Raw genomic sequence first — 576,716 nt, 5'->3', positions numbered from 1 at the left:
AGTCTGTATCATGTTTATCTCATTAACGGCGAGTGGGTAGAAAAGAATCAAGAATAGAGCTACACTCAACCACAATTTGTTATTCAAAACAGCAAAAATGTTAGCTAAAACAGCAGTTTTTGTCTGCTGAAAATGGGATAGCAGACATTACTGATGTTTCAGCAAACATAGGTCTGCTGTACAAGCAAACATTTCCATCAGTTAAATCAGCGAACAAAATCTGCTGTTTTAAGTACAAAAATCTTGTTTTGATTACATGAGGAACTTTTTTTGGTTATATTTTTAGAAATTTAGATTGGAAGCAAAGAAGCAACCTGATCCATCCATTGATATACATTTCGAAATGTGGCTGAGCCCGCTCATATTTTTATACCCTCCACCATAGGATGGGGGTATACTAATTTCGCCATTCTGTTTGTAACTACTCGAAATATTCGTCTAAGTCTCCATAAAGTATATATATTCTTGATTGTCACGACATTTTAAGTCGAACTAGCCATGTCCGTCCGTCCGTCCGACAGTCTGTCTGTCGAAAGCACGCTTACTTTCGAAGGAGTAAAGCTAGCTGACATATAAACCTATCTGGGATCTTGACTTCTTGACCCGCTAGAGTGCGCAATTCCTATCCGATTTGGCTGAAATTTTGCATGACGTGTTTTATTATGACTTTCAACAACTTTGCTAAGAATAGTTCATATCGGTCCATAAACTGATATAGCTGCCATATAAACCGATCTGGGGTCTTGGCTTCTTGAGCCTCCACAGGGAGAAATTCTTATCCGATTTGGCTGAAATATTGCATGATGTGTTTTGGTATCTTTTCCAATAACTGTATTAAGAATGGTTGATATCGGTCCATAACCTGATCTAGGGTCTTGACTTCTTGACCCACTAAAGGGCGCAATTATTATCCGATTTTGCTGAAATTTTGCATGAGGTGCTTTGTTGTAACTTTCAACAACTGTGCTAAGAATAGTTTTAATCGGTCCATAACCTGATAAACCAATATGGGATCTTGACTTCTCGAGCCTGTAAAGGGCGCAAGTATTACCCGATTTGGTTAAAATTTTGTAGGCTTCTCTCATGACATTTAACATAGGTGTTGAATATGGCATGAATCGGTTTATAGCCTAATACAGCTCCCCTATAAACCGAACTCCCTATTTTATTTCTTCAGCCTCTAAATTGCGAAATTCTTACTAGATTTCGCTGAAAATTTACACAATGACTTCTACTATAGTCTCCAATATTCAGTTCAATTATTGTCCGAAATGAACCATTACTTGATGTTGTTCCAATAACATAGCAATCCTTTTCTTTCATACTTTTTTTTTCCTAAAAAGAGATACTGTGGCAAGAACTCGACAAATGCGATCCATGGTGGAGGGTATATAAGATTCGGCCCGGACGAACTTAGCACGCTTTTACTTGTTTGCTATTGATCTACTAATGTGTCCATGACTGATATGATATTTTTGTTCCTAAATTAAAAAAAAAAAAAACAAGTAAAAGCGTGCTAAGTTCGGCCGGGCCGAATCTTATATACCCTCCACCATGGATCGCATTTGTCGAGTTCTTTTCCCGGCATCTCTTCTTAGGCAAAAAAAGGATAGAAGAAAAGATTTGCTCTGCTATTAGAGCGATATCAAGATATGGTCCGGTTTGGACCACAATTAAATTATATGTTGGAGACCTGTGTAAAATGTCAGCCAATTCGAATAAGAATTGCGCCCTTTTTGGGCTCAAGAAGTAAAATAGAGAGATCGATTTATATGGGAGCTGTATCGGGCTATATACCGATTCAGACCATAATAAACACGTATGTTGATGGTCATGAGAGGATCCGTCGTACAAAATTTGAGGCAAATCGGATAATAATTGCGACCTCTAGAGGCTCAAGAAGTCAAGATCCCAGATCGGTTTATATGGCAGCTATATCAGGTTATGAACCGATTTGAACCATATTTGGCACAGTTGTTGGATATCATAACAAAACACGCCGTGCAAAATTTCATTACAATCGGATAAGAATTGCGCACTCTAGAGGCTCAAAAGTCAAGACCCAAGATCGGTTTATATGGCAGCTATATCAAAACATGGACCGATATGGCCCATTTACAATACCAACCGACCTACACTAATAAGAAGTATTTGTGCAAAATTTCAAGCGCGCTAACTTACTCCTTCGGAAGTTAGCGTGCTTTCGACAGACAGACGGACGGACGGACAGACGGATGGACATGGCTATATCGACATAAAATTTCACGACGATCAAGAATATATATACTTTATGGGGTCTCAGATGAATATTTCGAGTAGTAACAATCAGAATGACGAAATTAGTATACCCCCCATCTTATGGTGGAGGGTATAAAAAAAAAAGATCATAAGAAGTGTGCGCCCAGGAAAAATAGTCTGCTGATATCAGCAAACACTGTCTGCTGACATTTAATTAAACATTGTAAAAATTTTCGAGTTTTGAACAACAATTTGGGCAATTCCTACATATTAATAATAAAATTTGCCAACTTTAAGAGGAAATATTTATTTAAATGTATAGTAGCAGTTTTTTTGTCTACTGTTATTTTAATTCGATCAAAAACAAGATAATTGTAAAAAATTGGAATAATCTTACGCTATATGCTTGTAAAATTGAAGGATAAGATAGAATATATAGATTTTTTTTTAAATTTCCTGACCTTTTTAACCTTTTTGTAACTTTTCAAAATTTGAAAACAGCAGAAAATGTTTGCTTTCTTAGAAAAAATGTACTGCTGTCCCATTTTAAGCAGACTTTCTCTGGGTGTACAGCAAACGTTTTTGCTGTTTTTACTAAACAATTTCTCTGGGTGTACATTCAGTGGTGATTATGAACATCAACTAAGATGTTTGTAACACCTCGAAATATTGATCTGCGACCCCATAAAGTATATATATTCTGAATCCTCTAGACATTCTGAATCGATCTAGCCATGGCCGTCCGTCCATCTGCAGAAATCACGATAGCAAACGAAACGGATCTCCCGATTTGACTTCTTGAGCCCCTGCAAACCGCAATTTTTGTCCGATTTGGCTAAAATTTTGCAGATGAAGTTCCAATAAATGCGTTAAGTACGTTCCAAATCGATGTATAACCTCATATAGCTCCCATTTAAACTGATTTCCAGATTTAACTACTTGAGCCCCTGGAAGCCACAATTTTTTTCCGATTTGGCTTAATTTTTGTTCACAGTGCCAAGTTGAAATCGGTCGTTTAAAGGATATAGTTCCCATGTGAACCGATCTCCCGATTTGACTTCTTGAACCCCTGGAACCGCATTAGCTACATATTGTGTTCATTAATGATTTCCAACAACTGTACTAAGTAAAGTTCAAATCGGTCTATAACCTGGTATAGCTCTTATATAAAGCTATTTTCCGATTTGACTTTTTGAGTCCTTACAAGCCTCAATTTTTGTCTGATTTGGCTGAAATGTTGCATTTGGTGTTCTGTTTCGACTTCCAACAACTGTGCCAAGTACGGCTCAAATCAGTCTATAACCTGATATAGCTCCCATAAAAACCCGTCTCTCAATTATCCTTGTACGGTTCCTAGAAGCTTTAATTTTTGATAGTTGCAGAATCCATGGTGGTGGGTTCCTAAGATTCGGCCCGGCCGATCTTATTACGCTTTTACTTTTTTCTTTTAACTTCTCCTTCATAATTAAACAGCAGTTATTTTCAGCAAACAACAGACTTTGCAGCAGTCAGGCTGCTGCTCTGAAATTGCAGAACTACTGCTATAATAGTAGCAAAATTAACTACTGATATTCAGCAGTCTGTGTTTGATATTTTCAGCAAACTTTTTTCTATGAGTGTATAGCTAGGAAAGAGGTATCCTTATGAAATTTGAATAAACATAAAGTAGACAAATGAAACTTGTCAAAATATAGGTTTTCCCGTCGTATAAGGTCATATTTTGGAGGACAATCACACACACACATACATTTCTTTGAAATTCTTAGGAGTGAGATTTTTGGAAACCGTTTTAGTGTCTTGTTGCATTGGATGTTCTACATTAAACAAGTAAACGCGTCCTCGGCCGGGACGAATCTTATATAGCCTCCACCATGAATCGCATTCGTCATGTTCTTTAGCCGATATCTCTTTACAGGCAAACAAAGGATAATGGATAAGAATTTCTATGCTATTTGAGATATACCAAGTTATGAACCGATTGGGGCCATACTTGGTTTGGCTGTTGCGGGCCAAAGTAGAAGTCATTGAGTCAAATTTTATACAAATCGGATAAGAATTGCGCCCTATAGAGGCTTAAGAAGTAAAATCGGGAGATCTGTTAACATGGAAGCTATATGTAATGTACAAATGCAAATTTTGCTCATGAACATTCCATTAAGGAACAGGGGCAAACTTCTCACATATCAATGAGTGCAGTCCGATTCAAGTTTAAGCTCAATGATAAGGGGCCTCCTTTTTATAGCCGAGTCCGAACGGCGTAATGTATTCGTGCAAAATTTCAAGCGCCTTGCTTTATTCCATCGAATGTTAGGGTGCTTTCGACAGACGGATAGACGGACCGACTTAGCATGTCAAGAGGATCAAGAACATATTGTATATACCTAATTGGGTCTCAGATCAATATTTCGATGTGGTACAAACTAAATGACGAAACTGGTATACTCCTCATCCTATGGTGGAGGATATAAAAATATTTATTCAACCTGGTCACATTAGTCACAACAGGCAATCATTGGCGATAAGTTAAACCATTGCTACTATTTGTAACCAAGGGTTTGTAACAAAGTTTACAAATGGTTATTTAGACATTTGCCTCCTATTTGGATTTCATATTTGTATTATACTCCCATACATCTTACCTATAATTCTATATAGTGATGTAGTTTGGCCGACAGCTCTTCAAATATCCAACTACAGATCAATACTCAGCCGGATCTTAATGGATAAATTGTATCATATGAGGAGGGCTGCAATGTGTATCAAGCAGAGTTTCTTGCAATTAAAGAAGTGATCGAGTGTAAAAGATACAGCCAGCCCGCCATTTAATCTCTAAGTAACATATTTCTGAATTTAAATCCCGCCCTCGACTGTCGCAGAGAGCTTTTTCTGATTCGAAAACAAGCTAATAGATTAAAGGTAGCCAATAACCATTTCCGCAGAAAACGACATCGAGAAAAAGAAAACTATAGAAAATTGTGTGTGGAGGCCACCGTAGCCCAGAGGTTAGCATGTCCGCCTATGACGCTGAACGCCTGGGTTCGAATACTGGCGAGACCATCAGAAAAAATTTTAAGCGGTGGTTTTCCCCTCCTAATGCTGGCAACATTTATGAGGTACTCGGCTATAAAAAGGAGTTTAAAATTGAATCGGACTGCACTCATTGATATGTGAGAAGTTTGCCCCTGTTCCTTAGTGGAATGTTCATGCGCAAAATTTGTATTTGTATTTGTTGCACAGCAGATTGTGTGAGCATGATTATCTGCTTATTTTGCCCTCTTTTTTTCTGTATTTAAAACCCCACCAGATTGATCAATACATTAACATTTTTTCTAATTTTATTCTCTCTTAAAAACGCTAAGTATCACTGTGCTTAACCAACTGAATTAGCCACAGTGTTCTCAGCCTATCAAAATACTAAACGCCGTTCCGTCATGACTCAACATTTATCGCATTGTATTGCCCACTTCCTCTTCATTGTTCTGAGACACGTTTTACCAATTGTCAGCCGTCATATTTTCTTTTCAAATCCTTTCAATTATAATTCAAATGGAGCCAATCCACTCGCCCAATTACTTTACGACCCTTCTCACACAAGATTGCGTTTGAAATCTCTCACTCTGCCCATCAAGTGAGTTACCAAACGAATTCGAAAACGGAATTGTATCCGAATTACGTGTTGAAGTGGATTTTTATGATATTTTGATTAAGTATTCACTCTCACATTCATGACATTCTACTTGGAGAGTGTTGTGGTCTTTACGCTTCTTTAATTGTTTTTGTTTTCTCAATTACTATTGCTGTTTGTATTTCTTTAGCCATATGATCCAGCTTTTAAAGCCATGAGATAGACATCCATACAGCATTTATCATATCTTTGAATTGATCCATTCTATGAACATCCATTTAAACACTCATTCATTGGTGTTGGGATAGTGATGTTGGTATTTTGGGTAATGAAAGCAGTTGTTATTGTTAGAATTTTTTGTATTACATTTATTATTGACTAGCCGGCTGCGCCTTCATTAACTCTCTAATATCTTTTTAGCGTGGGGACACTTCGCCCTGAATGCGGATATCGAATTCGTGCCATTGTAGCCTTTGACGCTGTACGCGTTCGAATCCTGGCGAGCACATCGGACAAAGCGGTGTTTATCCCCTCTTAATGTTGGCAACATTTGCGAGGTACAATGCCATGCATGGTCATTTATAAAATTTTCTCAAAAGAGGTGTCGCACTGCGGGACGCTGTTCGGACTCGGCTATAAGAAAAGGTGCCTTATCATCGAGTTTAAACTTGAATCGAAAAGTACTCATTGATGTGTGAGAATTTGCCCCTTCTCCGTTCCTTGTTCTTCCTTAGGGTAATGTTCTCATTAGGGGATGGATGGCACCTCAGACATTTCGACTCCAATATGGATATCAAATTCGTGCTGCACTTCCAAATCCCTTTTATTTGACCCCCATATTGACCTGGCCGGTAAATATGAACCGTTTGGAGGGTGTTTTGGGGCTGGGGCGGCCAACGGCACATTGCACTGAAAATAGATATCAAATTCGTTCTTTATTCCCAACCGAAATGAAGTTCAGTTTAGGGAGTGCTTTAGGGCGTACCCCAAAATAGGATATCAAATTTGTTTTCTACTCACAAATACCTTTCATTTGAGTCCCATATTGTCGTAATGGGTCAAATTACCCATTTGACGTATTTTAGAAGGAAAAGTTCCACCTACACTTGAACGCAATTTTTAGTGCAATATTCGTTATCTACTCCCTAATAATTTTCATTTGAGTCCCATAAAGCCATGGTCGGCTAATATGCCCATTTGGGGGTATTTGGGGTTGGGCGACCTCCAATTACTTGGACCTAATGTTTTATGCCATATTTGTAATATACTGCCTAATACTTTTCATTTGAGTCCCATATTGACATGAACTGCGAATATATCTGTTTAGAGGAGATTTGGGGTTGGCGGGGCCGGTGGGTACGTGGACCCAAATTTTAATACCATATTCGTTTTTGATCTCCAATACCTTTTATTTAGTACCCTCATTGCGTTTTTGGGTAAGGGGAGGGTCCGCCTCTACCCGATATCTAAAAATTATATGTTTCCTTGCAGACAAACGTACACAATCTGTGAACAATTTAAGAAAATCGGTTCAGCCAAGTATCATATAGTGATAATGGGTTTAATACTTCGATCTGATTTTGTATGCCAGATTCGAAATCTACTCCCGAATAGCTTTCATTTGAGCCCTATATTGAAATGAACGTCCAATATGTCTGTTTGGGAGAGTTTTGGGGTTGGGGTGACCCGATGGGTACTTGACTCAAATTTTAATACCATATTCGTATTCTACCGCATTCCAGTACCTTTCATTTGATACCAATGTTGTCCCGATCGGCCCACTTTTGATTTTGGATTATGTTTTTGGGGAGGTTCCGTCCCTCTTCCGATACCGAAAAATTATATAGCCTATGTTTCCTTCCAGACCAACCTACACAACATGCGAGCATTTCGAGAAAATCGGCTCTGCCGTTTTTCAGTCTATACGGAACAAACAAACCAAGTCCCATATATCCGTGATTGGCTAATGTGCCCATTTTGGGCATTTTTGTGGGGGTGGGGTGACCCCCTATACTTCGACATGAATGTGTATGCCAGATTCGTTATACACTCCCGCATACTTTTCATTTGATGTCCATATTGCCCTCATAGTTCCACTTTTGATTTTGGGTGGTGTTTTTAAGTTTGGTACTATTTTCGTTTTTCACAGTTTTTCACCCACGTTTTCCGCGATTACTTTTTGAAGCACTTCACTAATATCAATGATAAATAACACTTTTATTAAAATTTTGCAATAAGTTATGAGGGAATGCCCTACACAATGAAATGAGCGATTTTTTTTTTGCTTTTAAATCTTTTATCTAAAAAACATAATTGACGAATAATATCGCAGAAAGCGAACGTAGTATCACCGTGTCATGAAAAGACGAGGCTATTACCAAAACGAAGCAAGCAGAAGGTCAATGTAGCTTTCGCAAAACGGGACACATTGGACTACGAACTGACTAATGTAAAATTAGTGCGACAAGTATTAGTAGTGTGTAGGGCATGCGGGGGTATGATTTAATACCCTTTCCCCAGGAAAAGGTTAGTTTTAATCCCCCTACACTTGGAAAAGACAAAATTTAATACCACTATCCTGGAAAAGGGTAGTTTCAATACCCTTTAGCTTTAATACTCTTTCCTCTGGGAGGGGTTGGTTTTGATACCCTATCCCCTGCGAAAGGCTAGTTTCAATAACATTTCCCCTGAAAAAGAGTAGTTTTAATAACCTTTTCCTTGGAAAAGGGTAATTTAAACACTCTCTCCCATGGGAAAGGGAAGTTCTCATACACTTTCTCCTGCGAAAGAGTAGTTTCCCTGGGGAAAGGGAATCAAAACACCTGAGAAATTATTATTTTAATATGTTACCCCTGGGAAGGGTGATTTTTATACTCTTTCCCCTGGGAAAATGTAGTTTAAATACCCTTTCGTCTGGGAAACGGTCGTTTTAAAACATTTTCCGTGGGAAATTGTAGTTTTAATATCCTCTCTCCTGGAAAAGGGTAGTTTTTATACCCTTTCTCCTGGAAAAGCGTAATTTTAATACCTGTTGCCATGGGGAAGGGCAAGTTTTAATACACTTTCCCTTGGGAAAAGGCTGTTTTTATACCCTTTCCCCTGCGAAAAGGTAGATTTAATACCATTTCTCCTAGCAAAGGGTATTTTTAATACCCTTTCCCTTGGGAGAGGGTAGTTTCATTTCCCTTTCCCTTGGGAAAAGGTTGTTTTAATATCCTTTCCTTGGGAAAGATTAGGAACACGTTCCCCTCGCAATGGGTAGATTAAATACCCTTTCCCCTGGGAAAGGGTAGTTTTAATACGGTTCCCTCTGGGAAAGGTTGGTTTTAATACGCTTTCCCTTGGGAAAGGGCAGTTTTAATACTCTTTCCCTGGGTAGGTAGAGTAGTTTTAATACACTTTCCCAAGGGAAAGGGTAGTTTAAATACCCTTTATCCTGGAAAAGTGTTGTTTAAATACATTTTCCCCTGGGAAAGGGTAGTTTAAATACCCTTTCTCCAGGGAAAGTGTAGTTTAAATACCCTTTCTCCTGGAAAAGGGTAGTTTTAATACCCTTTCTACTGGGAAAAGGCAGTTTTAATACCCTTACCTCTGTGAAAGGGTAGTCTTATACCCTTTCCTGTAAAAAAGGGAAAGTTCCTTGGGAAAGGGTAGTTTTGATACCCTGCGAAAGAGTAGTTTTCCAGGGGAAAGGGTATCAAAAAACCTGAGAAACTATTATTTTAATACCCTTACCCCTGGGAAGGATAATTTTGATACTCTTTCCTCTGGGAAAATGTAGTTTTAATACCCTTTTGCCTGAGAAAGGGTAGTTTTAAAACATTTTCCCCTACGAAAGGGTTGTTTAATATACTTTTCCCTGGGAAAAAAGTAGTTTATATACCCTTTCCAATGAGAAAGGGCAGTTTAAATACCCTTTCCGTTGGAAAAGCGAGTTTTAATACTCTTACTCCTGGGAAAGGTTGTTTTAATACCCTTTCATCTGGGAAGGTGAAGTTTTAATACCCTTTCCTCAGGGAAAAGGCATATTTAATACACTTTTCCATGGGAAAGGTTAGTTTTAATTCCCTTTTTCCTGAAAAAGCCCTTTTTCCTGAAAAAGGGTACTTTTAATACCCTGTTTTGAAATCAGACCATAATTGAAGATTTGGCAGCCCGAAAAATTTTTCGAAGTACGCAAGTGACCAATTTTGTGGCCTGCCACACACATAATCTCGTTAACACTTCAGCTCTTACTATTTCATTTCAAAGAGATATATCTACCCGTTCTCACACGGTATATTTTTTATTATTTTTTTTTTATTGTCTCCCACTGTGTACTTGTATAGGAAACAATAAACGATTTTGTAAGCAGCAAGGAATTCCTAACTTAAATTTTATTTTTCGTGGTTAATTTTTAATATTTAAAGCGAACAACAAGCCAATTACTGGCTTAGATGTTTGTCATGGCCGCACCCCCTTTTCAACCTAACCTAACCTTAACTGGTTTATAATATCCATTTTTTCCTGGTTTGGCAAAAATTTGGTATGTAGAAACTTTCGACGCAATCAATGGTGGTGGGTTCGCAAAATTTGGGCCAGTCGAACTTAGCATGTCTTTACTTGGTAAACTCTCTCTACTTCGTCATTCTGTTTGTAATACCCCAAAATATTGGTCTAAATTCCTATTGACTATATATTCTTGATTGCCCTGACTTTTAAGTTGATATAGCGATGTCCACCCGTCTGTAGGTCCATCAAGGGCACTTTAATCGTGTTTGTAAATAAATAGGCCAAGCCGCTTCATATTTAAATATAGCTCCTCTATAACCCTATCTCTCAATTTGAGGTCTTGATCCCTAGTAGTCGACTTGGCTAACATTTGGCAAATGACTTCTACAATAACTTCCAACATGTACGGTGCGATTCGATTTCAACCTAATTTTGCTTTCGTATAAACAAATCCCCCTTTTTAGACTTATTGAGCACTTGCAAGAAGCAATTAAAAGAACTGGACAAATGCGCTTTATGATGGACGGTATACAAGTTTTGACCTGGTCAAACTGAACACACATTTATTATACCCACCAATGTAGGATATACCCCCTATTCATTTAGTCATTCCGTTTGCAACACATATCAATCAATATCAATTTCCGACCCTACAAAGTACATATATTTCGGATCGTCGTAAAATTCTAAGACGATTTAACCATGTCAGTGTGTCTGTTGTAATCACTCTACAGCCTTCAAAAATTTAGATGTTGAGCTGAAATGTGGCACAGATACGTCTTTGTGATGCACACTGATTAAGTCCTTGAACGGGCCAAATCGGACCATATTTGGATATAGCTGCTATATAGACTAATTTTCCGATAAAAGGGTCTAATGCCCATAAAAACTTTATTTTTCATCCGATTTTGCTGAAATTTTAAACAGTGAGTAGTTTAAGGCTTCCCGACAACTGACCCAAATTACTGTTCAGATCGGACTGTATCTAGATATAGCTACCATATAGACCGATCTCCCGATAAAGGGTCTGAGGACCATAAAAGCTTTATTTATTACCCGATTTCGTGGAAATTAGAAACAGTGAGTTATTTAAAGCCTCCCGACATATGACCTAAATATGGATTAGATCGGTCTATATTTAAATATAGCTGTCATATGGACCGATCTTCCGATAAAGGGTCTAAAGTCCATAAAAGCTTTATTTATTACCCGATTTCGCTGAAATTTCGAATAGTGTGCAGTTTTAAGTCTCCCAACATTCGACCCAAATATGTTACAGATTTAGATATAGCTGCCATATAGACCGATCTGCCGATAAAGGATCTGAAACCCATAAAAGCTTTACGTTTTATCCGATTTCGCTGAAATTTTAAACCGTGGGTTATTTTAAGCCTCCCGACATCTGACGTAAATGTGGTTGAGGTCGAACTATATTTAGATATAGCTGCCATATAGACCGATCTCCCGATAAAAGGTCTGAAACCCATAAAAGCTTTATTTTTTATTCTAATTCGCTGAAATTTGGAGTAGTGTGCAGTTTTAGGTCTCCCAACATCCGACCCAAATATGTTATGAATCGGACTATATTAAGATATAGCTGTCATATAGACCGATCTGCCAATAAAGGGTCTGAAGCCCATAAAAGCTTAATTTTTTAACCGATTTCGCTAGAATTTTAAACAATAAGTTATTTTTAGCCTCCTGACACCCAGCTTAAATATGGTTCTGATCCGACTTTATTTAGATATAGCTGCCGATCAGCCGATAAGGGAACTAAAGCCCATAAAAGCTTTATTTATTACCCGATTTCGCCGAAATTTGAAACAGTGAGTTTTTTTGAGCCGATATCCGATATCAGACCTTAATATGGTTCAGATCGGTTTATAATTGGATATTTCTGCCAAAAAGACCAATATCTTGTTCTACAAAATTAAACACTGACTTATGCGTATTAGACCACTCAATGGCCGTGCCAAATTTAGGTGCTTAAGTTATCCAATTTTCACCGGATTGTGACGAAATGGGGTTTACATATATACCCGAGGTGGTGGGTATTCTAAGTTCCGCCCGGCCGAACTTAATGCATTTTTACTTTGTTTTACCCTCCACCATAGGGGGTATACTTATTTCGTCATTCTGTTTGTAACTACTTCGTCTGAGACCCCATAAAGTATATATATTCTTGATCGTCGCGCCATTTTATGTCGATCTAGCCATGTCCGTCCGTCCGTCCGTCCGTCTGTCTGTCGAAAGCACGCTAACTTCCGAAGGAGTAAAGCTAGCCGCTTGAAATTTTGCACAAATACTTCTTATTAGTATAGGTCGGTTGGAATTGTAAATGGGCCATATCGGTCCATGTTTTGATATAGCTGCCATATAAACCGATCTTGTTATGATGGTCGTTATGCACAACGTGTTTTGTTATGATATCCAACAACTGTGCCAAGTATGGTTCAAATCGGTTCCTAACCTGATATAGCTATCATATAAACCGATCTTGGGTTTTGACTTCTTGAGCCTCTGGAGCGCGCAAGTCTTATCCGATTTAAATGAATTTTCGCACGAAGTATTTTGTTATGATATCCAACAACAGTGCCAAGTATGGTTCAAATCGGTTCATAATCTGATATAGCTGTCATATAAACAGATCTGGGGACTTGACTCTTTGAGCTTCTAGAGAACGCAATTCCTATCCGATTTGGCTGAAATTTGGCATGACGTATTTTATTCTTACATTCAACAATTGTGTCAAATAAGGTTTAAATCGGTATATAACCTGATATAGCTGCCATATAAACCGATCTGGGATCTTGACTTTTTGAGCCTCTAGAGGTCGCAATTATTATCCGATTTGCCTGAAATTTTGTACGACGGATCCTCTCATGACCATCAACATAAAGGGTGATTTTTTTGAGGTTAGGATTTTCATGCATTAGTATTTGACAGATCACGTGGGATTTCAGACATGGTGTCAAAGAGAAAGATGCTCAGTATGCTTTGACATTTCATCATGAATAGACTTACTAACGAGCAACGCTTGCAAATCATTGAATTTTATTACCAAAATCAGTGTTCGGTTCGAAATGTGTTCAAATTTTGACAAATTTTGTTCAGCGATGAGGCTCATTTCTGGTTGAATGGCTACGTAAATAAGCAAAATTGCCGCATTTGGAGTGAAGAGCAACCAGAAGCCGTTCAAGAACTGCCCATGCATCCCGAAAAATGCACTGTTTGGTGTGGTTTGTACGCTGGTGGAATCATTGGACCGTATTTTTTCAAAGATGCTGTTGGACGCAACGTTACGGTGAATGAACACATTTCGAACCGAACACTGATTTTGGTAATAAAATTCAATGATTTGCAAGCGTTGCTCGTTAGTAAGTCTATTCATGATGAAATGTCAAAGCATACTGAGCATCTTTCTCTTTGACACCATGTCTGAAATCCCACGTGATCTGTCAAATACTAATGCATGAAATTTCTAACCTCAAAAAAATCACCCTTTACGTGCTTATTATGGTCTGAATCGGTCTATAGCCCGATACAGCTCCCATATAAATCGATCTCTCTATTTTACTTCTTGAGCCCCCAAAGGGCGCAATTCTTATTCGAATTGGCTGACATTTTACACAGGTCTCCAACATATAATTAAATTGTGGTTCAAACCGGACCATATCTTGATAACGGTCTAATAGCAGAGTAAATCTTTTCTTATATTATTTTTTGCCTAAAAAGAGATGCCGGGAAAAGAACTCGACAAATGCGATCCATGGTGGAGGGTATATAAGATTCGGCCCGGTCGAATTTGGCACGCTTTTACTTGTTCTTACTGCGTTTTTAGGACAATAAAACAATTTTAAATTATTTTCAATAATATTTTGTTTTATTTGTTTTCTTTTTTTATTTTCTGTTTTTGTTATTTTCTTTCTATTCAAAATTCAATAAATTGTACCTAGAACTTACATGTACGAGTACATTTTCACGGACGCACGTACGTACATACGCCACATAATACACAAATATTAATTAAATTTATTTTTACAATAAATATTTACAATGCACACGAGACAACGTAGAGAGTAAGGATTGCGTTTTGTGTCAGACTGCATAATCGTCAATCATATTTTTTCTATTCGATGCTGTTTGCATTTCGAGCGATTTCTGTTGTCTGTTGGTAATTACAAATTGTCGCTGAATTGCGAGTGTTGCATTTAGATTGATAGCAAAACGAAAAAAAAAAATTAGCAAAACAGGTAACGGCAACTTAGATTTAAACTAAAACTAAAAATAAATACTGTGTGGGTACATCTATGGGGTGGGTGGGTAGTAGGATGGGGCAAAGCAATTGGCATGAGGATAGGCGACGTGGCATGCAGTCCAATGGAATTGGACAAATTTGCACTAATTGAGCAAAAACTTGGCAAACAATATGGCAACACCATCACCTTGCGTGTCACCTCTCAACTGATGTTGATTCAGGTAAACCTCATTAGCTGAATAAACTGCACACGGGGCTTAGCACAATCAATAGGCTCCAAGTGACTACTGCATTCAGTCAGGTGTTGAACCAATAATGGTCTCCCTCACTAATTTGGCACCCCAAAGTTAGGCTGACACAAAAATCCTTTGGAAATGAATTGCATATGTCAGCCTGGGAGGATAGGTTTACACCGCTGCCAACAAATGTAGGATGGATAATGTGCTATGGACTATGGTACTGCCAATCTCCCAGGCTGTATTTGTGGTGTTGTTAGCTATACCAACTCTCTGACTAGCATCTGTAATAAGTCTCATTCGGTAACACATCCCACTGCACACAGTAGGCATATCGGCAGTCATCATACTCCTCCTCCGCCATCTAGAGGCACTGCCGTTCTGGGCCTTTGTAAGCTGGACGCTGATGACAACCCATGTCTCATTAGATTCGTATAGTGCGGGTGATACTAGTAAAAACCCATGGCCTCCTTGGCCAAAAACTAACTGACAGTGTTGGGTGTTGCATTCTGCGACTGTTGTTGTTGTTGTGATTGCTGCGATTGTTGTTGCTGCTGCTGCTGCTGCTGTTGCTTAATACGCTCTTTGGCCTCCTGTTGGGCCTTTTTGGAACGTTTCCATTTCATGCGACGATTTTGGAACCAAATTTTAACCTGCGTCTCTGACAGCATCAGGCCACTGGCAACCTCAAATCTCTTGGGGCGGGATAGATATTTGTTCTGTTTGAATTGTTTCTCCAGCTCGAGCAGCTGCTGTGATGTGAAGGCAGTTCGTGGACGTCGTGTTTTGCCCAAAATGGCATGATGCGGATAGGCAGCCAATTCGGGTATGCGATGATGCAGCATACCGGCACGAGCCAAAAATTCAAATTGTAAATGAGATGGCATAAAATGCTGACCCATGGGAATCTGAAAAAAGGGGGAGGAGAGAAAGAGAGAGATATGAGTAAAAGTTGAAATTAGTTAAAAAGTTTTTTTTTTTTTTTGCCAATAAAACGAATTAGGAAACTTTGGTTTTATAAGAGGCCATTTTTAGTTAAAAAGTTTACTCAAATAGATTGGATGGAAACTGCGGTAATATTTTTCAGGTTTTGTTGGGAAAATTCTCATTGATAAGAGAGTAAGATGGTGGTGAAAAAAGTTTGATGCACTACAATTAGAAGAATTAAAGCTTCTAGAGAAGAGCTTTTGCTGTGTTGCAAACAAATGTTGGGCACTATGTATGCTGGTCGTAGGCTCAAAATTAGAGCACTTACACCGATACTAACTTAGACCTTGGTGGTATGGTGGACGACGATAAAGAGGAAGTGCAAAATTACAACATTACAGGTTCAAAGAACATGTTGCGTCGGTATAGACGGGGTGATGAGAACCATGTCTACTATGACACTGAAGATACTTCAACAAAAATGTATGGCCTATATATGCTAGGTATGAGCCAGCCATTACAGCTTTGAAACCTAAGAATGGATAGAAGTTATAAAACGATGTCGGTAGGGCATGTTGAAGGGCATAATTTTATTCTACATACCAAACTTCTGTCAAACCAACAAAAATTAAAGCTTCTAGGAACCGAACAGGGATGACCGAGAGGCAGGTTTACATGGGAGCTATATCAGGTTATAGACTATATCAAGTTATAGACTGGTTAGATTGAAAAGAGGGTGCAGATATTAATCCGCCCCATGCCACTATGGACACACACCTAAGCCAGTAATCGGCTTGTTATGCGCTCTAAAAACTATAAAGTAACCTCTAAAAAGAAAATTTTAAGTTAGGAATTCCGTGCTACTTACAAAATCCTTAATTGTTTTCAATACCACTCCCCTAAGTTGATTCATGTCTGATATTGTGTCTCCACCTAAGTACCGATATCTGTTGGACGCAAATGCCGGGCAATGACAAAGGAAATGCTCCAACGTCTCATCATCTTCCCCACATGCATGGTCAGTATAGCTATTGGTATCATAACGGGACACATAGGACTACGGACTACACATGCTACTGATACTGATGCTAGCATGTGTAGTCCGTAGTCCTATGTGTCCCGTTATGATACCAATAGCTATACTGACCTCCTTCTTGCTTCCTTTCAGTAATAACCTCGCCTTCTCACGATCTGGATCCCTCTATTGGATTTTCGCCGTCCTACCGACCGTTCCACTGTTCCACAATGTTACATGCGCGTTCGTCGCCCACTGCCTTAACTCGAACTGCGTCGACCCGAAAGGCTTCGGGTTAACCATGTATATTGACGGCAGTCCTCTGGCCTTCACCGCCAAATCGTCTGCCTTTTCTTTCCTTTCATTTCCCTTACTCCGTTATGGACCGGCACTCAAACGATGCGGATTTTGCCATCCTCAGAGAAGGCGTTTAATTTCCTTCCTTCACTGCAAGACTGCTCGTGACGTTACCGCCCTGGTTGTTATTGCCTTTATGGCAATTTTACTGTCGGTAAAGATGTTCAGACTCGACGTCCTCGCGTTAACACCACACCACTTCACGCATTCCATGATCGCCCGGATCTCCGCCTGCAGGACCGTATTATGGCCAGATACTCTAAAACAGATCTCAGTCCCTGGGTCCTCAATGTAAACCCCCAGGCCCACTCTGTCCTCTAGCTTTGATCCATCCGTGTAACATGATCTTTCAGATGGCAGTACTAGGGTTCCGTCAATCCAAGACTTTGCCGATGGCAGCAGTGCCTCGCAGTCGACTTCAAGGTTCATCTCAGGTATCCGATCGGAAACCTCTTCCTTTTCTTCCAGGTTTCCTATCGTCGCCTCGATTATACCACGATGGTATGATCTGCTCCCATCCTCAATCCATTTTCCCATTGCCTTAAGTCTCATAGCCGTAGTGGCTGCTTCACACTTAATCTATATGTCAATGGGTCAAATATCTAGAATAGTCTCCAGTGCCCTAGTGGGCGTGGTCCTCATCGCTCCGCCTATGCCAAGACAACATGTTCTCTGAACCTGTTGTATAGTCCTTATGTTGCACTTTTTCTCCATTGCAGTCCACCAAACTACTATGGAGAAGGGCTCAAAAATTCAAATCGGGTGATCAGTTTATATGGGAGCTATATCAGATTATAGACCGATTGGGACCATGCTTGGAAAAGGTGTTGAACACCACATGCAGAATTTCAGCCAAATCGAACAAACATTGAGGCAAGTAAGGGCTCAAGAAATCAAATCGGGAGATCGTTTTATGTGAGAGCTATATCAGGTTATAGACCGATTGGGACCGTACTTAGAACAGTTGTTGGAATTCATAACAGAACACCACTCGCAAAATTTCAGCAAAATCGGACAAAAATTGCGGCTTGTAAGGGCTTAAGAAATCAAATCGGGAAATCGTTTTATATGGGAGCTATATCAGGTTATAGACCGATTCGAACCGTACTTTGCCCAGTTGTTGGAAATCATAACAAAACACCACATGCAGAATTTCAGCCAAATCGAACAAACATTGAGGCAAGTAAGGGCTCAAGAAATCAAATCGGGAGATCGTTTTATATGGGAGCTATATCAGGTTATAAACCGATTAGGACCGTACTTTGCCACAGTTGTTAGAAGTCATAATGGAACACTACGTGCAACATTTCAGCCAAATCGGATAAAAATTGCGGCTTCTAATGGCTCAAGAAGTCAAATCGGGAGATCGGTTTATATGGGACCTATATCAGGTTATACACCGATTTGGACCGTACTTTGCACAGTTGTTGGAAGTTATTACGAAACATCACATGCAAAATTTCAGCCAAATAGGACAAAAATTGCGGCTTCCAGAGGCTCAAGAAATCAAATCTTGAGATCTGTTTATATGGGAGCTATGTCTAAATCTGAACCGATATGGCCCATTTGCAATCCCCAACGACCTATATCAATATTTAGTGTGTGTGCAAAATTTAAGGTGCTAAGTTTACGCATTCGACTGCTATCGTGATTTCGACAGGCAAAGTTTCAACTCAATATCAGACAGACAGACGGACTGACAGGTCTAGACCTGTTTAGATTTTTACGACGACCAATAATATCAATATATGGTTGTAAACGAAATAACAAAATGAATTTATCCCCAAACTTCGGTGGTGGGTATAAGAACAGAATGATGAGTTTGGTATACATCTCCCACTTTATTAGATGGGTATATTTTTTTGCAAATGAAAATTTGGCCATAAACATTATCTTAAGGAACAGGGGAAAAATCCTCACATATCAAGGAGTGCTGTCCTTTACAAATTGAAGCTCCATGACAAGGGACCTCCTTTTTATAGCCGAGTCTAAACTGCGTACTGTAGAGTGAAACCTATATGAAAAAAAATGGTTTTACATGGCTTCCATGCATTCGCATAGTACCCCACAAATGTCGCCAGCATTAGGAGGGGATAACCAACGCTGAACACTTTTCATTCCGCTTTTGCCAGTTTTCGAAACCCGGCATTCAGCCTCGCAGGCGGACATGCCAATCCCAACGCTACGGTGGCCTCTAGGGCCTCTGTCACTGGTGTCAATAAAAAGTTCGTAAGTAGAATTGCCTGTCCGTGGTCGTATACCTTACCCCTTACCCAAAAATTCTATTTGAAACCCATATCCTCCATTTTACTTTTCGATCACAAAAAGCGAAATCCTAATGTTATGATTGAAGATAAACGATAACTCGTGACCACACGACGCACAGTGGGATAGAATTGAAAAAACAATAGTAAAAATTATGCCTATTAACGGATAGAGATAACTCTTAAAAATTGAAATAGCTGGAGCCGTATTGATTTCAAGGCCCCAGGTGGTCCTGACGCCATTTTGGCAGAACCCTTAAGTTGGTCACTTTGGCATTTCAAAAAACTGTTCGGGCAGCCAAATCTTCATTTGTAGAGTATAGCCAGAATGACTTCAACTATGGACCCCAACATTAAAAATAAGTATGACCCGAATCGGTCTAAAATTTGATATATCCATTATCTTGTTTGCTTATAAAGGGATACCGGGCAAAGAACTCGACAAATGCGATCAATGGTGAAGGGTATATAAGATACAGGCACGCTTTTACTTGTTGATATTTTAACTTTTATTCTCCAATAATACCTCAACGAAGATAATCTCAAGTTTCGATTCCCATAAAAATTTTAAGGTAAACTTACCGGTATTGGCTTTCCTGAGGGATCCAGTGGCCTGTGGAATGCTGAACCACCATGCGCAAGCAGATGATAGGGATGACCGCCGGCATAAAGGGGAAAATCTTGAGGTCTTATGGGACTATGAGGTGGCACAGGTTTTTTAAATTCATCACCCAACTCCATACCATGCATGCCCAAATGCTGTTGATCCTCACAGCCAGGACTAATTGGCGGGCTAGAGCGATGTGAAGAGGAAGGAGATTCAGATCTGCAAATAATAAGAGAATAGAAGAATTCAATGATACAAAATTTTGTGTTAACCTGTCATAATTATCTTAATTAACCCACCACAATAGGATTGGGAGTATACTTATCTAGTCATTCTATTTTTAAGACTTCAAAATATTTAGACCCTACAAAGAATATATATTCTTAATCGTTTGAAATTTTGGGTCGATATAGCCATGTCCGTCGGTCCATCTGTCCGTCCCTTCCTCTGTCGAAATCACAATAGCGTTCTAACGAATAAAGATATCCTCTTGAATTTGTGCACAAAGACTTCTTAAAGATGTAGGTCTATGGGGATTCCAAATGGGTCATATCAGTGCAGATTTCGATACAACCTTCATATAAACCGATGCCCAATTTTGACTTATTGAGCCTTTAGGGACCTCAATTTCCATTCGTTTTGGTTGAAATTTGGCACAAGGACTTGTGTTCCGACTTCCAATATCAGTGACGAGTATGAACCGGATCGGTCAATTAACTGGTATATCCCCCATATAAACCGGTTCCAGGATATGACTTCTTAATCCCCTAGCAGATTAAGTCCGATTTCTTTGAAAGTTGGTATAGCGAGTTGTCCCTTTTGAATACGGCCCAGATCGGTCCAGATTTGGATGTAGCTGCCATATATACCGATCTTCCGATTTAATGTTTTAGGCTCATAAAAGACGAACTTATTACTCAATTTCGCTGAAATCTTTCACAATGAGTTCTGTTAGTACCGAGTATGGTCAAGACCAGTTTGTATTTATGGTCTTGGACCCATAACAGGCATATTTATTGTCCGATTTCGTTGAAATTTGATATAGCTAGTTGTGTTATGGCCCTCGACATCCCCTTTCAAGATCGGTTCAGATTTGGATATACCTGCCATAAGTAACGATTTCCCAATAAAAGTTCTTGGATCAATAATAGCACGTTTATTACTCGACTTCACTGAAATTTGACACAGTATAAGGCTCTTCGGCATTTGTATTCAATATGGTTCAAATCGGTCTATATTTGGATAACGCTGGTATATACATATATCGGTCTCCAGATTTGAGTTCTTAGGCCCATAAAAGGTGAATTAACTGATAAATTTGGTACAATGAGCTGTATTAGACTCTTACATAGCCTTCCTGAATATGGTGGAGATCAGCCTATATTTCGATTTAACTGCTAGGCGTTCATCAACGATGCATTTTTCACCCTATTAAAATATGAGGAAAGATGGTTAATAAATATATATACCCGATGTGGTGGATATCCAAAGTTCGGCCGGGCCGATCTTAAAGCCTTTTCACTTGTTTTAGAATAATTTAAATACGAACAGAGCAAATAAAGGCAATTTTTAGCGAAATCCATGGAGGTGGGTAACCAAGAATCGGACCGGCCGAACTGAGCACATTTGGGATCTCCTGATGCTTAAGAATCCGTATCGGATGATTTTGTGTATAAAAGCTTTATCTGATTCGCGTCATCCATAGCCTGTTAGGTTAGATTAGATAAGTTGAAAAGAGGGTGCAGATATGAATCCACCCCATTGCACTATGGACATACACCTAAGCCAGTAATCGGCTTGATGTGCGCTCTTAAAACTATAAAGTTTTTTGTCTCCAGCTAAGTTCCGGTATCTGTTAGACGCGAAAGCCGGGCAATGACAAAGGAAATGCTCCAACGTCTCATAATCTTCCCCGAATGCCCTACATCCATAGCTTGCCTTACATCCATAGCTTGCCCTACAACGATAGCTATTGCATGCGACGTTCTGTTATGACTTCTAACAACTGTGTTAAGTACGGTCCAAATCGATCTATTACCTGATATAGCTCCCATATAAACCGATCTACCGATTTGACTTCTTGAGTCGTTTTAAGTCGAAATTTTTGTCCGATTTGGCTGACATTTTGCATGTGATGTTCTATTACGACTTTCATCAACTGAGACTCCATAAAGTATCTATATTCTTGATCGTCAAGTCATTTTAAGTCGATCTAGTCATGTCCGTCCGTCTGTCTGTCTGTCGAAAGCACGCTAACTTTCGAAGGAGTGAAGCTAGCAGCTTGAAATTTTGCACATTTACTTTTTATTAGTGTAGGTCAGTTGGGATACTAAATGGACCAAATCGGTCCATGTTTCTATATAGCTGTCATATAAACCGATCTTGGGTCTTGACTTCTTGAGCCTCTAGAGGGCGCAATTCTTGTCCGATTTGACTAAAATTTTGCACGTAGTGTTTTGGTATCACTTCCAACAAATGTGTTAAGTACGATTCAAATCGGTTCATAATCTGGTATAGCTGTCATATAAACCGATCTAGGATCTTGACTTCTTGAGCCTCTAGAGGGCGCAATTCTCATTCGATTTGGCTGAAATTTTAAATGAGATGTTTTGCTGTGACTTCCAATAACTGTGCTACGTATGGCGCAAATTTGTATATAACCTGATATAGGATCTTGACTTCTTGAGTCTCTAGAGGGCGCAATTCTCATTCGATTTGGCAGAAATTTTGTACAACGGCTTCTCTTATGACCTTCAACATACGTGTGTAATATGGTCTGAATCGATCAATAGCTTGATACTGCTGCCATATAATCCTATCTCCCGATTTTGCTTCTTGGGCCCCTAAGAGGCGCAATTCTTATCCGAATGAACTGAATTATTGCACAATGACATCTACAATGTTCAGCATTCATTTATGGTCCGAATCGGACTATAACTTGATATAGCTGCAATAGCATAACAGTTCTTTTTCAATATTCTTTGTTTGCCTAAAAAGAGAACTCGACAAATGCGATCCATGGTGGAGGGTATATAAGATTCGGCCCGGCCGAACTTAGCACGCTCTTGCTTGTTTTTTTTTTTTTTCAATTGTCTACAGAATCATAACTCTTTAACTCTTTTTCAAAACGAAAGACTTCTTTCACCCTTTTATCTTCTAACCCACTGTGTTGATGCAAACACCATTAGTTTAAGATTTCACTTCGACTTTTTTTTATTTTTTCAGTGCAAAAGAAAAATTTTCTTTCTTATTGTTGACTTATTTGAATCTTTTTTCAGTGTAAAAATGAATTTTAAACTCTTATGGCATATCTGAATATCATGAAATTGTACCCATATCTTAAAATGTTTCTCGAAGTGACAATGTCCTTAAGTACTTAAATTGGTTGATTTTTAAGTACAACTCATAATTTAATATCAATTATTGGCCACACATGGCACAGATAATTTGAGTCGTTTACATTTTTCTTCAAGTGTCATTTTGTATTTTATTTCATAACATTTTGTCCACATTGTTAGTTAATGAAAAAAGCCTTTGGCGAACAATAGCACCACACGCCCTTCCTGCACCCCACTCCCTAAGTTTTGGTAGGTGTGTCTTAACGAAACTCTGCTTCATGGCAAAGCGTGGGATTTTTTAAACGTTACACTTTTTTCTGCCACCATTTACTTCGATTGAATAATCTCACCGTTTACAAGTTATGACTCTTCTTGCGGGCATTTCGTTTGCCCGCCATTTATTTTCTCAAGCATTTTTTAATGGTGTAATTGTTGACCATCCATGCGATAACTGGGCTGGTCTTAACCTCATTTGTTAATGTTTGATTTGCTTTTGTGATATGATGAGGTACAAATTGTTATTAAATACAAAAATAGGGGCAATAAGTTGACAGGATGACAATACTGTAGGGCTGGTGAAAGAAAAACAACCACATCCAAACCAAGGTATAAACAATGGCGAAATGTTAGGCAATTTGGGCGCATAGAATAAAATATTTGATATACAAGTCATACATCTTTGAAAGGGTCAGTATGTATATTAAACCTAATCGGTTAAATCGATTTTTGGGCAACCAATGAGAACCATACTCGGAAAAAAACTCCAAATGTATCTTCTTTACCTCCTGGAGAATGCAATTCTTATCCGAATTGGCGGCTGAGGTTTGCTGAGTCCTGTTATAGTTTCTAACAGCTATGCCAAGTATGTGTTGTCCGAATCGGTCAAAAACTAGAAATAGCTCCCATATTAATCGAACTTCCGATTTTTTCCCCGACGGTTGTTAGTGTGCTAGGGTTGGCGGGGGCGGGGGTCGTGGGTCGTGGGTGCGATTTCCACCAGAGACCTTGGTCTGTCGCTACTGTGGTATCATAATAGACTTAAAATTATCTATGTGAGTCTGTTAAGGACTGCCAACTCTTACCTAATCTACCGGCCGTGGTTAGGTACAAGTTAGAGCTGGGTCTTGGGAAATTCATACAAAAGTGTTTGGAAAGTACCAAAAGGTAATAAATGCCAGTACGGAAGGGCAAGAACCAGTAAGGAAGAACAAAAGTCGGGCCGTGCCGATCATAGGCGCTAGGCCTACCATATAAGTACAATGTGGGCGCTATATCCAATTCTGAACCAATTTTGATGGACCTCGGCGAATGTTTTCAGATGGGTTATTAAACAATCCGTATCAAATTTGGAGCAAATATGTTCAAACTGTAATAACTACGATTGACAAACGAGAACATTATTGCAAATTACCCAAAGTCTGAAGAACATATATATGGGACCTTCATCTAAATCTGAACCGATTTTGATCCAACTTCTTAGATATTGTGGTAGGCTTTGAGGAAAGCGTTGTGCACAATTTTGACAAGATTGGTCAATAAATGAGCTTGCAGTGGCTGTAGAAGTGAAAATCGGGCTATATACCTATATGGCAGCTATATCTAAATCTGAACCGATTTCTATGATATTCACCAGTAATATTGAGAATCATAAGAAAATCCTTCCTCCTCCTCTCGAGAGAAGCGGTTAACAAATGAGCACTTTATTGCAATATTTCTCAAAATCGAAAGAATATTTATGTGAGAGCTATGTCTAAGCCTGAACCGATTTGAAACTTCTCAGATATTGCGGTAGTTGTCGAGGAAAGCGTTGTATTTCGGCAAAATTGGTCAATAAATGTTCTAGCAGTGGCTCTAGAGGTGAAATTTGGGCTACCGAAAGTGGTACCTAAAGTGGTCTAATTATAAATCCGTGCAGGACAGAAGTAGATATTTTCAACAGAAGATACAAGTTGACTACAGTGGCACCTGTCTCCTTGGGAGAAGAGAATGTTCCATTTACAGATAATGCAAAATACCCGGGTGTTTTGCTCGACAGGGCAATGAACTTCAAATCCAACATTTTGAAAAGGGCAACTTTTGCCCTATACACCTGCAAGAGAGCCATTGGCAAAAGTTGAGCGTTTAGACCTCAGTGTCATGCATTGGGTATATTCTGTAATTGTCAGACCTATAATGCTATATGGTGTTGTGGTCTGGTAGACGGCGCATCAAAAGACCACCTACTACTCAATACTTAACCGGATCCAAAGGATGGCTTGTTTGTTCATCACAGCCGCACGGAGGACGACACCATCTGATGCACTGAATGCATCAAGCAGAGATACTTGCAATGAGCAAAATGCAAATTTTGCACATGAACATTCCACTAAGGAACAAGGATAAACTTCTCACATATCAATGAGTGCAGTCCGATTCAAGTTTTAAGCTCAAAGATAAGGCACCTCCTTTTTATAGCCGAGTCCGAACAGCGTGCTGACACCTCTTTGGAGAGAAGTTTTTCCATGTCATAGTAACATTCAAATGTTGCCAGCATTAGGAGGGGAAAACCACAGCTGAAAATTTTTTCCGAAGGTCTCGCCAGGATTTCAACCCAGGCTTTCAGCGTCATAGGCGGACATGCTAACCTCTGCGTTACAGCGTGGGCTCTTCTGTCAAAAATATAATGCTATATGGTTTTGTGGTTTGGTGGACGGCGCTTCAAAAGTCCACCTTCTGTTCAATACTCAACCGGATCCAGAGGATAGCTGGTTTGTGCATCACAGCCGCACTGAAAACGATACCATTTGATGCACTGAATTTAATGCTACATCTAATGCCTCTGGACATTATAGCTACCCAAATTACAGCGACCATTTCCAAACTTAACGACCAGGTGGGTTTTGGGTGTACTCTAAAGATCTAGAACTGGTCATATCGAAAAGGTTACCCGACCACTGCAGCGTGTATCAAGTGGAGATTCTTGCAATTAAGGAAGTGGTGCAATGGCTAAGATATAATGTCATTACGTCGATTGACATAAACATCTTCTCAGACAGCCATTAAATCCCTGGAGAACGTATTTCTGAACACTGCCATCGATTGTCGCAGTTCTCTGAACAGTTCAAAATTCACCTATTCTGGGTGCCGGGCCACAGTTTCATCCCAGGGAATTCTAAAGCGGATGAGCTTGCGAGACTAGGAACTAGCCTACACATTCCAGGGACACTGGAATGTGTGGGTATGCCTCTAGCGACTTGTAAGCTAAGTTTTCAGGACCAGGCCCAAAGGACAACGAATGATAGATGGTCGCAAAGAGAGGGCTGTGAACATTCCAAAACTATGTGACCTAATCTAGACTCGAAGGGGTCTACCTCTTTGCTCTCATTGGCTAGAACAGATGTCTCAGTCGTTGTGCCCATCATGACAGGTCACTGTCTAATCGGAAAACATGCTAACAGACTAAAGGTTGGAGCAACGACTTTTACAGAAGCTGTGAGGACATCGAAGAAGAAGAGACTATAGAACACCTTCTGTGTGTGTGTCCCGCACTAGCAGTCAGAAGGAGTTCCGCTTTAGGTTCTCATTCCTTTGAGAACCTGCCGAATTTAGCGGATGTGAACATTCGCAAGTTATTAGGCTTTTTAAAACGAAATCACCATATTGACCGATTCGAACTTATGTTGTAAGTCACAAGATATGGGTTTAGGCCAAATTTCAGCATGAAATTTAGGCTTATAAGGGTTGAAGAAATCAAATCCGGTGATCGGTTTATATGGGATGGCATGGATGTTAAAAGTCGTAACTCAAGTTTTTGTTTCAAATTTCAGCTAAATCGGAGGAAAATTGAGGCTTCTAAGGTCTAAAGAAGTCAAATCCGAGGATCGCTTTATATGGGGGCTATATCAGTTTTTAGGCCGATTTGTATCATGCTTGGATGAGAATTGAGGCCTCTAGGAGCTCAAAAAGTAAACCATTTTTCCAAATCTGAACCACAATGGGGCATTTGAAAGTCTGCTGTTTGCGTCTTCCTCACATAGAACGTCTGCTGCTTACGTCTCCCGCGCATGCAATTGACATGAGTTTCACTGAGTGTGTTGGAGGAGCTCAAAGACCTCTTACTTACTTTGTCATTCCGTTTGTAACAATGCAAAATTCCCATTGTAAGCATTCTAAGTCGATCTAGCGGTGTCAAGTCGGTCTTCCGAAAAAATAAAGCTATTCGATACAAAATTTTCCCAATGATAAGGTCTCAATCAATCTATTATCCTCCATCTTCCGATTTTACTTCTTGAGAACTTACAACTGCGAATCAGAATACAAAAATATGTAAAATTTCCCTACCCAGAGGTGTGCCTAAGAGGTGACCCTAACTTTGGCTGTAAAAAGAAAAATCTATTTGACTTGTCCGTTTATTTAGCTTTCGCTGCACAACAATTCGCCTGTTCGCCCTGTTTCAAGTTTAGAATTCCTATTGCTTTATTTCTTGCTTGCTTAACTCACCTTGACATGCCGTCGGGTGACGGTGAATCATATTCACGTGATTCATGGATTCGTTGCAAGGCCTCCTGTTCCGTCATACCGCCAGCGGCCACCGCTGCAGCGGACATTTCGCGGGCATATTGCAGACCCACAGCTGTTAGACGATCATCTAAGGGTGAGGGTTTAATGCTTAGGCCTTCCGGGGATTGCGTCTCATGGGCACCTTGATTTTTCGCCAATAAGGCATCAATGCAAAATGACTTTTTCGGTTGAGTTTGGGTAACGGGGGGGGAAATTGAGGCCGTCGGTGAGGGGGCACCGGCAGGTAAGTGTGTGAGGCCATTGCCAGCTGAATGGGCGGAAGAGGAGTTATTGATCATAACAGTACCTAAGGGTAAACGGGGCATGGGATAGACACCATTAACCAAAGCGGAAGCAGCGGCAGAGGTATGACCCATGGGTGGAGGCGGTATGCTTTCATATAGCCGCTGTTGGGCATTTAGCGAGGCGGGAAATATACGCTGATCTCTCAAATTAGCCGCGGAGGGGGGTAACGGAGGCAAAGAATGCATGTTGCTGTTACCCGTAGCCAAGGGCAAAGGTTGCACCAGCAATGGCAAGGGACCGCTTTGCGTTACAGCTTGGCTGTGGTGGTGATGATTGGCGGCGTTGTGAAGCGAATCTTCTTGAGCGCCGTTGTGGTGTCTGGGTGAATTCGAATTGGAATGGGCTGGCGGTGAACCAACTAAAGATCGCTGGGGACTATGAGGCAACAGTTGAGGGGATCTTGGTGATCTGGGCGAAAGTGTGGAACGTGTATTGGAATCGTGTTGATAATCACTGTTAGGTGAGGAAGCTGATGTATGCTCGGAATGTTGCTGCTGCTGCTGATGGTGATGATGCTGAGCGGCGGCTATGTGATTAAGAAACTGTGATAAATTTTGTTGATGTTGCTGGGATTGTTGATGGTGCTGTTGTTGCTGCTGCTGATGTTGTTGCAATTGTTGCAACGTGGGTGGTTGGGACACCTGAGCACTAGACATATTTTTTGCAAGCAATTTTTTCTTAAAATTGTTTTATTTTTTGTTTAAGCACACAAAAATCAATTTCTTTTTATTTATTTATTTTCTTCTAATCACTCTCTTAATTTTCCTTTGATGTAGTTATTATTTTTCATTCAAAATTTCTAATTATCTTTGGTTTGTGTTGTTTTTTCAATTGGAATGGTCTTTTTGTTGTCACTTCTTTTTTTGTTTTGTTTTAAGCGGAAGCACATCCGTTCCACGTCGTTATCATTCAAACGCGTTTCAACGACTGTAAGAAACCAGTCAACAATTCTCAATCAAATACCTCGTCTAAACGATTTCATATCACTTACACGCAGAGATTACACACACACGCACACACCCATTGCCACTCATTTCCTCCACTAAAAGGTTTTTAAAGGCCAGCCACACACTTTATCGCCTTTATTAACAGCGCCACCTTTGCTAACGCAGCACTCTCTCACAAGTGTACGCTCGCTCTCTCTCTCTCTCTCTTTTAATCTAGCTCTCCTGTGTGCTAAGCACTCCATTATAGTGTTTGTTTTTTTTCTGTTATTTTGCTGCTCTACCAATCTCGCTTTTAGGTGTTTTGCCATCACTCACACTCATCATTTTTTCAAAAATGGAGTAACCGCAAACTATTGCCTTCTCTTTCTAGAGCATAACAGCCTTAGCAAGACTCATGTGTATGAGTGAAATCAGTACTAGCTGCAAGTTATCAACAAAAACAAGAAATGGGCGGGTTTAGCTCCGCATGTCTGATGACTGGCCAAACACAGGGTGATATTGCTTGCCCCTCGTTATGCTAGGAAGCAGAAGAACACTCTCGTTCTCCAGCATGGCCATGATTAGATTGGAATTGTTGGTAATTGGAAAGGTGTGGCATTTATTGGTGGTAAGCGGCAATTGCAAAAGGCCACCACACAACTCATCATCATTGGCGTTGAATTGCGCTTGTGAAACCTAGAGTTACCATGGAATAATTGTTTCTAGAGTACAAGCATCTTGGTGTGGCTATGAATTTATTGAACTAAGAAAACTTGGATAACGGATTGTTATTGGAATTAGAAAATTCCAACAATAACAAGTAAAAGCGCGCTAAGTTCGGTCGGGACGAATCTTATATAACTTTGAATGACTTCTCAAATATATAGGAAATAAGCTGACCCGGGCCCGCTCCGCTGCGCCTTCTTTTACTTTATATGGAACAAAAGTTTCCTTGGAATATTTATTTTCGACAATTAAAGAGCTTTTAGTGAAATACCATGCTACGAATATAGTATATCGCTTGACTAATTGTTTAACAATATAAGTGCCTTTGTCCGAATCCCATATGATCTTTATTGGTATACGAATTTTAGTTTGGATATAAGGTGTACTCCATTCTTAAAATACTTTATTTCAGCCCGCTACTCTCATGATATCTGATTTAGGGGTGTTTTCGGGGGTGAGGTGGTCCCCCAGGCACTTGGCCCTGAAAAAATATCAGTATCATGCTCTTCTTTCAAAAACCATTTATTTAAACCCCATATTGTCATTGGTTTAGGTGAGTTTACACGATGAGGCGTCCCCCAAACAAATGGCCCAAATTAGGTTATCAAATTCGTTTTCTAATCTTAAATACCACATATTGGCATGGTCGAAAAATGTTTACCCTTTGGGGGTTGTTTTGGGGATCAAATTCGTATTCTACTCCCAAATACCTTTATTTGAGTCCCATTTTGCGATGGTCACTTTGCTCCTCAAATCAATTAAACTCCTTATCGCAAATGTCAGCAAATATGTCCGGTTTAGGGTATTGGCCCTAAAAACTAAATATAAATATTTAGTTCAATCTCTTTACGACCCAAATTGTCTTGGTGAGCAATAGTGCCTATTTGGGGGTTGTTATGGTGGTGGGACGTCCCCTAGACAGTTGGTCCCTAATGTTGATATCAGATACGTGGTCTACTCCCAAATACCTTTAATTTGAGCCCCATATTTCCATAGTCGGCAAATATGACTGGCTTGGGGGTGTTTTGGGGATGGGAGGCCACTCAGTGAGTTGGCCTTGAAAATATATATCGGATTCGTGTTTCACTCTAAAAACCCTATTTGAGCCTCATATTGGAAAAGTCAGCAAATACTTACTATTTGGGTGGTGTTGTGGGGGTGGGGTGGCCCCATAGACACTTTTCCCGAATATTGATATCAGATTCGTGCTTTACTCACAAAGACCTTTCATTTCAGCCCCATATTGCTATGGTAGTAAATTTGTCCTCTTTGGGGAATGTTTTTGGGGAGATGCGGCCCCCCAAACACTTGGCCCCATATTTGGATATCGGATTCTAATTCTACACTCAAATACTTTTAATTTAAGCCCCATATTTCCATGGTCAGTAAAGAAGTCCTGTTTGGGGAAGGGGTGAACCCCCAGTAACGTGGTCCCACATTTGGATATACCCCATGTGGCTATGCTCGTAAATGTGTCTACTTTGGGGGAGGTTTTTGAGGAGAGGCGGCCCCCCAAACACTTGGTCCCATATTTGGATATCAGATTCTAATTCAACACTCAAATACCATTTATTTAAGCCGCATATTCCCATGGTCAGTACATAAGTCCTGTTTGGGGCGTGTTTTGGGGAAGGGTGGATCCCCAGAAACGTGGTCCCACATTTGGATAATAGATTCGTATTCTACTCGCAAATACCTTTCATTTGAATCCCATATTACCATGGTCGGTAAAGTTGTCCGATTTAGGGGTGTTTTGGGGCTTGGGGTGGTCCCCCTAGCACTTGGTTCGACAATTGGGTATCAGATACGTTTTCTTATCCTAAATACCTTTCATTTGAGTCCCATATTGTCGTGATTGGTCTAAATATATGTTTGGTAGGTTTAAGAGTGGGGCGGCCACTCTAGGTACCCCATTCGAAATTTGGATACCAAAATTTTATTTTTAGGGTACTATATGAGAGCAAACAAAATTTCGCTTAAATCGCACCACCCATCTCCGAGGTCTGGCGTTTCTGAAAATTAGGGTAAGGGGGAGGGTCCGCCCCCCCCCTTCAGATATCAAAAAATGTAGTACCCTATTTTCACCACGAGATCATTTTGCACCATCTGTGAAAATTTCAAGAAAGTCGGTTCATTTTAGTCTATAAGGAACACACAAACATACAAACAAACAAACACAAATTGATTTCTATATATAAGATAGTTCTACAGATACAGAGGAGTATTCGAATTCATAACCACGTTTAAAATATCAAATTGCGCCCTCTAGAGGCTTAAGAATTCAAAATTCGAGATCGATTTGTAGGGCAGCTGTATTAGGTTATGAACAGTTTTAGACTATTCTGAGCTCAGTTTTTGAAATTCGGAACAAAATACCTCATGCAAAATTTCAGCCAAATGGAAATTTTAGAATTGCGCCCTCTAGAGGCTCAAGAATTCAAGGTCCGCGATCGCTTTGTGCGGCAGTTGTATCAGGTTATGAACCGATTAAGACCATTCTCAGCTCGATTATTGAAAGTCGGAACAAAATACCTCATGCGAAATTTCAGCCAAATTGAAATTTCAGAATTGCGCCCTCTAGAGGCTTAAGAATTCAAGGTCCGCGATCGTTTTGTACGGCAGTTGTATCAGGCTATGAACCGTTTAAAACCATTCTCAGCTCGGTTATTGAAAGTCGGAACAGAATACCTCATGCGAAATTTCAGCCAAATGGGTTAAGAATTGCGCCCTCTACAGGCTCAAAAAGCCAAGATCCGATATAGGTTTATTTGGCAGCTATATCAAAACATGGACCGATATGGTCCATTTACAATCCCAACTGACCTACACTAGTAGGAAGTATTTCGAAAGTTTGCGTTCTTTCGATAGAGGGATAGACGGGCAGAATAGACGTATGGACATGACAAAATAGACTTAGAATATCGAAAGGATCAAGAACATATATACTTTGTTAGTTCTCAGATTAATATTTCGATGTGTTACAAACGGTATAACGAAATTAGTATACGCCCACCCTGTGGTGGAGGGTATACAAATGGAAAAGATATAACAGAGGCCACCGTGGCGCAGAGGATAGCATGCCCGCCTATGACGCCGAATGCGAGGGTTCAAAACCCGGCGCGAACATCTGAAAAATTTTCAGCGGTGGTTATCCCCTTACTAATGCTGGCTACATATATGAGGTATACTGCCATGTTAAAGCTTCTCTACCAAGTGGTGTCGCCATGCGGCACGCCGTTCGGACTCGGCATAAAAAGGGGGCCTTTTTTCATTGAGCTTAAGTATTAATCGGACTGGACTCAGTGATACGAGATGCAGATGTGAATAGATATGACACACTATTCACAAGAGAACATTTGATACTTGCCTATGCCGACGACATCGATATCATAGGTCGGTCACCGTAACTGCAACCTTTGGAAGAATCGAAACAGAGTCAGCGAAAATGGGTCTGGCAGTAAATGAAGATAAGAAGAAATCGATGGTTTCAACTCCCAAAACGCCTTGTACAACCGAGCAGACAAAGAAAATGGAGAATGTTGGGAACCACAACTTTGAGATAGTCAGTAACTTTATCTACCTCGGCACCGTCGTAAGCGAAGAATAATACTGGCAAACAGATGCTACTTTGGATTAATTAAGCAGTTTGAAAACAAGGCCACCTCTCGACAGACGAAGATTACACTATAAACACACTGATACTACCCGTGTTGTTATATAGTTCTGAGGCATGGGTACTTGTGAAAGCAGATGAGGCAGTGCTTGGAGTATTTGAGAGAAATATTCTTCGTAAATTACATGACCAGTTTACGTTAATGGAGAATATAGGCGACGTATGAACCACGAGTTGTATGATCTGTATGACGACGTTAGCATAGATCGTATCAAAATATAACGGCTGCGTTGGCTAGGTCATGTTGTCAGAATGGATAAAGCTCCACCAAAGAAGTCTTTTGAATGCAATCACGGTGGTACACGCAGACCGGGAAGACCCAAAGTCCGATGGAAAGGTCAAGTGGTGGGAGACACCTCGAAACTTGGTGTCAGAGATTTTAGAATGCGCGCAGAAGATCGAGACGCTTGGAATGCTGTTCGGCTAGTGGAGCAAATGTTCTGTTATATCCAGTTAAAGTAAAGTAAAGTAAGGACTCAGAGATATGAGAGAAGTATCCTTGTTCCTTTATGGAATGTTTATGGGGAAACTCACGAATGGGACAGGAGATTATGACATTCCTGTAAAAATTCTTCAAAAAAATCCTTCAACTGCGGCAGAAATTTCGGTTTCACACATAACAGACATTTGGATTGTCGATCAGTTGTCAAATACATAGACAAGCGGTCCAACTCGGTTTGTAACCTGATATAGCTCCCATATAAATCGATCTCCCGATTTGACTTCTTGAGTGATTACAGGCCGCAAGTTTTGTCCGATTTGGCTGAAATTTTGCATGTAGTGTTTTGTTACGACTTCCGACAACTGTACCAAATACGGTTCAAATCAGTTTATAACCTGATATAGCTCTCATATAAACCGGTCTCTCGATCGATCGACGCGGCTGAACTTAGCACGCTTTTGCTTGTTTCTGTTATCACCGGTGCAAGCAATGGCAACTCTGCTTATATTTCAGCTACTACCACCACCATTACCATTCAACCGGAATGGAGTTGAGATGTGTGTGTGTGTGTATGTGTCAGTGTCCGTTTCTCTGAGTTGAAATGCTGTCACCATTTTTAGCCTGAAATTGTTTGAAAAACGAGATATAATTACCATCATTATGGAGTGTTGCTACTACACTGCCATCATCTATCTCATCATCCTCAGCGGCAGCAGCAGCATCATCATGCACAACGGGGTAATTGGAGGCATAGACAGACAAGAAGAGAATCAAGCAGCAAGCACCAATGAGTGGGAGTATCATACATACAAGCGGAAGTGAGTAAGTGTGTTTGAGAGTGGGGTTGGGTTGGGTGCTTGATGAAGAGTAGTCGTACCACACACATCTAAATACTCACTCTCTCATTCATCTCAAATGTATGCTACAAAGTCAGTTTTGTAGTCATTAAGACTTTGGAGAAATTACTGTTTTGCTGTTGTTGTTGTTGTTGTTGTTGTTGCCCCTGATGACAATGATTAGTCAAAATGTTGCACAGAAGTTCGAGTGGTTTAAGAGTAGTTGCGGTAAGGTCATTAACTGGGCTAAGTCATTGCTAGTCGAATTAGGCAAAAGTTAATTTGACTTTATTAGGCATGCCGAGACGCCTTCACTTTGATCCTAATCATTAAGATTCATAATTATTATCAAACAAATATATTTTTTATTTCTTCATTAGCCAAGGTGTAAGGATTAATGATGGGTTTTAACACCTCTTAAGTTGGATTTACTTCGAAAGATATTCTGTATAGAGACAATAGAAGAGATGGTAAAGGCAGATCAAGTAATTAGGGAGGCTTAGATAAGGGTGAGGCTCATGTTGATCACCGGAGATGCATCGCAAATTTTTTGCTGGTTAATCAACATTTTTCAGTTTTCAGCAGTTTTCAAAAAATGCCATAAATCGATGTCGAAAATAAAAGTTTGGTCCACATACTGGTAAGTATAAAGTAATATGAAAACTGAGATGGAACTGAACTGAAAGGATGAAATTAAACAAAGGCCATACGAAGAGGCCAAGCAATCATTGAAACTTTCTCTATTAGACTATCCCACGCTATAAGGCAAATATTTTATTGGGCAAATTGGAAAATGCATGCCCTCTTTTTTACCTTTTGATTCAAATAAGCAAAAGCGGAAATATTATGGCGATCTGTAAACGATAACTCGCGCCAATGTCCAAAGTTGGATGTAGTTCCATCTAAGGAATCCAGCAGAGAATTTTAGGTCCTAGAATGAAATTCGTAAACAAAGTAAAAATGTATATGGCATTTATGGTTAAGACATGAACTTCACCCTGCGCCACTACTGTGGTTGCGATACAGTGACCGATTCGACTCAGAAATTTTCCTGATTCGGTTTAGCCGTGTCCGTCTGTCCGCGTATCGTTTCCGTACTGATTGTCGGTCTTTCGTTTTCTTTCTTTTTTTGTAATCAAGGAGGATACTGTGTTTGTTACTCAATCATGCTGAAATTTTTCACATATCACTTTTTTAGCTCAAAGACAAACAATATGAATTTCGGTAGAAATCGTCTAAGATTAATATATATTTCCCGGTAATATACAATGCTCCTTTTACACGTATAAGGAATAAAAGAAAGATGGACATTCCCCAGCTTACAATGGCGACCATCTTCTTCAAGGGTGAGGGAAGTCGTAAATACGCAAAAACCACGATTTGGTCATAGAGAAATGAGCGATTTTCCACAGAGAGGAGAAGAAAGAAGGAACTCTTGTTAAGATGGACATTTATCAAGTCTCCCTGACAAGTTTGGCTGGGACTGAAGGCATGGCGTACTACGGGGCCAAAGCCATCCCCATATTGAGCCATCAGGCAGTGCAGTGGCAGGACACTCAATACCGCCTAACAAACAGGGGGCCGACGACGAGACAATAACCGACTCTCTCAATATTGGGAAAACTACGAGAAGCAAAGATCCTTATGCAAAAACATCAGGCAGTGTAGGGACGAGAGACTCAACATAGTCTGACGAAAAGGGAGCCGGCGATGAAATCATCATCGACTTTCTCAAGATTCGGAAGACTAGGATAGTTAAAGATCCTAATGTTTAGACGAGAGGCAGTGCAATTACAGGAAACTCACTACTGCCTAATGAACAGGGATCCGACGACGAGACCATCACCCGACTTTATAAAGATTCGGAAGACTGGTGTAGGAAGAGAACCTAATACGAAAACATCAGGCAGTGCAGTGACAGAAAGGCCAATGCAGCCTTATGGGCAGGGAGCGGGCTATGAGATCAACACCTATTCCCAAGAAGCCCATTTACTTGAGGACCAATGATTGAGGTAATCCAGATAAACCTCCACCGGAGCGAGACAGCTAAACACGCTCTGATGGAGAAAATCTGCAAGGAAGTCTCATATTGCCTTGATTCAGAAGTCATGGACGATCTGGACGAACAAAGTTTCTCGACTGAACCATATCACCTACCAATTTTTTTATGCTAACACTGGTACTAGGACGAGGACCTGGGTTATTTGTCATAGAAATTAAATTATGTATTTTTCCCAGAGTTGTCAACGTCGGATGCAACAGTGATGAGACAGGGGAGCATACCTGGCATTACTTTATCTGCCTTTCGACTCTTCGACACCGCCGCCCACATCGTAGCTGCAGCGGTTGGTGAGGAAAGCAAAACAGACTGGAAATTAGGTACTAATGGAGTGCGATGCGAACTCGCACCACATTTTGTGGAGAATTATTAACATTAATAAGCGGAACCAAGCCCTGACAGAATTATTGAATACCAACGACCAAACTCTTAATATCGGTAACACCACTAACTTTGTTTATAGGATTAGGGAGTAGGTTTTAGATGTGACTATATGTTTGGAAAATCTAATCGACGAGGTTCAGGATTGGAGGGTCTCCATGGAGCATTCCTTCTCGGACCATCGCTACATTAGGATTAGAATAGCACGACCAGCGCTGACTCGGATAAGGTTCCATTACAAGTTGAAAACCAACTGGACAAAATTTGAAAGACTACTCAGAAGAAGACTTGGGCAAGATAATTTATATTTTCCAAGCATGGAAGACATTAAAGGCAATGTCAACAGGATTACGACCGCACTAGTGGGGTCTTTCGAAGATATATGTTCTCTTCGAGAAAGGACATCAGCCCAAGAAGAACCCTGGGCGACCGGGGAGATTCGCAACGTTCGGAAAGAGGTCCGCAGACGCTTTTACAGAGCTCGACGTAGAAAAGTAAAAGTTTAGTGAAATGTGTACACGGCTCAAGAAAAATTACAAGAGCGCCAAAACGTACTTGCTCGAAGCTTTTCTCGGAAAAGGTCGATAGTGTTCATGACGCTGCAAAAATTAAAAAGTTTTTCTCATAAACCCATGTCCAAACTGAAACGTTAGTAGACGATATGTGAGAGAGAGCAAGGACAACGAAGGACAAGTTGAGGCGTTTGATGAAAACCCATTTTCCACACGGTATGACGGGAATTATGGAGACACCAGGATTTTTAGCAAGTTATGCGGTACCAAAATCCTTCTACTACGGAGGCCACTGTGGCGCAGAGACTAGCATGTCCGCCTATGACCCCGAACGCCTGGGTTCAAATCCCGTCGTTAATATCAAAAAAAATTTCTAGCTGTGGTTATCCCCTCACTAATGCTGGCTACATTTGTGATGTATTCTGCCATTTTAGAACTTCTGTACCAAGTGGTGTGCGCGGTGCGGCACGCCGTTCGAACTCGGCATAAAAACGAGGCCACTTATCATTGAGTTTAAACCTGAATGGGACTGCACTCATTGATATGAGAGAAATATCCCCTATCCTTAGTGGAGTGTTCATGGGCAATTTACCTGTAAGCCTTACGTCCTTTCTACTCAAAACCATGCAACGTATTGTAGATAACATGATAAAGAGTAGGACATCCAGTAAACTGCTCAAACCCAAACAACATGCCTATGGCAAGGGAAGGTCGGTGGAAACTGCCCTGCATGAGGTTGTGCATAAAATAGAGGAATCCTTCGATGCCAAGATGTGAAGACCGACACACTGATTCAATCCTTAGACCAGTATCGGGTAGATCCGGTCCACTAGGGAACAGATGGATAAATTGTGGAGCCCATGCCATAAGTATAAGAGTGAAAGTGATGGTGAAAAAGTGCGACATATTATGGTTATGTTCAACAGATTATGCTTATGTTCAATAGGTTCAGATAACATGTTGTCTTGGCGTAGGCGGAGCGATGAGGACCACGCTGACTAGGTCACTGGAGACTATTCTACATATCCTATATCGATGACAGCATAAGTCATCTCATCTCTGTTGTGCTTCCTTGCCTCTCCGGCATATGAACGCGGCTTCTTACCTTTCTCAGCGACCATCTTCCCCTTCCGTGATGACAGGGGCATCCTTTTGGAAGTCATAGTCCTCCCTGAAGACTTATGGGCCACATGCGCTTCCTTCGTTCCTGTTCCGACTTTGTCTCCCTCCGCAGGACCCTGTCTGGTGTCTCCATTGCGGCGGGCCTGACTTGGTCTTTTCAGAGTACTTGAAAGCGGGGAGCTCTTTTTCTTCTTCAGCGTCTTAATAGTGTTATGTTCTCCGGGAGATCTGATTCTTTTTCCAGCTTCCGTAGAAGTGCTTGGAATGTCAGTTCTATCGCTTTCAGCATCTTGCGCTGCCTGTAAACACTCTTCTGTAGTGCACCGGATCGCTTTCTCGGTCCGTTTGTGAGCTTAACAACCCCATCGCTCACTTCTGCCGTCATCCCGCTGCCCTTATCTCTCGATTCTACTGCGATGACTGTTTCGTTGGCAATGTCGCTGTCTGAATCTGAAACCCTACCTTTACTCAAAGGCTGGGGGCGAACTATGCATCCTTCTGGTTTATCCATCTATTCCTCATTTATTAATCCGACGAATGGTTGAGTGCTTGAAGTATTACTCTCTACAAAAGGTGCCACGGCACCCACCCGTATAGGAGGCGAAGACATGCTCTGATGCCACCACCGCAGCTATGGGGTGGTGGCATCATGGGTCTTTGGAGTCCATTTTGAGCCTAGGTACCTATTAAAGCCTTTCAGGACTTTAATAGGTATCTTTTTCGACATACGGGTTTTTTTTTCGAGGAGCGAAATGAAACACGTCCGCTCCGCTCAACGGTTACTACTCCAAACGATCGGTAGGACGGGGAAAAGATTCTCCCCACATGTCACAGGAATTTGCGATAAGATCAAAAGTAGAAACAAGTTCCTCATGTCATTAGCCGGCAGGGTTGCTGACAAAGAAACCCTGATGACCACGTACAAATCAATTGGCCGGTCAGTAGTAAGTTATGCAGCACCAGTGTGGTCTCGCCAACTATGTGACATGCAGTGGAATAATATTCAGATCTGTCAGAATGCCGCTCTTTGAACTGCGACCAACTGTCTCCTCACGTGGACGACCTTCATCAGGAGACAAAGATCCTATCCGTGCGAAGACATAACTACATGCTGTCCAAGCAATACCTTCTGGGCTGTCATTGCAGATAACATCCAAGTCATCACCTTGTGGATAAATACACCGCCCGGTAGCCTTAAGGTGGATTAACATTACCTAGAACGAGAGGTTCAGCGCTACAATAGAGAACCTCTAAACCAAACGGCATATTAAGCGGGTCCGGACAACATTTATGCATTCAGTGCAGCTGATGTTATAAATAGCTGACGGGTGAATGTGATGCTTGGAGACCAACCGCCACACGTTGCACCTGATGAAAATGACCTCCCTCGGCAAACCAGAGTAGTCAATTAAGTTCCGGTAGTTGTAACCGTCTCAACTCCTACAGAGATGGGATTGATAACAACGTGCTGGATGTATGTCCCAATTGTGAGCAGGGACCACATGACACACTTTACCTGTTTAACTGCCCAGCCAGACCTACACAACTCAGACCCAGATCACCAATTGTGGCTTACTACATTTACAGGGGTGGAAGTAAATATAGATATAAGGTGTTTTAGACTCCGGATAAGTGTCTTCTCTACGCAGACGATGTTATAGTACTCCTAAGTGGTAAGGATCCGAACTAGCTATGCAGGAGGGCCGAAAGAGTGTTACATATGGTATATGACTGGGCTAGACCCAGAGGTCTCAATGTTAACCCCGAGAAGACTGGAATATGTCTGTTCACGAGGAAGACGAAGGTGGGCCAATTTAACGCACCACGTTTCATCAACGAAACGATTTCGTTATCTGACAAGGTCAAATGCTTAGGAGTAATCTTAGACAAGGAACTGAATTGGAAGTGTCACATTCAGGAGCGTACTGAGAAGGCTCACAGATGTTGGTCACTATGTAGACGGGCCGTTGGCTCGAAATGGGGCCTAAATCCGAGGATAGTCCACTGGCTCTGGCTGGCTCTACAGAAGCGTGATTAAGCCAATACTTACTTACGCCTCAGTAGTTTGGTGGACTGCAATGGAGAAAAAGTTCAACGTTAGGACCATACAACAGGTTCAGAGAACATGTTGTCTTGGCATAGGCGGAGCGATGAGGACCCCGCCCACTAGGCCACTGGAGACTCTTCTACACTCATTGAAAAAAGTTTGCTAAAAAAAAGCAAACACTGTTCGCTGAATATTAGTAGTTAATTTTCTGCTATTGTAGCAGTAGAGGATGGGAGCAACACATGACATCGCGTTATAACTGAGGCGACGATAGGAAACCTGGAAGGATGTCGAGTGCGAAGCACTGCTGCCAGCGGCACACACACCGAGTTAAGGGCGTGGGCGATGAATACGCATACAACCCTGTGGAACAGCGACACGGTCGGTAGGACGGCGAAAATCCTATGGGGAGATCCAGATCGTGAAAAGACAAGGCTGTTTCTGAAAGGAAGTAAGAAGGTATTCAGTATAGCTATTGGTATCATAACGGAACACATAGGACTAAGAGCCCGCTTATGTAAAATTGGAGCGCCAAATGATAGCATGAAACGTTTAAGTAATTCCTTTGTCATTGCCCGGTTTTCGCGTCAAACATATACCGGCACTTAGGTGGGGACACAATACCAGACATACACCAACCTAGGGGCGCAGCATGGAAATCTTTTAGGGATTTTCTAAGTAGCACGGAATTCTTAACTTAGATTTTCTTTTTCGAAAATTGCTCAAAATTTCCCCTACCTTTATCCTTGTATTATCCTTTTTATAACCACCACCATAGGATAGGGTATACTTATCTCGTCATTGCGTTTGTAACACCTTAAAATATTGATCTGCGACCCCATAGAGCATACATATTCTGGATTGTCTCGGTCGGTCCAGCCATACCCGTCCGTCCGTCCGTCTGTCGCAATTACGATAGCGGACGAACAAGTAAAGCTAGTCGCTTGAAATTGTACACAAATACTTCTCGTTGACGTAGCTCGTTGAACGATTGCAAAATGGGCCATGTTGGTTCAGATTTATATATAGCCCCCATATGAACCGATCCCCCGATTTGTCTTCTTAAGACCCTAGCAGCCCCAATATTCATCCGATTCGGCTTAAATTTCGAACAAAGACTTCAGTTATGACTTTCAATATACATGCCAAGTAGGATTCGAATCGGTCTATAAGCAGATATAGCCCCCATATAAACCGATCCCCGGATTTGACTTCTTGAGTCCTTAGAAGCCTCAATCTTCACCCGATTTGGCTGAAATTTGGAACAAAGACTTGAGGTATGACTTCTAACATCCATATCAAGTGTGATCTGAATCGGTCTATTAACAGATATAGCCCTAATATAAACCAATCCCTGAATTTGACTTTATGAGCACATAAAAGCCTAAATTTTGGAACATGAATTACGACTTTCAATATTCATGCCAAGTATGATTCGAATCGGTCTATAAACAGATATTGCCCCCATATAAACCGATCTCTTAGTTTTATTTCTTTAGCCCTTGGAAGCCACAATTGTCTCCTGATTTGGCTTAAATTTGGAACAAAGACTTGAGTTATGACTTCCAACATCAAAGCCAAGTTCGATCCGAATTGGTCTATAAACAGATGTAACCGATCAATTTTCACCCAATTTGGCTGAAATTTGCAACAACGACAATTGAGTTACAATTTGCAACATCCATGCCAAGTATGATCCGAATCGGTCTATAAACAGATATGGTCCCCATATAAACCGATCCCCGGATTTGACTTCTTGAGCCCTAAGAAGCCTCAATTTTCATCCGATTTGGCTGAAATTTGGAACAAAGACTTGAGTTATGACTTCCAAGATCCGTGTCAAGTATGATCCGAATCGGTCAATAAATAGAAGACTCAATTTTCACCTGATTTGGCTGAAATTTGGCCCAAAAACCTATCTTAAGACTTACAACATTAGTGCTAAGTTTCATCCGAATCGATCAATATGGTGATGTAGGCCCCCCTAAGTACCGATATGACTTCTTGGGACCAAAACTCAACCGAATCCATGGTGGTGGGTACCCAAGATTCAGCCTGGCCGAACTTTACACGCTTTTACTTGTTATCCTTGTTTTTGCCTGCTCCAATATGAAATGTGTCTTTAAATACAGCAATTTGTTGCTGTATCGGTATACACTGGAACATTATGATATAGCCTCTGCCAGCAAAATTTGTTTCCTTGAACTTCCAGGCAAACTACAATTCTACTGAAAGTTCCTGCGGCGGCAAGTGGGTGATGGGTGGTTGAGTGTGAGATGTGTGAGTGTGGTGCCAACAGATAGAAAAGTTTTTCATTAGCAACAAAACGTAACCAAATGGAAAAAATGGTTTTAAACAATCCGAATTGGTCTATAAACAGATATAGCCCCCATATTAACCGATCAATTTTCACCCGATTTGGCTGAAATTTGCAACAACGACTTGAGTTACAATTTGCAACATCCATGCCAAGTATTATCCGAATCGGTCTATAAACAGATATGGTCCCCATATGAACCGCTCCCCGGATTTGACTTCTTGAGCCCTAAGAAGCCTCAATTTCCATCCGGTTTGGCTGAAATTTGGAACAAAGACTTGAGTTATGACTTCCAAGATTCGTGTCAAATATGATCCGAATCGGTCAATAAATATAAGCCTCAATTTTCACCTGATCTGGCTGAAATTTGGCCCAAAAAACTATCTTGTGACTTACAGCATTAGTGCTAAGTTTCATCCGAATCGATCAATATGGTGATGTAGGCCCCCCTAAGTGCCGATATGACTTCTTGGGACCAAAATAATTCAAATAAAAACTCAACCGAATCCATGGTGGTGGGTAACCAAGATTCAGCCTGGCCGAACTTTACACGTTTTTACTTGTTATCCTTGTTTTTGCCTGCTCCAATATGAAATGTGTCTTTAAATACAGCAATTTGTTGCTGTATCGGTATACACTAGAACATTATGATATAGCCTCTGCCAGCAACATTTTTTTTTCTTGAACTTCCAAGCAAACTACAATTCTACTGAAAGTTCCTGCGGCGGCAAGTGGGTGATGGGTGGTTGAGTGTGAGATGTGTGAGTGTGGTGCCAACAGATAGAAAAGTTTTTCATTAGCAACAAAACGTAACCAAATGGAAAAATGGTTTTAAACAATGTTTCTGCCAGTTGTTATTGTTGTTGTTGCTGTTGTTACTGTTGATGTTGTTGTTATTAAGGTACAAGAGTTGGTAATTGTTTTTGGTTGCTGTCGATGTTGCTGCCGCTGCTGCTCCTATTTCTGGCTGCTGTTCTGATTTTTGCCATTCGCTTCCGTTTCAACCAACCAATCTCTACCTCCACAGCTTGCTGTTGTTGTTGTTGCTGTTGAACATTTTTGTTAATTAGTGTTTGCCATACTAATTACTTTTCAAATTACTAACATTTTTTTCTTTCGCTTTGCTCTGGGATTTGCATGTTTTCCATTTGCTCCACATCGCTTGCTGCTTCCACCTCGTATGGGAAATGAATGTCGGTTGTTGCCGAGCGCCTGTTTAGTATGCTCATGCGAATATTTGTCTATATGTGTATACTACACGTAGCAAAATGTGCTGGTACATGTGTGTGTGTGTGTGTGTGTGTATGTGTGTGTCTGTGCGCGCTTTGATTGTCCTGGCATGGATTCAGTTTATTTTGTGATGTTGTTATTTTGTTTGTTATTTTGCCAGATTATTTGTATCCGCATGTGTATTTGCGAGTGTGCGAGTCCGTAATTAAAAGATTTTTAAATGGGTTGTTAGATTTTAATTAAAACATTTGGGAATTGAGCATTTTTGGGAAATTATGCAAATTGCGGTAGTTACAATTTGTAGTTTTTCAAAGGTAAACCTTTTCACTTCCCTCCCCTTTGGGGCGGCAAGCAATGGCATTTTTGGGTACTCCAATTATCCCCATTTTGTAGCTGGGTTTAATTGCCTGAATTCAACTAAGGTGTGCTTTTTTTGGAATCACAGTGGACATTTTTTGTGAATACTGCCAAAGGGTGGATGAAGTTTAAATGTATGCCACCATTTGTCTAAGTTATTAAACGGCCTAAATCGGAAGTATATATATCGCCATAAAGACAGAACTTCCAATTTAACGTCTAGTCTGTTGTAATCACGCTGTAGTCTTTTGAAAATAGAAATATTGAGCTGTATTTTTACACACATTTTTTTGTTCATAGGCAGGGTGGGCCACATCGGATTATATCTTGATGTAGCCCCCTTATAGACCGATCTCCAGATAAATAGTCTTAGTCCCATAAAAGCTGCATTTATTGCCTGATTTTGTTTAAATTCGACGCAGAGAGTTTTGTCATGTCCCTCAACATTCATGCCGGATATGGTTCAGATCAGTACATTTTTGGATATAGCTGCTATATATACCTATTTCCCCATTTAGGCCTTGGGGCCATAAAAAAAACGCATTTATTGTATATTTGCGCTCAAATTCTCCACAGTGAGTTGTTTTAGTACCCTCAAAATCCGTATCGAATATGGTCCACATGGTAGGCCACCGTAGCGCAGAGGTTAGCATATCAAGCTGAACGCCTGGGTTTGAATCCCGGCGAGAACATTATAACCAAATTTCTAATTCTGGCGAAATTGTTGAGCTGGTATGTCTGCTATGTAAAAACGTCTTCCCAAATAAGTGTCGTTCGAATCGGCTATAAAAAGGAATCCCCTTATCATTGAGCTTAAAATTGAGCTTAAAATTGAATCGGACATCACTCAATGATATGTGAGAAGTTTGCAACCGTTCCTAAGTGGAACTTTCATGGGCAAATTTGCATATATTGGGTTGCCCAAAAAGTAATTGCGGATTTTTCATATAGTCGGCGTTGACAAATTTTTTCACAGTTTGTGACTTTGTAATTGCATTCTTTCTTCTGTCAGTTATCAGCTGTTACTTTTAGCTTGCTTTAGAAAAAAAGTGTAAAAAAGGTATATTTGATTAAAGTTCATTCTAAGTTTTATTAAAAATGCATTTACTTTCTTTTAAAAAATCCGCAATTACTTTTTGGGCAACCCAATATATAGTACATATCAGACAATATTTTGATATAGCCCCTATATAGAACGATCCCCAGATTTAAGGCCTAAGGACCAGAGAAGCCTCATTTTATGTCCGATTTTACTGAAATTGAGCACAGTGAGTTGTCTTAGGACCGTCGAAATCGGTGGGTCAAATCGCACAGAAGATGTCAGGTCTAAGGTCCTTAAAATCCACATTTTTTTATCCGATTTCGCTGAAATTTGGCACTGAAAGCTGTGATAGGCCTTTCGTTGTCGCTACAGAGTATGGTTCAGATCGGACGATATTTGGATATAGCTGCCATGTACCCCCATCTCCCAATTTATGGTCTTTCGCCCATAAATGGCTTATTTATTACCCGACTTCGCTAAATTTTGGAACAAAGAGTTGCGTAAGACCCTCGACGTTCGCGCTGGGTTTGGCTTAGATCAGACCATATATTGATATAGCTGCTACGGGTTTCCAAAGTTTGGCCAAGCAGAACTTAATACCTTTTTATACCCTCCACCATAGGATGGGGGTATACTAAGTTCGTCATTCTGTTTGTAACTTCTCGAAACAGAATGACGAACCTACATCAATATTAAGTAACTGTGCATAGTTTCGAGCGGCTAGCTTTACGCGTTCGACCGCTATCGTGATTTCAACAGACGGACGGACATGGCTAGATCGACTCAGAATGCCGAGACGATCCAGAATTGATATACTTTGTGGGATCTTAGACGCATATTTCGAGATGTTGCAAACGAAATGATGAAATTAGTATACTCCCATCCTATGGTGGAGGGTGTAATAAAAAGTTTAGTAGCTGCAAAAAATTACCAAAACACTAACGTGGTCACACAACGTCCAACCCCTCCGCTCGTAACAAGTCAATTTGGTGTTCCAATCCCACCCTATCTGTGGTCCATTCGTTGAAAATATTAAACTCGACACCTCTCAATTTCCTATTAAGTAAGATGCTAAGGGTGGAGTCAGCTTTTCTGGAGGACCCTGTGCGCTGAACAGAAAGATAGACGTGCAATATAGACAGCTGGACAAGCGTTTAACAGAGATGAGGGACTTTGAGTCAGGCATCCGACTCAGCCAAGTGGGTTTTCAAACAACCATGATGGGGGTTTTACGCTGTTCGATGGGAATTTAGGGATCCCTACGATCCTAGCTCACTATTCTTAAGGGTCGGGACCTGTGGTTCATACAAAGCGGGATTCATCTTCATTTGTCAAGATACATGATACCTGCTTGGTGAGTCCAGCATTTAAAAGGGAAGGAAGCTGTGTTCCTACAAGGCAAATACACTGGATCTTGCTTGGTAGAGTGGACTAATCAAACTCAACTTGCGAACATTGCCCCCATGATGAGAAGAAATCGAAGCTCTTTGGTCCAATTCCACTCCGTAGTCAATGAAGTCATATCTCCTTTACCAGCGGTGAAAATGAGAAATGTGGTGCACGATTCTCTGGAGTTAGTCCGGAATCTTCTCCTTCCAAGGCGAAACCGACCTCTGTCTCAGCCTGTAAGAGACCCCTGTCACACTTAAATGACCGTCTAGTTCGCGGAAAGGCTGCTTCCTTAGCGAAAACTACATAGCTGCCAAAAGGAAGAGATCAGCGAAGGAGACTCAGCCTGCGTAAAATAAGCGAGAAAATGGGGCCCTGGGTGTAGTTTCAGTGAGTTTCCCTAGTCCAGCGGAAGTCATTCTCTCTGAGAAAGGAACCCACGCTATAAGAACGGCGACGTGGCAACGGGCAGAGCCAGTATGACTGGGTCCTCCGAGCCAGATGTTGGCCCTTGGGGATAGTCCGTAAGTTGGTGGGAAAATCAACGCAGTCCACTGGATACTACTGCATACAATGTTGGTCAATTTGATGCTCTTGGACCGGTGGAGCAGCGCATAGTGGATAAATTGGTAGTAAAAATATGCTATTTGAGAACGGATAGAGATAAAACTTTGCAATTTAAAATGGTTAGAGCTGCGGTGTTATCATGTCTTAAAAAACCAAAAACTTTGCCCGATATTTTTACAAAAATCACCAAAATACCTATTTCGGTTAAAGATCGGCATTTTTTAGTACACTTGCTCTGGAGGCATGTGATTTGGGGACATAGAAAGTAAAAAAACATTAGCCCGAATGGGGGATTTGGGCTTTGATTTTTGAGAACCAGAGGGTTTTTTTTCCAATTTTTTAATAAAAAATTTTGAAATGCATATTGCAGCCGTTTAAGATTACATATCTGGTTAAAAGTTCGCTTAAAAAATGTCGACGTATACTGCAGCAAAGTCATTTTAAATTTTGTCACCAATCCAAATCATGCATCAAAATGAAAATCGGACCACAAATGTCTTCATAAATTACAAAATATGAAGCCAATCTCGGCCAAAATTTCAACAACAAAAAACAAAAAGACGGATATCCTCAAAACCAGTGGAGATATTGTGTACATCAATCAAACTTTTTTGTATGGATTTTCACTACCGATCAAAAAAAAAATAAAATCGGACCACAAATGAAGATTTGGCAGCTCGAACAATTTTTCGAAATGCAAAGACGACCAACATTAGGGGCCTGTCAAGAGGTGCCTAGACCACCTATGACCTTGAAATTTTGCACTTTATCTCAATAACACCTGAGCTTTAACCATTTCAAACTTCATAGAATTATCTCTATCCGTTCTCAAATGGCATGTTTTTACTAGCTTTTTTCGGTTCTATCCACTGTGCAGCGGCGACATAAGGCGGAAACAGTGTATCAATTACGTGAACGAAAGGTCTATGAAATGTTTACCAAATACGTTGAGTAGCCCTTGCCAGTGGTAAAACTCAGGGTTTTGTCGGTGGCTGAATTTCTTGTTCACATAGTAGTAACGGCATGGATCCGTACTCAATGAATTAAGTCGACCCTGCGGAAGCTGCCGTCGAAGTAGAACGTAAGGCTTTGTACAGAGCGGCGGCCTGATCCTGAAGGCATCGATAAACATGGAAATGGAATGCTATCAGAAGAGTATAGAGTGCAGGCTGAGGGTTAAATTTCGGTTTTGCCATGTCCTAATCTCGAAGTCAAGCGGAGGTTCGAGCGAAGAGGCTAGGAGTGGTGCAGATTAATCTGCATAACTTCTAGGCTCCTTCTAAAGAACTCTTGCTAGTATGCTGTAACTCCATTATCGAGATAGCCCAGCTTTAGAATCGTTAGTAATAGGTTCTCTGGCTTAAGTAATAGGAACTGCACCTTCTTTACAGGGTGATAAGTTAAGAACAAGTATTGTGAGGAGGAAAAGTGTGCGTTAAAGACCGTAAGGTTGGAAATCAGGAAATCTCGTCCCTTACTGATCTCATGGATCCGAACGAGCTATGCAGAAGGGCCGAAAGGTCTTGCATATGGCATATGACTGGGCTAGACCCAGAGGTCTCAATGTTAACCCACAGAAGATTGAAATATGCCTGTTCACGAGGAAGACGAAGGTGGGCCAATTTAACGCACCACGTTTCCTCAATAAGATGATTTTGATATCTGACAAGGTCAAATACTTATCTGTGATCTTAGACAGGAAACTGAATTGGAAGTGTCAGATTCAGGAGCGTACTGAGAAGGCTTAGATTCAGGAGCGTACTGAGAAGGTTCATAGATGTTGGGCACTATATAGACCAATAGACCAGTATAGACCAATACTTACTTACGCCTCAGTAGTTTGTTGGACTGCTATGGAGAAAAAGTGCAACATAAGGACCATACAACAGGTTCAGAAAACATGTTGTCTTGGCATAGGCGGAGCGATGAGGACCCTGCCCACTAAAGCACTGGAGACTCTTCTAGATATCCGACCCATTGACATACAGATTAAGTGTGAGGCAGCCACTGCGGCTATGAGACTTAAGGAGATGGGAGAATGGATTGAGGATGGGAGCAGCTCATACCATCGCGGTAGAATCGAGGCGACGATAGGAAACCTGGAAGGAAGGGAAGAGGTTTCCGATCGGATACCTGAGATGAACCTTGAAGTCGAGTTCGAGGCACTGCTGCCATCGACACAGTCTTGCATTGACGGAACTCTAGTATTGCCATCTGGAAGATCATGTTAGACGGATGAATCAAAGCTAGAGGAAAAAGTGGGCCTGGGGGTCTACGTCGAGTCGAGTCGGGTGGGACGTCGAGTCGAGTCGGCGGGGACGTCGAGTGTGAACATCTTTACCGACAATAAAATTGCCATAATGGCAATTACAACTAGGACGCTAAGGTCACGAACAGTATTGCAGTATAAGAAAGAGATTAACGCCTTTCCTAAGGATGGCAACATCCACATCGTTTGGGTGCCGGGCCATAACGGAGTAAGGGGAAATGAAAGGGCAGACGATTTGGCGGTGAAGGCAAGAGGACTGCCGTCAATAAACTTGGTTAACCCGAAGCCTTTCGGGTCGACGCAGTCCGAGGTAAAGGAGTGGGCGGCGAATGCGCATGCAAGGACGGCGAAAATTCTATGGGGGATTCCAGATTGTGAGAAGACGAGGCTATTACTGAAAGGATGCCAGAAGGAGGTCAGTATAGCTTTTGGTGTCATTACGGGACCCATAGGACTACGAGCTCACTTATGGAGAATCGGTGCGGCAAGTGATAGCATGTGTAGGGCATGCGGGGAAGATGATGAGACGTTTGAGCAATTCCTTTGTCATTACCCAGCTTTCGCGTCTAAAAGATACCTACACATAGGTGGAGACACAATACCAGACATGAACCAACTTAGGTGAGTGGTATTGAAAACAATTAAGGATTTTGTAAGTAGCACGGAATTACTAACTTAAAATATTCTTTTTAGAGGTTACTTTATAGTTACTTTATTTTGGCAACGGTGGTTTAAACAGCTCAAGCACATTTCGTGTTTTGTTTCACTGTCAAACATCTTCAGTTTGGTCTAATATGTAACCATAATTCGTCTTACAAACGAACAACGCTTGCAAGTTGTTGAATTTTATTATCGAAATGCTCTGTTAAGAAAGTTCAAAAAGTTTAAGAAAGTTCAAATTGTGTTCAGCGACGAAGCTAAGTTTTGGCTCAATGGGTTCGTGAATAAGCAGAATTGTCGATTTTGGAGTGAAGATCAGCCAGAAGCATTGCAAGAGCTACCAATGCATCCAGAAAAAGTCGCAGTTTGGTACGGTTTATGGGCTGGTGGCATCATTGGACCGTACTTCTTCAAAGATGATAAGAATCGTAAAGCAACTGTGAATGGTGAGCACTTCCGTGAGATGATATCCAACTTTTTTTGCCCAAAATACAAGAGCTTGAGGTGCATCACATGTGGTTTCCACAAGACGGTGTCACATGCCACACAGCACGCGTAACAATGGACTTATTGAGAGGCGAGTTCGGTGAACATTTTATTTCACATTCGGGACCGGCCAATTGGCCGTCTAGATCGTGCGATTTAACGCTTTCAGACTTATATTTGTGTTGCTATGTTAAGGCTCATGTCTATACAGACAAGCTCGTTTAAATTGGCGTATTGGAAGACAACAATGAAGCATTTGTTCGTGAGATACTGGCCGAAATGTTGAAAAGATTAGGTCAAAATTGGACTAAATGGATGGACCATTTGAGACGCAGTCTTGTTCAACATTTGCATGAAATTATCTTCAAACATCAAACATTAAATTATATGAGCCGTATTATCGATTTAAATAAAGATTTCATTAATTTTTCTGAACTTCATTTTTTAACTTTCCTATAGCTCTTAAAAAATCACCCTTTATAAACATGAACAAGAGAGGACATTTGAGCCACTGGGGCGTTTACAATTGTAGTTTTGATGTTTGTACCAAAACAGTTCACGTATTTCGTGATTAATCGGATATACAGCAGTGTTATGATCGAATACCCAGAACCAGTTCCTTTCCTGACAAACGCCCTCAACACTTGTGCCAGGTATTCGTTCTGAAGCATACGTCGTGTCATTGCATTCCACGATTTTCGCCTTGGATATTCGACAATGGTGCAGCATACTCCCAACTTCCACATCTCTTTCATCCTACTTTTCTTAGTGGCGAGTGCTGCCTCACACTTTACCTGTATGTCTAAGGGCCTGCTATCCAAAATCTTCATCGGCGCCCTCATTGGAGTTATCATCATGGCAAACTTATGAGAAGGCATCAGATCCAACTGCATTGTTTTAATGTTGTAACGATTCGTATGTTAGAATCGGCTTGCCTTGAAACTTTCATGGAGCCAGTAGGTCATATTGGGATTTAGTTCCCATTTCAAGTCCACTCTTCTGCTTACAAACCAACATTTATTGGACATCCACGTATTTTTCTGAATATGGTGGTATGGTCAATTCAAATCACTTTCAGGTATTTAATCTGTCTAAGCACACCTTTTCTTCCTACACTTACAAAATTAACGCTAACAAATCAAGAAAATCACTGCCTGCATATTAAGGGTTGTTCGGAAGGCAACAGCAATAAAACATTTCCCTTTATGACTTTAAAATTGAAAACATGCGAAATCGGCCTCAAGTCAATAATTGCCAAGGCAATTGGAAAGATATCAAACTTTTGAAATCTCAATCAGGCACTCACATCATAGCTACAGAGCTAAACCAAAACCACCCTTTTATTGTAGAGAAATTTTAGACTAATTTTTAAAATGCTATTGAAGTAATTACCCGTAAATACCCTTCACTTCATCATGACCATTCAGCTTTATTGCTCACCCATTTAGGGCATTCAATGAAATTGGGAAATGACTTCAATATTTGCTTAACTAATTATCTCATTGGGAAAATGCTGTACTATAGTGCTGTACTAGCTGGGTGTTTCTTGCTCTCATTCATTTATCCTTTGTCCATATGCACTGGAAGCGTTGAATTATAACAATGCTCTGGGGCGATTGTAGCGATTATAACACCAGCCACCACCCAAAGGGTGTTTCATTTGCTCATCGACCTGTGTTGTTTAGACAATCAAATTGCGAGGAAGCGGAAGGGACCTGTTTCCTGCTGGTATCCTGCATCATACTCATACTCGCACTTGTTTTGTTTAACCACATTTTGTGAATTTTTATGACAAATTGCCATAAGCCTTACAGTTTTGGGCTATGGCCTTAAGGGGGTTGCTTGAGTATCTATTAAACCTGAAACGCTTTACAACAAAGACTTGGTTAACGCAAGGGGCGTCAAATATTCCACCCTCCCATAAGAGTTAATTCATCCTTCGTCCTTTGTGCTGAGTGCGAGTGCGAGTGCCAGTGTTGTTGGTTGTTTTTCTTCATCTCCCTGTGGCTGGCACTTTGTTTGATACTCAAAGGGCTAATGAGAATTAATCCAAATTACTGTAACATATGTGACATTTTTTCAAGGCATTTAGAAAATCGCTGTTGCTGTTGTTGTTGTTATTGTGGAGTATAGTTTTATTATGGCTGTTGATATTTGATTGTTGAAAAATGTGTAATTTAACGCATGATTAGAGATTTTTCCTATACCAACCAACGACAATGGCTCAAATAAATTGCTGATGGTTTAGCAAGCATATTGTTGACATTAGGGATAATAAAATTATGGCAACATTTTTCTCCACTTTTGGCCCAATGGCAATGTCCAAATGGCTTTTGGAGGCCACATCATACGTTCTAATTTTAATGCACCGCCATAAATTTTCGCGAAATTGGTTATTGGTTTAACTGCTTTAAGGAAGCAAAGTATGATTCAGAACTTTAATGTTCAAATCTAGAAGCTTAAATCTTTTATTATAAAGCATTTAAAAATAATCATATATTCTATATGAAAATAATCATATATATATATGAAAAATGCGTCAATTTCATAGGCATATTGCGGGTGTGCGGTTTATCACAAGATATCACCACGTTCAAAGTTTAAGCCAATTTGACTAATAACAGCGCCATCTAGAGGCTAACGAATTCAAATCGGGAGATCGGTTTATATGGCGGTTAACTGAGATTAAAGACGGAATTGGGGGCTGTGTTGTTGTTGTTGTCGTAACAGGGTTACTGTTTTCTATTTTCGTTTGCTTGGTTCTATTCTGCAACCAAGCAACCGAAAAATAGATCGTTTCACATTCAAATAAAAATAATTCGTTTCACATAAAAGTTTAACATAAAGTTTTTTCTTACCCACCACGATGGGATGCGGGTACACTAATTTTGTCATTCTGTTTGTAACTCCTCGAAATATTCGTCAAAGACCCCATCAAATATATATATATATATATATATATATATATATATATATATATATTTGATGGGGTCTTTGACGAATATTTCGAGGAGTTACATATATATATATATATATATATATATATATATATATATATATATATATATATATATATATATATATATATATATATATTCTTGATCTTCATGACATTTTGAGTCGATCTAGCCATGTCCGTCCGTCTGTCCACCTTGGCTGAAATTTGGTACAACGGTACACAATGACATCTACTATGGTCTACAACATTCAAAAAATGCTATTCATAGTGGAGGATATATAAGATTCGGCCCGGCCGAACTTACTGCGCTTTTACTTGTTTTTGCTTGATTTGGCAGAAATTTGGTATGTAAAGTAAAATTATGCCCTTCAACTTAATTTTTTTGTGTAAATTTTTTGCAGAGTCCATAGTGGTGGGTTCCCAAGATTCGGCCCGGCTGAACACGTTTTTTCTTGCTTTTATATAAAAGACTTAACTTTGCAAAATTTCATTCAAACCGGATAAAAATTTCGCCCTCTATAGGTTCAAAAGGTAAAATCGAGAGATCGGGTTATGGGGGAGCTGTAGCAGGTTTTGAACCGATTCGAACCATACTTGGAAATGTCACTTGTCACAATGTAGAAGCTATGTCAGGTTATGGACCGTTTCGGACCATACTTGGCACGTACGTTGAAGGTTATAGGAAAAGGTGTTGTGCTTTCCACAGACGGACGGATGGGCAGACCGTCGGACATTAAGAAATCGACCTTAAGTTTCATGGCGATCAAGAATGTAAATACGTCATTGGTTCTTAAACCAATATTTCGATGTGTTAAAACAGGAGTGACGAAGTTAGTGTACAATACCTCCAATGTTGGAGGGTATAAAAACTAATAATTCAATATAAATTTAAAGAAGTAACAAGTTCTGCCGGACCGAATCTTATGGAGGGTACCATGAATGATTTTTCAAAGGCAGATCATGAAGTTTATCACAGCAAATTATTACATTAAGAATCTCAGCCAAATTGACTGATAATAGCACCATCTAGAGGCGTCAAATCGGTTTATATGGCAGTTATCTGAGGTTAAACACATATTTGGGTTATTTTGGCTGTTGTAGCATTGAGTTGTGTTCAGGAACTCTACGACTAAGGTGGGGTGTGCCCAAAGGGTTCTGGGTCTGAGTCGAATGGGGCTGGCTGGGCAGTTAAACAGGTAAAGTGTGTCATGCACCGCTGCGCAGAGGTAAGCATGTCCACCTATGACGCTGAACGCCTGGGTTCGAATCCTGTAGGGAAGATCAGAAAAAAAAATGTCAGCGGTGGCTATCCCCTCCTAATGCTGGCAACATTTGTGAGGAAAAATGCCATTTGAAAAAATGGTATGGCAGCCATGTAAAAACTTCTCCCCAAAGAGGTGTTGCTATGCGGCACGCCGTTCGAACTCGGCTATAAAAAAGAGAAGTTTGCCTCTGTTCCTTGTTTATTGTCATATTTGCAATGATGGTCGGAATAGTTACTCCATCGACTATCGCATTCAGCTCCTTAACCACCTCATGCGTGTATGCAGTGAACAATGTGGCTGAAGATTTGGTGGCAGACATCTTCAGATCTCTTGCATTGAAAAGGCGGCAAGTTCGATGAGGTGGACAATTAACCTATCGGAGATGTCAACAATGAGTGGGGGGTCTTATGCCATTAACCTGGACGCTTTTTGGCAGGCCCCCAAAATTTCGAATTTTTTTTTGATAAAAATTAAAAAATTCTCGAAACAACAAGTAAAAGCGTGCCGGGCCGAATCTTATATACCCTCCACCATGGATAGCATTTGTCGAGTTCTTTTCCCGGCATCTCTTCTTAGGCAAAAAAGGATATAAGAAAAGATTTGCTCTGCTATTAGACCGATATCAAGATATGGTCCGGTTTGAACCACAATTAAATTATATGTTGGAGACCTGTTTAAAATGTCAGCCAATTCGAATAAGAATTGCGCCCTTTGGGGCTCAAGAAGTAAAATAGGGAGATCAATTTATATGGAAGCTGTATCGGGCTATAGACCGATTCAGACCATAATAAACACTTATGTTGATGATCATGAGAGGATCTGTCGTACAAAATTTCAGACAAATCGGATAATTATTGCGACCTCTAGAGGCTCAAGAAATCAAGATCCCAGATCTGTTTATATGACAGCTATATCAGGTTATGAACCGAGTTGAACCATACTTAGCACAGTTGTTGGATATCATAACAAAATACTTCGTGCAAAAATTCTTTCAAATCGGATAAGAATTGCGCCCTTTAGTGGCTCAAGAAGTCAAAACCCAAGATCGGTTTATATGACAGCTGTATCAGGTTATGAACCATACTTGGCACAGTTGTTGGATATCATAACAAAACACGTCGTGCAAAATTTCATTCCAATAGGATAAGAATTGCGCACTCTAGAGGTTCACGAAGTCAATACCCAAGATCGGTTTATATGGCAGCTATATCAAAACATGGACCGATATGGCCCATTTACAATACCAACCGACCTACACTAATAAGAAGTATTTGTGCAAAATTTCAAGCGGCTAGCTTTACTCCTTTCAAAGTTAACGTGCTTTCGACAGACGGACGGACGGACAGACATAGCTGGATCGACATAAAATGTCACGACGATCAAGAATATATATACTTTATGGGGTCTCAGACGAATATTTCGAGTAGTTACAAACAGAATGACGAAATTAGTATACCCCCATCCTATGGTGGAGTGCATAAAAATTCTTAATAATTCTTTTTGAATTTCGCAGCTAAAATTGTCCATAAGAAACGATATTTTCTACGAAAATCCCCAAATACCTTTTGGGTACCTACCAAGTCGGTTATATATGTAAACCACGTTTTGTCATAATATGGTCCGATTTGGACCACATTCGGCACTGACATTGAGTGGTCTAAAAAGTACAAGTCATTGTTTAATTTTGTAAAACAAAATACGGGTCTTTTTTTGTAGCTATATATATATATATATATATATATATATATATATATATATATATATATATATATATATATATATATATATATATAATACATATATATATATATATATATATATATATATATATATATATATATGTATATATATATATATATATATATACATATATATATATATATATATATATATATGTATATATATATATATATATATATATAACATATATACATATATATATATATATATAATATAGACCGATCCAAGCAATGTACGACGCGGTTGTTGAAAAGCTTTAAATAAGCGACTGTGTCAAATTTCAGCCAAATCGGATTATGAATTCATCTTTATGGGGCCAACACTTTAAACCGAGAGATCGGTCTATATGGCAGCTGTATCCAAAGCTGAACAGATCTGGGCCAAATTGCAGAAAGATGACGAAGAGCCTAACACAACTCACTGTCCCAAATTTCAGCGATGTTCGACAATAAATGCATATTTTAGTAACCCAAGACTTTTAATCGAGAGATCGGTCTATATGGCAGCTATTTCCAAACATGAACTTTTTTCGGCCAAATTGAAATGGGATATCCAAGAGCCTAACACAACTCACTGTGTCAAATTTCAGCAAAATCGGATAATAAATGTGGCTTTTAGGGGCCTAAGACCTTAAATCGGCGGATCAGTCTAAATGAGGGCTATACCAAGATATATCTCGATATAGCCTATCTTCTAACTTAACCTGCCTAAAGACAAAAAAGTAATCTGTGCATAGTTTCAGCTCAATATCTTTATTTTCAAAGACTGTAGCGTGATTTAAACAGACGAACGAACAGACGGACATGACTAGATCGACTTAGATTTTTTCGACGATCAAGAATGTATACACTTTGTAGGGTTAAAAATGGTGTTGCGATGTGTTGCGAACGAAATGACAAAATGAATATACCCCTATCCTTCGGTGGTGGGTATAAAAATCGAACCACAAATGCCCTCGAAAATTGCAAAATACGAAACCTATCTTGGTAATATTTCAAAAAATACATATTAAAACTCGTATATCCCCGAAACCAGTGGAGTGCTACCAAGCAAAACAAAAAATTGCAATTCCACCACAAACAAAGATTTGGCCCACTTTAGGTTCTTAGTTCTTAAATGGATTGTCTGAGTAAACGCATATGAACGTTCTATTGTTATAAGGCTTTTCAAAAGCGATCTAGCAACAATGGGGGCTATAAGGCATCGTCCTTCTTCTAACCTAACCTAACCAAACCTAGCCTAAACTTGTCCTTAACCTAACCTATTTCGTTTATAATTCAAAAACTCGATTTTTAGCGCCAACTATGTAGGACATTTTTTATTTAGAAATTTTTCATGAAATACCCATGAACTTTCTAAATTTCTCTATTAGAGATTTGGGAAATTGTTTTGGGTTTAGCATTAATTGAACTTAAATGTAGAAAATCAATCAAATGAATGTCTACCACATTATTCCCCAGGGAAATGCACTGGGCTACTTTGTCACACCATTCATTCTGCTAACAATTGTGACCACCTTCTTTCTAATCATGTTCCAATAGTTCTGTTTATCCATTTCGTACATCGCCATCCTGTACGTGCTGAAGTATATTTTGATTTGGTTTTTGGTCTGTTTTGTGATTTTACATTCCGGACTATCATCCAAACAATGAAAGAAATTCGGTTCTGTATAGCATTTTAGTTTGTTATTCCTTTCCTTCTTGGCCAGCTCCATTTGTTGGCACTCACATTCTCACAATGTGACTCAATGATTATTTTCAATGAAAATTTCCCAAAAATTCTCTAAGCGAAGGAATCGATTTTATTTTTTCTATCGATATTTGTCTACTCATCAAAGGTGCATTTAACAAACATTTACTACTCTGATTGCTTGGCCAATGGCTGCAGTGATGTTGGTCTTCCGTTCTCACTCCAATCGCCTGGACAAATCACGTGTGCCCTTTGTTACTGGGAGTAGGGTTGCCGTCTTTGTGATCATTTATAAAAACTAAGGAAACTTTTACAACTTTGTGACCTTTTGAAAAACTAATTAAAGTTTTTCTCCTACCGTAATTGGGATGGTAAGTTGGAAAAAAGTAAAAGTAACAAGTAAAAGCGTGCTAAGTTCGGCCGGGCCGAATCTTATATACCCTCCACCATGGATCGCATTTGTCGAGTTCTTTTCCCGGCATCTCTTTTTAGGCAAAAAAAAAAAAGATATAAGAAAAGATTTGCTCCGGTCCGGTTTGGACCACAATTAAATTATATGTTGAGACCTGTGTAAAATGTCAGCCAATTCGAATAAGAATTGCGCTCTTTGTGAGCTCAAAAAGTAAAATAGAGAGATCGATTTATATGGGAGCTGTAAAGGGCTAAGGACCGATTCAGACCATAATAAACACGTATGTTGATGGTCATGAAAGAATCCGTCGTACAAAATTTCAGGCAAATCGGATAATAATTGCGACCTCTAGAGACTCAAGAAGTCAAGATCCCAGATCGGTTAATATGGCAGCTATATCAGGTTATGGACCAACTTGTGCTTTATTTGACATAGTTGTTGAAAGAAACAATAAAAAACACCTTGCGAAATTATAGCAAAATTGGATAAGAATTGCGCCCTCTAGAGGCTCGAGAAGTCAAGACCCAAGATCGGTTTATATGACAGCTATATGAGGTTATGAACCGATTTGAACTATACTTGGCACAGTTGTTGGATATCGTAACAAAACACGTCGTGCCAAAATTCAGTCAAATCGGATAAGAATTGCGCACTCTAGGGGCTCAAGAAGTCAAGACACCAGATCGGTTTATATGGCAGCTATATCAGGTTATAAGCCGATTTAAACCTTACTTGGCACATCATAGGAAAACACGTCGTGCAAAATTTCATCCCAATCGGATAAGAATTGCGCACTCTAGAGGCTCAAGAAGTCAAGACCCAAGATCGGTTTATATGGCAGCTATATCAAAACATGGACCGATATGGCCCATTTACAATACCAACCGACATACTCTAATAAGAAGTATTTGTGCAAAATTTCAAGCGGCTAGCTTTACTCCTTCGGAAGTTAGCGTGCTTTCGACAGACAGATGGACGGACGGACGGACAGACGGACGGACATGGCCAGATCGACATAAAATTTCACGACGATCAAGAATATATATACTTTATGGGATCTCAGATGAATATTTCGAGTAGTTACAATCAGAATGACGAAATTAGTATATCCCCCATCTTATGGTGGAGGGTATAAAAATTCACCATTTTCGAAAAATCTTTAAAATTTTGTAAGAAAATTTATTTTAAAAAGATTAAAATTTCGAAGAAATTTTCCATTTGTCAAATATAGGGCAATTTTTGGCCATTTTTGTTCTCTACTAAAAAAAAAAATAAAAAAAAAAAATCAAGTAAATCGTGCTAAGTTCGGCCGGGCCGAATCTTGGGAACCCACCACCATAGATTCTGCCAACATTTAGGAACTATATCTGGTTATAGACCGATTTGGACCGTACTTGGCACAATTATTGGAAGTCGTAACAGAACACTATGTGCAAAAATTCAGCCAAATCGGCGAAAAATTGCGACTGGTAAGGGCTCATAAAGTCAAATCGGGAGATTGGTTTATATGGGAGCTAAATCATATTATAGACCGATTTGGACCTTACTTGGCACAGTTATTGGAAGTCATAACAGAACACCATCCAATCAGCTAGATCGGACAAACATTGCGACTTGTAAGGGCTCAAGAGGTCAAATCGGGAGATCGGTTTATATGGAAGCTATATCTGGTTATAAACCGATTTGAACCGTACTTGGCACAGTTGTTGGAAGTCACAACAAAACACAATGTAGAAAATTTCCGTCAAATCGGACAAAAATGGCGGCTTCCGAAAGCTCAAGAAGTTAAATCGGGGGATCGGTTTATATGGAAGCTATATCAGGTTATAGACCGATTTCGACCGTACCTAGCGCAGTTGTTGGTAGTCACAACTGAACACAATGTGCTAAACTTCAGCCAATTCGAATGAAAATTGTGGCTTCCGAGGGCTCAGGAATCAAATCGGGAGATCGGTTTATGTGGGAGCTATGTCAGGTTCTTGAACGATTTGGATCGTACTTGGCACAGTTGTTGGAAGTCACAACAAAACACAATATGGAAAATTTTCGTCAAATCGGACAAAAATGGCGGCTGGTAAGAGCTCAAGAAGTCAAATCGGTAGATTGGTTTATATGGGAGCTACTATATCAGGTGATAGACCGATTTGGTTGGGAGCAATGTCCAAATCTGAACCAATATGACCCATTAGCAATCCCATACGATCTACATCAATATTAGGTACTCTACGCGTTCGACCTCTATCGTGATTTCGACAGACGGACGGACAGACATGGCTAGATCGACTCAGGATATCGAGACAATCAAGAATATATATACTTTATGGGGTCCTAGATCAATATTTCGAGGAGTTGCAAACGGAATGACTAGACTAGTACATCCCCATCCTATGGTGGTGGGTATAAAAATAGGGTTCGTACGTTAGGTTGATAAGAGGGGGCAGATATTGGTCCGCCCCATGCCTCTATGGACATACACCTAAGCCAATAATCAGCTTGTTGCGCACTCTCGGAAAAGAAAGTCTAAGTTAGGAGCTCCGTGCTAGTTGGTTCATGTCTGGTACAGTGTCCCCTTATAAGTGCCGCGAAAGCCGGGCAATGACATAGGAAATGCTCCAACATCTCATCATCTTTCCCGCATGCCCTACACATGCTATCACTTGCTGCAACGATTTTACATAAGTGAGCTCGAAGTCCTATGTGTCCCGTTATGATACCGAGAGCTATACTGACCTTCTTCTTACTTTCTTCAGTAATAGCCTCGTCTCCTCACGATCTGGATCCCCTCCATAGGATTTTCGCCGTCCTACCGACCGTTTCGCTTTTCCACAGGGTTGCATGCGCATTCGTCGCACACTCCCTTAGCTCGGACTCGGACGTTGATCTGAAAGGCTTCGGGTTAACCAAGTTTATTGACGGCAGTCCTCTGGCCTTCACCGCCAAATCATCCGCCCTTTCATTTCCACTTACTCCGTTATGGCCCGGCAGCCAAACGATGCGGATTTTGCCATCCTCAGAGAAGGCGTTAATTTCCTTCTTACTCAGCAAGACTGTTCGTGACCTTACCGTCCTGGTTGTTAATGCCCTTATGGCAATTTTACTATCCGTACAGATGTTCACACTCGACGGCCTCGCTTTGGCAACACACCACTTCACGCATTCTGTGATCGCCCGGATCTCCGCGTGCAGGACCATATTATGGTCAGGCAGTCTAAAAAAGATCTCAGTACCAGGGTTCTTAATGTAGATCCCCAGCCCACTCTCTCCTCTAGCCTTGATCCATCAGTGTAACATGATCTTCCAGATGACAATGCTAGAGTTCCGTCAATCCAAGACTGTTCCGCTGGCAGCACTGCCTCGTACTCGACCTGAAGCTTCATCTCAGTTATACGATCGGAGACCTCTTCCCTTCCTTCCAGGTTTCCAATCCTCGCCTAGATTATAACGCGATGGTAAGAGTTGCTCCCATCCTCAATCCATTCCCCCTTCGCCTTAAGTCTCATAGCCGCAGTGGCTGCCTCACACTTAATCTGTATATCAATGGGTCGGATATCTGGAATAGTCTGCAGTACCCTAGGGGGCGTGGTCCTTATCTCTCCGCTCATGCCAAAGACAACATGTTCTCCGAACTTGTAGTATGGTCCTAACATTGCACTTTTTTCCATGGCAGTCCACCAAACTAATGAGGCGTATGTAAGTACTGGTCTAATCACGCTCCTGTAGAGCCAGTGGACTTTCCTCGGATTCAGGCCCTATTTCGAGCCTATTATAACATCATCTGGTATAAAAATAACGAAAATTGTTTGAAAATAATTTTTTTGCTAATGGCAATCTTGTCTACCATTCTCCGATTTAAAGAATGTGGATTTTGTAAACGCAATGCATTTCTGATAATGATACTGACGATTCCCCTTTCGACCATTCAGACATTGTCAGCCTTTTTGTTTGAATCACACATTCGGTGCAACATTTGGTTCTAATGGCGTTGAAAGAATAACAAAAACAGATAAGGGTCTCTCACCAACTGTCCCCCGAAATGGAAAAAGAAAACGTCCGTGGAAGGGGACACCAAAACAAATACTCTCAAGTAATCTGGTTCATTAGTTAATTGGCCAACTTCCATTAGAGATGGGGTTGTTGGTATTGTAGTTGTTATTGTTGTTGTTGTCGTCTTCTATTTACTTTGGACTGTTGGTGTTTACAATTTGAAATATCCGCAGTATGCTGTAATCTGTCTATTTAGCACATTGGAAATCTATTTAAGTGGACAACAAATTGAAATGAAATAAATCCCTCTAAAAAGGGGATATGGTAGTAGGAGTTTTATTTCTGAAGTCTGTAGGTTGAGAGGTGCGTTTATTAAAGGCATCACGAAGTTGTGGCTGATTTTTACTTACTTTCTCACTATGTTGGCTGTCACAGACCTTTTGCTCCATTAGCGGAACTCAGAATAGTTTTCAAAGCGACTCTAACTTCAGAGCTTTTATACCCTCCACCATAGGATGGGGGTTTTGGCATTTTAAATCGATCTAGTCTCGTGGAAGATTATTAGGAAATTGTGTCTGAGCTGAAAATCCTTTGGGCTATAAGAAGTTTCGACTTCTTTAAGTCGCCAGGCCCTGATTATGTTGAATAGCAAACTGTGTCCGACAGACTGGCTCCTTGGCTTTGGGAGATATACCCTGCTTGTATCAGTTTGCCGTATATACCTTCGGGATGGAGGTACACGAAGGTCATTTTCATTCCGAAAGCAGGAAAACCTTTCTTCCTATTAGTCTGTCATTCTTTAAGCTGAAGACTCTTGAGAGGTTGTTAGAAACATATCATAGGGCAAAGATCCCTGAAGATCGCTTGTCTTTGCAGCAGCATGCATATAGTAAAGGCAAATCCACTGAAATAGCCCTTCACGACCTAGTCGGCTACATAGAGGGTTCTCTCGCTGTCAAGGAATATACAATGGTAGCATTTCTTGACATTAAAGTTGCTTTCAATAATGTAAAACCGACGTCAATCATGAAAGAGTTGGAGTTTCTAGGCATCAACTCTACCGTAAGAAATTTTATTAATAACTTACCAAAAGATGCATTACGGCAGGCTTGGAATCTGTGGATCTAAAAAGATGTTTCAGCAGAGGTACTCCTCAAGGAGGTGTACTGTCTCCTTTACTTTGGAATATAGCCATTAACAATATATTATTGTCTTTGGAAGAAAAAGGCGTAAAAGTGGTCGCGTATGCTGATGACGTGGCAGTTGCGGTTAGGGGAAAGTTTCCCAGCACTCTAGGAGATATGCTTCACGAATCTTTACGTGCAACAGCGAAGTGGGCTACCGAAAGAGGTTTAGGTGTAAATCCGTGCAAGACAGCAGTTGTTCTTTTCGGAAGGAGATACAAGTTGTCTATAGTGGCACCTGTCTCCTTGGGTGGAGAGAATGTTCCATTTACAAAAAGCGCAAAATACCTGGGTGTTTGGCTGCACAGGAAATTGAACTTCAAATCCAACAATTTGGAAAGGTCAAGAAAGGCAATTCTTATCCTATATACCTCCAAGAGAGTCATTGGTAAAAGTTGGGGTTTTAGAGCAAACGTGATGCGTTGGGTATATACTGCAGCTGTCAGACCTATAATGCTATATGGTATTGTGGTCTAGTGGACGGCGCTTCAAAAGTCCACCTACTGTTCAATACTCAACCGTATCCAGAGGATGGCTTGTTTGTGCGTCACAGCCGCACAAGAACCACACCATCTAATGCACTGAGTTTAATGCTACATCTAATGCCTCTGGACATTGTGGCTACCCAAATTACTGCGACCGCTGCCATGAGGCTAAGGAAGCTTTCTCTTTAGTCATGTAGCGGCTACGGACATCAGGCAGTGTGGATTACACCCTACCTGAGCCGCTTTTTGATAAAAAGTACTGTACTTCTATTCCTGATAGAACCGATTGAAACTACGATATTCCTGGTAATAGAAGTTACATAGACTTCTATACGGATATACACCGAAAAGGTTACCCGACCAAGGGGAGATCCTTGCAATTAAGGAAGTTGTGCAATGGCTAAGATATAATGTCATAACGACGATTGGCATAAATATCTTCTCAGACAGCCAGGCAGCCAATAAATCCCTGGAGAACGTACTTCTGAACACAAAAACCGCCCTCGACTGTGACAGATCTCTCAACGAGATGGCTGAATAGTTCAAAATTCACCTGTTCTGGGGGTCGGGCCACAGATATATCCCAGGGAATTGTAAAGCGAACGAGCTTGCGAGACTAGGAACTACCTTACACATTCCAGGGAAACTGGGATCTGTTGAGAATGCCTCTAGCGATATGTAAGCTAAGTTTTCAGGATCAGGCCCGAAGGACAACGAATGATAGATGGTCACAAAGAGGGGGCTGTGAGCATTCCAAAACTATGTGACCTAATCTAGACTTGAAGAGGTCTACCGCTTTGCTCTCACTGGCTAGAACAGACGTGTTCTTCATGATCGGTAAACATGCTGACAGAATGAAGGTTGCCAGCAACGAATTTTGCAGAAGCTGCGAAGACACCAAAGAAGAAGAGACTATAGAACACCTTCTGTGTGATTGCCCCCACTAGCAGTCAAAAGAAGTTCTTCTTTAGGCTTCCATTTCTTTCTGAGGGGTTTTTAAGGCGATCTGGATTATTCAATTGTAGGAACTAGAAGGCATCTTCCTTCTTCTTCTAAGTGAGTTTGATGGCAGGCTGCCACTTAAACATATCCTAACCTTACCTAGCCGTGTCCATCCGTCTGCCAGTCTATCTGTATGTCTGTGGAAAGCACGATAACTTTCGAAGGAGTATGGCTAGGCGCATTAAATTTTGCACCAATACATCTTATTAGTGTAGGTCAGTTTTTACTTCTTGAGCCCCTGGAAGCCATCATCTAGAGGGCTCAATTCTTATCCGATTTTACTGAAATGTCCACAGTGGCTTCCTTAATGGCATCCAATTTACGTTCCAAGTATGGTTGAAATCGGTCCAAAACCTGATATAGCTCCCATATAAACCGACAGGCAGTCAGCGGTTACGAGAGGAAAATTTTAGTAAAGGATCAGACGGCACTGACTCTTACTTAAAAACTGTGTGCTTATGTTACTGACAAGACGAGTTTTTGGCACCTTTAAATAACTAATGGCCAATATCAACGTTAGTTCACAGGTTAGGGGCGACTGGAAGCGAGCGTTGGATATTAAAGCAAGCTACTAGTTCGGGGGATACTTGTGGCATCCCGTATAATCCTTGCGGTTGATGCGCTGGGCCAGTAACCCGCAAAGAAAGGTAAGTGGGTAAGAATTGCTATGCTATTTGAGCTATACCAGATTATAAACCGATTCGGTCCATACTTGGTTTGGATGTTAAAGGCAATAGTAGATCCAATTGTGCAAACTTTCAACCAAATGGGATAAGAATTAAGCCCTAAAGGGACTTAAGAAGAAAAATGGGGAGATCGGTTTGCATGGAAGCTATATCAGGTTATATACCGATTCAGATTATAATTGGCACGCATATTAGAGGGCATAAAAGAAGTCACTGTGGAAGATTTCAGCTAAATCGGATTAGAATTACGCTCTCCTCAAGAAGTAAAATCGCGAGGTCGCTTTTTTTGGGAGATATGTCAGATTTTGGAATTTGGATTTGTGGTTAGTCGGAGACTGAAACACCTTATCTCCAGCTTTACTCTGATGGATGAGATGGTAACCACAATGTGCATGAAAGTCAAATTTTTCAACATCAGCTTTATCTGTGACGATGCCCCGACGCACAGTGGGACAAAATCGAAAAAAATAAAAAAAATTGCCGTGTGAAAATGGGAAGAAATTGGTTAGAGCTGAGGTGATGGCAAGATCGTGTGGAAAATTTGAAGACCTTAGGTTGTCCGGGCACCTTTTGACAGGCCCCCAAATTTGGTCACCTCAGTATTTCGAAAATTTATTGGGGCTGCCAAATCAAGATCATGTGCAAAATTTCCAGGCCTAAGGTGGTCCGAGCGCCACTTAAAAGGGCCCTAAATTTGGTAACCCCAGCATTTCGAAAATTTGTTCTGGCTGTCAAATCTTTATTTGCTATCGGATTGCCAAATTTAATTTTTTTTGCTGAATAATGCTCAAATAACCCTACAATCTCTCCAATAGTTTCGAGGATTTTCGACTTTCAATTTTTTTTTAGAACAGAGACATCTTAATAACTCTATGAATTCTGCAGATAAAAGTGTCTTTAAAAACTCAAAAATAAATTCTGCTGAAATTTTTTTACGAAAACCCCCAAAATACCAATTTCGGGCAAATATGATTTCAAAAATGGAATTTTTTTAGTAAAATTGCTGTGGAGGGTACAAATATTGTTTGGTGCCCATATTTGGAGGACATATGAGTTAAAAAACAAATAACAAGCCCTTAAGTTCGGCCGGGCAAAAATTTGGATACCCACTACCTCGTGTATATATGTTTGTTAACCGCTTTATTCAAATATAGACCGATAGGGAGATGGCAAAGGGCATAACACTGTGCCAAGTTTCAGCTTAATCAGGTAATAAACGCTGATTATATGGCCCAAGGCCTAAAATCGAGAGATCCATATATATGGCAGCTACATCCAAATATAAACCGATCGGAACCATATAAGGCATGGATCTTGATAAGCTTAAAATAGATCCCTGCTCAAAATTTTAGAGAAATCGGATAATAAATGCGCTTTTTATGGGCTCAAGACCCTAAATCGGGAGATCGATCTATATGGCAGCTATATCCAAATATAGCCTGATCTTAACCATACTCGTTACGAACGCAAAACATTGCGTCATATTTCAGTGAAGTCAAATAATATATACGCCTTTATGGGCCCAAGACCTTAAATCGGGAGTTAGTTCTATAAGGCAGCTATATCCAAATATGAAAAGGTCGACGCCATATTGAACAAAAATGTCTAGAAGACTAACACAACTCGCTATACTGAATTTCAGCGAAATCGGACAATAAATGCGCCTTTTATGGGCCCAAGACCTTAAATGGGAGATCGGTCTAAAAGGGAGGTAGATTCAAATCTAGACCGATCTGAGCCGTATTGAACAAGGATGTCGAGGGGCCTAACACAACTCACTCACTTGGCGAAATGCGCCTATTATGGGCCTAGAACCTTAAATCGGTATATATGGCAGCTATATACAAATCTGAACCTATCTGGATCATAATAAACGAGGATGTCGAGAGGACTAGCACAACTCATGCTACCACATTTCAGCGAAGTCGGATAAATATGGTTTTGATGAGTGGTTTAATGAGCACGTGGTTTTAAGAGTCAAGAGGAAGATTTTCACTGTCAAAAATTTCAGCAAAAACCGGACAACAAATGTGGCTATAATGAGCTTAAAACCTTACAACGGATGATCGGTCTATTGTGGGGCTATATCAAGATGTAGTCCGATATAGCCCACAACACAACTCACTGTCCCAAATTTCAGCAAAATCTGATCATAAATGTGGCTTTTATCGGCGCAAGACCCTAAATCGGAGGATCGGTCTATATGGCAGCTATATCCAAATCTGAACGAAGGATGTCGAAGGGCCTAACACAACTCACTGTCTCAGATTTCAACAAAATCGGATAATAAATGTGGCTTTTATTGGCCTAAGACCCTAAATCGGCGGGTCGGTCTATATGGAGGCTATATCAAGATATAGTCCGATATAGCCCATCGTCGAACTTAACCTTCTTATGGACACAAAAAGAATCTGTTGAAAGTTTCAGCTTTATATCTCTATTTTTAAAGACTGTAGCGTGATTTCAACGGACAGACGGGCACACGGACGGATATGTCTAGATCGTCTTAGATTTTTACGCTGATCAAGAATATATATCCTTTATAGGGTCGGAAATAGATACTTCGACTTGTTGCAAACGGAATGACAAAATGAATATACCCCCATCCTTCAGTGGTGGGCATAAACACTTAAGCACTAAATGCGGGATCTGGGCTTTGCGTTTTGAGAATTCGAGGGGTTTTAACAATGTTGTAATAAACAAATAAAAGTGTGCTAAATTCTGCCGGGCCGAGTCTTGGGATACCACCACCATTGATTTTGCTAAAAATTTATTCAAAATAAATTTAGTTGAAGGGCATAATTTTATTCTTCATACCAAACTTCTGTCAAATCAGTAAAAATTAAACCTTCTAGGAACCGAACAGGGAAGATCGAGAGACCGGTTTACATGGGAGCTATATCAGGTTATAGACTAATTTGGACCGTATATGACACATTTGTTGAAAGTCGTAAAGGATCACCACATGCAAAATCTTAGCTAAATCGGACAAAAAAATGCGTCTGCCAGGGGCTCAGGAAGTCAAATAGGGAGATCCGTTTATATGGGAGCTATATCAAACAGTCCATAGATCGATTTGATCCATACTTTCCACAGCTATTGGAAGTCATAACATAACACTACATGCTCAGCCAATTCGGAAAAAAATTGCGACTTTTGAGGGCTGAAGAATTCAAATTGGGAGATCGATTTATATGGGAGCTATATCAGGTTATAGACCGTACTAGGCACAATTGTTGGAAGTTATTACGGAACACCATATGCAAAAAAATTTCAGCCAAATCGGACGAACATTGCGGCTTCCAGGAGCTCAAGAAGTCAAATCGGGAGACCAGTTTATATGGGAGCTATATCTAAACCTGAACCGATATGGCGCATTTGCAACCCTCAACGACCTAGTGTCTGTGCAAAATTTCATGCAGCTAGCTTTACGCATTCGATCGCTATAGTGATTTCGATGGACGGGCGGACGGAAGGACAAGGCTAGATCGATTAGAAAGTCGAGCCGTTCAATAATTCATATACTTTATAGGATCTTAGACGAATATATCTAGGTGTTACTAACGGAATGACTAGATTAGTATACCCCCATACTATGGTGGTGGGTATAAAAAAAGAGATTGGACAAGAAACGCAGAAGATCGAGGCGCATGGAAATCTCAATCACAGTTAAGTAAGTAAAGTATTCTTTTCGCCGCAATTATCAGATAGCACTAGGTGGGATGTTCTTTTTGTATCCTAAGTTCACTATCAGTATCCTTCCTACTTTGTCTCTGGCTGTACCATAACCATCGATGTAAGATTTGATTATTGGGCAGAATTTCTATTCTGACTAGCAAAAATCTCGATTGACTTACATTCACGTCTTTCCATTATTCTCCTCTTTCAGCGGAATAAATGATTCATCTCTCTCCTATTCTACCGAAACTTATTTTTCGCCTGACTACTTAGTGCAGACTTCTTATGTATGCCGCATTATGGCTTTAGTATCATATTGACATTTCTCATCGTACCATGGACCTCTTAATTCTAAAATATAAATTTAAATTTTCTTTCATAAAACTGGAAGTTCGACAAAATTTTCTTTAGAAATAGAATTCCGGCAAAATTTTCTATAAATTTTGTGCAAAGATTATATTTGGTTCAAATGGTCGATTGTGTAATAATCTTCTTCCACAACTCTTTAATTGAGCTGCCCCGCCTCAGTAGTTATAGGACTTTAAGCACCGATTAAATGACATTGTATTTCTCATTAAGTGACCATTATGTCCATTCCATTGTTCATCATAATTGTTATATGCTTTCAAGGCCACATTATTAGGTACTATGTGGTCATTTAGAGCTTTAATAAAAATCAATGTTTATTGTTCTATCATACGACAATACGGTTAGCCAATGACAACATAAAAATTTCCAACTAAGGGCAAAATGTGTAAAAGAAATCCAGAAATGGTAGAAACTATGATGGCTATTGTGATAACAATCTGATGTTAATGCCCTTCCTTACAGTGACATCTTTTGCTGACACTTGCCTTTTTTATATGCCAATAAAACGTATTCTTTGATTGGAGTGAGGCATGCCAACAAAAAGTCTTATTGAACCATATGAGTATACCAAAAAAATATAGAAATTTCTTTAAATCCGTAAAGCAATCGAAATGTTTTTTTACTACCTTTTATACCCTCCAGCATGGGATGAGGGTATACTAATTTCGTCATTCTGTTTGTAACTCCTCGAAATATTCGTCTAAGACCCCATAAAGACCCTCCGAAAGTTATCGTTCTTTCGACAGACAGACGGACGGACATGGCTAGATCGACATAAAATGTCACGACGATCAAGATTATATACACTTTAGAGGGTCTCAGATGAATATTTCGGGTAGTTACAAACAGAATGATGAAATTTTTATACCCTCATCCAATGGTGGAGGATATAAAAACAATTTAAGAACTTGCTTTTCCTAAACAAAAAGCTCCTCTTTATATTAGAATAGTGTTATGATTGTAAGATTATATATATATATATATATAAACGTTTCCCATGTCCTTGATCTTATCTTTCGTTACTATTTGAGGTTTGTCATTTTATTATACCCTCCACCATAAGATGGGGGGTATACTAATTTCGTCATTCTGATTGTAACTACTCGAAATATTCGTCTGAGACCCCATAAAGTATATATATTCTTGATCGTCGTGAAATTTTATGCCGATCTAGCCATGTCCGTCCGTCTGTCCGTCCGTCCGTCCGTCCGTCCGTCCGTCCGTCCGTCTGTCTGTCGAAAGCACGCTAACTTCCGAAGGAGTAAAGCTAGCCGCTTGAAATTTTGCACAAATACTTTTTATTAGTGTAGGTCGGTTGGTATTGTAAATGGGCCATATCGGTCCATGTTTTGATATAGCTGCCATATAAACCGATCTTGGGTCTTGACTTCTAGAGCCTCTAGAGTGCGCAACTCTTATCCGATTGGGATAAAATTTTTGCACGACGTGTTTTGTTATGACATCCAACAACTGTGCCAAGTATGGTTCAAATCGGTCTATAACCTGATATAGCTGCCATATAAACCGATCTTGGGTCTTGACTTCTTGAGCCTCTAGAGTGCGCAATTCTTAACCGATTGGGATGAAATTTTGCACGACGTGTTTTGTTACGATATCCAACAACTGTGCCAAGTATGGTTCAAATCGGTCCATATCCTGATATAGTTGCCATACACACCGATCTGGGGTTTTGACTTCTTGAGCCTCTAGAGCGCGCAATTCTTATCCGATTGAAATGAAATTTTGCACCACGTGTTTTGTTACGATATTCAACAACTGTGCCAAGTATGGTTCAAATCGGTCCATAACCTTATATAGCTGTCATATAAACCGATCTTGGGTCTTGACTTCTTGAGCCTCTAGAGGGTGCAATTCTTATCCAATTTGAATGAATTTTGGCACGTAGTATTTTGTTATGATATCCAACAACTGTGCCAAATATGGTTCAAATCGGTTCATAACCTGATATAGCTCCCATGTAAACCGATCTGGGATCTTGACTTCTTGAGGCTCTAGAGGTCGCAATTATTATCCGATTTGCCTGAAATTTTGTACGACGGATTCTCTCATGACCACTAACATACGTGTTTATTATGGTCTGAATCGGTATATAGCCCGATACAGCTCCCATATAAATCGATCTCTCTATTTTACTTCTTGAGCCCACAAAGGGCGCAATTCTTATTCGAATTGGCTGACATTTTACACACGTCTCCAACATATAATTTAATTGTGGTCCAAACCGGACCATATCTTGATATCGCTCTAATAGCAGAGCAAATCTTTTCTTATATCCTTTTTTTGCCTAAGGAGAGATGCCGGGAAAAGAACTCGACAAATGCGATCCATGGTGGAGGGTATATAAGATTCGGCCCGGCCGAACTTAGCACGCTTTTACTTGTTTTTTTTCTGGTATCTTTGTGGTCATTATGCCATTATTATTTTTTTTTTTTGCATAGAGGCGAGCGACAACGTCACCCCAAACATTAAATCAGTAATCAATATCAATTTTCAAGTATTGACATTACTAATTAAAATATAATCAAATTCTAAAAAAATCACATATCACTAAGTTTGGACACGCAAAGTGTACTGTAAAGTCTTTGTTTCTAATTTTTTTTTCTTGTATATTTTCATCATATTATCAGATAATTAAAATATATTTATGTCATCAAAAATATGAACAATTCAAATAATATATGTCATAACTAATAGAATATTTGACAAGCGAGTTGCGATAATGTTTTAAAAATAGTAAATATATAGCAAAAAGGCGCTAAGTTTGGCCGGACATAACTTTACTTACCTGCAGCACGGAATATCTATTATTAAACGGCCAAGGGTTCTATTAAGGCAATTTTGTTACGACCAAATTGATGAAAGGAATGGAATTCCAGAGAAACGACGAATATATATGAACATTTATTTTACTTAAAGAAAACACGTAAAAATGAGGAATTAATTTTCATTTACATTAGAATTAGTTTTACACTAGATCTAATTTGTAAACATAGTTATTACTTGCAATACATATATAATAAGCTTTTATAAGCTTCCTTTGTAGTGATGTAAATAAATGAATGAAAAGAAGAAGCAAAAAACACAGCAAATTGTTGTTGGTTTTTTCCAAAGCATTCGTTATTGGCGTGAATGCAAAGCCATAGGTGGGAGTATTAGTGGTGAGAGTAAGAGAAACAACTGGTAGATATGCGAGAGAAAGAGTATCATTATTTATATTAGGTGAGGATGTAGTGGGGGTGTAATGTGCATGGCTCTACTCGGTATATTGGCCAGCCAATTTCTATAGACTCGGCTTTGTGTGGAATTTACAATGTTGTTGTTGTTTGTATGGATATCTATTGGGAACCTCCACAATAAGGCAAAACAATTCGTAACTACAGTACAGGTCGTATGCAGTAGGTGGATGGGTGTCACTTATTGTATTTAAATATAGAAGTGAATATTAACAAGTAAAGAAAGGCATTAAGTTCGGCTGGGCCGGATATTGGATACCTACCACCTCGGGTATATATGTAAACCCCATTTCGTCACAATCCGGTGAAAATTGGATAACATAAGCACCTAAATTCGGCATGGACATTGAGTGGTCTATTATATATATATGTCACTATTCAGATACCGGGAGGCTTAAATTAGCTAAATTTTAGCGAAATCGGATAATAAATAAAGCTTTTATGGTTTTCAGAGCCTTTATCGGGAGATCTGTCTATATGGTAGCTATATCTAAATATAGTCCGATCAGAACCATATTTAGGTTGGATGTTGGGAGGTTTTAACCTATTCACTGTTTCAAATTTCAGCGAAATCGGGATATAAATAAAGCTTTTATTGGCTTCAGACCCCTTATCGGCAGATCGATCTATATGGTAGCTATATCTAAATATAGTCCGAACTAAACCATATATAGGTCAGGTGTCAGGAGGCTAAAAATAACTCACAGTTTAAAATTTTAGCGAAATCGCTTAAAAAATAAAGCTTCCATGGGCTTCAGATCCTTTATGGGCAGATCGGTTTATTTGGCAGCTATATCTAAATATTGTCCGATCTGAACCACATTTAATTCAGGTGTCGGGAGGCTTAAAATCCACCCACTGTTTTATATTTCAGCGAAATCGGATAATAAATTAAGTTTTTATGGCCTTCAAGCCCTTTATTGGGAAATCGGTCTATATAGCAGCTATATCCAAATATGGTCCGATTTGGCCCGTTCAAGAACTCAATCAGCGTAGATCAAAAAGACGTATCTGTGCCAAATTTCAGCTCAATATCTCAATTTTTGAAGACTCTAGCGTGATTACAACAGACGGACGGACAGACACACGGACATCGTTAAATCGTCTTAGAATTTTACGACGATCCGAAATATATATACTTTGTAGGGTCGGAAATTGATATTTCGGTGTGTTGCAAACGGAATGACTAAATGACTGCACCCCCTATCCTACGGTGGTGGGTATAAAAAGATAGCGAGTTGTGAATAATTCTGCTCAGTCAAAGTAACTAATTGTATGGCTATACTTAAATAAAAAAAATTCTCTAATGTCTATTATGTCTCCCTGTTACCCAAAGAAAACTTCATTTGAGCTGCGTACCTATGAGCGAAATTTTCATTACCGGATATGTCAATGCGTTTCTTATGATAACGGAAATTTTGCCAAAGGTGCATACTGCCAAGCAAACCCATAGGCTTGCAAATAATTGCAAGTGAGTGTTCTTCCCTGGTATTTCTCAAACACAACATTTTCAAGTTTTTTGCTTGTTAGGGCAAAGATCATCAAATTTCAAAATTTTTGTTTGTTTCGCTTCGTTTGAGACCAGCTCATTGATTGGAGATTTTCTTTGCAAATGGAAAAGGAAAGCCTGAGAAAGCAACATACACCAAACACTATGGGACGCGTTTCGTCTTTGGTTAGAAGACCTTTCAACCATATTAGGTGTGATGGATTTATTTACTAATACGTTTTTTTTTTTTGTTTTCGTATGACTTCAAACAACTATGCCAAGTACGGTTTAAATCAATCTATAACCTGATATAGCTCCCATATAAGCCGGTCTCCCGATTTGACTTCTTGAGTCCTTATAAGCCGCAATTTTTGTCCGATTCGGCTGAAATTTTGCATATAATGTTTTATTATGACTTCCAACATCTGCGTCAATTGCGGTCCAAATCGGTCTATAACTTGATGTAGGTCCCATATAAACCAATCTCCCAATGTGACTTCTTGAGTCCTTACAAGCCTCAAATTTTGTCCGATTTGGCTGAAATTTTGCGTGCGATGTTCTTTTACTACTTTCAAAAACTGTGCCAATTACGATCCAAATCGGTCTATAACTTTATATAGCTTGAGACCCATATTTCCATAGTCGGCAAACATGACCGGTTTCAGGGGTGTTTTGGGGGATGGGTCGGCCGTTCAGTGACTTGACCCTAAAAATATATATCAGATTCGTGTTCTACTCTAAAATACTTCTTATTACATCCCCATATTGGAATGGTCAGAAAATACGTCCTATATGGCTGGTGTTATGGGTGTGAGGTGGCCCCATGCACACTTTTTCCCGAATATTTATATCAGATTCGTGCTTTACTCCCAAAGAACTTTCATTTGAGCCCCATAGTGCTATTGCAGTAAATTTGTCCTCTATGGGGGTTGTTGTTGGAAGGGGCACTTGAACACTTGGTCCCACATTTGGATATCAGATTCGTATTCTACACTTAAATAAACCACACTTTTTTGAGCCTCATATTGCCATGATCAATAAATAAGTCCTATTTGGGGGGTGTTTTGCGGAAGGGGTGCATCCCCAGAAACTTGGTCCTACATTTGGATATCAAATTCGTATTCTACTCGCAAATACCTCTCATTTGAGTCCCATATTGCCAAGGTCGGTAAATATATCCGACTTAGGGGTGTTTAGGGGGTTGGACTGGTCTCCCAAACATTTAGTCTGACAATTGGATAGCAGATACGTTTTCTACTCTTAAATACCTTTTATTTGAGTCCCATGTTGTTGTCATGATTGGTCTATATACATATTTGGTAGGTTTTGGGGGTGGGGCTGCCCCCCTAGGTACCTCATCCGAAATTTTGATACGAAATTTTTTTTTTGGTTACTCTAAGAGAGCACACAAAATTTCGCTTAAATCGACCACCCATCACCGAGATCTGGCGTTTCTGAAAATTAGGGTTAGGGGGAGGGTGCGAGCCCCCTTCAGATATCAAAAAATGAAGTACCCTATTTTCACCACGGGATCATTATGCACCATCTTTGAAAATTTCGAGAAAATCGATTCAGCCGTTTTTGAGTCTATAAGGAAAACACAAACAAACTGACAAACAACACACAAATCGATTTTTATATATAAGAAGATAGAGCCGTAGTTATTACGATTTTGAACACATTTGCTTGAAATTAGAGACGGATAATTTTATAACCCATTTGAAAACCTCCGCTTCATTCTATCAATTTCGTTTGAGAATTAGATATAGCTCCTCATTTCCACTTATTGGGTAGGTGTAGGGTATTATATAGTCGGCACTGCCCGACTTTTGTCTTTCCTTACTTGTCTCTTGCTGCGCTATAATAAAAGGTCGACTAACAAGGGCCAACGTTTCATTTTGGTGGCAAAGCAATCATATGAGGTCCCTGGTGGGGCTAAAGTCGCGATCATTGTAGCCCGTTCAATACATTTATGCACCCCACATTTTTCGAGCTCTTGGTTCGCGATTAAAGGCGTATTCGCCCATGGTTCCTTGATTTGAACAATATTAAATCTTACTGCCGTCAGGAGTAGCTTCAGAGTCCCCAAAACGGCTTTACAATAACGGTCAAGGTTCAAATTGTCATTGGCCTCATCGTCTGTGTTTGATAGGTATATACCAGCGCACTGTGTGAGTTCTTCCTCAACGGCGCCTGGATGCGTAAGACAGGAGCAAAAATGTTTGTTGAGGTGAAGACCGATCTTCCGATGTAAGGTCTTAGACCCAAAGAAGCCGCATCTAGTACCCGAACCTTCGATATCCGTATTGAACAGGGTCTAGATCGGATAATATTTTGATATAACCCCTATGCAGATCGAACTCTAACGCCCATAGAGACCGCATTCATTACCAGATTTCAACCAGTAAGTTGACTTACAACTCTCGACTTCGGTATCGACTTCGGTATGGTTCAGATCGGATATTATCTTCATATAGCGCCATATAGACCGATCCCCGATTTAAGGTCTACTATATTTGCCATGAACATTCCATTAAGGAACAGGGGATAGTTCTCCCATATCATTGAGTACAGTCCAATTAAAGTTTAAGCTCAATGATAAAACGCCTGCTATTTTATGCCCAGTCCGAACGGCAAGCCGCATAGTGACATCACTAGGTAAAGAAGTTTTAACATGGAAGAATACTTCACAAATGTAGCCAGCATTAGTAAGAGGTTCACCAGCCAGCATTTGTCAGAGATTTTTATGATGTTCACGCCTGCGATTTGAACCAAGGCGTTTGGCTTCATAGGCGGACATGCTACTCTGCGCTTCAAGCCCATAAAAGCCGTTCTTATTACCCGATTTCGCTTAAATGCGCTATGAGCTGTGTTAGCCTTTCGCCGCCCGTGCGCAGTATGCTTTAGATCGAATAATATTTAGTTATAGCTGCCATATATACCGAACTTCCATGTTGATTGAATGGTCCAGATCAGACAACATCTTGATATAGTCCCTTGATAAAGATCGATCAAGGTTTTCGGGCTATAGACTCTGCATATATTACCCGACTTTGCTGAAATTTAGTACGTTGAATCGTGTAGGGGTCTAACACGTCCTTGTCGAATATGGCGTTGACGGGATCATATTTTGATATAGCTGCCATATGCATCGATCTCCCGAATTTATGGCCTTTCACTCATAGATAAAGAATAGTGAGCTGCGTAAGACCCTCGACGTCAGTGCTGTGTTTGGATTTGATCGGACCATGTTTCGATATAGTTGCTACAGGATCAAAAATCGTGCATTTTCACCTAATTTTGCCAATTGTCTGAGGTGGTGAATATGCCAAGTTCAGCTCGATCAGATTTAAAGCCTTTTATAAATGGCTCTATTAAATATTTTCAAAGATTTTTATGCCCACCACCGAAGGATGGTGGGTATTTCGTTTTGTCATTCCGCTTGCAACACATCGAAATAGCCATTTCCGACCCTATAAAGTATATATATTCTTGATCAGCGTAAAAATCTAAGACGATCTAGACATGTCCGTCCATCTGTCCGTCAGTCTGTTGAAATCACGCTACAGTCTTTGAAAACAGAGATATTGAGGTGAAATTTTGCACAGATTCTCTCGGTTTTAGGTTTTGGGTCCTTAAAAGTCGCATTTATTGTCGCTGCATTTGAGATAGTGAATTGTGTTAGGCACATTGACGACCTTCTTCAATTTGGCCCAGATCAGTCCAGATCTGAATATAGCTGCCATGTAGACCAATCTCTCGATTTAAGGTTTTGGGTCCTTAAAAAGCGCATTTATAATCCGATTTCGCCGAAATTTGGGACATTTAGGCCCAAATCGGTCCAGATTTGGATATAGCCGCCATGTAGACCGATATCTCGATTTAAAGTCTTGGCCCCATAAAAAGGCGCATTTATAATCCGATTTCACTGAAATTTGACACAGTGACTTATGATAGACTTTTCGACATCCGTGTAGTATATGGTTCAGATAGGTTTATTTTTAGATATAGCTATTACAAAAAGACCAGTATTTTATTATACACAATTGAACAATGACTTGTACTTATTAGTATTTGGTCCAAATCGGAACATATGGGACATAAGGCATGCAATTTCACCGGATTTTTATGAAAAGTGGTTTACATATATACCCGAGGTGTTTGGTATCCAAAGTTCGGCCCGGCCGAACTTAATGCCTTTTTACTTGTTTCTAGATAGAAACCTCCAAGAAAATCGATCATAAATATTTAACTATGAATTGTCTGTTGTGATCGATTAGCATACATCCTCAACCAGTGATGTGTTTCAAAACAAATATGAGATAACCAGAGAGGCAACATGTTACACAAACATTATGTTATTATTTAAATAAATAATGTTTTGTAACGAAAAGTATTTCTTATTGCAAGAAGATCTTTGACAACGATAATGTCTGCAACGAAGAAGACAATCGAAATAAATTCCCAGGCGAGAAAACCCAATTGAGGACATTTCGTAACTTGCTCATTATGCCAAAGCGTCTTTTTCAAGTCTGAATGGTGTTGTCGTTTCCCAGTGTCATTGCGTTCTGTTGTCAACAATCGTCATTATCAACAATTGATTTTACAAAACAAATAATTACATTCACAAAGCAAACATTTAAACATTGAACACCCAACCAACAACAGCAACATGAACATCCTACACATTTGATTATTATTTCCTGCGTTGTGCCGTTGTTATCCTTGGCGCAGACATGCCTTGCTAGAGAGGTACTTTTAGCCACATATGCATGTCAGTCTGTATGTCTGCCTGTATGCATTGACATCTTCACGAAATCTGATCAAATATAAATCAAAAGACGATTTTCGCGTCACAAACATTAATGTGTAATCAAATGGGTAAACATAAAAGGAAAACGCAATACAATTTCAAATTTGTTTCTCAGCACAGTGTTGCATTTCACATATTGGGGAATTAGTAAAAAAAAGCAAAAAGGCATTAAGTTCAACCAGGCCGCACTTTGGATACATACCACCTCAGGTACCTATGTTAACCACCTTTCGTCAAAATGTGATGAAAAATGCATCACTTATGAACTCCTAGCAGTTACATATATCCGATTTCCACCAAATTCATCGGCTAAAAAATTCACCTTTTATGGGCTTAAAAATTTAAATCGGGACATCGGTATATGTATGTGGCAGCTATATCCAAATATAAACCGATCTAAACTTTTAAGGGCAAGGACAACGAAGAGCTTGACAGGGCTCACTGTGAAAACTTTAACGAAATTGGACAATAATTGCGCATTTTATGAGTCCAAGGCCTTAGATCAGGAGATCGGTCTATGGTTAGATTAGCTTTAAGTGGCAGTCTGCCATCAGACTGACTTACACGTTTTCGTCCATTGTGATACCACAGGAACAGAAGAAGGAAGGTGCCTTCTAGTTCGTACCATTGAACTATCCAGATCGCTTTAAAAAAAACCCAATAACATGCGAATGTGCACGTCCGCTAAATCAGACAGGTTCTCAAAGAAATGAGAACCTAAAGTGGAACTGCTTCTCACTGCTAGTACACACACAGAAGGTGTTCTATAGTCTCTTCTTCTTCAATGTCCTCACAGCTTCTGCAAAAGTCGTTGCTCAAACCTTCAGTCTGTCAGCATGTCTTGCAATTAGACAGTGACCTGTCATGACGGACACAATAACTGAGACGTCTGTTCTAGCCAATGACAGCAGAGCAGTAGACCTCTTCAAGTCTAGATTAGGCCACATAGTTTTGGAATGCTCACAGCCTCCTCTCTGTGACCATATATCATTCGTTGTTCTTCGGGCCTGGTCCTGAAATCTTAGCTTACATGTCGCTAGAGGCATACCCACAGATTCCAGTGTCCCTTGAATGTGTAGGGTAGTTCCTACTCTCGCAGGCTCATCCGCTTTACAATTCCCTGGGATATCTCTGGCATATCTCTCCCGGCACCCAGAACAGGTGAATTTTGAATTGTTCAGCGATTTTGTTGAGAGATCTGCCTCGGTTGAGGGCGGCTTTTGTGTTCAGAAATACCTTTTCCAGGAATTTAATGGCTGCCTGGCTGTCTGAGAGGATATTTATGCCAATCGTCGTTATAACATCATATCTTAGCCATTTTACCACTTCCTTAATTGCAAGGATCTCCGCTTGATACACACTGCAGTGGTCGGGTAATCTTTTTGATATGACCAGTTCTAGATCTTTAGAGTATACCCCAAAGCCCACCTGGTCGTTTAGTTTGGAACTATCCGAATAGAAGTCTTCTTCTTCTTCTTCTGTTACCAGGGATATCGTAGTTCCAATCGGTTCTATCAGGAATAGTGGTACACTTCTTTTTATCAAAAGTCGGTCTATATGACAGCTATATCTACATTGATCTGGGCCATATTAAATTTGAATGTCGAAGAGCCTAACCCAATCTACTGTTTCAAATTTTAGTGAAATCGTGTATGCTCCCAAGGACTTGAAATCGAAAAATCGGAATATATGACAGCTCGATCCAAATCTGGACCGATCTGAGCCAAATTAAACAAGTAAAAGCGTACCCAACATCATGAATTCGGCATAAAATTAAATGAGTTTGCATTTAATTTATATTGGTCTCAAGAAGTCATATCGGGAAATCGGTACTTAGGGGACCTATATCACCATATTGATTGATTCGGATAAATCTTGACACTGATGTTGTAAGTCATAAGATGGGTTTTTGGGCCGAATTTCAGCCAAATCGGATGAAAATTAAGGCTTGTATGGGCTGAAGAAATCAAATCCGGACATCGGTTTATATGGGGAGACCATCTGCTTAAAAACCTATTCGGATTTTTAGCATGGAATGAACACAAATCTTTGTTCTAAATTTCAGCCAAATCGGAAAAAAATTAGGCTTTTAAGGGCTCAAGAATTCAAATCCGGGCATCGGTTTATATGGGGGCTGCAACTGTATATAGACCGCTTCAGATGTTGCAAGTTATAACTCAAGCCTTTGTTCCAAATTTCAGCCAAATCGAATGAAAATTGAGGCTTCTAAGGGCTCAATAAGTCGATTTATAGGACCGATTCGGATCATACTAGGCATGGATGTTGGAAGTCATAACTCAAGTCTTTGTTCCAAATTTAGCCAAATCGGATGAAACTTAAGGCTTCTAAGAGCTCAAGAAGTCAAATCGGGGAATCTATTTAAATAGGGCTATATCTGTTTATAGACCGATTCGAATCATATTTGGCATGGATTACAGAATCGTAGCACAAGTCTTTGTTCCAAGTTTCAACAAAATCGGACAGTAAATACGCCCTTTATGGGCCCCAAGACCTTAAATCCGTCTATGTCTATCCGATCCAATCGGGGCCGTATTAAACAAAGATTTCGAGAGGTCTAACAGAACCTACTGCCCCATAAATCAGCCAATGTGGCTTTAATGGGCTTAAAACCTTAAATCTGCAAATCGGTTTATAAGGGGGCTACATCAAGATATAGTCTGATATAGCCCGTCTTCGAACTTAATTTGCCCATGGCCAAAAAAAAGAGTCTGTGCAGAGTTTCAGCTCAATACGTCTATTTTTGTACCCACCACCGAAGGATGGGGTTATATTCATTTTGTCATTCCGTTTGCAACACATCGAAATATCCATTTCCGACCCTATAAAATATATATATTCCTGATCAGCGTAAAAATCGAAGACTATCTAGCCATGTCCATCCGTCTGTCTGTTGAAATCACGCTACATTCTTTAAAAATAAAGATATTGAGCTGAAACTTTGCACAGATTCTTTTTTTTTGTTTGTCCATAAACAGATAAAGTTCGAAGATGGGCTATATCGGACTATATCTTGATATAGCCCCGGATCCGCCGATTTAGGGTCTTAGGCCCATAAAAGCCACATTTATTATCCGATTTTGCTGAAATTTGAGACAGTGAGTTATGTTAGGCGATTCGACATCCTTCTTCAATTTGGCCTAGATCAGTTCAGATTTGGATATAGCTGTCATATAGACCGATCTCTCTAGTTAAGGTATTGGGCCCATATCAGGCGCATTTATTATCCGATTTTGCCAAAATTTGGGACAGTGAGTTGTGTTAGACATCGTTCTTCAATTTGGGTTAGATCGGTCCAGATTTGGATATAGCTGCCACATAGACCGATCTCTTGTTTTGAGGTTTTGGGTCCATAAAAGGCGCATTTATTATCCGATGTCCTCGAAATTTGGAGCAGCGAGTTAAGTTAAGCCCTTATGCAATTTGTCCCCGATCGGTTCAGACTTGGATATAGCTGAAATTAGGGACAGTGGCAAAGATGAATCCAGATTTGAATATACCTGCCATATAGACCGATGTTTCGATATAAGGTCTTAGGCCCATAAAAGCCACATTTATTATCCGATTTTGCTGAAATGTGTTTTTTGACAGTGAGTTGTGTTAGGCCCCTTCGACATACCTCTGCAATATGTCACAGATCGGTCCAGATTTGGATATAGCTGCCATATATACCGAACTCTCAATTTAAGGGTTTGGGCCCATAAAATGCGCATTTATTGTCCGATGTCGCCGAAATTTGGGACAGTGAGTTGTGTTAGGCCCTTCGACATTCTTCATAAATTTGGCTAAGATGGGTCCAGATTTGAATATACCTGCCACCGACCGACCGATAAAAGCCACATTCATTATCCGATTTTGCTGAAATTTGGGACAGTGAGTTGTGTTAGGCCCTTCGACATACCTCTGCAATATGGCTCAGATCGGTCCAGATTTGAATGTAGCTGCTATATAGACCGATATCTCGATTTAAAGTCTTGGCCCCATTAAAGGCACATTTATGGTCCGATTTCACTGAAATTAGGTTTTTCGACATACGTGTCGTACCTCAGATCGGTTTATTTTTATATATGGCCACTAAAAAGACCAATATTTTGTTATACACAATTGAAAACTGACTTGTACTTATTTGTATTTGGTCCAAATCGGAACATATTTCGATATAGCTGCTATGAGGCATAAGGTATGCATTCTTCGTCGGATTTTAGCGAAAGGTGGTTTACATATATAACCGTGGTGGTGGGTATCCAAAGTTCGGCCCGGCCGAGCTTAATGCCTTTTTACTTGTTAAAGACTGAAGCGGGATTGAAGACAGACGGACGGACGGGCGGGGCTGAATCGTCTTAGACTTTTACGGCGCTCAATATTATATTGGGTTGCCCAAAAAGTAATGGCGGATTTTTCATATAGCCGGCGTTGACAAATTTTTTCACAGCTTGTGACTCTGTTATTGCATTCTTTCTTCTGTCAGTTATCAGCTGCCTTTATGAACAAAGTTTAAAAAAGTATATTTGATTGAAGTTCATTCTATGTTTTATTAAAAATGCATTTACTTTCTTTTAAAAAATCCGCAATTACTTTTTGGGCAACCCAATATATTCTTTATAGGGTCGGAAATGGATATTTCGATTGTTGCAAGGAATGACAAATGAATATACCTCCATCCTGCGGTGGTGGATAAAAAAAGCGGATCACCGTCAGGGTCCAAATTCTCTACCACTTTAGCCTCATCGTCTGTGCCCGATAGCGGTTTGATCCTCAACAGACCTCGTTTGTTTTTGCCATGATGTGATTTATTACGCATTCATGCGTCATTGAGAAAACAGTTGCACTTCTCTTCCTCAAGGCGCTGGGTACTAGCGGTGTGCACAAGTTTTCCTTGGATGCTTCTTCAGCTACTGCTTTCAAAGTCAATTCTGAGTGATGGTGCGTAAAGCACCACCAATAAGATGGGGGTATACTAATCTAGTCAATCCGTTTGTAGCACCTCGAAATATTGACCTGCGTCCGCATAAAGTATATATATTCTGGATCGTCTTAACTTTCTGAGTCGACCTAGCCTTGTCCGTCCATCCGTATGTCTGTCGAAATCATGATAGCGGTCGAACGCGTAAAGCTATCCGCTTGAAATTTTGCACAGATACTTCTTATTAATGTAGGTCGTTGGAGATTCGTGGGCCATCGGTTCAGATTTGGATATAGCCCCCCTATTAACCGACTCCCCGATTTGACTTATTGAGCCTTTAGAAGCCTCAACCAATCATCCGATGTGGCCAAAATTTAGAACAAAGTTATGAAAAAGCTTGAGTTATGACTTACAACATCCTTGCTAAGTATGATTCGAATCGGTCTATAGACAAATATAGCCCCCATGTAAACCGTTCCTTGAGCCCTTACAAGCCTCAATTTTCATCAGATTTGGCTGATATTTGGAATAAAAACTTGTGTTATGACTTCCAATGTCCATGCAAAGTATGATTGTGGTCGGTCTATAAACAGATATAGCCCCCATATTAAGCGATTCCCAAATTTGAATTCTTAGGCCCTAAGAAGCCTAAATTTTCACCTGATTTGGCTAAAATTTGGCCCAAAAACATATCTTATGACTGATAAGATCAATGCCAAGTTTAATTCGAATCAGTCAATCTGGTGATATAGCCCCCCCTAAGTACCGATATCCCGATATAACTTCTTGAGACCAAAAACTCAGTTAATAAGGGTAAATTTTTAACGGAATCCATGGTGGTAGGTACCTAAGATTCGGCCCTCCCGAACTTAGCATGCTTTTTCTTGTTAAAAGTTATTTGCTATGCCATTCTTCAAATAGAAGCATTTAACTTAATGGTAAATAACCAGACAAATATCTTGTATGGAATCACAGGGGGTATTTGCTATAAAACTATTCCTGTTTTAGGATTTTTTGGTTTCAAGTTACAGTGCTGTTTGCTTGGGTTATCGAACATGCAATACAGCCTTAGAACATTACGTCAACCAATGCAGACGAAATACGTTTAGGGAAGTGGGTGATGCGTAATGTTGGGCAAATAAGTAACAGGCTGCCGTACACCTCAATGCTTTTCGTCGTTTTTTTTTTTGCAGTTCAGGCCCCTTTGTCGATAGTCCGTCTCATATGTTTGTCTGAAAAAAGAAGCAGAATTTCAAATTGGAGATTGATTGCGAGACGTATGTATGTCGTGGAACCATGGCAAAATAATTCGTAATCTTTGACAAATAGAAGCATTTAGGAAGTCAAGTAAATAGGGGTAAGAACAACTCAATGCGTCTGTCAGCATATATGACTGTGTCTCAACACACGGAAGAAATGTTTGCCCCTTACTTTAAAAAATTGCTAAGTAAAACTTTTGAGTTGTCCAATTTTTTAACAATTGAATGATGTATTGACACTCGCCTGGATGCCAATTATTTCTTCAGATTCCAAATCCATACTTGGGAGACCAATGAACAACAATCTTCCAACCTCTGACTGAAAGGTTTGTAGATTCGATGAGGCTGATGGAAACCGAAGACATGCAGTATTCGTACTGAATTCCGAAGCCGTTGCCTCGAAGACCCCAACAAGCCCCAGGAAGTTGAAAGCTAAGGATTTAACAAGGTCAGGCTAAAGGTGTATGAAAGCGGTAGCTGTTGTTGCACCATTCTTGAATTAGGATCTATTGTGACATCACTGAAGCCTGGAGCATTGGTTAAGGCTCCCAGAATGATTGAATGAGAATAAGTTATTCGGTTGGATTAAAGTGTGGGCTATTGGTGAACAAGTAAAAACGTGCTAAGTTCGGTCGCGCCGAACATTAGCTACCCACCACCAAGGATTTCGCTAAAAATGTACCGTTATTTACTGAGTTTGTATTTGAATTATTTTACAGCAGTCAAATCGAGAATTGATTGAGGCTTCAATGGTCAGTTTATATGGGCGCTATATCAGGTTAAAAACCGATTTGGAGGTACTAGGCACAGTTGTTGGAACACTATGTTCAAAATATCAGCTAAATTGGATGAAAATTAGGTCTTTCTGGGGCTCAAGAAGTCAAATCGGGGGATCGGTTTATATGGGAGCTATATCTAAATCTGAACCTATATGACTCATTTCAAATCCCACATGACCTACAACAATATTAAGCATCTATGAGAAATTTCAAGCGACTAGCTTTACGCGTTCGACTGCTATCGTGATTTCGACATACTGACGATTTCAGCCAAATCGGACCCAAATTGTGGCTTCCATGGGCACAAGAAGTCAAATCGGGAGATAGGTTTATATGGGAGTTATATCAGGTTATAAACCATACTATGCACAGTTGTTAAAAGTCAACAGAACACTACATGCAAAATTTCAGCCAAATCTGACAAAAATTGTGGCTTTTAGGGGCTCAAGAAGTCCAATCGGGAGATCGGTTCATATGGGAGCTATATCAGGTTATAGACCGATTTCAACCGCACTAAGCACAGTTGTTGGAAGTCATAACAAAACCCAACGGACTAAAATTGCGCCTTGTAAGGGCTCAAGAAGCCAAATCGGGAGATAGGTTTATATGGAAGTTATATCAGGTTTAGACCGATTTAGACCGTACTAGGCACAGTTGTTGAAAGTCATAATAGAGCACTACATGCAAAATTTCATATATTAATATATAGCCCTTATATAGACAGATCTGCGGATTTAAGGGCCATAAAAGCAACATTTGTTATGCGATTTTGCTGAAATTTTGGTCAGTGAGTTGTGTTAGGCCACTCGATAGATATCCCTCTTCAATTTGACCCAGATTGGTTCAGACTTGGTTATAGTTGCCATATAGACCGATCTCTCGATTTAAGGTCTTGGACCCATAAAAGACGCATTTTTCGTTCGATGTCGCCGAAATTTGGGACAGAGAGTTGTGTAATTGCCTTCGACATTCTTCTTTAGCTTAGCGGAGATCGGTCCCGATTTGAATTTGGAACAAAGAGTTGTGTTAAGCCCTGCGACATCCCTATTTAATTTGGCCCAGATTGGTTTAGATTTGGATATAGCTGCCATATAACAGATCTCTCGATTTAAAGTCCTGGGCTCATGAAAGGCGTATTTATTGTCCGATTTCGCCGAAATTTGAGACAGTGAGTTATATTAGGCTCTTCGACATCCTTCTTTAATTTGGTCCAGATCGGTTCAGATTTGAATAAAACTGCCACATAGACAGATCTCTCGATTTAAGGTTTTGGGCCCATAAAAGGAGCATTTATTGTTCGATGTCGCCGAAATTTGGCACAGCGAGTTGTGTTGAGCCCTTCGACATATTTCTGCAATTTGGCCCATATCGGTCCAGATTTGGACATAGCTGCCATATAGACAGAGCTCTCGATATAGGCTTTTGGGTCCATAAAAGACGCATTTAATGTCTGATTTCGCCAAAATTTGGGACAGTGGGTTGTATTAGGCTCCTCGATATCTCTTTGCAATTTGGCTCATATCGGTCCAGATTTGGAAATACCTGCCATATATATAGACCGATCTCTCGATTTAAGGTCTTGGGCACATAAAAGACGCATTTGTCGTTCAATCTCGCCGAAATTTGGGACAGTGAGTTGTGTAAGCGCCTTCGACACCTTCGTCAATTTGACCCTGATCTGTTCAGATTTGAATATAGCTACCATATGGACCGATATCTCGTTTTAAGTTCTTGGGCCCATAAAAGACGCATTTATTGTCTGATTTCGCCGAAAATTTGGGACAGTGAGTTGTATTAGGCTCCTCAACATATATTTGCAATTTGGCTCAGATCGGTCCAGATTTGGATTTATTGGTTTTATTGTACGATTTCGCCGAAATTTGGGACAGTGAATTGTGTTAGGCCCTTCGACATCCCTCTTCAATTTGGCCCAGATTGGTTCAGATTTGGATATAGCTGCCATATAGACCGATCTCTCGATTTAAGGTTTTGAGTCCATAAAAGGCCCATTTATTGTCTGATGTCACCGAAATTTAGGACACTGAGTTGTGTTGCAACTCTCGACATCTTTCTGCAATTTGGCCCAGATCGGTCCAGATTTGGATATAACTGCCATATAGACCGATATCTCGATTTAAGATCTTGGGCCCATAAAAGACGTAGTTATTATCTGATTACGCCGAAATTTGGGACAGTGAATTGTGCTAGGCCCTTCGACAACCCTCTTCAATTTGGCCCCAATTGGTTCAGATTTGGATATAGCTGCCATCCAAAACTTTAAATCAAGAGATCAGTTTATATCTCTTGATTTAATGTTTTGGTCCCTTAAAATACGCATTTGTAATTCGACTTTGCTGAAATTTGACACAGTGACTTATGTTAGGCTTTTCGACATCCGCGTCGTATATGGCTCAGATCGGGGTATATTTGGATATGGCTACCAAAAAGACAAAAATTGAACAATCACTTGTTCTTATTAGACCACTCAATGTCCGCACCGAATTTGGTCCAAATCGGACCATATAGCTGCTATGGGGGCATAAATTATGCATTTTTCACCGGACTATGACGAAAGGTGGTTTACATATATACCCGAGGTGGTTGGTATCTAAAGTTCGGCCCGGCCGAACTTAACGCCTTTTTACTTGTTTATTAAACTCTTATTTTTTACCATTTTTCCATGAAAAGCCTGCTGCACACCTTATTCCGCCGATGGGAATATACAATAAATAATTCAGGACCCCCCAATACATATGTATGTTACATATGCTATATATTAAAATCTAACTCAGTTCCTATAGCAACTACAATATATGTGTGTAAACAATCATTGAAGCAATTAAATGTTTTATAACAATTAACAATTGATTAATGCGGTTGGTTGTGTTGAGTGTGTGTTTTATAATTTTTTTTTTTTTTTGTTTAATTGACAGTGTATAATGTATTTATTTATTTGCGTTGCCATTGCTGTTGTTTTTCTTGTTGTTGGTTAACTTACAATAGTTACAACAACCAGCAGTGAAGGCTGCAAAAAAAAAACGCAGCAGTACCCACTTGTCAACAATAATGAACTCACGCACTTAATTATAAAATTATGTTATTTTTTACTATGCCCACCAAACAGAGGACAACAGCAACAGTAGCTACGGTCGGAGCAGCAGATAATGCAATTTAATTACAGCTATTTGTTCATAAATGTTTGTTTATTTTGCATTGCCATCAACATCAGCTATCAGCCAACAGGCAATAGCGAGGCAATTGCAGAATAGGGACTTTGGGCAACTGCTGCTTTTGCCCCATGTGGCATAACAGTCCCATTAATGTCAATATTTTCATATTTGTTTGGAGTTGCATTTGCAACTACAACGTGTGGGTGCAACTGCTTGATAATTCGTTCATCATAGTTGACGGCAACTGTCGTAATTACTGAGATAACAACTGCGGATTTGTCGCAAATAAACTGTCGCGCCTCAAACAATAAAAAAAACACTGATTGTTATCATCAGCAGTAACAAGGTATTAATATTCAGCGAATCAATTCTTAACGGTAGTTACATAAAACGGGTTAATTATTGTCACATCAGATGCGGTTGTACAAAACATTATCAACAATTAATTAAATCATAACTAATTAATGGTCAGTTTAAAGTCTGCAGAACATTCGTTTTTGGCTTTGTGAGTTTCTAGTTCAATTTCTACCTCCAAGATTGAAGATGGTTTTCTTCAGATGAGCCTCAACCATTTTGTTATGAAATATCTCTCTAGCTGGGTCTAGGACATATAGTTTGCTTCCACTAAATTTCCCATGAACATTTCATTAAGGAACAGGAAATACCATAAAACATTACCCTGGAGAAGGTAGGAAATCTATACCGCCTAGTCTGTATGAGGTCTACCTTGGTGTGCATAAAATAGAAAAACCCTTTGATGCCAAGACGTACACATTGGCGGTATAAATTGGCATCGGGAAGGAATATGGTTTATCAATAATAAACCACATGCTAAGGATAAATTGTGGGTCTCATGAGAGAACGATAACAAGTAAACAGGCGTTAAGTTCGGCCGGGCCGAACTTTGGGTACAAACCACCTCGGGTATATATATAAAAAGCACCTTTCGTCAAAATCCTTATGCCCCATAGCAGCTATACCGAAATATATTCCGATTTGGAGCAAATACTAATAAGTAAAAGTCATTGTTCAATTGTGCATAACCAAATATTGATCTTTTTAGAAGCTATAACTAAAAGTAAACCAATATACGACTCGGATGTCGAAAAGCCTAACATAAGTCACTGTGTCAAATCTCAGTGAAATCGGATTGTAAATGCGCCTTTTATGGGCCCAAAACTTCAAATCGAGATATCGGTTTATGTGGCAGTTGCAGAAAAATGTCAAAGAGCCTAACACAACTCACTGTCCCAAATTTCGGCGAAATCGGACAATAAATGCACTTTTTACGGGCCCAAAACCTTAAACCGAGAGATCGGTCTATATGGCAGCTATATTCAAATCTGCACCGATATGGGCCAAATTGAAGAAATATGTCGAATGGCCTAACACAACTCACTGTCCCAAATTTCAGCATAATCAGATTATAAATATGGCTTTTATGGGCCTAAAACCCCAAATCGGCGGATCGGTCTATATGACAGCTATATCCAAATCTGGACCCATCTGAGCCAAATTAAACAAGGTTGTCAAAGGGCCTAACACTCACTCACTATCCCAAATTTCAGAAAAATCGGATAATAAATGTGGCTTTTATGGGCCTAAGACCCTGAATTGGCGGATCCGGGGCTATATCAAGATATAGTCCGATATAGCCCATCTTCGAACCTATCCTGCTTATGGACAAAAAACGAATCTTTCAGCTCAATATCTCTATTTTTAAAGAATGTAGCGTGATTTCAACAGACAGACGGATGGACATGGCTAGTCTTAGATTTTTACGCTGATCAAGAATATATACACTTTATAGGGTCGGAAATGGATATTTCGATGTGTTGCAAACGGAATGACGAAATGAATATACCCCCATCCTTCGGTGGTGGGTATAAAAAGAGAAAAGTATCACAAGGCACGCCACGGGGGGGGGGGGGGGCTATTTTCACCACCCCTATGGGTGACCACTATAAATAAGCTATTGCGCATGCTGACTGACGGTTTTGACAATACAACAGGTTCAGAGAATATGTTGTCTTGGCATAGGCAGAGCGATGAGGACCACGCCCACTAGAACACAGGAAGCTATTCTAGATATCCGACCCTTTGACATACAGATTAAGCGTGAGGCAGTCACTGCGGCTATGAGACATAAGCCGATGGGACAATGGATAAAGCATGGGAGCAGGCCAAACCATCGGGGTATAATCGAGGCGACGATAGAAACCTGGATGGAATAGAAGAGGTTTCCGATCTGATACCTAAGATGACACTCTGGTATTGCCATCTAGCAGAGTGGATCCACACTGAGAACACAGGGACTGAGATCAGTGGTCATAAAACGGTGCTGCAGGCCTGGTCATGTAACGGTCCTGCAGGCGGAGGTCCGGGCGATCGCGGAATGCCTGAGGTGGTGTGGGGATAACGCCAGGACATCTTTGCGGACAGTAAACTGGCTATTAGGGGAATAACAACAAGGACGGTAAGGTCACGAACAGTCTTGCAGTGTAAGAAGTGCATCAATGCCTTCTCTGACGATGGCACGTTCCGCATCGTTTGGATGGCGGGCCACAGCGAAGTAAGAAGGAATGAAAGAGCAGACGATTTGGCGGTGAAGGCCAGAGGCTTGCCGTCAATAAACTTGCTTAACCTGACACCTTTCGGGTCGACGCAGTCCGAGTTAAGGGCGTTGGCTACGAACGCCCTGTTCAACAGCGAAACAGTCGATAGGACGGCGAAAATCCTATGGTGTGATCCGGATCGTGAGAGGACGAGGCTATTACTGAAAGGAAGAAAGAAGGAGGTCAATATAGTTTTTGGTATCATAACGACACATAGGACTTTGAGCTCACTTATGCAAAATCGGTACTGCAGATGATAGCATGTGTAGGGCATGCGAGGAAAATGATGAAACGTTGCACAGTGGTAGAAAATCGAAAAAACCGGTAAAAAATATGCCGTGTATGAACTGGTAGGGATATCTCTTTGAAATTTGCAATGTTTAGAGCTGAGGTGTTAGCGAGATTGAGTGCATTTCAAGGCCCTAGGCTGTCTGGGCGCCTATTGGTAGGCCCCTAAAATTGCGGTATAGCGAAAATTTGTTGGGGCGCAATATCTCTATTTTTATAGACTGTAACACGATTTTAACTGACAGACGGACAAACGGACGGACATACATGGCTAGATCGTCTTAGATCTAGGGTTTTAGGGTCGAAAATCGATATTTCGATGTGTTGCAAACGGAATGACAAAATGAATATGCCCTTATCCTATGGTGGTGGATATAAAAAAAATTTTGAGTCACATCCTGTCACAAACGAAATGACAGTACGAGTATACTCCAAAAAAATGTTTATTATGTGTGCAAATTTTGCAAATTTTGCCCATGATCATTCCACTAAGCAACAGGGGCAAACTTTATTGTTACCACCACCGTAGGATAGGGGGGTATATTCATTTAGTCATTCTTCGTTTGCAGCACATCAAAATATTAATTTCCGACCCTATAAAGTATATATATTTCGCATCTTCGTAAAATTCTAAGACGATTTAACGATGTCCGTGTGTCTGGCCGTCTGTCCGCCCGTCTGTTGTAATCACTCTACAGCCTTCAAACATTGAGATATTGAGCTTAAATTTGGTACAGATACGTCTTTTTGATGCACGCTGGTTAAGTTTTTGAACGGGTAAAATCGGACTGTATTTGGATATAGCTGCTATATAGATCGATCTGCCGATAAAAGGTCTTATGCCCATAAATGCTTTATTGATTATCCGATTTCGATGAAATTTAAAACAGTGGATTATTTTAAGCCTCCCGACATCTGATTCAAATCGGGCTATATTTAGATATAGCTGCCATATAGACCGATCTCTCGATAAAGGGTCTGAAGCCCATAAAAGCTTTCAATTTCGATGAAAATTAAAACAGTGAGTAGTTTTATGCCTCTTAACATCCGACCTTAATATGGTTCAGATCGGATTATATTTAGATATAGCTGTCATATAGACCGATCTACCGATAGAGGATCCGAAGCCCATAAAAGCTTTACTTTTTATCCGATTTCACTGAAATTTGAAACATTGAGTAATTTTAGACCTCCCGACATCTGAACCAAATATGGTCCAAATCGGACTATATTTAGATAAAGCTGTCATATAGACCGATCTCCCGACAAAGGATCTGAAGCTGATAAAAGCTTTATTTTTAAACCGATATCGCTGAAATTTTTGAGTAGTTCGGACCTAAATGGTTTTGGTCGGACTATATTTAGATATAGCTGCCATATAGACCGATATGCCCATAAGGGGCCTAAAGCCCATAAAAGCTTTATTTGTTACCCGATTTCGATGAAATTTGAAACAGTGAGTTATTTTGAGCCTCCCGATATCCGATCTTAATATGGTTCAGATTGGTTTATATTTGGATAAAGCTGCCATAAAGACCAATATTTTGTTCCACAAAACTGAACAGTGACTCATTATTATTAGACCACTCAATGTTCGTGCCGAATTTGGGTGCATAAGTTCTTCAATTTTCACCGGATTCTGACGAAAGGGGGCTTACATATATACCCGAGGTGATGGGTATCCAAAGTTCGGCCCCGCCGAACTTAATAAATTTTGACTTGTTTTTATTATTGATTATAAAACTTTATTACACAACTTTTAAAAATGTTCAGTTAAACGCTTCCATTCGATACAACAACGAAATCGTTTCTTCTAGCGAAATCCCCTATATTCACCAAGATTGGTAAACTTTCTCATTACCCGTTATTTGGAAATTTGATAACGACTTTGCAATCGAAAAATTCACTCGAAACGAAATTCATTTTCAATCGATTGCAAAGTGGACAAAATGTATGACTTCGATTATGTCGTCAGATCCAATAATAAATCCTAAATTGTTTGTTATTAATTTATTGAGCAGAAAGTGTGTGTGTGTGTGTGTGACCACAATATCACATTCATTAATAAATAATCAATTGTTTCCCAAAATATACAAAAAAAAACCTAAAAATCAGCAATCAGATAGAAGAAGAAGAAGCAGTACACACTCGAGGCAACAAATAACAATGACAAGCAGTTTTGTGTTTTTTTTTTATTCTCAAGTGGCTCAAATTTCGTTATTCTTGAGCCACAGGCGAATAATTAAATAGATTAGAGGACACCAGCCGCAGCTACCAGATTTTATCTTAAAACAATGAAAATTAATATGAGTCCTATAGTGAATTAACATGCCTATTTTATGTTGAACATTTCGCCTTTTTAAAAATCTTGCCAAAACAAAGAAAAAAAGAAACTGACATCAGGGCCTACAATTTTGACTTTATCTAACATCGAACCTCTTCACCATTGACCACTATGGCGATAAGCGGGGAGTGTAATCAATTTTCAATTAACAAATTTTGGCCCATTTATTTTTGGTATATTTTGGAGTGGTTGTCGATGTGACAGGTTCTTATTTTAGCTAACGCTTTGATTGTCTATAGTTGTGATAATTGACAGTCATGCATTTTTAGAAACAATCTTATCTATTTTTATTTTCAGCCATATGGTGATTTGTATAATCATTGTTTATAACTTAAAAAACAAATAAAAAAAAACGTTTTAGAAATGAATCTTGATTTTATGTTTTTCAATTTCTAAATAAGCAAGGAATCAAAATGTTAGTAAACTGTTTAAAATTTCAAAAATCAATGCATATACAACCTGCCGAAAAAATTTTTAGCAACGCCAGTCTATCGGACCAGCTTCTAATTTAACTGATGATACATAATCAGGACCCTGAAATTTAAAGAGTCGAGACTTTTAATCAACCAAAAGATTCTTGGCTCAGACACAATTTCCCTTAAAGTTCGTTGACGAACCCATATCGGTGGCAACTTCTCCTGTGCTAGATTAGGTTGAAAAGAGGGTGCAGATATTAATCTGCCCATGCCACTATAGACACACATGTAAGCCAGTAATCGGCTTGTTGTGCGCTCTAGAAAGTAGCCTCGAAAAAGATAATTTCAAATTAGGAACTCCGTGCTACTTACAAAATACTTAATTGTTCTCCATACCACTCCCCTAAGTTGAATCATGTCTGGTATTGAGTCCCTACCGAAACACCGGTGTCTGTTACCCCGGCGAAAGCCGAGCAATGACAAAGGAAATGCTCCTACGTCTCATCACATGCTATCACTTGTCGCAGGGATTTTACATAAGTGAGCTCATAGTCCTATGTGTCCCGTTATAACACCAAAAGCTATACTGACCTCCTTCTTGCTTCCTTTCAGTAATAACCTCATCTTCTCACGATCTGGATCCCCCATAGGATTTTCTCCGCCCTACCGACCGTTTTGCTGTTCCACAATGTTGCATGCGCATTCGTCGCCTACACCCCTAAACCGGACTGCGTCGACCCGAGGGTTAACCAAGTTTATCGACGGCAGTTCTATGGCCTTCACCGCCAAATCGTCTGCCCTTTTTTTCCCCTTACTGCGTTATGGCCTTGCATCCAAACGATGCGAATTTTGCCATCTTCAGAGTAGGCGTTAATCTCCTTTTTACACTGCAAGACTGTTCGTGGCCTTTCCCTCCTGCTTGTTATTGTGCTTTATGGCTTTTTTACTGTTCGTAAAGATGTTCACACTCGACGTCCTCACGTTAGCACCACACCACTTCACGCATTCCGTGGCAGGACCGTATTATGGTCAGGCAGTCTAACACAGAGCTCAGTCTCTGGGTTTTCATTGTAAAACCCCCGGCCCACTCTGTCCTCTAGCTTTGATCCATCCGTGTAGCATGAGAAGGCAATACTAGGGTTCCGTCAGTCCATGACTTTGCCTCTAGCAGCAGTGCCTCGCACTCGACCTCAAGGTTCATCTTAGGTATCCGATCGAAAACCTCTTCCCGTCCTTCCAGGTTTCCTATCGTCGCCTCTATTATACTGTGATGGTATGAGCTGCTCCCAGGCTCAATCCATTCTCCCATCGCCTTGAGTCTCATAGCCACAGTTGCTGCCGATCGAAAACCTCTTCCCGTCCTTCCACGTTTCCTATCGTCGCCTCGATTATACCTCGATGGTATGAGCTGCTCCCATCCTCAATCCATTCTACAATCACGCTTCTGTAGAGCCAGTGGACTATCCTCGGATTCAGGCCTCTTTTCAAGCCTACGATGCGTCTATATAGTGCCCAACATCTGTGAGACTTCTCAGTACGCTCCTGAATGTGGCACTTCTTCCTCGTGAACAGGCACATTTCAATCTTCTGTGGGTTAACATTGAGACCCCTGGGTCTAGCCCAGTCATATGCCATATGCAAAGCACTTTCTGCCCTTTTGCATAGCTGGTTCGGATCCTTTCCCCCTTAGAAGTATTACAACGTCGTCTGCATAGCAGACGGGTTCAAAACCCTCCTCAGTCAGCATCCGTAATAGGTAATTTATGGTGGTCACCCATAGAAGTGGCAATAAAATGCCCTCCTGTGGCGTGCCCTGTGCACTTTCTTCATTATATTTATGTCATGGGAGCCGCAATGTATCCACCTTTTCCTTAGCATATGGTATATCTTGTATTTAAGGACCCGGTTCACCCGGTACTGACCCACTCGATATCAAAACGCAAATGTGTACGTCTTGGCATCGAAGGATTCTTCTATTTTATGTGCAGGGCACTCTCCACCGACCTTCCCTTGACATAGGCATGCTGTTTGTATTAAAGCAGTTCGCTGGATGTCCTACTCTTACTCTTGATATCCACTATGCGTTCCATGGTTTTGAGTAGTAAGCACGCAAGGCTTATGGGTCTGTAGGCCTTTGGTGTCGCATAACTTGCCTTTCTGGGCTTGGGTATAAACACCTCTCTTGCCTCCTGCCGAGCTTTCGGAGTATATGCGAATCCTATGCACGCTGTGAAAATAGTGGCCAGATGAGGCGCCAGGTAGTTGGCCTCCCTTTTATAGTATCGTCGGAAATATTCAATCAATCTTTGAATTTCATACATTGTGAAGGCTCATCCAAGTTGGACCTTATAATTTCACCTGTGAATTTAGTGCCACAGCAGCGCCGAGTGGTTTGAACTTTTCTTAAAAAGCTGCTGAAAAGTTAGCAAGTATTTTACTGGGGTTGACACTCAATGATCCATCTCTGGCCAGTTCGTCAGCCGCCTCATTCCCTGTTAACCCTTGATGGCCCGGGGCCCAGAAAGCCCCTAGTAACCCTTCTGATAGAGCGAAGATTGCATATGATTATCTTAACCAGTCTCATTCTAATATGGCCTATGGCCAGAACATTCAACGGCGCTTTAGTGCCCGAAAATTGCATCTCGTAGCAAGTACCGAACTCACATGACACAACGACAGAGCCTTCAGCGTTGCTTGACTTTGAACCCATATCGCGATATATCTATCACACAGCTGCTTATGCATTGAAACCTGGCCAAGAAGAGTACTACCTGTCCGAACCTTATATAACTCTCCAATTCCACAAAACTCAACGTCCCCATTAAATCTGGAGCTATACGTGTATACAGAAGGTCCAGGGAAAGGCAAGATATCTCCAGTCCAGTGCTGCCTCTGAGAAAAAAACTAAGTCCGTAAACAACTTAGAGCGTGCTAAGTTCGGCTGGGTCGAATCTTATATACCCTCCACCATGGATCGCCTTTATTTCGAGTCCTTTGCGCGGTATCTCTTTTTAGGAACATATTGCTTTAGGCAAACCATTGAATGCTGAACATTGTAGAAGTCATTGTGTAATATTTCAGTTCATTCGGATAAGAATTGCGCCTTGTAGGGGCTCAAGAAGCAAAATAGGGAGATCAGTTTATATGAGAGCTGTATCAAGCTATAGATCGATTCAGACCATATTGGACACATAGGTTGAAGGTCATGGAAGAAGCCGTTGTACAAAATTTCAGCCAAATCGAATGAGAATTGCGCCCTCTAAAGGCTCAAGAAGGCAAGATCCCAGATCCGTTTATATGGCAGCTATATCGGGTTATTCACCGATTTGCACCATACTTAACACATTTGTTGGAAGTCATAACGAAACACCTCATTCAAAATGTCAGCCAAATCGGATGAGAATAGCGCCCTCTAGCGGTTCAAGAAGTCAAGACCCAAGATCGGTTTATGTGGCAACTATACCAGGTTTTAGACCGATTTGATTTGGAAGTGATACCAAAATACCACGTGCAATATTACAGCCAAATCGGATAAGAAGTGCGCCCTCTAAAAGCTGTAGAAATCAAGACCCAAGGTCGGTTTATATGGCAGCTATATCAGGTTGTGAACCGATTTGAACCGTACTTAGAAAAGTTATTAGAAGTGATACTAAAACACCACGCGTAAACTGTCAGTCAACCTACACTAATAAAAAGTATTTGTGCAAAATTTCAAGCGCCTAGCTTTACTTCTTCGAAAGTTAGCGTGCTTTCTACAGACAGACGGACGGACATGGCTAGATCGACTTAAAATATCACGACGATCAAGAATATATATACCTTATGGGGTCTTAGACGCATATTGCGAGGTTTTACAAACAGAATGACGAAATAAGTATACCCCCATCATATGGTAGAGGTATAACAAGAAAGTTCCCCCCGATACAAATCTCTCGTTCTGCATATACCCTGCCACCATGCCGCATTAACAGCAGCCCAAAGTCCAGCGTTATCAGTCTCAGGGCGAATTTCGTTGCAAAGGAATTAGATCGGGCGGAATCTACACCCCCGCGATCCCCTGTACCTTCTAAATATTTTTCCAGAGAAATCCTATACATAATTTTCGAGGGAGACTCTACAAATAATTCTCCAGAGAAACCCAGAGCCCAAGCCGGAGTTGCCTGTGTCCTTAGAAAACAACTGTGAAAGCTAAAGAACTCGTGCACTCTTTATATCCTACACCACGACTGTGGTATTATAAGTTTGTGAATTTGTTTGCAACGCTAAGAAAGGGAAGTGCTAGACCCATTGATAAGTATACCGATCGACTCAGAATCACTTTCTGTGAGTCCATGTATTCTTGTAATTGAGGTATAGGTCGTATTTGTTGTCCAATTGTAACGACAAAATGCACATGCCATTTTTTTGGCTCAAGGACGATTTCGATATCTGACAAGGTCAAATTCTTAGGTGTGATATAGGACAAAAAACTGAATTGGAAGTGTCACATTCAGGAGCATAATGAGAAGGCTCAAAAATGTTGGGCATTATGCAGACGGGCCGTAGGCTCGAAATGGGGCCTGAATCCGAGGATAGTCCACTGGATCTACAGGAGCGTGATTAGACCAATACTTACCTACGCCTCAGTGGTTTGGTGGACTGCTTTGTAGAAAAAGTGCAACATTAGGACCATACAACAGGTTCAGAGAACATGTTGTCTTGACATAGGCGAAACGATGAGAACCACGCCGACTAGGGCACTGGAGCCTATTCTAGATATCCGACCCATTGACATACAGATTAAGTGTGAGACAGCCACTGCGGCTATGAGTCTTAAGGTGATGGGAGAATGGATTGAGGATGGGAGCAGCCCATACCATCGCGGTATAATCGAGGCGACCATAGGAAACCTGGAAGGAAGGGAAGAGGTTTCCGATCGGATGCCTGAGATAAACCTTGAAGTCGAGTGGGAGGCACTGCTACCAGAGGCACAGTCATGGATTGACGGAACCCTAGTATTGCCATCTGGAAGATCATGTTACACGGATGGATCAAAAAAGTGGGCCTGGGGGCCTACATTGAAAACCCAGGGACTGATATCTGTTTTAGACTGTCTGACCATAATACGGGCTTGCAAACGGATATACGGGCGATCACGGAATGCGTGAGAAGGTGTGGTACTTACGCGAGGACGTCGCGTGTAACCATCTTTACCGACAGTAAAATTGCCATAAGGGCAATAACAACAAGGACGGTAAGGTCACAAACAGTCTTGCAGTGTAAGAAGGAGATTAACGCCTTCTCTGAGGATGGCATAATCCGCATCGTTTGGGTGCCGAGCCATAATGGAGTAAGGGGAAATGAAAGAGCAGACGATTTGGCGGTGAAGGCCAGAGGGCTGCCGTCAATAAACTTGATTAACCCGAAGCCTTTCGTAGTCCGAGGTAAGGGAGTGGGCGACGAATGCGCATGCAACATTGTGGAACAGCGAAACGGTCGGTACGACGCCGAAAATCCTATGGGGGGATCCAGATCGTGAGAAGACGAGGCTATTACTGAAAGGAAGCAAGAAGGAGGTCGGTATAGCTATTGGTATCATAACGGGACACATAGGACTACGAGCTCACTTATGCAAAATCGGGGCAGCGAGTGATAGCATGTGTAGGGCATGCGGGGAAGATGATGAGACGTTGGAGCAATTCCTTTGTGATTGCCCGGCTTTCGCGTCTAACAGACACCGGTACTTAGGTGGAAACACAATATCAGACATGAATTAACTTAAGGGAGTGGTATTGAAAACAATTAAGGATTTTGTAAGTAGCACGGAATTCCTAACTTAAAATGTTCTTTTTAGAGGTTACTTTATAGTTTTTAAAGCGCACAACAAGCCGATTACTGGCTTAGGTGTATGTCCATAGTGGCATGGGGCGGATTAGTATCTAAACTTTTCAACCTAACATAACCTATTGATCTTAGCATATCTGCAAGATTTCATCAATATCGGATTTATTTTTATATTTGGATATAGCTCCATATATTTTTATTACCGGATTTGCACTTATGTGGCCGTAGTAACAACAATTTTCAAACAATCTGTTCGAGAAAAGTCGGTTCAGTTTACGATATAGTTTTCATAAACTGATATCTTTTGCCCGAATTTATAATTGTTGGGTATTATATAGTCGGCATCGCCCGACTTTTGCCTTTCCTTACTGGTTTTATAGCAAAAACAGATCCATTGTCCACTTGTTCACGAACTTCTTGTATTGGTCTAAGTTCGCCAAGTTAACCAAAAATCAAAGTTCTAACGTTTGACCATATTGAGATTCCATTGCAGTATATTTTCCGGCCTTAGATCATTGTTTAATGCTTTCTATTCAAAGTATAGCATAGCAAAAAACATTTAAAAGTCAGTAAAAATGTGTTGTTGCTAGAAGCATTTGACTGGCTATCCGTATCCGTTTGAACATATCCTTTTTATATTAAAATCAGTAAGAAAGGGCAAAAGTCGGGCGGTGCCGACTGTATAATACCCTACACCTACCCTTTAAGTTCAATGTGGGAGCTATATCCAATTCTGAATCATTTTTGATGGACCTCGGCGAGCAAAAATATGTTCAAACTGTAATAACTACGGTTGACAAATGACAACATTATTGCAAATTACCCAAAATCTGACGAACGTATATATGCAAATGCAAATTTTGCCTATGGACATGCCACTAAGAAACGGGGCAAACTTCTCATATATCAATGAGTGCAGTCCGATTCAAGTTTAAACTCAATGATAAGGGGCCTCCTTTTTATAGCCGAGTCCGAACGGCGTTCCGCTGTGCTACACCTCATTGGAGAGAAGTTTTACATGGCATAGAACCTCACAAATGTTGCCAGCATTAGGAGGGGAAAACCATCGCTGCAATTTTTTTCCGATGGTCCCGCCAGGATTCGAATCCAGGCGTTCAGCGTCATAGACGGACATGCTAACCTCAGCGCAACGGTGGCCTCACACACATATATATGGGAGCTGTAACTATTACTGAACCGATTTCCATAAAATTAACCAGTAATGTCAAGAGTCATTAGAAAATCCTTCTTTCGAGAGAATCGGGTAGCAAATGACCATTTTATTGCGTTATTACTGCAAATCGGACGAACATATAAATGGGAACTATATCCAAATCTGAACTGATTTTTATGAAATGTCGGGAGTCATAAGAAAATCGTTCCTGCCAAATTTCGAGAAAATCGGTTTACAAATGTCCATTTTATTGCAGTATTACTGCAAAGCGGACGAAAATATATATGGGCCGAAAGACAAGGAAAGACAGACCCATACCAAATTTGAAGCCGATCGGATGAAAATTGCGACCTGTAGTTTGTACACAAATTAACATGGACAGAAGGAAAGACAGACAGACAGACGCACAGATGGGTCCATCTCTCTTCCTTTTGGGCGTTGCAAACTAATTCGCTAAGTTATAATACCCTGTACCACAGTAGTGGTGTAGGGTATAAAGACAACCCCAAAATTGTAAAACTTGTAGGTCTAATGACCACATGACAAGGTAATTAATTGCTTAATATTTCTGCCTCTCAGCAATCATATGACTCTTCGTTCCAATTTCTTTGCCATAAATATTTTAATCGTTTCGTATTAATCAGCAAATCTCGGAGATTAAAAATGAATTATGTGTGTTTAAAGATTAATGACTTTATTCGTACTCGCACTCACACAGATAATATATGAAATTAATCTATCCATAAATTCAAGTATTTATTAAACTTCACAGCAAAATCGTTCGTTTCGTTGATTAAATTGGTAGCAAAGAAATTTGAGACCTTTATGGAAGACATTGTGCGATTAAACGTTGATTAAATATAGATTTGAAATTATTTTAAAATTTAAATCGCTTCAATGGCATGAAAAAAAGAAAAAAAACCTCATACGCTGGGGATTACCAATCCAAAGTTTGACGTCAAAATGTGCAGAAGGCTTTAGATTCATAAATCGGCAGAATCGGCAAAAAGTTAATTAAAGCTAATATTCGCTTTATTTATTGAACAGCAATAATACTTTTGTTTTTCTAGTTTTAATTTTGATTTAAAGTCGAAACAAAAGCAGAATAATCAATCGTGTCACATGTATTTTTAATAATCCATTCAAACGATTTGTGACAAAGTTCAACAGTCTTTAAGATATGGAGGACATTTTGCGCACGACTGCCTTGGCATTGTCTGTTAAGGCGTTGTATTTAAGATTAGGAGTAAGTGCACCTCAAGTATAGGTAATACAAAATATGATCCTTTAATGTTAAATCAACTAAAAACGCGCTAAGTTCGGCCGGGCCGAATCTTACGAACCCACCACCATGGATTCTGCAAAAAATTTATACAAAATAAATTTAGTTGAAGGGCATTATTTTACACTACACACCAAACTTCTGTCAAACCAGCAAAAGTTAAAGCTACTAGGAACCGAACAAGGATGTTCGAGAGACCGCTTTATATTGAAGCTATATCAGGTTCCAGACTGATTTGGAACGTATTTGGCAGAGTTGTTGGAAGTGTTATGACTTGTGTTATGAAACACTACATGCTTAATTTCAGCCAAATCGGACAAAAATTGCGGCTTGTAAGGGCTCAAGAAGTCAAATCGGAAGATCGGGTGATCGGTTTATATGGGAGCTATAACAGGTTATACACTTATTTGGACCGTACTTGGCACAGTTATTGAAAGTTGTAACAGAACACTACATGCAAAATTTCAGCAAAATCGGACGAAAATTGTGGCTTGTAGGAGATCAAAAAGTCAAATAGGGAGATTGGTTTATATGGGAGCTATATCAAGTTATTGACCAATTTTAACCGTACTTAGCACTGAGGTTGGAAGTCACAACAGAAAACTACACGCAAAATTTCAGCCAAATCGGACAAAAATTGCGGCTTGTAAGGTCTCAAGAAGTCAAATCTGGAGATGGGTTTATATGGGAGCTATATCAGGTTATAGACCGATATGGACCGTACTTGGCACAGTTGTTGAAAGTTGTAACAGAACACTACATGCTAAATTTCAGCTAAATCGGACAAAAATTGCGGCTTCTGAGGGCTCAAGAATTCAACAACATAGAAAATTTCCGTCAAAATTTCAGCCAAATCGAACAAAAATTGCGGCTTCTAAGGGCTCAATAATTCAACAACATACAAAATTTCAGCAAAATCGGACAAAAATTGCGGCTTGTAAGGGCTGAAGAAGTCAAATCAGGAGATCGGTGTATATGCGAAATTTCAGACAAATCGGACATAAATTGCGGCTTGTAAGGGCTCAAGAATTCAATTCGGGAGATCGGTTTTTATGGGTATGAGTGTTTTAGCCAACATTCCTTCTTATTTTAGAGCCTTCGTAAAGTTCGGATATAATATGCCACTATTCTTCAATAGATAAACTTTAAAGTTTTGCCATTCTTATACCCACACCATAGGATGGGGCTATATTCATTTTGTCATTCCGTTTGCAACACATCGAAATATCCATTTCCAACCCTATAAAGTATATATATTCTTGATCAGCGTAAAAGTCTAAGACGATCTAGACATGCCCGTTCGTCTGTCTGTTGAAATCACGCTAAAGTCTTTAAAAATAGAGATATTGAGCTGAAACTTTGCACAGATTCTTTTTTGGTCCTTAAGCAGGTTAAGTTCGAAGATAGGCTATATCGGACTATATCTTGATATAGCCCCCATATAGACCGATCCACCGATTTAGGGTCTTAGGCCCATAAAAGCCACATTTATTATCCGATTAAGCTGAAATTTAGGACAGTGAGTTGGGTCAGGCCCTTCGACATTCCAAGGCCAATTTAAGGCCTTGGGCATATAAAAGGCGCATTTATTGTTCGATTTTCCAAAAATTTGGGACAGTGAGTTGTATTAGGCCCTTCGACATCCCTCTTTCATTTTACCTATATCGCTTCGGATTTCAATATATCTGCCATATAGACCGATCTCTCGATTTGAGGTTTAGGGGCCATAAAATTCGCATTTATTGTCCTATTTCGCCGAAATTTGGGACAGTAAGTTGTGTTAAGCTTCGACATCCGTATCGTATATATTGGGTTGCCCTAAAAGTAGTTGCGGATTTTTTAAAAGAAAGTAAATGCATTTTTAATTAAACTTAGAATGAACCTTAACCAAATATACTTTTTTTACACTTTTTTCTAAAGCAAGCTAAAAATAACAGCTGATTACTGACAGAAGAAAGAATGCAATTACAGAGTCACAAGCTGTGAAAAAGTTGTCAACGCCGACTATATGAAAAATCCGCAATTACTTTTTGGGCAACCCAATAGTTCAGATCTTTATTTTTAGATATAGCTACTAAAAAGATCAATATTTTGTTATACACAATTGAACAATGACTTGTACTTATTAGTATATGGTCCAAATTGGAACATATTTCGATATAGCTGCTATGGTCCATAAGGTATGCATTTTTCACCGGATTTTGACAAAAGGTGGTGGGTATCCAAAGTTCGACCCGGCAGAACTTAACGCCTTTTTACTTGTTGGTATTTACTTTCGAATAGTTCTAAGCTCTTTTGACATATTTTGACTTCAATGTCAAAAGACAAGTCTATACATTGAAATACTTCATTTTTTGACTAAATTGGCGTTTAAAAAACTCTTGATTTACAAGAACATTTTTCGAGATCGACAAACAGACAAAATGTTACTGGATTGTTGTCCTTTGAAGAAAATTACACCAAAAATGTTGCCTCTTGGGAAAAGTTTCATTGAAATTTTGTCATTATATGAAAAATAAAATTTTTTCTTGTTTTTGTAGAAAACGTCATAGACGTCATGGAAAAATGTCATTTTAATGTTGGGCCTTTGATCATTACTTTACTTGGTTACATGTACATTAGGCGGTTCCTGTTAAGTTAGGTTAGGTTGAAAAGAGGGTGCAGATATTAATCTGCTCCATGCCATTATAGACATTCACCTAAGGCAGTAATCGGCTTTATGTGCGCTCTAAAAACTAAAAAGTATCCTCGAAAAGATAATTTTAAGTTATGAATTCCATACTACTTTCAAAATCCTTAATTGTTTTCCATACCAGGCCCACTATGTTGGTTCATGTCTGGTATCGTGTCCCCACCTAAGTACCGGTGTCTGTTAGCCGCGAAAGGCGGATATTGACATAGGAAATGCTCCAACGCCTCATCACCTTCCCCACATGCCTTTCACATAGTATCACTTGAAGCACCGATTTTGCATAAGTGAGCTCGTAGTCCTATGTGTCCTGTTATGATACCAATAACTATACTGACCCACTTCTTACTTCCTTTCAGTAATAGCCTCGTGCTCTCACGATCCGGATCACCCCATCGGATTTTCGCCGTCCTACCGACAGTTTCGCTGTTCCACTGTGGTACACGCGTTTGTTGCTCGAGCCCTTAAATCATACTACATCGACCCAAAAGGCTTCGGGTTAACCAAGTTTATCGACGGCAGTTCTCTGGCCTTCACCGCCAAATCGTCTGCCCTTTCATACCCCCTTACTCCGTTATGGCCCGGCACCCATACGATGCGGTTTGTGCCATCCTATGAGAAGGCGTTAATCTCCTTTTTACACTGCAAGACTGTTCGTGACCTCACCGCCCTGCTTGTTATTGACCTTATTGCTTGTTTACTGTCCGTCAAGATGTTCACAGGCAGGCAGTTTAAAACAGATCTTAGTCCCTGGGTTCTCAATGTAGAACCCCAGGCCCACTTTTTCCTCTAGCTTTGATCCATCCGTCTAACATGATCTTCCAGAAGGCAATACTAGGGTTCCGTCAATCCAAGACTGTGCCACTAGCAGCAGTGCCTCGCATTCGACCTTATGTGTCGTCTTAGGTATCCGATCGGAAACCTCTCCCCTTTCTTCCAGGTTTCCTATGGTCGCCTCGGTTATACCGCGATGATATGAGCTGCTCCCATCCTCAATCCATTCTCCCTTCGCCCTGAGTCTCATAGTCGCAGTGGGGCTGCCTCACATTTAATCTGCATGTCAATGGGTCGGATATCTAGAATAGTCGCCAGTGCCCTAGTGGGCGTGGTCCTCATCGCTCCGCCTATGCCAAGACAACATGTTCTCTGAACCTGTTGTTTGGTCGTAACGTTGCACTTTTTTCTCAATAGCAGTACACCAAACTACTGAGGCGTAAGTAAGTATTGGTCTAATCACATTTCTGTAGAGCCAGTGGACTTACCTCAGATTCAGGCTCCATTTCGAGCCTACGGCTCGTCTACATAGTGGCCAATATCCGTGAGCCATCTCAACACGCTTCTGAATGTGACACTTCCAATTAAGATTCCTATCAAAGATCACTCCTAAGTATTTGACCTTGTCAGATATCAAAATCGTTTCGTTAAATTGGCCCATTTCGTCTTCCTGTTCCTGTTAGCCCGAGTAAAAAAATTGATGTGGTCAGATCCAAATATAGCTGGAATAAGATACATTGTAGTTGGATCTAATAAGATCCACATAGATCTGCCATATCCCATTAGATATAATTATATCTGATGTTTATTTATAATTATATCTGGTAGTAGATATAATTGGATATGGGACTAGATATAAATATATCTGCTATACATAATTTCATTCAAAGAGATATGCTATATTTAACTATTTCTGGCCTTGGATATAATCATATATGGCCTTAGATATAAATATATCTTGGCCTATACATAGTTCCGATGATAAAATGGCGTAGTGGCAAACTATTGCTCACTCCATGGAAAATGCCGCGAAATCCGTGCTTGGGTACCGGAAGCCTCCTCCAAGAAAACCATGGTACGACCAAGAGTGTCAAGATGCTATTGAAGCCAAGAATGCGGCATATAGAGCAGCCCTGCAATCAGTGGCAACGCGCCAGATGAAGGAGAGGAATCGGGGAAAAGGAGAGAGGAGAAACGTCTATTCCGCAGAAAAAAAAGGAAATGGAAAGGCGTGAGTGTGAGCAATTTGAGATTTACAGGAGTCAAAATGTCCGGAAATTCTACCAAAGAATTAAACATCAAATCGATGGCTTTGGTGCAGGCACATCCTCCTGGGTGTGGGAAATCTGGTAGCAGATACAGATAGTGTGCTGAGGATATGGAAGGAACATTATACCCAACTGCTAGTGTCCGACGTTGGCGGCGAAGAGGATACCGCAGAACCAATCAATGATGGTGGTATAGATTGTTTACTTCCTAGTCAGAATGAGGTCCAGGTAGCAGTGACCCGACCAAAGAACAACAAGGCAGCAGGAGCTGATGGGTTACTCGCTGAACTTTTTAAGACCGGAGGCGACACGCTGATAAGGCGTATGCATCAGCTTATCTGCGCAATCTGGCTAGAAGAACTCATACCCGATGATTGGTACCTCAGCATACTATGTCCCGTACACAAGAAAGGAAACAAGAGGAAAAGTGCCAACTACAGAGGAATAAGTCTCCTCTCCATCGCATTCAAGATAATCTCGAGCGTACTGTGTGAAAGATTAAAACCTAAAATCAATGAAATAATTGGGCCCTTTTAATCCGGCTTTAGACCTGATAAATCCACCCTAGACCAGATATTCACACTACGCCAAATCCTGGAAAAGACCCGAGAAGGACAAAAAACACCTATCATCTATTTGTTGACTACAAAGCCGCCTTCGATACTCCTTTACGTTCAAAGGTATTTCAATCCATGTCTGAGTATGGTATCCCTGCAAAATTAATAATACTCTTGCAGGATGACCCTTGCTGATACGCGTTCCTCAGTAAGAATAGGAGAGAAGCTCTCCGCACCATTTAATACCAATCGAGGTTTCCGACAAGGAGACAGCCTATCGTGTGATCTCTTTAATATTCTGATGGAGAAGATTATACGAGATGCAGATGTGAATAGATATGACACATTAATCGACGACATCGACGTCATAGCTCTGTCACCGGAAGCAGCCTTTGAAAGAATTGAAATAGGGCCAGTGAAAATGGGTCTGGCAGTAAATGGAGATAAGACGAAATGAATGGTTTCAACTCCCAAAACGCCTTGTACAACCGAGCAGATAAAGAAAATGCAGAATGTTGGAAACCACAACTTTGGGACAGTCAGTAACTTTATCTACCTCGGCACCGCCGTATCCGAAACGAATGACACCAGTTTTGAGATACCCGACTACCCGTGCTGTTATATGGTTCTGAAGCATGGGTACTTGTGAAAGCAGATGATGCAGTGCATGGAGTATTTGAGAGAAAGATTCTTCGTAAAATATATGGACCAGTTTGCGTTAACGGAGAATGTAGGCGACGTATGAACCACGAACTGTATGACGACGATAGCATAGTTACACGCATCAAAATACAACGGCTGCGTTGACTAGGTCATGCTGTCAGAATGGATAAAGAAGCTCCAGCAAAGTAGTCTTTTAAAGGCAAACACGGTGAAAAGATCAAGTGGTGGGAGACACCTCGAAACTTGGTGTCAGAGATTTTAGAATGAGCGCAGAAGATCGAAAAGCTTGGAACGCTTTTCTACTTTCGGCTAGTGGAACGAATGTGCTGCCATATTCAATTAAAGTAAAGTAATACATTACATACATTACATTAGTACTCCTTAAATATTAGCCATTTGGCATCCTTCGATGCCAAAACGTACACATTGGCGGTATGTATTAACATCGAGGGGGCTTTTAGCAATGTGCGGAGCGACGCACTGATCCAATACTTAGACCGGTACCGGGTGGACCCGGTCCTTAAAGACTGGATAAACCATATGCTAACGAATAGGTGGATAAATTGTGTGTCCCATGGCATAAATATAAGGGCGAAAGTGGCACAGGGCACGCCACAGGGGGGCATTTTATCGCCACTCCTATGGGTGACCACCATAAATTACCTATTACGGATGCTGACGGAGGAGCAGATGATGTTATAATACTTCTAAGGAGTAAGGATCCGAACGAGCTATGCAGAAGGGCCGAAAGGGTCTTGCATATGGCATATGACTGGGCTAGACCCAGAGATCTCAATGTTAACCCAGAGAAGACTGATATATGCCTGCTCACGAGGAAGACGAAGGTGGGCCAATTTAACGCACCACGTTTCCTCAATAAGACGATTTCGATATCTGACAAGATCAAATACTTAGGTGTGATCATGGACATGAAACTGAATTGGAAGTTTCACATTCAGGAACGTACTGAGAAGGCTCTCAGATGTTGGGCACTATGAAGACGGGCCGTAGGCTCGAAATGGGGCCTAAATCCGGGAATAGCCCACTGGCTCTACAGGAGCGTGATAAGACCAATATTTACTTACGCCTCAGTAGTTTGGTGGACTGCTATGGAGAAAATGTGCAACATAAAGACCATACAACAGGTTCAGCGAACATGTTGTCTTGGCATAGGCGGAGCGATGAGGACCACGCCCACTAGGGCACTGGAGACAATTCTAGATATCCGACCCATTGACATACAGATTAAGTGTGAGGCAGCCACTATGAGACTTAAGGTGATGTGAGAATGAATTGAGGATGGGAGCAGCCCATTCCATCGCGGTATAATCGAGGCGACGATAGGAAACCAGGAAGGAAGGGAAGAGATTTCCGATCGAATATATGAGATGAACCTTGAAGTCGACAGCGAGGCACTGCTCCATCGGCACAGTCTTAGATTGACGAAACCCTAATATTGCCATCTGGAAAATCATGTTAAACGGATCGATCAAAGCAAGAGGACAAAGTGGGCCTGGGGGTTTACATTGAGAACTCAGGGACTGAGATCCATTTTAGACTGCCTGACCATAATACGGTCCTGCAGGCGGAGATCCGAGCCATCACGGAATGCGTGAAGTAGTGTCGTGTTAACGCAACGTTAACAAGGACGGTAAGGTCACAAACAGTCTTGCAGTGTAAGAAGGAGATTAACGCCTTCTCTGAGGATGGCAAAATCCGCATCGTTTGGGTGCCGAGCCATAATGGAGTAAGGGGAAATGAAAGGGCATATGATTTGGCGGTGAAGGCAAGAGGACTGCCGTCAATAAACTTGGTTAACCCGAAGCCATTCGGGTCGACGCAGTCCGAGTTAAGGGAGTGGGCAACGAATGCGCATGCAACATTGTGGAACAGCGAAACATTCGGTAGGACGGCGAAAATCCTATGGGGAGATCCAGATCGTGAGAATACCTGGCTATTACTGAAAGGAAGCAAGAAGGAGTTCAGTATAGCTATTGGTATTATAACGGGATACATCGGACTACGAGCTCACTTATGTAAAATCGGTGCGGCGAGTGATAGCATGTGTAGGGCATGCAGGGAAGATGATTAGACGTTGGAGCATTTACTTTGTCATTGCCCGGTTTTCGTTTCTAACAGATACCGTTACCGGTAGAGACACAATATCAGACATGAACCAACTTAAGGGAGTGGTATTAAAAACAATTAAAGATTATGTAAGTATCACGGAATTCCTAACTTAAAATGTTCTTTTTTGTAGTTTGTAGTTTTAAGAGCGCAAGCCAGTTACTGGCTTAGGTGTATGTCAATAGTGGCATGGGGCGGATTAATATCTGCACCCTTTTTTCAACCTAAACTAACCTAATTTACTGAAAAAAAACGAAATGATTACCGACAGAAGCAAGAAACGATGCTGTTTGTTCTTAAAATAGACCAATTGTATTTTTTTAACTTTAGCCGCGCATATTATAAACAAGCGATTGGCTGAGTTGATAGCTCATCTGGCTAGGACCCATGTTCAAACCCCATTGGCGGGAAAAATTTAATGTAGCACTTATATGGAAAAATGGAATAAATAAGAGTTTAATTTAAAACAACATTTAGATGTAAAATTAACAAATAAAAATCCACAGCATATTTTTCTTAATTGAAGATCCAATTAGATGTTATTATATATAATTGGATCTATTTATATCTGGGTCAAACTTGAGATCCAATTATATCTTATTGTATCGAATTGTATCCGATTGTATCCAATTAAATCTAATTTGAATCAATTAGATCCAATTATATATAACCATTTTTCGGATCCAATTATATGACAGATATAATTGGATCTGACCATATCAACTTTTTTTACTCGGGAGTACAAACACACATATGGTCACAATTTCAAAATAATCACTTAACATTTCTACTTCAGATTGAGGTGAGTAATAATGACTGTTCGTTCAAGTTCAGTGTCGTCAATATATGAATTGACAATCTTCCATTGTTTTAGGCACTAATTTTACGAGAATTGCTTGTACTTTCCCAAATGTGATCATATATAAATAAATAACACATTACTATTGTTGATATTTCCGGTTAATTTGTCAGCGGCAGACATTGTGTCACCACAACAACATTCTTGGTAGTTCCACATAGCGTTTCCGTTGTCCCTCCGGTCTGCCGGATTGGCAAACAATTTATAATGGATGGATGGCGATAAGATGGCGAACAATGAAAACATTAACTCTTATCATTTTTATTGAATCATAATTGGAATGAGACATTTAATTTTTCTAGAATTGTTTGAGCAGGAAGTCTATGAAAAAGTAATCACCAGACAAGAGGTGATTATAGGCTTTTTGTCATTACTAAATGTCAGGTGCAAAATGACACACCGTTGATTTGATGTCATACTATACATTATGGAGTGTTACACATTTCACATAAACAATATATTTTTTTTTTTTTGGTGAAAAAAAAAAATAAATTTTGACTGGCCAAATTGTGTGGAAGTTATCTAAATTTTTGAATCCATTCACTTTTTCTCGATTTGACCACCTTAAGCCTTGAGTCTGCCGGTATTCTCACCTATTCTCATACAATAGCCTTTTTCAGCACATCAAAACTTGCGGAATATGATTTTTTCGCTATTTTTTGTTCTTTATGTTAGGATGCCAAGTCTTGTGAGTTCTTCCATGAAACTTCCAAAGCAGCTTCCGAATTATTTTCCAGGTAATGAAAACGATTGGAGATGAAAATGATGGGAGAGCGGCCATCGACGATTGAGATGGAAAATTTCCTCGGATGGCCGTTCGTAGGCTCGGTTAAGAAAACCAAACCTTTCGGGAGTTTACTTTACTTTTTACTTTACTTTAATTGGCTATGACAGAATATTTCTTCCACTAGCCGAACGTAGAATAGCGTTCCAAGCGCCTCGATCTTCTGCGCTCATTCTAAAATCTCTGACACCAAGTTTCGAGGTGTCTCCCACAACTTGATCTTTCCATCGGGCTTTTGGTCTTCCTGGTTTGCGTGTACCACCATGTTTGCCTTCAAAAGACTTCTTTGCTGCAGCTTCTTCATCCATTCTGACAACATGACCTAGCCAACGCAGCCGTTGTATTTTGATGCGTGTAACTATGCTATCGTCGTCATACAGCTCATTCAGCTCGTGGTTCATACGTCGCCTATATTCTCTCAAATACTCCAAGCACTGCCTCATCTGCTTTCACAAGTACCCATGCTTCAGAACCATATAACAACACGGGGAGTATCAGTGTCTTGTAAAGTGTAGTCTTCGTCTGTCGATGGCCTTGTTTCTAAACTGCTTACTTAGTCCAAAGTAGCATCTGTTTGCCAGTATTATTCTTCGCTTTATCTCAAAACTGGTGTCATTCGTTTCGGTTACGGCGGTGCCGAGGTAGATAAAGTTACTGACTATCTCAAAGTTGTGATTCCTCAGGGAACACTAGTCCCAGATGTGAGCATGACCGCCTATGACTTCGAACGCTTGAGTTAAAATCGCGCCGTTAATATCAGAAAATGTTTCAGCGATGGCAACATTTGTGAAGCATACTAATGCTGGATACATTTGTTAGGTATCCTGCCATGTTAAAACTTCTCTACCAAGTGATGTCGCTACGCGTTACCACGTTGGAATTCGGCATAAAACGGAGGGCCCTTATTATAGAGCTTTAACTTTAAACGGACAGCACTCATTGATATAAGAGAAGTAATTTAGTAGTAGTAGAGAACACAATGTTCATAAATTCGCCATGTTCGACACTCGCTGAACCATTTCAGGTGTTATTCGCAGTTATTTTGGACCACCACCATGGCGTTTCGCAACGATTTATGATGCGATACACAAACATTTTTTTCACTTTGTGGTGTTTGAGTTCGCCAATAATAGCTGATTGTGATTTTCCAACCAAATATAACATAATTACACTATTACAAAATCCATCACTGATAACTTTCTTTTTTAAAAAACTCAGAAGCAAAAGCTATTGGTGACTTGTAAACAATATAATGAGCTGTCAGTATAACAAATATCATGTAGCTGTAATTTCAAGCATGACAGATATATCAGAGTGCAATTGGTAGCACTATGTGAAATAGCCAACACTTCGTGTCAGTACCGAAAACCGGATTCAAAATCGTTTCAGGCAAATTAAAAGTAATTTTCTATCTCGTGATTAACTTGATGAAGACGATGAACAACCGCCAGCTTACAAATGCGATGTAAAATTTAGGTTAGCTTAGGTAAGAGTGGCAGTCCTTTACAGACTCAGACAATTTTAAGTCCATTGTGGTATAGCGATAAACAGTAGACCTCAGAAGGGAATCGAACCCCCGACTCCCGCAAAGGCAATCTGAGCACGCTACCAACTCGGCTACAGGGACGCCTACAAAGGAGATGTTATATCTGGACACCTTCCACCATAGGATGGGGGTCATAATTTCGTCAATCTGTTTGTATCTCCTCGTCTTAGATGAACTAAGACCCCATAAAGTATATATATTCTTGCCCGTCCGTCTGTCTGTCGAAAGCATTTTCGAAGGAGAAAAGCTAGACGCTTGAAATTTTGCACAAAAACTTGTTATAAGTGTAGGTCAGTTGATGTTGTAAATGGTCCATATCGGTCAATGTTTTGATATAGCTGCCACAAAAACCGATCTTGGATCTTGACTTTTTGAGCCACTAGAGGGCACAATTCTTAACCGATTTGGCGGAAATTTCGCATAAGGTGTTTTGTTATGGCTTCCAACAACTGTGCTAAGTAAAGTTGAAATCGGTCTTTAACCTGATATAGCTGCCATATAAACCTATCTTGAATCTTGACTTCTGAGCCACTAGAGGGCGCAATTCTAATCCGATGGGAATTAAATTTTACACAACGTATTTTGTTATGATTTCTAACAATTGTATCAAGGATGGTTCAAATCGGTCAATAACCTGATATAGATGACATATAAACCGATCTTGGGTCTTGACTTCTTGAGCCTCTAGATGGCGCAATTCTAATCCGATTGGAATGAAATTTTGCAGGATGAATTTTGTTATTATATCTAACAACTGTGCCAAATAAGGTTCAAATCGGTTAATAACCGATCAGGGATCTTGACTTCTTGAGCCTCTAGAGGTCGCAATTATTATCCGATTTGGCTGAAAATTTGAACAATGTTTCAAATATGGTCTCAATCGGTCTATAGCCTGATACAACTCCATATAAACCGATCTCCCCATTTTTCTTCTTGATACCCTAAAGGACGAATAAGCTGAAATTTTACACAATGACTTCTACTAGGGTCTCCAACATCAAATTCGATTATGGTCCGATGCGGACCGTAACTTGATATAGCTCCAATAGCATAGCAATTATTTTCCTTTATCCTTTGTTGGCCTAAAAAGAGATACCGGGAAAAGAACTCGACAAATGCGATCCATGGTGGGGGATATATAAGGTTCGACCCGCTCAAACTTATCACGCTTTTACTTGTTTTTTGTTATGTTAAACACAAACCGTTTGAGAGATTTCAAAAAGTTTATTGTCGGCTTTAAGTACAATCAAATCGTATCGTTTATGAACGGAGCTCGACTTCATTCACATGGCAACCGCGGACACGTTTGCATCTGTCAATACGTTGATCGCAATCTTCGTTGACTCGGCCACACATTTCAGCCGAAATGGTCGCTTTTTCCCGATTAATGTTGGTTCTGAACTCTTCCAACGTCGCACAGTGGCAGAAAATCGGAAAAAACTAGTAAAAATATTCCGTGCGAGAACGGGTAGAGACTTCTCTTTGAAATTTGAAATGGTAAGAGCTGAGGTGTAATTGAGGTCGTGTGCAAACTTCCCGGGCGTATCTTGGCAGGACCCTAAAGTTGGTCACCTCGGCATTTCGAAAAATTGTTCGGGCTTCCAAATTATCATTTGTGGTCCGATATTCAAAAAAAAAAAAATTGAATGGTGCGTAAAAATCCCTACAAAATAGTCTACTTAAGGCATACAATATCTCCACTGGTTTCGGGAATATACGAGTTTTAGTTTTTATACCCACCGCCATAGAATGGAGGTATACTAATCTAATCATATGTAACACCTCAAAATATTTATCTGCGACTCCATAAAGTATATATATTTTGCATCGTCTCGACATTCTGATTCATTCTACCTTGGTGTTGGCCGTTGGGGATTGCAAATGGGCCATGTCGGTTCAGATTTGGATATAGCCCCCACATAAACCGATCCCCGGATTTGACATCTGGAGCGCTTAGAAGCTTAAATTTTCATCCGATTTGGCTGAAATTTGAAAAAAAGACTTGTGCTATAACTTTTAACATCCACGGCAATTATGATCCGAATCGGTCTATAAAAAGATATAACCCCCTATTAACCGATCCCCGGATTTGACTTCTTAAACCCTTAGAAGCCCCAATTTTATTCGGATTTGACTGAAATTTAGAACAAAGACTTGAGTTACGACTTTCGACATCCATGCCAAGTATGATCTGAAACGGTCTTTTAACAGATATAGCCCCTATATAAACCGATCCACGGATTTGGTTTCTTGAACTCTAAAGAGCCTCAAGTTTCATCCGATTTGGCTTTAATTTGGAACAAGGACTTGAGTTATGACTATTAACGTGCATACCAAGTATGATCCGAATCGGGAATCAGATAAGCCCCAATAAAAACTGATTCCCAGATTTGACTTCTTGAGCCCTTAGAAGCCTCAATTTTCATCCGATTTCGAACAAATACTTAAGTTATGACTAGAAGTCCATGCCAAGTATGATACGAACCGGTCTATGAATAAATATAGCCCCCCATAGCCCCGACTTGGCTGAAGTTTAGAACAAAGACTTAAATTATGATTTTCAAAAGGGTGCGCATATTAATTCGTCCCATGCCTGTAATCGGCTTGTTTTGTGCTGTAAATACAAAAAAGTAACTCCGAAAAAGAAAATCTAAGTTAGGAATTCCTTGCTACTTACAAAATCCTTAATTGTTTTAAATGACACGCCCCTTAGTTGGTTCATATCTGTGTCCCCACCTATGTGCCGGTATCCGTTAGACGCGAAAGCCGGGCAATCACATAGAAAATACTCCAACGTTCCATCATCTTCCCCGCATGCCCAACACATGCTATCACTTTGCCGAACCAATTTTACATAAGTGAGTTCGTAGTCGTGTCTCGTTACGATACCGAGAGCTATACTGACCTCCTTCTTACTTTCTTTCAGTAATAGCCTCGTTTTCTCACGATCTGGGTCTGCTCATAGGATTTTCGCCTTCCTACCGACCGTTTCGCTGTTCCACAAGGTTGCATGTGCATTAGTCGTCCACGCCCTTAACTAGGACTGCGTCGACCTGAAAGCCTTCGGATTAACCAAGTTTATTAAAGGCAGTTCTCTGGCCTTCAGTGCCAAATCGTCTACTTTCTCATTCCCAGTTACTCCGCTATGGTCCGGCACCCAAACGGTTCGAATTGTTCCATCCCCAGAGAAGGCGTTAATTTCCTTCTTACATTCCAAGACTGGTTGTTATAGCCCTTATTGCCTGTTTACTGTCCGTATGGATGGTCACCCTCGACATCCTCGCGTAACTACCACACCACCTCACGCATTCCGTGATCGGTTCCGAGGACCGTATTATGGTCAGGCAGTCTATAACAGATCTCTGTACCTGGGTTCTCAATGTAGACCCCAAGGCCCAATCTGTCCTCTAACTTTGATCCATCCGTGTTACATGATCTTCCAGATGGCAATACTATATGATGCCGCCGGCATCAGTGGCGCGCACTCGACCTCAAGTGTCGTCTCGGGTATTCGATCGGAAACCCCTTCCATTCCTGCCAGGTTTCCTATCGTCGCCTCGATTATACCGATAAGGGACCTCCTTTTTATAGCCGAGTCCAAATAGCGCAGTGGAGAGAAGTTTTATATGACATAGTAACTCACAAATATTGCCAGCATTAGGAGGGGAAAACCACCACTGAAAATTTGTTCTGATGGTCTCGCCAGGATTCGAATCCAGGAGTTCAGCGTCAAAGGCGGACATGCTAACCTCTGCGTTACAGTAGATGGCAAAACTAGGGTTCCGTACATCCAAGACTATGCCGCTGGCAGCAGTGCCTCGCACTCGACCTCAAGTGTCGCCTCAAGTATCCGATCGGAAACCTCTTCCATTCCTTCCAGGTATAGTTTCTTCTTTTCTTTCTTTCTTCTTTTCATGCGATTTGGTTTATATTTGGAAAAAAGACTTGAATTGCGACTGCCAACATCCATGGCAAGTATGATCCGAATCGGTCTATAAACAGATATGGCCCCCATATAAATAGATCTCCGGATTTGTCTTCTTCAACCCTTAGGAGCCTCAAGTTCCACCTGATTTCACTGAAATTTGACTTGACCCAAAACCCTATCTTATGACTTACAACATTTGTGCCAAATTTTATCCGACTCGGTCAAAATGGTAATATAGGTCCTCCTAAGTACTGACATTCCGATATGACTTCTTGAGACCAAAATAATTCAAATACAAACTCAGTTAAGAAGGGTACATTTTTAGCGGAATCCATGGTGGTGGGTACCCAAGATTCGGGCCGGTCGAACTTAGCAGACTTTACCTTCTTAACTAGTCATTTTGCGATTCTGTCCCACAGTGCATTTGTTATGTCATTAACCGGCTTTCGCGGATAACAGACAGCAGCACTTAAATGGGGACATAATACCAGACATGTGCCTACTTAGGGGCGTGGTATGGAAAACAATTAGGGATTTTGAAAGTACCATGAAATTCCTCACTTAGATTTTCTTTTTCGATGTTACTTGTTTTGTACTAGCCGAACCCGGCCCGGTCCGCTGCGCCTTCTTCAACTCTCTAATATCTTTTTAGGGTGGGGAAACTTCGCCCTGAATGCGGATATCGAATTAGTGCCATTGCAGCCTATGTCGCTGAACGCGTTCGAATCCTAGCGTGAACATCGGACAAAGCGGTGTTTATCCCTCTTAATGTTGGCGACATTTGCGATGTTTTATGCCATGCATGGTCATTTAAACAAATTTCCCCAAAGAGGTGTCGCACTGCGGGACGCCGTTCGGAAGGCTCTCATTGATGTGTGAGAATTTGCCCCTTCTCGATTCCTGGTGGTAATGTTCTTCCTTAGGGTAATGTTCTCATTAGGGAAGGGGTGACACCTTAGACATTTCGACTCAAATATAAATGTCAAATTCGTGCTGCACTTCCAAAACTTCCTTTATTTTGAGCCCCATATTGCCATGACCAGTAAATATAACCGTTTGGAGGGCATTTTGGGGCTGGGGCGACCGACGGCACATTGCACTGAAAATAGATATCAAATTCGTTCTTTATTCCCAACGAAAATGAAGTTCAGATTAGGGGGTGCTTAAGGGCGTACCCCAAAACACTTGGCTCCAAAATTGGGTTTCAAATTCGTTTTCTACTCACAAATACCTTTCATTTGAGTCCCATATTATCATAACGGGTCAAATAAGCCATATCTTTAGGAGGAAAAGAGCCACTTAAACTTGAACGCAAATTTTAATGTCATACTCGTAATCTACTCCCTAATACCTTTTATTTGAGTCCCATAAAGCCATGGTCGGCTAATATGCCCCTTTGGGGGTATTTGGGGTTGGGCGACCTCCAATTACTTGGACCTAATGTTTTATGATATATTTGTAATATACTGCCTAATACTTTTCATTTGAGTCCCATATTGACATGAACTTCGAATACATCTGTTTAGAGGAGATTTCGGGTTGGCGGGGCCCGTGGGTACGTGGACCCAAATTTTAATATCATATTCGTTTTTGATCTCCAATACCTTTCATTTGGTACCCTCATTGTGCCCATCGGACCACTTTCGGATATGGGTTGCGTTTTTGGGTAAGGGAAGGGTCCGCCTCTACCCGATATCTAAAAATTATATAGCCTATGTTTCCTTGCAGACAAACGTACACAATCTGTGAACAATTTAAGAATATGATAATAATGATAATGATAATACTTCGATCTGATTTTGTATGCCAGATTCGAAATCTACGACCGAATACCTTTCATTTCAGCCCCATATTGAAATGAACGTCCTATATGTCTATTTGGCGAAGTTTTGGGATAGGGGCGGCCCGATGGGTACTGAGACTCAAATTTTAATACCATATTCGTATTCTACCGCCTTCCAATACCTTTCAATTGATACCATTTGATTCAATTTTTGGTTGTATTTTCGTCATAAGGGGGAGGTTCCGTCCCCTTTCCGATACCGAAAAATTATACAGCCTATGGTTCCTTCCAGACCAACCTACACAATATGCGAAAATTTCGAGAAAATCGGTTCTGCCGTTTTACAGTCTATACGGAACAAACAAACGGAGTCCCATATATCCGTGATTGGCTAATGTGCACGTTTAGGACCCCCTATACTTCGACATGAATGTGTATGCCAGATTCGTTATCTACTCCCGCATACTTTTCATTTGATACCTATATTGTCCGCATCGGTCCACTTTTGATTTTGGGTGGTGTTTTTTGGGTAACGGTGGAGGGTCCGCCCCCTTCCGTTATCAATAAATTATAATGCCTATTCCTACTTCCAGACCATATTCGTAATCTACTCCCGAATACCTTTCATTTGAGTCCCATGTGGTCATGATCGTCAAATAAACCTATTTCAGGATTTTTGGGTCTTGGGCGGCCCCCCAGGTACTTGGACCCAACTTTAATAATGAAATTCGTACTCCTTTCATTTGAATCCCATATTGTCCCGATCGGTCCACTTTTATTTTTGTGTAGTACTATTGGGCTAAGGGGGAGGATCCGCCCCCTTCCGATATCAAAAAATTATATAGCCATGCTTCATTCCAGACCAACCTACACAATCTGTGAAAATTTCAAGGTTACCGGTTCAGGCGTTTTTGAGTCTATACGGAACAAACAAACACAAATTGAATTTTATATATAAGATTTACTGGCTTAGGTGTATGTCCACAGTGGAATGGGGCGGATAATATCCTCACCCTCTTTTCCTAACCTAACCTACTAAGTGTTTGCAAGATTGCTTATTACTCTACCCAATACATGGAACGATAACACACATTTTTCTGTTATTTATCAAGAATTCGTTATTAATTCCTGCAAAGTGCCACTAAGTAATCGATTAAACCCCTTTTCTTCCATTTCAGCTGATAATCTCTTAGAGCAACTACACACCCAAGTCCCACCAATACTGAGGCACTTCTAAAGAAACATAAATCATAAATTTCATATTTTCGATTATCGAAAAATAAACATTGAAATAAATATGGGCAAATTGAAAAGCAGAAAATAAACAAACGAAAAAAAACCGTTGACAAATTAAAGAGAAGAAGCTAAACAAATACCTGGGCGCGGACAAATCTAGGGGACGACCAACGATATTTCTTCAATTGGAATTTGAAAAGCAATCAGAAATTATAAATTCATCAAATCATATCGCAGTAAGTAGAGTAATAAAACAAAATTAAAAATAAATCATTTTATTTTTGGGGTAATAAAAAATCCCAAAAACAAATTTGGCCCTTTCTTACACGGCAGTCGCTCTGACGAGCGTCATATTGTCGCCACAACTGCCCCATCAATGTCTATCCACTTTTGAGTTGGCGTTTGGTTGTTTTAGTCGAAACTAAAGTAAGAAATTAAGATAAGCCCCCCGAAAATGATTTCGAAAAAGGGGGTTGATTACTGTACAACGAAATTGAAATCTTTTTTCTTCTTCTTCTTCTTCTCTCGTTTGAAGCACCTTAAGCTAACGACAAATACGAGTAGTAAAGGAAATAGATATGAAATTCTTATCGTTATCGCCCGCTAATGGAAGGAGCTATAAAACGACAAAACATAACAATTATATTCGACAGTTATTGTTGAAGCCAGTTCAACAAAATAAATATTACAATTGAATTAAATGAATTAAATTACACTGAATTGCATATTTATTAGGTATCTCTAAGTTTACTTCCCATGGATTCACTTATTTTGGTCAACTTGGCAACCCTTTATCCATTCTATGCAAAAGGGCCAAAAGCTTTCACTCAAATGGATAAAGGGCGGCCATGTTAACCAAATTTCCAATTCGCCCTTTTTATAAAACTATGCGCTTTTACCTTTCTCGCACCGTCATCAAATCACTTGTGCAGCAGCAACTTAAGAAAGCGGTGAGGATTTGCGGATTACCAATAAATAATATCAATTGAAGTCTGACCTGTGGTGTTTTACTTTATCTGCTTTTTTTCCATGTTTTACACTTTGGGAGCAATACTATAATATACAGTCCACTTGCAGCTACATACTTGTTACCCAACTTGTACATGGTCCTTCGAGCCGTCAACGGAATCAGAAGGAAGAAGTTCAACATTTGGGGATCACGTCCACATCAACTATTAACTTCAAATCTGCATCATATAAAATGGAAAAGAGGTATGTAAGATTGTTTCATATGTGAACGGGTTAGGCTTTTCAATCATTTGAAAAAAAAGGAAAATATATATTTGGCAACTCGGCATAATTTCTTAGATACTAAGCTCGTACAGAGAAAGTAGAATATTTATTTATTTTATGTCTGACTAAAGGTTTAATTCGCTTTTTCATTTGTTCGATTAAGATCGCATTGTTGCACATAGTCGTTTGTTCATATGCTTCTCACGAAAGCATCCCATATTGTTCCCTTATTTTTCAATTCTTATTAGTTGTTAGTTACTTGGGCTTCACGAGCACCACTTAACTTTCAAAAAACCAATAAGAATAACCGGGGCTTCACGAGCTCTACGTTTCTTTATATACAGGAATATGAAACCAAAATTAATTTGGCCTTCACGAGCGTCAAATTAGTACAACGAAAATCAGAAAAAAAATACCTCTTGTAAAATACAAGGCAAAAAGTTTAATATCATTTACCACTGATGTGCTTTTTAGATATAAAGAGTGTAACGCTTTAGTATTTTAAATAGCTAAACGTTCTTGACCAATAATTTTCTATTGAAGAGAAAAAGGGATCGGTGCGGAATTGATACACAGATCTCTTCATAGTAACTGGAAGGCACGTACATATATACTGGGCATCTTCTAGTTTGAGAAGAAAGGAACGAAAGAATTACAAAGTCTTTGTCGTGCTGCCTCTACCCGCACTACGTACGCAGAACATATAAATTGGCGCGAGACAATTGGCACAGTGCAAGAGCTGTGGCCGGCGCAGAAATATTATTTTCCAATTTGCTTCATACCATTGCCTATTCTCTTATTTGCTTGATTACCTTTCCCCTAACTGTCCTACCAGCATACCACCTTTGCCACCATCGCAACATCAGTACTATTTCGCTGTGCAAGTCATATAAATTGGTGCAGTGTAGTGGCTGCGGCCAGCGCAGAATTATTCTCTGCAGATTTACCATTGTATTAAACCCATTGCGTTTTCCTATTGCATAGCATAGGCAATTTCTGTTTTTCATTTTGTCATACCTCACCGCAACCCTCGCCACCAAACATACCAACATTGCCTGTACCACATCTCGGTTGTCTCATATATTGTCAACCACCATTGTGCACATTGTCAACGATCCACAGACTTAGAACGAGGATAGAAAGCAAGAAGTAAAGAGTAGCTTTCATTAGAAGGAAGAGAGAGAAGACACTCGAACAGTGCTTACATCCACCTGCCTTTATATTTTCGTAATTAAGAGCGCGTAATATTTGTTTCTCTTCGTTCTTGTGCTGCGTTGCTGCCTTAACAACACCAACCTGATAATTGCTTTCATCCACCAATCCACTTGCCTGCTTCTTTAATTAAGAGCACGCTGTGCTTATTTCTCTTAGCGTAACATACGCACCTGCGCTGCCCTTATTTGATTGTCTGTATGTTCTGCTTTGCAATTTCTGCCTGCCCGTGGTTTGGCTCTGTTTGCGTTCACAGCTTCTAATATCATCTTCTTTTTTCTCTGCTCTGCATTTTTGGCAAATTGGCTGCAGTGCAGGCAGTTATTAAGAAGACCTTTGCTATTCATAGTTACAAGTGAGGATTGAAAAGACAGACATGAGGCTCATAGTTAAAATTAAATGAAACTAGTAAACTTTGATTTAGTGGAAATACCAGAAAGAGAAGATAATGAAGAATTTTTTGGAACATTGTTGAAGGCAACAGAAAGTATTAGAAGTGTTGGTGGAAGAAATTTAAGAAGTTTGTGGCATTAATTGTGTTTGACTTTGGGCACTGTGAACGTGTATTTTTGTGCAATATTCAGTAAAAAAGGTGCGTTGAATTATTGAATATTTACATTTCCAACTATAACGACACAACGGTTTCAGTTTTTGTGACACAAAATCTCGACAGCAATCTGCAAATTCCATTACCATACAAACCAAGGCCCTTTTGCTTCACTTGAATACGGCAGGAGAAAAGGCCGACAGTTGATGTGATTAGAGTGTCAAATCCCGCCAGTGATTATTAAACCGTTGACAAGTGCTGCCCTCCACAGAGGTCTATTGTACAGGAGTGGTGTGAGGGGTGTTCGTTTCTTTTGGTTAACGGTCACGAAGAGGAATCCAATCGCTGACGGAAGACAAAGATCTTGTTTTTTGGTTGTCAAATGCTTTGGTGCCGAGGTAGGTGGTTTGTGTTTTTGTCCATTGCTCAGCATACTTACATACTTACCCTTTGATGTTTATGTCAATGCCTCTCACTCAACCCTCTCGCTCCATATATACGTCAGTGTCTTAAGCAATTACAACGGTGTTACCAGAAGGTTTCTAGAAAACCTGGAAATTTTTATTTGTCGAGAGAATACACGGGACAAATTAAAAACAATATTTTGAAGATATTTTGTTGAAAATGAATACCCAAATGTATTTAACCACATAGAACGAAAAAGATGTTAATTTGAAAGTGCGAATTACTTCCAAGGAAGCCTTTTAATTACATTGTTTGTTGGATCATAGTCAGATAACAAAAACAAAGCATTGTTTCCATTGCACCAGCGCCTGCATTTTGTGCTGGTATTCAAAGGCACTTAAGTTTTTTTCTCAATTCTTTATTTATATTGCTTTGTCAATATTTGGAGGCAAGAGGTTTGAGTGAGTTCTTAAGGAAAATTATTGGCATTAGCATTTGTGGAGGCTTGATAGAAACCAGGAGACTAAGACAAGATATAAACAACGATTGGATCATTTCGACACTGTGGATAGTGTTACCGTCAATTTTATCACATCAAGTCATACGTTCAAGAGCATCACTAACACCACCATCATAATTGTGAGGAAGATTACTGGCTTAGATAGAACGATAGCCATTTACATTACACATAGTGGCAGGAGGCTGGTGAGTCTTTTGTTTATTTGGGGAAACGTATACACTCTATCGTAAAAGCGATACCATTTATTGCAATAGTATCGTATGTTGTCATCGTATGTTGTTACTTGCAAATAATACAGTAGGACACATCTGTACAAACTACCTCGGACAAATTACGTCCGAATACATTGAAGTTTTGCATGATATTTTTAAATTCTTACAATAACAAGACAATGGAGCTCGACTAGAGAAGTTGTCGTAACTGGAAACCATTTTTTAATGAAAAAAGATAAATTTGTTAAGCTGTATGATGACATATTAAATTAATTAGTTATCAAATCGAATATATATATACATTGAATATACTTGAATAAATTGTGCCCAAAAAAAAAAAAAAAAAAAATTTCTTATAAATCCGAGTACACTGCCATGTATTCGATCGCATTAAGGCCTGAATACATGCTCTTCGGGTGTTTGGGGACATTTCTTTATCGCCTGTTAAACAATCCGCAAATCAATTGATTAATTTGGGATTTTCATCAACTATAGAATAGACTGAAATTTATGCTTGTCTGAATTAAATCGATGATTTACATTTTCATGTACATGCATTACACTTTCTGAAGCGTTACTTGAAATTTCTGATACAATTTATTGACGTCTATGCTAAAACCTCACAGCTTTTTCTTGTTTGCGATTTGAAATTTATTTTTATATAAAATTTCAAGTATACATTACATTTCCTTTATTGAATTATTGCCATTCAGTGATTCGCTTTCGTATTCGTAAAAGATTCGAAACGAATGAGATTTAGTTCTGGGAGCTACGAATTGCAAGGACAACTTTGTTGATTTCGGTTCTCTATTTGAAAACAATACTTAGATCTTGTTTCTTCTGCCCGAGTTCGAAGTTTTTTTTTTTTTTCTGTTTCTGCGGTTTTGGATTTCAATCTTGTGGGACTTTCCGTTTCTTGCTCTTTTCCACAATGAGTTCTCAAAAGTTCATTTTTTTCTCCGACCAAGTGGTCACCTTTTGCGCGAATTTTTCTGCTATTCCAATTGAAGACCACACATCTTCAAGTTTGCAAGTCGAACTTGATGATTTGGAACGCCGCTGGCGTCAACTTGTTCTGGTGTACGAAACTGATATGACTTCTGAGAAACCTGAGAGCACTAAAGAGGTGAGAGAGTCGATTCACTCTAAATTCACTGAGTCTTGTAGATCTTACAAGAATTGCAAAGCATCCATTTTGGATTTAATGCAGATTGAAAAACAGAAACATGAAACTTCAGTGCTGAGAGATGCGCCTGAGTCCAAGTGTCCCGAATCTGGTTTTTCTCTTAAAGTTCCACCCTGCGACACTGAACTGTTTAGCGGTGGGTACGATAAATGGCCTAGTTTTAGGGATATGTTTTCTGCCATTTATGGAAAACACCCTAAACTATCCCCCGCACAAAAGCTGTTTCACCTCAGGGCGAAGACCCGTGGTGAACCAAACCAAATTGTTAAACGTTTTTCTTTGACTGATGACAATTTTGATCTAGCATGGGAAGCGTTGCGGCAGCGATATGAGAACAAGCGGATTCTCATTAACCACCAACTGAGGAAAATATTCGAAATTGAACATGTGAGTTCAGAGAAAGGAAAGAATTTGCGAAATCTACAGTATACAATCAACAAGTGTCTATCAGTTTTGAAAACATACAATGTTTCCGTAATGTCATGGGACCCTATGTTGGTTTATTGGGTTTCGTCAAAGTTGCCTGAAGAAACTTTGACTGCTTGGGAGAGTTCACTCACTGATCATAAACGGATGCCTTCTTGGGACCAACTGGACGATTTCATCTCTAAGAGACTGGATATGCTCGAGTCTATTTCTGATATGAGGAATCATCCTCCTGTTTCAAACAAATCACAGAACTTTCATGCAAAATCTGAAGTAAATTTCCGACCCTGTAGAGTATGCAAGCAGAACCATGCGCTGCGTTCTTGTGCGAAATTTAAGTCCTGGTCGCTATCGCAAAAGCAAAAGTTCGTGAATGACAACAAAGTTTGTGGAAATTGCCTGTCCTACGGACATAATGCCCAGACTTGCCAAAGTGACAAGCTCTGTCTGAAATGTCAGCAACAGCATCACACTCTGTTGCATCCTGATACTGGTAATACTACGGATCGTGATGGATCTCAATATAACCCACAGACCCAAGTGACGTCTTTCCATATTGATGCGCAGTACGAAGAGCAACCGACCACGTCGGCTGGTGCTTTCTCCAATTCGACATCGTTTGTTCAATCTCATTTTGCTAATTCTAATGAAGCCACCGTTCTGCCAACGGCTCTTGTAGACTTAGAACACTTGGGAACAAATTTTACAGTGAGGGTATTTATTGACCAAGGTTCTCAAGAGTCTTTCGTTTCAAATCGAATTGTTAACAGATTTTCCATACCAACGAAGAAATCGTTCACAACGATCTCTGGTCTTGGAGGTACGATTTTGGAAAACTCCTCAAGGCTTTGTCATCTTGTTCTTAAATCTCGAAAGTCTGATTTTAGACTGAATATAACCGCTGTTGTAATTTCTAATATGAATCACTTAATGCCTGCGAATCCTACCCGTATTTCTGATTGGTCTGAATTAAGACGAATGGATCTAGCTGATCCAAATTTCTGTAAGCCTGCTCAGATAGATATGCTATTGGGAAGCGATGTTTTACCGTTTATTCTGAAACCTGGGGTGCAAAAGAATGTTTCTGGAACTCTTTTGGCACAGGAAACTGAATTCGGGTGGATATTGAGCGGCCCTCCAACCGTTCGTTCAGTTAATACGTTTGCGTCGTGGGTAACGTGTTCTGACCCCATAAATGAGCAAATTAAGAAATTTTGGGAACTAGAGGAAGTTCCAGTACTGAAATCTGTTTCTGAATATGACATGTGGTGTGAACAGTTTTACAAAGAGACGACAACTCGTCGATCTGATGGAAGATATGTTGTGAGGTTGCCCTTCCAACATGATCTCCCCCCGGAGTCTTTCCTTGGGTCGTCAAGACGAGCGGCTATGGGTCAGTTTATGAGGATGGAGAAAACTTTTGAGAAATCGGCCGAACTAGCTTCGGAATACTGTAATGTGCTATCGGAATATCTGGATCTTGACCACATGGAAATAACCACATCTACTGAAATTTGTGACAACTCTCGTTACGGTTCTTATTACTTACCACACCATGCTGTGGTAAAACCTGAAAGAGTCTCAACCAAAGTCAGAGTCGTTTTCAATGCTTCTAAGAAGACATCTTCGGGCTTTTCTCTGAACGACGTCCTACATACTGGGCCAATTTTACAAAATGATTTGATGAATGTCATTTTAAGGTGGCGTTTCTTTAAATATGTTTTTAATGGCGATATTCAGAAGATGTATCGCCAAATCTATGTTCATGACACTGACAGGGATTTTCAAAGAATTGTATTTAGAAAATCACCTACTGAAAAAATTCAAGATTACTGTTTAAAAACAGTAACATTTGGAGTAAACTGTGCTCCATATCTGGCCATTCGGACTCTGCTACAATTAAGTGAAGACGGAAAGTCCACGCATCCAGTGGCGGCATCTGTTCTGAAGGATCAAGTTTACGTTGACGATATCCTTTCGGGAGGACATTCTATAATTGAAGCAAAATCATTTCTCTTGGAGTTAATAGATTTGCTGTCTACCGCTGGATTTCCGTTAAAGAAACTTACGGCAAATCACCCACAAATACTGAAAAATTTGCCCCCCGAGGATCTTCTGTACGAAGATTTTCTAAAACTCGAAGATTCTAGCGAAACGAAAACTCTAGGCATTCGATGGAATGCCATGACTGATACATTTCTCTACAAAGTTGCCAATTTGGATTTTCCTTCTGCTCCATTTACTAAACGTAAAATTCTATCGATTGTGGCCAAACTTTTCGACCCTGCTGGTTGGTTGGCACCTATAATAGTGGTGGCCAAAATTCTTTTGCAACAATTATGGATGGATGGAACTGATTGGGACGAAGAGGTAAAACCACATTCACTTGAGAGATGGAAGGATTTCATTTCCGGATTTCCTGATATTGAGACCATAAAGATTCCTCGTTGGATTCAGTTTGCGCCAGAAAGCAAGGTACAAATTCATGGATTCTGTGACGCATCAGAGAAAGCGTACTGTGCCTGCTTGTATATTCGCTCTGTTTCTTCAGATAATACTGTTTCCTCTCATTTACTGGTATCTAAAAGCAAGGTTGCACCTTTAAAGACTGTTAGTCTACCAAGGCTTGAGTTATGTGGAGCAGCTTTGCTTTCAAAATTGATGAAATGCGTTGGTAGAAACCTACATTTTTCTGTTACTGATATATATCTGTGGTCTGATTCTACAATAACGTTAGCGTGGCTTAACAAACCACCATTTCACTGGAAAACTTTCGTAGCTAATAAGATATCAGAGATATTAGATAACGTGGGCAACGCCAACTGGAGACACGTTCCCACAAACGATAACCCTGCTGATCTGGGTACACGTGGCGCTGCTCCATCGGAATTGGCGACAAATGCACTTTGGTGGCATGGGCCTAACTGGCTGACGAAGAACCCAGATTACTGGCCAAAACAAATAGCGCTAAAGGAATCTGAAATGGAGAGAAAGATATGTTCTTATCAAACCCAAACTGAAATTGAAGACATCCTTGATCGATTTTCGTCTTTTAGCCGTGCATTGAGAGTAATTTGCTATTTGTTTAGATTCATAAGGAAATGCCAAAAACGAGCTAGTTCAGAAATGGAAAATCCGTACATAAGCGCTCAGGAAATTCAAACGGTAAAAAATCTCTTAATTAAATCTGCTCAGATTGTTCATTATCACTGTGAATATAAAGCTCTCGAAAGTAATCAGCGCATAAGTTCGAAAAGTAAATTACTTCCTCTCAACCCTTTTCTCGATGAACACAAACTGCTTCGCGTAAATGGACGCTTAGCAAATTCTGATTTGAGTTACAATGAGCGTCATCCAATTATATTGCCTGAAAAATCTCGATTTTGTAAACTCTTCATCGAATTCACGCATAAAATCCTGCTTCATTCTGAACATCAAATAATGTTGCGTGCAATTCGTCAAGAGTTTTACATCATACGACTGAAAAATGCCATAAAACATTGTGTGAGAAATTGCAAAACATGTACAATTTACAAGCATCGTATAAGAAGTCAACTCATGGCCGCACTTCCTACTGAGAGATGTACATTTTCGTTGCCATTTACCAACACTGGAGTTGACTTTGCTGGCCCTTTCGAGTTAAAAACTTCTAAACTGCGTAATGCGAAACTGCAGAAAGGATACGCTGCAATTTTTGTATGTCTATCTACTCGAGCCATTCATCTAGAGGCTTGTTCAGACCTTTCAACTGAGGCATTCTTATCTACGTTTAATCGATTTGTTGGACGACGAGGATTTCCCAACAAAATGTTTTCAGACAACGGCACGAATTTCGTTGGTGCCAGTAGATCCATAGCTCAAGAATTCAAGAATTTTCTTAAGACTGTTCATAAATCTGTCTCGGAGAAATATAACTTGCACGGATTTTCGTGGCACTTTATACCTCCGCATGCTCCACATATGGGTGGTTTGTGGGAGGCAGCTGTAAAGAGCATGAAGTCTCATTTACGAAAAGCTGCCTCCAATACGAAATTCACATTCGAAGAGTTTTCGACACTCCTTGTCAGAATAGAGAGTGTACTGAACTCTCGACCACTCTCTCCCATGACTGAGAACCCGTCCAATCTGCTACCATTGACTCCTGGTCATCTGCTGAGAGGAGCTGCGCTAATTTCTGTTCCCGAAGAATATTCTGATAATTTATCAATTATTAACCGCTGGCAAAGGCTCAAAGCCATCCAGATTCAATTCGCTAGGCGCTGGAAAACTGATTACATCTCCGAGTTACAACGTCGGTACAAATGGAAAGCAGCTCAACAAAATTTGAAGGAAAATGACTTTGTGGTCATCAAAGAAGACAACCTTCCGCCTAGTGAATGGTGTCTAGGTAGAGTCATTAAAGTTTTTCAAGGAAAAGATTCTAACGTAAGAGTTGCTGAGATACGTACCCAAAGTGGGGTACTTACTCGCCCTTTAGTCAAGCTTTGTATCTTGCCAAATGCCTAACTCATATTTTTTTTTTGTTCTTCCGTTCACATATTTAACACATCTTACATTTAGTTCTGCATCTAGCGTTCCAAAATGTCGCGTCTGTGACGACCGACATTTCCTCACGTCTTGTCCAAAGTTTCTTCGCATGCCAGTGGTTAAGAGAAGGGAAGTAGTGAAGGAGAAGGGCTTCTGCTTTAACTGCCTTTGCACGGCACACACGAGGCACTGGTGTCCGTCGAGAAAAACGTGCATGGTGTGCCAAAATCACCATCACACACTTATACACATGGATGCAGCTGCAAAAGGAACAGTTCACAACAGCAGACCTCAAACTCCATCACGATCCAAATCTGTAGACCAAAGACGTCCATCTTCATCTACACAACGGAAGAAATCATGCGTTGACGAGCGCCTCAGCCGACGGACAAAAACGCACGTTTTTCTGCCCACTGCCCTGGCACGATGTCTTACTCCGAGAGGTCCAGAGAAAACAAGGGTCCTATTGAACTCAGGCGGCATTCAAACAATAATTGTACGAGGCTTGGTTGAAAGACTACACCTCAACACAACAAGAAAAGATGGAAAAGAATACTGCACGCTCAATCTGCAGTCTTACCAAGACCCCACTGCCAAAATACAAGTGTCTGGTGTAGTAAAGCCGCAGCTGAATATGATGCTTCCAACAACGGTGTCAGATGAGAAATTAAAGAAGACCTATGACCAGATAACCGACTTAGCGGATCCACACTTCTTTGCACCAAAGAACATCGAGGTCGTAATTGCTAACGATCTGCTTCCCAAGATTTTAAAGGCCGGCATGATACAAACCTCCTCTACGATGCCCATCGCCCAAAGCACCATCTTTGGGTGGACAATTTCTGGTCCCTGTCAATATTAAATTGCACTAGTGCAAGGGGGCCGGCATGTTGAAGCCAGTTCAACAAAATAAATATTACAATTGAATTAAATGAATTAAATTACACTGAATTGCATATTTATTAGGTATCTCTAAGTTTACTTCCCATGGATTCACTTATTTTGGTCAACTTGGCAACCCTTTATCCATTCTATGCAAAAGGGCCAAAAGCTTTCACTCAAATGGATAAAGGGCGGCCATGTTAACCAAATTTCCAATTCGCCCTTTTTATAAAACTATGCGCTTTTACCTTTCTCGCACCGTCATCAAATCACTTGTGCAGCAGCAACTTAAGAAAGCGGTGAGGATTTGCGGATTACCAATAAATAATATCAATTGAAGTCTGACCTGTGGTGTTTTACTTTATCTGCTTTTTTTCCATGTTTTACACTTTGGGAGCAATACTATAATATACAGTCCACTTGCAGCTACATACTTGTTACCCAACTTGTACAGTTATTATGATGGATTATTTTCCAATTAATGCCCCAAGAAGAGCCTCGTTTCGTGATAAGGGCTGTTAAGCAAGCGATACATATGGCACACAGGCCACTCAGGTAGTCCCAGCTATTAATCACGTTCACATTTAAGGCGAAGTGTTGTTATGGAAATGGATTAACGACTTTATAAATAGTAGCCAAACTCTAGCCAATGGTTAGTACTACAAAGTTCGCGCGGACATTGACTACACTGGCGAAAATACACACGTACGCATATTTTTTAAAATTATTTTCAAACTCGCTCCCAAAGAATGCGAGCGTATATAATCTTGTCATTTCGTTTGCTATCGAAATCGAATTGTTTGTTTCCTGTTTAGTACAAAAGCAAATTTGTCCATGAGCATTCCATAAAGGAACAGGGGCTAACTTCTCACATATCAATAAATGTTCGATTAGAGTTTAAGCTCGACGAATTTTACCGACCCAATTCCTTAAGACGGGAGATCGACCAAATATGGTCCCATCTGAATTCCTTCTGCAACGATATGGGGGGGTCTAATACCATTCGCTGTTCCAAATTTAATCAAAAATTTTTAAAGACGTAGACATACTAGCACAAGAATCCAATCTGAAAAGACGATTTACATTAGAAATGTTACATATTATTGACACCCCTACAAACAAACGTATGAACTTTAAGAAAGACACAGACAATTGTGCTCAAATTTAGAGGAATTTGGTACAAAAACACAGATAACAAGTAAAAGCGTGCTAAGTTCGGCCTGACCGAATCTTATATACCCTACACCATGGATCACATTTGTCGAGTTCTTTTCCCGGCATCTCTTCTTAGGCAAAAAAAGAACAAAAAAAGATTTTCTTTGCTATTAATTATTATTATTATATTATTACAATTAAATTATATGTTGGATACCTGTGTAAAATGACAGCCAATTCGAATAAGAATTGCGCCCTTTAGAGGCTCAAGAAGTAAAATAGAGAGATCGATTTATATGGGAGCTGTATCAGGCAATAGACCGATTCAGACCATAATAAACACCTATGTTGATGGTCATAAGAGGATCCGTCAGGCAAATCGGATAATAATTGCGACCTCTAGAGGCTCAAGAAGTCAAGATCCCAGATCGGTTATTAACCGATTTGAACCTTATTTGGCACAGTTGTTAGATATCATAACAAAATACATCCTGCAAAATTTCATTCCAATCGGATTAGAATTGCGCCCTCTAGAGGCTCAAGAAGTCAAGACCCAAGATCGGTTTATATGTCATCTATATCAAGTTATGGACCCATTTGAACCATCCTTGATACAGTTGTTAGAAATCATAACAAAATACATCCTGCAAAATTTAATTCCAATCGGATTAGAATTGCGCCCTCTAGAGGCTCAATAAGTCCAGACCCAAGATCGGTTTATATGGCAGCCATATCAGGTTATGGACCGATTTGAACCATACTTGGCACAGTTGTTGGATATCATAACAAAACACGTCGTGCAAAATTTCATTCCAATCGGATAAGAATTGCGCCCTCTAGAGGCTCAAGAAGTGAAGAGCCAAGATCGGTTTATATGGCAGCTATATCAGGTTATGGGCCGATTTGAACCATACTTGGCACAGTTGTTGGATATCATAACAAAACACGATGTGCAAAATTTCATTCCAATCGGATAAGAATTGCGCCCTTCGGGCCTGGTCCTGAAAACTTAGCTTACATGTCGCTAGAGGCATACCCACAGATTCCTGTATCCCTGGAATGTGTAGGGTAGTTCCTAGTCTTGCAAGCTCATCCGCCTTACAATTTCCTCGGATATCCCTATGGCCAGGCTCTCACAACATATGAATTTTGAACTGTTCAGTCATCTCGTTGAGAGGTCTGCCACAGTTTAGGGCGGTTTATATATTCAGAAATGCGGGATTTAATGGCTGCCAATCGTCGTCATGACATTATATCTTAGCCATTCAACCACTTCCTTAATTGCTAGGATCTCTGCGTGATACACACTGCAGTTGTCGAGTAACCTCTTCGATATGACCAGTTCTAGATCTTTAGAGTACACCCCAAAGCCCACCTGGTCGTTTAGTTTGGAATCATCCATATAAAAGTCTACAAAACTTCTTAAACCAGGGATATCGTAGTTCCAATCGGTTCTATCAGGAATAGTGGTACAGTAATTTTTATCAAAAAACGGCTCAGGTAGGGTGTAATCCACACTGCCTGGAGGAACAGGCATTGCATAAAGAATAACACAGTGTCCGTAGCCGCCGCATGACCAAAGAGAAAGCTCCCTTAACCTCACGGCAGTGGTCGCAGCAATTTGTCTAGCCACAATGTCCAGAGGCATTAGATGTAGCATTAAATTCAGTGCATCAGATGGTGTCGTTCTCAGTGCGGCTATTATGCACAAACAAGCCATCCTTTGGATCCGGTTAAGTATTGAGCAGTAAGTGGACTTTTAAAGCACCGTCCACCAAACCACAACACCATATAACATTATAGGTCTGACAACTGCAGTTTATACTCACGCGGTCTAAACCCTCAACTTTTGCCAATGGCTTTTTGCAAGAATTGCCTTTCTTGCCCTTTCCAAAACCCAGGTAATTTGCGCTTTCTGTAAATGGAACATTCTCTCCTTCCAAGGAGACAGGTTTAACTGCCCATATCGAGCCCAGTCCAACTGGATGGCCCACACAGGGCTTGTCGGGTCCCGTTTCTATGCCTCCTGTCTTGATTGTGGCAGGGAGATTTTCAGTCTCCTGCAATCCCCCAAACTTTAGCATTGAGGTCGATAGTTCCTAAGGCAAGTGTTTGTCTCCTGATTCGCCAACCCCACCGCTTTTATAGACCTTCAGTTGCAACTTGTTGAATACGTAGGGTACAACCCCATCAGACTTGTTGAGATCTGCGAGACAGCCGGAGTTTAGTACGAATACTGCATGTCTCCAGTCACCATCAGCCTCATCCAATCTACCAATCTTCCAGTCGGTGGTTGAAAAATTGGGATTACATTCCCTTAGTCTTCCAAGTATCGATTCAGTATCTGAGGGAATCCATAGTATCCTAGCATGCGCCATTGGTCGAGACGGAATATCTTCCTTCTTGACTAAATCTAGTGCTACACCTGGCCAGATCTCACCAATCTTTTTTTAGCGCACAATGATACATTTCAATTGAGCGTTGATCCCCGTAGGCAATTAGTCTATATCGGCCCCGATACCAGCCTGCATCGTCACAAACTGGAGGAGACACAGGAAATTCCGCACGAAGATCGGAGAATACTGATGACAGTCCATTGACTATCCCACTCCAAATATTGCTAAGTATGCCGCCCCGTTCTTCTCCCTTGTCGACAACTGCCATCACCAAACTGACCCAGAGACATTAGCAAAAGTTTTTGGACCCATCTTACTATTGTTCGCCCTAGTTCTTTTAGGCATGGGATGCCCTCCAGGTGACCGCAGTCTTTTGGCTAACTGCGGTGCAGTTTCCGAATCTAGAGTGAAGTCTTTGGGGTAGCCTGTGCGGCGAATTCCCGAACCCAGTTTACGGACTCTCTCTCCATATTAGTGAGAGTCTTAGGATCATTCGCACCAAGCCTCTCAATAAACCTGAGAGCGATGCGTCTACTTTTAATCAACCCTCTTAAAGAACGTGTTGGTTTGCCGGGGAAGGCCGAAGGCCTTGGCAAATTAATTAATTAAAGAATAGGTTCGGCCTTGTCCTTAACACTCGAAAGCCCCTGCTGACCAGTCGTCTGTCGGCTAGTGGAGCCTGGAGCATCCGCTCAACCAGTTGAGGTTTCTTTGGAGTCCATTCTAAGCCTACTCCCGGGCTCAAGATGTGCCGCTCCACTGGAAACAGAGGCAGATCATCAAACGCCTAATGGATACTTCTATCGCAGCTATCCTAGAGTGACTTAAATTTTTCTTTCAAAAATAATGACCTATTACGAGTTATAGGAAAATTCTTGCAGAGCGAAATAACAAAACGTCCGCTCCACTCAACGGTTTAACCAAGAATCAATACATGTCCATATCGTCTCAGAATTTTATGACTGTCATTGTGTTACAGATAGAATGACAAAATGAACATACTCCCATTCTAAGGTGGTGGGTATATCAGAAGCATGGGTACGTAGAGAGCAAACAAAGAAAACAGATCAGTATTTTCAGTCAGACCAGAGGCTACAATCTTCTACCAAGGCAACGCTCGTGCCCATTTTGCAAGAGCAAGGATGGACCATCGGTCTATATAATTGATTAGTCGGTCTCTCGACCAACAATTCAATATTAAATTCGTAGTTAACATACGAGTCCGGCTCTAAGATTTCTGTAGCCAATTTTTACTCAGCAGCAAGTTTCTCTACTTTAATTGGCAATGAAAGCCAATAATCAAGGGTGATTTTTTAGTGGTTTAAACAGCTCACCCACGTTTCGAGTTTTGTTTCACTGTCAAACATCTTCCGATTGGTCTATAATTTAACCATGAATTGTCTTACAAACGAACAACGCTTGCAAATTATTGAATTTTATTATAAAAATGTGTTCTCTGTTAACAAAGTCCATTGCTCGATTCTTCCATTTTATGGACGAAGCTCTTTTTTGGCTCAATGGGTATGTAAATAAACACAATTGTCGATTTTGGAGCGAAGGTCAGCCAGAAGCATTGCAAGAGCTACCAATGCATCCAGAAAATGTCACAGTTTGGTGCTGTTTATGGGCTGGTAACATCATTGAACCATACTTCAGGAAGATGATGCGAATCGTAACGTACACTGATAGAAAAATGACGGTACTTTGCCCATACCGCTTGGTATTATTTTGTTCGCGTCATTGGCAAAAAATTTTAATACCATTTGGTATCAATTCAATACCAGATAAAGGAGGCTATTAATAATTGACGGCGTCACATTTGTATTCTTGTCATCGCGCCAAAAATTTTGTTGAGCTTTGTACTTAAAATAGTGAAGCCATTATAAAATATTTGTTAAGAAATTAAAAAAAATTGAGTTCGTAAAAACTATTTTAGTGCGTAAAAACCTGCTCAAATACTCGAAAGCGGTGTAAATGGAAATAGTATAAATTCTAAAGACATTCTACATCAAAAACATGATAGTCTCTTGGGTGGAAACCGATGTTGTATTGATGTTTTCATATGAAAATCACTTCTGGGAATCAATGGATATGGAATCAACTGCTGAGTACAAAGAATTGAGGTTGGTCACCATGTAACATTACTTTTTGCAATTATTTACATAAATAATCGAAATAAAATTGGATTAAAACTATTTAAATTGGTTTTATTTTTTTGGTTCATTTGGGGTGAAATAATCAATATAGATTTGGTACTAAAACGATTAACGGTCTTGTGCTAAAACCAATAACAGATTTGTACTAAAACCAATACCATTTCGGTAATAAGGGTTTCAACAAGACGGTGCCACATGCCACACAGCACGCGTAACAAAGGATTTATTGACAGACAAGTTCGGTGAACATTTTATTCCACGTTCGGGACCGGTCAATTAGCCGCCTAGATAATGCGATTTTACGCCTTTAGACTATTTTTTGTGGGGCTTTGTTAAAGCTCATCTCTATACAGACAAGCCAGCTTCAATTGACGCATTGGAAGGCAACATTGAACCATTTATACATGAGATACCGGTCGAAATGTTAGAAAAGTATGCCAATCCCCTGGCAGCTGGTTGTGCGTACCGGATTGATCAGATGGATTCCTTCATCGGCAAGCCGCCTTAGTGTATAACACTGCTACAACAACAACAAGCGGCTGGACCATTTGAATCTATGTCACGGTCAACATTTGCGTGAAATAATCTTTAAAAATTAAATAATATGAACCTACTACCGTTTTCAAGCATTTTTCTGAATTGTATTCGTTTTTTTTTTTTTTGAAAAACTTTCTTATAGCTCTTAAAAAATCACCCTTTATTTGCTTCCAGGAGCTAAAGAAGTCAAATCGAGAGATGGGTTTATATGGGAGCTTTATCAGTTTATAGAACGATTTGGACCGTACTCGACACAGTTTTTGGAAGTCATAAAAGAACACGTGGTGCAAAATCCCAGCCAATTCGGACAAGAACTTCGCCCTCTAGAGGTTCAAGGATTCAAGATCCCATTTCGGTTTATATGACAGATATATCCAAATCTAAATCGATTTGGCCCATTTGCAATACCCAACGACCTACATTATTAATAATCAGTATCTGTGCCAAATTTCAACCGGCTAGCTTTACGCGTTCGACAGACGGACGGAAGGTCGGTTAGATCGACTCAGAATGTCGAGACGATCAAGAAAATATATACTTTATGCGGTCCTAGATCAATATTTCGAGGTTTACAAACGGAATAACTAGATGAGTATACCCCCATTCTATGGTGGTGGGTATAAAAAAGACGAAGAGGCATGTGAGAAAAATTTCAGATTTTGGTATTATTTTTTTCGGCCCAGCCTTTTTTTTATACCCACCACCGAAGGATGAAGGTATATTCATTTTGTCATTCCGTTTGCAGCACATAGAAATATTCATTTCCGACCCTATACAATATATATATTCTTCATCATCGTAAAAATCTAAGACGATCTAGCGATGTACGTCGGTTTGTCCGTCTGTTGAAATCGCGCAACAGTCTTTAAAATCAGTAAGGAAAGGCATAGGTGGGCGGAACCGACTATATAATACCCTACACCACCTGGTGTACGTAGTCGTTTTTACCACGAAATATAGTCAGACTTTGATTTGGATATCTATTGAAATATCAAATAGAAACTTGTAACATTTTCCTACGATAAGACAACAAATTTGGATTTCAACATCCTTAAAAGACCATATCGGATTAAAGATTATATGGGAGTTAAATTAAAACCTGTGCCAATTGCGATGACACATACTTGGACCTCAAATAGAACATCTCACGCGCTATATTGTAGAGATGTGACCAAAATTGTGGCTTATCGGATAAAATATATACATTGGAACTATATCTAAATCAGGACTGATTTAAATGAAAATTTGCGCACGTATTGGAACGTCAAAAACGTTAAAACGCATCATGCAAAAGCGGTCGAAAATTGTGGTTTCTACAGGCTAAAGTCTATTTCGGATGAAAGATATATAGGGGACCAATATCTAAATCTAAACCAAATTCTATGAAATTTTGCACACTTATTAAGATGTCAAATAAAACATCTCGTACTACATCTTGTTAAGATCGGACTAAAATAGTGACTTCTACAGTCTTAAAAGACCATATCGGACAAAAGATAATTATGGGAGTTATGTCTCAATCTAGACCGATTTTTTGAAATTTTGCACTCGAATTTGGGACTTAAAATAAAACAACTCACGCCAAATTTTGTTGAAATCGGGCCAAAATTGTGCCTACTACAGCCCTTAAAGTCCAAAACGGATGAAAGATATATATGGGTGGTATGTCTAAATCTGAACCGATTTTTGAAATTGAAATTTTGCAGACCTATGAATAAACCACCCCGTGCCAAACTTAGTAAAGATCGGACCAAATTTGTGGCTGCTTTGGCCTTAAAACTCCATATCATATAAAAGATATATATGGGTGCTATATCTAAATTTGAACCGATTTTTACGAAATTTTGCAATCATATTGCAACTATAAAGATAATACTTCGTGCAAAATTTTGTCAAGATCCGACCAAAATTGTGGCTCCTATAACCATAAAATTTCATATCGGATGAAAGTTATATATGGGAGCTATATCTAAATCTGGACCGTTTTTGACGAAATTTTGCACACATATGAGGACGTTGAATAAAATACCCCACACCAAATTTTTTAAAGATCGGACTAAAATTGTGGCTTCTACAGCTTTAAAAGGCCAAATCGGATAAAAGATATATATGGGAGCTATATCTAAATCTAAACCGATTTTTAATTTTTAACACATATGAAGACGTCAAATAAAGTACTTCATGCCAAATTTTGTAAAGATCGGACCAAAATTGTGGCTTCTATAGCTTTAAAAGGCCATATCGGATGTAAGATATATATGGGAGCTATATTTAAATATCTCAATCTGAACCAATTTCGTTCAAAGTCAATAGCGTTCGTCCCTGGACCAAAAAGGTTACTTATACAAAATTTCATGACAATCGGACAATAAATGCGACCTGTAACTTGATCACAAGAATACATGGACAGACAGACGGACATAGCTTAAACGAATCAGGACGTGATTCCAAACCGATTGGTATACTTATCAATGGGTCCAGCCTTTCTTCTTCTAAGCGATACAAACAAATGCACAGAGTTATAAAACCCTGTACCACAGTGGTGGTGAAGGTATAAATAGACATATTGTGCTGGAATTTTGCACAGATTCTTTTTTGTCCACCTTGATATAGCCCCCATGTAGACCAATCTGCCGATTTATGGTCTTAGACCCAAAAACCACATTTATAGTCCGATTTTATTAAAATTTGAGACCGTGGGTTGTGTTAGGCCACTCGACATCGTGCTTTTATTTCGGTCAGATCGGTCTAGATTTGCATATAGCTGTCATATAGACCGATCTCCCAATTTAAGGTCTTGGACCCATCAAAGGCTCATTTATTTTTCGATTTCGCCGAAATTTGGGAGACTGAGTTGTGTTAGGCTTTTTGATATCCTTCTTCAATTTCGCCCAGATCGGTCCAATTTGGATATAGATGCCATATAGACCGATCTCTCGGTTTAAGGTCTTGGGCCGACAAAAAGCGTTTATTGTCAGATTTCGCTGAAATTTGGGACAGTGAGTTGTGTTAGGCCCTTCGACATCCTTTTTCAATTTGGCCCAGATCGGTACAGATTTGGATACAGCTGCCATATCCGATCTCTCGATTTTAAGTATTGGCCCCATAAATGGCGTATTTATAATCCGATTTGAATAAAATTTGACGCAGTGACTTATGTAAGGCTTTTCGACATCCGTGTCCTATATGGTTCAGATCGGTCTATTTTTGGCTATAGCTGCCAAAGAGAACAATTTTAAACCAAAATTGAACTGTTACTTGTGTTTATTAGACCACTCAATGTCCGTGTCGAGTTTGGTCCAAATCGGACCATATTTGGACATAGCTGCTATGGGATTATGAAGAAAGGTGGTTAACATATGTATATACCCGAGATGGTAGATACCCAAAGTTCCGCCCGGCCGAACTTAATGCCTGTTTGCTTGTTTTTCTTTCTTTTTTTTTGATTCATTGTAGCACAAAAGTTTTGAAATCATTGCCTTCACTATTGATAATCATCTTATAATAATTTTAAATTATTGATCAAATAAAAAAAAAAAAACAATAAACAATTTTTTCCATTTTGTTCTTGAAGTTATCACAGTAACGTGTATCGCACATTATAAGTGAATTAATTTTATTTCGTGTTATCAATTTGTTTATTGTCTGCGCCTACGGCTGCGGCTGCAAACTAAGTCGCCGGTGGCAGTTATTATTAATTATTTGATTTAATATCTCGATTGCTGATTTTATGACAAAAACAAATCAGTAACAAATTAAATTCGTTACTAGAAACACAGGGAAACAATCGTAAATCATTATTATTTCGCCCCTCTCCCCCTGACCAGAGCAGCAATGCAATTTCATCGATGAAATTGCGCACACCATTTAATAGGTGTCTTAACTAAACAACTAACTTGCGTTGTGGCAACAATCACGACAGACCCCAATGCTAGGTAATGGGGGAAAACTGTAGGTGGTGTAAAACTTCAATTAGAAATCATCGTTTATTTACAGCTAATTGTCATACAGGGTGGCTGATGAATATTGCTACAATGATGAATATTGCTACATTTTTTTTTCGGTGTATGGAATACATTTTTCTTTTATTCATGTTAAATTAAATTATTAAATTAATTATTAAATTATTATTAATTAAATTAATTAATTAATTAATTAAATTAATTATTAAATTATTATTATTAAATAGAAAAAAAGTTATTACATTTTTTTTTGGTAGCGGCTTTCATCAGCCACCCTGTATGACTGTTATTAAACAAATACATTTTACATTAATTTAACCATCATTTAGTTGAGAGTGGTGCTCAGGACAAATGTGCGAAGCGGGCAGGCTGGTGGTTAAACAACAATCATTGGGAATTGCCAGCGGCAATCAAGTTAGAAAATAGTGTAAGGAATTGTGGTTGAGCACCTATGATAACATGCAATCAGAGATATTCCCAAGGCATTTTGGATTTAATTTTCTAATTGATTGATGATTAGTTTTTATTGCAGCTTTATGTCGCCAAATGGCATTGTAAAAAGGTGTTATTTAATATTTAATGAGGTTTTGTTAGCAAAAAAAAAAAAAATTATTGATGCAATGCTGTAATTCTTAACAGAAGTCTTCTATTTTGAGGCGCGTGTTTGTTATCTTCCTTACTTTTGAACATTAAACCCTTAATGTGGTCGAGATCTGAAATCATATCACCAGCATTAATGAGGGGATAGGTTAGGTTAGCTTTAAATGGCAGTCTTCCACCACACTCACTTAGACGTTTTCTTCTCTTGTGATACCCCAGAAACATGAGAAGAAAAATGCATTCTAGTTTCTACCATTAAACCATTCATATCGCCGTAAAAACCCAAAAACTTCCAAATGTTCACACCCGCTACGACAACTTCTCAAAGAAATGAGAACTTAAAGTGAAACTCCTTCTGACTGCCAATGCGGTACACACACATATCGACGTCCTCACAGCTTCTGCAGAAGTTGTTACTTGTTCCGTTCCGACAATTGGATGTATCATCCGATAGCGGATACGCTATATTAACTTCTCTCCAAAGAGGTGTCGCACTGCGGTACGCCGTTCGGACTCGGCTATAAATAGAAGGTTTATATGAGAGCTACACCAAGTTGGAAGCTGTTGGAAGTCATAACAGAACACAATGTGCAAAATTTTAGCTAAATCGGACGAAAATTGCGGCTTGTAAGGGCTCAGGAAGTCAAATCGGGAAATCGGTTTATATGGATGCTACATCAGGTTCTTGACCAATTTGAATGGTACTTGGCACAGTTGTTCGAAGTCATGACAGACCACTATGTGAGCCACATAATTTTGGCTCAATCGTTGACCTTCGGGACTGATCCCAAAGACTTAGCTTACATGTCGCTAGAAGCACACCACCACCTCTGTATACCTTTAGCATCAACTCCCCAGCTAACAAAGTTTTCCGATTTTGGTCCGACAATCGGATGTATCATCCGATATCGGATACGCTCTATTACCGACATTGCAACTAAAAACGAGAAAAGTAGTTGTCATGTTGTCGGAACGACACGGCTAAGGGAAATCTGGTGTGTTTACCGCCATATCGTGCCGATGTCGGAGCAAATTTTCAAGGAAATTCAGATGGGAAATTTTACGTTGTACCGAATTGGAACCGCTTTCGGACAAATTCCTTAACGAATGACGTACAAAATGTGGACGATTTTGACGACGAATCAGTCCGATTTCTTGACGAATGTCGTATAACTGATCAAACAAAACAAAAATTCCAAGGCAACAGTTATCGGCACCACATGCAATTCCAAAACAACAAAAACAAAATATATACAAAGTAACGAAGTGTTACTATGCCAGAATAACAAGTAAAAGCGAGCCGGGCCGAATGTTGGGAACCCTTATGGTGGTGGGTTCCTAACATTCGGCCTGCTGAAAATTTATACAAAATAAATTTTGTTCAAGGGCATAACTTTATTCTAAAGGGTGATTTTTTTGAGGTTAGGATTTTCATGCATTAGTATTTGACAGATCACGTGGGATTTCAGACATGGTGTCAAAGAGAAAGATGCTCAGTATGCTTTGACATTTCATCATGAATAGACTTACTAACGAGCAACGCTTGCAAATCATTGAATTTTATTACCAAAATCAGTGTTCGGTTCGAAATGTGTTCATTCACCGTAACGTTGCGTCCAACAGCATCTTTGAAAAAATACGGTCCAATGATTCCACCAGCGTACAAACCACACCAAACAGTGCATTTTTCGGGATGCATGGGCAGTTCTTGAACGGCTTCTGGTTGCTCTTCACTCCAAATGCGGCAATTTTGTTTATTTACGTAGCCATTCAACCAGAAATGAGCCTCATCGCTGAACGGTGAATGAACACATTTCGAACCGAACACTGATTTTGGTAATAAAATTCAATGATTTGCAAGCGTTGCTCGTCAGTAAGTCTATTCATGATGAAATGTCAAAGCATACTGAGCATCTTTCTCTTTGACACCATGTCTGAAATCCCACGTGATCTGTCAAATACTAATGCATGAAAATCCTAACCTCAAAAAAATCACCCGTTACATACCAAAACTTCTGTCAAACCAGCAAAAATTAAAGCATCTAGGAACCGAACAAGGATAATCGAGAGATGAGAGGCCACCGCAGAGGTTAGCATGTCCGCCTATGACGCTAAACGCCTGGGTTCGAATCTTGGCGAGACTATCAGAAAAAAATTTTCAGCGGTGGTTTTGCCCTCCTAATTTTGGCAACATTTGTGAGGTACTAAGCCATGTGAAACTTCTTTCCAAAGAGGTGCCGCACCGCGGTACGCCGTTCGGACTCCGCTATAAAAAGGAGGCCCCTTATCATTTGAAATTTGTTTTATATGAGAGCTACACCAGGTTAAAGTCCGATTTGGACCGTACTTGACACAGTTGTTGGAAATCATAACAGAACACAATGTGCAAAATTTTAGCTAAATCGAACAAAAATTGCGGCTTGTAAGGGCTCAAGAAGTCAAATCGGGAAATCGGTTTATATGGGAGCTATATCAGGTTCTTGACCAATTTGAATGGTTCTTGGCACAGTTGTTGGAAGTCATGACTGACCACTATGTGCAAAATTTCAGCCAAATCGGACGAAAATTGCGGCTTGTAAGGGCTCAAGAAGTCAAATCGGGAAATCGGTTTATATGGGAGCCATATCAGGTTATAGACCGATTTCGACCCTACCTGGCACAGTTATTGGAAGTCAGAACACCATGTGAAACATTTCAGTCACATCGGACAACATTTTCAGCTGTCAGGGGCTCAAGAAGTCAAATTGGTAGATCGGTTTATATGGGAACTAAATATATCCAAATCTGAACCGATATGGCCCATTTGCAATCCCCAATGATGCACATCAATATTAAGAATCTGTGCAAAATATCAAGCGGCTAGCTTGACGCGTTCGACTGCTATCGTGATTTCGACAGACGAACGGACTCAGGATTTCGAAACAATCAAGAATATTTGTACTTTATGGGGTCCTAGATCAATATTTCGAAGTATTACAAACGGAAGTACTAGATTAGAACACCAGCATCCTATGGTAGACTTGTCGAACCGATTTCTTTCCGGTTTTGGTGAGAATTGTCGTATGTTTCGTTCGACTATGTGCAGATATGTCGTACGTCAGACAAAGTCTGATTTTATTGTTAGCTGGGTCGTTAATTGAGGTCTGCGAGACAGTCCGGATTTTTTTTTACGAATATGTGTTCGATCGCCATCAGCTTCATCCAATTTACCAATCTTCCAGTCAAATATTGAATGATTGGATTCAGGATCTTAAAAAAATTGTAAAAACATGCCTGTGAGAAATGGGAGAGATGTCACTTTAAAATGTGGAATGCTTAGAGCTGAGGTGCTAGCGAGATTGTATTCATGGCCCTAGGTTATTCGAGCGCTTTTTGGCAGGCCCTTATATTTGGTCACTTCGTTATTTCGAAAAATTGTCCCGGTGGGCCCGGTTGGGTATGGAAGACCTCCAAAAAATTTTCAGCGGTGTTTTCCCCTCACTAAATCTGGCTACATTTCTGAGGTATCCTGCCATGTTTAAACTTTTCTACCTAGTGGTGTTGCTATGCGGCACGCCGTTCGGGGTCGAAAATAAAAAAAGGAAGTATGGAACGAATCGGTCTATAACCTGATATAGCTGAAATAACAGCAATTCTTCGCCATTATCCTTTGTTTGTCCATAAAGAGCCAGGCAAAGATCTCGACAAATGCGATCCATGGTAGAGGGTATATAAGTTTCTTTAAGCTCTATTGTACAAACAGGGTGAGGCGTAGGCCTTACTTGCATGTAACCTCCGGTTTTAGATAGTTTTGCTGGCAAATCATCGGCTCATCTCACTTGTGAACAAAATGAAGTACGGAACTTGATTTTTGCCCATTCTTGGTTTACATGGTCCATGGTCCCAAAAGAGTTTCCAAAAATTTTTCCCCATAATGAGTTGCATATACTTTGACGACAGGCTCGATGAAATCAATTGGAAAGTGGTGAGCGGCGGTCACAGCTGTCCATACCATCACTTGAGATGGAAAATTACTTCGAGTGGCTATTCGTGGGCTTAAATTCTAGTACGTGTACACGGTTTAATAAACCCTATCACTGTTCAGTTGTAAAATTTTTATTTATGGTGTGATACACAAACATTTTGTTCACTTTGAGGTGTTTGAGTTCGTCAACTATAGCTGGCTAAGATTTTCCAGCCTTATATAGCGCAATCACACTATTACGCCTGAACTCCATCTCGAATAATAAATGCCTTCGTAAATTGCAAAATAAGGAGCAGGTCTCGATCAAAATTGCAAAACAAACAAATTTTAAGTTAAATTTCCCCGAAACAAGACGAGATATTTTTGGAAATCGGACCACAAACAGAGATTTGGCAGACCCAATAAATTTTCGAAATGCCGAAGTTACCAACTTTAGGAGCCTGCCAAAAGGCGTCCGGACAACCTAGGGCCTCGAAATTTCGCACACGATCTTGCTTTCACTTCAGCTCTAATCAAAATTCAAAGAGATATATCAACCCGTTCTCAAGCGGCATATTTTTATACCCTCCATCATAGGATGGGAGTATACTAATTTTGTCATCTCGTTTGTAACACCTCGAAATATTATTCTAAGACCCCACAAAGTATATATATTCTTAACCGTCATAATCGATTTGCCTGATATTTTGGATGTGTACGGCCCATATTGGTCAATAACTTGATATAGCCCATATATATTTGAAAAGATAATTCAAAGAACTTGAAAAATGCGATCCATGATGGAGGGTATATAAAATTCGGCCCTGCCGAACTTAGCACGTTTTTACTTGCTACAAGTTTTTTTCGGTTATAGACCACTGTGCAATCCTGGATCTTGACTTTGAGAGCGCAATTCTTATCCGATTTGTCCGAAATTTTGCATGACTTCCAACATCTGTGATGAGTATGATCAAAATCGGTTTATAACCTTATATAGTTCCCATTTAAACCGATCTTGTATGTTGACTTCTTGAGCTTCTAGTGAGCGCAATTTTTATTTGATTTGGTCGAAATTTCGCACATTGACTTATATAATGACCTTTAACACACGTGTTAAATATGGTCTGAATCGATCCATAACCTGATGTAGCTCCCATGTAATCCGATCTTGGACCTTGACTTTTTGAGCTTCTAGAGGGCGCAATTTTTATCTTATTTGGCAGAGAATTTGCACAGTTACTTTTCTTATGGCCTTCAGCATGCATGTCAATTATGGTTTGAATCGATTCATAACCTGATATAGCTCCCATATAAACCGATCTGGAGTTCTTTAGCCTATAGAGGGCTTAATTCTGATCCGAATTGACTGCAATTTTGTATAAGAAGTTTTGTTATGACTTACAATAATTGAACCAAGTATGGTCTAAATCGGTTCATAACCGGATATAGCTCCCATATAAACGCATCTCCCGACCGATTTTCATGAAATTTTCACAGATGGTAGAGTTTTGCTCCGGTGAAAATAGGGTACTCAATTTTTTGATATTCGAAGGGGGCGGACCCTCCCCCATGCCCCCATTTACAACAACGCCAGATCTCGGAGATGGATGCACCAATTCAAGGAATGGAACTCCAAAAACACGAACATTTTGGGGTCAAATAACCTGGGGGACGCATCCCAAAACCCACCCGAACGAACATGTTTACCGAATGACACATTATGGGTATCAAATGAAAGGTATTCAAGAGTAGAGTACGAAATTGGCGTTAAAATGCCACCCTAAGTGGTGGAGGTTCCCCACCCCAAGAACACCACCCAACAGGACACTTTAACTGCTTTGGGCAATATTGGTATCAAGTGAAAGGTTGTTTACAAAAAGTGTTCCGATCAAAAGTGGACCGATTGGGATAATATGAGATTCAAATGAAAAATATTTGGGATTAGAGCATGAAAATGATATTTAAAATTGGGTCCAAGTATCTAATCAGCCGTTCCAATCCCAAAATCGCCACAAAAGTACAGCGCAAAATCAAAGTGGACCGATCGGGACAATATGCAACTCAAATGAAAGGTATACGAGAGTAGAATACGAATATGACGTGAAAAATTTAATCCATGTACTTAGGGCGCCGCCTCAAGCCCAAAACCGCACCAAAAGTACCGTCCAAATTCAAAAGTGGGTCACGTTCTGCCGTTCAGCCGGACATGTAGAACGCGACAATAAAGGACTCAAATAAATAATCTTTGGGTCTTGGCATCGGGAGGACCGATCCTCTCCTCCCAACAACAACACCAAAGTGTCATGTAGGACGACCAAGAATACACTGTACTGAAATGAAAGGAAATGTCAGAGGACAATCCATCCTACCCAAAAAAAAATGGAATATAAAAGTAATATATGAAGGCCGATCAGGATAGAATAGGGCGGCAATAATAGGTCTTTGGTAGTAGAGAACAGGAGGACCTGCGGATCTTTAAAAATTGTATATCCCAAGTGGTAGCTCTGAAATATGATCAATGAAGACCGCCAATACAAAAAAAGTTAATAAGTGTGTGTTGATGGCCCAACTTTATGTTCAAGCTTTTCTTTCTCAAAGAGACGCGTAGCCCTGAATATCTTCCGTCACCTTAAAAATGCTTGACGTTATGAGGCAAACAAAATGTGCGATGTTGTTATATTTCTGGGTACGCCCCCCAATCATCTCCCCTTAAACCTACCATGTTTGCCTACTATGGCAATAGGGGGCTCAAATAATAGGTATTTTATAGTAGAAAAAGAATTTGATATCTAATTTTGAGGCCAAGTGTTTGGGGATCGTCTCACCCCATAAACTCCTCCTCAACCAATGGAAATTGGGACTCAAATAAAAGGAATTTGAGAGTAGAGCACGATGCTAATATTTTTTCAGGGCTAACTGCATGGGTAGCCGCCCCAGGCTATATACCCCACAAACTGGACATATTTGTGGACAATGGCAACAAGGGGCTCAAATCTGATATTTTTTATGGCAAAGTGTTTCGGGGACGACTCATCTTATAAACTCCCCCTTAACCACAAATATATACCGACTTTAGCAGTATGTAGCTCAAATGTGGTTTTTAGGAGTAGTGTAGGAATCTGATATCCACTTTCGGGGCAAAGGGTTTGACTACTTCAATCCACCACCTAAACCAAGAGAATGAAGTAGATCTAACATCCAAACTTTAATGGGAGGACTTTCCCCTGACCCTATTTTAAAAAACCCCAGATCTCGAAGTGGGGTGATCAAAGCGAATTGTAGTTTGTTTATAATAATTCAAAAACAGAAATTAAGGTTAGGTAAGGTTGAAAAGAGGGTGCAGATATTAATCCGCCCCATGCCACTATGGACATACACCAGGAGACAATGATCCTACCAGTGCGAAGACATAACTACATGATGTCTCAGCAATACCTTTTGCACTGTTATCGCAGAGACCATCCAAATCATCAACTTGTGGATAGATATCCACCGCCCAGAAGCCTTAAGGTAGATCTACATGATCTAGAGCATGAGTTTCAGCGCTACAAGAGAGAACCTCTTGATCAAGCGGCATATCAAGCAGGTCTAGACAACATTCATGCAGATGCGTAGAATGGCTACCGGGTGAATGTAGTCCTTGGAGAACGACCGCCTCCTATTGCACCTGAAGAGATTGACCTCCCCCGGCAAACCAGAGTGGTTCTGGCTCAAATACGTTCCGGCAGATGCAATCGCCTCAACTCCTACAGAGCAAGGATTGATGCCGACGTGCACAATGTATGTCGCGATTGTAATCAGGGACCGCACGATACACGTCATCTGCTTAACTGCCCAGCCAGACCCATCTTAGTTGCAGAGTTCCTCGGTCTTGACACTCAACAGAATCAAGCAGACGAAAGATAGAAGACAACAAACTGCTACAACAACAACAGCCACATGGACATACACCTAAGCCAGTAAGCGGCTTGTTGTGCGCTCTAAATACAAAATAAGTAACCTCGAAAAAGAAATTCTATGTTAGGAATTCCGTGCTACTTACATAGTCCTTAATTGTTTTCCATCCCACTCCCCTAAGTTGGTTCATGTCGGGTATAATGTCCCCACCTAAATACCGGTATCTGTTAGACACGAAAGCCGGGCAATGACAAAAGAAATGCTCCAAGGTCTCTTCGTCTTCCCCCGCATGCCCTACACATGTTATCACTTGCCGCACCGGTTTTACACAAGTTAAAATCGAAATTTGGTATCCTTATTTATGGTGGGTTACCTAGGGGGGTGCCCCACCTCCAAATTCCGCCAAATGGAAATATTGACCAATAATGACAATATGGGGCTCAAATGGAAGGTATTTGAGACTAGAGCACGAATCTGATTTATGGGGACATATAGTAATATAAGGCTCAAATAAAAGATATTTCTGAGTAGAGCACAAATAAAATATCTTCATTGTGGCGAAATATCTGAAAGGCCTTACCAGCACCCCCAAAGAGGTCTTATTTCCTGACCGTGCCAGTATAGAGCTCAGATAAAATAAGAGAGTGAAAGAAGGCGCAGCGGAGCGGGCCCTGCCCAAATAGTAAAGAGATATAAGGTAAAGATCCATGGTGCGATCCATGGTGGATGGTTCCCAAGATTCGGCTCGGACAAACTTAGTACGTTTTTACTTGTTAATGTATAAACAGTATGCTAAGGTTCCAATCATCGGATATGTATTCTTCTAGCCTGATAAGTGCGTCGCCACTAGTCCTAAAAAAACATGTTTTTATACCCACCACCGGAGGATGGGGGTATATTCTATCTTATCATTCCGTTTGCAACACATCGAAATATCCATTTCCGACGCTATAAAGTATATATATTCTTGATCAGCGTAAAAATCTAAGACGATCTAACCATGTCCGTCCGTCTGTCTGTTAAAATCACGCTACAGTCCTAAAAATAGAGATATTGAGCTGAAACTTTGCACAGATTCTTTTTTTGTCCAAGCAGGTAAAGTTCGAAGATGGGCCATATCAGACTATATACTGATATAGACCCCATAGGGTTTTAGGCCCATAAAAGCCACAATTATTATACGAATTGCTGAAATTTGGGACAGTGAGTTGTGTTAGCCCACTCGACATCCTTCTTCAATTTGGCTCAGATCGGTACAGATTTGGATATAGCTGCCATATAGACCGATCTCTCGATTTAAGGTTTTGGACTCATAAAAGGCGTATTTATAGTTCGATGTCGCCGAAATTTAAGAAAGTGAGTTATGTTAGGCCCTTCGACATCTTTCTGCAATTTGGCCCAGATCGGTCCAGATTTGGATATAGCTGCCATATTGACCGATCTCTCGATTTAAGCTCTTGGGCCCATAAAAGGCGCATATATTGTCCGATGTCTCCGCAATTCGGGACAGTGAGTTGCGTTCTGCTTTTCGACAACTTTCTGCAATTTGGCCCAGATCGGTCCAAATTTGGATATAGCTGCCATATAGACCGATCTCTCGATTTAAGGTTTTGGGCCTTCTTCAATTTGGCCCAAACCGATTCAGATTTGGATGTAGCTGCCATATGGACCGATCACTCAATTTTACATCTTGGCCCCATAAAACGCACAGTGACTTATGTTAGGTTTTTCAACATCCGTGTCGTATATGGTTCAGATCGGTCTATATTTGGATATGGCTACCAATATTTAGCTCTACAAATTTGAACAATGTGACTAGTACTTATTAGACCAGTCAATATCCGTGTCGAATTTGGCCCAAATCGGACCACATTTCGATAAAGCTGCTATGTGGCTTTATTCTGACTCCTGAACATCTCGATTCGCTTACACTCACGTCTTATTTGTACCCACCAATGGGGTTATACAAACCTAGTCATTTCGTTTGTAACACCTCGATATATTGATCTAGGACCCCACAAAGTATATATATTCTTGATCGTCTCGACATCCTGTATCGATCTAGCCATGTCCCTCCATCCGTCCGTCTGTCGAAATTACGATAGCTGTCGAACGCGTAGCCGCTTGAAATATTGCTCAGATACTTTATATCAATGTAGGTTGTTGGAGATTGTAAATGGGTAATATTGGTTCAGATTTAGATATAGCTCCCATATAAACCGATCTCCCGATTTGTCTTCTTGAGCCCCTGGAAGCCGCAATTTTTTCCGATTTGGCTGAAATTTTGCACGTAGTGTTCCATTATGACTTTCAATAAATGTGTCAAGTGCAGTCCAAATTGGTCGATAACCTGATATAGCTCCCACAAGAACCGATCTCCTGATTTGCCTTCTTGAGCTCCTGGAAGCCACAATTTTTATCCGATTTGGCTGAAACTTTTCACATAGTGTTCTATTATGATTTCCAACAACCGTGCCAAGTGTGGTTTAAATCGGTCTATAACTTGATATAGCTCCATATAAACAGATCTCCCGATTCGAATTCTTGAGCCCCTGGAAGCCACAATTTTTGTCCACTTCAGCTGAAATTTTCCACATCGTGTTCTGTTATGACTCTCAATAACTGTGCCAAGTACGGTCCGAATCGGTTTATAACCAGATATAGCTCCCATATTTTAGAAGAATCTATGGTGGTGGGTTCCCAATATTCGGTCCGCCCAAACTTCGCACGCTTTTAACTGTTCGTTTCTATCTTCTTCCTGCGAAAAAAGATGTTTTTTCTATCATAATTTCCCAATATCACTCCCGACGCTTCTGTTCGTGCCATAGGTGAGGCGTTTGGTACCCAAGGTCAGATTTCGCGCCATTTACCATGGAGTGTATAATGATTGATCACTGCACCGGTATGTCATCGCGACAAGGAGTGCTTTCATCAAGCAATTGGGAGATGTAAGCACACTATTTAAATTTTATCCAAAACGGGTAAAAACACGACACCCTGATGCCGGATAGTCTTTAACAGCCAATGTTATTTTACGTAAAATAAATATACGCTATAAATTATAACCCGGTACTGTGATAACAGCACCAGTGCTGTAATTGATATTGGATTTCTTTATCATTACAATGGCGCACAATCACTTTAATATGACTTTTATTGATTTAATTCCATTTTTTTGTGATGTAGTTGTTAATTGTTGATTATAGATTGGACAGCTGGATAGACGTTTTGGTTTGATTTCTTGGCTGCCTTGGCACTTTTAATCATCATAAAAAGCTACAAAATCAAACTGAAATCATTATGGCTGCGATAATGACAATAAAAGTCGCATAGTCAATTCAAACAGTAGCCAAATGTTTTATATTGCCTTATAATGTTTTACAACAGTACAGTGCATGCCATGGTGCAATGATTGGATTTCAAAGGGTGGAGAATTATGCATTCATACCAACAACTCCTATAAACATTCCTCTGTTCCTTAGTGGAATGTTCATGGGCGAAATTTGCATTTTTACCAACAACTTAGGGGAGCTTAGGGGAACAACTTAAGCCAGCCTAATATTTATATCCTTGGGATACCAATGTGAGTACGATATGTAAAATGGCTGAAATACCAAATAAAAACCTGGACAACAACAGTTAAAATGAAACAAGTCAAAGCGTGCTAAGCGGGCCAAATCCTACATAACCTCCACCATGGATCGCGTTTGTCAAGTTCTTTTCCCGATATCTATTTTTAAACAAACAAAGGATAAAAGAAAAGAATTGCTATGCTATCGAAGATATACCAAGTTATGGTCCGATTCGGATCATAAATGAGGTGAATGTTGGAAACCATAGTAGAAGTCATTGTGTAAAATTTCAGCCAATTCTAATAAGGATTCCAGCCTTTAGGGGCTCAAGAAGTATAATAGGATAATCGGTTTATATAGGAGCTATATCAGGCTATAGACCGCTTGAGACCGCTTGAGACCATATTTAACACGTGTTGAAGTTCATGGGAGAAGCTGTAGTACAAAATTTCAGCCAAATCGGATAATAATTACGCCCTCTAGAGGCTCGAGAAGTCAAGATCCCAGAACGGTTTGAATGACAGCTATATTAGGTTATGGACCGGTTTGAATTATATTTGGCACAATTGTTGGGAGTCATAACAAAATACGTCATGCAAAATTGCATCCTAATCGGATAAGTCAAATCGGTTTGTATGACAGTATAACAGTTATGAACCGATTTGAACCATACTTAACAAAGTTGTTTGAAGTCATAACAAAACACGTCGTGCAAAATTTCAGTTAAAGCCGATAAAAATTGTGCCCTCTAGAGGCTCAAGAAGTCAAAACCCCAGATCGGTTAATGTGACAGCTATATCAGGTTATGAACCGATTTCAACCATATTTAGCACAGTTGTTGAAAATCATAGCAAAACACGTCGTGCAAAATTTCAGCCAAAGTCGGATAAGAATTGTACCCTCTAGTGGCTCAAGAAGTCAAGATCCAAGATCAGTTTATAGCTATATCAAAACACGGACCGATATGGCCCATTAACAATCCCAACCGACGTACACTAATAAGAAGTATTTGTGCTACATTTCATGCGGCTAACTTACTCCTTAAAATTAAAGGGCGCCCCGGCAGCCGAGTTGGTAGCGTGCTTGGATTACCAATGCAGGGGTCGTGGGTTCGATTCCCGCCAGAAGCCTTGGTCAGTCGCTACTGCAGTGTCACAATGAACCAAAAATTGTCTAAATGAGTCTGTAAAGGACTGCCACTCTTACCTAACCTAACCTAACACTTTACTCCTTAGAAAGTTAGCGTGCTTTCGGCAGACAGACGGACGGACGGACAAATGTCATAACGATAAAGAATATATATACTTTATGGGGTCTGAGACGAATATTTCGAGGAGTTACAAATAGAATAACTAGTATACCCCCATCCTATGGTGGAGGGTATTTTATACCCACCATCATAGGACAGGGTATACTCATCTTCATCATTCCGTTTGTAACACCTCGAAATATTGATCTAGAACCCCATAAAGTATATATAAAGGGTGTTTTTTTTGAGGTTAGGATTTTCATGCATTAGTATTTGACAGATCACGTGGGATTTCAGACATGGTGTCAAAGAGAAAGATGCTCAGTATGCTTTGACATTTCATCATGAATAGACTTACTAACGAGCAACGCTTGCAAATCATTGAATTTTATTACCAAAATCAGTGTTCGGTTCGAAATGTGTTCAAATTTTGACAAATTTTGTTCAGCGATGAGGCTCATTTCTGGTTGAATGGCTACGTAAATAAGCAAAATTGCCGCATTTGGAGTGAAGAGCAACCAGAAGCCGTTCAAGAACTGCCCATGCATCCCGAAAAATGCACTGTTTGGTGTGGTTTGTACGCTGGTGGAATCATTGGACCGTATTTTTTCAAAGATGCTGTTGGACGCAACGTTATGGTGAATGAACACATTTCGAACCGAACACTGATTTTGGTAATAAAATTCAATGATTTGCAAGCGTTGCTCGTTAGTAAGTCTATTCATGATGAAATGTCAAAGCATACTGAGCATCTTTCTCTTTGACACCATGTCTGAAATCCCACGTGATCTGTCAAATACTAATGCATGAAAATCCTAACCTCAAAAAAATCACCCTTTATTATTGATCGTCTCAACATTCTGAGTCGAAATAAAACAGAACTAGCCATCTGTCGAAATCGCGATAGCGTTCGAACTCGTAAATTTGAAATTTTGCACAGATACTTAATATTATTGTAGGTCGTTGGGGATTGCAAATGGATCATATCGGTTCAGATTTGGATATAGCTCCGATATAAGCCTATCTCCGGATTTGACTTCTTGAGCCCCTGGAAGCCGCAATTTTTGACTGATTTGACTGAAATGTTGCACATAGTATTCTGTTATGACTTCCCGATCTCCCGATTTAACTTCTTGAGCCCCTGGAAGCCTAAATTTTCATCCGATTTAGCTGAAATTTTGCATGATGTGATCTGTTATGACTTCCCATAACTGTGCTAAGTACTGTTTGAATTGGTTAAGAACCTAATATAGCTCCCATATAAACCGATCTCTCGATTTGACTTCTTGAGCCCCTGGAAGCCGCAATTTTTGTCAGATTTGGCTGAAGCTTTTCACATAGTGTTCTATTATGATTTCCAACAACTGTGCCAAGTGTGGTTTAAATCGATCTTTAATCTGATATAGCTCCCACATAAACCGATCTCCTGATTTGACTTCTTGAGCCCCTGGAAGCCACAATTTTTGTCCACTTTGGCTGAAATTTTGCATTTAGTGTTCTGTTATGACTTCCCATAACTGTGCCAAGTACGGTCAAAATCGGTCCCAGGAACGAGATAAGAAGATATTGAGATAATATGAAAGAGTAAATAACAGGCATCACACCCCCATGTGGAGCACCGGTCCACACCAACCTAAATACTTTCTCGGAGCTTTTCAACTAATGGCTCCCCAGCTTCTACGCACACATGAGTGCGTGTATAATCAATTTGCGTCACCTGGCAGAACCATCCCATCTTATGTACGCATTTGAGCTAACAACCAACCGGAGGCCACCTTAGCGCAGAGGTTAGCATGTCCGCCTATGACGCTGAACGCCTGGGTTCGAATCCTGGCGAGACCATCAGAAAAAATGTTCCGCGGTGGTTTTCCCCTCCTAATGCTGGCAATATTTGTACTATGGTATACATTGTACTATGGTACTATGTCATGTAAAACTTCGCTCCAAAGAGGTGTCGCACTGCGGCACGCCGTTCGGACTCGGCTATAAAAAGGAGGCCCCTTATCATAAACTTGAATCGGACTGCGCTCAATGATATGTGAGAAGATTGTCCCTGTTCCTTTGTGGAATGGACAAAATTTGCATTTACTAACCAGATCGAAGAAAACCGGCCCCATACGGCAGTGAGTTAGTTACTCCCATTCTAATGGAGGATAATATTTGGAATATTTTGAATTCACCATTGTATACAATTCAATTTTCAAAATGAACATTTTTATACCCACCACCAAAGGATGGGGTTATATTCATTTTGTCATTCCGTTTGCAACACATCGAAATATCCATTTCCGACCCTATAAAGTATATGTATTCTTGATCAGCGTAAAAATCTAAGACGATCTAGACATATCCGTCCGTCTGTTAGGCCCACAAAAGCCACATTTATTATCTGATTTTGATGAAATTCGGGACAATGAATTGTGTAAGGCCCGTCGACATCCTTCGTTAATTTGGCTCAGATCGGTCCAGATTTGGATATAGCTGCCATATAGATCGATCCTCCGATTTGTGGTGTAAGGCCCATAAAAGCCACATTCATTATCCGATTTTGCTGAAATTTGGGACAGTGAGTTGTGTTTGACATATTTCTTCAATTTGGTCCAGATCGGTTCAGATTTAGATATAGCTGCCATTTAGACCGATTTCTTGATTTATGGTTTTGGGCCCATAAAATGCTCATTTATTGTCCAATGTCGCCGAAATTTGGAACAGTGAGTTAAGTTAAGCCCCTTGACATACTTCTGCAATATCGATCTGTGATCGGTCCAGATTTAGATATAGCTGCCATATAGACCGATATCTAGGTTTTAGGTTTTGGGGCCATAAAAGACACATTTATTGTCCGATGTCGCTGAAATTTGACACAGTGAGATTGGTTAGGCTCGTCGACGCCCTTCTTAAATTTTGCCCAGATCAGTCCAGATTTGCATATAGCTGCCATATAGACCGATCTCTCGATTTAAGGTTTAGGGCCCATAAAAGAGGCATTTATTGTCCGATTTTGCCGAAATTTGGGACAGTGCTTTGTGTTAGGCTTTTCGACATGTTTATGTAACTTGGCCCAAATCGGTTCAGATTTGGATATAGCCGCCATGTAGACCGATATCTCGATTTAAAGTCTTGGCCCATAAAAGGCGCATTTATAATCCGATTTCACTGAAATTTGACACAGCGACTTATGTTCGGCTTTTCGACATCCGTGTCGTATATAGTTCAGATCGGTATGAGGTATATGAGTATAAGGTATGAAATTTTTACCGAATTTTGATGAAATGTGGTTTACATATATACCCGAGGTGGTGGGTATCCAAAGTTCGGCCCGGCCGAACTGAACGCCTTTTTACTTGTTTTTAATATTTTTAAATAAATTTAAATTTACCCTTCAATCTCATTCACTGCTTTTGAGTATTGTTAGGATGTTTTGTTATTTTTTTACCTTTTAAATTTAGTTTTTTCGTACAGTAGCCAACATGATTTAAAGAAAAGTAGAATCCATTTACGATTTGTAATTAGCAAATAATGTACCATCGTCATCATCCACAGCAGCCAAAGTAGTTGAGATGCAAAGATCTGAGAACATTTAACGACTTGAGCCCACCACATTTAGTGAATGCCGTCACATGCTTCCAAAATATAAAATAAAATACGGCAGCCAAAATGCCACTTGTGGGTAAACAACAAAATTTGCCAAGAAAAATAAAAATAAAGCCAAAAATGAATGCCAGCAAACAAAAACCGAAAACGGAAAATCAGACGCAAGTTTATTTAAGTTACTTAGGGCGCGGAGAGTTACAGTCAATAATCAACGAATGGTGGAAGACACAGTGTTTGAAATCACCTGAAATTAAGAAAAATTTATTTAATTTACAAATTTTTATTTTTATTGCCACTAATATTGGTGGTGGTGCGGCTGCCATGGGATTGGCATTCGGTTGTACGCACCGGATTGACCCGATGGACTGCCGCCTCAGTGTACGTTTTCGTCCTTTTTTTTTCGTCATAGGAAAAGCAAATCTCGGAGTCACTTCTCCCCGGTCCCTGGTTCTGTTGGGGTTTCCAGAACCGCCGTCATCATCGGTCGGTATCGGTGAAGTGTAACCGGTGCATGGAGTGGGTCGAAGTCGAAGCACCGTAAAGTGAAACAGGAAATTTCCCGAGGCTAGGTGATATCTCCGGCACTGTTTAACATTTTCCTATCCTCCATTGCACCCCTCCAGACGGCATAGAGATCGTATCATATACGGACGATTGTACGATCATGGCATCAGGCCCCCCACCCATGGTTGACATCTGCGATAGGTTGAACATCTACCACAACGAACTTTCCTCATATTTCGCTGCAAGAAATCTGAAGATATCTGCCACCAAATCTTCAGCCACATTGATCACTACAAATACGCGTGAGGTGAATACTGAGCTGACTGTGATGGTCGATGGAGAAATGATTCCGACCATCAAGTGTCCCAAAATACTTGGCGTCACATTTGACAACTCTTACGCATTCTCCCCACATGCCACAGGAATTTGCGGAATAGGAATAGCACTTGGAGTGTAGACAAAGAAACCTTGTTGACTACGTACAAAGCAATTGGCCGGTCTGTGGTAAGATATGCAGCGCCAGTGTGGTCTCGTACGCTCTGTAACACGCAGTGGAATAATATTCAGATCTGTCAGTATGCCGCCCTCCGAACTGCGACGGGCTGTCTCCTCAGTTCCCATGAGCACCACCTCCATCAGGAGACAAAGATCCTACCAGTGCGAAGACATAACTACATGCTGTCTAAGCAATACCTTTTTGGGCTGTTATCGCAGAGATGATCCAAATCATCATCTTGTGGATAGATATCCACCGTCCAGAAGCCTTAAGGTAGATCTACATGATCTAGAGCGTGAAGTTCAGCGCTACCAGAGAGAAACTCTAGATCTAGCGGCATATCAAGCGGGTCTAGACAACATGCATGCAGACACGGTAGCAGATGCGGTGAATAGCTACCGGGTGAATGTAGTCCTTGGAGAAGGACGTCTCCCATTGCACCTAGAGAAATTGACCTCCCCCGGATAACCAGAGTAGTACTACAGGGCAAGTATTGATGGCGACGTGCAAGATGTATGTCCCGATTGTAACCAGGGACCACACGATTCATGTCACCTGTTAAACTGCCCTGCCAGAGCCACTCGACTCAAACCTAGATACCTCTGGAAGCGCCCCATCTTAGTCGCAGAGTTCCTGGATCTTGATACTCAACAGAATCAGGCAGACGAAAGATAGAACACAACAAACTGCTACAACAACAACCACCATAAATAACCTGTTATAATACTTCTTAGGGGCAAGGATCGGAATCAGCTATACAGAAGGGCCGAAAGGGTCCTATTGATGACACGGGCTAGACATAGGGGTCTAAGTGTTAACCCAGAGACCACTGAAATATGCCTGTACGCGAGGAAGACGAAGGTGGACCTCTATATAACGATTTCGATATCTTACAAAGGTCAAACACTTAGGTGTAATCTTGAACAGTAAACTGAAATAGAAGTGCCACATTAAAGAGCGTACCGAGATGGCCCACAGATGTTGGGCACTATGCAGACGGGGCGTAGGCTCAGAATAGGGCATGAATCCGAGAAGAGTATACTGGCTCTACAGGAGCGTGATTAGACCAATACTTACTTACGCCTCAGTAGTTTGCTGGACTGCTATGGGGAAAAGTAAAACGTAAGGATCATACAACAGGTTCAGAGAGCATGTTGTCATGGCATAGGCGGATCGATGAGGACCACGCCACTAGGGCACTGTAGACTATTCTTAAAATCCGACCCGCCCATAGACATACAGATTAAGTGTGAGGCAGAAACTGTGGCTATGAGACTTAAGGCGATGAAAGAATGGATTGAGGATAGCACCAGGTCATACCATCGCAGTATAATCGATACGACGATAGGAAACCTGGATGGAATGGGACATGTTTCCGATCGGATACCTGAGATGACACATGAGGTCGAGTGCGAGGCACTGCTGCCAGTGGCCCAGTCTTGAATTGAAGGAATCCTGGTATTGCCATCTGGAAGATTATACTACACAGATGGATCAAAGCCAGAGGTCATAGTGGGGCTGGGGTCTACATTGAGAACCCAAGGACTGAGATTTGTTTTAGACTGCCTGACCATAATACGGTCCTGCAGGTGGAGATCCGGGAGGTCATGGAATGTGTGAGGTGGTGTTAACGCGAGGGCGTCAAGTGTGAATATCTTTACGAACAGTAAGCTGGACATCAGGGCAATGACAACCAGGCCGGGCCAAAGCTGAGTAAGGAGAATGAAATTGCAGACGATTTGGCAGTGAAAGTCAGAGGACTGCCGTCAATAATCTTGGTTAAGTCCGTGGGCGCCGAACGTGTATGTGGTCGAACAGTGTGGAACAGCGATCGTTTTGACATTCTAAGTCTATTTAATCCTGTCCATCCGCCGAACGTGTATGTGGTCGAACAGTGTGGAACAGCGAAACGGTCAGTAGGATGACGAAAATCCTATGGGGAGATGCGCATCAGGAGAAGACAAGGCTATTCCTGAAAGGAAGTAAGAGGAGGTCAGTATAGCTATTGGTATCATAAAGGGACACATAGGACTACGAGCCCACTTATACAAAGTCGGTGCGGCAAGTGATAGCATATGTAGGTCATGTGGGGACGATGGTGAGACGTTGGAGTATTTCACATGACACCGGCACTTAGGTGGGGACACACTGTCAGACATGAACTAGCCTAACAGCGTGAAGACAGTTAGGGATTATGTAAGTACCACGGAATTCCCGACTTAGATTTTCTTTTTATACCCTTCACCAGAGAATGCGGTATACCAATTTCGTCGTTCCATTTGTAACAAATTTAAATTTTGATCTGAGACTCAACAAAGTATGTATATTCTTGATCGTTTTGACATTCTAAGTCTATTTAATCCTGTCCATCCGTTCGTCTATCGAAAGCACGCTAACTTTCGAAGAAGTTAGAAGTTAAATACTGAGTGACAATGATACTAGAGATGATAGCGAGTTATGTGCGCCTTCAAATAACCTATGGCCAACATCAGCGTCTATTCCCAGGTTAGGGACGGATGGAGGCAGGCGTCGGATCTTGAAGCTAGCGACAACGAGGGATACATGTACGATTCCACAAAAAATCTATGCGGTTGGGGCGCTGGGCCAGTAAACCTCCCCCGAAAAACTATGCGAATCACTCTGAAAAACAAAGGAACAGTAATAGTAACCTCTAACGTTGACGACCCACGCAAACAAAATAAATCGTTGTGAGAGATTTTAATGCACAGATATGGAAGAAAGACATCCTTGATCTAACAGTCGGAAAATTTAGTCTCCACGAGATAACGTCCGATAATGAGTTGAAGCTAATAATTTTCGCCGCGGCAAAAAGCATGGTAGTTAGCAGCACCAGATTTCAAAACAAAAAATTCCCAAAGCCACAGCCAATGAAAACACGAAAAACCAAATTTATCATCTTGTGATAGATGAATGGCATTCATCCAGCGTATTAGATGTACGATCGATGCCAGGGGCGTACATCTATTCGGATCATTACCTTGTTGCACAAAGGTTCGCACCCGTTTGAGTATGGCGAGAAAAGTACGATCTGAGACTGCACGGAAGCTGGACATTGAAACGATGCAAACACAACGGCATACTCTACTCGACTGACTATCGAAAATACCGCGAAATCCGTACATGGGTACCGGAATCCTCCCCCAAGAAACCCAAAAAACCCCAAGAATGCGGCATACAGTGAAATGCTGCAGTCAGTAGCATCGCACCAGATGAGGGAGAGGTATCGGGAGAATAGAAGGGAGGAGAAAAGTTTATACCGCAGAATGAAAAAGGAAATGGAAAGGCGTGAGTGTGAGTGAATTGATATGCACAGGAGTCAGAATGAAGTCCGAAGTCCTAAGAATCAACCATCAAATCGATGGCTATGGTACAGGCACATCCTTTTGCAGAGACAAAGAGGGAAATCTGGTAACGGATACAGATAGTGTGCTGGGGACATGGAAAGAACATCTTACCCAACTGCACGTGTTTGACGATGGCGGCGAAAAGGATACCGCAGAACCAAACCCTTATGATGGTATAGAATGTTTATATCCTAGTCAGAATGAGGTCCAAGTAGCAGTGACCCGTCTAAAGAACAAGAAGGCAGCAGGAGCTGATGAGTTATCCACTGAACTATTTAAGACCGGAGGCAACACGCTGGTAAGGCATACGCACCAGCTTGTCTGCGCGATCTGGCTAGAAGAACGCATACCCGATGATAGGAACCCCCGAATGCTATGAACGTACACAAGAAAGGAGACAAGACGGAATGTGCCAACTACAGAGGAATAAATCTCCCCACAAGGAGACAGCTTATCGTGTGATCTCTCTTATATCCTGCTGGAGAAGATTATACGAGATGCAGATGTGAATAAATATGCCACACTACTCACAAGACAACACATGCTACGCGCCTATTCCGATAATATCGATATCATGGGTCGGTCACCGGAAGTAGTAACTGCAGCCTTTAAAAGAATGGAAAGTGAATCAGTGAAAATGGGTCAGGCGGTAAATGGAAGCAAGACAAAATGGTTGGAATCAACTCCCTTTATGTCTTATACAACCGAACAGTAGTTTTGAAATAAACCAAAGAATGATACTGGCAAACAGATGCTACTTGGGATTGAGCAATCAGTTGAGAATCACGTCCACCTCTCGACAGACGAAGATTACACTATACAAGGCACTGTATAGTGCACTGTGTTGTTATATGGTTTTGAGGCATGGATACTTGTGAATGCAGATGGGGCAGTAATTGGAGTGTTTGAGAGAAAAATTATTCGTATATTGTTAGTTAAACGTATAAAAATACAACGTTTGCTAGGTCATGTTGTCCGAATGGATGAAGAAGCTCCAAAGAAAACTTTTGAAGGCGACTATAAACGAGAACGCAAAAGTGAAAGACCAAAACTCCGAAGGAATTAGCAAGTGCAGAGCGATTACTCGAAAATGGGTGTCAGAAATCGGAGAAGAAGCGCAGAAGACCGAGGCCCTTGGGCATCTATTCTACGCTGTTTTTGGTAGGTTTTTAGTCTCTTGATAGGTTGATAGGCTGACCTTAATTTTTTCCAGCATATAAATACCAAGTTAATTACTGGAAAAATCGCCGTGTATTCCTTAATAGTGCATAACAAAGCCATGATTTTGTGGGGCCAAATAGTGTTACAAAGGGAAATTGGGAGTAAGTTCTAATATTGACTGTTACAAGTTTTTAGAGCTTTATTCCAAAAAACTTCTGCGCCTTCAACTAAGGCTGTAGAGTGATTTCAACAAACAGACGGAAGGTCATGTCTTGATCCTATATGAATAACGACGTTCTAGTACATTGTAGCGTGGAACATGAATAATTTGATATGTTTCAAATGGAATAGTCAAAATTGCCAACTCTTTGGTCGGGTTTGGTAAGATTTTTCTTGAATTATGGTAGAGAATAATTTTTCTGAGTGGAAACACTGTATACGACATGTTAACACATTAGACGTACCATATCTCGCTATGTCGAGAAGCCAGATTGCAAATCACGATTTGGATTTTCTTTTAAGTATCCTTATAAATTTCCTAACACTGTTCTACAATCGACCGCAATCTCCATTTGCGGACGGACACAGATACTGTTTGAAGACTCTAAACCGCCAAAGTAGTATTTGTAAACAATTCCACAGAAATGTGAGCGAACACACAAACAGCCAGAATGTTTTGGCTCTTGCCCATCCTCCGTTTAAAATGTACAATGGTAGTACCATTACAACCATTTCATTTGACGCAGGAGCTGAAAGTGGCAATAGCAAAAGCAACATCGGCATACGCCAGACATTCATTCAATTTACTTGCTTAAGCAAAAAGCTAACAAATACTTAATAACCATGTTTATCCATTAGCGTTCTTCACCATTGCGGGTAACTGCAGTAGTAGGTACTACTGGTAATGGAACCTTAAATGCCTGAAAAATGTCAAATTGTGGTTAAGTACTACCTACACAGCTGCTGCGGCTGCCTGCTGCCACCGCTTCCACTAGGTAAATATGGCGGTAGCACATCTTTAGCAAAGTGTCCATGCTTTGGAAGTGCGAAGTAAAAATTCAACGTTAAATTGCCATACCGGAAGATGACAAAATTTCAAAGTATTTTAAAGGAATGCTTCAAAGGTGATGATGAATCGTAACGGATACTTTTCATGATAGATATATAACTGCCATATATGTATTTATAATATATAAAGCATTTGATTTTTTTTATAGAGAAGCTCAAATTCTTTATTAACAGAACTTCATGTTATGTTCATGATATTGGGTTGCCCAAAAAGTAATTGCGAATTTTTCATATAGTCGGCGTTGACAAATTTCACAGCGTGTGACTCTGTAATTGCATTCTTTCTTCTGTCAGTTATCAGCTGTTACTTTTAGCTTGCTTTAGAAAAAAAAGTGTAAAAAAAGTATATTTGATTAAAGTTCATTCTAAGTTTTATTAAAAATGCATTTATTTACTTTCTTTAAAAAAATCCGCAATTACTTTTTGGGCAACCCATAGTTGGAATATAAAAGAAAGTAGTGAGCCTCTTATTGGTTAACAAACAATAATCATGGGTTAATTTATTACCAGACGTATGTAGGAAATTTAATTAGTATGTTAGTAGTTAGTTCAGTAATATGATACAAAAGAAGCTAGGATAGCTTCTAATTCCTCCCCAACTAGATCACTTTAAAAACATTTATAAGAACGTGCACTGCATATCTTCCAAAAATTATACTTGAATTCACTAAAATATAAGTACAGCTCCCTCTGATTTCCTCTGGGAGTTATGCAGGCAACTGTGTTCTATGGAGTCATCTTTCTTGCATCGTAATGACAGCAAAGCCGTAGACCTCTTCTAGATGTCTAGATGAGGCCACATAGTTTTGGAATGCTCACAGCCCCCTCTTTGTGACCATCTATCATTCGTTGCCCTTCAGCATTTATCGCTAGAGGCATACCCACAGATTCCAGTATCCCTGGAGTGTGTAAGGTAGTTCCTAGTCTCGCAAGGTCGTCCGCTTTAGAATTCCCTGGGATATCTCTGTGGCCCGGCACCCAGAACAGGTGAATTTTGAACCGTTCAGCCATCTCATTGGAGATCTATGACAATCAAGGGCGGTTTTTTTGTTCAGAGATACGTTCTCCAGGGATTTAATAACTGCCTTGCTGTCTGAAAAGATATTTATGCCAATCGTCGTAATGACATTATATCTTAACCATTCCACCACTTCCTTAATTACAATCATCTCCTCTTGATACACATTGCAGTGGTCGGGTAACCCCTCCGATTTAACCGCCGTCCACCAGACCACAACATCATATAGCATAATAGGTCTAACATCTTCAGTATATACCCAATGCATGACGTGCGGTCTAAATCCCCAACTTTTGCCAATGGCTCTCTTGCAGGTGTATAGGGCAAGAGTGACCTTTCTTGCCCTTTCCAAAATGTTGGATTTAAAGATGAATTTCCTGTCCAGCACCCAGGTATTTTGCGCTTTCTGTAAATGGAACATTCTCCCCACACAAGGAGACAGGTTATACTGCAGGCAACTTGTATCTCCTGCTGAAAAGAACTACATCTGCCTTGCACGGATTTATACCCAGACCACTTTCGGTAGCCCACGTTGATGTTGCACATAGAGCTTCCTGAAGTATATCCCTCAGAGTGCTTGGAAACTTTCCCCTAACCGCAATTGCCACGTCATCAGAATACGCATACAACTTTTATACCTTTTTCTCCCATAGGCAATAATATATTGTTAATGGCTATATTCCAAAGTATTCCTCCTTGAGGAGTTCCTCTGATGAAACATCTTTTTAGATCTACAGATCCCAAGACTGACGTAATGCCTCTTTAAGTAAGTAAGTTCTTACGGTAGAGTTGATGCCTAGAAACTCCAACTCCTTCATGATTGACGTCGGTTTTACATTATTGAAAGCACCTTCAATGTCAAGAAATGCTACCATTATATATTCCTTGACAGCGAGTGAACCCTCTATGTAGCCGACTAGGTCATGAAGGGCTGTTTCAGTGGATTTGCCTTTTCCATATGCATGCTGCTGCCGCGACAGGCGATCTCCAGGGATCTTTGCCCTAAGATATGTTTCTATCAACCTCTCAAGAGTCTTCAGCATAAAGGATTACAGACTAATAGGACGAAAATCTTTCGCCTTCGTGTGGTAAGGTTTTCCTGCTTTCGTAATGAAAATGACTTTCGTGTCCCTCCATCCCACAGGTATATATGACATTCTGATACAAGCAGAGTATATCTCGCTAAGCCAGGGAACCAGTCTATCAGACACAGCTTGTAATTCAACCGGTGTTACATCATCAGGGCCTAGCGACTTAAAGAAGTCGAAACTTCTTATCGCCCATAGGATATTCGGCTCAGACACAATTTCCCTTATGGCCTCCGACGAATGCATATCAGTGACAACCTCTTCTGGTGCCACGTTGTCCGTTGGAGAATTTTCCGGGAAATGTGTATCAACGAGTAGTTCTAGTGTTTCCTCACTAGACATGGTCCATACATTCTTTGACTTCTGGATATACCCCACCGTAATAGGTCTCGAGGACAGAATATTCCTTAGCCTAGAGGGCTCAGATCTATCCTCCACGGAGCTGCAGAATTCTACCCAGGATTTGTTCTGAGCCTTTCTAAGCTCGCCCTTATATTTTCTTAGCTCAGCCTTATAGATGTCCCAATCCGCTTGACCACTATGTCCATATCCTCCGTAGTTTCCACTTCCTTTTCTAGTCTAGAAAGGATAGTGGTGCGTTTGTGCCGAAATGTATCCCAATCCGCCTTTCTTCTATTTAGCCAAGGGACCACTACTCGAGTATTTTCTACAAGGCTAAAACTAATATAACGATGATCCGAGAAGCTGTGGTCATCCAACACCTCCCAGTCGCATATTCTTCCACTTATAACTTCCGATACAAAGGTAATATCTAGTACCTCCTGCCTGTTCCTGGTAATAACGGCCGGTTTATCGCCTTTATTACAAATCGCCAGATTGAAACTTATAATATATTCAATAAACAGCTCACCCCTTTCGTTGACATCCGAACTTCACCATATCTGGTGATGTGCATTAGCATCACTTCCTACAATGAGGCTTTTCCTCCCTACAGAAGCAGCTTCAACCAGCGACTTAAGGTTTGAAGGCGGCATCTCTGAATCGTGTGCCGTAACCGAAGAACTTTAGGTTGGACTTTAACTTCTTTATATGTTATATTTAGAATGCGGATACCTGTTATTGGTCCCAATTTTGTAATCTAAAGAAAACAATAAGTTGTTGAGCAAAGTATCATATCATCTAACACTTGCATTAACTACATTAACGTGAACGTCTTTAAACATCTTCTTTTTATAACCACCACCATAGGATGGGCGTATACTAATCTAGTCATTCCGTTTGTAACACCTCGAAATATAGATCTGCGAGCCCAAAAAGTATAATAGAAGGGCAGTACACTGGTGGAATGATGCTATAGCTGAACAACGAAACAACTGCATTAAACTAAGACGAAGATATAGGAAAGCTCGCCGCAAAAGCCCGGCTAAGACAGAATACGCTCTTTACAAGGAGGCAAACAAGTTACTCTCTGCCGTTATAGAAAGGAGCAAAAAAGAAAAGTGGGTGGTATTAAGAGGAGATATAAACCGAAACCCCTGGGTCCTCGGATACAAAAACTTGGCCCGCGGTGGCCAACAGCGTGATGAACTCTTTCCTCGACACGACCGTAGAGAAAATGAAGTCTATAAAAATCCCACTTGCAACATAAACCCGTAAACGAGAGAGGAGCTAAGGAATGCAGCCCGCAGCCTTCAGAGCAGAAAATCCCCTGGTCCTGAGGGAATACCGGCCGAGGTGATCAGGCAGATAGCCGAAAACAAACCGGAATTTCTTCTGAAAATGTATAACCGGTGTCTATTGGAAGGTGTTTTCCCGGAGGTATGGAAGAGACAAAAGCTGGTGCTCATAAGCAAGGCGAAGGTGATCCAACATCCCCATCTTTATAGAGACCACTATGTATGGTGGATATGGCCGGCAAACTTTTGGAGCGACTTATAAAGCCACGGCTCCAGGACGCCATCATTGAGGGAGGTGGACTCTCAATGAGATAACATGGCTTCCGGGCAGGAATTTCCACTGTTGGAGCTCTTAGAAATGTGAGATGTGAAACACTAATCCAGGCCGATTATCCTCTTGACCACACTGAATGTGGAGAACGCATTGATTAGCCTCAGATAGTCTGATGTCTTTCGAGCGCTCAGAGAGGACGTTAATATCCCGGCGTATCTGATGAGTTGGTTGCCATCGTAGCGCAGAAATTAGCACGTCCGCTTATAACGATGGGATAACCACCGCTGAAAATTTTTCAGCTGTGGTTATCCCCTTACTAATGCTGGCTACATTTGTGAGGTACTTTGTCATGTAAAACCTTCTCCCAAAGAGGTGTCGCACTGCGGCACGCCTAATCATTGAGCTCTAATGGAATCGTACAGCAATCATTAACATATGTGAAGTTCGCCCCTGTTCCTTAGTGGAATGTTCATGGTGAAATTTGCGCTGCATTTGATGAGATGTTACTTGCGACAGAGTAAAATGCAAATTTTGTCCATCAACATTCCATTAAGGAACAGGGGCTAACTTCTCAAATATCAATGATTGCAGTCCGATTGAAGTTTAAGCTCAATGATAAGGGGCCTCCTTTTTATAGCCGAGTCCGAATGGCGTGCCGCAGTGCGACACTTCTATGGAGAGAAGTTTTTCATGGCATAATACCTCACAAATGTAGCCAGCATTAGGAGGGGAAAACCACCGCTGAACCACCGCCAGGATTCGAACCCAGTCGTTCAGCGTCATAGGCGGACATGCTAACCTCTGCGCTGCGTGACAGGGTACTTATCTATAACTCTCAGAATGGAATGAGTGAATAGGAGGTCACATCAGGTGCGATTGAGCTGAAAATTTACGCATAGTTGTTCTGTTACGACTTCCACTACAATCGTGCTCAGTATGGTCCAAATCGGTCTATAACCTGATATAGCTCCCATAAAAACCGATCTCCCAATTTTATTTCTTGAGCACATAGAAACCGCTCATTGAGCCGAAATTTTACACATTACGACTTTCAACAATCGTGCCAAGTATTATCTTAATCGGTTAATAATTTAAAATGTTTATCTGATTTGGTAGAAATTTGGTATGTAGGAATGTTTAACAGATTCCATGTTGGTGGATTTCCAACATTCGGCCCTGCCGAACTTAGCCCGCTTTTACTTGTTTTGGCTAATTGTCCGAGCATTTAGTAAATGTGGAGCCAAAAAATCACTTCCCAAAACATACCGTTGACTGATGGTAAAAACAACATCACCGGTTTGATTTGCAAATACCTCTTCAACTCCACTAGTGGTTGTTGTCTATAATTGCTAATCACAAATTTGATTTAAAGGCCTTTCCCACACTTAGCTGGCACAACTGTGTAAATATTTAAATTAATTAAATGTGTAAACAAAAGTGAAAACCCATAAAGTAAAAAAAAAAATTATCAAACGCATTTCCAAAACAATTTTTGGTTTACCAACTATTCGACGGGAGTGTGAGAATAGAGACATTGCCAACGATTAGAAATCGCACCAAAGTAAATGTCCCGAAGGCAAAGGCAGCACTATTAGAGTCACTGCTACAACAACGAGCAAATAGACATTATTAATCTCCATTAAAATGGAATTCCGACGAAATTTATTGCTGACGATTTTTTTTTTGTAAAGTCATTTTGGCGCCAATACTTTTAGCCAATCTAAAGTGGAAAACCATTTGAAGTCTTTTCTTCGCTAGAAAAAATGTATGTGGAGAGTTTTTTAGACGCTTTCATCTAAGAGTGATTTTTGCAGGCCATATTAAATCTTTAAAATTGTTTGTTTTTTTGTGATTAGTTGACATTTATGTGACAAATTTTATTAAACCAGCGGTTAAAAGCAAACTTTGTAGTTTTTAAAATTCGAATTTTTTGATGAAAACTACATTTTTAAAAAATGGTATACCCTTCACCATACCCTTCACAAATTTCGTCATTCTGTTTGTAACACATAGAAATATTGATCTGATATCCAACAACGTATATGTGTTCTCGATCGTCTATTCTAAGTCGATTTAACTCTGTCTGTCCGTCTGTCAAAATCACGCTAACTTTCGAAGGAATAAAGCTAGACGGTTGAAATTTTTGCATGAATACTTCCTAATAGTGTAGGTCAGTTATGGTTGTAAATGGACCATATCGGTCCATGTTTTGATATAGCTGCCATATAAACCCATCTCGGATCTTGACTCCTTGAGCCGCTAGAGGGCGCAATTCCGATTTGGCTGGAATTTTTGGATCCGGTTGAGTATTTAACAGTAGCTCGACTTTTGAATCGCCGTCCACCACACCACAATACCATATAGCATTTTAGGTCTGACATCTTCAGTATATACCCAATGCCTGACGTGCGGTCTAAACCCCCAACTTTTGCCAATGGCTCTCTTGCAGGTGTATGGGGCAAGAGTTGCCATTTTTGCTCTTTCCAAAATGTTGGATTTGAAGTTCAATTTCCTGTCCAGCAAAACACCCAGGTATTTTGCCCTTTCTGTAAATGGAACATTCCTCCCAAGAGCCACCGTAAACAGCTTGTATCTCCTACTAGAACTAGAACTACTTCTGTCTTGCATGGATTTATACCTAGACCACTTTCTATAGCCCACTTCGCTGTTACACGTAGAGCTTCCTGAAGTATACCTCTTACTGTCCCCTTACCGACCTCTTCATCAGAATACGCGACCAATTTTACGCCTTTTTCTTTCAGAGACAATAATATATTGTTAATGGCTATATTCCAAAGTAGACCTCCTTGAGTTGTTCCTCTGCTGCCTTACCTTTTTTTAAATCCACGATATGCCTTCCTCTGCCGCGACAGGCGATCTCCAGGGATCTTTGCCCTAAGTTATGTGTCTATCAAGCTCTCAAGAGTCTTCAGCATAAAGTATAACAGACTTAGAGGACAAAAATCGTTCGCTTTCCTGTGGTAAGTTTTTCCCGCTTTTAGAATGAGAATGACCTTCGTGTCCATCCATCCCACAGGCATATATGACAAGCTGATACAAGCAGAGTGTATCTACCTACGCCAAGTAACCCGTCTATCAGACACAGCTTGCAATTCAACCGGTTATACGTCATCAGGGCCTGACGACTTAAAGGAGTCGAAACTTCTTATCGCAAAAGGATTTTCGGCTCCGACACAATTTTCCTAGTAACCTCCAACGAAGGCCTACCAGTGACAACCTCTTCTGGCGCCACGTTGTCCTTCCTTAGACCATGAATGGCCCATGTCGGTCCATGTCTCGATAAAGCTGCCCCGGATATTTTCCGATTTGGCTGAAATTTCACACGAAGTCTTTTGTTTTGACTTTCAACAACTGTGCCAAGCATGGTCCAAATCGGTTCAAAACTTGATATAGCTTCATGTAAACCGATCTCCTGATTATATTTTTGAGCTTCCAGAAGGAACAATTCATATCCGATTGGGCTGAAATTTTGTATGACCTTCGAGAAGCTTGCCAAATATGGTCTGAATCGGTACATAACCTGATAAATGTACATCCATGTAAACATCTCTCCCGATTTTACTTCTTGAGCCAGTACAGGACGCAATTCTTATCCGATTTGGCTGAATTTCTCCTGAAGTGTTTTGTTATGACTTTCAACACTGTGCTATGTATGGTTCAAATCGGTACATAACCTGATATAGCTTCCATATGAACTGATCTGGGATCTTAACTTCTTAAGCCTCTAGAGAGCGCAATTCTTATCCGATTTGGCTGAAATATTGTTCAACGGCTTCTCCCATGACCTTCAACATACATGTCCAATGTGGTCTGAATCGACCTACAACCTGACACGGCTCCGTTATAAACCGATCTCCCGATTATGCTTCTTGAGCTCCTACAAGGCGCAATTCTTATCCGTATGGACTGAAATATTACACAATGACCTCTGCTATGGTCTTCAACATTCAATTCATTAATGTTCCAAATCGGACTATAACTTGATATAGATCCAATAACATAACAATTCTTATCCATTATTTTTTGTTTGCCTAAAAAGAGATACCGCGCAATGAACAATACAAACGCAATGGTGGAGGGTATAAAAGATTCGGCCCGGCCGAACTTAGCACACTCTTACTTGTTTCAAAACTGGTGTCGTTATTACTGACGATCTCAAAATTGCAGTTCCCAACTTTCTCCATTTTCAATATCTGATCGGTTGTACAAGGCGTTTTGGGAGTTGATACCATCCATTTCGTCTTATCTGCATTTACTGCCAGACCCATTTTCACTGGCTCTCTTTCGATTCTTTCAAAGACTGCAGTTACTACTGCCGGTGACCGAGCTATGATATTGATGTCGTCGGCATAGGCGAGTAGCATGTGTTCTCTTGTAGAGTGTGCCATATTTATTCACATCCACCTCTTGTATAATCTTCTCCAGCAGGATATATATAAAGAGATCACACCATAAGCTGTCTCCTTGTCTGAAACTTCGTTTGGTATTGAATGGTACGGAGAGATTCTTTGCTGATCAGCAAGTGTCATCCTGCAGAGTCTTATTAATTTTGAAGGGATACCAAACTCAGACTTGGCTTGAAACACTCTTCATCGCATAGGACTATCGAAAGCGGCTTTTTAGTCAACAAAGAGGTGGTGGGTGTTGATTTGTCTTTCTCGGGTCTTTTCCAGGATTTGGTGCATTATGAATATGTGGTCTATGGTGAATTTACCAGGTCTACAGCCGCATTGATAGGACCCAATTATCTCATTGGCTTCAGGCTTAAATCTTTCACACAGTACGCTCGGGTATATGCTATGGGGAGGAGACTTAGTTCCCTGTAGTTGGCACATTTCGTCTTGTCTCCTTTCTTTTGTACGGGACTTAGTATGCGGGTATGCGTTCTTCTAGCCAGATCCCGCAGACAAGCTGGTGCATACGCATTGTCAGTGTGTCGGCTCCGGTCTTAAATAGTTCAGCGGGTAACCCGTCGGCTCCTGCTGCCTTGTTGTTCTTCAGTCGGGTCGCAGTTACTTGGACCTTATTCTGACTAGGAGGTAAACATTCTATACCATCATCAGGGATTGGTTCTGCGGTATGCTCTTCGCCGCCATCGTCGGACACTAGCACGCTATCAGTTACCAGACTTTTTTCTTTGTCTCTGCAGGAGAAGGTGCCTGCACCAAAGCCATTGGTTTGATGTTTGATTTTTTGGTAAAATTTCCGGACTTCATTCTTACTACTAAACATCTCAATTCGCTCATACTCACGTCTTTCCATTTCCTTTTTCTTTCTGCGAAATAGACGTTTCTCCTCTCTCTTTTTCTCCCGGTACCTCTTCTCCATTTGGTGCGTTGCTACTGATTGCAGGGTTGCTATGTATGCTGCATTCTTGACTTCAAAGGCATCTCAACGCTCTTTGTCGAAGCATGGGTTTTTTGGGGGAGGCTTCCGGTAACCAAGTATGCATTTCGCGGAATTTTCCATGGAGTGGGCAGTGGTTTGCCACTGCACCATTATATCATCGTATCAAGGAGTGCTTTCATCAAGCAGTTGGGCCAACCGAGTGGAGTTGCCCCTGCCATCTGCTGTGTTTGCAGCTTTTCAATACCCAACTCCGTGCAGTGTCAGATGGTACTTTTCTCGCCATACTCAAACGGGTGCGAACCTTTGCTGCTACATGGTAATAAACCGCATCTATATTTGTTTCACGGATCGATCGTACATCCATCACGCTAGATGAATTCCTTCCATCTATTACAACCATCTTTTTCGCCTGAGCGAAATTTATAAAACTCAACCCATTATCGGACGTTTTTTCTTGCAAGCTACACTTCCCTCTGTTGGACCAAAGATGTTTCCTTCCCTATCTTCGCTTAAAAATCTCATAGAACGATTTTTATATCATGGGGGGGGGCGACGTTCGTCTTCTTTCTCTCTAGGAGAGAGAATACATATTGTAGATATTGTAGACAATATCCTTGGTCTGCTCGTCCATGTCTTCCATCAGAGCATGGGCACAAATAAGGCTGATGTTAAAAATTTTGACTTTTATGCGAAATGAGGCTAGGCTCTCATCCACCGGAGTAAAGCTGGAGACAAGGCCAAATTTATGCCTCATGTCATGGCAGCTATAGTATAGTTTGTCACCGTTTTGTGTTGTTATATCTGCCTTGTACTTCTCTAATACAGCACGTATACTGCACCTTCTCTATAGAGAGCGCGGACATTCCAGGTACAGATTTTTTCGTTTGCGTGGGTCGTCCACGTTAGAGGGGTCGGTTTTTATACCCTCCACCATAGAATGGGGTGTAGTAATTTCGTCATTCTGTTTGTAACTCCTAGAAATATTCGTCTAAGATCCCATAAAGTATATATATTCCTGATCGTCGTGACATTTTAAGTCGATCTAGCCATGTCTGTCCGTCCGACCGGCCCTCCGTCTTACTGCCGAAAGCACGCTAAGTTTCGATGCACTAAAGCTAGCCGCTTGAAATTTTGCACAAATACTTCTTATTAGTGTAGTTGGTTGGGATTGTAAATGGGCCATATCGGTCCATGTTTTGTTTTAGCTGTCATATAAACCGATTTTGCATGACGTGTTTTGTTATGGTTTTCAACAGCTGTCCTAAGTATGGTTAAAATCGGTCCATAACCTGATATAGCTGTCATATGAACCGATCTTGGGACTTGACTTCTTGAGCCTTTAGAGGGAGCAATTATTATCCGATTTGGCTGAAATTTTGCATAAAGTGTTTCGTTATGACTTCCAACTACTGTGCTAAGTATAGTTCAAATCGGTAGATAATCTGATATACCTGCCATATAAACCGAATTTGAATCTTGACTTTATGATCCACTAGATGGCGCAATTCTTATCCGATTTGGCTCAAATTTTGAATGACATGTTTTGTTATGACTTTCAACAACCGTGCTAAGTACGGTTCAAATCGGTAAATAACCTGATATAGCTGCCATATAAACCGATCCGGGATCTTGACTTTATGAGCCTCTGGAGGGCGCAATTATTATCCGGTTTGGCTGAAACTTTGTACAACTCCCTCTGCCATGACCTTCAACAAACGTATCAAATATGATCTGAATCGGTCTATAGCTCGATACAGCTCCCATATAAACCGATCTCCCTATTTTACTTCTTGAGCCTCTAAAGGACGCAATTCTAGTTGATTTGGCTGAAATTTTACACAATGACTCCTACTATGATCTCAAACATTCAATTCGGTTATGGTCCGAAACGGACCACAACTTGATATATCTCCAATAGCATAGCAATTAATTTTCATTTACCCTTTGCTGGCCTTAAAAGAGATACCGGGAAAAGAATACGGCAAATGCGATCCATGGTGGAGGGTATATAAATTCGGCCCGGCCGAACTTAGCATGTTTTTACTTGTTTCTATTCCTTTGTTTCTCAGAGTGATTCTTATAGTTTTCCGAGGGCGGGTTACTGGCCCAGTGCCCCAACCGCATGGGTTTTGTGGGATCCCACATATATCTCTCGTTGTCGCAAGCCGTTTACTCCAAGATCTTGAGCTCGCCTCCAGCCGCCCCTAACCTGGGAACAGACGATGATGTTGGTCGTTGGTTAGTTGAAGGCGCCAATAACTCGTCTTATCATCTTGAGTATCATTGGCATTTAGTATTTAATTAAGAGCCAGTGCCACCTGACCCCTCATTGAGACTCTCCTCTAGAAATCGCTGACTGCCCGCGGCCGCATTTGCAGCTACTCCGCATAAAAACGAAGCTTTTAATCCGCAACCTGTGGACTCGCCCGGTAGCTTTCAGCTAAGATGTCCGTGATAACGATGGAAACCACACAAGCCGGAGCTCAAAGTTCTGCTGTTCCAGCCTGTGTGGTGCTCATAGTTATCCCGTGTCGGCCGGGCCTTCAAGTGACCAGTCGTGATAAAACGGGAATCAAACAAAAGGTATTTGGGAGCAATCACGTTTTGTAAACGTTGGCGTATGTAAGCTGCGCGAGCTCAGCTAATAAAAAGTCTGTGTTTTAATTGGCTTATCACGCATAGACTCGAAGAGTAGGAGATGTAAATCGATCCGACAATGTGGGATTCAAATGTGAGGTCTTTAAGAGTAGAAATCAAAAATCCAAATTTGGGCCAAAGAGAGAAGAAGTCGACACAAGCCCAAAAAGTCACCAATCAGACATGTAGACCGATTGGCACAACATTGGGCTTAATTGAAAGGTCGTGGGGGTAGAGTACAAATCAAATATCCAAATTAGGAGCCCAAGTGGAGTCAAGAGTAGATAACCAAGAGGTTAAGCAAATAAAATAACGTAGTTACAAACTGGGCCAATGCCCAGAATGTCTTAAACTTCTGGGTATTACTTTCCAATTATTAACAACAAATCTCTTTTTTTTAAAAAGGAATTTTAGGCTATAGAAATGCTTGCCACACTGCAAAATTCTATAAAAATCAAAATTTTACAATGAAAAAATCAAAATTTCAATAATTTTCGATTTGAATCTATGAAAAACAAGTACGAGCGTGCTAAGTTCGGCCGGGCCGAATCTTATATACCCTTCACCATGGCTCGCATTTGTCGAGTTCTATGCGCGGTATCTCTTTTTAGGCAAACAAATAATATTGAATAAGAACTGTTTTGCTATTGGAGCTATATCAAGTTATGGTCCCATTCGGACCATAAATGAATGCTGAACATTGTAGAAGTCATTGTGTAATATTTCAGTTCATTCGGATAAGAATTGCGCCTGGTAGGGGCTCAAGAAGCAAAATCGGGAGATAGGATTATATGGCAGCAGTATCAAGGTATTGATCGATTCAGACCATATTAGACACGTATGTTGAAGGTCATGGGAAGAGCCATTGTACAAAATTTCTGCCAAATCGGATAAGAATTGCGCCCTCTAGAGGCTCAAGAAGTCAATATCCCAGATCGGTTTATATGGCAACTATATCAGTTTATGAACCGATTTGCGCCATACGTAGCACATTTATTGGAAGTCACAACAGAACACCTAATGCAAAATTTCAGCCAAATCGGATGAGAATTGCGCGCTCAAGAAATCAAGATCCTAGATCGGTTTATATGACAGCTATACCAGAGGCTCAAGAAGTCAAGACCCAAGATCGGTTTATTTGGCAGTTATATCAAAACATGGACCGATTTGGCCCATTTACAATCCCATCCGACCTACACTAATAAAAAGTATTTGTGCAAAGCTTCAAGCGGCTAGCTTTACTCCTTCGAAAGTTAGCATGCTTTCGACAGACAGACGCACGGACGGACTTGGCTAGATTGACTTAGAATGACATGTCGATCAAGAATATATATACTTTATGGGGTCTCAGACGCATATTTCGAGGTGTTACAAACAGAATGACGAAATTAGTATACCCCCATCCTATGGTGGAGGGTATAAAGATAAATTTGATGAAAAATTTCTTCTGGTAAGTTCATCAGTTGTTTATCATCAGGTGTGTTCTCATAAAAGTTTATTGCTCCACGTAGCGTCATAATTATCTAGCATTCAGACGCTTGATTTGGCCACAGCTCATCATGACGAAAAAAAGTGTTCCACTCAATGCAAGTGTAAATAAAAATATTAATTAAATAATGATCGATTAACTGAATGGTCAGTGCAAACAGTGTCACTAATCAGACTCTTTCTAGCTCATCGCCCTTAAATCTATGGTGGTAAAGCATTTTTTGGTCAGGCCTCTAAAGTGAATACCATGCTCACTATGTGCAACTTATGGCGGCTTCTTTAAGCCATATGAATGGTAATGGATGGACTATACCAACTTGAATAGGAATATTGAATCATCCGATTACTGAAGAAGCCGTTCGTTGCGTTTACCGCACCCACCCCCCCACCCCTTTTAAAAAAAAATTCTTCTTTCAGAGCGGTTCATATTCAAAGCGATTAAAGTCATGGATGAATTATAATTGGAGTTGGTAGCTCAATGATGGGAGTGTAAACAAACGATCTACTCGTATCTGATAGCCACTTACTCACTCCCTGTGTGAACTAGGCATGCGAACGATGTTTAATCACTGCTTGGGCAAGAGATTCTGTGGACACTTCGGATTAGGCATTAATAGAGGCATAAGTAAAGAAACAACAGCCGGTGAAATGATCAAAGTCTCCGATTGACAGGTCCGACCGCCTTTAGGGTGACAATGGCAAACATTTAAATGCATTATTTGCACTTGAAATCCCACAGTCATTATGATCACCATCATGCTTGTGTTAAGTAGCCACAAAACCAGCAGCTCGAGCAGTAGCCTCATCTCTTAATATTTTCAATGTAATTTTCCTCAAAAAAACAAACGCTCAAAGATGGACTTCCTCTGTTGGAAACATGAAATGTTTTTTTTTCGAAGTATTTATTTTCAGTTATTGATTTGGCTAAAAAGATTTGAACGGTGGTGGAGTGATGAGAAATAGAATAATGCCATTCAGCATCCACATATTGGGTGACGTAGGGGTTTGATTGGCTTTAATTTGGTACAGTCCAGATCACTATAGCTGCTTCTCTACATCAACTGTAGAAACCAACCTACCTCCCTGTGGGGTCAGGTATGAATTCGGCCGGGCCGAATCTTATATGCCCTCTACAATGGTTCGCTTTTGTCAAGTTCTTTGCCTGGTATTTCTTTATAGGCAAACAGGGGATAATGAATATGAACTGCTATGCTATTGGAGCTTTATCAGATTATGGGCGGTAATTCGTTTTGATGTTGAAGACAATAGCAGAAGTCATTGTGCAAAATTTGAGCCAAATCGGATACAAATTGCGTCCTAAAAAGGTTCAAGAAGTAAAATCGGGAGAACGGTTTGTATGGGAGCTATATCAGGTTATAAACCGATTTGGATAGTACTTGACACAGTTATTAGAAGTCATAAAGGAACACCACATGCAAAATTTCAGCCAAATCGGACAAATATTGCGGCTTGCAGGTGTTCAAGAAGTCAAATCGCGAGATCGGTTTCTATGGGAGCTATATTAGGTTATAGACCGATTTGAGCCTTACTTGACACTGTTGTTGGAAATTATAAGGGAACATCACATGCAAAATTTCAGCCAAATCGGACAAAAATTGCGGCTTCCAGGGGCTCAAAAAGTCAAATCGGGAGATCGGTTTATATGGGAGGTATATCAGGTTATAGACCGATTTGAACCTTACTTGACACTGATGTTGGAAGTTATAAAGGAACACCACACGGAAAATTTCAGCCAAATCGAAAAAAAAAAATTGCGGATTCCAGGGGCTCAAGAAGTCAATCGGGAGATTGGTTTATATGAGAGCTATATCAGGTTATGGACCGATTTGAACCGTACTTGGCACAGTTGTTGGAAGTCATAACAGAACATTACATGCAAAGTTCAGCCAAATCGGAAAATTGCGACTTCCAGGGGCTCAAGAAGTCTAATTAAGAGATCGGTTTATATGGGAGCTATATGTGAATCTGAACCGATATGGCGCATTTCCAATACTCAACAGCCTACATCGATGCTACGCATCTGTGCAAAATTTCAAGCGATTACCTTTGCGAGTTCGACCTTTATCGTGATTGACTCAGAACGTCGAGACGATCAAGAATATATAAACTTTATATTAAAGAAAATTTTAAGTAAGGAATTTCGTGCTACTTACAAAACTCTTTATTGTTTTCCATACCACTCCCCTGAGTTTGCTTTTGTCCGGTATTGTGTCCCCAACTAAGTACCAGTGCCTTTCAGACGCGGAAGCTGGTCAATGGCAAAGGAAATGCTCCAACGTCTCATCATCTTCCTCACATGCCCTACACATAGATTCTGCATAAGTAAGCTCGTAGTCCGATATGTCCCATTATAATACCAAAAGTTATACTGACCTCCTTCTTACTTGCTTTCAGCAATAGCCTCGTCCTCGCACGATCCGTATCAACCCATAGGATTTTCGCCGTCATGCCAACTATTTCGCTGGTTCATCGCCCACTCCCTTAAGTCAGACTGCGTCGACCCGAAAGGCCTCGGGTTAACCAAGTTTATCGACGGCAGTTCTCTGGCCTTCACTGCCAAATCGTCTGCCCTTTCATTTCCCCTTACTCCATTATGGCCCGGCACCCAAACGATGCGAATTGTGCCATCCTCAGAAAAGGCGTTAATCTCCTACTTACATTGCAAGACTGTTCGTGACCTTACTGTCCTTGTTGGTTTTGCCCTTATGGCCATTTTACTGTGCCTAAAGATGTTCACACTCGACGTCCTCGCATTACGTAATCGCCCGGCCTCCGCCTTCCGGACCGTATTATGGTCAGGCAGCCTAAAACAGCTCTCAGTCCCTGGGTTCCCGTATAACATGATCTTCCAGAGAGCAATACTAGGGTTCCGTCAGTCCAAGACTGGGCCGCCGGCAGCAGTGCCTCGCACTGGATCTCAAGTATCGTCTCAGGTATCCAATAAACCTCTCCCTTCCTACCAGGTTTCCTATCGTCGCCTCGATTATACCGTGATGGTATGAGCTGCTCCCATGCTCAATCCATTCTCCCATCGCCTTAAGTCTATAGCCGCAATGGCTGGGTCAATGTGTCGGATATCTAGAAAAGACTCCAAGGCTCTAGTAGGCGTGGTCCTCATCACTCCGCCTATGCCAAGGCAACATGTTCTCTGTCCACGCCGGGATTTGAACCCAGCTGTTCGCTATCATAAATGGACATGCCAACTGTCAACAAGAGGACTGTCGCCAATAAATTTGGTGTATCCGAAGCCATTCGACGAAGGTGCATGTAAAATTGTGGAACGAAAAGTCGAAGACGAAGAAGATTGTGGAAGACGAGGTTATTGTTGAAAAGAAGTAATAAGAAGGTCAGTAAAGCTTTTGGTATCATAACAGGACACAATTGACTACGAGCTCACAGATAGGTGCGGCAAGTGGTAGCATAGGATGGGGGTGTACTAATTTCGTCATTCTGTTTGTAACTACTCGAAATATTCGTCTGAGACCCCATAAAGTATATATATTCCTGATCGTCGTGACATTTTATGTCGATCCAGCTATGTCTGTCCGTCTGTCCGTTCGTCCGTCTGTCTGTCGAAAGCACGCAAACTTTCGAAGGAGTAAAGCTAGCCGCTTGAAATTTTGCACAAGTACTTCTTATTAGTGTAGGTCGGTTGGGATTGTAAATGGGCCATATCGGTCCATGTTTTGATATAGCTGCCATATAAACCGATCTTGGGTATTGACTTCTTGAGCCTCTAGAGGGCGCAATTCTTATCCGATTGGAATGAAAATTTTCACGACGTGTTTTGTTATGATATCCGACAACTGTGCAAAGGATGGTTCAAATCGGTTCATAACCTAATATAGCTGCCATATAAACCGATCTTGGGTCTTGACTTCTTGAGCCTCTAGAGGGCGCAATTCTTATCCGATTTGAATGAAATTTTGCACGACGCATTGTGTTATGATATCCAACAACTGTGCCAAGTATAGTTAAAATCGGTAAATAACCTGATATAGCTGTCATATAAAGCGATCTGGGGATTTGACTTCTTGAGCTTCTAGAGGGAGCAATTCCTATCCGATTTGGCTGAAATCTTGCATGATGTATTTTAATATGACTTTCAACAACTGTGCCAAAAATGGTTAATATCGGTGTATAACCTGATATAGCTGGCATATAAACCGATCAGGGATCTTGACTTGCCGGAAATTTTTTACGACGGATCAACTCATGACCATCAATAAACGTGTTTGTGATGGTCTGAATCGGTATATAGCCTGATACAGCTCCCATATAAATCGATCTCTCTATTTTACTTCTTGAGCCGCCAAAGAGCGCAATTCTTATTCGATTTGGCTGACATTTTACACAGGTCTCCAACATATAATTTAATTGTGGTTCGTACCGGACCATATCTTGATATCGCTCTAATAACAGAGCAAATCTTTTCTTTAATCCTTTTTTTGCCTTAGAAGAGATGCCACAAAAAGATTTCGACAAATGCGATCCATGGTGGAGGGTATATAAGATATAAGTTTCAAATATATATGAGCTATATCAAGTTATTGACTGATATGAACCATACTTGTCATGGCTATTAGAAGTCATTGGAAAATACAACCTCCAAAATTTCAGCCAGATTGGATAAGAAATACCCGCCCAGAGGCTCAGAAAGTCAAACTGGGAGATCGGCTTATATGAAAGCTATATCAGGTTATGGACTGATGTATACCATACTTGGCGCAGTTGTCGGAAGGCAAAATTTAAGCCAAAGTGGATAAGAATTTCGCCCTCCAGAGGCTCAAGAAGTCAAATCGGGAAATAGGTTTATATGACAGCTATATCATACTATACTGTGCACAGCCAAAACGACATGTGCAAAATTTCAGCCAAATTGGATAAGAATTGCGCCTTCTAGAGGCTCACGAAGTCAAGATCCGAAATCGGTTCATATGGCACCTACATTAGGTTATGGACCGATTTTAACCATACTTTGGTGACACAACATGCAATATATCAGCCAAATCGAATAATAATTGCGCCCTCTAGCAGTATTCGAAATCGGTTAATATGGAAGCTATATCAAGTTATGAACTGATTCCGACCATACTTATCACAATTGTTGGAAGGCAAAATAAAACACCTGTTGCAAAATTTCACCCAAATCGGATAATAATTGGGCCCTCCAGAGGCTCAAGAATTTAAGATCCAGGATCGGTTTATATAGCATCTATTTATATCAAAACACACTAATAGGAGGTATTTGTGCACAATTTCAAGCACCTAGTTTTATTCCTTCGAAGGTCAGCGTGCTTTCGACAGACGGGCGGACAGGGCTAAATTGACTTAGAACGTTCCATCCTATGGCGGAGGCTATAAAAATGATTGAAATTTTTTAAATTTTCAATGAACTTTTTATTTGATCCAATTAAAAAGTGATTGACATTTTTTGAAAATTCCAAATAATTTCTATATTTGATTTAAAGATATGTATCTGGAATGTCGGGTGTCGGGTTGTTGTTGTTGTCGCAGCGGTGTGTTGTGTACTAAAGCGGCAGCCCTTGGCCGATGAAAGAATCCATCGGGTTTATTCATCAGGTAGAACCGGCTGCCATGGTATTTGTATAGATTTGTCGAAATGTGGGACGTATGCGGCTTTAAAATCGTCTTCCATTTATATTGTAGCGGACACAATAGAATTTAATTGAATTTACTGAAGCACCTTACTTAAAATTTTTTATACCCACCACCATAGGATGAGGGCATACTAATCTAGTCATTCCGTTTGTAATACCTCGAAATATTCGTCAAAGACCCCATAAAGTATATATATTGGGTTGCCCAAAAAGTAATTGCGGATTTTTCATATAGTCGGCGTTGACAAATTTTTTCACAGTTTGTGACTCTGTAATAGCATTCTTTCTTCTGTCACTTATCAGCTGTTACTTTTAGCTTGCTTTAGAAAAAAAGTTTAAAAATGTATATTTGATTAAAGTTCATTCTAAGTTTTATTACAAATGCATTTACTTTCTTTTAAAAAATCCGCAACTACTTTTTGGGCAACCCAATATATTCTTGATCATCCCGACTAGGCGATCTAGTCATGGTCCGTCCGCCCGTCCGTCTGTCGAAATCACGATAGCGGCCGAACGGGCAAAGCTAGCCGCTTGAAATTTTGCATAGATACTTAATATTGAGGTAGGTCGTTGTTGATTAGAAATGGGCTATATCGGTTTAGATTTAGATATAGCTTCCATATAAATCCATCTCCCGATTTGACTTCTTGAGTCCCTGGAAGCCACAATGTTTTTCCAATTTGGCTAAAACTCTGCAGATGGTGTTCTGCTATGACTTCCAACAAACTAAATTCGGTCCAAATCGGTCTATAACCTGATATAGCTCCCATATAAACCGATCTCCGATTTGACTTCTTGAGTCCTTACAAACTTCCATATAAACAGATTTGCCGATTTGATTTCTTGAGCCCCTGGAAGCCACAAATTTTGTTGGATTTGGCTGAAATTTTGCAAATAGTGTTCTGTAATGTCTTCCAACAACAGTGCCAAGTACGGTCAAAATCGGTCTATAATCTGATATGGCTCCTATATAGCCCGATCTCCCGATTTGAATTCTTGAGTCCTTACAAGCCTCAATTTTTGTCCAATTTGGCTGAAATTTAGCATCCTATGTTCTGTTACGACTTCCAACAACTATGCTAAGTACGGTTCGAATTGGTGTATACCCTGATTTAGCCCATATAAACCGATCTCCTGATTTGATTTCTTCAGCCCCAGGAAGCCACAATTTTTGTCCGATTTGGCCTAAGTTTGCCATGCAGTGTTCTATTATGACTTCTAATAACTGTGCTAAGTACGATCCAAATCGGTCTATAATCTGATATAGCTCCGATATAAACCGATCTAACGATTTGACTTCTTGAGCGCTTACATGCCGCAATTTTTGTCCGGTTTGGCTTTAATGTGGTAGTCTGTCATGACTTCCAACAACTGTGTCCAGTACGGTCCGAATCGGTCCATAACCTCATACAGCTCCCATATAAACCGATCCCCCGATTTGAATTCTTAAGCCCTTACAAATAGCAAATTTTGTCCGATGTGATTGAAATCCAGCATGTAGTGTTCTGTTATGACTTTCAACATTTGTGCCAAGTACGGTTAAAATCGGTCTACAACCTGATATAGCTCCCATATAAACCGATCTAACGATTTGTCTTCTTGAGCCCTTACATGCCGCAATTTGTGTCCGATTTGGCTGGAATGTGGTGTTCCGTTATGATTTCCAACAACTATGTCAAATACGGTCCGAATCGGTCCATAACCTCATATAGCTCCCATATACACCGATCTCCCGATTTGACTTCTTGAGCTCTTACAAGCAGCAAATTTTTTCCGATTTGGTTGAAATTTTGCATGTACTGTTCTATTAGGACTTCCAACAGCTGTGCCAAGTGCGTTTTAAATCGGTCTATATCATGAAATAGCTCCCACAGAACCGATCTCCCGATTTGACTACTAGAGGCCCTGGAAGCCCCAATTATTGTCCGATTTGGCTGAAATTTTGCATGTGGTGTTCTGTTCTGACTTCCAACAACTGCGCCAAGACGGTCCAATTCAGGCTGTAACTTGATATGGCTTCCATATAAGCCGTTCTCCCGATTTGACTTCTAGAGCCCCAGCAAGCTGCAATTTTTGTCCGATTTGGCTAAAATTTTGCATATAGTGTTCTGTTATGACTCTCAACAACTGCGCCAAGTACGGTCCAATTCGGTCTAGAACTAGATATAGCTTCCATATTTTAGCAGAACTTTTACTCCCACATTTTAGCACGCTATTACTTGTGGTGGCCACACCTCCAACTAATCGTGGGTAAAGTAACTAACTTGTATTTTATCCCCTGCATAGTTTTCCTCATAAATTCCCTTTAGTCTACAACAAAGCTCAGTGCAAGTGAGTGCTCCGCATGAAGATCACTGAGCATTGATGATGACGTTTGTAAATAGAACTTTCAATGACTCATTTCAAGCCTTCAATCGTATTGGCAGAAGTAATCAATGGTCGTATTAAATATACCCTACACCATGAAGAACATTCATTTATCAAATAAAATCGGATATAGCAATTTTTACAAAATTTTCTATTGAAATAACAAACGTGTCACTAAAATAAAGATATCCCAAAATTTTTACCTAATCTATATATATAAAAATGAATTTGTGTTTGTTTGTATGTTTGTTTGTTTGTTTGTCTGTTTGTTTGTGGGTTTGTAAATGTGTTTGTTCCATATAGACTCAAAAACGGCTGAACCGATTTCTTTGAAATTTTCACAGATTGTGGGGACTGGTCCGGAAGGAGCAATAGGCTATATAATTTTTTGATATAACATTGGGTGCGGACCCTCCCCCTTACCCCAAAAGTACCAGCCAAAAATAAAAGTAGACCAATTGGGACAATATGGGACTTAAATGAAAGGTATTCAAAAGTAGAATACAAATTCCATATTAAAAATTGGGTCCAAGTAATTGGGGGGCCGCCGCGACCCCAAAAACGACGATAATGACAAAATGGGAATTGAATGAAAGATATTCGGGAGTAGATTACGAAAATGGTCAGGAAGGAGGAAAAGGCTCTTTAGTTTGTTAGTATTGGAAGGGGGCAGACCCTCCCCCGTTACCCCAAAAACAACACTTAAAATCAAAAGTGGACCGACAGGGACAATATAGGCATTAAATGAAAGGTATTGGGGAGTAGAATACGAATATGGTATTAAAAATTGGGATGAAGTATGCGAGGGGACGTCCAACTGCAAAAACTTTCCCAAACAAACATATTTGACGTAAAAATCAATATGGGACTCAAATGAAATGTATTGGGGACTAGACTACGATTCGACAAGTGGAGTGCGTTGTTCAAATATGTGCTCAAGTAGCAGATGGAGTGAGGCGCACAATTCTCCTACGCCCCCACCAAACGGCTATATACACCAATTATGACAATATGGGGTTAAATTCAAAGTATAAGTTTGTGGACTGCGAATATGAAATCTTTATTCTGCTCATATATCTAGCGGACCACCTCAGCACAAAACTGTTGATCAGTTCTAATGACCTAATAGGACACTGCCACCATACCTCCAAAGTTATGACGTTCAATGTGATAGGAGCAGTTGCAAACCTTAACGTCATGGTGGCCGCCACTTTTAGCTCATCGACAAGGAGCGTTATTAGACAAATCCAAATAACGTGCTGCTGGGCGATACTTTCATTATTAAAAGTTTTACATGGTTAAATTACTAAGATCTGTCGCCACCGCATCTAATATAAAGACTGCAAATTAGTTCTTTACCACTGAGAATCGTTTAATATGGCAATTTGATTTGATTTAAAAATACTAAATTATTACTATTCAACAGGTAGCCTATAGTCAGTTATAGACAACTACCACTTGACGATCAATATTATAGGCGTTAAGCCGCTCCAAGCGAGTAGCAGTATAGACAAAGGAAATCTATAGACTCATAACGATATGTTCAGAAAAGCTCTAACAGATGGGAGAAATGTCAAATTCTCAGTCGTTTATATGTGTTTGCGCAAGGATCGGGGACGACATGGAACGGATAACTTTTAAGTTATTTTATTAACATTTTTGGTATTAATATCTAAACCTTTCTCTTATAGATGGCAGCACTAACATTTAGAATGCGCCATCTGTTTGCAAATGGATCAACTGAATGAAGACGCCAACACGAACAGAGAGGGGGCAGAGTGGTAAAAATTGATCATGCAGCATTAATCTTTGTTAAGGCAAATGAAGAAAAATAATATATAGGAATTTCGTTGCGGTTGATTGCTGTATTATTTTTTAAATTTCCCACAGATTTCCCCATAGATACATATTTATTTAGTAGAGAGCGAAAATCCAAGTTTGGGCTTAACTGTTAGAGGGTAAGGCTCAATGAACGTACACAGAATCAGAGCTATTGGACAGTAGGTTATGTAACAGAGGTGGCATTTTTCTACGTTTTGAAAGCGAAAGCGTAGTGAAGCGGGTTTGATTGAAAATTAAGCTCAACGATAAGAAGTCTCCTTTTTATAGTCGAGCCCAAGTGACGAGCCGATAAGCACAATTTTTTTTTTTCGTTTTGTCATTCTATTCGTTCGATATGTCATTGTTAATTTTTAAAAGGGAAAATAGCTGTTCTCAATGACTTGGCAAACGAATCGAGTGACAACAAGTAAAAGCGTGAAAAGTTTGGCCGGGCCGAATCTTACATATCCATGGTAGAGGGCATGGATCTCAATTGTAATTTTTTTGCCCGATATTTCTTTATAGGCAAACAAAGGATAATGGATAAAAATTGCAAAGCTTTTGGAGCTATTTCAAGTTATCAACCGATTCAAACCATGCTTGGTTTTGCTGCTAGAGTAAAAGTAATTGTGTAAAATGTCAGCCAAAACTGAATAAGAATTGAGCCTTATAGTGCTTCAAGAATTAAAATCGGGAGATCGGTTCATATGGGAGCTATATCAGGTTAAGGACCCATTCAGACCATATTTGATACGTATGTGGAAGGTCGTAGGAGAAGTCGTTAAAATGATGTTTGGCCAAATCGCATAAGAATTGCGCCCTCTAGAGGCTCAAAGAGTCAAATTAGGAGATCGGTTTTTATGGGATCATATGCTTTTCACTACTGTTTTGACAAGTTATCTGTCCTTTAAATACAATAAATAAAATATAGGAACTAACCTTTGACTGTTTTCGGTATTATTTTTTTAACTCTCCTACCCTGGGACAAACTTCCATAATAGTCTAAAAGTTTTATAAAAACATGGCCGCAAAATATATACGTATTTTAGCGAATGCAAAGAAGGGTAATTGAAAAGAAAGTTATAATTTATATGGTGTAAAAGGTCACAGCGAAGCAGGCCGGGTTCAGCTAGTCTTATATATAAAAATCAATTAAAATTCGAAAACGAATTTGATAACCAATTTTGGGACCACGTGTTTGGGGAACGCCTCATCGTGTAAACTCCCCGAAACCAATGGCAATGTGGGGTTTAAAAGCTCTTTATTTGTCGAAAATAAATATTCCAAAGAAACTTTTGTTCCATATAAAGTAAAAGAAGGCGCAGCGGAGCGGGCCCGGGTCAGCTAGTTTAAAATAAATCCAAATTGGCAAAACGAATTTTTGTTTTATTTTTTATTTAAAATGAAGATTCAAAGAAATACGAAAAAAATTACAATCTAATTTGGACGAACATTTATATGAAAATCAATTTATTATTTAAAGTTTGTTTTTTATTTTGTACACAAACCGATTGTTAAAGAAATTAAAAAGTAAATTTTTTCCATTAAAAGGAAAAGAAAGGTAACCATCACTCTCAACGACCTGTTCTAATGCTACTGAAATCAGATTTCCAGGAAATGATTGTCTATCGTCTAAGTACAAACACAGTGTTTGGCTCAATGTGACTCTCTTATCTAAACTGAATTTATAAGTAAAACAAGTAAAAGCGTGCTAAGTTCGGCCGGGCCGAATCTTACATACCCTCCACCATGGATCGCATTTGCCGAGTTCTTCCCCGGCATCTCTTCTTAGGCAAAAAAGGATATAAGAAAAGATTTGCTCTGCTATTATTATATTATTACATGTTGGAGACCTGTGTAAAATGTCAGCCAATTCGAATAAGAATTGCGCCCTTTGGGGGCTCCAGAAGTAAAATAGAGAGATCGATTTATATGGGAGCTGTATCGGGCTATAGACCGATTCAGATCATAATAAACACGTATGTTATTGGTCATAAGAGGATCCGTAGTACATAAATTCAGACAAATCGGATAATAATTGCGACCTCTAGAGGCTCAAGAAGTCAAGATCCCAGATCGCTTTATATGGCAGCTATATCAGGTTATGAACCGATTTGAACCATACTTGGCACAGTTGTTGGACATCATAACAAAACACGTTGTGCAAAATTTCATTCCAATCGGATAAGAATTGCGCACTCTAGAGGCTCAAGAAGTCAAGACCCAAGATCGGTTGATATGGCAGCTATATTAGGTTATGGACCGATTTGAACTATACTTAGTAAAGTTGTTGGATATCATAACAAAACACGTCGTGCAAAATTTCATTCCAATCGGATAAGAATTGCGCCCTCTAGAGGCTCAAGAAGTCAAGACCCAAGATCGGTTTATATGACAGCTATATCAGGTTATGGACCGATTTGAACCATACTTGGCACAGTTGTTGGATATTGTAACAAAACACGTCGTGCCAAAATTCAGTCAAATCGGATAAAAATTGCGCACTCTAGAGGCTCGAGAAGTCAAGACCCAAGATCGGTTGATATGGCAGCTATATTAGGTTATAGACCGATTTGAACTATACTTGGCACAGTTGTTGGACATCATAACAAAACACGTCGTGCAAAATTTCATTCCAATCGGATAATAATTGCGCACTCTAGAGGCTCAAGAAGTCAAGACCCAAGATCGGTTTATATGACAGCTATATCAGGTTATGGACCGATTTGAACCATACTTGGCACAGTTGTTGGATATCGTAACAAAACACGTCGTGCCAAAATTCAGTCAAATCGGATAAGAATTGCGCACTCTAGAGGCTCGAGAAGTCAAGACCCAAGATCGGTTGATATGGCAGCTATATTAGGTTATAGACCGATTTGAACTATACTTGGCACAGTTGTTGGACATCATAACAAAACACGTCGTGCAAAATTTCATTCCAATCGGATAATAATTGCGCAATCTAGAGGCTCCAGAAGTCAAGACCCAAGATCGGTTTATATGGCAGCTATATCAAAACATGGACCGATATGGCCCATTTACAATACCAACCGACCTACACTAATAAGAAGTATTTGTGCAAAATTTCATGCGGCTAACTTTACTCCTTCGGAAGTGAGCGTGCTTTCGACAGACAGACTGACGGACGGACGGACAGACGGAAGGACATGGCTAGATCGACATAAAATGTCGCGACGATCAAGAGTATATATACTTTATGGGGTCTCAGACGAATATTTCGAGTAGTTACAAAGAGAATGACGATATTAGTATACCCCCATCTTATGGTGGAGGGTATAACAAAAGATTTTGCAAATCTCATGCAGTGCTATACAAGTGTTTGAGAAATCAGCATTGTTGCGGACAGCATTGATACAGTCGTTCAAATTCATTCCAAGATGAGATTGTTGTCATTCTTATTTTTAGTCATTGTGTGTGGTCTATACGTGGTTGCCTTCAAAGCTGAGGTATGTTGTGTGATAATTGTGAATTTGCGAATTTGTTTTTTTGTGTTAATTAAAATGTCCAACCATGCATTCATTAATTTAACCCAACAGGCAGCTGCGGTTCCAGACCAAAACACAGATCTACAACACCCAGACCCAAACTCAGACCAAAAGCCAGAACAACTGCCAGACATGGACCAAAATTTAGACACTGATTCCACTGTTAATCCCGATGATGCGAACAATGTCAAACGTAATTATTATAAATTATGTGATTGGTGACGGGTAGAGCGAGTGCGTTATTTTTAAATTCAATAAATTATTGTGTGAATCATCGCGCATCATGTATTCAAGCTAATCAAAGTGCGGTCAGCCACTGTTATGTTTTGTATTTAGAAGAGTTAAGGCATAACGTGTTACATGGTAGTTGAACTAGAGATTTTGGGTTATGTGAAATCAAATGCAAAACAATATTTATTTGTTTAGGTTAGGTTGAACAGAGAGTGCGGATATTTATCCGCCCCACGCCAGCCACTATGGGCATACACCTAAACCAGTATTCGGCTTGTTGTGCGCTCCAAATACTATAAAAGTAGTATTAACCTATGCCCACCACTATAGGATGGGGGTATACTAATCTAGTCACTCCATTTGTAACACCTCGAAATATTGATCTGGGACCCCATAAAGTACAAATATTCTGGATCGTCTCGACATTCTGATTCGATCTAGCCATGTCCGTCCGTCCGTCTGTCGAAATCACGATAGCGGTAGAACGCACAAAGCTAGCCACTTAAAATTTTGCAAATATGCTTATTACTAATGTAGGTCGTTGGGGATTGCAAATGGGCCATATCAGTTCAAATTTAGATATAGCTCCTATATAAACCGATTTCCCGATTTGACTTCTTGAACCTCTGAAAGCCGCAACTTTTGTCCGATTTGGCTGAAATTTTGCACATAGTGCTCTGTTAGGACTTCCAACAAATGTGCCAAGTATAGTCCAAATTGGTTTATAACCTGGTATAGCTCCCATATAAACCGATCTCTCAATTTGACTTCTTGAGCCCTTACAAGCCGCAATTTTTATCCGATTTTTATACCCACCACCGAAGGAAGGGCGAATATTAATTTTGTCATTCCGTTTGCAACATATCGAAAAATCCATTTCCGAACCTATAAAGTATATATATTCTGTCCGTCCGTCCATTTGTCCGTTGAAATCACGCTGGAGTCTTTAAAAATAGAGATATGGAACTGAAACTTTGCACAGATTCTTTTTTTGTCCATTAGCAGGTTAAGTTCGAAGATGGGCTATATCGGACTACATCTTGATATAGCCACCATATAGACCGATCCGCCGATTTTGGGTCTAAGGCCCATTAAAGCCACATTTACTATCTGATTTTGCTGAAATTTGGGACAGTGAGTTGTGTTAGGCCCTTCGACATCTTTCTTCAATTTGGCCCAGATCGGTCCAGATTTGGATATAGCTGCCATATAAACCGATCTCTCGATTTAAGATCTTGGACTCATAAAAGACGCATTTATTGTCCGATTTTACCAAAATTTGGGACAGTGAGTTGTGTTAGCTCTGTCGACTTTTCTTCTTCAATTTGGCCCAGATCGGTCCAGATTTGGATATAGCTGCCATATAGACCGATCCGCCGATTTTGGGTCTTATGCCCATCAAAGCCACATTTATTATCCGATTTTGCTGAAATTTGGGACAGTGAGTTATGTTAGGCCCTTCGACGTTCTTCTTCAATCTGGCCCAGATCGGTCCAGATTTGGATATAACTGCCATATAAACCGATCTCTCGATTTAAGGTTTTGGGCCCATAAAAAGCGCATTAATTGTGCGATGTCGCCGAAATTTTGGGACAGTGAGTTGTGTTAGGCCCTTCAACATTCTTCTTTAAGTTGGCTGTGATCGGTTAAGATATGGATATAGCTGTCATATAGACCGATCTCTCGATATAAGGTTTTTGGCCAACAAAAGGCGAATTTATTGTCCGCTTTCGCCGAAACTTGGGACAGTGACTTAAGTTAGGATCTTCGACAACTTACTGCAATTTGGCCCAGATCGATTCAGATTTCGATATAGCTATCATATAGACCGATCTCTCGATTTAAGGTTTTGGACCCATAAAAGGCGCATTTATTGTTCGATTTCACCGAAGTTTGGGACAGTGAGTTGTGTTAGACCCTTCGATATCCCTCTTCAATTTGGCCCTGATCGGTTCAGATTTCGATATAGCTGCCAATAGACCGATTTATAATCCGATTTCGCTGAACTTTGACACAGTGATTTATGTAAGGCTTTTCGACATCCGTGTCGCATATGGTTCAAATCGGTCTATATTTGTATATAGCTACCAAAAAGACCAATATTTTGTTCTACAATATTGAACAATGACTTGTACTTATTAGACCTCTCAATATCCGTGTCGAATTTGGTCCAAATCGGACCATATTTCGATAAAGCTGCTATGAGGGCATAAATTATGCATTTTTCACCGGATTACGACAAAAGGTGGTTTACATATATACCCGAGGTGGTGAGAACTTAATGCCTTTTTTACTTGTTTTTTTTTTTCAATCAACCAACACACAGGGGATGTCCCCTATATATGCTGTGCAGTTTGTTGGAGCGGATAGTTAAGGATACGACGGGGAAAGAGGGAGTAGTGTTGATTGGCTCTTGCTTTGAATTTCTGGATGCCGCAAGAAGCGGGAAAAACTTCCGCCGGAAGTCGATTCCACATACTAACCGTCTTTACGAAAAATGAATTCTCTCAGTAGTGCATGGTCCGATCAGCTGGCCAGTCGATTACAAACCGGTGCGCGCTTCGTCGAAATCAAACCACATTTCGACGATGTTCAAGGGAAACAATAGAGTTGGATACCCTACCATCTCCAATCAACACCAACTCCCGCCTCCGGACACGGTCAAGTAGCTCTAAGGATGATTTTGGAACTCCGGCCCATATGTGCGAGTTATATTCCATCTTCGGCCTAATATACGTAGTGTAGATATTAAGAAGATCAGCGGTAGTGAAATATTTCTTACACCGCTAAAGAAATCTCAAGCACTTGAATGCTTCTTTCGACGCTTCGAATACATGTTTTGACCAACCGACATCACATTGACCGAAATTTTGCACATATTGTTCTGTTATAACTTCTAACAACTGCGTCAAGTATGGTCCAAATCGATCTGTAACATGATATAGCTCCCATAAAAACCGATCTCCCGATTTGACTTCTGAAATTTTGCACTTAGTGTTTCGTTGTGACTTCCAACAACTGTGCCAAGTGCGGTTTAAATCGGTCAAAAACCTGATATAGCTCCCATATAAACCGACCTCCCGATTTGACTTCTTGAGCCCCTGGAAGCCTAAATTTTCATCCGATTGGGCTTAAAATTTTGCACATAGTGTTCCGTGTCAAGTACCGTCCAAATTGGTTTATAACCTGATATTGCTGCCATATAAACTGATCTTCTAATTTGATTTCTTGAGCCCCTGGAAGCGGCAATTCGCTCCCATATAAACCGACCTCTCGATTTGATTTCTGGAGCCCCTGGAACCCTAAATTTTCATCCGATTTGGCTGAAATTTTGCACACAGTGTTCTGTTATGCCTGTCAACAACTGTGCTAAGTACGGTCTAAATCGGTCTATAACCAGATATAGCTCCCATATTCCCAAAATTCGGCCCGGCCGAACTTAGCGGGTATATTTGTAAACCATCTTACATCATAAACCGGTGAAAAATGCAAAATTTATGCCCTTATAGCAGCTATTGGGTTGCCCAATTGCGGTAATATTGCGGATTTTTTAAAAGAAAGTAAATGCTTTTTTAATAAAACTTAGAATGAACTTTAATCAAATATACTTTTTTTGCACTTTTTTTTCTAAAGCAAGCTAAAAGTAACAGCTGATAACTAACAGAAGAAAGAATGCAATTACAGAGTCACAAGCTGTGAAAAAATTTGTCAACGCCGACTATATGAAAAATCCGCAATTACTTTGTGGGCAACCCAATATATCGAAATATGGTCCGATTTGGACCAACTTCATCACGAACATAAGTACAACTCATTGTTCAATTTTGTAGAACAAAATATTAGTCTTTTTGGTAGCTACAATATATCCCAATATAGACCGATCTAAAGCATATACAACATGGATGTCGAAAAGCATTACATAAGTCACTGTCCCAAATTTCGGCGAAATCGGACAATAAATGCGTCTTTTATGGGCCCAAGACCTTAAATCGAAAGATCGGTCTATATGACAGCTATATTAAAATCTGGATCGATTTGGGCCAAATTGAAAATGGATGCTGAAGGTTTTAACACAACTCATTGCCCCACATTTCGGCGACATCGGACAACAAATACGCCTTTTATGGGCCCAAGCCCTTAAATCGAGATATCGGTCTATATGGCAGCTATATTCAAATCTGGACCGATCTGGGCTAAATTGAAGAGGGATGTTGAAGGTTCTAATACAACTCATTGCCCCAAATTTCGGCGACATCGGACAATAAATGCGTATTTTATGGGCCCAAGACCTTAAACCGAGAGATCAGTCTATATGGCAGCTATATCCAAATCTGAATTGATGTTGAGTGACCTAACGCAACTCACTGTCCTAAATTTCAGCAAAAATGAATAATAAATGTGACTTTTATGGGCCTAAGACTCTAAATCGGCGGATCGGTCTATAAGGGGGGTATATCAACATACAGTCCGACATATCCCATCTTGGAGCCTTAACCAGCCTATAGACCAAAAAAGAATCTGTACAAAGTTTCAGCCCAATATCTCTATTTTTAAAGACTGTAGCCTGATTTTAACAGACAGACATGCCCACCACCATAGGATGGGGGTATACTAATCTAGTCGTTCCGTTTGTAACACCTCGAAATATTCGTCTAAGACCCCATAAAGTATATATATTCTTGATCGTCTTGACGATCTGAGTTGATCTTGCCATGTTCGTCCGTCCGTCCGTCTGTCGAAATCACAATAGCGGTCGAACGTGTAAAGCTAGCCACTTGAAATTTTGCACAGGTACTTACTATTGATGTAGGTCGTTGGGGATTGCAAATGAGCCATATCGGTTCAGATTTGGATATAGCTCCCATATAAACCGATCTCCCGATTTGACTTCTTGTCCTCTTGCAAACCGCAATTTGTGTCTGATTTGGCTGAAATTTTGCACGGAGTGGTTTGTTAATTCTTCCAATAACTGTGTCAAGTACGGTCCAAATCGGCCTATATGCTGAAATAGCCCCCATATAGGCCGAACTCGCGATTTAGCGCCTTAAGCTACCAAAAGCTTTATTTATTATCCGATTTGTTTGGAATTTGCTACAATGACGTGTTCAGATGCCCGACATCTGTGCCGTATATGGTCCAAATCGGACTATATCTTAATATAGGCCCCACATAGATTGATCTTCTGATTTAAGGTTTTAGACCAATAAAATCTGAATTCATTAACTGATTAGGCTAAAATTTAGACAATAATTTGTGTTAAGATCCCCGCTATCTGTGCCGAATATGATCCAAATCGGTATTTGTCTTAATGTAGCCCCCATATACATCGATCTCCTGATTTAAAAGGTCAGGCCCATAAAAGCCGCATTTATTGCCCGATTTCACTGAAACAGTGAGCTGTTTTAGGTATCCATGCCGAGCATGGTTTAGGTTGGACCAATTTTGGTATTGCCCCCATAAATATCGATCTCCCTTTCACCCATCAGTAGGGAATTTTTATCCGATTTTGCTGAAATTAAGTACATTGTGCTATGTTAAACCCCTCAATATTCTCCCCGAATATGATGCGGATCATATCATATATGGATACAGCTGCCAAACATGTCGATCTCCCGATTTACGGCATTGAACCCATATAAGACCATATTTGTGGCTATTTGGGTCCAATTCGGACCAAATGTCCGACAAATTCTGCTGGATCATAATGGTGTACTATCCGCAATTGAATGGGAAAATAGTGATGCTCGTCAAGCTCAAAAGCCCATTCCAGTAAGTAATTTTTTTTATCGCGAATTGTTTATCTACTATCCTTCTGTGGTGAAAGAGAAACTGTGTGAAAGTCGATGGGGTAACGATTCCGACCATTCCGAATCTGTGTTATTTTCCCTTTCGAGATAGACATCCACCGCCTAGAAGTCTTAAGGTGGATCTACATGATCTAGAGCGAGAGGTTCAGCACTTGAAGAACGAACCTCTCGATCAAGTGTCATATCAGTGAACCCTCCGAATGAGGCGGTGTCGAGACTTGTGCGCGGAATAGTCAAACGACTCGGCTAATCTTGGGTTGCAATGCGAACACGCACCACTCACAATGGTCCATTTATGATTTTATCCTAGATTTTGGCCTGTTAGCCGAGGACCCGAAACCCTCGGAAGTCGAACGTCTAGCCATAATGCATCTTCCTAGGTGCTCGGCTGTGGCCAGTGGACCAATGACTTCCAATGTTACGGATGTCTCTCGGAGGCGCTGTAGCTGTTGAGGGTATGATAACGGATGGGAGGATCTTTCTTCGATGGCGACCTGGAGTTTGTCTTCCTGGGGAACGAGCTTTGGTCATTTCTTGAATCCGTCTGTCTACACTGATGGGGTCGCCAACTGGCGTGGGGCGTGACATTGTCGCCGCAATGGATTGTGTGCCGCGTGGATCTTTCTTCGATAGCGACCTGGAGTTTGTCTTCCCGGTAACGAGCTTTGGCCTGGGCGCCATTCTTGGGTCCCTCTTTCTTCACGGATGGAGGCACCGAGGCTGGAGGTTTTTTTGAATTCCTAGGATTTTGAGAGTCACATAGACGTCTGGACGGGTGCAGTGTCTTTCAGGCAGAGGTTTTCGAGATCCTCAAGGCCTTAGATGCGATCCTGAGTCAAGAGCGGCGGCTCTCTCAGACTGTCACTTTTTACGTGGATAGTCAGATGACGCTGAAGGCGCTGTCGGCGGGTCGCGTGATGTCAAGGCGTTTGAGGCCTGCTGTCAGATTGTGCTGGGTTCCGGATCATCAAGGGATGGCGGGTAACGAAGCGGCTGACGAGCTGGCCAGGTTGGGGTCGCGGATGAACTCTGGAAGTGCGACGCCGATGGTAATCCCTCCTGAGTTGGCTGTTTGGGATGATGGATTCCTACTACAACGAACGTGCTGACTCGGTGTGGGCTGGCATTGTAGGCTGCAGGGTTGCCAAGGCCCTGTGGCCGAGATTCACCGGAACGAGGACATTGATTGTTCTCGAGCTAGAGAAGAGTGACCTTTTGGATTGTTGGTGGGAGTCATGACCGGCCACTGCAATGTCGGGTCGCTGACATGGCGATGGGCTCAGGGAGATGAGGATTTTTGTAGGGTCTGTGGGGATGAGGCGGAGTTAGTAGCGGTTAAGCATCTGCTGTGCCAGTGCCCCGCGATGACGGGGAGAAGGCGTAGGATCATGGGGCACACATCTTCGCTTCACTGAGATCTCTATAGTCTCTCGACCCCCAAGTCATTTTGGAATTCTGCAAGGTTCTGGGATGGCTGACGGGACAGCCCTTTAATCGGTGAGACTTCTTCGATCTCTATGCCGGCTTTTTAGTCTCTATTCATATTTTTCTAATGGCTTTCGTTTCTCTCTCCTCACCTATTTCTTTGCTTTCTAGGATGATCACTTTGGGCCAGTGATTGTTGTTGTAGCCACATTTGCATATGGAGGTAGCGATCCTTTTCAAGCTCCAAAGGTGAACAAGATCCTTTCGGTCCATAGGACTGATCGCCGCGGGAACGTTATGCCGATTGGCTATTTTAAGGCGCCAAAAACTCGAGCATCATAGGCACTAAGTATTTTAGCTAGAGCCGGTGCCGCCCGGCCTCTCACTAAGACTCTGCCCTCGATACCGCTGTGGTCCGCGACTGCTGTTGCAGCTACTCCATTTATGGAGCATCTCACTACCCGCAACCTGTGAACGCGCCCGAATGCTACCAGCTGAGCTTCTCATGATGAAGTTGAAAACCACACAAATCGGAGCTCAGAGTTACAACCCTTTTGGTGCTCATAGTCATCCCGTGCCAGGTGTACCAGAGGTCTCCGAGTGAAGTGGTTGGCAACTGCAGTTGCCAGGCACTTGTCCTTTAAGCTTACCTAACCTAAGCGGTATATTAAGCGGTTCTAGACAAAATGTATGCAGACACGGTAGCAGCTGCGGTGAATTACTACCGTGGGAATGTGGTCCTTGGGTCAAAGTCAACAACCGCCACCCATTGCACCTGAAGAAATTGACGTCCCCAGTAAACCAAGTAGCTGCAACTGCAGTCGCGGACAATCAGCGGTATCGAGCGGAGAGTATCAGTGAGAGGCCGGACGGCACCGGCCCTCGCCTATGATGCTCGATATGACAAGACGTGTTTTTGGCGCCTTTAAATAACCATTGGCCACCTTGATCCCGCGGCGATACAGGAGCTTGACGAGGATCGCCACCTCCACATTAAATTGTGTCTACGACAACACAACAACAGGCAACAACCATTTTTAAGGCAGTCCCTGGGCAGCCGGTTATTCGTACCGGATTGACCCGATGGATTCCTTCACCAGCAAGGGCTGCCGTCTCAGTGTACGACACTGCTACAACAACAACAACCATTTTAAGGCTAACAATTGTAATCATCAAGCAGCTTAAGATTAAGTATTGCCAACATGTTATAAGGGAGAAACCCCCACCTCTGGCGCCATCTACCATTCTCTTTGCTTTGCTTTGTAAGAAAAGAAAAACAATTGGCAACTTATCACAATCAACAACCATTCGTAAGGCTAACAGTCGTACGATAAATCATCAAGCGGCTTAATATTAAATATTGTTAGAAGACTCTGGCGCCATCTACCATTCTCTTTGCTTTGCAAAGTAAGAAACGGAAAACATTGGCAACGCATAGGTGGCACGTCAGAAGACAATGAATGACAATGGCAAAGCAAAGTGTCAAATTTGTGACACATTGAACAACACGACAAAAAAATAAAATTGCTTACATTTTTAATTTCACTTTCGCAAATTATCAATTACCATTCGTATTTAATTTATAAGAAAATATTAAAATACTCTATTTAAAAACATGGTGTTTGTGAAAAGTTGGGAGGATTTTGAGATAGCAGCCGAGAATATGTACATGGCCAATCCAGCGGCGTGTCGTTATACCATGAAATATATTCACACCAAGGGACACATACTGCTCAAGATGACCGACAATGTGAAGGTAGGCAGCAATGAGGAAGGGTTCTAAGCCATTTAAGAAATCCCGTCTATAATAAATTTCTTACATTCATATTGCAGTGCATACAATATAAGGCTGAAAATATGCCCGACTTGAAGAAAATCGAAAAGTTTTCCGGCAACCTTATGGGTCACATGGCATCCAAGGAATAATGTTGATTTGCAGGCACTGTCATCAGTAATGTAACTAAGAAAGGATACATGTGATTGGATCTTCATGTTTCATACGGGAAGATAGTTAGGAAGACATTTCGTTTATAAGGGGTTGGATTTGGGCACAGAGTAGAAGTGTAAATATCATTTTGGTTTAAATAACATTTTAAAAATGTTAGCTCTGTTTACCACTCCTCCCCCACACCTCACCACTATAGCATGCTATTTGGAATTCATGTATTTTTTTATTCGTTATCATTTAAGAGATACTATCTACATATATATAGATCTAGGAATCAAGAACAACTACAAGAAAAACAACAACAGCTTTGTGAATTAAAAAAAAACGGGCTACAGAGAAACATTTATTTTAAATCACTTTAATGATAAAACAACAACAATATAGCACTACGCCAGAGAAATGTTAATTGTACAACATTTCTATGAAATGATTTTTTTAAGTTTTTACTGGAAAAGAAGAATAAATGAAATTGTGTATAGACTACTTATGGCAAAAAAAAAAAATGGTGGCATAGTTTGTGTCTCATTTCAGAGGTACAACACAGCGCTTTGAAGGCACTATCTTAGATAGCTTAGGTATAGTACACGCAATATGGCAGCTGAGTTAGAGCTTGGCGGGCATCTACAATTACTTCCTCAAAGGAGGAAATAGTTCAATTGTGTCACTTGGAAATAAGTGAATGTGAGTAAATCAGAAACTAAGAAGACAGAATGAACTTTGAGAATTCTACCAAAGTACGAAACATTTGACCGATGCCATTGGCATACCCTCCTGCGGGGCTACGTGAAAAAAACCCTGGGGTATATACCCCAAATTTGGAATAAAAATACAATGCAACTCATTTTTGATTCATTTATATTATAATGAACATTTACCCACTGAATTAGAACATTTAAAGCACTGAAACTTTAGTGCCAATATTGGCATGCAGTGATGAACTGTAAAGTCACTCTTGAACGCAGGCAGAAGAGATAATAGGACCTCAATCACAATTGGCGCTTTTAGCGTCGTTCCGAAAAGATTCGCCACATCATTTAAACATCAATTTGTTGAGTATACTAAGAGTGAGCCATTCATCGCAGTCATGGTGTCCAAGCCGATCGTCGCAGACGTTGAACTGGGAGGCGAGTATATTACCAAGGTACACAACTTGTCTCTGAGTACTTTCCTCTTTTTCGATGTCCTTAAAAATATGCAGTACCGAAATCAGGAAAGGATTCAAGCATTGGAAAGTAGTAGATACACGCTTAAGGCACTACCATTTCCGAGCCTTCATGGATAAATTTCATGTGCTGAGCACCAGTTTCGAAAATTGCATAGCACGACTACTGCTTGCTCGCCATCGCTGCAGGTCAAGCCATGCCATTCAACGGTTCTCGTCGATATTGCCTTATCGACGGCTTTTGATACTGTGACGCATGCAACGCGTTTTGAGGACATCACCAACACGTCCTCCAAACGGTCCTGAAGCGTTTGTTTGCGAATAACCAGTACGGCTACCAGTCGTATGTGAAATTCAGGCATCGTAGAGTGAAACAGGGAGTTTCTCAAGGTGGGAGATATCTCCGGCACTGTATAACTTCTACGGATCTAATGTTCCATCCTCTCCAGACGTCATCGAGATCGTATCATACGCGGACAATGGTAAAGATCACGGCTTTGGGCCCCCTCTTTGATAGCATCTGGTTTATGTTGAACTATTACCCGTTTATTTCGCTGCAAGAAATTTGAAATGTCCTCCACAAAATTTTTAGCCACAATTGTCAGCGGAAATGTATCAGCTGTTGCATGTGATAGTCAAACACGTTAGAATTCCCACCACTAACTATCCCAAAATACTTGGTGTCACATTTGACAGCCTTTATAGAACGGAGCTCAAAGCTCCACACTGTGTGATGCGCAAAGCTATGCCTTGCCGGGTCCTCATGGCGCTTGTTGGCAGCACAGCACATAAAGAGCAATTGACCGATGATGGACCAACTAAGAATGCCGCCCTAATAACTGCGACGGGATGTCTCCTCAGTTCTAATGTGAAACACCTCCATTAGAAGACAAACAACCTACTCATGGGAAGGCACAACTACATGCGATCTAAGCAATATCTTGTTGTTGTTGTAGCCATATTTTCATGTGGAGGTGGCGATACTCGTCAATCTCCTGTATGTGAGCAAGCTCGTTCCGGCCCAAAGGACAGATCGCCGCGGGAAGGGTGGCCATTGGTTTTTTAAAGGCGCCAATAACTTGCCTTGTCATATGGATCATCATAGGCACTCAGTATTTGCGCAAGAGTCGGTGCCGCCCGGCCTCTCACTGAGACTCTCCGCTTGATACCGCTAATTATGCGCGACTGCGACTGCCGTTTCAACTACTTCGTATGCATGATGTTCAGCGCTACAAGAGAGAAAATTTAGATCAGACGGCGTTTCAAGCTTGTATAGATATTTCACGCGGGCACGCTATTAGAAGCGGTGAACAGCTACTGAGTGAAGGCAGTTTTTCGAGATCGACCGTCACCCATTGCGCCTGAAAAAGTTAGCCTTCCTCGGTATACAAGAGTGTTCCTTCGTCCAATTTCTACTGAGCTGGGATTGAACCTGGGACCACACGTCACATATTACCTGTTTAACAGCCCAGCCAATCTTACTCGACCTAGGACCAGACCCTCCTAATGCTGGCGACATTTGTGAGGAAGAATGTCATGTATAAGACTAAATACTGTTGGAAATGAAGATTGTACTTTAAATAAATAAACTTTGTTATAATGTATGGTAGTATGCTATGAAATATTAGTTATGAAAACTACCCTTTGTATGTATATTGAAAAAATAAAATTTTTCATTCGTTTGCTTGTTTTTGAATATAAAACACGTCTTTTAACAGGTTATGGGCCTGAACGCGTAAAATAATTGAAGTGTGATTTGTAAGATACGTTATTACTTACTAGCAATGGCAACGAATAATACTGCTATAGAAAAGCTGCGTGGAAATGAAAATTTCGAAGATTGGAAGTTTGCCGTAATGGCATATTTTCAAATGAAGAATCTATGGAAGTCTATAGAGGGAACCGAGAGCAAAGAGGAGAAAAATATTCAAGCCCGAGCAGAGCTAATTATGCTGGTGGACAAATGTGTGTATCCACATATTCGAGAGTGCAAGAATGCCAAAGAAATATGGGATACTTTGAATCAAGTCTTTGCCGATTCTGGTTTGGTACGAAGAGTCAGTCTTATCCAGAGGTTCTGTTCTGCAAAACTCAATAATTTTGCGTCCGTGGATGGGTATGTAAATGATATATTGACGAGTGCACATAAGCTTAGAAGTGCTGGCTTGAAATTGGATGAAGAATGGGTTGGTTCAATGATGCTGGCTGGTCTTCCTGAGGAATATAAACCAATGATAATGGGCATTCAAAGTTCTGGAATGAAAATCACAGGAGATTCTATTAAGCTAAAACTTTTACAGGACGTGCGCATCCAAAATGATGAAAATTTAGCACTCAATAGTCGTCAGAAGCAAAAACCAAAGGGTCCAAAATGTTTTAATTGCCAAAAATTTGGACATATTGCTGCTAAGTGCCCAAACAAAAATACCACAAAGAAAAAGTCAAATGCAATGATTGGTTCCTTTTCGGTAAGTAGTGCCGGAAAAGAGAACTGGTATTTTGATTCTGGAGCATCAGCTCATATGTCGTTCAATGAGGCATTGTTTAATGGTAATATTGAACCAAAAGTAGCTGAGGTGACAGTTGCAAATAATTCCAAGATGATGGTAAAAGGAGTTGGAAATATAGATTTGCCTACAATTGCGAACAGAGAGTCTGTTGAGCTCAATGATGTACTGTTTGTTCCAGAATTATGTCTAAACCTTTTGTCAGTATCGAAAATAGTACAAAAGGGACACGAAGTTCGTTTCACTAATAATGGCTGTAAGGTTATCACCAATGACAAGGAAATTATTGCTACTGGAAATCATGTGAATGGTATGTTTCAATTAAAGACTTCGAATCATAAGGCTTTAGCAGGAAAGGCTCAAGAAAATCAAGTTCAGATGTGGCACAAGCGTTTTGGGCATGTGAATAATGACATTTTGAAGAAAATGGCTTCTGGAGCTGTTGATGGAATTTGCTTTGAACCTTGTAACTTCGAGTGTGTTACATGCTATAAAGGGAAATTTGCAAGATATCCTTTTTATGAAACAACCAATCGTACAACTGACCTCCTGGAGTTGATTCACAGTGACGTTTGTGGTCCAATGGAATGTCCATCCTTTGCGGGCTCACAATACATGCTAATTTTTGTTGACGACTTTTCATCGAAAATTTTTGTTTATTTTTTAAAGAAGAAAAGTGAAGTCTCTGAGAAGTTTTTGGAGTTCAAAAATCAAGTTGAAAATGAGACTGGTAAAAGAATTAAAGCATTTAGAAGTGACAATGGATCCGAGTTCTGCAATGCTAAAATGAAAAGCATCATGGTGCAAAATGGAATTCAACATCAGACCACGGTGCCGTTCACACCGCAACAAAATGGTAAGTCAGAGAGAATGAATCGTTCCATCATTGAGAAAACCAGATGCCTTCTTATTGATTCAAAACTACCAAAAACTTTCTGGGCTGAGGCTGCAAATACTGCAGTTTATTTAATAAACCGAACTCCATGTAAGCGCCAAAATTTCCTTAGTCCTTATGAAACATGGTATGGGAGAAAACCAAATTTGAAGAATTTAAAAGTGTTTGGATGCAAGGCCGTTGTTCAAGTCCCAAAGCAGAAACGCAAAAAGTTGGATCCAAAAGGCAAAGAAGTGATTTTCGTTGGCTATTCACAACATCCGAATTCGTATAGGTTTTTTGATCCTAAAACTGGAAATGTTTCATTGAGCAGGGATGTGAAATTTCTGGAATCTGAATTCTTAGATGACCCAAAGAGGGAAAGTGATATTATATTTTACAAAATAGATTTCGGATGCGATTCAGTGGGGGAAGAAGATCCTAACATTCGCGAAGCGGATGGTCAAGAGAATGAGGACATTTCTGATCAAATTTCTGAAGATGAGTTTAAGGAATGTGTGGATAACCGTTCATCTGATGACAGTAGAACCGCATCTCCGAAATTAAGAAGATCGTCTAGGACTATGAAGCCTAATCCAAAGTATGCGCAAGTAAGTCTCATAGAATGTTCTGAGGAACCCAAAAATATGAGAGAAGCTTTAAAATGTGTTGATAGAGAACATTGGAAAAAGGCTATATCAGACGAACTAAATGCACTTGTTGAAAATGGAACCTGGGAAATTGTTGATTTACCACCAGGAAGGAATGCAATTGATAGCAAATGGACGTTCAAAATAAAACGAAATTCTAACGGTGAAATCGAGCGTTACAAAGCCAGACTTGTGGCAAAAGGATATTCACAAAAGGAAGGAATTGATTATAGCGAAACGTTCTCACCAGTTGTGAGATATTCATCCATTCGACTTCTTCTCAGCCTGGCCGTTCGTCATGACTTGGACATAGATCAAATGGATGTTGTGACAGCGTTTCTTCAGAGTGAACTAAAAGAAGAAATTTACATGAAAATCCCAGAAGGTTGCAAATCGGACACACGTAAGGTATGTCACTTAAAGAAATCCATATATGGTTTAAAACAGGCGAGTAGAGTTTGGAATAGAAAGTTAGATGAAACTCTAAAGAAAATTGGTCTCACACAATCCAAAACAGAGCCATGCATCTATTTCAAAACTCAAAACGGAGAGAAAACGTACGTGGCAATTTACGTCGATGACATTTTGATATTTTCAAATAATCAAAGAAGTAAAGAGTACATAAAAGAAAGACTCTCAAAATGTTTTAAGATGAAGGACTTAGGTCCAGCCCACTATATTTTAGGAATGAAATTAACACGGGATCGTGAGAATGGAAAGCTATGGTTGAATCAGAATTCATACATTGAAGATATGCTGAAAAAGTTCAACATGGATCAATGCAACCCAATTTCGACTCCAATTGACATCAACCAGAAAATTACCAAGAATATGTGTCCTACCACAGAAGATGAAATAAACGAAATGAAAACCATACCGTATCAAGAAGCAGTCGGAAGCATAATGTACGCAGCGCAGGTGACAAGGCCAGATATTGGATATGCAGTGGGGGTGCTTTCACGATTTAATAAAAATTATGGTAAAGCACACTGGCAAGCTGTAAAAAGAATTTTCCGATACCTTAAGGCGACAAGTCATTATGCACTGCAATTCAGTAAAGATGGATCTAGTCAAATAGATGGATTTGCTGATGCTGATTGGGCTGGTGATGTGGATGACAGAAAGTCAACCACTGGTTATGTTTTTAAATTTCAAAATGGGCCAATATCGTGGAATTCAAAGAAGCAACAGACTACAGCTCTTTCTACCACCGAAGCTGAATACATGGCATTATCGACTTCAGCACAAGAAGCAATGTGGCTTAAATCCTTGCTCACAGAACTTGATGAAATTCACTCCATTGAAATCAAATGCGATAATAAGAGTGCTATTTGTTTATCACATAATAATACATTTCATGCTCGCTCAAAGCACATCGACATTCGTCATCACTTTGTTAGAGAATTAATTGAAGAAGACCAAATTAAGATTGCTTACATTCAAACTAGAGATATGGTGGCAGACATACTGACGAAAGGATTGCCGGCTCCCAAACATATCCATTGTTGCAATTTACTTGGCTTTAAAGACCAATCTAATGGGGGTGTTGGAAATGAAGATTGTACTTTAAATAAATAAACTTTGTTATAATGTATGGTAGTATGCTATGAAATATTAGTTATGAAAACTACCCTTTGTATGTATATTGAAAAATAAAATTTTTCATTCGTTTGCTTGTTTTTGAATATAAAACACGTCTTTTAACAAATACTACTAAATTAAGGAACAGGGGATACTTCTCACATATAAATGAATACAGTCCGAATAATGTCGAAGCTCAATGATACAGGACCTCTTTGCTTATAGTGCGAACGGGTTGCCACATAGCGACACCAGGATTCCTCAGAAATGAAGCCATGTTCGCGACGGGATTGAAACCCACGGTGGATGTGCAATTTGTTATGAGTTTAAATTAAAGGCAGGTACAATATTTGTTTTTCACAAGTGAAAAATTATGTTTTTCACGGGTATTATTTTGAAACACTACAAAAATCTCAATGATAACACAAAACTTTTATGAAAAAATCTTCATAAGAAATGAGGGAATGTCCTACTTAATAAAATCAACATTTTTTCTAAAAAAAAATCGCTAAAAGCGAATGAAGTATCACCCTTAATCTTTGAATTAACAGCAAAAGATAGACTAAGCGTAGCTAACGCATCTTACAACGTATGTCCTCTGTTGTGAGCGACGCATTTGATTTAGGTATATAATCAAACAAAATGTCATGTGGCTGTCAAATTTGTAATTTTCTTTTGCTAGCTCTCTCTCTCTCCCCAAATCATACAGCTTTTTCATCATTCGTTACACACCAAGAAAGAAATTTTCACGTCATAATACGAGTTCGCGTTTGCTGGCAATTTTTTTTATTATTTTAAAATGTTTAAATACACTAAAATATGAAAGAAATGAAAATAAATTCATTTTAAACACAACATATAAGTGATACAGTTCCAAAGTGCAATAAAATCGAGCTAAAACAAAATGAAATAAAGCAGCAAAACGAAAGCATAGAAAAGTGAAAAATCTAGTCATTACAAATTAATTTCCTTGTTTCTTTGGCAAGCACACAACCCACAACGACGACAACCAGCAGATATACATATGTGTATATCTTTGACGGCGACTACCTTGAATTAAACACACAACCAGTATATAGTTGTTAATAATTCGTCAGCAAATTTCTAAAGTTTGGTGTTTTTGTGTGGAAAGTGTCGAAAATTCGAAAAAAAATCATTAAATATGACGAAAATGAAAAGTGCAAATGTGAAGAAAGTCTGAAAGAAGATGCAAAAATACATCATTTAGTGCATGATAATGGTTGTGAGCAAAAACAAAGAAATTAATGGTCTTCGAAGTGGGCAAAGATCCTTCTCATCGTCGCAAATAAAAATATACATATACGCAGGCTATAATAGTTCATGTGTCGTGTGAAAAGAGAGTGACATAACGTTATAGAGAGAGAGAAGAGTAAGAGAGACCAAAGTGGAATAACAAAATAAATTGCAAGGGGTTGTAAAACCCCTCAAAAACACTTGTCAGTGCGTGCGCTTGTGTGTGCTGTAACTCCTTTGTAGCACCACTTAATCTCTTCGTCCGACCGACCCAGGAGGAGTCAAGCGCGGCCAAACAACAAACCAACAATAATTTGACACACTACTCTTTGCTTAAATAAAGTGTCGTGCTTTGTCATTTAGGAAAGTAAACGAGTGAGTGCGTGTGTGTGTTTGTTGTTGCTATCGTACTTGTGGTCTGCTGCTTTGTTGGTTTGACAAGTGCAGATAAATTTTCGCAAAAAAGGAAGAAAAATGGATAACGACGACGCATTACTCAACAATAGAGGTCCTCAGCCTGGTGCTGAGACCGTGTATGGCACCGATGACAACAACATGGTCATGTCCGAAAAGGTATGTTGTGCTTTATTTTTTTGAGGTTTTTCATCTCTGACGAGGTATTATACTCAAGCATTGAACCCCATTGAAATATTTTATTAAGTTAAGGGACGTCTTGTTTGAAAATTTATTTATGTATGTTTTGAAGGGTATGTTGCACTTACTGGTCCGCCATTAAAGTCATTGAATAAGTCATGATATCATTGGGCTGGGCAATAAAACCTTCATTCTTATACTTTTGGCATTAAATGACACAAGTGGCGACACAAAAGCCTCTGTGCCAACATATGATTCGGAGTGACGAAAACAGCAAATATTTGGTTTTCTTAAGTAGAGAAAACCAAAATAGCAGTTCATTCTTCTGCAACAATAAACATTTGACTTTATTTACCTTTTCATACCCTACATTGAGTTATTAAGAGGGCATTGGTTTGTCCATCCATGGTTAAATGTTTAATATTTGTGCTTAGCCCTCTTCATTGGGAAATTTTGAATTTTGTTTAAGTTGACTATATCACATCCATTGAGAAAAAAAAGCTTGGGTTTAAAAGTAATGGAGCCAAGAAGAACTTTAAATGGAACTTTTTTGTTTAAAAACCAAACGATGTGACAAATACCTATCAATCCCATGGCAGCCGGTCGTATGTACCGGAATGAACCGATGAATTCCTTCATCGGCAAGGGCTGCCGCCTCAGTGTACCACACACTGCTACTACAACAACAACAAATACCTATTATTCTGAGCGAATTGTTAATCAAATGATCCTTAGGAAATATAGTTTAACTTTAAAAACGTTGTTGAAAGCAAGTTTGCGACTACTAGAAAAAAGAGCAAATAGTCATGTAGTGTTAAGCCTATGTTCCTTGTTCAAACCAAAATCCACTCCGAGAATATTGACGACCTTAAGACGTTGCAATATATGCGACTGTGAGCAAGATGAAATTGCGGCACTTGCAAAACTAAATCCACCAGATAACCACTAAAACATATGTATAGGGAAACGAATGTTCCAAAATTCACGGAGCAATATGAACTTTTAGCTTAGATAAGGATACCACCAAAGGTATAGGTAGACATGTGAACGATATTTACCCAGTTGTTGTTGTTATTATGTAGCACTGTCTTGTACACTGAGGCGGCAGCCCTTGACCATCGGATCAATCCGGTACATGCAAACGGCTGCCATGGCTGCCCCAGTAGTTGTTTACTGCATTCGCGCTTAACTTCTCGCTCTAGGGGCCTATCCGCATAATAGAACACAATTTAGCAAGAACTTGTCTGGTTTGCCGCGAGATGCTTACTTCTTCATGTGCAATGTGTGCGGATCGAATTTAAGGAGGGCGCTCACTCGTTAGCGTTTCACTGCTTTCGCTGCCGTGTCTGCATGAATGCTTCCTAGACACGCCTGAAACGCCAACATAACAAGAGACAGCTCGTCGCAGTACGCAAGGCAACATTCTGACAGGTCTGCATATTGTTCCACTGCGTGTCGCTCAACTGGCGAGTCCACACCGTCGATGCATAGTTTTCCACAGGCCATTCAATTGCTTTGTATGTACTCAATAAGTTTTCGTTGTTACCACCCCAAGTACTCGATCCTGTTTCTACTCCTGACCAGAACGAGCTAGCTTATATTGACGAGGATTCATACCTCCAAATGTAATATGTGGCTTCTACAACAAAGGTCTGATGTGTGTTGCTCGAAGCTGTCACAATAAGCTTAGCTGCGACCTACCGGGCGCGTCTACAGGTTGCGGATGGTGGAATGCTCTATACAGAGTAGCTGCAACAACAGTCAATGATAATCAGAGGTATCGAGCGGTCGTTTGGACAGAAACGAGCTTGCTTACCTTTAGGACCTTGACGAGGATCACCACCTCCACATGCAATTGAGTAGTTTTTTAACTTATGTTAGAAAAAGTACGTCTTATGCATAGTGTGATTGTTTATAGGCCTGATGGCTTCGCATTGCATGAAATGAAATAAATAAATAAGTATGCGGCTACTAATACAACAATACAACTTCTGACCTTGTCACAAATGCAGTGGTATGTGCGGAAGATCAATAATGGCTATCAAATGTTGGTGGTCGAAATTCTTACATCTTCAGCTCTCACATACAACTTCACTGTCTATGGAGTGAACAATGTGGCTGAAGGTTCAAGCTTCTTGCAGCGAAATTAGAGACAATATTGGCCAGGTAGATGTTCAACTTAACGCAGATGTCATCAACAAGGAGGCTCAAATTCATGATCGTACAATCGTCCGTACATGATAAGATTTTGATGCCGTCTGGGGGATGCAGAGTAGAGAATATGTAGAGCTTAAACAATGCCGGTAATATCACACCTCTTGGGGAAGTCCCTGTTTCATTTTAAGGAACTTCGACTTCTTATCTCTAAATCCCATAAACGACTGGTGACCACACCAACTGGTGATCTAACCTAGCTGGTTGGACGTGTTGACAATGTCCTCAAAAAGCGTGGCATTGCTGAGGGTATCGGTAGCCTTCGGTAGGATCAAAGACACGAGGATACGTACCGGTTTGAGATGTCCGAGTGTCTGTTGTAATCACGCTGGTCTTTAAAAATTGAGATATTGAGTTGAAACTTTGCACAGACTTGCGTTTCTTCTATACGCAGGTTAAGTTCATAAATAAGAGGAAAATATGTGGATATACATGGCTGCCATATAGACCGATCTGGCGATTTAGTGCCTTAAGCCGGTAAAAGCCGCATTTTTGACCGATTTTGCTGAAATTTTAAACAGAAAGTTGTAATAGGGGCTGATATGGCCCATATCGGACCATATTTACATATAGCTGCCATATAGACCGATAAGCCGGATTAGGGTCTTAAGCCCGTAACAGGTGCATTTATTACCCGATTTCGATGAAAATAAAAACAGTGCGTTCTTTTAAGTCTCCCGACAGCCGATTTAAATATTGTTCAGATCGGACAATATTTAGATATATCTGCCATACAGACAGATCTGCCGATTGAGGGTCTTCAGGCAATACAAGCCGCAATTATTATCCGATTTGACTGAAATTCCGCACATATCGTTTTGGTATGACTTCCAACAACTGTACAAAGTATGGTCTAAATCAGTCTATAACCTGATAAAGCTGCCAAACAAAGTTGTCGGTGCCAAATTTTGTGCAGGAGCTATATCTTAATCTGAACCGATTTTGATGAAATTTTGCAGATATTTTTGTTCGTTTCTCTTTCGAGACGAGCTCAATGATCGGAAATGCAAATGGAAAAGGAAAGCCAAAGATAGCAACACACACCAACCACTATGGGACGCGTTTCGTCTTTGGTTAGAAGACTTTTCAACCATATTTGGTGTGATAGTTTTAAGACCGGGCGTTGGTTTGTTGTATTTGAGTCGTATTAATAGCGAACACGCATCTATGATCAATTACCACATTAACCACGGTCGACAACCCTGTCTATAACTTTACTTTAATTGGCTATGACAGAATATTTGTTGCACTAGCCCAACGTAGAATAACGTTCCAAGTGCCTCGATCTTCTGCGCTCATTCTAAAATCTCTGACACCAAGTTTCGAGGTGTCTCACACCACTTGATCTTTTGATGCGTGTTACTATGCTGTCGTCATACAGCTCATACAGTTCGTGGTTCATACGTCGCCTATATTCTTCATTATCGCAAACTAGTCCATATATTTTACGAAGAATTTTTCTCTCAAATACTCCAAGAACTGCCTCATCTGCTTTCACAAGTACCCATGCTTCAGAACCATATAGCAGCACGGGTAATATCAGTGTCTTTTATAGTGTAATCTTCGTCTGTCGAGAGGTGGTCTTATTTCTAAACTGCTTACTTAGTCCAAAGTAGCATCTGTTTGCCAGTATTATTCTTCGCTTAATCTCAAAACTGGTGTCATTCGTTTCGGTTACGGCGGTGTCGAGGTAGATAAAGTTACTGACTATCTCAAAGTTGTGGTTCCCAAATTTCTCCATTTTCTTTATCTGCTCTGTTGTGCAAGGCAGATAAAGAACCGTTGCCATTGTCCAGCGTTCGAAGTCATCAATACAACTTCCAACAGATGCACAAAATCATGTGTAGTACAGAAAAAGTGTAATTTGCCACAGAAAGAATGTCTGTCATTACACAAAAATACATGCATTGGGAAAAAGTACAGCTAATAGACAGGGTTGTCGAGTGTTAATTGTATCATAGATGTGTTTTCGCTATTAATACGATTCAAATACAACATACCAACGCAGGCCTTTGAAGCCATCACACCTAATATGGTTGAAAAGTCTTCTAACCAAAGACGAAACGCGTCCCGTAGTGGTTGGTGTGTGTTGCTATCTTTGGCTTTCCTTTTCCATTTGCATCTCCGATCATTGAGCTCGTCTCGAAAGAGGAACAAACAAAAATTGTAAAATTTAATGATCGTCGCCCTAACAGGCAAAAAACGTGAAAAAAAAAATAGTTTGCAGATATGTCAAAATCAGTAACAAAACAATCCGGGCCAAATTTTGTGCAGATCGGTTGAAAATTGTAGTAATTGCAGCCATTCAAGTGTAAATCGGGCGATACATATATATGGCAGCTATATCTTAATCTGAATTAATTTTGATAAAATCTTGCACATATGTTAAGATCAGTAACAAAAATAATTGCATATCGGGCGATGCATATATATGGGAGCAATATCTAAATCTGAACCGATTTTTGCCAAAATCAATAACGTCCAAAAAACGGCCAAAAAATTGTGATATGTGCATAATTTCGTAACGATTGGATAACAAATACGACCTGCACTTTGATTACAAGAATACATGAACTCACAGACAGATAGACGGACATGGCTAAATCGAATAAGAAAGTAATTCTGCGTCGATCGGTATAATTATCATTGGGGATAGCTTTTCTTCTTCTTAGCGTTGCAAACAAATGCACAAACTTATAATACCCTGTATCGCAGTGGTGGTGTAGGGTATAAAAATCAGGAGATCGGTTTATGCAGAAGCAATACCAATGCATAAACCGAATGAAAACAAATGAAATAAAGTCAGTTGGATGTTATGAGAGAAATCGTGGGATTAAGAAGTAAAATCGGGAGATTTAATGAGCAAGCTATATCAAGATGTGGGCCGATTCGCGTGATACATGAAATACTCAATAAGAAGGACGATTGAAAAATGTAAGATTGGGATACATTCAAGATGGGATTGCCAATTTTTGTTAAATTTTGGAAATCGTGGAACTTTGCCAATAGTATCGACAGAAAAAACATCAATCGATATTCAGGCAAAAACTAAAATAACGTTAGTATCGATGGTGACATCAATATTTTATCAGCTCTAATTAGTGCCCCGCTACTCTCTACTCACCACTGCCAACTTTACCTTATAGTACCCTTTTTTTGTTCGGCCACATCCAAGTCGACCCACGTATGTTTGTGTTTCATTTCATGAGGAGTATGCAACTTTGGTCCATGCACAGTTTATCTGCAGGCAGTATTATGTAAAACATTCAATTATGTATGTACATGAATCGAAATACTCATGTCCATTAAAATGACATAAACAGGACATTGATCTGCTAAACTGAATAAATACAGCATAACATTCTGCATTTTTTCCCATTTATAATGAGAAACAAAAACGTATACCAAATACAGCGCAAAATCCTATTGGTGGTGCCAAAAATAAAATTGTGATTTCAAAATTTATTTTTTTGTGGTATCTTTTTTTGCGGAAAAGTAACTAAGACGTAGTATTTGTTTCTATTTATGAGTATAATCGCCATTATTTCGATTGAATATTAATGACTTGAATGCTACCTAACAGCCATGTTCGATATGAATGAATCTCATTTTTATTTCTTTCAGTCTGAGAAAAAATTTCATTGTATTTTCACGCATTTACTCACTCACCACTAGGTGTGTGAATGCAAATTGTATTAAGGTCGTCGCTTGCACTGAAGCCCAGCACGACGACCTTTGAGGCCGACTCAAAAACCGCAATGTAATGACAGAGAAAAAATCAGTATGTTAAACTGACGTAACTTCTTGTTCTTGCTTCATTTATAAGCTAATCTATAATGGTTTTGTTATCGTCGAATAGGCATATACACACATACATATTAAATGCGTGCGTAAGATTTCTTTTAATGTAATAATTATTATTATTTTTATAATATATACACAAATGATGGTAGGTAATATTGAGACATTTGAAATGCTTATTGTAATCATTAGAAGTCATTCGGTTTAGAGATGTTATGACATGACTCAATATCTTGAGTTTGCGTTGCGTGGCATGTAGTGGCAATCTGGAACGATTGGTTACATTGTGATGGCAGGGGAATAAGTAGCCAATGTATCGATTATTGGCGAATGTTCACATCTGCTCTGTTCTCAATTCATATTATTGAGCATAGAATAACATTTAGTGGACTGGCTACTGTTTACGAGCGCAGAGGCAAGCAATATCGTTGTTGATTTTAAAAGAGTCTTTGTTTTCAATCTTAAGTTTCTCAGCATGATGTCCACCCAAACAATGATTTTAAACACATTCCAAAAACTAACTACGATCCATCCATCGTACTAGTCAAAAACTTTAAGGATTTTAGATGTCTGACATGCGTGTAAACCTTAAACCATTACAATAGGGTATATTGTGAAATAAAGTTTTGTGAGGCGATTATGCTAGTGGAATGGAAAGAAAACATAACCCAATTAAACAAATGGTTTTAGGCCAGGCCAAAGCTTAGCTTAGGTTAAGGTGACGTTTAGTTAAACAAGCTCCAATGTAGTCCATTGTGATATAACAGTTATAGTTTTATAGCCAAAGGCCCCAAATTGTTGCTTGCATATGGAAGTAGCGAGTATGGTTAAGCTTTTATAGGTGAGCAAGCTCCTTCTGGTTCATAGGACCGATACTCGCCTTTTTATATTCTCGAAAACAGTTGTTTTCGAGACATTGTCATATCGATTAGCATAGCCCAGCCTCTCACTGAGACTCTCCACTCCATACCGCTTATTGTCCGCGACTGCATTTGCAGTTACTTCGTTTGGACGCGCCCAATAGCTTTTAGCTAAACTTCTCATAATAACGATGATCACCACGCAAATCGAAACTTCTAAGTTGTGTGGTGCTCAGTTATCCCGTGCCGGGACAATCAATGGCCTGGCCATAGTCCAAGCCAGGGATGGAAAAGTCAATACTAATAGTACTTTGTTTGGTACCTTTTCGACCTGAAGACTAATATGGTTACCCCATTCATAACATGTTTAAGCAATTTCGGATGAATAAGCGATTTATTTTTCATTAGGGGGGGACTAGGGAGGGTATAAAATCATTATTCCGTTTGGAAGTCATTAAAATATTGGTGTAAGACCCTTTAAAGTATGACATATGGAATTCTAAATCGATATAGCTAAGTCCATCTGCCAAAACCACCCTTTCTTTCGTATGAATACAGTTTGCTACTCCAGATTTCGCACATATAATTTTTATTGCTCTTGTAAATTGTCCAAATCGGTCCATATTTAGGTTTAGGTCCTATATGAATTGATCTCCCAATTTGACTGCCAGATTCCTTAAAGGGGGTAGTTATAATCCGAATTGATCTCCCAATTTGACTTCCAGATTCCTTAAAGAGAGTAGTAATAATCCAATTGATTTCGGAAGGTAGTTCACTCAACTAAAGGATGGAGGCTTACTAATTTCGTCTTTCCATTTATGAAACATCGAAGTATTGATCTAATTTGATTTTACCGTATCCGTCCGTCTGCAATTCTTACGTAGACGGGCCAATATTTCGATGTGTTACACATGATGGCATATAAACTAGAAATAAAGCTAGGCGCTAAAAATTTGCAAAAATATTTCTATTACTGTAAGGTTAAACCGGTCCATTTTTGATATAGCCGCCATATTAACCTATCGCGGATCGGATCTTGAGCACCTGGACGACGCATTTTTTTCCGATTAAATTTGAAATTTTGTATGAGGTGTTTTATCATGACTTCCAACAACTGTGCTAAAAATGATCCAAATCGGCTTATAACCTGATATAGCTTCCGATCTCCCAAAAATACTTTTTGAGTCTCAAGGGACGCAGTTCTTATCTGATTTGGAGAGGAGTGGGAACGAACGAATCCCCAAATACAAGTAGGTTTGACTGAAAAAAGATTGCGGCTATTAATCCGCACCATGTCACTATGGACATACACCTATGCCAGTAATCGACTTGTGCGCTCTTAATACTAAAAAGAAACCTCGAAAAAGAAAATCTCAGTTAGGAATTCCGTGCTACTTGCAAACTCCTAAATTGTTTTCCATACCACGCTCCCAAGTTGGTTTATGTCTGATATTATGTCCCCATCTAAGTACCGTTGTCTGTTGGCCGCGAAAGCCGGACAATGACATAGGAAATGCTCCAACGTCTTATCATCTTCCCTATATGCCCTACACATGCTATCGCTTGCCGCACCGATTATGCATAAGTGAGCTCGCAGTCCTATGTGTCCTGTTATGATACCGAAAGCTATCCTGACCTCCTTCTTACTTCTTTTCGGTAATAGTCACATCTCTCATAATCCGGATCTCCCTATAGGATTTTCGCTATTCCACAGTGTTAAATGCGCGTTCGTAGTCCAAGCTCTTAACTCGGAATGCGTCCACACGAAAGGCTTCGGATTAACCAAGTTTATTGACGGCAGTCCTCTGGCCTTAACTGCCAAATCGTCTGCTTCTTCATTCCCCCTTACACTCCTATGGCCCGGCACCCAAACAATGCGGATCGTGCTATCCTCATAGAAGGCATTAATCTCCTTCTTATACTCCAAGACTGTTCCTGACCTTACCGTCCTGGTTGTTAATCACCTGATGTCTAGTTTACTGTCCGTGAAGATGTTAACACTCGACGTCCTCGCGTTAGCTATAAACAAGCTACCGCATTCCGTGATCTTCCGAATCTCTGCCTGCAGGATTGGCTTATGGTCAGGCAGTCTAAAACAGATCTCAGTCCCTAGTCCAAAAGTAAATATCTCGAATAAAAATCCCCAAATAATTTTAAAAGCCTTTTAATGAACAAGTGAAAACGCGTTAAGTTTAGCCGGGCCGAATGTTATATACCTCCGCCATGGATCGCATTTCACACGTTCTTTGAATGACTTTTTCAAATGTATTCTACAGATAAAGATGGACCGTACTTGACATGATTACTAGAAGTCATACAAAAATTCACGTTTAAAATTTCAGTCAAATAATTGTTTTCAGGCATAGTTCCTCACAAATTTCGCCAGCATTCTTATGTTCTCACCAGGATTCGAACCCAGGCGTTCAGCATCATAGTCGGATATGCTAGACTCTGCGCTACGATGGCCTCCTCCCAGTTGGCAACAGTGGGTCATTATAAGGAAAAATTACCAAATTTCTGTAAAAATCGCCAATATCTTGTTTTTTTAATACTTGGGATTCGAAATTGGATAGATTCGGAAGTAGCGTGGTCTCTATTATATTTCTTGTAAACGGTTTTAGACCAATATTTCCCAGCTGGCGACAGTGGACCATTTACTGTGAAAATGGGGCATCAAAAGGAACAAACTATCAAATTTCGCCAAAAATCGCCAATAATTCATAGTTGGCCACAATGGACTATTTATTCTGAGAATGAGGCATCATAAGCAAAAACAAATTATCAAATTTCGACAATATATTCGTTTCTTAATATGTAGGTTTCCGAATTGAATAGATTCGAAAAGAGCGAGGTCCGCCCTATTTTTCTTGTAAACGGGTTTAACCCTCTACACGGTGGGACATTTACTCTGAAAATGGGGCATTATAAGGGAAATAGCCAAAATGTTCCAAAAATCGCCAATATCTTGGTTTCTTTAATACTTAGGCTTTTAAATTAGATAGATTCGGATAGACCTCAGCTTCTGTCGCAACTTGATAGGTAGCAGTTGGGAGCTTATCTCGCAGATGATTAGCTGGATGTTTATTCGGGAGTATAAGAGATCTAATCGTTGCATTCGTGAACACCTAGTCGATAATGAACCACCACAATCAACTTTGAATGATGTTGCAGCTCTCCTCCGGCTCAAAATCAAAGGCGTTGGAACCGACCAAATCTCTACCCTTAAAATGTTGAATGAACCAATAGTCGAGTTTCTGAATAATGTCCTCATTTTGTATTTTTGTACTATTCCTCAAGAGCATATTTGGAGAAGATCTAGTTCCTGAGCATCAGCATGGCTACATATTCGACCAGGTCCATTGTCCAAGATTTCATCCAGGAGAAAGCCATAGACGATTCTCGAGGCGCTTGACCAATGGCGATGTCTGAGTACATTGTCAAAAGGTGCCTCCAGATGAGACTGAAAGTTGGATGTTGTTGTTATAGCAGTTTTTTGAGTTCTATCTTTCGTCTGCTTGATTCTATTGAGTGTCCAGATCCAGGAACTCGGCGACTAAGATGGGGTGGATATAGATATGAGTCGAGTGGGTCTGGCTGGACAGTTAAACAAGTGACGTGTATCGCGTGTTCCCTGGTTACAATCGGGACATATATCTTGCACGTCGGCATCAATTCTTGCTCTGTAGGAGTTGGAGCGGGTGCATCTGCCGGAACGTAATTGAGCCAGAACTACGGGTTTGCAGGGGGAGATCAAATTCTTCAGATGCAATGGGAGACGGTCGTTCTCCAAGGACTACATTCAACCGGTAGCTATTTACCGCATCTGCTACCGTGTCTGCATGAATGTTGTCTAGACCTGTTTGATATGCCGCTTGATCTAGAGGTTCTCTCTTGTAGCGATGAACTTCACCATCTAGATTATGTAGATCTACCTTTAGGTTTCTGGGCGGTGGATAACTATCCACAAGATGATGATTTGGATGGTCTCTGCGATAACAGCCTAAAAGGTATTGCTTATACAGCATGCAGTTATGTCTTCGCACTGGTTGGATCTTTGTTGTTTTTTTTCTGGTGGGGATCACCACATGTGAATTGAGGAGACAGCCCGTCGCAGTTCGGAGGGCGGAGGGCTTGAAGTGAGCTGATACTCTATTTGCTTTCTTTTACGCTTATCAGCGTTTAAGTACAAGCATGTTGCCTGAGTATGAGCACGGTCCTCAAGAAACTTACCGCACATTTGGTGTGCGGTCAGTGCTAGAGTGGTCTTGCTACAACTCACTTCAATAGATGTGAAGCCTCTCTACCACACTTTTCCCTCTTATCTAATACTAGCTGGACTGGCCCCGCTCTGCTGCGCCTTTTTTCACTCACTTATTTTATCTGAGCCCTATACACGGTCAGGAAAAAAGTCCTGTTTTTTGCGGGTGCTGGTGCGGCTTTTAAGATATTTCGCCCTAATGTGGACATCCTATTGGTGCTCTACTCCCAAATACCTTTCATTTGTGCCTTTTATTGATATGGTCGGTAAATATGTCTGGTATGGGGGTATTTCTGGAGTGAAGCGAACCCCCAAATACCAGATTCGTTTTCTAGTCTCAAATACCTTACATTTGAACCCCTTATTGTCATTATTGGTCTATGTTTCTATTTAGCGCGATTTGGAGGTGTGGCGGCTCCTATAAATAAATATACCAAATTTCTGTTTTTGAGTAATTATAAACAAACCAAATTTAGCTTAAATCGCCCAACTACGAGATCTGGTGATTTTTGAGAATAGTGTAAGTACAGTTTGGATGTAAGATGGCGTCGTCGTGGTAGACGAGACTATGAATACTTTGCGAAACAATTACTTGGATGTTCTTTTGAGCACTTTCTCAATATTAGATGCCTCTGCTTTTTCTTCAATATAGTACCGTGAACCCAGTTACCTTCTTCCTTACTTTCAATTCTTGCATTCGACCCGGAACTCTCAAATTCGTATTGAAATTTTCAATCATGTTGTATTTGAAAGATCATTTGTTATTCGCTTGTCTAGGCAATGGAATACTCTTCCTTCTAGTCTTAAAAACATCCCAATATGTCAACAAACTTTTAAGTCTAAGCTAATCCAACATTTCTTATAGGCAACTCAATTGAATTAATTTTCATCACTGATAATATCTCACATTTGCTGCTTTTTCTTGGTGTTTGAACGGATAATTGTGCGTTTTACTATGTTACTATTTTTTTTTAATAATTTTTTTTACATTCAATAAATTTGTTAGTTGTTGTTGTTGTTGTAGCAGTTTATTGTGTACTTTCTTTCGTCTGCTTGATTCTGTTGAGTGTCAAGACCCAGGAACTCCGCGACTAAGATGGGGTGCGTCCACAGGGATCTGGGTCTGAGTCGAGTGGGTCTGGCCGGGCAGTTAAACAGGTGACGTGTATCGTGCGGTCCCTGGTTACAGTCGGGACATACATCTTGCACGTCGGCATCAATCCTAGCTCTGTGGGAATTGAGGCGGCTGCATCTGCCGGAACGTAATTGAGCCAGAATCACTCTGGTTTGCCGGGGGAGGTCGATTTCTTCGGGTGCAATGGGTGGCGGTCGTACTCCAAGGACTACATTCACCCGGTAGCCAGTTAACGCGTCTGCTACCGTGTCTGCATGAATGTTGTTCAGACCCGCTTGATATGCCGCTTGATCTAGAGGTTCTCTCTTGTAGCGCTGGACCTCACGCTCTAGATCATGTAGATCTACCTTAAGGCTTCTGGGCGGTGGGTATCTATCCACAAGATGATGATTTGGATGATTTCTGCGATAACAGCCCAAAAGGTATTGCTTAGACAGCATGTAGTTATGTCTTCGCACTGGTAGGATCTTTGTCTCCTGGTGTAGGTGGTCCACATGAGAACTAAGGAGGCAGCCCGTCGCAGTTCGGAGGGCGGCATTCTGACAGATCTGAATATTATTCCACTGCGTGTCACAAAGCTGACGTGACCACACTGGCGCTGCATAACTTACCACAGACCGGCCAATTGCTTTGTACGTGGTCAACAAGGTTTCTTTGTCTGCACCCCAAGTGCTGCCAGCGAGTGACTTGAGGACCTTGTTTCTACTTTTGACTTTATTGCAGATTGCTGTGGCATGTGGGGAGAAAGTGTAGGAGCTGTCAAATGTGACGCCAAGTATTTTGGGACACTTGATGGTCGGAATCAATTCTCCATCGACCATCACAGTCAGCTCAGAATTCACCTCACGCGTATTTGTAGTGAACAGTGTGGCTGAAGATTTGGTGGCGGATATCTTCAGATTTCTTGCAGCGAAATATGAGGCAAGCTCGTTGAGGTAGACGTTCAACCTATCGCAGATGTCATCAATGGGTGGGGGGCCTGATGCCAAGATCGTACAGTCGTCCGCGTATGATACGATCTCTATGCCGTCTGGAGGAGGTGGGATGGAGGAAAGGTAGAGGTTAAACAGAGCCGGAGATATCACCCCGCCTTGGGGAACTCCCTGTTTCACTCTACGGTGTTTTGACTTCTTATCCCTAAATTCCACAAATGACTGGCGGCCACACAGATAATTCGCGACCCAACGTTTAAGGCCTGGCTGGAGGGACGTGTTGGCGATGTCCTCAAATAATTTGGCATGGCTGACCGTGTCGAATGCCTTCGATAGGTCCAATGCCACGAGGACCGTCCTATCACATGGCCTGGGTTGATTGAAGCCACGGCAAATGTGTGTGGTGATGGCATGCAAAGCTGTTGTTGTGCTGTGCAGTCTCCGAAATCCGTGTTGATGCTCGGCGAATGGAAATTCTCCTACGAGGCTCGGGAGGAGTAATGCCTCAAGCGTCTTAGCCACTGGTGAGAGAAGGGAGATCGGTCTGTACGACTCCCCCAAACTCGGGTCTTTACCAGGCTTCAGTAGCGGGATCACTCTGCCCATTTTCCAGACATCGGGAACTATAAGAGTGTTCAATGACAGGTTAAGGACAGTGGTAAGGTACTCAACTCCAGGTAAATCCAGATTCTTCAGCATCAATGTAGAGATTCCGTCGGGGCCCAACGCCTTGGAAGATTTGGCGCCACGGATGACATTCGTAACTTCGCCCACGGTAAATTGTGATGGCTGTTCATCGGCTCGGAGACCACGAATACGGCGAATGGCTCTCCTCCTTGCCCTGTCTCTCTCGGGATGCACGATAAATTGACGGTTGAACAACCTGGCGCATCTCTTCGGATCAGTCACGGTTAACTCGCCAAAAGTGACTGAGGTCCTGTCGTCCCGTCTACCGGGGTTCGAGAGAGACTTAACAGTGGCCCACAATTTGCCTGCACCGGTGCCTAAGTTACATTGCTCCAAGTGTTCCAGCCACAAATTCCGCTTATGTTCGTTGACTACCCTGTTTATTTCCAGATTCAGCTCGCTGATTCTGGGGTTAGCGGGGTCCATAGCACGAATCCCATCACGCTCGTCTGCGAGTACCACTGCTTGCGCCGGGAAATTGGGTCGCACTTGCGGTATTCGACCGGCTGGTATAAAGCGAGCGGCTGCTGCGTTGATGATGTCTCGGAATTTCCTCTCGGCCACAAGCACATCAGAGGGGGGTGGCAGTTCATTGAAGCGGCGATTGGTATACACTCTGAAGCCAGTCCAATTGGCCTTCTTATAGTTGATGAACGTTCGGCGCTCAGAGGTTATGAAGTCGGGTGGTCGGTCGATGGTGAGGATTATGGGGAGGTGGTCTGACCCCAAAGAGATGACGGCTTGCCAGGATACGTCACTCAGGAGATCAGGGGATGCAATTGAGATGTCTGGCGAGCTGCTGCACCTCCTCGTAATCCTAGTGGGGGCATCCTCATTCACCGTGCAAAACGTGGAGCTATCTATCTGCTCTGCCAAAGCTATGCCACGCTGGTCGTTGCCTAGGGGAGAATGCCATGACGAGTGATGTGCATTGAAATCCCCCAGAACCAGACGACTATGGCCAGATAGCAACCCACTTATGTCGGGGCTGTAGGCCTGGCCATTAATCGGGACACAGCTGCCAACCGGCGGTATATACACGTTGTATATCTCTATCTCGGCAGTACCAGACTTGACTGCTACCCCCATACATTCCATGTATGGGTCACTAGCGTCAAGCGCAGGCGAGATAGGTCTATACTGCACGGAATGGTGTATAACGAAGGCCAATCCCCCACCTCCATTCCTTGAGCGATCCTTACGTAGCACATTGTAGCCGTGACAACTGTGCAAGCTGCAGGTGTTAGTCAGCTTTGTCTCCTGGATCGCTGCGACCGATATGCTCTTCCGACTCATAAAATCCACAATCTCATCAATCTTGCCTCGCAGTCCATTGCAGTTTAACTGCAGGAACGATACATTTCCCGACACTGGCCTGGCAATAGTAGGGCTAGGGTGCTGTCTTTGCATAAATTGCCGTACGGGAGAGGTCGGGGGGGTCACATAGTCCGACGACGAGGACGCCGAAGGCGACGACGGCGACGCTTGTGACCCACTGCTGGCTGTGTTCGCACAGCACCTAGCGACATAGCCAGTATGACTATACTCCCGTAGCGAAGTTAGGCCAGAGCAAGAACGGAAATGTACCCACTCCAAGCACCTGTTACACCTCACCGACACTGACCGATGATGAAGGCGGTTCTGGCAAACGGAACAGAACCAGGGTCCGGGGTTCTTTTCAATCCCGGCACGGACCAAAAGCATACGGAGAAGGCACTCCGGGATGTGCCTCTCCCATGACGAAAAAAGACGAACACGTACACTGAGGCGGCAGCCCTTGCCGATGAAGATTCCATCGGGTCAATCCGGTACGTACAACCGGCTGCCATGGGATTGTAAAATTGATAAATTTGTTAGTTATTTATTTTAGTGATAGTATTATATTAGATTTTAGTATTGATTTTTGTATTATAAAAACCTGAAAGTGTTCCAATCTATCAATGTAAAGCCCGGGTGGGCGATGTTTGATGAATAAAAATGAATGAATGAAAAAAAAATATCATCATCTCAAATTCCATTTAGGGGGAGTTTATGGGGGGAGCCGACCCCCAAATACTCAGCCTCAAAATTGCATATCAAATCTACTATCAAATACCTATTATTGGAGCGTCTTATAGCCATAGTAGGCGAACGTGACCGGTTTGAAGCGAGTTTGGGGGCGGATATAATATCAGCATCGCGCTAGAGTACGATTTAATTTGAGCCCCATAATATCAAGCATTTTGATGGTGGCGATCAAGATATTCAGAGCTACGGGTCAAGATACGGGTTTTTTATTGGTTATCTACATTTAAAATCATATTTCAAAGCTACCACTAGGAATATCACATTGTTAAAGATCCACATCTATCCCAGTTTGAGCCTCAGACACCAAGGAATAACTTTTTTTATCAGCTTTACTTTCTTTTACCTTTCATTTGATATACATATTGTCCCGATCGGTAAATATGTCCTGCTGGACATGGGGGGCTGAAAATGGGGGCAAGGGGAAGGGTTCGACAAACAAATTTTACATTTTTATTTGAACCTCTTTATATCTTTTTTTATAGGAGTATCTAGAAAAATTTTCCTTATTAACCAGGAAATGATGTCACACATTAACGCAAGTTCCAGCAAGTAGTCAATTTTGCTTTTTGATAAGAAATGCAGATTCATTTTTCGTATAACTGTGACACAATTTTCATTCCGATAGTTAAAACTTATTTTTATATTATGGCTGATAACATGGTGTGTTTCCCTTTGCTTCCATTTAACCGATTATTGAAATGAGTGATTCAACCGAAAAAAAACACTAAGTGGTAAATTACGTAGAAATGAAACAACATTGTAGGCCAATGTTCTTTTAAAGCAGTGTAGATAAAATTTGTCATCGAATTTAAAGCCAACGTAATGCCAAACACAAAACACCACAGTATAATCACTGGAAGTTAATGAACTGTAACAGTGTTGTCGACTGCTGTTCTTTATTTGGAACTCTTAAAGGCAAGTGCTTAAGTCGCTATTAAAATGCAAACTATATTGGCACGACCAAGAGGAATGATATGACAAGACAAATGTGTAATGCCGGAAACAACTTTATTTGGATTACTTAACAGTTGTTATATGGTCTGTCTTTCTAATCGCATTGCAAGCGATTTTACAGAAATGCATGCAATTGATTTAATTTTGGTGACAAAATATGATATGTGTATTCAAGACAATAGGTTGTGGGTGTATAAGTTTTGTCATTCGATTTGTAAACGGTTCACCTTTATAAGCACATATAACGATATAAAAACTTAAGCCTCTTGAGGGCACAAATCTTATCCCAATAAGCTGAAATTCAGTCCATTACCTAATAAATCAACCTGTTTACAATTTTTGGTTTACATTGCTATATAACCTGAAATAGGTGCCTCCCAAACCCATCTCACGGTTTGAAGTTTCTTATCCATTTTGTAGAAATCATTCAAAGAACTTGCCAAATGGTTCTTTAAGATTCGGTTATTTTACTTAATGAGATTACAATGAACCTTCTTCAAAACAATTTGAGCGACTGCCAATTATATTTGCTCTGCCTTTCTTCCATTATAAAACATCGTGGAACATAAATCCTAATTGTTGCCCTCATATTGATAACCTCTACTACAGCTACTACAGTACAATGTTGTTCGATATCATTATCTGCCTTTTTGCTTTGGAAGCGTCTATCCTAATGACATTAACATAAACTGACTTGTTTTATTTAGTTGAATAGAAAGGGGGCTATGAAGCCTATCTAAGATTTTCATTGATTTGCAATTTAATTGGCCTCATATTTATGTCAACCCTTCATTTTTCTCTGTTCCATCTTCATTCATTTTCGCTTTTTGAAGAAACGGCTAAATGTTACCGGTGTCTTATATGTGTGACCACGTTTTAATTACACGTGTTTGATATTTGTTCGTTCTTTCGTTGCCAAAAAAAAAAAAGAAAATCAGAATTGGGGTTTCATTTGAAACTGCTGTTTTTATTATTGAGTACATTCTGGTCTGGTTTCTGTTTAATCAACAACGTCTACTGGTTAATATTACGTCATCTATGTACGTACATGTATAGACATACATTTAACTACACGAAACTCCAAATGCAAATCTTTAAAGTGATAGAAACCTGTTTATTTATTTATTTGAATCAAAGCCGGAAGCTAAATGTACAAAACCACAGTAATCGTTTATTTTTAGTAGGAAATGAAAATAAAATCGAAGATTTTTACCTTATAAAGAAAAAGAAAATGGAAAAGTGATAGAGATACTATCACCTGCTAAGAAAAGTCTTAACATGGCAAAGGATGTTTAAAAAAGAAAGAAAGAAATAAAGAATGTAAAATAATTAAATTTTCAGCAGCTTAGCAAAGTCTGGCGAGACCATCAGAAAAAATTTTTAGCGGTGGTTTTCCCCTCCTAATGCTGGCAACATTTGTGAGATACTATGCCATGTAAAACTTCTCTCCAAAGAGGTGCCGCACTGCGGCACGCCGTTCGGACTCGGCTTTAAAATGGAGGACCCTTATCATTGAGCTTAAAACTTGAATCGGACTGCACTCATTGATATGTGAGAAGTTTGCCCCTGTTCCTTAGTGGAATGTTCATGGGCAAAATTTGCAATTTGCAACCTCGAAAAGCCTAAGTCACGAATTTTGTGCTTTGTTACGTATTCCTTTATCCGATTCGGCTATAACATCTGGTCACCTTGATAAAGATGGACATTGGCATTGGAAGTGCCACTCCAAATGCCCTGTATATTCCCTAAGGGAAATGTGTAGTCAATTGCCCCAAATATACCGGTCCTAAACTGGAGACTAATCTGTCACAGGACATATCTTACAGGGAATGAAAAGTTTCAATTGCCATAACTTATGATTCTTAATTATTTAAAAAAAGCGCTTAATTATTGTTAAAAATTGCTTATCCGCTAAATATATTTGCTTACAAATATTATCTTCTTGGCAAAGTATACTCATCCTTTTCGAATTGTCCCAGGACCTAGCGACAAACCCTTATAAAAGTGCTAGATTTTTTTCATGTAAGGGGACGAGAACTGGGACCGGTCCCTTTCACCAGAGGACATATGCCGTGACAGGTTGGGACCTGTCCGATTTCCCGTTAGGGTTAGTATGCATCATATGTAAGGACAAAAACAAACACATTGCAACCTACCAATGTACGGCCTTTGAAGCTTCTGAACCAAAACGGTATCAGATGTTGGCCTCATATACCAAGGGGACGAAAGCCATTCATATTCGTACTAAACCATTTATGTTGTTTTTCTTGTGCTGAAAGCATATCAAACATATACGAGAGCTATTATATAAATTTCTGGCCTAATAATGAAAGTGCAAATATTTTGTTTAAAATGGTTTTATTGTTTTTTTTTTTTTTCAAAGTATCCTCCAGCATGATTTACACGTTATTAAACGCTCCAACAGCATATTTTGGCGAAAAATATCTTTGACCTTGCATTTTTGCTTAATGTGCGGGAATATACAAGGCATAGGGTGTCAAGTTAAGGCTGTACGGCGGATGACCCATCAATTGGTCATTTTGGCCGGTCACAATGGCGCTGGTTTGAGCCTTTGTGTGAGATCTCGCATTGTCATGGTGAACAATAATTCGTCTTCTCTCATTAAATTTTCGAATTTCTCCCAAGACTTCAGGCAATCAAATTGTGGTGTGCTACTCTAAATTGAGCGTCCTATGTTGCTCAAACGAAACAGTCGCCGCATGACTAGTTTTGCCAAAGAAACTGTCCACCCTTTTCTTCGATGGGCTTCTTCAATAAACAAATTTCTTTGGATTTGGCTCGTGTTCCAAGACCCACACGGTCGTCGTCTCGACATTCTGAGTCGAGATCTAGCCGTGTCCATTCGTCTGACGAAATCACGATTGCGGTCGAACGCGTAAAGCTAGCCGCTTGAAATTTTGTACAGATACTAACTATTAATGTAGGTCGTTGGGGATTGCAAAAAAGCCATATCGGTTCAAATTTGGTTATAGCTTCCATATGAACCGATTTCCCGATTTGACATCTTGAGCCCCTGGAAGCTGCAATATTTGTCCAATTTGGCTATAAATTCACACATAGTGTTCTGTTATGACTTCCAACAATTGTGCCATGTACGGTCGAAATCCGTCTATAATCTGATATAGCTCCCATATAAACCGGTCTCCCCGTTTGACTTCTTTAACCCTCACAAGCCGCAATTTTTGCATGCGGTGTTCTGTTCCAACAACTGTGCAAATTATGGTCCAAATCAGTCTATGAGCTGATATAGCCCCCATATATACCGGTCTCGCTATGATTCTTATTCGGTTCCTAGAATTTAAATTTTTGCTGGCTTGACAGAAGTTTGGTATGTAGAATAAAATTATGCCCTTCAACTAAATTTATTTTGTAAAAATTTTAGCGGAATCTATGGTGGTGGGTTCTCAAGATTCGGCCCGGCCGAATTTATTTTAATATAACTTTTCTTCGCACTGATCGACACGAGTCTTTTTTTGAGCGATTATCAAACGCACATTTCATCAAAATCGAAAAATAAGTGTGCTTTAATGGTCCCTAGAACTTATATCGAGATATCCGTATACATGCCAGATATATCCAAATTTGGACCGATCTAGGCGCCGTGTTGAACAGGCATGTTGACGAGCCTATCAAAACTCATTGTGCTAAATTTCAGCGAAATCGGTTAGTAAATTCACCTTTTATGGGCCTAAAAACTTAAAACGGGAGATCGGTATATATGGGATCTACATCCAAATCCAGATTGATGTTGGCCGTATTGAACTGGGATGTCGATGAACTTAACAGAACTCACTGTCCCAAATTTCTGCGAAATCGGACAATAAATGTGCCTAAGATTTTAAATTGGGAGATCGGTTTATATGGCAGTTATATTCAATAAAAGACCGATGTTGACCATACCTTACACAACTTATTGTGCTAGATTTCAGTGAAATGGGTTAATCAATTTACCTTTTATGGACCTAAAACCTTAAATCGGAAGATCGGTATATATGGCAGTATTGAACAGGGATGTCGAAGAGTCGAACACAACTCACAGTGCCAAATTGCAGCGAAATGGGACAATAAATGCGCCTTTAATGGCAAGACCAAGACAATACCTTAAAACTAGAGATCAGTCTATATGGCAGCTGTATGCAAATCTGGACCGATCCGTGCCATATTGAACAAGGATGTCAAGAGGCCTAACACAACTCACTATCCCAAATTTCAGCGAAATCGGATAATAAATGTGGCTTTCATAGGCCTTAGACCTTAAATCGGCAGATCGGTTTATATGGGGGCTATATTAAAATTAGTCCGATATCACCCATCTTCAAACTTAACCTGCTTTTGGACAAGTAAACAATTTCTGCAATGTTTCAGCTCAATATCTCTATTTTTAAAGAGACGGACGGGCATGTCTAAATCTTCTTCGATTTTTTTAACAATGAAGAATATATCGAGGCTTTCCCGCGAAAATGATGTAAGCGACAAAGTCCCAATTTTACAGGAGACAGTTTTCATTGAATAACTTGATATATTCAGGATTGGCAATTAAATTTTAGCCTGGACGTCTACTAAAGCATATTTATGAAAATGAAGAAGAAAAAGCGTGATAAGTTCGCCCGGGCCGAATATTATATACCCTCCACTAAAGATCGTATTTGTCAAACATTTTCAAATAGAAAAACATCAGTCATAGAAAAATACCACCTCAAAAATTTCAGGCTAATCTAGTGTTAATTTCGCCCTCCAGAGGCTTAAAAATTAAACTGGGTGATCGGTTTATATGGCAACAATATCAGGCCATACTTGGAACAGTTGTTGGAAGTCATACCAAAACGACATATGCAAAATTTCAACCATATTGAATAAGAATTGCGTCCTCTAGAAGCCCAAGAAGTCTAATCGGGAGATCGATTTATGTGGCGGCTATATAAAAAAATAAGAATTTCGTATTCAGAAAAAAAATTTTTTGCGTGTATTTTACCTTTTTTTAATTTAATTAATTGAGACACTTATTACTGTGCAGCAGTACTTATTGATTTATCTCATCATAAAGAAGATGATGTCGGTAGGCTAGAGGATGCGTGCTAGACTACCAAACATGAGATCATGAGTTCAATACCAAAATTATTAAAATTTGTTTTTAAGGGTAATAGTAGAGAGTTATAAAGGAAACCCGAGAGCAGCAGTAAAACGAACAAGACAAAGCAGCGCGAGCCGAACAAAGAAAACAAAAACACCGCCACCCGAAGCAAAGTTGACTGGTTAGATGGTTTTTTGCCTTGTTTATGGATATATTGTTGTTGTTTTTATATGTTGGTTTGCAAAGAGTGCCTTTTGACAACAAATTTTTACTTTGGGTCGTTGAGATTCTAAATAAAATGTTGCAGGAAAATTAACAACTTTCGTAGTTGTGTTTTCGACCAAAGTTGTTGTTTTTCAAAATTATTTTTATCTGTCTTACGAAACATTGCCTTTTATTTAGTTCTTCATTAAGATGCTGTTCCTATGGTTTATTTCTTCCATTTTTTCCTCTTCATGACAAAGCCAACATCTTTATAAGCTATAAGAATACCTTAAGATTTAAATTCGAAGATGTTCCACGCATTGGTTTGCAAGGTAATCGGCATGTGATTATTATCATTGTTTTCTCAATCGACCATTCATTCTGTTAACCTCAAATGAGAGTGAAATTAAGATCATGTTTATTTTTGTTTCAAAACTGTGTCACTTGATTATGTGCTCCAAATCGAAAATAACAGTCAACCAAATGATTGTTAATTGTGGACTGAAGTTATTTAATAATGATAATTACGTGTGACGACTACAGTGGGATCAATTCATTGGAGTCAAAATAAATGGGCATTCATCATACTCAACGGGGAATCACAAGCAGCAATTATATGGCATTTTAATGTGATTTCGTGTACATTTTGTTTTTGCAAAATTGTGTGTGTGTTTTTTTTATTTTTACATATATTATTGTCTTTTAATTTTTTTTTTATTATTGTTTTACTTGTAATTTTTATTATTATTTTGTATTTGTTTTCTTTTTCTGTTTTACTTTCAGAGCGAAGAGGTTGTCAGCATCGTGAGTTTTGCTTTTTTTGGTTACATGTTTCGTTACTTTTTCATAAAAAAAAAACTGTAACTCCTTTGTATGATGTTTTTTAAAATGTTTGTAGTGGTGATTTTTTTGTCAACTTATTGCCGCGTACACTCGTATTTCGGTAATGTAGATGTCAACTGATTGTTAACCATTTGTCTTGCACTTTTGATTTGTTGTTTGTTGAGTGATGTTTTTTTCATATTCGAATTTTATAAATGGGCCCAAAAACAAATGATGAAAGTATATATTGCAAATGTTAACGTGTAACGTGTATAGTTGATTGTTATTTGAGGATATATGTATGTCAACATCGATATTGTTTTTGGGTCCTAGATATCTACTTATCCACCTTCTCATGATATGCTCTCATCTGCTGCACTTGTAACATTTTTTCTTGTTTTTTTTTTATTCATTTGCTTACTTACACTGAAAAAAAAAAATAATTCTGCAACTTTTCATATTTACTCAAATTTATTTAATTTTTTAAGCAGTATATATAAATATGCAAATTTCGTATTTTATACACATTCAAAATATTGCAATTACAAGATAATCCTTGAATAAAATAAATTAAAATTATATCATTACTTACTTCAAGACAGAATCTCTGATTTCATGGCCTTCATAAATTATTTCAAGCGCTTCGGTCTTGTCTATTTTTTCTACTATTTCTATCACCAGGTTAAGTTGAAGAAAGGGTAAGAGATTTAATCCGTACAAGTCCCTTGCCAAGGCTAGTGATAGGCTTTTTTCAGTTGTCTAGTCGCACCTGTGCAGGTGCGCAGGTATTTCTGCCTAAGGTCGTACTGATCTCGTTTCTTTTCCCGGGCGTCCTTCCGACAGCTTCTTTCTGCAGTGTTACGTACGCGGCTATGGCTGTAACATTAAATTCATTTATTCAGTTCATATCCACACAACATCATTGATGCAAATATGCTATCATTACTTTAAACACATATCTTTGGCTCGAAAGTAAAACCCTTCGATCAAGGACAAAATCTTTAGGTTTAAGTGAATTTTATTTTAGTGTATATTTGACCTATTTAAGAGATCTTTTTGGGCTTATAACTTCCATTTATGGGTAGAGCAAGCCAAGACCTACTTACTTTTCAAATTTGAGATGGGGGACACCTTTTCAAAAAAAAAATTGCTTTTGCATATAAAAAACTAGCTAATAATCTCATATATAAGAGGCCTTTATTGGTTGTTGTTATTTTAGCCACATTTTCATTTGGATGTGGCGATCCTCGTCAATCTACGGTAGGAGGGCAAGCTCGTTCCGGTCCAAAGGTTCGATCGCCGCAGGAACACAATCCCCATTGGTTATTTAAAGACGCCAATAGCCCGCCTTGTCATATTGAGCATCATAGGCACTTAGTATTTGTGCAAGAGCCGGTGCCGCACGGCCTCTCACAGAGACTCTCCGCTCGGTACCGCTGATTGTCCGCGACTGCCGTTGTAGCTTCTCCGTATGGAGCATTCCACTATCCGCAACCTGTGGACGCTCAGCTTTGCTTTTCGCGACATCAATGAACACCGCATAGATCGGACCTCAATGTTCCAGCCTGTGTGGTGCTCACAGCTATCCCGCGCCGGGGATATCGTGGTTTTTGTCTCGACTAGTTATATTCGAATTTATCTTCACATACATCAAGGTGAGAACTTAAAAAATGTGCCAGTATGGATGCGTTCAAAAAAGCCATAGTACGGGAATGGGCCAAAATACCGGCAGAATCCATTCGTACAGCTTGCAACTATTTTTTATACCAATTATCGAAGGATGGGGGTATATTCACTTTATCATTCCGTTTCCAACACATCGAAATATCCATTTCCGACCCCATAAAGTATATATATTCTTGTTCAGCGTAAAAATCTAAGACGATCTAGCCAAGTCCGTCCGTCCGTCTGTTGAAATCACGCTACAGTCTTTAAAAATAGAGATATTGAGCTGAAACTTTGCACAATTTCTTTTTTTGTCCATAAGCAGGTTAAGTTCAAAGATGGGCTATATCGAACTATATCTTGATAAAGCACCTATATAGACCGATCCGACGATTTGGGGTCTTAGGCCCATAAAAGCCACATTTAGCATCCAATTTTGCTGAAAGTTGGGACAGTGAGTTGTGTTAGGCCCTTCGACATTTCTCTTGAATTTGGCCCAGATCGGTCCAGATTTGAATATAGCTGCCATATAGACTGATCTCTCGATGTAAGGTTTTGGGCCCATAAAAGGCGCATTTATTGTCCGATGTCGCCGAAATATGGGACGAGGAGTTAGGTTAAGCCCCTCGACATACTTCTGCAATATGGCACAGATCGGTCGAGATTTGGATATAGCTGCCACATAGACCGATATCTCGATTCAAAGTCTTGGCCCCATAAAAGGCGCATTTATAATCCGATTTCACTGAAATTTGACACAGTGACTTATGTTAGGCTTCTCGACATCCGTGTCGTATATGGTTCCGATCGGTTCAAAGACCAATATTTTGTTATACACAGTTGAACAATGACTTGTACATATTAGTATTTGGTCCAAATCGGAACATATTTCGATATAGCTGCTTTGGGGCATAAGGTATGCATTTTTCACCGATTTTGACGAAAGGTGGTTTACATATATACCCGAGGTGGTGGGTATACAAAGTTCGACCCGGCCGAACTTAACGCGTTTTTACTTGTTTTTAATTCTTCTTTACTTCTTTTCTTCTGGCTCTTTAGTTTTATCTTCTCTCCCTCCGACCAGGCAATGGTCCCTAGATTCAGTTCTGAAAATTTGGTCGCTTCAATTGGAGCGGTCCATAGTGCCTCTGCCGCCAGATTTATTAGTTTCGCCTGGCATCTTAATAGGTCATTGGAGTCAGCCCGGTGAGTCGGGTGTTCCGATCGTTCTCTCGATGGTTAGATAGTAGTTCACAATAGTCCTTAACCCTCGGTGCTCGTCATTTGGTGACATCCTGTAGATACCACGGGAGTGGTCTATATCGGGGCATCTGTGTACGTGAGCAGATATATCTGCCTCAAGTCGTACAGATCTCGTTTCTTTTCTCGGGCGTCCTTACGACAGCCTCTTCGTTCTACAGTGTTACGTACGCGGCTCTCGTCCATGTTTCTCAGCTCAGATCACGTTGGCAAAAAGTTTTTGCGTTTCCGTCCTTCCGACAGTCTCTTCATATCTCGTGTTACATGAGTGGCTATCGTCTATGTTTCTTAGGTCGGGTTAAGTTGTCAGGAAGTTTTTTGTTGACAAACCCCTGCTTTTCTGGGAGACGCTAAGGCCATTGCATTGACGCTAGAAGAGAGAAAAAGAGAAAAAAGAAGATGAATAATAAACATAAAGATCTAATGTAAGGTGGTAGAATGATATGGAAAGTGAATACCAACGCACTAGAAAAAACTAAGAGGATTATGCAGATCGGTCAGGAACTCCGTCAAGTCAGCCACTTCAGGCTTCTACAATAAACCTAAATGATGAGAAAAGTAAATCATGAAGGAAACCCAGTCATAACAGGAAGTGTTCACTTGCTATCCTTTGTCCTTTTGCTTACAAAATATAAGCAACCGTCTTCAACTCCTGGTTACACAAACCTTGCATAAGTCTGCCTCCCCGTGTGCCCAGCGCGAAATCAAAGACCTGACTTTGCAATGAACCGTCAGGACTCCTATCAGCAGTCTGAGGCCATGCTTCCTCGGTCCGAAGATAGGTGACGTCCACGGCATCAGCTTACTCTTTGCGAACGCAGAAATAAAACTGGCAAACTATCGATAATCGCAACATTCAATATTTTCGATATTTTATTTTCCTATTACCTGTATTTCAAACGAAAATGAGAAGTAAAAATCGGGAGATCGATTTAAATAGAGCAATAATAATGCACAGACCGAATAAACCCAAATTTCATAAGTCAGTTGGAAGTCATAAGAAAAATCATTGCACAAAATTTTAGCCCAAACAGATGAAAATTGGGCCCTCTATAGGTGCAATGTATCTTATATGATACATTCAGTGCCATATCGCCTATTTTGTGTCGGAACCCAAAAGAGTATGATAGCTTTTCTCATGGTTAAAAGAAGTTCTTTGCATCTCCTAACCAGTGCCGACCTCACATGACCTGAAGCCAGAGTCTTCAGTGCCTCCTGACAGTTCATGTGTATTGTATAAGTCCGATCCGACTCTCCTCCACCAAAATCAAATTCAGACCCTTAACCGTAGCCTGACTGTCCACATAAAATATATCGTAACACTCCGATCGGGCAGCCTCTACCTCATCGACATCTTTTCCAATGGCTTCAGGACCTCAAAGACCTCAGATTCGACACCCGCCCATTAGCCTATATGACTCCTTTATTCTTAGGAACTCAATGAAGACTACGCGGTAGCAAATGTAAAATTGCCCATGAACATTCCATTAAGAAATAGGGCCAAGCCCAATGATAAGGGCCTCCTTTTTACAGCCGAGTCCGAACAGCCAGCCACAGTGCGACACCTTTTGGTGGAGAAGTTTTTATATGGCAAATCTCGCCAGCATTAGGAGGGGATAACCACCACTAAAAAATTTTCTTATGTTCTCGCCAGGATTCAAACCCAGGCGTTCAGCGTCATATGCGGACATGCTAACATCTGCACTATGGTGGCCTCCGACTCCGTCCTAGTACGTCCAACAAATTTGGTCCAGTGACCTTTTGGCAGGCCCCGAAAGTTGGTCACGTTGGTATTTCGAAAAATTTTTCCGGCTGCCAAATCTTCATTTATGATCGTCCCCAGAAAAGTTCCACTTTGCTTTCGTCTATTGGTGAAAAGAACTACCTCAAACTTTCTTGGCCCGGTCAAGAAATTAGAAATTTTGGTCAAGATTCATGTAAAGAGTGGCAACTCTATCCCCGAAAGAACAGTCCTCTGAACACACCAACCTATTATCTTATGCTGAAAATACGCATTGCTCTTCGCCCATCCAGAGATAGCAACCTTGAAGCGAGGTCCGTAATAGTAGAGGACAAGTAAAAAGTGATCGTAGATACCCACCGCCTCGTATATATATATTAACCACCTTTCGTCATAATACGGCGAAAAACTCATTTCTGAACCTAAAGCAAATGTGTCTAAATATAGTCCGAACACCACCATATTCAGAATATCATTGTGTATATATATATATATATATATATATATATATAAATATATATATATATATATATATATATATATATATATATATAAATATATATATATATATATATATATATATATATATATATATATATATATATATATATATATATATATATGTAGTCCGATTACCGCCATATTCAGAAAATCATTATATATATATATATATATATATATAAATTAATATATATATACATATATATATATATATATATATATATATATATATATATATATATATATATATATATATATATATATATATATATATATATATATATATATATATATATATATATATATATATATATATATATATATATATATATATATATATATATATATATATATATATATATATATATATATATATATATATATATATATATATATATATATATATATATATATATATATATATATAAATAAATATATATATATATATATATAAATAAATATATATATATATATATATATATATATATATATATATATATATATATATAAATAAATATATATATATATATATATATATATATATATATATATATATATATATATATATATATATATATATATATTTATTTATATATATATATATATATATATATATATATATATATATATATATATATATATATATATATATATATATATATATATATATATATATATATATATATATATATATATATATACATATATATATATATTTATATATATATATATATATATATATATATATATATATATATATATATATATATATATATGTATATATATATATATATATATATATATATATTTATATATATATATATATATATATATATATATATATATATATATATATATATATATATATATATTTATATATATATATATATACATAGCCTTTTTACAGCCGAGTCCGGTACGAATGCCAAAGGGTATAACAGAACTCAGTGTGCTAAATTTCAGAGAAATCGGTTCATCAATTCAACTTTTATGGGCCTAAAACTTTAAATCGAGAAATCTGTATATATGGCAGGTACATCCAAATGTGGACCGATCTGGGCCGTGTTGGGCAGTGACGTTCAGCTCGCTATAACAAATTTCAGCGAAGTCTGACAATAAATACGCCTGATACGCCCGCCCCAACACCTTAAATTGAGAGACCGGTTTATATGGCAGTTATATCGAAATATAGACAGATCTTGACTTGGTGTTAATGTCGAGGGACCGTAAACAACTCCCTGTGCTAAATTTCAGCAAAATTGTTCAATTTATTCACCTTTTATGGGCCTCAAATCGTTAGATCGGTATATATGGGCCGCTATATCCAAATCCTAATACAACTCATTATTTAAAATTTCAGCGCAATCGGACAATAAATGCGCTTTTATGGGCGCAAGATCTTAAATCTAGAGATCGGTGTATGAGGACGCTATGTGTTACACCCACGCAGAACTTGTGAAACATGGTTGCACGAAAATTGTTCACGAGTTAAATCCAATTTTGTGTCAAGGCACTGTAAAAAACACAAATGATGGTCGCACGTCAAAACGACCACAGTACGATTATGCTAGAAAATATCAAACTTTCCAATGGAAATGTCAGATTGCCCCTAGCAGCACTTGGTGTTGGCTAGGCCGGAAACATATACAGCGCTGTTTCAATGCAACGAGAAAGAGGTGATGAAAACTCAGTTTGTATAAACGCGATTTTTGGCGATTTTTCGTAATGTTTGCATCATATTCCCCCTTTTTCAGTGCATAAATATTTTCTAATTACGTTGTTTTATCACGTTTTGGCAACTCCATTGCCTAATCTCATTAACTCGTTCCATGTTGATATCACCAAATAAAGCAAATAAAACGCATAATTAGCTTTGATATCAACTAAATATGACATGAAACTAAAAACCTGAATTTGTGTTTTAATGCTGGCATTGTTGTTGTCTCTTAATTAGATTTCTGTCTTACAAATACATTTGACCAACTTAAATTTCTACTGTTGGCTTTGTAGGTACTTTCTTATATACTTTTAACAATTGCTCTTGTTACCGTTCATGTTGTGAAACAGATAGTAACAAATCGTGGTAGAGATATTATTTTCATTTCATAAATTATAGCTATTTCATGTAGTAAATACTGTACACTTTTTATCCTTATAAAAATTTCTACAAATTTGATTTTCTTAGACCCTCCCTGATCGCCGAGTTGATAGCGTACTCGTATTGCGCGTGTAGAGGGATCATGGGTTCAATTCAAACCAAAAGTCTGACCTACCGCTACTGTGGTGTCACAATGAACTAAAACAACCTTTATGAGTCTGTTTAGAAAATAGACTGCCACTCTGACCTAACCTTAAACCTCCTTCTTACCACAATTATCAAAAACCCTAGATCTCTGGGAGGGGTGGGCCGATTAAACCAAATTTTTTTGCACTTTTATTGTAACCCAAAAACAGCAATTTAATTTTAAAGTTGAGGGTCAAGTCGCTGGTGAAATCTTCTCCCCCAAAACTCCCCAAACGGACATTTGGGCCGATAAAATGGAAGGTCTTTGTAAGTAGAGTACGAATCGGATATTCAAATTAGGCGCCATGTGTCTGGGGGCCGCCCCACTCCGCTCGGCCCAAATGTCGGTTTGGGATGGTTGGGAAAAGTGATGAAAAGTCTTTGGAAGAAGACCATAAACTTGACATTCAGGTATTTGGGGCCACTATAGCCCTCTGTAGTTAAGTCTTGACAAGAATATCAGACAAAATTTTCGGCGGTGGTTATCCGATTGCTACCTGTAGTATCTGTAAGTCTGATTGCAGACCGCCAATTAAATCTAGATTTACCTATCCCTTTTCAAATTCCGAAGCCATATTTGAAATATGCAATTATTTGCAAGTTGTCAAGGAGAGGTTTTTCTAAGGGTCGCACTGTGGGAGAAAAATCGAAAAAACCAGTAAAAAATGTGCCGTGTGAGAAAGGGTAGAGAAATCTCTAATCTTGAAATGGTTAGAGCTGAGGTGTTAGCGAGATCGTGTGCAAAACAAGACCCGGGTGCCTTTTGGCAAATTCCTGAAGTTGGTCACCTCGGTATTTCGAAAAATTGTTCGGTCTGCCAAATCTTCATGTGTGGTCCGATTTTCAAAATTCTATTTTTTTGCTGGATAGTGATCAAAAACGTCCGCATGAGGTGTACAATATCTCCACTAGTTTTGGGGATATACTACTTTTAATATTTATTTGTTGAAATTTTTGGCCGAGATTAGCTTCTTATTTTGCATCTGTGGTTCATTTTTATGCATGATTTGGATTCGTGACAATATTTACAACAACTTTGCCGCAAAAAATGTCCCCACCTGACTGTACAGTTGAAAGTTATACATCTTTTTAAATTTTGTATTAAAAAAAGTAATTTCATTGATAAGTCTTTATTGAAATACTCACTTCAATACCTTAATTTGTTCTTTTTTGTTTATGAAGAATTTGTTTGTAGTTTTTTTAGGGACACTTTTATCGGTAATATTCAAAAAGAATTACCACCATAGGATGTGGGGTATACTAATTTCGTCATTCTGTTTGTAACTACTCGAAATATTCGTCAGAGACCCCATAAAGTATATATATTCTTGATCGTCGCTACATTTAATGTCGATCTCGCCATGACCGTCCGTCCGTCTATCTGTCGAAAGCACGCTAACTTTCGAAGGAGTAAAGCTAGCCGCTTGAAATTTTGCACAAATACTTCTTATTAGTGTAGGTCGGTTGGTATTGTAAATGGGCCATATCGGTCCATGTTTTGATACAGCTGCCATATAAACCGAACTTGGGTCTTGGCTTCGTGAGCCTCCAAAGTGCACAATTCTTATCCGATTGGGATGAAATTTTGCACGACGTGTTTTGTTATGATATCCAACAACTGTGCCAAGTATGGTTCAAATCGGTCCATAACCTGATATAGCTGTCATATAAACCGATCTTGGGTCTTGATTCCTGAGCCTCTAGAGTGCGCAATTTTTATCCGATTGGAATGAAAATTTGCACGTAATATGTTGTTATGATATCCAACAACTGTGACAAGTATGGTTCAAATCGGTTCATAACCTAATATAGCTGTCATATAAACACATCTGGGACTTGACTTCTTGACTGGCGCAATTCCTATCCGATTTGGCTGAAATTTTGCAAGACGTATTTTATTCTTACTTTCACCAACTGTGTCAAATAAGGTTCAAATCGGTTCATAACCTGATATAGCTGTCATATAAACCGATCTGGGATCTTGACTTCTTGAGCCTCTAGAAGTCGCAATTATTATTGCCGATTTGCCTGAAATTTTGTACGACGGACTCTCTCATGACCATCAACATACGTGTTTATTATGGTCTGAATCGGTCTATAGCCCGACACAGCTCCCAAAGGGTGCAATTCTTATTCGAATTGGCTGACATTTTACACAGGTCTCCAACATATAATTTAATTGTGGTCCAAACCGGACCATATCTTGATATCGCTCTAATAACAGAGCAAACCCGGGAAAAGAACTCGACAATGCGATCCATGGTGGAGGGTATATAAGATTCGGCCCGGCCAAACTTAGCACGCTTTTACTTGTTTCCTATTTTTTTTTTACTTTCTCCCACTGAGGACTCTTCTAACTGATCTACAACTTGAATCGAAAAATACTCATTGAAATGAGAGCAATTTTTGCGCCCTTTCTTAAAGGAATTTTCCCGGTCGAATTTTCATTTTCAGAGCCACAATGGCGTCAATGGCCTTCATTTTCCGAGCCACAATGACGTCAATTTCCAGTTATCAGTTAGTTATCTAATTAACATTAGATCTCAATTTCTTACACAATATACTTGATAATTTTATATGCTGCGATGGGAAGGACAATTATTCCACTATAGTTGGTTTTGTCTTTTTTTTTCATACCCACCACCATAGGATGGGGGTATACTAAGCTATTCATTCCGTTTGCAGCACCTCGAAATATACGTCTTAAGACCCCATAAAGTGTAAATATTCGTGACCGTCTCGACGTTCTAAGTCGATCTAGCCATGTCCGTCCGTCCGTCTGTCGAAATCAAGATAGCGGTCGAACGCGTAAAGCTAGCCGCTTGAAATTTTGCGCAGATACCTAATATTAATTGGAAGCCACCGTGACGTAGAGGTTAGCATGTCCGCCTATGACGCTGAACGCCTGGGTTCGAATCCTGGTGAGACCATCAGAAAAAAAATTTCAGCGGTGGTTTTCCCCTCCTAATGCTGGCTACATTTGTGAGGTACTATGCCATGTAACACTTCTCTCCAAGGAGGTGTCGCGTTGCGGCACGCCGCACATTGGTTCAAGTTCATTGAACGAGCGGCTAAAAATAGAAGAAGTTGTCGAAGGACAATGAAACTTGGCACATAGGCATTTTTTGTTTGAATCAAGAAAAAATGGAAAAATCAAAATGATCCGCCCACTTTTACGCCCACCTCCCATACAAAGTAAAAATTAAATTTTGACCTACGGCATTGTTTTTTGGCACATAGCATTTTTAAACACTCAGAATCATTTGTGTGAAATTTGAAAAATATCCGCCCACTTTTAATTTTTAATGCATCAATTCAATTTTCACAAAAAGTAATTATTATAATTGTAGAATGGGCTCCTGAAAATATATACCTGATCCGCCCACTTTTACGGCCACCTCCCATAGAAAAAACATGAATAAATAAATTAAGCATAGTCTTTTAATAATTTTTTAACATCATTATCGTACTCCAATTTTTTGATTTGCAGCTTTGAGCGAAATCTATTTATAAATGGGTCTGAAGACAATAAAAGGTTATGCATTACATCTTCATGCATTACATCTTCAATTTTTGTGTAACTATCTGTTCTCCATTTTTTGAAACTTAGACGGTAAGAAATGTGCAGAATGCACTCCATAAATTTGATTCTCGCATGCAAGGGAGAAATACCAAACGCAACTGCTTCTTCCGAACATTTCCTCAAAATCACCGCATCTAAATTATTCATTTCTGTGGGCTTTGCTCCACATATGAAGCAAACCGCCATAGATGAACTTCCAGAAATCGTAGTAGCTACTTTCCCATCAATCATTGTTAATTTCAGTGTGTGAGAAATATTGAAGTTTCTGCTATGCAATTCAACGACAGTATTTCTTAAATTTTTTATTTCGTCATTAACACGACTGACCTCTGAATTTATAACTTCAGCTGTTTCTTGTATAAATTCAAATTTTAACGGTCGGCAAAATCTAGTTGATGATGGCTCTGTATTTCTCCAGCACATTGTTGACATATTATTACGCTCTGTGAGGGTCAATGGAACAAGTGACGTTAAGAACATATATTTATCGGAGTCATTTGGATCTGTGAATTTTTGATGGTATTCACTGTGTCCCGAACTTCCGTCACAGCCCCATTTTGAGAACATTTGCAGTTCGTTGGGGAGTTCTGTCACCTCATTCTCGGTTTTTGTCATCAAAATCCTGGTTACTGTATGATCTAATAACTGTTGTAGAGAAACTTTGCTACAACTTTCTTGCACCTGAACATTTGCAGGATAGCATTTTTTTTTTGCTTCCAGTACCTGATGGTAGGATGGGTAAATGTCGAATCCAATTTCTCTAGCTGAACTGCGCAAAACCTCATATTGATGCTTTGACAACGAAGCATCAAGTATCAGCCCAAGTGCCTTCTCCGGGGTGAACGCCTTAATGGATTTGTCTAAACACTCACTTTTTTTTGCGGCAGACGATATCAACACCATTGAGGTGTTTTCACAAAAATCTTGTACCTTTGTCCTCTTTGTTCGCGGTTGGCAATCCTCGAAGGCTTTTGCTGGACGTCCACGTTTAACCATATTTGAACAGCTTGGTGCTTCATTGTTTGCGGTATATTTGCACACTTTGTAGACATTTTTCAGCCAATTTTCATTAAGATCAAGAAATCTGGTTTTTATGCGTCTTGCTTTTTGCCATCTATCTTTGAACTTTGTAAAAAAGTTTTTTTTCAAAAATCCAGTAAAGACTTCAACATCCTCAGCAGTCATTCCTTCATTGCTATTTGCAATGACTTCGACAGTAACATCAATATCACTGTTGTTATCAATTAATATTTCGCAAATATTTAAATAAGAAATTGTTACATTTTCCATAATTAATAAAATTAAATCTTGATATCACTTAAAAACACACCTCTTATCACTGCACTTGCCAATGTAATGTCAATTAGCATATCAATAATATTAGAAATGTATACCCAAAAGCAGAAATTTAAATCAGAAACTGTATATTGTTGTTGGTACTTAATGTATTACTTATTAAGCTCTAACGGAAAAGATTTTGTGCAATAAAGAGAGCAAGACATAATGTGTAGTTGTTATTGCATGCAACAACATAATAAATGAATGATAACACAGCACCTAATAGTCTATCGCTTGATCTTCTATTGTTGTTAACAGTAAAGAATTATGGCAACAACAACAACAAGCATGAACGAAAATTCACGTTTTCTTACTTTATCACTTTATAGTTTTTACTGTTTCTTTTGGAAAGGAGCAGGTATGAGCAGCTGAATTTTTTTTTAGCTTTTAGCTGAGACTTCAAGCTGTAATTTGACGTCTTTCGTTAAACAGCGCTCCACAGCGCTAAAAACATGCAGTCCACTGAAGTTGATGAACATTGAAATTTTGATGTTGTTTATATTTTGTTCTACGAAATTTTTTATGTGGCACTTTTTCCAACTTTTTTTAATGCAAATCTCATCTATGACAATTGCCATTTACGAAAATATACAACAAAGTCAAATGATAAGTTTACTGTGATTGTACCAAAAGATTGAATATACAGTAAATTTGCATGCCATTTTAAACAAGCGAACATATATGAACTTGGAGCGTGTCTGTCCAAAGAAATACTAAATATATCAGCCTAATATTACGGAATCATAATATTCAACTATCTGACAACAAAATACCAAAAAATTATCCAAATCGGCGAACATGAAAAAAATGAATTTCGGCCACTCTTGAACCAATGTGCGCCGTTCGGACTCGGCTAGGAGGTTCCTTATCATTGAGCTTAAAACTTGAATCGGGCTGTAGTCATTGATATGTGAGAAGTTTGTCCCTGCTCCTTAGTAGAATGTTCATGGGTAAAATTTGCAATTTTTACCTAATATTGATGTGGGCCATTGGGGATTGCAAATGGGCCATATCGGTTCAGATTTAGATATAGCTCCCATATAAACCGATCTCCCGATTTGACTTCTTGAGTCTCTGGAAGCCGCAATTTTGGTCGATTTGGCTAAAATTTTGCAAGTAGTGTTCTGCTATGACTTCTAACAACTGTGTCTAGTACGGTCCAAATCAGTCTATAACCTGATATAGCTCTCATATAAACTATCACCCGATTTGACTTCTTGAGCTCTTACAAGCCGCAACTTTTGTCCGACTTGGCTGAGATTTTGCATGTAGTGTTCTGTTAAGACTTTCAACTATTATACTAAGTACGGTCTGAATCGGTGTATAACCTGATATAGCTCCCATATAAACCGATTTCCCAATTTGACTTCTTGAGCCGCTAAAGGCTGCAATTTTGACCGATTTGGCTGAAATTTTGCACGTAGTGTTCTACTTTGACTTCCAACAACTGTGTCAAATGCGGTCCAAATCGGTCTATGAGATATAGCTCCCATATAAACAATATCCCGATTTGACGTCTTGAGCCCTTACAAGTCGCAATTGTTGTCCGATTTGGCTGTAATTTTGCATGCGGTGTTCTATAACGACTTCCAACAACTATGTCTAGTACGGTCCGAATCGGTCTATAACTTGATATAGCTCCCATATAAACCTATCTCCTGATTTGACTTCTTGAGCCCTTACAAGCCGCAATTTTTGTCCGATTTGGTTGAAATTTTGCATGCGGTGTTCTGTTACGATTTCCAAATTAGTCTACAACCTGGAATAGCTGCCATATAAACCGGTCTGTCGATCATCATTGTTCAGTTCCTAGATTTTTGTTTGTTTTTGGCATGTTTGACAGAAGTTTGGTATGTAAAATGAAATTATGCCCTTCAACTAAATTTATTTTGTATACAGTTTTAGCACAATCCATGGTGGTGGGTTCCCAAGATTCGGCCCGGCCGAACATAGCACGCTTTTACTTGTTGTCGTGTCACTGGGCATAATATGCTGAGCCGTCGAAATTTGTTCAGATTTAGATATTGCTCCCACATATATGTCCGTTCGTTATTTTGTGTACCGATTCCCTCGAAATTTGACAGAAAGGATTTTCTTATGACTCTTATTACTGCTGGTGAATTTCAAAAAAATCGGTTCAGATTTAGATATAGCTGCCATATATGTATATCGCCCGATTTTCACTTCTAGAGTCACTGCAAGCGCAGTTATTCACCAATCTTGCCAAATTTTGCACAACGCTTTTCTCGACGACTATCACAATATCTATAGAGTTTGGTCCAAATCGGTTTAGATATAGTACCCATATATATGTTCGACAGATTTTGGGTAATCTGTAATAATGTTGTCATTTTTCAAACAAAGTTATTTTATTCGAAATTTGATATGAATTTTTAATAACCCATCTAAAACATCCGCCTAGATCCATCAAAATTAGTTGAAATCTGGATATAGCTCCCACTTTGTAGTTATAGGGTAGGTGTATAGTATTATACAGTCGACACTGCCCGATTTTTGACTTTCCTTACAAGTTTTCTATGAGTTTAGATGAAAACTAAACACATTTCTCATTTAAACGTCTCAACACCTTATAAAGCTTAAGTTACATAAATTCAATCAAAGGGCGTTAAACATACTTTGTCTCGCCGTTACAAAGACGCAAAAGTATTACCTTTTGTAATTTTCATAAGCTCAAGTGACTTTACAGGTCTATGGAAGACAATTTTCCCATAGTAAACAACATTTTATGATTAAGCATATCTTTTTTTCTCATCGCAAACAGCGCTTTTATGTTTGAATGTCAACCAACATTCATTCATTCATCTGCGTGTGGGATATATATAGTTATTTATTATCTTGGTGTTGTATTTCAAATTGTAATAAACAATTTGTTTGCACAGAGTGACTCAAATGTTATTGCCCACTTGATTAGTATGTGTACTTATGAGTAGTGGGTATATTTTTTTGGTTACGTTTTTTGTTAAAGGATATTAATTAAATAAATAATAAATTAAATTAAGTAAATTATTTTTTACACATTAGTACATTTTTGTACCGCTGCCGTTTTTATAACTTTTGTGTAAACAGAACTTTAAATTAGGGTATTTTCTTTGGAGTGAGCCCGTATAGCAACTTGCTAACTTTGTATTAAATATATTGACTTTATTCATACCGAAATCTGTGGTAAATTCGTTTTGTTCCAAATAATTTGTTTGCCTTGTGGCTCTGATTTTCCTGAAATTTTATATATATTTTTGTAAAAAATAAAAAAATAAACATTTTAATTTTTTCAAAAAAGAATAGTTCTTATAAAAATCGTACCTGTAGACCACAGTACTGTGCCTATGGCCATATTTATTATTTAGGCTTATTCCGATCAAAAAATGAGACCTGTACTTAAAAATAGGTGGCCAGACAGACGGATGTGGCTTCTACTTAATAATAGGTCCATCCCTTTTCCCTCTAGGTGTTACAAACACGTTGCTATGCTCCCACTGCTTAAGGCATAACACTAAGCAGAGGAGGTATGCTTCTTCTGGTTGTTCAAATGATGGGTTATTTTGGAAAACATTCGGCTAATATACGAGGGTTGAGGGCGAATTTCTTTGCGGTACGTGCACATATTCCTTTTCACCGTCCTAACATTCCCAGGTGCGTGAGGATTCAGATCCACAGGATTTTCACATCCCTGGGTACCACACGTGGTATATGTACGTAATGATGTAGAGTTCCAAAGACGACAACAGCTGAATTTAACTCCCTTTGGGTTAAATTCAGGATTGGATCACATATACTGCACTTCGGATTTTTATATAGAATTCCAAACTCAGAAAGGGAGGCTTCCATGAAAGGCTTTCTGATTCCATTACAAATTTTTTGGGGATTTTCGGGCAGTGAAATCGTTGTCGCTGGGGATTTGAATATCCACAACTCCTCCTGGCTTTCCCATTCGAATCATACTATTCCTGAGGGCCAATACGTTGAGCTTTTCGCTGCGCACAATGGTTTGGCGCAACTAGTGAACGAACCGACACATATCGCATGTGTCCAAGGGCACCAAAATAATACTTTGTTGATAGTGTTTCTACCTACTGGGCGTAATTGCCAGTAAATAGGTTAGGTTAGATTGAAAAGAGGGTGCGAATAATAATCTACCCAATGTCACTAAGCCAGTAGGTAGATATACGCATACGCATTATAGCCATATTGACTCCTGTCTGAAATAGCTCAGATGATAACCTATCGGCACCTGCTGTCCTTTCACGCTTCAGCCAAATATCAGGTATTTGGACATAATACTCGACATGAGGCTATCCTCTCTCTTTTGGTGTATAGGATTGATACGATGCTGCAAGGCAGGATTATCAACGCATAAATATCGAAACTCGATTGTAAAGATTTCAAACAAAGGAACTCCGCAAGTAGGACATATCCGCTTCTGTAAGTTTGTAGGTCCTTCGAGGAGGAAAAGGTGAAGATATTTGCTTATGTGTTTGGCGTCGAGGGCGAGCGCCAATGGGATTGTCACAAACCCAAAGAGACTGAGTTGTTATATTTTCCGAGGACATGTGGTGGATGGGCTAGAGGTAACGTCCTCACCGGACTCAAAACTCAAAACTGAACTGGAAAAGGAACGACGAGAAACGTATCAAAATGAACTCTTGTTGTTGTTCTAAGCACAGTTGCATGTGGAGGTGGCGATTCTCGTCAAGCTCTCGTCCATACGATTGATCGCCGCTGGAACATGATGACTATTGGTTATTAAAAGGCGCCAATATATCGCCTTGTCCTATCGAGCAACATAGGCACTCAGTATTTAAGCACGAGCCGGTGCCAACCGGCCTCTCACTCAGACTCTCCGCTCGATACCGCTGATTTTCCGTGACTGCAGTTGCAGCTACTCCGTAGGGAGCAACCTGTGGACGCGCCCGGTAGCTCTCGGCTTAGCTTCTCGAGTTAACGAAGAACAGCACACAGATTAGAGTTCAAAGTTCTTGCTTGTGTGATGCTCATAGACATCCCATGCCGGAATGAACTTCTATCGCAAGTCAATATGATATGCGTTGAGATTCTAGCCCGGGGACAGTTTACTGAATTTTTACGGCGGTGGTTCGGCTGATTTTCATCTATGAATATCTGGCAGACAGTTTTAACGTCCTCAGGATGATCACTTAAGCAAAGAAGAGTGTCCTACAAATGAGACGTTGAATGCTGGTGGTACGGCAACGAAAATCGCCCTTTAACTGAGGCAATCGGGTGACGATTGCTCGTAGCGACAATCTATATGTGGCGCGATTACACCGATCAACAAATTTAAAAACATATAAAAGACTGCTAAGTTCGGCCGGGACGAATCTTGGGAACCCACCACCATGGATTCTGCTAAGAATTTGCCCTAAATTTAGTTGACATATTTTAGTTGGCATATTTTTGTTCTACATACCAAATTTCTGTCAAACCAGCAAAAATTAAAACTTCTACGAACCGAACAAGGATGATCGAGAGACCGAAGTCAAATCGGGAGATCGGTTTATATGGAAGCTATATCCAAATCTGAACCGATATGACCCATTAACAATCCCCAAGGATCTACATCAATAGTTAATATCTGCGCAAAATTTCAAGCGGCTACGCGTTCGGCCACTATCGTGATTTCCACAGACGGACGGACGGACATGGCCAGATCGACTCAGAGTGTCGAGACGATCAAGAATATATATACTTTGTTAAGTATTAGATCAATATTTCCAGGTGTTACCAACGGAATGACTAGATTAGTATACCCCCATCCTATGGTGGTGGTTATAAATAGGAACTGTTTCCTCTGATTTTTATAAAACTTTCTATCTCAAATTGATGCATGAACTCCAATTCTATAACAGTTTTTTTTTTTTGAGATGTAGCATAATGGCCTTAAGCTTTTTATCCAGATTTCCATTTTTTGACACTAAAAAATAAACAAAAAACAAAAACAAAACCCTGTGGTTTAGGCTGGACATAGAAAAAATCTAACTACTAAAAGAAACAACCAAAAAAAAAATTGCGCCATTTTTGGGCAAAAATGGACTGATTATGAAGGTTGGTTAGCTTCGAGATCACGATCTCCATAGCCCGCCCAATGCATAAATAGCAACCACATTTGCCTAAAACTTTTTAAAAAAGGCTTTTTATTTTGCTTTCTATTCTAAATAGAATCAAAGACAAACCCTATTAGTTTTAGCCGGACAAAGAGGAAAAAAAATCCAACGACACTAAAAAATATTTAATGTGGTTTTTGATATGATTTTGCTAGGAGACTATTAAGTGCTTGATCCAATTACTGTTTGCTATATTTGTGGGAAATAAATATTTGAAAAATATAAAATCTATACCGTACTTTTTCAAAATTGCATATTATCATTATTTTAAAACAGGAGTACATAATCAGGATAGCCTCGGTTTCCTCATTTTATATGTCAGAAATGAGTGGCAAGTTTACAGCTATTTTGTGAAAAAAAGAGATGCCATAAAGTCCGTAAAACCCATGATTTCGCTAATAATTATTTTTATATGGAAAAACAAGTGAACAAGGTGGCGTATGATGAACGGCATCAAAGGGCATAATTATAGAAAAGTGAACATACGCACCCGTGTCCAATAAATGTAATCAAGAAATAGTTGGTGCTGTGTCAGAGGTTATCGCAAAATCATGAGAACTACGAACTTTTAAACACTTCTTTTGGCACTGCAACATAACCGTTGACATACCACGCATATCTGACATTTAAGGAACCAATGGCTTGTCGCAAGGTTTTTTCACTGATGATTGATGAGTCATCTGCCGTATTGTCCTTACTTGGCACAGAATGACTTCTTTTTATTCCCGTACGTTAAAACTACAATGAGAGGTCAACGTTTTCGATCCCTGAAAAACCGGTTGATGCGTTCAGAATCCATGTTTTTGTGATACCTCAATCAGAGTGGCAATAGTGCTTCGACAATTGGTTCAAACGAATGCAAAATTGTTTAGATCTTAATGGGGAATGTTGCGATTTTCGATGATTAAGATTTGTTTTTGTATTCTCTAATCCCGAAATATAAAAGGTAACCCTCGTAACACCTCGAAAATATGCATCTAACACCCCATAAAGTATATATATACTTGATTGTCATGCCATTTTAAGTCGATCTAGCCATGCCCTTCCGCCCGTATGTCGAAAGCACGCTAACTTTCGAAGAAGTAAAACTAGGCGCATCTTATCTTACAGTTGGGAATGCAAATGGGCCAAACCGGTCCATGTTTTGATATAGCTGTCATATAGACCGACCTTGGGTCGTGACTTCTAGAGCTTCTAGAGGGCGCAATTCTTATCCGATTTGACTGAAATTTTGCATGACGTGTTTCGTGACTTCTTCAGCCTTCTTCTTATCCGATTTGGCCGAAGTTTTGCATGAAGGGTGTTATTTTGACTTCTAACAACTGCGTCACGTATGGTCTAAATCAGTCCATATCCCGTGACGGTGATAACTATGCCGTTGTTACAGCAAAAATTTTTGCTGTTTTTATTTACAAAATTTTCTGTTTATCTGAATTAGGATCCATTGTTATCAAATATTCATATAAAATATTTTCAAAAAAAGTCAGATTATTCATTTTTTAACCGACTTTGTTTATATTCTATGAGTAATTTCATGCACTGTGGTGTAGGGCATTAACAGGTCGGTTCTGTATGGCTTATCTCCATACTAACATGTTTAAATGTGTACCATAGTAATGCTTAGAATATAGCCATATTCCTTAATGGAATGTTTATGGGAAATTCGCAATATAACCACATGTTTAAATTTTTGTGAATATTCTTATTCATATTCTTGTTATGCATTTTCCTATTTAATGTAAATATTTGCACCTCAAAGAATAACAAAACCCTATATTTACTTTTGCTTCTTCTTTCCCTGTTATTAAATGATAACACCATAGGTGCAACAATTAGCCGGAAGTATTTATCAAGAATTTGAACGTATGATAAATTGCTACGATGAAGATGTGGTAAAGAATTTAATGCCTTTACTGGTAAATGTATTGGAATGCCTGGATGCATCATATCGAATAAATCAGGAACAGGATGTGGAATTAGAATTGCTGCGCGAAGACAATGAACAATTGGTCACACAATATGAAAGGGAGAAGAGTGCGCGGAAACAGTCCGAGCAGAAGGTATGACGAATTTTCCACAAACATAATTAACATGTATTTTAAATGAAAAATAAATATTTTTTTTTTAAATTCTAGTTGCTCGAATCGGAGGATTTGGCGGAGCAAGAAAACAAAGAATTAGCCAGTCGTCTCGAGTCACTGGAGAGTATAGTGCGAATGTTAGAATTAAAACATAAAAATAGTTTAGAACATGCCAGTCGTTTGGAGGAACGTGAATCCGATTTAAAAAAGGTATTTATAGTGAAGCCTTTCTGGTTCTTTAACATATAACCCTTCTTTGACTTCTCTACAGGAATACCATAAACTGCATGAACGGTACACGGAACTTTTCAAAAATCATGTAGATTATATGGAACGTACCAAAATGCTAATGGGTTCCACACATTCCCAGATGAGTTCGACATCAGAACGCATGGAATTGAGTCGGGCTAGATTAAATCCCGTTGCTAGGTAAAGATTATGATTAATGCTAGCTTTAGTCATCATTGTATTTTTTTTCCAAAAAAAAAAATATTACCATAAATTTTCCTTCATGCAAAGATATGCCCTTAAACAATTCTTCTTTAATAAGGCTTGATGCCTCTCTTGGCCTCTTAATTTATTTTTAAGTTGTTCATTCTTTTATTTGCATGTTTATTATTATTGCTCAATGCTTTTACAGATCATCTGGCCCCGTCTCCTTTGGATTTGCATCATTGGAAAATTCCGCTATGTTGGATACGGAAACTATTTGCAGTGTTGGCAGTAATTCCGATGATTCAGGACCACCATCGTTGCAAAATGAATTCGATAGTTTGCATACCGTTGAAAGAGCAGCCGAAACTGATACATTGCAACAACAAAATCAAGCCACATCACCTCAAAGTGATAGTAGTCCCATTGTGCCAAATATTCCATCAAATGGTTTGTACACTTTTTTCAATTATTTCTAGTAACATTGTTTTTTTCTGTTTTCTTTTATTGATGAAATGCGCAGTTCTACTTTGTCTTGGGTGAATCTTTAGTGGCGTACTGGTATTTCAATTGAAACTTAAAGAAGTTGGGAAAAGGAATTTTAAAGCATTTTTTTATCCATCACCATAGCATGAGGTGTGTGGAGGAATGGTTCAACCAAGGTAACGGGGAGTGGCAGGCACAGAGCCTGTATTTTTCCACAGGATAGTCTAGATATTTCTCTGCTACGCTAAGCATTAAAGATTCAGTAGAGGCCCGCCTTGAAAATAATATGTCTCATTACTGGCTGGCTTCCTTGTAACGGGTTTTCCAATAAGGACTTCACATTTTTTTTTTTTAATAAAAATCAAACCTTTTGATTTTTTTCAAAAACTTTGTTAACGGCTTGTAGTACAATCAGAACATTTATCAATGGAACTCGACTTCTTTCATATGACCACCGCGGGCACGTTGCATTTCGATGACTCGGCCACACATTTCAGCCTAAATAGTCCGGTCCGATCGCCGCCGGAACAAAGTTGCGATTGGCTATATAAGGCGCCAATAACTCTCCTTGTCATATCGAGCATCATAGGCACTCAGTATTTGTGCAAGTGCCGGTGCCGCCCGGTCTCTCACTAAGACTCCGCTCGATACCGCTGATTGTCCGCGACTGCCGTTGCAACTACTCCGTATGGAGCATTCCATTATCCGTAACCTTTGGACGCGCCCGGTAGCTCGCAGCTAATCTTCTCGTTACAGCATAGAACACAGATCGTACCTCAATGTTCCGGCCTGTGTGGTAAAATTTGCAAATTTTGTCCATGAACATTCCACTCAGGAACAGGGGCAAACTTCTCACATGTCAATGAGTCCAGCCCGATTCAATTTTAAGCTCAATGATATGGGACCTCCTTTTTATAGCCGAGTCCGAACGGCGTGCCGCAGAGCGACACCTCTTTGGAGAGAAGTTTTTACATGACAAAGTACCTCACAAATGTCGCCTGCATTAGGAGGGGATAACCATCGCTGAAAATTTTTCTGGTGTTGCTACCAGGATTCGAACCCAGGCGTTCAACGTCATAGGCGAACATGCTAACCTCTGCGCTACGGTGGCCCTCTGTGTGGTGCTTACAGCTATCTCGTACCGGGGCATATACCGATGAATTGACGTAGACTCAAGGCAATGCAGGATAGATAGAGGTTAAACAGTACCGGAGATATCACGCCACCTCGGGGAATACCTTGTTTGACTCTATGGTATTTCAACTTCTTATCCCTAAATTCCAAAAATGACCACACAGATAATTCGAGACCCAGCGTTTCACACCTAGCTGGAGGGACGTGTTGGCAAAGTCCTCAAAAAGTTTGACTTGCTGAATGAATGAATTCGAAAGGTCCAATGCCACGAGGACCGTCCTATCACATGGCCTGGGATGATTGAAGCCACGGCAATTGTGTGCGGTGATGGCATGCACATTTGTTGCTGTGCTATGCAGTCTTCACAATCCATGCTGAGGCTCGGCGAATAGAAATTCTCCTACGAGGCTCGGGAGGAGTAATACCCCAAACGTCTTGGCTACTGGCAAGAGGTGGGAGATCGGTTTGTACGACTCCTTCAAACTCGGCTCTTTTCCAGGCTTCAGTAGCGGGATCATTCTGCCCATCTTTCAGACATCGGGAACTATAAGAGTGTTCAAAGACAGGTTGAGGACAGTAGTAAGGTACTGAACAACAGGTAAATCCAGATTCTTCAACATCAGTGTAGAAATTCCGTCGGGGCCCAACGCCTTGGATGATTTCACGTCACGGATGACATTCGTAACGGTAAATTGTGATGGTTGTCCATTGGCTCGGGGATCGCGGATACGACGAATGGCTCTCCGTCTTGATGGTTGGCGCATCTCTTCGGATCATTCGCAATTATGTCGCCAAAAGTGCCTGAGGTCCTGTCATCCCATCTAACGGAGTTCGAGAGTGACTTAATAGTAGACCACAGCTTGCCTAAACCGGTGCCTATGTTACATTGCTCCAGGTTTTTCTGCCACAAATTCCGCTTACGTTCGTTGACTGCCCTGTTTATTTTCAGATTCAGATCGCTGATTCTGGGGTTAGTGGGGTCCGTGCAACGAATCCCATCACGCTCGTCTGCGAGTACCACTGCCTGCGCCGGGAAATTGGGCCGCACTTTGGGTATTCGATTGGCTGGTATAACGAGCGGCTGCGGCGTTAACGATGTCTCAGAATTTCCTCTCGGCAAGTAGCACATCCTAGGGGGTTGTCAGTTCACTGAAGCGGCGATTGGTGTATTCTCTGAAACCAGCCCAAGCGGCTTTCTTCTGATTAATAAACGTCCGGCCCTCAGAGATTATGAAGTCGGGTGGTCGGTCGATGGTTAGAATTATAGGGAGGTGGTCTGGTCCCAAACAAAATGACGGCTTGCCGGGATACATCACTCAGGAGATTAGAGGATGCAATGGAAGTGTCTGGCGAGTTGCTACACCTCCTCGTAATCCTAGTGGGGGCATCCTCATTAACCGTGCAAAACGTGGAGCCTTCAATCTGCTCTGAAGAAGCTATGCCCCGCTGGTCGTTACCTAGGGGAGAATGCCATGAAATGTTATGGGCAGTAAAGTCTCCTAGAACCAGTCGATAATGGCCAGTTAGTAGCCCATTTATGTCGGGCTTGTAAGCCTGGCCGTTAATTGCGACACAGCCACCATCCGGCGGTATGTACACGTTGTATAGCTCTATCTCGGCAGTACCGGACTTGACTGCTATCCCCACGCACTCCATGTAGGGGTCACTAGTGCCAGGCGCAGGCGAGATGGGTCTATACTGCACGGAATGGTGTATCACGAAGGTAATTCCTCCACTCATTCAGCGATCCTTACAATGCATCCGTGACAGCTGTGCAAGCCGCAGGTGTTGGTCAGCTTTGTCTCCTGGATCGCTGCAACCAATATGTTCTTCCGACTCATAAAATCCACATTCTCATCGATCTTGCCACGGAGACCGTTGCAGTTTAGTTGCAAAAATGGTGTGGCCAAATCTAGGCCTGAAGAGGTCCAGCGCTTTGCTGTCGTTAGCTAGAACAGATGTTTCAGTCATTGTGTAAATTAATGTTGCAAGTAACGACTTTTGCAGAAGCTGCAAAGACGTCGAGGAAGAAGAGACTATGTAACATCTGCTCGGCAGTCAGGAGGAGTTTTCTTTAGGTTCTCATGTCTTTGAGAACTTGTCTGTTTGAACGGATGTGAACTTTCGCTAGTTGTTGGGTTTTTTAAGGCAATCTGGATGGTTCAACGGCAGGAACTAGAAGGGATCCTGTTCCTGGGGTACCACAATGGACGTACACGTCTAAGTTTAGTCTGATGGCAAACTGCCACTTACACCTAACCTATCCTAACCTGATCGGAAAACACACTGACAGATTGAAGGTTGCAAGTAACTACTTCTGCAGAAGCTATGAGAACGTCAAAGATGAGGACACTATAGAACATCTGCTCTCTGTGTGCCCGCACTGGAAGTCAGAAGGAGTTTCACGTTAGGTTCTCATTACTTTTAGAACTTGTCTGTTTTAACAGATGTAAACGTTCGCAAGTTGTTGGGGTTTTTTAGCCATCTGTATTGTTGAATGGTAGGAACTAGAATGCATCTTCCCTCTCCTGTTCCTGGGGCATCAAAATGGACGAAAACGTCTAAGTCTAAAGGCCGACTGCCACTCAAACCTAATCTGGATATACTTGCTTCATAGACTAATCTGCCGATATGTTTCTTTTTTACCCGATAAGTATATGCCATACAGTCTTTCTGTTTAAGACCGTCCATGGCTTTCACGCTCCTGCATTTTTTTTTATTTGGGTCTTCTGTCCGGTGGAGGTTATACAAATTTGAAACCTGAACCATTCTAAAGTTCACCATCAATCCTGGCAATACAATAACCCAACAAAAATCATAAATATTATCACTAGTGCATAGGTTTTATACAATATTCTTTGAACTGCGCATTTCATTACAACGAAATTTAACCCTTAACATAGTGTTCATTAAATTAAAATATGTCTTATTACCTTTTTATTTTCTTTTGTCATTTTAATGCATTTTGCGTTTATTTACTTCCTCCCATCTTCCATCATAATCATTTAACCGATGCTCTGTGTTAACATATTGAATATCCTTTTGTATTTTTTGTGTACACCGAAACTAAAACAACAAAAATTCACCAAAATTAACCTACACACCACCACATGCACACACACGCTCTAAAACAATCGATGGTGTGTATGTCCCTTGTACTACGTGCGTTATTATATCAAAATGTGAAATTGTAATATGAACGATCATTCATTGTCCGTCCCAAAACCCATCACTCTATCCAATTACCCACAAAAACAAAACAACAACAACAACGTTCGTCCATTGTTCATTTTAACGCATCCCCAAAATAGTTGGTCGTACCACCACTAAAAAGGAACAACGCTCTGCCAATAACCTTTACCAAGAGCTGTCCTTTCAAGATAATGAAGAGAGCGAAGACAATGAAATTGTTACAGGTATGTACTGCCGTTTGCAGTGGCACTTTAACAACAAAAACAGCAAATTTTCTTACAATCTTTCTGTACAGCAAGGTGTAAGGATAAGGGCAAGGGAGTTAGAAGCAATTTTATATGTCAATTCAAAAACAAATCATGTTTATATAATAAATACATTCATAGATATGTATATGATCTAAATTATGTTTCACTTTTAATAATCAATGCTTTTTAATTCTTGTCTTTCTTCTTCTATGTATATTTTCAATATTCGTTCGTTTGTTTTTATGTTTATAAATAAAAACTTTGCCAAATCATTATTCAAATGATCAATATGGCAAAATCAACAACAACCACAACATGGACAACAACAACACTACCCTCCCACGACTATTGTTATTGTGCACATGTAAACAAATGCAATGATCTCTCTAACAACGACAACAATAAAATTCTCATATATTTCACCAAAAAAAAAAAAAAACAACAACTCTACACCATCCACAATTAAACGTGTAAACCCAACTCACCTCAATCTCAATGTCACAAAACATTATGGCAAAACTTTTACAGGGAGCTGGGTACATCCTGGGGAATATGCTTCTTCAGGTAGGTATCACAATTCATTTTTATTTGCCTTTATCTACATCACCTGTAAATATTTGAAACATCAAATTGTCCAAGTTAATCTTTGACAAACAATTGAATCCAAAAGCAAAGAGAATCCCCTCTCCTTTGAACCTAGAAATTAACTCAACACCTCTCTGTGAAACTGTTTCCTGTTCCTAGACACAGCACATGTGTACCTACCTATTGATAAATCTCTGCGTTACGCTACGTTATTATGCAAATAATACAAAGAATAAATCAAAAATACTCATATTCTATTTCTCATATCCTGTTGTTTGTTATATTTTCTCTATTCAAAATCTGCTGTCGTTGTTTTATTACAAACAAAAAACAATCAAACAAATCGAAATAAAAATACGCTCACCTGCTATGCTCCAACATACATACACACACACACACACACACACACGTTTAAAACATGCAAAATACTTTAACAACCTGTGTATGTTGCTATTGCTGTATGGACTATTTTCGCAATGCATCATCCTGTGTATGTGTGGGTGTGCGCGACTATCCGTATGAATTCTCATGAAATTATACAAAAATAATTCGAAAACTATAGCTAATGACAACTACTTTGGTAAGTTGCGTTTATTTCCTAACTTTCCTATAGTAGAACATTTTATTCCTTTTCTTTTTTTTTTTACTTTGTATTCTGTAATTGTTGGTTGTTGTGTAGTTTTTTCTTACCCATCTTCTTTCCTTTGTTGCACTTGTTGTTAAATTTTTAAATATTTCCTGTATGTGGTTTTGGTTTGCTTCATTATTTGATAAATTATCCTGTTTTCTATCATAAAACTTCTTACTTCAACTTTTCCATTATGGTGTCGGTGCTTATTAAATTTTAAATAAATGCATTCAAACAAGTAAGAGCGTGCTAAGTGTGGCCGGGCCGAATCTTATATACCCCCACCATGGATCGCATTTGTCGAGTAATTTGTGCGGTATTTAGGCAAACAAAGAATAACGAATTAGAACTGTTATGCTTTTGGAGCCATATCAAGTTATAGTCCAATTCGAACCATAAATGAATTGAATACTGAACATTGTCATTATACCGGAGGCTTGTTTCTGAATGGCATATGTTCATATTCGCTGTACGTCTCTGGAATTCTCTTCCTAACGATCTGCAATTACTCAGTAACTCGGCAACATTTAAAACCAGACTTTGGAAACATTTTACTGCATTAAGTTGATGAATGTTAAGACTCATTTATATATTTATTTTTATTCTTTTATACTTACCTTAATATCTTTTTTTTCGGATCAACTAAGTCTATTAATTCCTCTTTAATTGATAAATTCACTTTTGTTTTTTTTTTCTTTTAAACTCAAATCTACAAAGCCACAATTGTTAGTTTTTTTTCCGTTAGTAAGTTATTCATTCAAAAACGGTGATGTATTGTATAGCTATAGATTCTTAGTTTTAAGTGTTTACTATGTACAATTGTTGGAGATATTACCCGCACTTTAATTATAAGAATTTTATATTCTTGTTGTGCGGGTGTAAATAAATAAATTACCCTACACCACTACTGTGGTACAGGGTATTATAACTTAGTGCATTTGTTGATAACACCCAGAAGGAAGAGAGATAGACCCATTGAGAAGTATACCGATCGACTCAGAATCACTTTCTGATTCGATTTAGCTATGTCCGCCTGTCCGTCCGTCTGTCTGTCCATGTTAATTTGTGTACAAAGTACAGGTCGCAGTTTTCATCCGATCGTCTTCAAATTGGGTATAAGCATGTTTTTCGGCCAAGAGACGAAGCCTATTGAAATTGGAAAAAATCGATTCAGATTTGGATATAGCTCTCATGCAAGCGCATTTATTGACCGATCTTCCCAAAACTTCCTACAATGCTCTCTTCGACGACTGTGACAGTATCTAAAAGTTTGCTCGAAATCGGTTCAAATTTAGATATAGCTCCCATATATATGTTCGTCCGATTTGCAGTAATATTGCAATAAAATGGTCCTTTGTTGCCGAAATACGACAGGAAGGATTTTCTTATGACTCTCGATATTACTGGCGAATTTCATAGAAATCGGCTTAGATTGAGATATAGCTGTCATATATATATATATATATATATATATATATATATCGCCAGATTGTCACCCCAAGAGCCGCTGCAAGCGCATTATTTTACCAATCTTGCCAAAATTTTGCAATTATCTCAAAAGTTTGCTTGAAATCGGTTCAGAATTAGATCTACCTCCCAATTTCGTCATATTTTGGGTAATTTGCAAAAATGTTGTCATTTGTCAACCGTAGTTATTACAGTTTGAACATATTTGATCGCCGTGGTCCATCAAAATTGGATATAGTATCACCCACATTGTACTTATAGGGTAGGTGTACGGTATTATACAGTCGGCACCGCCCGACTTTTGCCCTTCCTTACTGGTAGTGTAATATTTCAGTTCATTCGGATAAGAATTGCGCCTGAGGGGCTCAAGAAGCAAAATCGGGAGATAGGTTTATATGGGAGCTGTATCAAGCAATAAATTGATTCAGACCATATTGGATACGTATGTTTAAGGTCATGGGAGAAGCCGTTGTACAAAATTTCTACCAAATGGGATGAGAATTGCGCCCTTCAGCGGCTCAAGAAGTCAAGATCCAAGAACGGTTTATATGGCAGCTATACTAGGTTATGAACCGATTTGAATCATACTTAGCACATTTGTTGTAAGTAATATCAAAACACCACGTGCAAAATTACATCCAAATCGGATAAAAATTGCGCCCCCTAAAAGCTAAAGAAGTCAAGATCCCAGATCGGTTATATATCAGCTATATCAGGTTATGGACCGACCTGAACCATACTTGGCACAGTTGTTGGAAGTGATATCAAAACACCACATGTGCAAAATTTCAGTCAAATCGAACGAGAATTGCGCCCTCTAGAGGCTCAAGAAGTCAAGACCCAAGATAGGTTTGTATGGCAGCTATATCCAAACATGGACTGATATGGCCCATTTGCAATACCAACCGACCTACATTAATAAAAAGTATTTGTGCAAAATTTTAAGAGGCTAGCTTCACTCCTTCGAAAGTTTGCGTGCTTTCGATAGACAGACGGACGGAGGGACATGGCTAGATCGACTTTAAATGACATGGCGATCAAGAATTTATATACTTTATGGGATCTTAGACGTATATTTTTAAGGTGTTACAAGCAGAATGACGAAATTAGTATACCCCCATCCTATGGTGGAGGGTATAAAAATTTTGAATGAATCTTATCTACTTTTTACCCACCACCATCGTTCGCAACACATCAAAATATCCATTTCCGACCCTACAAAGTGTGTATATATTTCGGATCGTCGTCAAATTCTAAGACGATTTAACAGTGTCCGTGTGACTGTCTGTTGTAACTACGCTACAGCCTTCAAAAATTGAGAGATTGAGCTGAAATTTGGCACAGATACGTTTTTAAGTTCTTGAACGGGCCAAATAGCACCATATTTAGATATAGCTGCCATTTAGACCGATCTGCCGATTGAGAGTTTGAAACCCATAAACGCTGCATTTATTAACCGATTTCGCTGAAATTTGAAACAGTGAGTTGTATTAAGACTCTCGACTCAAATATGGGTCAGATAGGACTATATTTAGATATAGCTGGCATATTGATCGATCTGCCGACATAATGTCTAAATCCCATAAAAAACCCATTTATTTTCCTAATTTTGCTGGAATTTGACACAGTGACTTGTATTAAGCCTCCCGTCATCCGACAAGAATATGATTAGACTATATTTATATATAGCTGCCATATAGACCGATCTGCCGGTTAGGGTCTTAAGCCCATAAAAAGCCGTATTAATCGACCGATTTCGCTGAAATTTGTAACAGTGGGTTATTTTAAGCCTCATATCATCCAACCCGAATTTGGTCCAGATTGGACCACATTTAGATATAGCTCTCATATAGACCGATCTGGTGATTTATGGCCTTAATCCCATAGAAAGCGGATTTATTGCGTGATTTCGTTGAAACTGTGACTTGTATAGGAGTTCTCGGGACCTCATATGATCCAGACCAGCCCCTATATAGATATAACTATGGATGTAGTAGAATTATAATAAAATAGGAGGCCAAACTTAACACGTTTTTACTTGCTCACTTTTCTTTAATTTACAACTTTATACCCTCCACCACCACCACAGGATGAGGTATATTAATCTAGTAATTTCTTTTGTAACACCTCGGGATATAAATCTTTTGCACAAATTTTATTTATATAGTTCATTGGCGATTGCAAACGAGCCATATCGGTCCCGATTATAGGCTCCATATAAACAGATCCTTCAATGAGTTTTTTTAACCTCTGTAAAACGCAATTCGGCTGAGATTGTGCCATATCTATTCACATTTGCATCTTCTCCAGCAGGATATTAAAGAGATCACACCAACCTATCGTGTGATCTCTCTTCTTGTCTAAAACCTCGTTTGGTATTAAATGGTTCGGAGAGATTTTTTCCTATTCTTACTGAGGAACGTGTATCAGCAAGTGTCATCCTAAAGATTCTTACTTATTTTGTAGGGGTACATATAGGGCTATCGAAAGGGGTTTTGTAGTCAACAAAGAGATGGTAGGTGCTGATTTGTCCTTCTCAGGTTATTTCCAGAATTTGGCGCAGTGTGAAAATCTGGTCTAGGGTGGATTTACCAGGTCTAAAGCCGGATTGATAGGACCCAATTATCTGATTGATTTTGGGTTTTAACCTTTCACACAGTACGCTCGAGAGTATCTTGTATGCGATAGGGAGGAGACTTATTCCTCTGTAGTTGGCACATTCCGTCTTGTGTACGGGACATAGTATTCTGAGGTTCCAATTATCGGGTATGCGTTCTTCTAGCCAGATTGCGCAGACAAACTGATGCATACATCTTATCAGCGTGTCGCCTCTGGTCTTTAATAGTTCAGCAGGTATTCCGTCGGCTCCTGCTACCTTGTTGTTCTTCAGTCGGGTCACTTCTATTTGGACCTCATTCTGACTAAGAGGTAAACATTCTATACCATCATCAGGCATAGGTTTTGCGGTATCCTCTTCGCCGCCAACGTCGGACACTTGCAGTTGGTTAAAATGTTCTCTCCATATCCTCCGCATGATATGTGGGTCAGTTACCAGATTTCATTCTTTGTCTCTGCAGGGGATGTGCCTGCACCAAAGCCATCGGTTTGATGTTTAATTCTTTGGTAGAATTTCCGGACTTCATTCTGACTCCTGTACATCTCAATTTGCTCGCACTCACGTCTTTCCATTTACTTTTTCTTTCTGCGGAATAGACGTTTCTCCTCTCTCCTTTTCACCCGATACCTCTCCTTCATTGCTGCGTTGCTACTGATTGCAGGGTTGCTATATATGCAGCATTCTTGGCTTCAGTAACATCTCAACACTCTTGGTCTCGACACACCATGGGTTTCTTGGTGAAGGTTTCCGGTACCCTCTATCCGATTTGGATGAAATTTTTCGCAATGACTTCTCCTATGACCATCTTTATACGTTCAAAATATGGTCTGAATCGGTCCATAACCTGATCTACGATGGATCCCATATAAACCGATCATCCGATTGTACTTCTTTAGCCCCTATAGGGCAATAGGATTTTTCTTATTCGATAGGATTTTTCCTATCGAATAGCACATTATCTGTCTCATCTGCATGTACAAGTAGGTTGAAGGGCACGCGTCAATCAATCTCGATAGACAGCCGCTTCACTGGAAGACCTAGAAGATAACAAAAAAAAGAATAGAGATAGAGTTTCACTTCAATACGGTGCATGACAGTGGAATGAAACCCACCCACATCGGTTGTAGTTTCCTACAGTCAGCTATGTTAGGCAGACAGATATTTAGATTTATAAGAGGGTTGGAGAGAATTCAGGCAAGGAAAGAAATATTCACTCATAATCTTTAGACTACTCTCCTCAATTACAGGGTATGTCGAAAGCCTGGGCCCGAGGTTATATTTCTCCAAACCTCAGATGGATAAGTGCCATCCCGTTGCATGAGAAACTTGGTCACACGGCGTAAACCCGTCCGCAATGTACATCATCAGCCCAAACCGGATTTGCACGATCATCTTAAACGCCTATCCTTCCAAGGACCTCGTACGAGGAAGGGTTCTGTATTTATCAGCGATCCATACTTGGACAGTTCGTCGGCCACCTCATTCGCCGCCAACCCTTGATGACGCGGGACCAAACAAAGCATGATTGTTTTACCACGGAAGACTCCTGCCCTTCAATAAAGATTTTTGTCTTGGTACTTCATCTAATCTGGACGCATATGTAGGCGTTTTCAGCGTTGACTTGTGTTTTTTATATCAGCTTACTGCCAGATTCACTATGACAAATTCTTTCTCAATTCTTATAATGGCTGCAGATTCTACTCACTTAGATCGTAATACACTTGGTGTAATACGTGGTATGTCCCCTTCGAAATATGATCGAAGTAATGATGTGAAACCCACCAAAAAAACAAGCAAAGAACTACAGGCGGTGTTATTTTTATGATTTGCGGTATACTCATAAAAAGGCGTTGTTAGTACGTATCGCCACCACAATTCATGCGGTATTATGCTCAGCGCACTGATATGAGTGATGATCATCCCATGACAGCCGGTTGTACGATCGAATTGGCCCGATGGAAGCGTTCATCGGCAAGGGCTGCCGCCTCAATGTATAACACACTGCTACAACAACAACGATCATTTGAATACTCGTACATTTACTCTCTTATTTATTCTCTGTTCACCACAGCTTTTATGCCGTTGTTATGAGTAAATGTAAGACGAGAACGAAAACACCGCATCAACATAACAAATAAGTCCAAATCATAATTGCGGTGTTGCTTTTACAACGATTAGAAAGCCCATTTCTTTCAACAAAAATATATTTATTTCGTTCCTGGATGAAATATATTTTTATCATTTTTTGAAATTTGTTCAAACTTTTGTATGTTAAAAATAAAATTGCAATGTTTGCATTGTTTTCAGCAAGCACTCATCATCCCACCGCATATACAAGAGAACACGAGCATAAGTATTTGCGCTCGTTTGCTTCAAAGCGATACATACACAGACACATCAGTACCACCGCAAAATCATTTGTGTTTTTGTACATGTCGTTTCCGTTCATTAGAGTTGAATGATTGCGTTAGTTGCGTTGATTCAAAAACAAGTATTTATGCGGTGTACCGCAAATGCGTATCTATGATGCTGAGGCTTCAAACATTGAGTATGCGATTGTACAAATACTATGATGCATACGTCCTACTAGCGTTCCGTCTATGAAATAGATCAGCTGGTAACCAATCGACTCCTGCTGCCTTACAATTCTATAGGTGGATTACCATTATTTTAACTTTCATGTGGCTGAACGGCATATACTCAATACAGGGATTCGTCGTAACAATCAAAATCCAATGTTTTGAAAAAGTTCTCTCCAAAACTAACAAAAGCCAGCGGAAAGCGATCAGCATACTTTGATCTTGATTTTTGACAATATTCGACATAAAGTTGTCAACTAGTTTTTGGCTTACGTTCATTGTTTTCCCTTTCTGTTATTTGTGACATTTCCAATTGATTTATTTTGAAAATTTTTACTAGGCAAGAAGTCCCAAAATTGATGCAATATTGTGGGCCTCGTTTTATTTTATCATTTCGCTTTTTAGGATGAAAAAGTTAAACCAAAGCTATTCTTGCGTAGCTCTCTTTTCTTATGTCAAATCCTGACATGTGTTTTGTTCTAATTTTTCTTTAAGTTCTTATATATTTTTGTAGTATTGTCTTCTACTGTCTTTAATTGGTGAAGGCTTTAGAAATATTTCTGTTATATAAGTCTTAAATATATAATAAACAAATAATACACATATCACATGCCTAAGTAACACATAATTCTTCTTCCAAAGTAATTTTAGTAAAGTGCATAGCACCGTTGTGTTTTTTAAACAGTAGTATTTGACTTTTTGAAATATGTACATAAATTTTCAACAATTAATTTAAATTTGCACGTAGCAACACTTTACTCAAATCTTTATTGAAATTATAATTTTAGGGATGGGCAAAGAGGTGGAAAATCTCATTATGGAGAACAACGAGCTACTGGCCACTAAGTAAGTTTTTATATAGTATTTTTGACTTGACTTATACTAGCTAATGTTTACCCTCATTTCATTTACCCCTTTCAGGAATGCTCTTAACATTGTCAAGGATGATTTGATAGCTCGTGTAGATGAGCTAACGGGAGAAATTGAAATATTGCGTGAAGAGCTCAATGCTATGCAACAATCGCGAAGCAAATTACGTACCAAAGTTCAGGAATTGGAGGAGGAATTGAAGAAAACCAAAGAGCAAGTGAAACAGCAAAGTAAGTTTAATGCATATTTTCGGGTGGGGTTAAGGGGAATACCAAACGTTAAATTCTTTACTCTTAGATCACATCCTTGGTACATTTGAAACATTTGCATTTTAAAACTGCATGTTATCCAAAATGTGCTATTATGAATGCAGTTTTGAAATAATTTTAAACTAGTTTCGATCCGTTCGCGGATTGTATGAAATAGGTGAACTTTGCCTAGGGCGAACGGGTTAGCTAGAACTTCGAAATTTGGCTTAAATGATTGTTATTGCGAAATAAAGAGGTCAGATAGAAAAGCCATAAAAATAGTACTGGAAACGGGAGAAACGCACGTTTTGTACCGTATTTGGTACCATTTCTTTACAGATTGTACTAGAGCTCTGAAATTTAGCATGTGGGTTTAACAAGGAAATATATGCTGACTGACGAAGTGATTTTTTCACAAATCGTACATTTTGGTACCAAATAGTAGTAAATAGTACGAAATAGCTTATTTACTTTTTCAGTGAATGGTAGTACTAATTTGGTAAAAATGATGGATAAGTTGTACCAAATACGATATGCTGAAATCGTGCAACGCGTGGAAGAGAACGTACTTAAGTGCTGTAATTGGTAATTTCTTTTCAGACTGAGCTATAGTTCTGAAATTTTGGATACAGGTACATCTTGGCAGTATGTATCGGACGACTAGAGGATTTTTCTTTAAAATTCGTAAATTTTGGTACTAAACCGTACAAAACGGTACTTTCTTTACTGACTGAGCTACAGCTCCGAAATTTTTGATACAGGTACATCTTGGCAGTATGTACCAAACGACTAGACTTTTTGATGTTCGTAAACCATACAAAATGGAACTTTCTTTACAGGCTAAGCTACACCTCTGAAATTTGGGATAAAGATACATCTTAGCAGTATGTACCGGGTGACTAGTATATATTTTTTTTTTGAAATTCGTACATTTAGGTGCTAAAACGTACAATATGGTACCTTCTTTACGGATTGCACTATAGCTGTGAAATTTAGAATACAATTCCATCTAGGCACTATGTACCAGGTGACTAAAAGATTTTTTGGTACTAAACGTTCATTTTGGTACTAAAAACAAAATGGTGCTTTCTTTAAAGACTGACCTACAGCACTGAAATTTGGGATACAGGTACATCTTTGCAGGATGTACCGGTTGACTAGAAGATTTTTTGATATTCCTACATTTTGGTACTAAAACGTACAAAATGGTACTTTATTTATGGATTGAGCTAAAAATCTCAAAATTGCGATACAGTTACACTTTCACAGTATATATCGGCAGACTAGAGTTTTTTTTTTTATTTGTACATTTAGCCACTAAAATTTTCAAAATGTTACTTTCATTATTGATTAGGCTTAAGCTCTTAAAATTGCAATACAGTTTTATCTTGATATTGGGAGTGTCATCGGGGGCAGCGAAGCGACCGGGCATATGCTAGTTGTACAATAATTACGCCAGTCCCAGAAATCAAAGCGAGATATTAGTTAATATGGGAGCTTGACTTCCAATACTTTGCACAGGTATTTCGTGCTACTTACAAAATCCTTAATTGTTTTACACAACACGCCCCTAAGTTGGTTCCTGTATGTGTCCTCACCTAAGTGCCGGTATCTGTTAGACGCGAAAGCCGGGCAATTAGAAAGGAAATGCTCCAACGTCTCATCATCTTCCCGGATGTCCTGCACATGCTATCACTTGCCGCACTGATTTTACATAAGTGAGCTCACACAACGTATAAGTAAAAACGAATTAGATCGAGTATTCAGCGCCTCCCTTGGAGGGCTCCTTCTTGCTCTCCATATTAGCACCGTAAGATTAACCTGTCCATTGTCGAACATTCTACGGAGGAGACAGTTTACCAAAGCCTGGCGCCAGACTATACAGCATAGCAGAAAATCGGCCGAACCTACGTCGTGAACATCTATTGATTCGTCCCCGGATTAAGCCTTCGACTCCTACCTTCGTCTTACCCTTCGTTTATAAGACTAGGATGTACAATACAAAGGCGTTGAGGCAGTGCTCTTTATTGAGTTATGCTTTTCAGAATAGGGTTTCTGAAAAGCATAACTCAATAAAAGTGGCTACCGGTCTAAGGGCTATTAGGGTGTGATGAGTGATGAACGTGACTTGTTGACAAAGGCTAATCTGATCTACCAACCCCTATTAATTTTTATAATTTTTCCTAATATAGCAAGTAATATGATTTTTTGTCTATTTTTTCTAGGTGACAATGATCAAGAAGAGAACGATGTTCCATTGGCTCAACGTAAACGCTTTACACGCGTCGAAATGGCTATGGTTCTTATGGAACGTAATCAATATAAGGAGCGTTTGATGGAATTGCAAGAAGCAGTGCGTTTAACCGAAATTCTAAGAGCCTCACGTACCGTCGATAACTTGGATAAAAAATCAAAGCAAAGCATTTGGAAATATTTTAGTAGTCTTTTTACGTAAGTTATCAATAAAATTAAAACCCATATGCGACAAAATAGATAATTAAATTTAAAATTTTCTTTATTTATGTCTTCATCGAATTATTTTTGTCTTTTTCTTCTTGCAGCCCCTCCAATCGCCCTCAAGAACGTGTCAGTGATGGGCAAGGAGGGGGTCCTATTTTTCGTTACTCAAGCCCATCCCACTCACACGGATCACCCAGTAGAAATAGCGAAAGTCGCCTTGCCATAACCGGCGGTCGTGATGGAGGGCCACCTCCCCACCCCGCCAGTGCTGGCTTGGCGAATGCTCTTGCCAACAAGGACTACGCCGAAGAAGGCACCTCTGAAAGGGCAAGAGCCAGACGCCATGAGCAATATCGCCAACTGAGAGCTCATGTTCAAAAGGAAGATGGTCGCTTGCATGCCTATGGTTGGAGTTTGCCCGTCAACAAGGCCGAAAAGGAACAACAAACACGACATTCAGGTGGTGTGCCCGTACCCGTTTATTGTAATCCCTTGGCAGAAGCTTCACCTCATATGAAAGTATTTTGTGCGGCTGGTGTTAATCTTAATGGAGGCTTCTTAAAAAATGGTCAGTCCATTATACCCTCACATTCACCGTTTGCACCTCGCTCTACAGCGAAAATTGCTGAAATTACTAGTCCATCGGCGGAGCATTCGGCCGAAGCCTTAGATAGGCAAATAACTCGTGCCAGCCTGGAACATCTGGAGCCGGAAACACAATTGACCCCCTATGTGTGGATTTGTACGAGTACACATGCAGCCAGTACGGTGACTGTGGTGGACGCCAATCAATCGGCAACCGTGCTCGATGTATTCCCAGTGTGTGCCTCCCATTTGTTGTGCATTGCCTCAGTACCCGGTGCCATGGAAAAAGATTATGCCTTATTGGAAAATTCGGAGGTAATAAAGGCCGGCGAAATGCTGGAGAGGCCCGGTGATGGTAATGAAGGTCTGGGTAAAGTAGAATTTGTTCGTGTTAAGCCGAAGTCCGATAAAAACAGTAATACCAAAGACACCGACCCATCGTTGGAGGTGAATGCCGAAACGCCAGTTGAAGAGAAGGCTAAAGAGGCCACAGAGAAATCAAATGAGCAAAATGGCTCGATACCCATTGAACCTTTGGGCAATGTGAATGAAATCAAAATACGCCAGCCCATACCAGGTGCTCCGCAACGTCTTCAAGCCGACTCCACATCGAGCGGTACGAATGGCGCGTCAACCAATGGGTCGTCGGCGACTGCGACAAGCAATAACAATAATTCTTTGAGTCAACAATTGCCCTTCTCCAAACCAAACAATCCAATACTGGGAACCAAAGACCGCCAGGAGGGTGTTATGAGTTCGGTTGGTCCCACCATGTGGATGGGTGCTCAAGATGGTTGGTTGTATGTACATAGTGCCGTTGGTCGTTGGCATGAGTGCTTGCATAAAGTTCATTTGCCGGATGCCGTCCTAGCGATAGTTCATGTTGAATCACGGGTCGTAGTGGCCCTTGCAAATGCACAATTAGCTGTGTTCCGTCGCCAAACAGATGGCCAATGGGATCTGAATAGTTATCACCTAGTTACGCTAGGTGACCGTAATCATTCGATACGTTGCCTCTGTGTGGCCGGCGAACGCATATGGGCTGCTCATCGCAATAAAATCTTTATTGTCGATCCGGTATCATTGAATGTCATCCATTCGCTGGATGCCCATCCGCGCAAAGAGAGCCAAGTGCGACAGATGGCTGCAACTGGTGCTGGTGTATGGGTTTCAATAAGGTAGTCTATTGATGTTTACACTCTGTTATAAATTTTGTGTGTTTGCCAAAAATGGCCTAATTGCTTTAACGCTTGTTAATTTTGTGTGTTCCAGATTGGACTCAACGTTACGTCTGTACAACACCTACACATTTGAACACAAACAGGATGTCGATATAGAACCGTATGTATCGAAAATGCTGGGCACAGGCAAATTAGGATTCTCGTTTGTGCGAATAACGGCCTTGATGGTCTCCTGCAATCGCCTATGGATAGGCACAAGTAATGGCGTTATAATATCTGTACCTTTGACAGAGGGTCCAGGCAAAATAAGTGAGTAGAAATTTGTATATAAAATTTGCCCTATAAAAGTTTAAAGAGTTTTTAAAGTACAAGTCATTTGAGGAACTATTGTACGTCATCAAGTCGAAAAATTAGCATTCATGAAGTACACACTGGCAGTGGATAGTTTAGCACTAAACGGCCAATTTCCTACTATTGTGGCAACAATGTTTCTTTGTCTGTACATCTAGTGCTTACGGCAAAGACCTAACTCCTTCTTTGGCAGTTGTTAAAAATTGCAGTAGCATGGACAGAGTACTTGTAAAATCGGTTAAATCAACCTACATGACGAAAAACGATTGCATCCAGGCGGACGAGAGAAGAGCCTATATGGCTAAGAATTTCTCCAGTCAGCCTTTGTTGGACCGCAATCCTTTGCATTTTTATCGCAATTCCAAGAATTGAAGCTCACACAAGGGAGCGTTCACATATTCAGCAAACTTCAGTGATCCATTCCTGGGTAGCTCGTTTTCCTCCCAATTCCTGAGATTTACCAAAACTTACATGTATTAAATAAATCAATTCAAAACTTGACCTGAGACGCGGCAAAACCTTAGCCACGATTTAAAGATGCATCTCCGAATCACTCTCGACTTCATATTCGGCCCGAAGCCAGAGCGTTCAGCATCGCTTGTCTGTGCAAGCGTATCATAAAGGTCCGATCGGCCAGCAGCTTCTACCCCGACACGGAATAACTATCTTCATCATGAGAAGCTCATCTGAAGGCTACCAGGCGTGTCCAAAGCTTGCGGATATTGAGATGCTGTAGTTGTGGCGCTATAGGTGAGCAAGCTCGTTCCGGTCCAAAAGACCGATCGCCGAAGGAACATAATGGCCATTAATTATTTAATGGCGCCAATAACTCGCCCCGTCATATCGAGCATCATAGACACTCAGTATTTATGCAAGAGCCGGTGTCATCCGGCCTCTCACTGAGACTCCCCGCTCTATACCGCTGATTGTCCACGACTGCAATTGCAGCTACTGGAGCACCCCACTATCCGCAACCTGTGAACACGCCCGGTAGTTCGCAGCTAAGCTTCTCGTGATAACAATGGATACCTCCCAGATCGCAGCTCAAAGTTCCAGCCTGTGTGGTGCTCATAGTACCGGCTAAAAACCCACCCTGTCTCACCCCTGGGGATAAATTCCACCTTGGAACCGCTTTCGCATTACTTCGAGGTGGACCCTATATCTTGTGATACTGCATATTATCCTCGTTGTGTCTGCCTCCAGACCTCCGCATTCATACTCTACGCCACTGCGTGCTGGTCTATCTTCTTACTGCGCAGTACTTGTTCGGTGTATCTCATCACCGCCTCCCAGTCTTCCACCATTCTCCGAACTATTGTCCTAGGCGAAACGCCGCCAATCTGTTTCCAATTGTCTACGTCTTTCGAACCAGCGCTCGCAGTGGAAGAATGTGTGTTCCACATCGTCGACAAATTCTAGCTCCTTCTAGCTCATATTTCCGGAATTAACAATTGGAGGCCACCGTAGCGCTAAGGTTAGCATGTCCTCCTATGACGCTGAACGCTTGGGTTCGAATCCTGGCAAAAACATCAGAAACCATTTTCAGCGGTGGTTATCCTGGTGACATGTTTGAGGTACTCTGCCATATTAAAACTTCTGCCCAAAAAGGTGTCGCACCGCGGCACGCCGTTCGGATTCAACTATAAAAGGCCCCTTATCATTGAGCTTAAAATTTTAATCGGACATCACTCAGTGGTATGTGAGAAGTTTTCCCCAGTTCCTTAGTGAAATGGAGGCAAAGTAGAGGTTAAACAGTGCCGAAGATATCACCCCGACTTGGGGAACTCCCTGTTCCAGTCTACAGTGCTTCGAATTCTTATGCCTAAACTCCACAAATTGCTGGCGACCACACAGATTATTCGCGACCCAACGTTTCAGGCCTGGTTAGAGGGACGTGTGAAATGCCTTCGATAGGTCCAGTGCTTCGAAAACCGTCCTATTACATGGCCTGGGCTGATTGAAGCCACGGCAAATATGTGCGGTGATGGCATGCAAAGCTGTTGTTGTGCTATGCAGTTTTCAAAATCCATGCTGATGCTCGGTGAATGAAAATTCTACTACGAGGCTCGGGTAGAGTAATGCTTCGTTGGCAACTGTTGAGAGAAGGCCTGCACGACTCCCCCAAATTCGGGTCCTTTCCAGGCTTCAGTAGAGGGATCACTCTACCCATTTTCCAGACCGCAGAAATCGCTCCACTGGTGACCTGATGGCATTCCTGTCTGAACGTTGAAGTCTCTCTATTCGATCTCTCCCAGTTCGATGAGAGTAAGGTCGTGGCTCTGGATATTTCCAAGGCATTTAATGGGGTCTGGCACGGTGCACTCCTTTCAAAACTTGTCGCTTTTGTTGTCGATAATAACTTCGCTCGATTTATGTCGAGTTTTCTCAGAGATCGCACTATAAAAGTTGTTGTAGATGGGTTCTCATCTGACGAATATAGATTGAGCGCAGGAGTACCAAAGGCTCTGCCCTTTGTCCCTCTCTTTTTCATATTTTCATTGACGATCTACTGGGTCTGACTTCGAATCCGATCTACTTGTTCACGGATGACAGCAACCTCTGTCATTCTTTTTTATTCGACCATAGGTAGAGTCTTCGTAAGATTGAAGACGGAAGGCGGATTATGGACGTAACACTCTGCCAGGATTTGCTGGCGATTTCTGAGTGGGGTCGAATGAACAGAGTAGATATTAATGCATGCAAAACGCAGTGCTGATTCACCGACAATTTACCATCCTCAATATCTATCGACGGTGTAGATATCAAGCATTCAAAGGCTCTTGATGTTCTGGGCATAAAGTTTCAATATGATGTCCGTTGGTCAAAGCATGTATTCGAAGTGTCGAAAGAAGCATTCAAGCGCTTTCTTAATCGGTGTAAAAAATATTTAACTCCCGCTAATATTCTTAAAATCTACACTACGTACATCAGGCAGAAGATGGAATATAACTCACATATATGGGCCGGAGCTCCAAAATCATCCTTGGAGCTGCTTGACCGTGTTCAGAGGCGGGCGTTGGTGTTGATTAGAGATGGTAGGGTATCCAACTCTAGTGTTTCCCTTGAACATCGTCGAAACGTGGGTTGTGTGGCGTTGTTCTGTCGATTCTTCCACGGTGTGTGTTCTTCGAAAATCAGTCTTCTGATTTCTGACTTGAGGTTGTTTTGTCAGAAATACAAGATTTTCTAGAAGCGAGCACCGATTTGTAATCGATTGGCCAGCTGATCGGACCATGTTCTACCGATAGAATGCTTTTTTCGCAAGGACGGTTCGATGTGAAATCGAATTCCGGCTGATGTTTTCCCCGCTACTTACGACATCCAGAAATTCAAAGCAAACGTCAATAAACACTACTCCCTCTTTCCCCCCTCCTATCGTTCCTCCTCTCCAACGCAATGCACTGCATATATAGGGGACCCCTGCGTGTTGGTTGATTGAAAAAAAGGGTGTTCAAAGACAGTTTGAGGACAGTATTAAGGTACTCAACTCCAGGTAAACCCTGATTCTTCAGCATCAGTCAAAAAATTTCGTCGGGGTCCAACGCCTTGGATGATTTGGCGCTACGGATGACATTTGTAACTTCGCCCACAGTAAATTGTGATGGCTGCCCATCGGCTCGGAGACCACGGATACGACGAATGGCTCTTCTCTTTGCACTGTCACTCTCGGGATTCACAATAAATTGACGGTTGAACAACCTGGCGCATCTCTTCGGATCAGTCACGGTTACATCGCCAAAAGTGACTGAGGTGCTGTCATTGTGGCTGGAACACTTGCTCCAAGTGTTCCAGCCACAAATTCCGCTTATGTTCGTTGAATACCCTGTTTATTTCCAGATTCAGCTCGCTGATTCATCACGCTCGTCTGAGAGTACTGCTAGATGTATTTTTTTTACTATTTTTTTCAATTTTGAATTGTTAAATCACATTTTTATTATTACAGGTGATCCCAGTACTCAACTGCCTACATGTTGTATGGCCAATGCTCAATTGTCCTTCCATGGACATCGTGATGCAGTTAAATTCTTTGTTTCTGTGCCGTTGCGTCAAAATAACAGCGCTCAATTGCAATTCACCAACAAACGTCCCGATATGCTGGTAATGTGTGGCGGTGAAGGATACATTGATTTCCGCATAAGTAAGTAGACGCGCCCAACAAATTTTTGTGGACCTCCCTTTTCAGTTTCGTATCTATTGCTTAATGGTATATAAACTTTGATATCTATAGTAGTTGTTAATTTATTTCTATTCGAAGACAATCAATTGGTCTGGTTTCCTTATGATTTCCAACATATATATTTTTTATTATTCTTACACACACAGGACAAGAAAGATCTGTAACTGATGCTAGTGATAATGCTGCGCATTTGATAGTTTGGAAAGTTGATTCGTAAGAGAGTTTTTTATTTTTCGTTAATTTTATAAGGCCTTTTTTGTTTTAGCTTGAATAGCAATTAGTAGCTGCTTTAAGGATACATTTTCTCAATGTAAGGTCAAAATTATTGATCGCATTTAATGACATGCATACTAAAAACTACACTTATATCATTGTTGTTGTTGTTATTGTAGCAGTGTGTTGTACACTGAGGCGGCAGCCCTTGCCGATGAACTACTCCATCGGGTCAACCCGGTACGTATAACCGGCTGCCATGGAACTGAACTGATCATTGTCTGTCATTAATTCGTCTGCTGGATTCTTTTTAGTATCCATATATAGTAGCTCTTCGACTATGTTGGGGTACGTCTGGAGGGATTTGGTGCTACGTCGAGTACTCGATTGGCTCGACGTTTGAAAAGGTGGCGTATGTGGTGTGGTGCCTGGCTACAATCGGGACATATATCTAACATGCTGGCATCAATCCAAGCTTTGTAGAAGTTGAGGCGGTTACATCTGCCGACGAAAGCTTACTTCTTCAGAAATTTATATCGTACTATTCCTAGCATAATGATTGGTATTCTAATTGTTCGTACATTCCACTGACTGTTAGGCTTTCCTATGATCCGGGAGTTCTCCTTGTATCCTTGACATGCTTTGATTTTACATGATCCAAAAACTTCGTATGTTAGTTACTTGAACGGGTATTGGCTCCGGTCGCGAAATCACAGTTAATACGAGTCAAACATTCTCCCAAAATATATAATGTATGGAGTAGCCTTTATAATTCCCCACCTTTTGGTTTAAATTGAATGTTTCATTAAGGAACAGGGGACATTCCTTTCTTATTAATGAGTTCAGCCCGATTTAATTGAAAGCTCAATTGTGAGCTTCCTTTTTATAACAGTCTCCAAACGGGGTGCCGCTTGGCCATCTCTTCTTTTAGGGAAGTTTTTCATAGCTGAATAACTCACAAATGTCGCCAGCATTAGTAAGGGGATAACAACCGCTGTAATATTTTTCTGATATTCTCGCCGTGGTTTGAACCCTTATTTTAAGCATCAAAGGCGGACCTCTACGCCATAAATGGATATCCCTCCATAAATGTGAGCTCACTCGGAAGGAAACCTTTTTCGAGAAACTTTAACCTGAAGTTCTTATCTCGAATCGATCCAGTTGCCAGATAGTCGTAAGGCCTTCCTAATTCTACTCTTCTCATCTATAGTATCCAGAATGGAATTTCTGCCGTTCCCGCGCCCTTTTGCATGCCAAATTCCCCCAGCACGAGGACAACCTTGGCGGCACAGTTCTGAATGTAGATCTGGGTTCTAATACTAGCGAGAACAAAAGAAAAATATTCAGCGGTTGTTATCCCCTCCTAATGCTGACGACATTTGTGAGCTACTATGCCATGTAAAAACTTCTCCCCAAAGAAGTGTCACATTGAACTTAAACTTGAATCGAACAGCACTCATTGATATGTTAGAAGTTTCCGCCTGTTCCTTGATGGAATATTTATAGGTAAATTTGCTTTTGCATAGGCGGAATTTTCAGCATCGCATCTGAACCTGACTGCTGTGTAGCTACCTTGATTTCTACGCAGGCTAGTCTTTTGACCTTATCGAAATACATAGTACGAGTTCTGGTAAAGAGCACCAACTACTTTTTCCTTGCTTTGAGTTCTTTGGGTTTCTCGTAGCCCATCTCTACACTCTCTTCAATGACCTTACCATTATCTCACTGATCGTCGACAGAAAATTGGCTCTGATTGTAATTAATTTCGTATCATCCCTGCTGATATTCCATAGGTCTTCGTTTATCACACTTTTGAGAAAACTTCTTGGGATGTTTCTCTGTTCATCCCCTCTTTGATCCCTATCGGCCCAAATCGGTGACCCTTGCTCCGTTATTAAATGGCCTCTCTATATCCAGGAAGGCTTTAACCCCCTCGTTGAGGGTCGTCTTCACCAACTTAGCTTTGAGGTATGAACCCTCTGAATTTCTCCCTCTTCATCTTGAAATCGATCAATCTTTTAAGTGGTTTGAGTGAATTTCTAAATTCAATCAAAGAGTTAAAAGTCAGCGTCTAGCTCTTTTGCAACCATTTTATTTGGGATTCTCATAGCGCTGGTCTCTGACGCTAGCGTCAGTGGCGTTAAGACTTTGACAGATTATTCTTACGCGGTGGTACCCGTTCTGGACATGCCTTCAAAAATATTTCGTTTAGGCACCCTGTAGCAAGGCGAGGGGTGAGTTGGTTGGTGTTGTTGTAGCCACATTTTCATGTGGAGGTGGCGGTCGTCGTCAAGCTCCTGTAGGTGAGCAATCTCGTTCCGGTCCAAAAGACCGATCACCGCGAGAACATGTCCATTGGTTATTTAAAGGCGCTAATAGCTCGCCTTGTCATATCGAGCATCATGGGCATTCAGTATATGTATGAGCTGGTGCCGCTCTGCCTCTCACGGAGACTCTGCACTCGATACCGCTGATTGTCCGAGACTGCAATTGCAGCTACTCCGTATGGATCATTCCGCTATCCTCAACCTGTGCACGCGCCCGGTAGTTCGCAGCTAAGCTTCTCGTGAGAGCAATGAACACCACACAGATCGGACCTCAATGTTCTAGCCTGTGTGGTGCTCAAAACTATCCCGTGCTGGGAGGGGTGAATTGGTAATGTCTTCGGCTCTTGCTTGCGTTCGGTTGTAAAAACGCCTCTTGGAGGATGGGTTGTTAATGTGGGCTCGGCTGGTGTAGTCTCGACGGTGAGGCCATCCCAAGTTCAAGGCCCCCTTGTTGGTGCTTTTGATCGGAGCGGTTTCCGTCGACAGTCTTATAGGTAATCGGGAACTTTCGGTGGGCATTGGTGGAAGGCGAACGAATCGCGCAAGCAAACTAAGTGCGGATGCAAGCTAAGCGCGAATGCAAACGAATCGTGAAAGCAAACTAGATGCGGATGCAACCAGATGCGGATTAAAGACCATTCATTTCTGTTTTCAAAACACACTAACAATCATAGAGTATTTCAAGAACTGAACTCTTCGTTCAAAAATTCAACATTGTATGAGACAATTGAGAACTGAGTAAAACTAATAAACAAGACACCAAGCAACGAGATGAGTGAATGCATAAAATGAGGCCTTCAGCAAAAAGAAGATTGATTCGGATTTCAGGCAGTACACGTTGTTGTTGGTGCTCACAGCTATCCCGCGCCGGGCAGTACACGTTGTACAATGCATGTATTCGGGTAAATTTTGCAACGAAGGCAACGTGGTTGATTTGGCATAAGCATGGGTAAACACACACAAACACACGCCTAGCAGTTTGCAAACGATTTGTGTGTTCAGTTCATATTTTGAAAATGACAGCGAGACGCTTTCATATACAGCCAGTAAGTGGGTTCGGAAAACCAAAAGTTTGTGCAAATTTGCACAAATTGTTACTGGAAGTCGTTCGGGTACTTTATTTGCCAGCGGGAGAGCGCGAGTAAAATTTTGAAATATTGGTAAGTGAGAACTTGCAAATTTCTACTGGAGGTTGAATTTAAATAAATAGCAAAAGAGAGTGAAGGCTGTGCTTACTCTCCTGCAAGTTTTTGCTGGAAAAGTACGCTAGTAATTTCTCATAACTCACTTTAACGGCTATGAATTCGAGATAAAAGTACTGAATGGTGGTTGTTTTTTAAGATTATCTACTCAACAGCAATTTGTTCGTTTTACTCAGTCTTCAGTGTCTCGCTCTCTAGTAGTCTTGGAATACAACATCATGGGGATTCAATATTCTCGAGTCCAGCAAAAACAGTCACCAATGAATGGTTTTTTGCAGGGCTTTAGTGCGGATGCAAGCTAAGTGCGGCTGCGAACTAATCGCTGAGCAAACACCTGAAACTATACTGAAACAAGTTGTTTTGAGATTCACACCCAATCTTTCTCTAGGACCAGAGAGTTCACACTAGAGATGTGCGCGTGACGATAAACGAGAAGAAAATGTTACTCACGCACGACTTTTTTATGTCGACTCACGTTCACGCACGCTAATGAGACAAATAGTTTACTCAAGCAAGACTCACGAGGCACTCTCGTCTTACGAGAAGATCACGACTCACGAAAAACTTACGAGTCACGGTTGAAAAATTATTTTTCCATGAAGCGAATTATAATTTTTTCTATGCGTCTCTCATCATACAGTATTTAAACGTACAAATATTAATGTATAAAATGTACCAGTCCATAACCACTTATTTATTCCTTTCATTTTTATGCATCGGGTGACAAAATCGTAAGTAAAAATACCGTATGATTTGAGGGCGTGGAGAAAATTTTGTTCGTCGTTATTTTTTAATCGTTAGTCACGCGTGGCACGACACGTCACGACTCACGTTCACATTAATGGCAGAAAAGACCCAACTTTAAGAACTGAAACGAACATTTATTTAATGGGAATAATTTTCAACATTTGAAAAATCACACAATAAAATAAGCACCCAATGTCGTATCAACACTCAAGACCATAAAGCGTTAAGCTTTATTTTTGAGCGTCGCGTTGCAAAAATGGAAGGCTACCGTGGCAAAAAGGTTAGTACGTCCGCCTATGACGCCGAACGTCTGAGTTCAAATCTCGGCATGAACATCTACAAAATTTTCTTCGTAGGCTATCCCCTTACTAATGTTGGCTACATTTGTAAGGTGTCCATGGCGGTCATATTAAAACTTCTCTACCAAGTGGTGTCCCTATGTGGCACGCCGTTCGGACTCGTCATAAAAAAGGAGGCCCCTTATCATTGAGCTTAAGCTTTAATCGGACTGCACTAATTGATATGAGATAAGTATCCACTGTTCCTTATGGAAAAGTTAAAAAATGTTTAACTTAGGCGCTTGAAAACGAGCGATGCTCTGTGTTGGCATACGTGAAACAGTGTTTATAGGCGTCAAGGTTAAAAATTGTTTAATTTTTGCGACTTGATTTCTTGACATTTGTTTGCAGAGTTGCATTTTTCAACGCGACGCTCCTCAACGTGCTCAATTTTTTAAGACCTATACGTCAGTATGTGTCAATCACAGTTCATTAATAGAGTTGTTATGGGTATACGTGATGTGCTTGTGTGTGTGGTGGAACAACTAGTAAATAGAAGAGGGTGGAGTTGGCGCTTTACATCTTTTTTTGGGCCAAATTACATACCCTCCTATTGAGTTGACGCAGCTTTAAACAACGACAAAAAACAGAAAGGGGCAGTAGTCATGAGCAGTGTTGCCGTTTTTAATAGGTTCCTACCAAAAGTGGTAGGTTTTTATTCTCTTGGTAGGTTGGTAGGCTGACTTCAATTTTTGATAGGTTTTTCCAATATGTAAATATCAAGTTAATACACGTCACCTGTTTAACTGCCCAGCCAGACTCACTCGACTCAGATCCAGATCCCTCTGGACACACCCCATCTTAGTCGCAGAGTTCCTGTATCTTGATACTCAGCAGAAGAAAGCAGACGAAAAATAGAACACAACAAAGTGCTACAACAACAACCAATCCCAAGGCAGCCGGTTGTACGTACCGGATTGACCCGATGAAGTCCTTCATCGGCAAGTGCTGCCGTCTCAGTGTACAATACAACAACAACAACCAATTATTAAAAAAAATCGCCGGGGATAACTTAAAAGTAATTCATTTCTCGTCGTTTCTGTGTATTCATGGATGTCGTAGGCCAAATACTATAACAAAGTTCTGATATAGACTGTAATGAGTGTCATGGAATCTCTTCCAAATTTCGTGAATTCAGGGTAAGAAATCCGGCTTTTATGCATTCAATGCCTTCAATCGGAAAATAGGGCTATATGACTGCTACATACACATATGGTCAAATCTGGTCCATAGTCAGATGTTGAGGGGTCCATGCAACTCACCGAACCGGCGAAAGTGTGTGGTAATTGCACGTTTATTGGTTCAAGACATTAAATCGGGAGATCTCTTTATTCATACTCAGCACAATTTTTCATTGAAATTGGGGCAAAAATATGACTTATGAACTCACTTATTAGGAGATCGGTATAAAGGGTGCTATATCAAGATATAGTCCATCTTTAAGCTATAGTCTGTCAAGTTATTTTAACAGATAGACGGACAGAGATAGCTAGATCGTCTATGAATAATACGACGTCTAGTATGTATACTTTGTAGGATTGAAAATGCATAATTAGGTTAGGTCTAAGTGACAGTCTGCCAACAGACTCATTTAGACGTTTTCGTCCATTGTGATACCACAGGAACAGACGAAGGAAGGTGCCTTCTAATTCCTAACGTTCAACCATCCAGATCGCTTTAAAAAGAGCAATAACTTGCGAATTTTCACATCCGCCAAATCAGACAGGTTCTCAAAGAAATGAAAATCTAAAGTGGAACTTCGTCCAACTGCTAGTGCGGGACACACACACAGAAGGTGTTCTATAGTCTCCTCTTCTTCGATGTCCTCACAGCTTCTGCGAAAGTCGTTGCTGGCAACTTTCATTCTGCCAGCATTTTTTCCGATCAGACAATGACCTGTCATGACGGACACAATGACTGAGACGCCAGTACTAGCCAATGACAGCAAAGCAGTAGACCTCTTCAAGTCTAGATGAGGCCACATAATTTTTGGAATGCTCACAGTCCCCTCTTTGTGACCATCTATCATTCGTTGTCATTCGGGCCTGATCATGAAAACTTAGCTTATATGTCGCTAGAGGCATACCCACAGATTCCAGTATCCCTGGAATGTGTAGGGTAGTTCCTAGTCTCGCAAGCCCGGCACCCAGAACAGGTTAATTTTGAAGTCTATGTTACTAGGGGTACCACTATTCCTGATACAACCGATTGGAACTATGCGGTTGTATCAGGAATAGTGGTACAGAAATTTTTATCAAAAAGCGGCTCAGATAGAGTATAATCCACACTGCCTGGAACATCGGATATTGTATCAAGGATAGCACAGTGTCCGTAGCCGCCACATGACCACGGATTTATACCTTGACCACTTTCGGTAGCCCACTTTGCTGTTGCACGTAGATCTTCCTAGAGTGTATCACTTAAAGTGCTAGGAAACTTTCCCCTAACCGCAATTGCCACGTCATCAGCATATTCGACCACTTTTACGCCTTTTTCTTCCAGAGACAAAAATATATTGTTAATGGCTATATTCTAAAGTAGAGGAGGTGGTTCCTCTGCTGACCCATCCTTTTAGATCCACAGATCCCAAGCCTGCCGTAATGCATATTTTAGTAAGTAAGTTATTAATAAACTTTCTTAGGGTAGAGTTGATGCCTAGAAACTCCAACTCCTTCATGATTGACATCAGTTTAACATTATTGAAAGCACCTTTAATGTCAAGAAATGCAACCATTGTATATTCCTTGACAGCAGAACCCTCTATGTAGCCGACTAGGTCGTGAAGGGCGGTTTCAGTAGATTTGCCTTTACTATATATTGTACATGCTGCTACGGCGACAGGCGATCTCCAGTGATCTTTGCCCTAAGATATGTTTCTATCAACCTCTCAAGAGTCTTCAGCATAAAGAATGACAGACTAGAAGGACGAAAATCTTTCGCCTTCGTGTGGTAGGGTTTTCCTGCCTTCGGAATGAAAATGACCTTCGTGTCCCTCTATCCTACAGGTATATATGACATTCTGATACAGGCAGAGTATATCTCCCTAAGCCAAGGAACCAGTCTATCAGACACAACTTGTAATTCAATCGGTGATACATCATCAGGGCCTGACGACTTAAAGGAGTCGAAACTTTTTATCGCCCAAAGAATTTTCGGTTCAAACATAATTTCCCTAATAGCCTCCGACGAATGCTTACCAGTGACAACCTCTTCTGACGCCACGTTGTCCGTTGGATAATTTCCCGGGAAATGTGTATCGACGAGTAGTTCTAGTATATCCTCACTAGACATTGTCCATACATACTCTGACTTCTGAATATACCCCACCGTAATAGGTATCGAGGACAGAATCTTCCTCAGATGTATCCTCCAGGGAGCTGCAGAATTTTACCCAGGATTTGTTCTGAGCCTTTTTAAGCTCGCTCTTATATTTACTTAGCTCAGTCTTATAGATGTCCCAATCGTGTGGTGCACTTGTGGCTTTTGCTCTGTTGAAAGGTTTTCTACAGTCCTTCCTTAGACCACCCAAATCTGGGGTCCACCATGGCGGCCGCTGTTTGACCCTTGGCTTGGCACTAGGGCATGCTGACACAAGCGAGTCATTCAGGGCCTTCGTGAGACGCTTGACCACTATGTCTATATCATAATAAGGTGTTTTTCAAATGAAATGACAAAATGGCCAACTTTTGAGTGGTTGGTTTAAAACCGTATTTTTGGTAGGAAATAATTTCCTTGAGTGGCAACACTGGTCATGAGTATACACGTGGCATGTCCCTTCGGCAGAACAAATCGTTTGTAGGCAACGAGTATATACTAGGCATGTTAGTTTAGCATAACGAGTAGTAAATAAACGAGGATATATCGTTGAACTTATTTTTCCAACGAAATGTGCACACCACATATGCTTTCACTTTTTAAAAAGGTTTTTATTTTGCGGACAAAGAAGTCTGACGATAAAATTAAACAACCAAAATAAAAAAGTAGCGCAAAAACAGGTAAACGAGGAAATATACGAAATGTGCTTGTTCGGCGGCCAAAGATCCCTGCTATTTCCTTTATTCCTCACGCGTGCCCTCATAATCGCCCAAATAGACAGCTAGAAAACGTTTTTCTGCATATTTAGCATATTGTTGTTGTAGCAGTTTGTTACTCCAACGGGTCAATCCGGTACGTACAACCGGCTGCCATGGGATTGCATATTGATTATGGCTTCGTTCTCGAGTATAGGAGGGATACGAATTCTTTCTGCACCATAGGCGGACTGGCTTACCCAAAAATTGCAAATTTTGCACACGAACATTCCGCTAAAGAACAGGAGCAAACTTCTCACATATCAATGAGTGCAGTCCGATTCAAGTTTAAGCTCAATGATAAGGGGCCTCCTTTTTATAGCCAAGTCCGAACGGCGTGTGCCGCAGTGCGACAACCCTTTGGAGAGAAGTTTTACATGGCATAGTACCTCACAAATGTTGCCAGCATTAGGAGGGGAAAACCACAGCTGAAATTTTTTTTTCTGATATTCTCGCCAACATTCGAACCCAGGCGTTCAACGTCATAGGCGAACATGCTACCCTCTTCGCTACGGTGGCCTTGCTTACCCACAATAGTTTTGATCCAATCTAGCATTGAGAAAATCGTTTAATTTCAATAACTTGAGAATTTTTTGCTTTATAAAAGATTTTTAAAATTCAACTAAAACAAAAAAGGCCCGTTATTTTATTTGTTTTCATTTTTCATATCTAAACTCTTATAATTTCGATGCGTCGCCATAACACTAACGTATTTCGTTTATTCATTTTGTTTATTTTTTTGTATGTAGAACATTTAATTTATAGTTTTGTCAGCAGGATGTATTCCTTTGCGTGTTGAGCTATTACTGACACACTCACTGTATGCGACTGAAAACCTTGTGTTTCATGTGTGTGATGCGCCTTATTAGCGTTTATCCATTTGTCGTCTTATATTCGTGTGTTTTTTATTTGATTTTCCCTCTTCTCAATACAAACAAACAAACACAGAATGGAGCGATTAGTGACCTGATTTCGAAAATTACGCCAAGGTTTTTACTTTTTTCTTTTTCGTTTGATTTTGAATATTTTACAATATACATATTTTAATTGGTGTTTAAAATACGTTGTTACTGCACTCCGGTCACAAATTGGCTTATTTATCGCATACTTTGTGTGTTTTTTTTAATTATTTAATTTTGCACCAAATTTTATTTAATATTGTGTTGTTAACCAATTTGCTTTTTTTTTAAATTAAATATTATTTTTTTTTTTTTAATTTTTTCGGGGAGAATAGCTATACTTGTTTGAAGGACAACAGAAGTTTCACAAAAAACACTTATATTAATTGGTTGTGGAACATTTATTGGGTTGCCCAAAAAAGTAATTGCGGATTTTTCATATAGTCGGCGTTGACAAATTTTTTCACAGCTTGTGACTCTGTAATTGCATTCTTTCTTCTGTCAGTTATCAGCTGTTACTTTTAGCTTGCTTTAGAAAAAAAGTGTAATAAAAGTTTATTTGATCAAAGTTCATTCTAAGTTTTATTAAAAATGCATTTACTTTCTTTTAAAAAATCCGCAATTACTTTTTGGGCAACCCAATATTTATATTTTTTTTATTTTTATATGAGTCAGCCTTCTATTGCCCTGCACAAAAATGGTTCAGTGCAGAATTTTGTATATAAGATTTATAATGCCAAATTTAAGACAAACTACCAAAGATGCGCAGTTAAAAAATTTTGTTTTCTTTTCATTAGTTTTTATACCCACCACCGAAGGATGGGGGTATATTCATTTTGTCATTCCGTTTGCAACACATCGAAATATCCATTTCCGACCCCATAAAGTATATATATTCTTGATCAGCGTAAAAATCTAAGACGATCTAGCCATGTCCGTCCGTCTGTCCGTCTGTCTGTTGAAATCACGCTACAGTCTTTAAAAATAGAGATATTGAGCTGAAATTTTGCACAGATTCTTTTTTTGTCCATAAGCAGGTTAAGTTCGAAGATGGGCTATATCGGACTATATCTTGATATAGCCCCCATATAGACCGATCCGCCGATTTAGCGTCTTAGGCCCATAAAAGCCACATTTATTATCCGATTTTGTTGAAATTTGGGACAGTAAGTTGTGTTAGGCCCTTCGACATCCTTTGTCAATTTGGCTCAGATCGGTCCAGATTTGGATATAGCTGCCATATTGACCGATCCTCCGAATTAGGGTCTAAGGCCCATAAAAGCCACATTTATTATCCGATTTTGATGAAATTCGGGGCAGTGAATTGTGTAAGGCCCATCGACATCCTTCGTTAATTTGGTCAGATCGGTCCAGATTTGGATATAGCTGCCATATAGATCGATCCTCCGATTTATGGTGTAAGGCCCATAATAGCCACATTCATTATCCGATTTTGCTGAAATTTGGGACAGTGAGATGTGTTAGGCCCTTTGAAATATTTCTTCAATTTGGTCCAGATCGGTTCAAATTTGGATGTAGCTGCCATATAGACCGATTTCTTGATTTATGGTTTTGGGCCCATAAAATGCTCATTTATTGCCCGATGTCCCCGAAATTTGGAACAGTGAGTTAAGTTAAGCCCCTTGAGATACTTCTGCAATATCGCACAGATCGGTCCAGATTTGGATATAGCTGCCATATAGACCGATATCTAGGTTTTAGGTTTTGGGACCATAAAAGACGCATTTATTATCCGATGTCGCTGAAATTTGAGACAGTGAGTTTGGTTAGGCTCTTCGACGCCCTTCTTCAATTTTGGCCAGATCGGTCCAGATTTGAATATAGCTGCCATATAGACCGATCTCTGTATTTAAGGTTTAGGGCCCATAAAAGAGGCATTTATTGTCCGATTTCGCCGAAATTTGGGACAGTGCTTAGTGTTAGGCTCTTCGACATGTTTATGCAACTTGCCCCAAATCGGTCCAGATTTGGATATAGCTGCCATGTAGACCGATATCTCGATTTAAAGTCTTGGCCACATAAAAGGCGCATTTATAATCCGATTTCACTGAAATTTGACACAGTGACTTATGTTCGGCTTTTCGATATCCGTGTCGTATATAGTTCAGATCGGTATGAGGTATATGAGTATAAGGTATGAAATTTTCACCGAATTTTGATGAAAAGAGGTTTACATATATACCCGAGGTGGTGGGTATCCAAAGTTCGGCCCTGCCGAACTTAACGCCTTTTTACTTGTTTTTGCTTATAATCCTGCTTAATAATCTCAAGCGTTATTATGGTAAATATCCAATTATTGGGTATATACATATAAAACCAGTAAGGAAAGTCAAAAGTCTAGCGGTGCCGACTTTATAATACCCTACACCTACCCTATAAGTACAAAGTGGGAGCTATATCTAATTCTGAACTAATTTTGATGGACCTCGGCGGATGTTTTCAGATGGGTTATTAAACAACCCGTATCAAATTTCGAGCAAATATGTTCAAACTGTAATAAATACGGTTGATAAATGCGACATTATTGCAAATTACCCAAATCTGACGAACATATAAATGGTGACTTTTTTTTAGAGCTAGAGGAAAGTGTTTCAAAAAAAAAACTTTATTTGAATCGATAGTACGGTCCATATAATTTATGATTGAAGATTATTTCATGCAATTATTGACCATGACGGTATCGCACACCATTACGTTACGATTTGCATTATCTTTAAAGAAGTACGGTCCAATGATGTCACCAGCCCATAAAGCGCACCAAACTGTGACTTTTTCTGGATGCATTGGTAGCTCTTGCATTGCTTCTGGCTGATCTTCACTCCAAAACCAACAAATTTTTCTCTGATTCAAAAATGAGCTTCGTCGATCAATGGACGAAGCGCGCGATGAACTTTCTTAACATAGCACTCATTTTCATAATAAAATTCCAGAATTTATAAGCGTTGTTCATCTGTAAGACAATTTATGGTTAAATTATAGACCAAACTGAAGATGTTTGACACTGAAACAAAACACGAAACGAGCGTGAACTGCTTAAACCAGTGTTGCTACTTTTAAATCTGAACCGATTTTGACCAAAGTTCTTAGATATTATGGTAGGCATTGAGGAAAGTGTTGCGCACAATTTTGGCAAGATTGTTCAACAAATGAGCTTGCAGTGGCTCTAGAAGTGAACATCGAGCGATATACATATATGAGAGCTATATCTAAATCTGAACCGATTTCTATGAAATTCACTAATAATCTCGAGAGTCATAAGAAAACACTTCCTGCATAATTTCGAGAGAATCGGTTAACAAATGAGCACTTTATTGCAATATTCCTAAAAGTCGGACGAACATATATATGGGAGCTATATATAAATCTGAACCGATTTCGACCGAACTTTATAGAAATTGTGGAAGTCGAAGAAGAAGAATGCGCTTGCAGTGGCTATAGTAGTGAAAATCGGGCGATGGTTAGGTTAGGTTTAAGTGGCAGTCTGCCATCAGACTCATTTAGACGTTTTCGTCCATTGTGCTACCACAGGAGCAGAAGAAGGAAGATGCCTTCTACTTCCTTCCGTTGAACCATCACGATCGCTTTAAAAAGCCCAATAACTTGCGAATGTTCACATCCGCTATCTCAGACAGGTTCTCAAAGAAATGAGAACCTATAGAGGAACTCCTTCTAACTACTAGTGCGGGACACACACACAGAAGATGTTCTATAGTCTCTTCTTCTTTGATGTCCTCACAGCTTCTGCAAATGTCGTTGCTGGCTACTTTCAGTCTGTCAGCATGTTTTGCGATTAGACAGTGACCTGTCATGTTGGACACAATGACTGAGACGTCAGTTCTAGCCAATGACAGCAAAACAGTAGACCTCTTCAAGTCTAGATTAGGCCACATAGTTTTGGAATGCTCACAGCCCCCTCTTTGTGACCATCTATCATTCGTTGTCCTTCGGGCCTGATCATGAAAACTTAGCTTACATGTCGCTAGAGGCATACCCACAGATTCCAGTATCCCTGGAACTTGTAGGGTAGTTCCTAGTCTCGCAAGCTCATCCGCTTTACAGTTCCCTGGGATATCTCTGTGGCCCGGCATCCAGAACAGGTGAATTTTGAACTGTTCAGCCATCTCGCTGAGAGCTCTGCGACAGTCGAGGGCAGTTTTTGTGTTCAGAAATACGTTCTCCAGGGATTTATTGGCTGCCTGGCTGTCTGTCCACCACTTCCTTAATTGGAAGGGTCTCTGCTTGATACACACTGCTATGGTCGGGTAACCTCTTCGATATGACCAGTTCTAGATCTTTAGAGTACAGTACAGAGTACAGAGTACTAGATCTTTAGAGCCCGCCTGTTCGTTTAGTTTGGAACCATCCGTATAGAAGTCTATGTAACTTCTGTTACCAGGGATATCGTAGTTCCAATCGGTCCTATCAGTAATAGTGGTACAGTAATTTTTTATCAAAAAGCGGCTCAGGTAGGGTGTAATCCACACTGCTTGGAACATCGGATATTGTATCAAGTATAACACAGTGTCCGTGGCCACCATATGAGAAAGCTCCCTTAACCTCACGGCAGTGGTTGGTGCAATTTGGGTAGCCACAATGTCCAGAGGCATAGGATGTAGCATTCAATTCAGTGCATCAGATGGTGTCGTCCTCAGTGCGGCTGTGATGCACAATCAAGCCATGCTTTGGATCCGGTTAAGTATTGAGAAGTAGATGGATTTTTGAAGCGCCGTCCACCAGACCACAACACCATATAGCATAATAGGTCTGACCAACTTTTGCCAATAGCTCTCTTGTAGGTGTATAGGACAAGAGTGGCCTTTCTTGCCCTTTCCAAAATGTTGGATTTGAAGTTAAATTTCCTGTCCAGCAAAACATCCAGGTATTTTGCGCTTTCTGTAAATGGAACATTCTCTCCACCCATGGAGACAGGTTCCACTGTAGGCGACCTGTATTTCCTGCTGTAAAGAACTACTTCTGACTTGCACGGATTTATACCTAGACCAATTTCGGTAGCCCACTTTGCTGTTGCTTCTGACTTGCACGGATTTATACCTAGACCAATTTCGGTAGCCCACTTTGCTGTTGCACGTAGAGCTTCCTGAAGCATATCTCTTATAGTGCTGGGAAACTTTCGCCTAACCGCAATTGCCACTTCATCAGCATACTTTTAAGCCTTTTTCTTCCAGAGACAATAATATATTGTTAATGGCTGTATTCCAAAGTAGAGGTCCGCACGCTTCTGGTCCGTGCCGGGATTGAAAAAAACCCCGGACCCTGGTTCTATTCGGTTTGCCAGAACCGCCTCCATCATCGGTCGGTGTCGGTGGGGTGCAACTGGTGCATGGAGTGGGTACACTTCCGATCTTGCTCTGGCCTTACATCACTACGGGAGTATAGACATACTGAATATGTTGCGAGGTGTTGTGCGAACATAGACAGCAGTGGGTCACAAGCGTCGTTGTCGTCGCCTTCTGCGTCCTCGTCGTCGGACTAGGTCCGAATTCTCCCATGCGGCAATATACGCAATTGCATCATCCAGCCCCAATATTGCCAGGCCAGTGCGGGGAAGTGTATCATTTTTATAATTGAATTGCAACGGTCTCCATGCAAGATCGACGAGATTGTTGATTTTATGAGTCAGAAGAACATATTTGTTTCAGCGATCCAGGAGACAAAGCTGATAAACACCTGCAACTTGCACAGTTGTCGCGGATACAATGTGCTACGTAAGGTTCGCTCAAGGAATGGAGGTGGTTAATTGGGGCTTCGTGATCACCATTGCGTGTGGAATAAACCCATCTCGCCTGTGCCAGGCGCTAGTGACTCCTACACGGGGTGCATGGGGATAGCAGTCAGATCCGGTACTTCCGAGATAGAGTTATACAACGAGTACGTACCGCCGGTTGCTAGCTGTGTCCCAATTAATGGCCGAGCTTACAAACCCGACATAAGTGGGTTACTATCTGAGCACAATCATATGGTTCTAGGGGACTGGCATTCTCCCCTAGGTAACGACAAGCGGGGCATAGCTTTGGCAGAGCAGATTGAAGGCTCCACGTTTTGCACGCATTCTCCCCTAGATAACGACCAGCGGGGCATACCTTTGGCAGAGCAGATTGAAGGCTCAACATTTTGCACGGTGAATGAGGATGCCCCAGTAGGATTAGGATTACGAGAAGCTATAGCAGCTCGCCAGACATTTCCATTGCATCCCCTGATCTCCTGAGTGACGTATCCTGGCAAGCCGTTATCTCTTTGGGGTTAGACCACCTTCCTATAATTCTCACCATCGACCGACCACCCGACCTCATTACCTCACCGAACATAAGCGGAATTTGTGGGTGGAACACTTGGAGCAATGTAACTTAGGCACCGGTGTAGGCAAACTGTGGTCTACTGTTAAGTCACTCTCGAGCCTCGGTAGACGGGATGACAGGACCTCAGTTACATTCGGCGAAATAACCGTGACTGATCCGATGAGATGCTCCAGGTTGTTCAACCGTCAATTTATCGTGCGTCCCGAGAATGACCGGGCAAGGAGCCATTCGTATTCGTGGTCTTCGAACCGATGAACAGCCATCACAATTTACCGTGGGCGAAGTTACGAATGTCATCCGTGGCGCCAAATCATCTAAGGCGTTGGGCCCCGACGGAATCTCTACATTGATGTTGAAGAATCTGGATTCACCTGGAGTTGAGTACCTTACCACTATCCTCAACCTGTCTTTGAACATTCTTATAGTTCCCGATGTTTGGAAAAAGGGCAGAGTGATCGCTACTGAAGCCTGGAAAGGACCCGAGTTTGTGGGAGTCGTACAGACCGATCTTCCTTCTCTCACCAGTAGCAAAGAAGCTTGAGGCATTACTCCTCCCGAACCTCGTAGGAGAATTTCCATTCGCCGATCATCAACATGGATTTCGAAGACTGCATAGCACAACAACAGCTTTGCATGCCATCACGGCTCACATTTGCCGTGGCTTCAATCAGCCCAGGGTGTGTGATAGGATGGTCCTCGTGGCACTGGACCTATAGAAGGCATTCGACACAGTCAGCTTTGCACAAATTATTTGAGGACATCGCCAATACATCCCTCCAGCCAGGATTGAAACGCTGAGTCGCGAATTACCTGTGTGGTTGCAAGTCATTTGTGGAATTTAGGGATAAGAAGTCGAAGCACCGTAGAGTGAAACAGGGAGTTCCCCAAGGTAGGGTGATATCTCCGGCACTGTTCAACCTCTACCTTTCCTTCATTCCACCAACTCCAGGTGGCATAGAGATCATATAATATGCGGACGATTGTACGATCATGGCATTAGGCCCCCCACCCATTGTTGACATCTGCGACGGGTTGAACGCCTACCACAACGAACTTTCCTCATATTTCGCTGCAAGAAATCTTAAGATATCTGCCACCTAATCTTCAGCCACATTGTTCACTAGAAATACACGTCAGGTGAATACTGAGCTGACTGTGATGATCGATGGAGAAATGATTCCGACCATCAAGTGTCCCAAAATACTTAGCGTCACATTTGACAGCTCTTACACATTCTCCTCACATGCCACAGCAATTTGCGATAAAGTCAAAAGTAGGAACAAGTACTTGGGGTGCAGACAAAGAAACCTTGTTGACTACGTACAAAGCAACTGGACGGTCTGTGGTAAGATATGCAGCGCCAGTGTGGTCTCGTACGCTCTGTAACACGCAGTGGAATATTATTCAGATCTGTCAGAATGCCGCCCTCCGAACGGCTGTCTCCTCAGTTCTCATGTGGACTACCTCCATCAGGAAACAAAGATCCTACCGGTGCGAAGACATAACTACATGCTGTCTAAGCAGATGAAAGACCCAAGGACTCCATTCGCCCAGTAGCCTTTTACAGTATCTGCTACCTTGTCTGTTTCAATGTTGTCTAGACCTGCTTGATCTAGAGGTTCTCTCTTGTAGCGCTGAACCTCTCGCTCTAGATCATGTAGATCTACCTTAAGGCTTCTAGGCGGTGGATATCTACCCACAAGATGATGATTTGGATGGTCTCTGCGATAACAGCCCAAAAAGGTATTGCTTAGACAGCATGTAGTTATGTCTTCGCACTGGTAGGATCTTTGTTTCCTGGTGGAGGTAGTCCACATGAGAACTAAGGACACAGCCCGTCGCAGTTCGGAGGGCGCCATTCTGACAGATCTGAATATTATTCCACTGCGTGTTACAGAGCGTACGAGACCACAATGGCGCTGCATACCTTACCACAGACCGGCCAGTTGCTTTGTACGTAGTCAACAAGGTTTCTTTGTCTGCACGCCAAGTGCTGACAGCAAGTGACTTCAGGACCTTGTTCCTACTTTTGACTTTATCGCAAATTGCTGTGGCATGTGAGGAGAATGTGTAAGAGCTGTCCAATGTGACGCCAAGTATTTTGGGACACTTGATGGTCGGAATCATTTCTCCATCGACCATCACAGTCAGCTCAGTATTCACCTCACGCGTATTTGTAGTGAACAATGTGGCTGAAGATTTGGTGGCGGATATCTTCAAATTTCTTGCAGCGAAATATGAGGCAAGCTCGTTGAGGTAGACGTTCAACCTATCGCAGATATCAACAATGGGTGGGGGGCCTGATGCCATGATCGCACAATCGTCCGCATATGATACGATATCTATGTCGCTTGGAGTGGGTGGAATGGAGGAAAGGTAGAGGTTGAACAGTGCCGGAGATATCACCCTACCTTGGGGAACTCCCTGTTTCACTCTACGGTGCTTCGACTTCTTATCCCTAAATTCCACAAATGACTTGCGACCACACAGGTAATTCGCGACCCAGCTTTTCAATCCTGGCTGGAGGGATGTATTGGCGATGTCCTCAAATAATTTGGCAAGGCTGACTGTGTCGAATGCCTTCTATAGGTCCAGTGCCGCGAGGACCATTCTATCACATACCCTGGGCTGATTGAAGCCACGGCAAATGTGAGCCATGATGGCATGCAAAGTTGTTGTTGTGCTATGCAGTCTTCGAAATCCATGTTGATGCTCGGCGAATGGAAATTCTCTACTGGTGAGAGAAGGGAGATCGGTCTGTACGACTCCCACAAACTCGGGTCCTTTCCAGGCTTCAGTAGCGGGATCACTCTGCCTATTTTCCAAACATCGGGAACTACAAGAGTGTTCAAAGACAGGTTAAGGATAGTGATAAGGTACTCAACTCCAGGTGAATCCAGATTCTTTAACATCAATGTAGAGATTCCGTCGGGGCCCAACGCCTTAAATGATTTGGCGCCACGGATGACATTCGTAACTTCGCCCACGGTAAATTGTGATGGCTGTTCATCGGTACAGAGACCACGAATACGGCGAATGGCTCCTTGCCCTGTCATTCTCGGGATGCACAATAAATTGACGGTTGAACAACCTGGCGCAGTCGAGAGTGACATAACAGTAGACCACAGCTTGCCTATACCGGTGCCTAAGGTACAATGCTCCAAGTGTTCCAACCACAAATTCCGCTTATGTTCGTTGACTACGCTGTTTATTTCCAGATTCAGCTCGCTGATTCTGGGGTTAGTGGGGTTCATGCAACGAATCCCATCACGCTCGTCTGCGAGTACAACTGCCTGCGCCGGGAAATTGGGCCGCACTTGGAGTATTCATTGGGCCGCACTTGGAGTATTTTTCTTCACATAGTCCGACGACGAGGACGCAGAAGGCGACAACGACGACGCTTGTGACCCACTGCTGGCTATGTTCGCACAGAACCTTGCGACATATACAGTATGACTATACTCCCGTAGTGAAGTGAGGCCAGAGCAAGATCGGAAATGTACTACTCCATGCACCGGTTAGGCCTCATCCACACCGACCGATGATGGACGCGGTTCTGGCAAACCGAACAGAACCAGGGTCCGGGGTTCTTTTCAATCCCGGCACGGACCAGAAGTGTGCCGCACTTCGGGATGTGCCTCTCCCATGACGAAAAAAGACGAACACGCACACTGAGAAGGTTGCCCTTGCCGATGAGGGTTCCATCGGGTCAATCCGGTGCGTACAACCGGCTGCCATTGGATTGTGCACTGTTATAATACCCTGTTGCTGTTGTTGCCACATTTTCATGTGGAGGTGGCAATCCTTGTCAAACTCCTGTAGGTGAGTAAGCTCGTTCCGGTACAAAGGATCGATCGCCCTGTACCACAGTAGTGGTGTAGGGTATAAAAAAGCCCATTATCCCAATAATTTACTGTAATTTTTCGAGGTGTTACAAACATTCTTACGCAATTATTATAACTCACATCTTAAGTAAATAGAAATAAAAAGAGTTTTGTCTATTAAAAAAGCGCACAATCATTTATTGAGTGTGGAGCGTTCCGGTGAACGAGTTTATAGTGTGCTCGTATTACCAGTGGGGGGGTTGGTGAGTTAGATTCCCACCAGAGGCGAGTTGGTCTGACGCTAAGTCTATCTAAATGAGCCGTTTTATAGTGAAAGTGAGAGAGGTTTATGTGTAGCTGCCAAATTTTGCTGTAGCTTTCTGATCATGTGGCAGTTTGCCAGACTGTAGTTTATATGCCCAATTTGTTCATATTTGCAATAACTCAGAAGAGGAATGTCTTACATGGCTTATATACGAATACATTTGTTTTTTGCAATTTAAATAGGTAAATGTACAATACACACTTGTGTTCTTAAAGCAATCACCGTTTTATAACATTAAATAATCTTAATCGCAATTTTGTTCTATAATCGCAATAGCTTATGCAAATTCACACAAGAAATTTAACAAAAGCTTATTTTCAAAAATAACAATATCGCCACCCCTCACTATCGTTTTTAACAAAACCTTGATACTAACTGCACCTTTGTTGTATCTTTTTTTCTAATTTGCCTTTACTTGCAGATGACAATGATATGGAGAAGAGCATTAATCTGGAACAGAATCAGACAATCGAGAATCGTGGTGACAAAAGTTATTTGATTGTTTGGCATGTTAGTCAACGTTAAATTAAATTTTGTGTAAAAATATATATTACCCCCCTCCCCTCATCCAAACTAGCAACCCCATAATTTGTTTAATTAATCCCCCAGCCCAACAACTACTAACAAAATAATAAATATAATTTATTTGATTTAGTTTTTATAAATATTTTGTATACAAAAAGTAGTAGCAGAAGAAGAAGAAGGTGAAAAAGACAACAAATTTGGAGCAAATGTATGGAAGAAAACATAAACTTAAAGAAAATGATGATAACATAAACCATAGATACCATAACACCACCAAATATTTAAAGATTTTAAGAAGCCACAGCAGAAGCCCAAAAGGATTAAAGCTTTTAAAGAGATTTTTGTTTTTAGGTAATATAACCAGGAGTCTAAGTTAATATGGAAGGCATTGTATTTTTCACTTAAGTTGGCTTTCATTATAAGAAAAGAAAAAAAAACAAACAATTTTAGCTTTATATAATATTATGTACTTTGGAACGTATTACAAAAGAAAAAAAGAAACAACCACATCAACACAATTCAAATATTACATGAATATTTATATAATAATTATTATTATTATTACTATTATATATATACAATGTAGACAAGTGATATTGTAATCCTTTAAAACAAAAACAAAAAAAGTAAAACCCATATAAACAACAACAAATTTGTTATTATCTATCATTTGGTATATAAAAAAAATGATAGTAATAATGCAATTAGCAAGCAAACCAATCATATTTTTAAACTTTCTAATCAAAACCCCCCTTCAAATATACCACACACACACACACATACACACACATTTTCTTCTTCTCTCATAACCTTAGACATCACTAGAAACCTATATGGAAATTTCCTTTTTTTCTTTTTGTTTTTGTACACTTGGTTCTGTAAACTTAATTTTGTTTTTAATTTGTTTTAAGCCTTATAATTTATGTACATATAATTTCAAAGAAAACAAAAAGGACCCCCCTCTCCCCCAGCGCTTTGTACATTATTTCTCATTTTATTAAGTTGTGTATTTTATCAAAAAAAACCAAGACATTTTATTGTTTTAAAATAATTTGTTAAATTTGTTTGTAAGCTTTTATTTAAAATAACAAAAAAAGAAACAAAAACAAAACTAGAAAAACCAATAAATTATTTTTTAATTTAATCTTAGCATTTTCCTTTCCTAAAAGGTTTAGAGGCAAGTACTATTTGGTGTAAAAATAAAAAACTAATGGAAGTGCAATCAGTGTTGCCACTCAAGAAAATTCTGTCCTACCAAAGTTTAAGAAAAATCGTACCAAACAAGACCAAAACCTACCAAGTTTGTGCAAGCCAAACATGTGCTATAGAATATATTTGTACCCACCACCGAGCAGTTGGCCATTTTGTCATTCCATTTGTAAACCAGGTTAGGTTAGGTTAGGTTTAAGTGGCAGCCATCAGACTCTTAGACGTTTTCGTTCATTGTGATATCACGGGAACAGAAGAAGGAAGATGCCTTCTTGTTCCTACCGATGAACCATCCAGATCGCTTTAAAAAGCCCAATAACTTGCGAATGTTCACATCCTAAAATCAGACAGGTTCTCTAAGAAATGAGAACCTAAAGTGGAACTCCTTCTAACTGCTAGTGCGGGACACACACACAGAAGGTGTTCTATAGTCTCTTCTTCCTCGATGTCCCTACAGCTTCTGCAAAAGTCGTTGCGGGCAACCTTCAGTCCAGTCTTTCAGCATGTTTTCGGATTAGACAGTGACCTGTCATGACGGACACAACGACTCAGACGTCTATTCTAGCCAATGAGAGCAACGCAGTAGACCTCTTCAAGTCTAGATGAGGCCACATAATTTTTGGAATGCTCACAGTCCCCTCTTTGTGACCATCTATCATTCGTTGCCCTTCGGGCCTGGCTCTGAAAACTTAGCTTACATGTCGCCAGAGGCATACCCACAGATTCCAGTGTCCGTGGAATGTGTAGGGTAGTTCCTAGTCTCGCAAGCTCAACCGCTTTACAATTCCCTGGGATATCTCTGTGGCCCGGCATCCAGAGCAGGTGAATTTTGAACTGTTCAGTCATCTTGTTGAGAGATCTGCGACAGTCGAGGGTGGTTTTTGTGTTCAGAAATACGTTCTCCAGGGATTTATTGGCTGCCTGGCAGTCTGAAAAGATATTTATGCCAATCAATTTATCTTAGCCATTCCACCACTTCCTTCATTGCAAGGATCTCCGCTTGATACACACTGCAGTGGTCGGGTAACCTTTTCGATATGACCAGTTCTAGATCTATAGAGTACACCCTAAAGCCCACCTGGTCGTTTAGTTTGAAACCATCCATATAGAAGTCTATGTAACTTATGTTACCAGGGATATCGTAGTTCCAATCGGTTCTATCATTAATAGTGGTACAGTAATTTTTATCAAAAAGCGGCTCAGGTAGGGTGTAATCCACACTGCCTGGAACATCGGATATTGTATCAAGGATAACAGTGTCCGTAACCACCACATGACCAATGAGAAAGCTCCCTTAACCTCACGGCAGTAGTCGCTGCAATTTGTCTAGCCACAATGTCCGGAGGCATAGGATGTGGCATTAAATTCAGTGCATCAGATGGTGTCGTCCTCAGTGCGGCTGTAATGCACAAACAAGCCATCCTTTGGATCCGGTTAAGTATTGAGCAGTAGGTGGACTTTTGTATATGTCTTACAACTGCAGTATATACCCAATGGATGACACGCGGTCTAAATTCTCGCCTTTTGCCAATGGCTCTCTTGCAGGTGTATACGGCAAGAGTGGCCTTTCTTGCCCTTTCTAAAATGTTCGATTTGAAGTTCAATTTCCTGTCCAGCAAAACACCCAAGTATTTTGCGCTTTCTGTAAATGGAACATTCTCTTCACCCAAGGAGACAGGTGTCACTATGGGTAGCTTTTATCTCCTGCTGAAAAGAACTACTTTTGACTTGCACGGATTTATACTCAGACCACTTTGCTGTTGCACGTAGAGCTTTCTGAAGTATATCTCTTAGAGTGTTGGGAAACTTTCCCTTACCCGCAATTGCCACGTCATCAGCATACGCGACCACTTTTACACATTTTTCTTCCAGAGACAATAATATATTGTTAATGGCTTTATTCCAAAGTAGAGGAGAGGGGTTCCTCTTCTGACCCATCTTTTTAGATCCACAGATCCCAAGCCTGCCGTAATGCATCTTTTAGTAAGTGAGTTATTAATAAACTTTCTTACGGTAGAGTTGATGCCTAGAAACCCTGAAAGCACCTTCAATGTCAAGAAGTACTGCCATTGTATATTTCTTGACAGCGAGAAAACCCTCTATTTAGCCGACTACGTCGTGAAGGGCTGTTTCAGTAGATTTGCCTTTACTATATGCATGCTGCTGCCGCGACAGGCGATCTCCAGGGATCTTTGCCCTAAGATAGGTTTTTATCAACCTCCCGAGAGTCTTCAGCATAAAGAACGACAGACTAGTAGGACGAAAATCTTTCGCCTTCGTGTGGTAGGGGTTTCCTACCTTCGGAATGAAAATGAACCTCGTGTCCCCCCATCCCACAGGTACATATGACATTCTGATACAAGCAGAGTATATCTCCCTAAGCCAGGGAACCATTCTTTGAGTTCTGGATATACCCCACCGTAATAGGTCTCGAGGACAGAATCTTCCTTAGCCTAGAGGCCTCAGATGTATCCTCCAGTGGGCTGCAGAATTCTACACAGGATTTGTTCTGAGCTTTTCTATGCTCGCCCTTAAAATTTTTTAATTCAGCCCTATAGATGTTCCAATTGTGTGGTGCTCTTGTGGCTTTTGCTCTGTTGAAGAGTTTTCTGCAGTCCTTCCATAGATCAACCAACTCTGGGGTCCACCAACCAGCTCTGAGGTCTAGACCAAAACCTACCAAATGTTCTACAAGCCAAAAATGTGGTATAGTGTGTATTTTAAGACACCGCCGAATATATTTTGAACTCTACAACGTACGAGATGGTCGTTATTCATACAGCCCAATTCGGAAAACTCCCTGCGAATAATGTCCCAGGGAATTAATTTCTCCCTCGAATAAAATCCTCCTATTCTGATTGAATGGGAAGAAGAAACATTTGGGAAGGGGAATTTCGAATTTTCGAAAACAGCTGTTTTGCTTCAACTGTTTTATTTTGGCTAAACATTTGACTGTTATTTTTTGGAAAAAAGAACATAAAATGGAAAAATAAGCAAAAAGATGTTATAAAGGTTACTAAAAAAGTTTACAAACATGTTTAGTATTGCTTTTGTAATGTTCGTTTTAATTTTTGTATTTTAATAGCGCACAATTATGACCTGCAGCTTGTCACCAGCTTGTCTGTGTTGTGAAAACAACTTTCCGTCTTCATCCAACAATCGTTGGCTAAATAAGATGCTTCCAGAGTGGTCTGGTGGACAGATAAATAGATTAATTGTGTCGTGCTGTCCCTGGGCGCATGCGGGCACACATCCTGCATGTTGGCGTTTTGCCTTGCCAAAAGGAGTTAAGGTGGCTGAATCGTAGTATAGAAGTTTGCTTCTACTTCGTCGTCATAAATGCTGTGTTGGTCTGCCTGATACGCCGTTTTATCTAAAGGCCTACTTTTATGGTGGTTGGGACGGCTGCTGGACATAGTGCTACCGAAAAGTGACTTATGAATATATTCTTACACCTGTGGAGTAAATGCTGCCAAATGTGGCACCAAGTATATTTGAATAATTGCCCACGAAGATTCCATTAAGGAACAGGCAGAAGGCTTTTTGCACAACATTGAGTGCCACCCGATTCTTCTTTAAGCTCAATGATAAGGGACATTCTTTTAGTATCCGACTCGGAACGGAGTGCTAATAAAATTGAAAAACTTAAGAAAATCTTCTATGGTGGGTACATGACATATTTAAAATGGGAGAAGCTAACAAAATTTTTACTTGATTTTGATGAAAAAGCGAAAAATAATTTCCATGCATTTTAAATAGTTCGTAAACAATAAGAAATGGTACCATTTTTTTATAAAAACAATAAAATTCAAAATTTTTTAACCTAACACCCTTTCATTTGTTTGGGGGAATTTTTCCCAAGTTAACGTCTCATTCTCCCTTTTATATCGATTCAGAATAGCTACTTTTTTCCCTGGGAGATATTTCCCTTTTTCGAAGTTTGTTTAGAATAAGGCAAAAGGGAATAGGGAAAAAACTCCCAGTAAATTGTTATTCAGAATAGGGGAAAAGGGAATAGAGAATAAACTCACAGGGAATTGTTATTCAGAATAGGGCTGATAGAGGATCTACACAAACCAGTCGTCTGTTTGTTGAAATCATTCTACAGACTTAAGTTCAAAAATGATCTATATCTTGATGTAAAACCCTTTATACTGATCTCCCGATGAGGAATCTTGAGCTCATAAAGACGTATGTATTTCTACCCCAATTTCAACGAACAACCGCGCCGAGTTTGGATAAAGCGATCTCCCAATTTAAGTGTTTGAGCCCAGAAAGGCGCTTTTAGTACCCATTTTCGACATTACATTTATTGTACAATGAATTATGAGTATGATGCTGCCACATATGCCTGTTTTCCGGCTGAAAGCATTGAACGCACAAAACCCGCTTTTCGTGCCCAGATTTACGAAATTTAGAAGAGATCCCTTAACACTCTTACCAGTTAAGGTATATATCAACACCAAATACCACCTGGCACGGGATAGCTGTGAGCAACACAAAGGCTGGAACATTGATGTCCCATCTGTGTGGTGCTCATTGCCGTCACGAGAAGCTTAGCTGCGAGCTACCGGGCGCGTCCACAGGTTGTGGATAGTGGAATGCTATATACGGAGTAGCTTCAATGACAGTTGCGGACAATCAGCGGTATTGAGCGGGGAGTCTCAGTGAGAAGCCGGGCGGCACCGGCTCTTACACAAATACTGAGTGCCTTTAAATAACCAATGGCCACACTGTTCCCGCGGCGATCGGTTCTTTGGACCGGAACGAGCTTGCTCACCTACAGGAACTTGACGAGGATCGCCATCTTCACATGAAAATGTAGCTACAACAACAAGGTATATATCAAAACCTGCGCCCTTTTTCCTGACATGAAGTGAAGTAGTTTTAAGCTATTTCCGGCGGTTTTTCAGTAATGAACTTGGTAGTTATGTAAATGTATGTTGGAAAAACCTACCAAAAATTCAGATCAGCCTACCAACCTACCAAGAAGATAAAAACTTTTAGTTATATATAGCCGCTATATAGACCGATATCCAGACTTAAAGTCTTGAGTCAATAAATTGGTTTTCCTCCGAGTTTTATGAAATTTGGCACAGTGGATTTTAATAGACCCCTACTTATTTCTGTGAAGTGCGGTTCAGATCGGACTATATTTGGATATAATTGCCCTTATACCGACCGCCCGATCTCCCGATATACGGTATTGAGGCCATAAAAGGTAAATTTTTTTTCAGCGGCTGTTCCGAAAGCAGAATATAATACCAACGCTAGGATCGAAGACAAATTCGGGGCGGTCCCGTACAAATGTAGCATCATGAATAAATTTATATGTCATCCGGCCATCGTCATTGTTAGTCCATCTGGTTTCCCACCTATCATTAAAACATTCCAAAAGAAGCCTAATATGCCCATCTGCTAGCTCAGAACCGTAGCGCAGAGGTTAGCATGTCCGCCTTTGACGCTGAACGCCTGGATTCGAATCCTGGCGAGACCATCAGAAAAAATTTTCAGAGGTGGTTTTCCCCTCCTAATGCTGGAAACATTTGTGTGGTACTATACCATGTAAAACTTCTCTCCAAAAGAGGTGTCGCACTGCGGCACGCCGTTCGGACTCGGCTTTAAAAAGGAGGCCGCTTACCATTGAGCTTAAACTTGAAACGGACTGCACTCATAGATATGTAAGAAGTTTGCCCCTGTTCCTTAGTGGAATGTTCGTGGGCAAAATTTGCATTACCCTATACAGAACAGCCATTTATCTCATGAGCAAATCAAGCGGGGATTTGCCAAGTTAAATCTGTAGTACATCTGACGAAACAATACAACACTCAGGCTAGCAAGCCTCCATAGCCATCCTCTGAGAAGAGAAGATCTTTTTACGTCCAAGGACCGCCGCAGCTATTCCATGCTACACAAGTGCTCCACAAATTGCGAAAGCAACAAAAATACCTCCCTATATGGACCGAACGGACCGACAACTAACACCCCTATAACTTCTCAGAACAGGGTTGACCATTCCAGCTACTCGACATCTTTTCCATTACCCGATCCGAATGGACCACAAAATCCATTCTCTCCCAATCCTTGGGCACTCCTCAATCCTGGATTCGGGCACATTTCCACGTATGGGGGAAATATTCTACTTCGACACATCGAGTGAGGATCGCCTCGACAGGTAGGCCTTTAAAAAACTTTTACACATCTGTCCAATCTTTCATGACAGGTTGCAAGTAAGCCGGCCAACACTGCCCACTTTCCAGATTTGGAGGAGTCGCGATCATCTTCTTACTGGAAGCCTGCACGTGCTCAGAACGTTTCCATTAAGACACTAGTACACTCTTCCCAAAAAGTCAAAACATTGTCGCCAGGCTAATACCCTGTTGTCCAGCACGCCGGCACAGTCTATACACCTTGTCTTATGGATCATCCCTATTGTCCTGTTCGAATCTCCTAAAGAAAATTTCCTTGCTCTTAATCAAAAGACAAGATCCTCCACATTGGGGTTTCTGGCCCTTTGAATCGCTTCCTTGGATGCCTGACTGAAGACCCATCACGGGTATACTCCTCGCTCGCCATGTTCAACACGCCAACGTCAAAAGTCAACCACTCGCTTAGCAACTGCCTTGATAGCGATTCTCATAGCCAAGAAAGGTATACCTACAAAACAAGTAAGACTAGTGAGTTTCAACAAGGAGACAAACTATCGTTCGATCTTTTTACTATCCGGCTATGTTATAGAAGGTTATACGAAGAGCGCATGTGATAAGAAATGGTAAACACATGAAGATCGCCTACGTTAATGACATCATAGTTCGATCAAAGCAAGTAGAAATTGCAGTCGTTTGAAAAATTGAATATGAATCTGCTAAATTGGGTCTTGCATTAAATGAAGACAAAAAGCTAAAACCTCATCTACACTGCTCATTAAATCCGGATTTAAGGCTCGCGTCAGCTTATTTCATAAAGGGAAAACAGATGATCGAGCCATTAAATCCGAATTTAAAGAGCAGTGTAAAGAAGGTTTAACGTCAAAGTAAAAACATGAAAATAAGATTTAAGAAGCAAATCCACTTTCCATGGCTGAATTAGTCACTATGGCCACTTTCGATGGACAAAAATCATGCTTTGCAAGACGGATTTAAAAGGGCGGAACAGCTGTTAAAAGCAGGTTTGACGGTATTGAGATGTCAGATTTTTGTTTGCATTTTCTTTGTTATCATCTTCTCTCTCGCATTTTCTCTTTCACCTCATGTACGCACACGTATACACACACGCACACAAATTTTTTTTTGTGTGTGTTGGCAAAACGTCGATCAGCTTGATGGCAAGCAAGATGGCGGATTGCACCATATGATTTGTGATTGTTGTACAAATGAGACCACCTTTAATTGTTTCGCCAAGGATCTTTACGGAGATTATTTCGTAAAGCAATAAAACCATTTTCAATGAGAAATGACCAATTTTCGATGTTATTGCGATCCAAAATTTAAATAGCAACCAAGTAACATTATTTGGTGCTCTCTTGTCAATAATTTCGTAGCAAAACAATGACTAATGCAGAGAAATTGATAAAAAAAAAAACGTTTAATATCACGATAACATGCATGAATTTTATGATAATGTATTTTCTTTTTTTAAACACCTTAAATATTTACTAACAAAATTGCATAGCAAAGTTTAATGATTATCAATGAAAATGACAAGCAAGAAAGAAATCAAGATGTCTGGGTAAGCCAACGACGGCAATCGATATTATTGGCCAAAAACAATTATATGTGGACATGAAAGCGAATTTTTGCTTGAGAACAGCTAACTATTTGCCTTACAGACCTTGTAATTTCTGGGGTAACTTTTGTTCTAATCGTTCATAGAATCCATTGTGGTTCCATCCTCGTTTTTTATTTGTTGCAGTTAAAATTATTTCTTATAACTTCTACAACTAACAGTAAGACCCAAAATTTGACTTTCACCACATTGTTATTATCTTAAAAGGCCTCAAGCCAGCAAAGCTTTGACCCTGAACTTGAGCATTGGTGAACTTATCAGGGTACGCGTATAAGAATGAATTTACTAATCAGCTGATTACCAAAGCAATTCATTGCGTCTTTTATCCCTGCAAACATTTGAGTGTGAAAAATTTTTTAATGGCGGACATTATCGAATTTTCTACTTTTTTTGCCTCTATTAAGTCTTTCGTGGGGATTATATCACCGAATTGCATGTTTTCTCCCGTACCGAGACATTTATAAGACTAAAAAGTGATATCGCCTGCTTTTGTTTTCAACTTTCTTGTGTGCTAATTTAGTGACTCCCGCGGTAGAAAAAGTTTGCAGGGTTAGCCTCTATAAGGTAACAGCAACAAAAATAAGACTAAAAGAGAGGCTAAAAATACAGCCACAATTGAAATTTGAGAGCAGTTGCCCAAAAATGATTGTATGTGTGAGGGAAATTAAAATGCATGTCAAAAATTTTTTTTAAAGCTGGTACCAAAGTGGTTGTTTTATTTACCAGTCTAGCGGATTCGCTAGATTATGAATAAATAACGCTTTAAACTTAAAAGGCCGAAACAGAATAAGGAGGATCGGTTTATATGGGAGCTGTATCAAGCTATTGATCGATTCTGACTATATTAGACACGTATGCTGAAGGTCATGGGAGAAGCCGTTGTACAAAATTTCTTCCAAATCGTATGAGAATGGCGCCCTCTAGAGCAAGATCCCAGATCGGTTTATATGGCAGCTATATCAGGTTATGTACCGATTTGCGCAGTACTTAGCACAGTTATTGGAAGACATAACAAAACACCTCATGCAAACTTTCAGCCACATCGGATGAGAATTGCGAGCTATATTGGCTCAAGCAGTCAAGATCCAAGGACGGTTAATATGACAGCTATACTAGATTATGATCCGATTTGATTCAAACTTAACACAGTTATTCGAAAATTCAGTCAAATCGGACAAAAATTGCGGCCCAACCAACCTACACTAATAAAAAGTATTTGTGCAAAATTTTATGACAGCTAGATCGACTTAAAATGATACGATGATCAAGAGTATATATACTTTACAGGGTCTGAGACGCATATTTCGAGGTGTTACAAACAGAATGACGCAATTAGTATACCCCCATCCTACGGTAGAGGGTATAACTAGAATGTCAATTAGGAAGTGTCTAGAAATTTTACAGCCTAGTGGGAATTTGCGACAACAAATCCACAGGGTTGTACAGTTGATTTCGTTGTTGGGCTAATGACTTTACCTTGTATAATTTGCCTAGAGTTAAAAATTTTAACTATGACGACTAAACACACCATCTACATGTGTCAGCACTGAATGACGCTCACTTTCAAGCGTCAAAGTTGAAATTTTATAACTTTACCGCGTTGCTTTTGTAGGTTTTGTGTGTAGAGTTGCATTTTTGCAACGCGGCACCCAAAATCCCATGGCGAAAGAATTAAATGTGGTGTCATTTGTACAACAACCACAAATCATATGTTGCAATCCGCCATTTTGCCATCATGATGATGGACGTTTTGCCAACACACACAAAGAAATTTGTGTGCGTGTTTGTATACAACATGTGCGTACATAAGCAGAGAATATGCGAGAAAGAAGATGACAATAAAGAGAATGCAAACAAAAACCTAACATCTTAATACCGCCAAACCTGGCCGGCTGTTAACAGCTGTTCGCGTAAAACCGCCTTGCTCAAAAACAAAGCTCAACGCGTTGGGAGCACTGACACACATCCGAAATAATCAAATATAAGCAAAGCAGAAACAATAAGTCATTTTAAATAAAATTTTAAATAAATGTTTCTCGGAATTCATAAATGTGCTTTTATTAAAATCCTAAGAAATTTTGCCAATCCATTCATCATTGAATAATCTAACCGGGAAAATCCGCTTAATGGGTAAATAAAACACCCCTATGTATTATCTTAAAAGGCCACAACCCAACAAAGTTTTGACCCTGAACTTGATCATGGCAGAGCAGTGGTAAACTCATCAGGGTACGTATACAAAAATTAATTTTCTAATCAGCTGATTACCAAACGTATTTATTACGTCTTTAATAGCCTCTATAAAGTAACAGCAACAAATATTAGACTGAATATAGGGATGGTAAAGCAACGAATGAAATTTGAGAGCAATGGCGCAAAAATGATTGTATGAGTGAGAGAAATGTAAATACACATCAAGAAATTGTTTAAAGCTGATACGAAACTTTAACAAACACATGGCGAAAAAAAAATCGGCCACCCTTTTTTGCTGATAAAGTCGGCATTTATGAAAATTAAGCGTTATTATGTACCAAAAAGGGGAAAACAGATATTTTATTCAATAAAGTCGGAAATAATCTCTACTTTTCATGTAACAAAAAATAACAGGAGCTGACACGGTGGTTCCTCCATACTCCATATAAAAAACGTTTACGAAACATTGGCTAAAAATAGGCGGAATAGTAGTACTCTGCTTATAGTGAGGAAAATGGCAAAAAAAAAACAAAGTAGCAACACTTGAAACCATTGCCGGCATCATTGTACCCTAAACCGCTACTGCGGTACAGAGTATTTTAACTTAGTGCATTTGTTTGTATATAGCTCTCATATATATGTTCGTCCGATTTGGTCCATTCGTCCATTCTCTCGAAATTTAGTAATAAGGATTTTCTTATGACTCTCGACATAAGTGAATTTTATAGAAATCAGTTCAGATTTGGATATAGCTCCCATAAATATATATACCCCGATTTTCACTTCTAAAAACACTGCAAACGCGTTTATTTACAAATCTTCCCACAATTATGCGCAAAGCTTTCCTAGAAAACACCACAAGTTGTTTGGTTGTAATCGGTTCAGATTGAGATATACCTCCCATATGTTCGTCCAATATTGAGCAATATTGCAATAATGTGGTCATTTGTCAACCAATTCTCCCAAAATTTGACACCAAGGATTTTTTTATTACTTTCGATATTACAGATGATTTTCATAGAAATCGGTTCAGATTTAGATATAGCTTCCAAAAACATACATACCGCCCTATTTTCACATATAGGGCCGTAGGGTTTATAATTTTGAAAATATTGGCTCGAAATTTGATATGGATTGTTATATAACCCATGACATAATTACCAGGTAATGTACCGTAAACAGCTGAGTGCACATTTTTCTCGCAAAGTTCACTATCTCTCAACGAGTTTTGTGTGCGTATTATAGTTAAGAAACATAACACACAAACAACGAAAAATGGCGCGAACTAGTAACATGCACATAATCAGAGTTGCACTAATATTTTGTTGTTGGGCAACTGCCACTGCCTGCAAATGAATATATCTTGGTATAACTCATCTCAAATCTCCACTGAAGTCCATCAAATTCGGTTCACAATAAAATATAGCTCCTAATTTCCACTTAAAGTGTAGGGTATTATATAGTTAGCACCGCCCGACTTTTGCTTTTCTTTACTTGTTTTTGTATGTTTTATTGGTTTCAATAGTTCTTTTTTTTTATTAATTTCAGAAAGAGTATATAAAATAGAGAAAACGATAAGTGAATATAAAAAAACGTGTTTTGGTATAGAAATAAAAAGATTTGATTGCTGTCAAATTCCGTTCGTGAACAATTACAAATTTCAGCGGCTACTTCGAAAGCAGAATAGAATACCAACCCCAATTGAAGCGAACTTTATATTGACGCAGCGACATGTCGCTACTCGCTTTTTACTCATAGAACTTAGTACCACTTCTACGAAATGTGTTCGCAATTTCTTCATCACCATTTTTTTATAAAGTCTAGTACTGACTTCATTCGCACCGAAAATGCCTATTAAATTATTGCGGAATCCGACAGACTCTTTTCTTTGCCAAAACACTAACAAAAGTCAAATAACAGCATTGAAGCAGGGTTAATTGATGTCCATTTCGTGAGCATTTAATTAAATTGGCAATTAAATGAAGCGATATTTGTATTGGCGCAGCGACGTGTCGCTACAATTTTACTTATAGAACTCAGTACCACTTCTATAGAATGTGTTTTTTCTTCGTCCCCATTTTGTTCGGCCGTAAAGTCGAAGTCAATACTAGGCATAATGCGTTTTGACTGCTTGGTATGCTGATAAAACAAGATTTGTGTGATTATTACTTTCAGTGTAGAAATACTTTCTCACTTTGTTTGTACGTACATATATGACGTATAATAACACAAACAAAACCGACTACGATTATGCATAGATAAGTAAAAACGAAATTAAATTCGACCGAAACGATCATTACATTGATTCCATCGGCCAGTTGCTTTGGAATAAGGATTTCTTAAGGAAGATGTCGAGAAATGACCAAACTTATCGAGAGTTACATATTGGGTTGCCCAAAAAGTAATTACGGATTTTTCATATAGTCGGCGTTGACAAATTTTTTCACAGCTTGTGAATTTGTAATTGCATTCTTTCTTCTGTCAGTTATCAGCTGTTATTTTTAGCTTGCTTTATAAAAAAGTGTAAAAAAGTATATTTAATTAAAGTTCATTCTAAGTTTTATTAAAAATGCATTTACTTTCTTTTAAAAAATCAGCAATTACTTTTTGGGCAACCCAATATATTAAAACGCCTGACAAGAGACTTTTAAGGTAAAATCGATGTCGCTATGTCGCTTTATTTATTAAAAAATATTTGTTGTTAGGCTTATATTGCCCAACCCAAATATTTTTAAGAATGTTATAAGTCACATTGGAAATCAACATGCAAAATGTTAGTTAGAATTATTCACTCCAGGTGCTCAAAAAATCAAACCAGAAAGTCGGTGCTCAACGTCAAGGCAATCAAGAATGTATAAACCTTCCTAAATAGATCCAACCTGGTTCCGCTGCGCCTTATATTACAAAATAATACCCGAGATTGAACTAAGCTGCCAAATACTTTTAAGTTGATGACGTTAGTCCGATTTGACTAATGTTCCTATTTTTCTAAGTAAGATTCGTTTCAGATATCAACAGCTGAATTTTTGGGAATGGCGGCGCTCCAGACAATTGGATCTTTTGTGGGGTTCTTGGGGCTGCGCCGATTCCCTAGATACTTAAGTCCAAAATTTATGGGTCGATTATGAATTGCAACTTAACTATAGTTGCGTTGCCAGGTGAGTAAACGATGAAATAGAAATAAATATACGATTGGACAGTTTTGTTAGTTTCAATCTACATTAGATTAGGACATTTCTATAACAAATTTGCCCGTTGGCAATGCAACTGAAGTTAAATTAAATGAAATCCATAATCGAACCATTAATGTCAATGGTTTCGAATGACCACTTTCCATGTTAAGACATTTGAAGACTTCCAATATCTCTGTGATCAAATGAATTCTTTATAGAGTTTTGTATTGTGTGATGTGTTACAAACGAACAAATGCTCCTGCTCTGCTCCCCAACAAATGATAGGGGTACGATTATGTGTTCAATCGTAAACAAGATACGCTCGAATGCGATACCACTCTCATACCAACTCATTTAGAAATATTGATGTCATTTTCATTTGCATTCCTCGCTTCCACTGGAAAGGTTGTCGTCAGTGCCATACAAGAGATCATTATGGCGAACCGATTGGATGTTATCATATTTGGAGCGTCTGGATTTACCGGCAAGTATGCAGTTTATGAAGCTGTCTCCGTTTTGGGCGATCTAAAATGGGGCATTGCTGGACGTAACCGTGAAAAATTGGAGGCTGTTCTCGAAGAGATGGGTTCCAAGGCAAATAGAAATTTACGAGACACTCCCATTACTATTGCCAGTGTGGAGAATGAGCAATCCTTGCTGGAGATGGCTAAACGTTGCCGTGTTTTGGTGAATTGCTGTGGTCCCTATCGATTTTATGGAGAGCCTGTAATACGAGCGTGCCTTGAGGCTGGTACACATCATGTGGATGTCAGCGGAGAAACACAATTCATGGAATCTATGCAGCTCAAGTATCATGCCCAAGCCCAGGAGCGTAATGTTTATATGATATCCGCCTGTGGTTTTGATTCTATACCCGCTGAAATGGGTATTGTGTATGCAGAAAAGAATTTCGATGGTGTGGTCAATTCTGTGGAGGCCTATGTGAAAACCTATGCGAGAGGAGGACGAGCAGCAGGAGGTGGCATTCATTATGGCACCTGGGCTAGCGCAATACATGCAATTGCCAATTGGAAAGAAATTCGTGACATTCGGCGGGAATTGTTTAAAACAAATGTACCACGTAGCTATCCAATTATTAAAAGACGTCGTCCACTTTCCTATTCTGATGTGGTGAAGGGTGTATGCTTGCCATTTCCGGGTCCCGATGAATCGGTGGTTATGCGTTCGCAGCGCTACCTCTACGAGCATAAGAAAAAACGACCTGTACAAATGCATGCCTACCTCACCTTTAAATCGTACATTGTTGCAGGTATATTAGCTCTGGGTGCACTCTTTCTAGGTTTGATGATGCAATTTTCTTTTGGACGTCGTTGGCTTTTAAAATACCCAAAACTCTTCACATTTGGCGCTGTATCACACGAAGGACCATCTGAAGAAGCCATGGAGAGGACCTACTTTAGTACGACCATAAAAGCAATGGGATGGCCTAAATCTAGTGTTTCAGGTGCATCAAATGAGCCCAGCGGACCACCAACCAAATCGTTAACCATTAAAGTGACTGGTCCAAATCCTGGCTATGGTGCAACAAATGTAGCATTGCTGTGTACCGCTAAAATAATCTTGAAAGAAAGTGATAAAATGCCTGGAACTGGCGGTGTAATACCACCAGGCGCTGCCTTTGCTGAGACTAGTTTAATTAGTGAATTGGAAAAACACGAACATGGTTTGAAATTTGAGATTTTATCGAACAAATAAAGCTGCCAAAGCAATTTTGTAATCAAACATAGAAGTTTGTTTATTGTATATGAACAGTGCAGTTGTTTTTGTAGATAAACAAATATTTGGGTACCAAGGTTGGTATTTTGTGCCTCTTCTTCTTTTATAAAACCCTTATAAAAACAATTGTGATATGTAATACTTGCGATACTAAAATAGCCATAATTAAACACTCAAATACACCTGTATATTGGAATATATAAACTTGGATGAAAATTCACTATAAAGTTCTTTGCTTAAGGTCAGTGTTTCTCGTGCGTACATTTTTATAGCCTCCATCGTACACATTGATAAAGAATTTGAACTTCGCACATGGACTGGTTGGTGGTGCATGTGAATATAGATAAAGGAGAATTATCTAAGAACATGCCGCAAGCAGAATTCTGCTCTCAATGGCAAGCAGTTTACGTCGTTTGCAGTTTCTAAGTATGCATTATTTCCATTCACGTGAAGGAAACTATGGCGTAAAGCACGTATATAGGGTTTCGGCAGTCGTAGCTTCCAATATATGTGTATTTTTTTTTTCTTTTCTTCTTGCTGTAAATTTTATTTTTTTTTTTCAGCACAGTTGCTTTCTGTGAAGAATAATAAAATAATTACCGACACCTATAAGCTTGTCATTTACTGTAAAATTTTGTGAGCACAAACATTTCTCTGTTATTCCAATCCTCATACATTAAGCTGAGTATTCTGTTCAGCTTTTCAGGCGGAATACTGTCAAACTCCGTATAAATAAAAAACGTTGGCTAAAAATAGGCGAAAAAAAAGTACTCCGCTTAAATCCCGTTAACACTGCTCTTTAAATCCAGGTTTAATAGCTCGATCATCTGTTTCCCCTTTATAAAATCAACTAGTGAGAGCATTAAATCCGGATTTCATGGTGACACAATTAAAGGTGCAAAGAAATTTGTGTGCGTGTGTGTTTACGTGTGCGTAAACGAGCATAGAATATGCGAGAATCAAGATAACAAAGAGAATGCAAACAAAAATCTGACATCCTAATGCCGTCAAACCTGGTCGACTGTTGACAGCTGTTCGCGTGAGACCACCTTATTAAATCCGCCTTGTCCGGATTTAAAGAGCAGTGTAAACTCGGTTTAATAGTGAGGAAAATGGCAAAAAAATTTGATAGTGGCAACACTTGAAACTATTGGCGGAATCATTTTTGCTTGTTTTATTGGTTTCAGTGATTCGCATTTCTTTATTTATTTGAGAAAAAGTATATAAAACAGAGAAAACAATAAGGTAAAAATGAAGAAACGCGTTTTGAAATGAAAACAAAAACAATTGATTGCTGTCAAATTTCGCTCTCGAAACAATAAAAAATTTCAGCGGCTATTCCGAAAGCAGAATAGAATACCAACCCCAAGAAAATTATTTTCTACCAAAACTTAAGAAAAATCCTACCAAGCCCGACAAAAACCTACCAAATGTTGTACAAGCCAACACCGAATAGTCATCGATTTTTCATTCCATTTGCATCACATCAAATAATGTATTTTGCGTCCTATAAACTAACATTTTAGATCGTCGTAATATTCATAGATGACCTTGCCATGTCCGTCAGCCTGTTTGTTACAATCACTCTACGACCTATAAAAATAATACGCATAGTTCAAAGATGGTCAAAATCTTGATATAGCTCCCTATACCCCGATCTCTTGATAGTAATTTTTGAGTTCATAAAAGTCATATTTTTTCCCCGTTTTTCATGGACAACCGTGTCGACTTTGCATAGGCATTTACATTTTCGCCGTAACAGTGAGTTGCATGACTCCTCAACATCAGAGTATGGCCCAGATTTGAACATATATGCATGTAAGCAGTGAACGCATAAATGCCGTATTTCTTATACAGAATTTACGATATTTGGAACAGATCCCTTACCAGATACAGTCAATATCAGAATTTACTATATTATCCCCCTTGACTTCCATGATTTTATTCTGCACTCTTAACGAATAGACAGAAAGAGCAGGGACTGAAATAATTTCGAGTTATCCCCGCCAATTCTGCTCGGACTACCAGTGCGAGGGTCGGGGGTTCGAATTCCGTCTGTCAACACTGTGGTATCACAATACACTTTAATCCCATGGCAGCCGGTTGTACGTACCGGATTGACCCGATCAATTACTTCACATCGGCAAGGGCTGCCGCCTCTGTGTACCATACACTGCTACAACAACAATACACTTAAAATTGTGATAACGTAAAGGGATTCTGTAAAGGACATCCACTCTTACCTAACCTAAAATTTGCAGATTTTATCAGATTATGGTGACATATAAAAAATCAATTCACACTTAATTTTGTGCAAATCGGTCTTAAAATGTACCACCAGAAAACCGGACTATTCATATATTGAGAGTTATATCCTAATCTGATCCGATTTTGACAAGACATAGAAGAAAATATTCTGTAAAAATTTCAAGTGTCATATAAGAATCAAAAAAGCTAAGTTTTGTGAGGATCGGTGGATAAATGACCACATAGATGCAATATTAGCTAAAATCGGACTGACATAAATGTATATGAGAGCTATATGCAAATTTGAACCGACTACAAGCAAATTTCATACACAAAGTAGTCGTCATAGAAGAACACGATGTTCAAAATTTGATGAAGGTCGGTTGGCAAATGAGCTTGCAAAGGTTCTAGGAGTGAAAATTTGTCGACACAATATATGAGAGCTATGTCTAAACCTGAACCAATTTCTTGAAAATTCACCAGTAATCTCAAGACTCATAATGCCAAATTTCGTGAGGATCAGTTGACAAATGACCAAATCATTGCAATATTAGTCCCAATCGGGCGATCATATATATGGGAGCTATATCTAAATCTGAACCGAAAGAACCGAATTTCAAGAAAATCTGATCAAAAATGCGATCTGTAGTTTAATGTTAATCCATGGCAGCCGGTTGTAAGCACCGTATTGAAATAATTGATGGAATCCTCGTCGGACTATGCGCATCACATTTCATGGCATGCTCTCCTAGGTAACGACCAACGGGGCTTAGGATGCTTCCATTAGGATAACGAGGAGGTGTAGCACGTATCCTGGCAAGCCGTAATTTCTTTGGGATCAGACCCCCTCTCCATAATTTTCACCATGGGCCGAGCACCCGTGTTCATAAGCTCTGAGCGCCGGACGTTTATCAATCAGAAGAAGGCTGATTGGGCTGGCTTAAGAGAGTACATCAATCGCCGCTTCAGTGAACTGGCACCTCTCGAATGTGCTAGTTGCCGAGAGGAAATTCCGAGACATCATAAGCGCAGCAGCATTTCGCTTTATACCAGCCGGTCGCATACCCTAAGATCGTCCCAATTTCCCGACGCAGGCAGTGGTACTAGCAGAAGAGCGTGATGGGATTCGTTGTACGTTGTACCCCACTAATCCCAGAATCAGCTAAACGAATATAAGCGGAATTTGTGGCTGGAACACTTGGAGCAATGTAACTTAGGCAACGGTTTAGGAAAGCTGTTTTCTACTGTAAAGTCATTCTCGAACCCCGGAACACCGGATGACAGGACCTCAGTCACTTTTGGCGACGTAACCGTGACTGATCTGAAAAGGTGCGTCTGGTTGTTCAACCGCCAATCTTCATTGTCAATTATCAATATTGTGCATCCCGAGAGTGACAGGGCAAGGAGGAGAGCCATTCGCTCTTCGTAGTCTCCGAGCTGATGGACAGCCATAACAATTTACCATGGGCGAAGTTACGAATGTCATCCGTGGCGTCAAATTACCCAAGACGTTGGGCCCCGATAGAATCTCTACATTGAGAGAGGAGAATTTCCATTCGCCGAGCATTAGCATGGATTTCATAGCACAACAACAGCTTTGCATGCCATCACCGCACACACTGGCCGTGGCTTTAATCATCCCAGGCCATGTGATAGGACGGTCCTCGTGGCACTGGACCTATCGAAGGTATTCGATACGGTCAGCCATGCCAAACTATTGGGTTGCCCAAAAAGTAATTGCGGATTTTTTAAAAGAAAGTAAATGCATTTTTAATAAAACTTAGAATGAACTTTAATCAAATATACTTTTTTTTACACTTTTTTTTCTAAAGCAAGCTAAAAGTAACAGCTGATAACTGACAGAAGAAAGAATGCAATTACAGAGTCACAAGCTGTGAAAAAATTTGTCAACGCCGACTATATGAAAAATCCGCAATTACTTCTTGGGCAACCCAATATTTGAGGACATCGCCAACACGTCCCTCTAGCCTGGGTCGGTAATTATCTGTGTGGTCGCCAGTCATTTGTAGAATTTAGGGATAAGAAGTCGAAGCACCGTAGAGTGAAACAGGGAGTTCCCCAAGGCGGGGTTATATCTCCGGCACTGTTTAACCTCTACCTATCCTCCGTGCGTGAGGTTGAGCGCTACATAATAGAACCTATAGATGAAGCGGCATATATATTTATTTCAAGCTGGTCTAAACAATATTCATGTAGATCTTATGCTAAAAGGGATAAGATGAAGAGGTCGGTATGGGGAAACAGATTTTCAAATGTTACTATGTTGCAGCTCCGACTCCAGAAGAAGAGCTAATACTCGCCAGATCACCAGGTGAGAAGGTATTCCTGCAGGTAGGTGTGGTGCTTCCTTTTATTGTTGTCATAGGTTAAGTAGTTTCTTTTTCTGTTTCGGACAAGATATACCACTTTTCTTTTTGTTTTTTGAGACTGGCATGAAAATTTTTTCCTGTGGGTTTGGTTTGTTTGTGCAAGAATTACCCCATTCGGCGAGCATAAGCCGCGTATACCAGAAATATGGAGTGATTTTTTTCACGAGACATACAATTTTTCACGCAAGACTTTTTTATGTCGACTAACGTTCACGCACGCTCACGAGAAAAAAAAAATAAATATAGAAAACAGTAAGCGCAGAAAAAAATGCTATGACACGGAATCAAAAACATTTGCAGGCTGTCAAATTTCGCCCGCGAGACAATTAAAATTTTTAGCGACTTCTCCGAAAGTGGAATAGAATACCAACCCTAAGTCGTTGTTGTTGTTGTATCCACATGTCTATATGTGTAGGTGGCGATTCTCGTCTAGCTCCTATTAGTGAGCAAGCTAGTTCCGGTCCAAAGCACCGATCGCCGTAGGAACAGGGTGGCCATTAGTTATTTAAAGGTGTCAATAACCCGCCTTGTCATATCGAGCATCATAGACACTCAGTATTAATGAAATAGCCGGTACCGCCCGGCCTCTCAATGAAACTCTCCGCTCGATACCGCTGACTGCAATTGGAGCTACTCAGTATATAGCATTCCACCATCCGCAACCTGTGGACGCGCCCGGTAGCTTTCATCTAAGCTTCTCGTGATAGCAATGAACACCACCCAGATCGGGGCTTATAATAAAGTGATACAGAGGAGTGCAATAGTGGTCTAATATCAAAAAGTATAGTCTTCCATATCTCAGGTATTATGCAGCCGCCTCAACTCCTACAGAGCAAGGATTGATGCCGACATCCAAGATGTATGTCCTGATTGTAACCATGGACCACACGATACACCTCACCTGTTAAACTGTCCGGCCAGACCCACTCGACTCAAACCCAAATCCCTGTAGGCGCACCCCATCTTAGTTGCAGAGTTCCTGGGTCTTGACACTCAACCGAATCAAGCAGACGAAAGATAGAACTCAATAAACTGCTACAACACAACAACAACAACAGGTATTATCATTACCAGCGGCAACGCTCGACCCATTTTACATATAACAGGTATTATTACTAGGGTGGAAGAGTGTCCGTGTTTAACTCCTCATTCGCCAAATGTTTGAGCATTACAATTGATATTTTTTTTTGAGCCATAGCCCTTGATGGCTTGTTTAAATAGATTGTTTATCACCAACGCCTTGGTCGATTTGTCGCTACGGTGACGTTTGTAATATCATCGGCCCGTTGTTCTTCCGCCAAACACTTTTGTGAAAAAAAATAAATACCATTAGATTTGTCGAATGCACTTAATATTTATTTTTTTTTTTTTTTTTTGGACTTTAATCGAAATGGCAGAGTACGACTCTATATGCCAGGTTGTACTTCCGAAGTTGGTGTCCCCACCAACTGTAAATTAAAACACGTGTATTAAAAATACAGAATTGAAACCAATGTACAGTTATAACTGTACTGTGTATAACGATGACTAAGCATCGAATCCCGAAGCGTCCGCTTCAGACGAATTCTAAATGCAAAGTGTTAATATTTAATATATTTATGCATTGTAACGGATTTTAGCCCAGTCTCATCCATTTCAATTGAGCTAAACAAACACACAGTATCGATTACATTTAGAGAATACTCAATTATCGGACGTATCGATATATTTAACCACACGCAAAGTACATCCATAAAGGGTAGCCTCGTGGAACCAGTTGGGTGGAAAATTTTCAATTAATTTTAGTAAATGTTTAAAGAAATATGCTCTAAATGTACCGCTACACAAAGATAAAGCCTTTATACACATTAATAATTATGGCAAAATAAAAAAATTTTAATTTCGGTCAGCTGATTGCACTATTCTGCCTTCTATTGATATACTTTGAATCATACCCAACCTTTTTTTAAAAACATACAAACCATACAACTCTATGGCAACAATAGGCGAGGGGTCACTATACCATTACGAAAACTGGTTGTAGTGTTGCAGCAACTACGTCAAAGGTTATTGGGCGTTTCTAGACGGAATTTTAATTAGACGGAATTTTTACGGCAAAAATAAAAAATAGTCTTCAAAAGAATCAAAAGGCGTAACAACTACACCGGCTTTCGAATTGATTGCAGTGTTTCTGTGGCTTGAGGCAAAGGTCATTTCCGACACACCAGTCATTTAATCGTACGTAAGAAAGCGATAGTATTTCTTTCTAATGTGATTATTATTGATAAGAAATTATGGAACGATTCATCGACATTTCTTGTGTTCTTTTCAGAAAAGAAGATATTTTTTGAGCGTCTCTGCAAGACAAGCACTGGAGATTAACATAGGATGGCTGACCGCTTGGACGTTATAATTTTTGGAGCATCAGGTTTTACAGGAAAATATACTGTCTATGAAGCAGTCTCGGTGTTGGGCGATCTAAAATGGGGTATTGCTGGTCGAAATCGCAAGAAATTGGAGGATGTCCTCCAAGACATGGGCACCAAGGCCAATAAAAGCCTGAAAAATATACCCATCATTATAGCCGATATTGACAATCAAAGCTCTTTGTTGGAAATGGCTCGCCGCTGCCGTGTGTTGGTGAATTGTTGTGGTCCCTATCGTTTTTATGGCGAGCCTGTGGTTCGTGCATGCATAGAAGCAGGAACGCACCACGTTGATGTTAGCGGCGAACCACAATACATGGAAACAATGCAACTTAAGTATCATGATAAAGCCAAGGAACGTAACATTTATGTAGTGTCTGCTTGCGGTTTCGACTCCATTCCCGCCGATATGGGTGTCATATTTATTGAAAAAAATTTCGATGGTGTGGTCAACTCCGTCGAAACATATTTACAAAGCTATACAAAAGGCGGGCCAACAGATGGCAAAGGTGCTCTTCACTATGGCACTTGGGAGAGTGCGGTGTACGGCTTGGCCCATGCAAATGAATTGCGAGGCATTCGTCAAAAGTTGTATCCAGAGAAGATGCCACGTTTCCAGCCAGTTCTCAAACACCGACCATTGATTTTTCGTTCAGAGATTGTAGACGGAGTATGTTTACCATTCCCAGGCTCGGATCGTTCAGTCGTAATGCGGTCGCAAAGATTTCTGTACGAGCAGGATAAAAAACGACCCATACAAATGCATGCGTACGTAGCCTTTGGTTCATATTTAACCGCCTGTTTAGTAGCTATGGCAGCAGTTACTTTTGGATTGTTGGCAAAATTCTCCTTTGGTCGCCGCTTGCTATTAAAATATCCCAGTTTATTTTCTTTTGGTTTTGCTTCACACGAAGGACCATCCGAGGCAGACATGGAAAGAACGTATTTTACCATGACAATGAAAGCTCTGGGCTGGCCAAAATTAGAAACTTCTTTAACCACGGAGCCCAGTGGATCACCGACAAAATCCTTAATGGTTCGAGTGTCCGGGCCCAATCCAGGTTATGGCTCAACGTGTGTAGCTCTGCTATCCACTGCTAAGACCATATTAAGAGATAGCAGTAAAATGCCTTCAACTGGAGGTGTTTACCCACCGGGAGCAGCGTTTGCCAAAACAGGTCTAATCAGTGAATTAGAAAAGCATGAACATGGAATGAAATTCGAAATTTTAGCCAACAAGTGAAGCTAGTCTCAAGTGTATAATTATAATTATTTTGAATTCCACAAAAGTTTGTAACTTTAAAACATGACAGTAGAAATCGTCAAAAGAAAAAAAAAATACCTACCTACTATTTAAATAATTGATAACTCATACGCTTTAGTCAGTAGTGCCTTAAAAAATACACACTATAGAATTGTTATTTAATTAAATGATTATATCTAAATTCTGCATTCAGTGTTTAATTTAGAAAATAAATGACAAAAGAAATAAATATTGACATAATTGATATTTCTTATTCAGTCGTTTAAAGTAAAAGCTACTTTGCTTTTAATTGTGGGAGAGTAGAGCCTTCGTGAGAGAGGGGGAGTAACGTATGAGTGGGAGCCAACGTAAATGTGGTTTATGGTTTAACTCCTCGGCGAAATTCTCGTTTCGAATACTGCTACAACACTGAGGCGGCAGCCCTTACCGACGAAGGACTCCATCGTGTCAATCCGGTACGTACAACCGGCTGACATGGGATTGGACAATCAACGGTTTCAGGGAGAGGCCGGACGGCACCTGCTCTTCCATAAATAATGAGTGCCTACGATGGTCAAGGTGAGTTATTGGTGCCTTTAAATAACCAATGGCCATCATGTTCCCGCGGCGATCGGTCGTATAGAGCGGAACAAGCTTACTCGCCTACAACCACATGCAAATGTGGCTGCGACAACAGTATGCCAACGATTGTACGATCAGGCCCCACGTTATTTGGCGCTTATTTCGCTACAAGGGATTTAAACATAACTGTCACCAAACGAACGTATGTCGGACGCTGAATGTGAAAGTCGATGGCGTAACAATTCCGACCACCAACTACCACAAAACACTTGGTGTTACATTTGACAGCTTTTGCATGGCAGCCGGCTTTACGTACCGAATTGACCAAATTATGTCCTTTATTGGCAAGGGCTACCGTATCAATTGTGTTCTATCTTTCGTCTGCTAGATTCTGACGAAAGATAGACCACGACATACTGCCTTAGCATACAACAATAGCTTTTGCAGGTCCTGCGAATATGCCACTTCTCTCCTCCATTCATTTGCCGCCGCCACTTGGATCAGCATTTGCTGACAACAATGCAGCGCCGGTGTGGAAACGCCAGCTAAGCGACACGCCGTGGAAAGACATTCATACCTGTCAGAACGTCGCCTTACCCACTGCGATGGGCAGTCTCCTACATCATCATGAGACAAAGATCTCACCGGTGCGAAAGTACGGTAGCAGTATCTACTGGGCAGCTATCGCAGAGACCATCCCAACAACCAACTTGTGGGTAGGCCCAGAGATATCCGGCTGGATATCCGATATGATTTAAAGCGTGAGGTTCTGCGCTGCAATAGAGATCCTCAGAATCAGACGGATTTTGAGAGCATTAACGTAGACAAGAAGACAAAAGCGGTAAACAGTTACCGATGGAACACAGCCTTTGGAGATCGATGGTTAGCCATTGTGGTCCAGCTTGAAGAGGATCGCTATCGCCACTTGCAAATATTTTGTTACAATAACAACATATATTTTTCATTGATTTAGGCACTGAATAACTATGAGTACCCAATCTTTGTGGTGTTCTTCGTTATCACAAAAAGCTTAGCTGGGAGCTACCGGACAATCATCGATATCGGGTGGAGAGTCTCAATGAGAGGCCGAACGGCACCGGCTCTTGCATGAATACTGAGTGCCTATGATGATGGATATGAGAAGGAGAGTTACTAATGCCTTTAAATAATCAATGCCCTACACCTACAGGCCTCAGTGAACACACTGCTTGAACAACAATGTTTCAACGTTTTTGTTGTAGCAGTGTGTTGTGTTCTATATTTTGTCTGCTTGATTCTGTTGAGTGTCCAGGAACTCTGCGACTAAGATGGGATCCGTCCATAGGGACCTGGGTCTGAGACGATTGGGTTTGGCTGGGCAATTAAACAGGTGGCGTGTGTCGGTCCCTGGTCACAATCGGGACATATATTCTGCACGTGGGCATCAATCCTTGCTCTGTTGGAATCGAGGCGGCTACATCTGCCGGATTTTAATTGAGCCGGAACTACTCTGGTTTGCCGGCGGAGGTCAATTTCTTCAGGTGCAATGGGAGGCGGTCGTTCTCCAAGGATCACATTCACCCGGTAGCTATTAACTGCATCTGCTACCGTGTCTGCATGAATGTTGTCCAGGCCCGCTTGATACGCCTATAGGAGGTTGACCAGGATCGATTTTTCCACACATAGGCCCGAGGCTACAACAACAAAACCCGCCAGTTTGATTGTTTAAATGAGTCAACAAATTTCTATATCGCAGTCATATAAACCGATCTTCTTGCCAGACTTGAGTAGGGAAAATAGACGTATTTTCCCAAATTACTTATTGATCATCCATAAAGAAGCAATTATCCGACTAACTGAAATTTAACCGGTAAATTTCAATAATCGCATTTAAGATCCTTTAATATGGTCTAAATGGATCTATAATCTGATATGTATATTTTCCCCTACAAAATGATCTTCAGGTACTTAATGGAGCAATATAAAATTTGACGCGGCTCAGCTTAATGCCTAAATATTTGCCTTAATTTTTAAGGTCTGCACCGTTTTGTTCCAAGTTTTTTTTTCTTATGGGCTAAGAATGTGAATGACTAGATAAAGCGAAACGTATTAATCATACGTATTTCCTAACATTGGATTCGGGATTTTACATCAAATTGTTGAATAAAGTTCCAATTGTAAAAAATTTCAATCAATTGCAAATGTTTCGCAATGCTCATAATACTAAAAAAATTTGTCAACAATTTACTTACCTTCTCATTTGTTTTTCTTTTTAATCCACATTTTGGCCTTCACTCTTGATATTATTTCAGTTTTCTAGAATTTAAAAAATTAAACTTTCATGTTGCATGCGGATTTTTTTTTTGTTGAGCTCCACGTCGTTTTTTGGTGGGTTGGTTTAAACTTTTCGCTTTCATACATTAGAACTGGTTCTACGTTTTAAAACTTTTATTGCCCGGTTAACTAACATTTTTTTTAATGCTTTATGATTTCAGATGGTTTGGACACAAAGGCGAACTAAAATCGCTCACTCTCAGTGATACAGAAGTTTGTATGGAGAAAATGCAATTCCCGTTTAGCTAATTTAATCTTATTATCGCTTACTATAGCCGATTGTTAAAATTTATGGTGTCATCATTTAATTTGAATGACAAAACTAAAAGAGGAAGAACGCAACATATTTATACACTGATGATTAAACGTTCTGAAGTGACAAAATTGCTTAGGATTTTAATTATTAATAAAAAAAATTACTTATTTTGTTTGTTTCATTGATATTTAACCGCGTTTACACTGCTCAATAAATCCGGATTTAAGGCTCTCGTCAACTGATTTTATCATGACATAATTACCATGTAGTGTACCGTAAACAGCTGTGTACAATTTTTTGTCGCGAAGGGCACTATCTGCCAACGAGTGTATTATAGTTAAGAACAATAACACGCTCAAATAACGAAAAATGGTGCGAACTAGTAACATACACGAAATCAGAGTTGCACTAATCACTGATTTTGAGAGATAGTGCACTCAATAATTGGTTGTTGGGCAACTGCCACTACCTGTAAATGAATACATCTTGGATTTTATAAAGGGAAAACAGATGATGGAGCCTTTAAATCCGGATTTGAAGAGCAGTGCAGAATTCAATGAATGACGTCATGGCACAATTAAGAGGTCGTGTCATTAGCCCAACAACACCACTCAAGGTAGTTTCGTTGGGAGTAGGTTTTTTCCCAACCTTGAGTGCCAAAGGCCGTAAATTGAAATGTCAATGTGGTTTTCGAAATAAAATTTTTTTCACAACTTATCTTCTTCAAATATTTGTGTTTTCATCATTATAGCACTATTTTGATGCTTATGTGTAGAATATCGGATCAAAAACATCTTTTTAAACTTAAAAAAAAATCACAGCTGTGTTATCAAGCCTTTGACATTTAGATTTACTACAAAATTAAAACAAAAAAAATTATACTCAGCTGTTCGCATGACTTCACCTTATAAGTGCATTCTGGAATAAGGTTAAGCCAAGCGATCATCCAACATAACATTCATTCTTTGTTTACGATTTCCCCTATTTGACGACATTTTCAATCGGCAGATTTGAGCGAGTAGAAACAAAACTTGTTTTGAATGAAGAAAAGAGATGATTTAGCCACAATTAAACCAATTGTGTATATATTTTATTGCATTTGAATTAATAATTAGGTTTGGTTAGGTTTAAGTGGCAGTCTGCCATCAGACTCACTTAGACGTTTTCGTCCATTGTGTCATCCAGATCGCTTTAAAAAGCCTAATAACTTGCGAATGTTCACATCCGCATCGAAAACATATTGTAGCTTACATGTCGCTCGAGGTATACCCACAGATTTCAGTGTCCCTGGAGTGTGTAGGGTAGTTCCTAGTCTTGCAAGCTCGTCTGCTTTACAATTCCCTGAGATATCTCTGTGGCTCGGCACCCAGAAAAGGTGAATTTTGAACTGTTCAGCCATCTCGTTGAGATATCTGCGACAGTCAAGGGCGGTTTTTGTGTTCAGAAATACGTGATAGATATTTATGCCATTCGTCGTAATGACATTATATCTTAGCCATTCCACCACTTCCTTAATTGCAAGGATCTCCGCTTGATACACACTGCAGTGGTCGGGTAACCTCTTCGATATGACCAGTTCTAGATCTTTAGAGTACATCCCAAAGCCCACCTGGTCCTTGAGTTTGGACCCATCCGTATAGAAGTCTATGTATCTTCTGTTACCAGGGATATCCTAGTTCCAATACGTTCTATCAGGAATAGTGGTACAGTAAGTAAGTATTGAGCAGTAGGTGGATTTTTGAAGCGCCGTCCACCTGACCACAACACCGTATAGCATAATAGGTCTAACAACTGCAGTATTTACCCAATGCATGACACACGGTCTAAACCTCCAACTTTTGCAGGTGTATATGGCAAAAGTTGCTTTTCTTGGCCTTTCTAAAATGTTGGATTTGAAGTTCAATTTCCTGTCTAGCAAAACACCCAGGTATTTTGCGCTTTCTGTAAATGGAACATTCTCTCCACCCAAGAAGACTGGTTCCACTGGGCAACTTGTATCTCCTGATGAAATGAAATATTTCTGTCTTGCACGGATTTATACCCAGACCACTTTCAGTATCCAACTTTTCTGTTGCGCGTATAGCTTCCTGAAGTATATCTCTTAGAGTGCTGGGAAACTTTCCCTTAACCGCAATTGCCACGTCATCACCATACGCGACCACTTTTACACCCTTTTCTTCCAGAGACAATAATATATTGTTAATGGCTTTATTCCAAAGTAGAGAAGAGGGGTTCCTCTTCTGACCCATCTTTTTAGATCCACAGATCCCAAGCCTGCCGTAATGCATCTTTTAGTAAGAAAGTTATTAATAAACTTTCTTGCGGTAGAGTTGATGCCTAGAAACCCTGAAAGCACCTTCAATGTCAAGAAGTACTACCATTGTATATTTCTTGACAGCGAGAAAACCGTCTATTTAGCCGACTGAAGGGCTATTTCAGTAGATTTGCCTTTACTATATGCATGCTGCTGCCGCGACAGGCGATCTCCAGGGATCTTGCCCTAAGATATGTTTTTATCAACCTATCAAGAGTCTTAAGCATAAAGAATGATAGACTAATAGGACGAAAATCTTTCGCATTCGTGTGGTAGGGTTTTCCTGCTTTCGGAATAAAAATGAACCTCGTGTCCCCCCATCCCACAGGTATATATGACATTCTGATACAAGCAGAGTATATCTCCCTAAGCCAGGAAACCCGTCTTCAGACACAACTTGTAATTCAACCGGTGATACATCATCAGGGCCTGGCGACTTAAAGGAGTCGAAACTTCTTATCGCCCAAAGGATTTTCGGCTCAGGCACAATTTCCCTAATAGCCTCCGACGAATGCATATCAGTAACAACCTCTTCCAGCGCTACGTTGTCTGTTGGAGAATTTCTAGGGAAATGTGTATCAACGAGTAGTTCTAGTGTTTCCTCACTAGACATTGTCCATACATTCTCTGACTTCTGAATATACCCCACCGTAATAGGTCTCGAGGGCAGAATCTTTCTTAGCAAAGAAGCCTCAAATGTATCCTCCACGGAGCTGCAGAATTCTACCCAGGATTTGTTCTGGGCCTTTCTCAGCTCGCCCTTATATTTTCTTAGCTCAGACTTTAGATGTGCCAATCGCGTAGTGCTATTGTGGCTTTTACTCTGTTGAAGAGTTTTCTGCAGGTCTTCCTTAGACCAACCAGTTCTGGGTCCACCATAGCGCCATAGCGGTGGATGTTTTTCCCTTGGCTTGGCACTAGGGCATGCTGTCACAAGCGAGTCATTCAGGGCCTTCGTGATCCGCTTGACCACTATGTCTATATCCTCCGTAGTTTCCACTTCCTTTTCTGGCCTAGGAGCAGAATTTGTGCCGAAATTTATCCCAATCCGCCTTTCTTCTGTTTAGCCGACGGACCACTACGGCAGTATTTTCTCCAAGACTGAAACTAATATAACGATGATCAGAGAGGCTGTGGTCATCCACAATTTCCCAGTTGCATATGCATACACTTATATTTTCCGATACAAAGGTAATATCATGACACAATTACCAGGTAGTGTTCCGTAAGCAGCTGAGTACAATTTTTTCTCGCGAAGTGCATTATCTGTCAACAAGCTTTGGTTGTGTGTGTGCATTCTAGTCTGGAACAATAACACACACAAACAACGAAAAATGGCGCGAACTAGTAACATACTCAACATCAAAGTTGCACTAATCACTGATTTTGACAGATAGTGTACTCAATATTTGGGCAACTGCCACTACCTGTAAATGAATATACCTTGGGTAATATCTAGTACCTTCTGCTCTTACTCTGCTGCAAATTTTTACTGGAAAAGTACGCGAACATACCTAATTAAAGGTGGTCTCATTTGTACAACAACCACAAATCATATGGTGCAATCCGTCAACTTGTCATCAAGCTGCTGCGCCGTTTTGCCAACACACGCAAACAAATTTGTGTGCAGCATTTTTTATTTTAAAACAATGACTTGATTTAAAACAATGAGCAGTTGACCTCTTCAAGTCTAGATTAGGCCGCATAGTTTTAGAATGCTCACAGCCCCCTCTTTGTGACCATCTCTTATTCGTTGTCTTTCGAGCCTGGTACTGAAAACTTAGCTTACATGTCGCTAGATGCATACCCACAGATTTCAGTATCCTTAGTCTCGCAAGCTCGTCCGCTTTACAATTCCCTGGGGTATCTTTGTGGCCCGGCACTCAGAACAGGTGAACTTTGAACTGTTCAGTCTTCTCGTTGAGAGATCTGCGACAGTCGAGGGTGGTTTTTGTGTTCAGAAATACATTCGCCAGGGATTAAATGTCTGTCTGAGAAAATATTAATGCCAATCGTCGTAATGACATTATATCTTAGCCATTCCACCACTTCCTTAATTGCAAGGATCTCCGCTTGATACACACTCCAGTGGTCGGGTAACCTTTTCGATATGACCAGTTCTAGATCTTTAGAGTACACCCCAATGCACACCTGGTCGTTTAGTTTGGAACCATCCGATAGAAGTCTATGTAACTTCTGGTACCAGGGATATCGTAGTTCCATTCGGTTCTATCAGGAAAAGTGGTACAGTACTTTTTATCAAAGAGCGGCTCAGGTAGGGTGTAATCCACACTACCTGGAACATCGGATATTGTATCAAGGATAACACAGTGTTCGTAGCCGCCACATGACCAATGAGAAAGCTCCCTTAACCTCACGGCAGTAGTCGCTGCAATTTGGGTAGCCACAATGTCCATAGGCATAAGATGTAGCATTAAATTCAGTGCATCAGATGGTGTCATCCTCAGTACGGCTGTGAGGCACAAACAAGCCATTGTTTGGATCCGGTTATGTATTGAGCAGTAGGTGGACTTTTGTGTGCGTGTATACGTGTGCGTACATGAGCAGAGAATATGAGAGAAAGAAGATAACGACAAAGAGAATGCAAACAAAAATCTGACATCTTAATGCCGTCGAACCCGGCCGGCTGTTAACAGCTGTTCGCGTGAGACCACCTTTTTAAATCCGCTTTGATGATAATTTGATCGAGCAGCCAGGTTTGAACAACAACAGAGATATTAAAACACACGACCATAAACATTTAAAGAAAAAAGAAAAAATGATTAACTCTGAAGAAATTATGCCGAAACTTATTTCAATCCTCCTTTCTGCACTCAAACGAGAGAAAGCTATTTTCCAAATATCTTTTTGTTACAAATAAATTTTATTAAAATTTTTCTCCAATATATAATCGTAGAAAATTGGCTGAAATATTGTTTTACAACATTTTTCACTTTTATAAGAAAAAGAGTTATACTTACATTTAAAGTGTCTCTAAAATTCCTCTAGGTCTTTGGCCTTCGGTTTTGTTCTTAAACATTTATTTTTTTTTCTTCTTCATGGAATTGTTTTACAGTGATCCATTGGTAGGTTTTTAAGTAAACTTGTGTTTCGAGAATTTAAAGCATGATTGTCTTCTTAAAAAAACATCGATTTTGTTGTTGTTGTTTGGTTGTTCCTTGGTGTTTTTATAAATGAACATACACAGTATTGTTGTTTTTGTAGCTACGTTAAAATAAATGCGTTTCATTTTGATAAAAAATAATTTATTTAGAAAAAGAAAAATTAACAGAAGATGTATTAAATTGTTTGAAACAATTTTTTACCACTTTTCCAATTCATTCCTCGTTTGGAAATGTCCAATTATGCGTTTAACAACTTGGTTGAAAATATAGCACTTTGTTTGACATACATATGTGTACATAAATAGATTTTTTTAATTTGTTTTTTTTTTACATTCTTTGTATATAAATATATTTATAATTAAAACGAAGATTTACTTCAAAACTTGTATACATATAAAATATATATATTTATATAGATAATATTTGTAAAGTTAAACAAATAGTGTGGGTGTGTATGTTGCTGTGTGTGTGAATAAGCATGTGTGGGTTTGTGCAAATGTGTTAACATTATATGTAAATAGTTTTTTATTTAAGCTTTTTGTTACAAACCATTATAAATTTTAATTATTTGCCATTGAATGCAATCATGAAATTATTTTAAATATATTTTTTTATTTAAATTTGTTTTTATTCCTCAGATGATAAAAGTAGATGCATAGTGAGAAAAAAAATATCTACAACTGAGTACTCTTTTAATTATTCCATTAAAAATTTGCACATGTTTCTATTTGACGAAAATACTCTTGACAGCAGTATCCAGCGTAAACTTACACTCAGGCAATTAGAACCCCAAAGTTTTAATAAGAAAGGGAGCGAGCGAGGAAGGGGATGGAGTTGTAAATTTTCTTCTCCAAAATGCAGGTTGCACTTATAAGGTGAGGTCATGCGAACATCTGAGTACAATTTTTTTATTTATGTTTTGATATTCCCGTAAATGCGACACCAAAGGACCACAGACCCATAAGTCTTACGTCCTTTCTACTCAAAACCATGGAACGTATTGTGGACACCATGATAAAGAGTAGGACATCCAGCGAACTGCTCAAATACCAACAGCATACCTATGTCAAGGGAAGGTTGGTGGAGACTGCTCTGCACGAGGTTGTGCATAAAATAGAAGACTCCTTCGATGCCAAAACGTACACACTGGCGGTATGAATTGACATCAAGGGGGCTTCTAACAATGTGCGGACCGACACACTAATCCAGTCCTTAGACCAGTACCGGGTGGACCCGGCCATTAGAGACTGGATAAGCCATATGCTAAGGAACAGGTGGATAAATTGTGTGTCCCATGGCATAAATATAAGGGAGAAAGTGCCACAGGGGGGCATTTTATCGCCTGTCCTACAGGTGACCACAATAAATGACCTATTACGGATGCTGACTGAGGAGGGATTTAAACCCGTCTGATACGCAGACGATGTTTTAATTCTTCTAATGGGTAAGGATCCGAACGAGCTATGCAGAAGGGCCGAAAGGCTTTTGCATATGGCTGGGCTAGACCCAGGAGTCTCAATGTTAACCCAGAGAATACTGAAATATGCCTGTTTATGAGCATGACGAAGGTGGGACAATTAAACGCACCACGTTTCCTCAATAAGACGATTTCGATATCTGACAAGGTCAAATATATAGGTGTGATCTCGGACAGGTAACTGAATTGGAAGTGTCACATTCAGGAGCGTACTAAGAAGGCTCACAGATGTTGGGCACTATGTAGACGGGCCGTAGGCTCGAAATGGAGCCTGAATCCGAGGATAGTCCACTGACTCTACAGGAGCGTGATTAGACCAACACTACTTACGCCTCAGTAGTTTGGTGGATTGCTATGAAGAAGAAGTGCAACATAAGGACCATACAACAAGTTCAGAGAACATGTTGTCTTGGCATAGGCGTTGCAATGAGGACCACGCCCACTAGGGCACTGGAGACTATTCTAGATATCCGAGCCATTGACATAAAGATTAAGTGTGAGACAGCCACTGCGGCTATGAGACTTAAGGCGGTAGGAGCAGCACATACCATCGCGCTATGATCGAGGCGACGATAGGAAACCCGAAAGGAAGAGAAAAGGTTTCCTATCGGATACTTGAGATAAACCTTGAAGTCGAGTGCGAGGCACTGCTGCCATCGGCACAGTCAATCTTGGATTGACGGAACCCTAGTAGTGCCATCTGAAAGATCATGTTACACGGATGGATCAAAGCTAGAGGACAGAGTGGACCTGGGGGTTTACATTGCGAACCCAGGAACTGAGATCTGTTTTAGACTGTCTGACCATAATACGGTCCTGCAGGCAGAGATCCGGGCGATCACGGAATGCGTGAGGTGGTGTGGTGTTGAGGCCATCGAGTGTTAACATCTTTACCAACAGTAAAATTGCTATAAGGGCAATAACAACCAGGACGGAAAGGTCACGAACAGTCTTGCAGTGTAAGAGGAGATTAATCCTCAGAGAAGGCTGAGGATGGCAAAATCCGCATCGGTTGGGTGCCGGGCCATAACGAAGTAAGAGGAAATGAAAGGGCAGACAATTAGGCGGTGAAGGCCAGAGGACTGCCGTCAATAAACTTAGTTAACCCGAAGCCTTTCGTGTCGACGCAGTCGAAGCAAAGGGAGTGGGCGACGAATGCGCATGCAACATTGTGGAACAACGAAACGGTCGGTAGGACGGCGAAAATCCTATGGGGGGTTCCAGATCGTGAGAAGACGAGACAATTATTGAAAGGAAGCAAGAAGGAGGTCAGTATAGCTATTGGTATCATAACGGGAAACATAGGACTACGAGCTCACTTATGTTAAATCGGTGCGGCAAGTGATAGCATGTGTAGGGCATGCGGGTAAGATGATAAGAAGTTGGAGCATTTCCTTTGTCATTGCCCGGTTTTCGCGGATCAAAGACACCGGCACTTAGGTGGGGACACAATTCCAGATAGGAACCAACTTAGGGGAGTGGTATTGAAAACAATTAAGGATTTTGTAACTTAGATTTTTCTTTTTAGAGGTTACTTTATAGTTTGTAGAGGGCACATACACCTGGCTTAGGTGTATGTCCATAGTGGCATGGGGCGGATTAATATATACACCCTCTTTTCAATCTAACCTAAACTGATATAGCTCCCATTAACTTATCTATTGATTTGAGTTCTAAAGCCAATCGAAGGGATTTACTTTATCCCTTACGACTTTATCCCTGATTTGTGTTTTCTGTGTTACTGATACTGATTTGGTGTATTCAGCGGACCTTTTTTTGGGGATATTTTCATATGCTAGAATCCCAATTTGAATGATTTTTTAATCCTGTTTCCAAAAAGGGGCCAAAAAATCATTTTTTGAAAAATTACCAAAAATATTGAATTGACGCAAGTTCGTGCATCTAAAATTTAGCATTTTTGATTCATGGTACTTCACTGAAGAACATTGAAAAAGAATTAGAGCGGGGCAAGTCGGTCCTGTCCTCTATGTTTAAGATTTTATTCTATTTTGGTACCCCAATTAAAAAAAATCCATTTTGCTTACATAGACAAAAATTTTAATATTTGGGTAAAAACACATTGAACACATTTTTTTTTAAATCTTTTTATTTGAAGGATTTTGTGAAAAATCAGAAATTTCATAACAATTTTTATTTTCGATTTTTGACCACCGGGGCAACACTGTGCGACGTAAGGGTTGGTATTCTATTCTGCTTTCGGAATAGTCGCGGAAATCTTTAATTGTTCCGCGAGCAGAATTTGAGAGTTATGTTTTTTATCTGCGCTTATGGCTTTATTATTTTTTTTCACAAGTAAATAAAATAACAAAAAGAAAAAACGAACCATTGAAACCAATAAAACAAAAATGATGCCGGCAATGATGTCAAGCTTTGCCATTAACATTTCTTTTTGCCATTTTCCTCACCATAAACAGAGTTCTACTTTTTCACCTATTTTCCTCCGGCGTTTCGCCGACATTTTTTATATATGGAGTTTGACAGCATTCCACCACATATTTTTTTAGCCCTCTTTCACATAAAACAATTTATTGCGCAAAAACAGTAACATATTGTTAAAAAACAATGGCATATTATTTAAAGCATCTTTTTATTTATTTGTTACTAGTAATAACTTGTTTTAACAAACACCATTTGCTTTGTTTACCTTTGTGAAGGCAAAATATACTCGGCTGATCGATTTTTTTCTTCACCGAAATCGATAACTTTTTGACAAAATATCCTTCGTAAACCATCATCCAGTTAGTATTTACGGAACGGAATTGATCTTCGAATAAATACTCGCTCGATAACGGATGCCAGAGTTCTGCCCTTGTTTATCAATATTTATAGCATAACTTAACAGTACAATGGAATATTGTGACAGCTCTCAAGCTTTAATTCAATTTGGCTTGTGCAGTCTTTTAGTAAACATTGTAGCGGAAGACCAAAATTCCGATGGAAAATTAAGTGGAGAAAGGCATCTTGAAACCAAGTGTCTGCAATTGGAAAAGGGTGCAGAAAAGCGCGGCGCACTGTGGAACAACATCGAATAAAATCTAGTAAAAAATATGCCATTTGAGCAGACAAAAGTATCGTTAAAAAACCAAAAATAAATTCTGCAGGAATTTTTTGTACAAAAATCCCCAAAATATCCATTTTAGGCAAATATAGTTTCCACATCGGCATTTAATAAATTCGCTGTGGAGGCTACAAATATTGTTAGGTGCAAAAAATTGTTTGCATGGGTTTTAGGCCATATGGAGTAAAATACCATGTGTTCGATGACCTCGAGCCAAACCAAGAAGACAAAGTTATAAAATTCCAAATGTCAACAATAAAATCATTTTTATGTGATAGATTTTTTGTAATTTTGTTTGGCCATTCTGAATTTAGGTATTTCTGCAAGTGGCCACACTTATTTTTGAAAAACATATGATGGCAATTCTGACAACAGATGTTCTATATAAGCCTGCACTGGTTATTTATCCAGAACTTCTTTGCCCTGAAGATATGTAATTTTCATACAAATTTCATTGCACTGCACTATATATAACTAAAATGAAACACAGCTGTTGTTTATTTACCAGTCTAGCGAATCCGCTAGACTGGTAAATAAAACACAGCAATTGAAGCGAATGACCACAATTCCAAAGGAAAATCAAATGGAGAAAGATATCTCGGAACTAGGTGTCAGAAATTGAAACAGGGTGCTGGAGATCGTGGCCTTTGGTAATAGGGTTGGTATTCTATTCTGCTTTCGTAATAGTCGGGGAAATTTGACAGCAATTGAATGTTTTTGTTTCGATACCAAAACACGTTTTTTATCTGCACTTTTTTTTCTCTATTTAATTTAAGTTTTCGCAAATAAATAAAGAAAAGAAAAGCAGAGTATTACTTTTCCGCCTGGTTTTAGTCAAAGTTTTTATATATAAGTTTGTGTATTTGTTTGCAATGCTAAGAAGGGGAACAGCTAGACCCATTGATATGTATACCAATCGACTCAGAATCACTTTTTAATTCGATTTAGTCATGTCCGTCTGTCTGTCCATGAGTCCATGGACTGTTTTGTATCTGATCTTAACGTATCTGCAAAATTTCATCAAAATCGGTTCAGATTTAGATATAGCTCCCATATATATGTATCGCCCGATTAGCATTAAATGTCTGGAGTATCTTCAATTTTCCACCGATCTGCTCAAAATTTGGCATGGACTGTTTTGTTACTGATTTTAACATATCTACGAAATTTCATCAAAATCGGTTCCGATTAGATATAGCTCCCATATATATGTATCGCCCGGGTTGCACTTAAATGACCGTAGTAGCTACAATTTTTTTAACTGATCTTAACATACCTGCAAAATCGGTTCAAATTTGGGTGTAGCAACCATACATATTATTCGCCAGATTTGCACTTATATGGCCGTAGTAACAACAAAGTTCAAACGATCTGTTTGAAAGTCGGTTAGATTTAGATATAGCTCTCATATACATATATATTTATATATTGCCCAAATTTGTAATTGTAGGGTAGGAGTAGGGTATTATATAGTCGGCTCCGCCCGACTTTTGCCTTTCCTGACTGATTTTATATGGAGTTTGACAGCATTCCGCTTGAAAAGCTGAACAGAATACTCAGCTATAGTAAGTAAGCTTTCTCAAATATAAATTTGACATTTGGTTATCTGGTAGGATCGTCTTCAGATATTTTCTTTTGTGTACAAAAAAAAATCGCATGTGGACGATTCTTAAAGTTAGTATCCGCTTAAAAGTAAACGTTAAGTTCTATTTTTATTACCTTTAGCATTATTCAGTGCAAAACTCCATTATGAATAGTTATGGATACTGCTGTTAATAGTGAACATTATTTCTGTTGGTATGATTAAAACAAGAAAATATGATAACTAACGCTTTTGAAAACATTTAACAAATTTAATAAATATATATAAAAAAATACATGTACATTTGATCGAAAAGCAAAATATAGCAATTCAAAAATTGTTTCCAGTTGTCTGCTCTGTGTGTACTGTGTAAAAAGTTAAAAAAAACAACCTAACAATATTCAGCTGAAAGTTCAATAAAGAAATTCTCAAAACTTAAATTAAGTGTAAAATGAATTTTTATAAGGTTTTCACTTTCTTTGGGAAGAAGAAATCTTTACATGTTTTTTTTTTTAATTTATACATATTTCTGTTTAGTTTGGAACTGGGCTATGTTGGATATTCACATATCCCAGAATTTATAAATATGGAATAATCTATTATGTTCTTATTACACTTTGTTTTTCTTAAAAGGCATTAAGTTTCGAATGGGCTTAACAGGTTTTTTTTTCTCAAACTGTAGTAATTTGTAATTTACTAGCTACATACATGAACGAGAGTAAACATGATTATTTAATTAAAGTATTATTTTTATTTTTGTGTTCAACAGCACTTGAATTTCAAAAACTGAACCACATTTGGAAACAAATAGAAGTAAATTTAGAAACGCACTGAGTGTATTTTATACAAGTAGAACATTTGGAACTTTAACAATTTTTAAGTATAAGAAAATGTTTTTAAAAAACTATAACAAGAACTAATTTTCTTTAGCCATTCTCGGATTTTTTTTGTTTTCTTTTAGAAATATAAAGATTTGTATTTTTTTGATTTTCTTTTTTAACAAATTAAAAAAAGTGTATAAAATTTAAATAAGAAGAGGTATGCACAAAGTTTGAAATTGTATGAACAAAAATTATAATAAATATTTTAATGAAAATGGCAAATATCAGAACATAATGGGTTTATCTTTACGCTGATCTATCACGTAACTGGTGAAGCGTTTAAGGAACTTTGGATATTCGCGCTTATATATAGCGCGTAAAGCTGAAGCAGGAGCCCAACCACCGGGATTAACTGTAAAGAGTAAAACAAACATTTTTTAAGGATCACGTGAATCCACAATAGACAAACAAGCAAATGGCCCAATAAAAGCCGATGACATCTCTTGTGCCTTCCCACAATTCAAATAGGCAAAAATAAACCCACCTGTACTGGCTTAAACAAATATATTCTCCCTTATTCCGGTTGGCGATGGCGTAGCCGAATGTCGAAATTTTTTCAAAATGGTATTATTGTCGAAGACGAAAAGTCGTTTACATTTTTGGTATCACATAAGTCGAATTCGACTGTCAAATTTGGCGAAAACGATAGGTATATAAGTTAATTGCATTCTAAACTACATTGCGCCTTTTTGTCGGGAGAGTACGGAACCTACTTTCCTATTTTTTTTTATTTGCCACAGTATGTTTCTATTATCAAACTGTCGAAGGCGAGTAAGTTGCAGAATACCACGAAATGTGAAATTCGCCTTCGACTACGACTGTTGTCGATTTTCGCCTTCGACAACGGGAATAAGGGTAATTATGTGTTAAAGAAGAATTTTTGATTGATCCAAAATGATGCGCCTGGTTGTTCAACCGTCAATTTACCGTCACAAAAAAGTGATAAAGCCGGTATGAGGCCCTTTTATCGCATCTCTGATCCCAGATGAATAATCCACTACGCAGAGCCGTGATGGTACAACATTTGGATGCACGTCGATTTGACTATGAACACTTTTATTGTTGTCGATGTCTGAATGACCTCATCCTGGTCGAAGGAGATTCCAGACTTGCGCTGGAGGATAAAACAGTCACAATGTTGCTGAGGGACATCTTGTCGCGGAAACGGGGCTAGCTTTAGAAATGTAGCGCTCGTGAAATAACTGGGAGTGACTGTTTCAGAGAGAATGGAATTCTTATTCCATTTGGATCGGGTGAAGGAGAAGATGACTGGATTAGCCGGAATGGTTAGGCGTGTTCTAACAAGTGATTGGGGTCTTAGTCGTCGCGCGGTTCGCTGGAGGACAAAACCGTCACAATGTTCCTCAAGGGCATCTTGTCGCGGTATCGTCCACTCACGATTCGATCTGGCGGAGCTAGCATTAGAAACTTAGCGCTCATGAAATATCTGGAAGTAACTGTTTCAGAGAGAATGGATTTGCTGATTCATTTGGATTGGATGAAGGAGAAGATGACTGGATTAGCCGGAATGGTTATGCGTGTTCTGAGAAGTGATTGGCGTCTTAGTCGTCGCGCTGTTCGGTAAAAATATGGTGGTCTATTTGTTGCTTTCGCAACTTATGGAGTGCCTACATGGCACGGAATCGATGCGACTGTCGTTTGACGAAAGAAGATCTTCTCTTGTCAGAGAGAGGCAATGCTGGTTTGCTTACCTGTGTGTGGGAACTGTTTCGACAGATCCACTACAGGTATTGCTTGGCGCGCCCCGCTTGATTTATTCGTGAGTTACATGGCTGTTCTGCATTGTGTGAAAAAGGAAATTCCATTAGTGCGTGAGGATTGACTCACTGCTTCTGAGCTGGCAGATGGGGATGTTAGGCGGCTCAAGGCGCTTCTTTGGGAAGGTGGATAACTAGATGGACGAACAGTGACAATGGTCGGGTGAATTACGAATTTATTCGTGACACGACGTTCCCGGACTTTAGCTTTGGCCTAAGTCTGGGTTTCATATTGACGGAACATGGCTCCTTTAATCCATTTTTGCATCAAAGGAACTTGTTCGTGACTGATTTGTGCAACTGTGGGAGTCCCGGGCACGGAATAACTATGAGCATCACACAGGCTGGAAGTTTGAGCTTCAATCTATGTGGTATTCTTCGTTATCATTAGAAGCTTAGTTGGGACTCTACCGAGCGCGTCCACAGATTGCGGATAGTGGAATGCTCCATGCCGAGTAGCCGCAACTGCAATGGCTGACAATCAACGGTATCGAGTGGACAGTCGCAGTGAGAGGGCGGGTGGCACCGGATCTTGCTTAAATACTGAGTGTCTATTATGTTCGATACGACAAGGCGAGTTATTGGCACCTTTAAATAACCGTATAGACCGGAACGAGCTTGCTCACCTATAAGAGCTTGACGAGGATCGCCACCTCCACATGTAAATGTGGCTACAACAAAAACAACAACTATGGAAGACCTGAGGAGTGGAGGCATGAGCTGACTGAATGTACAATGCAGATATTAGAGATTTAGGCGCGATGGGGATTAGCGAGGCAGTATGAGATTTCAGTAGGGCCATTGAAGACGAGACGGCTGTTGCAAATTTGGCCACATTATCCCGGAAAGTATTTATTAGGAGACGGACGCTACATAGTGGAGGCGTGAATATACGCTAGTTATCCATAACGAGGTGTTGCTGTACTGGCGCGATCGATTGATTTTGTGCTGCGCATGATATGGGCTGGCACCTGCCGTGCCCATGTTGATACTGCGCCGTTTGTTCCTCGTTGTTTCCCGTTGCCTTAGGGGTTGTGATCGGTCATCCGTGAGGATGGCCGCGTTTATTGTAGAGTCCCATGTTGGAGCTGGTATGTGTGGCGGTGTCCTGTTTGTGTATATCGTCCTGGTGTATGTTGTTTTTGTACATACTGTTGTATGGTGGCTATAGGTCGGCTTAGAGCGATTTTTTTTTCCTAGGTAACCAGTCCGAAACTGTTTGGGGTTCAACTGCAAATACAAATATTGCCCATGCAGATTTCACTAAGGAACAAGGGCAAACTTCTCACATATCAATGAGCTCAGTTAGATTCAAATTTAAGCTCAATGATAAAGGGCCGCCTTTTTCCAGCCGAGTCTGAACGGCGTGCCGCAGTGCGACACCTTTTTGGAGAGATGTTTTTACATGGCATAGTACCTCACAAATGTTACCAGCATTAGGAGGGGAAAATTTTTTCTGATGGTCTCGTCAGGATTCGAACCCAGGCCTTCAGCGTCATATGCGGACATGCTAACGTCTGCGCTATGGTATCATCCGACTGGTAGTAGTCTTTTGAGGCTACGATGTCCGAACTGAGACTTTAATCTGCTACCACGGGTGTCAGGAGCCCCTGGAACTTCGGATCCAGACTGACAATGGTGAGGCCCCAGTAGGGAGTAACGTGGTGGCCGTGGTTTGCACCCAAATCGCGGGTAGAGTGAAAGCTCGGCGTGAAGTTGCATTTTCGGAAGAAGCTTTAGGTAGTGCTCCTCTGCCAACCAAGAAAGTGAACACGTCCAAAATACGAGTCGTCAAATTGGTAATCATGTGCTACATGTGGGGGCGTTGCATCTACATTGTACTCACTCGTGGCTGTTGGGCCTCGCAGGTTTGGACCATAATAAAATAATAAAAATTCGGCATTCGTGTTGCGGATGTCTTTTAAATTGACACATTGGTCTTGCTACTGAAGCCATACAAAAATGCAACTAAAGTTAATCGTGCAGACCAATTTTCTTTCTTGAGAGGCTAGCATTCCCAAATCAAGTTGTAGATGTTCCCAATTGTCAAAAATCATCATGGCTTTCGTAAGCTGCAAAGTAGCCAGATATCTTTACAAGTTACAACCAGGGCTGCGGAGTCTAGCACTCGCACAGCTGTTCGGAGTCGGGGCAAGCTTACTCAACTCCGAACCGAAGTCCGACTCCGGCCTTAAAAATTCGACTCCGGTCGACTCCGTACCCTGGTAACAACCTTATATTTTAGAAAAAATTTCAATCAGGTAAAATCGTGTCGTAGGACGACACATAGCCATTCGAGGTTTTCGACATTTTAGAACAGGGCTCGATATCATAGACCAGTACTCAAGCGAGGAAGCTCAAAGTGATAAAGATTAATCTGCATCGCACGGTGGTAGCCTCGAACGAACTCTTAGCACTTTCTAACTCCTTAGTGGACATTGCCCCGATGCAGCAGCCATACATTTTTAGTCAAATGTGACACCATGTATGATGTCAACCACGTTATTCTATTTCGCTGTCGATGGAGTGAACAGTTTGACTGAAGAGTTGGTGTCGGATATCTTCAAATTTCTTGCAGCGAAATAAACGGCAAGATCAGAAAGTTTGTGGTTTAACCTCACACAGATGTTACCAAAAATCAAATGTGATGTCACCAGGGTCCGAAGCCATGATCATACAATTGTGCGCATATGATACGATCCCAATGCCGTCCGCAGTGTGTGAAATACAGGAGAGATAGAGGTTTAACAGTGCCGGAGATATCACCGCGCCTTGGGGAACTGGCTGTTTACCTCTACTTTTGATTGACTTCTAATGTCCATATTCGAAAAACCACTGGCGGCCACGCAGATAGTACGTTATCCAACGTTTCATGCCCGCCTGGAGGGCATTTTTGTTGTTGTTCTAGCAGTGTGTTGTGTTTTATCTTTCGTCGGCTTGATTCTGTTGAGTATCCATATCCAGGAACTCTGCGACTAAGAAGGGGTGCGTCCAGAGGGATCTGGGTCTGAGACGAGTGGGTCTGGCTGGGCAGTAAAACAGGTCACAATCGGGACAAACATCTTGCACGTTGACATCAACCCTTGCTCTGTAGAAATTAAGGCGGCTGCATCTGCCAGAACGTAATTGTGCCAGAACTACTCAGCTTTGTCGGAGGAGGTTGATTTCTTCACATGCAACTGGAGGCGGTCGTTCTCCAAGGGATAAATTCATCCGGTAGCTATTTACCGCATCTGCTACCGTGTCTGCATGAGTGTTATCTAGACCCGCTTGATCTAGAGGTTCTCTCTTGTAGCGCTAAACCTCACGCTCTAGATTATGTAGATCTATCTTAAGGCTTCTGGGCGGTAGATACCTATCCACTAGATGAGGGATAGGTAGAGGTTAAACAGTGCCGGAGATATCACCACGCCTTGGGGAACTCCCTGTTTCACTCTACGGTGCTTCGACTTCTTATCCCTAAAATTCCACAAATGACTGGCGACCACACAGAAAATTCGCGACCCAGCGTTTCGGGCCTGGCTGAAGGGACCTGTTGGCGATGTCCTCAAAACGTTTGGCATGGGTGACGATGTGGAATGCCTTTGATAGGTCCAGTGTCCCGAGGACCGTCCTATCACATGGCCTGGGCTGATTGAAGTCACGGCAGGTTGGCAACTCGTAGCATCTCGTTACTCTTGGTCGTACCATGCGTTTTTTGAGGATCCCGGTCCATTGCACTTCCTGTAAGGCGGTAATATCTGCCTTGTACTTCTCCAATACATACGCCAGCGCGCATACTGCACTTGCTCTATAAAGAGCGCGGACATTCCAGGTGCAGATCCGTAAATCATGGTCCTTTTTTTCGTTTGCGTGGGTCGTCAACGTTAGGAAGTTCCGTTTTAACTATTTTTTTGTGTCTCAGAGTGGTTCTTATAGTTATCCGTTTTCCTCCAGCCGCCTCTAACCTGGGAACAGACACTTATGTTGGCCATTGTTGGTTATTTGAAGTGACCAAAAACTCGCCTTGCCATTTCGAGTATAATTGGCACTAAGTATTTAATTAAGATCCAGTGCCATCTGACCCCTCACTGAGACTCTCCTCTCGAAATTGCTGACTGTCCCCCGGCTGCATTTGCAGCTACTCCGCATATAAACGAATCTTTTCACTATTCACCGAAACCTGTGGATGCGCCCGGTAGCTTTCCGTGATAATGATGGACACCACACACCACACTACACAAGACTGCAATTGCAGTTACTCCGTATGGAGCATTCCACTATACGCAAATTGTAGACGCGCCCGGTAGCTCGCAGCTAAGCTTTTCGTGATAACAATGAACACCAGACAGATCGGAGCTTCCACCCAAAGTGGAACCCCAATTATGAGGCAACCACCCACTCGAGACGTTAGGTTCGATCTTCATGTTATAGAACGAGAGATTATGCGCCAACAAACGAAAGGCTCCAGGTGAAATGCAGTATTAGCCGTGTTAAGGCGCCCCGGCAGCCGAGATGGTTGTTGTTGTTGTTGTAGCAGTTTGTTGTGTTCCATCTTTCGTCTGCTTGATTCTATTGAGTGTCAAGATCCAGGAACTCTGCGACTAACTTAGGGTGCGTCCACAGGGATCTGGGTCTGGCTGGGCAGTTAAACAGGTGACATGTATCGTGCGGTCCCTGGTTACAATCGGGACATACATCTTGTACGTCGGCATCAATCCTTGCTTTATAGGAGTTGAGGCCGCTGCATCTGCCGGAACGTAATTGGACAGGTACTACTCTGGTTTGACGGGGGAGGTCAATTTCTTCAGGTGCAATGGGAGGCGGTCGTTCTCCAAGGACTACATTCACCCGGTAGCCATTTACCGCGTTTGCTACCGTGTCTGCATGAATATTGTCTAGACCTGCTTCATATGCCGCTTGATCTAGAGATTTTCTGTTGTAGCGCTGAACCTCACGCTCTATATCCTATAGATCTACCTTAAGACTTCTGGGCGGTGGACATCTATCCACAAAATGATGTTGTACGTCGGCATCAATCCTTGCTCTATATGAGTTGAGGCCGCTGCATCTGCCGGAACGTAATTGGACCAGAACTACTCTGATTTGCCGGGGGAGGTCAATTTCTTCAGGTGCAATGGGAGGCGGTCGTTCTCCAAGGACTACATTCACCCGGTAGCCATTTACCGCATCTGCTACCGTGTCTGCATGAATATTGTCAAGACCTGCTTCATATGCCGCTTGATCTAGAGGTTCTCTGTTGTAGCGCTGAACCTCGCGCTCTAGATCATGTAGATCTACCTTAAGGCTTTTGGGCGGTGGACATCTATCCACAAAATGATGTTTTGGATGGTAGCGTGTTAGGATCGCCAGTGCGGGGGTCGTGGGTTCGAATCCCACCAGAGGCTTTGGTCTGTCGTTACTGTGGTATCACAATGGACTAAAATTGTCTAAGTGAGTCTATAAGGAACTGTCACTCTTAACCTAATCTATTGGCATGTTTTGATAATTTCTACTATTTAAGTAAGCCTTTTCAATTATAAGAGGCGAAATGGCTAGTAAAATATTTTCGCTTAAGCATAAACTAATCTAGCGCTGATTGAAAGAGCTATGGTTCATTCGAGACATCACAGTCACTTGATTCGTATCTTTTTCAAGTAACTTATGGAATAATCAACGCAACTTATGAAATAATCAACCATAGAGTGGCCTCTCTTCCATTGTTGTCTTAACTCTTCCATATTTTAAACTCTAATCACTTTTTATCAATCAATTTTTAGATCATGATTATTCCCAGAGCAAATCATATTATTTATTGATTTTTATTGAACTTACCCACAGAACAATAAGTGACTTTACAAGTTAAATCATCCCGCGATAACGCATCTGTTTTTGTTTTTCCCGAAGGTAAATGCGTTTGACAAGCCATGATTACAGTTAAAAATATTCGCACACATTTGCCATTCTTTGACTGTAAAGTAAAGCATACCGATTTATAACTTCAATGGAAAATAATAACTTCATAACAAAAATCACCTCTTGCTTAGAATAATCTGTGGAGTTATTGCAAACGATCCAGGTATCGGCGGCACCCTCATCTAGACCATCGGTTATTTTACGCATATGCGACCAGAAAAGCGCATCGCGTTGACTGGCGGGCCAAACACGCTTGTGTGTCTGCAGGAATAGAAATGTGTCTGGGGAGATTTTCTCTAAAATTGTGCAGTCCTCCAGAGTAGCTGAAAGTAACCAATACAATAATATTTATTTATTTTTAACGAACAACTTATTTTATGTTGTAGACTTACTTTCCCATTCATTGCGGAATTCTGGCATAAAGAAATAGTGACACATTTCTCTAGCCGTCACCCCTTTCACAGAATGATAGGCTTTTAAGGGATCCACCACCATTCCGTTCACCTCCTCTTCACGTTTGTACATTTTGATTTCGCCCTCATCGGCAAATATTTGCCAGCCATTGCCATCTTGGCCCACTCCCTGTCGGGCATGATGCAGCTGTTCCAGGCACACTCGATCAATCTGTGAAAATGAAAAGCGGAAAATGAATGTGTTGTATAATTTCCGGTTATTTTTGAGATTATTAACCAACCTCGCTCCATAGACCATGAGATTTTGCTAAAGCGCCTGTGCCAAACTTTTCATCATCTCCACCATCCTCACCATTTTCTGACTGTGCGGGAATTATTGAATTAGTTGAGATTTGGGACTGTTGAGATTGCAATTTCAATTTGACTCGCAATTGCATGTCCTCTTCGATTTTATCCAATCCTGTTTCAACAGCATCGAAAAATTCATCTTCAGGTAGGGTGGAATGTGGTCCTTCCTGTAATACAAAACAAAAACAAAGTCTCTTTTATTCCCATTTGCAACAAATACAAAAAAAAAAAAACAAGTAAAAGCGTGCAAAGTTCGGCCGGACCGAATCTTATATACACTGCACCATGGATCGCATTTGTCTAGTTCTTTGGCCGGTATCTCTTTATAGAAAAACAATGGATAATAATTGCTATTCTATTTCAGCTATACCAAGATTGGGGCCATACTTGTCTGTTGGAGACCAAAGTGGAATTCATTGTGCAAAATGTCAGCCAAATCGAATAATAATTAAGCCCTCTAGCGCCTCACGAAGTCAAGATGCGAGATCGAATTATATGTGAGCTATATCAGGTTATGAACCGATTTGAACCATACTTTATACACTTGTAAGAAGTTAGAACAAAACACTTCATGAAAAATTTCAGTCGAATCGGAAAATAATTGGGCCTTCTAGTGGCTCAAGAAGTCAAGACCCGAAATCGGTTCATATGGGAGCAATATCAGATTATGAACCTATTTAGACCATACATGGCGTAGTGTTTGGAAGCAAAAACAAAACACCTCATTCAAAATTTTTGCCAAATCGAATAATAATTGCGCCCTCGAGACGCTCACAAAGTCCGAAAGATCCGAAATCGGTTTGGGTTGCCCAAAAAGTAATTACGAATTTTTCATATAGTCGGCGTTTGCCCAAAAAGTAATTACGGATTTTTCATATAGTCGGCGTTGACAATTTTTTTCACAGCTTGTGACTCTGTAATTGCATTCTTTCTTCTGTCAGTTATCTTAGCTTGCTTTAGAAAAAAAGTGTAAAAAAAGTATATTTGATTAAAGGTTATTCTAAGTTTTATTAAAAATGCATTTACTTTCTTTTAAAAAATCCGCAATTACTTTTTGGGCAATCCAATAGGAGCTATATCAGGTCAATAACCGATTTGAGCCATACTTGGCACTTTTTTTGATGGTCAAACCAAAACACTTCATGTAATAATTCACCCAAATTGGATACTAATTTCGCCCTCCAGCGGCTCATGAAGTCAAGTTCCGAGATAAATTCATTTAAATTTGTGTCCCTTATTATTATTATTGGTCTATATATTCCTTTTGAGTGTTTTTGGTCTTTAGGCGGCCCCATACAATCGACCCCAAATTTGATACCAATTTTTGTTAGACCTTTCGATATATTTCAGGACACGGCCAACATGACGATGCAAGCGAGACAGAAATGTTTTTGTTTTGCCTCCAGCGTACATGAGCTGGAGAAAACACCTGGCACAGTATAACTATGAGCACCACACAGGCTGGAACTTTGAGCTCCATTCTGTGTGGAGTTCATTGTTATCACGATAAGCTTAGCTGCGAGCTTCCACAGGTTGTGGATAGTGGAATGCTCCATACGGAGTAGCTGCAATTGCATTCGCAGACAATCAGCGGTATGGAGCGGAGTCTCAGTGAGAGGCCGGGCGGCACAAGGAGAGTTCTTGGCGCCATTATATTGCCGCCGCAATCGATCCTTTGGACCGGAACGAGCTTGCTCTCCTACATAAGCTAGACGAGAATCGCCACCTCCACATATAGACATGTGGATACAACAACAACACATGGAAATCCCGGCACGGACCAAAAGCATGTGGAGAAGTGAATGGGATGTGCCTCTTCCATGGCAGCTGGTTCTGTATATCGGATTGACCCGATGGAACCCTTAATCGGACAGGGGCTGCCCCCACAAAGCAGAGTGCCTTTTCTGTACACTTCTGGTCCGAGCCGGGATTGAAGAGAACGCCTCTGATCGGTTTACCAGAACCTCTTTTATCATCGATCAGTCGGTGTCAGTGAGGCGCATCACGTTTCATGGCAAACATCCCCTAGGTAACGACAAGCGGGGCATTAGCAGAGCAGATTGAAGGCTCCACGTTCTGCACGGTGAATAAGGACGTTCCCACTACGATTACGAAGAGGTGCAGTAGCTCACCAGACATTTCCTTTGCATCCCCTGATCAAAGTTGCCACCGCAGTGTGTTGTACACTGCGATGGCAGCCCTTGCCAATGAAAGACTCCATCGGGGCAATCCGGTACGTACAACCGGCTGCCATAGGATTGCCCTGATCTCCTTACTGATGTATGCTGGCAAGCCGTCATTCCTTAGGGATTAAATCACCTCCATATAATTCTCACCATCGACCGAGCACCCGATTTCATAATCTCTGAGCGCCGGGCGTTTATCAATCAGAAGGCCGATTGGATCGTCTTCAGAGAGTACACCAATCGACGTTTTAGTGACCTTGAACCCATTTCAAATGTGCTAGCTATTAAGAGGAAATTCCGGGACATCTTGGACACAGCTGCTCCCTTTATAAAAGTCGGTCGAATACCCCAAGTGCGGTCCAATTTCCGTACGCAGGCAGTGGTACTCGCAGGCGAGCGTGATGGGATTCGTTGCACAAACCCCACTTATCCCAAAATTAGCGATCTGCATCTGGAAATTAACAGCGTAGTCAACGAATATTAGGGGAATATATGGCTGGAACACTTGAAGCAGAAGAAGAAGGGATAAAAAGACCAGAAGAAGGGATGATAGGACCTCAGTCACTTTTGGCGACATCGCCATCACGGCCCTCAAGCCAGCCATGAAACACTGGGTCACGAATTATCTGTGTAGTCGCCAGTCGTTTATGGAATTTAGAGATAAGAAGTCGAAACCCCGTAGAGTGAAATATGCAGTTCTCCTAGGCAAGGCGATACCTCCTGCACTTATGATATGGGGGTAATTATACGATCGTGGCATCGCATCGAAGACATAACTATATGCTGTCAAAGCAATACCTTTTGGGCTGTTGTCGCAGGGACCATCGAAATCATCATCTTATGGATAGGCACCCCCGTTCAGAAGCCTTAAGGTGGATCTACATGACCTAGAGCGAGAGGTTTAGCGCTACAAGAGGGAACCTATAGATCAAGCGGGTCTAGACAACATTCATGCAGACACGGAAACAGATGCGGTGAATAGCTACCGGGTGAATGGGGTCCTTGGAGAACGACTGCCACTAATGGCACCTGAAGAAATTGACCTCCCCCAGCAAATTCGAGAAGTTCTGGCTCAATTACGATCCGGTAGATGAAGCCTCCTCAACTCCTGCAGAGCTAGGATTGATGCCTATATGAGGAGTGTATGTACCGACACACAGTGGGAGAAAATCGAAAAAAAAAACTAGTAAAAAATATGCCGTGTGAGAACGGGTAGAGATATCTCTTTTAAAACTGAAATGGTTAAAGCTGAGGTTTTAGCGAGAGTCCCTTGGTGGTCCTGACGTCCCTAAAGTGGGTTACCTCGGCATTTCGAAAAATTCTTCGGGCTACCAAATCTTCATTTGTGGTCCGATTTCCAAAATTTCCAAAGGAAAATTTGCAATTTTCTGGAAACGAAAATTCAAATTGACAAAATTGTAAGAAATAAACGAGTAGAGATATCTTCATAAGTCTTTTTGAATTTTGCAGATAAAAGTGTCCTTAAAATAAACTAAAAATAAATAAATATCGTACTGCCCGAAAATTGTCTATTTTGAAGTAAATATAGCACTCGGTAAAGACGTATAATAATCTAATAAATACATTTCACTGTTCAAATTGTTAAAACAGAACATTCGTCAATATGGACCGGAAATATAGACTGCTCTGAACCATATAGGGCACGGATGTCGAACATAGGTTTTGTGCCAATTCCAGCGAAATCGGGTGGTAATTTCACCTTTTATGGGCCCAAGATCCTAATTCGAGAGATCAATCTATATGGCAGCTATATCCAAATATAGACCGTTCTGAACCATATAAAACACGGAAGTCGAAAAACCTAACATAGGTCACAATGCAAAATTTCAGCGAAATCGGATAATGAATGTGCTTTTTATGGGCTCAAGAACTTAGATCGGGAGATCTGTCTATTTGGCAGCTATGTCGAAATATGGACCGATGGAGGCCATATTGAGCACGTGCAAAGTTTCTGTGGAATCGGGTATTATATGCACTTTTTATGGGCTCATGACTTAGATCGGGAGATCGGTATATATGACCGCTATATCCATATATTGACCGATCTGAACCATATAGAGAAAGGATGTCGCAAAGCCTAACATAGATCCTTGTGCCAAATTTCTGCGAAATCGGGGACCAAGACCCTCAATCTGGAGATAAGTCTATATGGCAGTTATATCCAAATATAGCCCGATATTGACCACACTCAGTATGCCTAACGCAAAACATTGTGCCAAATTTCAGAGAAATCGGATAATAAATGTGGCTTTAATGGACCTAAAACCTTAAATCGGTAGATCGTTCTATATGAGGGCTATATCAAGATATAGTCTGATATAACCCATCTTCGAACTTAACCTGCCTATGAAAAAAAACAGCCGGTGCCAAGTTCAAGCTAATTATCTTCATGTTTAAAACCTGTAGCGTGATTTCAATAGACAGACAGATGGGCATGGCTAGATCGTCTTAGATTTTTACGACGATCAAGCGTATATATACTTTATAGGGTCGGAAATGTATATTTTGATGTGTTGCAAACGGAATGACAAAATGAATATATACCCATTCTGCGGTGATAAGCATAAAAATTAAGGTATTTAAGCAAGTTTTTTATACCCTGGAGGTATACTAATTTCGTCATTCGGTTTGTAACACCTCGAAATATTTGTCTAAGACCCCACAAAGTATATATATTCTTGATCGTCATGACATTTTAAATCAATTTAGCCATGTCCGTCCGTCTGTCTGTCGAAAGGACGCTTACTTTCGAAGGAGTAAAGCTAGGCGCTTGAAATTTTGCATAAATACTTCTTATTGCTGTAGGTCTGAGGTTGAGATTGTAAATGGGCAAAATCGGTCCAGATTTTGATATAGCTGCCATATAAACCGATCTCCCAATTTGATTTTCTGAGCTTCTAGAGGGCGCAATTATTATTCAATTTGCCTGAAATTTTCGAAGTTATATTTTTCTATGACTTGTACGGCATGACAAGAACGATCCATATCGGTCAATAACTTCAAATAGGTTAGGTTTAAGTGGCAGTCTGTCATCAGACTCACTTGGACGTTTTCGTCCATTGTGATACCACAGGAACAGAAGAAGGAAGATGCCTTCTAGTTCCTACCGTCGCCTTAAAAAGCCCAATAACTTGCGAATGTTCACATGTTTTCCGACTAGACAGTGATCTGTCATGACAGACACAATGACTGAGACGTCTGTTCTAGCCAATGACAGCAAAGCAGTAGAAATTGAAGGCTAGATTAGGCCACATAGTTTTGGAATGCTCATAGCCCCCTCTTTGTGATCATCTATCATTCGGGCCTGGTCCTGAAAACTAAGCTTATATATCGCTAGAGGCATACCCACAGATTCCAGTATCCCTGGAATGTGTAGGGTAGTTCCTAGTCTCGCAAGCTCGTCCGCTTTACAGTTCGATGGGATATCTCTGTGGCTCGGCATCCAGAACAGGTGAATTTTGAACTGTTCAACCATCTCGTTGAGAAACCTGCGATAGTCGAGGGCGGTTTTTGTGTTCAGAAATACGTTCTATAGTCATTTAATGGCTGCCTGGCTGTCTGATAAGATATTTATGCCAATCGGCATAATGGCATTTAATCTTAGCCATTCCACCACTTCCTTAATTGCAAGGATCTCCGCTTGATACACACTGCAGTGGTCTGGTAACCTTTTCGATATGACCAGTTCTAGATCTTGAGAGTACACCCCAAAGCCCACCTGGCCATTTAGTTTGGAACCATCCGTATAGAAGTCTATGTAACTTCTGTTACCAGGGATATTGTATTCCAATCGGTTCTATCAGGAATAGTAATCCACACTGCCTAGAACATCGAATATTGTATCAAGGATAACACAGTGTCCGTAGCCGCCACATGACCAATGAGAACTTCATTGGTCATATAGCTCATATATATTTGAAAACTACTTTAAAGAACTTGACAAATGCGATCCATGGTGAAGGGCAAACGAGATTCGGCCCGGCCGAACTTAGCACTCTTTTACGTGCTTTAATAAAAACTAATCAATGAAAATACCTTTTTGACCTAACTGTATAGCTTTTAGCTGAATAATCAGATGTGTACACTTTTTGCCACAAAGTCGTTCTGTATTTTGTCACGAATCCAAATGATGCATGCAAATGAGATTCGAACCATAATTGCAAATTGCATAATTGCAAATTAAAAGTCGAATATCCCCGAAACAAGACGAGTTATTGTAGACCTCACGTAGAAGACATCTTGAATCTAGGTGTTAACAATTGAGACCGAAGCGCTTGGACAAATTTATTTCCTTGGGCCACGGAAACATGGATTCTGCACAGAAAAAAATAACTCTTAGAAATTACCAACTACCAAAATTGTATGTGAAACTTTGAATGCGCAACGAATTTTAGCATTGAATCGAAGACAATATTCGTTGAAGTACGTAAGTAAGTCTCCACAAGAGACTTGACAGACAAAATTATTGAAATTTTGTTGACTTTCAACAAATTCTTTATTTGAGGTAGTTGTAAAAATAGATGTACTGCCATGTAGAGCAAAAGGTCCCCCGGTCGGCCAAAAAAATTTTTTTTTTTTTATTTAACTTATTTTAGAAAATTCGGCATAAAAAATATGAATTTCGTATTTAGAAATAAATTTCTTAGAGTGGTTTTTACCTATTTTTTAATTTAATTAATTGCGACACTTAATACTGTGCCGCAGCACTTATTGATTTATTTCATCATAAAGAAGATGATGTCGGTAGGCTAGAGGATGCGTGCCAAATTCATGAGAACATGAGTTCAATACTCTGCGGCACCAAAATTATTAAAATTTTTAAGGTAATAGTAGAAAGAGTGACAAAGAAAAACCCGAGAGCTGCATTAAAACGAACGAGACAAAGCAGCGCGAGCCGAACAGAAAAAGTAAAAACACCACCATCCGAAGCAAAGCACATGTGTTGGCTGGTTGGATTGTTTTTTGTCTAGCTATTGGATATATTGTTGTTGTTGTTATATGTTGGCTTGCAAAGAGTGCCTTTCAACAACAAATTTGTACTTTGGGTCGTTGAGATTCAAAATAAATTGTTGCAGGAAAATTAACAACTTTCGCAGTTGTTTTTTCGACCAAAGTTGTTGTTTTTTAAATTATTTTTATCTGTGTGTGTCTAGACATCAAGGTTAGGTTAGCGTGGTAGTCTATTTTTCTAAACAGACTTACTCAGACTAATTAACAGATCAGGCATGTGATGGGAATCGAAACCCACGATCCCCCCCACTGTTAGTCCAGGCATGCTACCAATCGGCTATTGGGGCTAACTCTCCGACTACCAAAGTAAGTAAGTAAATTGAAGATTGTTATTTCGAATTATTAAATTGGCACTATTAAAAAAGGATTTTTAACATCAAAATTCAACGCAAATTTCTAAATAAGTTAACTTGCGTGATGCTTTATGTTAATTGTTATTGCATTTTATTTTGCTTATTACTACAAATATTTTCGAATGTTGATTGTAGATGTATAAATTATGATAGAGTTTGTGTTGTTAATTTTAAAATAACATTGGTTTTTGAGTGGATAAAAGTAAATGAGCACGTGGGGGAAATCTGTTTACTTCCCCAATAATTTGTTTTAAAAATCATTACATGTTCTTTCTGACCAAGAGGAATTTAAATATTTTATTTCATTGTCATGTGATATACAAAGATTTCAATCTTCTATTATCATCATACCTTCTGGAAGATTCTTAGTTATTTTAAGACTCCGTTTATGATCTGATGATGTCATCCAAAATTAGGATTTTATTCACTATAACATCTTAATTACACCTCTTCCTTTTGAATATGCTGAGTGTGCCTCTTTCCCACCTTCCAACTACATACATATTTTCATTTTATTTTGATTGCATTGAATGAAAAGTTGAAGTGTGTTGCCATACATATGCAAATTGAATGGCCATATTCTTAAATTTGAACATTTTTTCTATTCTGATTTTTTAAGCTAGTAACTGATATCACGTCAGTCGTATTCAGTTTCTTTTTTGTCCAACTCGTTGTGACGTGACTAAAATATTTGTGAAAATAAGAGGGATTTTATTAACGGATAGAAGAAAAGTACGAACGAGTCAAGTGAATGCGCATAATTTTTTTGGGGGAACAAATTAAAAGAAGTCACATAATGAATTTTTAATGAAACTTATAGCCACGCGTTATTTGCGTCATACGTTGGACTATTGAATCAAAACAATTTTGGAATAAAAAAGTAGGATGATTCTGGCTGGATCTGTTTGCTAGCCAGAATACTTTATAACAGAAAATCTAAGTCTAAGAAGCTTGGGAAATAAAAGTTCAAAACATTTTTACTATTTATGATTTTTAACTAAAAATTATGCGCCACTAAGGCTACTAGGGCATTTTGTTTAGTATTTCCGCCTATGCCAGTGGTACAGAAACTATAGGATTTCAAGATAATTTGACCATGAAAACGAATATCCCTAGAATGAAGAACTTAAATTGATTATCAAAAAGAAATTGACTGACAACAGACCGATTTTCGACATGGCGAACAGGTTTCTATAGCCCTGAGTCTTTCATCGGGGATATCGTTTTTCCTCCCTCTGTCTATCGGGTCTGCCGAGACTCTCAAGTGACTTCTTGAAGCGTTTGGCAGAAAGATGCTTCGTAAAATTTCTGGACTAATCTGTGTTCATGAAGAATATCGGCGCCTTATGAATCATGAGCAATATTAGCTATATGACGATTATAATTGGCTGGGTATTGTGGGCCGAATGAATGAAGAAGCCCCAGTCATTTAAAAATAAACTTGATAGTAAAGTAGTAGACCAAAAACCCGGTGGAAAGACCAAGACGTAGATGAAGTGAAAAAATATATCTTGCAATTATTTGGCAAAAATAGGCGAAATCTAAGTCTGAGAAGCTTGGGAAAAAAATTCAAGTGAGTACTTGGAGTGTTTGGCAGAAAGATTCTTCGTAAAATTTATGAACTAATCTGTGTTAATGGAGAATATCGGCACCTTATGACCCATGAGCAATATTAGCTGTATGACAATTGCAATTCGCTAGGTATTGTAGGGCGAATGAATAAAGAAGCCCCAGTCACTTAAAAATAAACTTGATAGTAAAGTGGTAGACCAAAAACCCGGTGGAAAGACCAAGACGTAGACGAAATGGAAAAATATATCTTCCAATTATTTGGCAGAAATAGGCGAAGAAGCGCAGAAGATTGAGGCGCTTGAAAATCTATTCTGAGTTCGGCTAATGAAATACGCGTTTTGTGTCGCCCTAAAAAGTCAATCGGGGCTACAATTCATGGCTTGTTAATTTTCTAAGTTAAAATTAAAATAGATACAATGGGCATTTTAGTCCATTGTGATACCAGTGGAACAAGAGAATGAAAAATCCTTTATTTCCTAACTCTTACCTAAAAGAAAGATCGCTTTAAAAAAATCCACAAAAAAGAAATGCGAATGTCGACATTCGCTGGTTCAGCCAAGTTTCAAACTATCGGCATGTTTTCCAATCAGACACTGATCTGCCATGACGGACACAATAAGTGGGACCTTGATTCCAGCCAATGTCAAAAAGTGACGGACCACATGAAATTTAAGTTAGGTTACATTATCCTGGATTAATCACAGCCCTTAATTTGTGATCATCTTTTTTTGGTCCTCAAAACAGTGGAAAAAAATCGAAAAAAAAACTGGAAAAAATATGTCTGTAAGAACGGGTAGAGATACCTTTTTGAAATTTGGAATGGTTAGAGCTGAGGTGTTAGCGAGATTGTGTGCAAAATTTTAATGCCCAAAATACCCGTTTAGGGCAAAGATGGTTTCAAAATCGGCATTTTTTTAGTAAATTTGCTGTAATTGCTACAAACATTGTTAGATGCAAAAAATTATTAGCATGGGTATAGGAGACATATGTAGTAAAACAAGTAAAAATGTGCTAAGTTCGGCCGGGCCGCATTTTTAATAACCCTCCACCATGGATCGCATATTATAAGTTCTTTGCCTGATATCTCTTTATAGGCAAACAAATGATACAAAATATGAATTGCTATCCTGTTGGAGCTATACCACTATATAAGAAGTCAAGGTCGTAGAACGGTTTATATGACATTTATACCAAAACATGGACCATTGTGGCCCATTTACAATCCCAACTGACTTGCACTAAAAAGAATTTATGCAATTTTCAAGCACCTAGCTTTACTCCTTCGAAAGTTAGCGTGCTTTCTAAAGACAGACTGACGGACGGACATTGCTAAATCGACTTAGAATGTCAAGACGATCAAAAATATATACTTTGTTGGGTCTCAGATCAATATTTCTATGTGTTAGAAACGGAATGGCGAAATTAGTATACCCCTATCCTATCTTGTGCCCAAATGGGGGACCTGGGCTTTTGTATTTGAGAATGGCCTATTTTGAAGTACATATAGCAACCGTTTTAGTTGACATATCGTGTTCAAATTTCTCCTAAATCGCATCTACAATATATCCTCTTTACAAAAGAGAAAAAAATTAAGATATTTAACCAAGTTTTTAATCAATGAAATCACTTGTTTTAACAAAGAAAATGCAAAAATACTCTTTTTTTAATTTTATGTCTTCCGAAATTGTATAACAGAATTATCAGCTGTGGGCACTTTTTGCGGCGAAGTTATTGTAAATTTTGTCTCGAAACCAAATCATACATAGAAATGAAAATCGAACCACAAATGCATTCGTAAATTGCAAAATACGAAGCAGGTCTCGATCAAAATTGCAAAAAAAAATTTAAAAAGTCGAATATCCCCGAAACCGGTGGAGATAATGTAATGGACTTTTTTGCAGGGATTTTTGAGCACTATCCACCAAAAAAATTTTTGAAAACGACTACAAACGAAGATTTGGCAGCCTCAACTAATTTCCGAAATACCGAGGTGACCAAATTTAGGGGCCTGCCAAAAGGCCCTAGCCATTCCAAATTTCAAAGAGATTTCTCCATCCGTTTTCACGCGGAATATTTTTTACTTTTTTTTCGATTTTCTCCCACTGTGCATTATCTCATAGAATCAGTTTGTAAGTCACTAAAGACATATGCATAGCTTAGAGCTGGCAAAATATCGATGACACTTTCGATATTTAATTTTTTGTTTGAATATCGATTAATATTTTTCCTAACGATAATATCGGCAGAGTTAAATTATTAGGGAAATTAAACAAAAATAAGCGATCTGACACTGAATGTATACTATAAGATACATTGCGCCTATAGAGGGCGCGATTTTCATCCGATTGAGCTTAAATTTTGTATAATGATTTCATTCATGACTTCCAAATGACTTTGTTAAATTTGGTTTTATTTGGTCTGTGCATTGATATGCTTCTATATATATCGATCTCCTGAATTTTACTACCCATTTTCGTTTGAAATATGGGTGATGGGAATTTAACGATAGTATCGATATTATTTATTTGAAATATCGAATGTTGCGATTATCGATAGTTTGCCAGTTTTAGGATAGCTCCCAGTTTTTAAGATTTAAATCTTCACCGATATGACCCATTGCATATCTTTGCTTTAAAAATCGCAGCCACCCACTGTTAATTTTGTTATTTAAATTGGTAACCTTTATGGTGCTACTGCAATACCAAAGTAATGAACGATCATTGGCCCTAATACACGTTAAAACGGGCGTTGGTATGGCGTATATCTACATTTGGGCCAAAGTTAAGGTCGTTTGTAATAATGTTGGTCATAAACTAATTATTAATGCAAGACAACAATTGCTGTAGTTTGTGTATTTAACGTCTTATAATGTTGGTGAGTATATGAATTAAATTGTAATGCCCAATATTAACGAAGAAGCAAAAATTGCTACGCACTCGTATTTCTGCATATAGTGGATACTATGTAAGAACAACATTTATTTTTAAAGCAGATGTCCGAGATTGGTTTGAATAGATTGGTTTACCATCATCCTATGGTGGAGGGTATACAAATGAAGCCAAGACAAAACAAGTAAAAATGCGCTAAGTTAGGTCGGGCCGAGTTTTGGGATCGTACTTGGCACGCTTGAAGGCCACTGTGACGAAGAGGTTGGCATATCCGCTTAAGACACCGAAAGCATGGGTGCAAATTCCAGTGTGAACATCACAAAATTTTCAGCGGTGGTTATCCCCATACTTATGCTGGAGACATTTGTGAGGTATCTTGTGATGTTTAAACTTCTCTGCTAAGTGGTGTCGCTTTGATCGGTTTATATGAGAGCTCCAACAGGTTAAGGACCGATTTAGACCATACTTACTACAGATGTTGGAAGTTATAACAGACTACTACATGCCAAATTTCAGCCAAATCGAACAAAAATTGTGGCTTCCAGAGGCTTCAGACCTCAAATAGGGAGATCGGCCTATGTAGGAGCTATATGTACATCTGAAACGATATGGACTATTTGCAATCCCCAACAACCTAAACCAATAATAAGTATCTGTGCGAAATTTCAAGACGATATCTCCATTATTTCCACCACTATTTAGCATTTTCACTTGAAATTAAACCGTTTCCAAATGAAGTGAAACTTTTTGCACATGGAACTAAATCTTTTCCAAGTTAAATGACAACTTCTCCAAAACAAGTGAAATTTTTTTCAAGTAATATAAAACATTTTTGATTGTAAAGGGTGATTTTTTAGCTATTATCTTTTTGGCAACACTGGTTTAAACAGCTCACGCACGTTTCATGTTTTGTTTCACTATCAAACATCTTCAGTTTGGTCTATAATTTAACTATTAATCGTCTTACAAACGTATAACGCTTGCAAATTATAATTTTTTTTTTTCAAAATGCGTGCTCTGTTATGAAAGTTCATCGCGCGTTTCTTCATCTTTAGCGACGAAGTGTATTTTTGGCTCAATGGGTAAGTAAATAAGCAGAATTGTCTATTTTGGGGTGAAGATTAGCCAGAAACATAGCAAGAGCTACCAATGCATCCGGAAAAAGTCATAGTTTGGTGCGGTTTATGGGCTGGTGGCATCATTGGACCGTACTTCTTCAAAGTTGATGCGAATCGTAACGTAACTGTGAGTGGTTAGCGCTATCGTAAAATGACATCCAACTTTTTTTGCCCAAAATGCAAGAGCTTGACATGTCGTTGCAATAAGAACGTGCCATATGCTACACAGCATGCGTAACAATGGACAAATTGAGAGGCGAGTTCGGTGAAAATTTTATTTCACGTTCGGGACCGGTCAATTGGCCGCATAAATCGTGCAATTTAACGCCTTTAGACTATTTTGTTGTGGGGCTATGTTAAAGCTCATGTCTATACAGCCCAGCCCGCTTCAATTGACGTATTGGAAGACAACATTGAAGCATTTATTCGTGAGATACCGGCCGAAATGTTGCAAAGAGTATGCCAAAATTGGACTAAGCGGATTGACCATTTGAGGCGCAGTCACAGTCAACATTTGCATGAAATAATCTTCAAACAAAGACTTCATGCATTTTTCTGAATTTGAAAAAAAAATTTCCTACAGCTCTTAAAAAATCACCCTTTAGATTTTGAAGCAAAAAAACTTGCTGATTTCATTCAGTTGAACATTCCCTAATTACTTATGGTAAAATTGTAATAAAAGGATTATTTTATCATCGAGACTTTTGTCGTGTTTCAAAAAGTAATCGGCAAAAACCTGGGGTTTCCGATGTGAATCACGAACATAGTACCAGACTTAACGTGGTAAAAAAGAACTAAATGAACTCGAACACGAATATCATACGTCATACGTGGCTTCGACCTGAATTCCTCGAAAATCCGAAAAGAGTTATTTGAGTGCAATGTTCACATTAAAGGGGTTTACGTTGAATATGAAAATATTTTAAAAGTCGATCAGCAAATGTCTATGTGGTGCTGGATATTTAACTCGCACTGGATAATTATGCCCTACACCACTACTGTGGTACAGGGTATTAAAACTTAGTGAATTTGTTTGTAACACCCAAAAGGAAGAGAGAGAGAAATTGGAAAAAATCGGTTCAGATTTGGATATAGCTCCCATATATATGTGCGACTGATTTTCAGTAATAATGCAATAAAATAATTATTTGTTAACCGATTCTCTCCAAATTTGGCAGGAAGGATTTACTTATGACTCTCGATATTACTGGTGAATTTCATAGAAATTGGAACAGATTTAGATACAGCTCTCATATATATATATATATCGCTCCTAGAACCACTGCAAGGGCATTTATTGATCAATCTTCCCAAAACCTCGTACGATGCTTTCCTCGACGACTGTCACAGTATGTGAGAAATCTGTTCGAAATCAGTTACGACTTAGATATAGCTCCCATATATATGTTCGTCCGATTTGCAGTAATATTGCAATAAAATGGTCTTTTGTAAACCGATTCTCTCAAAATTTGCAGGAAGGATTTTCTTTTGACTCTCGACATTACTGGTAAATTTCATGGAAATCGGTTCAGATTTATATATAGCTCTCATATATATATATCGTCCGATTTTAACTTCTGGAGTCACAGCAAGCGCATTTATTGACCCATCTTGCCAAAATTTTGCAAAACGCTTTCCTCGATGACTGCACCGTATCTGAGAAGTTTGCTCGTAATCGATTCAGATTTATGTATAGCTCCCATATACATGTTCGTCCGATTTTGAGAAATATTGCAAGAAAGTGTTCAGTTTAAATGGATTCTTTCGAAATTTTGCATGAATGATTTACTTATGACTCTCGATATTTACTGGTGAATTTCATAGAAATCGGCCCAGATTTAGATATAGCTGTCATATATGTATATCGACAGATTTTCACCCCAAGAGCTACTGCAAGCGCATTGTTTGACCAATCTTGCCAAAATTTTGCACAACGCTTTCCTCGACGACAGTCACAGTATGTGAGAAGTTTGCTCGAAATCGGTTCAGAATTATATATAGCTCCTATATATATGTTCGTCCGATTTTGAGCAATCTGCAATAATGTTGTCATTTGTCAACCGTAGTTATTACAGTTTGAACATATTTGGTCGTTCTTTTATGGTTTGGTTATCCAATAGAAATATACACCAGGTCCATTCTGCATTTTGTCAAGTTTTATTTTGTAGATATAAGACTTCTCTCCTATCAAAAGCTTCTTCCTTTGTAGGCTAAATTAGTCACAAATGTGGCAAGAGTGAGGAATAATTTTATCATGCCCTCTTCGATTTTCGATTCCAATCGTTTACTGCCATAAGCGTACGTGCTATAATACGAACAATGACGGCCCCAAAAAACTATTTATTATTTGCAATAAAACCAACAACCTTTTAAGTATGCAAAATTATTGATGAACTTACAGCAAAATTATTTTTGTTTTTTATTTTCAATCCTCTGATCATGTAACTTATGGATGGCATGGCGATAAAATTATTTTTTTTTAAGTTTGAAATTATAAATATAAAGTCCCTTTGCTAGGTTTAAATGTTTTAAGTTTTAAAAAAAACAGCACTTTTTTAATGGCACAATATTTGATTAATCAAAAAGCTGCAGTTAGCTTCCGAATGTTGCACTTTCGATATGACTAAGATAAGACTAACGGATTTTTTTTTATAAAAAAATTCGCGAAAATTCCCCGCTCAAATAATACACAAAATATAAACAATGCGCTAGGTCGACTTAGGTTGTTGGCGGCTTAAATAACCATATTACACTGACCATTGAGTTACCAAATGGTCGGCAAGTAGTGACCAACATCCACATTCAAACACAGGCTTACTCTCAGAAGAAGGGAAGTCGTTTTGTTACATTGTTTTAAATCGCCTCTTTTGCCCAAAGCAAGGGGTGAATGTGTTTTAGTACTTATTTCGTGCTCCCTCGCATTGTTTGAGACAAAACTCTCTTCAATATGCAAAAAACATGCTCATAACAGCCTAGAGTAATGCAATAGCACAATATCCAAATAGATGTATAGGATATGGATATAAATATTTAAAGTTTTTAGTTTTTTTTTAAGAAAAATTATTTTTTTTTTATTTATTTTTGTTATATAAAATTTCGTCGAAATTAAATTTAAATTTAAAGGGGGGAGGACCGTCCCCTTGACCTTAATTTTCAAAAACGCCTTATCTTAGCGATGGGTTGAATGATTTAAGCGAAATTTTGATATCACTCTTTTGTTACGAAGTTTTGCTTTTATTGTAACCATGTAACGTGTTGCTTCAACATATCAAATGTTAGACATAAACGTAGTATTTTGAACGTAACTAAATTTGTTTATTGTAAACCATTTAGGCCACCGTAGCGCAGAGGTTAGTATGTCCGCCTATGACGCTGAACCCATGGGTTCGAATCCATCAGAAAAAATTTTCAGCGGTGTTTTTCCCCTCCTAATGTTGGCAACATTTGTGAGGTACTATGCCATATAAAACTTCTCTCCAAAAAAGGGTCGCACTGCGGCACGCTGTTCGGACTCGGCTATAAAAAGGAGGTCTCTTATCATTGAGCTAAAAACTTAAATCGGACTGCACTCATTGATATGTGAGAAGTTTGCCCCTGTTCCTAAGTGGAATGTTCATGGGCAAAATTTGCATTTGCAACCATTTAGCAGCTTCGTCTACGGTAAAAGAACCTTCCTTTTGTTGTAAAACCAAAAACTCTTTAATTGCAAAAATGCTTCGATAGCCGCAAACGATTATTCGTGTACCGGATCTAAGATTATTTTCTTGTGTCTCTTCTACTACAGAGAAAAGGTGAGTATTTGAGCGTATAGACCAGTGGTTTGCAAAAATACTCACTCTGTTGTACATTACTTTGAACGTACAGAAGAAAATAATCCCAAGCAGACCCAAAGACTTGCAAATAATTGCAATTGTGTGCTCGTTTGGTATAGACACATTCTCACACATACATTTTTTTTTTGACAAAGAGCAGTCAGTGTATTTAGTAGCTCGGACGAGTGCGGATGGTAATGTTTAAAGTTTCGGCACAAAAATGCTTGTATGTCTAATGACAAGAATAATTAGAGCACCACACAAAAGGTCGCTATAATGAGAAAACAACAACAACCATGTATTGTTTTATTTATGGCATAACGAATACAACCGACATTATATAAAACCATATTGGAGTTGTAAGAAAATGGAAGGATTTTAATATAATTGTGTATCATAATATTGAAATAAATCCAGATATATTCTGAAAGAGTTTGAATTACCTACTGAGATCGGCTTAGTATTCGTAAAAATTTGTGTATGAATTATGTTACAACATTAAATTGAACTTGGCATCCTTTCCTAAGTTCTATATTTTAAGAATGAAAGTTAATGCCAGGGTAAAAATCAATATATTTGTTACAAATTCTTGCAAGAATTCATCGCAAAAAACATGTGATTTTATCGTAAAGAAGTCCAAAGTTTTTCAGAAAAGAAATGTGCTTGGCGAAAATTTCCTTTATGTCAAATGAATTATTTTTTTGCGTGTATGAACAACGAACTGTATGACGACGCTAGTCATGTTGTCAGAATGAATGAAGAAGCTCCAGCGAATATATCGTTTGAAAACAAGCACTACGGCATTCTCAAACCGGGATTTTTAGAAGGGATATTTTTTCCCCCTTACCCTAATTTTCAAAAACGCCAGATCTCGGAGATGGGTGGTGCGATTTAAGCGAAATTTTGTGTGCTCTCATATAGTACCCTAAAAATAAAAATTTGGTATGGGGTACCTAGGGGGGCTGCCCCACCCTAAAACCTACCAAACATATATTTAGACCAATCACGACAATATGGGACTCAAATTAAAGGTATTTAGGATAAGAAAACGTATCCAATTGTCGGACCAAGTACTAGGGGGAACACCCCAAGCCCCAAAACACCCCTAAATCGGACATATTTACCGACCATGGCAATATGGGAATCAAATGAAATGTATTTGTGAGTAGAATACGAATCTAATATCCAAATGTGGGACCACGTTTCTGGGGGTTCACCCCTTCCCCAAAACACTTATTTACTGACCATGGGAATATGGGGCTTAAAGAAAAGGTATTTGAATGTAGATTACGAATCTGATATCCAAATAAGGGACCAAGTGTTTGGGGGGCCGCCTCTCACCAAAAACATCCCCAAAAGGGGACAAATTTACGACCATAGCAAAATGGGGCTCAAATAAAAGGTCTTTGGGAGTAAAGCACGAATTTGATATCAATATTCGGGAAAAGTGTCTATGGGGCCACGCCACTCCCACAACACCAACCAAATAGTAAGTATTTTCTGACTATTGCAATATAAGGCTCAAATAAGAGGGTTTTTAGAGTAGAACACGAATCCGATATACATTTTAAAGGCCAACTCACTGAGTGGCCGCCCATCCCCCAAAAAAAAAACCCCCAAAGCCGGTCATGTTTGCCGACTATGGGAATATGGGGCTCAAATGAAAAGTATCAACATTAGGGGCCAACTGTCTAGCGGACGTCCCACCACCATAACAACCCCCGAATAGGACGTATTTGCTCACCACGAAAATTTGGGTCTTAAAGAGAGTGGAACTTAATATTCATAGTTTTTAGAGCCAATACCCCAAACCGGACATATTTGCTGACTTTTGCAATAAGGAGTTTAAATGAGATTAGAAAACGAGTTTGATATCCAATTTTGAGGGCAATGCCAATATGGGGTTAAAATAAATGATATATAGATATATGAGAATAGAGCACGTTGCTGATATATTTTCCGGGCTTAGTGTTTGGGGGACCACTCCAATCCCCAAAACACCCCTAAATCAGGCATATTTACCGACCATGTCAATGTGGAGCTTAAATGAAAGGTATTGGGGGATAGAGCAAGAATTGATACCCATTTTCGGGACCAATATTCTGGGGGTCTACTCCTTTCCCAAATACCCCGCAAGTAAAGGTATTTGGGAGTAGAATACGAATTTGATATCCAAATTTAGGACCATGTATTTACCCCTTTCACAAAACACCCGCAAAGGGAAATATTTTTCGACATTGCCAATATGTGGCTCAAATGAAAAGTATTTGTAATTGGAAAACGAATTTGATAACCTTTTTTGGGGCCATGTGTTTGGAGGACGCCTCATCCTGTAAACTCCTTTTAAGCCAATGGCAATATGGGGTTGAGAGAAGAGCACGATGCTGATATTTTTTCAGGGCCAAGAATCTGGGAGACTACCTCTCCCCCGAAAACACTACTAAATCAGACATGAGACATAAATATCGGGCTGAAATGAAGTATTTCAAGGACGGAGTACACCTTACATCCAAACTTAAATTTGTAGACCAATAAAGATAATATGGGATTCAGATAAAGGCACTTATATTGTTAAACTGTTAGTCAAGTTAGCATGGTATTTCACCAAAAGATCTTTAATTGTCGAAAATAAATATTCCAAGGAAACTTTTGTTCCATATAAAGTAAAAACTTGTTTCATATAAAGGGTCAGCTAGTATAGTATACATTCAGTGCCGGATCGGTTATTTCTGTAAAACAATTAACTTTGCTGTTAGCATCGATAGGAAAAATATCAATCGATATTCAGACAAAAAAAATATCGATTGAGGCATCGATATTTTACCAGCTCTACAGCAAACACAGTCTGCTGATATCAGTAAACATAGTTTGCTGATATCAATAAACACAGTCTGCTGATATCAGCAAACATAGTCTGCCGATTAAAAAAAAAAATTGAAACGTTAAAGCATTTCCCACATATTAATTTATATTTGTGGCAACTTTATACATACATTTTTTCAAATTTCAGTAGACATTTTCTTTGCTGTTATATGAAATCCCGAAAAAATTTTAAATTGTAACAAATTTGATTAAGTGGTATTCTGAAACACTTTAAAATTGAAAGATAAGATGCAATATACAATATTTAAAGTATTTGCGAAATTTTTAAGCTGCCGTTAATTTTTTGGTATCTGAACACAGCAGAAAATGTTTGCTGTTGTAGCAAAAATTTATGCTGTTCAATTTTTAGCAGACTTTCTTTTGCTACAGCAAACCTTTTTGGTTATTTAACACATGCCAGTTTTGTCAGTTTTGCCGGTTTTGTGGTGCCTTCAATTTTCCTAATTTTAAACGAAATTTTACTAATCATAAGCAATATTTAAACTGATATCAATATCACATTTAGGATATCTATCTCAATGCACATGTTCATTTCGAGCATAAAATTAAGCCCTAAGGCAACATAAAAACATGTTCCGCAATACAACTAAGCCCATCAGCCCATCAGCAGGAAATGCAATTGCCTCTTCAGTAATTAAGCTATAAAGAGAGGCGCACAAGTCCAACAATTACCTTCATTGTTTAGTTGAAGAGTAACAATATAAAGTGAGTGATGTTGCTGGGTTTGGTTTAGCAGCCAAACTACGCAAGTTATATAACGTTGGCAATAAACGCATGTTGGGTTATCGATAGCTACTCCAAAGTAAACACAGAAAAATAAAATTGAAAATTGTTGTAAATTGTACTGGTTTCTGGTTTTTATTGTGGTTGTTGTTTATTGTCATCAAATTTAATGGGTCAGCATTTGGCACAAAATACCGGCAAAGTTGTTGCTTTTTCGGTCAAGATCAGACTATGACCTTGAGAAAGAAAAATAAACAAAAGAATAAATGTCAAAACATGTAACCATTTATTCAGTTGTTTGGGGAAACCCCTCTGTACTTATTCTATTGAAAGATAAAAGGTCTTTAACCCGAATCACCGAGCTTTTTTATGAAATAATATTAGCACAAAATAAATATTATAAATCAAATTGTACAAGGGGATGGAAGGAAACACTTGGTATAGTGGGCTGAGTAAAAACCCCTGAAAATGCTATGAAACACCTAAAAATGGTAGGAACGGAAAGCTATGTTCATCCATAATCCTGTGTCTTCTCACCTTCCAAAGAAATGGTAAAAAGATGCTACCAAATACTCATTCCTGTCTCATACCCTGCTCTCCTTTATGGTCCCGGACCCAGATAACCTGATAAACTTCCCCATGCTTCGAAGATGTTCTTTACGTCATCTTACCAGTATCGTCCTTAAGTGGTCCGAGGCCAGAGTCTCTTGACTGTCCATGTACATCGCCTTAGTCCAATCGAACAGGCCCTGGACCGGTGCCTACAACAACTACATATATAGTCACACGAATACGTTGCCTTCGTCGTCCTTGTCGTCGGACTATGTAGAAGTGTATCATTCTTGTAATTGAATTACAAGGACTCCGAGGCAAGATAGACGAGTAGATTTAATGAGTCGGAAGAACATATTGGTTGCAGCGATCCAGGAGACAAAGCTGACCAACACCTGCAGCCTGAACAGCTGTAACGATTGCAAAGGATCGCTTAAGGAGTGGAGGTTGGGGATTGGCCTTCGTAATACACCATTCCATGTAGTATAGACCCTTCTTGTCTGCGCCTGGTTCTAGTGACCCTTTCATGGAATGTATGGGGATAGTAGTCAAGTCCGGTACTGCCGAGATAAACCTAAACAACATGTACATACAGCCAGTTGGTAGTTGTTTCCCAATTAATGGCCAAGTTTACAGGGCCGACATTAGTGGCTTACTGTTTGGCCATATCCTTCTGGTTCTAGGGGATTTTAATGCGCATCGCAATTCATAATACTCTCCCCTAAGTAGAGACAAGAGGGGCATAATATTGGCAGTGCAGATTGAAGATTCCACGTTTTGCACTAGGATTACGAGGAGGTGCAGCAGCTCGTCAGACATTTCCAATGCATCCCCTGATCTCTTGAGGGACGTTTCCTAGCATGTCGTCATTTATTAAGGGTCATACCGACAACTCGACTTCATAGTCTCTGAACGCCGATTGGGTCGGCTTTTTGCAGAGAGCACACCAATCGCCGCTTCAGTGATCTGACACCACCCTCAAATGTGCTAGTTGCTGAAAGAAAATTCCGAGACATCACTAACGCAGTAGCCGCTCGCTTTATACCAGCCACTCGAATACCCGAAGAGCGGCCCAGTTTCCCGGCGCAGATAGTGGTACTCACAGACGAACGTGACGACAATCGCAGCTCGATCGATCCCACTATCCCAGTTTTGCAAATTTGCCCATGAACATTCCACTAAGGAATAGGAACAAACTTCTCACATTTCAATGAGTGCAGTCAGATTCAAGTTTAATCTCAATGATAAGGGGCCTGATTGTTAAAGCCGAGTCCGATCGGCGTGCCGCAGTGCGACACCTCTTTGGAGATAAGTTTTTACATGGCATAGTACCTCACGAATCTTGTCAGCATTTGGAGGGGAAACCACCGCTGAAATTTTTTCTGGTAGCCTTGCCATGATTCGAACCCAGGCGTTCAGCGTCATAGGCGAATAACGAAACCTTTGCGCTATGGTGGCCTCCTGGATCTGGATACTCGACAGAATCAACCAGACGAAAGATAGAACACAATACACTGCTACAAAAACAACAACAACTGATTCACTTACAGAATGGTAGAGTGCCCATATTCTAAAGAATGTCAAATCAATGACTTACCATTACAAAGACCATTCAGGACTACTATTTGTAACCCGAAGCAGTACTTCCTCAGCCCAAGGAGAAGGATCGTGAAGAAATCGACCACAGGGTATAAAGCGTCTATACTACCACTGATTCAGTAGTATGATCAGCACTTATCAGTGATCCAAACCTGGCCTTATCTTCAGGGGTCTCAATACCTGACCCTCCTTGATGGCCCGGGACACCGCCAAGCCTAATAGCCTATCTAATGGTTCAAAGAAACTCTTTCATTACCTAACCACTCTCGAGCTCAAATTATCCGATGCCAGAGCCTTTACTTCAATGTCCACGTATATGCGATAAAAAACGTTTCCAATACATTCAACAGCGAAGACATCCGCCTGAAAGACGCAACACCAATCCAAAATTCTATATGAATCTCTAAATCCTAGAAACTTAATGAATAAACCTGTCCCGGTACTCCACCGAATTTGCAATCATACGTGTATATAGAAGGTCCAGCGAGGAGCGGCATTCAGCGTATACCTACTGGTGCTCCTTTCGTCCCCGAAATTAACGATGTGGCGGTTCCCTATACCTTTTCTATTTTATTGCATGGGTCGCACCTGCCTAGAGCCTTATGCCAAACCAGATGTTCATGGGTGAGAATCGGTCTAACCACCGCCTAAACGTCCAGTATACCGTCCACGGCCTAAGTCCCCAATGCTTACCCATCGAGTTGTGACAGGAGGAGAGCCTATTGCTCTCCTCGAAGTTCTTTCTTCGGTCTAGTTTCTGATCAAGAATCACGCCCGGCTTCTTGGCTAGACAGAGAGCCAGGTCTATTCCATTCAGGAAAGATCCGCCGAAAACATCTGGTGAAAAGACCTTCTCTTTCTGGGGTTAATGCCAACCCTATTGGTCATTGCCCTCTTATAAAACTTTCTCAATACGCCAAATGATTTCGTGGCATGTATAGGCTCTAACTCCACGTCTTTTCTATACTATTTATAGTTAAAAATAAAAAAATAATAAAAATTATCTTCATACTTACACATGCTGACATTTTCTATAACAGCTCCTTTTACTTCAATAAGTAAACTTGTTAATTTAATCGAATTAACGTCTTTAAGTCCAGCCACAATCCATTAAAACCCAGAATCCTGGTAGAAACCGCAAAAATAACAGATGAACAAACGACCTGATTCACCTGATGATATTTTATTGCATGGGTCGCACCTGCCTAGAGCCTTATGCCAAACCAGATGTTCATGGGTGAGAATCGGTCTAACCACCGCCTAAACGTCCAGTATACCGTCCACGGCCTAAGTCCCCAATGCTTACCCATCGAGTTGTGACAGGAGGAGAGCCTATTGCTCTCCTCGAAGTTCTTTCTTCGGTCTAGTTTCTGATCAAGAATCACGCCCGGCTTCTTGGCTAGACAGAGAGCCAGGTCTATTCCATTCAGGAAAGATCCGCCGAAAACATCTGGTGAAAAGACCTTCTCTTTCTGGGGTTAATGCCAACCCTATTGGTCATTGCCCTTTTATAAAACTTTCTCAATACGCCAAATGATTTCGTGGCATGTATAGGCTCTAACTCCACGTCCTTTCTATACTATTTATAGTTAAAAATAAAAAAATAATAAAAATTATCTTCATACTTACACATGCTAACATTTTCTATAACAGCTCCTTTTACTTCAATAAGTAAACTTGTTAATTTAATCGAATTAACGTCTTTAAGTCCAGCCACAATCCATTAAAACCCAGAATCCTGGTAGAAACCGCAAAAATAACAGATGAACAAACGACCTGATTCAATAAATTAGCCAAATTATTTATTAGCTGAAAATTTTTGCAGAAAAACCACTGTGGTGTATTACAAAAAGAAATGAGCCACAAAAAGAAAATTTAATGGTTTTAAACTTTACACCAAATAAATGAAAAGGCTTAATGCACACAACGAATAATAAAGGCAAATGTCCTTCTGCCAATGGCAAGGACTCACAACAAACTGTTGCTCTTAAATGTGAAAAGTCTTCAGGAAGTAGCAGTAGCATGAAACACCACACTAAGGCAAAAAGCCACCAACACTGAAAGAGATTCACAAATGCTGTGGGGTTTTTCATTGGGAGAAGTGCAGGACTTAGATGTGAGAAGGTAGTACCAAAGGGAATGTTAAAAAAAAGACACATTTATACACAAACACATATGAAGAAAAATAACCTAAAAGATGTGCAGGAAGTAAGTGGGCTGGAGTTTTTGAGCGACCTCGTCCAATATAAAATGCATTGGGGTTAACTAAAAAAACATTAACTTTTCTTCCACCCTCTTTTTCAATTTAACTAAAAATAAAGAAAAACTTAGGGGAGAATTTGCCCCATAAACGTTTTAAACTAATTACAAAAAATTAAGATAACAGGAAGAGAAGATAGAGGGATATTGCAAAAATCTTCTATGAAAAACATATTTGAAAAAATGGATATAAATTTCGACACGAAAATCACTCAAACTTTACTGAAATCAACCATTAGGACCCGGTAGCAAAACAAGAAGAAGATTGCATCAGACCAAGAAAAGGGTATAAATGCAAACCGATGGTCTTTCTTAGGGCTAAGATCGGAGAGGGTATTTAGAAAATATATTCCCAGCAAAGAAATTCCATTTTAATTACAAGTCCAATCCTGGGTGAAAGCAAAAGCGATTAAGCAATCAGCAAGCACGAGGGGACGAGTGAGGGTAAAGGAGGTGGCAAGGACTTCTAAATTAGGTTTGGTTTATAAGCATGGCAAATTGTGAGTGAAAAAATACGTGAACACACCTAAAATTACGCAGCAATCACTACCTGTTTCAATTTATCGACTAACTTGCACTTTATTCACTAACCGGCACTCATCTGCCGGTTGAGGTTTATTGATAGGATACGTTATTAGAATAGGTTAGGTTAGGTTGAAAAGAGAGTGCAGATAATAATCCGCTCTATGCCAGCATGGACATATACTTAAGCCAGTAATCGGCTTGTTGTGCGCTCCAAAAACTAAAAAGTATCCTCAAAAAGAAAATTTTAAATTAGGAATTCCTTATTCTTACAAAATCCCTAATTGTTTTCCATACCACTCCCCAAATTTGGTTCATGTCTGGTATCGTGTCCCCACCTAAGTACCGGTGAATGTTAGCCGCGAAAGCCGGGCAATGACATAGGAAATGCTCCAACGTCGCATCATCTTCCCCACATGCCCTACACATGCTCTCACTTGTCGCACCGATTTTACATAAGTGAACTCGTAGTCCTATGTGTTCCGTTATGACAGTGTAGACCCCCAGGCTCACTCTGTCCCCTAGCTTTGATGCATCCGTGTAAAATGATCCTCCAGACTAGACAATGGACAATACTAGGGTTCCGTCCAAGACTGTGCCGCTGGCAGCAGTGCCTCGCACTCGATCTTAAGAGTCGACTCAGATATACGATTTCTTCCCTTCCTTCCAGGTTTCCTATCGTCTCCTCGATTATATTGCGATGCCCATGCTCAATCTACTCCCCCATTCCCCAATCGCCTTAAGTCTCGTAGCCGCAGTGGCTGCCTTACATTTAATCTGTATGTCAATGGATCGGATATCTAAAATAGTCGCCAGTGCCCTAGTGGGTGTGGTCCTCATCGCTCTGCGATGACATCGTCTGCATAGCAGACGGGTTCAAATCCTGCCTTAGTCAGCATCCGTAATAGATTATTTATGGTGGTCACCCAAAGGAGTCGCGATAAAATGCCCCCCTGTGTCACTTATATTTATGTCATGGTTTGAAGCTTCTCAAGGCTTCCTTGACCATAAATTCCGTTATGATAAGCCTTCGATCAACCTCATTACTCCAAGATTCTGGTGTCTCCGTGAGCCCCGTAGTATCCTGTTGAAAATGGGCTTTTATCAAAAGCCTCAACATGCCCTTCGTGCTCTCACTCCCATGTCGTCTACTAACGTTTCAGTTTAGACATGGGTTTTTGAGAGAAAATTTTTCATCTTGGCGGCGTCATTAACTCAATCGACCTGTTCCAGAAAAGCTTCTAAGGGGCACGTTTTGCCGCTCTGGTAAGCTTATTGTATTTCTTGAGCCATGAACAGTATACATCCAGTAAACTTCCGGTTTTTTACGACGTGCTCTGTTGTAAAGTCGGCGGACCTCTTTCTTAATGTTACGAATCTCCCCGGTCATCCCGGGTTTTCTTGGGCTGATTTCCCCTGTCGAAGAGGAAAACTATCTTCGTTAATCCCACTATTGCGGTCGTAATCCTTTTGACATTGTCGTCAATGTCTTTTATGCTTGGACAATCTATTGTAAATGATCTTGCCCGAGTCTTCTTCTGAGTAGTCTTCAGAAATTTGGTCAGTTGGTTTTCAACTTATTACGGAAGCTTATCGGGTTCGGAGCTGGCCAGGCTAATCTAAACCTAATGTAGCGATGGTCTGAGAAGGAATATTCCATGGAGACAATCAAATTCTGAACCTCATCGATTAGATTTTCCGGATATATTGTCACATTTAAAACCTCATCCCTAAACCTATTAACAAAGGTAGCGGTGTTGCCAATATTAAGTGTCGTTAGTATTCAAGAATTCTGCCAGGGTTTGGCCCCGCTTTTCAATGTAGGTACTACCCCACGAAATGTGGTGAGAGTTCGCATCGTATCCTATTAGTACGTCGTTTCCTGTCTGTTTTGCTTTCCTCACCAATCGTTGCAGTTCCGATGTAGGTGGCGGTGTCGGAGAGTCGAAAGAAAGATTAAGTGATGCCAGGTACCCTCCCTGTCTCATCACTGTTGTATCCGACGTTGACAACTCTGGGGAAAATACATAATTTAAATTTTTATGACAAACAACGCAGCATAGAATAATTGGTAGTTGATATGGTTCAGTTCAGAAACTTTGTTCCGGGTCGTCCATGGCTCCTGAATTAAGGCAATATGAATCTTGCCCTTGCTGATTTTCTCCATCAGAGCGTGAGTAGCTGTCTCGCTCCGGTGGAGGTTTATCTGGACGACCTCAATCATTGGTCCTCCATTAGATGGACTTTATGGGAGAGGGTGATTCTCTCATCGTCTGCTCTCTGTTCTTTAGGCTGCATTGTGTTTCCCGCCACTGCACTGCCTGATGTTTTAATATTAGGAACTTTGGATATCCTAGTCTTTCGAATCTTGAGAAAGTCGGTAATGGTTCCATTATCGGGTCCCTGTTCGTTAGGCTGTTTTGAGTCTACCGTCCCTGCACTGTCTGATGTTCCAATATTAGGATCTTTGTCTATACTAGTCTTTCAAATCGGCTTCTTGGTCGGCTCCCTGTGCGTTAGGCGGCATTGAGTTCTCTGTCACTGCACTGCCTGATGTTTCAGCATTAGGATCTTTATCCATCCTAGTCTTCATAATCTCGACAAATTCCTTGATGGGTCCGTCGTCGGATCCCTGTTCGTTAGGCTGTGTTGGGTCTCTCGCCCCTGCACTGCCTGATGTTGAAGTATTAGGATCTTTGCTTATCCTAGTCTTCCCAATATTAAGAGAGTTGGTAATTGTCTCGTCGTCGGCCCCCTGTCCGTCAGGCGTTATCGAATATCTCGCACTGCTCTGCCTGATGGCTCAATATGAGGATATTTGCCTATCCTAGTCTTCCTAATCTTGAAAGAGACGCCATGGCCCCATAGTACTTCATTAAATTGATTAATGACCACCACAAGGAGAGTTCCTTCTTCCTTGTGGAAAACCGCCCATTTTTCCACGACCAAATCTTGTTTTTAAGACTCCGTCTTTTTTTAAGACTCCAAATCTTGTTTCAGGCGTTCCGTCGCGATTTCGCCGTCCACATCCTTTATGAAGAGCGTCGCTTTTGTGAGCTGTGGGATGTCCATCTTTCTCACAAGGTCGAGCTTTGCGCCCCAGGAAGTGTGGATACTTCCAACGAGCTTTTTGACGGTATCAATACATTCCGCTGACGCAAAACGAAGGTTAAGATGTCCCCTTCAGAGTAGAGCTAGCAAACTATCGATAATCGCAACATTCCACATTTTCAAAAGTTTTAATAATAAATATCGATAGTATCGATACTACCGTTAATTTCCCATCACCTGTATAGAAGCAATATCAATGCAAATACCAAATAAAACCAAGGTTAATAAAGTCAGTTGTAAGTCATGAGAGAAATGAAATCGAATGAAAATTACGCCCTCTGTAGGCGCAATGTATCTTAAAGGATATATTCAGTGTCGGATTGCTTATTTTTTTATTTAATTTTGCAAAAAAATTTACTTTTGCGATAATATACTTTACTTTACTTTTATTAGCTTTGTAATTTGTTAATATTTGTTCCAATAGCGGAACGTAGACCAGCGTTCCAAGCGCCTCGATCTTCTGCGCTCATTCTTAAATCTCTGTCACCAAGTTTCGAGGTGTTTCCCACCACTTGATCTTTCCATCGGGCTTTTGGTCTTCCCGGTTTGCGTGTACCACCGTGTTTGCCTTCAAAAGACTCTTTGCTGGAGCTTCTTCATCTATTCTGACAACATGACCTAGTCAACGCAGCCGTTGTATTTTGATGCGTGTAACTATGCTATCGTCGTCATACAGCTCATACAGCTCGTGGGTCATACGTCACCTATATTCTCCATTATCGCAGACTGGTCCATATATTTTACGAAGAATCTTTCTCTCAAATACTCCAAGCACTGCCTCATCTGCTTTCACAAGAACCCATGCTTCAGAACCATATAACAGCACGGGTAGTATCAGTGACTTGTATAGTGTAATCTTCGTCCGTCGAGAGGTGGTCTGTTTCTAAACTGTTTACTCAGTCCAAAGTAGCATCTGTTTGCCAGTATTATTCTTCGCTTAATCTCAAAACTGGTTTCATTCGTTTCGGTTACGGCGGTGCCGAGGTAGATAAAGTTACTCACTGTCTCAAAGTTGTGGTTCCCAACTTTCTCCATTTTCTTAATCTGCTCGGTTGTGCAACGCTTTTTGGGAGTTGAAACCATTCATTTCGTCTTATCTCCATTTAATGCCAGACCCATTTTTACTCACTCTCTTTCGATTCTTTCAAAGGCTGCAGTTACTACTTTCGGTGAACGACCTATGATATCGATGTCGTCGGCATAGTAGCATGTTGCGATAGTAACCATCGGAAAAATATCAATCGATATTCAATCAAAAAATGAAATATCGATAGTGACATCTATATTTTGCCAGTTCTACTTCAAAGTTCAATACATGTTCCATAACCGAATCGTTTACCAAATGCCTCACCTGGGACCGACGATTTGGTGGAGTCCTACCGGATGCACAGCCGATATCGATAACTGCATAAGTCATCTCATCTCTGTTGTGCTTCCTTTGCTACTCTGGCGTAAGAGGTGTCACAGTCCTTTGTCTCCCTCTTCAGAACACTATCTGATGGAGTAGGAAGAAGTAACACATACCGAAATCCAAAAAGGTCAACTTTATCATCAGGAAACAAATGCGGCGGCTGGCTCCACTAATAGGTTCATTGTAGACCTTAAACGGATTTTTTTGTAGGGATTTAAATCGTCCATGAATATAACGACGATCTATTATGTATATTTTGTAGGGTTGAAATGTATAATTTGATGTGTTGCAAATGGAATAGCAAAGTGGCCAACTCTTTGGTGGTGGGTATAAAAACATATACCTCAATCTTGGCTTGTAGAACTTTTGGTAGGTTTTGGTCAGATTTGGTGGGATTTTACTTAAACTTTAGTAGAAAATAATTTCCTTGAGTGGCAACACTGTCGCTAACACCTCAGCTCTAATCATTCCAAATTTCAAAGAGATATCTCTACCCGTTCTCACACGGCATATTTTTTACTAGTTTACACTGTGCGAAGAAAACCATAAAGCACGCATTTTTATCTTAATGCGCGGGTTTGAGCCGATGTGCCAATGATGAGAGTTCGCATTGTCATGGTGAACAATGATTCGTCTTCTCTTGTTCGTTTTTCGAATTTCTTCTATGAAGATTATGGTCAGAATTGACCGTCCTATGTTAGTCAAGCGGAACAGTCGCCTCATGATCAGTTTTGCCGAAGAAACAAGCGACCATTTGCTTCGAGATGCTACTTCCACGAACAATTTGCGCTGGATTTGAATGGTCTTCGAAGGTCCAAACGGTCGATTGTTGTTTTGTTTCGGGCTCATATGCATAGATCCACGATTCGCCACCGGTGACGATCTTATAAACGCATTTTGAAGCACCGCCATCGTATTTTTTCGACATTTCTTCGCACTAACCGCCATGAGCCTTTTTGAGCGATTATCAAATTGTGCGGAATCCAACGAGAACAAACATGTTTTTTGGGGCAAGGTGTTCATGCAATATTGAATGTATTGTGGTGGAAGAAATGCTCATGGATGCCATTATCACACGATATGTCACATGACGATCTTGCATTATAGGTTTACTCACGGCATTAACGGTCACTGGTATAACAGCCGTTTTTGAACAACATTAACTAAATTCGACTTTGAGCGAGCGTCGACCACGACAGAATTCATTCATACAAAGATTTAAGTTCATCAATGCACTTTTGTCTTGTCGTGTAGAAAATGGTAGCACGAAAATGTAAACGAGTTGATTCCATTTTTTGTTAAATTAATTTTTTCAAGTCACTGTAAACAACACAAATGATGGTCGTACGTTATAATGTTCCGAGTACGATTATGGTAAGAAATTTCAAACTTTTCAATGGAAATGTTAGATTAGACCTGGCAACACATAATGTTGTCTAGGCCAGAATCTTATATAGCTGCCCTGTAACATCGTTACTTACTTTGAATTAAATATGGAACATAGTAGTATGTGATCTAACAATTCCATTGCAAATAGAGCAGCAGACATTCTCAGCAAATAATAGACGTTTTAGCAGTCAGCCTGCCGATTTTCAATTTCAAATATTTTGTTAATAGCAGAGTTATTGCTGAAATTGCAGCCAAATTACCTTAGAACAGTCAGCAGATAGTGTTTGTTATTTTTAACAGACTTTTTATACTCTACACCTCTACTGTGGTACAGAGTATTATAACATAGTGCATTTGTTTGTAACACCCAAAAGGAAGAGAGATAGACCCATTGAAAATTATATCGATCGAATCAGAATCACTTTCTGATTCGATTAGGTATGTCCGTCTGTCTGTCTGTCTGTCCATGTTAATTTGTGTACAAACTACAGGTCGCAATTTTCATCCGATCGGCTTCAAATTTGGTCTAGGCATTATTTTCTGCCTTGAGACGAAGCCTATTGAAATTGGAAAAAATTGGTTCAGATTTGGATATAGCTCTTAAATATATGTTCACTTTGTTGCCAGCATTAGGAGGGGAAAACCACCGATGAAAATTTTTTTCTGATGGCCTCGCCGATTTGCAGTAATCCTGCAATAAAATGGTCATTTGTTAATCGATTCTTTTGATATTTGGCAGAAAGGATTTTCTTATAACTCCCGACATTAAAGGTGAATTTCATAGAAATCGGTTCAGATTTGGATAAAGCTCCCATATATATGTTCGTAAAATTTTGGGTAATTTGCAATAATGTCATTTGTGAACCGTATTTATTACAGTTTGAACATATTTCCTCGAAGTGTGATAAGGATTGTTTAACAACCCATCTGAAAACATCCGGGGAGGTCCATCAAAATTGGTTCAGAATTAGACATAGCTCCCACGTTGTACCTTAGGGTAGGTGTAGGGTATTATAAAGTCGGCACCGCCCGACTTTTGCCTTCCTTACTGGTTTTCAATGAGTGTGGGATCCGAATTCAACGCCATAGGCAGACATGCTAATCTCTGCAACAAGGTGGTCGCCAAGGCGTATATTTTTATACCCACCAACGAAGGATGGGGGTATATTCATTTTGTCATTCCGTTTGCATCACATCGAAATATCCATTTCCGACTCTATAAAGTATATATATTCTTTATCAGCGTAAAAATCTAAGACGATCTAGACATGTCCGTCAGTCTGTCCGTCTGTCTGTTGAAATCACGCTACAGTCTTTAAAAATAGAGATATTGAGCTGAAATTTTGCACAGGTTCTTTTTTGTCCATAAGCAGGTTAAGTTCGAAGATGGGCTATATCGGACTATATCTTGATATAGCCCCCATATAGACCGATCGGCCGATTTTGCTGAAATTTCCGACAGTGAGTTGTGTTAGGCCCTTCGACATTCTTCTTCAATTTGGCCCAGATCGGTCCAGATTTGGATATAGCTGCCATATAGACCGATCCTCCGATTTAGGGTCTTAGGCCCATAAAAGCCACATTTATTATCCGATTTTGCTGAAATTTGGGACAGTGAGTTGTGTTAAGCCCTTCGACATCCTTCGTCAATTTGGCCCAGATCGGTCCAGATTTAGATATAGCTGCCATATAGACCGATCCTCCAATTTAGGGTCTTAGGCCCATAAAAGCCACATTTATTATCCGATTTCGCTGAAATTTGGGACAGTGTTTTGTTTTAGGCCCTTCGACATTTTTCTTCAATTTAACCCTGATTGGTTCAGATTTGGATACAGCTGCCATATAGACCGAACTCTCGATTTAAGGTTTGGGGCCCATGAAAGGCGCATTTATTGCCCGATGTCGCCGAAATTTGGGACAGTGAGTTAAGTTATGCCCCTTGACATACTTCTGCAATATGGTACAGATCAGTCCAGATTTGGATATAGCTGCTATATAGAACGATCTCTCGGTTTTAGGTTTTGGTGCCATAAAAGGCGCATTTATTGTCCTATTTCGCCGAAATTTGGGACATTGCTTTGTGTTAGGCTCTTCGACATTTTTATGCAAATTGATTTCAGTAGGCTTTTCGTCATCCGTGTCGTATATAGTTCAGATCGGTTTATTTTTAGATATAGCTAGTGTACTTATTAGTATATGGTCCATATCGGAACTTAATTTGATATAACTGCTATGGGATATAAGGTATGAATTTTCACCGGATTTTTATGGAAGGTGGCTTACATGTATACCCGAGGTGGTGGGTATCCAAAGTTCGGCCCGGCCGAACTTAACGCCTTTTTACTTGTTTTATGTTCATCTTTTTTCCTTATTTTGGCCACTGTTGTAAATAATCATCCTCCATTTACTAGTACTTCTAACTATAGCAGAACAGAACACGGATGACATTTTTTGTTCATGGCTAAGCACGAGAAAATGAAATGAGCAAATGTCAACGAACCTCAGACAGGCTGTGCAGCAATTGTAAAGAAGAGGTCAGTGTGCTAAAATTACATGACCACCAATACGAACAATTATTATTCATAGAAAAACAATAGCAGAATAAATTTATTATTTACAACCAAAAGGGAGTTGACAGAATACAGCATTCTGTCAACTCCCTAATGGGTTTAAATAAAACCATTTCGAAAAGCAGGAAAATCAAAACAACATAAATTATTGCATGAGCCACAATTAACAAAGTGTGTCAGATTGTCAAGATTGGATAAAAAATTACATGTACAATAATTTAGTTAATATTTTTGGTGTTATAATATTTCTTAATTATATGGAAGAACATATAATAAATGATAAAACTGTGTGTGTGAACCTAAACAATTGAAAATGCAACTAAATTTGATCTTCTGCGAACCGAAAGTCGAAGGTTGGTTCGGAATACTTTATCACTTGATTGCAGCATACTATTAGGTAAACCTGCAAACACCTGACTTTTGGTGCAATATTTTCAAGAATGATAAAGCAATAGCAACCGATGGGTTACCGTCTGAGAGTTTTCATTGTTTCAGCAATCTGCCTAAAAAAACGCATACTGTGTACTTGGAACCTCAGCATACTGTGCGTAGTGTATAAGAAGGAAAATATGTTAGTATGTGTCAACTATTGAGTTTTTATCAAGATACGCCAATATCACACTATGCAACCCTGATGAGCAAACGCATGTATGCAACAATGAATTTTTTAATGAAATGGGAGTTGAAGAGTGAACGAGCTAGAGAACGATTGTACGAAACAGCATCGTCTTGACAACGTATTAAAAACGAATCCGTATTTTTCTTTTATATTAAATAAAATCTCATTTTATTGCTTAATTACAAAACTCAACGTCTCCGCATTCATCTGAGCTGTGTAGATAGTCCAAAAATTTTCGATCACTTGACACATATAAACATCACCTTCCTATTTATCGATTGAAAGACAGCTTTCGGCAATCCCATAGGTTGAACGGTATGTAAAGCCATTTCCGAGGAGTGACGAGATTTTTCCCCGAAAAACTCGTCAGACTTTGATCATACTGACAATTGATCATCAGTTATAATAGGGAATAAAACTGGTGGAGCCTTTAATGCCGAATTAGGTTTCACACAAAACGACATTCTACAATACGGTGGCCGGTTATAACGCGCAAAAACATTTCAGAACGCCCATTGGACTTTATGACCTTTTATTGTTTTTATACCCTCCACCATAGGATGGGGGTATACTAATTTCGTCATTCTGTTTGCAACTTCACGAAATATGCGTCTGAGACCCCATAAAGTATATATATTATTGATCGTCATGTCATTTTAAGTCGATCTAGCCATGTCCGTCCGTCTGTCTGTCGAAAGCACGCTAACTTTCGAAGGAGTAAAGCTAGCCGCTTGAAATTTTGCACAAATCCTTTTTATTAGTGTAGGTCGGTTGGGATTGTAAATGGGCCAAATCGATCCATGTTTTGATATAGCTGTCATATAATCCGATCTTGGGTCTTGATTTCTTGAGCCTCTAGAGGGCGCAATTCTCGTCCGATTTAACGTGGTGTTTTGGTATCACTTCCAACAACTGCGCTAAGTATGGTTCAAATCGGTCCATGTTTTTATATAGCTGCCATATAAACCGATCTTGGGTGTTGAATTCTTGAGCCACTAGTGGGAGCGATTCTCATCCGATTGAAATTTTGCACGTGGTGTTTTGGTATCACTTCCAACAACTGTTCTAAGTATGATTCAAATCGGTTCATAATCTGATATAGTTGTCATATAAACCGATCTTGGATCTTGACTTCTTAAGCCAATAGAGCGCGCAATTCTTATTCGATTTGGCTGACATTTTGCATGAGGTGTTTTGTTATGACTTCCAATAACTGTGCTAAGTATGGCACAAATCGGTACATAACCTGATATAGCTGCCATATAAACCGATCTGGGATCTTGACTTCTTGAGCCTCTAGAGAGCGCAATTCTCCGAATTCGAAATCCGAATGAACTGAAATATTACACAATGAATTATACAATGTTCAGCATTCATTTATGGTCCGAATCGGACTATAACTTGATATAGGTCCTATAGCATAACAGTTCTTATTAATTGTTCTCTGTTTGCCTAAAAAGACATACCGCGCATAGAACTCGACAAATGCGATCCATGGTGAAGGGTATATACGATTCGGTCCGTCCGAACTTAGCACGCTCTTACTTGTTAAAATAATAAAACCAGCTTCCAGTCTATATATAGAAATTTTGTTTGTTCTGTATAGACTCAAAAACGGCTGAACCCATTTTAAGAAAATCACAGATTATGTAGGTTTGTCTGGAAGTGGCAATAGGCGGACCCTTCCCCTTACCCCAAAAGTATGACCCCAAAATAAAAGTGGACCGATCGTGACAATATGGGACTCAAATGAAAGGTATTCAGGAGTAGAGTGCGAATTTTATATTAAAAATTGGCTCCAAGTAACTAGTGGGTCGTTCGACCCCCAAACCCCCTAAAAAGGGGTTTATTGGACGATAATGATAGATAACGATAGATTAGAAATATGGTCAGGAAGGAGGCCTTATAATTTGTTGAAATTGTAAAACTCCCCAAAACAGACATATTGGACGTACATATCAGTATGGGAATCAAATGAAAGGTATTCGGGAGTAGACTTCGAATATGACATAAAAAATGAGGTCCTATTAATTGGGGATAGCCCCACCGCCAAAAAGTCGTCCAAATGCGAATATTATTCGATCATAGCTAGATGAGACTCAAATAAGAGGTATTTGGGAGTAGATTACGAATAGGACATTAAACTTTGTGTCCAAGAATCTATGTGGTGCTTTACCTCCTATTAAAACAGTGGGGGATAAAGTGATAGATATTTTTGAGTAGAGTGTGCTATTCAAATTTGTCCTCAAGTAGCAGATGGGGTTGGCGCACAACCCTCATATAGACGACCTCCACCAAACGGCTGTATACACCAATAATGACAATATGGGGTTAAACTAAATTTATGAGGTTGTGGATTGCGAATATGATATCTTTATTCTGCTCATATATCTAGCGGACCACTTGACCCCAAAACAGTTGATCAATCATAATGACCTATGACCTGTGTGGTGTTTATTGCTGTGACGAGAAGCTTAGCTGCGAGCTACCGGGCGCGTCCACAGGTTGCGGATAGTGGAATACTGAATACGGAGTAGCTGCAACGGCAGTCGCGGACAATCAGCGGAAACCCCAAAAAAGGCCTTAATAGAACACTTTCACCGCTTTGGGCAAATTGGGAATCAAATGATTGAAATGTAGAGTATAAATCTGACATAACAATTTATTACTTGGTGTCTGGGGGACCTTCCACCGCCAAAACCCCCCAGCAGGGCACAATAGTCTGGGCCGGCCCACCCACTAAATACCCTTCAATAGGACGCGTAGTTCGATAATATGTGAATTAAAAGAAAGGTCTATGACAGTAGAGTTCGAATCTAATGTTTATAAAACGATTCAACTATCCGGTCGCGCCCTGCCGTCCTGCCGTTCAGCTGAACATATAGATCGCTACAATAAGGGACTCAAATAAATGGTCTTTTGGGTCTTAGCGTCGGGAAGACCGACCCTCTCACCTCAATGCAAACAATACCAAACTGTCATGTAGGACCATTGAGAACATATTGTACACAAATGAAATGAAGTGTCAGAGGGCAAGCCCCCTCCCTCCATCCAACCGAAAACAAAAAGGAATTAAAAATAATATATGAGGGACGATCAGGGTAGAATAGGACAGCAATAATAAAAGGGTCTTTGGTAGTAGAGTAAACTGTTTGCCCTGAAATTGGATAGACGCAGGAAGGATCTTTCCAAGTGGTAGCTTCTATCCCAAGTGGTAGTCCTGAATGACTTGATCATCAGCTTAAAAATCCATTGTCAAAAAGCTTTTTTCTGGTATAGCGAAGCTCACTGGCCCACAACGCATAATTTTTTGAGCTTTCTGTCATCTTTGTTATTGGGCGTTATGTCCGCCTGTATGGAGGTAACAACGCCCGAATAAAAATTGGGTGTTATGATCTCCTGTAAAGCGGACATAACGCCCAAAATATGTCCGTTAGGAGTTATAACCGGTCACCTATAAAACGATATTTTTAATATCCTGCTATAGTCGGATATCGCAGATATAGTTTAAATATGGCGCACTATTTAACAAATAACACATTCAGCTCACATCTGCCCATATGTAGTGGGAATGAATCTGCGAAGTGGGTCCGGCAGTAGATTTGGATCAAACCAAGTTATAACACTCAATCTTCAAGGTACCAACCTAACCCAAACCAACTATGTAGGTTTATTACAAACTCTGCAATTTAAGCTACAAAAAAACTATAAATGATGATTAATTTCGGCTGGGCCGAACTTTGGAAACTCACCACCTCGGATATATTTATATATTAATCACCTTCTGTTATATTACGGTGAAAAATGTATCACTTATGAGCCTATAGCAGCTGTATCGAAATATCCCATGTCCCATTTCGAACAAACTCGGCAAAGATCTCGAGGGGTCTATAGATATAATAAAGTCGATCACCACCATATTCGAGAATGATATGTACGTCATTGTACCAAATTTCTGCGAAATTGGTTAAACAATCTTTTATGGCCTTAGAAGCTAAATCGGGTGGTCAGGGCATGGATGTCAAAAAGCCTAACATAGCCCACTGCGCCAAATTTAGGCAAAATTGGACAATAACTGCGCCTTCTATGGGTCCAAGAAGTTAAATCGGGAGATCGGTTCATATGTGCTGCAAACGGAATGGCAAAATGAATATACTCCTATCCATCGGTGGTGGATATAAAAACCAATAAAGGGTATATTCATGAACCTACTGCAACTAGGTGATATATTGTATATGTCCTAATACCATATACAGCGGTCAAAAAAAGTATTCATCATTAGCAAAATTGATAATAAATTCACTTATTTTGGGTAATTGAAGAAAATTTAAAGTAAACAAATAATGCAGTTTTATGCAATAGTTTATTTTTCGTAATATGTTTTAAAATAAATTCAAAAAATAAATTTAATTAGCGCAAAAAATGCAATTTTATATAATGACACCAAAAACAGAACAAAAAAAGTATTCATCATTGATGTGCTATCATCAAAGTCAAATTCAAATATTATTTGGGAATCCCCCTTTTCTGTTTTATTTAGTAAAGGAGGCTTTGCCCTTGACAGCAAATATTTAATTTCATTGAAAATATAGTTTTTGTCAAAATGGGTCGTAAGCAAAACGAGGTTTCTGATGAGGTAAAAGTTTTAATAATAAAACACCACAGGAATGGTTTAACTCAAAAAACTATCAGTGAAATATTAAATAGACCACGATCTACTATACAATCCATCATCAGAAAGTGGACAAAAACGAAAACTGTTGACAATAAACCAAGATCTGGTCGACCAAAAGCACTTTCAGTTGGAGATGTGCGTTGGCTAGTGCGGCAAGTTCAGAAAACTCCGAAGACAAATGCGACCATTCTTCGTAAAAACACTATGGAATATTTAGGGAAGGAAGTTACTACACAAACAATTCGAAATACACTCAAAAGGCATAGTTACAGAGGAAGAACTGCACGTAAGAAGCCCTTTATAAATAAAATAAACCGAGTGAAAAGGCTAAACTTCGCAAAAATGTATGTAAAACAGCCCGAATCATTTTGGAAAACAGTCATTTTTGCAGACGAGAGCAAGTTTAATCTTTTTGGGTGCGATGGAAAGGTCATAGTGTACAGAAAACCAAATACAGAGCTTGAAGAACGAAACACAGTTGCTACTGTAAAACATGGTGGAGGTGGTTTAATGGTTTGGGGGTGTATGGCGGCTTCAGGAGCGGGAAATCTTGAAATTATTAATGGAGTAATGGATCATAAGTATTACATTGACATTTTAAAGAGGAATTTAAAAGATAGTGCTGTAAAACTTGGGCTTGGTAATAACTTTCAATATTATCAAGATAATGACCCCAAACATTCTGCTTTAAATACCAAGATGTGGATGCTGAATAACTGCCCCAAAGTCATTAAAACTCCTCCTCAAAGTCCCGACTTGAACCCAATTGAACATCTTTGGGAACATCTCGAACGCAAATTGAGAACGCGCAATTTTTCGAGCAAGAGTCAAATGCAACAGGTGATAATGGAGGAATGGACTAATATAGACCAAAATATAACCGCTAAATTAGTCCAATCGATGTCAAACCGTTTAAAAGAAGTTATAAGACGCGGTGGTCGAATAACAAAGTATTAATTTTTTTAAATTATGTTATTTATTTTTTTGTTTTTTTGCAATGATGAATACTTTTTTTGTTTAATTTTTTGTGTTCAGCTGTAAAATGGCCCTTTTTGTTCCAATAAATACTATTTTTTTCTTTAAAAACAATGAAATTGTGTACATATATATCACACAAGCACTACTGCATCATTAGTTTAATATGTTTTTATTCCAATTGTCTTTTGTAGACTTACTAAAAAAAAAACATTGAATGATGAATACTTTTTTTGACCGCTGTATATTCCGTAATATGAAAGAGAATTGTATATCCTTTCGAGTGGTGTAGAATAATTTGGTATAGCTTCAAATTTCAATTTTGAATTAAACGACACTTTTGAGGTAAAATTTCCTTCAGTGCGGCGTGCAACAGAGCGACTCCTCTTTGGAGAGAAGTTTTTACATGGCTTGGTACCCCACAAATGTAGCCAGCATTAGACGGTGATAGCCACGGCTGAAAATTTTTTTTGTTTTCTGACCAGGATTTATACCTAGGCGTTCAGCGTCATAGGCGGACATGCTAACTTCAGCGCCACAGTGGCCACCTGATGTAATCTTATATAGTACTAGCGATATGGTAGCAAAAACACTTAAATTCAGAAAACCGAAAGTAGAAATTATACAAACTTCCCGCCCTATACCAGTCTCCAAATTCCCATTTGGACTTCCCCTCTGAAAGATTTTGAAAATAGGATTTTTTTAAAATGATTTTACCCCTGTTTTTTATGAAAATGTTAGTGGGAAAATTTCAATTTGCATAATTATTGCTGCGATAACACGTAGAGTATATGAAGGGTAATTTTTTAGTTATTATCTTTTTGGCAACACTGGATTAAACGGCTCACGCACGTTGCGTGTTTTGTTTCACTGTCAAACATCTTCTGTTTGGTCTATAATTTAACCATGAAACGTTTGCAAATTATTGAATTTTATTATCAAAATGCGCGCTCTGTTAAAAAAGTTCATTTTATTGACCAAGCTCATTTTTGGCGTAAATAAGCAGAATTGTCGATTTTGGAGTGAAGATCAGATCAGCAAGAGCTACCAATGCATCCAGAAAAAGTTGTTGTTGTTGTAGCAGTTTATTGTGTTCTATCTTTCGTCTGCTTGATTCGGTTGAGTGTCAAGACCCAGGAACTCTGCGACTAAGATGGGGTGCGTCCACAGGGATCTGGGTCTGAGTCGAGTGGGTCTGGCCGGGCAGTTAAACAGGTGACGTGTATCGTGCGGTCCCTGGTTATAATCGGCACATACATCTTGCACGTCGGCATCAATCCTAGCTCTGTGGGAATTGAGGCGGCTGCATCTGCCGGAACGTAATTGAGCCAGAACCACTCTGGTTTGCCGAGGGAGGTCGATTTCTTCGGGTGCAATGGGTGGCGGTCGTTCTCCAAGGCCTATGTTGTTCAGACCCGCATGATTTGCCGCTTGATCTAGAGGTTTTCTCTTGTAGCGCTGAACCTCACGCTCTAGATCGTGTAGATCTACCTTAAGGTGGTGGGTATCTATCCACAAGGTGATGATTTGGATGGTTTCTGCGATAACAGCCCAAAAGGTATTGCTTAGACAGTATGTAGTTATGTCTTCGCACTGGTAGGATTTTTGTCTCCTGATGGAGGTGGTCCACATGAGAACTGAGGAGACAGCCCGTCGCAATTCGGAGGGCGGCATTCTGACAGATCTGAATATTATTCCACTGCGTGTCACAAAGTTGACGTGACCACACTGGCGCTGCATAACTTACCACAGACCGGCCAATTGCTTTGTACGTGGTCAACAAGGTTTCTTTGACTGCAAGTGACTTGAGGACCTTGTTTCTACTTTTGACTTTAATGCAGATTGCTGTGGCATGTGAGAAGAATGTGTTACAGCTGTCAAATGTGACGCCAAGTATTTTGGGACACTTGATGGTCGGAATCATTTCTCCATCGACCATCACAGTCAGCTCAGTATTCACCTCACGCGTACTTGTAGTGAACAGTGTGGCTGAAGATTTGGTGGCGGATATCTTCAGATTTCTTGCAGCGAAATATGAGACAAGCTCGTTGAGGTAGACGTTCAACCTATCGCAGGTGTCATCAATGGGTGGGGGGCCTGATACCATGATCGTACAATCGTCCGCATATGATACGATCTCTATGCCGTCTGGAGTTGGTGGAATGGAGGATAAGTAGAGGTTAAACAGTGCCGGAGATATCACCCCACCTTGGAGAACTCCCTGTTTCACTCTACGGTGTTATGACTTCTTATTCCTAAATTCCACAAATGACTGGCGACCACACAGATAATTCGCGACCCATCGTTTCAGGCCTGGCTGGAGGGACGTGTTGGCGATGTCCTCAAATAATTTGGCATGGCTGGCCGTGTCGAATGCCTTCGATAGGTCCAGTGCCACGAGGACCGTCCTATCACATGGCCTGGGTTGATTGAAGCCACGGCAAATGTGTGTGGTGATGGCATGCAAAGCTGTTGTTGTGCTGTGCAGTCTCCGAAATCCATGTTGATGCTCGGCAAATGGAAATTCTCCTACGTGGCTCGGGAGGAGTAATGCCTCAAGCGTTTTTGCCACTGGTGAGAGAAGGGAGATCGGTCTGTACGACTCCCCCAAACTCGGGTCTTTTCCAGGCTTCAGTAGCGGAATCACTCTGCCCATTTTCCAGACATCGGGAACTATAAGAGGTTTCAATGACAGGTTGAGGACAGTGGTAAGGTACTCAACTCCAGGTGAATAAATTGACGGTTGAACAACCTGACGCATCTCTTCGGATCAGTCACGGTTATCTCACCAAAAGTGACTGACGTCCTGTCATCCCGTCTACCGGGGTTCGAGAGTGACTTAACAGTGGCCCACAGTTTGCCTACACCGGTGCCTAAGTTACATTGCTCCAAGTGTTCCAGCCACAAATTCCGTGCAAAACGTGGAGCTATCTATCTGCTTTGACGTGTGATGCGCATTAAAATCCCCTAGAACCAGACGATTATGGTCAGATAGCAACCCACTTATGTCGGGGTTGTAAGCCTGGCCATTAATCGGGACACAGCTACCAACCGGCGGTATATACACGTTGTATATCTCTATCTCGGCAGTACCAGACCTGACTGCTATCCCCAAACATTCGATGTAGGGGTCACTAGCGTCAAGCGCAGGCGAGATGGTGTATACCGAAGGCCAATCCCCCACCTCCATTCCTTGAGTGATCCTCATGTAGCGTATTGTAACCGTGACAACTGTGCAAGCTGCAGGTGTTGGTCAGCTTTGTTTTCTGGATCGCTGCGACCAATATGCTCTTCTGACTCATAAAGTCCACGATCTCATCGATCTTGCGACGCAGTCCGTTGCAGTTTAACTGAAAGAACGATACACTTCCCGGCACTGGCCTGGCAATATTAGGGCTAGGATGCTGCCGTTACGTAAATTGCCGTACGGGAGAGGTCGGGGGGGTCACATAGTCCGACGACGACGCTTGTGACCCACTGCTGGCCATGTTCGCACAGCACCTAGCGACATAGCCAGAATGACTATACTCCCGTAGTGAAGTTAGGCCAGAGCAAGATCGGAAATGTACCCACTCCATGCACCGGTTACACCTCACCGACCGATGATGAAGGCGGTTCTGGCAAACCGAACAGAACCAGGGTCCGGGGTTCTTTTCAATCCCGGCGCGGACAAGAAGCGTGCGGAGAAGGCATTCTGGGATGTGCCTTTCCCATGACGAAAAAAGACGAACACGTACACTGAGGCGGCAGCCCTTGCCGATGAGGAATCCATCGGGTCAATCCGGTGCGTACAACCGGCTGCCATGGGATTGTCCAGAAAAAGTCACAGTTTGGTGCGGTTTATGGGCTGGTGGCATCAATGGACCGTACTTCTTCAAAGATGATGCGAATCGTAACGTAACTGTGAATGGTGAGCGCTACCGTCAGGTGATATCCAACTTTTTTTGCCCAAAATGCAACAGCATGACATGTGGTTTCAACAAGACCGTGCCACATGCCACACAGCAACCTTAACAATGGACTTATTGAGAGATAAGTTCGGTGAACATTTTACTTCACGTTCGGGACCGATCAACTGGCCGCCTAGATCGAGTGACTTAACGCCTTTAGACTACAATATTTTTTGTGTATACTATATACTATACAGACAAGCCCAATTGACGCATTGGATGAAAGCATTGAAGCATTTATTCGTGAGATACCGACCGAAATGTTAGAAAGAGTATGGCAAATTTGCACTAAGCGGATGGATCATTTGAGGAGTCACGGTCAATACTTGCATGAAATAATCTTCAAACATTAAATTATATGGATCGTACTATCGATTCAAATGAAGATTTCATGCATTTTTTCTGAATTTTATGTGTTTTTTTTTTGAAAAAAATCACCCTTTAATTATATGGAATTTCGCATATAATTTTTTACTCTTCCATTTCATTTTTTTTAGTTTTTATACCCACCACCATAGGAGGGGGGTATGCTATATATATTCTATATATTCTTGATCGTCTCGAAATTCTGCATCGATCTAAGCATGTCCGTCTGTCTGTCGAAGTCATGATAGCGGTCGAACGCGTAAGGCTAGCCGCTTGAAATTTTGAACAGATACTTACTATTGATGTAGGTCGTTGGGGATTGCAAATGGACCATATCAGTTCAGATTTGGATATAGCTCTTATATAAACCGATCTCCCGATTTGACTTCTTGAGTCCCTGGAAGCCTAAATTTTTGTACAATCTCAACCCCATGACTGCCAGTTGTACGTTCCGTGTTGATGAGTTGGAGTCCTTTATCGTCAATGGCTGCCGCCTCAATGTCCAATACACTGCTAATAAAACAACAACAGCAACAAAGGCGATCTCTCAATTTTAAGCCTTGAGTTCATAAAGTTCCTCCGCTGTTCTATTTACGTAGCTGGAAGTCTTCTTTAGGCAGAAATATATGAAGTGGAGTTTGTTTCCTTTCTTGCTGCGCTACAAAGGGAAAATAATCTTAAGAACATAGTTTCAGCCCAGAAGACAGACCTTTTAAACAGATCCTACCGATGAGTTTGGTGTGGTGCTACACGAAAATTTAGCATAATTGCAAATACAATTCGTCGTTTGTCCGTTCGTTTTGTTTGCTTATATATGCCATAGATGTGAAGCCCCTTTAACATTATTTTTATTATACACACATTCGGGTTGCTTTATTTATAACTTTACTACCTTAAAGGTATGTGCTAAAGAGATCTAATTGTGATTATAAGAAATTGCTTCTAATTAGTAAACACACACGATAATGTAGCCAAAGTTGATTAAGATTCCCATAAAATTTCAAGTATAAAAATAAAAATGGAAATAATAAACACTATAACAGCCTTATGCACAAACATTTAAAAGAGCTCTATAAACCGAAAATAGGTAAAATGTGCTTTCTTTGTACTCACAAACACATAATAGCCTATATTTACTTTAATAAACTATTTTTATGTTGTTGTTGTAGCCATATTTTCATGTGAAGGGGGCGATCCCCGTCAAGCTCCTGTAGGTGAACAAGCTCGTTCCGGTCCAAAGGACCGATCGCCGCGGGAACAGGGTGGCCATTGATTATGTAAAGGCGCCAATAACTCGCCTTGTCATATCGAGCATCATAGGCACTCAGTATTTAAGCAAGAGTCGGTGCCGCCCAACCTCTCACTGAGATTCTCCGCTCGATACCGCTGATTGTCCGCGACTGTCGTTGCAGCTACTCCGTATAGAGCTATCCACTATCCCCAACCTGTGGACGTAGCACGCAGCTAAGCTTCTAGTGACAGCACAGTTCAACGACGATGGCATCTGTGTCCTTGGGAGAACAGAATGTTCCATTTACAGAAAGCGCAAAATTCCTGGGTGTTTTGCTGGACAGGAAATTGAACTTCAAATCCAACATTTTCGAAAGGGCAGGAAAGATAACTCTTGCCCTATACACCTGCAAGAGAGTTATTGGCAAAAGTTGCCGGTATAGACCGCCTGTCATGCATTGGGTATATACTGCAGTTGTTAGACCTATAATGCTATATGGTGTTGTGGTCTGGTGGACGGCGCTTCAAAAGTCCACCTTCTGCTCCGGATCCAAATGGATGGCTTGTTTGTGCATCACAGCCGCACTGAGGACGACACCATCTGCTGCACTGAATTTAATGCTACATCTTACCTTTTGGTAAGATGTAGCACCTTTGGACATTGTGGCTAGACAAATTGCAGCGACCACTGCCGTGATGTTAAGGGAGCTTTCTCATTGGTCATGTGGCTGCTACGGACACTGTGTTATCCTTGATACAATATCCGATGTTCCAGGCAGTGTGGATTACGCACTAACTGAGCCGCTGTTTGATAAAAAGTACTGTACCACTATTCCCGAGAGAACCGATTGGAGAACGATATCCCTGATACCAGAAGTTACATAGACTTCTATACGGATGGTTCCAAACGACCAGGTGGGCTTGGGGTGTACTCTAAAGAATTAGAACTGGTCATATCGAAAAGGTTACCCGACCACTGGAGTGTGTATCAAGCGGAGATCCTTGCAATTAAGGAAGTGATGAAATGATTAAGATATAATGTCATTACGACGGTTGGTATAAATATCTTCTCAGACAGCCAGGCTGCCACAAAATCCCTGGATAACGTATTTCTGAACACAAAAACTGCCTTCGACTGTCGCAGATCTCTCAAACTGAACAGTTCAAAATTCACCTGTTCTTGGTGCCGGGCCGCAGAGATATCCCAGGGAATTCTAAAGCAGACGAGCTTGCGAGACTTGGAACTACCTTACACACTCCAGGGACACTGGAATCTGTGGGTATGCCTCTAGCGACATGTAAGCAAAGTTTTCAGGACCAGGCCCGAAGGACAACGAATGACAGATGGTCACAAAGAGGGAGCTGTGAGCATTCCAAAACTATGTGCCCTCATCTAGACTTGAAGAGGTCTACTGCTTTGCTGTCATTGGCTGGAATAGATGTCTCAATCATTGTGTCCGTCATGACAGGTCACTGTCTAAACGGAAAACATGCAGACAGACTGAAGGTTGTCAGCAACGACTTTTGCAGAAGCTGTAGGGACATCGAGGAAGAAGAGACTAAAGAACACCTTCTGTGTGTGTGTCCCGCACTAGCTGTCAGAAGGAGTTTCCCTATAGGTTCTCATTTCTTTGAGAACCTGTCTGATTTAACGGATGTGAACATTCGCAAGTTACTGGGCTTTTTAAAGCGATCTGGATGGTTCAAGGGTAAAAACAAGAAGGCATCTGTTCCTTCTGTTCCTGTAGTATCACAATGGACGAAAACATCTAAGTGAGTCCGATGGCAGACTGACGCTTAAACCTAAGCTAACCTTCTTTCAAAGACAATAATGTTAATTCTACTATATTCCAAAAAAAGAGGTTTCCCGCCTTGAGGTGTCCCCATGCAGACCGACCTTTGCAGATTTACGGATATCAAGCCTGATGTAATGCATCTTTAAATAAGTTATCAAGAATCTTTCTTACGGCAGTAATGATGGCTAGAATCTCCAGTTCCTTCATGGTTGACGTGAGCTTTACATTATATACAGTGGCAGCACTGTATAATTAAATTGCCTATCGAGAGAATTTTATAAATATGTTAATATATTCAACAAATTCGTCGATACTATCGATAGTTAAGTAGAGAAATATCCAAACTATTCAATAGAGCGAATATCAATAGTTTACCTATATAGATCACCCAGAGGATTTTAGATTCAGATATAATTTCTTCAACAGTCCTCGTCGATTGTACATAAGTAAAACCTCTCCGATTTTTGAATATATCAAATGATAATAGGCCTAGAGGTCTTAGTTAAATATTCTAGGAATACTAGTCAAAGTTTTAGCTTTTTGTGTAAAGAAATTTAAAGCCTTATTGGCTTGGTATTACAAAATGCGTAATCATATGAGTAAATAAAACTAAACCGACTCACCTCTAAGTCTGGACCAGGATATGATATTCGTTTAATCTTTTCCATTTCTTCTTTGAATTTACGATTTTGTTCTTCAAATTTTTTACGTTTTTCAATCTCTCTTTCTAGTTTATGTTTCCATGTCTCATCATTCTCGGCAATTATATCCAGACAATGCTGTAAAGTTGTTAAGACACCTGAGGTGGTGGCACGAAATGTTATTGATTCACCCTAAAATAGAAAAAAATCGTAAAACAAGGATTAAATTTGAGCAATATATAATAAGCTAATGTTTACTACTACCTTGAAATCAATTGGTTTTAAACCATCACCCAAATCTAATGGTTTTTCCATATCCTTATTAATATCGGCGCAGGCATCAAAGTATCTAAAAAAAGAATAATTTCATTTAAAATATTTGCATATAAGGTTGATATTTAATTTTGGGTTAAAGGTCTGGGGGATGGGGAGCTCTAAGTTAAATAGAAGGACTATGACAGTAATATGCAGAAGTTTTTGCTTTTTTCAACCAAAAAAAAAAAAAACCAAAGCAACATTTTGTGACGCTTACCCTACACAAAAGAGTAAAGGTCTCAATATTTAAAGTTATGTTTAAAATAAACATTTGAAATTTGAGAGATTCAATTGGCTTCAGATCTTCATCAAAATATTATTTCAACGAAAATCTCTCTAATACAAATTACAAGTTCCTGCAAGATGCGATACATTAAAGAAGAAAGGTCTTATAAAGTCTGCATATACATTTAGAGGACTTGCTTACATTAAATTTTACGATGGTAACGAGGCAATATGCATATTGCATCTCAAATTTACAAATCATTATTCTTAAGGTTATTTTTTCTTTTCTTCTTAAAAATTTAATTATCTTATGTATGTTTTTTCGTTACTACAAGCAGGAATATTCTTTTTCAAACGCAATGCTGCTGTTATTTCTTATCTATTTATTATTCTCTATGACACATATGATTAGTGTAGATAGAGATTCTAAAAGCGTAACTCGAAATCGACTGCATATTTTAACAAGACAAAGAGATGCTTTGAAGATATGCCACATAAATTCTCAAAGTATAGTAAACAAGATTGAAGAGTTCAAGTATATATTGGAAAATGCGGAATATATACTTGAACTTAATACTCTGCCGCCTTCTGGCCTATTGACTCCATCGAACACAGCTGCTTCATCAAGTGCTCCTAGTGCCACAAGCTACAGCCAAACTACCAACTACGATTCCTAAAACACTAAAAGTTGCCCCGAATAAGAAAGCGATTTTTGCAGCGAAATTCACTGCTGAAACTTCCACTGATGACATGTTATTTTATATAAAATCAAAGATTGACATTGATGTCGATTTGAGTGTTTACAAATTTAAGTACCCGCTAAGCATTAAGTGGCCCGCTAAGCATTTATCCGAGAATATATCTTTAAGGATACGCCTCGATCTGATGTTGTTTACCTCCCAACTAATTCTAACTCTGAAATTATGCCAAAAACTGAATTTATCATTTGCTGCTGATCACATATCTCTAGTATATCAAAATGTTAGAGGGTTAAATACAAAACTATCGTCTCTTTACTCAGATAGCTTTATTTTCGATTACCATATCATCGCTTTTACTGAAACTTGGCTTCAGAATAAGGTATACGATTCTGAAATACTACATTCCAAATATTAAATATATAGGCGTGATCGGAACGATAAAATTAAAAAATCTGGCGGTGGTGTGCTAATAGCGGTCTCCACTGAATTTCTTTCTGAAGAAATAATAGTGGAATCTTCCTTGGATATTGAATTTGTAGCCGTAAAAATATTTTTGACAAATGTTTTAATATTTATTTCATGTTCTTACGTCCCACCCTCTTCACGTGAGGATATTTATTTAAAACACGTTTCTTCAATCCAATCAGCATTTCAGTCGTCTCAACCAAGAGACACATTGATTGCCCTTGGTGATTTTTATCTTCCTCAAATTAACTGGATTCATTCGTCCGAAATTGATTTAACACCCGTGATATCAAATAGCATTTCTAATGAATGCATCGGCATATTGTTAAATTTTGGTCTTTTTCAAATTAATTACATAAACAATTAATTTTCTAAATTACTCGATCTGTTTTTCGTTAATCAACCATCTGAGTTATGTTTAAGTTCTAATGATCCGGTTGTAAGTCCTGAGGATAGATATCATCTGACACTCAAATTACTTATACCCCTATTAAGAGTGGGCTTAAAGTTAAAAGAGATGTAGCAATTGAAAAAGTGTACTGTTTAGCTAAAACTGATTACATTAAACTGAACTCACTACTCCATCTGTTCATTGGAATAAAATTTTCAGATCTAAAGATATCAATGAAATGATTTCAACTTTTTATATTGTGCTACATGACTTTATTTCTCAGTCTGTCCCTAAAACTACTATTTGCAACGCATCTGGCCTTCCATGGAATACAACCAATCTTTCTAGGCTGAAGAAGAAGAAGAATAAATTATATAAAAGGTTTAAACGCTCAGGGTCAACGTCTGACTTTTCGATGTATTCATTAACAAGATGCGAATATAGTAAAGAAAACAAATTGGCGCATGGTAGTTATTTGAATAAAATTAGAAATCAATTGAAATCAAATCCTAAATCCTTCTACAAATTTGTGAATTCAAAGCGCCGTTGTAATAGTTTACCGAACTTTCTTAGATATAAACCTAAAGTAGCTGATAACAATTCAGGCATTGCCGACATCTTTGCTGACTTTTTTAGCACTACCCACAATTAAGCTTCTATAGACGTTGTTGTTGTAGCAGTGTGTTGTACACTGAGACGGCAGCCCTTGCCGATGAAGGCTTTCATCGGGTCAATTCGGTACGTACACCGGCTGCTATGGGATTTATAGATGTGTCTGGGATTGGCGAAAACGTAGTAGTTTAAAATTTAAGGTCACTGAAGATAACTTTTAATCCCGGTCCAGATGGAATTCCATCGAACATTTTAAAGCATTGCGATCTCGAACTTTCGTATCCCCTTTGTACACTTTTCAACAGTTCATGAAAACATGAATATCTGCCGGAATTGTGGAAGCAATCTTATATAAGACCATTATTTAAAGCCGGAAATCGCAATGAGGTATCTAATTACAGGGGCATTTCAATTTTGAATGCTATTCCGAAGCTATTAGAGAATATTCTGCCTGACACTATTTCACATCAAGTCTCTTCTATATTGTCAAGTCTCTTCTATATTGTCTCCCTACCAACATGGGTTCCGGAAATCGAAATCGACGATAACAAATATTTTAGAATTTACTTGTTTGGTCAACGATGGCTTTAGGGAACGCTACCAAACGGATACTATATATATCGATTTTAGGATTTGATAAAGTCAAGCACAACCTTCAGTTAGGAAAAATAGATCTTATTGGTTTCAGTCCATCTTTACTAAAGTGGATCAGATCATATCTGACTGGACGTACTCAAAGAGTTAAATTTGTTGTCTCTTCAGGTTCCACAGGGTAGTCACCTTTGCCCTGTGCTGTTTTGTTTGTTCATAAACGATATCCCTTTTATTTTAAAGCACTCGAATATTTTGAAGTATGCAGATGATGTAAAGATCTTCAGATCAACGAGAGACTCTGATGAACAGTGTTATCTTCAGTATGACCTTAATACTCTTTACGAATGGTGCAACCAGAACTTTATGGAACTTAATATTAACGAATGCAAACACATCATTTTCAAGAATAACCTCTCTTAAAACTTAAAACTTGTTGGGTTCCAATCAACTTGAAGAAGTCTATAGCTTTAAAGGCCTTGGATTTCTTCTAGATCAACGCTTAAACTTCCGTCAACACATCTCAATGGTTGTAAACAAAGCACGTAGTGCTCTTGGCTTCATGAAACGCTGGAGTATAGAACTTAATGATTTCTCTGTGACGAAAAATTTATATACGTCGCTAGTCAGAAGTAATCTCGAGTACGGTTCAGTGGTATGGGATCCGTACTACAATATTCATTCTGATTTGATAGAATCGGTTCAAAAACAATTTCTATTATTTTGACTCCGCCGAAATGGGTGGGACAGAAGTTCATTACCTTCGTATGAGTACCGATTTAAGATTAAAAAGTCGTAGAACCATGCTAAACATTACGTTTTTGACTAAATTAATTCATGGTCAAATAGATTCCTGCTTTCTTTTGATTCGAATTTTCTTTTACGTTCCTATCAGACCTACCAGATATTTTGATCTTTTGAAAATTTCTTATTATAAAACCAACTATGCCAATAATCATCCTTTTCGGCGCCTATGTTATCAATTTAATCAACTGAAAGATATAATAGAACTATCTGAGAATCGAGAAAGTTTAAAAAGGAAAATTATATTATTTTTAAATTATTAGGTTAATACATTTGTAAATATATTGTTATTAGTCTGTAAGGGTATTTATTATCTATAGACTTAAATAAAAAAAATCGATATAATGTCTCTCAGAGACTTGGTTACATCCTGCAATACCAGATAGCTTGATAAACTTGGATATATATACTGTATTCAGAGCTGATAGAGCACGTCGTGGGGGTGGTGTTGCCATATATGCAAGGAACACGTTAAAAGCCTAATTCCGATTAAAATCTAATCCTGAAGATCAAACGGAATATATATATTCGTAGAGCTTTTATCTAACTTGAAAAAGATATTGATTGGTTGCATCTGCCGGCCAAACAATACAATAGATTTGAATCAAATTCATAACGTCTTAGATACCATAACATTAGAATATAATGATGTTATTATAGCTGGGGACTTTAATTCCAATATTCGTTTAGATTCCAAATTGACGGACAATATGTCCCACTCAGTTTTCGTCAACTGTTAATACCCTTTTGGATATGTTCTTTGTGAATAATACTTCTAATATTTTGCTCTATGACCAAATATCTTCTTCTTGTTTCTCAAGACATGATTTGATTTATCTGGCTTACAATTTCACTGTGTCAAAGACAGTGGAGAAGTTTTCGTACCGCGACTTCAAAAATCTTGACTATTCTGCATGAAAGGATTCAGGAAGTCTATTGGAATTGAATATATGATCTTAAATATTTCGATGAGAAATGTAGCTTTCTTCAAGATAACATTGGGCATATCTATGATGCAACAGTCCCCATTCGGACTAAGATGAAGAAATTGCATTCTAAGCCTTGGTTTAATTCCGCTATTAGGAATTTTAATCTTTACAGGGACCTAGCCTACTCCCGATGGAAACGTTAAAAAACGACCGAACTTTACAAGGAATTCGGTACGGCAAGAAATAAAGTTAAACTCATTAGTTATGCAGAATTACGAGATTATTCATCCAAATATTATTCGGCGTTAGACACGAAAGGCAAGTGGAGGGTTATACACGATATCGGGATTGGAAAACACAAGGCAATTTCTAATTACCATGGTGATATAAATGAGTTCAATGAAACTTTTGTTAATATTCCGAACTTAGATATAGAAATATTGATTGCAGTTTTGAGTTTAGATGTGTATCGCATGACGACGTTTCACATTGTCTTAGATCAGTCAAGTCAAATGCTATTGGTCTTGATAACATTGACCCAAGATTCATTAGAATATTAGTTCCTTACCTTCTACCTTATTTTACTCATCTCTTTAATTCAATTCTAACCACCAGAGCATATCCAACTATTTGGAAAAGATCAAAGATAATCCCAATTCCTTAAAATCGAATAATGATTTCCGACCGATTTCTATTTCTATGTCACCTCTCGAAAGTTTTCGAGAAGATTCTTTGTTGTTCGATAGACAATCCGGGTTTCGTGCCCATCATAGTTGCTTAGTTCATTAGTTGAAGTTTCGGAATCAATTAGAAGCGAAATTTATGATGGCAATTTTAGATTTCTCGTCCAACGGTTGAACATCAAAACTTATATTTTTAACAGTTCTTTAACTTTTCAAATCATATAAATGCTATTGCCGGGAAGACATATGCAAAGCTGCGTGCACTGTGGATAACACACTCTTATACACCAATCGAAATACGAATTCTGTTAGCAAAGACATATCTAATTCCTAGTCTGATCTATGGGTGTGAAGTGTTTTCAAACTGCGATTCACTAAGCCAACGAAAATTAAATGTAGTATCCAACAGCATTATTAGATATGTCTATGGTATGAGAAGAACTCAACATGTTTCTCACTTGCCTTCTTCCTTATGGCTTTATGGCTGTAAATTCGACAATCTACTTAGAATTAGATCTTTACTATTCTAACATAAAATTATTTGGAAGGAAACACCTACAGCGGTCAAAAAAAGTATTCATCATTAGCAAAATTGATAATAAATTCACTTATTTTGGGTAATTGAAGAAAATTTAAAGTAAACAAATAATGCAGTTTTATGCAATAGTTTATTTTTCGTAATATGTTTTAAAATAAATTCAAAAAATAAATTTAATTAGCGCAAAAAATGCAATTTTATATAATAACACCAAAAACAGAACAAAAAAAGTATTCATCATTGATGTGCTATCATCAAAGTCAAATTCAAATATTATTTGGGAATCCCCCTTTTCTGTTTTATTTAGTAAAGGAGGCTTTGCCCTTGACAGCAAATATTTAATTTCATTGAAAATATAGTTTTTGTCAAAATGGGTCGTAAGCAAAACGAGGTTTCTGATGAGGTAAAAGTTTTGATAATAAAACACCACAGGAATGGTTTAACTCAAAAAACTATCAGTGAAATATTAAATAGACCACGATCTACTATACAATCCATCATCAGAAAGTGGACAGAAACGAAAACTGTTGACAATAAACCAAGATCTGGTCGACCAAAAGCACTTTCAGTTGGAGATGTGCGTTGGCTAGTGCGGCAAGTTCAGAAAAATCCGAAGACAAATGCGACCATTCTTCGTAAAAACACTATGGAATATTTAGGGAAGGGAGTTACTACACAAACAATTCGAAATACACTCAAAAGGCATAGTTACAGAGGAAGAACTGCACGTAAGAAGCCCTTTATAAATAAAATAAACCGAGTGAAAAGGCTAAACTTCGCAAAAATGTATGTAAAACAGCCCGAATCATTTTGGAAAACAGTCATTTTTGCAGACGAGAGCAAGTTTAATCTTTTTGGGTGCGATGGAAAGGTCATAGTGTACAGAAAACCAAATACAGAGCTTGAAGAACGAAACACAGTTGCTACTGTAAAACATGGTGGAGGTGGTTTAATGGTTTGGGGGTGTATGGCGGCTTCAGGAGCGGGAAATCTTGAAATTATTAATGGAGTAATGGATCATAAGTATTACATTGACATTTTAAAGAGGAATTTAAAAGATAGTGCTGTAAAACTTGGGCTTGGTAATAACTTTCAATATTATCAAGATAATGACCCCAAACATTCTGCTTTAAATACCAAGATGTGGATGCTGTATAACTGCCCCAAAGTCATTAAAACTCCTCCTCAAAGTCCCGACTTGAACCCAATTGAACATCTTTGGGAACATCTCGAACGCAAATTGAGAACGCGCAATTTTTCGAGCAAGAGTCAAATGCAACAGGTGATAATGGAGGAATGGACTAATATAGACCAAAATATAACCGCTAAATTAGTCCAATCGATGTCAAACCGTTTAAAAGAAGTTATAAGACGCGGTGGTCGAATAACAAAGTATTAATTTTTTTAAATTATGTTATTTATTTTTTTGTTTTTTTGCAATGATGAATACTTTTTTTGTTTAATTTTTTGTGTTCAGCTGTAAAATGGCCCTTTTTGTTCCAATAAATACTATTTTTTTCTTTAAAAACAATGAAATTGTGTACATATATATCACACAAGCACTACTGCATCATTAGTTTAATATGTTTTTATTCCAATTGTCTTTTGTAGACTTATTAAAAAAAAAACATTGAATGATGAATACTTTTTTTGACCGCTGTAAATACCTCTATGACAAATTAATATTTGCCCGATCTAGAAGGGGTAGGAAACTTGTCCCTTTTAGAAGGAGCTTAGTATCTGAGTGGCAGTTTTTCACGAGTACCATACGTCTTTGGAATATTCTTCCTCACAATATTCAAAACATCAGAAACGAGTCAATATTTAAAAAAAATACTTTCATTTTTCTTCGAAATTAGCTGTTTTAAAATTTATTTATTTTTTCTTTTAAACAATATTATTTTCTAACCTATTCTATAGTTAATTTTAACTATTTCACAAAATTCTAAAGTTTATTTTAATTATTTTCTATTTTTAAAGGAATAAACATTTTCAAATATCATTGAAAATGTTTATTATTATATTATTTCTTAAGAAGGATACATGACTGTTCTTATAAGCCTACACAATAACTATAAGATTTAATCTTGTTGTGTAGGTATTCATTAAATAAATAAATATTAACTTTTTGCTATAGCCTCCATATAACCCTAACGTAACACCCAACTAAAAGTATTTTCCAAAAGATTTGACCGCATTTGAGCCGCTTGGGATATAAATTTACTGAGGAACCTAAAAACCAAATAACAACCCATTTGGTTGTAAAATTTCTTTTTGCTCAGAACTCAAAATAAATTCCAGTTAGTGGAAAGTTTGGCCAAAACCTTAAAAATATCTAAAATCAGGCAAGAGGCGATGCCAAAAAGTGGACCATTTATCAATACCAAAAAACTTTGAATAAATGCTTACCCTTCAATATCAGTGGGGATTATTTAAGAACTACAAAAAATTGGGTTGGAAACATCAAAACTCTTTTTGGACCCTACTGACCTAGTGTACCTTTCCCCTCGCTTGGAATTTATCACTAAACTGATTGGCTATTGGTTGTACTGTATTATAGAAAGTTTGTGCAAAAGTTTGAAATTAAAATTTTCCTCATTAAATTTAAAGTTTTTTAAAACATTTCATAACTACGTTTTACTGTACGTACATACCTTTGTAACATTTCAATTTGTCCAAACAATATGTCCTTAAATGTTTCAATTTCACCAACTTTCTCTTTGAGATTACGCTGCGTTTTCTTCAAACTACTGCCACTTGCCACAGATACTGTATTCGATTGTAAGGACATTGTGCTCCCATGTCGCCGCAATGAGTTGGTGTCTGTGCTGGTGCTATCCTCCTTGTACATACGCAACACTTCAACCCAATGCATGCGATCCTCGGGTGTGTCGGCTCGTAAGCACCAATTGTTATAATTATTGACCACAACATCGAATCGTAGTTCATCGGATTCGTGGGGCTGTTACAAAATAGAAAAAGTAAGAAAGACATTTTTAATTAATTGACTATACTTAATGAAGTATTGTTTAAGACAAAATTTATAAATACTCTGTACTGTTACTGAATTACTAAGGATAATTCTTAAATTCAGCTATTGGACATTACATCTGCTCCATCTTTTTAATTGGCTACAATCATGGAAAAATATCTGCTGATTATAGCAAACATTGCCTGCTGAGTGTTTTTATTTCACTTCGCTGCTATCACAGTATTTTTTGATGTAACAACAAAATGTGTGCAATATTACAACAGCAAACTCAAAAAAGGGGGATAAACTCACCCCTGCGGTGTTCCTCTGGTCACAATCTTCCTAATCAAGCCCTCAGTTACTTTACTTGTAAAGTCTAATCTTCGTCTGTCGAGAGGTGGCCTTGTTTCTAAACTGCTTACATTGTTCAAAGTAGCATTTGTTTGCCAGTATTATTCTTCGCTTTATCTCAAAATTGGTGTCATTCGTTTCGGTTACGGCGGTGCCGAGGTAGATAATGTTACTGACTATCTTAAAGTTGTGGTTCCCAACGATGTAAATTTTCTTTACCTGCTCGGTTGTACAACGCGTTTCGGGAGTTGAAACCATCCATTTCGTCTTATCTCCATTTACTGTCAAACCAATTTTCACTGACTCTCTTCAATACTACTTTCAGTGACCCACCTATGATGTCGATATCGGCGGCATAGGCCAGTAGCATATGTTCTCTTGTGATTAGTATGCCATATCTATTCACATCTGCATCTCATATAATCTTCTCCAACAGGATATTAAAGAGATCACACGATAGGCTGTCTCCTTCTCTGAAACCTTATTTGGTATTAAATGGTTCGGAGAGATTCTTTCCTATTCTTTCTGAGGAACGCGTATCAACAAGTGTCATCCTCAAGAGTCTTATTAATTTTGCAGGGATACCAAACTCAGACATGGCTTGAAATACCTTTGAACGTAAAGAGGTATCGAAAGCGGCTTTGTAGTCAACAAAGATATGGTAGGTGTTGATTTGTCCTTCTCGGGTCTTTTCTAGGATTTGGAGCAGTGTGAATATCTGATCCAGTGGTTGGTGTTTTTACCAGGTCTAAGGCCGCATTGATAGGGCCCAATTATCTCATTGATTTTAGGTTTTAATCTTTCACACAGTACGCTCGAGGGTATCTTGTATGCGATGGGGAGGAGGCTTATCCATCTGTAGTTGGCATATTCCGTATTGTCTCCTTTCTTGTGTACGGGACATAGTATGCTGAGGTTCCAATCATCGGGTATGCGTTCTTCGAGCCTGATTGCGCAGATAAGTTAATGCATACGCCTTATCAGCGTGTCGCCTCCGGTCTTAAATAGTTCAGCGGGTAACCCGTCGGCACCTGCTGCCTTGTTGTTCTTTAGTCGGGTCACTGCTACCTGGACCTCATTCTGTACCATCATCAGGGATTGGTTCTGCTGTATCCTCTTCGCCGCCAACGTCGGACACTAGCAGTTGGGTAAAATGTTCTTTCCATATCCTCAGCATGTTATCTGTGTCAGTTACCAGATTTCCTTCTTTGTCTCTGCAGGAGGATGTGCCGGTACCAAAGCCATCGGTTTGATGTTTAATTCTTTGGTAAAATTTCCGGACTTCATTCTGACTACTATACATCACAATTCGCTCACACTCGCACTCACGCCTTTCCACTCACGCCTTTCCATAGAATAGAATAGACTCTTGCTCTTAGAAAATATCCTTGGTCTGCACGTCTTTGTCTTCCGTCGGGGCATGGGCACAAATAAGGCTGATGTTGAAGAATTTGGCTTTTATGCGGATTGTGGCTAGCCTCTCATCCACAGGAGTAAAGCTGGAGATAAGGTGTTTCAGTCTCCGACTAACCACAAATCCACAGCCAAATTCATGCCTCGTGTTATGGCAACTATAGTATAGTTCGTCACCGTTTGGTGTTGTAGTCACGCCATCCCCAGTCCATCGCACTTCCTGCAGGCGGTAATATCTGCCTTGTACTTCTCTAATACATCCACCAGCGCGTATACTGCAGCTTCTCTATAAAGAGTTCGAACATTCCAGGTGCAGATCCGCAAATCATGGTTATTTTTTCGTTTGCGTGGGTCGTCAATGTAGGGGGGTCCTTTTTTACTATTCATAGTTTTGCGGGGGCGGGTTACGCCAGCGCCCCAACCGCATGGGTTTTGTGGGATTGCACATGTATCCCTCGTTATGGCGAGCCGCTTGCTCCAAGATCCGACGCTCGCCCCAGCTGCCCCTAATCTGGGAACAGACGGTGATGTTGGCCATTGGTTATTTGAAGGCGCCAATAACTCGCCTTGTCATCTCGAGTATCATTGGCAGTCAGTGCCACCTGACTCCTCACTGAGACTCTCCTCTCGAAAATCGCTGACTGCCCGCGGCCGCTTTTGCAGCTACTCCGCATAAAAACGGAGCTTTCCACCATCCGCTAGCTATGGACGCTCCCGGTAGCTTTCAGCTAAGCTTCCCGTGATAACGATGGACACCACACAAGTCGGAGGTCAAAGTTCCAGCCTGTGTGGTGCTCACAGTTATCCCGTGTCGGCCGGGAATCGATTCCTATTAAAAACTAAAAATCTCAAAATTTGGCACTTACATCTTTTTGGCGGTTAGGGGACGAAATGAAAGCATAGAATATACCCCCCGCAAGTGGCAAGTTCTTTGAATGACTTATTCAAATATATAGAAGTTTTATCAAGTTAGACTTATATGGACTGCTATGGACCGTACGTGTCATGGCTGGACTTCTAAACAACTAATATATATCAATATACATATATGTATATATATATATATATATATATATATATATATATATATATATATATATATATATATATATATATATATATATATATATATATATATATATATATATATATATATATATATATATATATACATATATATATATATATGTATATATATATATAATATATCTTTATTATTCTAAACAACTATTACATATATATATATGTATATATATATATAATAGTTGGGCGTTAATTCGTTATGTATTTTTGAAATATTTACGACATTTTTGACTTTTTTAAATTTGAAACCAGCAGAAAATGTTTTGCTGTTGTAGCAATAAATTACTGCTGTTCCATTTTCAGCAGGCTGTCTCTGAGTGTACATCACGTTATGTACCGATTTAAACCAAAATTTCAGCCAAATCGGATAAGAATTGTGTCCCCTGAAGAAGCTCAAGAAGTCTAATCGGAAATCGGTTTATATGACAGCTATATTCAAATCTGAACCGATTTGGCCCATTTACAATCCCAGCCGACCTACACAAATAAGAAGTATTTGCGCAAAATTGCGCCTAGTTTTACTCCTTCGAAAGTTAGCGTGATTTCGATAGACAGGCGGACGGACATGGCTAGATCGATTTAAAATGTCATGACGATCAAGAATTTATATACTATTTGGGTTCTTAGACGAACATTTCGAGGTGTTACAAACCGAATGACGAAATAAGTATACCTCCAATACTATGGTGGAGGCCATAAATATGTTTATGAATCGGATTTGTTAAGTTCTTTTCCGGTATATCTTTATAGGCAAACAAAGAATAAAGGATAAAATTTTCCATGCTATTAAAGCTTTAACAGGACCGATTCAGGCCATACTTGGTTTGGATGTTGTAGACCATGGTGGAAGTCATTGAGCAAAATTTCAGCCAAATCGGATAAGAATCGAGAGATTGGTTTATATGGGAGCTTTATCTGGTTATAAACCGATTTAGACCATGCTTGGCATAGTTGTTGAAAGACGAAGCAAAACACTTCATACTGAATTTCAGCTAAACTGGATAATAATTGCACACTCTAGAGGGTCAAGAAGTCAAGATCCCAAATCGGTTTATATGGCAGCTATATCAGGTTATGAACCGATTTGCACAGATGTTGGAAGTCATAACAAAATGCCACGTGCAACATTTCAGCCAAATTAGATAACCCTCTAGAGGTTCAAGAAGTCAAGACCCGAGATCGGTTTATATCGCAGCTATACCAAATCAAAACAAATCACTTCATGCAAAATTTCAGCCAAATTTGAAGATTGCGTCTTGTAAAGGCCCAAGATGTCAAATCGGGCGATCGGTTTATATGGGGGCTATACCAAGTTATAGACCGATTTGAACCGTACATGGCACAGTTGTTGGAAATCATAACAGAACAATACATGCAAAAAATCAGCCAAATCGGTTAAAAATTGCGGCTTCCTGGGGCTCAAGAAGTCAAATCGGGAAATCGGTTTATATGGTAGCTATATCAGATTATAGACCGATTTGGACCGTACAGGGCATAATTGTTTGAAGTCATAACAGAACACTATCCTCAAAATTCGAGGGGCTCTATAAGTCAAATCGGGAGATCGGTTTATATGGGAACTATATCTAAATCTGAACCGATATGGCCCATTTGCAATCCCCAACGACCTACATCGATATTTAGTATCTGTGCAAAATTTCAAGCGGCTAGCTTTACGCATTTGACCCCTATCGTGATTTCGACAGACGGACGGACGGACATGGCTAGATCGATTCAGAACGTCGAGACTATGACGAATATATAGACTTTATGGGGGTTTAGATGAATATTTCTCGGTGTTACTATGTATGTGTCCTATGGTGGTGGGTATACAAATGTTGAAGTCGAGAGGCGCGGATTAGGATTTTATTTAAGATACATGGTTTCTTCGGAGAAACTTCTTAGAATTGTATGTACTTTACGTGTTTGCTTTACGATTTGATAAAAATTGACCCGGTCTAATGTATATACTTTATTAGGTCTCAGATCAATAATTCGATGAGTTACAAACGGAATGATGAAATTGGTGGAGTCCATTAACAGTGCAAAATAAAAAAATTGCCAAAATTGGATGGAACACATCTCCCAATTTAGTACGCCAAATTTGTGAGATTCCACTTAAATATTAAATCATCTTTACAAAACAATTAGTCCTAAGGGAAGGAATTGAGTCATAGTTCTTTTCGAAAATATGGAAAACAACTATAATAATTTTCCAATTCTTGAATTGTTGCGGAAATTTGCTACTAACAACCAGCAGACTGATAAATAGATACTCACACAAAAACAGCCAAAATATGCCTTTAAATACATGTTGCTTCCACATAAACCTACAGCACCTATAACATGTCATATTTCCTAATCACAATTTTATCGCTTTAACTTTTGGCACGTGGCTATAAGGTGTGTAAAGTTATTGCCATTAAGATTGTACATTGATTGCATAAAATTATGGGGGCGTCACATTTACGGCATATGTAAATACCTAAATTAGATAGCATACAAACTTGGGAAAACGGACGACTTGTATTAGAAATTATGCAAAAATTGTCCACGAACATGCATTAAAAAACTGGAGGTATAAAGTTTTCCGAATCAAATTTCCATTCAATAACAAATAAACCTCGTTTTGTAGCCTCCCCCACTGGGTGGGATATACTAACTTCGTCAATTGTCATTTGTAACACCTCGAAATCCAATGAAGTATATACGTGTATTTTTGATCGTCATATCATTTGCAGTCAATCTTCAAATGAAACATTCCCTTTGGTGAAAAAAATGTTCCTTCATATTATGGATCGAAGCTCATATTTGGCTCAATGGGTACGTAAATAAGCGGAATTTTCAATTTTGGAGAGAAGATCAGCTAGAAGCATTGCAAGAGCTACCAATGCATCCAGAAACAAGCAAAAAGGCGTTAAGTTCGGCCGGGCCGAACTTTGAATACCCATCACCTCGGGTATATAGTAACCACCTATCGTCATAGTCCGGACATTGAGTGGTCTAATAAGTACAAATCATTGTTCAATTTTGTAAAACAAAATATTGGTCTTTTTGGTAGCTATATCCAAATATAGACCGATCTGGACCATATACTACACGAATATCGAAAAGCCTAACACAAGTCACTGTGTCAAATTTGAGCGAAATCAGATTATAAATGTGCCTTTTATGGGACCAAGACTTTAAATCGAGAGATCGGTCTATATGGCAGCTATATTCAAATCTACACCAACCTGGCCCAATTTAAAAAATAATGTTGAAGATCCCAACACAACTCATTGTCCAAAATTTCGACGAAATCGGACAATAAATGCGCCTTTTATAGCCCCTCGACCTTAAATCGAAAGATCGGTCTATTTGGCAGCTATATCAAAATCTGGACCTATCTGTGCCATATTCCAGGAAGATGTCGAGGGGCCTTACTTAACTGACTATCCCAAATTTCGGCGACATCGGACAATCAATGCGCCTTTTGTAGGCCGAAAACCTTAAATCGAGAGATTGGTCTATATGGCAGCTATATCCAAATCTGGACCGATCTGGGCCAAATTGAAAAATAATGTCGAAGGGCTTACACACAACTCACTGTGCCATATTTCGGCTAAACCGGACAATAAATGCGCCTTTTTGAGCCCAAAACCTTAAATCGAGAGATCGGTCTATATGGCAGCTATATGCAAATCTGGACCCATCTGGGCCAAATTAAAGAAGGATCTTGTCTGGCCTAACACAACTCACTGTCACAAATTTCAACAAAATCGGATAGTAAATGTGGCTTTAATGGACTTTTATGGTTTGTACGGACGGACATGGCTAGATCGTCTTACAATAGATTTTTACGGTGATCAAGAATTTATATACTTTATAGGGTCGAAAATGGATATTTCGATGGGGTGCAAACGGAATGACAACATGAATATACCCCCATCTTTCGGTGGTGCGTATAAAAAGTCACAGTTTCTTCAAAGATAATGCGAATCGTAGCATAATTGTGTATGGTGAGCGGTATCGTGAGATGATATCCAACTTTTTTGCCCAAAATGGAATAGCTTGACTTGCATAACATGTGGTTTCAACAAGACGGTGCCACATGACACACAGCACGAGTAACAATGGACTTTTTGAGTGGTGAGTTCGGTGAACATTTTATTTTACGTTGGGGCCGCCTAGATCGAGCGATTTAACGCATTTGGACTATTTTTTGTGGGGCTATTTTAAAATTGATGTCTATACAGACAAGAGTATGCTAAAGTTGGACTAAGCTAATGTACCATTTAAGGCTACTATAGCACATAAAAAATGATCGTTTTTATAGCCACTCCCATGGGTGACCACCATAAATAACCTATTACGGATGCTGACTGAAGGAAAAAGGAAGCCACCGTATCGCAGAGATTAGATTGTCCACCTATTACGCTGAACGCCCGGGTTCGAATACTGGCGAGAACATCAGAAAAAAATTTTCAGCGGTGGTTACCCCTCCTAATCCTGGCGACATTTGTGAGGTAGTGTGCCATCTTAAAACTTCTCCCCAAAAAGGTGTGGCACAGCGGCACACCTTTCGAACTCGGCTATAAAAAGGAGGTCCCTTATCATTGAGCTTAAACTTGAATAATACAGCACTAATTGAAATGTGAGAAGTTTGCCCCTGTTCCTTAAATGAATGGACAAATTTGAATTTTTGCATTTGGATGCTAACTGAGGAGGAATTTAAACCCGTCTGCTACGCTCCCGATGTTACAATATTTCTAAGAGGAAAGGATCAGATTCAGTTACGCAGAATGGCCGAAAGGGTCTTGGGGATGGCATGCCACTGGTTTAGACCTTAATGTCTCAATGTTAATCCAGAGATGACTGAAATCTCCCAATCCACGAAAAGGACGAAGGTATGCCAATTTGACGCACCACCTTTCCCTAATAAAACGATTTCGAATACTTAGGAGTGAACTTGTGCTGGAAACTGAACTCCTTACCGAAAATAAGGAGGATAGGAGGCTAATCCACTGGCTCTACAGGATCGTGATTATACCAATTCTTACTAAAGCTTCAGTAGTTTGGATGAGTGCAATGGAGAAAAAGTGCAACATTAGGATAATAAACAAGTTTCAGAGAACATGTCTTGACTAGGAGGGCAATAAGAACCAAGCCCACTAGGGCACTAGAGACTATTCGAGATAATCGAACCTTAGATACACATATTAAGTGTGAGACAGCCACTGCTGCTTCGAGAATTAAGGCGATGGGAGAAAAGCGCAGGTCATACCAACGCGGTATAATTGAGGCGACGATAGGAAATCCGGAAGGAATGGAAGAGATTTCGGATCGTATATCTAAGATGTCACTTGAGTGCGAGGCACTGGTACCAGCGGCACAGTCTTGCATTGACGGAATTCTCGCATTGCCATCGGGAAGTCCATGCTACAAGATGGATCAAAGCTAGCGGAGATAATGGGCCCGAGGTTCTACATGGAGAACCCTGGGATTGAGATCTGTTTCTCACTGCCTGACCATAATACACTTCTGCAGTCACAAATCTGGGCGATGACGGAATGCGTGAGGTGGTTTGGTGTTAACGCGAGGACGTCGAGAGTGAACATCCTTACGGACAGTAAACTGTCCATCAGGGCTGTAACACCTAGAACGGTTAAGTCACAAACAGTCTTGGAGTATAAGAAGGAGTTTAACCTTTTCTGAGGAGGGCACGATCCACAATGTTTAAATGGCGGGCCATAATGGAGAAAGGGGGAATGAAAGGGCAGACGGTGGCATAACCTTGGTTAATCCGAAGGCTTTCGGAGCTTTATCCAAATATGTTTCGATCTGGACGATATTCAAAAAACAGGTTAGACGTCTTTCAAAACTCACTATTTCAAATTTCATCAAAATCGGATGAAAAATGCTCCTTTTATGGGCTCATGCTCTATATCGGGAGATCGGTATATATGGCAGCTATATCCAAATATGGTCCGATCTGGACGATATTCAACAAAAAGGTTTAGAGGGGTGCCGGAACTCGCTGTGCCAATCCGAGATCGGTTTATATGGGAGCTATATCAGTTTTTGAACCAATTTGGACCATACTTGGCACATAGGATGAAAAATGCTCCTTTTATAGGCTCATTACACAATATCGAGAGATCGGTATATATAGCAGCTATATCCAATTATGGTCCGATCTGTATCACGTGTAACAGGAATGGGTAGGGGACTACCAGAACACACTCTGCCAAATTTCATCGAATTCGGATAATAAATGGATCTTTTATGATCTCAATACCCTACATCGGAAGATCGGGTGGTCGGTCTATGGGACAGCTATATCCAAATATAGTCCGATCTGAACCGAACTTTACAGAAATGAATAGGGGTCCACCAGAACTCACTGTACCACATTTCATCGAAATCGGATGAAAAATTACTAATTTATTGCCTCAAGACTTTAAGCCTGGAGATCGGTCTATATAGCGGCTATATATAACTAAAATCCTACTTTATGAGATCAAAAGGTCAGGTTTATATACAAAGAATACGAAATCATCAAAAATTGTTTCGAACATTTTTTTATATCCCATATATCTGCAAAATTATAAATTATTTGGGATTCATACCCAAAAAAGGTATTTATTGGGTATTTAGCCAATAAATACTCAAACGTTGGGCATGTACCCGGTAGAAACCCATCTCTACCGATTCTGGATCTTGACTTATCCGATTGTGGCGGGACACTCGATATCGCCTAATGGACAAGGGGAAGACTAGGATAAGCAAAGATCCTTATACTCAAACATCAGGCAGTGCATGAGCGAGAGACCCAACACAGCCTAACAAACAGTGACCCGACGACGGAACCATCAAAGACTTTCTCGAGATAAGGAAGACTAGGATGGATTAAGATCCTAATGCTGAAACATCAGGCAGTGCAGTGACAGAGAACTCAATGCCGCCTAACGCACAGAGAAGTCCATTTACTCAAGATTTGGAAGACTTGTATAAACAATGATCCTAAGATTGGAACGTCAGGCAGTGCAGGGGCTGTAGACTCAATACAGCCTCAAACAGGGAACCGATGATGGAACCATTATCGACTTTCTCAAGATTCGGAAGACTAGGATAAGCAAAGATTCAAATATTAAAACATCAGGCAGTGCAGTGAAGGTAAACTCAATGCAGCCTAAAGAACGAGCAGCAGACAATGAGATCAACACCCAATCCCATGAAGGCCATTTAATGGAGAACCTATGATTGAGATCATCCAGATAAACCTCCACCGAAGCGAGGCAGCTACTCACATTCTAATGAAAAAAAGCAGCAAGGGCAAGATTCATATTGCCTTAATTCAGGAGCTAGGACTACCCCGAACAAAGTTTCTGGACTGAACCATATCAACTACCAATTATTCTATGCTAACACTGGTTCTCGGCCGAGGACCTGTGTTGATTGTCATAAAAATGTAAATTATGTATTTTCCCCAGAGTTGTCAACGTCAGATGCAACAGTGATGAGACAGGAAGACAGTGGAGCATACCTGGTATCACTTTATCTACCTTTCGACTCTCCGAAAACGCCACCTTAGTCGGAGCTACAACGACTGGTGAGAAAAGCAAAACATACAGGAAATGAGGTTCTAATAGGATTCGATGCGAACTCTGATTACCTTTCGAGGGGTAGTACCAACATAAATAAGCGGGGCCAAGCCCCGGCAGAATTCTTGAATACTAACGACCTAATAACACTTAATATTGGTAACACCGCTACCTTTATCAATAGGATTAGAGAGGAGGTTTAAGATGTGACAATATGTTCGGAAAATCTAATCGATGAGGTTCAGGGTTGGAGAATCTCCATGGAGCATTCCATCTCAGCCCATCGCTACATTAGGTTTAGAAAAGCACGGCCAGCGCCGAATGCGATAAGCTTTCCTAGTAAGTTAAAAACCAAGTGGCCAGAATTTGGAAGACTACTTAGAAGAAGACTTGGGCAAGATAAGTTAGATTGTCCAAGCATAGAAGACAATGACGACTATGTCAACAGGATTACGACTGCACTAGTGGAGTCTTTCGAAGATAGTTGTCCTCTTCGAAAAAGGAAATCAGCCCAAGAAAAACCCTGGATGACGGGGGAGATTCGCAACATTGGGAAAGAGGTCCGCAGAATTTTTAACAGAGCACGTCGTAAACACGCGGAGCCAGCCAGCTCTACGACGTGAACCAAAGGAGGATGAAGTTGCTACTGGCCATCGATAACAAGTCAATGATTATTATGACAGGAGTTATAGCCAGGCACTGTGCTGTGATAGGCCATATGGCGGGTCATAGGGGAATCCCGCACAATGCAGAGGTCTTCTTAATAGGGATGAGGAAAATGCTCTATTCATGGTCTTCGGAACGGGTATGCTCACCTATTGACGAGGATCGCTACCTACACATACAAACATGGCTACAACAACAACAGCTTAAGTGGGCGTGCACCAGTGTTCCTCCGGTGTATCTACATGCAGGAGCGCATTCCCTAGCCTCGTCTTTTATCACTTCACCTCCTTATCTCGCCTTTAGGTTTATTTACTTACCTAGCTAACAATCCTTGACAAGAAATGAACCCGTGTTGATCCCGGTATTTACACCGTTTTTCAAATACTTCCATGTCCCTAAATGTGGTCTCCAATAACTTGCCAATGATCATTATCACTTTCAAACGTTATAAACTTCTGGCATCGATATTTCTCCACTGATAACCTAATATTTCACAAACGTTACAAATTATCATTTACTAAAATCCTGACTAATTTCAATGGTATCCACAAACAACTACAACTAATATTATATGAGTGTTCACAATTATTGACCTCAAAAGGCGTTAAATATCGAAATTGTGTTTCGTGCTATTTTTACATTTCCAAGTAAACATTCATGTCTGCTTTACACTAATTGAGCTAAATTCAATTAATTGTGACGTCATAGGGTCACATTATTGTTGGTGATTTTGATTCATTATTTTTTAAGGGAGTTTTCAGTGTTATCGCAACCAAAGTGCAAACAAACGAATGTTCAATATGTATGTCTGTGCCTACATTTTGTTGGGGAATCACTGGAATGATTAAAGCGGATGTATTTTATGGTGAAAAGAATGCACATTGAGAAGGGTCGATTTAGATGTAAAAATTCATTACAAAACTTGATGTTAAAATGCCAAATAGGGCGAAAGCGTTAAAAAAAATTTCAGAGGATTTTATCACCTTACTAATACGGAATAACCACTGTGGCGTTGAGTTTAGCATTCAATTAGAAATTCTTGTGAGAATATCGGAAAAAATGTTTAGCGGTGGTTTCTTATCTACTATTCCTTAACGTTGGTGTATTCAATCACGTTAAACTTCTCTCCAATGTGGTGGCGCTCTGCGGCACGTCATTCGCACTCGGTAAAAGAAAAACAACTAAAAGCGTGTTAAGTTCGGCCTGGCCGAATCTTGGGAACCCACCACAAGGATTCTGCTAAAATATGGGAGCTATATCTGTTTATAGAACATATACCGTACCGTACTTGACACAGTTGTTGAGAGTCACAATAGAACACTATGCGCAATATTTCAGCCCAATCGGATGAAAATTTTGGTTTCCAGGGGCTTAAAAAGTCAAATCGGGAGATCGGTTTATATGGGAGCTATATCAAATTATTAACCGATTCGAATGGTACTTGGCACAGTTGTTGGAAGTCATAACAAAATGTTCAAATGTTCAAAATTTCAGCCATATTGGATGAACATTAAGGCTTCCAGGGGCTCAAGAAGTCAAATCGGGAGATCCAAATCTGAACCGATATGGCTCATTCGCAATCCCCAACGACCTTATCAATATTGAGTATCTGTGCAAAATTTCAAGCGGTTAGCTTTACGCGTTCGACTGCTATCGTGATTTCGACAAACGGACGGACGTGGCTAGATCGACTCAAGATGTCGAGACGATCAAGAGTATATACACTTTATAGGGTCCTAGATCAATACTTCGAGGTGTTACAAACGAAATCACTAAATTAGTATACTCCCATCTTATGGTCGTGGGTATAATTAAAACAACTGCTTACAGGAAAATATTTTACAACTTCAAGTAAAAGAGCGTAGGTTAGATCTTTAAGAACTTTACAGAAATCAAGAATACCTCCAGACAGAATTAACAAGTGAAAATGTGCTCAATCCTACGTGAAGGGTAAAAACAATTAATCACATCTTCATTTAAAGAACATGATAAACGTTTCTCATATGATAGGTTTTCTTTCATTCCTTAATTGGATGTTCGCACCATTCATGTTTGTACATGCCACTGTTGCCAGTATTGGGGATCTTTCCTCGAATTGGGGATTTACTTTCGAAAATGGGGACTTAATTTTTCACTTGGGGATTTGGTGGGTATTCGGAGCAAAAATTGGGGATTTTTTCAGGGAGAAATTTTCTGATCAAAATTTTATATTTCATCTTTACTATTTTTATACCCTCCACCATAGGATGGGAGTATACTAATTTCGTCATTCTGTTTATAACTACTCGAAACATTCATCTGAGACCCCATAAAGTATATATATTCTTGATCGTCATGTCATTTCAAGTCGATCTAGCCATATCCGTCCGTCTGTCGAAATCACGCTACCTTTCGAAGGAGTAAAGCTAGCCTATTAGTGTAGGGCGATTGGGATTGTAAATGGGCCATATCGGTCCATGTTTTGATATAGTTGCCTTCTAAACCGATTTTGGATCTTGACTTCTTCAGTCACTAGTTGGCGCAATTCTTATCCAATTTGACGGAATTTTTGCAAGAGGTGTTTTGTTATGATTTTCAACAACTGTTTTAAGTGCGGTCCATAACCTGATATAGCTGTCATATAAACCGATCTGGGGTCTTGACTTCTTCAGCCTCTATAGGGCACAATTCTTATCTGATTTGGCTGAAATTTTGCAAGGAGTGTTTTGTTGTTCCAACAACTGTGCCAAATATGGTTTAATTGGTCCATAGCCTGATATAGCTGCCATATAAACCGATCTGGGATCTTGACTTCTTGAGCATCTATAGGTCGCAATTATTATCCGATTTGGCTAAAATATTGTACAACGACTTCTCGCATGAACTTCAACATACGTGTCAATTATGGTCTGAATCGGTCTATAGCCAGATACAGCTCCCATATAAACCAATCTCCCTATTTTACTTCTTGAGCCATTTAAAGGCGCAATTTTCATTCGAATTGGCAGAAATTTTACACAACGACTTCTACTGTGGTCTCCAACATTCAGTTTAATTATGATGATCCGAATCGGACGATAACTTGATATTACAGCTCCAATATCACAGCAATTCCTTCCGTTTATCATATGTTTGTCTTCAAAGAGATACTCGACAAATGCGATCCATAATGGGGGTATATAAGATTCGGCCCGGCCGAACTTAGCACGTTTTTACTTGTTTATAGTCATTTTTATATCCACCACCGAAGGATGGGGGTATATTCATTTTGTTATTCCGTTTGCAACATATCGAAATATCCATTTCCAACCCTATAAAGTATATATATTTTTGATCATCGTAAAAATCTAAGAAGATCTAGTCATGTCCGTCCGTCTGTCTGTTGTAATCACGCTACAGTCTTTAAAAGTAGAGATATAGATCTGAAACTTTGCACAGACTCTTTTTTTGCCCATAGGCATTCGAAGATGGGCTATATCGGACTATATCTTGATATAGCCCCCATATAAACCGATCTGCCGATTTCAGGTCATAGGCCCACATTTATTATCGGATTTTGCTGAAATTTGGAACAGTGAGTTTACATTGACATTCTTCTTCAATTTGGCCCAGATAGTCCAGATTTGAATATAGCTGCCATATAGACCGATCTCTCAATTTAAGATTTTTGGCCCATAAAATGCGCATTTATAATCCTATTTCCCTTAAATTTTACACAATGACTTATGTTAGGCTTTTCGACATCAGCGTCGTATATGGTTCAGATCGGTCTATATTTGGATATAGCTACCAAAAAGAACAAAATTTTGTTCTATAAATTTAATAATGACTTATATTTATTAGACCACTGCCGAATGTGATCCAAATCGGAGCTTATTTAGATATAGCTGCTACGGCGGCATAAGTTATGAATTTTTTACCGAATTATGACGAAAGGTGGTTATAAATACAACCGAGGTGGTGGGTTTCCAACACCTTTTTGCTTGTTGATAAACAATTAGATAATATAAATCGGTAAAATTTACACCAATTTATACTTGCTGTGTATTATTTCAGTACTATATATCTGTACTGTACTCTATATCTATCTGTAATCGCATGATATCGATACCTATACTGATAGAAAAATGACAGTACTTTGCCAATACCGCCTGGTATTATTTTGTTCGCGTCATTGGCAAAGTTTTTTAATACCACTTAGTATCAATTCGATACCAGACAAATGAGGCTATTAAGAATTGATGTCGTCACTTTTGTTTTCTTGTCATCGCTCCAAAAATGTTGTTCAGCTTTGTACCTAAAATTTTGAAGCCATTTTAATTTTTTGTTAAACAAATAAAAAAATTGAGTGCGTAAAAACCTGCTCGAATACTCGAAAGCGGTGAAAATGGAAATTGTACAAATTGTAAGGACATTCTACATCACAAACGTTATAGTCTCTTGTGTGTGGATGCTGCGTTGGTGTATTTATATGAAAACTTCATATAAATACACCATACATATATATATATATATATATATATATATATATATATATATATATATATATATATATATATATATATATATATATATATATATATATATATATATATATATATATGTATATATATATATATATCATTTTATGTTTCATCTATACCATCCGGTATTGTTTTTGTACCATACAGTGTTGCTTTATTATCAATATCGTTTGGCACTCCCATATATATATATGCGAGTGTCATTCATATGTTCGGAATAGAATTTCAGTGCAAATTTTTCTTTAATACACACCCACAGAAAAGTTTATGCCAAACGTGCTCATTTCAATACCATACGATATTGATAGTAAAGCAACACTGTATGGTACAAAAACAATATCGGATGGTATAGATGAAACATAAAATGATTAATACCGTTTGGTACTAGCCTTATTACTGAACTGGTATTGGTTTTAATACCAATCAATTATTGGTTTTAGCACCAGACCGTTATTGATTATTCCACCCCCTAATGAGCCAAAAAAAAACATTGAAAATAATTTTAATCTAATTTTATTTCGATTATTTATGGTAATAATTACTCTAAATTTGATACGGATTGGTTTGTTACCAATCTGAAAATCTTCACCGAAATCCATCAAATTCGATGTTCAAGAAATGAACCCTAATTTCTTTCACAAAAAGCCTTTAAAATTTTTGTTTGGGGGTTTTATTGGGGATATTCACTTGCAAGTGGGGATTTTTGGGAACATAGAATTCGAAATTTGGAGACAAGGAACGGAAATATACTGGCAACCCTGGTACATACATATGTATCTGTATGTATGCATGTATGTATAATTTTAATTTAAATTTTATTGTTACTTTCTTCGATACAATTTAGCTCGTTGCTTCGTTTTAAAGCCGAGATAAGTTTTTATTTTCGCACATATGTATGTATGTATATTTTGAATTAGGTTGCTGGTAGGTATGTTTTCACATAGCTTCTTAAATTGTAGCGAAAACAAAATTATGCTAACTCGTAAAATCTAAAAAACTAAAAAAACATCCAAAGGTATATGTTTCACGTTGCATAAAAAATATTATATATAATTTGAAAGAACATAGAACTAATTCTATATATAAAATCAACTTGTGTTTGTAGGTTTGTTTCTTTCTTTGTTCCGCATAGACCATTAAACGGCAAAACCGATTTTTTGGAAATTTGTTCCGCGAAAGTTAATGCGGGTCCGCAAGGAGCAATAGGCTATTCACAGTTTTGAAGGGGGAGGGTTCGCTCCCATAGGCCGATCATGACAATATGGGTCAAATGAAAGGTATTCGGGAATACAGAATAAAACTGATATTTAAAACAATATGAGATCCAAACATTGCGTTGAGGCCCTGCCTCTCCCCCCAAAACTCTTCAAACGGAATATTGACAATATGGGGATAAGAGAACACCAGTAAGCCACCATAAAAATAAATGCACATGGTAGACATGCAGCGAATGACAAACTTACACCTTATTCTTACACCTTAGACTCTCAACGACCAAAACATAAAATACTCATTTAAATTCGTTGAGCTATTGTAGGTGTTTTTGTTAAAGATCATAAAATGATTGCTGGCCGCATTTAACATTTTGAGAAATACTCACAAGGGCTTTCATTGACCGTTACTGAATAGGAGACACACACACACACACGATGTCCGAACGATTATTTAACCATTCACGTATCTCGCCTGGAAGAGACAAAAGCTGGTGCATATAAGCAAGGGCAAAGGTGATCCAAAATCCCCATCCTCATACAGACCACTATTCATGCTGGATACGGCCAGCGAGCTTTTGACGCGACTTATAAAGCCACGGCTCCAGGACGCCATCATTTAGAGAGGCGGACTCTCAATGAGAATGTTGTCTCATTGAGAGTCCGCTTCCGGGCAGAAATGTCCATGATTGGAGCTCTCAGAGATGTGGTGGAGATAGAAGAAGAGGCTGGGCAAAAAAACCACTACTCCAGGCCGATTGTCTTCTTGGCCACACTGGATGCGAAGAACGCATTCAATAGCCTCAGATTGTCTGACGTCCTCCAAGCGCTCAGAGAGGACTTTAATATCCCGGTGTATCTGATGAGAATAATTAAAAGTTACTCGTGTGACAGGGTACTTATCTATAACTCTTAGGATGGAACGAGTGAATATGAGGTCACATCAGGAGCAGCGCAAAGATCTGGGATTGAATCTTCGGAATGCCAGTTATGATGGAATTCTTGGAACAGAAATATCAGACGGCTGACGAAATCGCCGCAGTCATTACAGCAAGAGACACGGAAGGTGCAGAGCGCAAATTACGAATGGTGATGCAAAGGGCAAAAAACTGGCTGGACACCCACGGCTTGCAACTTGCCATGCAGAAGACGGAATTGCTTCTCTTAACGAGATAAAATATCCCAGTGGAAGTGGATATGCACATAACGAACGCCGCGAGGATTGCGGCACAACTCAGCCGACTTATGGCAAACATAGGTAGCCTCTCTCGAGTAGGAGCAGACTCTTAATGGAGACATGCAATAGCATCCTTCTCTATGGGAGTGAAATATAGGGGCAGACAATGCAGACAGCATGCCGAACGAAATCCCTGCTCTCGGTACAGAGGACGGCGGATCTTTGGTGCTTAAGGTTATCCCGTGTCGTGACTCTTTAGCAAATGACGCGCACAATTGTTATACCATTTGATTGAAATTGTATTTGCATTGGTCTGTTATCGTCGAAGACGTGACGGCCACCAAAAAATATATGGTACATTTGGCAAAGTAACAAGTTGTGGCTAAGACAAAGAAACCAATTGAGCTGTCAGTACAAAACTATGCAGCACTTGGGTAAACTCCATTGGAAAAAGATACAGAACTTTAAGAATGCTTCTCTTCGACATCCGACAGACTGGGAAGAGACAGGTGCTCATGTGGACAACTTTCATCAGGAGGCAAAGAATCCATTTTGTCTAGGCAGTATCTACGCACGCAGCAGCCAATCCCAATCACCAATTAGTGGACAATCCCATGACAGCCGGTTGTACTTACCGAATTGACCCGATCGAGTCCTTCATCGGCGAGGGCTGCCGCCTCAATGTAGAACACACTGCTACAGCAACAGTAACAAACAATTAGAGTACAGATAACCGCTCGTCATGATCTAGAGCGACAGGTTCAGCGCTACAAATGAGAAACATTTGATCTAATCATTTCTCATGCAGTCCACTTCCTTCAGAAGGCGAAGATTCTTCCCATGCGAAGACATAATTATGTGTTGTCTAAGCCGTATTTAGAGGGCGGTTGTAGCAGCAGCCATCATATAGTGGCAGCCTGGGATCTTAATGAACGAGACGTTCAGCGCAACAAAAGCCAGCCTCTGGATGAAGCAGCGTATCAGGCGGATCTAAATAGCATTCAGGAGGATATAGGAGCGGAAACGCTAAACAGCTTATAAAAAATGCCGTTCTTGGGGACCATACGTCGCCCATAGCTACTGAAAGAACTAACATCCCGGTTCTTGTTGTAGTATGTTGTGCACAGAGGAGGCAGCCTCTGCCGATGAAGGACTCCATTTGGTCAACACGGTGCGTACAATCTGTACGGGATAACTATGAGCATCACACAGGCTGAAGCTTTGAACTCCAATCTGTGTGGTGTTCTACGTATTACGAGAAGTTTAGCTGGGAGCTACCGGGCGCATCCACAGGTTTGGATAGTGGAATCCTCCATACGGAGTAGAAGCAACTGCAGTCGCGGACAATAAGCGGTATCGAGTGGAGAGTCTTAGTGAGGACCGGGTGGCACCGGCCCTTGTTTAAATACTGAGTGCCAATGATACTCGAAACGACAAGGCGAATTATTGGCGCCTTTAAATAACCAACGGCCATCATGTTCCTGCGGCGATCTGTCGCATATATCGGAACGAGCTTGCTCGCCTAAAAGAGCTTGACGGATGAGGATCGCCACCTTCACATGCAAATGTGGCTACAACACCATAAAATTGAACTTACTTTCCGGTAAACCAGAGGTAGCATAGTTACAAGTATCAAGATACAACGATTGAGTTGGCTGGATCATGTTGGCAGAATGAATGAAGAAGCGAATAAGTTCTTTAAATCTAAACATTGGGGTACAAGCAAATGGAGAAGACCAAACTCCCGGCACGGGATAACTGTGAGCACAACAAAGGCTGGAACTTTGAGATCCGATCTGTGTAATGTTCATAGCTGCGAGCTAAACATCTCGTGACTTTGCTCATCTCGTGAGCTTGAAAATGCGGCTACAAGAACCAAACTCCATAAAAGGATAACTATGAGCACGACACGGGGCTGGAACTTTGAGCTCTGATCTTTGCAGTGTTCATCGTTATCACGATTAGCTTCTATAGGGCGCCTCCATGTGGTTACAACAACCACACCGAGGCCACATACAGGAGAGCATTGTATTTCATTAAAGAAAATGCGTCAAACAACTCGCCTAAGGAAATAATTTCAAACGAGAAACTACCATCAAAAACATTTGGAGCCAACAAATATTCAATACTACTAGGGCGTGAAGTTGGTTACCAATAAATCTTGCATTCAACTCATCAACATCCATTCCATGACAACCACCACGAGCACCATCCAACAAACCATTATTTCTTATCCCACCAGGTCCTCGCCTCACTTTCGTGATCAAAATAAGATGTATGAGCACGCCTTTTCTCTTTTCCAATAACGGATTTGGCCTTATTACGTGCCCGGCAATATATCGTCCATTTCTCCTCTGTGGTATCCTCTTGAAACGCTCTGAAAGCCAAACCTCTGAGGGAAACGTGGTAACGTATAGAGGGTGATTTGAACCAGTCGTCCTTTTCATAAACAACTTTCCATCTCTTCTAAGGACAAACAGATTGTATGTGAGCAAGTCCAGACATAAAAATTCTTATGACATGTCAAATTTTGCTTTCGTTAAAGTTGCTCACATAGTGTGATACGAATGAAACTAACATAAGGCAATCACATTTCAGTATATGAGCACCACACAGCCTGGAACATTGAGGCCCGATCTGTGTGGTGTTCATTGTTGTCACGAGAAGCTTAGCTGGCAGCTACCGTCCACAGGTTGCGGATAGTGAAATGCTCCATACGGAGTAGCTGCAACGGCAATCGCGGACAGCCAGCGGTATCGAGTGGAGAGTCTCAGTGAGAGGTAGGGCGGCACAGGCTCTTGCACAAATACTGAGTGCCTATGATGCTTGATATGACAAGGCGAGTAAATGGTGACTTTAAATAACCAATGGATCGCCACCTCCACATGAAAATGTGACAACAACAACAACATTTAAAAATAGTACATGTTATTTTTATACCCACCACTGTAGGATGGGGTATACTAATCTAGTCATTCCATTTGTAACACCTCGAAATAAAGAGAGTAAATGCATTTTTAATAAAACTTAGAATGAACTTTAATCAAATATACTTTTTTTACACTTTTTTCTAAAGCAAGCTAAAAGTAGCAGCTGATATCTGACAGAAGAAAGAATGCAATTACAGAGTCACAAGCTGTGAAAAAATTTGTCAACGCCGACTATATGAAAAATCCGCAATTACTTTTTGGGCAACCCAATATAATCTTGATCGTCTATACGTTCTGAGTCGATGTAGAGTGCCTATGACGCCTTGCCATATCGAGCATCATATCCGTCCGTTTGCACAGATACATAGTATTGATGTAGGTCGTTGGGGATTGCAAATGGACCAAATCGGTTCAGATTTAGATATAGCTCCCATATAAACCGATCTTCTGATTTGAATTCTTAAGCCCTTAAAAGCTGCAATTTTTGTCCGATTTGGCTGAAATTATGCATGTGGTGTCTCGTTATGATTTCAAACAACAGTACCAGGTACGGTCCAAATTGGTCTACAACCTGATATAGCTCCCATATAAACCGATCTCCTGATTTGACTTCTTGAGCCCTTGAAAGCTGCAATTTTTGTCCGATTTGGCTGAAATTTTGCATGTGGTGTCCCGTTATAATTTCAAACAATAGTGCCAAGTACGGTCCAAATTGGCTTACAACCTGATATAGCTCCCATATAAACCGATCTCCCGATTCGATTTCTTAAGTCCTTGCAAGCCATAATTTTTGTCCGATTTGGCTGAAATTTTGCATACGGTGTTCTGTTACGAATTCCATTAACTCTGCCAATTACGGTATAAATCAGTCTATTACCTGATATAGCTCCAGGTGAACCGGTCTTTCGTTCATCCTTGCTCGGTTCCGAGTAGCTTTCATTTTTGCTGGTTTGACAGATGTTTGGTATGTAGAATTAAATTATGCCCTTCAACTAAATTTATTTTGTATAAATTTTTAGAAGAATCCATGGTGTTGGTTTCCCAAGATTCGTCCCTGACGAACTTAGCACGCTTTTACTTGTTTCGATTAGGGCGGTGCTCTATTTCTTCTGACAAAAACATAAAGAAATCAGCTGTTTCGGTTGTCAGTCAGATGAAAGCAACGTCGAAAAAAAAAAAAAATTTTATGTTATGTCATAGAAAATTAACATATACTAGTGTGATAACAGCTTTACGAATCATATCACAACCCAAGACAAATTTACCCAGGTAGTATACAGCAAACAGCTGAGTACAAATTTTTCTCACGGCACGTTTGTGTGCGTGCGTTATAGTTAAGGACCACAGCACACACAAGCAAAAAAATGGCGCCAACTAGTAACATACTCAAAATCAGAGTTGCACTAATCACTGATCTCGACAGATAGTGCACACGATTTTTGTTGTTGGCACAACCAATCTTGTCTTGACACAACCATCAACGACGTGGACTTCAAAACTGATAAAATTATTTTAGATAGGTTTATAAATGTTGCTATATTTCCTTTTGAACTGGACATAAGCATTTCAAGGTATAGCCTCAGCATGTTATAGTTTGAAATGAAAAATTATAACGACCCACTCTAATATACTGACATTGCCAATTCTGGGTGTTGGTGCCTCGAAAACACTCAAATGTTTAAAAGAAAATACATTAAACAAAATACTGAAGTAAATGCATTAATTGGTCTATGGAACAAAAACCAAAAAAATTAAAAACAAGTACGTCATCGCTTTCATGTCAATTAAAAGTGGAAAAGAGGCAGGCAGACGCAAGCAGACGCAAGCAGGCAGCAGGCGCAAGCCAGCAATGTCCATCAAGATAAAAATCATGATGGTTTTTACAAACGAACAATGAATGACTGACTACAGCTACCAGGCCGGCCAACATCGCCCCTAATTGTATCAATAGACAATAATAATAATAATGATGTGAGGATACCACAATGACATAGAGAAGCAAAAACAACACAAAAAACACAAAGCCAGCAATCTACCTCCGGGTCAAAAGGCAGAACACATGATTCCAATTTAATTGAATTTGAAAATCAACTGCCACACCACAATGACAAGCCGAAAGAAAAGCTGCCCGTCAATACTTATAATACATATAAATATTAGCGTTTAATATAATACCTATATAGCATGTAAACCCTGAAAACAATAATAGCCCAATGTATGCTTATTGGACCCAGTGAACTTATATATATATATCTACATGGGGACATGGTTTTTTTTCGTTTTGTGGTGCGACCTTTGTCACTTGGCTTACTCACCTTGATAGTAGCTCTGCTGAGACTTATAGCACCACGACAACCGAAATCCGATTCTGACTCTGATTTGTAGTAGGACAGCGTACCATCCTTTAGGACTATGTAGCGCGGCTGCCAGCCATATATGTAATTGGTCCATTTGCTAAGGTAGCCTCGCAACTCCACACTATTGTTGTCGATAAACTCTGGCTCGGAGTCACTCAGCGAACCACTGACCAAATCGTTAAGGACCATTGTAGTATTGGCCGAACTTTTCGGTATAAATTGTGCTGCCGTTGCTGTTAATGGTGTTGAGTCGCCGGCAACAGCAACAACACTATTCATAGCGCCACCATTCAATTGTTTAACATAATTCATTACTTATTTGTTTATTTATTTCTATTTCTGTTTATTTTGTTTTTTTTTTTTTTGGTTTTCGTTCTAATTATAAATAATAACCGAGGAAGAGAGCAGGGCGAAACAAAAACAAATCACTTGAGAACACTTGGGGAGGAAGCAACACAACACCCCATCTCCTCGCAAATACCCACCCTTCTGCAGGGGGTTTTATTTACGTTTGTTTACAAAAACAGAAACAGAGGAATGGGTGGCCACGTAATTTCACTTTATCCGAATGCCACACCAAAACCTCAGCCACACTATGGACGGCAAAAAGCTGAGAGGGTGTCGATTCAGTCGGTTGTTCTATTGCTATCACTTGCAACAATTAATTGTTGGTGGAGAAACACTTGAACGTTGTTCTCTACAAGATGGCAGACAAAAAAAACCACACACACAAATTATAATTAAACAAAAGTTATCTCTTAATTTTGCTTATCCACACAACCATGACCGTGTGCGTTCCATTGGATTCTTAATCACCGTCTAGTTAGTAGTTATTCACTCGGCCCACTGGCAGAGACCCCATCAACAACAAAAGCAGGCCAGACAGAACTTTGCAAAAATCTCCAAGTTGACGATGTACGGACGGACGGCCTTGCATTTAATTGGAATTTTGAACAAGTATTTGTTGCTCAAACGAAGTTGAGTTGTTATGTAAAAATAATTTTGCACTATCGTTTTAATTGAAGCCACATTCCACTTTAGCAATATCATATATATACTTATATGCATTAAACTTGAATACTCTAGGGGATTTCTAGATGAATAAAGACGTTTAACTACAGGGATAAATTCGCATTCTTAAGCCTAGTTCACTGTTCATAGAATGAAGAGAATCCGTAGGATTCTACTATCCAAAGTGTTTGACCAGAGTCCAGGGAATCACCAGGACGGTGACGTTGTTGTGGTTGGGTTAATGAGCTTGACGGTTTCAGTTGTGCTGCAGTTTATTTTTATTCCATTCCTTCATTCCACTTTCATTAAGAACTCACAGAAATAAATATATTACATAGTTTTGTTTGCGAATTTAATCAATTTTGGCTTTTTAATTATTATTTATTTATATATTTATTTAGTGCCCACTTTATATCAGTTTAGATGTTATTTTCTTTGAGTCACACTGGGACATTGTTTTTCTTACTAGAACACAACATAATGGAATCGATGAATTGGATAGAATCGATAACAATACAACTTTCTCTTCATATCGATTATTGTATAAGTTATCGATAATACTAAACACTATGCCAATGCGTTCTTGTTCAACGGCGATCGATGTTGCAAACTGTAACTTTGCATTAAATTAACCGTTATTTTTAAAATAGCAAATTATAATTGTCGGCAGAAGAATCTTTTTTTAAGTACAAAATTGAGCATGGAGTTCTAGAGCAATGAGTTATTGTTGTTGTTGTTGTAGCCTCATTTTCATGTGGAGATTGTAATCCATTGGTTATATAAAGGCGCCATTAACTCGCCTTGTCATATCGAGCATCGTAGGCACTCAGTATTTGTGCAAGTGCCGGTGCTGCCCGACCTCTCACTGAGACTCTCCGTTCGAAACCACTGATTGTCCGCGACTGCCGTTGCAGCTACTCCGCAGGAAGCGGACGCGCCCGGTAGATCGCAGTTAACCATACAGATCGGACCTCAATGTTCCGGCCTGTGTGGAGCTTACAGCTACCCCGTTCCGGGAGATATTGTTGTTGTTATAGCGGTATATAGTATTTCATTCATTCGTCCGCAGGGTTCTGTTATCATCCGAATCGAAGAGCTCAGCGACCAGAAGGATCTGGTCCTACGTCGTGTTGGTTGGAACGTTATTGTTGTTGTAGCCACATTTGCATGTGTAGGTGGCGATCCTCGTCAAGCTCTAATAGGCGAGCAAGCTCGTTTCGGTCTATATGACCGATCGCCGCGGGAACATGATGGCCATTGGTTATTCAAAGGCGCCACTTAGTCTCCTTGTCGTATCGAGCATCATAGGCACTCAGTATTTTAGCAAGATCCGGTGCCACCCGGCCTATCACTGAGACTCTCCACTCAATACCGCTGATTGTCCGCGACTTGCAGCTACTCCGTATGCAGCATTCCACTGTCTGCAACCTGTGGGAGCGCCCGTTAGCTCCCAGCCAAGCTTCTCGTAATAACGAAGAACGCCACACAAATTAGAGCTCAAAGTTCCAGCCTGTGTGTTGCACATAGTTATCTCGTGCCAGGAGTTGTTGTTGTTGTAGTAGTGTGTTATTCTATCTTTCATCTGTTTGATTTTGTTGAATATCCAGATGCAGATCCTGGAACTCTGCCACTAAGGTGGGGTGCGTCCAGAAGGATCTGGGTCTGAGTCAAGTAGGCCTGGCTGGGCAGTTAAAAAGGTAAAGTGTGTCATGTTGTCCCAGGTCACAATTGGGACACATATCCTCTACGTTGGCAGCAATTCTTGCTCTGTAGGAATTGAGCCGGCTGCATCTGCCGGATCAGTATTGAGCCAGAACTACTCTGGTCAGTCTCTTCAGCTGCAATGGGAGGCGGTCGTTCTCTAAGGACCACATTCATTATTCACCGTGTCTGCATAAACGTTTTCTAGACCCGCTTGATCTAGAGGTTCTCTCTTGTAGCGCTAAACATCACATTCTAGTTCGTGTAGATCCACCTTAAGGTTTCTGGGCGGTGCATAGCTATCCACTCTTCGATAACAGCCCCAACAGCCCTTGTAGCGCTGAACCTCACGCTCTAGTTCGTGTAGATCCACCTTAAGGTTTCTGGGCGGTGGACATCTATCCACTCTGCGATTACAGCCCAGAAGGTATTGCTTAGACAGCATCTAATTATGTCTTCGCACGGGTTGGAACTTTCTCTCCTAATAGAAGTGGTCCACGAGAGAACTGGGGAGGCAGCCCTTCGCAGTTCGAAGGGCGGCATTATGACAGATCGGAATACTATTCCACTGCGTGTCACATAGCTGACGAGACCACACTGGAGCTGCATAACCGTCGACCGTCCAATTGCTTTGTCAACAAGGCCTCTTTGTCAGTGCTGTTGGAAAGTGACTTGAGGATCATATTTCTACTTTTGACCTTATCGCAAACTACTGTGGCATGTGGGGAGAATGTGTAAGAGCTGTCAAATGTGACACTAAGTATTTTGGAACACTTAATGTTCGCAAACGATTTCACATTCAGTTCATTTTTTCCCTCACGTGTATTTTTAGTGCAAAATGTGGTGGCAGATAAATTGAAATATTTCCAGCGAAATAAGCGGCAATTTCGTTGAGGTAGACGTTTAACCTATCGCAGATGTCATCCGTGGGTGGGGGCCTGATGCTATGATCGTTCAATCGTCCGCATGAAATGGAGGATAGGTAGAGGTTAAACCGTGCCGGAGATATCACCCCGCCTTGGGAAACTCTCTGTTTCACTTTACGGTGTTTCGATTTCTTATCTCTAAATTCCACAAATTACTGGCTACCACACAGACAATTCGCGACCCAGCGTTTCAGGCATGGTTTGGTATGGTTGACCGTCCGATGAAGGACTTCATCGGGTCAATCCGGCCGGCAAATTTGCAACTGCAGAACAGTTGTTGTGCTATGCAGTCTTCGAAATCCATGCTGATGTTCGGCGAATGGAAATTCTCCAACGAGGCTCGAGAGGAGTAGTCACTCAAGCGTCTTGGCTACTGGTAGAGTAGAGAGATCGGTATATATTCTGCACTATTCACTGTAATTATCTGCAAAGATGGTCACAGATGGTGCAGATGTTAGCATGTCCGACTATAACGCCGTACGCCTGGGTTCGAATCCTGGTGAAATCATCCGAAAAAATTTTCTGCAGCGATTATCCTCTCCTAATGCTGGTGACATTTGTGAGGTACTGAGACCTTTTAAAAAAAACTTATGTAAAATCTTTCCTCCAAAGAGGTGTCGCAAGGAGGTCCCTTATTATTGAGCTTAAAATTTGAAGCGGACAGCACTCATTGGTATGTGGGAATATTCCGCGCTGTTTCTTTATGAAATGTTTGTGAGCAAATTTGCATTAAAAAATATTTCTGAATACATCTGGCACTTATAAACTTATTATTAATTCGTTTCAAACTTTTTTAGTTACAATAAATAATTAAATAAAAATAAATTAAACAATTTAATTCAAATGCATAGGAATTAGTCTAATACACATAAATATTTACAATTAAACAGGCCTGCTATTACACTACTATCTGTGGAATTGACGTTTTTTTCAGATTATTTGCTAAATTATGACTTTCAGAGAACACTCATTTGCGTTAAATACGATAAACTACATCAATAACATTTACAACAAATACAAAATAAATAAATTCAAATCAGAAATGATCCCATTCTCAACATATTCGTTTTGCCATTTTCGGTGCTGGGCCCTTTAAAGTTTTTACATCGAGTACAAACTATTCGATCTTTTGGTATTCAAAATTTTCCGTTTGATGTCAATATTTTCAGGATTTACTTCATTCTCCAATATTTGTTGATCCAATATTTCGGCAGCTGCCATATGGTTAGGTAACAACGGTTTGGAAATTTCTTCAGCTTCTTGTTCGTGATATTCACCACGCTGAGATTCTCTGTAAAATGAAAGAGGATTGAGATTAGTGCTATGCTGAAAGCTAACGCTATAAGCAATACCTGTATCTTTGTTTCTGCATTGCCTTGAATACACTGCGTGGACAATCTTTGTAATAGGGAAAACATTCGCCAGGAGCCGTTCGACCCTCACCAATTTCTTGAGCTTTGACATATTCCGGAATCAAATCGGAGAATGGCGATCTTGTCACTCTAATCGATAAAAATGACAAAAAATTTGTTAAATTAATAATAAAGAAAAAAAATTGTTGATTAAGAATAGTTTTAGACGCTACTAGCCAAACCTGGCCCGCTCCGCTGCGCCTTCTTTAACTCTCTAATGTCTATTAAGGGTGGGGACACTTCGCCCTGAATGGGGATATCGAATTCGTGCCACTCTAGCCCATGTCTGCCTATGACTCTGAACCCCTGCGTTCGAATTCTGGCGAGAACTTTGGAAAAAATTTAAGGCGGTGATTATTCCTCTCTTAATGCTGGCGACATTTGCGATGTACCATGCCATGTATGGTCATGTAAAAAATTCACTCCAAAGAGGTGTCGCAATGCGGCACACTGTTCGGATTCGGCTATAAAAAATTGAGTTTAAACTTAAACCGGAAAGCACTCAATGATGTGTGAGAAGTTTGTCCCAGCTCGATTCCTAGGTAAATGTTCGCTCTACTGCCAAATGCTTTCTTTTGAGTCCTACATTACCGTAGTGGTAAATATTTCCGGTAAAGGGGGTATTTCGGGGGTGGGTGGCCACCAAGACACTTGGTGGCGCTCAACTTTCAAATACATTTTAAATGAGCCCCATAATGGCATGATCGATAAATAAGTTCTGTTTGAGGGTGGGGTGGACGCCAGAGTCTTTGTCCCGAAAATGAGTATCAATATCCCGAAAATCGTTTAATGTCCACCCTAAATAGGTGTTATGTAAAAGGGAGGTATTTAGGGGTGGGGCGGCCACCCAACACATCGCTCACAACTCAGACATTTCGACTCAAATATGAATATAAAATTCGTGCTCCACTCCCAAATTCCATAAATTTCAGGCCCATATTGTCATGGTCGGTAAATATGAACCGTTTGAAGGGTTGGGCGGACACCGGCCCTTTGCCCTGAAAATATATATCAAATCCGTTCTTTACTCTCAAATGCAGTTGATTTGAGCTCCATGTTGCCATAGTCGGGACTGACGTTCAGTTTCGGGGGGTGCTTTAGGGCGTACTCACACTTGACTCCAAAATGCGATATCAAATTCGTTTTCAAATACCTTTCATTTGTCTCCCATAATTTCATAATGAGTCAATTTACCTATTTGACGCATTTTTAGGAGGAAAAGCGTTTTAATGTCATATTCGTAATCTACTACCGAATAACTTTCATTAGAGTCCCATATATCCATGGTAGGCTTATATGTCCATTTGGGGGCGTTAGGGGATGGGGCAACCTCCCATTACTTGGATCTACTAATCTACTGCCGAATACTGTTCATTTGAGTCCCATATTGACATGAACGTCAAATATATCCATTTAGAGGAGTTTTGGGTTTGGGGCATCCCGCTGGTTACTTGGACCCAAATTGTAATACGAAATTCGTCTCCAATACATTTTATTTGATATCCTTATTGTGCTTATTGGTCCACTTTCGATTTTGGATGGCGTTTTTGGGGCAAGGGGGCGGGTCCACCCCCATCTGTTATCAAAATTATATGGTCTATCTTTTCTTTCAGACCAACCTACACAAATTGTGAAAATTTTAAGAAAATCGGTTCAGCCGTTTTTGTCTCTACGGAATAAACAAACAAATCGAGTCCCATTTAGTCCTAGTTGCTAAATATGCCCCTTTGGGGTGTTCTCGGTGGGTTGGTGTCACACCCTATACTTCAATCTGATTGTGTATGCTAGATTCGTAATTTACTTCTGAATACCTTTCATTTGAGCCCCATAATGATATGAACTTTCAATTTGTTTGTTTGGAGGAGTTTTGGGGTTATGGCGACTTTCTGGGTACTTGGCATTCGCATTCTACTCTTCAATACCTTTCATATGATACCCATATTGCCATTATCGGCCCACATTTGATTTTGGGGTAACGGGGGAGGTTCCGCCCCCTTCCGATATCAACAAACTATAAAGCCTGTTTCTCCCTCCTGCCCATATCCGCAATCTACTCCCAAGTACCTTTCATTTGAGTCCCATATTGTCATGATAGACCAATAGACACATATTAGGGAGTTTTGGGTTCGGGGCGGCCCCCCCATTTACATGGATCCAATTTGTAATATGAAATTCGTACTCTACTCCTGAATACCTTTTATTTGAGTCTCATATTGTTCCGATCGGTACAATTTTATTTTAGGGTAGTACTTTTGGGGTAAGGGGGAGGGAGGTTCAGCCCCCCTTCCGATATCAAAACATTATATAGCTTATGTTTCCTTGCAGACCAATCAACATAATCTGTGAAAATTTCAAGGTAATCGGTTTGGCCGTTTTTGAGTCTATACGGAACAAACAAACAAACAAAATTTGATTTTTATACCCACCACCGAAGGATGGGGGTATATTCATTTTGTCATTCCGTTCGCAACAGATCGAAATATCCATTTCCGACCCTATAAAAAATACATATTCTTAATCAGCGTAAAAATCTAAGACGATCTAAACATATCCGTCCGTCTGTCTGTTGAAATCACGCTACTGTCTTTAAAAATAGAGATATTGAGTTGAAACTTTGCAAAGATTCTTTTTTTGCTTATAAGCAGGAAGATGGGCTATATCGGACTATATCTTAATATAGCCCCCATATAGACCGATCCGCCGATTTAGGGTCTTAGGCCCATAAAAGTAACATTTATTATCCGATTTTACTGATGTTTGGGACAGTGAGTTGCGTTAGGCCACTCGACATATTTCTTCAATTTGGCCCAGATCGGTCCAGATTTGGATATAGCTGCCATATAGACCAATCTCTCGATTTAAGATTTTGGGCTCATAAAAGGCGCATTTATTGTCTGATGTCGCCGGAATTTGGGAAGGTGTGTTTTGTTAGGCCATTCAATATCCTTCTTCAATTTGGCCCAGATCGGTCCAAATTTGGATAAAGCTGTCATATAGACCGATCTCTCGATTTAAGGCTTTGGGGCTATAAAAGGCACATTTGCTGTCCGTTGGTGGCGAAATTTCGCACAGTGAGTTGTGTTAGGCTCTTTGACATTTTTCTCCAACTTGGCTTAGATCGGTCCAGATTTGGATATAGCTGCCATATAGACCGATATCTCGATTTAAAGTCTTGGCCTCATAAAAGGCGCATCTATAATCCGATTTCACTGAAATTTGACACTGTGATTAATGTTAGGCTTTTCAACATCCGTGTCGTATATGGTTTAGATCGGTTTATTTTTAGATATAGCTACAAAAAAGATCAATATTTTGTTATACACATTTGAACGATGACTTATACTGATTAGTATTTGGTCCAAATCGGAACATATTTCGATAAAGCTGCTATGGGGCATAAGGTATGCATTTTTCACCGGATTTCAACGAAAGGTGGTTTACGTATATATCCGAGGTGGTGGGTATCCAAAGTTCGGCCCGGCCTTTTTACTTGTTATATATAAAAAGAAAGATATTTCATCGGATATGGCCCTTTAAGGCTGTATATATCAATAGAAATGCAAAATTAAAGTATGACTGGATTTCGACACTTTTTATTGATGTAGGTTGTTGGGGATTGCAAATGGATTCAGATTTGGATATAGCCCCCATATAAACCGATCTCCGGATTTGACTTCTTCATAATTTTTTTCATCTGATTTGGCTGAAATTTGGAACGAAAACCTATCTTATGACATGCAACTTCAATACCAAGTTTTATCGGAATCGTTCAATATGTTGATCGGCCTTTATGTGTAAAGGGGTGAATTTTCTGGGGTTAGTGCCCACACTGATACTTGACCTCAAATTGTGTTATCATACGCGTACTCGACGCGCAAAAACCTTTTCATTGACATCCATATTATCCTCATAGTGTAGCATGTCAATGAAGAGAGTTCTGAGGGTGGGACGTTCCCTCAAGTTAGTGGACCCCATATTTTGTCTTCAAGTTTGTGTTTTTGTGTTATTATAAGGTTGGAAACAAAATTTTATTTACATCAGTGCGACCACCACCAAGACCTCCCAAGGGGATGATATAACATCCTCTGTTAAATTGTTTCTGATTTTTTCTGATTTGAAACCAGACGTTCTGCGACTCGGTGGCCTCACGGTCCACACTTGTGTTTTTTTCTTCAAATCCAATGACAACCATTTTCCCATTTATTTTTCACAAAACTATTCTCTTACTTACGTTAAAAACAACTTAGCCATCTCGCCAAAAACTCCATAATGATCCACGGTTCTTGAGTGAACTTCGCATATTGTACGCAGCAGACAGGCTTTTCCATTCATGCCGAATGTGGCCAAAAAGTCCTCCACCACACCATACAAAATTACTCTGAAAATTAAAATGGAATGCCATCTGAGCTATAAATTTACATAAATATATGACAACTTACCTTTCTCCTCCATGGAAAATGTGCTTAAATCGTTCAGGCAGTTGTGGCAACTCTTCGTCATCATCATCATCATCATCAACACGATTTGTTTGTTGTTCCTTGATATTAAAATGCCCATCTGTCGAGGTTATAGGCAGCTTGTTCTGTTCACTTAGATCTCGTTTTCGTTTGAAATGCAATAGTTTGGTCATGTAACCACCTAACATTTCACCAGCCGAATGGCCAAAAGAGCGGGCAAATATGGGTGGCAAATCACCCAAAGGATTTTGATTATCGGTTAAACCCAATTTATCAAAATCAACTGCAATTAGAGAAAAGAAAAAATATAAGACGAAATTCACATAGTAAGGCGAGGCAAGAAACCATACTCACTTGTGACGGGAAAACTTATGGTAAGATTTGAAAAAAACCCCTCCGGGGGGTGTCGCACCAATGGCATGGCAATGGTTGGTGTAAATGTCAATGAGGTGCCTGGCGGCAATGCCAGACGTCCATCATCCGTAATCCATATCAAGCGTTTTCTACGCGAATGTGGCTGCTGCGAATCGGTATCAATGAATTCCTCATGCTCTATATCGTCGGCCAGCGAATTCACATGCGATGATGTCTTCGCTGTTGTAGTTGTCGATGTTGTCGCGGATGTATCTACATTTGGAACGGAGCTTGTAGCGTGTGCTACCATCAATGCAAGTGCAATTGTGATTAAAGCTATTTTTGAGGTGTTTTCAAACCACAGCCACGTTGAATGCATGTTTTTTATGTTGTTTGTGTTGCTTGTTGGCAGTTGTCTGCTGCAAGATATAGAAAGAGAGCAAATAGTTTTTCACTGCATTGTCAAAACAAAAGACTTAAGCAACAAACATTATTTTTATACGCGCCACCATACCATGGAGGGGTATTCTTATTTTATTACTGCGTTTGCAACAGATCAAAATATTCATTACGGACCAAAAGCAAATGAAAACGCAAGCACCATAGATTCTGTCAAAAAATATTGACACAAATTAGCCCGGTCCATTTATTATTATTTATTTTCTGTCAATGTAAAGGGTGATTTTTTTGAGGTTAGGATTTTCATGCATTAGTATTTGACAGATCACGTGGGATTTCCGACATGGTGTCAAAGAGAAAGATGCTCAGTATGCTTTGACATTTCATCATGAATAGACTTACTAACGAGCAACGCTTGCAAATCATTGAATTTTATTACCAAAATCAGTGTTCGGTTCGAAATGTGTTCATTCACCGTAACGTTGCGTCCAACAGCATCTTTGAAAAAATACGGTCCAATGATTCCACCAGCGTACAAACCACACCAAACAGTGCATTTTTCGGGATGCATGGGCAGTTCTTGAACGGCTTCTGGTTGCTCTTCACTCCAAATGCGGCAATTTTGCTTATTTACGTAGCCATTCAACCAGAAATGATCCTCATCGCTGAACGGTGAATGAACACATTTCGAACCGAACACTGATTTTGGTAATAAAATTCAATGATTTGCAAGCGTTGCTCGTTAGTAAGTCTATTCATGATGAAATGTCAAAGCATACTGAGCATCTTTCTCTTTGACACCATGTCTGAAATCCCACGTGATCTGTCAAATACTAATGCATGAAAATCCTAACCTCAAAAAAATCACCCTTTATATTAAGATGCACAGAGTTCAAGATCTTATATAAAAATTATATTCTACATCACATATTTACGATTTAAATTATATTGTAACACTATGAAATTAAGGAAATTGCTAAGAAAAAGATGGTAAAAGCCGATACCGGCTAAAAACCCACTCTGTGCATCTCCTGGGGATTAATTCCACCTCGGAACCACTTTCGCATTACTTCGAGGTGAACCCCATATCTGGTGATTAGCCATATCATCATCCTTGTGTTTGCGTAAACGTATATTCACCTCGTCTGCAACTTCTAGGACCTCATAAATGCACTTGCTAGAGGCGCATTTGCCCCTTCTTTACAGGTATTTCCAGAAGTATCCATGGCCTCTCAGCATCTGTGTGAGGTAATAGTTGATGTAGCCGTGCTTCCTATCTCTCCACATCCATACGTCGGCTCATTCGACCACCTTTGTTGCCATCTCTCAATAGTCTCCTCTCGTATGGCCCGTGTATGATTCATTTGAATCTCACGCTGTCCTCCCTGGGTGTCGCATTACGCGTCGTAGAGGCTGGCGAGCTCCATGGCCTGTAGATCTATAGGAACCATTCCGGCTATTACAAGGACTGCTGGCTCCGCCACTGCTCGGTAGAATGATATGACACTAAGAGCCGCCGTCCTCTGTACCGAGAGCAGGAATTTCGCTGGGCATACTGTCTGCAGTGTCTGGCCCCATATTTCGCTCCTATAGCGGAGGATGCTATTTTATGTCTCCATTAAGAGTCTGCGCCTACTCGGGAACATAGCCCACCTATATTTGCCATCGATCGACTGAGTTGCGCTAGTTGTATCCAGTCGGATTCCTAGGCATTTCACCGATCTCTTGGTCTTCAATAGTATGTTGTCTATGCGTATATCCACTTCCTCTGGGATATTTTTTCTCGATAGTAGTAGCAACTCCGGTTTCTGCATTACAAGTTGCAAGTCATGGGAGTCCAGCTAGTACTTTGCCCTTAGCATCACCTGCGTGATGATGCTTAGCATCTTGCCGTGATGACTGCAGCGATATCGTCAGCATCTCCTACTAGAAATCTTTCGTCTGGCATCGTATGCGCAGTATTCCATCATAACTGGCATTTCAAAGATCCGATCCAAGTATGGAGCCTTACGCCGCATCTGATGTGACCTCATATTCACTTGTTCAATCTTGAGAATTATAGATAAGTACCCTGTTATGCGAGTAACTTCTCATTATTCTCACCACATACGCTATGATATTAAAGTCCTCTCTGAGTGCTTGGAAGACGTCAGACCATCTGAGGCTATTGAATGCATTCTTCACATCCAGTGAGGCTAAAATGATAATTGGCCTAGAGTAGTGATTCCTTTGCCAAGTCGCCTCTACTTTCTTCACCACATCTCTGAGAGCTCAGATCGTGGACATTCCTGCCCAGGAGCCTTGTTATCTCATTGAGAGTTAGCCTTCCTCAATGATGGCGTCCTGGAGCAGTGACTTTATAAGTCGCTCCAAAAATTTTGGCGGCCGTATCCAGTATACAGAGTGGCTTGTATGAGGATGGGGATATTGGGCAACAGCTTTTGTCCTTCAATACCAGCAGAAAAACACCTTCAAATAAGCACCGGTTAAACACTCCCAGAAGAAATTCCGGTCTGTTTTCAGCTATCTACCTGACGACCTCGTCCTGTATTTCATAGGGACTGGAAGATTCTCTGCTTTGAAGGCTGTGAAGTGCATTCCTTAGCACTTCTATCGTAAACGAGCTTATGCTGTCAGTGGGCTCTTCATAAAATTCGTCCTTTCTATGGTCGTGTCGTGGGAAGAATGTTCTTTCGTCCATTGTTCTTTCGTCCATCACCGCTGTTGTGCTCCGTTCGCCGAGCTTTTCCATCACAATTTTGTATCCGAGGTCCCAAGAGTTTCGGTTTATGTCTTCTCTTAATTCCTCTCACTTTCCTTTCTTGCTCCTATCTTTTACGGCAGCGAGGAATTTTTTGGCCTCTTTGTATAAAGCGTGTTCTCTGTGCAGTTGTTTCGTTGCTCAGTTATAGCGTCATGCCACCAGTGTACTGTGGTTCTATTTCCCTCGGCGTTTTGAGTCTCGGTATGGATTTTTTTTTGTCCGCTAATTATGATGCCCGTCACTCGTTCCACTGTCGTCAGAACGTCTAGGGCATGCTCTGACCACTGGATTTCGTGTACTTGTGTTCATTCCCTCATTAGCTGCTTCCCTTCCAGTATTAAAAGAGAACGTAATATACCGGTGATCACTTGCTATGCAAGTTTCCAGTACACTCGACTCTTTATCATTCGTATGATTTCCTTGGACGCAAGGGTAATGTCCGTTATAGTACCATCGCATCCGTGTTGCCTAAAGGTTGGCACGTTTCCACCGTTTATAACGAGTAAACTAGTTATTGCGGCCATGTCTAGAACGGGTCTTCCTTTTGAGTTGATCGTTGGCATGATCCAATCTATTGCTCGATAGTTAAAATCACCAGCTTCTATGTAATTGTATTGTGTCTTCGATCTCATTAAGTTTTTCCTCGAAGGCGTCGATACTGTTTCTAGGGGTGAGATAGCAGCTAAACAACGTGGAGTGATATAACTGCACCCAGGAGTATCTGTTTTCATTTCTGCTGCTTACTGGTGAGATGCCATTACGGCCTGAAATCCAGATAGCAGCTATATCCGGCGGTCCTCAAGCCAGGACATTGATTTCTTCTTCCATATTGTTCGCTTATAACTATGATGTCAGCACGTTGTTCTGTGACTATTTGCGATAGAAGATCAAGTGCGAACTTACTCCTGTGATGTTGGCCTCTAGTATTCTTAGCATGTTTGTTGGGTGCCTCCTTTACATTTTCCTTTACATTGAGCCAGCAACGTGATCTGTCCGGTCTTTTCGGCTGTGCGTTCATATACAGCATTTCAAAGAGTTAGTGCTTCCCTTCATCTTGTGTCCACTCTTGCCGCATTTAATGCATAGTCCCATTCATTTTCTATCGTCTCCTTTGTATTCTCACTGTAGATGTCCTCCTTCAAAGCACCTGAAGCAGCGTTTTCTCTCATCCCGATATTTCAGCCGACGGTTCGTCATTCCAATCAGGAGGCTAGTTGTCTTCAGCAACTCATTGGCGCATGACTTATTGGTCCTGCATGACTGCAGCCTCCTTAAGAGTGCCTTTGAGGGACTCGCAGAACACCTTGTTCCCACCTCTGCCCATCACGAGGAGAATAGCACCCGTTTTTGTCTTTTGGACGAAGCGGATGGGGACTTCGGCTTCCTCGGTTTCGGCTAATGTCCTTAAGCACGTCTGTGCCCTTCTTTCGGCTTTATTATCACAGTCTCCGGTCGCTGCTGAGCTCGCGGTTTTCGCTGCCGGGTCTTCATCGACGTCTTTGCCCCTTTTGTCGGGTTTCTACGTTTCGTCCGTCTTCTCCGGATATCTCGTTTTTACAGCTTTGTCCTTCTTCTTGTTGCCGGGATTTTCATCGACTGGACTCGATGCGCTCCTCCTATTTTGTAACGTCAAAGGTGTCGACATGTTATTCGATGCCGTGGGAGTCTCTGCCGCTCTTGGCCTGCTTAGCTGATTCTGCTTCTCAGCGGTTTCCAATTTCTGCGTTAGCTTTCATAATGTCTAAGAGATCCTCTATCTCTCACACACCTGTTTGGACATTCCTTCTGAAACCTTGTTTGCCTTTCTATGGACAGTCGCAGGACTGTCTTCCACCTTCCAAAGGCTTCTTCTTCTGAAAATTTTTTTCTGTGGGAACTAGTGCTGTTCTCGCATACCTCTGCGTTATTCTCCGTTGGGGTACAGCCTACGACACTAGGCCCGGAGGCTCGTAGAGGATTCCCCGATGATTGGCGTACTTTCGACCTCCTTCCAGAGACCGATTGCATCTCCTCTGCTGCTGTGTTGGTTGGTGTCTCCAGTTTGATTGGGTCCCGTTATTGTGTCCGAAAATGTAGTCGCCCTTTATGTTGACCCTGAGGGTGTTTTTGAAGAGACCTTATGAATACTTGCGTTCAGAGCCAGGTCAGGCATTAATCTTGATATCATATCAACAGAACCTACATTACCAACTTAAGACGCACAGAGCGTTCTTTAAGCCCTACCAGGGGTTAAGCGGGACGGATTCAGCGGTATCATTAGCCTGAAAGCCGTTTTGTAAAGGATGTCACTCCCTCCTACTCAGGTAACAGAATACCACAGCTATCAGCCCGTAGCATCAAACCAAATCCGTTATCAAAATCATATTCCAGTATATGCGCTAGGGTCATTGTCGCCTTGATTGGGGGAATCCACATGGGCATAACTCCCTAGACTGAATCTATCTGTAGAGCATCCCTGTAGGTCGATACTTAGGCAACTGGCGGCATCTTGAATACTAACGACCTAATAACACTTAATATTGGTAACACCGCTACCTTTGTTAATAAGATTAGGGAGGAGGTCTTAGATGTGACGATATGTTCGGAATATCTAATCGATGAGGTTCAGGATTGGAGGGTTTCCATGGAATACTCTTCCTCTGACCATCGCTCTGACCATTAGGCCAGGCCCGAATCCGATAAGCTTTTGGAATAAGTTGAAACCAAACTGGACAAAATTCGGAAGGCTAAACAGAAGAAGACTTGGGCAAGATAATTTAGATTGTCCCAGCATAGAAGACATAGAGGAAAATGTCAACAGGATTACGACTGCGCTGGTGGGGTCCTTCGAAGATAGTTGTCCTCTTCGGGAAAGGAAATCAGCCCAAGAAAAACCCTGGAAACCCAGGGAGATTCGCAATATTGGAAAAGAGATCCGCAGACTTTTTAACGGAGCACGTCGTAAAAAAGCAGAAGTTTATTGGGATGTGTATTACACACGGCTCAAGGAATACAATAAGATTACCAGAGCGGCAAAACGTGCCTCCTGGAAGCTTTTCGGCGAACAGGTCGATAGCGTTAATGACGCCGCCAAGATAAAAGAATTTCTCTTAAAACCCCATGTCCAAACTGAAACTTTAGTAGACAACGGAGGACATGTTGAGTAGAGACAACGGAGGCTTTTGATGAAAGCCAATTTTCCACAGGGTACGGCGGGACTCACGGAGACATCGGAATCTTGGAATTATGGGGTTGATCGAAGGTTTATAATTACGGAATTTATGGTGAAGGAATCCTTGAGGAGATTCAAACCGTTTCGTAATTACGGAATTTATGGTGAAGGAATCCTTGAGGAGATTCAAACCGTTTAAGTCACCCGGACCTGATGGAATATTTCCAGTGTTACTACAGAAAGAGATAGTCTATCTGGCGATATTTTCACAGCGTGCCTAGGACTTGCATATACTTCGAAGGCCTGGCAGGAGGCAAGGGTGGTGTTAACACCTAAGCCCGACAAAGTAAATTTATGCGACACCAACGGCCTACAGACCCATAAGCCTTGCGTCATTTCTACTTAAACCATGGATTGTATTGTGGACACCATGATAAAGAGTAGGACATCCAGCGAACTGCCCAAATACAAACAGTAGGCATGCTGTCAAGGGAAGGTCAGTGGAGACTGTCCTGCACGAGGGTGTACATAAAATAGAAGAATCCTTCGATGCCAAAATGTACACACTGGCGGTATGCATTGACATCGAGGGGGCTTTTAACACACTGATCCAATCCTTAGAACAGTACCGGGTGGACCCGGTCCTTAGAGACTGGATAAACCATATGCTAAGGAACAGGTGGATAAATTAGGGGAGAAAGTGACACAAGGCACGCCACAGGAGGGCATTTTATCGCCACTCCTATGGGTGACCACCATAAATGACCTATTACGGATGCTGACTGAGGAGGGATTTGAACCCGTCTGCTACGCAGATGATGTTATAATACTTCTAAGCGATAAGGATCCGAACGAGTAATGCAGCAGGTCTTGCATATGACATATGACTGGGCTAGGTCTCAATGTTAACCCAGAGAAGACTGAAATATGCCTGTTCACAAGAAAGATGAAGGTGGGCCAATTTGGCGTACCACATTTCCTCAATAAGACGATTTCGATATCTGACAAAGTCAAATACATAGATGTGATTTTGGACAGGAAACTGAATTAGTAGTATCACATTCAGGAGCGTACTGAGAAGGCTCACAGATGTTGGGCACCATGTAGACGGGCCGTAGGCTCTAAATGGGGTCTGAATCAGAGGATAGTCCACTGGCTCTACAGGGGTGTGATTAGCCCAATACTTACGTATTACCTTTTCTCCAAAGGTCGACATAAGGACCATACAAAAGGTTCAGAGAACATGTTGTCTTGGCATAGGCGGAGTGATGAGGACCACGCCCACTGGGGCACTGGTGACCATTCTAGATATCCGACCCATTGACATACAGATTAAGTGTGAGACAGCCACTGGGGATATGAAACTTAAGGCGATAGGAGAATGAATTGAAGATGGAAGCAGCTCATACCATCGCGGTATAATCGAGGCGATGATAGGAAACCTGGAAGGAAGGGAATAGGTTTCCGATCGGATACCTGAGATGAACCTTGAAGTCGAGTGCGAGGCACTGCTACCATCGACACTGTCTTGGATTGACGGAACCCTAGTATTGCCACCTGGAAGATCATGTTACACGGATGGATCAAAGCTAGAGGACAGAGTGGGCCTTGTGAACCCAGGGATTGAGATCTGTTTTCGACTGCCTGACCATAATACGGTCTTGCATGCGGTGATCCGGGCGATCACGGAATGCGTGAAGTGGTATAGTTCTAACACGATGACGTCGAGTGTGAACATCTTTACCGACAGTTAAACTACCATAAGGGCAATAACAACCAGGAAGGTAAGGTCACGAACAGTCTTGCAGTATAAGTAGGAGATTAACACCTTCTCTGAGGATGGCAAAATCGGCATCGTTTGGGTGCCGGGCCATAACGGAGTAAGGCAGAAGATTTGGCGGTGAAGGCCAGAGGACTGCCGTCAATAAACTTGGTTAAACCGAAGCCTTTCGGGTCGACGCAGTCCGAGTTAAGGGAGTGGTTAACGCAATGCGCATGCAACATTGTGGAACAGCGAAACGGTCGGTAGGACGGCGAAAATCTATTGGGGGATCCAGATCGTGAGAAGACGAGACTATTACTGAAAGGAAGTAAGAAGGAGGTCAGTATAGCTATTGGTATCATAACGGGACACATAGGACTTCGAGCTCACTTATGTAAAATCGGTGCGGCAAGTGATAGCATGTGTAGGGCATGCGGGGAAGATGATGAGACTTTGGAGCATTTTCTTTGTCATTGCCCGGCTTTCGCGTCTAACAGATACCGGCACTTAGGTGGAGACACAATACCAGACATGAACCAACTTAGGGAATTGGTATTGACAACAATTAAGGATTTTGTAAGTAGCACGGAATTCCTAACTTAAAATTTTCTTTTTAGAGGTTACTTTATAGTTTATAGAGAGCACAACAAGCCGATTAGTGGCTTAGGTGTATGTCCATAGTGGCATGGGGCGGATTAGTATTTGCACCCTCTTTTCAACCAAACCTAACCTAACCTATTGGAAAGATTCTGCCAAAGCATAACATAGTCTCACGACATGGACATCGGGGATCATCAGCTCGGTGATTTGTAATTTTAAGAGTCTTTTTGGTGCATTTATATACGACGGGACCGAAGTGTGTAGATTTGCCGATGGTGCAGGGAGCGTAGTCGTGGTTTCCACTGCATGTAACATAAGTTGATTCTCGAAAACAGTTTCTGGAACCATGTCAGCACAAAGCACATTTGGAACATAGTGTTGGGTCCTTACTTCCACTTGTTGGATTTCTCCATGGCAAACTATTCCACACAAATACGAAATTTTCTTGACTTACGTCGTCTGCACATGAGAAAGAAGTTATGATTTCCTTAATGTCATGTACATTGTAATATTACACGCTTCTTAGAGTTCAGTGTTTGTGCTGTCAGTTCCCATTTGAGGCAAACCGAAAAGGACCAGCTTGTAAATTTCGGTGTCTTTTAATTCATGGGTATAATATTCAAAATCTGAATTGTTAAGTTTCTTTTTGGCATCTCCATAATCACTAATTGATTTGAATAGAATTTTAGTTCCAATAGCCATCTTTTTGCAATAATAGGATGCACCCATAAGACGACGAACAGCAGAGAACCCGTGGGCAGAATCAACAATTATTGGAGGAATTATAACTTTGTATTCCTTAGCTTCATCTTCACTTTCGCTATAAGTATAATTATCATCTTCTCTATTGTCATTCACATTGGAAAGAACACTGAATCTGTTTTCGTTAGCTTTCCATTAGTAGTTGGGTGCGTTTCCCCAAAACCATTTTCGTTTCGAAGCGCTCATTTAGAATGAGTTAGACAATGGTTTGTTTTATTGTTACAAGCGAAACAGGCAATTGTTGTTCAACTGAGCACTGGGTATTGTTGTTGTACGTCACCAAGTGAATACGAAACGGTTTATTTTGTTAAAAATAACAAAAACTCATAGACACAGCGTCTACTCGCGATCAACGACGGCATGAGACTGAGCCCGGTCTTTTTTTTTTTTTTTTTGATTACTTTGAAGAAAGAAGATCGGTGTATCAATGAGGCTACTAGCTGTATCTATCTGTATAAGGAACAATCGGTTCACTTTTTGGTCTGGGGGTTATGAGTGGGGCTCAAAAATAAAGTTGATGTAATGCTCCATATATGCGCCTACAACAAGGTATTGAACAAATTTTTGACGTATTTGGTGTGGGCGTTAGGAGTGATAAGTAAACTCTAGATAAAACGAATGGAAACTACGGGTGGAGAGTTCTAACCTCTTATCAGAACCCCCCTGTGATAAGTGAAGCCTCATTGGATCTCAACAGGGAAGAAACAAAATTATACGTACATGTTAACGATATCATACTGCTAATTCGAGCCAACTTTCTGCCGACGATCAGCGGGAAGCTTCTCTATCAAGAGGTGTCGCTAGACGTCACGCCGTTCGGATGCGGCATAAAAAACTAGATCCATTATCATTGCAATGCAAATTTGCCCTTGAACTTTCCATTATCATTGAGCTAAAACTTTAATCGGACTGCTCTCATTGATATGAGAGAAGTGTCCCCTGTTCCTTAATTGAATGTTCATCACTGATAAGACTGTTGAGATAGGATATGAAGAATGGGTTTGGAATGGACTCAAGCTCTGTTAGCTGGTGCTTTTCACTCAAAGATATAATTTACCTGTTTTCGGAAAGGCTCAGTTGAGGGATGACGGGTATGGGCACAGCAACATTCAAGATACTATGAGCGCGGAAGGAAATCTAAGGTAGATCTTTGTCTACCTGCTACTAAGACCGATTCGATCGTCAGGAAAGCAAATTTTCGAAAGACGGAAATCGTGTTGCAGATCGGTGTGACATCAGTTTCCATTGATGCTCCAAGATGGAGTCAGGGCGGTATGTCGCAGAGACTGCCATCAGTAACATCATGGAAAAGTCATTGAGTAGTCTTTTCAGATGGGTAACGAGGAATGGGATGATGATGAGTATCTGGAAGATGGAGCTGGTGGTTTTCCCTCAGAGAAATAAGATACCAGATTTAGGACTTTCGTTATTGGAGGGGATCACTTCGCAATTGTCGAAACAGGCGAAAAACCTTGGCCTCGTTCTCAATTCTAGACCGATCGGAAAGATGAATAACAAGTAAAAGCGTGCTAAGTTCGGCCGGGCCGAATCTTATATACCCTCCACCATGGATCGCATTTGTCGAGTTCTTTTCCGGGCATCTCTTCTTTGGGAAAAAAGGATATAAGAAAAGATTTCCTCTGCTATGAGAGCGATATCAAGATATGGTCCGGTTTGGACCACAATTAAATTATATGTTGGAGGCCTGTGTAAAATGTCAGCCAATTCGAATAAGAATTGCGCCCTTTGGGGGCTCAAGAAGTAAAATAGAGAGATCGATTTATATGGGAGCTGTATCGGGCTATAGACCGATTGAGTCCAAAATAAACACGTATGTTGATGGTCATGAGAGAATCCGTCGTACAAAATTTCAGGCAAATCGGATAATAATTGCGAACTCTAGAGGCTCAAGAAGTCAAGATCCCAGATCGGTTTATATGACAGCTATATCAGGTTATGAACCGATTTGAACCATACCTGGCATAGTTGTTGGATATCATAACAAAACACGTCGTGCCAAAATTCATTCAAATCGAATAAGAATTGCGCCCTCTAGAGGCTCAAGAAGTCAAGACCCAAGATCGGTTTATATGGCAGCTATATCAGGTTATGGACCGATTTCAACCATACTTGGCATAGTTGTTGGATATCATAACAAAACACGTCGTGCCAAAATTCATTCAAATCGAATAAGAATTGCGCCCTCTAGAGGCTCAAGAAGTCAAGACCCAAGATCGGTTTATATGACAGCTATATCAGGTTATAGACCGATTTGAACCATTCATGGCATAGTTGTTGGATATTATGACAAAACACTTCGTGCGAAATTTCATTCCAATCGGATAAGAATTGCGCACTCTAGAGGCTCTAGAAATCAAGACCCAAGATCGGATTATATGGCAGCTATATCAGGTTATGGACCGATTTGAACCATTCTTAGCAAAGTTGTTGGATATTATAACAAAACACGTCGTGCAAAATTTCATTCCAATCGGACAAGAATTGCGCCCTCTAGAGGCTCAAGAAGTCAAGACCCAAGATTGGTTTATATGACAGCTATATCAAAACATGGACCGATATGGCCCATTTACAATACCAACCGACCTACACTAATAAGAAGTGTTTGTGCAAAATTTCAAGCGGCTAGCTTTACTCCTTCGGAAGTTAGCGTGCTTTCGACAGACAGACGGATGGACGGACGGACGGACGGACAGATAGACGGACGGACATGGCTAGATCGACATAAAATGTCACGACGATCAAGAATATATATATTTTATGGGGTCTCAGACGAATATTTCGAGTAGTTACAAACAGAATGACAAAATTAGTATACCCCCCATCTTATAGTGGAGGGAATAAAAAGCTTAGAAGCCGAAAGGAATTGAAAGCGTTCTTCTCCTGCAGAATGATGATCGTTAGGATGTGAGGAGTTGATCCAAAAATGATTTACTGGTGTACACAGCCATTTTGACACCACAGCTGATACTAATAGGGTGGATAAGTTTCATACCAGAGTGTTTTATAAGGTCCAAATACTGGCCAATGTTGGTATCAGGTGAACGTTAAATATATTGAGGTCTATGTTTAGATCTATGTGGCCAGATTGCGCTCAGGCTAGGCATGCTAAAAGAGGACGTGTACAGCCACAGTTCCATTTTGGATACCTAAGATGCGGGGCGAAATTAAAGGGAGGTCCCAGACTACCTGGTACTGAGACCGATTCGAGATAGGATCTTTCGATTCGCTTTCCCGAAAGAGAAATTGGACGGCGATTGATGTACTTAAAATGATAAGACAGTGGCCTTCTCTGATAGCTCCAAGATGGAGTTGGGGACGGTATGTCGCTGAGACTGACTAGGTTAGGTTAGGTTGAAAAGAGGGTGCGAATATTAATCTGCCCCTTGCCACTATGGACATACACCTAAGCCAGTAATTGGTGCGCTCTAAATACTAACAAGTAAAAAGGCGTTAAGTTCGGCCGGGCCGAACTTTGGATACCCACCACCCCGGGTATATATGTAAACCACCTTTCGTCATAATCCGGTGAAAAAGCAGCAATGTCGAAATATGTTCCGATTTGGACCAAATATTTATAAGTACAAATCATTGTTCAATGGTATATAAAAAAATATTGGTCTTTAAAAAAGCTATATCTAAAAATAAAACGATCTGAACCATATACGACACGGATGTCGAAAAGCCTAACATAAGTCACTGTGTCAAATTTCAGTGAAATCGGATTATAAATGCGCCTTTTATGGGGCCAAAACTTTAAATCTTGATAGCGGTCTATATGGCAGCTATATCCAAACCTGGACCGATCTGAGCCAAATTGAAGAAGAATGTCAAAGGGCTTAATTTAACTCGCTGTCCCAAAATTTCGGCGACATCGGACAATAAATGCGCTTTTTATGGACCCAAAACCTTAAATCGAGAGATTGGTCTAATGACAGCTATATCCAAATCTGATCCGATTAGGTCCAAATTGAAAAATGATGTCGAAGGTCCTAAGACAACTCACTGTTCCAAATTTCAGTGAAATCTGATAATAAATGTGGCTTTTATGGGACTAAGACCCTAAATCGGATGATCGGTCTATATGGGGGCTATATCAAGATATAGTCCGATAAAGCCCATCTTCGAACTTAACCTGCTTATGGACAAAAAAGAATCTGTGCAAAGTTTCAGCTCAATATCTCTATTTTTAAAGACTGTAGCGTGATTTCAACAGACAGACGGACGGACATGTCTAGATCATCTTAGATTTTTACGCTGATCAAGAATATATATAATTTATAGGGTCGGAAATGGATATTTCGATGTGTTGCAAACGGAATGACAAAATAAATATATACCCCCATCCTTCGGTGGTGGGTATAAAAAAGTAAGCTCGAAAAGAAAATCTAAGTTAGGAATTCCGTGCTACTTACTACATCCTTAATTGTTTTCCCTGCCACGCTCCTAAGTTGATTCACGTCTGGCAGTAGCAGACGGGCTCATATCTCAGTCAACATCCGTAATATTTAGGTCATTTATGGTGGTCACCGATAGAAGTGGCAATAAAATGCCCCCCTGTGGCGTGCCCTGCGCCACTTTTTCACTTATATTTATGCCATGGGACACACAATTTATCCACCTGTTCCTTAGCATATGGTTTACCCAGTCTCTAAGGACCGGGTCCACCGGTCTAAGGATTGGATCAGTGTGTCGGTCCGCACAGTGTTAAAAGCCCCCTCCATGTCAATGCATACCGCCATTGTGTACATTTTGGTATCGAAGGATTCTTCTATTTTATGCACAATCTCGGGCAGGGCAGTCTCCACCGACCTTCCCTTGCCATAGGCATGCTGTTTGTATTTGAGCAGTTCGATGGATGGCATACTCTTTATCATGGTGTACACAATACGTGCCGTGGTTTTGAGTAGAAAGAACGCTAGGCTTATAGGTCTGTAGGCCTTTGGTGTCGCATAACTTGCCTTGCCGGGCTTGGGTATAAACACCACCCTTGCCTCCTGCTAGGCTTTCGGAGTATATGAAAGTCTTAGGCACGCTGTAATTTTGGCCAGATGAGGCGCCAGATAATCGGCCTCCTTTTGTAGTAACGATGGATATATTCCATCAAGGTCCGGGTGACTTAAATGGTTGAAGCTCCTCAAGGATTCATTGACCATAAATTCCGTTATGTTAAACTTTCGATCAACCTCATAATTCCAAGATCCCGGTGTCTCCATGAGTCCCGTGGTATACTGTCTCTGCTCTCACTCCCATGTTGTCTACTAACGTTTCAGTTTGGACATGGGTTTTTAAGAGAAACTTTTTTATCTTGGCGGCATAATTAACGCTATCGACCTGTTCGCAGAAAAGCTTCCAGGAGGCACGCTGGCCACTGTAGCGCAGAGGTTAGCATGTCCGCCTATGACGCTAAACGCCTCGGTTCGAATCCTGGCGAGACCATCAGAAAAAATGTTCAGCGGTGATTTTCCCCTCCCAATGCTGGCAATATTTGTGAGGTACTATGCCATGTAAAACTTCTCTCCAAAGAGGTGTCGCACTGCGGCACGCCGTTCGGACTCGGCTATAAAAAGGAGGCCCCTTATCATTGAGCTTCGGGCTGCACCCATTGATATGTGAAAAGTTTGCCCCTGTTCCTTAGTGGAATGTTAATGGGCAAAATTTGCAAATTTTGGTTATCTTATTGTATTTTTGAGCCGTGTATAATACACATCCCACTTCCGCTTTTTAACGACGTGTTGTGTTAAAAAGTCTGCGGACCTCTTTCCCAATATTGCGAATCTTCCCGGTCGTCCAGGGTTTTTCTTGGGCTCATTTTCTTGCCCGAAGAGGACTACTATCTTTGAAGGACTCCACCAGTGCAGTCGTAATCCTGTTGACATTGTCGTTAATGTGTTCTATGCTTGGACAATCTAAATTATCTTGCCCAAGTTTTCTTCTGAGTAGCCTTCCGAATTTTCTCCATTTGGTTTTCAACTTATTCCGAAAGTATCGGATTCGGAAGGAGGTAAGTATAGCTTTCGGTATCATAACGGGAAGCACAGGACTCCGAGCTTACTTACGCAAAATCGGTGCGGCAAGTGATAACATGTGTAGGATATGCGTTGGATCATTTCCTATGTCACGGCACATAAGCCGTGACCCAATACCCGACATGAGTCTACTTAGGGGCGTGGTATGGAAAACAATTAAGGATTTTGTAAGTAGCACGGAATTCCTTACTTAGATTTTCCTTTTCGAAGTTGGGTTAGGTTAGGTTGAAAAGAGGGTGTGGGAATTAATCTGTCACTATAGCGCACAACAAACCGATTACTGAGTATGTCCAAAGAGGCATAGGGCGAATTAATATCCGCACCCTATTTTCAACCTAACCTAACCTTACCTGATTTGTGGTCTTTATGTAGTCTTCCTTACATTAGACCCTGTACACCACGGCATTTGACGGCGTACCACAACTAAAACATCATTTTTAAGATATTTTTCCTTAATTATTTAGCTTTTATCATCACCTCGCCTTTTTTGCATTCTTTCCCCCTTTTTCAGTTGATATGTACTCAAGACTGCTAGCTGCATTATTTTGTATCAACTTGAAATTCTTTTGTCTGCATTTTATTGCTTAAAACAATGCCAATACTCTTTACATGACTTTTAGACATTTCCCAAAGTGGTCTAGAAATCCTGTCGATGGCTCAAAAACAGGTTGATTACCAACATTTGTTGTCTAAATGTTTAGCCAACGTTTGCTGTCTAAAAGTTTAACCAACATTAGTTCTACTGTATGTTAAATAATGCTGGGAAAGAATGCCTTTTTTTGGTGAATTGGAAGATAATCCAAGATCACCTAAAAACACTGATTCTCGTGCAATTGCCGCCAGCATAGTAAATCTTTTCTAATGCGCCTTTCTAAATTAGCCTGTTGAACTTGTTTTTCTTCTACAATTCTCATCTTCTGCAAATACCATATAAATGTTTGTAGCATTTCTTTTATCGTTGTCAGGTGTTTCTTTGAATTGAATATTTCATAACTAAATTAAATTCCAAAATCTTCTGCTGTGGTAATGATGATCCATAATTGGCTTAATTGGAAAATAAATGAGTTACATAAAAATGAGAGTTGTCTGAAGTGAAAAGAACAAGCAAGAACATTTTTTGGCCAGCGAAAAAAGATTTTTTAGTTAAACTTGAAAGGATGCAGATTTCTATTTAAAGTTGACAGTATTTCTTGGCGGTAATAGGCGAAGGCCCCAGCAGCCAGTCCTTACATTATACTATAAAAATTTGTTATAAATACAAAATGCATATTGCAAATTTTCTCACATATTTATGAGTGCAGTCCGATTCTACTTTAAGCTCAATGATAAGGGACCTCCTTTTTATAGCCGACTCCGAATGGCGTGCCGCAGTGCGAGAAGTTTTACATGGCATAGTACCTCATAAATGTTGCCAGCATTGGGAGGGGAAAACCTCAGCTGAAATTTTTTTCTGATGGTCTCGCCAGGATTCGAACCCAGGCGTTCAGCGTCATAGGCGGACATGCTAACCTCTGCGGTAGGGTGGACTCCGCAAATGCCATATCAAATACCTCACAAATGTCGCCAGCTTTGGGAGGGGATAGGTTAGGTTAGTTGGCGGCAGTCTGCCAACAGACTCACCTAGACTTTTTTGTCCATTGTGCAAGAACGGAAATAGGAAAATGCAGATAACATCTAGTTCCTATCGCTCAACCATCCAGATCGCTTTGAAAAGCTCAACAGAGCAGACAAGTTCTCAAAGAAATGATAACCTAATGTGGAACTCCTTTTGACTGCCAGTGCGGGACACACACACACACATAGCAGATTTTTCAAAGTTTTCTCTTCCTCGACGACCTCACAGTCGTTACTTGCAACCTTCAGTCTGTCAGCATGATTTTCCATCAGATAGTGACCTGTCATGACGGACACAATGACTGAGACTTCTGTTCAAGTCAGCGACAGCAATGCAGTAGACCTCTTCAATTCTAAATGGGGCCACATAATTTTGGAGTGTTCACCATCCCCACTTTGCGACCATATGTCATTTGTTGCCCTTCGAGCCTAAATAGGCAGACTAAGGTTACATGTCGCTGGAGGCATACCCCCAGATTCCAGTTCCCCTGAAATGTGTATGGTAGTTCCTAGTCTCACAAGCTCGTCTGCTTTTTAATTCCCTAGCACAGCGTTACCGTTGTGCCACTTCAGTATCAAATTTAACACTTTTTTTGGACGATGCCACTTGTGTGCCACTTTATTATTTTGATACTAAATGCCATACTTTTAACATTTTTGCGCCACTTTTCTATCTATTTGTGCCACTTGTTCAAAAATACAACTATGTAGCGATTATCTATTGTTTGTTTTCCAACAAATCGCATACAAATAGGTCTGTTAGCGTACTTTTCCAGTAAAAATTTGCAGGAGAGTAAGAGTCATTTTAATATCTTTAAAAAATTTGCAAGCAAATGTATGCGAACGGCGTCCAGTGAAAATTGGCAGAAAAACAGCTGATTTTTGTTTTGGTTAGTTTTTTTCATTTGCTTGCTTGGAAAACAATTTTTATACCCTCCATCATAGGATGGGGGTATACTAATTTCGTCATTCTGTTTGTAACACCTCGAAATATGCGTCTAAGACCCCATAAAGTATATATATTCTTGATCGTCGTGACATTCTAAGTCGAACTAGCCATGTCCGTCCGTCTGTCTGTCGAAAGCACGCTAACTTTCGAAGGAGTAAAGCTAGCCGCTTGAAATTTTGCACAAATACTTCTTATTAGTGAAGGTCGGTTGGCATTGTAAATGGGCCAAATCGTTTATGTTTTGATATAGCTGCCATATAAACCTATCTTGGGTCTTGATTTTTGAGCCACTAGATGGCGCAATTCTCGTCCGATTTGACTGAAATTTTGCACGTAGTGTTTTGATGTCACTTCCAACAACTGTGCGAAGCATGATTCAAGTCAGTCCATAACCTGGTATAGGTGCTATATAAACCGATCATGGATCTTAACTTATTGAGCCGCTAGAGGGCGCAATTCTCGTCCGATTTGACTAAAATTTTGCATGAGGTGTTTTGATATGACTTCCAAAGACTGTGATGAGTACGGCTCAGATGGGTACATAACTTGATATAGCTGCCATATAAACTGATCTGGGATCTTGACTTCTTGAGCCTCTAGAGAGCGCAATTCTCATCCGATTTGGCACAAATTTTTATAATGGCTTCTCCCATGGCCTTCAACAAACGTGTGCAATATGGTCTGAATCGATCTATAGCTTGATACAGCTCCAATATAAACCGATCTCCCGATTTTGCTTCTTGAGCCCCGAATCGAACTATAACTTGATATAGCTCCTCCCCCTTCTCGTTCTCCTCCGTCCTTATTCATTATTCTTTGTTTGCCTAAAAAGAGATACTGCGCAAAGAACTCGACAGATGCGATCCATGGTGGAAGGTATATAAGATTCGGCCAGGCCGAACTTAGCACCTTTTTACTTGTTTTTAAATAAAAATTGCTGGCGATACTTATGAGGTATTTTCTTTAGATAAACGTCAATTTATTGACCTGAGAGTGAAAAGGCTTGAGGGGGAGCGATTCGTATATCTGTGATCTCCATGCTGCTGGAAAGCCATCACAAATAACCGTGCCATCCCATGGCAGCCGATTGTACATACTGCATTGGCCCGATGGAGTCTTTCATTGTACAACACACTGCTGCAAAAACAACAACCATGCACGAAGCTACGAATATCATTCGTGGTGCCAAGTCGCGCAAGGCGCTGTTTCCAAACAGAATCTCTACACTGATGCTGACGAATCTGGATCTGCCTGGAGTCGATTACCTTACAACTGTCTTCAGCCTATCTGAACACTTTTATAGTACCCGATGTTTGAAAGATGGGCAGTCTGATCCCGCTACTGAAACTTGAAAAGGACACGAGCAAGGGGAAGCCGTACAGACCGATCTCCTATCTCTCATCAGTAGCCAAAACGCGTGAGGGACTACTCCTCCCGCTCCTCTCGTTGGACAATTTCCATTCGTCGAGCATCAACATGCATTTCGAAGGCTGCATAGGACTACAACAGCTTTACATGCCATCACCGTACACAAAAGTACACTTGTTGTGCTGGCAAAGATACCTAACCATCTAATGTGTTTGGATATTGTGGCTAGATAAATTGCTACGACCACTGATGTGAGGCTAAGGGAGCTTTCTATTTGGTCACGTGGCGGCTACGAACACTTTGTTATCATTGAAGATATTTGTATGCGTTTACAATTGACATACTAATTTGTACTAATTTTTTCTAATCCCACTGTGCGTCACTTGTTGAACTGCCCAGCTAGACCCGCTCAATCCCATGGCAGCATCTTCCCTCCTTAACAAATTCAAAGGAACGGTGTTGGGTTCACTAGCTCTTGACCAGCTTTTTTGTTTATTTGTTTTTTTTTTTTTTAATAAAAACAAAAAAATGTGCCGCTTTTTGTGCCACTTTTCAAAAAACAAAATACCACTTTTTTTTACAAATGACACTTTTTGTGCCACTATTTGAAAATTTGCAACGGTAAAGCTGCCCTAGCATATGTCTATGGCCGGCACACACTTTCTTTATTTTAATTGGCTATGACAGAACATTTGTTCCACAAGCCGAACGTAGAATAGTGTTCCAAGCGCCTCGATCTTTTGCGCTCTTTCTAAAATCTCTGACACAAAGTTTCGTGGTGTCTCCCACCACTTAATTTTTCCATCGGGCTTTTGGTCTTCCCGGTTTGCGTGTACAACCGTGTTTGGCTTCAAAAGACTTCTTTGCTGGAACTTCTTTATCCATTCTGACAACATGACCTAGCCAACACAGCCGTTGTCGTCATACAGCTCATATAGCTCGTGGTCGTCGCCTATATTCTTCATTAACGCAAACTGGTCCATATATTTTACGATGAATTCTCTCAAATACTCCAAGCACTCATCTGCTTTCACAAGTATCCAGGCCTCAGAACCATATAACAACACGGGTAGTATCATTGTCTTGTATAGTGTAATCTTCTTCTGCCGAGAGGTAGCCTTGTTTCTAAACTGCTTACTTAGTCCAAAATAGCATCTGTTTGCCAGTATTATTCTTCGCTTTATCTCAAAACTGTTAATTCTTTGGTAAAATTTCAGGACTCCATTCTGACTACTGTACATCTCAATTCGCTCACACTCACGTCTTTCCATTTCCTTTTTCTTTCTGCGGAATAGGTGTTTCTCCTCTCTCCTTTTCTCCCGATACCTCTCAAATACTCCAAGCATCTTCATCTAACGCGTTGCAGCGTTGCTCTATATGCCACATTCTTGGATTCAGTAGCATCTCGACACTCTTGGTCGTACTATGGGTTTCTTGGAGGAGTACGGAGGAGTACCCAAGTACGGATTTCGCGGCATTTTCCATGGAGTGGGCAGGAGTATTCCGCTGCCATCTGTTGTGTTTGCAGCTTTTCAATGTCCAGCTTCCGTACAGTGTCAGATCGTACTTTCTTCGCCATGTTCAAACGGGTCCGAACCATTGCTGCAACAAGGTAATGATCCGAATCTATATTCACTCCACGGATCGATCGTACATCTAATACGCTGTGTGAATGCCTTCTATCTATCACTACGTGATCAATTTGGTTCCCCGTGTTTTGATCGGGTGACAGCCATGTGGCTTTGTGAATATTTTTATGTTAAAATCTGATGTTATTAACTACGTTGTTTTTTGCCGCGGCGAAATCTATCAGCCTCAACCCATTACTGGACGTTATCTCGTGGAGCCTAAACTTTCCGACAGTTGGACCAAAAAGTCTTCCTTCTCTATCTTCGCATTAAACTCACTCAGAACGATTTAATATCATGGGCGGGCAGCGGTTATATTCTCTCTCTAGGCGCTCGTAGAAAACGTCCATGGTCTGCTCGTCCTTGTCTTCCGTCGGAGCATGGGCACAAATAAGGTTCATGTTGAAGAATTTAGCCTTCATGCGGCCCCCGGCACACAGCAGATGAATTTTGAACTGTTTAGCCATCTCGTTGGAAAGTCGAGGGCGGTGTTTGTATTCAGAACCATGTTCCCCAGCGATTTAAGGGCTGCCTAGCTGTCTGCGAAGATATTTATACCAATTGTTGTTATGACATTATATCATAGTCATTCCACCACTTCCTTATTTGCAAGGATCTTTGCTTGATACACACTACACTGTGTATCGGGTAACCTTTTCGATATGACCTAGTTCTTCAGAGTACACTCCAAAGCCCACCTGGTCTTCTAGTTTGGAACCATCCGTATAGAAGTCTATGTAAATTCCATTTCCAGGGATATCGTAGTTCCAATCGGCTCTATTAGGAATAGTGGTATAGAACATATTACCAAAGAGTGGTTCAGGCAAGTGTAATCCACACTGAGCATTGCGTCAAGGGTAATACAGTGTCTGTAGCCGTCACATGACCAAAGAGATAGCTCCTTTAGCCTCAATGCAGTGTTCGCAGCAATTTTTCTAGCCACAATATCCAGAGGCATTAAGTGTAGCATAGGTTAGGTTAGGTCGAAAAGAGGGTGCAGATATTAATCCGCCCCATGCCACTACGGACATACACCTAAGCCAGTAATCGGCTTGTTGTGCCCTCTAAAAACTATAAAGTAACCTCTAAAAAGAAAATTTTAAGTTAGGAATTCCGTGCTACTTACAAAATCCTTAATTGTTTTCAATACCACTCCCCTAAGTTGGTTCATGTCTGATATTGTGTATCCACTCAAGTACCGGTATCTGTTGGACGCGAAAGCCGGACAATGACAAAGGAAATGCTTCAACGTCTCATCATCTTCCCCGCATGCCCTACACATGCTATCACTTGCCGCACCAATTTTACATAAGTGAGCTCGTAGTCCTATATGTCCCGTTATGATACCAATAGCTATACTGACCCCCTTCTTGCTTCCTTTCTGTAATAGCCTCGTCTTTTCACGATCTGGATCCCCCCATAGGTGTAGCATAAGATGACGTAGTCCTTAGTATGACTGTAATGCACAAACAAGCCATCCTTTGGATTTGCCAGAGTATTGAACAGTTGGTTGACTTTTGAAGCGCCGTCCACCAGACTACAACACCATGTAGCAATAAAGGCCTTACAACTGCAGTATATACACAGTGCATAACGCGCGGTCTAAACCCTCATCTTTTGCCAATGGCTCTCTTGCAGGTGCATAGGGCAAGAGTTGCCTCTCTTGTCCTTTCCAAAATGTTGGATTTGAAGTTTAATTTTCTGTCCAGGTATTTTGCGCTTTCATTAAATAGAAATAGAATAGGTCTACAGATCTCAAGCCTGCTGTAATGCATCTTTTAGTTAGAAAGTTATAAGTTAACATTCCAACGGTAGATAAACACTTCCTACTCCAGCTCTTTCATAATTGACGTCGGTTTTACATTATTGAAAGCACCTTCAATGTCAAGAAATGCTACCATTGTAACACATTGTAGAGAACCCTCTATTTAGGCGACTAGGTCCTGAAGGACTGTTTCAGTGGATTTGGCCTTACTATATGCATGCTGGCAGGAGACAGGCTATCTCCAGGGATCTTTGCAGTAAGATATGTTTCTATCAACCTCTCTAGAATCTTCTACATAAAGGATGACTGACAACTGGGACGGAAATCTTTCGTTTGTTACGGTTTCACTGCTTTGGTGTGAAAATGACGTTTGTGCCTCTTCATCCTACAGGCATGTACGATATACTGACACGAGTAAAGTATATCGAGTATTTCTAGTGTTTTCACACTAGACATTGTCCATACATTGTCCTATGACTTCTGAATATATCCCACCGTAATAGGTTTCGAGGATAGGGTCTTCCTTAGCTAGGAGGCCTTAGATGTATCCTCCACGGAGCTGCAGAATTCCTCCCAGTATTTGTTCTGAGCCTTTTTCCAGTCGCCTTTGTATTTTTTTAACCTTGTGGTTTTCGTCCTGATGAAGAGTTTTCTGCAACCCTTCCTTTGACCAACCAGTTCTGGGGTCCACAATGGCGGTCGCTGTTTACCCCTTGGCTTGGCTCTAGGATATGCAAACATAAGCGAGTAACTCAGGGCCTCCGTGATCCGCTTGACCATTGTGTCTATGGCCTCCGCAGTTACCACTTCCCTTTCTGGTCTTGAAGGGATAGTCGTGAAGAATATGTGCCGTAATTTATTCCAATCCGCCTTTCTTTTGTTTAGTCGAGGGACCACTTCTGCAGCATTTTCTCCAAAGCTAAAGCTAATATTACGAGTATCAGAGATGCTGTGGTCATCCAACATTTCCCCAATTTACCCCAATCCGCATTTCTTTTATTTAGTCGAGGGACCACTTCTGCAGCATTCTCTCCAAAGCTAAAAGCAAATACAACGATGATCAGAGAAGCTGTGGTCATCCAACACTTCCCAATCACATATCCTTCCGCTGATATTCTCTGATACAAAGGAGACATCTAGAACCTCCTGCCTGTTCCTGGTAACCAAGGTTGAATCGTCGTGAGAAGTCAACCAGTAATGAAACTTATTAATTTTAAGACTGGCTACCACTCAATCTTCAGTGCTTAGCGACGGAAAAGGAAAAACATTTAGACTACTCTTTGCAAGAATACATGTTCTGTATCTACCATTCCCCGTAACCTTGAGTAGTTTAAATCCTGGAGTTCTGAGCCCACGAGCCATTCCTGCACACATCCGATGGCGATCGACATTATCCCATCTACCAATCCTCCAGTCGGTGGTTAAAAGATTGGGATTAAAATCACTTAGTCTCCCAAGTATAGACTAAGGATCTCAGGAGGGAATCCTTGCTGTCTAAGCGTGTGCCATTTGTCGAGAAGGAATATCTTCCGAATACATTCAGTATTGCCCCTGGCCAGATCTTAACGATTCATGTCAAATAAACGTTGATCCCCGAACGCAATTAGTTTTATCGGCCCCGATACCAAACTACATCGTCGCAAACTGGAGAAGGCCCTGGCTATTCTGCAACAACGTTGGAGTATACAGATGGCAGTCCATTGACTATCCCACTCCAATTGTTCCTAGGTATGCAGCCATGTGTTTCTCCCTTGTCGACAAGTACCATCACCAAGCTGTCTCCAGCGACATAAGCAAAGGTTCTTGGACCCGTATTACTATTGTCCACCTCAGTTTTTTTGGGGATGGGATGGCCTCCCGTTGCACGCAGCCTTTTAACAGACTGCTGTGTCGTTTACAAATCTTGACGTGTAACTTTTGGGGTAGCCTGTGCAGCTAATCTCTGAGCGCAATTAAGGGAGCCTCTCTCCTTATCGGTGGTGCGAGTTCTAAGATCATACAATTGAAACCCCTTTTATTATTGAAAGGCATATAGGAGAAGCTGACAAACTTTTTTTGAATAGTTCATTCGGTTGGTTAGCGAAGTGACTAACGGATCGCCATCATGCAATTTGAGGTATGACGTCTATACGGAATTGCTGGGACTTTCTTCAGTATATAATGATGCAGCTTGGTATGGAATTCGATGGGTACCAGAGACTTGCTGGATTCGTACTAAAATCCGGATGCCTCAAAGACCGCAACAAGAAGTCGTAGCTCAAGATATATATAGTCATTGGGGTTGGCGACACGAGGCAGCAGTTATCTGAGGAACTTTCATCCATATCATTAGAGCCTGTCGGAATGCTGAATGCGGTTTATTAACGAGTAGGCTGAACAGTCTAACTTTTAAATATGTTCAAAAAAAGCAGAACCAATTTTCTTGAAATTTTCACAAATGCAGAATAGTCCTGTGGTGAAACTGGGGTACTCAATTTTTTGATATCTGAAGGGGAGCGGACCCCTCCCCTTACCTTAATTTTTAGAAACGGCAGATCTCGGAGATGATTGGTGTGATTTAAGTGAAATTTTGTGTGCCCTCTTATAGTAACCTAAAAATAACAATTTGGTATCCAAATTTCGGATGGAGTACCTAGGAGGACCGCCCACCCTCGAAGCCCACCATATATATATATATATATATATATATATATATGTATATATATATCGACCAATTACGACAATATGGGACTCTAATGAAAGGTACTTAAGATAAGAAAACGAATCTGATATCCAATTGTCGGGCCAAGTGTTTGGGGGACCACCCTAACCCCCAAAACACCCCAAAATCGGACATATTTACCGACCATGGCAATATGGAACTCAAATGAAAGGTATTTGCGAGTAAAGTACAAATCTGATATCCAAATGTGGGACGAAGTTTCTGGGGGTCCACTCCTTCCCCAAAACACCCCCCAAACAGGACTTATTTACTGACCATGGCAACATGGGACTCAAATGAAAGGTATTCAGGATTAGAAAACGTATCTGATATCCAATTGTGGGACCAAGTGTTTGGGGAACCACCCCGTCCCGACCATGGTAGTATGGGGGGCAAATGAAAGGTATTTGGGAATAGAGCATGAAATTGGTACCCACTTTCGGGACTAAGTTTCTGGAAGTCCACCCCTTCCCCAAAAACTAGACTAATTTACTGACCATAGCAATATGGGATTCAAATAAAAGGTATTTAATAGTAGAATACGAATCTGATATCCAAATGCGGAAGCAAGTGTCTGGGAGGGTCGCCCCTTCCCCAAATAGGACAAATTTACCGACCATAGCAATATAGGGCTCAAATAAAAGGTCTTTGGGAGAAGAGTACGAATTTGCTATCAACATTTGGAAAAAAGTGTCTATGGACCACTTGACTCTCATTACACCCCCCAATTGGACGTATTTGCTTTTCATTGCAATATGGGACTCAAATAAAACAAATTTTAGAGTAGAATACGAATCTGATATACATTTTCAGGGCCAAGTTACTGAGTGGTCCGATCACCAATTTTAGGAGCCACCCCAATAACCGGACCTATTTGCTGACTATTGCAATAAGGGGCTCAAATAATAGGAATTATAAAACGAATTTGATATCCAAATTTGCAGCTAATTGTTCGGGGACCCCTCATCCCATACACTCCCTTTTAACCAATTTTAATCGGAAAAACATATATAGCAATATGGGGCTCAGATAAAAGGTATTTGGGAGTAGAGTACGAAATTGATACCCACTTTCGGGATCACGTTCCTGGTCTCTAAGCCCGCAAACCACATCCATGGGCGTCTTTCCACTCCCATGAGAATATCGAGCTGAAATAAATTCTTTCAAGAATAGAGTACATCTAACATCCAAACTTAAATGAGCCTTAAACCTCCGATCGAATTTATAGATCATACGGGATTCGAAAAAAAGCATTTATGTTGTTATACTGTTCGTCGAACGACATACACGTACCATTTTCGTAGCTTGGTATTTCACTACAAGGATATCGGGAGGGGGCGGACCCTCCCCCTTACCCCAAAAGTACTACCCAAAAATAAAGTGTACCGATCAGGACAATATGGGATTCAAAACGAATTTCATAATAAAAGTCCAGCCCTAAAAACCCCTTAAAATAGGTTTATTTGACGATCATGACAATATGAGACTCAAATGAAAAGTATTCGGTAGTAGATTACGAATATGGTCAGGAAGTAGGAATATGCTCTAAAATTCATTGATAACGGAAGGGGGGCGGACCCTCCACCGTTACCCCAAAAACAACACCCAAAATCCACCCAAAGTGGACCGATAAGAACAATATGGGTATCAAATGAAAAGTATGCGAGAGTAGATGACGAATCTGGCATACAAGTTCATGACGAAGTATAGGGGGTCACCCCACCCCCCACCCCCAAAAACGCCCAAAATGGCCACATTATCCAATCACGGATATATGGAACTCGGTTTGTTTGTTCCGTATAGACTGAAGAACGGCAGAACCGATTTTGTCGAAATTTTCGCATATTGTGTAGGTTGGTCTGGAAGGAAACAAAGACTATATAAATTTTCAATATCGGATGGGGGACGAACCCTCCCCCTTATGCCAAAAATACAACTTAAAATCAAAAGTGGACCGATCGGGACAATACAGGTATCAAATGAAAGGTATCGGAGAGTAGAATACGAATCTGATATTAAAATTTTAATCTAAGTACCCATCGAGCCGCTTCAACCCCCAAACTCACCCTAACAGACATTTTGGACGTTCATTTCAATATGGGGTTAAAATGAAAGGTATTCGGGAGTAGATTTCGAATCTGCCATACAAAATCAGATCGAAGTACCATCAGATCAAAAACGCCATTATATCCATTATGGCTATATGATACGTGGCTGAACCGATTTTCTTAAAATGTTCATAGATTGCGTACGTATGTCTGAAAGGAAACATGGGCTATATAATTTTAGGATGATTTAAAAAAAAACGAATATGGTATTAAAATTTGGGTCCAAGATCCCAGCGGGGCTCCCCCAAACACCAAAACCTCCTCTAAACAGATATATTCGAAGTTCATGTCAAAATGGAACTCAAATAAAAAGTATTAGGTAGTAGATTACATATATGGCATAAAACATTAGGTCCAAGTAATGGGAGGTCGCCCACCCCCAAATAACCCCAATACCCCCAAATGGACATATTAGCCGACCATGGCTATATGGAATTCAAATGAAAGGTATTTGGGAGTAGATTACAAATATGACATTAAAATTTGCGTTCAAGTCAAGGTGGCGCTTTTCCTCATAAACATACGTCAAATGGGTTATTTAACCCATTTTGAGAATATGGGACTCAAATGAAAGGTATTTGAGAGTAGAAAACGAATTTGATATCCAATTTTTGAGCCAAGCGTTTTGGGGGCGAAGTGTCCCTACCCTAAAAAGATATTAGAGAGCTAAAGAAGGCGCAGCAGAGCGGGCTATTGGTAAATAAAATAAACCCATGTACCAATGACCTTCGAAGACCTTGAACATATGTGGTTCCCTCACTTTGTCCGACCAAAATTTTCTTGTTTCATAATTAAAATATTAATATCTAAATATAGCTGAAACTAAAACACGCCTGATTTACATTCAAAATGATTTCTTAATATAACCATCACACATTCAACAAAAGAGGGTATCGAAACCCAAAAAATCATTGTCAGTTACAAAAGGAAAACATACTCATTGGAATTGTTTTTTTTTTTAACCCGCTTTTTAAATTAAATAAACAAAATGAAAGCCGAAAACAAGCTAGTAATTTTTTTTTTTTAATTTTTATTGGGTTTCATGACAAAATTTCAATTTCCCTTTGGTGATTTTTTCTTACGAAAAAAAAAACACATTAATGCAAATTTGTAAGGGGTCAATAAGGCAGCAGGTACCCGCTACACACCCGCACTCCAATAAATTAATAAAAGAAATATCGAAAAAAATCAATATCGACATTAATGAAGATAGAATTGAATAGAGTGAGAGAAGCAGAAAAAAAGCACCAAATATGTGTTAAAATACTTTTGTAGTTGGCTATAATTGCATTAAAACTTGGTAATGCCATTAAATTGAGCAAAACAAAAACAAAAAAAAAAAAAACGCAGCCGGCCTTACAATAGAAAGTTTTAGTGCTTTAGTTCACCACCATGTGGCGAGCTGACTGACGCTCACGTTGACCATTGCCTACCGTAATTGAATATCAATTAGGCGATGAACCTGGTAAATGGAGTTTAGCTTAAACGATGTTTTGTTATATGTGAGTGTTTTTTGGATTAAAATCGATTGTGTCATTTAATGTGTTATCGCACCACAAATAAAAAATAACGTTAAGTGACAAACTTACTCGCACAACTAAAGGAAATGTGCTATCGTCAAAAAATGTGGAACAACACATGACTGACACAATGATGATTGGCATCAATTTCATTTGAATTTGTCGACAATTAGTCGATTAAACACACCAACGACACCTACACAGCCTTTGGGTATTCTTGCAAATCACGTTTTCAATTCTTATGTAACCAAAGCAGATTGTCATTTCACTTTTATTGCCCAGCCTTATCAGAAACAAAAAACAATTCAATTTTATTATTGATGTACGAAAAGTATGAATGTAAGGAATTTTTTAAATTGTTCAACAGGTTCAACAAAAAACAATTAAATCACTCTAAATGAGGTGTAGTGAGACTAAAGAACTGTAAATGTCTCGAAAGTTGTAGCAAGTATTTGTAATAAATTGAAAAATGTAAAAAAGAGTGATTTGCACAAGTTTAAAAATATGTTTTACTAATTGGAAAAAGTATATGATTAGAAACAAAAGACTTAAGAAACAAAAACCTTTTTAATCAATTATACAAAAATGAAATTGTTGCGCTTTGATTGTTTGTTAGTTTGTTTGTCTGTTCCGTATAGACTCAAAAACGGCTGAACCAATTTTTACAGATGGTAGAGTTTGGGCCCTCGGTGAAAATAGGTTACTACACTTTTTGATATCCGGAGGGGGGGCGTGCATCGATTTAAGCGAAATTTTATATGCCACCTTATGGTACCCCAAAAACACGAAATTGATAAAAAATGTGAGGTCAAATAATCGGGGTGGACGCCCCATCCTAAAACCTACCCGAACGGACATGTACACTAATTGGGACAATATGAGTTTCATACGAAAGGTATTGATATGAAAGGTATTTAAGAGTAGAATTCGAATTTGGTATACAAATTTCACCCTTAAGTTTCGGAGGGGTCCCTCTCCTCCCAATTAATGCAACGCCAACTGTCATGTAGGATGACCGAGAATATATTGTACTTAAATGAAAGGATGTGTCAGAGGGCCTGACATTATGGGGCTCAAACAAAATCGTGCTCTAGCACGATGTTGATACTACTTCAGGATCCGCCTCTAAACTCTCTTCAAACCAATCATAATTGCCTACTATGGCGATAAATAATAGTTATTTGATAGTAGAAAACGAATTTGTTTGAGACCAAATGTTTGGGGGTCGTGCCAACCCATTAACTCAAATTAAAGAAATTTGAGAGTAGAGCACGATGCCAATATTTTTTCAGAGCTTAGAACGGGCTAATGCTGGCAAAATTTCATGGCCAAGTATTTAAGGGACGCCTCACCTCATAAACTCCCCCTAAACCACACATATATACCGACTACAGCAATATGTAGCTCCAATGTGATTTTCGGGAGTGGAGTTTGAATCTGATATCCACTTTTGGGACAAAGAGTTTGGCTACTCCAATCCACCACCAAATCCAGGTGGGCGGACCATCTCCTTACCCTATTTAGAAAAACGCCAGATCTCGTAGATTAGTGGGATATCTAGGGGGCCGCCCCATCTCCAAAGCTACCAGCCAAATGGAATATAAACCAATAATGACAATATGGGACTCAAATGAAAGATATTTGAGACCGGAGCACGAATCTGATATATGGGGATCCGCCTCACTCTCAAAAACACCCCCATACCGTACATATTTACCAACCATAGCAATATTCGGCTCCAATGAAAAGTATTTGGGAGAAGAGCACCAATATAATATCCACATTGGCGCGCACCAATATTTGAAAAGTACCAGCACCCTTAAACAGGCCTTATTTCCCGACGTGACCGTAAAGGGCTCAGATAAAATAAGAGAGTGAAAGAAGGCGCAGCGGAGCGGGCCCTGTGTAGATAGTCTTATATAATACCCTACACCACCAAGTCTACGTAATACTTTTAATCTATAGCTCTTATATCCAAATTTAGTCAGACTTTAATTTTGCATACCTATTGAAATATCGAATAATACCTTCTAAGATTTTGTTACGATGGTACGAAAATTGTGGCTTCCACAGCCTTAAAAATCGAAACGCATAAAAGATATATATGAGAGTTTTATCTAAATCTTATTCGATTTTGATGGAATTTTGCACATGTATTGAAATGTCAATTAAAACATCTCATGAAAAATTTTGTAGAGATCGGATCAAAATTGCCCGCAATTACAAAAAAATCCGCAATTACTTTTTGGGCAACCCAATAATAAAAGATATATATGGGAATTTTACTAAATCTGCTTCTATTTTGATGACATATTTTGCAAAATTTTGTAAGGATTTGACCAAAATTGTGGCTGCTACAGCTTTAAAAGGGCATATCGGATGAAAGATATATATGTGAGCTGTATATAAATCTGATCCGATTCTGATGAAATTTTGCGCACATACTAGGACGTCAAAAAAAACACTTTGTGCCAAATTTGGTAAAGATCGGGCCAAAATTGTGCCTTCTACAGCTTTAAAAGGGCATATCGGATGAAAGATATGTATGGGAGCTATATCTAAATCTGAACCGATTTAGATGAAATTTTGCACACGTATGAAGGAGTCACACGAAACATATTATGCTAAATTTGGTAGAGATCGGACCAAAACTGTGGCTCCTACAGCTTTAAAAGGGCATATCGGATGAAAGATATATATGGGAGCTATATCTAAATCTAAACCAATTTTTACGAAATTTTGCACACATATTGGGAAGTCAAAAGAAACACTTTGTGCCAAATTTTCTTCTTGTGGCTTCTACAGCTCTAAAAGGGCACATCGGATGAAACATATATATGGGAGCTATATCTAAATCTGGACCTATTTTCAAAATCAATAGCGTTCGTCCTTGAATCAAAAAAGAGTCTTATGCAAAATTTTGTGAAAATCGGACAAGAAATGCGACCTGTACCTTGATTACAAGAATCCATGGACAGACAGAGAAACGGACAGACGGATCGACGGACATAGCTAAATGGAATCGGGAAGTGATTCTAAACCGATCGGTATACTCGCCTCCTTCTTAGCGTTGGAAACAAATGCACAAATCTATAATACCATGTACCAAAGTGGTGGTGTAGAGTATAAAAATCAATTTATGTTTGTTTGTTTGTCGGTTTGGTTGATTGTTCCGTAAAGACTCAAAAACGGCTGAACCGATTACCTTGAAATTTTCACAGATTATGTAGGTTAATCTGGAAGGAAACATAGGCTATATAATGTTTTGATATCGGATAAAGTGTACCGATCGGGACAACATGGGACTCAAATGTAAGGTATTCAGGAGAAGAGTACGAATGACATATTAAAAATTGGGTCCATGTAACTGGAGCGCCGCCTCAATCCCAAAACCCCCTAAAATGGGTTTATTGGACGATCATGACAACATGGGAGTAGATTGCGGATATGAGGAGGAGGAAGGAACAGGCTTTATAGTTTGTTGATTTCGGAAAGGGGCGGGCCCTCCCCCGTTATCACAAAAGCACCACCCAAAATCAAAGGTGAACCGATAATGACAATATGGGTATCAAATGAAAGGTATTGAAGAGTAGAATGCGAATAGGAGATTAAAAATTGGGTCTAAGTACCCAGGATTTCGCCATAACCCCAAAACTCCTCCAAGCAAACAAATTGAACGTTCACATCAATATGGGGCTCAAATGTAAGGTATTCAGGAGTAGATTACAAATCTAGCATATACAATCAGATTGAAGTGTAGGTTGGTCTGAAAGGAAAGATAGACCATATAAATTTTTGATAACAGATGGGGGTGGACCCTCCCCCTTGCCCCAAAAACACCATCCAAAATCAAAAGTAGACCGATAGACACAATAAGGATATCAAATGAAATGTATTGGAGACTAGAAAACGAATATCGTATTAGAATTTGGGTCCAAGTACCCAGCGGGACGCCCCAACCCCAAAAATTCTATAAACAGATATATTTGACGTTCATGTCAATATGGGACTTAAATGAACTGTATTCGGCAGTAGATTACAAATATGGCATACAAATTAGGTCCAAGTAATGGGAGGTTGCCGCATCCCCTAATGCCCCCAAATGGACATATTAGTCGACCATGGATATATGGGACTCTACTGAAAGTTATTCGGTAGTAGATTACGAATATGACATTAAAATGATTTTCCTCCTAAAAATGAGTCAAATAGGTAAATTGACTCATTATGAAAATATGGGAGTCAAATGAAAGGTATTTGAAATAGAAAACGAATTTGATATCGAAGTTTGGAGCCAAGTGTTTGGGAGTACGCTCTAAAGCATCCCCGAAATTGAACTTCAATCCCGACTATGGCAATATGGAACTCAAATCAATGTCATTTGAGAATAAAGAACGAATTTGATATCTATTTTCAGAGCAAAGTGCCGGTGTCCGCCCAGCCCAAAAACACCCACCATTTTGACCGACCATGACAATATGGTCCTGAAATTAATGGAATTTGGGAGTGGAAAACGAATTTGATATCCATATTTCAGTCGAAATGTCTGAGTTTTGAGCGATGTGTTGGGTGGCCGCCCTACCCCTAAATACCTCCCTATTACATAACACCTATTTAGGGTGGAAATTGATCGATTTTCGGAACATTGATACTCATTTTCGGGGAAAAGACCATGGAGTCCACCCACCCTCGAACAGAGCTTATTTATCGATCATGCCATTATGGGGGCCATTTAAAATGTCTTTGAAAGTTGAGCGCCATCAAGTGTCTTGGTGGCCACCCACCCGCGAAATACTCCCTAAACCGGAAATATTTACCACTACGGTAATGTTGGACTCAAAAGAAAGCATTTGGGAGTAGCGTGAAAATTTTCCCAGGAACTAAGCAGGGGTAAATTTCTCACACATCATTGAGTGCTTTCCGATTTAAGTTTAAACTCAATTTTTTATAGCCGAATCCGAACAGCGTGCCGCAGTGCGACACCTCTTGGGGCAGAATTTTTTCCATGACCATGGTACATTGCAAATGTTGCCAGCATTAAGAGAGGAATAACCACCGCCTTACATTTTTTTCCGAAGTTCTCGCCAGAATTCGAACGTCATATGCGGACATGGGCTAGATTGGCACAAATTCGATATCCACATTCAGGGCGAAGTGTCCCCACCCTTAAAAGATATTAGAGAGTTAAAGAAGGTGCAGTGGAACGGGCCCGGTTCTTGCTAGTTTTATATAAATATGTACATACATATATCAAACGTTTTACTGCTGTTTGGCCTACATGAGGTAGTGATAAATGTGACCTTAACATACCATCACTAGCCGAATTCCCATAACATCGATACAGTCGTAAACCCCTTTGGTTTAATTTTGTTTCTATAGAAAATTTTGTCAAATTTCAATTGTATGGAAAATTTCATTTCTATGGGAAATTTTATCATAATTTCATTTTTATAGAAAACTTTGTCAAATTTAATTTCTATGGGAAATTTTGCCAAATTTCATTTCTATGGGAAATTTTATCCAATTTCATTTCTATGGGAAATTTTATCAAAATTTCATTTCTATGCGAAATTTTATCATAATTTCATTTTTATAGGAAACTTAGTCAAGTTTAATTTTTATGGGAAATTTTGTCAAATTTCATTTCTATGGGAAATTTTATCCAATTTCATTTCTATGGAAAATTTTATCAAATTTTTGTTTCTATGGGAAATTTTGTCAAAATTTCATTTCTCTGGCACATTTTTTCAAAACTTAATTTCTATGGCAAATTTTATTAAAAATATTATTTTCATAGGAAATTTTGTCAAAATTTCATTTCTATGGGAAACTTAATCAAAATTTCATTTTTATAAGAAACTAGCTGACCCTGGCCCGCTCCGCTGCGCCTTCTTTTACTTTATAAGGAACAAAATTTTCCTGTCAATATTTAATTTGGACAAAGAGCTTTAAGTGAAATACCAATTTAACAATATCAGTGCCTTTATCTGAATCCCATATGATCTTTATTGGTCTACGAATTTAATTTTAGATGTAAGGTGTACTCCATTCCTAAAATACTTTATTTCAGCCCGATATTCTCATGATATCTGATTTAGGGGTGTTTTCGGGGGTGAGGTGATCCCCCAGACACTTGGCTCAGCATCGTGCTCTTCTTTCAAATACCATTTATTTAAAACCCATATTGCCATTGGCTTAGGGGAGTTTACACGATGAGGCGTCTCCCAAACACATGGCCCCAAAATAGGTTATCAAATTCGTATTATAATCCCAAATACCTTTCATTTGAGCCACATATTCCCATGGTCCAAAAATTTTAACCCTTTGGGGGGTGTTTTGGGAAAGGGGTGATGCCCTAAATACATGGTCCTACATTTGGGTATCAAATTCGTATTCTACTCCCACATACCTTTATTTAAGCCCCATATTGCGATGGTCAGTAGAAATTGCTGTTTGTGGGGTATTTTGGGAAAGGGGTAGACCCCCAGAAAATTGGTCCCGAAAGTGGGTTTCAATTCTTGCTCTACCCCCCAATTCCTTTCATTTAAGCCCCACATTGAAATGGTCGGTAAATATGCCCGATCCAGGGGTGTTTTGGGGATTGAGGTGGTCCCACAAACACTAAGCCAGGAAAATATATCAGCAACGTTCTCTATTCTCATATATCTATATATGATTTATTTGCACCCCATATTGCCATTGGCCTTACAATTGCATATAAAATTTGTTTTCTAATCTCATTTAAACTCCTTATTGCAAAAGTCAGCAAATATGTTCGGTTTGGGGTATTGGCCTAAAAACTATAAATATTTAATTCCACTCTCTTTAAAACCCAAAATGTCTTGGTGAGCAAATACGTCCTATTGGGGGTTGTAATGCTGGTGGGACGTCCCCTAGTCAATTGGTCCCGAATGTTGATATCAGATACGTGGTCTACTCCCAAACACCTTTAATTTGAGCCCCATATTTCCATAGTCGGCAAACATGACCACTCAGTGAGTTGGCCTTGAAAATATATATCGGATTCGTGTTCTACTCTAAAAACCCTCTTATTTGAGCCTCATATTGCAATAGTCAGCAAATACTTCCTATTTGGGTGGTGTTGTGGGGATGGGGTGGTCCCATAGACACTTCTTCCGAATATGGATATCAGATTCGTGCTTTACCCCCAAAGACCTTTCATTTGAGCCCCATTTGTGAGGTACTATGTCATGAATAGAAGTCATGTAAAAGAAATGAAACCTTTTTTTTACTCCTATATTTTTTGGTAGGGAGGTGGCCACCCAGACACTTGGCCGTTAAAGTAAATATGAGCTTCGTGCTATACTCTCAAATACTTTTTATATGAGTCTCATATTGCCATAGTCGGTAAAGTCCTGTTTCATTTGAGTCCTATATTGTCGTAGTTCGTCTATATATCCATTTGACGGGGAGTGCTTTTTGTGGGTGGGATGGTACATCAAACATTCTGCCCTAATATGGATGTCAAATTCGCGCTCTACTCCCAAATACCTTTCATTTAAGCCCAAACTTGCCATGGTCAATAATATGTACGTCTTGGAAGACGTTTTGAGGCTGGGGCTGGCACTCCGCCACCTTGCCCTAAAAATAGGTATCAAAATAGTTCTTTACTAACAAAAACTTTTAATTTGAGCCCCATATTGGCAAACACTTGGCCCCAAAACTGTATTACTCTTCTACTCTCAAATACCTTTCATTTGAGTCCCATATTGTCGTCATAAGTCAAAAAACCTACTTGAGGTGATTTAAAGAGTTTAAGCGCCACCTAGATAACCTACTACAAATTTTAATGTCATTTTCCTAATCGAATCCCAAATTGCTTTCATTTGAGTCCCATAAAGCCATGGTCGGCTAATATGCCCATCTGGGGGGGCTTAATTTTTTTGCCATATTCGTAATTTACTCCTGAATAACTTTCATTTGAGTGCTATATTGACATAGACGCCTAATATGTCTGTTAGACGCCCTATATCCAAATCTCAACCGATATGGGCCAAACTGAAGAGGGATTTCGAAGGGCCTAAAACAACTCACTGTCCCAAATGTCGGCGAAATCGGAAAATAAATACGTCGTTTATGGCCCAAAAACCTTAAATCGACAGATCAGTCTATATAGCACCTATTTCCAAATCTTCACCGATCTGAGCCAGATTGAAGAAGAATATTGAAGGGCCTAACACAACTCACTGTCTCAAATTTCGGCGACATCGGACAATAAATGCGCCTTTTATGAGCCCAAAACCTTAAATCGAGAGATCGGTCTATATGGCAGCTATTTCCAAATCTGGACCTATCTGGGACAAATTGAAGAAGGATGTCGACTGGGCTAAAACAACTCACTGTCAAATTTCAGCAAAATCGGATAATAAATGTGGCTTTCATGGGCCTAAGGCCCTAAATCGGCGGATCGGTCTGTATGGGGACTATATCAAATTATAGTCCGATATAGCCCATCTTCGAACATAACCTTCTTATGGCAAAAAAAAAACGAATCTGTGCAAAGTCTCAGCTTAATATCTCTATTTTTAAAGACTATAGCGTGATTTCAACAGACAGTCGGACGGACATGGCTAGATGGTCTTAGATTTTTACGGTTATCATGAATATATATACTTTATAGGATCGGAAATGGATATTTCGATGTGTTGCAAACGGAATGACAAAATGAATATAGCCCCATCCTTCGGTGGTGAGTATAACTAACACAAATTCATTTATATACATATATAGATAAGATTTTATCAAAATTTCATTTCTGTAGAAAAATTTGTCAAAACTTAATTTCTATAGGTCATTTTTTTGGCATGTTAACAAATTTGGAATAGACAACTTAAATATCCTGTACCTTAGGTGTAAGAGAAGTAAATGTGCAAAAGTGTGTCATAAAGTTTCCTATATTTAATTGCCTTTAGGTAAAAACTTATAAACAGCTCATATTAAAAACATTCACTTAGAACCTTAAATCCAGCCCATATTGTGGCTTCCATGAAAGATGAACCACAAGTTTAGTTGCACAGCAGGCGAAATACAGCAACTACAAATATTTTTGCCACCGCAAAACACCAAGAAAGCGTAGCACACGCACTTTCCCATCTATACCAAGAAGTGGTGTGCACTAGTTATAGTATACAAGTACTATGGAAGATCATGTCCATATACATTTCTTGCACAGACCAAATATGAGGTTTTCCTAACTCTTCTTAACACTTTAACAGTTTGACAGTTGAGTTGTAAGTGGCAAACGATTATAATTTCCAGTGATGAACTAGAATTCAATTTGATTCGTTGCACTTGGTAAAGAAAGATGCAATTGAAAATGACTGCAATTTTCCTGATGGTCATGACTTTTCCTTGTCACTAGTACTCAAGTATTTACTGATCGACATAAGTATGTGTGTATGTAAACTCGTCTCAAGATTTATTTTTAAAGTATTTAACTGTATAAAAATACAAATATCCCAAACCCATGGCAGCCGGTTGTACGTACCGGATTGTCCCGATGGTGTGTTTCATCGGCAAGGGCTGCCGCCTCAGTGTACAGCACACTGCTACAACAACAACAACAATAGACCGAAGGAATGAATGGCTTCTAGGAGCTAAACAAGGAGATCAATTTATATGGTGGATCTTTCTACAAATAAATATAGCCACCAAACACAATCTTGAAGAACTAAAGGATTATGAGTAGCTCAACGCCAACATAAAACAAAGCCTCTAAAACAAAACAACCTTCGGTTCGAGTGGCGTACCAGCTGGGTTTATCAATCGAATAACTGAAACATACTGGAACTTTAGCTGGGAATATTCAACAGGTCCCTAATGAAAGGTATTTGCCGGATGTGTGGTAATAACAGTAGCTGGTTCTGATAACACAGTACAATACTAGGTCATACAGTACTAGGTCAGTAGAGTAAAACCCTGGAAGGGTCGAGTTTGCAGACCAAACTTTGAGTTATATTATTCTTCTTTACGCATCGCACAATGGGATGAGATCGAGAAAAGAGCCCCCAAATCATGACCCTGAATTTGTTGCACAGTTATATTAATAATATTAAGGGTAAGGATGTATGCCGGACGCAACCAACAAGCTGATGATGCCACTCATAAAGCCACAGCTCTATGCCACTCTTGAAGAAAATGGACTCCGAGAAAGACAACACGGCTTTTAGTCAGAAAGTTCCACAGTCTGACCCCTGAGAGATGTGATCCAGATAGTAGAGGCGAGCAGGTAGACAACCGTTCCAGACCAGTCGTCCTCTACACCCGTAGAAAAAAGTCTTCTGAAAATAGCAAACAATGTTTGCTGACTGTTAGTAGTTAATTTTGCTGAAATTACAGCAGTTGTTCTGTGTTATGGCTAAATGATTGTAATTTTAGATGCAAGGTTCTGTGCGAACAAAGACAGCAGTGGGTCACAAGCGTCGCCGTCTGAGTCCTCGGCGTCGGACTATGTGACCCCTGACCTCTTCTGTGCGCCAATATACGCACCAGCAGCATTCTTGTCCCAATATTGCCTGGTCAGTGTATCGTTTTTGCAGGTAAACTGCAACGGACTCCGTGGCAAGATCGATGAGATTGTGGATATCATGAGTCGGAAAAATATATTGGTCGCAGCGATCCAGGAGACAAGCTGACCAACACCTGCAGCTTGCACAGTTGTCACGGATACAGTGTGCTACGTAAAGATCGCTCAAGGAATGGAGGTGGGGGATTGGCCTTCGTGATACACCATTCCGTGCAGTATAGACCCATCTCATCTGCGCCTGGCGCTAGTGACCCCAATATAGAGTGCCTGGGGATTGAGCTATTTAACGTGTACATACCGCCGGTTGGTGGTTGCGACCAAGTTAGTGTGCGCTATTGTCGATCGCGCAAACGACCAGCGGAGCATAGCTTTGGCAGAGCAGATTGAATGCTCCACGTTTTGCACGGTGCATAAGGATCCCCACTAAACTTACGTGGTCGCCAGACATTTCCATTGCATCCCCGATCTCCTGAGTGACGTAACCTGGCAAGCCATCATTTCTTTAGGATCAGACCACCTCCCTATAATTCTCACCATCCACTGACCACCCGACTTCATAACCTCTGAGCGCCGGACGTTTATCAATCAGAAGAAGGCCGATTGGGCTGGCTTCAGAGAGTACACCAATCGCCGCTTCAGTGAACTGAAACCCCCTCAAATGTGTTAGTTGAATCTCTACACAGATGCTTAAGAATCTGCATCAACCTGGAGTCGAGTACCTTACAACTGTCCTCAACCTGTCTTTGAACACCCTTATAGTTTCCGATGTCTGAAAGATGGGCAGAGTGATGCCGCTACTGAAGCCTAGAAAGAATCCGAGTAAGGGGGAGCCATACAGACCGATTTCCCTACTCTCATCTGCAGCCAAGACGCTTGGGGACTACTTCTCCCAAGCCTCGTTGGAGAATTTCCATTCGCCGAGCATCAGTATAGATTTCGAAGACTGCATAGCACAGCAGTCGGATGGTCCTCGTGGCACTGAACCTATCAAAGGCTTTCGGTACGTTCAGCCATGCCAAACTATTTGAGGGCATCGCCAACACGTCCCTCCAGCCAGGCCTGAAACACTGGGTCGAGGTGATATCTCCGGCATTGTTTAACCTCTATCTCCATATCCTCCATTTCATCCCCTCCAGTGAGCATAGAGGTCGTATCATATGCGGACGATTGCACGATCATGTCATCAGGCCCCCCCACCCATTGATAAAATCTGCGATGTTTAACCTCATCTACCTCAACGAACGCCTCTTATTTCGCTGCCAGAAATTTAAAGATATCTGCCACCAAATCTTCAGCTACATTGTTCACTACATACACGCCTGAGGTGCGCATGGTGCTGAAAGTGATGGTCGAAGGAAAAATGATTCTGACCATCCAGTGTCCCAAAATATTACATTTGACAGCTCTTACGATTAATTATGATTGCGATAAAGTCAAAAATAAAACCAAGGTCATCAAGTCACTTGCCGGCAGCACTTGGGGTGCAGACAAAGAAACTTTGTTGACCACATACAAAGCAATTGTCCGGTCTGTGGTAAGTTATGCAACGCAAGGTTCTCGTCAGCTCTGTGACACGCAGTGGAATAATAATCAGATCTGTCACAATGCCGTACTCCAAACTGGGACGGGCTGTCTCCTCAGTTCTCATGTGAACCACCTCCATTAGAAGACAAAAATCCTACCAGTGCGAAGACATAACAACATGCTGTCTCAAAAATACCATTTGGGCTGTTATCGCAGAGACCATCCAAATCGTCATCTTGTGAATAGATATCCACCGCCCAGAAGCCTTAAGGTTGATCTACATGATCTAGAGTGTGATGTCCAGCGCTACAAAAGAGAACCTCTAGATCAAGCGGCGTATCAAGCGGACCTAGACAACATTCATGCAGACACGGTAGCAGATGCGGTGAATAGCTACCGGGTGAATGTGTTTCTTAGAGAACGACCGCCTCCCATTGCACCTGAAGAAATTGACCGATGTCACCGCCTCAATTCTTACAGAGCAAAGATTGATGCTAACGTGCATGATGTATGTCGCGATTGTGACCAGGGAATACACGTCACCTGTTTAACTGCCTACCCAGACCCACTCGTCTCAGACCCTGATTCCTCTAGGCGCACACTCACCAGAATCAAGCACACCAAAGATAGAACATAACACACTGCTATAAAAACAACAACACCTGATTTTTATAGTCCTGTCGCTGAGCTTTTTTTACATGGCTGTCGACGTCGAGAATGTAGCCAGTAAGGAAAAAACCATTAATAAAAATGTTATAAATGTTTATACCCACCACCATAGGATAGGGGGTATATTCATTAAGTCATTCCGTTTCCAACACATGTCCGTGTGTCTGTCCGTCCGTCTGTTGTAATCACTCTACAGTCTCAAAAATTGCGACATTGAGGGTTGAAATTTGGCACAAATAAGGTTTTTTGCTGCACACAGTTCAATAACTTAATTGAACGGGACAAATCGGACCATATTTGGTTATAGCTGCTATATAGACCAATCTGCCGAAAAGGATCTCAAGCTCATAAAATCTTTATTTTTACCCGATTTCGCTAAAATTTGAAGCAATGGGTTGTTTCTCCCGACAACCGACCCAAATATGGTTAACATCGGACTATATTTAGATATAGCTGCCATATTAACCGATCTGCCGGTTGAGGGTCTAAGGCCCATGCACACTACATTTATTTTTCGATTTCGCTGAAATAGAAATAGTGAGTTGTTTTAAGTCTCCCGACATCCGACCTAAATATGGTTGCAAATTTGCATATGAACATTCCACTAAGGAAATAGGGCAAACTTCTCACAAATCAATGAGTGCTGTCAGATTCAATTTTAAGCTCAACGATAAGGAACACCTCTTTGGGGAGAAGTTTTTACATGGCAAAGTACCTCACAAATGTCGCCAGCATTAGGAGGGGATAACCACCGCTGAAAAAGAGGTAACGCAGAGGTTAGCATGTCCAGTTAACCTCTGCGCTACGATGGCCTCCCATAAATATGGTTCAGATCTGACTATATTTAGATATAGCTGCCATATAGATCGATCTGCCGATACTGTTACTTGTATTTAACTTCTTGGGACCTGAATAAAAATTATTGAGACCAGCCCCTATTTATATATAACTATGGAAATAGTAGTGGAGTTATAATAAAATAGGATGATTATTATATCCATGGTGGTGGATATCCAAAGTTCGCCACGGCCAAACTTAACACGTTTTTACTTGTTTTGAACTCGTCTGGATTTCAACCCAGGCGTTTTGGGCCAAAGGCGAATATGCTACGTTGTATAACTTACTAAAAAAGTTTTATTTTCTTAAAACATTTCCTAAAAATGGTTTTCACTCTATTCTCTGCTAGCAACTCAATCGTAGGAGATTCGCCTCTTACCGCACACCATTTCTTGTATAACTTGTTGATCTTTGACTTGTATTTGCCATAAAAGAGGCATACGAGTAATTACATTGTCAATGTCACAAATTAATGACATTAGCAAATTGCCTTATTGAGAAATTCTTTTGCGTTGTAATTAAATCAATTCTTCATGTTTGGCATTCTAGTGAAAGTCAATGAAAAAGAAAACACATCCAAGCTTTCCTTTCGTTGTGGCAAAAAAAAATTCTAAAAATTTCACCTAACACCTTGGACGGCGGATATGTGCGTTTTTCTTCCTTGCGGCAAGTCGAATACAAAAACAAGAACTGGTCTACCAAATTCACTTGAAAATGGTCTGTCTATACGCATGCGAAGTGTAGAAGTTTTACACATAATACATTAGGGTAAAACGATTTCCATTAGAAATAAAATTCGAGCAATTTTTAATTAAAAACAGACTAAAACAAGTAAAAACGTGTTAAGTTCAGCCGTGACGGGAAGTTATATCCAAATATGGTCCGATCTGAACCATGTTTGAGTCGGATGTCGGGAGGCTTAAAACAACTCACTGTTTCAAATTTCACCGAAATCGGATAAAAAATGCAGCTTTTATGGGCTTCAGACTCTTAAACGGCAGATCGGTCCATATCGCAGTTATATCTAAATATAGTCCGATCTGAACCATATTTAGGTTGGATGTAGGGAGGCTTAAAACAACTCACTGTTTCAAATTTCAGCGAAATCGGATAAAAAATATTCAGTTTTTATGGGCTTCAGATCCTTAACCGGCAGATTGGTCTATATGGCAGCTATATCTAAATAAAGTGTGATCTAACCCATATTTGAGTCGGATGTTGGGAGGCTCAAATAAATCGGTGTTTCAAATATCAGCAAAATTGGGTAATAAATAAAGCTTTTATGGTCTTCAGACCCTTTATCGGGAAATCGGACTATATAGCAGCTATATCTAAATATGGTCCGATTTGGCCCGTTCAAGAACTTAACCAGCGTGCATCAAAAAGACGTATCTGTGCCACACGGACATCGTAAAATCGTCTTAGAATTTTACGACGATCCGAAATATATATATTTTGTAGGGTCGGAAATTGATATTTCGATGTGTTGCAAACGGAATGACTAAATGAATATACCCCCTATCCTACGGTGGTGGGTATAAAAAGCACATCATGTCAAATTTTGCAAAGATCGGACCAAAATTATGGCTTCTACAGCCTTAAAATGCCATACCGGTTGAAAGATATATAAACGAGCTATATCTAAATCTGAACCGATTTTGTTCAAAATCAATAGTGTTCGTCCTTGGGCCAAGAAAGAGACTTGTAAATAATTGCGACCTGTAACTTGATCACAAGAGTACATGGACAGACAGACGGACATAGCTAAATCGAATCAGGAAGTGATTCTAAGCCGATAGGTATACCTATCAATGGGCACAGCCCTTCTCCTTCTAAGCGTTGCCAACAAATGCACAAAGTTTTAAAACCCTGAACCACAGTGGTGGTGTAGGGTATAAAATAAATTTTGGGCAAAATTTCGACGAAAATTTTTTAGAAATTGCAACTTAGATGTATTCATTGGAAAGATGTTAGTACAAAAGTCAATATCCTTTAAAATTTTCATAAAATTCAAACTTTCTGCAAACGTTGACATTTTAAATGTCAACATAAACACCAAAAATTGACGAAAATTATTTTTTTCCATAAAACATGGAGCAAAAAGTGGTTCCAATTTTTTGCAAAAATTCCGATACAAATTTTCCACCCCTATGTTAGCCGACACAGGTGATAACCAGTTGCAATCAAAAACTATATTTTGATTTGCTTTGCTCTAAATCAACAAATATGGATAGCGAGGCTTTACCAACTATACACTTATGTAGATCGCTTTTTCCCCTTGTACTGTCTTTGCTACGCACTTTCAATGATACTTCATTGTATGTCTAATGCCAACGAAACTCCTGTAGCAAAAGCATCTTCAGTTGTGGTTCATACAATCGTTTACTCACCGCTTAGTCTTCGTGGTCGTCACAGTGTTCGCGGTGATGCAACAATAGAAATGATGTCAAACATGTGGAAACTTGTCCTGGCAAGTCGCCAATTTCCAGAATCATACAAAAACTACATGGGCCACAGACCAACAATCAACAACACCACTACTAACCCAGTGGTGAGTGGTGAGAGAGTATGTTGCAGTTGTTGTAGCATTTGCTTGGCCATTAGAATAGCCAAAGTTAGTTTACCATCATTTTGTGAGACGGCCAATAACCAGTAGTCCAAAGGAGGCTGAACAAAGCGATTCGACTTTTTACGAATTGCCCAAATTGGCATGCTGCAGCAGTAGCAAGAAGAGAGGATGATAGGCTGAAAAACAAAGATATGAAGGTGGTTTTATATATAAATATATGGCCTTCTGTGTATGTGTGTCTATACACGCCACATACTAGAATTACCTGTTATTACCGGCTGGATTAATTTCTATTAGTGAAAAATAAGAATTAAACAGCAGTTCTCTTGATTTCATCACTTTCCACCCATAAATATTGTCATACGAATGTCATGGTAAGAGCCGTATACTCAAATGATTTCTTTCAATGCTTTCAATGATTGTACCATGCCAGTAACAGAAGGCAAACAAATTTCAAATGGATGTTCAATCCAAAACAATTCAAAGATCATGAGAGTTGTAACCGCAAATGTGAGTTAACCTTCGACTGAGAGCATAAAATGTTGCTACCAACATAGCATGTTCGTTTCTTAAGACTTTTGTTTGGCGCATGTCATTGGCTCAAACATTTTGTTAAAGGATTTTTGGTTAGCTAATTTTCTCTTTCATTTGAATGAATAAACATGACCCACTTTTTTTCTCTTTTTCCCCCTCCCTCTTTCCCCCCTCCTATGATCAATAGGAAAAAAACATATGATTACAACCAAGGTATTGCAATTCTTTACATGCAAGAAAACTGTTTTTATTTTGCACAGAAAAACCACACCTAAAATATTTTTTATATAAAAGCATGTATAAACTAAAAAAATTATTCTGTTGGAAATCTAAGATAGAAGACTGAACTAAATCTTAAAGTAAAGTAGTGTAATATATGAGGAGGGAAATTATAAAATTGTTAAAAAAGTACTAAAATAAAAAAAATTTAAGTATGGGTCTGGAAAAAACGCATGGCCTTGAAAATTTTAGACCTCCACGATTACCTGCTTTATAGATGTACATAAAATTGTTGGGCTTTGTGTGTTTGTTTGTCTGTTCCGTATAGACTCAAAAACGGCTGAACCGATTTTCATGAAATTTTTACAGATGGTAGAGTTTGAGCCCCCGGTGAAAATAGGGTCCTACATTTTTTTTAATATACGATGGGGGGTGAAACCACCCCCATTTTCAAAAACGCCAAATCTCGGAGATGGGTGCACAGATTTAACGGAAATTTTGCATGCCACCTTATGTTACCCCAAAAACATGAGGTTTGTAAAAAATTTTGGGGTCAAATAACCTGGGGGACGCCCCATCCCAAAACCCACTCGAACGATCATGTTTATCGAATGGGACAATATGGGTATCAAGTGAAAGGTATTTAAGAGTAGAGTACGAATTTGGAATTAAAATCAAACCATAAGAGTCGGGGGGTCCCCCACCCCCAAAAATACCACCCAACAGGGCACATTTACCGCTTTGGGCAATATGGCTCTCAAATGAGAGGTATTTAAGAGTACAGTACGAACTTGGTATAAAAATATCACCTTAAGTGTTGGGGGGTTCCCAACCCCCAAAAACACCACCCAATAGGACATTTTTACAGCTTTGGGCAATATGGGTATCAAATGAAAGGTATTTAAAAGTAGAGTACAAATCTGATATAAAAATGTATTTCTTGGTGTCTGAGGGGCCTCCCCACACCCCAAAACCCCACAGCAGGACATATTTACCGATTGGGATATTATGAATATCAAATGAAAGGTATTTAAAAGTATAGTAAAAAGCTGTTATAAAAATTTATTCCTTGGTATCTGCGGCGCCCCCCACCCCCCAAAAACCCCTCAATAGGACATATTTACCGATTGGGACAATAGGGGTATCAAATGAAAAGTGTTTGGAAGATTAGTACACATCTATTATAAGAATTTGGCATGTTCGGCAAGTGATTGCATGTGTAGGGCATGTGGGGAAGATGATGAGACGTTAAAGCATTTCCTATGTCGTTGCCCGGTTTTCGCGGCTAACAGACACCGGCACTTAGGTGGGGACACAATACCAGAAATGAACCAACTTAGGGGAGTGGTATGGAAAACATTTAAGGATTTTTTAAATAGCACGGAATTCCTAATTTAAAATTTTCTTTTTCGAGTTTACTTTTGACATTTTAGAGCACACAACAAGCCGATTACTGGCTAAGGTATATGTCCATAGTGGCATGGGGTAGATTAATATCGGCACCCTCTTTTTAACTTAACCTAACTTTCTGTATTCATTGGACACGTCTTATGTACGCCAAATAATAATACAGCGAGCTCTATTCTCATATGTACTTTGTATTATAAACAAGTGTGTACATGTATTTTTGATGATATAAAAGCTAGATTTAATCGAAAAGTTGCATATTTATTCCAAAATCTATTTGTCATATTAATTTTTTCGTACGCATCACACGATGTTTACAACTTTCAGGGTTGCTATTTTTGAAATGACGAATCTTATTGTGCAATAGCAGCTTTATGAAGAAAACTTGAAGTTATACAAGACATTTTTAATTCCCGATGCAATAAACTATTATGAAATAATATTTCAATACTTCAATGATTTATGCTTAGTAAATGATTTGCTACGAATCTCAAATTTAAATATGCCACGGTCGGCGCCCCGCGCATCTCTGCTCTTGCTACATTTTTTTGCTAAATGATAAGCACTTTGACACCAGCCCAAAAGGTTACAATGTCAATATGGTCACAATTTCACATACATTACGTTCAGGGTAATGCCTATTTATTATATGAGCACAATACGTGGAAAATGTGTAAACTGAGCTCGTTTATATATAAAACAACATTTACGCACTTTTATGTAGCAATTTTATACCCAACACCATAGGAATGACTAAATAAACTAAATATACCCCCTGTATATTCATTTAGTCATTCCACATCGAAATATCCATTTCCGACCCTTCAAACTGTATGTATCTAGGATCGTTGTAAAATTCTAAGACGATTTAACAATGTCCGTGTGTCCATCAGTTGTAATCACTCCACAGTCTTTTGAGATATTGAGTTGCAATTTTGCATAGACTAGTATTTCTTCTATACGTAGGTTAAGTTCTTGAATGGGCCACATCGGACTATATTTGGATATAGCTGCCATAGAGACCTATCTTCAGCTGTAGGACCTAAAGACCATAAAAGCTGCATTTGTTCTCCGATTTTGCTGAAATTTGAAACAGTGAGCTGCTATAAGACACCCGACATCCAACACAAATATGGCCCAGATTGGACCAGATTTAGATATAGCTGCCGTATAAATCGATTATGCAAATTAGGGCTCAATCACATGAATGGCGCATTTATTACCCGATTTCGCGGAAATTTTGCAATGTTACTTGTATAGAGCTTCTCGGCACCTGAACCAAATATGATTGAGATCGAACTATATTTGGATATTAATATGGCTTTAGTAGTGTTATAATAAATTTTGATAGTAAATATATCCATGGTGGTGTGTATCAAATGTAATGCGCTTTTACTTGTTCTTAATGAGGTATACAGTTTTAATTTCAGTTCTTAAGCATAACTTATAAAAACTGTAATGAGATGAGAGATTTTAATCGTAACACCTCGAACGATCGAAATGCCGATCGACTTTATTCTCTAGAAAAAGAAAAGGCCTTTAAAATATTACAGGCCTATATATCAACCGATCTTCCGGCCCTTTTTTTAGACCAAGAAATGAACTGATTCCTACCCGATTAAGCGGTAAAATAATACTTATAGCTACTAAGTAAAGGGTGATTTTTTAAGAGCTATAGAAAAGCTTTTCAAAAAAAAAACACATAAAATTCAAAAAAAAGCATGAAATGTTTATATTAATTGATAGTACGGCCCATATAATTCAATGTTTGAAGATTATTTCATGCAAATGTTGACCATGACTGTGCCTCAAATGGCTCCAATTTTGACACACTCTTCCCAACATTTTGGCCGGTGTTACACGAATAAATGCTTCAATGTTATTTTGCTTAGCGGCCATTGAAGCAGGTTTGTCTGTATAGACATGAGCGTTATCATAGCCCCACTAAAAATAGTCAAAAGGCGTTAATTCGCACGATCTAGGCGGCCCATTGACCGGTCCCGAACGTCAAATAATATATTCACCGAACTCGCCTCTCAATAAGTCCATTGCGTATTATCTCACGGTAGCGCTCAACATTCACAGTTACGTTACGATCGCATCATCTTTGAAGAAGTGCGGTCCAATGATACCACCAGCACATAAACAGCACCAAACTTTGACTTTTTCTGAATGCATTGGTAGCTCTTGCAATGCTTCTGGCCGATCTTCACTCTGAAATCGACAACTCTGCGACAATGAAAGCGCGATGAACTTTCTTAACAGAGCACGCATTTTGATAATAAAATTCAATAATTTGCCTGCGTTGTTCGTTTGTAAGACGATTCTTGGTTAAATTATAAACCAAACTGAAAATGTTTGACAGTGAAACAAAACACGAAACGTGCGTGAACTGTTTAAACCAATGTTGCCAAAAAGATAATAACTAAGAATTCACCCTTTATAAGGGAGAAAGTGGCGCAGTGGAGCATTTTATCACCACTTCTATGGGTGACCAGCAAAAATAACCTACTACGGATGTTGACTAAGAAGGGATTTGAGCCCGTTTGCTACGATGTTATAAAAATAATTATAAAGGGTAAGGATCAGAATCAGCTATGCAAAAGGGCCGAAAGAGTCTTGCAGATGGCATACGGCTGGGCTACTCCTAAGGGATAACCCAGAGAAGACTTAAATATGCCTGTTCAAAGGTTTAAGAAGGCCAAAATTAGGTTATATAGACACTACCTGTTCACGGAAAAGACGAAGGTGGGCCAATTTGAGCACCACCTTTCCTCTATAGAACTATTTCGATATCTGACAAGGCCAAATACTTGTAGTGTTCTTGGACAATAAACTGAATTGGAAGTATCACATTCAAGACCGTCCCGAGAAGACTCACAGTTGTTGGGCCCTATGCAGACGGGCCAAAGGCTCGAAATGGGACCTGAATCTAAGGATAGTCCATAGGTTCTATAGGAGCGTTATTAGACCAATACTTACTTACACCTCAGTAGTTTGGTGGACTGCGATGGGATAAGTGAAACGTAAGGATAATACAACAGATTCTGAGAACATGTATGCATGCTTAAAGTTCTATTGTATAATTGGATCTAATTGTATCAAATTAGATCGAATCGGATACAATCTGACACAATTGGATCTCGAATTTATCCCAAATATAAATAGACCCAATGATATGTAATAATATCTAATTGAATCCTAGATTTTTTTCCCCCCATCACCATAGATAGGGGGTATATTCATTTAGTCATTCCGTTTGCAACACATCGAAATATCACTTTCCGTTCCTACAAAGCATATATATTTCGGATCGTCGTAAAATTCTAGGACGATTTAACCATTTCCGTTTGTCTGTCCACTCTACAAACTTAAAAAATTGAGATATTAAATTGAAATTTGGAACTGTTACTTTTTTTGCTATCGGGCCATGTTTGGATATAGCTGCCATATAAGGTCTGAAGCCCATAAAAGCATTATTTATTTGCCGATTTCGCTGAAATTTGAAACAGCCTCCCCACACCCGACCCAAATATGGTTCACATCGGACTTTATTAAGATATAGGTACTATATACACCGATTTGCCGATAAAGGGTCTGAAGCCCATAAAAGCTTTATTTATTGCCCGCTGAAATATATACACCGATTTGTCGACTAAGGAAATTTGAAACAGTGAGTGGTTTTAAACCTCTCCACGTCCGACTTTAGTATGGTTCAGATCGGACTGTATTTAGATATAGCTGCCATATAAACCGATCTGCCTGTTAAGTTGTAAGCCCCCTGACATCCGAACCATATGTGGTTCAGATCGGACTATATTTAGATACTAGCCGAACCGGGCCCGATCCGCTGCGCCTTCTTTAACTCCCTGAATGTGGATATCGAATTCGTGCCATGTCCGCCTATGATGCTGAAACCCTGCGTTCGAATTCTGGCGAGAACTTCGGAAAAAATTTAAGGCGGTGCATATTCCTCTCTTAATGCTGACGACATTTTCGATGTACCATGCCATGCATGGTTATGTAAAAAATTCTCCCCAAAGAGGTGTCGCATTACGGCACGCTGTTCGGATTCGGCTATAAAAAATTCAGTTTAAACTTAAATCGGAAAGCACTCAATTATGTGTGAGAAGTTTGCCCCTGCTCGGTTACTGAACAAATTTTCACTCTACTCCCAAATGCTTTCTTTTGAGTCCAACATTACCGTATTGGTAAATATTTCCCGTTTAGGGAGTATTTCGGGGCGCTCAACTTTCAAATACATTTTAAATGGACATAATGGAATGATCGTTCTGTTTGAGGGTGGGGTGGACCCCAGGGTCTTTGTCCCGAAAATGAGTATCAATATCCCGAAAATTTATCAATTTCCACCCTAAATAGCTTTTATATAATAGAGAGGTATTTTTGGTTGGGTCGGACCACCAAACACATCGCTCTTCAATTGGATATCAAATTCGTTTTTTTCTCTCAAGCTCCTTTTTTTTGAGCTCTGTCCGACCCCAACAACAGAAAACATGTTTTGTTTTTGGTAACTGCAAGAGTGAAAAAAAAATTCCAACGAATCGCATTACCAATCTCCGAGATCTGGTGTTTTTGAAAATTATGGTAAAGAGAAGCGCTTTCAAGAGAAGGGATGGCAACTCAGACATTTCGACTCAAATATGGATATCAAATTTGTACTTCACTCCCAAATCCCAATAATTTCAGGCCCATATTGTCATGGTCGGTAAATATGAACCGTTTGGGGGGTGTTTTGGGTCTGGGGCGGATACCGGCACTTTGCCCTGAAAATAAATATCAAATTCGTTCTTTACTCTTAAACACCGTTGATTTGAGCTCTATATTGCCATAGTCGGAATTGAAGTTCAGTTTCGGGGGTGCTTTAAGGCAACGAATGATAGATGGTCACAAAGAGGGTGTTGTGAGCATTCCAAAACTATGTGGCCTAATCTAGACTTGAAGAGGTCTACTGCTTTGCTGTCATTGGCTAGATCTGACGTCTCAGTCATTGTGTCCCTGATGACAGGTCACTGTCTAATCGGAAAACATGCTGACAGACTGAAGGTTGCCAGCAACGACTTTTGCAGAAGCTGTGGGGACATTGAAAAAGAAGAGACTATAGAGCATCTTTTGAGTGTGTGTGCCGCACTAGCAATTAGAAGGAGTTCCACTTTAGGTTCTCATTTCTTTGAGAATCTGTCTAATTTAGTGGATGTAAAAATTCGCAAGTTATTTGGGCTTTTTAAAGCGATCTGGATGGTTCAACGGTAGGAACTAGAAGGCATGTTCCTTCTTCTGTTCCTGTGGACGTTTGTTTGTGTGGACGAAAACATCTAAGTGAGTCTGATGGCAGACTGCCACTTAAACCTAACCTAACCTAACCTAGAGCGTACCCCCAAACACTTGGCTACAAAATTGTATATCAAATTTGTTTCCTACTCTCAAATATCTTTCATTTGACTCCCATATTTTCGTAATGGGTCAATTAACCTATTTGACTTAGTTTTAGGAGGAAAAAAGTTTTAATGTCATATTCGTAGTCTACTGCCAAATAACTTTCATTTGAGTCCCACATATCCATGGTCGTCTAATATGTCCATTTGGGGGCATTAGGGGGTGGGGCAACCCCCATTACTTGGACCTAATTTGTTATGCCATATTTGTAATCTACTGCCGAAACTATTCATTGAGTCCCATATTGACATGAACGTCAAATATATATGTTTAGAGGAGTTTTGGGGTTAGGGGGAGGGTCCGCCCCCCCTTCCGATGTCAAAACATTATACATATGTGAAAATTTCAAGGTAATCGGTTCAGTCGTTTTTGAATCTATACGTAACAAACAAACGAACTGACAAACACAAATTGATTTTTATATCCTCCACGATACGATGGGGGTATACTGATTTCGTCATTCTGTTTGTAACACCTCGAAATATGCGTGTAAGACCCCATAAAGTATATACAATATATTCTTGATCGTCATGTCAGTTTAAGTCGATCTAGCCCTGTCCGTCCGTCCGTCTGTCTGTCGAAAGCACGCTAACTTTCGAAGGAGTAAAGCAAGTCGCTTGAAATTTTGCACAAATACTTTTTATTTGTGTAGGTCGGTTGGTATTGTAAATGGGCCAAATCGGTCCATGTTTTGAAATAGCTGCCATATAAACCGATCTTCGGTTTTGACTTCTTGAGCCTCTAGAGAGCGCAATTCTTATCCGATTTTATTGAAATTTTGCACGTAGTATTTTGGTATCACATCTAACAACTACGCTAAGTATGGTTCATGTTTTGATATGCAAATTTCAAATTTTGCCCATGAACATTCCACTAAGGAACAGGAGCAAACTTCTCACATATCAATGAGTGCAGTTCGATTCAAGTTTTAAGCTCAATGATAAGGGGCCTCCTTTTTATAGCCGAGTCCGAACGGCGTGCGACACCTTTTTGGAGGTAAGTTTTACACGGCATAGTACCTCACAAATGTTGCCAGCATTAGGAGGGGAAAACCACCGTTTGAAATTTTTTTCTGATGGTCTCGCCAGGATTCGAACCCAGGCGTTCAGCGTCATAGGCGGACATGCTAAGGATCGGTTAACAAATCACCCTCCCCCTTACCACAACTTACAAACATGCCAGATCTCGGAGATGGGTGCACCTATTTAAGCAAAATTTAGTATGCCGCCTTATGGTAACCTAGAAACACAAAATTGGTATAAAATTTTGAGGCCAAATAACCTGGGGGGACAGACCCATCCAAACGCACATGTTTGCCGATTGAGACAATATCGATATCAAATGAAAGGTATTTAGGAGTAGAGTACAACTTTATATAAAAATTTGACACCAAGTGCCGTGGGGCTGGGGTTGGGAGACCCCTAAAAACTCCCCAACAGGACGTATGTAGCGATTGAGACAATATGGGTGTCAAATGTAAGGTATATAAAAGTATAGTGCAAACTATGGGTAAAAATTAAAGATATTTGGAAGTAAAAACAACTCTCATATAAAATATTTTTTCCAAAGATTTCTTGGGGGCCGCCCTACCCCCAAACAACCCCCAAAGCGGACACAAAATATTGTAGACATGAAATATACTGTCTTAGAGAGAAAACTACGGAATAAATTTGGACTTGAATGAAAAGTCTTTGACAGTAGAGTATGTAATTGAGATTAATATTAGGGACCAAGCGCTTTAACAGGACATTTATGTTGCGACAATATAGGGACTCGAAGAAAAGGTCTTTGACAAACGTACATGTTGCCAGACCGGAGTAGGGAACACTATGTTCAAAACGGACAAAAACCGCAGCTTGTAAGGCTAAGGGTGCCAAATCGGGAGATAGGTTTCTTTGAAAGCTATATCAGACTCTTGAACGATTAAGCCCGGACTTGGCACATTTGTTGGAACTTATAACAGAGCACAATGTGCAAAATTTCAGCCAAATGGGACAAAATTCGCGATTTTCAGGGACTCAAGAAGTCAAATCGGAGCGAATCGGTTTATATGGGAGCTATATCAGGTTATGGACCGATTTGGACCATAGTTGGAACAATTGTTGAAAGTCATAACAAAACACTACATACTCAATTTCAGCCAAATCGCATAAAAATTGCGGCTTGTAAGGGCTCAAGAAGTTAACTCGGCAGATCGGTTTATATGCGAGCTATATCAGATTATAGATCGATTTGGACCACACTTGGCACAGTTCTTGAACACTACATGCTTAATTTCAGCCAGATAGAACAAAAATTGCGGCTTCCAAGGGATCGGTTTATATGGGAGCTATATCCAAATCGGAACCGAAATGGCCCATTTGCAATCCCCAATGACCTACATCGAACGTTCGACCGCTAACGAGATTAGTATACAGCCATCCTATGGTGGTGGGTATAAAAAGCATTTTTAGGTGTAGCGAAGCGCACCGGGCCAGCTAATTTGCAATGAAATAAATATATTAGAATATAAGTCCAAATAGGACGAACATATGTATGGGAGCTATATCCAAATCTGAACCAATTTCTTTAGGCCAAAAAAATTTATGTGCCAAATTTGAAGACGATCGAATGAAAATTGCAACCGGTACTTTCTACACAAATGAACATGGACAGACAGACAGACGGACGGACAGACAAAAGGACATAGCTAAATCGAATCAGAAAATGATTCTAAGTCAATCCGTATGCTTATCAATGGGCCTATCTCTTCGCTCTGCATCACAATAATGATATAGAAAATAATTAGTAAGAGTGTCGTAGGGTATTTCATAGTCGGCTCAGTATGGCTGTTGCTTACTTGTTAAGTTGTAATTGGATTCAAATTTAATTTTTGCTGCATAAGTTTTCAGTTTTGTCATACGTCGATCTAAGTTCAGAATACATATATTAAGTTATGATACAGATTACGAAAGACTTAAGACACAAACTTCATAAAGAAATGAAGTCCAATGGTAAATTCTTTGTTAAATTCAAAACACTTACATTTAAATGGCAAAACCACGACTGAAGTCAAATGTTAAATCCTTAGATGTTTGCAGCACAGCCAAGAAATAAATTAAGTTTATCTCGCTGTTTTCATTCACAATTCCTTGCCACACAGCACCGAGTATGCGCGTCTTTGTGGCAATCGAAGCATACAACTGCAATATGTCAATAGGCCACAATGATAGCCGTTAAATTTTAAATATTCACAAACGCAAATAAATTCCTGGCGACTATGTTTAATACGCGTTTGATTTTACCTAACGTGAGGGTAATATTTCTTTCAATTTCACTTTCTTCTTGGGATGACACTACACTCGAGTAAAAGCTAATAGAATTTTCATTTTTTTTTTTGTGTGTTTATCCTTTTTTCTTTTCCTCCAAAAACAACTTTAGCACATATAGTTTTGTGGTGGCTTTTCTCGTTTATCTTTTTTGTTATTGTTTTTGTTTTCTTTTATTTATTTATTTTTTTTTTTTTTTGGTTTTATTTTTGCGGGGAGACTATTTTATATTCTTGATAGTGGTTAACCAAACATAATATCAAGATTCCGCATTACTTCTAGAGTTTCGGGATTTGTAGCATAAAACCACGCTTGCTTGGCCACTGCGACACAACCGCACTTTTGAACGTATTACACTCTACTGATGATTTCAATCCATGTGCAGCGTGTAGTGTTATTAAGTTGTATGGTGAGTTTTTGGGGGCCTTGATGTTGTTCACTTGGCCAACTTTTATGGCGCAATGACGGTGGAGCTGGTGGTGGCAGTTGACTATGCGATGGACTGTTTGTTTGGAGTAAAGCATAGAGGCAAGCAGACACAATACTCGTATATTTGGCCAAGTTTGAATTAGATGATGACTGTGAGTGCTTACACTCCGTATCGTTGCCATTGCCCGCCAAATGAGATTTCCTTGTGCAAAATCCACTTTGGCCCCTTGCATAGATTACTGTGTGTGTGTGTGTGTGTGTGTTACTGCGCTTTATTAAAGCAGATGTATTGGTTAGGCAGTTTATTTTTAATTTGTTGACGGAAATCGATGTTCTTCGCAAGGTACTTTCTTACATAGTCATTGGCAATTAGTGTGGCCAACAACAAAACCTCTCCGGTGATTGATGGATGGTCTCATTATGGCCAGCAAATATGTTGAATAAAAAATTAAAAAGAAATTCATGTTCATCATACCACCCGAGGTACCTGATTTTATGAACATAGAAAAAACTGAAAGTTCCTGGATCGCCGATTGTGCACCCTGACATGTATATGGAAATTTTAGCAAATAAAAATAAGCTGTATTTAAAAATAGACATTTTAATTAATAGCTCAAATTTTCGGATTATTATACAATTTGATATAACGAAACAAGTAAGGACGGGCTAAAGTCAAGCGAAGCCGACCTTTTGATACCCTACATCACATTGGTTATGCAGGCTAAGTCGTCGTAACTTAAATTTGCTTAAATTTGAAAAGGAGATTTTCGAGCTAAATCTGGACATATTGTGGGAGTCATAGAAGAAATCGTTGTGCAAAATACTGATAAGATCGGTTGATGAATGCGTTAGCAAAGGCCTGTAAAGTGAAAATCGGGAGATACATATATATGGGAACTATATCTGAATATGAATCTGTCATTGATCAGAAGAGTCATAAGATAATCCTTAGTGACTAAGAAAGATTCTGTTCTCGAGTCTTATTACGGTGGGGTATATTCACAAGTGAGAGAATGTGAGAACTACTCGTTGATACACATTTCCCGGGAAATTCTCCAACGGACAACGTGGCATTTATCAGAGGCTATTGGGAAAATTGTGTCTGAGACGAATATCCTTTGGGCTATAAGTAGTTTCGACTCCTTTAAGTCGCCAGGTCCTGATGAGGTATTACCGGTTGAATTACACATTGTGTCTGATAGACTGATCCCTTGGCTTAGGGAGATATACTCTGCATGTATCTGCATGTCATATATACCTGTGTGATGGAGGGACACAAAGGTCATTTTCATTCCGAAAGCAGGAAAACCTTACCACACGAAAGCGAAAGATTTTCGCCCTAATAGTCTGTTGTTGTTGTTGTCGAAACCATATTTGAATGCGGAGTTAGCAATCCTTGTCAATCTCTTATAGGCGAGCAAGCTATTTCCGGTTTATACGACCGATCGCCGCGGGAACATGATGGCCATTGATTATTTAAAGACTCCAATAACTCGCCTTGTCATATCGAGCATCATAGGCACTCAGTATTTGTGCATGAGCCTGTGCCACCAGGCATCTCACTCAGAATCCCCACTGGATACCACAGAATGTTCGCGACTGCAGTTGCAGCTATTCCATATGGAGCATTCCACTATCCACAACCTGTGGACGCGCCCGGTAGATCCCAGCTAAGCTTCTCGTGATGACGAAGAACACCACACAGATTGAAGTTCCAAGTTTCAGCCCGTGTGTAGTTATCCCGTTCCGGGTCCTATTACTCTGTCATCCTATATGCTACAGACTCTGGAGAGGTTAATAGAAACATAAAGCCAAATCCACTGAAACAGTCCTTCACGACCTAGTCGGCTACATAGAGGGTTCTCTCGCTGCCAAGGAAGTGGTCTGAGTATAAATCCGTGCAAGACAGAAGTAGTTCTTTCCAGCAGGAGATACAAGTTACCTACAGTGGCACCTGTCTCCTTGGGAGGAGAGAATGTTCCATTTACTGAAAGCGCAAAATAACTGGGTGTTTTGCCTGACAATAAAGTGAACTTCAAATCCAACATTTTGGAATGGGCATTAAAGGCAACTCTTGGCCTATACACCTGCAAGAGAGCCATTGGCAAAAGTTGGGGGTTCAGGAAGCGCGTTATGCACTGGGTATATACTGCAGACCTATAATGCCAAATGGTGTTGTGGTCTGGTAGACGGCGCTTCCAAAGTCCACCTACTGTTCAATAGTCAACCAGATCCAAAGGATGGCTTGTTTGTGCATCACAGCCGCACTGAGGACGGCACCATCTGATGCACTGAATTTAATGCTACGTCTAATACCTCTGGACATTGTAGCTAGACAAATTGCTGCGACCACTGCCGTGAGACTAAGGGAGCTTTCTCTTTGGTCATGTGACGGCTACGGACACTGTGTTGTTCTTGATACAATTTCCGATGTTCCAGGCAGTGTGGATTACACCCTGTCTGAGCCGCTTCTTGTACCACTGTTCCTGATAGAACCGATTGGAACTACGATATCCCTGATAATATAAGTTAAATAGACTTCTATATGGAGGGTCCAAACTAAACGACCAGGTGGGCTTTGGGGTGTACTCTAGAACTAGTCATATCGTTATACGACCACTGCATTGTGTATAAAGCAAAGATCCTTGCAATTAAGGAAGTGGTGGAATGGATAAGATCTAATGTCATAACGACGATTGACATAAATATCTCCTCAGACAGCCAGGCAGCAATTAAATCCCTGGAGAGTGTATTTCTGAATACCGCTGAAAACCGCCCTCGACTGTCGCAGATCTCTCAACGAGATGGCTGAACTGTTCAAAATTTACCTGTTCTGGGTGCCGGGTCACAGAGATATCCCAGGAAATTGTAAAACGGTTGACTTGCGAGAATCTGTGTGTATGTTTCTAGACCGGTGCCACCCGGCCTTTCACTGAGACTCTCCGCTCGATACCGCTGATTGCCGTTGCAGCTACTCCGTATGGAGCATTCCACTATCTGCAACCTGTGTGCGGCAGCTCACAGCTAAGCTTCTAGTGCTAGCAATGAACACCATACAGATCGGACCTCAATGTTCCATCCTGTGTGGTGCTCACAGCTATCCCGTGCCGAGACGAACATATACTCCTATATGAGAGCTATATTCAAATCTGAACCGATTTCAACCAAAATCCACACGTTTTGTGGTAATCGTAGAAGAAAGCTTTGTGCACAGTTTTGAGGAGATCGGTTGATAAATTTGATTGAAAAGACTCTAGAATTGAAAGTCGGGTGAAAGATATATATGGCAGCTATAGCTGAATCTGAACTGATTTCTATCAAATTCACCAGTTAAGTTAGATTAGGTTAGGTTGAAAAGAGAGTGCGAATATTAAACCGCCCCATACCACTATGGACATACACCTAAGCCAGTATTCGGCTTGTGGTGCGCTCTAAATACTAAAAAGTAACCTCGAAAAAGAAAATCTAAGTCAGGGATTCCGCGATACTTACAAAATCCCTAATTGTTTTCCATGCCACGCCCCTACGTTGGTTCATGTCTGGTATTGTATCCCTACCTAAAACATAGGAAAAGCTCCATTTCTCATCATCTTCTCCACATGTCCTACACATACCATCACTTGCCGCACCGATTTTACATAAGTGAGCTCGTAGTCCTATGTGTCCTGTTACTGATACTGAAAGCTATACTGACCTCCTGCTTGCTTCTTTTTAGAGATAGCCTCGTTTTCTCACAATCCGGATCTCCCCATAGTATTTTCGTCGTCCTGCCAACTGTTCCACAGTGTTACATTCGTGTTCGTAGCCCACGTTCTTAACTCGGACTGCGTCGACCCGAAAGGCTTCGGGTTAAACAAGTTTGTTTACGGCAGTCCTGTGGCTTTCTCTGACAAATCGTCTGATTTTTCTTGACAACTTTCAACTACCTTGTAGATGAGGTGTTAACCAGAATAGGGCCATGGTCCTAGAAGGACCGGAACCTATTGTTGGACCTTGAAAGTTGGTCCCCTCGGTCCTGCGAAATGCCCATATATGGTTCGAATTTCCCATCCCACTATGTGTACCCCGGAATGAAACATCATTTGATATACAGCGCTACAAGAGAGAACCTCCAGATCAAGCGGGTCCAGACAACATTCATGCAGACACAGTAGCAGGTGCGGTAAACAGCGTCAGGATGAATGTAGTCCTTGGAGAACGACCGCCTCAGCTCCTACAGAAAATGGATTGACGACGACGTACAGGAGCAAGTCCCGATTGTGATCAGAGACCACACGACACACGTCACCTTTTTAACTGCCAAGCCCACATTACTCAGATCTGAATACTCAACCGATCCAAGCAGACGAAAGATCAAAGTCAAAACTCAAATTGGTACAACAACAACATCATTATTTGGTATTGAAAGCTTCGAATCCCTTATTTCCTACTCGGCCTGATGAAAGCTTGTCAGTTTGTGTCATCCTGCAAAGTCGTATTAACTTTGCAAGGATAACAAACCCAGACATATCTTGAAAAACCTTTGAGCGCAAAAGACTGTCGAATACGGCTATAAATCGACGAAAACATGGTAATAGTCCATGTGTTTCTCTGTTATTTTGCAGGTTTTGGTGCAGTATGAGTAGTAGCTCTATGGTGGATTTACCAGCTCTAAAACCGCCTTGCTAATGCCCAATTATCTCTTTGACTTTAGATTTTAAAATCTCACACAGTACGCTCAAAAGCATGTTGAAGGCACATACCGTCTTGTCTCCTTTCTTTTATAAGGGACAACCATAGCATGCTGAGGTTTCAATATGCACATACCGTCTTGCCTCCTTGGCACATACCGTCTTGTCTCCTCTCTTTTATGAGGGCCATACCATAGCATGCTGAGGTTTCGATAAGAGTTCTTCTAGCCAGATTGCGCCGAGCTCAGCTCCTAGTGCCTAATTGTTCATTAGCAGGATTATGTTACTCTAAAATTATTCTGACTAGACGATATTCATGTTATACCCTCATCTCTCTGATGAGGGTGCTGTGATAATCTCGTAGCTTTTTGGCACAATTTACAGACTTCATTCAGACTCCTGAACTTCTCTACTAGTTCGCAATCACGTTTTTATATTTTTCTCTTTCGTATTTTTGCGGATTAGGATTTCTTCTCTTTTAATTTCTTCCGAAACCCCTCCCCTCGTTGCTACTGACTGCAGGGTTGCTCTTTATGCTGCATTTCCGCTACTCCTTGTCGTACATGGGTTTATTGGGGGGAGGAGGAGGGAGTGGAGTATGCCGTTGCCATCTGTTGCGTTAGCAGCTTTTCAACTTCTAGCTTCCGTGGTGTGTCAGATTGCAAGTTTCTCGCCACACTTGGACGGGTGCGAACCCTTGCTGCAAGAAGATATAAACAAAATGAATTGATTTCGATGACTTCCAACAGCCCTAACGTGATCAATTTGGTGTCTCACTTCTTCATCAGGAGACAACGTAGTCTTGTGAATATAGCGATGTTGAAATTATGTTGTTGCTAACTACCATGTGTTTTGTGGCGGTGAATTCCTTAAGACTTAACCCATTATTCGATGTTTCTGTTTAGTGGCTACATTTTTTAATCGCTGTACCCAAAATATTTTCCTATTTTAGCATTAAAATCTCCTAGCTCGATTTTAATGCAATTTGCGGAGCAAAGGTCATGTGTTATCTGTAGAATATATCCTTGGTCTATTCGCCCTTGTCTTCTGTCGAGGCCTGGACACATATGACACTCGTGTAAAGAATTTAATCTTTATGCGAAATTTTACAGGTCTCTTATTAACCGGAGCTTATCTGGATTCTCCGACTAACCACACCCAAACTCATGTATATCATGGCCATTTGGTTGTTGTTTGATGCCTCTCCTAGTCCTGACGCCGTACTTTCTGTAAGGCGTAAATGGAATATTTCAGTTGCAGATTAACACCACATACTTTTTTACTTAAACTGTGCCGCAGCAAACACTTTTTCTTCAGTATAGGACAATTTCTTGCAATGCAAATAATTCAATACACACAAGCAACCACGGCTATTTAACAAGTTTCGTGTACTTTGATTGAAAGGTTTTTCTTCCTGATCAGAGTGACGATCAAACGATTAGATTAGACAAAGTGACATATTAGATGCCAATAAAATCCGTAACAAGCCTTGATTATGTAACAAACCACATTGGCTTAATCAGCAAGTCTTCTTCCCTTTCCCAACCTTAAGTCTCTTCGACAATAGTTGATTTTCCAATGTAAAGGCCGTCATTTTGAGTTTGCCTTAGGGCATATGTATGGCGCTATTTAATGTGGCGCCATGGGAAATACTCGATCGGCATTTTTGAAAACTATTTCGTCCATTTTTTGATAAAATCACGTACCAAACATTTTGTTTTGTGTACACAAGTAGGTACCAAAATATTTTTGTCACTTTTGTTAGTTGGCTAAATTTTTACAACACGTACTTGTATTTCAATTTCCTTTCCTTAACTTTAAAATTAGTTTAACCGTGTTAACCGCGAATTCCACAATATTATGCAAGATATATGAATGCTTGTTTCTTTTAAATTTAAATAAAAATCAAAATTAATTGAAATTGACATTGGCAAACAATTTTAAATTCATAGTCACAGAATTCATGATAGCTTTAATATACCTTGAATGAATTCAAGTGACTCAAACTTTTAAACCTTATAATTTAATTAAATAATTATTGAAATTTCTTAATACCCGAGTAAAAAAGGTTGTTTTTGTCAGATCCAATTACATCTGCCATCAGATATAATTGAATCCGAAAAATGGTTATATATTGGGTTGCCCAAAAAGTAATTGCGGATTTTTTTAAAGAAAGTAAATGAATTTTTAATAAAACTTAGAATGAACTTTAATCAAATATACTTTTTTACACTGTTTTTCTAAAGCAAGCTAAAAGTAACAGCTAATAACTGACAGAAGAAAGAATGCAATTACAGAGTCAAAAGCTGTGAAAAAATTTGTCAACGCCGACCTTTTAAAAAATCCGCAATTACTTTTTGGGCAACTCAATATAATTGGATCTAATTGTATCAAATTAGATCGAATTGGATACAATCTGACACAATTGGATCTCAAATTTATCCCAAATATAAATAGACCCATTGATATGTAATAATATCTAATTGAATCTTAAATCCTTAATTATTTTCTTATTTCGTCAATACTTCTTATTTTTCCCCCCACCACCATAGATAGGGGGTATATTCATTTAGTCATTCCGTTTGCAACACATCGAAATATCACTTTCCGTTCCTACAAAGTATATATATTTCGGATCGTCGTAAAATTCTAAGACGATTTAACCATGTCCGTTTGTCTGTCCACTCTACAAACTTAAAAAATTGAGATATTAAATTGAAATTTGGCACTGTTACTTTTTTTGCTATCGGGCCATGTTTGGATATAGCTGCCATATAGGGTCTGAAGCCCATAAAAGCATTATTTATTTGCCGATTTCGCTGAAATTTGAAACAGTGAGTTGTTTTAAGCCTCCCCACACCTGACCCAAATATGGTTCACATCGGACTTTATTAAGATAAAGGTACTATATACACCGATTTGCCGATAAAGGGTCTGAAGCCCATAAAAGCATTATTTATTGTCCGCTGAAATATATACACCGATTTGCCGATAAAGGGTCTGAAGCCCATAAAAGCATTATTTATTGCCCGCTGAAATATATACACCGATTTGCCGACTAAGGAAAGTTGGAAACAGTGAGTGGTTTTAAGCCTCTCCACGTCCGACTTTAGTATGGTTCAGTTCGGACTGTATTTAGATATAGCTGTTATATAAGTTTTAAGCCCCCTGACATCCGAACCGAATATGGTTCAGATCGGACTATATTTAGATACTAGCCGAACCGGGCCCGATCCGCTGCGCCTTCTTTAACTCTCTAATATCTTTTAAGGGTGGGGACACTTCGTCCTGAATGTGGATATCGAATTCGTGCCATGTCCGCCTATGACGCTGAATCCCTGCGTTCGAATTCTGGCAAGAACTTCGGAAAAAATTTAAGGCGGTGCATATTCCTCTCTTAATGCTGGCAACATTTTCGATGTACCATGCCATGCATGGTTATGTAAAAAATTCTCCCCAAAGAGGGAGTTTAAACTTAAATCGGAAAGCACTCAATTATGTGTGAGAAGTTTGCCCCTGCTCCGTTCCTGGGCAAATATTCACTCTACTCCCAAATGCTTTCTTTTGAGTCCAACATTACCGTTGGTAAATATTTCCGGTTTAGGGGGTATTTCGGGGTGAGTTTCCACCAAGACACTTAATGGCGCTCAACTTTCAAATACAATTTAAATGGGCATAATAGAATGATCGTTCTGTTTGAGAATGGGGTGGACCCCAGGGTCTTTGTCCCGAAAATGAGTATCAATATCCCGAAAATTGATCAATTTCTACCCTAAATAGCTTTTATATAATTGAGAGGTATTTTTGGGTGGGTCGGCCCACCAAACACATCGCTCTTCAATTGGATATCAAATTAGTTTTTTTCTCTCAAGCACCTTTTTTTTGAGCTCTACCCGACCCCAACAACAGAAAACATGTTTTGTTTTTGGTAACTGCAAGAGTAAAAAAAAATTCCAACGAATCGCATTACCAATCTCCGAGATCTGGTGTTTTTGAAAATTATGGTAAAGAGAAGTGTTTTCAAGAGAAGGGATGGCAACTCAGACATTTCGACTCAAATATGGATATCAAATTTGTGCTTCACTCCCAAATCGCAATAATTTCAGGCCCTTATTGTCATGGTCGGTAAATATGAACCGTTTGGAGGGTGTTTTGGGTCTGCGGCGGACACCAGCACTTTGCCCTGAAAATAGATATCAAATTCGTTCTTTACTTTCAAATACCGTTGATTTGAGCTCTATATTGCCATAGTCGGAATTGAAGTTCAGTTTCAGGGGTGCTTTAGGGCAACGAATGATAGATGGTCACAAAGAGGGTGTTGTGAGCATTCCAAAACTATGTGGCCTAATCTAGACTTGAAGAGGTCTACTGCTTTGCTGTCATTGGCTAGAATTGACGTCTCAGTCATTGTGTCCCTGATGACAGGTCACTGTCTAATCGGAAAATATGCTGACAGACTGAAGGTTACCAGCAACGACTTTTGCAGAAACTGTGGGGACATCGAAAAAGAAGAGACTATAGAGCATCTTCTGTGCTGCGTGTGCCGCACTAGCAGTTAGAAGGAGTTCCACTTTAGGTTCTCATTTCTTTGAGAACCTGTCTGATTTAGCGGATGTAAACATTCGCAAGTTATTGGGCTTTTTAAAGTGATCTGGATGGTTCAACGGTAGGAACTAGAAGGCATCTTCCTTCTTCTGTAACACAATGGACGAAAACGTCTAAGTGAGTCTGATGGCAGACTTCCACTTAAACCTAACCTAACCTAACCTAGAGCGTACCCCCAAACAATTGTATATCAAATTCGTTTCCTACTCTCAAATATCTTTCATTTGACTCCCATATTTACATAATGGGTCAATTATCCATTTGACTTATTTTTATGAGGAAAAAAGTTTCAATGTCATATTCGCAGTCTACTGCCAAATAACTTTCTTTTGAATCCCACATATCCGTACCCTCCATCATAGGATGGGGGTATACTTATTTCGTCATTCTGTTTGTAACACCTCGAAACATGCGTGTAAGACCCAATAAAGTATATATATTCTTGATCGTCATGTCAGTTTAAGTCGATCTAGCCCTGTCCGTCCGTCTGTCTGTCGAAAGCACGCTAACTTTCGAAGGAGTAAAGCAAGTCGCTTGAAATTTTGCACAAATACTTTTTATTTGTGTAGGTCGGTTGGTATTGTAAATGGGCCAAATCGGTCCATATTTTGATATAGCTGCCATATAAACCGATCTTCGGTCTTGACTTCTTGAGCCTCTAGAGGGCGCAATTCTTATCCGATTTTATTGAAATTTTGCACGTAGTATTTTGGTATCACTTTCAACAACTACGCTAAGTATGGTTTAAATCGGTCCATGTTTTGATATGCAAATTTCAAATTTTGCCCATGAACATTCCACTAAGGAACAGGGGCAAACTTCTCATATATCAATGAGTGCAGTCCGATTCAAGTTTTAAGCTCAATGATAAGGGGCCTCCGGCGTGCCGCAGTGCGACACCTCTTTGGAGGTAAGTTTTACATGGCATAGTACCTTTCAAATGTTGCCAGCATTAAGAGGGGGAAAACCACCGCTTGAAAATTTTTTTTCTGATGGTCTCGCCAGGATACGAACCCAGGCGTTCAGCGTCATATGACATGCTAACCTCTGCGCTACGGTGGCCATGTTTTGATATGGCTGCCATATAAACCGGTCTTGGGTCTTGACTTCTTGAGCCTCTAGAGGGCGTAATTCTCGTCCGATTTAACTGAAATTTTGCACGTAGTTTTTGTTTCCAACAACTACGCTAAGTATGGTTTAAATCGGTCCATGTTTTGATATAGCTGCCATATAGCCCGATCTTGGGTGTTGACTTCTTGAGCCTCTAGAGGGCGCAATTCTCTTCCGATTTAATTGAAATTTTGCACGTAGTGTTTTGGTATCACTTGCATCAACTGTGCGAATAACTGATTCAAATCGGTTCATAATCTGGTAAGCTGTCATATAAACCGATCTTGGATCTTAAATTCTTGAGCCAATAGAGCGCGCAATTCTCATCCGATTTGGCTCAAATTTTGCATGACGTATTTTGTTATGACTTCCAATAAATTTGCACGTAGTGTTTTGGTATCACTTTCAACAACTGTGCGAACAACTGGTTCAAATCGGTTCATAATCTGATAAGCTGTCATATAAACCGATCTTGGATCTTGACTTCTTGAGCCAATAGAGCGCGCAATTCTCATCCGATTTGGCTGAAATTTTGCATGAGGTGTTTTGTTATGACTTCCAATAACTGTGCTAAGTATGGCGTAAATCGGTATAGAACCTGATATAGCTGCCATATAAACCGATCTGGGATCTTGAATTCTTGAACCTCTAGAGGGCGCAATTCCCATCTGATTTGGCTGAAATTTTGTACAACGGCTTCTCTCATGACCTTCAACATACGTGTCTAATATGGTCTGAATCGATCAATAGCCCAATAGGTTCTGAGCCCCTAAAAGCTGCATTTATCACCCGATTTTGCTGAAATTTGAAACAGTGAGTTTTTTTAAGCATCCCGACATCCGACCCAAATATGGTTCAGATCGGACTATATTTATATATAGCTGCCATATAGACCGATCTGCCTGTTAAGGGTCTGAACACATAAAAACTGCATTTATTACCCGATTTTGCTAAAACTTGAAACAGTGAATAGCTTTAAGCCTCCCAACATCCGACCCAAATATGGTTCAGATCGGACTATATTTAGATATAGCTGTCATATAGATCGATAGGCCGAAAGAGGGCTTGAAGCCCATAAAAGCTTTACTTATTACCCGATTTCGATGAAATTTGAATCAGTTAGTTGTTTTAAGCCTCCCACCATCTGACCTAAATACGATAAAGATCGGAATATATTTAGATATAGCTGTCATATAGACTGATGTGTCGATTAAGGGTCTGAAACCCATAAAACCTTTATTTATTACCCGATTTCGTTGAAATATTGGGTTGTTTAAAGCCTCCCGATATCCGGCCCAAATATGAATCAGATCAGGCTATATAGGTATAGCTGTCATATAGACTGATCTTCTAATTTAGGGCCTTAATCCCATAAAAAACGGATTTGTTGCCAGATTTTTTTTGCCTTCTCTTCGAAAGTGTTTATGAGTTTGAGTTTGCTCTTACTCTTTCTGTTTGGGTTGCACTCACACCCAACATATCGTTCAGATGTAGAGTATTGAGCCCATAAAAGGAGCATTTTTAATCCGATTTCAATGAAATTTGGAACAGTGAGCTTTTGTAGTCCTCTACACTTCTTTGTCGAATGTGGTCCAGGTAGGACTATATTTGGATATAGCTGCCATATAGACCGATTTGCCGAAAAAGAGTATTGAGTCCATAAAAGGAGCATTTTTCATCAGATTTCAATGAAATTTGAAACAGTGAGTGCAACATTATGCTGTTCTTTTGAATCTCACAATAAATTTTTACAAAAAGCTTCTTTGAAAAAAAACTTTGAAATTAAGAATATTAAAAATATTTTCGATAACCCTATACGTTCGAAGGTATTTCAAGCCATGTTTGAGTATCCCTGCAAAATTTAAAAGACTCTGCAGGATGGCACTTGACAAGGTGACAGCTTATCGTGTGATCTCTAGCTGAATCTTCTCCATACGAGACGCAGATATGGCACACTTCTCACAAGACAACAAATGCTACTCGCCTATGCCCACGACATTGATATCATAGGTCGGTCACCGAAGGTAGTAACTGCAGCCTTTGAAAGAGTCGAAAGGGAGTCGTTGAAAATGGGTCTGGCAGTAAATGGAGATAAGACGAAATGGATGGTATCAACTCCCAAAACGCCTTAGACAACCGATCAGATAAAGAAAATGGAGAAAGCTAGGAACCACAACTTTATCTGCTTCGGCACCGCCGTAACCGAAACGAACGACACCAGTTTTGAAATTAAGCGAAGAATAATACTGGCAAACAGATACTTCTTTGGATTAAGTAGGCAGTTTAGAAACAAGACCACCTTTGGACATACGAAGATTACACTATACAAGGCACTGATACTGCCCATGTTGTTATATGGTTCCAAGGCATGGGTACTTGTGAAGCAGATGAAGCAGTACATGGAGTGTTTGAGAGAATGAATCTTCGTAAAATATATGGGCCAGTTTGCGTTAATGGGGAATATAGGCGACGTATGAACCACGAGCTGTATGAGCTATATTATGACGATAGCATAGTTACACGCATCAAAATACAACGGCTGCGTATACATGTGTTATATATTTATATATGTTATATATTTATTCTTTCGTAACCATTATTAAAGCTTTTATAACTTTTATAAAAAGTCTCATATGTTTAGCTTAGGCTAATTTCGGAAGGTTGCAGGAAACATTTGAAGGGTAAGTGAAGGTATAAATGTTGGGATATCCCATGAGAGAGAATGGTAAACACGGAGAAGAGCGTTAGAGGTTACTAAGGGAGGGCCATACGCTTGCCATGCCGGGTAGACTAGTTTGTCCCTTGTTCCGAGAGTTAAAGTGTTTTCTTTTTTCATATCATTCTCGTCAAACCCTTTGTATGTGCTTATTTTGGTCTCAGACTTCTTTATACTTATTCAAACCCGGAATGATTTTTTGGCATGGTGTTAAGAACGTCCCTAGCAAGAGCCACAGGCGAAAGCTGCCCAGTAATTTGGCAAAGCCAAAAGAGATAGTTTAAACCTTAACCGGCGTATGATTTATCGTTCAACCGGTGCCATTCTGCAAACATCACCACAAAATAAGTTTCTATAGAAAATTCAAATTAGTTCGATTTACAACGGATAAGTTAATCGATTTTGCTTAGAAAATCGATAGCACATGACATATATATGTATATATCGTGAAACAGCTGACAGCACGGGTTTTGTTATACGCAACAACAAAGAGACAAAAGACCTCACAAAAAAGCAATCAAGGGTTTTTTCCTGAGATATTGAGATATTATTTAATAAAGCAGAGGATTTAACCCCAACTGAAACTTGAAATTCTAAAATTCCTATAAGGTTTGTAGTTGTTAAATAAATAAAGGTGAATTTGCTAACAGAAAGTAACTTGCTCTCTAAGGTGGACAATGAAAAAAATACAACGCATATACAACGACGCGACGTATTAAGTTGCAATATCCACAGCCGACTTGAAAGAGAAACAACTACAACCACCTGTCCATCCAGAAAATCTTCAATTCTGTTGAGATGGGCCCAAGCTATTCGTAAAAAGAATACCTTTTGCGAATCCCTAAAAGTGATATCACACGTTCTTGTCATCATCTCTACCCCGCCACTATATTAACGCTTTACATCAGTCCGTCCCTACAAATTAGTGTTAAGCAACATAACTACAAAACCAATATGACTGCTAGAAACCCTAAAACTCTTATGGCTCTTCCAAGCGAAGATAGTTTTGATTTTCTCTTCAAAGTAGTCCTCATAGGTGATGCGAATACGGGGAAGACTTGTATTGTAGAACGCTTTAAGACGGGAAACTTCATAGAACGCCATGGCAATACTATCGGTGTGGATTTTTCAATGAAAACTATAAGTCTGGAGGGGAAGCTAGTTAAGGTAAGTGATATGCTAATAAGTAAATAAGGTGTGGTAGTTTCTTGTGATGGCAATAATATTGTATTATTTTTAACATATTCAGTTGCAAATATGGGATACGGCAGGACAGGAACGTTTTCGCACAATAACTCAAAGTTACTACCGCTCAGCGAATGGCATTATTATTGGTGAGTGTTTTTGATTGTTATTATGATGTACGCCCCACACTTGATAGATAAATAAATGGAAGGGTTGTTTATATGGCATTCTAGGGAATTGCGTAAACATTAGTTTTTTTTTTGCATTAATTATACCTATATGTACATATATATTATGTTATTATTAACATTAGATATTTTATATATATATCACCTTTAGGCACTGTTTTGAGTCACAACAGCCAAAAAAGATCAGTAAATCAAATGGAGATATGTCGCACTTGTGAATAAAGGGAATATTTCGCCAGATTGCCTTGACCAAAAATGGTAACGGGTCGTTCCCGCTTTGTGGAACTGATTACAGTGGAGATTGTTCAATGACATCAATCGGCATTGAAAAACAGTGTGTGTGGTTTGTTGAGTAATGTGTCATTTCATGCATGCCTTCCGTATAATCTTCTTTTGAAGCTTTTTAAAGAGATAACGACATGCGGTCTATTTTCTGAAACATTGTTTTGTTGTTGTTGTCGTTTAGAGAGGTTCTTCCATATGCTAACTGATGATCGCGTAACATCCCGGCACGGCTTTTAACCGTTGTTGGTAATTTCATGCTCTTCAACCTACCATAAGTTGAAGGATAGATAAAGTGGCAGTCTGCCATCAGACTCACTTAGACGTTTTTGTCCAGGACAAGAGAAGGAAAATGCGTTACTTCCCACATCGCTTTAAAAAGTCCAACAACTTGCGAATATTCACTTCCGCTAAATCAGACAAGTTCTTAAATAAATGAGAACAAACAGCACATGTTCTAGAGTCTCTTCTACTTCGACATCCTCACAGCATCGACAACCTTCAGTGTGTCAGCATGTTTTTTCGATCAGACGGTGACCTGTCATGACGGACACTGTGACTGAGGCGACAGCAAAAGGGTTGACCTCGTCAAGTCTAGATTAAGGCACATAATTTTGGAGTGTTAGCCATTCCACTACTTCTTTAATTGCAAGGACCTTCGCTTGATACCAGTCCAAGATCTTCACAGTACACCCCTAAGTTCGCATGGTCGTCTAGATTGGAACCATCCTTATAGAAGTCTACGTAAATTATATTACCAAGGTTATGGTAGTTCCAAACTGTTTTGTCACGATTAGTGGCACAGTACTTTTTATCAGTAGTTGGAATCCACCGTAGCACAGAGGTTAGCATGCCCGCATATGACGCTGACCGCGTGACTTCAAATCCTGAAGAGAACATCAGATAAAATTCAGCGTTGGCTTTCCCCTCCTAAAGCTGGCAACATTTGTGAGGTACTTTGCGTGTCAGCCGGTTGTACGCACTGGATTGACCTGATGGAACCCTTCATTGGCAAGGACTGCCGACTCAGTGTACGTGTTCGTCTTTTTTTCATCACAGGAAATGCACATCCCGAAGTGCCTTCTTCGCACAGTCTGGTGCCGGAACTGAAAAGAACCCCGGACCCTGGTTCTGTTCGGTTTGCTAGAACCGCCTCCATCATCGGTCGGTGTCGGTGAGATGTAAGTGGGTACATTTCCCATCTTGCTCTGGGCTCACATCAATACGGGAGTATAGTCATACTGAATATGTTGCAAGGTGCTGTGCGAACATAGGCAGCAGTGGGTCACAAGCGTCGTCAACGTCGCCTTCTACGTCCTCGTCGTCGGACTATGTGACCCCCGGACCACTCCCGTGTGGCAATAAACACAACGGCAGCATCCTAGGCCCAATATTGCCAGGCCAGTGCCGGGAAGTGTATTATTTTTGCAATTGAACTTCATCGGTCTTCGTGTCAAGATCGACGAGGTTATGGATTTTATGAGTCGGGTGCGATCCAGGAGACAAGGCTGACTAACACCTGCAGTTTGCACAGTTGTCTCGGATACAATGTGCTACGTAAGGATCGCTCAGGGAATGGAGGTGTGGGATTGGCCTTCATGATACACCATTCCGTGCAATATAGACCCATCTCGGCTGCGCCTGGCGCCTGTGACCACTATATGGAGTGCATGAGGATAGCAGTCAGGTCCGGTACTTCCGAAATAGAACTATACAACGTGTACATACCGCCGGTTGGGAGCTGTGTGCCAAATGGCCAAGCTTACAACCCCGACATAAGTGCGTTACTATCTTGTAATTATCGTCTGGTTCTAGGGCACTTTAATGCGCATCACATTTCAAGGCATTCTCCCCCAGGTAACGACCAGCGTGGCATGGTTTTGGTAGAGGTGAATGAGGAGGTGTAGCAGCTCGCCAGACATTTCCATTACATCCCCTGATCTCCTGGGGTCAGACCACCTCCCCATAGTTCTCACAATCGACCGACCAACCGACTTAATAACCTCTGAGCGCTGGACGTTTATCAATTGGGCTGGCTTCAGAGAGTACTCCAATCGCCGCTTCAGTGACTTGAAACCCCCCTCGAATGTGCTAGTTGCCGAGAGGAAATTCTGAGACATCATTAACGCAGCAGCCGCTCGCTTTATACCAGCCGGTAGAATAGCCAAAGTGCGGCCCAATTTCCCGGCGCAAGCAGCGGTACTCGCAGATGAGCGTGATGGGATTCGTGCTTTGGACCCCGCTAACTCCAGAATCTGCGAGCTGAATCTGGAAATAAACTGGGTAGTCAACGAACATAAGCGGAATTTGTGGCTGAAACACTTGGAGCAATGTAACTTAGCCACGGATTTAGGCAAACTGTGGTCTACTGTTAAGTCACTCTCGAACCGCGTTAGAAGGGACGACAGGACCTCAGTCACTTTTGGCGACATAGCCGTGACTGATCCGAAGAGATGCGCCAAGTTGTTCAACCGTCAATTTATTGTGCATCTCGAGAGTGACAAGGCAAGGAGGAGTGCCATTTGCCGTATCCGTTCTCTCCGAGCCGATGGACAGCCATCACAATATACCGAATGTTATCCGTGGCGCCAATTCATCCAAGGCGTTGGGCCCCGGCAGAATCTCTACACTGATTCTGAAGGATCTGGATTTACCTGAAGTTGAGTACCTTACTACTGTCCTCATCCTGCCTTTGAACACTCTTATAGTTCCCGATGTCTGGAAAATGGGCAGAGTGATCCCGCTACTAAAGCCTGGAGAGGACCCGAGTTTGGGGGAGTCATACAAACCGATCTCCTCTCTCTCACCAGTGGCAAAGACGCTTGAGGCATTATTCCGCCCGAGCCGCTTAGTAGAATTTCCATTCGCCGAGCATCAACATGGATTTCGAAGACTGCATAGCACAACAACTACTTTGCATGCCATCACCACACACATTTGCCGTGGCTTCAATCAGCACAGACCATGTAATAGGACGGTCCTCGTGGCACTGGACCTATCTAAGGCATTCGACACGGTCAGCCATGCCAAACTATTAAAGGACATCGCCATCACGTCCCTCCAGCCAGGCCTGAAACGCTGGGTCGCTAATTAACCAGTTATTTGTGGAATTTAGGAATTAGAAGTCGAAGCGCCGTTGAATGAAACAGGGAGTTCCAAAAGGCGGAGTGATATCTCCGGCACTAATTAACCTCTATCTATCCTCCATTCCACCCCCTCCAGACGGCATAGAGATTGTATCATATGCGGACGATTGAACGATCATGGCATCAGGCCCCTACACATTGCTGCAAGAAATCTGAAGATATCTGCCACCAAATCTTCAGCCACATTAGTACGCGTGAGGTGAATACCGAGCTGACTGTGATGGTCGATGGAGAAATGATTCCGACCATCAAGTGTCTCAAAATACTTGGCGTCAAATTTGACAGCTCTTACACATTCTCCCAACATGCCACAGCAATTTGCGCTAAAGTCAAAAGTAGAAACAAGGTCCTGAAGTCACTTGCTTGCAGCACTTAAAGTGCAAACAAAGAAACCTTGTTGACTACGTACAAAGCAATTGGCCGGTCTGTGGTAAGATATGCAGCGCCAGTGTGGTCTCGTACGCTCTGTAACACGCAGTGGAATAATATTCAGATCTGTCAGAATGCCGCCCTCCGAACTGCGACGGGCTGTCTCCTCAGTTCCCATGAGGACCACCTCCATCAGGAGACAAAGAGCCTACCAGTGCGAAGACATAACTGCATGCTGTCTAAGCAGTACCTGTTATTGCAGAGACCATCCAAATCATCCTCTCGTGGATCGTCATCCTCTGCCCAGAAGCCTTAAGGTAGATCTACATGATCTAGAGCGTAAGGTTCAGCGCTACAAGAGAGAACCTCGAGATCAAGCGGCATATCATGCGGGTCTAGACAACATTCATCTTGACACTCAACAAAATCAAGCAGACGAAAGATAGTGTTGTGTTTTATCTTTCGTCTGCTTGCTTCTGCTACAACAACAACAACTATGCCATGAATAACGTCTCTCTACGTGTAGCACTGCGGCACGCCGTTCGGACTCGGCTATAAAAAGGAGGCCCCTTAGCATTAAGCTTGAACTAGAATCGGACTGCACTCATTGATGTGTGAAAAGTTTGCCGCTGTTTCTTAGTGGAATATTCATGGCCAAATTTTGCATTTACTTTTTACCACAAAGCAGCTCAGGCAATGGGTAATTCACACTGCCTGGAACATCGGCCATTGTTACTTGAATAACAGAGTGTCCATAGGCGCCGCATGAGTAAGCTCCCCTAGCCTCATAGCAGAGGTTACAGCAATGTGTCTAGGTGTAGCATTAAATTCAGTGCATCAGTTGGTGTCGTCCTCAGTGCGGCCCACTCTAACAAAACGCATTCTATTTCATATCCGATTTAAACCTTATTGCCTTATTTTATTTATTTCAGTTTACGATATAACAAGTCGCAATTCATTTGCCAACATTCAAAAATGGATTGAGGAAGTTCGCCGATATACCACCTCAGATGTTATGTTAATAATTGTTGGTAACAAATCGGATTTGGACAACGAACGTGAAGTTGAATTCGAGGAAGCTCAACAAATGTGCCAGTACATTCCTGAAGTCCTTTTCCTATTGGAAACCTCTGCCAAAGAGAATCGCAATATCGATGATGCTTTTGTAGCATTGGCCACAGAATTGAAAAAACGTATCGATACAAGTATCACACAAGTGGATACAGATGAAGATGCCATTAAACTAGGACAAAGTAAACCCCTTAATCAATGTAGTAGTTCATGTAGTTTGACGTAGAATGTAGAAAAAAGAAGTGTGCTTTAACTATTTTATCATATACTTTAAAGTATACATATTTATATTTTGTGATTATTTTTTGTTTTTGTTTTTTTTTTTTTTTTTTTTTTTTTATATAGAGGACGATTTTGTTTTATTTAAATTTAAGGTTTATTTTAAAATATTTAAAGCAAAGTTATGGTACAAATATTGAAATGGATTTGTGTTTTTTATAATGCTAATGAGTCGCTTTATCCAGTTATTAATTGAGCACCAAGTTAAAAAAAGAAAGATATTGTATAATGTGTCAGAGGACATTGACTTAAGTTTCCAAACAGTAATCGAAATTGAGAAAATAATTTAGTTAAGGGCTCACAACATGCCCCGAACATTTGTAAAATCAAGATTCATTCCATATCTATATGTTAACAAGTCAATTAACATCAAACCAGCTCTCCTTAATTTGAACTATTTTCTTATTTTCAAATATTTTAACAAAATATTAATTATTCTATCTCATTCTAAAGACTTTCTTTTGTAAAAGAAAACAAAATCTCTATAGAAAAAACCAACACTTTTAAATCAACGAACTGTTAATAAATTTTTAACATTGTTTATGAAAAACTAAAACAAAATTGTTTTTTTATTGTATTATTTTAGTTTTATTTTAGTTTAATTATTCTATCTCATTCTAAAGACTTTCTTTTGTAAAAGAAAACAAAATCTCTATAGAAAAAAACCAACACTTTTAAATCAACGAACTGTTAATAAATTTTTAACATTGTTTATGAAAAACTAAAACAAAATTGTTTTTTTATTGTTTCATTTTAGTTTTTGCTCTATATAAATTTGTTTTAATAAAAATTTCTCCATAAAAATAAATGCTTAATATAAATTGAAATACAACATTGATATATATAAATAACTCGAGCAAAAAAATAAACATAAAATAATTCAGTTTTATTTACACTTATTTTCTAAATACCAAATGGTAAACGTATGAGCATGCGTATCTACAAACCAAGGACTTAGGGAATACTAATGAAAATTGGTGCTTTGTGGCCAGCCTTTTTATTCTTACGTGTGTGACGATTTTTGTTATTTTCCTTTTTATCGCCACCGCCAGCACTTGCCAGATCATAACGAAAGATTATACAGCGACGATCGAAAAATTGTTTGAGATCCTAGTAATTTGAAAAATGAGAACAAATGGAGAACAAGGAGAATATTAGGGAGTACTACATTTGAAATAGACATTACCTTTGGATCGTAACGATAACCCAGACTTTTAAGAAATAAATATATTTCTTGCAAGTCAATTGGCTCATACATAAGAATGCTCTCATGTAGACTACGATTGCAGCAAACCAAATTGTACCACGCTATGTGAAAGGGCATCAAGGGTTGCGGTGTCTAAAAAGTGGTATTAGAATAACAATTATTTTATTTTTTGGGTACTTTTAGAAATGAAAAAAAAAAAAATAACCAAGTAATATTGTGCTAAGTGCGGCCGGGCCGAATCTTGGGAACCCACCACCATGGATTCTGATAAAAATTTATACAAAATAAATCTAGTTAAAGGGCATTATTTTATTCTAAATACCAATTTACTGTCAAACCAGCAAAAATTAAAGCTTGTAGGAACCGAATAAGGATGATCCGGAGACCGGTTTATATGGGAGCTATATCAGGTTATAGGCCGATTTGGACCGTACTTGGCACAGTTGTTGGAAGTCATAACAGAACACTATACGGAAAATTTCAGCCAAATCGGGCAATGGTGCATGGTGATGGGTATAAAAATTGATTAATTGCGTTAATTGGATCAGTTAAAAAAGGAAAAGGAGAGATAGCTAGATTATATACGAGCAGACGGACATACTGCGTGATAGCTGCTACTTATCCATCAAATTTACGAGGAAAGAGACATCAAACAATCTTGGATCCACTTCCAAACAAAAATATAGGGAAGGTGGCACTCCTGACGGTGTAGAAGACATTCTTGCATGCCTAGGTAAGTCAGTAAAAGCTATATTTCTCCCACAAAAATTGCAAGAGTTTTGTATTTTCACACTGGAAAGTTAATGTTCGCACCAACACCACAAAACCAAAACAATAACATCAGCTGGCCTTGTTCTTCAAACATAGTGATGATATAAAAACGATAAATCTCGATAACTTTGGAAAAAATATCGATTACGAAAAAAGCGAGTTGCCAACCACAGCAAATTTCCGTTAAAATATTTCTGGTTTCAACTTTGAAGATGCAACGTACTCCTCCAGCTAACCCCACTGCTACCCAGCAAACAATTAATGTTCAATCTGCGAAACGAAACAGAAACGAATTATCCCCAAATATTGAAACAGAAAGGGCAGTAACTCCGACTGGTCTTTCACAAATCGAACTCATAGAGCTTATTAGCAGCACAATCAATTCAAATTTGGATGAAAAGCTAAAAACTTTGTCCACAAAAGAAGACATAGAAGAAGTCAAAGTAGAAATCAACTCTATAAGTTCGGAAATAAACCAATTGAGAACTGAAAATCAGAAATTAAAAGAGGAACTTAGATATGTACGACGAGAATGCGAAGAAAACAAGAAGGACTTAATGTGGATGCACGAACATATCAAAAGCAACAAGATTTTTATCAGAGGGCTAAATAGTTCAAGTGAACCTGTAAATGAGGTGAACAACATATTAACCAATAAATTAGAACTCAAAGTGATGGCTAGATCCGTTCGGAAGATACACGAAAGAAATGGTAGAATGACTGTTGTGACAGAGTTCACATCAAGCCAAGAATCTGAGGATGTCATTCGAAATGGTAGAAAGTTAGCTGGTTCGAACATATATATAGAGCGTGATCTCATCCCTTCGAAGCAACAGTTGAAAAAGATCTCTCTATGTCTGAAGTCAAAAATAATGAAAATATCTAAGGAGCATAATATTACTGTGAGAGAAGACAAAATCAAAATAAAAAATATATGGTTTACATGGAATAAGGACCGAAAACTAGTTGCCGGAAAAAACGATGCCAAGGATGAACTACATAAGATCTACGGTGATATTATTGAAACTTTGGACACCAATTACGAGTATTTGCTATGTGAAACTCAGTCAAAAAACTAATTACAACCCCAAATACAACTTACCGAAACCTTACTGCCTTATCGTATAACGTCAATGGAATGGAAAACAAATATTTATATCCATCATTCTTCAATTTCTTAAATAAAAATGATATACTTGTATTAACAGAAACACATCTACTTGAAAATAAATTTGAAAACGTTAAGAAATATTTCCCTGGATTTGAATTGTATAATGTTCCGGCAATAAAAGTACACACGCACGGTCGTGGAATTGGTGGTATCATATTTGCAGTAAATAACACTGTTTCAAGAATGGGTATAAACCATCGAGTAATAAAACATGAAAATATAAACTGCTATCTGTTTTATTCCCAACAGGGACCAATATTTACAATCATACCTCAATATTGGAGACCCGCACAATGGTCATATGACTATAATAAAATCCGTAAACTTTTCGAAGAAAAAGATGTATTTAATCCAATTTTAATTGGGGACCTTAACTCAAGGATAGGAGAAATATCACAAGAAGTAAACGAAGTATACAGGGAATTATTCTCAGCTGGAATGAACACACGAAAATCTCGAGATAAACAAGTTAATAGAAAGGGAAATCTACTTGTAGAACTATGTACAAATAATAATATGCTCATTCTAAATGGTAGAACACGCGGAGACGAGGAAGGAAATCTTACCTTTATAAGTGGAACTGGCGCATCCGTAAATGATATTTGCGCAGTATCACAAGAAATACTAAATCTGGTAGAGGAATTTGTAGTAGAAAATAAAACGTGGTCAGACCACTTGCCAATAAAAATTCAACTCAAGTTACCTACAGAAAACACTACTAACAAAGGCCTTAATTTACTTCCTAAACTTTTATGGAATAAAAATAAAATCAGCAGGTACCATGTAGATCTCCAAGAAAATCTAAATAAGTTTATAAGCAGATCAAATGACCTTACATTGGCCGATCTTGGAAACACAATAAAAGCGTCAGTAAAACTTGAGGTACACCAAAGAGGATTTACACCAAAACAACCTTGGTATGACTTTAAATGTCACAATGCAAGAAATAGTATGTTCTCTCTGTTAAAAACTTACAAAAAAGACAACTCACTTGAGTCCAAAACACAATATTTAGAATCTGCCAAAAAATACAGATATATATGCTTAATCAGTAAACAGAACCATAACAGATATTTATTGAATACAATAAACAATGTAAGCGACTCTAAGCAGTGGTGGAGAGCAGTCAAAGTGATAAGGAACCAAACATTTCAAATAAGTCCAACAATATCATCAGAATGTTTCAAAAATCACTTTCAAGAGCTTTTAAACCCTCAACAGAATGCATTGCAAATATCTTACGCCCTAAATTTTAACACTGATCTGATTTTAGATAGTGAAATCAGTTTGGTAGAGCTAAAAAGTGTTCTTAGAAAGTTGAAGATGAATAAAGCGCCAGGAGAGGATCGAATCCCATATGAACACATTGTATATGCAACAGAAGATTTCCATAAGCAATTAGTAGTTAGATACAACAAAATTCTAAATACTGGAGATATTGATAATGCATTTAATAAGACTATAATATTCCCGATACATAAAAAAGGAAATATGTCAGAACCTTCAAATTACAGAGGAATTGCGTTTATGAACTGCTTGGCAAAAATAATGATGGGTATCCTAAACGAAAGACTATGTAAATGGGTAAATCATCATCAGGTGTTATGTGAATATCAGGCCGGATTCAGAAAAGGTTATTCCACTGTTGATAACATCTATAATCTAGCATCTATTGTGAGCCTTAAAATCAAGGAAAATAAAAAAGTATACGCATTTTTTGTGGACTTCAAAGCGGCTTTTGATAATGTTCACAGAAAATCACTTTTATACAAACTGGCTCAACTTGGTGTATCAAACAAGTTCGTAAAACTGATTCAGAATATATATGACAACACAGAATATGCGGTTTGGACAGGAGAGGAACTTTCGGAATATTTTGGAACTGATTCGGGTGTTAAACAGGGATGCCTATTATCGCCAATGCTATTCTCTCTATATATAAATGATCTACATGAACACTTAGAAGGTGGAATATACATCAAAAATTTGAACATAAGACTTTTGCTATATGCAGACGACATTGTTATCCTAGCAGATGATATACATATACTGCAAACCATGATCTTAAACCTCGAAAACTACTGCAGAATGTGGAACTTACAAGTCAATATGAGCAAGTCTGAAATACTCATATTCAGAAAGGGAGGAAGGCTTAGCGCAAGAGAGAAATGGATGTATAATGGAAATGAGATTAGAATTGTAAACGAGTATAAATATCTAGGCGTCACATTTACACCAAAGCTATCATTTTTAAAGCATGTAGAAAATCGCACAAACCAGTCAAAGATGGCAATAAATACCACATGGACTAACTTTCTGGGAAAAAAAGATGTCAATATTCCCATGAAATGGAAAATCTACCAGGCCGTTTGCAGGGCAATACAAACATATTCTGCTCAAGTATGGGGATTTGCTCACTTTGACGAGGTTGATAAACTACAACGTTATTTTTTGAAGAAAATACTGAAGGTGCCCTGTTTTGCTCCTAACTACGCACTCATGCTCGAGACCGCGGTTGAAAGTTGCCATTTATATACACTAAATCTACATCTACAATACATACACCAAATAATGCACAAATATCAAGAAACTCGTTTACCAAGAAAGCTAACTAATTTATTACTGCAAGAAGAAGGATTTTGGGTATCAGATATTAAAAGAACTGCACAACGATTAAACGTACAATGGCCAAATACCACGAATGAATATGAGTGGAATTTATTCAGCACATGCTTGGTTAATAGTGAACGACATTATATCTTTTATGAAAACTTGAAGTTAAAATATCAAAGCCAATCTAGAATATACAAACATTTAGATTATAGAATGGGAGAAATGTACTTTACTGATTCTTACTCTAGCGATCAAATTTCCTGGGTCTTTAAGGCAAGATGTGGATTGATCAACCTGAATGCCAACAGATTTAATGCAGAAAACGAGGAAAGAAAATGTTCTATGTGCAACCTTAATCGAGATGAAACATTACTGCACTTTCTTGGAGAGTGTCCTGTTTTGAGAGAATTTAGAATTACAATATTCCAATCTGCTGTGCTATCTGAGGAAACCATGATCAACATCTTAGACGGCCGTGAACCTGACAATTGGCGACAGCTAATTTCATACTTAAAAACTTGTTTATCCTACAGGAAATTTCTAGTAAATGAGTACAACTCCGTATAGAAGGCATGAAAAGTTATATATATGACAGACGGCTTATAACAGAGCCATTGTCTATTAATACCTTACTTTCTTTTTTTACCAAACTGTAATTACAGATCAGCAATCTATTGTAATGTAAAGAAATATGTTGGTGAATAAAGAAATTATTATTATTATTATTATTAAAAAAAAGGAATTGAGAATTTTAAAAAATGCAATCAGTTTTTTAATTGTATCAATAAAAATTTAAAGATTTTCAATCACTTTTTAATTGAATGTGGATTTTTTGGAAAATTTTTACGATTACTTTTTCAAAAGCAGTAATCGATATTTTCATTTTCAAGTTTATTGCCTGTTAGGGCGAAGATCATTAAATTTCACAATTATTATACCCTCCACCATAGGATGGGGGTATACTAATTTCGTCATTCTGTTTGTAACCCATCGAAATATGCGTCTGAGACGCCATCTTATATATAAAAATCAATTTGTGTTTGTTTGTAGATTTGTTTGTTTGTTTGTATGTATGTTTGTGTGTTCCTTATAGACTCAGAAACGGCTGAACCGATTTTCTAGAAATTTACACAGATGGTACATAATGACCCCGTGGTGAAAATAGGGTATTACATTTTTTGATATCTGAAGAGGGGGCGGACCCTCCCCCTTACCCTAATTTTCAGAAATGCCAGATCTCGGAGATGGATGGTGCGATTTAAGCGAAATTTTGTGTGATCTCATATAGTACCCTAAAAATAAAAATTTGGTATCCAAATTTCGGATGGGGTACATAGGAGGGCTGCCCCACCCTAAAACCTACCAAACATATATTTAGACCAAGCACGACAATATGGGACTCAAATGAAAGGTATTTAGGATAAGAAAACGTATCTGATATCCAATTGTCGGACCAAGTGCTAGGGGGACCACCCCAAGCCCCAAAACACCCCTAATTCCTACATATTTACCGACCATGGCAATATGGGACTCAAATGAAAGGTATTTGCGAGTAGAATACGAATCTGATATCCAAATGTGGGACCATGTTTCTGGGGGTCCACCCCTTTCCCAAAACACCCCCCAAACAGGACTTATTTACTGACCATGGGATTGTGGGGCTTAAATAAAAGGTATTTGAATGGATTGGGTTGCCCAAAAAGTAATTGCGAATTTTTTAAAAGAAAGTAAATGCATTTTTAATAAAGCTTAGAATGAACTTTGATCAAATATACTTTTTTACACTTTTTTTCTAAAGCAAGCTAAAAGTAACAGCTGATAACTGACAGAAGAAAGAATGCAATTACAGAGTCACAAGCTGTGAAAAAATTTGTCAACGCCGACTATATGAAAAATCCGCAATTACTTTTTGGGCAACCCAATAGAATACGAATCTGATATTTAAATACGGGACCAAGCGTTTGGGGGCGGTCTCTCACCAAAAACATCCCCCAAAGGGGAGAAATTTACGACCATAGCAATATGGGGCTCAAATGAAAGGTCTTCGGGAGTAAAGCACGAATTTGATATCAATTTTCGAGAAAAGTGTCTATGGGGGCACCCCACCCCCACAACACCACCCAAATAGTAAATATTTGCTGACTATTGCAATATGAGGCTCAAATAAGAGGGTTTTTAAAGTGGAACACGAATTCGATATATATTTTCAAGGCCAACTCACTGAGTGGCCGCGCATCCCACAAAACACCCCCAAGCCGGTCATGTTTGCCGACTATGGAAATATGGGGCTCAAATTAAAGGTATGTGGGAGTAGACCACGTATCTGATCAACGTTAGGGGGCCAACTGTCTTGCGGACGTCCCACAACCATAAAAACCGCCAAATAGGACATATTTGCTCACCCCAAAACATCCCTAAATCGTGCATATTTACCGACCATGTCAATGTGGAGATTAAATGAAAGGAATTGGGGGGTAAAGCAAGAATTTATACCCATTTTTGGGACCAATTTTCTGGTGGTCTACCCCTTTCCCAAAATACCCCACAAACAGCAATTTTTTACTGATTATCGCAATATGGGGCTCAAATAAAGGTATTTTGGAGTAGACCACGAATTTAATATCCATATGTAGGACCATGTATTTAGGGCATCACCCCTTTCCCAAAACACCCCCAAACGAAATATATATCGACCATGACAATATGTGGCTCAAATGAAAGGTATTTGAGATTAGAAAACGAATTTGATAACCTATTTTGGGGCCATGTGTTTGGGGGACGCCTCATCCTGTAAACTGCTCTTAAGCCAATGGCAATATGGGGTTTAAATAAATGAAGAGAGAAGAGCACGATGCTGATATTTTTTCAGGGCCTAGTATCTGGGGGACCCCCTCTCCCCCGAAAATGCCACTAAATCAGGCATCATGAGAATATCGGGCTGAAATGAAGTATTTTAAGAATGGAGTACACCTTATATCCAAACTTAAATTCGTAGATCAATAAAGATCATGTGGGATTCAGATAAAGTTACTTATATTGTTAAACTGTTAGTATAGTTTTCATGGTATTTCACTAAAAGATCTTTAATTGTCGAAAATAAATATTCCAAGAAAACTTTTGTTCCATGTAAAGTAAAAGAAGGCGCAGCGGAGCGGGCCCGGGTCAGCTAGTAAAGTATATATATTCATATATATATAAACCTATCTTGGGTCTTGATTTCTTGAGCCTCTAGAGGGTGCAATAATCGTCCGATTTGGCTGAAATTTTGCACGTGGTGTTTTGGTATCACTTCCAACAACTGTGTAATGCTTCAAATCGGTTCATAATCTGGTATAGCTGTCATATAAACCGATCTTGGATCTTGACTTCTTGAACCAATAGAGCGCGCAATTTTCATCCGATTTGGTTGATTTGAAATTTTGCAAGAGGAGTTTTGTTATGACTTCCAATAACTGTGGTAAGTATGGCGCAAATCGGTACATAACTTGATATAGCTGCCATATATACCGATCTGGAATCTTGATTTCCTGAGCCTCTAGAGGGCGCAATTGTCATCCGATTTGACAGAAATTTTGTACAACGGCTTCTCTCATGACCTTCAACACACGTGTCTAATATGGTCTGAATCGATCAATAGCTTCATACAGCTCCTATATAAACCAATCTCCCGATTTTGCCTTTTGAGTCTACAAGTCGCAATTCTTATCCGAATGAACTGAAATATTACACAATGACTTCTACAATGTTCAGCATTCATTTATGATCCGAATCGGACTATAACTTGATATAGCTCCAATAGCATAACAGTTCTTATTCAATATTTTTTGTTTACCTAAAAAGAGATACCGCGAATAGAACTCGACAAATGCGATCCATGATGGATCGGAGATTTTCTTTGCAAATGGAAAAGGAAAGCCAGAGACCGCAACAGACACCAACCACTATGGGACGCGTTTCCTCTTTGGTTAGAAGACTTGTCAACCATATTAGGAGTGATGGCTTCATGGGCCGTACGTTGCTATGTTGCATTTATGTCGTATTTATTGCGAAAACGCCTCTTTGATACAAATACCACATTAACCACGCTCGACAACCCTGTCTATTAGCTGTAATGATAGATTTTTTTGTCTGCGACAATTAAAAAATTAATTCAATCCCATGGCAGCCGGTTGTACGTACCGGATTGCCCGATGGATTTCTTCATCGGCAAGGGCTGCCTCCTCAGTGTTTAACACACTGCTACAACAACAACAACAAAATTAATTGTATGACAACAAGAAACTTTCTTCGCCTAGCAAGAAATTTGTTTATTGACTAACAATTGTAGATGTCATAGCAAGGCGTATTTATTGTTGTTTTTGTTTTAACCACATTTTCATGTGAAGGTAGAGATCTTCGTCAAGCTCCTGTAGGTGAGAAAGCTCGTTCCGGTCCAAAGGACCGATCGCCGCGAAACATGATGGCCATTGGTTATTTAAAGGCGCCAATAACTTGCCCTGTCATATCGAGCTTCACAGGCACTCAGTCTCTCACTGAGACTCTCTATTCGATACCGCTGATTGTCCGCGTATTACTCCGTATGGAACATTCCACTATCCGCAACCTGTGGACACGCCCAGTAGCTCGCAGCTAAGCTTCTCTTGACAGCATTGAACCCCACACTGATTAGATTGTGGTGCTCACAGCGTATTTACTGAATTAATTCCTTATGCCAGAGGAATGAGTGTGTAAAATGAATGAATGTGTAGTAAGAGATATAAGGGAAAAAAAATTTAAGAAAAAATCATTCTGCTAGGAGCTTAACAAAATATTGATCTCAGACCGAAAAAAGTATATACATGTGTATATTCTTGATCGTCTTGACATTCTATTTTCAATTTTTATTGGGATGCCATCGGAGGGATCAACCAAATTTCCAACTTAAAATTCGTTCGCATCCGCAAATAACTCACATACCCCAACATTTCGGATGCCGTATATAGCTTGTTGTCCCAAACGCACCCAATTAACCATAAACTACACCTCCATAGAAGTCTTGAAGTGAGTTTTGTATCACCTATGCGTTAGTTTTTTGCAGTACTCAACATTAAAAACTCTATTCAAAAGTTAGAATAACTTACCTTCTTTGTCACATTCGTCTGCAGTATATATTGCTCATTGCAAAGTTCAGCCTTAAGATCGCATGAATGCCGCAGCATGTCAGAGCCACAACCATCTCTGAGATTTAACTTGCTGCCACCGCACTCCTTATTAACATCCAATGTGGATAAAGCCAAACAAGAGCTTGCGGATATGGTATTTTTTATTTTAACACCACACTTCGAGGAGGAAGGCACCGCAAATGGTTCATTGCTATTGGTAGGTTTTTTAGGCATTTCATCATCATCGACTATAATAGGATGTGTTTGAATATATATATACTCGAGCATTTTAACAGCCTGTTTACGTTTGAGTGGCTTTATGCCATAATTATATAATTCTTTTAATAACTCTGCCTCTGTATAAAGGGCATAATTCGGTTTGGGCACTGTGGCATTACATATGGTATAGATTTTGTTGTTAATATTTACCTCCTGTAATTGGGAATCACTTGAGTCGAATGCAGAAGGTTTGTAGGAAGATGAAATATTTTCTTCTATGATTTCTACAGATGAACCTTGACTAGTGGGTTTTGAGGTTTCTTGAGATTCGTTTAAACTTATTTCGGCTGTCATTAGTCGATCAAACCCTTGGGGTAGACCAGCAGTAAGAGAAGTTGTAGCTTTGTTTAGCTGATTTTGATATAACATGCGATCAAATTCATCATAATCATCTAAATTGGTGTGGTTTTCTGCATCAACATCCTTAATGTCAGACAAAAGATCTTTAAATTTGTTTGTGGATTTGTTGGCATTGCTGTAACGCTTCATCATAGGAGCCATGAGCTCCGAAGGTGACTGAAGAAATGAAGCCTCCTCGAGAATGTTGGTGGTTGTTGCATAAAGGCTTGGAATAAAATCTATGGGCTGCGATTGCTCATCCATTATGCCAAAATGGCTTCGCTCTAGCTTTTGACTATTAATTTTGGGAGATTTTAGCTCATAATCACTGTAGGGCTCCGAAAACTCCTCCAATATACCAAAATGGCTTCGCTCAAGTTGTTGGCTTATAAGCTTGGGAGATTTTACTTCAAAATCACTGTAGGAACAAGGTGAAAAGCCAGCCAAGTTATTGCATTTGCTTTTCAGATTAGTTGACTCTTTATTTATGAAATTTGTATTAGGATTTTCCAAGCTCATGATGTTTTCAGATTCAGATTCATCTTCTTCGAAATTTTTGAAATTTTCCGTTTTATCAGCCTTCCATATGGAGTAATTTATTTCATCATCTGATAAAACTAAACAATTATCATCTTCGACGACCATTGCTCCTGTTGCAGGTGCTTCGGCATCGCAATCATCATCGTCTGCAACTTGTGTTAAATCGATACTAAGGTTTTGCATGCTAAACGAATGGGACTTGGAAAGACGAGCTTTTGTGGGGAAGAGGCTTTTCTCGTCGGCAGACTTATTTTGGAATGATAAAGATTTTCTATTATCTATAGCTGGCAAGTCCATATTAAAGCAAATCTCATTATCTATTCCCGGCGTAGGAGTAGTTATAGGAAGTCTTGAAGTTGCTGCTACTGCTTCGCCATCATCGTCATCAGCCACTTGTGTTAAATCTATGCTTATATTGGTAAACGACTGAGACTTGCAATGTCCTGCCTTTGTGTGGTTAATGCTTTTCTCTTCGGCAGGCTTATTATGGAATGACACAGATTTTCTGAAGTCTAAAGCTGCCAAATCCATGCTAAAGCTAGTCTCATTACACAACTCCTGCGGAGAGGGTAGTCTTTGTGAATAGCTCTTCCTAAAAGTTTTCTCATTGGATTTTAAGCCACTGCGATTCTGTTCCGATGATTTTCCTCCTAAATATTTATTGTATAATTCTTGGAATATAGTATCATTTCCCCGTAAAGCTGGTTTGCCAGCATCAGCTTGTGGCTCTTTGATTGTGGCAGTCTCACGATGAAAACATGTTTGTAATTGATTTGATCCTTGAAAGTTAAGAAAAGATGAATTAGTTTGGTTTACCTCAATTTCCCTTAACACATCCTCCTCCTCCTCCTCCTCACTGTCATTGCTTTCCAATAGGGATAAAGAAAATGGCTTATTTTGACTCATAGAGACCAAATTTTTTGTATTGCAACGTCTTAGAGTTTGCATGCTTAAGGTAAAATCTTTACATTCATTTTTGTCGTCGATTGATGTGTGATTTCCTTCCTTTTTCTTCTTTTTATTGCCCACAGCTGTGTAGCTTTGCACCAAAGTTCTCTTTTCTTTATGACTTTGTATAGCATCACCAAAAAGAACATCATCATAACTCCCACAGTCCTCGTGGTCTTTAAATTCCAACGGAAAGTGGTCCTTATTGTTAGTCCTTCCATTTGGTGTGGTTTGTTGATCATCGGAGATTTGAAATGGGGAATGGTTGTTTTTCGCAACATTTTCATCCCTTTGCTCAGGTTCTATACTTAAACTAAATGTATAGAAGTTTCTTTTCTGTTCATTCGTATCACCATTTGTATACGAATCCAGGGAGAATTTAAACGTGGCCTCTAAATTGTTTTCCAAATATTTCGATGCTTGTGAATTACTATTGATGTCAGATATTATGCTAAAACCTTCTTTTTCTTCTTCACTTAGAGGCGAATCTGCGAATAGATCCACCTCAACTATGGCTTTACTATGATTTAATGAGTGGGACCGAAAAGTGTTTTCTTCTTCTTCATCTTGTTCTGAGTTGGGTTTTGTTTCGTTTTCTACAAAAGTATTTAGTGAAAATTATTATTTAACACACATATTGATCAATTATTAGATGTTTTACCTTGAGGACCCAATTGGTCAGATAGTTTCAAGGGTAACGCATTCTTTACTAAACAAACTATGCATTAATTATAACGATATAGTAAAGAAAAATTTTGCTTTGGCAATGCTTACCCTCGTCGCTAGAATACAATTCGTAAGTAGTTATTCCAGCCACACTTTTCACTCTGTTTCCTTCCTCTATATGGATTTTGTTGGAATGATTTGAACCTGAAAACACTTGTAACAATGAAAATTTTGTTGATATAACTCATTAAACTTTGCAATTTTCTCTAAACTAATCCTTATTCTGTTTGGCTGAATTAAAGTTTTCCCAACGAAAAACCTTATTCAGCCAGGCTGAATTAAAGTTTTCCCAACGAAAAACCTTATTCAGCCAGGCTGAATTAAAGTTTTCCCAACGAAAAACCTTATTCAGCCAGGCTGAATTAAAGTTTTCCCAACGAAAAACCTTATTCAGCCAGGCTGAATTAAAGTTTTCCTATAGAAAACCTTATTCAGCCAGGTTGAATTAAAGTTTTCCTACAGAAAAACCTTATTCAGCCAGGCTGAATTCAGCCAGGCTGAATTAAAGTTTTCCTATAGAAAAACCTTATTCAGCCAGGCTGAATTAATGTTTTCCTATAGAAAAACCTTATTCAGCCAGGCTGAATTAAAGTTTTCCCAACGAAAAACCTTATTCAGCCAGGCTGAATTAAAGTTTTCCCAACGAAAAACCTTATTCAGCCAGGCTGAATTAAAGTTTTCCCAACGAAAAACCTTATTCAGCCAGGCTGAATTAAAGTTTTCCTATAGAAAAACCTTATTCAGCCAGGCTGAATTAAAGTTTTCCTATAGAAAAACCTTATTCAGCCAGGTTGAATTAAAGTTTTCCTACAGAAAAACCTTATTCAGCCAGGCTGAATTAAAGTTTTCCTATAGAAAAACCTTATTCAGCCAGGCTGAATTAAAGTTTTCCTATAGAAAAACCTTATTCAGCCAGGCTGAATTAAAGTTTTCCTATAGAAAAACCTTATTCAGCCAGGCTGAATTAAAGTTTTCCTATAGAAAAACCTTATTCAGCCAGGCTGAATTAAAGTTTTCCTACAGAAAAACCATATTCAGCCAGGCTGAATTAAAGTTTTCCTATAGAAAAACCTTATTCAGCCAGGCTGAATTAAAGTTTTCCTTTAGAAAAACCTTATTCAGCCAGGCTGAATTAAAGTTTTCCTATAGAAAAACCTTATTCAGCCAGGCTGAATTAAAGTTTTCCTATAGAAAAACCTTATTCAGCCAGGCTGAATTAAAGTTTTCCTATAGAAAAACCTTATTCAGCCAGGCTGAATTAAAGTTTTCCTATAGAAAAACCTTATTCAGCCAGGCTGAATTAAAGTTTTCCTATAGAAAAACCTTATTCAGCCAGGCTGAATTAAAGTTTTCCTATAGAAAAACCTTATTCAGCCAGGCTGAATTGAAGTTTTCCTATAGAAAAACCTTATTCAGCTAGGCTGAATTAAAGTTTTCCTATAGAAAAACCTTATTCAGCCAGGCTGAATTAAAGTTTTCCTATAGAAAAACCTTATTCAGCCAGGCTGAATTAAAGTTTTCCTATAGAAAAACCTTATTCAGCCAGGCTGAATTAAAGTTTTCCTATAGAAAAACCTTATTCAGCCAGGCTGAATTAAAGTTTTCCTATAGGAAAACCTTATTCAGCCAGGCTGAATTAAAGTTTTCCTATAGAAAAACCTTATTCAGCCAGGCTGAATTTAAGTTTTCCTATAGAAAAACCTTATTCAGCCAGGCTGAATTAAAGTTTTCCTATAGAAAAACCTTATTCAGCCAGGCTGAATTAAAGTTTTCCTATAGAAAAACCTTATTCAGCCAGGCTGAATTAAAGTTTTCCTATAGAAAAACCTTATTCAGCCAGGCTGAATTAAAGTTTTCCTATAGAAAAACCTTATTCAGCCAGGCTGAATTAAAGTTTTCCTATAGAAAAACCTTATTCAGCCAGGCTGAATTAAAGTTTTCCTATAGAAAAACCTTATTCAGCCAGGCTGAATTAAAGTTTTCCTATAGAAAAACCTTATTCAGCCAGGCTGAATTAAAGTTTTCCTATAGAAAAACCTTATTCAGCCAGGCTGAATTAAAGTTTTCCTATAGAAAAACCTTATTCAGCCAGGCTGAATTAAAGTTTTCCTATAGAAAAACCTTATTCAGCCAGGCTGAATTAAAGTTTTCCTATAGAAAAACCTTATTCAGCCAGGCTGAATTAAAGTTTTCCTATAGAAAAACCTTATTCAGCCAGGCTGAATAAAAGTTTTCCCAACGAAAAACCTTATTCAGCCAGGCTGAATAAAAGTTTTCCCAACGAAAAACCTTATTCAGCCAGGCTGAATTAAAGTTTTCCCAACGAAAAACCTTATTCAGCCAGGCTGAATTAAAGTTTTCCCAACGAAAAACCTTATTCAGCCAGGCTGAATTAAAGTTTTCCCAACGAAAATCCTTATTCAGCCAGGCTGAATTAAAGTTTTCCCAACGAAAAACCTTATTCAGCCAGGCTGAATTAAAGTTTTCCCAACGAAAAACCTTATTCAGCCAGGCTGAATTAAAGTTTTCCCAACGAAAAACCTTATTCAGCCAGGCTGAATTAAAGTTTTCCCAACGAAAAACCTTATTCAGCCAGGCTGAATTAAAGTTTTCCTATAGAAAAATCTTATTCAGCCAGGCTGAATTTAAGTTTTCCTATAGAAAAACCTTATTCAGCCAGGCTGAATTAAAGTTTTCCTATAGAAAAACCTTATTCAGCCAGGCTGAATTAAAGTTTTCCTATAGAAAAACCTTATTCAGCCAGGCTGAATTAAAGTTTTCCTATAGAAAAACCTTATTCAGCCAGGCTGAATTAAAGTTTTCCCAACGAAAAACCTTATTCAGCCAGGCTGAATTAAAGTTTTCCCAACGAAAAACCTTATTCAGCCAGGCTGAATTAAAGTTTTCCCAACGAAAAACCTTATTCAGCCAGGCTGAATTAAAGTTTTCCCAACGAAAAACCTTATTCAGCCAGGCTGAATTAAAGTTTTCCCAACGAAAAACCTTATTCAGCCAGGCCGAATTAAAGTTTTCCCAACGAAAAACCTTATTCAGCCAGGCTGAATTAAAGTTTTCCCAACGAAAATCCTTATTCAGCCAGGCTGAATTAAAGTTTTCCCAACGAAAAACCTTATTCAGCCAGGCTTTATTAAAGTTTTCCCAACGAAAAACCTTATTCAGCCAGGCTGAATTAAAGTTTTCCTATAGAAAAACCTTATTCAACCAGGCTGAATTAAAGTTTTCCTATAGAAAAACCTTATTCAGCCAGGCTGAATTAAAGTTTTCCTATAGAAAAACCTTATTCAGCCAGGCTGAATTAAAGTTTTCCTATAGAAAAACCTTATTCAGCCAGGCTGAATTAAAGTTTTCCTATAGAAAAACCTTATTCAGCCAGGCTGAATTAAAGTTTTCCTATAGAAAAACCTTATTCAGCCAGGCTGAATTAAAGTTTTCCTATAGAAAAACCTTATTCAGCCAGGCTGAATTAAAGTTTTCCTATAGAAAAACCTTATTCAGTTAGGCTGAATTAAAGTTTTCCTATAGAAAAACCTTATTCAGCCAGGCTGAATTAAAGTTTTCCTATAGAAAAACCTTATTCAGCCAGGCTGAATTAAAGTTTTCCTATAGAAAAACCTTATTCAGCCAGGCTGAATTAAAGTTTTCCTATAGAAAAACCTTATTCAGCCAGGCTGAATTAAAGTTTTCCTATAGAAAAACCTTATTCAGCCAGGCTGAATTAAAGTTTTCCTATAGAAAAACCTTATTCAGCCAGGCTGAATTAAAGTTTTCCTATAGAAAAACCTTATTCAGCCAGGCTGAATTAAAGTTTTCCTATAGAAAAACCTTATTCAGCCAGGCTGAATTAAAGTTTTCCTATAGAAAAACATTATTCAGCCAGGCTGAATTAAAGTTTTCCTATAGAAAAACCTTATTCAGCCAGGCTGAATTAAAGTTTTCCTATAGAAAAACCTTATTCAGCCAGGCTGAATTAAAGTTTTCCTATAGAAAAACCTTATTCAGCCAGGCTGAATTAAAGTTTTCCTATAGAAAAACCTTATTCAGCCAGGCTGAATTAAAGTTTTCCTATAGAAAAACCTTATTCAGCCAGGCTGAATTAAAGTTTTCCTATAGAAAAACCTTATTCAGCCAGGCTGAATTAAAGTTTTCCTATAGAAAAACCTTATTCAGCCAGGCTGAATTAAAGTTTTCCTATAGAAAAACCTTATTCAGCCAGGCTGAATTAAAGTTTTCCTATAGAAAAACCTTATTCAGCCAGGCTGAATTAAAGTTTTCCTATAGAAAAACCTTATTCAGCCAGGCTGAATTAAAGTTTTCCTATAGAAAAACCTTATTCAGCCAGGCTGAATTAAAGTTTTCCTATAGAAAAACCTTATTCAGCCAGGCTGAATTAAAGTTTTCCTATAGAAAAACCTTATTCAGCCAGGCTGAATTAAAGTTTTCCTATAGAAAAACCTTATTCAGCCAGGCTGAATTAAAGTTTTCCTATAGAAAAACCTTATTCAGCCAGGCTGAATTAAAGTTTTCCTATAGAAAAACCTTATTCAGCCAGGCTGAATTAAAGTTTTCCTATAGAAAAACCTTATTCAGCCAGGCTGAATTAAAGTTTTCCTATAGAAAAACCTTATTCAGCCAGGCTGAATTAAAGTTTTCCTATAGAAAAACCTTATTCAGCCAGGCTGAATTAAAGTTTTCCTATAGAAAAACCTTATTCAGCCAGGCTGAATTAAAGTTTTCCTATAGAAAAACATTATTCAGCCAGGCTGAATTAAAGTTTTCCTATAGAAAAACCTTATTCAGCCAGGCTGAATTAAAGTTTTCCTATAGAAAAACCTTATTCAGCCAGGCTGAATTAAAGTTTTCCTATAGAAAAACCTTATTCAGCCAGGCTGAATTAAAGTTTTCCTATAGAAAAACCTTATTCAGCCAGGCTGAATTAAAGTTTTCCTATAGAAAAACCTTATTCAGCCAGGCTGAATTAAAGTTTTCCTATAGAAAAACCTTATTCAGCCAGGCTGAATTAAAGTTTTCCTATAGAAAAACCTTATTCAGCCAGGCTGAATTAAAGTTTTCCTATAGAAAAACCTTATTCAGCCAGGCTGAATTAAAGTTTTCCTATAGAAAAACCTTATTCAGCCAGGCTGAATTAAAGTTTTCCTATAGAAAAACCTTATTCAGCCAGGCTGAATTAAAGTTTTCCTATAGAAAAACCTTGTTCAGCCAGGCTGAATTAAAGTTTTCCTATAGAAAAACCTTATTCAGCCAGGCTGAATTAAAGTTTTCCTATAGAAAAACCTTATTCAGCCAGGCTGAATTAAAGTTTTCCTATAGAAAAACCTTATTCAGCCAGGCTGAATTAAAGTTTTCCTATAGAAAAACCTTATTCAGCCAGGCTGAATTAAAGTTTTCCTATAGAAAAACCTTATTCAGCCAGGCTGAATTAAAGTTTCCGATAGAAAAACCTTATTCAGCCAGGCTGAATTAAACTTTTCCTATAGAAAAACCTTATTCAGCCAGGCTGAATTAAAGTTTTCCTATAGAAAAACCTTATTCAGCCAGGCTGAATTAAAGTTTTCCTATAGAAAAACCTTATTCAGCCAGGCTGAATTAAAGTTTTCCTATAGAAAAACCTTATTCAGCCAGGCTGAATTAAAGTTTTCCTATAGAAAAACCTTATTCAGCCAGGCTGAATTAAAGTTTTCCTATAGAAAAACCTTATTCAGCCAGGCTGAATTAAAGTTTTCCTATAGAAAAACCTTATTCAGCCAGGCTGAATTAAAGTTTTCCTATAGAAAAACCTTATTCAGCCAGGCGAATTAAAGTTTTCCTATAGAAGAACCTTATTCAGCCAGGCTGAATTAAAGTTTTCCTATAGAAAAACCTTATTCAGCCAGGCTGAATTAAAGTTTTCCTATAGAAAAACCTTATTCAGCCAGGCTGAATTAAAGTTTTCCTATAGAAAAACCTTATTCAGCCAGGCTGAATTAAAGTTTTCCTATAGAAAAACCTTATTCAGCCAGGCTGAATTAAAGTTTTCCTATAGAAAAACCTTATTCAGCCAGGCTGAATTAAAGTTTTCCTATAGAAAAACCTTATTCAGCCAGGCTGAATTAAAGTTTTCCTATAGAAAAACCTTATTCAGCCAGGCTGAATTAAAGTTTTCCTATAGAAAAACCTTATTCAGCCAGGCTGAATTAAAGTTTTCCTATAGAAAAACCTTATTCAACCAGGCTGAATTAAAGTTTTCCTATAGAAAAACCTTATTCAGCCAGGCTGAATTAAAGTTTTCCTATAGAAAAACCTTATTCAGCCAGGCTGAATTAAAGTTTTCCTATAGAAAAACCTTATTCAGCCAGGCTGAATTAAAGTTTTCCTATAGAAAAACCTTATTCAGCCAGGCTGAATTAAAGTTTTCCTATAGAAAAACCTTATTCAGCCAGGCTGAATTAAAGTTTTCCTATAGAAAAACCTTATTCAGCCAGGCTGAATTAAAGTTTTCCTATAGAAAAACCTTATTCAGCCAGGCTGAATTAAAGTTTTCCTATAGAAAAACCTTATTCAGCCAGGCTGAATTAAAGTTTTCCTATAGAAAAACCTTATTCAGCCAGGCTGAATTAAAGTTTTCCTATAGAAAAACCTTATTCAGCCAGGCTGAATTAAAGTTTTCCTATAGAAAAACCTTATTCAGCCAGGCTGAATTAAAGTTTTCCTATAGAAAAACCTTATTCAGCCAGGCTGAATTAAAGTTTTCCTATAGAAAAACCTTATTCAGCCAGGCTGAATTAAAGTTTTCCTATAGAAAAACCTTATTCAGCCAGGCTGAATTAAAGTTTTCCTATAGAAAAACCTTATTCAGCCAGGCTGAATTAAAGTTTTCCTATAGAAAAACCTTATTCAGCCAGGCTGAATTAAAGTTTTCCTATAGAAAAACCTTATTCAGCCAGGCTGAATTAAAGTTTTCCTATAGAAAAACCTTATTCAGCCAGGCTGAATTAAAGTTTTCCTATAGAAAAACCTTATTCAGCCAGGCTGAATTAAAGTTTTCCTATAGAAAAACCTTATTCAGCCAGGCTGAATTAAAGTTTTCCTATAGAAAAACCTTATTCAGCCAGGCTGAATTAAAGTTTTCCTATAGAAAAACCTTATTCAGCCAGGCTGAATTAAAGTTTTCCTATAGAAAAACCTTATTCAGCCAGGCTGAATTAAAGTTTTCCTATAGAAAAACCTTATTCAGCCAGGCTGAATTAAAGTTTTCCTATAGAAAAACCTTATTCAGCCAGGCTGAATTAAAGTTTTCCTATAGAAAAACCTTATTCAGCCAGGCTGAATTAAAGTTTTCCTATAGAAAAACCTTATTCAGCCAGGCTGAATTAAAGTTTTCCTATAGAAAAACCTTATTCAGCCAGGCTGAATTAAAGTTTTCCTATAGAAAAACCATATTCAGCCAGGCTGAATTAAAGTAAAGTCTTTGGCCTGGCTCAACACTAAGTTTCTTTAATCTATTACGAAAGAGGCTTAATTTACATTGCAATGTGAGCAGTTTTAAGTCTACAAGTCTGACTTCTAAATAAATTTTACCTAAAAAACTTGCAACAAACCTTCTTCTACATCACTTCTTTCTTCCATTTCAACATCTGAATCGGCAAATAAATCCGGTGAATTAGATCTATTCTTTTGCGTAGAGTTGTTAATGGTAGATTCTCCTTGTGTGGGCGTGGCAGACACGTCTTTAAAGCATGGGTTTTTTTCTATAATGCAGTTTGCTGTGTTGCTTGAATAGTTCTTTAAACTTATATCACAGTTTGCTCCTTTTTTTCCTAAAGTGTTTTCGAACGACGGCGCGCTTTTTTCTTCTTTGCTGTTTGTTGATGTCGCAGAGCTACCCGACAATACAATAGTCTCATATGTCTCCAATTGGTTAGAAGATTTTAAGCAATCATTTCCTGCATGACGCTCATTTGCGATTATTTGAGAAGTAGGACAATAATTTTTCAAAATTGAAGTTGAATTTTCGGTGTTCTGCGTTATATGCTCCATTGTGGCACCATTCGATTTAATAGTACTGTTGGAATTAATTAAATCTAATATTGTATTAGGTGGCATGAGTGCCATGATTTCAAGCGTATTTGAATTTTCTCCAAGTCTTTCAGGGTCTTCTGCTGTCTCAATTTCTTTCGGGAGGCTGATGGACTTGAAGTATTTGTCCACGTTTAGCTCAACACTTTCTGGGTCTTCCACAATGGCAGTTACTCTATCATTTGCTGCAAGCGCTTTTAATTCAACCATGCCACTAGAATTATTCAAGGACTGAAAATACTCTTCTAATTCTTTATAAATTTTACGCATTTTTGCTGCCAGTCCTTGAGAATAAGGACCTTGTTTCTTGGGTGTGAAATCTCTTCCTTGTATAGCTGACCAGTTCTTAAGTAAATGTCCAGCCGATAAATTGCTAACTTCAAATAGATCATTGACAAAAAACTTATCATGGGGAACTTCTGAGACCTCCGGTAGATGTAATACATTTGTCTCTGTTTTCTGTTGGCACGATTTAAGCAGTCTGCTTTGCGGATGGTAAACGAGTGCTTGACTTTCGACCTCTTCAATTGATCTTGAACACGAGTGTTTATTTAATATATCATCTATGTGTTCTTGTAATTTCTTTCTTTGCACTTCTTCATCTCTGAGTGTTAAGGCAGTGAATTTGTTGGCCCATTTGGATTTTTTGCTACGGTTATTTGATTTGGTCATAAAGGCCGTGGTAAATGCGCTGTAATCTGAAATTCGAAGAAATGTGAATCATTATTATAATCGTTGAAATTCGAAAACAAGCTCTGGGACAGACATTTTAATATTAAATTTGTTCTCTATTCGCGGTATTTTGGACTGCAATATCTCTCAATCTCATGTCAACCGGTCCTTTGTACCGGATTTACCCGATGGAACTCTTCATCGGCCAGGGGCTGCCGCGTCAGTGTACGAGTTTGTCCTCTTTTCGGCATAGGAGAGGCACATCCAGAGTGACTTTTCCGTATGTTTCTGGTCCGTGCCGAGTATAAAAAGAACTCCGGACCCTGGTTCTGTTCGGTTTGCCAGAAACGGCTTTATCATCGGTCGATTTCAGTGAGGTGTAACTGTTGCATGAAGGTGGTTCATTTCCGATCTTGCTCTGGCCTTACCTCACTTTAGGAGTATAGTCATTCTGAATATATTGCAAGGTAATGTGCTAACGTAGACAACAAGTGTCTTCTTCGTCGGACTATGTGACCCCTCCGACCTATTCCGAGTGATAGTATATGCAACAGCAACACCCAGCTCTAATATTTCCGAGACAGTGCCGTGAAAAGCATCTATCCTGCAAATTAATTACAATGGGCTGCGAGGCAAGGTTGGTGAGATTATGGACTTTATGAGTCGGGATAGCACAATGGTTGCAGCGATCCAGGAGACAAAAGTAACAACCCGGCACGGGATAGCTGTGAGCATGGCCACCCTGTTCCCGCGGCGATCGGTCCTTTGGGCCGGAACGAGCTTGTTCACCTACAGAAGCTTGAGAAGGATAGCCACCTGCACATGAAAATGTGGTAACAACAACAAATGTAACAACCTACAACCTGCACAGTTGTTACGGTTGCAATGTGCTACGTAAGGATCGCATACGGAATGGAGGTGGGGTATTGGCCTTCGTGATACACTATTCAAGGCCAATCGCATGGCAGCCCATTGTACGTACCGAATTAACCCACAGAAGTCCTTCATCCTTCAAGAGCTGCAGCCTCAGTGTATAACACACTGATTCAACAACAACAATAACCATTCAGGGCGCTAGTGATCCCTTCATGGATTGTTTGGGAATAGCAGTCAGATCTGGTACTGCCGCGATAGAGCTATTCCACGTGTATATACCGCCGATTGGCAGTTGTCTTCCAGATGATGTGCGAGTTAATAGGCCCGACATCAGTGGCCTACTGTGTGGCCGAACACGTATTTCTCGATTGTGACCAGGGACCACACTTATTCACCTGTTAAACTGCCAAGCCAGACCCACTCATCTCAGAACCAGATCCCCCTGAACGCTCTCAATCATAGTCGCCGAGTTTCTGGATCTGGATACTCAACAGAATCAGGCAGACGAAAGATAGAACTCAAAAAACTTCTACAACAAATGTGTGGCCATAACCACCTTGCCAGATAGTAGGCTAATTGCCGCTTCAGTGTGCTGCCACTCCTCTCACATGTGATAGTTGCTGTTGTTGTTGTAGCAGTGTTGTACACCGAGGCGGCAACACTTGCCGATGAAGGATACCATCGGGTCAATACGGTACGTACAACCGGCTACCATGGGATTGTAATTGATGAGAGGAGATTCCGAGACATCCTTAACGCATCAGCCACTCATAGAAGTGATGCGCCACTCGTAGCTTTATACCAATACCAGCCGGTCAATTCCATGGCAGCCGGTTGTACGCACCGGATTGACCCGATGGAATCCTCATCGGCAAGGGCTGCCGCCTCAGTGTACGTGTTCGTCTTTTTTCGTCATGGGAGAGGCACATCCCGGAGTGCCTTCTCCGTACGCTTCTGGTCCGTGCCGGGATTGAAAAGAACCCCGGACCCTGGTTCTGTTCGGTTTGCCAGAACCGCCTTCATCATCGGTCGGTGTCTGTGAGGTGTAACCGGTGCTTGGGGTGGGTACATTTCCGCTCTTGCTCTGGCCTAACTTCGCTACGGGAGTATAGTCATACTGGCTATGTCGCTAGGTGCTGTGCGAACATAGCCAGCAGTGGGTCACAATCGTCGCAGTCGTCGCCTTCGGCGTCCTCGTCGTCGGACTATGTGACCCCCCAGACTTCTCCAGTTCGGCAATTTATGCAACGACAGCACCCTAGCCCTACTATTGCCAGGCCAGTGCCGGGAAGTGTATCGTTCTTGCAGTTAAACTGCAACGGACTGCGCGGCAAGATTGATGAGATCGTAGATTTTATAAGTCGGAAGAGCATATCGGTCGCAGCGATCCAGGAGACAAAGCTGACCAACACCTGCAGCTTGCACAGTTGTCACGGTTACAATGTGCTACGTAAGGATCGCTCAAGGAATGGAGGTGGGAGATTGGCCTTCGTTATACACCATTCCGTGCAGTATAGACCTATCTCGCCTGCGCTTGACGCTAGTGACCCATACATGGAATGTATGGGGGTAGCAGTCAGGTCTGGTACTGCCGAGATAGAGATATACAACGTGTATATACCGCCGGTTGATAGCTGTGTCCCGATTAATAGCCAGGCTTACAACCCCGACATAAGTGGGTTGCTATCTGCCCATAGTCATCTGGTTCTGGGCGATTTTAATGCACATCACACGTCATGACATTCTCCCCTAGGTAACGACCAGCGTGGCATAGCTTTGGCAGAGCAGATTTGCACGTTTGCACGGTGAATGAGGATGCCCCCACTAGGATTACGAGGAGGTGCAGCAGCTCGCCAGACATCTCAATTGCATCCCCTGATCTCCTGAGTGACGTATCCTGGCAAGCCGTCATTTCTTTGGGGTCAGACCACCTCCCCATAATTCTCACCATCGACCGACCACCCGACTTCATAACCTCTGAGCGCCTGAGTATACCAATCGCCGCTTCAATGAACTGCCACCCCCTCTGATGTGCTTGTGGCCGAGAGGAAATTCCGAGACATCATCAACGCAGCAGCCGCTCGCTTTATACCAGCCGGTCGAATACCACAAGTGCGACCCAATTTCCAAACGCAAGCAGTGGTTGTTGTTGTTGTTGTTGTAGCAGTTTATTGTGTACTATCTTTCGTCTGCTTGATTCTGTTGAGTGTCAAGACCCAGGAACTCCGCGACTAAGATGGGGTGCGTCCACAGGGATCTGGGTCTGAGTCGAGTGGGTCTGGCCGGGCAGTTAAACAGGTGACGTGTATCGTGCGGTCCCTGGTAACAATCGGGACATACATCTTGCACGTCGGCATCAATCCTAGCTCTGTGGGAATTGAGGCGGCTGCATCTGCCGGAACGTAATTGAGCCAGAACCACTCTGGTTTGCCGGGGGAGGTCGATTTCTTCGGGTGCAATGGGTGGTGGTCGTTCTCCAAGGACTACATTCAACCGGTAGCCAATTAACGCGTCTGCTACCGTGTCTGCATGAATGTTGTTCAGATCCGCTTGATATGCCGCTTGATCTAGAGGTTCTCTCTTGTAGCGCTGAACCTCACGCTCTAGATCGTGTAGATCAACCTTAAGGCTTCTGGGCGGTGGGTATCTATCCACAAGATGATGATTTGGATGATTTCTGCGATAACAGCCCAGAAGGTATTGCTTAGACAGCATGTAGTTATGTCTTCGCACTGGTAGGATCTTTGTCTCCTGATGGAGGTGGTCCACATGAGAACTAAGGAGACAGCCCGTCGCAGTTCGGAGGGCGGCATTCTGACAGATCTGAATATTATTCCACTGCGTGTCACAATGTTGACGTGACCACACTGGCGCTGCATAACTTACCACAGACCGGCCAATTGCTTTGTACGTGGTCAACAAGGTTTCTTTGTCTGCACCCCAAGTGCTGCCAGCGAGTGACTTGAGGACCTTGTTTCTACTTTTGACTTTATTGCAGATTGCTGTGGCATGTGGGGAGAAAGTGTAAGAGCTGTCAAATGTGACGCCAAGTATTTTGGGACACTTGATGGTCGGAATCATTTCTCCATCGACCATCACAGTCAGCTCAGAATTCACCTCACGCGTATTTGTAGTGAACAGAAGATGGTGGCGGATATCTTCAGATTTCTTGCAGCGAAATATGAGGCAAGTTCGTTGAGGTAGACGTTCAACCTATCGCAGATGTCATCAATGGGTGGGGGGCCTGATGCCATGATCGTACAGTCGTCCGCATATGATACGATCTCTATGCCGTCTGGAGTAGGTGGGATGGAGGATAGGTAGAGGTTAAACAGAGCCGGAGATATCGCTCCACCTTGGGGAACTCCCTGTTTCACTCTACGGTGTTTCGACTTCTTATCCCTAAATTCCACAAATGACTGGCGGCCACACAGATAATTCGCGACCCAACGTTTCAGGCCTGGCTGGAGGGACGTGTTGGCGATGTCCTCAAATAATTTGGCATGGCTGACCGTGTCGAATGCCTTCGATAGGTCCAGTGCCACGAGGACCGTCCTGTCACATGGCCTGGGTTGATTGAAGCCACGGCAAATGTGTGTGGTGATGGCATGCAAAGCTGTTGTTGTGCTGTGCAGTCTCCGAAATCCGTGTTGATGCTCGGCGAATGGAAATCCTCCTACGAGGCTCGGGAGGAGTAATGCCTCAAGCGTCTTAGTCACTGGTGAGAGAAGGGAGATCGGTCTGTACGACTCCCCCAAACTCGGGTCCTTACCAGGCTTCAGTAGCGGGATCACTCTGCCCATTTTCCAGACATCGGGAACTATAAGAGTGTTCAATGACAGGTTAAGGACTGTGGTAAGGTACTCAACTCCAGGTAAGTCCAGATTCTTCAGCATCAATGTAGAGATTCCGTCGGGGCCCAACGCCTTGGAAGGTTTGGCGCCACGGATGACATTCGTAACTTCGCCCACGGTAAATTGTGATGGCTGTTCATCGGCTCGGAGACCGCGAATACGGCGAATGACTCTCCTCCTTGTCCTGTCTCTCTCGGGATGCACAATAAATTGACGGTTGAACAACCTGGCGCATCTCTTCGGATCAGTCACGGTTAACTCGCCAAAAGTGACTGAGGTCCTGTCGTCCCGTCTACCGGGGTTCGAGAGAGATTTAACAGTGGCCCACAATTTGCCTGCACCGGTGCCTAAGTTACATTGCTCCAAGTGTTCCAGCCACAAATTCCGCTTATGTTCGTTGACTACCCTATTTATTTCCAGATTCAGCTCGCTGATTCTGGGGTTAGCGGGGTCCATAGCACGAATCCTATCACGCTCGTCTGCGAGTACCACTGCTTGCGCCGGGAAATTGGGTCGCACTTGCGGTATTCGACCGGCTGGTATAAAGCGAGCGGCTGCTGCGTTGATGATGTCTCGGAATTTCCTCTCGGCCACAAGCACATCAGAGGGGGGTGGCAGTTCATTGAAGCGGCGATTGGTATACTCTCTGAAGCCAGTCCAATTGGCCTTCTTGTAATTGATGAACGTCCGGCGCTCAGAGTTTATGAAGTCGGGTGGTCGGTCGATGGTGAGGATTATGGGGAGGTGGTCTGACTCCAAAGAGATGACGGCTTGCCAGGATACGTCACTCAGGAGATCAGGGGATGCGATTGAGATGTCTGGCGAGCTGCTGCACCTCCTCGTAATCCTAGTGGGGGCATCCTCATTCACCGTGCAAAACGTGGAGCTATCTATCTGCTCTGCCAAAGCTATGCCACGCTGGTTATTACCTAGGGGAGAATGCCATGACGAGTGATGTGCATTAAAATCCCCCAGAACCAGACGACTATGGCCAGATAGCAACCCACTTATGTCGGGGCTGTAGGCCTGGCCATTAATCGGGACACAGCTACCAACCGGCGGTATATACACGTTGTATATCTCTATCTCGGCAGTACCAGACCTGACTGCTACCCCCATACATTCCATGTATGGGTCACTAGCGTCAAGCGCAGGCGAGATAGGTCTATACTGCACGGAATGGTGTATAACGAAGGCCAATCCCCCTTACGTAGCACATTGTAGCCGTGACAACTGTGCAAGCTGCAGGTGTTAGTCAGCTTTGTCTCCTGGATCGCTGCGACCGATATGCTCTTCCGACTCATAAAATCTACAAATCCATTGCAGTTTAACTGCAAGAACGATACATTTCCCGACACTGGCCTGGCAATAGTAGGGCTAGGGTGCTGTCGTTGCATAAATTGCCGTACGGGAGAGGTCGGGGGGGTCACATAGTCCGACGACGAGGACGCCGAAGGCGACGACTGCGACGCTTGTGACCCACTGCTGGCTATGTTCGCACAGCACCTAGCGACATAGCCAGTATGACTATACTCCCGTAGCGAGGTTAGGCCAGAGCAAGAACGGAAATGTACCCACTCCAAGCACCGGTTACACCTCACCGACACTGACCGATGATAAAGGCGGTTCCGGCAAACGGAACAGAACCAGGGTCCGGGGTTCTTTTCAATCCCGGCACGGACCAGAAGCATACGGAGAAGGCACTCCGGGATGTGCCTCTCCCATGACGAAAAAAGACGAACACGTACACTGAGGCGGCAGCCCTTGCCGATGAAGATTCCATCGGGTCAATCCGGTGCGTACAACCGGCTGCCATGGTACTCGCAGACGAGTGTGATGGGATTCGTGCTATGGACCCCGCTAACCCCAGAATCAGCGAGCTGAATCTGGAAATAAAGAGGGTAGTCAACGAACATAAGCGGAATTTGTGGCTGGAACACTTGGAGCAATGTAACTTAGGCACCGGTGCAGGCAAATTGTGGGCCAATGTTAAGCCTCTCTCGAGCCCGGTAGACGGGACGATAGGACCTCAGTCACTTTTGGCGAGTTAACCGTGACTGATCCGAAGAGATGCGCCAGGTTATTCAAACCGTCAATTTATTGTGCATCCCGAGAGAGACAGGGCAAGGAGGAGAGCCATTCGCCGTATTCGTGGTCTCCGACCCGATGAACAGCCATCACAATTTACCGTGGGCGAAGTTAAGAATGTCATCCGTGGCGCCAAATCATCCAAGGCGTTGGGCCCCGACGGAATGTCTACATTGATGGTGAAGAATCTGGATTCACCTGGAGTTGAGTAACTTACCACTGTCCTTAACCTGTCATTGAACACTCTTATAGTTCCCGATGTCTGGAAAATGGGCAGAGTGATCCCGCTACTGAAGCCTGGAAAAAACCCGAGTTTGGGGAAGTCGTACAGACCGATCTCCCTTCTCTCACCAGTGGCAAAGACGCTTGAGGCATTACTCGCCGCGCATCAACATGGATTTCGGAGACAGATTTGCATGCCATCACCACCCACATTTGCCGTGGCTTCAATCAACCCAGGCCATGTGATAGGACGGTCCTCGTGGCACTGGACCTATCGAAGGCATTCGACACGGTCAGCCATGCCAAATTATTTGAGGACATCGCCAACACGTCCCTCCAGCCAGGCCTGAAACGTTGGGTCGCAAATTATCTGTGTGGCCGCCAGTCATTTGTGGAAGAGTCGAAACACCGTAGAGTGAAACAGGGAGTTCCCCAAGGTGGGGTGATATCTCCCGATCTGTTTAACCTCTACCTATCCTCCATCCCACCCCCTCCAGATAGCATAGAGATCGTATCATATGCGGACGATTGTACGATCATGGCATCAGGCCCCCACACATTGCTGCAAGAAATCTGAAGATATCTGCCACCAAATCTTCAGCCACATTGTTCACTACAAATACGCGTGAGGTGAATACCGAGCTGACTGTGATGGTCGATGGAGAAATGATTCCGACCATCAAGTGTCAAAATACTTGGCGTCACATTTGACAGCTCCAACACTTTCTCCCACATGCATGAAACAAGGTCCTCAAGTCACTCGCTGGCAGCACTTGGGGTGCAGACAAAGAAACCTTGTTGACCACGTACAAAGCAATTGGCCGATCTGTGGTAAGTTATGCAGCGCCAGTGTGGTCATGCCAACTTTGTGACACGCAGTGGAATAATATTCAGATCTGTCAGAATGCCGCCCTCCGAACTGCGACGGGATGTCTCCTCAGTTCTCATGTGGACCACCTCCATCAGGAGACAAAGATCCTACCACTGCGAAGACATAACTACATGCTGTCTAAGCAATACCTTTTGGGCTGTTATCGCAGAAATCATCCAAATCATCATCTTGTGGATAGATACCCACCGCCCAGAAGCCTTAAGGTAGATCTACACGATCTAGAGCGTGAGGTTCAGCGCTACAAGAGAGAACCTCTAGATCAAGCGGCATATCAAACGGGTCTGAACAACACTCATGCAGACACGGTAGCAGACGCGTTAATTGGCTACCGGTTGAATGTAGTCCTTGGAGAACGACCGCCACCCATTGCACCCGAAGAAATCGACCTCCCCCGGCAAACCAGAGTGGTTCTGGCTCAATTACGTTCCGGCAGATGCAGCCGCCTCAATTCCCACAGAGCTAGGATTGATGCCGACGTGCAAGATGTATGTCCCGATTGTAACCAGGGACCGCACGATACACGTCACCTGTTTAACTGCCCGGCCAGACCCACTCGACTCAGACCCAGATCCCTGTGGACGCACCCCATCTTAGTCTCGGAGTTCCTGGGTCTTGACACTCAACAGAATCAAGCAGACGAAAGATAGAACACAATAAACTGCTACAACAACAACAACCAGCCAGTCGAATACCCCAAGTGCGGCCCAATTTCCCGACGGAGGTAGTGGTGCTCGCTCTGTGAGCTGAAGCTGGAAATTAATGGGGTGGTCAGCGAAAATAAGCGGAATAGAACACTTGAAGCAATGTAACTTAGGTAGCGGTATAGGCAAGTTTTGGTCTGCTGTTAAGACACTCTCGAACCACAAACCACTTTTTGCGACATAACTGTGACTGAATAGAAGTGATGCGCCAGCCGCCTCAATACCTTCGGAGCAAAGATGGTTGCCAACGTGCAGGGTGTGTGTTTCGATTGTGACCTGGGACCACATAAAAGCCGTCACCATTCACCGAGCATCAGCATGGATTTCGTAGATTGCATAGCACGACTACAGCTTTGCATGCCGCCACCGCACAAATTTGCTGTGGCTTCAATTAGCCCAGACCAGTTGATAGGACTATCCTCATGGCTCTGAAACTATTTGGGGCACTGTTTAACGTCTCCCCCAGACGGCAATGCGATCTTATAATATGCGGATAATGTTGCTGAAGCCACATTTGTATGTGAAGATAGCGATCCTCGTCAAACTCCTATAGGTGAGCCCCGGCAACGTTATGACCACTGCAACTACAGTTACTCCATATAGAGTATTCTACTATTCGCAATCTGTGGACGCGACAGGTAGCTCCCAGCAAAGCTTCTTGTAATAACATTGAACACCACAAAGATCGCAGCGTAAAGTTCCAGCCAGTGCGGAGCTCGTGTTGGTGCTGTTGTTGTACCAATGTGTTGTACACTGGGGCGGAAGCCCTAATGAAAGACTCTATCAGGTGAATCCGTAACGTACAACCGGCTGGCATGGGATTGTGGTGCTCATAATTATCCCGTGCAGGAATCATGGGCACTGTTTGTGCCATCTGTTATGGGTTAAACGTCTACCTCATCGGTCTTGCCGCCTATTTTGCTGCAAGAAGTTTGAAGTTATTTGGCACCTTATCTCCAGCCGCATTGGTATCAGCATACACACTGGAGGTAAATGATAACCTGAATGTGGGAGTCGAAGTGGTAAAGATTCCGACCATCAAGTGTCCCAAAATAGTTGGTGTCAAATTTGCCAGCTCTTTCACGTCTTCCGCACATGTTACTGCGATTTGCGACAGAGTCAGAAGTAGACACAAGGCACTTAAGTAACTTGCCGGCAGCACTTGGCTCCCCAGCCCCTCGTCACAGAACCGATCGCCGAGGGAACAGGGTGGCAATTGGTTATTTAAAGGCGCCATTGCCTCGCTTTGTCATATCGAGCATCATAGGCACTCAGTGGATGTGCAAGAGCCGGTGCCGACCTCTCACTGAGACTCTTCGCTCGATGCTGCTGATTGTCTGTGACTGCCGTTGCAGCTAATCCGCATGTAGCATTCCACTATCCGCAACCTATGGAGGCGCCCTGTAGCTTGCACCTAAGCTTCTTGTGACAGCAATGAACTCCACATAGATTGGACCTAAATTTTCCAGCCTGTGTGGTGCTCACAGCTATCCCGTGCCGAGGGGAAAGAGGAGTAAATGACCAAAGCCTTGGAGATATGGAATCAATGATTCGGTCTTTAATAAGTATGGTTAAAAAAATATGTATTCCATATTTTATGTGCATATTTACATAATTGTAAAGCAATAAGCATATATTTTTAGGTTTTTTGATGAAAACTCTAAGTGCATTTACCTTCTTTATCTGCTGTCCGAAAACCATATTTCTCCAATTTTTGTTTTATGGACTCGGCATTCTTTTCACTCTCTTTTATATCGGCTACTGGCATATCGTCCACATCATTAGTCATGAGACCCTTGCTTTCAGCTTCAGATTTAGAAATGGCTATGGCCAATTGCACATCGTCTCCATCGAAGTTATCTGCAGCACAATGTTGGGCTGCAATCTCTGCAAACAGTTGTTCGTTGCGTAGAAAAGCCGATTTAATGGTGGTTTGCTTTTTCTTTTTTGATGATTTTGCCTTGGCCGATTTGCTCGTTTCAGTCTTTTTGGGTTGTGGAGCTTTTCTCGCCTTCTTTTCGGGCAAATCGAAATCGTCATCATTTAGACATTTTGGCTTTTGCTTAGTCGAATCGGGTTCGATTGTTTGTGGCTGTTTGAAAACAAATTCATCCAACTTTGCCCGTTTTGGCCGCAGTCTCTTTGAATCCCCCTCGGTGGGTATGATCTCAGTGTTATGCTCACTATTATTTGCTGGATGTTCCTTATTGGACTCTTCCAACTCAACTGATGACTGCTTTGAAGGTTGTTGCGGGGACAAAAAATAATCTGAAATCGCTGTTGTATATTGTGTTTTGGCATTTTGTCGAGATTTACTTAAAATAAGAGAAAGAAGCAAACACAACGTTTCATTTTAAATTTCAGAACATTTATTTGCAAAAGGCTAAGGTACTCATCAACTATAACTACATATTAATATACGACTTAGAGGAAACATGGAAGTTTGCATACCGTTGACTTAGGCCTGTTGTTCCGGGTAATTGCAGTTTCTTTAAATTTGCCTTTCGCGTTGCTCGGTCCATAGTTCCGCCCTTACGTAGTACATGGAAATTGCATCCCACGCTATTAACGCTCTGAGAAAAGTTTCTTCTTTTCGTCCAAAGATTCTTGTATGGATCTCGCTGTTCTGGGCGCAGCACCAAAATTAAATGTGAATTTCCGGTCCTTTTCTTCCTCAGTAATTACCAAATATTCTCGAATAAATTTCTCCGTGGCTACTTTATGTATTGGGGTATAACTAAAAGAAAAAAATACTCTCAGCCATGGATTTGACTTATGGTGAAATCAGATTTATATGACTTACGTCCACAGTGCAAAAATCAGGCACCCCGCTAATATACCCCCTGCAGCAAATCTATTTCTGTAGTAATAGGAAGGTGTTCCTTTTGTTCTTCGTGGTTTACGATTTTTCTCGTCGATATTTTCCATTACTCTAACTGAGAATTTATGGAATACACAGTTTTATTATATAATAATGTTGGTAATCAACGATAATACATGTTAAAAATCTTATTCCGGCAAAATCTATAAAAAAATAAACAACATTGAGCACAGGGTTACATGACTGTATAGTGCGGTACATAGTTCGTTCATACCATAAAAAACAGCGCTGATAACTAAATTTCCAATTAATCCCTAAAAGGAATATTGCAACGTCAACGACTGTCAACTGAACAACAATAGATATACATTCTATTCTATTTATTGGCCCGATGGAATTCTTATCGGCTAGTGGCTGGCGCCTTAATTTGTGTATTTCGCAATTTTTTCTGTCGAGGGAGATTTACATCTCTTAGCGATAATCCGTATAATTCCTGTCGGAAAGGAAATAAATGCCGGATCCATTTGTACAACAACCACAAATCATATGGTGCAATCCGCCATCTTGTCATCAAGCTGATCGACGTTTTGCCCTCACGTGTGCGTACTAGCGTATACTTGTGCGTACTAGAGCAGAGAATGTGCGAGAAAGAAGATAACAACAAAGAGAACGAGAACAAAGATCTGTCATCTTAATACCGTTCACCGGTATGAGACCACCTTTTTAAATCCGCCTTGGTGGCAACCGAATGTGTATGACCAGTCTAAATGTAATCACAATACGTTTATCTAATGCGTTTGCATTAATTCCTCTTTTTATTAAACAGCTGATGTCTGGTAACTCAACGGAGTAATTTCATAAATTTACAATTTATAAAATATAACACGAGTTCATGAAATCTTTGTAAAATAGAAACAGCAAAATATTGAGAATACGATAAAAAGTCAACGTAACAAACATGTCACGACACAGAATCGTCCGTACAATGGACTACAACGATGAGTACGATGGCTATGAGGATGTTTATGGCCATTCCGTGGACGACGACAATAGCTGCATCTCGCCCACAGATGCTCAACAATGGCTATTCGACAGAGCCAGGGGCCATCAGTCTATGTCAGCTTTTATGCGTGACAACAAAGATATTGCTGAAGAGGAGGAGGAGGAGGAAGAAGAAGGCGACAAGTCGTATGAGAAGTCTAGACGAGATTCGGATAATTTTCAAATGCCCGTGCTGAATGATTTAGAGAAAGCCCAACTTACATCCTGCATCGATGAGATACGTAGTGTTGTGGGCGATACGGTTTCAGAAAAACGAATTGTAGAGACATCGATCAAATTTGGCTATGACATCAATAAAATTTTGGATGACATTCTCAATGACGAATGTGAAAATAAAACCAAGCGCCTTCAGCAGGAAACAACAAGGGAGCCCACACAACCTCCAAAGATATCCATAGCAGAGTTCACAGAGAAAAAGAACGCAACAGCTGCCACACCAATTGTGAAGGTCACTGCTTTGCAAAGTGATATAAAGAGGGGATTCGAAATCAGTTCTCCTGCTTTACCCAGTTCCCCGGTGGTATCTGGCCGCAATACACCCATTGATTTTAATGAGGATTCTAATAAAAGATCTTCAGGAGCGGCTGGTGCACTTTTGGATGCCAATGTTTTCAAGGTGTCCAAAGAGCAGTCTCAGCGAGATGCCAAACAGCTGTATACCAAGGAACGTGCAGACCAAAAACACCATTTACATATGATTGTAATTGGACACGTGGACGCTGGCAAAAGTACCCTAATGGGTCATTTATTATACGATACGGGTAATGTATCGCAACGAGTTATGCACAAATATGAGCAGGAATCGAAAAAAATGGGCAAACAAAGTTTTGTGTATGCTTGGGTTCTTGATGAGACCGGTGAGGAGAGAGCTAGGGGTAAGTATGGGCGCTTTTAGCCATATGTCCATGAAATTATATGAAACTTTTTCTTGTAGGTATCACTATGGATGTTGGCAATTTTCGCTTTGAAACGGACAGTAAAGTCATAACTCTGCTTGATGCTCCAGGACATAAAGACTTTATACCCAACATGATATTGGGTGCTACACAAGCCGATGTGGCACTTTTGGTGATCGATGCCACAAGAGGAGAATTTGAGTCTGGCTTTGACTTGGGAGGGCAGACAAGAGAGCACGCTCTCTTAGTTCGTTCGCTAGGCATCAACCAACTCGGTGTAGTCATTAACAAACTTGATACTGTAGGTTGGGACAAGGAACGGTTTGATGAGATTGTACAAAAGCTGAAAGCTTTCTTAAAGCAAGCTGGTTTCAAAGAGTCTGATGTAACGTATACGCCATGCTCAGGCCTAACTGGGGAGAATCTCACTAAACCAGCCACAGAGCTTGCCCTTACAGCCTGGTACAAAGGGCCACAACTATTGGCAGTAATTGACAATTTTAAAATACCCGAACGTTCCATAGACAAGCCTTTCCGCATGTCTGTTTCGGATATCTTCAAAGGAACTGGCTCAGGTTTTTGCATATCAGGTCGCATTGAAACCGGTGTCTTGTGTGTAAACGATAAAGTGTTGGTGGGATCTTTAAGGGAACAAGGTCAAGTCAAAAGTCTACTCATCGATGAAATGTCTCAGAACACCGTTTTTGCTGGTGATCAGGTGGCGGTAACCTTATCGGGGGTCGATGCGAATAATATTATGGTCGGCAACATAATATGCGCTCCACAACATCCCATACCGGTGACCACACGTTTTCAGGCACGCATATTAGTGTTCAATGTTAAAGTACCAATTACAATAGGATTTCCCGTCTTACTGCACCATCAGTCACTCATCGAGCCGGCTGTTATAAGCAAACTGAACGCACAGATTCATAAAGGAACTGGAGAAGTAGTTAAGAAGAAACCCCGTTGCTTGGGCAACAATTCTTGTGCACTTGTAGAATTGGAAACGACACGTCCCATATGCATAGAACGCTATTCTGACTTCAAAGAACTTGGTCGGATTATGCTGCGTGTATCGGGTGTAACGATTGCAGCTGGTATGGTGACCAAAATTCGCTGAATATTGCAAAAAGTCTTTAGAGGCATAGAGCAGATTATCCAATAAAAAATACGTTAGTTAGTATTTTTTATGAGTTTCGAGACAAAAATTTTTCTCTAAACAATTTGATAACTTTAATTTTTGTATCTTCGATTCAAACGTTATTTTTTTTTTTTTTAAATTGGTTATCGTTAACATTTTTTGTAAAGTATTTTGCAATTTTTATACATAATTATAATTTGTTTTATTTTTATTTAGCCCAAAATGTGGCATTTGGGTAATAACATTTAAAAATATTAAATAAACACTAATAAACAACAAAGTGTTTTACTTTGAGAGAGAGAGACAGACAGACAGAGTTACGTTGTAAAGAAGTGTTTTTGAATATTTAAGTTTGGATAGTCAAAAATACATGTATTTATGTTTCTTTGATGTTGGTTCTTCATGTTGAAGAGTTAGAAACAATTAAATCATTTTATTACCCACCTAGACTACGCTGGACTGGACATTTTATTATTGGGTTGCCCAAAAAGTAATTGCGGATTTTTTAAAAGAAAGTAAATGCATTTTTAATAAAACTTAGAATGAACTTTAATCAAATATACTTTTTTACACTTTTTTTCTAAAGCAAGCTAAAAGTAACAGCTGATAACTGACAGAAGAAAGAATGCAATTACAGAGTCACAAGCTGTGAAAAAATTTGTCAACGCCGACTATATGAAAAATCCGCAATTACTTTTTGGGCAACCCAATATATAGTGAATCCTGAATACAATTATAATGACCACGCCCCATGATCAGTGTTGCCTTTTTTTGTTAGGTTTTTATTCACTTGGTAGTTTGGCAGGATTCACTAATAGATCACATGCGAAAACATAGGCCCCATAAACATAATTATTTCATTTAGGAGAAAAAGTAAACAAAGAATGAATGTAAAAAAGACAACAAGTTGACATCCTCAATGCCATGTACTACCAACAATTAAAAAAATGTTATGTCGGCTGATCGCTTGGCTTATCCTTATTCAGTGTATCCAGGTAGTTTCGAAGGCTGACCATTTTTGGTAGGTTTTTTCCTATGGTGGCCTCATTTGTACAACAACCACAAAACATATGGTGCAATCCGCCATCTTGTCATCAAGCTGACCACACACAAAGAAATGCGCGTACATGAGCAGAAAATATGCGAATGATAGCAAAGTTGTAGGGATAGTAAAATAATGGCGTTAAGTGTGGTGAATAATTTTTGAGAGGGGCTAGTAAGATTTTTGACAGCACAGCAAATTTTGACGTTTCATTGAGCAGAATCCCAAGCCAGTAATTGTAAATTCATTTGCGTTTTTAAATTTAAACAACTGATTTGGCATAAAATATGTAAAACTATTGTTTATTATCATTGGCAACGGGAGGTTGTTGTTTAACAATAGTGGACAAAAGTACAGTTTTGTGTTTGTAGTTTATTGAAATGATGGCGCCACCATTTAGTGATTTTTCTATAACGGCGTCAATAGTTTGTTTTCCTGGCATGAGTTTTGTTCATCTTTTTCATGTAAACAAGAGAAAAAATAGAAGCAAATTTGCATTTGCATTCATTTTTCGTGAAGTAATGGTTCGTGAAGAAGGATCCATGTACAAAACTTCCTAAAATTGGGAAATAATTAATACAGATATCTTAAAAATAACATTACTTGTTTTACTCGCCGTGTTTACCTCTCTTCCAAAGCAAGATCTAAAATATCTCCACATTGCAACGTTCGCATCTGCAATAAAACTGCTAGCAGTACATGGCGAAACTATAGGTATGTTCGCGTACTTTTCCAGTAAAAAATTGCCAGTAAAAATTTGCAGGAGAGTAGGAGCCGTTTTACTCTCATTAAAAAATTTGCAAGCAAAAATACGCGAACGACTTCCAGTGACAATTTGCAGAACAACAGCTGATTCTTGTTTTGGATGGTTTTTTATTTGCTTGCTTAAGAAAACAATTGTTTTCAATTGGCGATACTTGTGAGGTCAGGATTCACTAATAGAAGGTTAGGTCACATGCAAAACACAAAGTGGATAGGCCCCATAAACATCATTAAGGATGTCAAATCTGACGATTGAAAATGTCATCATATAGGAGAAAACGTAAACAAAGAATGAATGTAAAAAGAGAACAAGTTGACATCCTCAATGCCAAGTACTGCCAAATATTAAAAAAAAAGTATATCGGCTGATCGCTTGGCTTAACCTTATTCAGTGAATCCTGTTGTGAGGTATTTTCCTTAGATAAACGTCAATTTATCGAAGCGAGAGTGCCAACGGTAGAAGGGGAGCCATTTGTAGTATCCGTAATATGCTGCGGGAGCCATTACAATTTACAGCGCAAGAAGCTACGAATGTCATCCGTGGCGCCAAGTCGCGGAAAGCGCTGGTCCCAAACGTAAGATCTTAAGTGATGCTGAAAAAACTGGATCTCCCTGGAGTGGAGTACCTTACAACTGTCCTCAATCTTTTCGAACGCTATTATAGTACCCGATGTTTGGAAGATGGGCAGTGCGATCCCGCTATTGAAACCTGGAAAAAACACGTACAGAACGATTTGTTCTCGTTCATGATGTGAAGCTAAGGGGGCTTTCTATTTGGTCATGTGGCGGCTACGGACACTTTGTGATCATTGAAGATATTTGTATCCGTTCTTAATTGGCGGACTAATTTGCACTAGTTTTTTCTAATCCCACTGTGCGTAACTTTTAATTCACCAGCCAGACTCACTAAATACCATGGCAGTATCTTCCTTCCTTCACAAATTCAAAGGAACGGTGTTGGTTTCATCGTAGCTCTTTAATGAGGATGATTCCATCAAAACACTTAAGAAACCGATAACTGGTGTCTAGGAGGATACAATGTTTTAATTTTTCAAGATTTTCCAAATAATTACGCAAATTTTCACTTATCTTCTAATATAGAACAACCGACATGAGGTGAAATTACAACTTCATTTGTCGAGTTTTCTGTACCTGAACACTAGCTGCTGTCATGAATATTCATTAAATGTAAATAAAAATTAAACAAACAATATTTTTATTTTTTTCTTACCTCTGCCTTTTTGATCCATTTTGGTGTTAGCTTTTATATGTAACGGCTGCTTTTATAAAACAGCTGACCTTTACAAAACATCTGTTCAAAGTTGAAATTTCTGCTGGCAAAAAAAGTCCCAGTAGAAATTTACAGGCTGCTTCGAACTGTCAAAGTTTGCTCTCTCACGCGCTCTCCTCTGCTGGCAAATAAAGTACGCGAACGAATTCCAGTAAAAATTTGTGCATATTTGTAAAAAGTTTTGAGTTCCTGAACACAGCTAATTAAAGGTGGTCTCATTTGTACAACATTCACAAATCATAAGGTGCAATCCGCCCTCTTGCCATCAAGCTGGTCGACGTTTTGCCAACACACGTAAAAAATTTGTGCGCGTGTGTGTACATGAGTGGAGAATATGTGAGGAAGAAGATAACAACAAAGAGAATGCAAACTAAAATCTATCATCTTAATACCATCAAAGCTGGCCGGCAGCTCACAGCTGTTCGCGTGAGACCATCTTTTAAAATTCTCCTTGCTAGTCAGGATTCACTAATAGAAGGTTAGGTCACATGCAAAACACAAAGTGGATAGGCCCCATAAACATCATTAAGGATGTCAAATCTGACGATTGAAAATGTCATCATATAGGAGAAAACGTAAACAAAGAATGAATGTAAAAAGAGAACAAGTTGACATCCTCAATGCCAAGTACTGCCAAATATTAAAAAAAAGTATATCGGCTGATCGCTTGGCTTAACCTTATTCAGTGAATCCTGCTTGCTAGTAGTAATGGAAAATATTTTTGAAAAATAGTCATTACGCAAATAATTATTATTTTCTGACTTCTTCTTGTATTACTATGTGGCGCGCACACCTTTTTTATTTTGATTTTTGACAAATGTCAAAATTTGTCGGTGTTAAAAAAATAACAACAAAAAAATGAAACAAAATTCTGTCATCTTAATACTGTCAAAGCTGGCCGGCTGTTAACAGCCGTTCGCGTGAGACTTTGGGCTCTTTGAACTTTGGGCTGTAGAGTGTTGTTGTATCCATATTGCATGTGGAGGCAGCGATCCTCGTCAAAGCTAAAGATGAGTAAGCTCGTTTCGGTCCAAAGGACCTATCGCCGCGGGAACAAGGTGGCCATTGTTTATTTAAAGGCGTCTAATACCCGCCTTGTCATATCGAGCATCATAGGCACCCGCGACTGTCAGTGAAGCTACTGCAACCTGTGGACGCGCCGGGCGGCTCCCAGCCAAGCTTCACGTGATAGCAATGAACACCACAAAGATTGGACCTCAATTTTCCAGCCTGTTTGGTGCTCACGGCTATCCCGTGTCGGGGTAAGGTGATTTCTACCATATGTATGTATACTTTGTAGGATTGAAATTGTATAATTTGATGTGTTGTAAATGGAATGATGGTGGATACAAAAACACTTACCGTATTTGTAGAATATTTGGCAGGTTTTGGTCGGGTTGGGTAAGATTTATCTTTAATTTTGGAAGGAAATAATTATTTTGAGTGGCAACATTGCGTATGATGTACCTTGCAGACTCCCCACATACTCAACCGTGTCTAAATCGATAGTTCGATATACACTTAATGGCTCGATTAATCATCGACCGTTCGATTGTTTATCGATTTTTTACACAAAAAGTCGAATAATCGATAAATTGTAAATCGACTTTTAGATCCCTATCAGGAATACAGACACGAAAGTTTCGCAGCTCATGTTTTGTGGAATTTTATTAGGAAAAACAATTATTAAATAAAAGAAACCGGTAAAATATTAAAGTTTATGTGTTCTTTGTGGCAAATAAGTACAAATTGTTAATTATCCCAAGGCGAGTGACGCTCAAAATTTGCATGAATTTTTTTTTGAATGTTTGAAGTAAAAAGAAAGGCAAGTTCAGCGGAAATTTGTACTCTCTTTTTGTGTATGTGTGTGGTGAGTGAGAAGAGCATTTGAGCGAGCCAATGATTGAATAAGATTGTATGTGTGGGTCCGTGCGAAGAATAACGATGATGAGAAAATTTTAAAGTGAGTTTTTTAGTACGCGATGACAAGAAACAAGAAAGGGCGGTGAGTCATTATAAAGCTGCTGAATGTCTTAAATTGAGTTTAAAAAATTGTGCTAAGTTTAATAATGAGTTAATTAATAAAAAAAAGAATTATGTATGAGCAACCTATAAAGGGTGAGAAAGAGAGAACGGCAGAAAAAACGCAGCTGCAGCGATTATTACTTGAGAAAAAAAAAACTAAATCGTTTCGGAATAATGTATTAAAGAATAATCTAAAAATTCGGGAACCAATTAAGCAAATGAATCGAACTTCCGTTTCGTTTTTGTGTGCCCAAATGTTTGTTTTAGATTCTTGCCTCATTTGTTTATTATCTAGCTTTGAGTAAAAAACATCTTTTAATGTGGTTCTGTTTTTATTTCATTTTGTAGGTGAAATTTGATAACAGTTCTTGAGGCGGCATTCGACATTAAGAGAAAATATAAGAAGAGTTAATAAAAGCAACAACTTCATGTGTGGTTACTGAATGATAATGTCATAGACGACAATTTGATAGTGCCAAAAAGTAGAATTAAAACTTTACAGAGAGAGAGAGAGAGGGACAGAAAAGAAATAGAAGGCAGTGTGAAAACGCAACAAGCAAAAAAGCAACGTCGTACAATTAAAAAAGACAAGGCCCTGTTTAAAGAGCAACAACAAAAACAACCAAGTATATTCTTCATAACGTACAGCGGCGGCAGCCACACAATTCCTTTGTTGGATAAGAGAGATACAAATACACATACATACATACACACACACCCATAAATCATACCGAAGTAATAACAGCAGTAGCAGCAAATGACAGCAGCAACAACCGCAACAAAATCAACATATAGCGCAAATAGTAACAAAAGTTAAATAATCATCTTTAAAAGATAAAGAAAAGTCTGAAAATAATAGTGAGAAAATAAATCAAAAACAACAAAGAAGAATACAAATTGTGGATTAACTTTACATTAAGTTTTAATAACAATAAAACACCGCAAACCGAAAGCAATCTTTGTGTTAAACAACGCCTATAAAACTACAGCAACAGCAACAACAAGAGCAGCCGCATTACTATAATTACTAGAAACGCCAGCCAGCAGCAACCTCAATTAAAATAATCCATAAGCACCAGCAGCGCAGTAGATATTTAAGACCAGCGGAATAAAATCATCATAATCATCGTCTTCATTGTTGTGCCGTTAAAGTTCTCTTTAAAAGGGAAAAAATCGGTATTAACCTTTAAACTTCTATTAATAAATTTTTGTACTTGTGCAAAAATATCGCCCAACGAGATAACAGCAATTTGTTGTGTATTAAAGCATTACAAAATAAAAAAAAAACAAACCCTACCAGTGACTTGTGTGTCTGTGTTCAACCGACCCCCTCCTCACACGTCCATTTTACCCACCGTTTGCAGTTTCAATCACAATGCGCGAATATAAAATTGTGGTCTTGGGTAGTGGTGGTGTGGGCAAATCTGCTCTCACTGTGCAATTCGTGCAGGGCATATTCGTCGAGAAATACGATCCCACAATTGAGGACAGCTATCGCAAACAGGTCGAGGTGGATGGCCAACAATGTATGCTGGAGATTTTAGACACTGCCGGTACAGAACAATTTACCGCCATGCGAGATTTATACATGAAAAATGGCCAAGGCTTTGTTTTAGTCTATTCCATAACAGCGCAATCCACATTCAATGATCTGCAAGATTTGAGGGAGCAAATTCTACGTGTCAAGGATACAGATGATGTACCCATGGTATTGGTGGGCAACAAATGCGATCTGGAGGACGAGCGTGTAGTGGGCAAGGAACTGGGTAAAAACCTGGCCAGTCAATTCAACTGCGCCTTCATGGAAACATCTGCCAAAGCTAAAGTGAATGTTGTTGATATATTTTATGACCTCGTCAGACAGATCAACAAAAAGTCGCCTGAAAAGAAGCCGAAAAAGCCCAAGAAAAATCTCTGTGTTCTGCTTTAAGACTATCAACCATAAACAATCAGAAAAACAAAAACAATAAACATCAACAGCACATTTACAACAAAAATACAATCAACACACACACAAACAGACACAAGACTATTTCCTTTTTTCAAAGGCAAAAATAAAGAAACCCCTTTCCGATCTCTAAGACCAACTATCGCTATCACTCTGTCTACATCTACAATTTCTTATATCTATTGATCACGAAATGAAAACAAACTAAACTTTTTTAAAGTTACCACAACACTGTGCAGAAATATACAAAAACAAAAGAAGTCTTACAACACAACAACAACAACAATACAAAGAAACAAAGAATCAATCCACTATTGTCGCCTTTTGCTACAGATTTGTTTCTCTATTATATTATATACTTATTATTGATTAATTATTATTTGTCTAATTATTTTCATTATACATATATATATGGGTAAATTATTTTTTAAAATGATATACAGAAGAAACAAAATTATATTGAAAAAAAAAAACACACACACACTACTCTTGAACATTTTTCATAAAAAAATCGTAGTTCTAAATAATAATTTAAAAAAAAAGAAAAGAAAAAAGAAGAAAACAACTTCAAACTTCCATAAACATAAAGAGAAACCATAAATAGTTGTAAACCCTTAAGCCTTTTAGGTTCTGTAAAGAAATCTAAATAAAATTTATTAATTAAATTAAAAAAAAAAAAACAAAATTTTAAACAAAATTTGCATGTACCTCACTCATTTATTCATGGTCTCTGAAATAGGTATGTAGAAGGGAATTTTATGTACATATTACTTTGCTAATGATTTGCAGCCAAAAAGTACTTTGTCCTAGTTTTATACCGAAACGAACAATTCTGCATCACATAACTGGGGCATCTATAATGGTTCAATTGTCTGTTTTCCCTAGATAAAAAAAATCACCTGACGTGAGCCATCAATTTGGATTTGATGAGCAGTGTAAATGGGGTTAAAGGATGAGTTACGAAGGAAGAAACAATGTCGAGCTGGAAAAGGCGTACAAGAAATCTTGGATGGAATTTCTCATCTCCGTCGAGATGAATACCCTACGGAATACCTTATTCTTCACAGCCGTTACCGTAGTGTAGGATTTTTTAACTTACATATATTAGAGAAATACTTCTTATGCATAGTGTGGTTGTTTTTTAGGTTTGATGGCTTCGTATTGCATAAAATAAAATTAGAGAACATATAGACCAAGGCGTATTTAATAAGGTGGCCGCATCGGCGAATTGCTACAACAAAGCATCTTTTTTGGGAACTTGATATGTCAAAATTTGTAAACAGGGCGGAGAAAATTCGATTCGGCCTGACATTTCAAATTTTCGGCAAATTTGCTTCGACCAATCAGAGCAGAAAGAAAGAAGTTTATTAATTATTGAGCGTCAAGCAAGAAAACACATATTCAAAAACGTCCAATTAGCTCCAGGGGCTTTAACCACACACAACTGGCTGGTGTTCATTGCTGCCACGAGAAGCTTAGTGGCGAGCTTCTATCCGCAGGTTGCGGATAGTGGGATAGTGGAATGCTTCATACGGAGTAGCTGCAACGGCAGTCGCGGACAATCATTGGTATCGAACGGAGAGTCTCAGTGAGAGGGCGGGCGGCACCAACTCTTGCATAAATACTGAGTGCCTATGTTGTTCGATATGACAAGGAGGGTTATTGGCGCCTTTAAATTAACAATGGCCACCCTGTTCCCGCGGTGATCGGTACTTTGGACCGGAACGAGCTAGCTCACTTACAGGAGCCACCTCCTCATGAAAATGTGGCTACGACAACAACAACCCACAAAACCTCTGTTGAAAATACTTTATGTTATTCTACTTTAGTTCAACATAATTAATTTGATTAAGTTACCTTAGTATTAATTGTTGTGTATTGAAAAAATAATTTTCATTTTCCATATCACTCTGTGTACTGAATTTAAATAAAGCACACACATTTTAATTCCATTGCGTACATATTCTGTCTCAATAGGTTATGGGCCCAGAACTCATAACGCGAATTTTGAGCAAATAAGAATAATTCAAACTACATAATCTGGACTAGCAATTCCAAGGCCGTTGTTTCTGTTGGTCAGAAAAATATTGAATTGGTGAGCTTTGTCTACCGGGAACAGAAATTCAAAAGGTGAAATTTTCTGTTGGACAGAAAAATTGTTAAATTGGGAAGCTGTGTATACCTGGAAAAGCGATTCAAAGGCTGAAATTTTCTGTAGGTCAGAAAAATTTTTTGGAATTGGTAAGCTGTGTATACTGATCTGTTGAAAAATGTCTACGTTTAATGGACGCATTCCGTTGTTGAACGGCAACAATATTTTTGACATGGAAAACGCAAATGGAGGCTATTTTGCATAAAAATAGATTGCTGAATATTGTGATGGGTGAAGAAAAATGTCCGGAAGTTCCAAATTTACCTCAAAATGCAACGAGTGAGCAGAGAACTCAATTTGAAACCAAGATGGAGACCCTGAAAAAATTCAAGGAAAAGGATATGGATGCAAGAGCCGAAATTTTGATATCCTTGGAAGCAAACATAGTGAGTATGGTGAGACATATCAAGTCATCAAGTGAAATGTGGAAACATCTGGAAGATACTTTTGATCGAAAGACTATCAGAAAAAAGATAGAGTGCTACAGGAAGCAGCTAAACTTCAAAATGTCTGAAAACCAGAGCGTGTCGGAATTTTTAATTGAATTCGACGTTTGTGCTGCTTCGATTCGTGAAATGGGTGTTGAATTGGATGAAGACCTTCTTGCGGTTATAATTGTAGATGCATTGCCAGAGAAATTTTCAGCTATTAGGCTGCCGTGGATACTGCAAACGAATTTCCGAAAGTTGAGGTGTTGAAGGCGCGTTTGTTGGAAATTGGTGATAAAAATGCGTTAGATCAAGATTCTGCAATGAAAGCTAAACATTACGCAAGAAAGCAACATCAATATGGTTCAAATTACAACAAAACTCAAGCTGAAGGTATGTTCAAAAAGACTTTCAAATGTTTTCGTTGTAAAAAGAAAGGACATAAAGCCAGCGAATGTAGAGCAAAATTGTCATTTGAGAAAAACTCTCGCGGAGGGAAAAAGTGGATGAAAAAGTCTATAAAGAATTAATTGGTTATTTATTGTACGTAGCATTGCATAGTAGACCAGATATTGCATGTGCAGTTAACATGTTATCGCAATTTTCAAAAGACCCCCGGAAACAACATTATAATGCTGCTTTGCAAGTAATAAGGTACTTGAGAACAACAAGGAATGCAGCAATAATATATAAAAAGAATTCGGCACCTCTCATGGGATTCTGTGACGCCAATTGGGCTCAAGATATCAATGATAGGAAATCTCAAACTGGGTTCTGTTTTCTCCTAGCAGGTGGAGCGGTCACCTGGAAATCCAAAAAACAAAAGGTGGTTGCACATTCTAGTGCTGAAGCGGAATATATAGCTTTGACTGAATCAGCTAAAGAAGCCTCATATTTAAGTTACATACTTGAAGAACTTGGATTATTCAATGGCAAACCAATAAAAATACATACTGATTCTCAAAGTGCGCAAAAAATGGCAGAGTTCGGTTCTCATCATTCTCGAACAAAACATATCCACTACAAGTATCATTATATTAAGGACACAATACAAAATGGAGTTGTTGAGCTGCGGTACTTGCCTACACAAGATATGTTGGCGGATGTTCTAACAAAACCAGTACCGAAACCAAAACATTAAACTTAATTGTTAAATTAATAATGTTGAGGAGGCATGTTGAAAATACTTTATGTTATTCTACTTTAGTTCAACATAATTAATTTGATTAAGTTACCTTAGTATTAATTGTTGTGTATTGAAAAAATAATTTTCATTTTCCATATCACTCTGTGTACTGAATTTAAATAAAGCACACACATTTAAATTCCATTGCGTACATATTCTGTCTCAATAACCTCCAATATGGCAGGTTTGAAAAATTAGTTTTCAAAGGGTTATTGCAGCCGTAAATATCTACCATGTGAATGCTAACAAATGGCTCAAATAGGAAGATTGTGATTAGAGCTCAATCACCATAAGGAGGGGTTGTGTACCCCTTTTTGGCTCTGTCGGATTTTTAGGTCATTTGAAAAGGGCAGTTAAAGTCTGTTGGCTACGATGATAACGTTGTCATCATAGTGTGTGGCCTTTCAGAATGCATATAGTATGTTGCTAGATAACTTGGTTTGTTCAGAGGACCTCTCCTAGATGTGATGGAGCTGCCGCTCTCCCTACTGAATGTCATGAAAAGTCATTGCAATGTCAGGACTTTGACCTTGCGCTAGTCACATGATGCACTTAAGATTACTTTGTGGAGATGAGTAGGAGTCATAGACGGTTGTGCACCTATTGTGAGACTGCCCTGAAATTGCGAGAGTAGATGCAGGATTATGGCTACACGAAAACTTATTTTCCTGTCTTAATTGTGCTAAATAGTGCATTTCCCATTTTGGACTACTTCTGCTTTATTTTGTCATCCTTGTTGGGTCGCTAATCTTCTTCATTTTAATATCTGGCATTGTACTGACATACATTTTATCAGTGCTCTTTTACGCTTTTTGTATCTTTCGGGGGCGACACAATAGGCCTAAGTTCCCTGAGTGGGTCTGATATTGAATGAGGTTGCTAGACGCGTGCCATTATATACCCTAAGTATAAAACCCATACTAGTATCAAACACAATTTTTAAAATATTTATTTTGAAGTTTATATTTTTGTACGGCGAATTGAAAAATGAGTTGACATATCAAATTCTCTCAGCTGGGTTGATGCCACCACCTGATAAATACGCCTGAATATAGACAATCGGCCTTATTCACAAAACATAATGAAGAAAATCTGTCAAATAAACCTACTTCAAATCTACATTAAGTTTTGTGAATAAGCCCGAATGTCTAGTGAGGGCATACTTGAACAACTCGTGGATATACATACATTTCCCTGGAAACTCCAATTCATATCTTGATAACGTTAGAACTTCAGTGGGGCACATCATGCTTACCTTAACGTCAGAAGGAGCAGGCGATGGTTGCTTTGGACGAGCCCGGTAGCTCTCAACTGAGCTTCTTATTATAATGACTAACACAACAAAAGTCGAAACTTTAAGTTCCAATCTGTGTGGTGTCTATAAATAATTGGTGATAGTCCTCTTCACTCGGGGTTATTAGATACCGGATATTAGACTATGTTGTTGTAACCACATTTGTGGAGGTGGCTATCCTCGTCACGCTCTTATATGCTAGCAAACTCGTTCCGGTCTATACGACTGATTGTCGCGGGAACATGATGAACATTGGTTATTTAAAGGCGCCAATATCTCGCCTTGTCGTATCGAGCATCATAGGCACTCAGTATTTATGCAGGAGCCGGTGCCACCCGGCCTCTCACTGAGACTCTCAACTTGATACCGCTGATTGTCCGCGACTGCCGTTGCAGCTACTGCGTATGGAGCATTCCACTATCCGCAACCTGTGGACGCGTCCGGTAGCTTCCAGCTAAGCTTCTCGTGACAACAAAGAACACCACACAGATCGGACCTCAAAGTTCCAGCTTGTGTGGTGTACACAGCTATCCCGTACCTAGCTTGTAATCGGCTTGTGCGCTCTAAAAAATCTCAAATAATAAGGGGTCTCCTTTTTATAGCCGAGTTCGAACGGTGTGTCGCGGTGCGACACCTCTTTGGGGAGAAGTATTTACATGGAATAGTACCTCACAAATGTCGCCAGCATTAGGAGCGGATAACCACCGGAGGCCACCGTAGCGCAGAAGTTAGCATGTCCTCCTATGACGCTGAACGCCTGAGTTCGAATTCAGGTGTTAACACCAGAAAACAAGTAAAAGCGTGCTAAGTTCGGCCGGGCCGAATCTTGGGAACCCACCACCATGGATTCTGCTAAAATATGGGAGCTATATCTTGTTTATGATGAAATCATGCATTGTTAATCAGACTTGACCCTGGAAAACTTAGCGTCAATATTAAAGGCTTCTGAAGTTGTTGCTTTTTTTTATTAAAACTTAAATGCACGCAATGTCTATCGCTGCTTAAGTGAAACAACTTCTATTTAAAGGTGGAGAATAATTTTTTCTTGCCTTGAACGTGAAAATAATTCCAGCTCATACTAGGCGATGTTAAAAAAATCAATTAAAAATAATTATTTAAAACTATGTTTAGGTACTTTGCGTTTTATAAAAGATAAATTTTTTCTTCAGAATAAATGTATAAAATTCTACTTATTTATTTAAGATTGTTTTTAAAGAAACCACAAAGTGCGAGAGAGGGAGAGAGAGAGAGAGAGAAACTTAACGACAAATAGGTGTTGGCCCAATAGGGTCATTTGTAGCTACTACGAGACGCGAAATCATTCAATTGAATGAGGCATAACAACGCTAGTTTTATATACAATAATTTGCCATCGTTATAGTGCCATAGTCAAAGTGTTTGTATATTTTTAACACAACATTCACCAATTTAATTATAACAAAAAGAACGCTGGTCTGTGGTTTCGCGGCACTAAATGGTTGTTGGTCTACTAAGGGATATGCCCATTTGTGGAATAAAGCAACTACTTTGGACCTTCATAATAAGGAGCGTCTGTATGTGTATAAAGGATGATTTGTTACGAATTATATTTTTGGTGTGGCAGCACTGATTGATAATTGTGTAGAGATGTCATCTGTTAAAGTGAAAAGTGTTCGGTATACTCTGCCATTGGATCTTGGAGAAACTCGTATAAGAGAAACGATTGCAAATTGTTGAAATTTATTATCGAAATTTGTGTTTTGTGACAACAGCTCGATGGAAATTTCTATGTTTTCAGTGAGGAGGTTTATTTCTGGTTAAATGGATAAGTAGGTTAGGTTAGGTTTAAGTGGCAGTTTGCCATCAGACTCACTTAGACGTTTTCGTCCATTGTGATATCACAGGAACAGAAGAAGCAAGATGCCTTCTAGTTCCTACCGTTGAACCATCCAGATCGCTTTAAAACCCCAATAACTTGCGAATGTTCACATCCGCTAACTCAGAAAGGTTCTCAAAGAAATGAGAACCTAAAGTGTAACTTCTTCTGACTGCTAGTGCGGGACACACACACAGAAGGTGTTCTATAGTTTCTTTTTCCTCGATGTCCTCACAGCTTCTGCAAAAATCGTTGCTAGCAACCTTTAGTCTGTCAGCATGTTTTCCGATTAGACAGTGACCTGTCATGACGGACGCAATGACTAAGACGTTTGTTCAGCAAAGCCAAAGGTAGACCTCTTCGAGTCTAGATTAGGCCACATAGTTTTAGAATGTTCACAGCCCCCTCTTTGTGACCATCTATCATTTGTTGTCCTTCGGGCCTGATCCTGAAAACTTAGCTTACATGTCGCTAGAGGCATACCCACAGATTCCAGTATCCCTGGAATGTGTAAGGTAGTTTCTAGTCTTGCAAGCTCGTCCGTTTTACAATTGCCTGGGTTATCTCTGTGGCCCGGCACCCAGATCAGGTGAATTTTTTTAACATTTCAGCCATCTCATTGAGAGATCTGCAACAGTCGAGGGCAGTCCTGAAAACTTAGCTTACATGTCGCTAGAGCCATACCCGCAGATTCCGGCTTAACTGTATTTTACGAGGTAGTTCGTAAAAAAAATCTAAAATTTTCATCTGTTTTGGAGGCTCCGCTACGTAGACCCGCCTATGGGTCAAATATTGCCTAGGTTGGACTACTTCCCCCCCAAGGGGGGTTTGGCCCCTAGGGGGGTCCATAGGAACGAGCTCCAAAAACAGACTTCATATTCGGGTCCTGGGGTCAAAATTAAGGGGTATGCAAAAAATTTGATTTTTTTGCGAACTACCCCGTAAAATACAGTTTTGCCCAGATTCCAGTATTCCTGGAGTGTGTAGTGTAGTTCCTAGTCTCGCAAGTTCGTCCGCTTTACAATTCCCTGGGATATCTCTGTGGCCCGGCACCCAGAACAGTTGAATTTTTAACTGTTCGGCCATCTTGTTGAGAGATGTGCGACAGTCGAGGGCGGTTTTTGTGTTCAGAAATACGTTCTCCAGGGATTTAATGGCTGCCTGGCTGTCTGAGAAGATATTTATGCCAATCGTCGTATTGACATTATATCTTAGCCATTCCACCACTTCCTTAATTGCAAGGATCTCCGCTTGATACACACTGCAATCGTCGGGTAACCTTTTCGATATGACCAGTTCTAGATCTTTAGAGTACACCCTAAAGCCCAAAGTTTAGTTTGGAACCATCCGTATAGAAGTCTATGTAACTTCTGTTACCAGGATATTGTAGTTCCAATCGGTTCTATTAGGCATAGTAACACAGTAATTTTTATCAAAAAGCGGCTCAGGTAGGGTGTAATCCCCACTGCCTGGATCACATCGGATATTGTATCAAGCATAACACAGAGTCCGTAGCCGCTACACGACCAATGAGAAAGCTCAGTTAACTTCATGGCAGTGGTCGCAGCAATTTGTCTAGCCACAACGTCCAGAGGCATTTGATGTAGCATTAAATTAAGTGCATCCGATGGTGTCGTCTTCAGTGCGGCTGTGATGTACTAACAAGTCATACTTTGGATCCGGTTAACTATTGAGCAGTAGGTGGACTTTTGAAGCGCCGTCCACCAGACCACAACACCATATAGCATTATAGGTCTGACAACTGTAGTATATACCCAATGCATGACACGATGTCTAAACCCCCCTAACCTTTGCCAATGGCTTTCTTGCAGGCGTATAGGGCAAGAGTTGCCTTTCTAGCCCTTTCCAAAATGTTGGATTTGAAGTTCGATTTCCTGTTCAGCAAAACACCCAGGTATTTTGCGCTTTCTGTAAATGGGACATTTTCTCCTCCCACGGCTTGAAATATGTTTGAACGTATAGGGCTATATAAAGCGGATTTGTAGTTAACAGAGATGGTAAGAATTGACCTGCCCTTCTCGGATGTTTTGCAGGATTGGGCGTAGTGCGAATATCTGGTCAAATATGGATTTACCAGCTCTAAAGCCGCATTGATAGGGACCAATTAACACATTGACTTTAGGTTTTTATACCCATCACCATAGGATGGGGGTATACTAATCTAGTCATTCCGTGTGTAACACCTCGAAATATTGAACTGGGGCCCCATAAGGTATATATATTCTGGATCGTCTCCACATTTTGATTCGATCTAGCCTTGTCCGCCCGTCTTTCGAAATCACGATAGCGGTCGGCTGCTACGCAGACGATATTATAACACTTCTAAGGGGTGAGGATCCAAAACCGCTATGCAGAAGGGCCGAAAAGGCCTTGGAGATGGTTTACGACCCGAGAAGATTGAAAACTGTCTATTCACATGGAAGACAATGGTGGGCCAATTTGACGACCACATTTTCTCAATAGAACTATTTCGATATCGAAAAGGTCAAATACTTCGGTGGGATCTTGGACAGAAAACTAAATTGGAAGTGTCACATTCAGGTACCGAGAAGGCTCACAGATGTTGAGTACTATGTAGACGGGCCGTAGGCTCGAAATGGGACCTAAATCCGAGGATAGTTACTTACGCCTCAATAGTGGTGGACTACGATGGAGAAAAAGTGCAACGTTAGGATAATTCAACTGGTTCAGAGAACATGTTGTATTGGCATAGGCGGATCGATGAGGACCACGCCCACTAGGGCACTGGAGACTATTTTAGATACCAGACCCAAAGACATACAGATTAAGTGGGAGGCAGCCACTGCGGCTTTGGGACTTAAAGCGATGGGAGAATGGATTGAGGATAGGTGCAGGTCATACCATCGCGGTATAATCGAGGTTTCCGATAAGATATCTGAGATGACACATGAGGTCGAGTGCGAGGCACTGAAAGATCATGTTACACAGATGGATCAAAGCTAGAGGACAGAGTGGGCCTGGGGGTCTACATCTTGGCATAGGCGGAGCGATGAGGACCACGCCCACTAGGGCACTGGAGACTATTTAAGATACCAGACCCAAAGACATACAGATTAAGTGGGAGGCAGTCACTGCGGCTTTGGGACTTAAAGCGATGGGAGAATGGATTGAGGATAGGAGCAGGTCATACCATCGCGGTATAATCGAGGTTTCCTATAAGATATCTGAGGCGAGACACTGAAAGATCATGTTACACAGATGGATCAAAGCTAGAGGACAGAGTGGGCCTGGGAGTCTACATTGAGAACCCAAAGACTGAGATCTGTTTTATACTGACTGACCATAATACGGTCCTGCATGCGGAGATCCGGGCGATCATGGAATGCGTGAGGTGGTGTGGTGCTAATGCGAGGACTTCGAGTGTGAACATTTTTACGAACTGTAAACTGGCCATCAGTGCAATAACAACCAGGACGGTAAAGTCACGAACAGTGTTGTAGTGTAAGAAGGAGATTAACGCCTTATCTGAGGATGGCATGATCCGGATGGCATGCGGCAAGTGAAAGCATGTGGGGAAGATGATGTTGTTGTTTTAGCAGTGTGTTGTACGCTGAGGGGGTAGCCCTTGCCAATGAAGCACTCCATCGGGTCAGTCCGGCAAGTACAACCAGCTGCCATGGAATTGGGGAAATACTATGAGTCGTTGGAGATCTTCTTATGTTATTACCCGGCTTTCGCGGCAAATGGACACACCGCACTTAGGTGGGGACACAATACCAGACATGTCCCATCTTAAGGGCGGGGTATGGAAAACAGGAATTTAATAAGTAGCCTGGAATTCTTGACTACGATTTTCTTTTCCGAGGTTACTTTTTGTCAATTAGAGCGCACAACAAGTCGATTACTGGCCTAGGTGTATGTCCATATTGGCATGGAGCGGAACGGCACCCTCTTTTCAACCTTACCTAATTTTGGTTCAAAAATTAAATAGGTATTTGGTAAAGGGTGATTTTTTTGAGGTTAGGATTTTCATGCATTAGTATTTGACAGATCACGTGGGATTTCAGACATGGTGTCAAAGAGAAAGATGCTCAGTATGCTTTGACATTTCATCATGAATAGACTTACTAACGAGCAACGCTTGCAAATCATTGAATTTTATTACCAAAATCAGTGTTCGGTTCGAAATGTGTTCAAATTTTGACAAATTTTGTTCATCGATGAGGCTCATTTCTGGTTGAATGGCTACGTAAATAAGCAAAATTGCCGCATTTGGAGTGAAGAGCAACCAGAAGCCGTTCAAGAACTGCCCATGCATCCCGAAAAATGCACTGTTTGGTGTGGTTTGTACGCTGGTGGAATCATTGGACCGTATTTTTTCAAAGATGCTGTTGGACGCAACGTTACGGTGAATGAACACATTTCGAACCGAACACTGATTTTGGTAATAAAATTCAATGATTTGCAAGCGTTGCTCGTTAGTAAGTCTATTCATGATGAAATGTCAAAGCATACTGAGCATCTTTCTCTTTGACACCATGTCTGAAATCCCACGTGATCTGTCAAATACTAATGCATGAAAATCCTAACCTCAAAAAAATCACCCTTTAGTAACAATGCTACTTCGTGTCCCCTGAAAATGCTAAACATTCTTCTTCTGATGAACAGGAGGTTAGGTTGAAAACAGGTTGCGGATATAAATCCGGCCCATGCCACTATTGTTGTGCGCTCTAAAAAATTATTTGGTGAACAGTACCTGTTCAGTCTTTTTAGGGTTTATGCTAAGCTCACTGGCTTTAACCCATCTATACAGCTTTGTTAGTGCACCCCAATCGGAATCCTTAACAGTAAAGAGAAACAAGTCTGTCATCATAATGACAACGTCCTTCAACGTCCGTCAAAAACCTGACAATTTCATTGGTTGTATGATCATGGTAAACATAACTTTTGTTTCCTCTAATTTCCATATTACTCATGATGGGGCAAACACCTCTGACATGGCATCAGCTATTTAAAATTATTTCAAATTTATTGGACATAGGTGTGTATGAATACTATTCGATTTTATGTCGACATATGCCATACGTCATACGTCACCTTGGCCGCTTATTTTCCAAATACAGTGGCACAGAAATGTCTACATACCTTTTCATAAATAACAGTTACGCAAACTGTCAGTAACGAAGTTAGGATAAGATTTCACTCTAAAAATTTCAACTAATTATAATACTGGAAACCATGCTAAACAATTTAAGAAACAATAGACGTTTTGGAGAAAAACTTTTTCGTACAAAAATTAGGTTTTGTAAAACGTGTTTATTGAGTTGGGTATGTAGAGTTTTCTGTCCCACTTTATGTATATAATTACAAATATTTGACGATTAATTCAATGCTTATCAAACAATTGGTAACGAAGATTTCTGCTATACTGAAGAGTGCAAAAGCCTCTCGAGTATCTTTGGAAAAAAAATTGTTAAGGCGAATTGGTTTATAGCGAGGATTGGCAAGCTTTTTAGCACTGTGTTTTGTGCCGCAATTTTTGGTAAAATTGGAATCATTGGGTACATTTGCAAAGTTCGAACACTCAGCATAGTTCGTACGAGTAATAGTTCGAGAGTCTCTGAAGTGGTATTTATCTAAATTCCATATTCCCTTAGTATGGTTCTTAAACTTTAGAACGTTTGGAATATCTTTGCAAGAAAATAAGCAAAAGCGTGCTAAGTTCGGCCGGGCCGAATCTTATATACCTTCCACCATGAATCGCATTTGTCGAGTTCTTTCCCGATATCTCTTTTTAGACAAACAAAGGATAAAAGAAAACAATTGCTTTGCTTATTGAATTGAATGTTGGAGACCACAGTAGAAGTCTACATTTCAGCCAAATCGAATAAGAATTGCGCTTTTTTGGGGCTAAAGAAGTAAAATAGGGGAGGGGAGCTGTATCAGGCTATTGACCGATTCAGACCAAATTTGACACGTATGTTGGAGGTCATTGGAAAAGCCATTGTACGTTTTCAGCCAAATCGGATAATAATTACGTCCTCTAGAGGCTCAAAAAGTCAATACCCCAATCGGTTTATATGACAGCTACATCAGGTTATACCCCGATTTGAACCATAATTGGCACAAAACAAAACACCTATTGTAAAATGTCAGCCAAATCGGATAAGAATTGCGCCCTCTAGAGGCTCAAGAAGCCAAGATCCAAGATCGGTTTATGTGACAGCTATATCTAAATATGGACCGATATGGCCCATTTACAATTTTATACAATGTATTTGTGCAAAAATTCAAGCGGCTAGCTTTATTCCTTTGAAAGTTAGCGTTCTTTCGACAGACAGACAGACGGTCGGCTGCGGATTAGATTTAGATATAGCTCCCATATATATTTTCGTTCGATTTGGACTAATACTGCAATGGTATCGTCATTTGTGAACCGATTCTCACGAAATTTGGCACAAGAGAGTTTCTTATGAGTCTCGACATTACTGGTGATTTTGATAGAAATCGGTTAAGATGCAGTTATAGCTCCCATATATATCTATCGCCCGATTTCAGCTTTTAGTGTCTTTGCACTAATATTTTGCACTACGATTTTTTTTATAAATCCCACAATATGTCGGGATTTTAGTCGAAATTCTACATTTCAAATTTAAGCAAATTGGAGTTTTGATGACTTAACTTGTATACCCAATGTGGTATAGGGTATCAAAAGGTCGGCTTCGCCCGAATTTAGTTCGTCCTTGCTTGTTTTGTTATTGGAACTGCTTCAATCACGAAAACGATAATATCGATCACCGTTATTGAAAAATAATTGAAAACATTTTCAATTAAAAAATTAAAGCAAGAAAAAAAGGAGTTAAGTACGGCCGGGCCGAACTATGGATACCCAACACCTCGGATATATACATATTAACCACTTTGCGTCAGACTCACTTAGACAATTTTAAGTCCATTGTGATACCACAGTAGCGACAGACCAAGGCTTCTGGCGGGAATCGAACCCACGACCCCAAGCACGCTACCAACTCGGCTACCGGGGCTCCCCCATTCATAATACGGTGAAAAATGCATAATTTATTCCGATCTTCATCGGTATATATATTAGCTACATCCAAATCTAGACCGATCTGGGCCGTATTGAACAGAGCTGTCGAGGAGCACAACATAGTTCCCTACACTAAATTTCAGCGAAATCGGGCAATAAATGCGTCTGAGATCGGTCTATATTGCAGTTATATCGAAATATAGACGGATCTTAACCCCTCTCGGTACGAATGTTGAAGAGTCTAACGCAACTCATTGTGCCTAATTTCAGCGAAATCTGTTTATAAAATCACCTTTTATGGGTCTAAAACTTTAAATTGGTAGATCGGTATATATGGCAGCTGTATCCAAATCTGGACCGTATTGAACAGGAATGTCGAGGAGCCTACCACAACTCGCTATATTAACCGCTATAAGGAAACCGCAAACCATCTAAGTCAAATAAGACAAGTATGGTGAGGGCAACTGACCCAAATTTCAGCTAAGTCGGACAATAAACGGGTCTTTTATGGGCTTAAGACCCTAAATCGGCAGACCGGTCTATATGACAGCTGGTTTGAACCATTTTTATACCCTCAACCATAGGATGGGAGTATACTAATTTCGTCATTCTGTTTGTAACTCCTCAAAATATTCGTCTCAGACCCCATAAAGTATATATATTATATAAGCCACAACCGATGTCTCGATTATCCTTGTTCGGTTCCTAGAAGCTTTAATTTTGCTGGTTTGACAGAAGTTTGGTATATAGAATAAAATTATATTAAATAAATTTATTTTGTATTGTATTTTTAGCAGAATACCAAGATTCGGCACAGCCGAACTTGGCACGCTTTTACTTGTTTTTTTTCATGTAGTATTTTTTGTTTGTTTTTATGCCCACCACCGAAGGATGGGGGTACATATCTTAATTTTGTCATTCCGTTTGCAACACATTAAGATATCCATTACCGATCCTATAAAGTATATATATTCTTGATCGTCGTAAAAATCTAGAACAATCTAGCGATATCCGTCCGTCTTTCTGTTGAAATCACGCTACAGTCTTTAAAAATAGACTGTAGCGTGCACAGATTGTACAGATTCTTTTTTTTTTGTCCAAAAGCAGGTTAAGCTTGAAGATGGGCTATATCGGACTATATTTTGATATAGCCCCCATACAGACCTATCTGCCAATTCAAGGTCTTAAGCCCATCGAAGCCACATTTATTATCCGATTTGGCTGAAATTTGAGACAGTGAGTTGTGTTAGGCCACTCGGCATACTTCTTCAACTTGGGCTAGATCGGGCCAAATTTAGATACAGCTGTCATATAGTCTGATCTCTGGTTTTAAGGTCTTGGGCCCATAGAAGGCGCATTTATTTTGTGATTTCGTTGAAATTTATTACAGTGAATTGTGTTAGGCCCCTCAATATTCTTCTCGGAGACGGCCCTGATCGGGTCAGGTTTTGTGTAGTGTTAGGCCCTTCGTCATAACATGCATAAATAAAGAATTTTTCACTGGATTATAACGAAAGGTGGTTTACATATATACACCCGAGGTGGTGGGTATTCAAAGTTCTTAATGCCTTTTTACTTGTTAAATATTTTTTAAGAGCTATAGGAAAGTTTTTTTTTTTTAAAAAAAACATAAAATTCAAAAAAATTCATGAACTTTAACATAGCTCCACAAAAAAAATAGTCTAAAGGCGTTAAATCACACAATCTAGGCGGCCATTTGACTGCTCCCGAACGTGAGTAGAATGTTCACCGAACTCGACTCCCAATAAGTCCATTGTTACGAGTCCAGTGTGACATGTCTTGTTGAAACCACATGTCATGCAAGTCAAGCTCTTGCATTTTGGGCAAAAAAAAGTTGCATATCATCTCACGGTAGCGCTCATCATTCACAGTTACGTTACGATGCGCATCATGTTTGAAAAAGTACGGTCCAATGATGCCACCAGCCCATAAACCGCACAAAACTGTGGCTTTTTTCTGGACGCATTGGTAGCTCTTGCAATGTTTCTGGCTGATTTTCACTCCCAAATCGGCAATTCTGCTTATTGAGCCAAAAATAAGCTTCATCGTAAAATGGAAGAAGCGCGCGATGAACTTTCTTAACAGAGCACGCATTTTGAAAATAAAATTTAATAATTTAGTGCAAGCGTTGTTCTTTTGAAAGACGATTCGTGGTTAAATTATAGACCAAACTGAAGATGTTTGACAGTGAAACAAAACACGAAACGTGCGTGAGCTGTTTAAACCAGTGTTGCGAAAAGGATAACAGCTAAAAGACCACACTTTAGTATTTAAATTCGGGACCATTGTGCACCACTTGTTACATTCATTCGGCGTTTGCTCGACTTTAATCCAATATCTAATCAAACAAACAACAATCAGGCAAACCATATACACCAAGCCAGCGACAAAATGGTGAAATGTTTAAGGTCATTATTTTATCTAACTTATTTACGTTACACTGACTCCAGATAAACAACAACGGCAAAGCATTCGCCAAGCTATTAATAGCACATGTCGAGGTTATTTATTTGAGGATAGACACATCAGACTGACTACTCTATTTATTACTGCTTTGGGAAAGCCATAAAGTGATAGCAACAGCTAAAACCAAGGTCCGAGGAGTATACACATAGAAAAATGTCAACTCTGCAACATAAACATATGCATGTGTGGTTTAAGCTGTAAAATGTCATCTTTGCAGAAGGGAGTCATTTCATTGGCAACACTTCTAATTGTCGATCTGAAGCCTATATAATTTGATATAAAACCCTATATACTTCATCGTCTTGACATTCTATGCCGTCTTTCGAAATTATTATACCGTTTGAACAAGTAATAAAGCCATCTGCCTCAAATTTCGGAAAGATATGACCACATCGGGATTGCAAATGGGTTATATCGAATCCACAATTTTTAGCCCATTAGGCTGAGTTCCGCCCTCTAAAACTCAAAGCGAAATCAGCCCAGCCAAGCCTAGCCCATAAAAACTTAAAAATATATACAAAAGCAAGTGATCGACCGATTTGTTTTTATCGGTTATTTTCTAGGGCTTCGCACGGCTCATCAAACCCCTTAAAATTATAATTTTTCTTTGTGTACGTGACACTGTTTATATTAAAGTGCCATCACTTCCACATACACTCTAAACCCTATGTATGGCTACAGAACAACTTTGTTGGTAAAAAAACTGTTCGTGCTGTAAAACTCAACTACCGACCGACCGCCCTTACCACCCACCCAACCCAATTCATTTTCCTAGACTTAGAAAAAACATTCTTAGGAAATTTGTTTATTCAAGGGAATAATTATTCAAAACCAGAGCAGCATTGACAACAACGATGAAAGACATCAACATCATCATCATTATTATTATCGCTGGAAGAGCTTTGTGCACAGGTGGAGGAAGGCAAGCAGGCCGACAACCTACCTGGCAGCTAGTGTTTATTTAAATGAGCGTTCTGAATTATAGAGCAAAACATAT

At 40.0% G+C, this 576,716-nt stretch overlaps 13 protein-coding genes and 2 long non-coding RNA genes across 37 annotated transcripts; 9 read left to right on the top strand and 6 right to left on the bottom strand.

Moving 5' to 3' along the window:
- Positions 1-14,296: 14,296 nt before the first annotated feature.
- LOC106089605 (alpha-protein kinase 1) lies at positions 14,297-29,116 on the bottom strand. Its single transcript, XM_013255505.2, has 3 exons — positions 27,836-29,116; positions 19,994-20,237; positions 14,297-15,756 (listed from the first exon to the last, which is right to left on the bottom strand). Exons 1-3 carry the CDS (start codon positions 28,855-28,857, stop codon positions 15,331-15,333), a joined length of 1,692 nt encoding a protein of 563 aa, XP_013110959.2. The 5' UTR covers positions 28,858-29,116; the 3' UTR covers positions 14,297-15,330.
- Positions 29,117-127,596: 98,480 nt separating this feature from the next.
- On the top strand, positions 127,597-132,783 carry LOC131997292 (uncharacterized). Its single transcript, XM_059368005.1, has one exon. The coding sequence runs from the start codon at positions 127,597-127,599 to the stop codon at positions 132,781-132,783; it is 5,187 nt and encodes a 1,728-aa protein (XP_059223988.1).
- A 61,243-nt stretch (positions 132,784-194,026) lies between these two features.
- On the top strand, positions 194,027-194,490 carry LOC131994237 (uncharacterized). Its single transcript, XR_009396558.1, has 2 exons — positions 194,027-194,153; positions 194,244-194,490. It is a non-coding gene; the product is annotated as an uncharacterized LOC131994237 (long non-coding RNA).
- Positions 194,491-203,142: 8,652 nt separating this feature from the next.
- LOC106089607 (signal recognition particle 9 kDa protein) lies at positions 203,143-204,086 on the top strand. Its single transcript, XM_013255506.2, has 2 exons — positions 203,143-203,411; positions 203,489-204,086. The coding sequence occupies exons 1-2, from the start codon at positions 203,271-203,273 to the stop codon at positions 203,579-203,581; spliced, it is 234 nt and encodes a 77-aa protein (XP_013110960.1). The 5' UTR covers positions 203,143-203,270; the 3' UTR covers positions 203,582-204,086.
- A 7,015-nt stretch (positions 204,087-211,101) lies between these two features.
- LOC106089608 (JNK-interacting protein 3) lies at positions 211,102-300,998 on the top strand. Of its 11 annotated transcripts, XR_009396438.1 has the most exons (18): positions 211,102-212,204; positions 235,213-235,233; positions 255,584-255,820; positions 255,896-256,051; positions 256,113-256,270; positions 256,482-256,723; positions 261,205-261,309; positions 261,862-261,897; positions 262,481-262,498; positions 269,998-270,055; positions 270,131-270,309; positions 272,553-272,778; positions 272,889-274,550; positions 274,645-274,862; positions 278,848-279,042; positions 279,228-279,294; positions 288,728-288,967; positions 299,786-299,872. XR_009396438.1 is itself a non-coding variant. In XM_059360408.1 (17 exons), the coding sequence occupies exons 1-17, from the start codon at positions 212,106-212,108 to the stop codon at positions 299,787-299,789; spliced, it is 3,681 nt and encodes a 1,226-aa protein (XP_059216391.1). In that variant the 5' UTR covers positions 211,102-212,105; the 3' UTR covers positions 299,790-299,872. The 11 variants fall into 11 exon arrangements, 10 of the variants coding, with proteins under 10 accessions (XP_059216391.1, XP_059216224.1, XP_059216307.1 ...); XM_059360408.1 differs by lacking the exon at positions 288,728-288,967; XM_059360280.1 differs by lacking the exons at positions 279,228-279,294; positions 288,728-288,967 and adding an exon at positions 300,020-300,998 and having other exon boundaries at positions 211,103-212,204; positions 299,786-299,874.
- Positions 300,999-314,616: 13,618 nt separating this feature from the next.
- On the top strand, positions 314,617-316,013 carry LOC106089604 (saccharopine dehydrogenase-like oxidoreductase). The gene has a single exon (XM_059360785.1). It carries the CDS (start codon positions 314,685-314,687, stop codon positions 315,963-315,965), a length of 1,281 nt encoding a protein of 426 aa, XP_059216768.1. The 5' UTR covers positions 314,617-314,684; the 3' UTR covers positions 315,966-316,013.
- Positions 316,014-322,569: 6,556 nt separating this feature from the next.
- On the top strand, positions 322,570-324,536 carry LOC106089603 (saccharopine dehydrogenase-like oxidoreductase). Its single transcript, XM_013255504.2, has 2 exons — positions 322,570-322,840; positions 322,935-324,536. The coding sequence occupies exon 2, from the start codon at positions 322,991-322,993 to the stop codon at positions 324,269-324,271; it is 1,281 nt and encodes a 426-aa protein (XP_013110958.2). The 5' UTR covers positions 322,570-322,840; positions 322,935-322,990; the 3' UTR covers positions 324,272-324,536.
- Positions 324,537-333,296: 8,760 nt separating this feature from the next.
- LOC106089609 (ceramide transfer protein) lies at positions 333,297-430,441 on the bottom strand. 2 transcript variants are annotated; one of them, XM_013255508.2, is made up of 9 exons: positions 429,005-430,441; positions 405,454-405,761; positions 396,810-396,894; positions 396,528-396,737; positions 348,248-348,481; positions 347,946-348,177; positions 347,674-347,876; positions 347,473-347,608; positions 333,297-340,232 (listed from the first exon to the last, which is right to left on the bottom strand). In XM_013255508.2, exons 1-9 carry the CDS (start codon positions 429,356-429,358, stop codon positions 340,105-340,107), a joined length of 1,890 nt encoding a protein of 629 aa, XP_013110962.2. In that variant the 5' UTR covers positions 429,359-430,441; the 3' UTR covers positions 333,297-340,104. The 2 variants fall into 2 exon arrangements, with proteins under 2 accessions (XP_013110962.2, XP_013110963.2); XM_013255509.2 differs by lacking the exons at positions 396,528-396,737; positions 396,810-396,894; positions 405,454-405,761; positions 429,005-430,441 and adding an exon at positions 363,862-364,190.
- Positions 430,442-433,703: 3,262 nt separating this feature from the next.
- LOC106089602 (uncharacterized) lies at positions 433,704-495,454 on the bottom strand. 4 transcript variants are annotated; one of them, XM_059360928.1, is made up of 6 exons: positions 494,829-495,454; positions 438,908-439,326; positions 438,536-438,836; positions 438,328-438,474; positions 434,037-434,186; positions 433,704-433,975 (listed from the first exon to the last, which is right to left on the bottom strand). In XM_059360928.1, the coding sequence occupies exons 2-6, from the start codon at positions 439,284-439,286 to the stop codon at positions 433,786-433,788; spliced, it is 1,167 nt and encodes a 388-aa protein (XP_059216911.1). In that variant the 5' UTR covers positions 439,287-439,326; positions 494,829-495,454; the 3' UTR covers positions 433,704-433,785. The 4 variants fall into 4 exon arrangements, with proteins under 4 accessions (XP_059216911.1, XP_059216992.1, XP_059216875.1 ...); XM_059361009.1 differs by lacking the exon at positions 494,829-495,454 and adding an exon at positions 448,626-448,700; XM_059360892.1 differs by lacking the exon at positions 494,829-495,454 and adding an exon at positions 447,719-448,074 and having other exon boundaries at positions 438,908-439,323.
- A 13,649-nt stretch (positions 495,455-509,103) lies between these two features.
- LOC106094512 (ras-related protein Rab-43) lies at positions 509,104-515,283 on the top strand. The gene is made up of 4 exons (XM_013261733.2): positions 509,104-509,251; positions 509,313-509,809; positions 509,892-509,976; positions 514,745-515,283. The coding sequence occupies exons 2-4, from the start codon at positions 509,597-509,599 to the stop codon at positions 515,107-515,109; spliced, it is 663 nt and encodes a 220-aa protein (XP_013117187.1). The 5' UTR covers positions 509,104-509,251; positions 509,313-509,596; the 3' UTR covers positions 515,110-515,283.
- A 573-nt stretch (positions 515,284-515,856) lies between these two features.
- On the bottom strand, positions 515,857-548,832 carry LOC106094511 (structure-specific endonuclease subunit SLX4). Of its 5 annotated transcripts, none has more exons than XM_059360039.1 (8): positions 548,748-548,832; positions 547,971-548,611; positions 536,514-537,689; positions 528,946-529,050; positions 528,833-528,889; positions 526,045-528,767; positions 516,349-516,501; positions 515,857-516,272 (listed from the first exon to the last, which is right to left on the bottom strand). In XM_059360039.1, the coding sequence occupies exons 1-8, from the start codon at positions 548,816-548,818 to the stop codon at positions 516,117-516,119; spliced, it is 5,082 nt and encodes a 1,693-aa protein (XP_059216022.1). In that variant the 5' UTR covers positions 548,819-548,832; the 3' UTR covers positions 515,857-516,116. The 5 variants fall into 5 exon arrangements, with proteins under 5 accessions (XP_059216022.1, XP_059216076.1, XP_059216052.1 ...); XM_059360093.1 differs by having other exon boundaries at positions 528,833-528,880; XM_059360069.1 differs by having other exon boundaries at positions 528,946-529,041.
- LOC106094359 (uncharacterized) lies at positions 548,643-549,351 on the bottom strand. The gene is made up of 2 exons (XM_013261566.2): positions 549,100-549,351; positions 548,643-549,033 (listed from the first exon to the last, which is right to left on the bottom strand). The coding sequence occupies exons 1-2, from the start codon at positions 549,222-549,224 to the stop codon at positions 548,862-548,864; spliced, it is 297 nt and encodes a 98-aa protein (XP_013117020.1). The 5' UTR covers positions 549,225-549,351; the 3' UTR covers positions 548,643-548,861.
- Positions 549,352-549,952: 601 nt separating this feature from the next.
- LOC106094358 (protein HBS1) lies at positions 549,953-552,471 on the top strand. The gene is made up of 2 exons (XM_013261565.2): positions 549,953-551,054; positions 551,114-552,471. The coding sequence occupies exons 1-2, from the start codon at positions 550,076-550,078 to the stop codon at positions 552,196-552,198; spliced, it is 2,064 nt and encodes a 687-aa protein (XP_013117019.2). The 5' UTR covers positions 549,953-550,075; the 3' UTR covers positions 552,199-552,471.
- Positions 552,472-553,535: 1,064 nt separating this feature from the next.
- Positions 553,536-554,181, bottom strand: LOC131994611 (uncharacterized). The gene is made up of 2 exons (XR_009396858.1): positions 553,887-554,181; positions 553,536-553,817 (listed from the first exon to the last, which is right to left on the bottom strand). It is a non-coding gene; the product is annotated as an uncharacterized LOC131994611 (long non-coding RNA).
- A 2,734-nt stretch (positions 554,182-556,915) lies between these two features.
- On the top strand, positions 556,916-559,306 carry LOC106094360 (ras-related protein Rap1). Of its 5 annotated transcripts, none has more exons than XM_013261567.2 (2): positions 556,916-557,017; positions 557,688-559,306. In XM_013261567.2, exon 2 carries the CDS (start codon positions 558,715-558,717, stop codon positions 559,267-559,269), a length of 555 nt encoding a protein of 184 aa, XP_013117021.1. In that variant the 5' UTR covers positions 556,916-557,017; positions 557,688-558,714; the 3' UTR covers positions 559,270-559,306. The 5 variants fall into 5 exon arrangements, with proteins under 5 accessions (XP_013117021.1, XP_013117023.1, XP_013117026.1 ...); XM_013261569.2 differs by having other exon boundaries at positions 556,927-557,184; XM_013261572.2 differs by lacking the exon at positions 556,916-557,017 and adding an exon at positions 557,218-557,277.
- The last annotated feature ends 17,410 nt before the right edge of the window (positions 559,307-576,716 follow it).

This window comes from Stomoxys calcitrans, chromosome 1 (genome assembly GCF_963082655.1).
Source record: "Stomoxys calcitrans chromosome 1, idStoCalc2.1, whole genome shotgun sequence".
Taxonomy (NCBI): domain Eukaryota; kingdom Metazoa; phylum Arthropoda; class Insecta; order Diptera; family Muscidae; genus Stomoxys; species Stomoxys calcitrans.
The sequence above is the reverse complement of the archived record's forward strand: the minus strand, read 5'-3'. Positions and strand labels throughout refer to the sequence as shown.

Excerpts from the sequence above, each read along its gene's own strand:
- LOC106089602 (XM_059360892.1), bottom strand. The coding sequence starts at position 447,744 with ATGCTTTGGCAGAATCTTTCCAATAG. Across the intron at positions 439,324-447,718 it reads TGGCAGAATCTTTCCAATAG|ACAACTGCCAACAAGCAACA; the intron begins GTTAGGTTAGGT and ends ATCTTGCAGCAG. Across the intron at positions 433,976-434,036 it reads ATGCAGAAACAAAGATACAG|AGAATCTCAGCGTGGTGAAT; the intron begins GTATTGCTTATA and ends TTCATTTTACAG.
- LOC106089609 (XM_013255508.2), bottom strand. The coding sequence starts at position 429,358 with ATGAATTATGTTAAACAATTGAATGGTGGCGCTATGAATAGTGTTGTT. Across the intron at positions 396,738-396,809 it reads TAAAACCAATTGATTTCAAG|GGTGAATCAATAACATTTCG; the intron begins GTAGTAGTAAAC and ends TTTCTATTTTAG. Across the intron at positions 347,877-347,945 it reads ATTCCGCAATGAATGGGAAA|CTACTCTGGAGGACTGCACA; the intron begins GTAAGTCTACAA and ends GGTTACTTTCAG.
- LOC106094512 (XM_013261733.2), top strand. The coding sequence starts at position 509,597 with ATGACTGCTAGAAACCCTAAAACTCTTATGGCTCTTCCAAGCGAAGAT. Across the intron at positions 509,810-509,891 it reads TGGAGGGGAAGCTAGTTAAG|TTGCAAATATGGGATACGGC; the intron begins GTAAGTGATATG and ends TAACATATTCAG. Across the intron at positions 509,977-514,744 it reads AGCGAATGGCATTATTATTG|TTTACGATATAACAAGTCGC; the intron begins GTGAGTGTTTTT and ends TATTTATTTCAG.
- LOC131997292 (XM_059368005.1), top strand. The coding sequence starts at position 127,597 with ATGAGTTCTCAAAAGTTCATTTTTTTCTCCGACCAAGTGGTCACCTTT.
- LOC106089608 (XM_059360241.1), top strand. The coding sequence starts at position 212,106 with ATGGATAACGACGACGCATTACTCAACAATAGAGGTCCTCAGCCTGGT. Across the intron at positions 256,052-256,112 it reads GTGAATCCGATTTAAAAAAG|GAATACCATAAACTGCATGA; the intron begins GTATTTATAGTG and ends ACTTCTCTACAG. Across the intron at positions 274,863-278,847 it reads AGAGGGTCCAGGCAAAATAA|GTGATCCCAGTACTCAACTG; the intron begins GTGAGTAGAAAT and ends TTATTATTACAG.
- LOC106094359 (XM_013261566.2), bottom strand. The coding sequence starts at position 549,224 with ATGGAAAATATCGACGAGAAAAATCGTAAACCACGAAGAACAAAAGGA. Across the intron at positions 549,034-549,099 it reads CTGATTTTTGCACTGTGGAC|TTATACCCCAATACATAAAG; the intron begins GTAAGTCATATA and ends TTTTTCTTTTAG.
- LOC106094360 (XM_013261567.2), top strand. The coding sequence starts at position 558,715 with ATGCGCGAATATAAAATTGTGGTCTTGGGTAGTGGTGGTGTGGGCAAA.
- LOC106089607 (XM_013255506.2), top strand. The coding sequence starts at position 203,271 with ATGGTGTTTGTGAAAAGTTGGGAGGATTTTGAGATAGCAGCCGAGAAT. Across the intron at positions 203,412-203,488 it reads AGATGACCGACAATGTGAAG|TGCATACAATATAAGGCTGA; the intron begins GTAGGCAGCAAT and ends TTCATATTGCAG.
- LOC106089605 (XM_013255505.2), bottom strand. The coding sequence starts at position 28,857 with ATGTCTAGTGCTCAGGTGTCCCAACCACCCACGTTGCAACAATTGCAA. Across the intron at positions 20,238-27,835 it reads TCACCCGACGGCATGTCAAG|ATCTGAATCTCCTTCCTCTT; the intron begins GTGAGTTAAGCA and ends TATTATTTGCAG. Across the intron at positions 15,757-19,993 it reads CCTCAGGAAAGCCAATACCG|ATTCCCATGGGTCAGCATTT; the intron begins GTAAGTTTACCT and ends CCCTTTTTTCAG.
- LOC106094511 (XM_059360039.1), bottom strand. The coding sequence starts at position 548,818 with ATGGACCGAGCAACGCGAAAGGCAAATTTAAAGAAACTGCAATTACCC. Across the intron at positions 528,890-528,945 it reads ATTGTATTCTAGCGACGAGG|TTTGTTTAGTAAAGAATGCG; the intron begins GTAAGCATTGCC and ends ATTAATGCATAG. Across the intron at positions 516,273-516,348 it reads GTTATCGTTACGATCCAAAG|GATCTCAAACAATTTTTCGA; the intron begins GTAATGTCTATT and ends TCAAATTACTAG.
- LOC106089603 (XM_013255504.2), top strand. The coding sequence starts at position 322,991 with ATGGCTGACCGCTTGGACGTTATAATTTTTGGAGCATCAGGTTTTACA.
- LOC106089604 (XM_059360785.1), top strand. The coding sequence starts at position 314,685 with ATGGCGAACCGATTGGATGTTATCATATTTGGAGCGTCTGGATTTACC.
- LOC106094358 (XM_013261565.2), top strand. The coding sequence starts at position 550,076 with ATGTCACGACACAGAATCGTCCGTACAATGGACTACAACGATGAGTAC. Across the intron at positions 551,055-551,113 it reads CGGTGAGGAGAGAGCTAGGG|GTATCACTATGGATGTTGGC; the intron begins GTAAGTATGGGC and ends TTTTTCTTGTAG.